General features: G+C 50.0%; 3 protein-coding genes and 1 long non-coding RNA gene across 15 annotated transcripts; 3 read left to right on the top strand and 1 right to left on the bottom strand.

The window, feature by feature from the left end:
* Positions 1-5,398: 5,398 nt before the first annotated feature.
* On the bottom strand, positions 5,399-360,128 carry LOC120386069 (oxysterol-binding protein 2-like). Of its 9 annotated transcripts, XM_039504882.1 has the most exons (15): positions 360,004-360,128; positions 335,364-335,907; positions 274,391-274,599; positions 133,923-134,173; positions 57,760-57,958; positions 50,665-50,782; positions 47,542-47,608; positions 45,661-45,828; positions 34,016-34,261; positions 13,153-13,273; positions 9,528-9,631; positions 8,844-8,939; positions 8,049-8,233; positions 6,486-6,706; positions 5,399-5,694 (listed from the first exon to the last, which is right to left on the bottom strand). In XM_039504882.1, the coding sequence occupies exons 3-15, from the start codon at positions 274,584-274,586 to the stop codon at positions 5,552-5,554; spliced, it is 2,115 nt and encodes a 704-aa protein (XP_039360816.1). In that variant the 5' UTR covers positions 274,587-274,599; positions 335,364-335,907; positions 360,004-360,128; the 3' UTR covers positions 5,399-5,551. The 9 variants fall into 9 exon arrangements, with proteins under 9 accessions (XP_039360816.1, XP_039360817.1, XP_039360818.1 ...); XM_039504883.1 differs by lacking the exons at positions 335,364-335,907; positions 360,004-360,128 and adding an exon at positions 335,235-335,350; XM_039504884.1 differs by lacking the exons at positions 274,391-274,599; positions 335,364-335,907; positions 360,004-360,128 and adding exons at positions 188,559-188,686; positions 190,060-190,194.
* A 21,174-nt stretch (positions 360,129-381,302) lies between these two features.
* On the top strand, positions 381,303-391,549 carry LOC120385933 (fish-egg lectin-like). 2 transcript variants are annotated; one of them, XM_039504548.1, is made up of 4 exons: positions 381,303-381,449; positions 384,875-385,114; positions 386,542-386,881; positions 390,162-391,549. In XM_039504548.1, exons 1-4 carry the CDS (start codon positions 381,398-381,400, stop codon positions 390,304-390,306), a joined length of 777 nt encoding a protein of 258 aa, XP_039360482.1. In that variant the 5' UTR covers positions 381,303-381,397; the 3' UTR covers positions 390,307-391,549. The 2 variants fall into 2 exon arrangements, with proteins under 2 accessions (XP_039360482.1, XP_039360483.1); XM_039504549.1 differs by having other exon boundaries at positions 381,318-381,449; positions 384,887-385,114.
* Positions 391,550-423,129: 31,580 nt separating this feature from the next.
* Positions 423,130-432,004, top strand: LOC120386499 (fish-egg lectin-like). 2 transcript variants are annotated; one of them, XM_039505906.1, is made up of 4 exons: positions 423,130-423,232; positions 429,029-429,268; positions 430,674-431,013; positions 431,794-432,004. In XM_039505906.1, exons 1-4 carry the CDS (start codon positions 423,181-423,183, stop codon positions 431,936-431,938), a joined length of 777 nt encoding a protein of 258 aa, XP_039361840.1. In that variant the 5' UTR covers positions 423,130-423,180; the 3' UTR covers positions 431,939-432,004. The 2 variants fall into 2 exon arrangements, with proteins under 2 accessions (XP_039361840.1, XP_039361841.1); XM_039505907.1 differs by having other exon boundaries at positions 429,041-429,268.
* A 17,565-nt stretch (positions 432,005-449,569) lies between these two features.
* On the top strand, positions 449,570-452,857 carry LOC120386362. 2 transcript variants are annotated; one of them, XR_005589678.1, is made up of 4 exons: positions 449,570-450,109; positions 450,546-450,657; positions 451,957-452,036; positions 452,279-452,857. It is a non-coding gene; the product is annotated as an uncharacterized LOC120386362 (long non-coding RNA). The 2 variants fall into 2 exon arrangements; XR_005589679.1 differs by having other exon boundaries at positions 451,962-452,036.
* The last annotated feature ends 31,590 nt before the right edge of the window (positions 452,858-484,447 follow it).

A 484,447-nucleotide genomic window follows, 5' to 3' on the forward strand; every position in this document is an offset into this window, starting at 1 on the left:
AGACCTGGGTGAACTAGCACAAGGAAACCTTCTGCCAGGGCTGGCACCACGTACATGCCAGTGCAGCTGCACTGGGGCTTGCTACCTCTGTGCCACCTCCCAGCACATCCCTTCAATGGCTGAGACCCCCCCATCTTGAAAGAGAAATCTGGGGTCCAACGTTCCTGGCTACTGCAGTGACATGCTCCTCAAACTCTCATCAGCTCCCAATCCCCACAGTAAGCCCCCAGCCCCCCTAGATCATCTCCAACCCACCCAGCTGCCCCTGCCCTGGGGGTGCCCACTGCCCCCCCATGCCCCCAGCTTCACACAGAGCATTTCCCAAGCCCCAGGGGCAGCCCAGTGGAGTAAGTGACGACACTTCAGCATGATGCATTTTAAAACTCCTGAATCCAAGTTTTATTACTGTGTAGGAGAAGAGAGATCACACAATATATTGTTCCAAAGAATTACATTCAACAGCATTTACAGCAGAATGACATTAAAATCCTCTGGTGGGAAAATAGAAAGACCAGGACAGTGCTCAGATTAAGTGTTGTCACTAAATGAACTGTCAAGTGCGGTAGTTTGCTTTTAAACTTAGCTGTCCTAAAAATGACTGGGTGTTTTGGGGTGTGTTCCCAATATTCCCTGTCTAGTTCTGCTATTCTGTAGTGTCTGTGTATGAGGTGTCTACACAAATGCATTTACTGAAGGTAGATCAGAAAGGACGAATGGCTGCTCCAGAGACCAGCAAAGCTGGGCATTTAGCTGCCAACACTTAATTTCTCTTTGCACTTTGTTTAGCTGCAACAGCGCTCGGGTCCTGCTTTAGGGACAGCAGGCAGAGGAATCTCTCACCTTTCCAAGCTCTGGGCTAACACTGGTTGTGACAAAATACGCAAGGAAAAATAAGGCATTTTAAAGAGCTATATTTCGACTCCCTTTTATGAAACTGGATCAGACCTTGAGTGGAACCCGCCCTCCCCCTGCCCCCGTGTGCAATTTTGTTATAGGGTGATCAGTTGTCCCAATTTTATAGGGACAGTCCTGATTTTGGGGTTTTTTCTTATATAGGCTCCTATTACCCCCCACTCCCTGTCCCGACTTTTCACATTTGCTGTCTACGTTGTTCTAACCCAAACACAGAATGGCACAAGTGAAGCGCTGTGAGCACAGAACCCTCTGTGCTCCCAGAGTTCCATAAAGTGTCTCCCCAAAGGAGTTAGGGTCTAAATGCCTTGGTGATGGAACATGCAATAGTCGCCCAGCAGGCTGGATCCAAGCGGCGCAATGTCATAACCCAGCAGTTCAGAAAATGGAGATTCCCCTGCTTTGCTGGGCCACAGGCAAACCACCCGGCCAGCCAGGCTGCAAGTCGTGCGTGCACCTGCGCTGGCTGCCCCTGGTACCCAGGGCCAGGCTGTGCAAGCAGAGAAGAGGAGACCACAGCATTGAATTTCTCACATGGTAACTGGCTGCAATACTGAGAGCCTCCCTGGAGGGCAAGTTTACACTACAAAATTAAGTCGACCTAAGTGCTTGTCTCCACTACGGCGCGGGGTCGATCTAAGATACGCAACGTCAGCGGTGCGAATGGCAGAACTGACATCGATGTACTTAGATCTACTTACCGCGGTGTCTTCACCAGGAGGCGTAGAACCAGGGAGAAGGTAGGTACCTGCTCTATGAGGGCCGGGGGGGGGGAATCCTGTTTACCCCCTGCCCAGCCCTGCTGCGCTTGCAGTTTACCCCTGGCCCCTTCTGTGCTCCAGAGACCAACCTAGCTCCCCCCCACTGTGCTTTTACCCCCAGCCCCTGCCTTGCTCCAGTTAGCAGGGACTAATCCTCCCCGCATGCCCCACTGTGCTCTAGCCCCTGGCCCCTGCCTCGCTCCAGCTGGGGACCAATCCTCCCCCCACCCGCACCATGCCCTGCTCTCAGGGGGGATTAAAATCAATGACTTTCCAAAAAAAAATGAAAAAATTGGTGGTGGAGTTATTCAGTCGATGTAATGGGCGAGTTACATCGATGGGAGCTACATTTTAGTGCAGTCGCTTACAGAGGTAGGTTGATGGAAGCTGCGTTATGTCGACCTAACTCTGTAGTGTAGCCCAGGCCGTAGCAAGCTGAAATGCCTTGTTTTCTAAAAGGGAAGGATCTTTTCTAATTAACACCTTCTGAACATGGAAGCATTTGGCTCTGGAGCAATTGTTACTTAGCTAATTAAGCAAATACCTTAAACCTCTCTCTCCCTGCTCATTTTAGAACAAGCCTACCTGAAAGATAAGCTGAAATATACCATACAGGTTGTACTATAAAACCTCAGACAGCCATATCTGTCTTCATTATTTTTCATCTATTATGTACCATATAAATTTAAGCAAAATAATTTTATATATATTTATATATAAATTAGAAGCAAATAAAAGATGAAAGGGTACACGGAAATCAGCTGTGTTACCACACTGATAGCCAATCACTAATGTTACACTGTACAAGTTGTATATATACTGTATACATACATGTGTTGGAAATCAGTCTGTGGGTGGTGGATGAGAAGAGGGCTGACCAGGAGACTGATGGTCTTCGGAACCTGATTGCATACGAGTCCCTTGTGCAGGCTGGGTTTTCCAGTTACCAGTGCCTTGAAGTTCATTATTGCTAGTTTTCTTCCCTCGTGGATGGGGGCTGGCCCCAGCATTGCCTTTGAGCCACACGAGCAGAGTGGTTGGTGTGACATGGAGGAAAGCCAGAGCAGAAGACATCAGAAATGAAAGCACACAAGGCAGAACCCTGCCTCAGTCTAGCCCTCCCGAGAGCTCACACACAGCTCCCTCTCAAGCCCAGGATGCTCGGCAGGTCTCATCAGTGTGCAGATCCGGACTCCCATTCCCAAACGGCAGCGCAGACAGAGCTCTCTCGGGATACCCTGCAGTTCAGTCACCAGACACATATACACCAGAGCAGGATGTGTGAGCGAGTCACCTTCTCTTGTTGCTCATTTATCACCTGGAAGGCTTGCTCATCCTTTCCAGGCATCTCCGGAGCACTCGGTATCCCAGCAAGGAGATTACTCTGGTGGGGAGGTGGCAGCAGAAGTGCCCGGGCCTCTGTCCCCATCCGACTGGGGGTGGCACTTGGAAAGGGAGGTACAGGAAGCAGGAGATCTAGGAGCTGAGCACTTGGAAAGGGAGGTACAGGAGCAGGAGATCAGGACAGAGATTGGTTCCACTGGCATCACAGCCTAAGGGGCGAGTGTGGCCCAGTATATGCTGTAATGTTTGTCGTGAGGGCTCAGCGGATGTTCAGTGATGGGACATTCTTAATAATGACAACAGCAGGAGCCCTATGGAAGGGGATCGTTGCAATGGGGGGCGGTCCAGAGCCAGGGGCCTGGAAGGGAGCGAGTCCACATGCCAAAGTGTGTTGGGTTCAGGGCCGCCCGCTGCCCAGGGAGGGATACTCTGGTCACTGAGTGCCTGCAGTACTGCATGGATCTAAGCAAGCCCGGCAGCACAGGGGGCCATAGGCTAGATGCACGTGAGCTGGAACAGTCAGTGACAATCCAGGACTGGTGCCTGCACACAGCAGTGAAAGCAAACCATTGCCTGCCACCTTCCTGCAGGGCCCTAGGGCAGACTGGGTCCAGTGGCTTTCTCCTGGGCCATTGCAATGCTGTGCCCCATTCCCAGCAGCTGGTGCGAGCCCCAAGTACCCTGTGCAGTGCAGGAACAGCTGCCCTCACCCCTTCTGCCCAAAAGTCTCTGGGCTTTTCCCAGGGCACCTGTGACAGAGCTCAGCAGCTCGGCTCAGTCATGCCAGAGGTGGGACACTGCCCAGGGCCTGGCGGCGGGACGGGGTCTGTGTGCATCTCTCCCCTCAGACTGCAGGGTGATTTAATGGGTGTTCAGAGCCATTATAGTCACGGGGTCACGCTGGAATCCTGCACCCCTCCAGCTGCATTCGGGGATCTTGGATCTGGCCCGTCTCTGTGCATCAGGGGAGTGGGAACTGGGATCCACGAGTCACGTGTGACTGTGCTACAGCGACTCGCAGCCAGTCACAACACAGAGCTCCAGTCAGAGCCAGCCTCACTCAGGGGTCCCTGTGCTGGAGCTGGGGGCATCCCGCCAGCCATCTCCTCCCTCTCGCTGTATCCCAGGTAACCACGTCTCTCCTCCTGCTCCTCCGCTGAGCCCCCCAGGCTCTGCTCCCTAGCTCCAGATTGGGGGTGGGCACAAGAGAAAGAACCCCACTGAGAGAGCAGGAGGATGGGGTGGAAATGGCAGGAAGCCCAAGGGAATGGGAAAAAGGAACGGGGTAGGGTTGTTCAAGAGCCTCCCACTACACTTCCAGGCTTGCCGTGAACCACGCTACAGCTTTGCCTAAACGAGTGTCGCTGTTCCCTGCACCTCCAACTGTCCCTTACGGGGACTGACATTGCAATATGACGGGAACCATCCAAGCAACAGCTGCCGGTGGCATCAATCTTTGTGCCTGGTGTCCGAAGGGCAGCTCAGAGCCCAAACCCTGCCTGGAAAGTGTCGCAGGAAGGTGTAGAGAGCTGGGAACATTAACTGCTACTGCAAGACATGGAGGGGGAAGGGGCCTTGAGGTGCTGGGCTGGGCTGAGCTATGGATCCTGCTAAGCACTGGTACTGGAACTGCTGAGTAAGGGTCTTGGCTCTAGTCCACGAAGGGGCTGACTTTACTCTGACTGAGGGCAAATTTAAAAAGTCTCCCTAGACAGATCGCCTCTTGTCTGCTCTCTGGAAGGAACGGTTTCCAATTAAGACAGAGTTGCAGGGAAAAACCAAAACAAACATGATCCAAAAAAGCATCTTGTTAGAGACGGTTCTAAAAAATATCAACTCAATATTGCAGATTGGAAAAAATCCACTCAAATAATCCGCCAATAAAGTCACCTAAATAGCTTCAGAAAGAACCTAATTCATAGCTGTGGGAGCATCGGGCACTGCTGGGAACTATGGAAAGAACCTAGGAATAAGCACCTAATCTACCATCCCTAGAAAAGTCATCTTCTCCCTAGAGCTTTGGAGATGAATGGGATCAGAGAGTTGCTTGTGTCTGTAAAAAGGAACCTGAACTACAAGCAGATTTTTTAAAAATTAAGTCCATACATAAATGGGGAAAAAAGTCAAAAGGAAGATCTCCAAGGACTGTGCATCGTATCCCCGCAACGCGTGCATCTTTGGAAGTCGACGTCTCAGTGAATAAAGCTGAGGCTTCAAAAAAATATAGGCAGCAACTTCTGACATCAATAAATACGCTAGGCTAAAAAGGAACCAGATTCAACGTGTCTTTGTTCCTAATTAGTAGCTAAAAAAACGCCACCGTTAAAAAAACACTGAATGCTATTTTATTAGTGCATAAAAAAATAGGTTTGGAATCCCTGTTTTGATTTATTTTCTTTTAAATTTCTGTATTTATTTACTCTGTGTGTGTTTCTGTGCACTGTGACATAAACAGCAGGATGCTGCCCGATGCGTCCCGGGTGCTCCTCCTCCTCCTCTCCTGTGGCCTGCCAGCCTGGCATGGGAGGAGCAGCTCAGAAGATATCAGGGCACAGATCCCAGTCCTGTTTCTCCTTGGCTTCCCAGTATCCACCCTTGTAAACACAGATCAGCTCCCCTGTCAGGGGATCCACCTTCCTCTCAAACCACAGTGGGATGTAGCCTTCGTAGTCTTTGCCTGTCGAGAGTGGAGAACACAGCACAAGGGTTGGTTGCACGTCTCGTAGGGAAGCTCTGCTGGCATCCCCACCGTGCTGTCAGCATAATGCAGTGCACAGGAACATAGGGATCAGAATCAGCCCAACAGACCATGCATGGGTCACCCATTGCTCTTGGAACTCCTGCTACTTAGAAGGACCAGCCAGCCCTATGAATTCATGAGCCCAGGCCTCCCATGGGAGCTGGTAACTTCCATGTGCTGTGTCTGGCTCCCAAAGACACACGTGGTGGAGTGTCAGAGTTGGAAGGCTCAGAGGTTGTGCCCAGCCAGCTCAGGAGAGGAGATGGGCATGACTGCAGCTGAAGGCGGGTTCCCCTGCCACATCAATCATGACACAGCACAGCTGGTCCTGGAATCTCAGATCACTTTACCGGGGGGCTGGAGGGGGGCGGGAAGCAGCACTGTCCCTATTTTACAGGTGGGCTAGCTGGCAGAGGGGGAAGGATTTGCCCACAGTCACCCAGCAAGTCTGAAACAGAACCTCCGTTGGGCGCCTGAGTCCCAGCCCTCAGCTGAGTCCATTAAACTCCTCGAAAGTGTCTAGAGATGGGAAAGAGCGACCAGGCTCCCGGCCCAACCCTCTGCCAGTTCGGGATTGTGCTTTTCCGGCAGACTGAGGGATGGTTCTTCTGGGACTCGAGACACTTGACTGACTTGCTGCCTCCCTTTGGCCGCAGCTCCCACGGCCTGGGACCAGCAGCCTCCCCGAGTCCCCTGGTTACCTACTGAACCCTGCAACCCAAACTCACCTTCCTCCAAGGCCTCCACGGCTTCCGCCTCCCGCCTGCGACGTACGGCCCTTTGCTTCTCCTCCAGCCTCTGCTTCTCCACGTTGGCCTCATCCCACTTGCCATTCTCCATGAGCCGCTGGTCGGGCCTCAGCCTGCTGTCTGTGGGTGCCACTCGTTCCTCAGGCTCATTCAGGGTCAGGGCCAGGTCAGAGAAGAAATACATGTTCTCGGCATTCTCCCTGGAGGAGAAGGGGTCAGGTTAGCAGGTGGATTCTTCCACTCACCCAGATACGAAGGGTCTTCATCCATCCATCTGCTTGCATGGCCCATCACTGAGGTATCTAAGCATCTCCTACCATTAGATCCAGACCTGGCCACACTACCTGCCTGGAGTGCAGGGAGTCCTCAGTGAGGAGGCAGAATTCTTACTTTGGGGAGCCTTTCCTCCTACCACCCCAATGGAAATGCTTAAGGAAATGCTCTTCACATGAGAGAACAGTTCAACCAGTGCTGCTCCATGATCTTCCACAGGGGTCATGGGCTCCTCCTACACTGTGCCACTGGCCAGGAGGTCGAGAGGGCAGAGGTCACTCCCAACCACACTTCCCCCACCTGCCCAGCATCCAGCAGTGCTGCTGCCCCACAACCAAGCTGGCAAGAGTCATCCCAGAGAACAGGAGGAATTCCAGAGAAAAGCCAGAAGCATGCAGTAGTGCTTTGCCGCTTGTGCCACATGTTTGACAGCAGCTGCATGCGGAGGGCTAATGGCCTTTGGCATTAGCTCTCAGCAACGAGCCAAAAAGGCAACGCAATGTAGCATGAAGACTCGATAGGGTGGAAACCGGGCCACACGGATTGCTAAGCTGGCATGGAAAGTAGTTACATGAACATGGGTTAACGGTGTCAGTAAAGCAGTTTTCCAAACTGGGCTAAGTACTTCTTCACAATTCTTCCAGGAACAACGTTAGCTCATGAGACTGTTCTGGAAAGGGAGTGAACTAGAACGTTCAGACCCATGTTAGAAACCAGCTCCTGCCGGCTCCAGACATGGTTCTGGAACATGCTTGTAACATGGCTTTGTAGAACACCCTTGAGTGTTGAAAGCCATGTTATCCCATTCTAAGCCATGCTGCCGTAAAGTCCCTAACACTGTTTACAACTGAGGGTCTGTCTACACTGCCATCTGAGGTGTGATTGCAGCACGTATAGACATACTCAAGTTAGCTGTGATCTCGCTAGATGGGTTGATGTAGCCAGAACGAGGGACAACAGCATTGAAGGTGCGGTCGCACTGGCCACAGAGAGGGCTAGCCCCAACTACCCAGGACCCTGGGTATATACTCAAGGGTGGGAGATGCTGCAGTTAGCAGCAAACCTCAGAGAAACAGCAAAATGTGCCTCATAGCACCACTACCCATGGCTGTTCCTCTTGGTCCCCATTCTGCACTGGCCAGAGCTGGAGTAAGTCCCTATTTCTCAGATCACTTTGCCCACCACTGAACTGCAGCCACCTCTGGGCTGAAATGCAGCAGCTGTTGAAGAGCATGACCACAGCACACCAAGCCTGCGGGGAGGACTCACGGGAGAGGATATTTCTTCCACAGGACCTTTGGGGCCAGCGTCTGGTAGACGGTTTTTTGCTTTCCCTCCGAGCTGGTGCTGCCATGGCTGCTTTGCACTATCTTGGAGCACTCCATATTTTCATCCCACGTGCCAGACATGACGTAATGCGCCTTCCCATCAGCATCCGTTACCACGCCCGTCACCTGGCACCGGGGAAGAAAATCACATGGGCTTACGACGGTGGAGCTTGCAAAGATCCAGAGGACAGAGACAAGAGTGGTGCCCACAGCACCCTCCTGGCTGCCCATGGTAAGCACCGGGGCCTGGTGTCATTCAGAAGACCTGGTTCTGGTATGGCAGCAATGAGACCTGGTAGAACACCCCAGACCCCCACTTCATGCTGGGGTTCATCCCAGACCCAACCCATCCAGCTTCGTCTCGCCCTTCCTGGGTCTCAAACGCTGGAGGAGACAGATGGAACCCGTTTGACACGGCGGGTAGGGACGTGAATGCAGTGGCCAGTTCGCTTTATTCTATCTAGCCTTGGGAGCGCTAGAATAGAGGTAAATATGAGCCATCACATTCCATGCGGTGCAGGGAGCTGGCCACTAGAGGGCGCAAGCACAGTTTCAAGGAAATAATCATCAACTTTATTTCTGGGTTGCTGGACCCCTGCTGCCCCAGGTACTGGCTGTGCACCACCACCACCAGCTATCCCACCCCGTTGGCAACTGGCACTGCCCGGAGGGAAGAATCAGGGCCTCTGCCACGTGTGAGGCTGCTTAACTGAGCTGGGTTTTTCTGGGTACGTACCTTTCGGGGGACGTCTCTGGAGAAATAGCTGTAGGGTGTAAATTTCAGCTGGCATTTATCTTTTGACTTGTGGTTCACAATCTCTATGTCACCCGACTAGAGAAAAGACACAGAATCACAGGCAGGGAGAGGGTTTGCAAGGAGACAAATCAGGACTAAGTTTCAGTTTGTTCACATGCAAAGCAGCAATGTTTGACTCCCAAACTCGGGTGCTTAGTGCCAGCTAACACCCTGGGCTCCCAGTGGGTGTCGACGATAGCTCTGTACCAGTACACTGGGGCTGGCGTCACAGGGAGAGGGAAAACCAGTGCTGGGCTGGGAGCATCACTCAGCCTGGGCAGAAAGGCCAGGGCCAGCTCCAGGGGGCAGAAGGGGGCTACCCAGGGATGCCAGTTCTGCCACCCGTAACCCCATGGGAGCTCCAAGGTGGACCTGACAGAGGGGCCTCCCCATGTGCCTGCTGCAGCTGGTGGGATAGATCTTCCTTCTCAGAAGGTTATGAGGGGGTGGGGGCCATACTAGATGAGGGGAAGCCTCTCCCGACAGTCAGCTGCTGGGATCCTTCCACTGCCCCCTCCAGAAGCCAGCCCCCCTTCTCTGGAGCACGCTAACAAAATAAACCAGGACACAACACGTGGAGTGTGGCCTTGAGGGACCAGGATCCTCGCGCCGCTCGCCACTGACCTGGTCGATCCAGAGCTTGCCCACAATGATGTTGTGAACAGTGGAGGTGACCTTCCTCCAGACGTAGTGGTTCCCGCTGGAGTGAAATTCTAGATGGATGGCACCTGTGGAAGCAGAGGGAGGTGAGGGAGACAGTCCCACGCTAGGGGACAGTCAGATACTGTGCTATCCTGGAGCAGCACCATGAAGACACCAGACTACGGACATGTCTACACTAGCACTGATGTCAGCAAAACGTATGTCACTCAGGGTGTGAAAACACACCCCTCTGAGCAACGCAAGTGTCACCGGCGTAAGCGCTCGTGTGCACAGCGCTATGTCGGCAGGAGAGCTTCCCCGGCAGATACAGCGACTGTCACTCATTTCGATGGTTTTATCATGTCGCTGGGAGAGCGGCTACACGAGCATCGCCCCCGTGGTGCTGCTGTAAGTTCCCTAGTGTAGACCTGGTCTCACCCGGTGAAGACCTCGGCATTTTTCTTAAAGGGACACCAGCCCTTCTCATTCGCCATTCCCACCTCTTCATTCAACTCGCCGCTGCTCCCAAGCCCCCTGCTAGGAGCTGAAAAGCTGAACCATGTTTCCTGGCTTAAGGCTTTTCCCACTTGGCAGATGTGAGCTCTTCCCTCCCCTCTGCGCACTGTGCTGATGGGAGCAGGCCAGCACGGCCCCGGCTCAGGACAGGGGCCAGCAGCGTGGCCGGCGCCCCGCTGGGAACATGGCTGGGCTGCCTGGGGCAGGCTGGCCAGTCACAGCTCCGCCCGCCCCCCGGGGAAATAGCGCTTGGGGGCTGTGCAGACCGGGCAGCGCTGTCCATGCGGTGGAACCTCTTCCCTCCAGCTGTGCCCAGGCTGAACTTGTATTTTAAAAGGAACCGTTGAAAGGTGAAGCGCCGTACGGGGTCACGGTGGTGGGGGCGGAGGAGGGAACTCTGCACAGGCCACTGGCTTGCTGGGAGTGGGGAGAGCTCTGCGTACATGGGTGATGCATGTGGGGGTCAGGTGCCCCCCCAATTTCTGCTTTGCCTGCGGGGGGTGGAGGGGAGGAAGAAGGGCTCTGTCCTTCTCCCACTACGACTGCCCTCCTGCACGAGCAGCCCTGTCCCTGGCAGCTGGGCCCAGGCAGGGAGCGGAAGGGACGAGACCAGCCACTTCTCATGCCAGCTGCTCCGGGTTGCTGCTCTGTGCAGCGCGGCGGCTGCTGCGAGAGCCCGGCTGGGACAGGCCCCGCCCCGCACAGGCCTGGCTGCTGGGACCTGGGGCTGAGTGAGCTGGAGTCCCCTCTTCCCCCAGCACGTTTCCAGCTCGCTCGGCCCCTGTCCCCAGCAGCCAGGCCCGGCAGGGAGCAGAGGGGCAGGGCAGCTGCTGACTCCCCAGCTGGGCTCTCTCAGGCAGCCACCTGGGAGTGCCGACTTCAGCAGTCCCTCCCACTGCCCACCTGGGCCCAGCTGCCAGGGAGAGCAGCCGAACATGCCGGGGCGGAGGCACAGAGGGAGAAGGACAGAGGCCCCCGCCCCGTAACTCAGGAAGGGCAGGGAGAGCGCGGCGGCCCTGGGCTGGGACCAGGGTATGTGTGTGGGGGTGTCGCTGAGCAGAGGAAACACGTGGGGCAGTGACATGCCCCCCCCAGTATTGGGAGGCTCGAGTCATCTATGCCAACGTACACCAATAGCAGTGACGCTGCGACCGCACCCAGGGCAGGTTCTCGAGCAGCCAGCTTGGTACTGGAGGGAGCTAGATCAAAGCTAGCTTGGGTATGTCTCCACATGCTGCAGTCACAGCTCTCACTGCCGGCCGGGCATCCCCTATGTGGGCTTGGATTTGTGAAGCATGAGGGAGCCCCTCGTCAGTGTCGGGGGGGAGAGCACAGCGCTTTCCCCTGCTCACGGCTTGGGAGACAGCTGCAAAATTCCTCCTATCTGATTCCAAGGAAATTCCTTCGGCAAGTCACTAGAGCAAGATATCCGACCCCCCGTGTTCCGGAGCAGGCTGAATCCGGGACGCTGCCATACACTCACAGGCAGAGCCGGACTCTCGGATCGTCGAGGAGCAGCATGGCATCAGGCCACGTCTACACTGGGAAGTTAGGTCAGTATAACTGTGAGAAATCCACACTGCTGAGTGACGCTGTTAAAGCGACTGAACGCCCAGTGTAGACAGTGCTAGAATTCTCCGTCGACCTAGCTACTGCCTCTTAGGGAGGTGGATTCTCTATGCCAATGGGAGAACGCCTCCCATCAGCGGAGGTAGCATCTTCATTGAAGGTAAAAGGCCTGAATCAAGGACAAGGAGACTCAGAAGCATGGAGCAAATATACTTAGCTGCTCCCTTGTGAGCCGTGCCAGCAGCCACAGAACCCCTGCCTGGACTTCTTCCTTTAAGTGCAAGGCAGCACTTCTTCGCTGCTAAGAGAGCTGAATAACCCGCCATTCCTGCCTGTGTAGGAACAGTGGACCCAAGTTTATTGCACCTGGGACCTGGCCCCTACAGATCCTGCACATTTCCACGAACCCCAGCCAAGACCTTTCCACCAGGTAACTGGAGCCACGTCCATCCATGATGCTTGTCAGGCCTGGACTAAGTGGTAGGTAGAGCTCTGAGACAGAGCACTATCAAAGGGGAACAGTCAGTGCAGAAAGTCTGATACTGACCCAGAGCAAATTCTTTGTAAGGGAAACTGCAGGTCCAGAGCGTCACTGCATCGAACTAAAAGGGGGAGGAAATCGCTAGACATGTTAAGTATCTTAAATATAATTTAAGGAGAGACTAGTTCACAAGCCAGCAGGAAGCCAGACGCCCACCGACTAGAACAAGTCAGCTCCGCACACGGAAACAAGAAAGGGCCAAAGGGTGCAGAGAGAAATTCTGTAACTGAAAAAAACATTCACTAGGAACCATTTCAGTACCCAAAGCTGTCTAACAGCACCACCGACTCTTTCAGCCTGACTTGCAATCATCCCACAGTCCCTGCTGGGCACCCACCAACTCTGCAGCGCCCCAGGGACCGACAGCCTGACAGCTGCTTTGCGCGTTCTGGATAGTTTGTGTATCGCTGCCCCCTGCTGGCTAGAGTCTGGTAGGAAGCAGGGACTGAACAAGGCACAAGCTAGTGCTTTGGACAAAGCCTTGCCTCTCCCCTGTGGGGCTGGGACCATCATCTCCATGTTGCAGATGGGGAGAGTGTTAAGGATGGAATTTCCAAAGTCCCTGCGTGACTCAGCAGTGATAAGACTTGTGCTCTTAGCGGCTTTGGAAAATCCTACCCTAATTTCCAGTCAGTTAGTGACAGGGCCAGGAAAAGAACCCAGGAATCCTGACTCCAGTGGTAGCCACAAGACAGCCCTGCCTCCCTGCATCTAGAGAACACGCAAATCTGGACCATCTGTGTCTCCTCCCACCCCTCAGATCTGCCAGGTTTCCCTGGCTGGTGGATTTAAGTGCCCGTGTCTCTCCCTGTGGACATGTTGCAAAGGAAAATCAGTCCAATTTGGCCTCTCAGTTCAGACCCTCCGCAGGGTTTATGTGATCCCCCTGGGATCAGGGCATTGGCCAAACATTCGGAGTGCTGCGCAAGCACAGCAAATGCACCCAGGTGTTAACACTCAGTGTCTGGGCTACTCACTTACCCAGTGGCATGATAGAGAGGTATTTGCCCCTGAACTTGCTGGCAATTGTGATTTCCTGCCACAGCGTCCAGCCTTGCTTGGAATACACATGATGGGCCGCAGCTGGTGGGTGATGGCTCACCTGTGAGACACAAGGAGAAAGCAATGTCACACCCATGGGAGAAATGCTCAGAACAGGTAACAATGTCCCACCCCAGCAGGTGGGCAGGAGAGAGGGGCCCACGGGCCATGATCTACTTCACAGTTTGTATGGCACTCTGGTATCCAGGCAGCAATACTCAGAGTGGGATGGGACAACCTGGGGTTGGCACTGGAACCGAGGACGTGGCGCGTTCTGACTTCCTGAAGGATATTACAACATTGCACCCTAAAAGATGCAGTGTTCCCTACCCGCCTACAGGGGGTAGCATGCAGTCATTGCCTGACAAGCCCCGTCTCACAGGACAGGCAGCTACACCGCTCAGGGACACTACATGCACTTTTCTCATACAGGGTTCTTCCCCTCCTGGTTTTAATGCTCCTCCCTTACATTTCCCAATCCCCCCATCATCCACTGACAGTCATTTGAAGTGGGACAGCCCTGCAGAATTTAGGGGTCCCCACAGCAGCACCCCCTCCTGTCATTGTCACGCTAACTGTGAACAGGAACCCTCCCAGCCCTTCAGAATTCAGCTTTCTCCTCTCCTCAAGCTGCGTGAATCACAGATGCACACGGTAAGTAAAATCCTACTCATGGAAAACCGGGTTTAGGTGGGAAGTCCTTTAGACGCGCAAACGCTCAGATCTGTGGGGCTGCACCTGAACATTTACAGGGAGTTCAGGAGGCCGGTGCGTGGATTGGCACCGCGGGCGCTCACACTTCCTGGGAGAGGCTCCTTCCCTGCAGCCAGCGCGGCTCTATTCGTATCTACGGCGCGATCACAGGAGGCAGCTCCGGTCATTAATAACCAGGAGGGCAAATGCACTAGTGAGGTGTGTCGGGCAGAGGGTCCACGGCTTCAGCTGGGCTGTGCGGCCAGCCAGGAACACACAGCGACACAGAGAAACTTGCCACCTGCACACTCGGGGTTCACAGACGGACCCAAGTGTTGCTGTGGCTGCTGCTCTGTGTAGCTCAGAAGTTGGTCCAATAAGACATCATCTCACTCACCTTGTTTCTCTCAAGATAAAACAGCAGCTAGTTACTGACTGTGCCAACAAGACATTTACACTCACTAATCTCTGTGACTAACAAGTGCAACAGCAATAGACACTGGAGCAGGAGCAGGTTCCCCTGGGGCGGGGGGGCAGCAGCCTATCCAGCTGCAAGCAGTACATCTACCTCGGCAACTCCTTGTGCTGGTACATCAGCACTCCAAGCGAGCAGCGGAGCGATCTCGCCAGGGCTTGCTAGTGCCTCTTACCAAGCCCTGGAAGCTATAAAAACAACCCAGCAGCTTCCAAACGTAAAGATCCGGTGCCAGCAGACAACAGCAAAACGCTCAACCTCGTGGCCCCAGCCTCTACTCCTGAATGATCCGGTTTTAAATATGGTTAGGAAGTGTAACCCCTCCACCCACCGCGCACACACACCACCCTCCAGCGCCAGCGCTGCCTGTAAGGAAACCCAACCCAGCTCCTGAATGCCAGGCCACGGCCGAGACCAAACAGACTCCTGTCACGCCAATAGGGGGATTAAAAGAAAGCCACCATCCAGGGACAACCTCCCCCCGCATTACCTGCCCCATTAACACAGCCCTGGAGGAGCCCACACAGACAACTGGTCATTTATAACTCCAGAGCAAAGTGCAGGCACAGGAAGATGTTCGCGTATGAGTCACCGTGCTGTCCATCCATCTGCAGCCTGGATGGGTTCAACTGGAAGGAACTGAATCCAGCGGAGATTTCCAGACAGTTTTTTTTATATCAAGATCCCCACCCGCTCGAGGCTGGGACTGATAAGCACCTGGCTGCCCACAGTCACCCCAGGCCTTGCTAGATACACTATTCTGGATTTCAGATCCTGGCCCCTTCGGAGTTTTACATCAACAAATCCTCAGCGCCACTTCTGGAGAACTCTGGAATGATCCGGAGGGCAGAAATCCCAGGCTTTGAGTTGTCTGAGGATATTGTCCCAGACACCGTTAAGCTGCTGATACCTCAATAGGATCAGCTCTAAGGTTAGTTCTGACGAGACTGCAGGGAATATTCAAGCAGAAGTTACTGGGAGTGGTACCCCTCCTCCTCCCATTTAAACCTGCCATGAAGCTGTTCCCCAGAACAGTTTCCAATCTCCCGCTCTGGGGCAGCTCCGCTACCCTCAGGTTCCTTATTCTCACCATGTGGCCAGATCCATCCGCTTTAGCTTGGTGGATCTGAGGAGGCACCAGGACCTGGGCAGAATGTTTCCAGACTATGAGGTAGGATCCATGTCTCCCCTTGCTGGTATGGTCAGCGGGACTCCTCCTTATTGACCCCAGTGAGAGCGAGGGCAGAATCGGGCCCTGGGTCTCGGCATCTCACACTCTGTTGGGCCCCACAAAGGACCTGCTATTATTAGCTCGTGGAAGCCTCTTTAAACCTCATTAAAATCTCTCTGCTTTCCCCTTCCCGTCTCTAATGAGGATGCTGACCAAGGGCTGCTTGCTAACGACACAGGGCTCTGCAAGGACATGCAGAGATGAGGGCATGCTGGGCTCCTGCTGCACTCCCCTCAGCGGGCAGCTGTACGGCCTGCAGGGAAGATCTGCAGCCATAGCTGTTCGCTTTAACAAGTGCTTTTCGCCTCGCCCCCCAACCACTGTCTTGCTTTGACGCCCCCAATTGGCAGCCTTTGTATTGCAGCTGCAGCCCTGCCACACTCGGAGGAAACTGGCCCCAGCGTGTCTGTGGGAGGAGACGGGGATTTCATGGGGGACTCACTGGGGAGAATGCAGCTGGTGAGCACCTGCCCCAGGGAGGTTTAACGGGACACTAGGAGAGAAGCTGCAGGGGCTGCCAGTGCTAGCGGCTGCCAGGTGGGAATCCAGGTCTGGGTCCCAGCTACATGGGCACCAGGGAGGGAGCTAGGGCCTTGTGCTTCCCTGGAACAGGGGCCTCAGCTGTGCCATGCTGAGGGGTAATTACCTCCGAAGGGAGCCGCCCGCAGCCCTCGGCAGGCAGGGGCAGCTCCGCCTGTCTGCGCATGGTGAGGAGGGGGACAGGTAGCAAGAGCAGCCAAACCCAGCCAGGCCTAGGAGCCTTGCAGGTAGCCAGTGGGTGTGGGCTCCAGCCCAGCTCCTAGAAGACAGGCACCCAGGCCACAGGGCACCACCACAGCTCAGCCTCCTCACCAGCACCATCCGCAAGGGGGCCACGCACTGACTGGCTCAGACCCAGCTCCCTCCCTCCCCCCCGCCCAGGGCAGGGCTGGGAGATCCTGTGGGGTCAGCAGGCTCTGCGGTGCCCTGGCCAGACCCTTCCTACTGAGACAGGGCTCCAGTCCTCAGGCCGGCAGGACAAGTCACACAAGTGTTGCCATCTGAGCAGCCTAAATCCTCCCAGGGGAAAGAGAGAAAGACACTGCCTAGGCCTGGACAGGGCCCACGACAGGCACACGTCATTGCCAACCCTGCCTTGGTGTCAGGAGAGGAACCCCCAGCCCCCCGCCACCTCTCATGGCTCTGCCTTACTATCAGGCTGCCGCTGATTTCCTCTGGGCTTCTAAAGCCAAGGAGGGGTCAGTTCCCCCCAGGGAGGAGAACCGGGCTCTCCCTGCACACACAGGCCGGAAGTGGAGATCCCCTCGCACTTATGAAGGCAGTTTCCTGACAAATTCACACTCCTTGCGGGGGCTATGGGACAGGACAGTCACCCCCACCCCGACCTCTCCTCTTATGGGGGTGATAGCACAGTCACCCCTGCTGGAAGAGAGGGGAGGAATTACCCCATTGTTAGGGCACTAGCTTGTGCCTCAGGAACCCCAGGTTCAATTCCCTATTCTGCCACATAGTTTCTCTGGACCTCAGTTTCCCATCTACATAATGGCCCCTATCACTGACAGTACTTTTATAATCAGCCCTTTTCTCAGCCTAACAGCCCACTATGTCTTGATGCCCCAGTGCACTAAAGCAACAGAGATCTCGCCAGCAGCCGTTAGCCAAGTATCTCAGCCCCGTCTTTAGCTTTTGCCTGGAGGAAGCTGCCATTCTCCTCCTCACCTTTAGGGCAGTAGTGTGTCCTCACCCAACCAAAGATGGGCAGCATGTCACGGGTAGCACCTCAAAGCTGAGCAGGGGCTGCTGGTGCTGCTGCACTCCCCATCTGTGCGGAGGAGAGGTGCCCTCGGGGAGCTGAGAACTGGGGGCCTTAGGATGTTCAGAATTAAATAATAAGCAATGTCGCCATCTGGCTGCCTAACACGGGCACAGCTCCTCGTATCGTCGTCTGAGGGACATCAACAAACTACAGCATGGCTCAGGCCCTGTCTGTGGTACAACTATAATGGAGTTGCTGGAGCCAATCACAACTCTGCAGCAGGTCTCTAGGGCACTGGGGACACTGCTTAGCTACCATCCACACGACAACACAACTGTGCTCGTGCTCCCGTGCTCAGTTATAAGCAGTGGTGAGCTGGAGCTGGTTCGCGCAAACCGGTTGTTAAAGGGGTGGGCAAACTCCGGCCCGCAGGACCGTCCTGTCTGGCCTGCCTGAGCTCCCGGCTGGGGCGGGTCCCCCAGCCCCTCCCCCGGCCTCCCCCCTCTCGCAGAGCCCAGCGCCAGCACTCTGGACCGCTCCTGGGCAGCTCTGCAGCTCCTGCCGCTTTGAGCGGCATGGTAAGGAGGTGGGGCTGCGAGCTCCAGCGGGCCGCGCGGCATCCATACACGCTGCCCTGAGCAGCATGGTAAGGGGGCTGGGCCGGGGCTGGGAGGAGGGGTGGGATACGGGACAGGGAGGGGTTGGAGGGGGAGGAGGTTCTGGGGGGGTGGTCAGGGGATGGGGAATGGGGGGGGTAGGCGTGGGAGTTCCAGGGCTCTGTAGGGGTGGTGGTGGATGGAGTCGGGGCAGTCAGGGGACAGGGAGCTGGGTGAGTTGCGTAGGGGGTGGGGTCCTGGGGGGCAGTTAGGGTGGGGGGTCTCGGGAGGGGGTGGTCGGAGGACAAGGAGCGGGGCGGGTTGATGGGTTGCAGGTTCTGAGGAGGGCAGTCGGGGGCAGGATGTTGGTGGGGGTCGGATGAGGGGGGACAGGCTGTTTTGGGAGGCACGGCCTTTCCTACTCGGCCCCCGATACAGTTTTGCAACCCTGATGTGCAGGGCCGGATTTAGGAAGTGCCGGGCCCGATTCAAACAGTTTCGATGGGGCCCTGGCAGGGATGACTAAAAAAAAAAACACGTAAAAAAACATGTGGGGCTTGTACTCACCAGGCAGCGCTCCGAGTCTTCGGCGGCACTTCGGCGGCGGGTCCTTCACTCAGTCCAGGTCTTCGGCGGTACTGAAGGACCCGCCACCGAAGTGCTACCGAAGACCCAGAGTGAGTGAAGGACCCGCTGCCAAAGTGCTGCCGAAGACCCGGTAGGGAACCCGTTGTTAAGATTTGTTAAGTAGGGTGGTGAAGCACTGGAACGGGTTACCTAGGGAGGTGGTGGAATCTCCATCCTTAGAGGTTTTTAAGGTCAGGCTTGACAAAGCCCTGGCTGGGATGATTTAGTTGGGGTTGGTCCTGTTTTGAGCAGGGGGTGGGACTAGACACCTCCTGAGGTCCCTTCCAATCCTGATACTCTATGATTCTATGATTTTGGCAGCTCATCACTGGTTATAAGTGCAGTGGAGATGGGGCCTTAGAGGTCCCACCCAGAGATTAGACTGGTGAAGAGTCAGAGACAGAAGGACCCCACAATAGCTATGCAAGTTGGGATCACGGCAGAGAGATGCTACCCCAAAGAGCATGGCATGGGGAGGGGCTCAGAGCAGTGGGGTTGGGGGAGGGGGAGAAGGAAGGAAGGCCCAGCTTCTCCAGAAGTATTTAGGCACCTAGCTCCTATTACAATCAATGGGAGTTAGGTACCTAAATACCTTTGCAGATCTGGGTTAAAGAGCCCAAAGCTCCCCATGTTGTAATGACAGACTAAATCCATAGAATAATTTAATAGATTCTTCCCTCTGCCCCAGTTTTATCCCTCCCACTGGAGTCCCCGCAGTAAAGCCCAGCCTCGTCAGTTACTGCCAAGGGGATTCAGCAGCACAGTGCTGGAAAACCCATCCTCTTCCCAACTGAACCCCAGAGCCAAGACACTCAGTGCCCTTCAGCTTAGCACCCAGTCTGGGGCTCAGGCAGCCAATCTGCACTGTCTCCAGTGCGGTGAGCTCTGTGCATCAGCTGTAACATACTGCAGCCAGGGGGCACAAAGACCCGCTGCATTAAACGAGTTAAGAGATTATTTGTACCAATGCAATTACAGCCCAAATCCCCTGAGCAACTGGATTACAAATGAGAAATACAGCAAAATCTCCTCCTTCAATTCCTCTGTAACCGGCAAGAGAATATCCTATTTGGATAACTGGATTTTAGCATGAGATTATCAATACTTTGTTCACTGTGTCGAGGGGGCGAGCAGTGCACACACATTTCTTGGAGAATTTCATAGCACTGATCATGTGAAAATGTGCATCCCGTCACCTGTTCACCCCTGGATGTGCTATGGCCCTGGGAAATTCGCACAAGGTAAATCTCTCTCTGCCAAGAGGATCCACAAGAGAAAGCTCTGAAACGCCACAGTTTGAAATACATGAAATCCAGTACGATCTCCCTCTCCGACCCCCTCCGTTTGGTGGTTGTCTGGAGCAGGGTGAACTAGTGTGACACTGTTCACAGTGAAGGAGGAGACCCGTCCTGAATTGCTTCAGGGTGCTGCTATAGGCAAGTCTGGGTTCAGGTTACAGCGAAGAGGAAGTTACTTACCTGTACTACAGGCTCTTTGAGATGTGTGGTCCCTGTCTGCATTCCGCTGTGGGCTATGCGTGTGCACCATGCACCTGGAGCCGGAGAATTTTGAAAGTGGCGTCCATTGGTCCGCGCATGCACCCTGGCTGAGGGGATAAAGGGCGGGGCAGACCAACCACCTTTCAAGTTCCTTCTCTACTGCAAATCAGATCACACATCACAAAGAACCTCCAATTACAGGCAAGTAACCTCTTCTTCAAGTGATGGTCCCTACTATGTTCCACTGTGGGTGACTGACAAGCAGTACCTCACTAGGAGGAGGATGTAGACAGTAGAGCACCGCTGTCCCAAAGGAGGCAGAAGAGTCCTGCACCTGGCATAACGTCTTGCAAATGTGTGAAGGGAGCCCCACAGGGCTGCTTTGCAGATGTCCAGGAGGGGCACTTCCTGAAGAGACGCCATAGCTGTTGCTTGTGCTCTAGTGGAATGAGCTCTTGCCCCATGGGGTGGGGCGTTCAATAGCTGAATGCAGAGTAGTAGGCTGCCGGAGATCCAGCTGGAGAGTCTCTGGGTGGAGATGGCGCGCTCTCTGACTCTTTGTACTACAGCGACAAACAGCCTCCAGGATTGCCTGGCTGCTGGTTTTGTTCTCTGCAGGTAGAAAGCCAAGTCCTGTTGAACATCGAGGGAGTGGAGTCTTTGCTCCTCTGTGGAAGTGTGCGGTTTTGGGAGAACACAGGTAAGTGAATTAATTGGTTACGGTGAAATTCTGAAACTATTTTGGGGTGAATTTGAGGTGTAGATGTAAAGAATATAGTGTATGGAGGATCTGCCATCACTGCTCCAAGTTCTCCAACCCTTCTTGGAGAGGTGATGGCTACAAGGAAAGCAACCTTCATGGAAAGGAGGGGCACGGAGCAATTAGCTGTAAGTTCAAAGGTGTGGGGGAAGGCTTGGGGATGCTGAGAGAACAAGGTTTGTGTCCCACTGGGGAGCAGGCTTCTGAGTAGGTGGGAAGGTTCTGATTACGCCTTTCCAGAATCTATTGGTCATGGGGTGGGTGAAGACTTGAGTAGCTCTGAGAAGGTTGATGGTAGGTGCTGATCGCTGCCAAGCAGACTCACAAGGAGTTGATGGACAAAGCTGATGTCTCCACAGATCGGATACAGTCCAAGAGGAGAGGAATAGCTGTAGTCTCTGGGAGAGCACCTCTTTGTTGTGCCCAGGAAGAAAAGTGTTTCCATTTAGCCAAGTAAGATTTTCTAGTAGAGTCCTTGCTACTAGTGAAGAGGATGTCTCGTATGGCTGTGGAGCATGAACGTTCTAAGGATGATGCCCATCCAAACACTAAACCCTGAGGTGGAGCAGACATGGATCAGGGTGCTTGATCTTCCCATTCCACAGGGTCAGGAGCCCAGGAAGTGTTGGGAGGATGACTGGTGGTTGGGAGGACATGTGTACGAGATTGGGAAACCAGAACAGTGCATCCTGGCCTCTCGAGATGTCCAGGCACCTTGTGCTGTGTGGCTGTCCATGTGTGCTCCCCAACCTAATAGGGATGTGTCCATCATAATGGTCCTGTTTGGGGATAAAAGGGGATGCCCACGCATACTGGAGGAGGATTTGTCCACCGCAGCAGGGAAGACACTAACTTGGCCAGAACTGTCACCAGGAGGTTCATGGAATGATGACTTGGGGAGTATACCGCCTGCAGCCAAGTCTGAAGACAATGAAGGTGGAGTCTTGTGAATGGGGTGAGGTAGGTGCATAAGGCCACACGACCTAGGAGAGACAGACATGTCTTGACTGTTACTCGAGGGTTGCTTGTGGCGTGAGCGCTGATCGCGTTCATGGTCTGGAACCTGTCCATGGGCAGGTACACTCTTGCAGTGATAGAACATAAGGTTGCCCCCAGAGATTGTGTGTGTGGGGAGAAGACATCTTTTGATTTTATGCTGACTCCCAGTGAAGAAAGTTCGCCCTGTTTTGAGGTGGACCCCTTTGTCTTTTCTATCAACTTCATTGTCCCATGAAGCTAAGCGGAGCTAAGAATCCTTACATGCCTCCCACAACAACCAAATTGGTGCTGCATCTCTTTTGGCAGCACTAGAGGGTTTGTATATGAGGATACATTGAGCCAATCTATCCTCTAGGTCCAAAATGGTGCAGACATCCGCTAGGGCTTGTTCAGTCCCAGTCAGGACTAGGCCTACATTTGTGAAGGATTTGTTTAAAAGGAGTGATCTCCTGAACAAATGGTGAGGTTGGGGCCACCTCCAGTTCTATTCTCCCTTTGGGCGAAAGTTTACCCAGCCTTTTCTTTAACATTTTTAAAAAGCTTGTTCAAACTTTCCCGTCACACCTGACAGCTCAGAGAGTGACACAGCCTAGATTCTGAAATCGTAGCTGAATAATATGAGCTCTGTAGTACTTTTTACATCTATATTTACCTCTGCCTCTATATATCCTTCAAGGCCAGGAGGTTGAGTCACCTCTGTCTATATATATCCTTCAAGAGCTAGGAGGTTGATTCACCTCTGTCTATATATATTCTTCAGGACCTAGGAAGTGGACAGACTCCTATATCCTTCAGAGCTTGTCTGGTTACCCAAAGAAAAGTGCCAAGCTCTCTAGAGCTGGCGGTGTGCACACCAATTTTCACAATAACCAAGACATATGCCAATATTCCCCCTTTCGTAATTCTCCACCAAAATGTTATACTTAGAAAATAAAAAACAACAGGATCTTATTTGGGGGATAAGGCAATATAGAATCATAGACTATCAAGGTTGGAAAGGACCTCAGGAGGTATCTAGTCCAATCCCCTGCTCAAAGCAGGACCAATCCCCAAACAGATTTTTACCCCAGTTCCCTAAATGGCCCCCTCAAGGATTGAGCTCACAACCCTGGGTTTAGCAGGCCAATGCTCAAACCACTGAGCTATCCCTCCCCACTGCTGCTTTTATTGTGAATACAGAAAGAATCAGGGTAAGTAATCAGTTATCACTACAACATTCCATTCACTCACACATTCATTCATCCACACACACAAGTTCTGCAAGGTTGTTATTATAGTTACCAGCCTAGAAGTTGCTCATGTCAAGTCACTGGCCAGGTAACCTGGACTCGAGGATGGAGCCGGGCCTTGTCAGATGCCTTGTCAACTACCTGAAGGGGAGTTCCAAAGAGGATGGATCTAGACTGTTCTCAGTGGTAGAAGATGACAGAACAAGGAGTAATGGTCTCAAGTTGCAGTGAGGCAAGTTTAGGTTGGATATTAGGATATTAGGAAAAACTTTTTCACTAGGAGGGTGGTGAAGCACTGGAATGGGTTACCTAGGGAGGTGGTGGAATCTCCTTCCTTAGAGGTTTTTGAGGTCAGGCTTGACAAAGCCCTGGCTGGGATGATTTAGTTGGGGATTGGTCCTGCTTTGAGCAGGGGGTTGGACTAGATACCTCCTGAGGTCCCTTCCAACTCTGAGATTCTATGATTCTATCAGACCTATCACCCTAAATCAGCCAGTTGCTGCTCAGTGTTTTTTTCCCATTGCATGGAAAGACAATTACTTTCAAGGTCACTCTGTAAGAGGCGTCTGCTACATTGGCAATAGCACTGCCCTGTGACAGTGGGAGACAGAGGGAGAATTACCTCTCAGCAACAGAGGTGTAGATGAGGACAGTATCTCAAACAAGGGGTATGGAGATGGCGTAGTCTTGCTGCTGGGGCCCTTCACATGTTCCCTGGAGAGCTCCTTTTTAAGAGGAAAACAAATATTTCACCAGGAAGCACAGGGGCCTGGGGGTTGCTATGATCCCAGGTCCCATCTTAGTTAATCGACTATTTCAAACAGTCCCATGTTGCTCCCTTAGCATCGGGCTTGACACAAAGTCTTGAGAAGAGAAAGGCTTTGTGCATGATTCCGCTGTGCCACCAACCCCTGGCAAGTTAGTCCGCAGGAGCCATGGCTGTTCCAGACACCTGCATGTCCCGTGGAGCGGGCACTGGCCATGCTGTTGCATGTGCCAACTAGGTTTCCAGTGCACAGCAAGTCTGGTGAAGGACCAGCAGCAAAGTGATCCCTTCCATGGTTTCCCAGGCATAGCTGAGGTAAACAACGGGTCAGTTTGTTGCAGAGATTTTGCACAAGGCAGGTTTTCTGCCGAGATGACTAGAAAATTACACAATAACCTAAAGCCTGTGTTTTCAACCGCTGCCTCTGTGCAGAATCAACTCACCCACCCTTGCACAGAATTAACAAACGGCTTGATCCCTGGATGACACACAGGTAGGAACACCAGAATGACTCCGGGAGCAGAAGTGCAGATGCTGGCATAATGGGAAGCCCACCGGCGTGCCATTTTAGTGATGCATTCCAGCTGTACCTGACACTCCCGTGCAGGCAGGCAGGGAGCACTGCAAGGGTTACAGTGGGTCACCACCTGCACTCAGGACCCACTTGCAAGATTAGATCAGTTTTCATTAGCTAGCTCACTCCCTCTCCTTTGTGCAAATCATTATGCAAATCTCTCTCTGCTCAGAGAGCCGAGACCTGCTGATCAGGAGCACGTGCAACAAAGTGCCCACTAGCTAGGCCGCTGGGGGACTGGCATAGAGCTAGTGAAGAGAATCAGAGGAGCTGGATGCGCTGTAGTCTGAAGTCAAGGTATTTAATTGCTTTACTTGTAACGCTCCAGTAACCAGTGCCCCACAGTGAAAAGTCCCACGACTAGAGCCCCAGGCTCTGCCTGCCCAGTGCAGGAGACCAGAGGCCGCAGCTGGCAGAGAGCATGCAGCCCATCTCCCTGGGGCCACTGCAGGATCGGTCCCCCAAAACACTAGTGTTAAACCCCAGGCAAGAGGCCCCTGACAGTCCCCTTGGCGGACGGCACTATCCAATCCTGGCTGTGGGCACGGGAGACAGAAGTTCCTCTCCCTTCCTTGTGTGCCCTCATAGAGGGGCTGCTCTCCGCCAGCAGGGAGAGTCAAAGGGCTGGGAGTAAACAGCAAGCCGGCGTGGGTGTGGGCCTGCAGACGGGCCCACACTACCCACAGAGACCAGGAGGACTGTGCCATAGGAGGATTGGGTTTCTCAATCCCCTCCCGTCCCCCAGGAGAGAGATGGTGTCACCACAGCACTATTTAAAGGGGAGCACGCAAAGCAGCGAAGTTTAACAGGGCTGGAGAACACGGGTATCAGTTAAACTTGGGGGATCTGAGCACCGTGGTGCGTTGGATGCAGGGGCTGCCTGGACACTCCCAGCCCCAGGCAGGGACGTTTGTGGTCACTGGGCCACGGAGGAGTGGCAAACATCACAGGGCTCCTGGCTATTCACTCAGCTAGAAATCAGTGACCTGCCTGGGGGGACACAAGACCCTCTTTTAAATAAGTGGCCTGGAGCCTGCTCCCGCCCTTTACTGGTTGGCGGGGCATTGTCAGCAGTGGCCAATAGTGGAGAAGGCTGATGCGTCAACCTACGATGCACAAGGGCAGGCTGGATGGCATCCCATCCCAGGCCAGGGCTTTCACCACAAGTGCGCCAGCCAAAGGGAGATGGCAGGGAGTATAACAGCCTACTACAGCTGCCAGCTAATGCAGTTATTCCTTTAGCTTGAGTGCAAGAGGCCTGTGCTTTGGTGGTGAAGGCCCCAGGTTCAGACACTGCTGAGAGCTCACAGTGGGGATCCATACAAAGAGCTTTGTTAGGAGACATGCTGGGGTAGTGCCAGGGCTGGAATGTGCCAGCTGCGCCACCTCGCATACTGAGTCTGCTGCGACATCCCACTGAAGTCAGGGAAGGTTAACGCCCCTGAGCACCACTCGGACCCCTCTGGCACACTAGTGAAGGGCCATACACAAGCCCCCTTGATGGCCATGGCCACACAGCAGTAAAGGGTTAATGGATGTACAGGGCCAGACACAAACCCACAACCTGCTGCACTGATGGTAAGGGACCAAGCAAGGGGCAGCTCATCATACATGCTGAGCATAGAAAGCAGCACTGGCAAATCTGCAGCAGTGTTATTTGGACGGCTTCATATATTGAGAATGATGAGCCCTGTGGCACACACCCGCGTGCTTTGTCTTTGCCAGGAAGGCCTGGCCCTCGGCGGGCCGACTCTGGGGGAGGAGACGTAGCTTTGTTTAGTTAAAGAGCCCTTGATCTATGCATGAAGCGTTAAGCAATTCACAGCCACCCACCGAAGATGCCGCTGCGCCATAAATAGCTGAAACAGAGGCCAGTCCCTGGCACAGGAGCTCAGCAGCTTTCCAGGAAGATCCATCCCCCTTGCTTCAGCAAAGCTTTGGAAGGGCTCTCCCCTGACCTATGGCTTTCCTGAGAGGAGGCAGGCTCTTGGCGACGAAGGTGAGACACCTCCATCCATCTTTAGGCACCTCACTTGGGGGCCAGATTTTCAGAGTGGCGGGTGCGCAGGCCTGCTGTTCAGGTGCTGAGATGGCTGCATTTAGGTGTCTAACGTGAGGTGCCCGAGGGAGAGAATTTTGGCCTAAATGCCCAAAGGTGACAACCTGGCAAAAAAGTTACAGAGAATGAAACCCCAAAGAGCCCATCTGGCTTGAGGGGAAGCCAACCCTCCCTCCAGCTGGATCAACCTCTTCAGCGAGAGCCTTCGTGTCTGTCCAGCCCGGCCCACCACGCGGCTACAACCCTCCGTTTGTCTGCAGGCGCACTGGCCTTGTCTACACACACCAGTTGCACAGATTTTACCTAAGCTGTTTATGATTGCTAATGATTTGTACCACAGTAACACCTCTGGAGCCAGCTGAGATCAGTGTCTCGTACATCCTTTGCTTAGCAAGATGGTCCCGAGGGGGCGAGCGTCAAGCCACCAGCTTATTACCAAAGGAAAATGGAAGAACACCAAACTCTGTCAGAGAACACTGAATTCAACATGAGATGCTGCAGCACACCCACGCCGGCTTGCTGTTTATTCCCAGCCACGTCCACCATACCATGCCCGAAACCTGCTGCGCAATCTAGCCTGTCACATCTGTAGGACTGACTGTCGCTGAATGCAGGATGGAAAGTAGAGCCCCACAGAATGTCTAAATGAGCCCCGAGAGCCTCTCTCTTTACACTCTCCTCTGAGGAGCGCTGTCTGGGAGCGGCGTTGTGACGCACGTCTCTGCGAGGGAGGCATTGCTCTCGCAGCCACACTGCGATTTGATCCCGTGCAGCCATGCAGCGTAAGGAAGGCTGAGCGAGGTTGGCAAGGACTCCAGAGTGGATTTTTAATAGAAGAGACATTTGGTGCATGAGGTTGGTGCTGGCGGGATGTGAGCAATGGGGAGCAGCAGCCAATTGCTGACTTCCCACCACAGCTCTGCCAGTCCTAACCTGCAGCACAGCATTCCCTGTTGTTCCAGTCCGGAGGCTTTCCCGCCACAGCTCTGCTGATGAACCTCAGCTCTGACCTGCAGCCCCGCCTGCCCTGTCTCTCTGGGTTGGTGTTGTTGTGATGAGAACAAATGTTCTGAACGGATAAGGGTGCAAGATATCAAAGCTCATTCTCGTTGTGACGGGTAGTTTTGAAGTCCACTCTCCAGCAGGCTGGTTAACTCACTGGTCCATTCGGCTCCTAGCAGAATGGGGGCTTCACCCTGGTCCCCTCCACGGAGCGGATGCTGGACAGCAAGCCAGTCCTGGAGGATGCCAGCGTGTTGCTGGCGTTCCGCGGCTCCTGCACGCTGGCTGGAGGGTGGCATCTGGGATGTACTGGAAGGTTTCTGAGGAGAATTATGCAGACGCCCCGTTTGATTTGTTCTTCACTGACAGGCTCCTCAGGTGAAGCCATTTCAAGATACTTCCTTTCTGGGATGTTCAAGTGCATCATGGGAGAATCCTGGCCAGCAGCTGTGGGGTGGGGCGGGCATGGACTTAGTATGAAGAGATGCTGCATGTGAAGCAGCCAGCAGGGCAGACACTTCTTTCACTGGCTTCTGGAGTCTTTGAACACCTCCTGTCACACGCACCAGCCTTCTCTACACCAACACCTCCCAGCGGCATGGGAACCAGGTTTGTATAATTTTTGGTGGTGCCCAGAATGTCCATAGGACAGAGAGAGGCCACCCCCCGGGCCCCATGGTTTGGGGGGCCCCATGCTTCCGGGGGACGCGGGGTCCAGGGCAGCCTGGGGAGTTAGCAGGGGGCCTGGTGCTGGCAGCAGCAAGCAACCCAGCCCCAGCCCTCCCCGCCCTGCCAGCTCCCGGCATTGCTTGTTGGAGGTGGTGAAAGCCAAAAAGAGGTGGAGCAGGGGCTTGTGGGAAGGGGTGGAATGGGGGCAGGGAGGGAGTGGAGTAGAGCAGGCCGGGTCCAGGTCGCTTGCTGCTGCTGGTGCCAGGTTCCTCACTAACCCCCCAGGTCGTCCTGGACCCCACGTCCCTATGAAGCGCAGAGCCCCCCAAAGTGCGGGGTCTGGGCTGGTTGCCCTGATCCGTCCTATGGACAGGACAGCTCTGGGTCCAGGGCAGTCTGGGGGGCTACCGGGAGGCATGGCGCCGGCAGCAGCGAGAGACCCGGCCCTTCCGGTACATCCCAGATGCCACCCTCCAGCCAGCGTGCAGGAGCTGCGGAACGCTAGCAATGTGCTGGCATCCTCCAGGACTGGCTTGCTCTCCAGCATCCGCTCCGTGTAGGGGACCAGTGGAAGCCCTAGCTTTCGGAGTGCTCTTGGAGATAGAGCGACGCCTGGGGCATCTCTCGGGGACATGTCCTGCTTCTAGGCCTGGTGTTAATGGGCACTGAAGCTTCAAACAAGGGCAGGTTTGGACCCTGGAGATTTAGCCACTCTATGGGGCCTGGGGGAGGGATGGCTCAGTGGTTTGCGCATTGGCCTGCTAAACTGAGGGTTGTGAGTTCAATCCTTGAGGAGGCCACTTAGGGATCTGGGGCAAAAATCTGTCTGGGGATTGGTCCTGCTTTGAGCAGGGGGTTGGACTAGATACCTCCTGAGGTCCCTTCCAACCCTGATATTCTGTGACTCTATGAACCACTGAGAGATACATTACGCAAGCAGACAGTAACTATCTAACGGACGATATGAACTAACTCAGACTACGACTTACCTTCCCCGGCCCAAGGAGGCAGGTGGCACCACAGGGGTTCCATCTCACTGCCACCGGCAGGAAGAAGGACCTGAGGGGCGGTCAGGCCCACTCTGCCCTGGGGGAGGACACACAAGGACATCTATGGTGTCGGTGTGGCCCCAACAGGCACTGCTGGCCAAAACGAACCCAATCTTGTGTGCATGGGGCACAGGTGCACCCAGAGTGGACAATCACGCAAAGAACATCACAGCGTTCCCAGCATTTCCCCAACCCTCTGGCCTCCTGTATCCACCATCCATGCACATTGTCTCCTGCAGATGGTCTGTGGTAACCATCCCCAGTGGGGGCGGAGAACTGCCCCAAGAACCAATCAAGCCCCATTCCCAGCTTTATAAGAGCCCCTCGTTAGGGGCACAAACAGCAAAACATTCAGTGTAACCAACAGCAAAGTTATTTCAACTCCAGACTGAGTCACACAAGATGAGGGGAGATTTGATAGCTGCTTTCAACTACCTGAAAGGGGGTTCCAAAGAGGATGGATCTAGACTGTTCTCAGTGGTGGCAGATGACAGAACAAGGAGTAATGGTCTCAAGTTGCAGTGGGGGAGGTTTAGGTTGGACATTAGGAAAAACTTTTTCACTAGTAGGGTGGTGAAGCACTGGAATGGGTTATCTAGGCAATTGATGGAATCTCCTTCCCTAGAGGTTTTTAAGGTCAGGCTTGACAAAGCCCTGGCTGGGATGATTTAGTTGGGTTTGGTCCTGCTTTGAGCAGGGGGTTGGACTAGATACCTCCTGAGGTCCCTTCCAACCCTGAGATTCTATGATTCTATTCTAAGATGTCTGCGCCTGTCCGTTTCGCACTGCAGAGTCCACCCCTGCTGGAACCGCAGATCACCCGAACAGGGGCATGCCTGTGCCACTCTGGCCACCCAGGCAATACGGAGAAGCAAAAAGCTACCCATTTCCAAGCTGCATTTCACTACGCACATTAAGCTGCCCATAGCTGACACTGTCAAAGAGCTGGGCTCTGACCTTGCTATTTGTGAGCTGGGGAGGGCCAGTCCCTAGAGGCTGGGGTTCTCCAGGCTCTGACCCAGCAGACCCTAGCAATAGACGGAGGAGTATGGCTCTCCGTTCACAGGGGCTCTAAATGTAGGATTTGGGGATACACCGTAACATTTTCACTCCACATGCATGCACTCGGCCCCCTCTCCTGTCCCCACCTGCTCCCCACACAGCGGTGGCTAACCCTGCACTTCTCCTGAATGCTCAGCTCCCGGCAGACTCGCCCCGAGTCCTTTACACTGTTTCAGTCCAAGCAAACCCCACTGGAGTTTCCGCTGTAAGTGAGACCAGGCAAGCCAACAGGGCTCTACCTAGGGGTCATCTGTCAAGGAGAGAGGGGTGCTACACTGTTCCCCTTGATGTAACACACAATGCTTTCGCCATGCAGCACCAGCCGCTGGCCTGCTGCTTCTCACACTGCATTGCAAAGGCGGGTCAGAAACATTTTGACATCAACACCAGTTTAAATCCTAAGGGGAAATTTCTAGTGTAGAAGGAAGCAAGAGTATAATACCAGAGTATTAGCTCCAGAAGACTGCCAGGGTTGGTGTCATATCAGAGACGTCAATCAGGGAGCCGTGTCCTGCCTTTGCGGGGGGATGGGCTGTGTTTCACATACAGATACTTGTGTTTTGTTCAGGGTTTCATAATCTAGACCAGGGGTTCCTGCTGGTGGCTGCTCTGACAAATCCTGTCTCTCTGTCCCTGCCTCCCTCAGCCCTTCATCGAGAGCCTGCTCCAGGGAAGGTGGGTTGGGAACTCACCAGCCGCCTGCAGAGTTCCAGGCTCCCCGGGCTCCAGCCAGGATGGAGCTGTCGGGGGAGAGCCCCGGTGACCAAACGCTGCAGCCGCCTCCACTGACAAGAGCCAACTCTGGCACCGCGCACACCAGCCCCACCTGCCTCCAGAGGTGCTGCCCAGAGCTCCGAGGAGGTGGTGCAGTGCAGGGCGCCGATCCCTGCTGGGGGCGCCAGGGCAAACACCAAGGCAGCGCATCTCGCTACTCTTGATAACAGCTATTCAGGAGCAACAGCTGGGTGCTGCAGGGAGGGGCCGCTGCTTCCCCCCCCAAATCTCCGCACATGCTTTGGAGGCTGTCGTGGCTGCAAAAAACAGTCCGCTGGTGATCACATGCAACCATAGTGGCTGCATTTGAGAAACAATGATCTAGACCAGGGGTAGGCAACCTATGGCACCGGTGCCGCCTTCGGCACACGAGCTGATTGTCAGTGGCACTCACACTGCCCAGGTCCTGGCCACCAGTCCGGGGGCCTCTGCATTTTAATTTAATTTTAAATGAAGTTTCTTAAACATTTTAAAAACCTTATTTACTTTACATACAACAAGAGTTTAGTTCTATATTATAGAATTATAGAAAGAGACCTTCTAAAAACGTTAAGATGTGTTACTGGCACGCGAAACCTTAAATTAGAGTGAATACATGAAGATTCGGCACAGCACTTCTGAAAGGTTGCCGACCCCTGATCTAGACAAAGATCAAACTCTCTTGCTCCCTGGGACCTCGATTTCCAAGATGGCAATTAAACCATCTGGATAACATAAATCACCATGTCAACATCACTGTCTACATATGGGGGAAGGGAAATAAATGGCCCTGTAAATCTATCCACCAGGAGGATGGGATGGAGCAGCCCAAAGTATTGAATAGTCGCTTGTCATGAGTCAATTTTCTTTACAGATCTCGACTAATTAAGCTCACCAGGTTTTAATTAAGACCTTCTGCTTGCCAGGCAAGCTTTGGATACACTGGGAAGCTCGAGGATCTTCGTTGTGTTAGGGCCCTGCAATGAAACCTTTTCATTCCAAGACAAAGACAAAGAAAGCTACCGAGCCCCATCCGGCTCTGCAGAGACACTCGGAGCAGAGAGGAACCGACTTGTTAAACACGCCTCTCCGTGACGTTTCAAAGGCAGCAGTTTATGCTAATAGTTCAACGGTAGCAGTGTTTCGCCCTCCCTGCTATTTCCCATTCTGCTCAAACGTCACAGATGAAACCCCGTCCTGGAGGCCGATGGGCTAATCGCTGCCGTGACACCATCTGGCCTGTTTTATTGCTGGCCTGTAGCCAGTTAGGACTGGAATACAGGGCTCAAGAGCTACACAGCTGGAACATGAACCCACTAGGTGACTGAGCCCCTAAGCATTCTGGGGCCGCGCTCCCTTGATGCTGAATGAATGCAGAGGGGAAGGGGTGTTTGAGGACTCCCGTGCTTCGCTCTCGTCTCTCACAGGAGGCCATTCCTTGCCATGGCTTTTTACTACCCAATGGAATCAACATCACTTCCCACAGTGGCCACCCCTGACCGAGTCATCGATCCTGCCACAGGGCACGTTTGTGTGAGTCACATGATCGCCGCCCATCCCGGCACAGACAATTACAGCAGGACTCTCACAAGACTGGCTTTGGCACCGTGCGGCTGGCACCTCGGGGACCTCAAGGAGAGAAACGAGAGACCCTCCCTGCCTGGGGGACAGTGACCTTCTAGCCAAGATTCCAGGGGATGACCATCTCCTTGCTGTTTTCTTCATTTCCTGTCATCCTGGACAATTCTGGCTCCACAAGGTGTGTTCTTCTTTCTTCTTTCAGTTTCAATTAACAAAGTGCGTCCCATTCAGTCCATCCTCTCCTGCTGCTTCAGCATCTCTCCTGGTGGGTCCTTCTCCTCCTCTCTCCCACGCCCCGGGGGTCCCACAGGGCCTGACCTTGTCCTCCTCTTCTTCGCTTTACACCCTCTTCCTGAGTGACCTCATGCTCTCGCACTCCAATTACCATCTCTAGCCTGATTGGCTCAGCACACCTGATCTGTCACCCTCCATCCAATCCCGCTTCCTGGCCTGTCTGGCTGACACCTCCCTCTTGGGTGTCTCGCTGCTCACTCAAGCTTCGCATGGCCAAAGCTGAGCTCCTGGCCTTCCCCCAAATGCTCCCTGGCTTTCACGATGATCTGTCACCATCCTCCCGCTCCCTTCCCCACATCCAGGCACCCTGTGGGCATTACTGAACATCACACTCCCACCTGCCCAACAGCTCGGCTGGGCAGCCTTTGGAAGCCCAGCTGGTGGTGCCAGGGAAACTCCTGGGCTCCCTTTAGCCTCCTGAGGGTGTCACTGCACAAGCCTCCTCCTTGACTTCCCCCGGGTATCCAGTTCTGTCCCCTGCAGATCCCTGTGACCAGCCCTATGCCTGCTCCTAAGGGAGCCAATGGCAGCTCCCGTCAGACCCTGGGAGCAGAGGGTGGAGTCGCAGCCAGGTTTATACAGTGGGGGTCTCATGCATTTTCCGTTCTACATATGGGAACTATCGCTCCGAACCTGATTGAACTGAACGTATCTTGACATTAGGTTCTGAACAATCTGGAGCACTCCCCTCCACAATGGAAACACAAAACCTACAGATTAAGCACGACTGTCGACAGAGACAACACATCTGTGGAGAATTTAGCTGCAAAGCTCCATGTGCAAGCTCATCCCAGACCCAGGGCTGGCAATTTGGTCCCTATGTCCAGCTAGTTAAAACTGCGATGGTTTCATTCTAGATTTGATATGTTGGGAGAGGCTCCCAGCTCCCCCCTCTCCCCCCACCCCCGGTCTCCTCATCATTTCCACCCTGTTACCCTGGGGAATGCATGTTTTGCTTCTGCCTTCTGAAAGAGTTACTTGTGTAGGATCCACTGCTGGGCCCACTGACTGCAATGGAAGCAGGACCAGTGTGGAATGGGGGAGCCCCAGGGAATCGCTCTCCCAAGAATGCGACAGTGCTCCTGAAAGGCTGAAATGCAGAGCCCCTTCCCCACAGCCGTGCCCATACCTGCTCGCAGAGCGATCGGAAGCCGAGCTCATCTAGCCGGTCGAGTTCGTAGGTTTCCCCCAGCAGGGGGTTGAACGGCTTCGCAGTGCGGTGCACAGTCGTCGAGTAGGAAGACACTGAAAATGCAGCAACGAAACACATCTGCTCGGTGGAGCTCTCGCACTTCACGGCTTTGTCCAGCAGCTCGTGGTATTCCAGGTCCTCGGTCAGCCGCTGCAGCATGGAAAGCGGCTCATTGAAGTTTACCTAATGCAGGCGGGGGGAATAGAGAGTTAGACATGTGCACTAATGGGTGAGCAATGGGCTTCCGGCAAAGACACTGGCAGTCAGTGATCTCCATGTAGAGAGTATGGTCTAGCCGCGTTCCCCCGGTGTCGCACTGCACAGCCGGCCCCATACACACTGCTCTCCCCCACACCTAACTTCCATGGTAACCTCGGACCCCCTGGCTTCCACTGCTGAGCCCTCAGCCTCTCCGAGGTGACTGTGTCCTGAACGGAGATCTGGAGAGGAAGGGAAAACTCTAATGCGCCAGAGCAAACAGAGTCACTGCAACCCCAGCTCCCCTCCTTGTGCTTCGCTCTACAGTCTGTTCCCCTCCTTAGCCTGGATTTTCCCACCCCCCTCCAGGTGGGAGCTGCAGGAAACCTCATTTAAAACAACGTGACAGCGTGACCAAGGAATGACCAGGCGGGCGGGGACTGCTGCCAGGTGGGGGGGAGTGAAGGGGGAGGTGCCTGCCAAGGGGGGGCTGGATCTGCTCACACAGCCAGCTGCCCACGCTGCCCTCTCGGTTTAACTCTAGTATTAAGGTGAAGAGGGCGGTTCATGCCTGGCTCCTACGCTCTGCATCACATCACCGGGGCTGGGGGCTTCGGCTAGCGTGGCCAGGATGAGCTGGGAACACCGGGACCTGGGACCTGGAGACCAGCACGGACTGACAGCTCCCAGCTGCATCCTGTGTCGCGCGCCCCGACACACCTTCACCTCGAGAGCTAGAGCTGGCACCAGTCACCCAGGCCAAACCGGGCTCAGAAGAGAGTCACCGAGTCAATGGGCCTGAGACCCGACTCCCCTCTGGCTCATAGGGGGCGTCCCCCCAGGTCTGGGCCGAGGCACATTAGCAGGGAAGTGTGCGTCTGTCTCTGAGGGGAGAACAGGGGAATTCACTCTTCAGGGCCAGGCAATCCTGCACCTGCCAGGAGCACGGAGACCACTAAAACATCCCCTCTTCAGAGCACTCAGCTGAAATGATCTGTGTCAATACCAACACCAATCCTCCGACGTGAAACGTTTCAGCAAAGGGAACATACTCTGTGCAGAACAGAGCCTGGTATCCTCCACCACCGCCTATCTTCTACTTCCAACCCATCCTCAGGGAGCCTCTTCCCGGCCGAGGGCAGGCCCCTCTCGCTCAGCGCCGCTCCAAGCGTCAGCACGAACCATAGACTGGGGCCTCCAGCCATTGTCAGACTCACTCAGCACAGGCCACCAGCCCAGCTCGGCCTGCAGCTTTATGAATAGCCAGGGGGAAAACAGCTGCTTCCTGGGCCACCCGAAATCGGAGGGAAGCAGCGCTCCAATTCCCCGTTCGTTCTGGTGTGTGACTGCACACTCCAGAGGGTCCACCGGCTGGAGCCAGGGGAGAGGGGACGTGATGCCAGGCGGCTGACAGAGAACATGGTCCAGGTTTTAAAAGTAAGGCAGCTTGAAAAGCCAGGTACCAAGCCTACCTAGTGCAGAGCTAGAAGCGAACTGACCTGACCTGTCCAACGGCGGGCAAGAATCCCTCTCCAGGGCACTGTCTGCACTGCACGTTTGCTCCTATTACTGCCACCCGCGGAGCTGCATCAATGCAATTCCTAGCACACCCAGGCAAGGATGCTCTATGCCTATGCTTTTCAACCTTTTTTCATTGGCGGAGCCCTTTGGAAATTTCGAATGAGGTGCGGATCCCATTGGAAATCGATGGTCTGTACACAGAGTTGCATTCTGTTCAGTCAGTTTTCAGTCTAAGTCTTTCGTGGACCCCTTAGACACAGTCTGTGGACCCCCCGTTGAGAACCCTGCTCTACGCCATGATTGGCACCTCTGCGGCTTGCCCTGGTTTCTAGCTAGAGCTAAGCTGCCTGGGTGCAATAGGGGCTTGCCCGCCTGCACGGCAGGTTTGCACTTGTGTAGCTGCACCGACGGCTGGAACTGGGGCAGATCTTCAGCCTAGAAAATAGAGAGCTTTGAGATAGTGCAGACAGCCATAGCCTTGAAAGGACTCTCTCCAAGAAGATTTAAATAACAATGGTGTGGAGATCGGACATCCCTGAATTCCAGATACTGGCAGAGATTAAGCTGGGCTTTCTGCCCTGCCTAGATCTCAGGTGCGAGACACAGTGAACAGAGCCATCAAAAGGGAAGAGGTACAAGGGCGAGTCAGAGATCTGCTTACTGTAACGGTGGGGCTGGGAGCAGGGAAACGCTGCTGCTGCTGCTGCGTGCTCTGTTTCCATCCTACTTGCATCATTCATCACAGACCCAATGGTGGCAGCTAGCAGAGTGCAGGTGTCTCACCACAGGGCTGAGGCCGGGATAATGACTCTTCTGCCTCTGCAGGTAACCTGAATAATTCCACACTCGCTCTTCTCACTTCACATGCTTGATCGCTAGCAGAGCTGGAGCCCATGCCTGATGCCATGCTGCAGAAGGGATCGCGGCTGGACATCCTGCAGCAGCACCAGGGAGAGGGGAGACTACACGTACACACCTAACTTTTTGTTGCAGAGCTAATTACTGGGGTTGCTGTTATAATTTATGCTGTCTGTATGTCTGTTTCATTTAGTTGAAAATTAATGTGTTTGGCTCTATGCTGTCAATTCAAGTTTGTGCCTCATCTCCATCTTGTCAAAATTTAAATGTGGGATTGAGAGTTTGGTTGGTTAAAGATCAGTGACATGAGACCCCCCTCCATCTCCCTGCTTCTATAAATAACCAACAATTAAATCCTCAGCCCAGCACCTCCTCCGGCTCCAGAGCTCTCTCCACTCCAGCTGCAGCACAGCAGCTAGAATCATTCCTTCTTTTGCTTATCCCACTAAACTGGAAGGACGATGCTCTTGCTAAATGCAAGCACCAGCACACAGCGAAATATTCTGGAATCGTTATTTGTAGAGATTTGATCGTAGGGCCTCTTTCTTAAAGCAACACTGTCAGAGCAAGTCCACCCCTGAAAGTAGATGTTGGAAAAAAAAACAGCTTCAAGAAAACCTAAGACCAAAAGAAGTGTTACCATGAAGCTTTAAAAAGGGATTCCGATAAAAAAAAAACCCAACAGCTTATATTTAAGTAAAGTGTGCACTGCAGTGTTAGCGCTGGGCTAGTGCATAAGAATCAGAACATGAAACTAACTAAAAGCAAAAGAGAAACCGCTCAGACTGTTTTCATTGTCCAAGCTGAAGGAATGTTATAATTACAGCTGAGACAAGGTGGGCAAGGTAATATCTTTTACTGGACCAACTTTTGCTGGTGAGAGACACAAGCTTTCAAGCCACACAGAGCTCTTTTTCGGGTCACTCTTATCTCTCTACTATCCTGGTACTGACACATCTACAACTACACTGCACTATTACAGCTGGTCAGGAATTCGACTAAATGTTTTTTCACAGAAAGAAAAAAAGCCAATTCACTGAAACTGTTAATGGGAAAGGGTCAGTTTTGACTTGAAAAACATATTGACATTGTTAAGCTGTCCTGTGTCAACGTTTTCTAAACAAAAAGTTTGGGGGGGTTGTTCAGAATAATTTTTCATTTAAAAATTTAACTTCATTTATAGTGAAAAGGGGGGAAAAAAAAGAAGAGTGGTCAAAATCGAAAGTTTCAATTGACCCAAATCAGTCAGATGGTCCATTAGAGAAGATTTGACTTTTTGTCCTGATTTGGGATGGGAAAAATGTTTGAAATTTCAAAAATTCTCATGAGATGGGAAAACTGTTCCCCCCCCCCCAGTTATGTTTCTATGTACACACTTCTCAAAATCTGGTCAGTGTCCCTCTAAGATTTAGCATATAGGCAATAGAGCATCCTCAAAACTTTGAAGTGGTGGAGAGCTAAAGGAAGAGTTAATCAGCTATGCAGAAAGGGTTGGTTTCCTTGAACATTTACAACACAGCATTTACAAAATAGGCAAAGCACTACCACCTCGAGAGAAATCGCTGAAGAAAAATCAGGCAAACCGATCCATTCAAACACACAGTACCAGAACCAACCCAACAGCTGCTCCATCAACAGGGCTCTTTCAATGGGAGATCAAAAATTGTCCCACTGATGAATAAAGTTTAATCCACCAAAAATGCAAAACTCCCAAAGCTGATTTATTGCACATTCCATTTTGAGACTGCAGAGATATCGACTCACAATGAAAATCAGCAGGGACCTGTTCAATTGCACAGAAAGGTTTCAAATATCTCATGTCATTTAGGGAGACTTAGGGAGGAAAAACGCTCTATGGAATGGACGATCTAGTAAGCTCCTTGTATCTGCCACTGGTGTGCATAAGGGAACAGAAGAACCAGCCTGGGAAATATTCTGAAGTGTATCTAAGACATTAAGAATTTTTTCCCACATTCACTATCTTGACACTATTAACTTGGGAATGGCAAAGGACTCTGACACTAAGGGTATGTCTACACTATGAAATTAGGTCGATTTTATAGAAGTCGATTTTATACAGTCGATTGAGAATGTCCACACTAAGCGCATGAAGTCGGCGGAGTGCGTCCTCACTACCGTGGCTAGCATTGACTTACAGAGAGGTGCACTATGGGTAGTTATACCACAGTTCCCGCAGTCTCCGCTGCCCATTGGAATTCTGGGTTAAGCCCCCAATGCCTGATGGGTACATGTCATCAGGCCCCCCTCCCTCCCTCCATGAAAGCAACAGCAGACAATCATTTTGCACCTTTCTTCCTGGGTTACCCGTGCAGATGCCATACCACGGAAAGCATGGGGCCTGCTCAGCTCACCGTCACCGTACATCTCCTGGGTGCTGCTGGCAGACGCGGTACTGCATTGCTCATAACAGCAGCTCCTTGCCTTTGTGGCAGACGGTGCAAGGACTGATAGCCGTCGTATGCCTCTTGGGTGCTCCTGGCAGACCTCGGTGAGGTCGATCAGGGGCACCTGGACAGACATGGCTATCCTCCTCTTAGAGCACCGAATGGGAGCCAGAGACTTCAGGTCATTCTCCTCTTGAAGTTTCGTCTCATGGAGATTCTGTCCTGCCTGGAATATCATGCGAACTGGAGGCTTCTGCCTCAGGCTGCTCTCCCAGCTGGCAGCACCGCACGGTCGCACCTACCCCAGCCTACCCCTTGCTCCCATGGCTCATGAAGCCTGGACAGTAGTAAGGAGCAGTTCAACTATAGGCTGAGCAAGTGCAGAATGGGGGTAGAATGTGCCTTTGAATGTTTAAAAGCGCGCTGGCGCTGTTTGCTGACTAGGTCAGACCTCAGCGCAACCAACATTCCCATTGCTATTGCTGCTTGCTGTGTGCTCCATAATATCTGTGAGAGTGAGGGGGAGATGTTTATGGCGGGGTGGGAGGTTGAGGCAAATTGCCTGGCGTCCGATTTTGAGCAGCCAGACACCAGGGCGATTAGAAGAGGACAGCAAGGCGTGCTGCACATCAGAGAGGCTTTGAAAACCAGTTTCATGACTGGCCAGGCTTTGGTGTGACAGTTGTGTGTGTTTCTCCTTGAGGTAAACCCGCCCCCTTTGTTGATTTTAATTTCCTGTAAGCCAACCACCCTCTCCCCTTCAAAATAAAGTAACTATTGTTTGGAAACCATGTATTCTTTCTTTATTAATTAAAAAAAAAAAAAAGAGACAACGGACAAGGTAGCCCGGGTGGAGTGGGGGAGGAGGGAAGGACAAGGACATGGCTTATTGTAGCCACATTAAAAATCAAACTGTTTGAATGACAGCCTTCTGTTGCTTGGGCCATCCTCTGGAGTGGGGTGGCTGGGTGCCCGGAGCCTCCCCCCCGCGTTCTTGGGCGTCTGGGTGAGGAGGCTGTGGAACATGGGGAGGTGGGGAGGCGGTTATACAGTGGATGCAGCAGGGGTCTGTGCTCTTGGCTTTCCTGCAGCTCCAACAGATGCGTCATCATGTCTGTTTGCTCCCTCAACAGACGTGTCATCATGTTCATTTGCTCCCCCATTAGCCTCAGGATTACGTCCTGCCTCCACTCTTCGTGCTCATTTAATTCTTTCCTGGCTTCTGCCACTGAATGCCTCCATGCATTAAGCTGTGCCCTATCAGTGCGGGAGGACTGCATGAGCTCGGAAAACGTCATCGTGAGTGTGGTTTTTTTCGCCTTCTAATCTGTGATAACCTCAGGGACGGAGATGATAGGGGGAGCGTAGAAACATTCTAAGCTCTATGATTCTTAGGGGACGGCATTGGGTACCTGTGCTGCTGAGTTTGCCACGCTGACCAAACAGGAAATGAAATTCAAGAGTTCCCAGGGCTTCTCCTGTGTACCTGGCTAGTGCATCGGAATTCAAAGTGCTGTCCAGAGCGGTCACATTGGAGCACTCTGGGATAGCTCCTGGAGGTCAGTACCATCAATTTGCGTCCTCACTACCCCAAATTTGACCCAACAAGGTCGATTTTAGCGCTACTCCCCTCATCAGGGGAGGAGTACGGAAGTCGATTTTAAGAGCTCTTTAAGTCGATGGAATGGGGTTGGTTGTGTGGACGCATTCATTTTAAAATCGACCTAACGCGGCTAAATTCGACCTAACCCTTTAGTGTAGACCAGGGATAATGCACAGCACCCAGATCAGTCCATTGCAACTTCCTGCTGATTTGTATTGCACTTGAAGCAAGTGCATCACAGATCCAGGCTTTAAATTGCCCTTTACAATTGCTAACGGGCCCTTGCAGCCTTTCCCAAGAGTTTATTGTTCTCAGAGTAAATATCTCAAATGAACGTAACTGGGGCAGCCCTCCCCAGACTTCAAATGGGAGCTCAGTGCCTCGCAGAACTAGGTCTTTGGGCTGAGGATGCTGAGTGCATTGATGGAGGGAGACGACAGGCAGCTGTGGTCACTGTTAGGTCCCATCGGTTTGTTTACAGCACAGGGGTTATTGTACAGTTTACTGGGGACAGCAACTTTGGGAAGCTGTCTGGATTAATTTGTCCCATTGCGGTTTCTTGTAATTAATTCCCACAGGCTGACAGATGACGTTATTGGGGCAGGCAGAGTGTATTGTTCTCACATTCCTGACTGCATTAGTAACTCCCGGGATGTTCTGATTGACAGGAAAGGTATAAATTGCTCTGAACTGCAGACGCAGCAGCTGCTGGTATTTTTGCACAATTCCATTAGGTCTAGGCACATTCCTGTACACTTCAAACTTTCCCCTGAAATTGATCTTGCAGAAGAGTCTAATGGGCTGCCCAGGACTGCTGGGGAACACTGCGGGAAAGCGATGGAGATCCACCACTTCCTGCCACGCAGGCTGTTGGACCACACAAGGACACAGCCCCCAGGAAGGATAACAGGTGTTGTTTTCCCAACAAACTGCACAAGCTGCCATAACAGGCCCCTTTTCCTTCTGACCCTGGGGGCAGGAGTCAGTGAGTTCTGTAAGAGCCGGACTCTGGCTATATGGCTACAGTGCAAACTCTCTCCTGACTGGAACAATGGCTCCCGGGTTAGTTCCGTCCTGACAGTGTCCCGATAACCTACACTCGCTGCTGGAACTCTCCAGCTGCCATGGGAACGCTCCTGAGCCTGGCAGTGCTCAATCTTCAAATGGAGCTGCACCCCGGTCGTGTCCCAGGAATGGTGCTTACAGGGACGGCCAACAGGAGATGCAGAATCAGTCACCTGTACAAGGCGGTTTTCCTCTGCAAAGCGCCTTTTCTGATGCAGTTTGGGGATGGGTTCCTGGGCTTCACTAAGGGCAGGATTTTATCTGGGTCAGCACCAGTCTCCAAAGCCTGGTGTCTCCCACGGGCACTGCTCAGCAGGGTGTTTAAGAGCATCCCGCAGGTCCCTATGCCAGGGCCCAGCAGGAAGAACCTACTGCACTGAGGATATTGTGGTCTGGAGTCAGGCTGGGGTCTATTTACACACCTGATGCCAGGGGTGCCTGGAGATGAATGGGGAAATGGAGAGAATTGTTATCTTGTTACTTCAGAGCTGTTGCACTGAATCAGAGCCATTGGCCCACCTAGGCTGGTACCTGCAGCTCAGACAGCAGCCAGGAACCTGTGCTCCCCAACCTCGCCCCCCCATCCCGCAGACAGCAATGCAAGTGGGCAATGAGGCAATGATGCAAGTGCGGAGAGAACCTCCTGCTTAGCCTCTGCATGCAATTCACCTTCTCAGGGAAGCAAGTGCCTGACTCCTGCCTGGGAGCAGCAGCCGCCATATGGCAAGTCAGTCTAGTTGGGTCTCCTCACTGCGCCTCAGCCGAGACAGCTATCCACGCTATGACAGCAGCCATGTCTTCCTGGCTCCACCATGGTGGGACAGGAGGGCAGGTCACAGCTGCTTTCTGTTGCTGCTCCAGGGGTCTGGCACTTGCTTCCCCTTAGATCATCTTCCTCAACCAATGTCTCCCCCCATCAGACACCGACAACTCTGCTAGTGCAAAGAAAGATTCCGTTTAGAACCCCCGAGTGCCTTGGGGAGGGCTCAGCTCGGCCCTCTCGCCAGATACTTGCGGGGCGGGGGGTGTTGCCCTTTTAATTGTGACTGTGGTCTGTGTGTGTTGTCAGTTACAGTTCAATTGTCTGTGTGACTCTTGGGGCTGGGGCTGCAGAAATCAAGTTGTCAGGATTGGACCCAGAACCAGGAGGAAGGGAATTATTCCAGGCTGGGCTCAAATCACCTTTCCCTGAACATCCCTAGGCTACAGCACATGTAGGAACTTCCACCCTCTTCTCCTGACTGACATGCAGATGGGCCTATTGGATACACTGGGAGTAGGCAGCCCCAGCCCCTGTTCCCATTAAATAAGAACATAGGAATGGCTGTACTGGGTCAGACCAGTGGCCTGAGGGGATGGTATGATGGGATAGCCTAATTTTGGCAATTCATTTGGCAACTGATCTTTGATTATTAGCAGGTAAGTATGCCCAGTGATCTGTGATGGGATGTTAGCTGGGATGGGATCTGAGTTACTACAGCGAATTCTTTCCTGGGTGTTGGCTGGTGAGTCTTGCCCACATGCTCAGGGTTTAGCTGATCGCCATATCTGGGGTCAGGAAGGAATTTTCCCCTTGGGCAGATTGGCAGAGGACCTGGGGGTTTTTCGCCTTCCTCTGTAGCGTGGGGCACGGGTCATTTGCTGGAGGAGTCTCTGCAGCTTGAGGTCTTCTAACCACAATTTGAGGGCTCCAATAACTCAGACATAGGTTAGGGGTTTGTTACAGGAGTGGGTGGGTGAGATTCTGTGGCCTGCATTGTGCAGGAGGTCAGACTAGATGATCATAATGGTCCCTTCTGACCTTAAAGTCTATGAGACCAAAGGTCCATCTAGCCCAGTATCCTGTCACCGACAGTGGCCAATGCCAGGTGCCCCAGAGGGAGTGAACCTAACAGGCAATGATCAAGTGATCTCTCTCCTGCCATCCATCTCCACCCTCTGACAAACAGAGGATAGGGACACCATTCCTTACCCATCCTGGCTAATTGCCATTTATGGACTTAACCTCCATGAATTTATCCAGTTCTCTTTTAAACCCTGTTATAGTCCTAGCCTTCACCCCTCAGGCAAGGAGTTCCACAGATTGACTGTGCGCTGTGTGAAGAAGAACTTCCTTGTATTTGTTTTAAACCTGCCGCCCAGTTCTCCTTCCACAGACTCCAGGCCAGGGCTGAGCAAACAATTCGCAGCGAATGATTATCCGATGCAAGTTCAAAGTTCACTTCTTACTAATATTCTGCAATAGCCCCTTAAATTGACCCTTTCCAGGGCTGCCTGCTCCTGCAGCAGGCTCACCAACTAGCAGTCCATAGGGAGCACATGCTGCAGGGGTCTGAACCCAACGATGGAGGCCCCTCCTGTGAATTGCTCCCACAGCAGCCGCTTGCACGACTAGACAACCTGCTATTCCACAGGAAGGAGAAGCTGCTCTCTGACCCAGGGATAGAAAAAACAGATTCTCCTGTGCTAGCAAAGCAGAACCGCAGCTAATGAGCTAGGGAATGCCCCTCAGCAGGCCACGGCCCCTGGGAGCTTTGCTCAGTGGTTCAGAGAGTTCTCTAAAGCATGAATCCCAGTGTCACCTGCCCAGACCTAAGCAATTCTTCTCCCCCAGCCAGGACAATTCACCGGCAATGCAGCTGCGGACTCCACAAAGAGGTTTCCTGGTTCACACTAGGAACTAGAAACTTTACTGTCAAGACAGGACTCTGCTTTCCTTTTCTACGGAGAAAAGTGCTTTGAGAAGGGGACCCGAAAGCAGATGGATGTAAACAAATCCTCTTTGCCGTGATGAACAGGAGACACCCCAGTCTTCAGTCAACAGGAGTAAGTAACTTCAGACCCTCCCGACAGTACAGGGGACATGGGAACCAAACAGGGGGATGTTGGCACCGTTGTCAGTGCCGAAAACGCCAGAATCCATGCCAGAAGCCAGAGAGCACTGCCTGTGGCCAGAGCCTCCTGGCTGGGAAGAGAACAGGGCTCCACGTAGAGGTGGGAGATCAAGCCAGGTCACTGGATACTTTCCATTATCACAGAAGGTTCTTTCATAGAGCATTTGGTGTCAGTGACTGCCCTCCTCCCCCAATGCTACGCACTGGGGCAAGCTCTGCTTTCACTGTAACCCCTCTGCTGTATCCTTCAGAAGGTGAGGAGCGAACCCATGAGTCCCGGCTGGTGCAGGGGATCCCAGAAACCCAGTTTACAGGCAGGGCAGTCTCCTTGCCTGTCCCTCATCACCCACATGCGCCAATCCATTCAAACCAGAACACCTACCAACAGGACGTAATCCCTCTGCTGCTCCTAACTCCTGCAAAGGAGGCAGGCAGGGGGGGGGGGCTGATGGGATCAGACTGCACGGCACAGCTGACTTGCTTGAATCCTCTTTTTTGTAACAGTCACAAGAGCCAATCACCAAAAACAATTAGCGATGCAAATTGGCTCCGCTGACGGGTCCCCAGCAGTGGCGGTTGCCCTCAGACAGGCTTGTGGAGGGCAACAGTGATGTAAGCACTGGAAACACACAGGGAATAATTCCATTTCTTTTCCGATTAAACTGGCCAATAATGCAAAAGCCAGACTCTGCTCAAGGCTCGTGTGCAGCTGCAGCTCTGCTGCCTTCAGCCAGGTCTCCGCAGCTTCTGTTACCTCCTTCTCTAACAGGAACAGAGAAAACACAGTTCTGCTCCTTTCATGGTGCCTTAGCTGCTGAACTCAGCCCTACCCAGAATGCACTTCCTGGTGCACCCAGCCGGACCCAGAATGCACCGCCAATTCCCTCATTTGGGGCCTGATCCTGGCAGGTACCCAGTACCCCCAGCTTGTCACCTCCCAGGATCAGGCCCTTTCACATATGTCTAACCAAAAAACGGACAGGAGGCAGCGTTCACATCAGGCGCGGCGCAGGCAAGAGCGGGGAAACACTCACGTACAGGCATAGGGATCTTGGACAGTTCTTTGCCAATGCAGTTTTTCATTATGCTCCAGAGGTTAAGGCTGTAGTTGGGTTTGTCTGGAATGCGCGTTCGTCTCCTCTTCTTCGGCAGGACGTCTTTGCACATTGATTCCTTGTCGCCAGTTTGATTTGCGCTCTCAAAGACCTGGGGAAGCAGCAAAGAGCCAGATCAACCAACCGTAGGGCTGCCAGGCGTCTGATTTCCGACCGGAACGCCCAGTCGAGAAGGGACCCTGGCGGCTCTGGTCAGCACTGCTGATCTGGCCATTAAAAGTCCGGGCGGCGGCGCAGCGGGGCTAAGGCAGGCTCCCTGCCTGCCCTGGCTCTGCGCGGCTCCCGGAAGCGGTGACATGTCGCTGCGGCCCCTAGGTGCAGGGGCAGCCAGGGAGGCTCCGTGCACTGCCCCCGCCCGAGCACTGGCTAGGGCAATGCGCAGAGCTGCACTGGCCGCCACCATGCCTAGGAGCCAGAGGACATGTTGACGCTTCTGGGAGCCGCCTCAGGTAAGCACCACCTGGAGCCTGCACTGCACCCCGAACTTCTACCCCACCCTGAGACCCCTCCTGCACCCCAACTCCCTCCCAGGTCCTGCATCCCCACCCGCACAGCCCTGAGCCCCCTCTTGCACCCCAACTCCCTCCCAGAGCCTGCACCCTGCACCCCCCTGCCCCAGCCCGGAGCCCCCTCCCATACCCTGAACCCCTCATTTCTGGCCCCACGCTGGAGCCCACACTCCCAGTCAGAGCCCTCACCCCCTACACACCCCCAACCCCCTGCCCCAGCCCAGTGAAAATGAGCGAGGGTGGGGGAGGGGGGATGGAGCGAGCAGGGGTGAAGCCTCAGAGAAGGGGCGGGGCAGGAGTGAGATCACGGGGGCAGGGGTCGGAAAGGGGGCAGCGCAAGGATGTTCGGTTTTCTGCAATCAGGGAGTTTGCAACCTAACCAACCATGGAAACCTGGCTGCTGGCGACAGTCAGCTCTTGGGGTATCACTCCTGGGATCTGGCCTTTCCCCATGCAGGGGATGTGCAGCTCAGACCCAGAACGTCCCCCAGCAGGCGGCTTTGCTTGTTTGTCTGAGCTTGTTCTCAGGAAAGGCCTGTTGGGCTGGGCAGAAATCTGCTTGACAGCAGTACCGGTGCTGCTTAGCGTGTGCGTGCTCTGGGCTGGCCTTCCGGGTCGCCAGGGCACGTCCTCACAAGAAAGGCTCAGGCGACACTGGAGGTAAAGGCAGGACCACATGTAGGCCGAAATGGTCGGGTAGCCGTACTCAGCCCCCTGGCAGTGGTGGGGGAAGGGAAAAGACTCTTTGGGGCTGAGGGGTATCACCAGAACTACGGCTGATTCTGAGTGAAGTGGGGTGAGTGCTGGGGGGAGCTGATCCATCTTATTCTCCCCTCTGCTCCCACTTACACCCTGCTGAACAGACACACTTGGAATATTGTAACTGAGACTTCAGTTCCCATCTCCCCCGTTATGGCCCATTCTGCTGCCCTGTGAGCCTCCCCCTCCCCCCAGATCATTCATAGAATCACAGAATCTCAGGGTTGGAAGGGACCTCAGGAGGTATCAAGTCCAACCCCCTGCTCCAAGCAGGACCAACCCCAACTAAATCATCCCAGCCAGGGCTTTGTCAAGCCTGACCTTAAAAACCTCTAAGGCAGGAGATTCCACCACCTCCCTAGGTAACCCATTCCAGTGCTTCACCACCCTACTAGTGAAATAGTGTTTCCTAATCTCCAACCTAGACCTCCCCCACTGCAACTTGAGACCATTGCTCCTTGTTCTGTCACCTGCCACCACTGAGAACAGTCTAGCTGGTCTACTTTCCACCAGCTCCATCTGCCCGATGCACTCACATTGTCCTCCAGGTTCCAGTCCTCAGGGTGCCCCTCGCTGGCCCCGCTCAGGTTACTGCCAGAACGCCTGCAGGGAAGACAGAGGCAGTGGGCACGGGCGCAAGCAGGCACAGAACAGAACAGGAATGGCTGCTCTGGCCATGCTGGGGCCTGGTTTAACCCACAGGACATTGCAAAGGGGCTGCAGTGGGTGGAGCTTAGCAGGCAAACATGCCGGAGGTTCTTCTCTCTTTTCATTCTTGCTACGAAGCCAGTGAGTGCACACCAGGCTGCAAACAGCCACTGCTGGAAAGGATCTTTCTAAAACTCACTTCCAAGCCTTTAAAGATCCCGATTCCCAGGTCTACAATCCACTGCGCCTAGTCTCGTCACCAGGCCCTCCGAAACCGAAGCCAGACTGGTTTGCAAATCACACTTGGACCCAGCTTTGCAACAGTCCGCCTCTTTAATGTAAATAGAGCTACGTGGGAGACATTTCCTGGTGCTGGCAGGTCTCTCACCAAGAGACATCACTGTGCCCTCCTCAAGCTCTGGGGCCTCCATGGTTTGATTAGGTAGGAAGCACAGTCTAGTGGTTAAAGCTCAGGTCTGGGGAGATCAGGCAACCTAAGTTCTTGCTACTGGCTCCATCGTAGGTATGTCTGCGGCCCCCACACCAAAGGCTCAGAGCCCCTCACAGTCTGTAATGGATTTAAGCCCAGCCCTGCCAGGAGGTCTGTGAGACTATCTCCACAGCTGGATAGGAACTGGGGCCCAGAGAGGCGAAGTGACTTTCCCAAGCTCCCATGGGGCGTCTGTAGCAGAGCAGAGAATGAGCCCGGGTCGTCAGAGTCCACTGGGCCAGCAGCGGCTCTACTTCTGATTCGCAGCGAGCACCACCCACCAAGCCACGGGGAGGGCCAAAGCAGACTGCCCCACGTCTGTAGTTAGGCACCCAATCAAGAGGCCTGGATTTCAGTGGGCCTGAGCAATCCCTGCCCCCACAAGTGTCCTCTGGCCCTTCAGAAACTCCCCATCCCCCTACCTATGGGGGACCAGGCCACTGGGAGAGGCTGCTCGGCCTAACCTTCCCTGGCTGCGGACGTCCCTTTAAAGGGAAGCAGGGAGCGGCAGACAGCGCCAGGTGACTCTGGAAGAGCCCCCGGGCAGGTGAATTCCTTACCAGGCGGCAGTGGTGCTGTGTCCAGCTACAGTGGGGTCCCCCTGCCCACCAGGACCCCCGCTGCCGTGGGAAGGAAGTGGTGCTAGGGGCATACATTGGCACTCTGCTTGCAGGCCCCACGACAGGGCTGCAGGTGATGGGCGAGGTCACCCCCTTGTTATGCTGGGGTCCAGCAGCACCCTAATTCCCACCCTCTTCGGTACCCTGGCTTGGGGGGCTGCTCTGCAAGGCTGGGAGGTCCAGACTAGGGAGGGTTCCCTGGAAGAACTCACCTGGGCCAAAGCATTAGAATACAGGAGAAGCCGTTTCCTCCCAGTCTTCCCTACAGGAAACACAGGCCTCCCAAGGCAAGCTGGGCACTGCAGTCCCCGCAGAGCAGGCTGGGAAAGTGGGAGGAGTCTGGGCTCCTGGATAAATAGGGCCTCCTCCCTGTTTGCAAACCAGACTCCAGGGAGTCTGTGAGCAGCATGCTGGGACCCTAGTGCCTGAGGGGTGGGCTGGCGGCTTCCCCCTCCCCTGCACAGCAGGTGGAGGGCGGCTGGGTGGGGAGCTGCCTGCTCTGTGGTCGGTGCAATAAACTCTTTTCCGTCGTTCCATCTCAGGACTAGACTAAGGTGCTGCTCTGGGGAGGCAGAGCCGGGAAACCTGTAGGCCAGTGTGTCACGTAGGCACTAGCTGCAGGGGAGGGTCGGGGACCTGCCAGCACCTCACTCCTTCTGTGCCCCACCCCCCATTCTCTAGCGAATGAAAAGAGTTTATTGCTGGTTCACAGTAAGGGATGGGAAGCCCTTACATATACCTGCCTGGGCCGCCTGCCTCTGACAGAGCGAAGTACTTGGCTGCTAGTCATTCCATGCCAGGTGCGCCGCGGAAACGCCCAGGATGCCGGAGCAGAGGAGCACGGCCGTCAAAGGGGGGACAGGCTGCGCCCGGGCCCTGTGGCTCTTGAGAAGGAGGGAGAGGGCACAATGCATCTCCCGTTCCTGCCCCTGCCTGGGAACCGGTCCCCAAACAGGCCTTGCTTGTCCTCAGGGATTCCCCGTTCCCCTTTGTCTCGTGCGCTCGTTGCCACCAGGGCAGTGGGTGTGCAGTGCTGCCCAGTGAGGACGGCAGCGCGTTACACTTGCCATGCACTGGCTCTAGTGACACAGGCCCAGCCTAGCGGGTGCTGCTGTGCTGAGCAGCTGTTTCCCCCAGAGCCCCAGGAGCCATGGCAGCTGCTGACCTCTGTCCCCAGTGCTCTCTGGCCTGGGATCTCTGACTTCTGAAAGCTCCCCTGGGCCGTGGACTCCAGCCCAGATCCTCACAGGCAGTTAGACTCCTAAGCTCCATTGAACTCCCTGGCAGTTGGGAGCCTCATGACTTGGAGCATCGGGGCCTGTTACTGAGTTAGAACTTGTCCTCACAGCTGGTAAATCCCCCATTCCTAATCAGGCCTCCGGGGGACAGACCAGGCCGTTGGGATAGGGAGCCATTCACCTCTGTCGCTGTTTCAAATCCAGCCCACGCTGTTCCCTCCTGATCACGGCTCTTTGCCCCACGTGCAGCGGGTTGGCGGGTCTCAGTCCAGTTTCTAGTGGACAGAGTCCACACTGCAAAAACATCATTGCCAATGGCCCTGAGCAGCCCCAGAGGAGAGGTGAGAGCCAGCCAGAGGCTGTCCCTTCAGTCCAGGGAGGGGGGCCCTGGTGGCTCTGTCTGAGGGCACTCTGCCCTGCCAGGGGTAGAGGGCTCCACTCTCTAGGCCATTCGCCAGCACTGATGTTTGAAACATGCCTCTCTGGCTGCCTGCCTGCACAGCCGACCCACCTGCAGGGGCGGGGGGGGGGGGTGTCATTAATGCAAACCCAGAGGGTGCTGCCTCTACGTTGTTAGTGAGAAGCAGACTAAGTGCCTCCTCCCCACTCTTCCTATTCGTGCGGTGGGCTTTGGGCCTGCTCTGCACAGGGGCTGCTTCATACCTGTGATGTTTGGGGTCTGCGGTTACTGTGATAAAAGCTGGTGCATCCTCCATGGCATCAAAATACTCTGTCTCCTCATCTTCATCACTGGCTTCCCCTTTGGCAGGCTGCACACTCCCTGGGGGCACAACGAGAACCTGGTCAGCGCCGCTTCCTCCGACTGCTCACGCAGAACATCAACGTGTGCTCCCAGCCAGAGCCCCAGTGGATCCCCACACACCTTCGCTCTGCAGGTGCCTGCAGACCAGGCGCACTTCCCCTCACCCCACTGTGCTGTCTGTCTGTCTCTCCCCTTCCCTCTCCTCTCTCACGCCCAGGGTTACGCTGGCTGAAGGGGGCTGGTGGATCAGGGCAGCTAAGTTCCCGCTAAGCTGCACAGCTGCCTATTAAGCACCGCACAGGGCTCCGGCGGGGAGAGATGCCTCTTCCCAATCCCCGGACCTGCTGCGGCACCCCTCCCCCGGCCCGGCCCCAGCCTGGCCCCGAACCTGCTGCAGCCATAGGACAGGCACCCCGGCCTGGCCCCAGACCTGCTGTGACCCAGTTGAGCCCGGACCTGCCACGGCTGGGGAGATGCGCCTCTCACCCTCAGCCCAGGTGCTGCTGTGGGGAGAGAGAGCTGGGGGAGACTTCGCTCCCCACGGTAGCCCCAGGGAGCCCCACTGCACCTCAAACCCCTCATTCTCAGCCCCACCCCAGAGCCCGCACCCCCCTGCACCCCAACCCTCTGTGCCAGCCCAGAGCCCCCGCCGGAACCCCACAACCCAGGCCCCACCCTCCAGCCCTCACCACCCCCCCTCCTGAACCCCTCATCCCTGGCCCCACCCAGAGCCCGCACCCCCCTGCACCCCAACCCTCTGTGCCAGCCCTGAGCCCCCTCCTGAACCCCTCATCCCTGGCCCCACCCACAGTCTTCACTCCCCTGCACCCCAACCCTCTGCCCTAGCGCTGAGCCCCCTGCTGAACCCCTCATCCCTGGCCCCACCCCACAGCCCTCACCCCCCTGCACTCCAACCCTCTGCCCTAGCGCTGAGCCCCCTCCCACACTCCGAACCTCTCAGCCCCACCCCCACCACATGAATTTTGTTAGGTGCACCACTATGAAGGTCGAGTGTCACACATCAGCTCCATCTTGGTGCACCTAACAAAATTCATTCCACACATGGGTGGGAGAAACGAGAGGAAACACTGCTGGGCAGATTTTGCTCTTGCCCAGTCACGGTACAAAACGCTTTGCTACCACGGTGACAAGTGCCCTACAAATGCCATCAATGGCTGGATTAAGCTGGAAGTTTACCATGTGACCTGTGCATCCAATCAAATCTAACTAATATGGTTCAAATTTCAAAATGGACACGTTCAACTGACAATCTAGTCAATCTCAAACAACGAGTTTATCGGTGGTTTTGGGGCTGTTCCAAGGCCCCTGCTATTTTGGGGGGGGGGATTTATAATATTTGCTTATGTTTAAAAAATGTTTTTCTTCCCGGAGAGATCTGAACCAACGACAGGGAAAGTGCCTGTCCAGAGACATAGGGGCTGGGACTAGGGGGGCTGCAGCACCCCCTGGCTTGAAGTGGTTTCCATCATATCCAGGATTTGCAGTTTGGGTCAATGGCTCTCAGCCCCCCCACTATACACACTGTTCCAGCAGCCCTGCCCAGAGACGCCAAACCCTGCTGCTATGATCCGACCCTTCCTCCGTTCAGACATCAGCACCACATCATCCCCCTCACTGGCCGTGAAAACCGGCTCCTGGCTGGCGCTGACGTCACACCCGCCGGTCGATACAAGACGCAGCTACTGAGTCACATCCTAGCTGACAATCTGAGCACTTCACCAGCATCGAGACCGAGCTTCTTGGGACCACTGTAACTCTGCCCCTGAAGCCAGCCCTGGATAGCGTTTGGCCCTGTAGCAGGGTAGACACCCGCTCCTGCCCCGAGGGGCTTAGAACAGCCCAGGAGGGGGCTGTGCCTGGGGACAAGAAAGCTGGGCTGATGGGGAAAGTGGCCACAGCTGTAGCCAGTGCAATCAGGCCCAGCTGGCCCCCGTAAGAGGCTGTGAGCCAGGGCTCGGACAGTCTCCCTCTGCTTGGTGAGGGAGAAGGGCCTGGCTTCAGGGACCTAAGCAAGACACCCAGACTGGGAGCAGGGCTGGGGAACGGCCAGAGGAGCTGGGAGCTCCGGCCTGGAAAGCCCCAGGCTGCAGGCCTGACTATAGGCCGAATAGGTGCAGGGTTGCAATGGGGCAGCCCAAGGGTAGGCAGGGGCAGCAGGTCCGAACCCCTTTGCCTGTGATGAGTGGCTTATACTGCAGTCTGCCCCAGTGAACGGGGGCTAGATGGAGACTGGGCAGAAGCCAAGATTGAGGTGAAGTGGGGATAGTGGGTGGGGGTTCCCCTGGGACAGGGAGACCCAGAAGTGTGGGGGTACTGCCGGGGGGCAGCACCCAGTTAAAGGGGCACTGGGGTCCTGGGAGGGACATGGGGGCCAGGGTAAGGAGGATCACTGGCCAGCAGAGGGCGCTCTGGATGCTGGAAGCTAATTCCCGAAGATAACCAGCAGGAGGTGCTGCAGGGGTGAGTCCCACATCGTTACAGGCCCCTTCTCCAACACACATCTCCACGCTGCCCTCTCTGATGCATGGAACCACCCTCCAGGAGCTGAGCCGTAAGGCTACCACCTTCTCCTCCTTGCAATCCTTCCTCAGGCCCACCTACAAGCAATCAGCCAACCAAAGACGGCTGGGCCCGGGGCACTTGGGGAGAGCTGATAAAAACCACCACCTCCAGTGATCTGGGACTGTGACATTGTGGAATGACTCCCATGGTGTCCACATGCTACAGTGGCCTTTACTCAGCCTCCCTCCTCGCTTTGCTCCTACTTGCTCCCTTGTTTCAGACCTTGTCAGGTCTTTGGGGGAAGGGACAGTGTCTTCCCGTGTGTTTGTACAACACCAAGCGGCGCCGACTCTACTGGGGGCTGCTGGGTGCTACTGCAACACAAATCACAGAGACCTGACAGGCAATTTCCAGCCCAAATGGTTCAAATGTGAATTATGAGCAAGTGAAGAATGGAAGGTTTCAGAGTAGCCACTGTGTTAGTCTGTATCCGCAAAAAGAACAGGAGTCCTTGTGGCACCTTAGAGACTAACAAATTTATTTGAGCATAAGCTTTCGTGGGCTACAGCTCACTTCTTCAGATGCATAGAATGGAACAGACAGGAGATATTTATACATACAGAGAACATGAAAAGGTGGAAGTAGCCATGCCAACTGGAAGAGTCCAATCAATTGAGATGCGCTGTCATCAGCAGGAGAAAAAAAAACCTTTGAAGTGATAATCGAGATGACCCATAGAAGGTGTGAGGAGAACTTAACATAGGGAAATAGATTCAATTAGTTTAATGACCCAACCATTCCCAGTCTCTGTTTAAACCTAAGTTAATTGTATCTAATTTGCATATTAATTCGAGTTCAGCAGTCTCTCTTTGGAGTCTGTTTTTGAAGTTCACCTGCATATCTACCAATGTGATATATGCCATCATGTGCCAGCAATGCCCCTCTGCCATGTACATTGGCCAAACCGGACAGTCTCTATGCAAAAGAATAAATGGACACAAATCTGACATCAGGAATCATAACATTCAAAACCCAGTGGGAGAACACTTCAACCTCTCTAACCACTCAGTGACAGACTTGAAGGGGTGGCAATTTTGCAACAAAAAAACTTCAAAAACAGACTCCAAAGAGAGACTGCTGAACTTGAATTAATATGCAAACTAGATACAATTAACTTAGGTTTAAACAGAGACTGGGAATGGTTGGGTCATTAAACTAATTGAATCTATTTCCCTATGTTAAGTTCTCCTCACACTTTCTATGGGTCATCTCGATTATCACTTCAAAGGTTTTTTTTCTCCTGCTGATGATAGCGCATCTCAATTGATTGGCCTCTTCCAGTTGGTATGCGTACTTCCACCTTTTCATGTTCTCTGTATGTATAAATATCTCCTGTCTGTGTGTTCCATTCTATGCATCCGAAGAAGTGGGCTGTAGCCCACGAAAGCTTATGCTGAAATAAATTTGTTAGTTTCTAAGGTGCCACAAGTACTCCTGTTTTTTTTGAAAAATGGAACAAAGTGAGAGGCACCTGTAACTACAGACATCACGACCGGCTGTGCCTGCTGCCTATGTGGGCGAAATGATGACAGACAAAGTGCTGCCGAATGCACCATGTAAACGGGCTCTGGACATGTCTACTCTACAGCCGCCGTGACAGCGGCCCAGCTACGACACTGTAGTGCAGGCACTTTCTGCAGCGACAGAAGGGGTTATTCCGTTGCTATAGCGAATCCATCCCTCCGAGAGGCAGTAGGTAGGTGGAGGGAAGAATTTGCAATGAAGACCCAGACACTGCGCTGCCCATGCACCTGCTCCAGCCAGCAAGCTGCATTCCGCTCTCCCATCCCACAGAGGAAATCTGCTCTCTTCTCTGTGCTTGGCCCTGGCTCACTGGGATTCATACAGAAGGGATGTGCGGTGACATTTTCCCTGGCAGGGCTAAATGTCTGTGCCGTGTGGGTGTTCTAGAGGGGGCCCACCAGGGGCTGCTCCCCAGCACACCCTGCTACAAGCTGCCTCCCAGCCCTGTGTGCTAGCTAATGGCCCCAGAGAGGGGCAGTGTGGGTGTGGCATGGACCGGCTCCTAGCCCTGCCTCCTTCCAGCCACGATGGCTAAGCTGGTTACCCAGGTGTAGCAAGGGATGCTTCTCCCAGTGTTGGGGGCAGTAAGCCTTCAAAACACCTCCTACTGCCATCCAGCTCTGCTAGGGGACCCACCTCCTCTCCACCCGCCGTGCAGCGCAGCCAGAAGGGACCACTGCAATCACCTGACCTCCTCTATCGCACAGGCCAGAGACCTGCCCCAGAAGAGTTCCTAGGGCAGAGCATCCAATCCTGATTTTAAAATTGCCAGTGATGGAGAATCACCACACGCCTGGGGAAATGGTTCCAAATGGTTAATCACCCTCAATGGATTTCCAGTCTGAATTTGCTTAGCTTCAGCTTCCAGACACTGACTCTTGTTAGACCTTTCTCTGCTGGGCTGAAGAGCCCGTTAGCCAATATTTGTTCCCCATGCAGGTATCTATAGACTGTAATGAAATCACCCCTTAACCACCCCTAAAACAGCTGGAGCTCCTTGAGTCTATCACTCTAAGGCAGGTCTTCTAATCCTTTACTCATTCTCACGGCTCTTCTCTGAACCCTCTCCAATTTATTACCGTCCTGCTTGAATGACGCGCCCCAGAACTGAACGCAGTACATTCCGGCAGCAATGACACCAGTGCCAAATACGGACGTGCTGTGACCTCTCTACTCCAGCTCAAAATCCTCGTTTATGCACCCAAGGATTGCATTAGCCCTTTTGGCCACAGCATCACTCTGGGAAATCGATTGGTGTGTCTCCCTTCAGCACCAGATGGGGCTGCACACAGCATGGGACTTCTGCAAAGCCCAGGGTACTTCTTCTCTTCCCACCTGAGAAATAGCCCAGCTCTGCAAATGCAGCTTAGTTTGTGCAGCACTCGAGGCCTCTGCTGAGATGAAACACTTGCTCCTAGGAGCTTTTCTCCTAAGTCCTAGGCAGGCGGGGATCTCCAGTTAGCAGCCAGACATCAGGAAGACTTGGAGAAGGAGGGTAACGTCTCAGCCTGGCCCAGGATGGGACAGAACCATTCTTGGGCTCTATTCCTGACTCCAGAAGAAATGGACTCCTGTGGTGGAGCAGGGGACCCGGGGTCAAGGCTCCTGGACGGGAAGGAGTTGATCTAGTGGTCAGAGCAGGGGCCTGGCAAGCTGGGCTCTTAGGTTAAATCCCCAGCTCTTGGAGGGAGCGTGGTTAGGATAACTGGATTCAGATCCCACCTCCTGAAGGGAGTGTGATCTAGTGGTCACAGCATGGGGGAAACCAGAATCCCTGAGATCAATTCTCTGCAGTACCACTGCCTTGCTCTGTGACACTGGGGAGGTGATTTCGCCTCTGCTTCAGCTACCCACCCCCCACAAATGGGATTTTGGGAAACCATTCCCAGGGATGTCAAATGCTTTGAGCCACTTGGGCCGAAGGCCCTAGGGGAGCCGATATACTCACACTCATGTCCCATGGTCCTCGCTGGCAGGAGGCCAGGCCACTTATCTGTTACACTGCATCACAAATCCATGTTGTGATGACGATGCTGCCCTGTGGGGAGAGCCCCACAGCCACGGAGCGTCACAGTAAGAGGCTCCTGTAGGCTGGAGGGCTCTGGGGATGGGTGGGGCTGAATGTTACGTGTTTATCTGAGTCGATCCATTCCCCTAACCCCTATGTGGTACAAGGGAACTGCCCTGGCCTGGCAATAGACACAGCCAAGGAACAAGCTGCTGCTGGCCAGCCAAGGCTCCGTTTGGGGTTACAATAAAACCAAACCCTGCTGGTGCAGCCAGAAGGGTGTCTGGGGACGACGATCTGGCACCAGCATCAACTGCAATTCGGTTTTATTCTCCAGCAACGATCGCAACCAACAAATGAGACACCAGCCACCGGATGTGGGCAAAGGGCTCCAGTGCTCTCATGCTCAAACCCGTGGGGCCCAATGTTCTGGGGACAAACGCAACCTTGCATCACTGGGATGTGGAGATGCAAACTTCCTAACACCAGATTGCAGCGTCACGTTGGAATTCGTCTGGCCAGTAGAGGCAAGTGTGGAAAGAACGGGATTCCCCTGGGGAGACGAGCTCGTAGGGAGGCAGCTGGAGTCCTGCCTCTTCACAGGACATGCCTGTCCTGTTACCCCTCAACAGGGGAAAAAATCCCTGGGCATGATGGGCTGCCCTGTCCATCCTTCCCGACTCTGCTGGTGCCCTACCAGCGGCTGACTGGGAATGAGTGAGAGGGCAGCCCCCCATCCCTCCCCCCACCCCGTACTGCTGGGCTCTGGCGGCTGCTCCCTGCTGCCATTGTGATATCACAGCAGCACAGCTCTTGGGCTGGCGGGACCCAGGCTGTTGGCCTCCCAGCCCTCCGGGCCCTGGGGAAGGAGGCCGCTCACCCTTGGAAGTGCTGCTGACTGCTGTGGCGCTCGAGGACAGGCCGGGAGCTCCCCGGCAGGCCCGTTCCAAGCTGTTGTGCTGTTTGGCTAACTGCTCAATGGTCTCCTCCAGGCGGATCCTCTGCTCCCGCTCATACTGTAGTGCCCGCTGCCATTTCCGACTGTGGCTCTCGGCTAACTCCAGGAAGTCGCGGCAAGCCTGGGGGAAGCAAGGAACACACCGGTCAGGCTCCCTCGGGGACAGCACACAGCACTGCCCACAGCAGCTCAGGGTCTCTGTCACAGGAGCCAGGATCAAGGGCTCTTCATTCTGGAACTCTGCTCTGCCCACAGCTCAGGGAGCCCTTCACCAGGAGCAGCACTCCAGCCTTCCCCTTCACAGCTGCAGCCCTCCCCGTGCAGTCGGGGCTGGGAACAGAGCTGGGGGACTTCTCGGTTTGCTGGCAGCTCCAAAAATTAAAATCAAACATTTGTTTTGGGTCAAACGGAATTTGAAAAATTTCTGCAAATCAAAACAGTCTGTTTGGGGTCAAACAAAGCTGGAAATACAGCATTTTCCAAGGGCTAGATTCATGAAATGGCCAAAGGTGGGGTCCCCTTTTAGCCCACTGGCTGGCATGCTCACTGGAGACAATCCTGGCTGTAGCGCCTGCAGGACAGGGATTTGAACCCAGGGGACGGCCTGAACCATTAGCCTGCAGACGGGCCTCTCTCAGTCTCTCCTGTCCCACTCAGTATAAAATACTTCAGCAGTCATTGGGCCAGAGGATAAAATGGGGAGCCAATGACTCTGCAGCTTGGGGGTCTGGCCCCTCACCGGGGAGGTGGGCGCATCGAGCTCAAGACTCTGCACCAGTGAATATTTCATTATTGATACAAAATGGAAGAGGTTCAGCAGGAGACCGTGCGGGTGCCCCACCCCAGAACAGCTAATAGCCTGGTGGGGAGGGCACGCCCCTGGCAGAGGAGAAGGTGGAATGGGGATTCACACTTGGGTTTCCCACGTCCCAGAGGAGTGCCCTGACCACACAGCTAACGCGAGCTTTGAGCTACATGGCATTACTATCCGCTGGGGGCACGTATGGGTCAAACAGACCCTGCTCAAAGAGTGGTTATCAGTGGGTCCCTGTCAAAGGGGCAGGGCCTATCTAGCAGGGTCGCACAGGGGTCAGTATTGTTGTTTGACTTGGATAATGGAGTGGAGAGCAAGCTGATAACATCTGGAGATGACAGCAGACTAGGAGGGGTTGCCAGCACTTTGGAGAACAGGATTCGAATCAATTGACCTTGACAAACTGGAGAATTGGTCTAAAATCAACAAGAGGAAATTCAATACAGACAAGTGCGAAGTGCTTCACTTAGCAAGGAAAAATCAAATGGATGACAACGAAATGGGGAATAACTGGCTGGCGGCACTACTGCTGAAAAGGATCTGGGGGGTTTAGAGTGGATCACAAATTGAATATGAATCAACAATGTGATGCAGTTGCAAAAACAACTAATGTCATTCTGGGCTGCATTTCCTCATATCCAACCTAGACCTTCCCCATTGAAACTTGAGACCATTTCCCTTGTTCTCTCATCTGCCACCACTGAGAACAGCCGAGCGCCATCCTCTTCGGAACCCCCTTCAGGTAGTTGAAGGCTGCTGTCAAATCCTCCCTCACTCTTCTCTTCTGCAGACTAAATAAGCCCAGTTCCCTCAGCCTCATTCACCCAAGGGAGGGTGTGGAATCCCTGTCATTGGAGGTTTTTGAGGTAGGACAAACTCCTGTCAGGGATGGTCTAGGTTGACCTGGTCTGGCCTCAGGAAGGGGGCTGTGCTTGCTGACTTCTCAAGGTCCCTTCCAGCCTGACATTTCTATGATTCTAAGTTATAAGGGGGCATCACCATCCCACCTGCTCTATAGCCAAAATGATTCAGCGAATTCATGTCACCCAAAGCTGCATTTTTTGGCAGATAACCTATTTGTCCAGAAATTTTGCCCAGCTAGGAGTACAGTACAGGTCACACAGCCCTGGTGTGAGGAACTGGCTTGGGATCTGTAGTCATGGCTTATAGTGCTGAGCCTCCAAACACAGATACACCGAGCGCTAAGAGACTTCAGGCCTTCTTGGGTTGGGGGAAGTCAGGGAGTTTTACCACTAGGTAGTGCCAACTGCACTGCAAGTTTCACACGTATTCAGCTCTGCTGACGCAGCTCAGTTTTCACTTGCAGCTCCCTTGTCATTTCAGTTATGGGATGCCCCCCACTCCCCTGCTCTGCCATTGCCCCTCAACTCTGACCTGCTGCCTCCCCGCTCCCCAGGACATTTCCCCTGGCACCCCTAGTCAGTATCTACACAGCATTTAAAAAATGTGACGTGCTAGAAACAGTGTAACCTTGATTATCCAAACCAGGATCACATCCCTTAGCTTTTAATACTCAGCAAATTCCTAGGGTTCCAAAACCCCTTTGCTCTCACAAGTGATGCCATGTCCTGCAGGAGGGGCTGTTCTGGATTGTCATTGTCACTCCAGTTCTGCATCCCGCTGCTCTGCCCCGGGCCGGCTCCAGCTTTTTTGCCGCCCCAAGTGGCGAAGGGAAAAAAAAAAAGATAAATCCGCGATTGGCAGCACTTCGGTGGCAGCTCTACCGCGCCGCTTCATTCTTCGGCAGCAATTTGGCTGCTGGTCCTTCCCTCCAAGAGGGACTGAGGGACCCGCCACCAAATTGCCACCGAAAACCTGCACATGCCTCCCCTTTTCATTGGCCGCCCCAGCACCTGCTTCCTGCCCTGGTGCCTGGAGCCAGCCCTGGCTCTGCCAATACAAGGACTGAGTCTGAACTGCAGCCCCCACAACATTCTTGGTCGTGTCCCCCCTGTTCTGTCAATGCACCTCAGTCACAGCCCCCCTGCTATTCCAGCCCTGGGCTCGCCCCCTGCTGCCTTCTGTTCCAAACAGTGCACAGGTTTTGTGATGGGGATGAATATCCCTTGGGAATGAGGTTGAGACGCTCACACAGTGTGAAAGGAAAGACGAGCCAATGGAAGAGACAGGCACCGGATTTCTCGCTGACTAATAAGGAAGAAGGACAGCCCTCTTCCTCCATCTTAGCTGAAGCAGAGTCCAGCCAGAACTACAGTCCCCTGGGTGCTAATTAGACACAGTACGGTGTGAGAGCGTAACAGCTCTTCCTTCCCCCAGGGTAGAGAGAGGACAGGTTATGCTGACAGGCAAGCAGCTACTTAGTCTCCTACATGGAGTGGTCTGCACAACCTCTTAGGCTATGGCTACACTGCAGCCTAATTCAACAAATTGTGTCGCTCAGGGGTGTGAATTAGCCACTCCCCCGAGTGACGTAACTTGTGCCGATTTAAGCGCCAGTGTGGACAGCGCTAGGCTGGCGGGAACATTCCACTTGAGGGGAATGGAGTAATTCAGCCGACGAGAGAACTCTCCCCCGTTGGCTGAGAACAGCTACACTAGAGAGCTTTCAGCGGTGCAGCTACATCACTGTAAGCTCTCCTGAATAGCCAGCGCCTCGGTGTCTGAAAGGGGCTGTGTCGGCGGCCTGCCATGCCATTCGTTTTGTGTGTCAGGGCTGGTCTCTTAGCAAGATGCCCCAGTTTGACCCCCGAGAGACACACTGGCGAGTGGAATGTACCACAGATCTTGAGGCATGCACAGATCTCCGTAGCAGTTCCCTTGCGCACACGTGAACAGCTCAAATGGGTCAGAGCGATTCAACCACTAATCAAGGTCTTCCTGTCTTTGCAGTCTCCCTGCCCTGTCCCACGAGGGATGGAACAGAACACACACTGGAATGTACGCTGCTAAGATTGCATGCAAATGCTACCAGCAGCCCTCTTCCTGGTATAATTAGCTTCTTGCTGCATTAGCCCCATGCAGGGTAAATGATGAATTATGGCAAATTATTCTAGGCCTGGCTAACAGTCCAATTTATCAGAGTAAGCAACATATGAATGAGAGGAACAGGGGCACTGGATGGCTCAGGGGATCCATCATGGGATACTGAGACTTTCCGATCCAATATGTTCAAAGCAAGCCCAAGTTGGTGGTTCCCAGAAGTGATTCCCATGTAATGACATGCCAGAGGCTGATGTGAAATAAGCTGCCTGGTCTCTTCCAGTTCCCAGTGGAGAGGTGTCCACATTAAAATCAGAGGGGTAGCCGTGTTAGTCTGGTTCTGTAGAAGCAGCAAAGAATCCTGTGGCACCTTATAGACTAACAGACGTTTTGCAGCATGAGCTTTCGTGGGTGAATACCCACTTCTTCGGATGCAAGCAGTGGAAATTTCCAGGGGCAGGTGTGTATATATAAGCAAGCTAGAGATAACGAGGTTAGATCAATCAGGGAGGATGGGGCCCTGTTCCAGCAGTTGAGGTGTGAAAACCAAGGGAGGAGAAACTGGTTCTGTAATTGGCAAGCCATTCACAGTCTTTGTTTAGTCCTAAGCTGATGGTGTTAAATTTGCAGATGAACTGGAGCTCAGCAGTTTCTCTTTGGAGTCTGGTCCTAAAGTTTTTTTGCTGTAAGATGGCTACCTTAAAATCTGCTATTGTGTGGCCAGGGAGGTTGAAGTGTTCTCCTACAGGTTTTTGTGTATTGCCATTCCTAATGTCTGATTTGTGTCCATTTATCCTTTTCCTTAGAGACTGTCCAGTTTGGCCGATGTACATAGCAGAGGGGCATTGCTGGCATATGATGGCATATATTACATTGGTGGACGTGCAGGTGAATGAACCGGTGATGGTGTGGCTGATCTGGTTAGGTCCTGTGATGGTGTTGCTGGTGTAGATATGTGGGCAGAGTTGGCATCGAGGTTTGTTGCATGGGTTGGTTCCTGAGCTAGAGTTACTATGGTGCGGTGTGCAGTTGTTGGTGAGAATATGCTTCAGGTTGGTAGGTTGTCTGTGGGCGAGGACTGGCCTGCCACCCAAGGCCTGTGAAAGTGTGGGATCATTGTCCAAGATGGGTTGTAGATCCCTGATGATGCGTTGGAGGGGTTTGTATGGCGGTCGGTATACCGAAAACCTACCGACCGCTATGCCTACCTTCATGCCTCCAGCTTCCATCCCGGGCACACCACAAGATCCATTGTCTACAGCCAAGCACTGAGGTACAACCGTATCTGCTCTAACCCTGCAGACAGAGACCAACACCTAGAAAATCTCCACCAAGCATTCTCAAGACTACAGTACCCACACGAGGAAATAAGGAAACAGATCAACAGAGCCAGATGTGTACCCAGAAACCTCCTACTGCAAGACAAACCCAAGAAAGAAACCAACAGGACTCCACTGGCCATCACATACAGTCCCCAGCTCAAACCCCTCCAACGCATCATCAGGGATCTACAACCCATCTTGGACAATGATCCCACACTTTCACAGGCCTTGGGTGGCAGGCCAGTCCTCGCCCACAGACAACCTGCCAACCTGAAGCATATTCTCACCAACAACTGCACACCGCACCATAGTAACTCTAGCTCAGGAACCAACCCATGCAACAAACCTCGATGCCAACTCTGCCCACATATCTACACCAGCAACACCATCACAGGACCTAACCAGATCAGCCACACCATCACCGGTTCATTCACCTGCACGTCCACCAATGTAATATATGCCATCATATGCCAGCAATGCCCCTCTGCTATGTACATCGGCCAAACTGGACAGTCTCTAAGGAAAAGGATAAATGGACACAAATCAGACATTAGGAATGGCAATACACAAAAACCTGTAGGAGAACACTTCAACCTCCCTGGCCACACAATAGCAGATTTTAAGGTAGCCATCTTACAGCAAAAAAACTTTAGGACCAGACTCCAAAGAGAAACTGCTGAGCTCCAGTTCATCTGCAAATTTAACACCATCAGCTTAGGACTAAACAAAGACTGTGAATGGCTTGCCAATTACAGAACCAGTTTCTCCTCCCTTGGTTTTCACACCTCAACTGCTGGAACAGGGCCCCATCCTCCCTGATTGATCTAACCTCGTTATCTCTAGCTTGCTTATATATACACACCTGCCCCTGGAAATTTCCACTGCTTGCATCCGAAGAAGTGGGTATTCACCCACGAAAGCTCATGCTGCAAAACGTCTGTTAGTCTATAAGGTGCCACAGGATTCTTTGCTGCTTCCACATTAAAATCAACACCACAGTTGCCCCTTTGCTAGCAGTCTTGCCAAGAGGCCAAGGACAGAACAAGCCATGGCAACTGAATCTCCGAGGTGAGGAGTGTGGCCCCAGCGAGGGAAGATAGCATGGCTGTGGGTTAACAGAAGCCTCCAGGACTTGACACTTTCACCAGCATCAGAGACACAAGGTGGGTGAGGTAACATCAAGAGAAGCAGGTCCGATAAAGGATATTACCTCACCCACCTTGTCTATCCGGGCCCAGCATGGCTACATCAACGCTGCATCCAGCATCAGAGTCACACAGACCGAGCCAAGGAACGGCCAATATATCCCTACAACTCCCCCGAGGCTGCAATGGGCGAGCTAGCTTTGTTTCCTTTACAAGAATGTGCTGGAATCTTAGTTCTGTGCAGACAATGGGATTATTTCCAAATCCAGATGACCCACTCCGGCAGAGGGACACCACCAATGAAAAGAAAGCACACTTTTCTCTAAAAATGCTTCAGCTACTGTCAGAAGTAACAGCTAAGACCACCACAAATGAAGGAGCAGGGAACACGCAGCTCTCTCTTTTCAGTGTGTTTACATGCGCATTTGACAGCACAGTACTTTGTGCCTAGTCAGTTTCACTACTAGCCTTGGGACTACTCCCATGCTGGAAGTGAAACCTGCCTGTGTGCGCCATGCTGGACTGCGGTGAGTCAATTCCCCATTATTGTGGGGTCTCACACAGCTGCACAGGAGAGAAAAGTGATCTAAAAACCGGGGAAATGTTATTGTAAGTGGGGGGACGCAGGGTCATGCTAGCACTTGCAACAACCTTTAATTCATCTTTGAGAGTGACGAGATGTCTAGTTGGCAGTGAGAGATACCATTAAGCTACCATCACTGTCAAGATGAAAATCATTCTGAAAAACCCACAAGTGTGAAACTAATAACAATTCAGATGATTAAAAGGGAGAGAACTTTAGACATCTAATATACTTGTCATCATTAATGGGGCTCATTTATTTTTTGTGCTTCATCTACTTGGATTTTACATGCACTTCACCCAGCTTTTTGCATTTCACTTATATGAATCAAGACAGATCCAGTCTAACATGGCTACCCCTCTGATACTTTCTTGTTCTCGTGTTCTAGCACCATGCTGCTGGGCCTGGGTTTCCCATTGGAACTCTGATTCCATAAGAGATTTTTAATAAAGACCCATTTCCATTAGTTAGATTTTTCCAACCCATTTGTCTACAACATAAGCATATTTTGGGTCTAAATCAGATTGACAGAGCCCCTTAAAAAGCCTCGGAGGAAGAAGAACCACAGAAATACTGGAAAATTGAAGGTTATCTTGAGAGTTATGTGACGAAATGTGCAATGAAGGAACTAGCCCTTATGTTAAAAACACATTACACACAGTTGCTAGTGTGTGTGTGAGAGAGAGCACGGATGTGCGTGTGCGCACACATGTGCATACCCCTGCCTGTTCATGTCTTTTATGAAGTCCATGGGTACACTAGGGACTTGGCTACTGTTGATTTTACATGGAAGGAGGCCAGACACAATGGTGAAGGGTGGCAGGATAAAGCCCCTAGACAGATTATAGAGGTACACAATAAAGGCCCCATCCATCCTACACATATAGCGATTAGATACTCGCTATAAACTGTCCTTGGCCAAAAACAATTTGATCTCCTCACGTTCGTAAAGCACGATTTGCTTTTTATTGATCTCTATGCTGTTCATCAATTCATATTTCTGTTAACAAAAGATTAGTAACTAGAGACTGGATTCTGCAAGAACGAACACACGTGTGCACTTTTACACACATGAATAGTCCCATTGACTTCAGTTGGACTACTCACTGTGTGCAGAGTTTAGCACGTGTGTAAGATTTGAGGACTGGTATCCAAGACACAAACCCTAACCTCACCATAGCTAACATAAGAACATAAGAATGGCCCTACTGGGTCAGACCAAAGGGTCCGATCCTGCCCCCTGGAAGTCCATTGAGTGTTTCAGTGGGAGCAGGTCCAAGTACTGAATCGCACCACTGAGCCAACAGAGGTGTTAATGCAGATCCAAGGGGTCCCTCAGAGCCAGTCTGCTTAACGCCTGGTCTGGCAAAGGAGCAAACAGGAGATGGAGGCAGCCCTGGGGTGACCCCTCCTCATGGCACAGAGGTAACGCCCATCAAGAGGGGCAGGGGGATTTCACCAGAGAGAGCCCCGAATGCAATGATCCAAATGTCGACAGGAGCTAAAGGCTGCTGGAGAAGGTTGCTGTTCTGAGTTACGCCCGTAGGTCACCGACCAGCCGAAGCTCACCAGAGCCTCAGTGTGTGTGTCCTATGCCAGGGGCTGCCGCGGAGTTGGTGTGGGGATGGACATGCTGGGAGACTCTCCCGCTGTGGGTTACATCCCCTTGGCACTCCCTGAACAGCAAAGCTGAGTGCCAGGATCTGGCCCAGGGTCTGAGCTCATACTGGTTTTACTCTGGATAGGCAGCGCTGTAACTGAGAGCAGCATCTGGCTGAAGTGAGTCTGAGCCGGAGGAGCTGCCGGGCTGAGAGCCAGACACAGGTGGAAGTGACCCCAGTCCAGACCTGCCTCACGTCTGATTGGTCAAAGCCAAAGGCACCTCCCTCCAGCCCTCAGCATCCGTGTGACACCAGCTGCCGCCGAGCCGCTGACCCACCTACCGAGATGTACGCTAACTCCCTTCCTGTCGCCCAGCTCCCTGGGAACGCACAGCCCTGGGGTTTTCGCTAGAGAGCCCTTGGTGCAGGGCTTTGGTCTTCCACCGGCATCTACAACACAGGATCAGAGCAGGGGTCACCCTTGGTTAGTCTGCTCATGGATCTGAGTGAACTGAGCGGGCCTGGCCCAAGGATTCCTGCCCACACCAGCCATGGGAACAGCCACACCCAGCCCACGAACGCTGCCACCCGCTGTGGAACAGAGAGATGTCAGCAATGGGGCATTTCTGTAGCACTGGCCACAAGGCGTAGCTGCCCGTCTGCTCGTAACGGAACTAGATCCACGGCCCGCTCCAGACATCCAGGACGCCCGGGCTTGGCTTCTACTTATTCTAGCACCAAGAGCTCTTAGAGAGCTGGGAGGATGAAATCCTTCCAGGCCACAGCAGGGCAGCAGCGATGCTCTGCAGTCACTACTCCAGCCTCCGTGGTACCTTAAGGTGGGGATGGGGGTTACGGCTGGTAGATCTACCCCTTTCAGAGGGGCCGACACTGGGATTTCCCCAGGGTTCTGGACGCCCACTCTGCCCCAGGCCCTGCCCTTACTCCATCCCTTCTCCCAATCCCCTGCCCCACCTCTTCCTGCCCAGGGCTGGCTCTAGGTTTTTTGCCGCCCCAAGCAAAAAAATGTTTGGCTGCCCCCCATCCAAGCCCTGGGCTCCTCGCCGCAACCCCCTACTGCCCCAGCCCTGGGCTCTCCCCCACCACCCACATCCCCTGCCGCCCCAGCTCTGGGCTCCCCGCTTCCCCCCCACCATTGCCCCCCCCCACACCTCCTGCCGCCCCAGCCCTGGGCTCTCCTCCCCCGCACCTGCACCCTCCTTCCGCCGCAGCCCTGGGTCACTGGTAACTCACTCCCAGGGCGGGTCATTCAGCAGGAATTTTAGATGTACGCAGAACAGACAGGATTGGTTCCCATATGGTTACAGAGCTGCAGTAAAGTGGAACAATTTTCAGCTTGTGTGATTGGAGGATATCTGGATGCATATTATAAGACTGTCCTCCATAAATGAGGAAAAGTTGAGGTGCCTTTATTCTTTTGTTCCACTCTTTCTTTCTATGGAGAATTTGCCAATGCAATATCACTGTCTTCCTTTTAAACAAACAAACAAACAAACAAAAAAGGCAATGGCTGTTGAAAATAGCAATTCCAGTTCTAATAACCACTGGGAAGCATTTCTTGCTCAATTTTATCCTACTTTTTCTACAGCAAGTTACAGTGGATCAGTATATTTGATTTAGGAGAAATGAAGTAACAGCTGCCCAAACTGAGCTTGAGCACTCCTGAATTTTGAGGTGTTCAAATCTGGAAGGCAGGTGGGGGGAGGGCGGAGCTGTGGGCTCCGCGAGGGAGCACGGCAGCATGTATGCAGCAGCGTGTCTGGCGCTGCACGGAGCCAGACACGCTGGTCTGAGTGGCACGGTAAGGGGGCTGGGGGTTGGAGAAGGGGTAGGGGGTTCTGGGGGGGCAGTCAAGGGACAGCGAGCAGGGGGGGTTGGATGGGGTGGAGGTTCGGGGAGGCAGTCAGGAGCAGGGGGGGGTAGATGGGTCAGGGGTTCGGGGGGGCAGTCAGGGGACAGGCAGCGGTTGGATAGGCATGGGAGTCCCAGGGGTTTGTCAAGGGACAGGTAGGGGGTGAGGTCCTAGAGGGGAAGTTGGGGGCTCAGGAGGGGGCAGTTGGGGACAAGGAGAAGGGAGGCTCAGATAGGGGTGGGGTCCTGGGGGCAGTTAGGGGCAGGGGTCCTGGGAGGGGTGATCAGGGGACGGGGTTGGATGGGTTGGGGTTTCTGTGGGGGCAGTCGGAGGGAGTGGATGGTGGCAGGGAAAATCATAGTGCTAATGAAGCCTTTTTGTATTAGGCCTGAGTGAACCAAAGTTATGCTATGCTTGTCCAAACTGTGTTGGAAAGCTTACAGAACTCATTAGACTGAAGGCCGTGTATTTACCTATGTCAGCTATTTTGCTTATCAGTTTTATTTGGCTCCCCAAGTATATGTTGGCTCCCCAGTACATGCAGCTGTGTTCCCATGAATGTTTCCAAAGTATATAGCACAAAGGGTTGACGGGTGTATCTTGTTTCCCCTTCAGAATGACAAATGTATCCTCAACAGCTGTATGTATCTTGTAGCCCCCACAAAATGATATATGTATCCTGCATATCCAATTATCCCCTAATAGATACATGTACAGGGTCTATAGGTCAACCAAATGACGTAGACAAACGTAGGCTAAGTTGTTTGTTACCGGCTATAAAGGTAGGCCACTTGGCCATGAAAGGTGTGTCTCTCTCGGGCACTAGCCGGGACGAGAACACCCGCTCAGCTGATCGATCAATAAAGCTAATGGTACTCGTCTTCCTGGTCTTCCGTGCCTCCTTGGTGTAATTAGGTAAGCTCCGGGGAGAAACGGGCCCTTTTGGCTAACAGTGGGGCTTCCCTCCCTCCCCATGGAGTGTCCTGGCTTTTGAATGTTAAAGTGTGGTCCCCCTGCCCTTCACAGTGCAGCTCTCCACTCACAGCACGCTGCCGCATGAGGTCCCCCTCCTTCCTTTCCGGTTGGTAGTGGCCAAGGGCATGCTGGGAAATGTAGTTCTGTCCCTGCTCCAGGGCTGGCTCTATAGGCAGGGAGCTAACCAAGGAACTACAGCTCCCAGAGCCCCTGTTGGTTCTCAGCTCCCATGCTGGATCCCTGCCGCCCTGCTGCCCCAAGCAGGTGCTTGCTTTGCTGGTGCCTAGAGCCACCCCTGTTCCTGCCCCCGTTCCTCCCACAATTTCCCCCCCATGGGTGCTCCAGCCCTCGAGAACCCATGGAGTCAGCACAAATGACCCCTCCCCCACTCCACCTGTCCCTCCCGCCCCCCCCCCCCATGGCTATGTGAAGGGAGCCCTTGGAAGCCAGGTTCCTTGGTGTTCATGGGGGGCAGACTCCCTGGATCCTGTTCCCTCTCCCCTGGGCAATGAAACTGTACCCAGTGCTCTGTGTCTGCCCCCCCCAGGCTCTACACAGGAGGAGGCAGGGTTTGTCCCTAAATTATCCCATACTCCTAGCTGGAGAAGACCAATCCACTCCCCACATCTATCACCTCCCCGCTCTGCCCTCTAGTGCAGGTCTGGTCCTTCCAATCTGCTGGCTAGCACTCTGTGCAGCCTGGCTGCAAGTGCCCCAGTGACAGGGCTCCCCCATGTCCATGGGCGGTGAATCCAGAGTCTAACTGGAGTGCTGCCCCCCCACCCCCCACACACCTGCCCTTCCCTGAAAGATGGTGACCATGATCCTAGTGCTAGCGCTGGGACGGCTGCCAGGCACATGCCCCTGAAACACAGGGGCAGCAGAACAGCAGAGAGCACAGGACTGAGGAAGCCAGATGCACAGACGGGGTCCTCTGCCTCTAAGGGAAGGAGAAGAAACCTGAACCGCAAGTTCGAAAGAGCTCCACAATGTGCCATGTCCCGGCGCTCTTTACAGACAGTCACTCCACCGTGGCTTGACCCCAGAGGCAGAGCGTAACAGCCTTCTGTCACCTGCTCCATTAGTCACATCTGCCGAACCAGGGGAGCCATCCGCAGGGCAGGCAGCAGATGTGGGTGGATGCTGCATCTCCAAGGCTTTGATGTTTTGTACCCAGCCTCAGACTCGAAGTCTCTCTCCAAATCAAAGTCTTTTTCATCTGTGCATCGTTTTGAAAACTGCCAGCACTGACGGCATTCGAATTAATTTTACACAGACAGCTGGTCTGCCAACCATCTTCTTGACGCTGCAAGGTTGTGATAAAAGGACGGTATCACAATAGCAGGTACTTGCCGAGTGGCACTGGCCTTCCCATTCGAGGAAAGCTCATTATCCGCTTTAGAGGTCTCAGGTTCCAGCTCTGCTGCCATCACACATGTGACATGCACAGAAATAGCCATTCCAGAGCCGCTCAGCAAAGCGTAATATGGAAATTACCAGCTGTCTCTGGCTCAGGGGGATGCATGTTTTTGAATAATACATTTGGAGATCTTCACCTGTAATTACTGTGCTGCAATTAAATTTGGTCTTTAAGACAGTTACAGGAAATTGAATGCCATGGTAAATTACAGAGGAGGAGGAAACAGTTACAAACGGGACTGTGCCAAGGCACCCAGAGCCATGGGAAAGAGACAGGAGCCAAGGGAGGCTCCTGGGGGGAACATCAAGGTCACTGTGTTGAAGTCAATGTCCCAGATGATGGACAAACCTGATCAAAATAACTCTGAAGTGCTTCCCATCTGTAGATCTCAAGGCACTGCAGTACGGAGGGGCAATATCATTATCCCCATTTTATTGATGGAGAAACTGAGGCACAAGAGCTAAATCTGTTCATCTTCTCAAAAAGAAGATTGAGAGGTGACTTGATCACAGTGTATTGGTACCTTCATGGGTGGGAGGAATATCAGGTACCAGAAAGTAGAGTGACCCGGCCCCAGCCTGCTCTGCTCCCCTGGCTCCCAGGCTTGGGGGGAGGGGGAGGGGGGAACTGCCCCCCAACACTCGCTGGCGGAGCAAGCTGGGGCTGGGGCTGGGTTATTCTATTTACTGGTGAGTGCAGGCCTGACCTTCTAGAGTCCTCAGGGGAGTGGGGGCGGGGCTGGGGCAGGGTGGAGCAGGTGCGGGGGCCCTGGAGAAGAGCTGGAGCAGGGGCTGGAGCAGCACACAGCTGTGCCCCAAGTTTCCTGGTGCCCTACGCAGCTGTGTACTTTGTGTATGGGTAAGGACGGCCCTGCATAGCACCTAGGAGTCCGGTCACAGACCAAGGCCCCACTGCGCTAGGTGCTGTACAAACACAGAATGAAGCGACAGTCACTTGATGTCTAAGAAAAATGCTGCTAGGATGGACGCTAGCACAGTCAGAAAGAGCCCTGCCCCGGGGGGGAGGCCAGGCCAGAATCCCCCTGTGATGCTATGGTGACAGCACAGCTGTGGACTCTGACTGTGCGCCGCAGTCTGTCCTCTGACACCCAGTACGTTCCAATGGCCTCTGAGGGTCCTGCATCCCCGCAGCACAGATACACCCCTGCCCTCAAACCGAGGAGATAATGGCCTGTCCGGGACACAGGCATGATTTACCCACAACTCTTCACCTCCAAACCCCAGCCCAAAGGAGGCAAGATCCAGAGCATGGCCAGTCCTGGGAGTTAAGGCACAGACTGCCTCGGACAGTGCTATGGCTGCCAGGAGGTCCTGAGCTATGAGTCATCGGCTGCATGGACACTGACGCTGTCCCGATCAGTTAGTCTCAGTGACTTCAATGCCATTGTGCAGAAGAATTCTGTCAGCTCCAGCAGCAATTCTGTAACCCTTCCTAACCAGGCCAGGTCACCTGATCAAATCCAGTTTTGGGGTGGAGACCTCCGACATTTAAAGTCAGAAACAAACACCACAAGTACAGCTGGGATCAAGGCCAGGTTAGGAAGCAGCCCCCAGAAGGGTCAGTCGCCGGTGGAGTGAAGTTACTAGTTGCTGCTGTTTGTTTGCACTGGCATGGAGCTGCTGTGTTTCCTTCTCCCTCCTGCATTGGGCTCAAGGAGGGACCGGGACCTGCTTTGCAAGTGGGCTAAACTGATTTCCCTCTTGGCAATGGGAAGGGAGACAAGGTAACCTCCTTCTGCGAAGACAGGAAGAGCGCCCTCGAGCAAGTGTGTCCCAGTTCCATGCTGGGCTCTGCCCCGCTGCCTTGCTGTACAGTGTGGTTTGAAATCTGTTCTAGTTACAGAGGTAACAACTCCTTTGTTTGCCTGCAAGTTTTATTCATTGCTATAAAAGTACTCGGCCCATTGCCAAGCCATCCCTTCTGCAGCCCCTTTTCACCCCTGGTTTGGCCTCTCTCTAGTACTGGGGAAGAAAACAAGCGGCTGTGCTGGCGGCCTCAGCTAACAAGGCCTCTCTTTTGAGTAGAGGGTACAGCATTCCCCACAAAGCACAGAGCCCATGGCGCTCTCCAGCTCTCACTGGGATGTTCAGGGCAGGTCTTCACTACCCACCAGATCGGCGGGTAGGGATTGATCCATCGGAGATCGATTTATTGTGTCTCATCTAGACGTGGATAAATCGAACCCCGAACACGCTCCCTGTCGACTCCGGAACTCCAGCGCGAGAGAGGCGGAAGCGGAGTCGACGGGGGAGCGGCAGCGGTTGACTCACCACCATCCTCACGGCCAGGTAAGTCGACCTAAGAGACGCTGACTTCAGCTATGCTATTCGTGTAGCTGAAGTCGGCATCTCTTAGGTCGACCGCCCCCAACCCCTGACCCCGCAACCCAGTGTAGACCAGGGCTCAGTCTTCAGGAAAGCCTGTGATGTGCACATCTGAGGAAGGAGCACTGCTGCCTTTGAGAAGTACAGCTAGGATCATCTCGCTCTCATTGACATGAGGCTATTAATAATCACGTAAATGCTTTTAAATCCTGCTGGAAAGGTATAACAAGTGGGGTTTTGCAGGGATCTGTTTTGGGACCGGCTCTGTTCAATATCTTCATCAACAACTTAGATGTTGGCATAGAAAGTACGCTTATTAAGTTTGCAGATGATACCAAACTGGGAGGGATTGCAACTGCTTTGGAGGATAGGGTCATAATTCAAAATGATCTGGACAAACTGGAGAAATGGTCTGAGGTAAACGGGATGAAGTTTAATAAAGACAAATGCAGAGTGCTCCACTTAGGAAGGAACAATCAGTTTCACACATACAGAATGGGAAGAGACTGTCTAGGAAGGAGTACGGCAGAAAGGGATCTAGGGGTTATAGTTGACCACAAGCTAAATATAAGCCAACAGCATGATGCTGTTGCAAAAAAAGCAAACATGATTCTGGGATGCATTAACAGGTGTGTTGTGAGCAAGACACGAGAAGTCATTCTTCCGCTCTACTCTGCGCTGGTCAGGCCTCAGCTGGAGTATTGTGTCCAGTTCTGGGCACCGCATTTGAAGAAAGATGTGGAGAAATTGGAGAGGGTCCAGAGAAGAGCAACAAGAATGATTAAAGGTCTTGAGAACATGACCTAGGAAGGAAGGCTGAAAGAATTGGGTTTGTTTAGTTTGGAAAAGAGAAGACTGAGGGGGGACATGATAGCAGTTTTCAGGTATCTAAAAGGGTGTCATAAGGAGGAGGGAGAAAACTTGTTCATCTTAGCCTCTAAGGATAGAACAAGAAGCAACGGGTTTAAACTGCAGCAAGGGAGATTTAGGACATTAGGAAAAAGTTCCTAACTGTCAGGGTGGTTAAACACTGGAATAAACTGCCTAGGGAGGTTGTGGAATCTCCATCTCAGGAGATATTTAAGAGTAGGTTAGATAAATGTCTATCAGGGATGGTCTAGACAGTATTTGGTCCTGCCATGAGGGCAGGGGACTGGACTCAATGACCTCTCGAGGTCCCTTCCAGCCCTACAGTCTATGAATCTATGAAACTCCCTGGCCATGTGTATGAGGTCAGCTCTTTGTTACGCTGTCAAAATAGCCAACAACTCTGGTGGCTTTTGGATTGGATGCCCTGGTAACATCTCAGGACATGTGTGCTGTGAAGAACCACCTGTTGCCACACCAGTGTGGGCTGCATTCTGAGTGGATCTCATCAGCTCAGTAAAGCCAGGCCTAGTCAATATCAGGATGGATGCTAAAATCCCGGTTAAATCCCAGTTTGGAACAGCTGTCTGCCACCAGTGTAACCCTATGGACTTCAACAGAAGTGTTCCTGATTTACACCAAGTAAGAGGAGACTCAGGGCCTAAATGTTCAAAGCAGAGCATGTGAGTGGGGAATCACTGGCACTAATGAGATAAACCAGGAAGTCCAGCCCTCTGAGGCATTTTGACATTGCTTTCCCCATTTCCCCATTCTCAGTGGAATCTGGACCCCATGGTGACCTCTTGTAGTCTCTGACCAGGGACCTCTACTCTGGGTTCCAGCCCAGGGACCCTAATGGTAGCAGTTGTTGACAGCCAACCTTTCACTGCCAGAGCTGCTACATTTCCCTGGGCCACTTCCCCACAGCTCTCCTGCTTCTCCCTTCTTCACCCTTACCTCAGGGCTCCTTTAACGATGGTTTGAGGGTGTCTTCAGTAACCAACCCTTCAGCCGCACTTCCTCTCCTCTGGCTCCCTGGCTCTCCTCTGCCTGACTGGAGTGAGCCCTTTTTATAGTATCAGCAGGGCCTGAATTAGAGTCAGGTGGTCACATTAGCTTAATGGCCTCACCTGACTCGTTACAGGTTAATTAGAGTCAGGTGTTCTCATTAGCCTGGAGCAGCCCCTGCTCTGGTCACTCAGGGAACAGAAAACTGTTAATCCAGTGGCCAGTATATCTGCCTTCTGCTATTCTGCTGTACCCAACTGGCCTGGGTCTATCACACAGGATACAAAACCACATCTGTGTCTCGGACAGTAATATTGATCATAGAATCATAGAATCTCAGGGTTGGAAGGGACCTCAGGAGGTATCTAAATTATTATTTATTATTATTATTTTTTTTTTTATTATTTAACCCCCTGCTCAAAGCAGGACCAAACCCAACTAAATCATCCCAGCCAGGGCTTTGTCAAGCCTGACCTTAAAAACCTCTAAGGAAGGAGATTCCACTACCTCCCTAGGTAACCCATTCCAGTTCTTCACCACCCTACTAGTGAAAAAGTTTTTCCTAATATCCAACCTAAACCTCCCCCTCTGCAACTTGAGACCATTACTCCTTGTTCTGTCATCTTCTACCACTGAGAACAGTCTAGATCCATCCTCTTTGGAACCCCCTTTCAGGTAGTTGAAAGCAGCTATCAAATCCCCCCTCATTCTTCTCTTCTGCAGACTAAACAATCCCAGTTCCCTCAGCCTCTCCTCATAAGTCATGTGCTCCAGCCCCCTAATCATTTTTGTTGCCCTCCGCTGGACTCTCTCCAATTTATCCACATCCTTCTTGTAGTGTGGGGCCCAAAACTGGACACAGTACTCCAAATGAGGCCTCACCAGTGCTGAGTAGAGGGGAATGATCACATCCCTTGATCTGCTGGAAATGCCCCTACTTATACAACCCAAAATGCCATTAGCCTTCTTGGCAACAAGGGCACACTGTTGGCTCATATTCAGCTTTTCGTCCACCGTAACCCCTAGGTTCTTTTCTGCAGAACTGCTACCCAGCCATTCGGTCCCTAGTCTGTAGCAGTGCATGGCATTCTTCCGTCCTAAGTGCAGGACTCTGCACTTGTCCTTGTTGAACCTCATCATATTTCTTTTGGCCCAATCCTCTAATTTGATGTAAGCAGCATGTTTCACACTCCTCCAGTTAGTTCCATAAACAGAATCGCTTCAGATCATGGAAAGGGAATGAGATAAAATACAAAAAACCACCAATGTGCTGCAGTGATGCAGCTTCTCTGCCAGTCAATCACATCAGCAGATCAGCCGGTGGCTCCTTGTTTTTGACCAATATAAAAAGTAAAAACTTCCAGCTGATCAGAGACCATCAATCTTACTGCTAGTTGGATTGGCCAGAAGCACAAAACAAATCTATTCTCCCAGCCAATCAGAATAATGCTAAAGTGAACGGCACCAATGCCCATCAGACAAAGTGAGCCCATATCACACACTGGGTCCCAGCCTATAACCCACCTGGGTTAGATCTGAAGGAGTCTAGATGGGCCTAGAGGATGGCAAGGTTAAGATGAGAACTGCCACAGGATAAACCTTGAAGCCATTTCTCAACTTGCTGTAAAGTTTTCCTATACTACAGCATTATTTGGTAAGCCAGCAACATTCCTTCTGCCCTAGAAGCCCTAAGAACAACCACCCTTTGCCCCTTCCATTCAAACAGCAATGAGGCCTCTGCAGGGTAGGAAAAGACCTTACAGGAATCACTTTACCCACCATTGAGCTGCAGTCACATCTGGGGTGAAAAGCGGCAGCTGTTTCATTAAAAGTATCAGATTTCCCTCACTCTCACAGATCTTGGGAGACAGGCCAGTCCTTGCTTATAGACAGCCTCCCAACCTGAAGCAAATACTCACCAGCAATACAACATAAACACTAACCCAGGAACCTATCAGCCCGATGCCAGCTCTGTCACATATCCATTCAAGTGACACCATCACAGGACCTAATCACATCAGACACACCATCACATCTACCAACGTGATATATGCCATCATGTGCCAGCAATGCCCCTCTGCCATGTACATTGGCCAAACCGGACAGTCTCAAAGAATAAATGGACACAAATCTGACATCAGGAATCATAACATTCAAAAACCAGTGGGAGAACACTTCAACCTTTCTAACCACTCAGTGACAGACTTGAAGGTGGCAATTTTGCAACAAAAAAACTTCAAAAACAGACTCCAAAGAGAGACTGCTGAACTTGAATTAATATGCAAACTAGATACAATTAACTGTGGTTTAAACAAAGACTGGGAATGGTTGGGTCATTACACCAATTGAATCTATTTCCCTATGTTAAGTTCTCCTCACACCTTCTATGGGCCATCTTAATTATCACTTCTAAAAGTTTTTTTCCTCCTGCTAACGATAGCTCATCTCAATTGATTAGACTCTGCCTGTTGGTATGCATACTTCCACCTTTTCATGTTCTCTGTATGTATAAATATCTCCTGTCTGTGTGTTCCATTCTATGCATCCGAAGAAGTGAGCTTTAGCTCACGAAAGCTCATGCTTAAATAAATTTGTTAGTCTTTAAGGTGCCACAAGTACTCCTGTTTTTTTTTTTTTTTTTTTTTTGCGGATACAGACTAACACGGCTGCTACTCTGAAACCAGATTTTGAACAAGGATTTCCAAAAGACACAGTTTCAGCTGTGTCTCTGGGTAGCTTTAGACTTCAATCACTGGGTGTCATTGCAGCCTGAGCTGACATATGTAAACTAGTTCTAATCTCACTAGTTCGAGTCCAGGAGCAGCATGAGACTCAGTGTGGGCTCTGGGTAATTACTCACAAGGCTGGCCCGCATGCTAGACATAGCCTCAGAAAGGGACAGCATCACCTACTGAATCAGCTGCATGCTGAATGCACCTCATTGTCTGAGTACTGACCCAGCCCACCCCTGCTTAGCTTGTGACACCAAACGGGATCACAACGTCACACCGTCAATGAACAGACCATTGTGGAGAAAACTCTGTATTCCACATCGGAGAGCTATAAATCAGCCAGCAGGCGAGACAGGAACATCCCCTCTGGGCATTCTGGAGTTTCTTGCACAGCACTGTCCAGCTCTGAAGCACACGGTGCTGGCCACTGCCACAGACAGGACCCCAAGACAGACCCCTGGCCGGAGACACTCTGGAAATTGCTGTGTGTGTTTGCAAAAATGAGGACTCCAGTGGCACCTTAAAGACTAACAGATTTATTTGTGTGTGTTTCATTATTTGAACAGTCAGCACTTTACAAGAGAACTGATGTCAATGGAACCCGGGGAGACTCCTGAGATGTTTATCCAGCAGGAGGCCATTATCCAGTGACAGATATTCTTTGACTTTAGATCTTAAGCTGCATTTCCAGCTCTTGGCAGCCCCGGGACTCACATCCAGCTCTTTTTAAGGCAGCTCAATCATGACGTTTACTGTCTCTCTGCAATTCCAGCCCAAAGACTCCACACTGCTTGGCTGATACACCTCAGTCCTGCCCTGCTGCAGCCCTAGTTATTTCAGACCTGGAGCCCCCACAAAGAATAGCCAGCACATGTCAGGCCTGAGCAAACGAAGGCAGAAAGGAAACAATTCACAGAGAAGCAAATACTCAAATACACTAGCAACCTCCCCACCCCCTGCCACGGATGCAAAGACACAGGTGTGCCCAGAGAGCTCTGACTGCAATCACTGAGCTCAGTTATGCCACCTTATTCATAGCTTACACTGGAAATAGCCCCACTGATCTCTGTTCATGGAGTATGGTGTGAAGAGGGACGATGGACCCGGTTAGGGCACTCTGGCATTCATCAGATCCAGGTTCAATTTCCTTCTCTGCCACAGATTTCCTGTGTGACCTTGGACAAATCACTTAACCTCTCCGTGCCTCAGTTTCCATCTGTAAAATGGGACAATAGCTCTGTCCTATCTCACAAGGGGTCTAGGAGGACAAATACATCACATATTGTGAGGTGCTCCAGTTCAGCCCCACACTAGCCTAGAAGGAGTTAATGAGGTTGAGAATGGGCGGTTAAGCAGATAGGCCACAGCTGAGGGGAACGAGGTGGCCTAACGATGGAACCAGGGGGGCTGGGGAAAGCCAGGAAGCTGGCAGCAGAAAAGGGCTGCAGTAAGGGAGTCTGTGGCTATTCTCCAGACATTAGAGAGGGGAGGAAGGAAACCCAGGGGAGAGGATGTAGGAAAAGGCAGCAAGGTTTAAGGTGGTGCCAATCTTGGCTGCTGCTGACAGGTTCCTGGGTTGGCACGCGGAGTAGAGGGCAGGCCCAGGTTCCCCTATCAGCCACTGGGGAAGTGGCATCATCTGGGCAGCGCACAAGACTGCCTGAGCCATTTTATACAGACAGACTTTGATACACCGGAGGGGGGAAAACACACATGGACCTGGCCAGAGGGCAGGGAGAGCACCCAGAACTGCAGCGAGTGGGAGACAGAGGCAGCATGGCCTGCAACAAGAGGAAAAGGGGACGTTATACCTGGATAGAGCTAATCCCCAGAGCAGCCAGGAGGAGGCGCCCGAGCGGTAAGTGAACCTTAGTCAGACAGTGCTCAAGAGTCCGGGTAGCCCTCTCTGGCTCTGTGTGGTTTTTGCTTACGAGACTGAGGCACAGTCTCCCATCATCTGGGCCCTTTCTGCCATTCTCGCTCCTGCTGAGCAGCCCTTTATTCTGCAAATCAGCTGAACTGCAGTCAGTGGGGCTACTCTCAAAGCAAGGCATTGCTGAGCAAAGGGTGGCAAACTCTGGCCTGGCGCCAGGATATTCCTTCAGCTTCTGCCACTGCTCATGACCTTCCACCCTGCCTCGCGTTCAGCCTCCCGCCATCCAACAGTGCGGCTCTGCAGGGGCTTCCCAGAGAACGTGTTGGGCCCGATTCTTCTCTCACTTCCACATGCTTTCACAGAATTATAGAAACGTGGGGCTGGAAGGGACCTCGGGAGGCCAGTTACTCCAGCCCCTGCGCTGCGGCAGGACCAAGTCAACCTAGACTGTCCCTGGCAGGGGTTTGTCCAACCTGTTCTTAAAGCTCCAGTGACGGGGATTCCACACCCTCTCTTGGAAGCCTATTCCAGAGCGTAGCTACCTTTAAAGTTAGACAGTTTTTCCTAATATCTAACCTCCATCTCCCATGCTGCAGAGTAAGCCCATAACGTCTTGTGCTGCCTTCAGTGGACACGGAGAACAGCTGATCACCGTCCTCTTTAGAACAGCCCTGAATATAGCTGAAGACTTATCAGGTCCCCCTCAGTCTTCTGTTCTCAAGACTAAACATGCCCAGTTTTTTTAACCTTCCCTCTAAACTTTTTATCATTTTTGTTGCTCTCCTCTGGACTCTCCCCAGTTTGCCGACATCTCCCTTAAAGTGTAGTGCCCAGAGTTAGACACAGTGCTCCCGCTGAGGCCAAGTACAGTGGGACAATGACCTCCCATATACACCTGAATGATATTAGCCTTTATTGCAGCTGTGTCACACTGTTGACTCAAATTCCATTTGTGATCCACTATAACCCCCAGATCCTTTTAATCAGTACTTCCACCTGGCCAGTTATTCCTCATTTTGTAGTTGTGGGGTTGATTTTTCCTTCCTAAGTATAGCACTTTGCACTTGTCTTTACTGCATTTCATCTTGTTGATTTCAGACCAATTCTCCAATTTGTCAAGGTTGTTTTGAATTCTAATCTTGTCCTCCAGCGTGCTGACAACCCCTCCTAGTCTGGTGTCTTCTGCGTGCTCTCCACTCCATTATCCAAGCCATGAATGAAAATATTGAATAGTACCGGCCCCAGGCCTGGCCCCTGTGGGACCCACTAAATACACCCTCCCTCCAGGTTTGACAATGAACCATTGATAATTACTCTTTGACTAAGGTCTTTCACCCAGATGTGCACCTGCCTTTTAGTAATTTCATCTAGACCATAGTTCCCTAGTCTGCTTATGAGAATGTCACATGGGGCTGTGCTAAAGGCCTTACTAACAGCAAGATACCTCACCAGTGTAACTGTTAACTTTACACTGGTGTAAGAGGGAGCAGGATCAGCCCCATGTCTGTCACTTACAAAGGCTATCTTGGCTCCAGGACGAGCTGAGGACATGGCTAGCTGTGTACTTCAGGCAGGATTTAGCCTGTTTGTTTTCCCTCTGTTGCCAGCTGAGGTTCCCACAAACCCTCATTACCTACATGGCACAATGGTCGGGGGTCAGGACAATCTCTGACTGCAACGGTGTCTCCGGGACCCGACAAAAAGCCCCGGATCTGAAATTAAATTCGGTCAGCAGGTTCCATTCTCTTTTTAAAATCCTCCATCTGCTCTAAAAGCTACACAGAGCAGATCACTCTGACTGACCTCAGAATTAGTCAGAAAGTCCCTACCCATGAATGTTTGTCCTGGACAGGAGTATCAGCAGCTATCAGTAAGCAGCATGCTATTATATCATTCAAATCCATCCCATCTTGACCCAGCACTGCCGTTACGTCAGCCCAGGCTGTTTATTTTTCTAACCTGGCACAATTAGATCAGTGTAATCCCACATGGGATTGTCTTCCTGGGACATTTGGTTTTTTGGTTCCAGCCACTGCAGCTCCCATTTCACTGCAAAGCCGCGATGACGCGCTAATCCCTTTCTACGAGAAACATGCATATTAAACAACACTGTGCCATTTGATTGTCTTGCTGGCTACAGTCCTCCCCATCTGTCAGAAGCAATAATTAAAATCCTGCTCACTGACGCTTTCTGCTGAAATACGTGACTCTCCTGCATCTAAAGCTGCAGCTCCCAGCAGTAGCTGTGGGGGGCTCCAGGCACCAGCCCCCATTCAGGGCAGGGTGATCGACCTCTCATGGATTGCAGGAGCCCAGACATTCAGCAGCAGATCAATTTTCCATTTGTGAAGTCTCTGCGCACAGACTGTCTCTGGCATAACTCAAATCTCCACCTTCCATCTCAGAGGGCTCCTTGCGAGAGGCATGTATAGGAACATTTAGTGAAAACTCCAGTGCGGTAAGTGGGTTACTAATATTTTCCACAGCACTTTGAATTGCAGAACTAGAAAGAAGCAAACGGACTCTTTCCCCACGCAGCGACCCTCTTCTCCTAACAAAACCGTGTCGCCGAGGAATAGCGACAGGATGATACGCAACCAGGAAGCAGCTGGGTACACACAGTGGCCTGTGCTGGGGTTATAAGGATAACGGCTGGAGACAGGCACACAAGAGAGACATGATGCTATTTAAGGCCAGTGGTGGGACACAAGGATATGAACAGCCCCTTGTTTCACCAATAAATCAACAAGGAAGCTGTTTAGAGGTACGAAGGGCGCTCACTCTCCCCTGGATTCCTGAGAGCGCCTGCAAGCCAATCAGAGTCAGTGTGCAAAGACGAACATTTCAGGCTCTGGATACTCTTCATTCTGTGTGTTTCAATTAGCCACGTCCATATTTACATATCTTGCAGATGCCTTTTGCAGGCTGCTTAGCATTGTTCTTGTCACGCTTTCGACCATTCCCAACCCTGTTTCTTACTATTACCAAAATGCACAAACCTGGTGCTACAAATTGCCATGCTTGACAGACATCCCTGCCCGACGAGCTAAGCAGACAAGGCACAGATCAGCCATGGAGCGATACTGCAGGAAGGGTGGGGAGTTACCCAGGAAAGGGGGCCTGGCAGAGGGGGACTTTAGAGAGACAGTGTGACTGGCAGAGAAGGGAGCGATTGCTCCAAGCGCAGGTGCAGCACAGTGGAAGGAACGAAGCTGAGAAAGAAGGAAGCAGCCAGGGAGTGGAGAAGGAAATGCTCAGGGCCTCAAAGGTAGCGGTGAGGAGCTCAGACATGGTGCAGTGAGAGGGCGGGGGAGGGAGGTGACAAGACAGGAAGATGATGCTAGCAGGGACATTTTGGATTGAATGGGGAGAGATGGGGTGGGCAGATGGTTACAGTAAGAGATGGCCAAGGTGTGACGAGGACAGGGATTTGTGATATTAAAGAGAAAGGGCTTAGTGAGATAGACCATAGGCGCCGACTCTGTGGCTGCTGCGGGGCTGGAGCAGCTACGGGGAAAAATTTGCGGGTGCTCCACACCCACCAGCAGCCAAGCTTCCCTGACCCAGTCCTCACCTCCCCCACCCCCTTTGCTCCTCCCCCTCCCAGCCCGCTGCCTAACAGCTGTTTGGCAGCGCTTAGGACTTTCCAGGAGGGAGGGGGAGGAGTGGGGACACCACGCTCTGGGGAGGAGGCAGTAAAGAGGTGGAACAGGGGTGGGGAGTTGGGGGAAGGGGGTGGAATTGGGGTGGGGGCGGGGGCTTGGGGAAGGAGATGGAATTGGGGTGGGGCCGGGGGGGGGGGGTTGAGCACCCACGGGGTAGAGGGGAAGCTGGTGTCTATGAGAGAGACTACATCTGGGAGGAGAGTTGCAGGTGACAGGAGCCAGGGATTCAGGAAGAGCAGAGGAGCTGGCTGGACAGGCTGAGTGGAAGGGTGGAGACCAAGGTGGCAGCAGGACCCCAGGAGGAGAGGTGCCAGGGCAGCTGGAGATACCACCAGCCTGGTGCAGGTGGGAGGATCTGATGACTGGATCCACATTACAAGGGCAGTGAAACGGAAGCAAATTACGCATGGGAGGAGTTTAGGGGGCATTGCACCCCCAAACTGCAAGCCTCGGGCAGGCAGCCTGAGTGTGCAATGTAATGAGTTCTGCAGAAGTGACGGAAGATTTCTCCCAGCTTGTGCCCCTGAGGCAGGGAGTCAGAATTGTGTTTATAAACAGAGGGCTTAACAGGGGATTACGATAAGAAAGGGCTGGTAGGATGTTTCCTGAAGTTCAATTATCTGTTCCAAGCCTGGTGAACTGCCAAAAGTGAGTAGCCTAAATGATAGGAAGTAATTGTAGAATTTTCTACAATTGTTGGATTCAAGAAGTGGTAACAAAGTTATTAATATCTTCCTTTGAGAAGAATACTGATTTTTTAGACAAAGGAAATGCAGTAGATCTAATCTGCCTGGATGTCAGTAAGCCATTTGATACAGTTCCACATGAGAAATTATTAGTTAAATTGAAGATGGGAATTAATATGAGACCTGAAAGGTGGATAAGGAACTGGTTGAAGGGGAGAGTACAACATGTCATACTGAAAGGTGAACGGTCAGGCTGGAGGGAGGTTATTAGTGGAGTTCCTCAGGGATAAGTCTTGGGACCAACCTTATTTAACATTTTTATTACTGACCTTCGCACAAAAAGCGGGCATGTGCTAATAAAATTAGCAAATCACACAAAGTTGGGAGGTATTGTCAACACAGAGAACAAGAATATCATACAAGAAGATCTGGATGACCTTGTAAACTGGAGTAATAGACATGGGATGAAATTTAATAGTGCAAAGTGCAAGGTCATGCATTTAGGGACAAACAACAAGAATTTTTACTATAAGCTGGGGACTTATCAGTTGGAAGTGACAGAGGAGGAGAAAGACCTGAGTGTATTGGTTGATCACAGGATGACTATGAGCCGTCAATCTGATATGGCCGTGAAAAAGGCTAACACCGTTGTGGGGTGCATCAGGCGAGGTGTTTCCAGTAGAGACAGGGAAGTGTTAGGACAAAGCACTGGTGAGACCTCATCTGGAGTCCTGGATGTAATTCTGGTCTCCCATGTTTAAGAAGGATGAATTCAAACTGGAACAGGTGCAGAGAAGGGCTACTAGGATGATCCGAGGAATGGAAAACTGACCTTATGAGAGGAGACGCAAAGAGCTTGACTTGTTCAGCCTAACCAAAAGAAGGCTGAGGGGAGCTATGACTGCTCTGTATAAATACATCAGAGAGGGATAAATACCAGGGAAGGAGAGGAGCTATTTAAGTTAACCACCACCATGACCCCAGCAACAAGTTTAGGCTTGAAATTAGATGAAGGTTTCTAACCATTAGAGGAGTGAAGTTCTGGAACAGCCTTCCAAGGGGAGCAGTGGGGGCCATAGGTGCCGACTCCGTGGGCGCTCTGGGGCTTGAGCACCCATGCGGAAAAAGGCAGCCAAACTCCCAGCCCTACCCCAGCTCACCTCACCTCCACCTCCATTTCCGCCTCCTCCCCTGAACACACCGCATCCCTGCTTCTCCTCCCAGCGCTTGCTGACGCAAAAGAGCTGTTTTGTGGAGTAACAAGCTGTGGGAGGGAGGAGTGGGAACAGGGCACGCTCAGGGGGGAGACGGGGAAAAGGCGGGGGCCAGGGCAGGGATTTGGGGAAGGAGTCCAATAGGGGCAGGGAGGGGGTGGAGACTTTGGGGAAGGGGTTGGAATGGGGGCAGGGCAGGGATGGAGTCGGGGCGGGGCTGGGGGTGGGTCAAGTATCCACCGGCGCCAGGAGACATTGGCGCCTATGGTGGGGGCAAACAACCTAACTAGCTTCAAGACTGAGCTTGATAAGTTTATGGAGGGGATGGTATGACAGGACTGCCTAGAATGGCGTGTGGCCCATCGAGACTGCCTGTAGCAAAAATCCCCGATGGCTGGAGACAGGCTCTGAGTTACTACAGAGAATTCTCTCTCTGGTGGATCTTGCCCACATGCTCAGGGTCTAACTGATCACCATATTAGTGGTCGGGAAGGAATTTTCCCCTGGGTCAGATTGTCTGAGACCCTGGTGGTTTTTCGCTTTCTCTGCAGCATGGGGCATGGGTCACGTGCAGGTTTAAACTAATGTAAATGGTGGATTCTCTGTAACTTGAAAGTCTTTAAACCATAATTTGAGGACTTCAGTGACTCAGCCAGAGCTCAGGGGTCTAGTACAGGAGTGGGTGGGGGAGGTTCTGTGGCCTGCCAGGTGCAGGAGGTCAGACTAGATGATCGCGATGGTCCTTCTGACTTCAGTAAGCATATCTGAGTAAGAATAGACATTACAATTTTAAACCTAACCAGTGACCCATAAGTGACTTGCCACAAGATGTCAGAACATGTTAGTATTAGAGCTGAGTGGGTCTAACATTTATTTAATTTTCTTTTGTTATATAAGAATTAGATACACTGCTCCTGTCCGATATGAGGTTACTCACCCTGTGCAGTAACTTACGTTCTTCAAGATGAGTGTCCTTGTGGGTGCTACACTTCAGGGCAAGGTGCATCCCAGCGCCTTCGATCGGAGCAGTACCCCTATGGGCTGCGCACGTGCTGTGCCTGCCTCTCGAGCTGTCAGGGTTTGAATAACACATTCACAGCCCAGGCTCCTCAGTTCCTTCTCTACAACGGAGTGTGTTACGAATCCCAAAGTAGAGGGGAGGCGGGCGGGTAGTGGAGTACTCACAGGGACACTCAGCTCGAAGAATGTCAGTTACTGCACAGGGTGAGTAATCTCCTCTTCTTCTTTGAGAGATGTCCCTGTGGGTGCTCCACTCCAGGTGACTGAAAAGCAGTAACCTTAGGATGGTTGGGACTTCGGATGAGGCAAGAAGGCTGTTGACAAAACAGCTCTACCCAATCTGGTGCCAGACGCTACTGTCTGGATGAGAGTGTAGTGATTGGCGAAGGTAAGGTTCGATGCCAGGTAGCTGCCTTGCATATGTCAGACAGTGGGACATTACAGAGAAAGGCCGTGGAGGTGGAGACAACTCTGGTAGAGTGTGTCCTAATTGATGTAGGATGTTGTATTTGCCCGAGTTGGTAACAAAGGCATATGCAGTAAGCAATCCATTTGGAAAGTCTCTGTGTAGAGATAGCATTTCCCTGTGAGCGCTGAGTAGTAGAGGCAAAAAGTCTGGGGTGGGGGGTTCTAAATGGCTTTGTTCTATCCAGGTAAAAGGATAATGCTCGGTGAACATCCAGAATGTGCACTGCTGTTTCAAAGGCGTTAGCGTGAGGTTTTGGGGAAAATGTTAGGAGGTGTATAGGCTCATTGAGGTGAAAGGAAGAGTGTATCTTAGGTAAGAACTTTGGATGTGCGTGGAGTGTGACCATATCATGGAAGAACGTAGTATATGGAGGGTCCACCCTAAGCCCCCCCATTTCTCCTACTCGTCTGGCAGACGTGATTGCTATGAGGACGGTGGTCTTCATAGATAGGTGGAGAAGGGAGCAGGTAGCCATTGATACAAAGGGTTCATCCATCAGGGCTTTGAGGACTAGGTGTAAATCCCAAGGTGCAGCAGGCGGTTTCACATCTGGATATAACATCTGGAGACCCTTCAGGAACCTTTTGGTGATTGGATGGGCAAAGACTGTAACGTTATCAATCTTATGGTGGAAGGCGGTGACTGCTGCGAGGTGCACCTTGAGTGAGCTCGTAGCGAGGCCAGATGTTTTAAGGTGTAACAGGTAATCTAGCATCAGTTGGAGTGAAGCAGAAACTGGAGAGGTCTGTTTGTCAGTACACCAAGATATGAACCGTTTCTATTTATGCAGGTAGGTAGTGCACATGTTGTGTGTTCTGCTGTGTAGCAAGACAGTGCACACTTGGTCCGAACATGTTAACTCCGCATTAGAGAACCATTGATCAGCCAGGACCTCAGGTGGAGACGCTGTACGTCGGGGTGAAATAGTTGTCCTCGGGGTTGTGATAGGAGGTTGCTGAGTGGGGGAAGGGGAATGGGTGGCTTGACCGACATGTGCAGGAGGAAGGGGTACCACGGTTGTTTGGGCTACGGTGGGGCTATGAGAATGATGTTGGCTCTGTCTGTTCGTATCTTCTGAATTACTCTGTCCAATAGAGGCAGTTTCGGTCCATGGGAGCATAAAGGCATCTCCCTGTAAGTGTTTCCCCAGGGCTGCTCTGGAGCAGAATGTCAGGCATTTTTTGTTTGTTGCTGTGGCACACAGATCCAGTTGGGGATAACCCCAGGTCTGGAAAATGTTGGAAAGAATAGTGTCATTGAGTTCCCACTCGTGCTGTATGGGGAACGATCGGCTGGGCTCGTCTGCGATGGTATTCTGAGAACCTGGCAAGTATGAGGCGGAGATATGAATATTGTGTTGAAGGCACCAGTTTCAAAGTTTTACTGCCTTTGTGCAGAGGGAGTGTGACCAGGCTCCCCTGGTCTGTTGACATAAAACATGCACACAGTGTTGTCGGTCATGATTCAAATTCGGCGATTTTGGATGATGGGAAGGAAATGGAGGCAGGCATTGTGTACGGCCCTGAGCTCTAGCAAATGTGAAGCTTGGTTTCTGAAGCGGTCCAGAGATCCTGAGTGGTGAGGTGGCCGATGTGTGCTCCCCATCCTGTAAGGAATGCATCTGTGGTGATGGTAATTGAAGGGGGATCTTGTCGGAAGGGAATCCTGGTGCAAAGGTTGATGGGAGAGGTCCACCACAGAAGTGAGTCCTTGACTTTCTGGGGCATAGTTAGTAACTTGTTTAGCCTGTGCTTGTTTGGTTGTATACCATGGCTAGCCAACTCTGAAGGCATCGCATGTACAGGCGAGCATTTGCACCACAAATGTGCAAGCGGCCATATGTCCTAAGAGCTGTAGGGAGTCTCGGACTGTAGTCTGTGGGCTGGCATGTACCTGGGTAATAAGATTGCCTACTGTGTAGAATCTGTCCTGGGGAAGAGATGCAAGACCGGTGGTGGAACCGAGGTGGGCGCCGATGAAGTCGATTTGTTGTGTAGGTTTTAAGATAGATTTATTTTCATTTTTTTGCAGGCCCAAGGCACGGAAGCAATGAAGGCTTGCAAGAGTTGCGTGGTTCACTTCTGAGTGGGAGACTTGAGGAGACAATCGTCCAGGTAAGGAAATATGAGGATCCCATTTTTTCTGAGATATGCTATTACAACTGCTAGCACCTTGGAGCAGACATGTGGTGCGGTGGAGAGGCCAAATGGGAGGACTCTGTATTGGTAGTGTTGTGCTCCCACAGCAAACCTGAGGAAATGTCGATGGGCAGGGGGATAGAGACATGGAAATATGTATCTTGGAGGTTGAGGGTTGAAAACCAATCTCCTTGCTCCAGCGTTGGAATAATCATTGGGAGAGTAACCATCCAGAATTTCCGTTTCTTGATGAACTTGTTCAAACGTCAAAGATTGAGGATAGGGCGCCAACCACCATTTTTCTTTTCCGTCAAGAAGTAGTGGGAGTAAAACCCTTTTCCTCTGTATGGAGGGGGTACCTCCTCTATTGCTCCGAGATATATAAGGTGTTGTACCTCCTGACAGAGCAATTGTTCATGAGAGGGGTCCCTGAAGAGGAATGGGGTGGGAGGTAAGGAGAGGAAGGGGATGGCATAACCCGATTTGATAATTTCCAGGACCCATCTGAACCGACGCAAACAGTATCCAAAGAAATAATTGGTTGGAGTTGGCGCTGGAGAGGGTGCAAGGTTTTCTAGACCCTTGACCAAGACTTCAAATTTGTTTATTTGGGTTAGGAGGGTGGGTTGCCGTTGTTTGTGGAGGGCGATGCCGTTGGTTCCTGGGCCTATGTCATTGTTGTGGTTGTGTATCATATTGTCTTAAAGGTGGATGTTGCGCAAAGGTATGGTAACGCAGTCGTTGGTATGGCTGATATCTATATTCTCTCTTCTTTGAGGCAGGTGTTTGGATGCCTAAAGATCGGAGTCTGGCACATGAGTTCTTCATGGAGTGAAGGACCTCATTGGTTGTAAAGGCGAAGAGCTTGTCTCCATCGAAGGGGACATCTTTGACCGTATTCTGTATCTCCTTTGGAAAGGAGGAAGAAGCAAACCATGAGGCCCGCCGCATGATGACAACCATGGCTATGGATCTGGCCGCTGCGTTCGCAGCATCGAGGGTGGCTTGAAGAGCTCTGTGGGAATCAATTGGCTCTTGGACACCACTGCTTTAAACTGTTGTCGTTTATCCTCCGACATATGATCAATAAATTGCATTACCTTTGCATAATTTTTGTGGTCGTATTTTGCTAAGAGCACCGAATAGTTTGCTATTCTAAATTGCAAAGAGGAAGAAGAATGCACTTTGCAGCCGAAGGAGTCCAGTCTCTTGTTATCTTTGTCCGATGGAGTGGATCGGAAGTGCGGTATTTGTTTTTCTGATTGGCTGCATCGGCCACTAGCAAATTAGGCGAGGGGTGCGTAAACAGAAACTCAGAACCTTTAGATGGGACAAAATATTTGCGGTCCAGTCTCTTGCTAGTGGGTGCTACTGTGGCTGGGGTCTGCCAAATAGTTTTAGCAGGTTCCATAATGGCCCTATTAATTGGTAGGGCTATTTTGGAGGAGGTTGTAGCTTGCAGGATGTCGGTAAGCTCGTGGTGTGTTTCAGGTACCTCCTCCAGGGTAATCTTGAGCTCTTCTGCTACTCTCTGGCTGTAGAGAGACATGCCGTTACCACCTGCGTACGACTGGGGCACCGACGCAGGGCGGCTGCGGCTCAGCTACCTGGGCACAGCTGTTGTAAAGGGGCAGCCAGACCCAGCCAGGCAGAACAGCTGCGGACTCAGCAGCATGTGGGAAACTAGACTTCAGTGGCTGGGGGAGCAAGTCTCAGTGAGTAGCCGGGTTAGTCTGGATCCACTGGAGGACCAAGACTCGTTTACCTGCACATTAAATGTGTCCGTGCTCCGGCTCCTGGCTCACGGAGGCTCTGCACTGTGTGTACCTCAGGCCATTCCGGGCTGGTCAGCACTGCAACGAGGCGCAGGGACATCGTCAGGTGCCTCCTCCGTGCTTGGACATGGTAAGATTCCCCAGGGAGGCCTGTGGGACATGAAGCTGCTGCTCTGATCAGAAGCAGCACGTGCCCGCAGCTGGCTGGAAGGCTGGATTCAACCCTTGCTGGCAGGCTGTGGGGGATGGCAGCTGGGGATGCCTGCTAGCACTGACACCCCACAGAGATCCTGACAGAGCAGGGACCCTCCAGGCACCCTCCTTGTGCCCTGGCACAGCACTGGCCAGGAGTCAACCCTCTGGGGATTTTAATTCTCTCTGGTAACTATAACTTGAGATGGATCCCTCTTGCTCGCTCTCCCTTTCCCCTCTCTGCTGTCTGCCCCCGGCTCTGTCTTCCAGCCTTCCCCTCCCCTCTCTCCCAGCAGCCCGGAGGGACAGGCTGCAGAGGGTTGGCTCTTTCCTCCGTGGATCTGCTGACAACTGGAGATAATGTTTCTGGGGCAGGGCTGGCGGCTAGGAGCAGATGAGACGCTTTCAGACCCTGGCTAATAATGGCAGCTCTGTAAAGCCCGTCTGGAGCGCAGCACTAGAGAGACTCGCAGACACAAAAGCTTCGGAGCACAGCACGAGGGGCTGTTTGAAGTGGGTCAGATCTCACTGGGTCTAACAGGCTCTGTGATGCTGGCAGGAAGCAGGGCACAGCGGGCGAGGTGCCTGCACATGACAGACAGCCTCGTTCCTGCCATACATAAAATAAACCCTCCACCCGACCTGCTTGCACGGGCTTTCACAGTACTTGGTATGAGTGTTAGACCCCCCTGGGGTCTAACACTTATTTAAAGAGATGTCCCTGTACGAGGTGCACAGACATTAGCTCGTGTTCATGGAGCGCTGTGGCTACCTGTCACATGGGATTGGTATTAATATCACTACAGTTTCCAGCCAAAGGAGGAAAAAATACATGAAGAGTCAAATATCTTACCCCAGCCTCTAGCCAGCAAGTGCATTGATTTAGCTGGACACTGATCACTGATCTCCAAGCAATGAGACACAGTCCCGGAATCAGCCTGTTACTGTATTCCCTTGTGCCCCATTTCCCCTTGACCTGCACACATCCAGCTGAGGAAGCTAAAAGCCATTACACCCCTTCTGGCAAACCCTACAAGAAGCTGCTCCATGTTGCTGTGGGTCAGCCTTGAGCCCAGGAGACTCGCTGGTCATGCTGCTGCACAGGCCAGCTGGGCTCCACAGCTAACTAAGGAACTTTACTCCTTGATGGAGCCTCTCGGCCAATCCCCTCTCCACCTAGCGAGGGGATTAGGAATGTGGGCGGGCGATGGCTGTACACCTGACAGCCTTGGCACTGCCACACGAGACAGCGAGGTGATGTGAGACTTTTCAGCTGGCCTCAGCACTGAACGGCAGCACGTGTTTGGCAATCCAGGGAGAGAACAGCGATGGAATTAAAGGACTGCACAAAAAAATCATTTCTATTCACAAAACCTTTATTCTCCTGATAGAACTGATTTGCCAAAGTGCCTCCAAATTTCACCTCCCAAAGCCCTTTGAAAAGCAGCCACCTGAGGAAACCTGACACTCGGCGGGGAATTGAGATGGTCTGTTCTGAAAGAACACGGCACTGATGAAAAGCCAGCAGTGACATGCAGAGGGACAGGAGGCTCCTGGGATGAGCCTGAATTTCAAGTCCGCATTCTCAGAGCTTCTGCCTCTGCAAGACGGGAGAGCTCAGCTGTGTGAGGATTCTGCACTCCTCTCATCTCTCAGATGGAAACATGCTGTTCTATGCAGACACATCTCTAGTCCCAGGCAGCGAAGGCCAACTCTTTATTGATCCTCTGCCATCCGATTCCCCCAGGGTAGGAGCGTAGAATTACTCTCGCTTTCCAGCAAGTCAGCACTGACCTTGGGTGAGTCCCGCATACTCAGCCTTCCTCCTTTAACACAGGTATATAGCAGCAGAAAGAAAAACTGGAGGGCCAAAATCTGCCCCCCAATACACCTGCACAACTCCCAGTGAGGTTCATGGGCCCGGAGCCAGCACATCCTGGGGAAGAGTTTGGCTCAGAGAGAGGCAGAGGGAGAGACAGATGTGATCAGTTCCTTCAAGCTAGATTTTGGTTACATCTGTTTCCTTGGATTCAATTTAAACGCCCCAGTTTCAAGTCCAGCGAACGGGAGGTGCTTTATGTAGATGCAGAGGGCTCCCCAATGGTCATGTTACATCAGAGCAAAAGTCCCCCATAGTCTGCGTCTCTCTTTCCAGCTGCAGCCACTGGCCAGCTGCACTTTCCCTGCCCATAAAGGAAGGGAGTGGCCCAAGCAGAACCAATTGCCACTGGGCTTGATATATAAGACAGAAGGGCAGAGACAGACCAAGAGATTCTGGTGGAGGATCCTGGGCCTCTTGGAGAACATGAACCAGGGATTCCCATGGTTTCTAGATGAGGCTGACAGACCTTTCAGAGGGCAAATGCTCCAGCCTAGAGCACGTGTCCATGTGCCCCAGACTCTGGATTTCGGGAGCTCACTGCCCAATTCGCACAGTGCCCAGGAAGGACAGGGTTCTGAGCCAGCCCAAAGGAGTGTGAGAGTTTACGGCAGCACTGCGGCATACTAACTAGCACAGGACACGTGCTATCCCGGGGGTCTGACTAGATGATCACAATGGTCCCTTCTGGCCTTGGAATCTATGAACCTATGTAAAATAACCCCTCCCTTTGTAGTGGGGGCAAAAGATATATCTGGCGTCAAGACTAAGCTTGATAAGTTTATGGAGGGGATGGTATGATGGGATAGCCTAATTTTGGCAATTCATTTGGCAACTGATCTTTGATTATCAGCAGGTAAGTATGCCCAGTGGTCTGTGATGGGATGTTAGACGGGGTGGGATCTGAGTTATTCTCTACGGAGAATTCTTTCCTGGGTGCTGGCTGGTGAGTCTTGCCCACATGCTCAGGGTTTAGCTGATCGCCATATTTGGGGTCGGGAAGGAATTTTCCTCCAGGGCAGATTGGCAGAGGCCCTGGAGGTTTTTCACCTTCCTCTGCAGCGTGGGGCACGGGTCACTTGCTGGAGGATTCTCTGCAGCTTGAGGTCTTCAAACCACAATTTGAGGACTTCAACAACTCAGACACAGGTTAGGTTTTTTTTATTGAAGTGGATGGGTGAGATTCTGTGGCCTGCGTTGTGCAGGAGGTCAGACTAGATGATCATAATCATCCCTTCTGACCTTAAAGTCTATGAGTCTATGAGATAAGGCACAGTAGCACTGGCTAGTTCCTGGGGAACAAGGGGTTAACTTAGGGGCTCCAGAACCGGGGGGAGGGGGGCAATGGCACCCCACTTTTAAAAAGGGCCGTGGTAAGAGCTACCCAGGGAGCCTGGGCCACTGTGGGGAGCCCCAGACCCTCCACATGCCCAGGGCAGCGCATCCCAGGGGGAGGGGACATGGGTTGGGGCTGCTCTTGGGCCCAGGGCAGGTGGAGGGTCTGGAGCTCCCCACAGTGGGCGGCTCTTATCACGGCCTGGCTATGGCTTCCAGCCTGGCTGGGGGTGGGGCCTGAGAGGGAAGAGGAGGAGCAGGGGGCAGGGCCATGGAGAGGGATGGGGCCTCATGGTTCCCCATTTCTGTTTAGGTTCCAGCATTCCTGGGTTAACTCCAGCTCCACTTCCCCCTCCCTTTGCGTGGCGCTCAGACTAGAAGAGCTACAGGAAGGGCGGTGTGACTTTGGGAACGTTGACCTTCCAACTTAGATTTGCAGATTCCAAGGCTGGAAGGGACCATTGTGATCGTCTAATCTGATCTCCAATACCAGCCACACAGGCCAGAGACTTGCCCCCAAATAATTCCTAAGCAGATTTTTTAGAAAAACATCCCATCTTGATTTTAAAATGGGCAGAGATGGAAAATCCATCACGACCATGGTAAATTGTTCCAACGGTTAATTACCCTCACCACTAGATACGTATGCCTTATTTCCTGTCTGAATCTGTCTGGCTTCAACTTCCAGCCGTTAGATTGTGTTAGATCTTTCTCTGCTAGAGCGAAGAGCCCATTAGTAAATATTTGTTCCCCATGTAGGTACTTCCAGACTGTGATAAAGTCACCTCTGAACCATCTCTCTGTTAATCTAAATAGATTTTGCTCCTTGAGTCTGTCACTTTAAGGCATGTTTTCCAAACCGTTCATCATTCACATGGCTCTTCTCTGAACTCTCTTCAATTGACCAACATCCTCCTTGAATTGTGGGCACTAGAACTGGCCACAGAAGCCCAGCAGTGGCCACACCAGTGTTAAATATAAAGATAAAATAACCTCTTTACTCCTCCTAATCAAGATTTCCCTGTTTATGCACGCGAAGAGTTTGGCGGTTTGGGAGTCACGGCATGTGGTTGAGCCTCAGATTGGGGGAACTGTCTGTTTCCTTGGTAATACTCGGCTTAGGGGAAACCGACCTACGTTGTCATCCAAGCTCAAAAGAGCGGCACAAGGCCCCCACTGTACAATGGGGAGAATGAGACTGACTCAGCTTTGCAAAGTGCTTTGAGATCCATGGATGGCTAATGCTTAGCACTATTTATCTTCCAAGGCCAGAGCATCACTGTAAAGAATTCGATGTACCTGCTGTTCTGAGGGTTTAAAGCAATGGCAAGTCCCAGCTCAAACAACGCTGAACGGGAGTTAGGGTTGAGCACGTATCAGGCTACGGACTTCACAGGCATGTCGTGATAATTCCCCAAAGCAGCCTTGCGTGCCTGCACCTAGCAGTTACCCTCCCCCTATCCCAGTGAAGCAATGCCCATCCCAGAGTGTCTCCACACTAGAGAGTTCGGCCCATGTGTGCCGAAGGGGGAATGTTCCAGCTGTGTTCTGTGAGTGCTGAGTGGGGAGTACGGAGCTGGGGAGGTTGCAGGGGAGTTGGGATGGCTGCCTTGGGGAAGGGAGGATACCTGAGCATGTAACCTGAGAACCCAGGAGGGGGGTTGAAGGCCAGGTGACACCTCTCCCCTGGAAACTGGACAAAGGACACAAAGGCTGGGAGAGGAGCCGGGGGGAGGCTGAGTGAGAGGCTGGGGGGAAGTTTTCATTTTGAAGCTGGCTGGGAAATGGAGAGGGGCACCCGACGGGGCTTGGGCTTCCCAACGGGGCAGTGGCCTCCCTGGGGGCCCCAGATGGACCGAACTAAAGGGGTCCTCTTGTCTGTACCGGCAAGACCTGTTCTGGACTGTGTTCCTGTCATCTAAATAAACCTCTGTTTTGCTGGCTGGCTGAGAGTCACGTCTGACTGCGAAGTGGGGGGGGGGGGGCGGCAGGACCCTCTGGCTTCCCCAGGACCCCACCTGGGTGGACTCGCTGTGGGAAGCACACGGAGGGGCATATGCTGAATGCTCCAAAGTCAGACCCAGGAAAGTGAAGCCGTGTGAGCTTCTTGCCCCCTGCCCTGAAGACAGTCTGCTCCAAGGGAGAGGAGGCTCCCCAGAGTCCTGACTGGCTTTGTGGGGAGCAGTTGCAGAGCATCGTCCGGGGACTCCGTGACACCATGTCCTTGCACTGCCGCACATGCCTAAGCCTTCTGAATGCTTCTCTGAGTTCAGCCACTGCAGCTTGGCAATGGCTTTCATTTGCTGTGCTGCAGAAAGGAATCGTAGGGGCGTACACGGGAGTTACCTGGGGGCTAAGCTTTGTGCTGGCCCCTCTGCAAAGGGGCGCCCTCCCCCACAGCGAACGAGGCAGATGTAGCATAATGCATTGGGGGATTCTCAGAGCCATTCACCAGTGACCAAAGCCCAATGTCTGCATAAAAGGTAATGGCCATATTATACGTAATAGAAAGGAAAGCAGTTTTTTCACTCATCCCTTGAGGGTCACTAGGAACTCCCCTCCCTACATGCCACACACAGTTCCTCATCTCCACCCTCAGAGACCTCTCACAAGGGCACCCTTCCTTAGAGCAAGGAGGGCAGGAGGCACTTGACCCCAAGGCCTCCAGTCTACTCCTGAGGGTTGGGGATTGATGTGGAGTGACAGGAGAGACTGAGCTCCCCACCCCTCTGCTGGGCCTGTACTAAGCCCAGCTTTCCAGCCCTCTGCATGTTGTGCTGTCTCCAGGCCACTCCTGACTGGCTTCAACTTTCTCCTATTTTCCCACCAGCTGAATCTCTCCTCTGTCCCAGGCAGCTGCCCCAAAGTCCTGCCCACCTTGCCCAGAAGCAACCCGCCACCTGAGGTGTGAGGATGGTCCGTTCCTCACCTGCCTCTGCGGTCAAGGCCAAAGTCTGCCTTAGGCAAGCATGTTGAACACGACAGTTGTGTCTCTAGAGCAGAAATGCAGAGCATCTGACTTGGCTTCTTTTTAACAACCCTGGCACCGTTTTACATGCAAGGAGGCTGCCTGTTCCTGCTCAGCCATCTGTGCCTTGCGTGCTTTGCAAAGGCAGCCCTTAGCCGGCATACGAGAGGGCACAGCATCAGAAAGCGATTGCACTTGCATGCCACAAATAGCCGCTTTGAAGTCCTTAAGCAGGGTTGAGATTTCTTTCAGCCATTAAAGGTGAAGGGGGCTCGTTTTCATGGGGCCTTGGTGCTGAGCTGAGTGACATGTACAGGAGAGAGGAATCCCTACGGCCACCACTCCCACCCTGACTGTGGGACAAGTCAGTGTTATAGCAGCCGTCTGCCATCTGTCCTCCTCAGCACCTGCATGCTACCATACAGAGAACTCCTCCAGTGCTGAACTCCATCCTGTTCCCAAACTGTATGCGTGTCCCTTTGAACAGCAAAATCATGCTAGTTACACTGCCAGGGGACACTCCATGACCACAGAGGAAGGATCTTCCCCATAATAATATCAATACCTAGATTTTATCTAGTGATTTTCATCCATAGATCTCAAAGTGCTTTACAAAGGTCATTATGTCTAACCCCATTTTACAGATGGGGAAACTGAGGCACAGTGAAGTGACCTGCCCAAGTTAGGAATTGTAGACAATTGATAAGAGAAGCAAAGGGACATGAGAAGAACTCAGTGGCCAGCACAGTTTAAGGACAAGGAGTTTTTAAAATATACTAAGAACAAAAAGAATCCTGACAATGGTACTGGTCCATGATTAGATGGAAATACTAGAATTATCTATTATAATGCAGAAAAGGCAGAAGTGTTCAATAAATATTTCTGTTCTGTATTTGAGGAAAAAATAGATGATATAGTCTCATCATATGGGCATAACACTCTTTCCATTCCACTAGTATCTCTGGAAGATCTTAAACAGAAGTTACTAAAACTAGACATTTTAAAATCAGCAGGTCCAGATAACTTGCATCCAAGAGTTTTAAAAGATCTGGCCAAGGAGGCGTTCACTGGACCACTAACTGTGATTTTCAATAAGACTTGGAGTGCTGGGGAAGTTCCAGAAGACTGGAAGAATGTTAATGTTGTGCCAATTTTTAAAAAGGCAAATGGAAAGCCTGACACCGATCCCAGGCAAGATAATGGAGTGGCTGATTCAGGACTTGATTAATAAATAATTAAAGGATAGTAATGCAAATCAACGTGGCTTAATGGAAAATAGATCCTGTCAAATTAACTATCTTTTGCTGAAGAGTTTACAAGTTTGGTGGATAAAGATAATAGTGTTGATGTATTACACTTAGACTTCTGTAAGGAGTTTCACTTGGTATCACATAACAGTTTAATTAACAAACTAAAACATATACAATTAATATGGCACACATTAAATGGATTAACAACTGGATAACTGACAAGTCTCAAAATGTAACTGTAAATGGGGAATTGTCATCAAGCAGGTGTGTTTCCAGTGGAGTCAGGCAGGGAGCAGTTCTTGGCCCTATGCTATTTAATATTTTTATCAATGATCTGGAAGAAAATACAAAATCATCACTGGTAAAGTTTACAGATGACACAAAAATTGGGGCGTGGTAAATAATGAAGAGGACAGGTCACTGATTAAAAGCGATCTGGATTGCTCGGTATCTGAGCAGGAGCAAACAATCTGCATTTTAATATGGCTAAATGTAAACCTAAACACCGAGAACAAAGAGTGCAGGCCATGCTTATAGGCTGGGGGACTCTATCCTGGGAAGCAGTGACGCTGAAAAAGATTTGGTGAGTCATGGTGGATAATCCGCTGAACATGAGCTCCCGATGTGATGCTATGGCCAAAAGAGCTACTGTGATCCTGGGATCGATAAACAGGAAAATCTTAAGTAGGAGTTGAGAGGGTTTTTTATATATGTATCTGGCACTGGTGTGCCTCTTGCTGAAATACTGTGTCCGGTTCTGGTGCCAACAATTCAAGAAGGATGGTGACAAACCGGAGAGGGTTCAGAGAAGAGCCACAAGAATGTTAAAAGGATTAGAAAGCCTGTCTTACAGGGAGAGATACCAGGGGCTCAAGCTGTTTAGCTTAACAAAGAGAAGGCTCAGGGGTGACTCCATCACAGTCTGGAAGTACCTACATGGGGAACAAATATTTACTCATGGGCTCTTCACTCTAGCAGAGAAAGGTCTAACCCGAGCCAGTGTGGCAGGAAGTTGAAGCTAGACAAATTCAGATGAAAAAAAAGATGTAAACTTTTAGCAGTGAGAGTAATTAAGTGCTGGAACTATCTGCCAAGAGTCGTGGTGGATTCTCCATCACTGGCACTTTTGAACTCAAGACTGGATGCATTTCGTTTTTTAACTAACGCTCTGCTCTGGGAAGGATTTGGGGGCGGTCTCTGGCCTGTGTGATACCGGGCGTCAGACCAGATGATCACAGTGGGCCCTTCTGGGCTTGGGGTCTATGAAAAGCTCAGCCAGAAGGCCAGTGGCAGAGACAAGAATAGAAGCCAGGTCCATCTCTATCCACTAGACCACACTGTCCTGCCTCTCTCCAGGAACATCCAGCAGCACTTTATCATGTTCAAAGCCATGGTCCAGCATTAACTAACCCGAAACCCCCTCCTCTGAGGGGGATCCAGATCCTCCTCATTTCCCGCTGGGGACACCAGGCACGGAGACTACAGATACTGGGAGAATCTACTGCAACTTCAGTGCAAATCAGAGCACTCCACCCCCGCTTTAAACACTGATGCAGGTTACATGTGCCTTGATGCAACAGAGTCCCCAAAGGGTGGAACAGCCTAACATACAGGGAGCCCTAACTGAGCGTTAAACTGACGGCCATTAGCACTTCAGACTGCAGTTTGCCCTTTCACGCCTCCTTCTCTGGGCAGGTGAGCGAGAGGAATTACAGCCGTGAAGGGGCTGGATGTCTGGTCCCCCCCGTGTTTTTATAGCTCCTGCTGGCTGCCAGAGATTGGCGGTAAGGGGAGAAGGGTCCCTGGAGTCCATGCACACTATCCTGGTGAGAGATGCTGATGGAGACCAAATGCTAGCTGGGAACAGACAAAGAGGTAACGCCAACCTGCTGGGCCCCAGACATGGCACCAAGAGCAGACAAGTCTGGTGAATTTCACGGGTTAGTCACAGCAACAATGTCAGATTTCATGGCTTGTCAGAGACAAATAGAAAAATCATTAGACCTCTGCAAATTATTTATACAGCTGACAATGGCTGGCCAGGGTTACCCATGCCCTGCAGAGCCCAGACCCCAGTACAAATGAAAGCCATCACCTACTCACGGCTCTGAGCAGCGCAGAGCCAGAGGTTTTTCCTTCTCTCAGGTGTCTCAGCGGGAACTAAGCCCAAGAATGAAATGCTGAACTTACAGAGGAGATTCACCATCTCGGCAATGGTGAGCCTGGCTCCTGAGGGTAAAACACCTCACGCCTGCACGCTCACACCTCTGCAGGGCGGGGGCTTTGAACTAGAGGAAAGAGGGTCTCAGGGATGTTTGTTTCCTCCAATGCATTTGGCATCAATGGAACAGCTGCTGGTTGTGCGCCTCGTTTTCATTTCATCTAGGAAATATGCCTCTAAATTTCCCAGCAAGTGAATTAACCACCGGCAGGGGGGCGAAATAGCCAGCTCCTGTGGCTGCCGAGATTAGACACAACCCTGCAGTTCTGTGATACCCTGAATTGCAAAAGGGGCCTGTAGTGGGGCGGACTGCCCCACTCCCTGTGAGAATGGGCTGCAGCAGGCCAGGGTGCCTGCGCAGACAGGGCTTATTGTGAGCCAATCAGCGAGGGGCTTATTGTGAGCCAATTAGGGCCCAATTTAGAGACAGCCAATCAGGGCCAGGCTCAGAGATATATAAAGGCTGCCCAGAGCAGGAGCAGTCAGTCTGTCCCAGGCCTTTGACAGGGGAAGGTCAGTCTCCAAGGGAGAAGACTAGCACCACGGACAGCGCAGTGCTGGCCAGGCTCGGGGAGGCTAGGGAGCTTGAACCCGTAGCCTGCCAGGCTGCAGGCCCTGAAGGGAAGGGCCTAGCGGGTGCAAGGGGCCGTAGGGGAAGCGGCCCAGGGAAACAGACAGTGGAAGGGGAGAGAAGGACAGCGAGGCTGACGCCAGAGGGTCCCTGGGCCAGGACCCAGAGTAGAGGGCGGGCCTAGGTCCCCCCCTTCGCTCCTTGCAGTGCACCCAGCCATTGGCTGTAGGGAGCGGCCATATTGCTACGCCAGATCCCTGACAAGAAGAGATTGGACTCAGAGGGCGGTTGGACATAGTGGCTGGGGTGTGGGACTGCTGTGCACCGACCCCCGGAAGGGGGCGCAGATGGACTAAGGGGCACTGCCGGAGGGCAGTGGCCTCGAAGAGGATGCCGCTGTGTATGCAGCAACGCGGGTCCAAAGACAACGACAGAGGACAGAACGACGGACCAAGAGGGGGCGCTCCACTGGAAAGAGCTAATTCCCAGAGTCACCAGCAGGAGGCGCCGCAGGGGTGAGTCCCGACCCGTTTACAGGGCCAAGGAGCTGCAGTGGGTGTTTGCTCAGCCATGGCCTATGGAACGTGATGGAGGGGTCTGAGTCCAGTTCCCAGTGGGCCACAAAACCTGCCATGGTAACTGGCCCCTTTGTCAGTGAATTCAGCAGCCAGGGCCTATAGACTGAACTCCCCGTTCACCCGCAAAGAGCCCTCTCCCAGGATGGGCGAGGCCCATTAGGGGAGGGGCATCTCCTTTCTGCTGCTGCCTCCCCCACTGTGCCTGTTTATACAGGACTTCAGAGCTTGTCTGCACAGATTTTGTACCAATTTAACTATCAGAAATGGATATCGTAAAATCAGTGCAGCCCCTAGCGGGGATGCAGTTCTACCAGCATAAAGATGCTTCTTGTTAGTGCTGAGCCAACCGTGATTACATCCACACTCCTCCTCCTTTATTCATGGCTATGCACAGTCAGCTCTTGGAGTCTGTGCACAGAAGGCAGGCTGGGCGCCATGCTCTGCGCACTAATACCTGGGAACGCCATCACCAAACTGGGGCAACAAAGCTGCACCCAGTTTTAAAACTGTGCCAGAGCCCGAGGCTGCTCCTTTGCGGATTTCAGACTTTCAGGTTATCCCCGCATTGGTACAATCCAGCCAGCCCCGCGTGGTTGGTACAACCCAGCACTGCATCACACACGGATTCCCTGAGGTCTCTTTCTTTTGTCTCCTCCACTTGGGGACCAAAGCCCAATTATTCGTTTTGTTGTTGTTCCTCACTAGATGCAGACTCTATAGTTGCCAGCATTAAATGCCATTGGCCAAGCAGCCATCCGCTTCTCCTGCGTGTCCAAGTCCTCTTACATGTTGCCTATGGTTCTCTATGGCATCAGACAGCTCGTCTTCTGGGCACCATCCCAGTCTCCCATCTTCTGCGTCACTTCTGAAGGCGCTGAGTAGGACTGCTTCGGTACTGAGCCCCGGAGAGGGGAGCCAGTCTATATTGCTGGCAACTCAGCAAACCTTGAAATAGTGAAGTTCCTCCCCAGACTGACGACTCTGTCTGCCAACCAGGCTAGTGTCTGCTTCCAGACTCCATTCCAGCCTGGCACCTCTGGGGTTGGCAGAGCATGCTCCCTCCACCTGCAGGGCACAGGTATCAAGAGCTGGCAACCCCTTGCCCGCATCTTTTGAGCTGGAGGTGGGACTCCTGGTCTGGAAAATGTTGAGAACCACTCAAACAGAGAGCTGGACTGTGGTTTCCTGAAGAGTGTTCCCACCCCACTGTCTCTAGATCGCCCAGGTGCCCTTGCAGGATGCCAGCGAGGCTGGATGGAGCTAACAGAAGAGGTCAGCACAGAATGAGGGACCACAGCTGCTGAAGGCTGGGGACAAAGCTTTGGCTCCTGAGCTCAGGCAAGTGAGAATGATGTAGAGACAGCAAGCCACTAGCAGCTGGAGTGTTAAAGGATTCTTAAACACACTGTACCCATCTCAGCCACTCCCCTCTCGGTTCAGCAGGTTTGTTTCTAAAGTCACATTTTCAATTCCAAGCAAGTAAAATAGTCCATTCCCTTGTTAACCTCAGTGATCTGAATCTTAGTGCTCCAGAGACGCCGCCCCCGAGATGATCTATTTGTTGTGTACCATCACCAGGGAACCTTCCTTGCCGTTCTTATTTACTGCACTACCTGAATGAAACACGGTGACGCCTGTCAGACCAGGAATGACAATTTCTATGTAGCAAAGAGGACCAGTGTTGTTCACCCTTCTTAACAGAGCCAGAACTGAAACAGAGGGACAATGACACTGTGACGCTCTGTGTTCCTTGGGGAGAACACCCAGCACCCCCATGCTCATCCCTGTAAAATGATTGTGTGGTGACCAATGCAAAGTTTGTCATGTCGGGTGTCTTTGGAAGGCTTATGATTCACTGAGCATGGTTGTTATAGGTTATACTTTCATGTATATAGTTATGAGCCTGAAAACGTCTCCTCATGGCTTAAAACAAGCCCAGGCAAAAATTCTCCAAGAGCAGAGAGGCAGTTCACACCTCATCAGGGCATGTATGGGATAAAGCCAGCCCAGCCTCACAGGAACAGAGGATGCTGGCCTAGGCAACAACAGATGGATCTATTTGAGTGAGCCACCCCCCTTCCTTTGGTCAGTTTGGGACTGCGATGAGGTGATGCTCACCTGACTCTGGTGGGGGTGTGGCAATGCCAAGAGGGGAGAAAGAACATGATAAAAGGAAGAGACGTTTGCCAAGCTCTTCCTCTCTCTTCCACCTCCATCTACAGACACCGCACCAAGCGACTGAAGCGCTGATCAAAGGGGAGAGCCTGGCTGAAGAGAACCAGCCAGCCTGTGGTGAGAAGCATCTAAGTTTGTAAGGGCACTGAAAGTGTTGAGATCAGCTTAGAATGCGTTTTGCTTTTATTTCATTAAACCAAAACTGACCTGTTATGTTTTGACTTATAATCACTTAAAATCTATCTTTATAGTTAATAAATCTGTTGTTTATTCTACCTGAAGCGGTGCGCTTGGTTTGAAGCGTGACAGAGACTCCCCTTGGGATAACAAGCCTGGCACATATCAATTTCTTTGTTAAACTGATCAACTCATATAAGCTTGCAGTTTTCAGCAGGCATAATTGGACACTGCAAGCCAGAGGTTCCTAGGGTTGTGTCTGGGACCGGAAGTATTGGCTAGTGTCATTCCAAGGAGCAGCTCACATGCCAGAGGCTGTGCGTGAACAGCCCAAGAGTGGGGGTTCTCACAGCAGAGCAGGGTAAGGCTGGAGTGACCTAGAAGATCACCGGTCCGGATAACACCAGAGGGGAACATCACAGCCACACAGTCCAATGCTCTGCTGTGAGCATGGATGCAAAGCAAGGGCATCTCCAAGAAACCGGGCATCTCTGATGGTTCCATCCACATTCACATCTGGACCCGTTACAAGGATGGCCTTAGGGTCAGGACCCATCTAGGCCCTGATCCTGCCATCTGATCCACATGGATGGCTCTTCATGGCCACTGGGACTTGGCATAGGTGTAAGGAACCACCAAGACGAATCACAGTGCAGGATGAGGGGCCATCAGGGCAATACATACAGTTTCTAATCCCCATCTGGAATCTGATTTTGGTTACACAGTAGAAGAAATAGCATCATTCCCTGGTTGCACCACAACAGACAGGAACTGCCAGGTGCGCTCTCTCATCCTTTTCTTTCCTAGCATGAATTATGTAATGAGAGCTGCCATTTCACACATTGATACGAGGATGTGTCAGGTGCCTTTTTCAGCTACGCATGTGTCAGGTGCCTAATGCACAGGGGTCTGTTTACTTCCTGGATGCATCAGGATGGAGGAGTCATACAAGCCAGTCATTTACATGATGGAAACATCTGCACTTTTCTCTACTGGAGAAAGGAAAAAATCCCTCCAAAATGAAAGGGAGATTTCTGATTCTCTTTTAATTAGGTCCTCAATCACTTGGAATATGTAGCACAGTGTCAGCTCTGCCAGCCACATGGCTGGGGCTCAGCATGAATTGGAATTAACATCAGGTTATATTTAGACCAGTGAGACATGCCCAGCGTTTGCACTGATAGAGGGTTCATCTTTAATTCACACTAAGCAAAAGCATCCCTGAGAGAAACTGGAAAGGAAAATAAGAAGAGGATGGTGAAGAGAGGAAAGAGTCGGCATCCCGAGATTGCCTTAGCATGCGACATAAAACTGCAATGCAACCTTGTCTGGCAGCCTGTCGTGTTGCACAGACATCTAACTACACACAATACCCCCCACAATGCCAATGTTACAAAGCAATCCTCCCACGATGACAAGAAGAGGGGGGATGGGACGCACCGGTGTGGGGAACTGAAATTCAGGGGGTTCAAGAGACACTTAAAGGACAAAAATGTCGTTAAAAAAATCTGCATACAGCATCTTGATACATCTCAGCACAGGATACTCGGGCACAGGAGCGCCCGTGGGGTCTCACTCCCCAAAGCACGAGGACAAAGACACAGAAGAAAATGGATGCGTGTAGAGGTGGGGAGTCTTGAGGAGTGGTGGCAGGACCTGGAATTGGAGGACACTTTGAGCTGGGGGTGTAATTCCCAGACTGCAGCAGTGCGAGTAGCCTAAATGATAGAAAGTTATTGTAGGTTTTTCTACAATTGTTGGATTCAAGAGGTGGTAACAAAGTTACTAATATCTTCCTTTGAGAAGAGAACTGATTTTTTAGATCTAATCTACCTGGATGTCACGAAGGCATTTGATACACTTCCACATGAGACATTATTAGTTAAACTGAAGAAGATGGGGATTAATATGAGAATGGAAAGGTGGATAAGGAACTGGGTGAAGGGGAGAGTACAACATGTCATACTGAAAGGTGAACTGTCAGGCTGGAGGGAGGTTACTAGTGGAGTTCCTCAGGGATCGGTCTTGGGACCAACCTTATTTAACATTTTTATTACTGACCCTGGCACAAAAAGTGGGCGTGTGCTAATAAAATTCGCAGATGACACAAAGGTTGGGAGGTATTGCCAATATGGAGGAGAACTGGAATATCCTACAAGAAGATCTGGATCACCTTGTAAATTGGACTAATAGAAATGGGATGAAATTTAACAGGGTAAAGTACAAGGACATCATGTAGGGACTAACAACAAGAATTTTTGCTATAAGGTGGGGACATATCAATTGGAAGTGACAGAGGAGGAGAAAGACCTGAGTGTACTGGTTGATCACAGGATGACTATGAACCGTCAATGTGATGCAGCCGTGAAAAAGGCTAACACTGTCGTGGGGTGCATCAGGCGAGGTATTTCCAGTAGAGACAGGGAAGTGTTAGTACCAGTATACAAGGCACTGGTGATACCTCATCTGGAGTACTGGGTGCAATTCTGGTCTCCCATGTTTAAGATGAATTCAAACTGGTACAGGTGCAGAGAAAGGCCATGTTAATGGTTGGGAAGGAATTTCCCCCCAGGTCAGATTGGCAGAGACCCTGGTGGTTTTTATTTTATTTTGCCTTCTTCTGCAACATGGGGCCTGGGTCACTTGCCAGTTTAAACTAGTGTAAATGGTGGATTCTCTGCCACTTGAAATCTTTAAATCATGAGCTGAGGACTTCAGTGACTCAGCCAGAGCTCAGGGGTCTAGTACAGGAGTGGGTGGGGGAGGTTCTGTGGCCTGTGATGTGCAGGAGGTCAGACTAGATGATCACGATGGTCCCTTCTGACTTCAGTAAGTGTATCTGAGTAAGACTAGACATTACAATTTTAAACCCAACCAGTGTCCCATAAGTGACTTGCCACAAGATGTCAGAACATGTTAGTACTAGAGCTGAGTGGGTTAGGGTTTCTTGACAAAGGAATTAGATACAGTGCTTCTGTCAGATAATTTCTAAATTATTATCTGCAAAAAAGCTAGAGTTTTCAGTTGTCTAAATAGCTCCTGGAATCATGGTTAAAGTCGCCCCCCCCCCCCACTCCCCAATCTGAAATGGCACTGCTGTGGGCAGGCATGGAATTTGCTTCCTCTCCCTCCCACACGCGGCCCCGTTGGCCTGAGTGGAGCCACCCACCCCCAATATAAAAGTCAGACTATGCCTATGTGCTTCATGCTGTCCCCACGTCCATTCAGTGGGAGCGGAGCAGAGGTGATCTGTACAACGCTGGCCTGGTGTGGTCTGCTGCCGTGTCCCTCAGCTGCTCTAGAGCAGGGCATGGGCAGGAAGAAACCAACACCTGGCTGCCCAGGGGAGGGCGCAAAGGAGACACCAGAGAAAGACAAATAAGGCAGAGTTGCATAAAAAAGTGAGAACTGGTTTGAGAAGTTCAATTTAGATGCTGAAAATCGAGCTCTCTGCAGCGGTTCTTTATGTTCTTCTAAATATTTAAACCTAAAGGCAGCCCTAGGCACTGGTAATTTGATCCCATGGTAATTAGATCCCATAGAAATACCATGAATAAACAGCCATAAGCCAATCAGTGCCCCAAAAGGAGTAGTATAAAGAAACAGCATATCAAAGCTGACAGGGTCTCCCTCTCTGCCAGCTGGCGATCTGCATCTAGTATCAAAGTCTACTCTGCAAAGCTATCTCGGGTCGTGCTCTCCAGAGGTTAGCACAGGAAACTTGGAGTCAGCACTCCTGGGTTCTATCCCCAGCAGTCCCACGGACCCACTGTGTGATTTTGGGCAAGTCACTTAACCTCAGTTAACTCATCAATTTCCCCATCTACAAACTGGGTATATGCGACTTTCCCAAGCCCACTGCGGTGCAGGCAGGGTCAGTTAACGTTTGTGAAGCAATCCTCAGGTGAAAGATGCAATATACAGTAGAACCTCAGAGTTACAAACTGACCGGTCAACCACACACCTCGCTTGGAACCGGAAGTACAGAACCAGGCAGCAGGGGGGCAGGAAAGCAAATACAGTACAAGCTAAACTACTACAAGAATACAGAGAAAATTAAAAAAAATATTGATGAGGGAAAGAAACTGGTTTTGTGCTTGTTTAATTTAAATTAAGATGGTTACAAGCAGCATTTTTCTCTGCACAGTAAAGTTTCAAAGCTGTATTAAGTCAATGTTCAGTTGTACACTTTTGAAAGAACCACCGTAACGTTTTGTTCAGAGCTACAAACATTTCAGTTACGAACACCCTCCATTCCCGCGGGGTTCGTAACTCTGAGGTTCTACTGTAGCTGCAAAACGTAATAAAAGGAAGACTCAGCCCTCAAATAGATTAATGGACTAAGAGCCTGCACAATTTTACTTTAAAAGCAAGTTTTCAATCAGAGGGTCACAACCAAGTGCTGAAACCACAAATCGGTGCGTTTGTATTTGTAGGAGTAACGCTAGGAGAGCCAGAGCAATCGACACTAATTTGGCAACTAGCTTCCTAAACAAATGGTGCCCTGCAGCTTAGCCCTTGCAGGACAAATTAATTCCTGGTGCAAATCCACTGAACTCAATGAAATTACTCCAGAGATAAGTCTGACTACATGGCAAGATTCTGCCGGCAGCAAATTCTGTTATGGATTTATAATACGCCCCCTCAAAATAGAAATAGAGGATTATTGAGGAAACAATGGGAAATCCTTCACCAGGGCTGTGTTAAAAGAGGCTGCTTTACTCTATTACCCACACAACATTTATGTAGGCGGCAGAATCCATGATCATAACATAGTAGGCACAATAAAAGGAAGTATTCATTAGCGCTCTGAAAACAAAGCTGCAGAAGGGAACAAAGCCTTAATGCACATGCTGTGCAGAGCGCTGAAGATGGCATTGCTGTTCAGCACATCCTACCAGGGAGGAGTGCTGGGGCTACCTGGTGATCTTATTTACGGACACAGTGAGAGGCACAGTCCCGCCCCAGTGTAATTAGGGCATCGGTGGAAGGGGGGAGGCTGATGGAACTGGATTATCAATGTACAGACTAAACCCCTTAGAACACCCACAATGGCATCTCCCACTGTGGGACGGGGAAGTTTGCCTGGAATGGTGACAAGTGTTTGTGAACAAGGAGCACTGGGGGAGTTGGTAAACAGGTCTGCACTAGACAAAGGAACGCATATCCCCCACCTGGGGGTTACCTCCATGGTCCTTTGAAAGACAATGAGAATGTATCAACATTTCGCAAAACCGACCCACCAAGCTAACAAGGGCTGGAGGCAAAACTCACGCTAAGAAGCTGGGGAATCCATTGCAAGGATTCACTGGGCTACAGAGACATTGGGGCTGAGCCTCAAGTGATAGGCAACTGAATCAGCTGATTGGACACAATACAAGTGTGCCGAGTGAGGTCTTTGCTGAAAGCCTCTGAGATACTGGTGATTAATATCACCGCAAACAGTCGGTATTAGCACCGCATAAGGAATTATAGATACTCATTGATATTAGGCTTTCCAGTCTGTGACCGAGCAAAGGGAGAAACAGGATTTCTCCCAGACAGGAGGTGGGGCAGCTGTTTACCTGTCTCCTATGTAAATTAAACATGGTGGACTCAAAACAATGGATGGGGAATGGGAAGAACAGCATGAGGTCATCTGCCTCTCGAACCGAGGTCTTGGAGTTTTGGAAGATATAAGCAAGGAAAGAAGCCGCCTTTGGCCTCACCTGACAGAGCCAAGGGAGCAGAGCTCTTGCAAGCTGGGGAAGATGGGTCCTTCAGCCAAGAGGTGGGGGTTGACGTCTCTGGAACTGACTATAGGTGAGAAACTCGCTCGGGCAAATATCTTTCACCTAGCAGGACCAGGGAAGCCAGCGCCTCGTGCATTTGTGGAAGGGCCTGACTGAGGGAATGGCTGAGAAGAAGGAGGACAGAGGAGAAAAACCATCTTGAACAAAGCCTGTATCTTGCTAGAATAAGTTTTAGACTCTTATAGGTGTGTTTTCACTTTTGTTTGCTGGTAACTCTCTCTAACGTTATTCCTGTTGCTTGGATGGCTTACCCTATGCCCTGTTTTTAACAGATTTGTTTTATGTTCACTACAACCCAACCCAGTGTGGTGTTTAAAGGGAAGAGTATATTTACCCCCGTTAAGTCAATCAGCTGCTGGGAGGTAGTTTTGTCTCTTAATAGAAGCAACGAGTCTCATTACTTCCCTGCGCTGTCCCGGAGGGGGCTGGACACTTCAGGGCACATGGTTTGGGGGAAATTCAGGATGGGGTATCTTGGGGTCACCTTGCTGGTTGTAACCAAGGCTGGTGGTAGCCAGAGTGTGACTGGTGTGCTGCTGACAGGCTGCTGCCCCGGGGCTGCAGCTACACACAGACACACAGTGTGTGACCTGCATGCTGGTTGGCTGGCTGGAAGCTACAGCAGCAAAACACCGTGAGGCACCCAGGAGTACAGGGCAAGCCATGACGCTGGTCTGGATAACTCCCCCGCCCCCAAAATGCCGTAACACCCTCCTCCTCCTAAGGAGCAGCTGTGACCCTAGCAGTGGCCTCTAGGCTGGCTCCTTCCTCTTTGCTTCTAGTTGCTTTTACAGGCCTCTGGGCTGTTTGCAGCGAAGGGCCTGACCCCCTCTTGAAGCAGCTACACAAGGAGCAGAGCCAGCACGGGGGGAGCAGCTGGCTCTCTGGGGAGCCCCACAGCACGGTTTGGAAATGGATGTTCTAGTGCTTTGCCTGGTCTCGCTGGGAGGGATGCAGTGGCACCGATTCCCCGCAGCTTGTTCTGCACTTCGATGAGTCCAGAATGGCTTTGTTCACATTTTACATCACACAGATCCAGCAGGAGCCAGAGTGGATATTTCCGCCCAGCCTTTTGCAGAATAACTTACCACAAAGAGAGCACCCAGGGCGTGCTTTGGGCCATGCACAGGCCCCTTGGAGTGCATCGGAGCACTAAACATGGCCCCCGCCTGCTGTGCTACTTATCTCCAATAAGTGCTTACTGCAAACACGCACAGCTTCTTAACGGGCCTCCAGCCCGGACCCCAGGAGCTTTCGCCTACCTCAGGCGTCCTCTCTCAGCTCACAAACTCGCTGGAATTAACTCCATGGCAAACTGGCACTGTCAGAGGTGGAGCCCACAGGGTCGGGACACAGATGAGGTGGCCTTAATACCATGCAGGTGGTGCAGCAGGGCTGGGTTCTGCCCTATGCCTGAGCCGTGACTGGGGACCAGGTTCCCCGACGCTGTACATCACCCAGAGCAGTCAATGGCACCCGGCCTGAGATCCTTATAACCAAACGTGAGGGCTGTTTCCATGAACGCTGCTGCTGGCCGGATTGTCTGTGAACAGCACTTGGCTCAGGGAGCTGGGAGCAGTGATCAGTGGCACCGCGTATCTGTGAGACTCAGAGGCTAACAAAGGCCCTGTGGTGCTACAATGGGCAGAGCCAGAGAAGGGATTAAAATACAATGAAACATGTTGTGTTATTAGCAGCCCTTCATAATTCTCCTCTGAACGTGCCAATACCCACAACGTACAGACACGTGGCAGCTGTTGGAAAGTCTAAACTCTTCAGCCACCATCTCCAGTGTCTGGTTAAAGAACAATATAGATCACAGCCCGGATTGGTCCAGGTGGTATCGATCAGGGCTCACCTTGCTGTGCTGGCCAACTGTTATCAGCACAGGGAAGTGCGTGGCTGTTATCCTATCTGAGCGAGCAATCCCGACAGGGCCTCTCTGCCTGGAGAACCCAGGAAGTCAAAACCGTTGGCGGCTCTATCCGCTACATACAAGTCCCTTCCCTGCTGTCATGGCAGCGGTTATCCAGGGCGAGTGTGTTTGAACCATTCTTTTCCCAAAAGCCAGACCAGAAAAATCCCCCCTCACACTGGGCCTTGCCATCTGGTGGGGCAGGGCCTTTGAAATGCAGGCTAGAAAGGCCGGGAGATGTCTTTGCCCTTGAAGCTCAGATGGCAGCCCATAGGACGGGTTCTGGAGCGTCCCAGGCAACAGAAGCATGCTACACGGCTGAGAAATGCTGCATTTTAGAGAGGGGAGCTGGGAGTTAGGGCGGCTCACTCTGGCCCCCTTCTGAAAGCGCCTGTGGCTCAGTTTCCCTGCGGGAGATGGTCACCCCCTGGCTGCTCTGACCCTTCTGGCCAAGCCACAAGTCCCAACACGAACAGCTTTTCCAGGAACACTCTGGGCCTTCTTGGGCCCCAGCCATCTGCAAGGCCTGCGTGACCTCCCTCTTTCCCTTCTTCCCCCTTGACTGAAGATGTGTCACAACGCCACCTCTGGGTGGCACCCTAAGAGACCCCAGACTCATGCTACCTGCTTCAGTTTTCTCCAGAGCCACGTCCTAGGACTGCCTCTCTCCCCACCCTCCCCCTGCCACCCAGAGCACCTCTCGCAGCTGCCTGTGAGCAGGCAGCTTGGCCTACCTGGCTCTCAGGAGAGTGCTGCTGCAGCCACCACTGCCACCCCCCGCTTCCCCTCTCCCCGAGCCAGCAGAGAGCCTCACCATAGGCCCAGCCTCTTCCAGGCTTCCCCCCTGAACCCAAGGGGGTTCTTCAGAACCCAGCTCCCTCCCCCAGCAAGCCTAGTGTTCTGGGAGGAAACCAGGCAAAGGGGAGAGCTGGGGCCAGAGTTCCTCCTTGAGGCCCAGCTCACCCCATGACAGAGGGTGGCGGGATCCAGCTGGAGCATCTGCGTAACACAGAGGATCCCAGAAATCACTATGCTGGAACAGACCGGGGTGCCCTGTCTTGCAGTGGCCAGGCCCAGAAGAGGACGGCTCAAGGAACCTCACCGTGGGCATGTGTGCAACAACCTGCCAAGACGAGATGTTTCCTCCTAACTCTCCATCCGTCAGAGCTTGGCTCATGCCCTGACATGAGGTCTTGGCACCAGCATCAGCCAAGCCTATCAGCTTGTTTTGCTAACAAGAACTTTATGTGTCGACCCATGGATTTCGTCACAGATTTGCAAGGGCCTGGGATGGGGGGAGACGACAGTGTGAGCGCAAAGAGGCTCTCGTTTGGTTAGAGTCAGGCCTCGGCTCTGAGAATGGCTGGTTCAGAGTCACAGGATGTGCTAGTGGTGAAGAACAATCCAGGCAGCCACAGCAGGGTTTGCATCCTCTTTACCTCGGCCTGTTGAATGAAACACAGCCTCTGATTTCAGCGTCCGGCCTGGGCCGAGCACAGAACCTTGTCCCAATCCCACTGAAAGTATCACCGTAGCTTCCTTCGCAGGCTGAACGACTGGTGATTTTGCTCAACAACTGTGAAATCTCTAGCGCAGAGGGAGCCACGCAAGGTCTCAGAGGTATGGCTGAGGCAGAAAGCATGTCCTAATGGGTTTACCATACAAACCCCAGAGGCACAGAGAGGAACTTGGTGGAAACACGCTCCCTGGCTGGAGAGGAGAACTCCCTGGCTTCCCCTTATATTTAAACCATCTCTTAACAAGCGTGTGCCTTGAGAAAAGTGCTCTGTCCAGGACGAGCTCTAAGTCAAAGAGGAGAAGATCTCCAGCCATCTCAAGGCAAATAAGGAAGCCTGGAATGCCGGCAGCTGTCCAAGGCACTGCAGTGACCTCCAGCTCTTTGTGCTCTTCAAGCTCCTTGCCTACAGCTCACAGAAATCACAGAAATGAGATGCTAACAAGCAGTTGTCATCTGGGCCACCCCACGATGGGCTTTTCACAGGGTGGCGAGTGAGCTGGCACAAGCGCTTTCAGTGGTTCGTGAGTACAGCTCGGCGTGGTACCAGAGCATCAGCTGCCAGGAAAGGCCAATGCTGCCCTCAGAGAATGAGCAGAGCTGCCACTGGCTCCACGGAGCCGCACACGCAGAGCAGAGGGCACTGCCTGGCCACACGTGAACAAGTGGCGACTCACACAAAGATCACTGCACATATCGGTTTTATTAGCTGCAGCGTGAGCTCAGCACACTGGGCCATACTACACGGCACAATGGACCCAAGTCTGCAGGAGGAGCACCCACCCCTGTGGCACTAAGAATGGGCGTAACGCACGCTGCTGCCATGTGGCAGCGGTTTATGTATTTCTGTACGAGGAGGAAAGCAAATGTGGAGGCGACCCACAGCAAGAGCTCCTCGACCCAACCCCTGGAGAGACCCCATGCTTCCCTCCCCAGACACACAGCCATCTGCCATCCTGCTGCTCCCCCCTGGTTCCCTGAGGGGCTCCCCTCTGCAGGAACCACTCACTAGGTTTAGCCACTGGAGAAGTAGCTTCAAGATGACTTGAGAAGCTTTTCTGCCCAGCTGCCCTGTCTTGGCAGGAGAGAGGGTGGGAAGCTGAATGAGGCCTGGGTCACAGCAGAGTCCTAGGAGGCTGGAGGGAGAGCAGCTGAAGCCAGCTCTGAGCTCTCTCCCTTCTGTGGCACACGTAAAGAGGGGTCTAAGTCAACCACAGTCTAAACACTAGCCCAGTTCCTACAGCCAGCCTTGCTCCCCAGCTCCAGCGGCCCCTCCTGGCTGGACCTGATTCCCCCCGCCCCCCCACCTCTGGCCCCAGTGATCCCTCCGGGCCAGGCCTGGTCCCCTGCACACAGGCTGAAAGAACAGGCCGGAAATATTTGTGAGCGGCACTCCGGCTCTGCACTGATAATCCAATTAACTCCCCTATTATGGGCGAAGCTGGAGATAATGAGGCTGCTACAGTCAGGTCACACCAGGGCAGGGAGAAGGGAGCGAACTGCTGGGTGCCTGGCTGCAGTGAACGAGAGCAACCCACAGCCAAACAGCAGCGTTCTGGGACACACGGGCCCAGTGCCGAATTCTGTGGCAAACCCAACAGCTGGGGAAGAGCGTGGGGTGGCCCTGCTGCTGCTTTTCCACCTGAGGAGAATTAGATTTGGGTCAGGATATGCGGGAAGTGTCTCTATGAATGACACAGACAAAGGAACTGCAGAACCCCTCTATATATTCTCTGGGCTGGGCTTCATACCGTGAGACAGGGCCTGCGTCACAAGGCAGAAAATGCCGGGACTTGCAGGATTTGATGAAGATTTTATGGAAAGTGGGGTGTCCAGCCAGAGTCCCTGGTAGCCTCCAGGGCGCGGAATTCCCTAAACCCCTCCTGAATTTTCCCAACACCCCTCCCAGTTTTGTGAACTAGTTGCATGCAGTGTTGCCAATTTAATGATTGTTTGAAAATCTGAATTGAAATTGAAACATTAATACACACTTTACAAGCATATAAAGTGAATGATAAAATACGTGTATCTGAAAAAGTATAATAGATTTGAAAAGTAGGAACATAGATTAGCTTCCTTATACAGGTGTTGTTTTTATGACGATGTCAGTGCATTCATTTCGGTGATGTTGGCCAACCTAATAATTTCAAACGATGATTTGGAAGCAAAGTCTAAATGAGCTCTCCCTGACAGCCAGTGATGAGCTGGGGGCTGGGGGGAAAGGCTTCAGGACCAGATTGTATTTACATTCACACCTAATCTACCTAGGAATCCAGCAAACAGAGCTGTGTAGCCCAAGTGATAGATTTTGGCTGGGGTTGGGTTACAAATCACTCGAATGCGGGGGTGGGGGGGAGCAATGAAATATTGCTGTTATTGTATGAGTAAAGGGCAGTAGAACTGTACTTAGCCTGTGCTGATTGAGGGCATCAAGAGCGAGGGTGGGGACAAGTGTTTTTCTTGATGGTCTGCCTGAGTCACAAGTACTATTTGACCTGCCCCTCTGCACTGTTTAAAGACAGAGCTGATTAGGCTCCATAGAGAGTCTTTTATTTTGTTAAGTGATCACTGCAGCTGAAATCACTGATAATTAGGTCTAAGTACTTAGTCCTGCTGTGGGACAGTGTTTCTGTGGAAGAGATGGCCCAGTCTGCACTAGCAGGGAGGTCCCCCCACTGAGGGCTCAGATGAAATTACTGAGAGCTGGTGGAACCGCAAGAGACCAATTCATAGAGGTCACAGTGGCAGGCGGCAGCAGAAGGTGACGGCACAGGGCCACTGGGAACAGAGCGATGGATTGAACGGTGGCACAACGAACCGCAGTGGGCAGAGCGAACAGGGAGCAGCTGGAGGAACAAGCAAGGTGCCTTCTTGCTCCTCACCTGGGAGGTGAACTCACGTGAAGTCGGGATGGATTTCCCCTGAGTAAGGAGGGAAATAGGCTTCTAGGATGGAGGCTGGCACAACTGATTAAGAGAGCTTTAAATTAGGAATTTGGGGAAGATGGTTGGGAGATGTCCAGGTAATCTCCACGCCGGGATTCAACATTGAGAGGGAAGAAAACAAAGTAAGAGAGGATACAGCCGTGGGCAGAAGAATGGACATACGGAGGAAGGGTAGTGTAGATACCAGTCTAATGGGTGATACTGGTAGTAGAATGTCTGTGCCTAACCGGGTAAAGAATGTCAGTGAAGCCAAACGGCAAAAATTAAGCTGTCTGTACACTAATGCGAGGAGCCTAGGAAACAAAATGGAGGAACTAGAGCTACTGGTGCAGGAAGTGAAACCGGATATTATAGGGGTAACAGAAACATGGTGGAATAGTAGTCATGACTGGAGTACAGGTATTGAAGGCTATGTGCTGTTTAGGAAAGACAGAAATAAAGGCAAAGGTGGTGGAGTAGCATTGTATGTCAATGATGAGGTTAACTGTAAAGAAATAAGAAGGGATGGAATGGATAGACAGAGTCTGTCTGGGCAAAAATCACATTGGGAAAGAAAGCTAATAGAGCCTCCCCAGAGATAGTGCTTGGGGTGTGCTACAGACCGCCAGGATCTGATTTGGAGATGGATAGAGACCTCTTTAATGTTTTTAATGAAGTAAACACTAATGGGAATTGTGAGATCATGGGAGACTTTAACTTCCCAGATATAGGCTGGAGGACAAGTGCTAGTAACAATAATAGGGCTCAGATTTTTCTGGATGTGATAGCTGATGGATTTCTTCACCAAGTAGTTGAAGAACCAACAAGAGGGGATGCCATTTTAGATTTGGTTTTGGTGAGTAGTGAGGACCTCACAGAAGAAATGGTTGTAGGGGACAACCTTGGTTTGAGTGATCATGAGCTAATTCAGTTCAAACTAGATGGAAGGATAAACAATAATAGATCTGGGACTAGGGTTTTTTACTTCAAAAGGGCTAACTTTAAAGAATTAAGGAAATTAGTTAGGGAAGTGGATTGGATTGAAGAACTCGTGGATCTAAAGGCGGAGGAGGCCTGGAATTTCTTCAAGTCAAAGCTGCAGAAACTTTCAGAAGCCTGCATCCCAAGAAAGGGGAAAAAAATCATAGGCAGGAGTTATAGCCCAAGCTGGATGAGCAAGCATCTCAGAGAGGTGATTAAGAAAAAGCAGAAAGCCTACAAGGAGTGGAAGATGGGCGGGTTTAGCAAGGAAAGCTACCTTATTGAGATCAGAACATGTAGGGATGAAGTGAGAAAGGCTAAAAGCCATGTAGAGTTGGACCTTGCAAAGGGAATTAAAACCAATAGTAAAAGGTTCTATAGCCATATAAATAAGAAGAAAACAAAGAAAGAAGTGGGACTGCTAAACACTGAGGATGGAATGGAGGTTAAGGATAATCTAGGCATGGCCCAATATCTAAATAAATACTTTGCCTCAGTCTTTAATAAGGTTAATGAGGAGCTTAGGGATAATGGTAGGATGACAAATGGGAATGACGATATGGAGGTAGATATTACCACATCCGAGGTAGAAGCCAAACTCGAACAGCTTAATGGGACAAAATCGGAGGGCCCAGATAATCTTCATCCAAGAATATTAAAGGAACTGGCACATGAAATTGCAAGTCCATTAGCAAGAATTTTTAATGAATCAGTAAGCTCAGGGGTTGTACTGTACGACTGGAGAATTGCTAACATAGTTCCTATTTTTAAGAAAGGAAAAAACGTGATCCGAGTAACTACAGGCCTGTTAGTTTGACATCTGTAGTATGTAAGGTCTTGGAAAAATTTTTGAAGGAGAAAGTAGTTAAGGACTTTGAGGTCAATAGTAATTGGGACAAAATACAACATGGTTTTACAAAAGGTAGATCGTGCCAAACCAACCTGATCTCCTTCTTTGAGAAGGTAACAGACTTTTTAGACAAAGGAAACGCAGTGGATCTCATTTACCTCGATTTCAGTAAGGCATTAGACATGGTTCCACATGAGGAATTATTAGTTAAATTGGAAAAGATGGGGATCAGTATGAAAATTGAAAGGTGGATAAGGAACTGGTTAAAGGGGAGACTACAACGGGTCGTACTGAAAGGTGAACTGTCAGGCTGGAAGGAGGTTACTAGTGGAGTTCCTCAGGGATCAGTTTTGGGACCAATCTTATTTAACCTTTTTATTACTGACCTTGGCACAAAAAGTGGGAATGTGCTAATAAAGTTTGCGGATGACACAAAGCTGGGAGGTATTGCCAATACACAGAAGGACCGGGATATCATACAGGAAGATCTGGATGACTTTTTAAACTGGAGTAATAGTAATAGGATGAAATTTAATAGTGAAAAGTGCAAGGTCATGTGTTTAGGGATTAATAACAAGAATTTTAGTTATAAATTGGGGACACAGCAGCTGGAAGTAACAGAGGAGGAGAAGGACCTCGGAGTATTGGTTGATCACAGGATGACTATGAGCCGCCAATGTGATATGGCCGTTAAACAAGCTAATGCAGTTTTAGGATGCATCAGGCAATGTATTTCCAGCAAAGATAAGGAGGTGTTAGTACCGTTGTACAAGGCACTGGTGAGACCTCATCTGGAATATTGTGTGCAGTTCTTGTCTCCCATGTTTAAGAAGGATGAATTCAAACTGGAACAGGTTCAGAGACGGGCTACTAGGATGATCCGAGGAATGGAAAACCTGTCTTATGGAAGGAGACACAAAGAGCTTGGCTTGTTTGGCCTAACCGAAAGAAGGCTGAGGGGAGATATGATTGCTCTTTATAAATATATCAGAGGGATTAATATTAGAGAGGGAGAGGAATTATTTAAGCTTAGTACCAATGTGGACACAAGAACAAATGGATATAAACTGGACACTAGGAAGTTTAGACTTGAAATTAGACGAAGGTTTCTAACCATTAGAGGAGTGAAGTTCTGGAACAGCCTTCCAAGGGGAGTAGTGGGGGCAAAAGACATATCTGGCTTTAAGACTAAGCTTGATAAGTTTATGGAGGGGATGGTATGATGGGATAGCCTAATTTTGGCAATTAATCAAAGATCAATTGTCAAATTATCAGCAGGTAAGTATGCCCAGTGGTCTGTGATGGGATGTTAGATGGGTTGGGATCTGAGTTACTACAGATAATTCTTTCCTGGGTGCTGGCTGGTGAGTCTTGCCCACATGCTCAGGGTTTAGCTGATCGCCATATTTGGGGTCGGGAAGGAATTTTCCCCCGGGGCACATTGGCAGAAGCCCTGGAGGTTTTTCGCCTTCCTCTGCAGCGTGGGGCACGGGTCACTTGCTGGAGGATTCTCTGCAGCTTGAGGTCTTCAAACCACAATTTGAGGACTTCAATAACTCAGACATAGGTTAGGGGTTTGTTATAGAAGTGGATAGGTGAGATTGTATGGCCTGCATTGTGCAGGAGGTCAGACTAGATGATCATAATGGTCCCTTCTGACCTTAAAGTCTCTGAGTCTATGAAAGCACCTCTGAACTCTGAGGCCTGGTCTACACTACGCGTTTAAACCGGTTTTAGGAGCATTACACCGATTTAACGCCACACCCGTCCACACTGAGAGGCCCTTTATATCGGTATAAAGGGCTCTTTAAACCGGTTTCTGTACTCCTCCCTAACGAGAGGAGTAGCGCTAATATCGGTATTACCATATCGGATTAGGGTTAGTGTGGCCGCAGATCGACGGTATTGGCCTCCGGGCGGTATCCCACAGTGCACCACTGACCGCTCTGGACAGCAATCTGAACTCGGATGCAGTGGCCAGGTAGACAGGAAAAGCCCCGCGAACTTTTGAATATTTCCTGTTTGCCCAGCGTGGAGCTCCGATCAGCACGGGTGGTGATGCAGTTAAAAATCAAAATAAAGAAAGAGCTCCCGCATGGACCATGCGGACGTGATCGCTGTAAGGGCAGGCAAATCTGTTCTATCAGCGCTCCGTTACAGAAGACGAATTAAAAAACATTTTTAAAAAATCTCCAGACAGACGCCATAGCAGGGACTCAGCGCACTGCTGCGTGACAAGCGTAACGGAAAGCCAAGGAATTAAATGGACGCTCATGGACTGGAGGACTCAAGCTATCCCACAGTTCCTGCAGTCTCTCTGAAAAGCATTTGCATTCTTGGCTGAGCTCCAAATGCTTCTAGGGTCAAACACAGTGTCCGCGGTGGGTCAGGGCATAGCTCGGCAATTTCGCACCCCACCCCAGAAGTGAAAGGAAAACAATCCTCTCTTGACTCTTTTACATGTCACCCTATCTTTACTGAATGCTGCAGATAGACGCGATGCTGCAGCACTGAACACCAACATCCTTGCTCCCCCGCCATGGGTGGCTGATGGTGCAAAGCGACTGGTACCGTTCTCATCATCAGCCTATTGGCACATGGGGCAGTGCAAAGGGCTGGTAACCATGCTGACTAGCATCCGTCAGGTCGATCAAGGCGCCTGGCCTAATTTTTCCTGGTAGATGGTGCAGTATGGCTGATAACCATCGTCGTCATAGCAACAGGGGCTGAGCTCTGTCAGCCCCACCCTTCATGTGTAAAAAAGATTCAATTGCCCTGAACTAGCAGAGGGAGGCTGGGCTCCTCTCCTCCACACTCCTTACTGTCCTGTCTGGACTATCATAGCAGCTGGAGGCTGCCTTCCACTCATTTCTCACTAACAAGTCACTGTGTCTTATTCCTGCATTCTTTATTATTTCATCACACAAGTGGGGACAATGCTACAGTAGCCCAGGAAGGCTGGGGAAGAACGGAATCAACAGGTGGGGTTGTTGCAGGAGCACCCCCTGTGAATAGCATACAGCTCATAATTTCTGCAGGATCTGACACAGAGCAGCTGTGCTCTCTGATACAGTGGTTCTCTAGTACACTTGCCCATATTCTAGGCAGGACTGATTCTATTTTTAGATACCAAAAAGGAGGGATTGACTCTGGGAGTCATTCCCAATTTTGGCTTTTGCGCCCCTGGCTAAGAGCAGCCAGGGGCACTTATGACAGCAGCAAATGGTGCAAAACGACTGGTAGCCATGATCATCTTTTTACCAGTTTATGGATTGGTAGATGGTGCAGTATGGCTGGTAACCATCTCTGCTGTCATGCAAAAGCAAAAGCATGCTGCTGTGTAGCGCTGCTGAATCGCCTCTGTCAGCGGCATCTAGTACACATACGGTGACAGTCACAAAAGGCAAAACAGGCTCCATGATTGCCATGCTATGGCATCTGCCAGGGCAATCCAGGGAAAAAAGGCGCGAAATGCTTGTCTGCCGTTGCTTTCCCAGAGGAAGGAGTGACTGATGACATTTACCCAGAACCACCCGCGACAATGATTTTTGCCCCATCAGGCACTGGGATCTCAACCCGGAAATTCCAAGGGGCGGGGGAGGCTGCGGGAACTATGGGATAGCTACGGACTAGCTACCCACAGTGCAACGCTCCAGAATTCGATACTAGCCTCGGACCGTGGATGCACACCGCCGATTTAATGTGTTTAGTGTGGCCGCGCGCACTCGATTTTATACAATCTGTTTTACAAAACCGGTTTATGCAAATTTGGAATAGTCCCGTAGTGTAGACGTACCCTGAGTCTCCACTGACCAAGGACAACACCGGTGAGTGTTAATGAGGCTGTTAGGAATGCTGGAGACACAATACAGTTCATGCAAACAAACATGGCCGTGGCATCATACTTTCTATTTAAGGAAGAGATACCACACACTACAAACTGGAGGCCAACGTTAAGTGCATTGTCACTTGTTCATCCTGAGGTTGAACACTGGTTCCGAACAAGACCAGCAAATGCTCACTATCTTTTAGCAAGAAACTCAACTGACTGGCTAGAAGCATGTGGTGCACCAGTGAAAGACTCAACAGTTGAAAAAGTGAAGAACTCTCTCACAACATTCAAAAAAATTGCACTCATGGCTGATGAATGCACCGATGCAAATGGGCATCAAGTATTAAGTCATTGTGTACCTTATCTTGGTGTCAGGGGTAGGCCAGTAGATGCATTTCTAGATGTTCAAATTATACAAGACACAGACTGCATCTGTGACAACCCACATCTTAGAAGAGTTAAATGCTCATCAATTGGACCCCAAAGAGATGGCTGCTTGTGCATTTGATGGAGCTGCAAAGTTCCCTGGAAGACATGGTGGAGTACAAGCTTTGCTCAGAGAAAAGTGTAACCCTGATCTCTCCTATACACACTACAGAGGCCATCTACTCCAACTAGCACTAGTACAAGCTGCAGACTCTTCAAATGACATTCAAAAAGCTATAAATGTAGTGGGTGATGTGAGGCAGCCAGAAGCAAGTACCTTGGCACTGAAGTTTAGGAAGAGTCTTAATGCCCCATCTTTCTCCCCCCGGAGGATTAGATGACATGGCACTGCAGGACACTGGGCTGATTTACTGCTGATGCCAAAATCCCACCACCCAGCAACCAGCAATCATCACTACCTTGGAATCAAACCGAGGCTTCTAGCTTGCCTTTGGTCCATGCCCACAGCTCCCAAGGGTGTCAGTGTCAGCTCTGCTCTGGGAGAGTTTACAATACATAATTCTAACTGAAGATTTTCTCTCACTTTCCCTGATTTCCGGAGCAAATGGGACCTTGCAAGAACCAACGCCTGGGGCCAGGGGCCTCAGGGCAATGTCGATCTATAAAACAAAAACCAGGCACCTGTGCACATCTGGTCCCCCCCGACGTGGCCCCAGCGGAGTTCTGAACACCTGAACGCAGGGTAGGGGTGGAAAGGGAAGTGCTGGGGCTGCCTGCACTACTCTAGCACACGTGTTGACAGCTGCTTATTTCTTTTCCTGGGAGGGGAGGGAGTCAGCACTTTCTAACGAGATGAAGGGTGTGTCCACACTGCTGTGGCTACAGGGGCACAGCGACAGCGCTGCAGACATGCTGCTGTAGCACTGTAGCGTAGATGGTTCCTGCACTGACGGAAGGGCTTTTTCCACTGACGTAGGACAGCGGCTCTCAACCTGCCAGACTGCTGGACCCCTTTCAGGGCTCTGATCTGTCTTGTGTACCCCACGTTTCACCTCACCTGAAAAGTACTTACTTACAACGTCAGACCTACAAATACACCCGTGTCACAGCACATTGTTACTGAACAATTGCTAGCTTTCTCATTTTTACCATGGAATATAAATACTGTATTTACATTTCAGTATATAGTTTACAGAACAGGATAAACAAGTCATTGTCTGAAGGAAATTGTAGTTTGTACGGACTTGGCTGGTGCTTTTTATGTAGCCTGTTGTAAAACGAGGCAAGTATCGAGATGAGTTTATGTACCCCCTGGAAGGCCTCTGCTTTCCCCAGGGGTATGTGTGCCCCGGGTTCAGAACCACTGACACAGGGAATCCTTTGCACGGGTGTGAGATTTTTCATGGCCCTGAGCAACAGAGTTAGGTTGATCTAAATGTTAGGTGTAGACTAGGCCTAAGAATTACTAACGGTGGCTGAGGAAGCCCTGGCAACGAGAGCACAGACCATTTAAAAAGCACTGCAAAGTGCTGGAGTCTATGTGATCACACTCTGCTGCCTTATTAGCCGGACGTAGCATTTAAATCAGACATCCAGACACCTACAGTGGTTTGTGCGTCACTAAAACAAGTCATTAAAAAGTCCCTGGGCCAGAACGTGATCTCAGCTACACCAGTGGCAACCCAGAGAAACTCTGTTAGTTTCAATGCAGTTACTCCAGATTGACCAAGAGCAGATTCTGGTCCCCTATTGACATGGGTTTAGGATTACAGATTAATCCCTCTAGCAGGAGGGTTAGCTTCTTAGTAAAGTAACAATGAATTTACACAACATTTCCTCATTTCAGTTGCCCTCTGCACATGCACAGAGGGGCCCACACCTGCAGATCCCAGCAAAGGGGGCAGAGGGGATACCACCACCTCCCCCTTGGGAAATGCTCCATTCCCCTGCTACCCCCACCCCATGACCCCATCACAGCCGCTGCAATGGGTGGGGAGGTCTCAGCAGAGGTTGAACTTGAAGGGGCCAGAGGAAGGATGGTCTTAATCCCAGATGATTCAATACAAACAATCTGTGCAGCCCTGCTGTCTTTCTCCATTCACTCGCTCTCTCTGACAGCTAGATCCTGGGCCCTCCTCCAGCGATGAGCCCCACTCCCCCATGGAAAGCAGCTGCAGGGCTGCCCTAAGGGGGCAGTTGAGGATTTCCCTGACAAAAGGGAACCCTCCCCCCCCACACCCCGGTGTGCAGCCAGCACAGCTGACTCCTGTACCCTAGTATAGGGAGTGGCGAGGGTGTGGTGATTCCAGGCCAGCAGTGCACCCCCAACCAGGCCACTCCAGCGGCCATAATTTGGAGAAGCCCCTGGCCAGCCGCAGTGCTCAGGGAGTGGGGAAGTGCCTAGATCCAACTTTCTGACCCCTCTGTGACAAGCACAGCTCAGCCAGATACAGGGTTGTGCCTCATTTACTTTCAAACAACCTCAGCCCAGTGCTTATCCCAGGATGGACAGAACTGGCAGTTCCCAGTTGAAGTCACCAGGCAAACTCCATAGTTGTACAGATGATGATGGGCTGGTGTTTTCACTTGGCCTTGTGCATGGGTTAAAGCCGCGAGTTTGCACAGGAGTCGCGTTTACGCTGGGGGTGCCTCCAGAAATCCCTTCCCCTGATGGCAACAGTAAGTGCTGAGAGGTCCAGGCATAACCTGGACAAACCAAGGGAGTCGAAATGCCATGTGTCAGCAACCCGCCAGAGACACGTCTCCACCCCGGGTCATCAGTGAGCTCTCGTATGGGACAAAGGGAGGAGAAGACAACTGGCATGCGGACTGCAGGGCACAAGCAGAGAGCTGAGCACAGCCGGCTGGGTGTCACCAGGGACAGCACCACAGCTTCACAGGGAATACTCCTGCTTCCTGCTGAGCGGAGCCGTGGGGAAGCAAAGCTGCATTACACTGCACGGGTAGGACAGCCAGTCGTACTTTGCCGGAGACCCCGGCCTCTCACAGCCGCTCCGTTTGCTGGAATGTGGCGCTAAATGCACCCACGTGCCAGTGGGTCCCAGAAAGGCGAGCTGTGCTTCCCACCCCAAGGGCGCAGTCGGGGAACGAATGCTGTCTGTGCTGACACTGTAATAACCACTCCCCAAGAGCCAACCAGCACTAACTGCAGCAAAACCCACTGGTGAGTGAGTGGGAATGAACCACTGCTGTGGGCACACTGGAAAGCAAGAAAAGCCCTGGCAGCCCAGGAGTGGGAAGTACCTCACTAAACTTGTCCTGGTGGTCAGCTTGTTTGAGCACCTGCAGGGCTCAGCTCCACTGGGAATCAGGCTGCTTAGCTAGGGGACTAACTTTAGGCACCCGAGTTTGAAAATTCTGGCCATAAAGGGCTCCGGGTGCTAGCTTTGCTCACAGCCTGACACTCAGGCTCAGCATGCCATGTGGGAGACTTGGCTTTTAGTCCGGGCCAGACCCTCTTGCTCCCGGACTAATAGGATCCAGGAGCCTTGAAGGGGCTCAGCAATGACCCCACTGGCTGAATGAAGTATGGCACCGCAGGAGTCTTCACAGTACTAAACTGTGTGCAGTTAAACGGCTGCTGTGTCCCACCCCAAAGGTGGCTGCATTTCAGCAAGTTCCTTTCCTTGGGAACAAATCCATCACACAGCAGAGTTGTATCATTTGTGTCACTGGGTGATGGCATTTGTGTGACGTCACCGCACCCTGACACATAATCACACGTAGGTGCACGGAGACTAGAGGAAACTCCCCCACACAGGACAGGGAGCTTCCCCATGGAACGGGAGACAGCAGGTGCCTGTGCAGCCAGACCTTAGTTCAAGCAGCACAGCTGAGATCAGGCATGGCCCCAGGGCTCCTGATAGAGATAAATGGTGATGGTAATTCAATGAATAGTGACAACATAAAGGCGCTGGTAATGGCCATCAAATTAGAATAGACCCTCTTTTCCGCAGATTATGTTACTGCAGCTCGACAGGATCTGATTTACTGACATGAATCCCATGGCAATGTTTCTCCCCCACAGCAGCCACCGCGAGGCAGTCAGTGCACAGCGTGAACGCTGTCAGAGAGGAAAGCCCAGGCCCAGATCCTGCCGGGTTATTGTTCTAACGAGTGAATTGCACATCGCACATGCCCATCCGTTAGCTGGTTATCAGGGTCAGCCGCCCCACTCACAGACACCCGACACTAGCTAGACCTTCTAACAGCCGATTCCAACACTCCATCTGGCTGTTGTGGGTTGGGGTTGCCTGTCCTCTCATCACTCACCCTGCAGGGAGGGTGAATGCCCCTGAATAACACAGAGTTCTGGCAAAAAAGACGCTCCTTCTGACAGGGAAGACGTTATTTCAGGGGACAGGTTGATAATGATCAAGTTTCTTTTGGACTAATTGTATCGAGCACACTTAAAATCCCCCCCTATGATTTCAGTTGGTTACAGGATTCTTCTTCACTTCAATCCTAAACGCTGTATAGTGTTGCTGTGTGCTGTTAAATGGCTGCTGCATACTACCCCTGCAGTGGCTGCATTTCAACAGGTGATGTGATTCCTCTATTTATAGCTTGTAAATCAGTTTGCAAAGACTGCTAAGTGCCCTGGGATCCTCTGGACTCAAGATAATCCACACTTGTTTCATCACACAGCATCTCTGAGCATTCTTCTATAAGAGTTAATTATGGCATCCGAAGAGTTCTTCTGACCTGAAGACCGAGGCCAATGGATGGTCTTCCTCTGCCCTCACGTCAATCCCCTCATTGGCTGATAACTGTCTTTTTGTGCCGAGTTTGGAAGCCACCGGCAGTGACCCATGTTGCGCTCTTGGGCCCCTGTGTTGTCCTGCATGACACGTCCCACAAGATCTCACGCTGGGCCACACTGACCACATGTCCCTGATTTCTATGGAAACTGTGACTCTTGTGGCCAGGATGACACAGCTCAGTGGCATTGCGTTTTCTCCCAATAGCAAACGCCACTGGTGGATACACCGGTTCCTAAAGCTGGACTCTATTCCCTGCCTATCCCTCCTTCCCGTTCAGACTGGACATTCGTTTGGTTCCCTCCCTTTAGCAGAACAGTTTTGGTCTCCTCCAGCGCAAACATGAAGGAGCTCCCCTGAGTGAAGTGGGATCTCTCCTCCTGGCCTTTGTCCCTACGCCATTTACTCCTGGGACAGCTCATTTCATTGTGAGCTTCAACTGTGTGAAACAAGAAAAGCTCCCAACAGGAAGAACAAAATGAAACAGCAGAAGCTGAGCTCCAGGGCTTCTCTTCTCCAGGAGCAATCAGCTCAGCCTCCTTCTCAGCAAGAGCTCCTACCATCAGGAATTGGCTTCCCCACTGCTGGCCCTCTCCTGGGCAGGCCCATGCTCCCTGTGCCCAGAGGTGAAACCTGACCGGTGCCTGGTACAATAAAAATATTGTACTTTCGATTGATCTCCACTCCCTCTGCGGCTGCAGTCTCCTGGGAAAAGCTGAGCTCCCTGCACAGGCAATGCAGCCAGTGGGAATCGAGGGCACTCAGAGCTGTGCAGGAGGAAGGCAGAGGTGGTCACACAATGGACTGGCTCTCAGTAACTTGGGAAGAGGGATAGTTACTGGACCTAGACCAAACACCCTAGGACTACAAATACCAGGGTGTTAAAATACCCCCCCTCACCCCCGACTTGGGCCCTTCCTCATAGAGCCTCTGGGACCTAGTGAGCTTCAGTTAGTGCTTCTGACCCTAGCTGCTGTTTGGCTGATTCTGCTGGCACTGGAGCATCTGCTCTTTCTGTGCAACCCTCCCACAGCCAAGCTGGCTGGTAGCCGGTCTCCCGTGACCATACGGACCAACAGCTCCCACCAACAGGAGTGGGCTTTATTTCGTCCCTAGTATCCCCTGGGGGTTCAGAGGCACTGGGCGAGGGGTAGCTGGTGTATGCTGCGTGGGTGGGGGGGCACCAAGAAGCTTCCTTCTCTGGGAGCACTTTGGTGGACGTGCTTGCGCTGATGTGAGCATCCCCTGAACAGTGACCGGAGCTCTTCCCAGGAGCCTGGGCTCCTTTCTTTCTCTCCTCCAGCTCCCTGTTTTGTTACTCGAGTGAGCTTGGAAGCAGGAACCAAGGGGCTGGAGGTTAACACCCTTCCCCAGGTCACGGCATGAGGACGAGAAGGAATGCAGGAGCTTCAGCCCAGTAGGAGGGAAGGTGTAAGAGGAGCCAGAGGAGCTTCGTGTGCGAGCTCTTTCTCTCCAGCACAGTGCCAGAGAGAGTGGAGCTCAGCAAGGAAACCAGGGCCAAGGTTCTGCGTCAGCAGATCCAGTCTGGGAAAGGCTGCCGGGCTCGGGGCGGCAGTCTCTGCAGCGAGTCTCCCTTTCGAGATGGGTCAGCATCACAACACCCTGCCCTTCCATAGCTCAGTTCTGCTTCTGAGCTCCGTGAATTGCTTTCCCTCTCCTGTGCTCTGCTGGCGTGGGGAGAAGAATCGATTTTAGTGGCATTTTAAGATGGACTATTACTGGCAAACCTCTCTGAAGTCCCTTCACCTAAAGAGTCTGCTCCTTGGGCATTCTCAAACCTTGCTACTGGCCTACTGAAAACCACCCCAGTCTGCATGCACCTGGCACCTGCTGCTCCTGGAGATGGCTGGCTCTAGCTAACCCTTAAAGAATAAAAGGAATTAATTCCTTACTGACTGGTCAGACACAGGGCTCAGGCCTGTTCTCCTCCCTCCTGAGTGGTACCACTGCATTCAATGTGGTACCTGAGCAACTGGGGCAAGCCGAATTCAGCCCATATATTTGCACTCAAACATCTGCTCAGATGGTGCCTGACTAAAAAAGAACCGCAGACATGAGCCAGACGGATAGCTTAGCTGCCCCTGAACTTCACAGAAGCACAATCCATCCCCATTAGGAACCTATTTCCAGCTCCACCTACAGCTTTTTAAACTCTTCTTGGCTCCCAAACTGGTTTCCTCTGACGCTCGAGTCTCCCTTACCTTCTGTGTGCTTGCAAAATTATTCAAAGGCTCCTTCTTTGCTCACTGGAATAGTCTCTGCAGCACAACATGGTGCTTTTCATCGCAGCTCCTCTAATTAGCCTCTTAATTGGTTTCTCCTTATTTTTATGCACCTCCCACTCCTCCTCCCGAGCAGACTGCGCCTTGCCTTTCCGTGCCTCCTGCTTATCGCTCTTCATAGCCCCACTCACTGACATCAGCCTGCTCCTTGGTTACGCCCAGCTGGGCTCAAAGGCAGTTGCATTGTCTCACCAACACAGCTATGTAATAGTTAATAATTATTAGAGGAGAAGAGAGGAAGGACGACCCACTAGTTAGGTCAATAGCCTAGGACCTGGGCCCAAGTCCTTTCTCTGCCACAGATTTCGTGTGGGATCTTGGGCAAGTCACTTAGTCTCTCTGTGTCTCAACCCCCCGCCTCCGAGGATAGTAATCCTTCGGTACTGCGCAGGGGGGTTGTGAGGATAACTACATTACAGACTGTGAGCGCCAATACCATCGTAGTGGGGGTCAGATAAGTACTTAAGGCAGGTAGCTATCTCCATCACTGTATCATATTCCAGACAAGGGACTTCCCTTCTGGGGCATTCGACCCCCTTCCTGAGCAAGAGGAAGGGAATTCTGGATGGAGAGCATTGGGAAGCCAGCCAGGGCACAAAACTTCCAGACTCTGAGTTCACCATTTTAACCTCTCCTAAAAAAATAATTAGCTGGCATGTGCTGCTGCCGTCTTTCTGCTGACACGCCTTCCTCTCCCATCTTACACAGCACTAACATGGGGACAAAGAGAGCCAAATTCTGCTCTCCTTTACCCCAGTGTAAACCCAAAGAAATACCATCGAAGGCAGAGGAGTCACTCCCAGTTTACCCTAGAGGAAGGGAGAGCTGCATGGGCCCAGTGTCACACCCCCGAGGCCCTCTCCCTCTGGGGCTCCCCTGGGGAGGCAGGTCAGCACTGTCTGTTGCCAACGCGGTTTTGCAAGCATCACAAGGCATTTTGGGAAGGGTTAAAGGTGTGAGTGTGGAGTGGAAGATTCCTTTGCAGGTTGCGAAAGGTCGAAGGGGAGGAAGAGAGCAGAGAATGGGTTAACTTGACACTTCAGCTAGCTCAGTCCGGAGATAAGACGCTGGCCCCAGTCGAAGGTCACGGTGCTCGACAAGCCTATCGTATCCAACCCCAGCCAGCCAGGAGAAAAGAAGAACTGAACTGAGCAGGACTGCAGGGACTGCAAAAACGAACGAGACAGCGAAGGGGAAAACAAAGTCTCGCATCCATGGAGCTGGTGTGTTTTGGGAAAGCTGAGAAGGCCACAGAAAGCCGGTTTGGACTGGTACAAAGAGCACCAGGAGCAGAGGTCCCTGAACGAAACACCCCCAAAAGAACCCAGGACTTAAAAACCCTCCCAAGAGCCAAAGCAAGTCAGAGATTAACAGCGGACCCAGGATGACCCATGCACAGGACAAGAACTCCCGTCCATCCCTCCCCCTCTTCTTCTTACATTACACCCAGGCTTGGCCAGCCAGGGGTAGTGCGGGTGTGAGTATGAAAGTGGGTCAGGGCTTAGGGCACTAACACTTTCTTCCTTCCTCAGAGTAACACTCTCCGCTGTAATTTTATTAATAAAGCTTTAAAACTTAGACACTTGGTGTGCTCCGTTATCTCCTCCCCTAAAGATCCTGCGGCCTCAGCCTGATCACCTGATGCCTCAGGCAGATTGGTAACATAAATCTGTCACACCAGTGTGTCTGGAACATGCTCAGTTCACCTCACCTCCCCGAGGAGCGTACAGCAACCTTACAGAAAGAGGGTGGCAATACTATTTTATCTATTTTGTTTCTGGTTGTTGGACATTCCTCTCCATGGCTCTAGGGACATTCACACAATCAGATCAGACCCAGCCAGATAAACCCCACAAATACATGATGTACAATGCGATGTAGCCCACGCTGGCCGTATTCCCGACTAAAAGCTCAAAACCCAGACCTCCCACAAGAACAGCCTCCTCCACTCCGACCCAAACGCTCGAGCAAGAGAGCTCTGCGACATGCTTTGCCAATAAACAATGGACCAAAGTGGGGAGCAAGTTTCAGAATTCAGAACCTCTCCCATATAAACCAGCGCCCCACAGACAACAAGGGGCACAGTAAAGAGGGGAAAGGAATCTCTAAACTAATCTGGGCTCAAATTATTTAGGATTTTGCAAGCCCAAACTAGCCCCTTAAACTCCACCTGGATGCCAACTGGCAGCTAATGCTGATTCCGGAGCGCTGGTATAACGTGCTCATGGTATCAACTTCTGCTTAACAAAGGCAGCCGCCAATTCTGCCCGAGCATCAGCTCTCAGGTGGTCCAAGTTGTAGCCCCACGTAGAGCATGTGGCAGCAAGTTAATCTCAGGTGGACAAAGGCCATGTGCTCTTCACTAGACACACAAGGAAAAAAGCACTCGGCCACAGACGCTGCTGGAGCATCTAGGAGCAGCCCTGGATCTAACAACAACCCTCAACTGTGAATGAGGGAAACAAACGGGAGGGGTAATCCCTCAGTGGCGGCTGCTCATTGAGTCTCTGCCAACCGCTCATTGCATCTTCCAGTCTGCTAACATCAGTTCAGTCATTCCTGGACTGAGGCTCAGCCAGCTATCTCCTAAATCATTCCCCGGGACAGCCATTGCACAGCAAGGAGAGAGCGAGAGGACTGCACGTCGCCAGCACACTAAAACCACCACAGCCAACATCTACTCATTAAACCTCCCCATGGCTTCATGTGCACTCTGAACTGGGGCTGATAGCACGAGACCCTGCAGAACCCCACAGGCGAGAACAACTGCCCACAACTCATGCCTGGGAGCTCTCCTAGACAAAGGGGTGGAGCCATGCCAGGGTGGCTCCATTTACACCTGCCAGGGATCACAGGCACATCAAAAATAGCTCGCAGTCGGTGGTATCAACGGCCACGCTCCGCCTCGCAGTCGGTGGTATCAACGGCCACGTTCTGCCTCGCAGTCAGTGGTATCAATGGCCACACACTACCTCGCAGTCGGTGGTATCCGAGGCAGCTGACACACCTAAAGCAATCAGCATGGTCACATGGGCACTTTACCTTCATCTATTGCTAGGAGATGTTTTGGTTCCGTACTTCTCTTTGGTAATAATTTATATTGTACAGGGCCAGATTCCGACACCCTGACGCTGTGCAGGGCTCTGTGGCACACAGTGTGAGGGAGGGTAGTAGACTCTGACTCACGGTGCTTTTCATCTGCAGATCTCATGGGAGGGTCAGTGTCATTACCCCCATGTTGACAATGGGGAAACTGAGGCACGGAGTGGCCCCAGATCATACAGTGGGTCAATATCAGAGCAGGATATAAAATCCAGATCTCCTGGTTCCAAGCCTGCTGTCCTCTCCACTGGCGCACACTGCCCCTCTGATAGGCTGGGCAGGATAACACCATAAAAATGATTACTCACTGTCAAGATACCTCCTAAGGTGCAAGAGCACCACGAAAAGGTAAGGTGTGGTTGAAGGTAGCACCCAGCAAAGCTGGACAGGTGTAGTGCCCCTGCTGGGAAGAAGGGGAATGACACTGCAAAGCTTCTTTCCCCAGCCTTTTCCTGGGGTGGTGGGTTGAGTGGGGGAAGGGAGGAGGGGTTAGCCTTTCATTGTGGTGGCTGGTGGACACTTTAATTCTTTACACTGGACCAGGTGGAATTCCCTAGTACCCTGACTGCCTGGGAGAGGTGCTGGCTACGCACCGCCAAGCATCGTTAATTCAGTTCCAGGATCAGGATCTCCACCAGGCTGCATTCATTCATTGGCAATTATTCCCCTTTTTACCGTTAACATTTTGCTTCCTTTATAGAATTTCTGTCCCTTCCTCCCCGCAGGAAAAAATAACCACACCCCTCCCCCCCCACCTAGGGTGACCAGATGTCCCGATTTTATAGGGACAGTCCTGATTTTTGGGTCTTTTTCTTATATAGGCTCCTATTATTCCTCACCCCCGTCCTGATTTTTCACACTTGCTGTCTGGTCACCCTATCCCCACCATCAGAGAATGTTTCACCATGAAGGCAGCCGATGAGAATTCCCCAGCATGCAGGACAACCACAAAATACGAGCCCTGCACTGTCCCGCAGGGTGCGGTGGGGTGTGTGAACACTGATTGGCTGGTTAGGAGGACATGACCTGCAGTAAACAAACAAGGAGAAGCCGCAGCTGTGCATTTGGGCACCTCTGCTCCAGGTCACTGTCCTGGCATTTAAATGCTAAGGGCTAGATCCCGGCAGCTCCTCTGAAGTCAATGCGGATTGATGCCAGCTGAGGATCTGAATCTGCAGTGGGAATGAACCCACGGTACATCAGCTCCCGACCTGCTATGCTAGCCAGGTAGCAAGCGACCTGCTCCCCACAGAATGGCCAGAGAGCCTGCGGCTGAGCACTGGCACATTTGGGAGATGCCTCTCCCGTAAGTGGTTTGTGCAGACTTAGCTTATCCAGCCGCTGTCACAGCCGTTGCGAATGGGTCCATGAACACATTACACTACAGACCATTAAGCAGCCCGGCTTCTTGTCTCTCTGCTGTACCTTGTCAAGTTTGAATCCTCTTTGGCTTGTTAACTGCTATGCAGCCAGAATAAATGGCACCTGAGCCTTAACTAAACTCCAAACCGCTCCCGGAGCGCCCATCCCAACACTAATCCGACACGATTCCCTCCTCCTGTGTGAAAAGCACGGAGAGGAAACGGGGCCAGGGAGGGGAGAAAGACACTTCCCGTACTGGGGAGGACGGGAATGAAGACAAAGGGAAGGAGAGCAGCAGACCGTAGGGAGCGAATGCCTCCTTGTCCTCTTCTGAACAGAAGAGCGGAGCAGACGCACACTCATGCACAGAGTGTACCTGGCACACAGCTATTCACTGCGTGCAGGGACCGGTGAGGAGTTCCACACGCCGCAGGCAAGCCAAGCCCCTGCCCACACCCCGCTACTGCCAGGATTTCCAAGAGAACCGAAGCGCCAGAGCACTTACATTGATCATCGCATTGGAGGTGATCCGGAAGAGGGTGGCTCGCTCATTGACGGCTTTGATCTTCTCCCCGCTCTCGGCAGGCAGCTTCAGGTTCTCCAGCTCACTCAGGGACCTCTGGAGAGCTGCCCCGTGCTTGGCAATAAGGTCATTGCACGTGCTTAGATCCTCCAGCTTACTGGCGAGGCTTTTCAGAGTGCTGTGCAGCTCACTCTTGTCAGACTGCGAGGCTGGCTCCTCATCACCCGAGTCATCTGGAAAGGGGGGAGTGGGGGGTGGAGAGAAAAAACGGTTTCCATGGTTACCACTGGACTGTACTAAACCATGAAGTCAGGCTGTGCAGTGGAAGTGAATCAAGCGCTCCTTGCCTGTGCTGAGTGCCGGCTCTTGCAGCCTGCACCCTGCCCTTGGGGACGGCTTTTGAGACTAGCCCCTAGCTCTTCCGTCTCTCCTATTCCCCCTCCTGCTGCCTAGCTGCTTTCAATCCTCCTGGAGCCGAGCTCTCCCTGTACTTCGGAGGCAGGGTCAGTGCAGAGCACGTCTGCCTGAAAAGAGCAGCCAGCGTCCCCAGGCAGCACCGCTTGTCTGGTGCTTTCCTTACATTCCGCCGCGCGGCGGGAAGGAGCAGCACCAGGCACAGGCAGTAACAAGGCCGGGGTGCCCTAGCGAACACCTAAGCACTGGGGTGAGTTTAGGCCAGCAGTGCCCAGTCTCCTGCAGCCAAACAAGAACAATGTTGTAATGATCTGATCCAAAGCTCAGAGACGTCAGCAGGAAAACTCCCACTGACCTCCCTAGGCTACAGAGCTGCCCCCAAAGGAGGCTGACTGCCACGCAGGGCTCAGGAGAGCCAGATGTACACAGGGGGCATTCACACAGGGCCAGGTCTCACAACAGCAAGTGTGGGGAGTTACCCCTCCTCTCCAGTTCCCATCAGAACACCCTGGACTGTGATTAGCCAAACCACTTGGGTCATTAGCACAAATGCAGCGTTTGGAGCAGAATTTGTGCCTCCAGCTGTGGGACCCTGGGCCAGACGGAACCGCTGCGGGTATGTCTACACAGCCTTTTGGAGCGAGCTTCCCAGGGGTCCACAGACAGGGGCGAGCAGGCTCATGCTAGCACTCTAAAAATAGCCATGTAGACAGCACTTTGAACTCACGGCTTGGGCTGCAGCTCAGGCTCTGAAGTCTTGGGAGGCAGCTGGGCTTCCGAGCCCAAGCTCCAGCCTCAGTTCCAAGCACTGACTATCCAGCTATTTTTAGAGCACGCGTCTGAGCCCATCAGCCTGAGTCTATTGACCTGGGCTGGGGGGCTTGCTCCAAAATGCTGTGTAGACGCACCCTCAGGGAGCGCCGAAACGCCCGTCTTTCATAAGGAAAATGATTCTGTTCTGGGTGGTTTCAAGTTTCACCCACATGGAAAGGTCCTAGACGCTCAGGATAGAAGAACCCCTCTTCACTTTCTCCACACTTTCTCATGATTTCATAGACCTCTATCACAGCCTCCCTTAGTCATCTCTCTTCTAAAATGAACAGTCCCAGTCTTAGAGGCTGCTCCATGCCTCTAATCATTTTTGTTGCCCTTTTCTGTACCGTTTCCAATTCTAATTTATCTTTTTTAAGATGGGCAACAAAAACTGCATGCAGTATTCAAGGTGTGGACATACCATGGATTTATATAGTGGCAATATGATTTTTTTTCTTATTATCTATCCATTTCCTAACGATTCCTAACATTAGCTTTTTTCACTCCTGGCTGCACATGGAACAGATGTTTTCAGAGAACTATCCACAATGACTTCAAGATCTTTCTTGAGTGGTAACAGCTAGTTTAGACCCCATCATTTTGTACGTATAGTTGGATTATGTTTTCCAGTGTCCATTACTTTGCATTTATCAAGGTTGAATTTCATCTGCCATGTTGTTGCCCTTCTGTGAGGTCCCTCTGTAACTCTTCGCAGTCAGCTTTGGACTTAACCAATTTGAGTAATTTTGTATCATCTGCAAACGTTGCCACCTCACAGTTTACTCATTTCTGAACACGTTGAACAGTATTAGTCCCAGCATGGCTCCTTGGGGGACCCCCCTAGTTATCCTTCTACACTGTGAAAACTGACCATTTATTCCAGGAGTGGCCAACCGGGGGCTCCGGAGCCACAGGCGGCTCCTTGTCTAGGCACCGACTCCGGGGCTGGAGCTACAGGCGCCAACTTTCCAATGCGTCAGGGGGTGCTCACTGCTCAACCCCTGGCTCTGCCTCCACTCCACCCCTTCCCGCCTCCTCCCTTGAGCCTGCCCTTCCCTCGCTCCTCTCCCTTGGAGTCTCCTGCACCCCATGAAACAGCTGATTGGGAGGTGCGGGGAGGAGCTGATGGGGGGCGGCTGACGTATTATTGTGGCTCTTTGGCAATGTACATTGGTAAATTCTGGCTCCTTCTCAGGCTCAGTTTGGCCACCCTGATTTATTCCTACCCTTTATTGTCTATCTTTTAACCAGTTACCGATCCATGAGCGCATCTACCCTCTTATCCCATGACAGTTTTCTTTGCTTAAGAGCCTTTGGTGGAGGACCTTGTCAAAAGCTTTCTGAAAGTCCAAGTACACTATGTCCACTGGATCACCCTCATCCACGTTTGTTGACACCCACAGAGAATTCTAATAGATTGGTGAGGCATGATTTCCCTTAACAGAAGCTGTGTTGACTCTTCCCCAACATATTGTGTTCATCAAAGTGTCTGATAATTCTGTTCTCTACCATAGTTTTAATCAATCTGCCCGATACTTACCAGTCTATAATTGCCAGGATCACCTCTGAAACCCTTTTTAAAAAAATCAGCATTATATTAGCCCTCTGGTACAGAAGCTGATTTAAATGATAGGTCACATACCACAGTTAGTAGTTCTGCAATTTCATATTTGAGTTTTTTCAGAACTCTTGGGTGCATCCTATCTGGTTCTGGTGACTTATTACTGTTTCATTGATCAGTTTGTTTCAGAACCTCCTCTACTGACATCTCAATCTGGGACAGTTTTGTCACTTAAAAAGAATGGCTCAGGGGGAATCTGCCTTACATCCTCTGCAGTGAAGACCAATGCAAAGAGTTCATTTAGCTTCTCTGCAACGGACTGGTCGTCCTTGAGTGCTTCTTTAGCACCTCAATCGTCCAGTGACCCCACTGATTGGCAGGCTTCCTGCTTTTGATGGACTTAAAAAAACTGCTGTTAGTTTTTGTGTCTCAGGCTAGTTGCTCTTCAGATTCTTTTTTGGCTGCTTAATCCTAGTTTTACACATGAGCCCTATCCACATTTTTAATCTGTTTTTATAACCAACTCTTGCCTTCAGTGTCCTGGCCTCAGTCAGTGCCACACAGGTAGCCCAGTGCTGGCAGCTGCTTGCTGCACGCCGAAAGAGGAGGTTATACATTGTGTGGAGCTGCCGATGGGCTTCGAGCTCTCACGCAGCAGGCCTCAGGCAGGTGACCTTTTGGGGAGGGAAGGTCAACTTCCATGAATGTTACCATGTAAGGAAATATCCATTTAATATTTACAACAACAACAACAAAACCGGCAGTTCATTCGGAAGGGGAGTATGTTCAACGTCACTGAAATGCAACGAAAATGGTGATTATTTTTGTATCTTAAAAACATTGTGTGATTTTAAACAAGCAATGAGTAATGAGTGTAATGTGATGAGTTTCTTAAAATGTGCCATTCTCCCTCCCCTAGAGGCAGGTGGAGTCAAGCACAAGCTGGGGGATCAAGAGGCTCTAAGCAGGGATCAGAGACAGCAAAAAATCCACCAGGAAGTCGAACTGAGAAACAGAGACCAGCCCTGACACTACAGAGGTTCCAGGGCTGGTTTTGCAGCATCTGCAGCTCAGCGATGCACCCTCCCCATATACAGATCCTGTGTTACGGAACACGGGTCCCATTAACGAAAGTCATGTGCACGGACTCGGCTCCACACGGTCACCATCCTGACCCACAATTCATGTCCCTTGGATCTGCCTTGCAGGCTGAGCTGGGAGGGCAGGCCCAGAGCCCTGAGCTGCAGGCCTCACCGTGTCACTTCCCAACATCGCGCCCAGCCAAGTCTGCAGGGCATTGCTCTGCTACTGCACCCCAACGACACCAAACACTGACACCTGCCACACAACTACGGCTTTGTGCTGGGTCTGAGCAGTTGTCAGCTGTGTGCCCAACGATGTCCCCAGAAGTAAGTGCACCCTGTCCCCCATCATCTCTCAGGTGCAGCTTCACTCTGTCCTCATCCCCTTCCCGCTGGTGCACGTCCCACCCCCTGGTGCAGCTTCACTCCGTCCTCATCCCTCTCCCCCTAGTCCATGTGCACTCCATTTCCCCTGCACATTGGCTGCAGCTGTGCCTCCCATTCCCCACAGCCTCATGAGTGGATGTATTCTGTCCCTGTCCCCACAGGAGCAGGGACTCTCTGACCATCCCCTGTCACACCCCCGGGAGCAGGGACACTCTGTCCCATTGATTTTCAAGCAATTATTATTATTATTATTTTTTTTTAAGAAGTGGAACATTACAAAAGACAGCCCTCCAAAGAGTGAAGTGATCCTGTTCTACTCAGCATGAACCCAAGTGTTGTTCCTTGACTTTAGCAAAGCTTTTGATACGATCTCCCACAGTATTCTTGCCAGCAAGTTTAAGAAGTATGGGCTGGATGAATGGACTATAAGGTGGATAGAAAGCTGGCTAGGTTGTCGGGCTCAACAGGTAGTGATCAATGGCTCCAAGTCTAGTTGGCAGCCGGTATCAAGCGGAGTGCCCCAAGAGTTGGTTCAATATCTTCATTAATGATCTGGAGGATGGTGTGGACTGCACCCTCAGCAAGTTTGCAGATGACACTAAACTGGGAGGAGTGGTTGATACGCTGGAGGGTAGGGATAGGATACAGAGGGACCTAGACAAATTAGAGGATTGGGCCAAAAGAAATATGATGAGGTTCAACAAGGCCAAGTGCAGAGTCCTGCACTTAAGACGGAAGAATCCCATGCACTGCTACAGACTAGGGACCGAATGGCTAGGAAGCAGTTCTGCAGAAAAGGACCTAGGGGTTACAGTGGACGAGAAGCTGGATATGAGTCAGTGTGCCCTTGTTGCCAAGAAGGCTAACGGCAGTTTGGGCTGTATAAGTAGGAGCATTGCCAGCAGATTGAGGGACGGGATCATTCCCATCTATTCAGCATTGGTGAGGCCTCATCTGGAGTACTGTGTCCAGTTTTGGGCCCCACACTACAAGAAGGATGTGGAAAAATTCGAAAGAGTCCAGCGAAGGGCAACAAAAATGATTAGGGGACTAGAGCACATGACTTATGAGGAGAGGCTGAGGGAACTGGGATAGTTTAGTCTGCAGAAGAGAAGAATGAGGGGGGAATTGATACCTGCCTTCAACTATCTGAAAGGGGGGGTCAAAGGAGGATGGATCCAGACTGTTCTCAGTGGTGGCAGATGACAGAACAAGGAGTAATGGTCTCAAGTTGCAGTGGGGGAGGTCTAGGTTGGATATTAGGAAACACTATTTCACTAGGAGGGTGGTGAAGCACTGGAATGGGTTACCTAGGGAGGTGGTGGAATCTCCATCCTTAGAGGTTTTTAAGGTCAGGCTTGACAAAGCCCTGGCTGGGATGATTTAGTTGGGGATTGGTCCTGCTTTGAGCAGGGGGTTGGACTAGATACCTCCTGAGGTTCCTTCCAACCCTGAGATTCTATGATTCTATGAAGTGGCCAAGCCCTGGGACGGGCTGAGCGGTGGCTGTAATTCCAGTGCTAAGACACTCTGTCCACCAATTTGTGTCCTTACATTGACACAGGGAGTCATGCCCCAGATGTTGTGAGGCATATGCCTGTTACCCTGTGCTTCAGGACTGTGTGGGGAGGTGGCTGTCTCTGCCCAGGGTCTCCCTTTCTGGAGGCAGTTCCCTGTCCTGTCCATCCTCTAAAGCACAGTATTTACCGACTGACAACACAGGTGTGTGGCAGCTCTCTCTGTGTACATCTGCACAACGGTGACGATAAATAGTGACAAATGTCAACTCCAAATCAGCCCCCAGTCCACACAAGGAACACCCCCAGTCCCCGGAGTACGGCTGAGTGGCTAGATAGGCCCCGAGCCGGCTCAGAAGGTCAGCAAGCCTGCGCTTTGCCGGAACAAGCTGGAAAATGAATTCCAGAGCTCGGGCTCACGCTTGAGAACACCTGGCCTCCAGCCCCTACATGTGCTGAGCTCAAAGCCAGAGAGCCTTAGAAGGAGCCTCTCAGCTGATTTCAGTTGGTGCATAAGTTGGAAGGTGCATAAGCTGAGAGCAGCTAGAATGTACATGCTGTGAGCTGGATTTTGAAACATGGACATTGAAATCGGACATCCAGGTTCTGTACTTGGGCCTTTAAACTGGCTCTCTAAAGCATGTGACTACAGCAAGGCCAAAGGCTTGCACCAGTGTCTACAGGCGCTGCCCTTGGCGCAAGGCAGCTAAGTAGGCATGTGAAGACAAAGTGCCAAACTGAGCAGCCGAACGCAGGGCCCACGTGTCCTAGGTAGAGGCAGGATCCTGGTGTACATGTGACTAATCTGAGGATGGCGCCCCAGGCTCCCATGCCAAACCTCCATGAGTTGTTACTTATCTCTGGCAATGCAAAGTCATAGGGCTGAATTCAGAGCTGCCAGTCAAGCTGCCAGCTTATGCCATCAGTGAACGCGGTCCCACGTTTTGGAGCTAAAAGAAAGACCTCCCACCAGTTGCAAACCTAATCCAAGTCCATGCATGGCCACGGGATGAATTTCTTCCCACAGTTAATCCCACTGACTCTCGTCAGGCAAGCAAAGCAGCCCCGGGAATGAGTGCAGGACGCGTTCTCTGCAGTGTCTCTGCCTGGCACGGCCCAGGCACGGGGAACAGAAGGGAGAAGGCTGAGTGTCAACCAATTCTTACATGGCAAGAGAGCCCAAGGTGTGCGCCGGAGCTGAGAGCCTTTGAAGGTGCCTCAGTTACCGTCAGAGGAGGATGGCTTCACTGGTGTGTCAGGCATTCTGGACTGGAATGACAGGCCCAGCTGCTGCCTGAACTCCTGCCTTCCGTCTGATAAATGGATGCGGTTTTTTATCCCTAGCTTATTGATAAGATTTTCGAGATGATACTATTGAGATGGATGTTCAGCCATCATTCAACAGTAGCACATTGATTCCACAGCTCGCGGGTCAGTGACAGAAACTGAAGGGGAAACAGCGCTGGATTTAAAACCAACCAAGCAATGTTTGTAACACAGGCTCAGAGCAATTTGGGTAGCACAGAAGGACAATCAACCCCAAGTGCTAATGAAAACTAAGTGCAGCAGGCTGGGAAGTGTTTTGGGCTGCAGTCCAGAGTACGTTACATGGCCATGTGGAGAAAGTGGCCTTTGCACTGTAATCATACTAGATAATAATAACTTTGTATATAGGGGCATCTTCCATCCCCACATGCTTTATCCAGCATCTCTTGGGTGAAGGGAAGCAACCCATTCAACGCGTACGTGCTGCACACACTGCACATCCATTGTTAACCTGCACAACACCCCAGCAAGGCAGGGGAACCACAGCCCTGGCTGCAGTAAGACATGGCCATTTGGACCCAGGCTAACCCCCCAGAGTTTGCAAAACACCTCGCGGCCGCACACAGAAGAGCATCAAGACGTTTACAAGTATTCTGGGAGCCACCCGGGGTAACTAGCTCTCCGCAGGTTTAGGAAGCTGTTCGGTTTAAACCTGACCCAGTTTAGGGCCAGTGTGGACATGGACGAGTTGAACCCGGTCCACTAGTCCTCTCTCTGCTGCCCCAGAGGGAACTGGTGGGCTTTACATATCTCCCAGAATGCACCAGGGGACAGGTTCCTGGAGAGCACTGCAACTGGAACAACCGAGGCCAGTGCTGGAGCGGCAGGGCGAGCAGGCACGCACTGACCCGTCTGTGCTCAGACCTGGTCAGACAGCCCGAGCTCCTGGCAGAGGGCTGGGGGAAGCCTGCACTGTGTCCATCTGCACCGTCCACCAGCTCCTCAGTGGCAGGGCTCCTAACTCACTCACCGAGATTTTGAAAAAGGAGGAAACGGGGACATATGAGCAGCTGGGAAAACTGACTCTTGCTGCCAAACGCCCAGATTCTGATGCTATTTAGCCAGGGTGTCATAGGGACAGGGAAGTAATTGTGATGCAGAGCTGAGGCTCGTCCGACATTATAGACTTCCTCAAGCCTCAGCCGGACGAGAGAACAGACCCGAGAGCCCCTGCTGGAATGCAGGGAAAGCAGCAACATGCAGTGACTCGTGTGACAGAGAGCCCCAGGTCAGTGCCACACAATCTGCCTGCACTCCGGAGCTGGGCCCCCGAGGCCCAGAGGCAGATGACAAACTTCGGAAGCAATTCACACAGCCAGAAGGTGAGATGAATCCTGGCTACTGAGGGCAAATGATCAGGGCTAGTGTTTGTCACCACCAAGCAACAAAACGCCCCTGAAGGATTCCCGAGTCGGGAAAACAGCCAGTCGGACGTGGAGCGCACGGCAGGGGAAAGAAGGGCATACGCACTGCTAAGCTGCAGTGACGTCAGCACGACAACAGCTCACGAGCAGATCGCTGGGACAGAGTGTGTGAGCATGCACGGTCCCAGGGGAGGCATGAGACAGCCGCAGACTGCACGACGGGGGTTACAGACACAGCTCAGGGAACGACAAACAACTGGGAAGATGAGACCATACGGAATTCTACAGGCCACGTCCCGCCCCCAGCACACGGACGTACCAGGGGTGACGGGCCGCATCCTGCCCCCAGCACACGGACGTACCGGGGGTGACGGGCCGCATCCTGCCCCCAGCACACGGCCACGTCCCGCCCCCAGCACACGGACGTACCGGGGGTGACAGGCCGCATCCTGCCCCCAGCACACGGCCACGTCCCACCCCCAGCACACAGACGTACCGGGGGTGACAGGCCGCATCCTGCCCCCAGCACACAGACGTACCGGCGGTGACAGGCCGCGTCCCGCCCCCAGCACACAGACGTACCGGCGGTGACAGGCCGTGTCCCGCCCCCAGCACACGGACGTACCAGCTGTGACGGGGCATGTCCCACCCCCAGCACACGGACCTACCGGTAGTGACAGGTCATGTCCACCCTCCAGCACATGGATGTACTGGCACTGTCGGGCCGCATCTCACCCTGAGCACACGGATGTACCGGCGGTGATAGGTCGCATCCTGCCCCCAGCACATGGACATACCGCGGGTGACAGGCCACGTCCCGCCCCAGCACACAGATGTTACCACGGGTGACAGGCCCCGTCCCGCCCCAGCACACGGACATACCGGAGTTGGCAGCGGTGTGACAGAAGCGTGCTTACCCCAAGAGCAGCACACACACTCCTGTCACAATAACCACTCAGCGAGGTTAAATGGAGAGGAGGAAACTCACCAAATCGCATCTGGCCGACTGGGTTCTCCTTCTGCCTCAGGTATTCCCAAGAGCCTTTCCCCTTGGGGGGCCGCATTACCGGACTAGCGATCTGACACCTTCCATCCAGGTGTGACAATTATTCTATTGCACCCAGTCCCGAACCGGGGCTAATACAGCTCTCCTGGACACGGCCTCGACTCCTCGGGGCGTGACGCTGCTGGACAGACAGCTCCAGAGACTGAAATCCTCACCTCCGGCTTGGGAGCAGCCACCTCAGCCTCATTGGCGTGATGTGGCCTGTGACCGGGAGGCCTGTCCACCACAAACAGGACTGAGCCTACCCACTCATTTCAGCTGGCCTCCCATCCCACTCCTCAGGTGGTAGCAGCTCCCAGTCACTCCCCGCTTGGGCGGGATCTGAACATGGGACCTAGAAATGGAGGACTCTACACCCCATGACAAAAACCCCTAAACCTGCCAATCCTCAGCACTGCATTGTGGGGTTTGCAAAACGCTCCTGCAAGAGGCTGGCAGGGTTTGCCTCGAACACCCCACCTTGCTCCAGGCCTTGATTCTGCTAGGACATGGCTAAGTGGGTCCCCCGCACTGCACACAAGGGGAGGGGAGAGTGGCTCTGTAGAGAGACAGAGGACTTGGGACAGCCCTGTGCCCATGGGGGCAGCCAGCCAAGCCTGCGAGAAACCAAACGTTATGTTGCATATTGCTAACGTATTCGTCAACAGAAGCCGGATGCTGGGGGAGGGGGAGGCAGGGATTGGTGGCGTTACGCGGGCACGGGACTTTAGTGTGAGATCAGGCTGGGAAAGGCACCTTGGTTCCAAGTCTGTCTCAATGTGAATGTCCCTCTTTAAAGGACAAAGCTAAAAGAGGAGTGTCACAGCATGGGGGAGCAATCAGGGCAGCAGGCAGCTCGACGTGAGCGCACAGAGTGGCCAGATGGGGATCAGGGCTGGAGCAATCAGCCATGATGCAGAAACAGACGCCTCCTCTCGACTGGTAGGGATGACTGGACAGTTCTTCCTCAAACCCACTGAGGCGGACAGGAAAAGCAGGCGCGCCGTGGCTGACCGACGGGGGTGAGACTCAGCCTCTGGAAAGTGCGTCACGCCCTGTAAGAGAGCTGCAGAGCTGAGCACCGCACTGATCTCACGGGGGTGCACTCAAGCGCCCTGCCAGCCTGCTGAGGCAGCTCTCCTCTAGGCTCGGTCTATACCTGACAGCTGAGATTCGGGCAAAGGGACTGGGAAATGGGGCCAGGCGAACCTGCCCATGTCGGTGATCCATGAAGGGATCCCGGTCCTCGGTGTAACCCAGATAATTCAGAAATCAATGCCACGTCCTCCGAGTGCAAAACAGAGCAGCAGCGAGGGAAGCCCAGTCAGGGGAGTCTGTCCTCCAGACGGGGAGGAGCACTGGGACCGCCAGCTCCGAAAGCACCAGCCCTGGCCGCTCACGCTAACCCCACTGCTTTAGAGGTGAGTAGGCAGCTCCTGTAGCTGCCAGGACCAGCCATTAGTGGGAAGGAAGCTCACAAGCACTGAAGCTGCGCAGCCGTCCCAGGGCAGCAGCCTCCCCTGGCCTCCCTGGTGAAGGGAATTAAGGGTAGACACATGTGACTAACCCAGGCCAGCTGGGGACAGGCGCAGCCAGTGAGCAAAGGAGAGAAGCGGATGAGGCCGGCTCTGGGAAGGGCAGGCCTGGCGAGGAGGAGGAGGCCGAGGTTGGAGGGTCTAGGAGAAGGCCCCAGGAGAAGACAGGGTAGGGTTGGATTATGGGGCAGGCAGCCTGGCTGTTTAGGATTCCCAGGGCTGGGAGCCCAGAGGAGTTCCTCCAACGCTGCTGGGGGTACAGCAACCCCTGCTATTAAGGGGAGGACAAACGGACTATTTCTGCAGCTGCCTAGCAGGGTGATGTGGTGACCCCTGGCAAGGAGAGGAGGAGGAAGGGAGCTGAGCCCAGGTACACTGGCAGAACAGCGGCAGACGTGTGTTGAGTTTGTTTGGACTTTAGTTGTTCTCCGGCTAAGTCACTGCAGCAACCTGACAGCGCTGGGAGCTGCTGAACAGCTGATATGTAGGGTCTGGTCACACGGCAATGAAGTACAAGGCTACCAGGGACCTGGGTATGTACTCAGGATGCCAGTCCATGCCACATGTGTTACTGTTACCTGTGCTGTTAGCATGGGTACCTGTGCTACAATCACACATGCACCCTAAGGGGAAACCGAGGCAGTGGCAGGTTTTGGAGGGACCTTGTTACTTATTCATTCATCTCCTCTAGCCAACTCTGTCTCAGTATAAAGAAAGTAAATGGACCTGTCAGGGTGTTCAGCTGAGCCCCAGAATAGTTCTTATTTGTCATACACTGACCTTGCTGAAAGCAGCTTACAGCAGATCTTGTCTAAGGCCTGGTCTACACTACGCGTTTAAACCGAATTTAGCAGCGTTAAACCGAATTAACCCTGCACCCGTCCACACAACGAAGCCCTTTATATCGCTATAAAGGGCTCTTTAAAGCGATTTCTGTACTCCTCCCCAACGAGAGGAGTAGCGCTGAAATCGGTATTGCCATGTCAGATTAGGGTTAGTGTGGCCGCAATTCAACGGTATTGGCCTCCGGGCGGTATTCCACAGTGCACCATTGTGACTGCTCTGGAAAGCAATCTGAACTCAGATGCACTGGCCAGGTTGACAGGAAAAGCCCCGCGAACTTTTGAATTTCATTTCCTGTTTGCCCAGCGTCGAGCTCTGATCAGCACAGGTGACCATGCAGTCCCAAATCCAAAAAGAGCTCCAGCATGGACCATACGGGAGATACTGGATCTGATCGCTGTACGGGGAGACAAATCTGTTCTATCAGAGCTCCGTTACAGAAGACAAAATGACAAAGCATTTGAAAAAATCTCCAGGCTATGATAGACAGAGATCACAGCAGGGACTCAGCATACTGCTGCGTGACAAGCGTAACGGAAAGCCAAAGAATCAAATGGACGCTCATGGAGGGAGGGAGGGGGGACTGAGGACTCCAGCTATCCCACAGTTCCCGCAGTCTCTGAAAAGCATTTGCATTCTTGGCTGAGCTCCCAATGCCTGAAGGGAAAATGCCAAAAACATTTCCCGGGTGTTTCAGGGTATATCTCGTCAATTTACCCCCCCTCCCCCCGTGAAAGAAAAGGGAAAAAAAATTGTTTCTCGCCTTTTTTCAATGTCACCGTATGTCTACTGCATGCTGCTGGTAGACGCGGTGCTGCGGCGCTGAACAGCAGCATCCCCTCCCCTTCCTTTCCTGATGGCAGATGGTACAAAATGGTGGAAAACCGTCCTCATCATCCCGTGAGTACTCCTGGCTGGCCTTGGTGAGGTCGGCCGGGGGCGCCTGGGTAAAAATAGGAATGACTCCCGGTCATTCCCGGCAGACGGTACAGAAGGCTTGGTAACCGTCCTCATCATAGCAGCTGGAGGCTGAGCTCCATCAGCCCCCCCCCACCGCTTTCATGTCTAAAGAAAAGATTCTGTACTCCCTGGACTATCATAGCAGCGGGAGGCTGCCTCCCCGTCATTTTATCTCGCTAAAAAGTCAGTGTTTCTTATTCCTGAATTCTTTATTACTTCATCGCACAAATGGGGGGACACTGCCACGGTAGCCCAGGAGGGGTGGGGGAGGAGGGAAGCAATGGGTGGCATTGTTGCAGGGGCACCCCCTAGAATGGCATGCAGCTCATCATTTCTGCGGGATATCTGGGGCTCTGACCCAGAGCAGCTGTGCTCTCTGGTTGTCTAGTAGACTTGCCCCATATTCTAGGCAGGACTGACTCTATTTTTAGACAATACATAAAGAAGGGAATGACCCGGGGAGTCATTCCCATTTTTGTCCATGCACCCCCGGCCGACCTCAGCGAGGCCAGCCAGGAGCACCCATGACAGCAGCAGACGGTACAAAAGGATTGATAACCGTCATCGCCAATTTCCAAATGCAAACGGTGCAAAATGACTGATAACCATCATCTCATCGCCAATTTACAATGAAAGAGGTGCAATAGGGATGGTAATCATCTCTGCTACCTTGCAAAGGCAAATGAATGCTGCTGTGTAGCACTGCAGTACTGCCTCTGTCAGCAGCATCCAGTACACATACGGTGACAGTGACAAAGGGCAAAACAGGCTCCATGGTTGCCATGCTACTGCGTCTGCCAGGGCAATCCGGGGAAAAAGGGCGCAAAATGATTGTCTGCCGTTGCTTCCACGGAGGAAGGATTGAGTGACGACATTTACCCAGAATCACCCGCGACACTGTTTTTGCACCATCATGCATTGGGATCTCAACCCAGAATTCCAATGGGCGGGGGAGACTGTGGGAACTATGGGATAGCTATGGGATAAGTACCCACAGTGCAACGCTCCGGAAATCGACGCTAGCCTCGGTAAATGGATGCACACCGCCGAATTAATGTGCTTAGTGTGGCCACGTGCACTCGACTTTATACAATATGTTTTAAAAAACCCGTTTCTGTAAAATCGGAATAATCCCGTAGTGGAGACATACCCTAAGAATCGGCACTCTGAATGTGAGTGGACAACTGGCTGGTTCAGGATAGACATGAGACTCGCCTTTCGTCCCCTTGTTATCAGATATCTTAGGACAACAGGAACCAGAACTGCTGCAACCACAGAACTAGGGGGTGACAGTGGCAGGGTTCAGGGCTGGGAGGCTGACAGGTTCATGGGGTTCCTCTCTGTCAGGAGAGCCGGGGCTCAGTGTGAAATCAGTTCACTGCTGAAGATGTCATAAATATTTAGGGCCAGATTCTGCTCTGACTTATAGCAGCATAACTGTGGAGTAGCTGCACTGATGTCACAGGTAGAGCAGAGAGAAGAATCAGACTCTTGCAGCTTTTCAAACTCTGAAAGCAGGTGAAGTTTTCCAGGCTTTTTTTATGGTCTCTAATGAGCTCTGGCAATGAAAACGCAAAGATTAAACTGAACTGGAGTTGTAAGCTCTTTATAGCTTTCAAAATCCGTGTCTGAGAAAGGACAAAGGATGATTCAACAGCAGGAGGGACAAGCCTTCGTTAGACGCTCTAGCAGGACGAGGAGGAACAGGAGTGTGCTTTGGGAAATATTCCAATTAGAGGAACCAGCTTCTGAGAAGCGTCTGCGTTGCCTGTATTCCACATCTGCAGCACCAATCGCAGGCAGTGCTCACAGACAAGCCATTGTGCCAGACGGTTAATGAGAACGTTGCTTTGTATTGGTGATGCAATCAGCTCATCAAAATGAACATTTTTCTGGGCATCAAAGCAAAGCATGTGCCACATTCGCTGTGCATTTATCACCTCTCTCCTGCACAGCATGATGTTGGACAGGGGGAGGGGAGCCAGGAAAGCAAGGAGCAGGTGGGAATAGGGTGCTCGCCAACTCCCACGGAGATCACAGCTTTAGGAGGTAACCCAGTTCTCACCCAAGGTATGTAAGCAACCAAAGACAATGAAAAGTAAGGAGTAACACAGCAGTTTCTGTGTCTCCACTGCAAAGTTCCAGATAGTGAGGACAAGTAACAACTCCTCTTGAGCACAGATGTTTGTCTGAATAGTCACACTCCTGCTCAGAACAGGCTGCATGGAACATTCCCCAGGCTCGATGGGGGGAATGCAAAGTATCCTAGTCTGGAGACTAAAATCTCTTTGCAGCAAACATCGACGAATGAACTGGAGCTAGGCCTATGTAAGCCGTTATACTGCTCTTGTCGTTGTAGGGTTTGTGTGCCGGGCCAAAAATGAACACTGCCAAAACCCAAGGTCTCGCCTGCCCCCGGTAGCCTGGTTTTGACACACACACCATGATTTGTGTTGTATTGTTATTTACGCAGGAGGGCTCAGATCTATCAGCCTGTTTGGGGGAGTTTCCGCCTCTGACTCATTTTGCTGGCACGCTGGTTGAAGGATTCAAGCCACCCTCCGGGCGCTCGGTCCTTGCTCTGATCGCTAGCCAATCTTGTTGCCTGTCTGCCACGCAGAGTGGCCATTGCCAAGGTTTCGCTCTTCAGTGCTGCTGTGACGGGCTCCAGTAGCACTTCTCCATGGAACGTCCCTTCACATTAATGGAACGTCTGGATGCTATAGCCAGCCGTGCTGCTGGGCAATGGCCTTTCCTGGCCATATTCGATACATTTCTTATTGTTAGTGGCTAATTGACATTTTTAAAAGCACAGGAAAAAGCTAAAGTATGAATCACTGTTGACAGCAAAGAGCTTGGTTTTCTTTGACCATACCTCACAGGGGCCATGCATCAATCACCATGGCTATGTCATAGATACCCTACTGGAAATGTGCATACATGACTAAGCCAACCCCTTGTCTGGAGATACAGCTAGCAAGGGAAGGGAGAAGGAGGCTGAGTGGTGGGAGCGACACATTTACAATATCTTAGCAACCGTTACTGAGAAAGAAACGTGCCCTTCACTTGTGAGTTTGTGACGCATGGTATCACCCAAAGGCCTCCTACTGAGAGCAAAGGACTGTGGGTTACTGAAACAGGGCTTGGTACCTGACCTTCCCCAGCAGGACTAGCTTAGAAGGTTAGTGGTTAACGCAAGGGACTCCTGGGTGCTATTGCCTGTGCCTTATGTGACCTTGGGTAGTTATTTCTACAGACCTCAAATTCCCATCTGTACGAAGGGGCTAATCATACACTCCACCTCGCAAGGGGACTGCGAGGCTAAATTGCTTCCATTTCTAAAGCGCTTCAGGATCCTTGGGAGGAAGTGCTCTGCTAAGGCAAAGTATTATTTGTAAGCACCTAGCACATAATAAGGTGATAAGTAATAGTCAAGAACAAATCATGTCAACTCGCCCTAATAGCTTTCTGTGACAGAGTAACAAGCAATGTGGATTGCGGGGGGAGCAGTAGACTTTGGCAAGACTTTAGCAAGGCTTTTGATACTGTCTCCCATGATGTTCTCATAAACAAACTAGGGAAATACAGCCTAGACAAACCGACTATAAGGTGCATGCACAAATGATTGGAAAACCATACTCAGAGTGTGGTTTTCAATGGTTCAGTCAAACTGGAAGGGGATATCAAGTGGGATCCCACAGAGATCTGTCCTGGGTCCAGTTCTATTCAATATCTTCATAAATTATTTGGATAATTGATAGCGAATACACTTACGCAGTTTGTGGACAACACCAAGCTGGGAGGGATTGCATGCACTTTGGAGGACAGGATTAGAATCCAAAATGCTCTTAACAAACTGGAGAAAAGATCTGAAATAAATAGGACAAATGCAAAGTACTACACTTAGGGAGGAATAATCAACTGCACAAATACAAGATGGGAACTGACTGCCTAGGAAGGAATCCTGCAGAAAAGGATCTGGGTGTTAGTTTGTGATCCACTATAAGTATGAGTCAACAGTGTAACACTGTTGCAAAAAAAGCGAACATCATTCTGGGATGTATTACCAGGAGTGTTGTAAGCAAGACACGAGAAGTAATTCTTCCACTCTACTCAGCACTGATCAGGGCCTCCTAGGGGGAGGGGGGGGGGGAAAGGGGGCAATTTGCCCCACGCTCCAGGCCCCACAGGGGTCCCCACAAGAGTTTTTTGGGGGCCCTGGAGCAGGGTCCTTCAGTCGCTCCAGGGGCCCCAGAAAACTCTCGCAGGGCCCGGGCCCCTGGAGCTTCTTCCCCTCCGGGTCTTTGGCGGCAATTCGGCGGCGGGGGGTCCTTCCGTTCCGGGACCCGCCGCCGAAGTGCCCCAAAGACCCCGGGACCCGCCGCCAAAGTGCCGGCTCTTTAGTGGCAATTCGGCGGCGGCAATCCTCTGGGCGGCCCTGGCACTGATAAGGCCTCATCTGGAGAGCTGTGTCCACTTCTGGACCCCACACTTCAGGAAAGATGTGGAGAAATTGGAGAAAGTCCAGAGGAGAGCAACAAAAATGACTAAAGGTCTAGAAAGGTGACCTACAAGGAGTGATTGAAAAAACTGGATTTGTTTAGTCTGGAGAAGACTGAGCGGGTGAGGACACAATAACAGTACTTAAAAGGCTGTTATAAAGAGGAGGGCGATACATTGTTCTCCTGAACCACTGAGGACAGAACAAGAAGCAATGAGCTTAACTTGCAGCAAGGGAGGTTTAGGCTGAACATTAGGAAACACTCCTAACTGTCAGGGTGGCTAAGCACTGGAATAAATTGCCCAGGGAGGCTGTGGAATCTCCGTCACTGGAGCAAGTTAGACAAATAGCTGTCAGGGATTGTCTGTTTGGTCCTGCCTCAGTGCAGGGAACTGGACTAGCCGACCTATCCAGGGTCATACTCAGTTTATACTCAGCTATCACTCAGGCAGAGTTCATGGCTTCTAAGGCTTTGGCTAGCGCTGCCGCGGCAGCGCCCCGCGCCGCGCGCGCTGAAGCCTAAAAGCCAGCCCAGCCGCTGGGAGAAACCAGCGCAGTCCAGCTCCCTGCTCCTCCCCCAGGGGTGACAGCGCTGGGCGCTGCTGGGGGCAGGGCGCGCTGGCACTGGCGCTTAGGCGCGCATTTGTAGTCGCGCTGCAGAGGGTGTGTTTTCACACCCTGCTGCAGCGCTGCAAATTTGCAAGTGTAGCCAAGCCCTAAGTGTTTTTGCCTAAGGACTGAATAATAGCTGAATAAGGGCCTCCGGATTTGATCCACTATTCATAATAATAAAATAAAAGACAGGGATAGATTCAGAGCCTGTGCAGGCAGGTTTGGACTGAAACCAGTACTGTACAGTCCAGATTGTATGTGCCAGAGGGGACCGTGTCCCTTAGTGACAAACTGTTCTGCTTTTTTCCATCCTTTGCCACTAGTATTTTCCTTAGTCTGGTACATCTGTTTATCAAGGCTGCTTAAATTCTGCCTCTTGCTCTCTCTAGGCACTCGGCTCTGATCAGTGCTTGTGGGCTTTCTTGCTGCTACACAAAGTTACATAAACAGCTCCAGCCTGGAAAAAAAGATTCCTTCCTGCCAAGCGAATGCATCTGGGCCGAATGGTGAGAGCTGTGCTATTGTTCTGTTCAGGGTGCGTTAGGTCAGACGAGGTCTATTCCCTTTATTCTCTCTTATATAATGGCTGCAGCTACCAGAGTTCAGAACAGCCACACACAAACCAATAGCCTGCTTAGAAAGAAACAGGAGCAGAAAATGAGCACTGAAGGGGGAACAAAGAAGCTTTGAAAAAAGCCTGAAAGCCCACAGGAGGTGTCCCCAAGGGAAGGGCCAGTTATAAAATAGATCTGTCTGCTTAACCAGCGGCCCAGAGCTGCTGGAGACGAGCAGGAGAGAGCAGTTCTGTAACACTGACATATTGGGATCCAGGTTTACTCTCTCTCCGTGACTTCCAAACATAATTTGTTCAAATCACAAAATGGGTTTTCAAACTATTGTACTGGGGCTGCAACTCAGGGCCTTAAATTCAAGCCGGCCTCCTGCAGCCTCCGAGGTCTCTCTGAAACTGGAAGAAAAAAAGCAAAGTGTGTTTACTAGCCTCCTGCTCCTAACAGGTAGGAATTCGATCACAGAAACTTGAAGATGTAGAAAACCAGGTTCTCATGGAATGGTTAAATTAACATGGTCATATATATATAATTATAGCATCCCTATAATGTAAGGGTAAAATGTTTTTACCTTTAAATTACTAATATATGTAATTTACAGATAAAAGCATTACAGGGATGCTGTAATTATCCAAAATTATCCCCAAACCAAGCATTATAGACCCAGGAAATTCAATGTTAATGTTACACTAGGAAAAAAATCCAAACATGCTAAAGTAAAAAATGCACAGTTAAAGCATCCAAACAACTTTAACTCTACCCCATTGTTAGCGTCATGCAAAACTGTGGAGATTCGCTTTATAGCCGCGGACCAGGTTTGCAGATCGCAGATCAGATGTGGATACAAATTTTGTATCTGCGCAGGGCTCTACCTATAGCGATGCTATGAGGGGGGAAAAAAATCAAACGTGTCTTTAAAGAGCAGTTTAATCTAATTTGAGACCACAAACACTAAAACACTTTAATCATAAGCATATAGTCATTACATGGCATCATGACATGGCAGAGTGAAGGCTGCTTGGGTGCCCTTAAGTTGCTGGTGTGGATTCCCAACCTTCACTCTAGCCTAACGTTTTTTGTCTGGGGACATACAGAGAGTCGAATGCCGGCACCAGTGAGGAGTTTTGCCATTGACTTCAATGAGGGCAGGATTTCACCTGCAAACTCTCTAACCCCAATGGAGACAGTGCCTGGGTGAGAGGGAGGGTTTAACTGAACACTGGGTACTTTTACTGAAACATGCTCTGCAGCGTGTGCAATTTTAATTTCCCATCGCTCAAGTGATGCCTCAACAAAACAAAATCCTGGTCTCACAGAAGGCATTAGGAATCCTGGAGCTAATGAAATGTTTGTTTTGATGTAGTTTAGTGAAGATCAATTTATCTATCTATTCCCTGTTACATTCTTAAACTCCTCCTCACCTTTCCTTCTTGTGTTCCTTTCTGTCTGTGTCCATTTACAAAAAAATGTAGGCGTTAGGGTAGGGTGGATGGGAACACTCCTATCTATAGATACAGCTGCATATCCTCTCTCGTGTGCATGCAGGAAAGGGAAGAGTTGCGAATGCTCCTATAGACCTTCCTAAGGAATGCACCTTTGTACATTATCACCAGGCAGCAGAGTGGGGTCTGGTGGAAATGCAGTCAGAATCTTTGTCTTTTCCCAGGCTGCTCTCACCCTGTTTGATACTGCAGCAGCGTCAATGTGACGACTCACTGTCCCAGAAACACCTGTTTTCACCTTCTCATTCATTTCTTTTCCCAGCATGACGAAGTCAAAGACTGACCAGAGCACTGAGCTCTTCCCATGTAGTTTTAACAGGAACTGGGACAACTACAGAAACTGGCAAGATTCTGATTTCTCACGTCTCTTTCTGCACAGTGACTTCTGAAAAGAATCACCTCGTCCAGTGAACCCTGCCAGGTAGAAGAGCTTATGTCTAAAGGTCACCACTGGAAGGACAATAAAGAGTTCCCCAAGGTGACCAAATCCAAGGGACTTTTCAGGGAGGTTTTTCCGTTTCATACATTTGTGCCAATTCTGTCAGGAAATATCTGATTTCACTTTGACAAGCTTGTTAAAACCCTCCGAAGGTCAACAACGCACCACATAAGAACATCCAGACTGGGTCAGACCTGGTCACCTCTGGCCTTGATGAGCGCAACTCCCTCCGCGACAGCCTCCTTCCTTCACACACCGAACTCGCCACTGTCCATCGCGTCGCAGCCAGACCCATCTTCCCCCCGCTGGTCCAGCCACATCACCCTCTCCCTCGAGAGCCGGCTTTTGCTTCGGTCTCCGGCCACGCTCCTCGCCCACAAAGCCCCGCACAGTTCTGCTCCTGTGTCCAGCTCACCTCCAGCTGCCCCCTGCCCCCACGCCCTGCCAGTTCAGCCCTGGTTGGCCAGTCCTGCTCCCACTGACTTCGCTGGGCCCTGCACAACTAGGGTCAAATTCTGGCTACAGTGAAGTCAATGAGATTTTGCCACTGACTGCAATGCATAAGAACATACATAAGAACGGCCACACTGAGTCAGACGAAAGGTCCATCTAGCCCAGTATCCTGTCTGCCGACAGTGGCCAATGCCGGGTGCCCCAGAGAGAATGAACAGGTGATCCATCCCCAGCTTCTGGCAAAGAGCAGCCCTTGGGCGCTTCAGAAATACCAATCATATATTACTTTGGTGTCATGGCCAGGCTCTGCAGCTGAGGGCTGCCTCCTGCCTGTTGTCAGAACTAATCAGTGAAAGTTAATTTACACCGATTCTTCAAATCAGCAAAAGTGGAGAAAATTGACTTGCAATGAAATGTTTCCATTTGCACAGTAATTCACTGGGCTGTTGCAGTGCTTATGATAATACAGTATCACAATGGGCACTCCAACTGAAACGACGCCTGACAAACCGTCCACCTTAATATTGCTCTGAATCCCTGGTAACATTCACATGAAGAGATCAGAAATGTATTTGGGCAGCACAACCACGGAAAGTGGCTTTGGCTCTCTCTGGCACGAAGCAGGTCATGCCTGGTTAAAAGGACTTTGATGAGCAAAGGAAAATACACGTTGGGATTATGCCCTCTTTTGCCTCTTTATGTCATATCAAGAGCGGGATGTGTCTAATTTTGTTTTTGTAAGTTGTGGGGTTTTCCTACTTTTTTTTTTTTACATTAGAAATTCTGGTCTTGTCTACCCTGTTTTTCCAAGAAGACTCTATGGCCAACTAGACTAACAGGATTCTGACACCACAGGGACTTAGGGCTTGGCTACACTTGAGAGTTGCAGCGCTGGGAGTTACAGCGCTGGTCGTCCAGCTGTGTAGGGAAAGCGCTGGTGTGTGGCTACACTCACAGCTACCAGCGCTGCAGTGTGGCCACATTTGCAGCATTTGCAGTGCTGTTGGGAGTGATGCATTATGGGCAGCTATCCCAGCGTTCAAGTGGCAGCAACGTGCTTTTCAAAAGAGGGGGGTGGGGTATAGTGTGACAGGGAGCGGGGGAGAGAGAGAGAGAGTGGATTTTTGGAGCCGACACTGTGTATTAGCTCCCTGCCTTGCAAAATCAGAAAATTTTCCCGACCCCTTACGCTTAACTGCAAACAGCCTGCAGACCAGATAAGCAGCTGCTCCAAGGGACTCCCTTTCTCTGCTCCGCCCCCGCTGTTTCTCTCATCAAGCAAACACTCACTCATTCCCCTGACTGCCTCATTCACAGGGTTTATCTCATTTGATTGTTCACTGAGTTACAGATTGATCACGGCAAACAGGAGCTGTGTTTGTTTTTTAGATAAGCAGCTCCCGGAGCCCCGAGTTCACAACAAAACAAAGAGAGGCTGCATAACAAAACAAAGAGAGTAATTAGTTAAAAGCATTCTGGGATATCTCCTAATACCCTGGAGGCCAATAACAGCACTGGTGTGTGGCCACACCCGACGAGCAGCACTGCATCACCAGCGCTGCACTCGTTATACCCCAACCAGACCAGGTGTTCAGCCAGCGCTGCAGCCAGGGAGTTGCAGCACTGGATGTGCCTTGCAGGTGTGGACAGTTACTAAGTTGCAGCGCTGGAAAGCCTCCACCAAGTGTAGCCAAGCCCTAAGGAACTGAAACCTGCACAATCCCAAGTGAAGAGTTTTCTGTCAGACTGTTTGGTTTTTATTTACTTTATAACAGCACCTACTTAATTCAATCACCTGACAAATGGCTGGGAGGCAGCATCTCTTCAGAGTTAACACCCCACTTCTGCTGCCTAGCAGTGAGAAAGCTCCCACTCCAGTATTTTTAATCCAATTTTAAATTGAATTTAAAAATCTAATTTACTGTTCAATATTTATTCCACTTCTTTAGTTACTGGCCTGAAGACCGTGTGTTGAGTGCCACTAGCCGGTCAGGTTCCCTGTACATTCCCTGGGAGAGGACATGCCTTTGTGTGTACTGTGCCCAGCCCATGGGGCTCTAGGAGCTACCCTGATACAAATAATGCACACTAGCCACCACTCTAGTCAGTTCACTTTCTGGCTTTGCACACTGCTGAGAAATGCAGAAATCAAGAAGGTCTTTTCACAGCTTAAAAAATCCCCACATTGTAAACTGTTCTTTGTGCTATATTTGTACAGCGCCTGGCACACCAGGGCCCTGGCCTCTAGGTGCTACCAAACTACAAATCATAATAAAGACATTTCTGTATGAAGTGTTTTTCTTCCCCTAAACTACCTGCTAACTTACCTTGAAATACAGCAGAAACCCCTTGGGAAGTCAGTACCCATAACGGTGCTGTGCATCGTTTTACTCAGGTTATTAATTATTGTACAGAGCAGTACTTACAGGACCAAACCAAGATCAATGGCCCATTGCTCTAAGCACTAAACACACCCATGGTAGAGAGAGTCCCCAGACCTTGATTCAGGAAAGCACTGAAGTCCCATTGGCATCAATGGGTGCTTAGGCGCCTTCCAGCTTCGGGGCCTCAAAGAGATTACTATCTAACCAGACAGGACAGACAATGGGTGGGAGGGGAACCAGAGGCACTGAAAGAGAAAGTGACTTGCCCAAGGGCATCTAGCAGATCGGTGGCAGAGTCCGGAACAGACCCCAGGTCTCCTAACCCTCTATCTAATGCCCTACCCACAGACTTGGTCGGTATCCACTTACTTATCAGTCTGACATTTTACAAAGTCATTTATTTATTATTAATTGTAATGGATCTCCTAACGGCAGGTGCCCGTGGTTTTTATTTGGATACGTGCACTTAACCCACGTACCACACAAACCCTGAACAACACAGGCCACCCCGGGACTTACTCTGCTCATCACTTTATTTCATACTTTGTTTTGCAACCAAACTTACAAGCACCTTGGTTTTGATTTTTATCTATAGGACACTAAGCACAAGGCAGTTGCTATGGGAACAGCCAGCCTCACCGTAAGCCAGGAAGACTATTTTTAGAACCGTGACGCTAGTTAATCTCCTGTGTAAAATGGATCAGCAGCTACCAGCCATAAGCCTCTTTGGGCTGCTTTTTCAACCTATCGGCTCAGGAGAGCAACTGCATGAAATTCCTATTCACAGAACAATGCTGCAGACACAAGCCATGAAGGGAGAAGCTGCCAGTACTTCACCCATTCCTCTTATTCCCCTTCTCTCCATACAACTTCCTTCTGCTAAATACTGAACTTTGCCTTCAATCTCTCAGGAGTAGGGTTGCCAACCCTCCACGATTCTCCTGGAGTCTCCTGGATTCTTTGCTGCTTCTACAGGAATTAAAGATTACTCTTTAATTAAAGATTATGTCCTGTGATGAACCTCCAGGAATACGTCCAACCAAAATTGGCAACCCTACTCGGGAGCCATCAGAAAACTATTTTGCTAGAGAGTTTCTCAGAGGATACAGGCATTGTGCTGCACAGGTGAGACATCAGGTCATTGCATTCTGGCCTGTGGCAAAACCAAGCAACACAATAAAAGACAGACTGAAGTGTGAGACTGGGACAGCACACTCCACTCCAGGGTCATCACAACTTCCTGCAAGCTCCCACCAAATGATCTGCAGAGACCCTGGAATTCTGCAGCTGCTGATCAGATTATTTCACAGGTCACACACATTCTAGCTAATCATCCATTGCCAGGAATCCCCGGAATGCAGGGAGACAAGAGGACCAAATCCTTTGGAATTAGTCCTTGTATTTACAGTTCTAGAAATCCTGAGCTTGCCACTCAAGCCAGGCTAGTGCACCCCCTCAGTGCAACCTGCACACTGCAGTGGAAGCTTCAGCACGTCAATGATACAGGAGCCCATTTCTATGCATCGTTCTAGAATACAACGATGGTGTGTTCCCTCCACTGTTTCCACTATAATGATAGCCATCACCCCATGGAGGCCCCGCTCACCCTCCTGATAGCTCTGAACCCATCTTGCTCACCAGATCTTTAGCAAATTTTCCCTTCCTTTGGCCTGGTCTACACTACAAAGTTAAGCTGACATAAGCCACCTTGCGTTGATGTAGTTGTGCACGAGTCTCCCGCCAATGTAAGCGCCCCGGGGATACGCCGAGGCTGTAACACCCCCCCCCCCCCGAGCAGCGCCGGCCTACGCTCAACGTTCGGAGGTCGACGCAGCATGAGTGCAGACACTGCGTTACCTATGTCAAGTGTCTCAATGGTTAACTCCACTGCCCGGGGGGGCAGGGGGTCACGTAGACCACAAGCCCCTCCCCCCTCCTTTAAAGCCCCCACATTTTTTAAATGCCTTTTCCTAATTGTCCAGCTGAGCAAGCACATCTAGCAGCTCTCCGCTGCTGTGTGGAGCTGCCCGGCCGACCATGCCGGCTACACGCTTCAGACACGCCACAGAGAATATTGGATCTCCTGGGCCTGTGGGGAGAAGAGGCTGTGCAGGCATTGTTCCGAATCAGCCACAGGGACATGGACAGCTCTGAGCAGCCTGCTCGGGGGATGCGGGAGAAGGGCGGTGATGGGGACCAGCAGCAGTGCCCTGTGACAGCCAAGGAGGCCAACAATCGATTGGGTGCTGAGCCGCAGACCCGCCGCTTCTACGAAGAGCTGCACATCCTACCTAGTGGAGAGCCCCCCCATGGATACCTCCGAAGAGCCCAAGCCACAGGCCCCTGCCATGAACAGAAAGGAGGAAGAGGAGGAAGAGGAAAAGTATGAGGGGAGGGGGACAGGCAACTGGGAGATCTAGCTGTGCTGCGAGCCAGGCAGGGCCTGTTTGGACTCCACTGGAGTCCAGCACAGACAAGCCCAAAGCAGGGGAAGGAACCTCAGTATGTGTGTAAATGAAATTCCCGTTACAGCGTTGGCACCCCAACTTATCAGGATTCTAATTAATTGACATGCACCAGAAGAGGTAGTGGTACAACAAAGAGAGGCCAGTAGTTATCTGCTTCCCATTTCCCTCTAGGGCGTATGGAGCAGTCTGTTTATGCACACAGCGAACCGCCTGTGAGATCTTGATGAAACGTCCATGGAGGTAGGGCACTCTGCAACCTGCTCCTGAAGGCTTCTAGGGATGGCAGCCTTATTTCTGCCCCACGCCAGGCAGCAATAACATCAGCAGGCAGCACTGCCCTAAACAGGCGAGCGGCAAATGAGCCTGGGCGCCGGGACGCCGGCAGCAGCCGTGCTCTCTCTCCCTTTGTTACTTTAGACCGGGGTAGGCAACCTATGGCACGTGTGCCGAAGGCGGCACGCGAGCTGATTTTCAGTGGCATTCACACTGCCCGGGGCCTGGCCACCGGGCCGGGGGGGCTCTGCATTTTACTTTAATTTTAAATTAAGCTTCTTAAACATTTTAAAAACCTTATTTACTTTCCATACAACAATAGTTTAGTTCTATATTATAGACTTATAGAAAGAGACCTTCTAAAAATGTTAAAATGTATGACTGGCACGTGAAACCTTAAATCAGAGTGAATAAATGAAGACTCGGCACAGCACTTCTGAAGGCTGCCGACCCCTGCTCTAGATATCAGCTACCACCACCATCGCCTGTGGGAAATGCAGCCATTCCTCAGTGCCCAGGCCCTATACTCCGTTTCATGCTAACCGAGCAATTCCCTCACCCGGCGGCCGTACTCACCATGGCTGGTGCTGGAAGTGGCCAGGAACAAGCACTGCAAAGCAGCAGTGCCCATAAGCGCGCGTTGTTTAGCGCTTTACGGGAGCAAGGGGAGGGGGGAGTTGCAAATCTTGTTTCACCTGCTCAACATCCTGTACTGACAATGGTACCTCTGTGTTTTACCTGTAGCTGCTCCCTTGAGGGGTACATCTTCCCCGCCAGCGGAATGACTGACACAGATACGATGACCCGGGAGGTCACGTTCCGCGGGATCCTGCAAGCCAGTGCTGCCTCAGGCCTTGAACAGAGGGCGAGTCTTGCAGACTGCATGGAGGAGGACAGAGGGGACAGGAGGAAGGCCCAGGACAGGGGCGAGTGGAGCAGCTGCCCGGGGCGCAAAGCTGCGAGGGGACTGTTTCTGTCTTCCCTTTAGCACAGAGGTTTTCAAACTGTGGGGCGCACCGCAGGCAGGGGCTGGTTCTGGTGCCAGGCTCCTTAGGGGGAGAGGCAAGAGCATGTCCAGGTGCAGCTTGGAGCAGTGCTGCCTGCCCTGCCTGAGGAGTGTCTGGCCATGTAGAGGTGGCCCTGCTCAGGGAGCAGGGCAGGGAGGGTGCCGGGCAGCCAGCCAGTGCCCCAGCTCCCACCACGAAGAGCCAGGGGCTCGAGCGGGATGGGCAGCTCCCAGTTTGAAAACCTCTGCGTTAAATGGAAGGCAGATATCTGGGGGGAGATGTGACCCCGCATGCCCCCCCCACATTATCTCTAGAGGGTGCAAATACGTTTGCTCACCCAGATGCTAAAATGCTTCATTACAGCTCTGCCGCCAGCACACACAGATGCTGCAGACTCTTGTGGATCTCCAGGTTCAACAATCCTGGGCTTGACTGCCACTGCAGAGCGTGGAGAACTGCAGCACAGCGCCTCCCTACACTCCCACCCCACCCCCAGCATTCCTTATGGCCTCGGGGCCAGCGCGCCTACCCCTATCACTCCACACCAGGGGAAAGCATGGACAGCTGCAGCTTCCAATCCTCTGACCTCAGAGAGCCATGGTCGATGTATGCATGGCTGCAATGCACGCCAGTCTTCCATTCCCTTCTTTATTTATTAAGGGTTCCCAGATTTTTCAAAGTTAAAAAGTATTTACTGGTATGTTCTTTAGATTATTTGTTAGGTGCTGTTTTCATTATTAAATAAAACTCTCTTATTTTGAAAGTTATTCATCTTTATTAGGTTGTAACACACAGTTTATAATGCCCACAGACATAGTGGTCTTGTACACTCACAATTCACTGTGACAAACACAGGGTAAGAATCATAAATGTACAGCAAGCACCACAAAATTAATAGGTGCATTGTCAGTGTTATGGTCATACCTGTACACCAAGCACCACACAGTTCCTAACAGGCCCCAAAACAGCAGGGCCAGGGAGAGCCCCGTCCCCCACAATGCATTCCTGTGGCTCACTGTTAAGTGCTCTTTCAAAGCCTCTCTGAGCCATAGAGCTCCATGGTGGGCAGTTCTAATAGCGCTTGTGTCTGGCTGGTCAAACTCAGCAGACAGGCCCCCTCCACCTCTGCGACAAGTTCTCCCCTTTGCTTCACAGATATTATGCAAGATACAACAGGCAACTGTAACCACTGGGATATTTTTCACACTGAGATCCAATCTGGTGAGTAGGCAACGCCAGCGCCCTTTCAATCTACCAAAGGCACATTCAGCCGGCATTCTACACCCGCTAGGTGGGAGCTGAATCTTTTCTTGGAACTGCTGAGGTGGCCAGTGCATGGCTTCATGAGCCAGGGGAGAAAGGTGTAGGCTGGGCCCCCCAGAATCACTATTGGCATTTCAACATTGCCAAGCATTGGCCTGCTAAACCCAGGGTTGTGAGTTCAATCCTTGAGGGGGTCACTTAGGGATCTAGGGCAAAAATCAGTACTTGGTCCTGCTAGTGGAGGCAGGGGGCTGGACTCGATGACCTTTCAAGGTCCCTTCCAGTTCTAGGAGATGGGTATATCTCCTATTATTATTATTATGGTAATCAGCTGGTTGGGAAAGAAAGTCTCTGCTTGTAGCTTTCCTGTGTTCTTAAAGATGTGAGTCAAGCACATTCTCTGATCAGCACACACTGATGTCAGCGAAGCATCCCTGTGATCCACCAACGCTTGCATAACCATGGAAAAGTAGCCTTTTCTGTTGATGTATTCTGGGGCCAACATAGGGATGTGCTATCTATTGCACCACCACAGTCTGGGAATCCCATTGCTGCAAAGCCATCCATTATGTCCTGCACATTGCCGAAGAGTCGCAGCTCTGCACAGCAAGAGAGAATTAATGGCCCTGCACCCTTGCATGACAACAGCCCCCACAGTGGATTTTCCCACTCCAACATTATTTGACTTGTAGCAATCTGGCATTGCAAGTTTCCACAGCGCTGTCATCACCCGCTTCTCCCCTGTCAGTGCAGCTCTCAGTTTGGTGTCCCTGTGTTGGATGTCCGGGGTGAGCTCGGTACACAGATCCAGGAATGTGGCTTTGAGCATCCAAAAATTCTGCCACCACTGCTTGTCATCCCAAGCCTGCATTGTGATGTGATCCCACCAGTCAGTGCTTGTTTCTTGATCCCAGATACCCTGAGCACTCCACTGTCTGCAGCTGCTCCGTGAACACCAACAATCTCAAACTGGTCCATGCTATGTCCCCCAGCAATCTGTCCTCTGTGGAATCATCATGTTCCCTGCAATTCTTCCGGTGGCTCTGCAAATACTGGAGGATCGTGTGTCCTGTGCTTGCAGTGCTCATGACAATAGTGCAGCGTTGTGCAGGCTCTGTGCTTTTGTCAGAGATGGTGGACAGCAACAAGTTCAGCATGGGTTTATGGGAAATTGAAAACAGGTGAGAAAATTATGGGATAGATATAATATTATGGGATGGAGAACACTGCATTATGGGAAGTTGACCCCTTGGTCCCAGTAACCCCTCTGTGACTCATTTCTGCCCCATCATGCATTGACAAAACTATGCAAAAAGTGCACAGAATGATGGCGGGTGGCGCACTGTGACACCTACCCAGGGTGCACCACATTGCGCATCATGCAAGCACTCCTGCTGAGCCCACATGGTGCTGGCACAAGGAGCCAGGCATGGATGCACACAGGCGATGTACCAACTGCAGAATCTGTATGCCAACGTAACTTGCATCACCAAAATGTTGTAGTGTAGACATACCCTTTGTATTCTCAGTTAGAAGAATGTCTTCTCCTACCTCCATGTCCTCAACTATTCCCTGAGCCTCCTGCAATCCTCAATCAAATGTTTCAAATTTCTCAGAGGTACTGACCAGCCAGAGACAGGACACCAGGGTAGACGGACCTGTGATCTGATCCATCCTTTGAGGGCTGTTCTGTAGCCTTTGCTCATCAGTAACTCTCAGAGTAACTGAGGACGTGTCCTGAGGAAAGCAGCACTAGTGCACGATGGAAGGAGAGCTCTGTCTCATATAGCTTTACAATCAGAGTTTCTCTATTACTTCAACAGTACAACAGTGCCCCCAAAATGGAACCAAGCCCAAGAGGGCTCCGTGAATTGCCCGAAGTAGTACAGTGACGGAGCCATGAATGGAACACAGGCCTGTGCCTTCACCATGCCATGGGGGGGAGGGATAGCTCAGTGGTTTGAGCATTGGCCTGTTAAACCCAGGGTTGTGAGTTCAGTCCTTGAGGGGGCCATTTGGGGATTGGTCCTGCTTTGAGCAGGGGGTTGGACTAGATGATCTCCTGAGGTCCCTTCCAACCCTAATAATCTATGCTTCTATGATCCATCCTTTCCCCAGAGCACCTTTGGAGGAAATGAATTACATGGGGAGCCCAACTGCAAACCTCTCCACCCAATGCCCCATCTGGGCACTTCGCTCAGCACTTTGGTGCATGAATGTCTATTTTAGGCACTCGGGTGCCAGACTGAGTGTCCAACTGTGGGAGGTGGACATCCAGCGAGGCATTCATGTTGAAAACTGGGCCTTGCACACCTCATGCTGAGCCTGCTTCCATAACCTTAGCAAGGTGTTCTCAACTCAGCAATGCAGGGTGGCCCAAAGAATGGACAGCCATGCTCCAAGGGGCTGCTGTCCAGGAGACATGGGTTTGGAGAGGCCATCAGGGGTCTCTCTCCTTGGACGCTGCAGTCCAGACATGCAGCACAAAGAACCAGTATGGGGCAGCAGGAGGTGGGGAGTTGAGTGAGCTGTTCACCCCATTGCCAGCTGACTCGCTGGGCAGCATCCACAGAGGAAACGTGCAGCTGTGGGAAAAGAAAGGGAAACGGATGGAAACCAGCAATGGGGGCAGAGGGGCTGCTTGGCTGGGACAGAGGCTGATTCAAATGGCGGACACAGTATGATCAATCACCGTAAAAGCACCTCAGCTGATCTTCTACTCCCAAAGCCTGTTTATTTCCAGCTTGTCTCCTCCATAGTGCCTGAACCTGACTTTTTCACTACAGTAGCCATGGGGAAGGTGAGGAATGTGGGAGGGGAGGAATCAGTGAGAGGAGCACTAGTTTGAGAAACGGTCTTCAATCTGAAAAAGTCTGAGACATACTGATAGCATCAATGATGCAGAACAGACACTATGAACACACACACACCCTGTAACCACATATGCTGTACACATCGTATTCAAAGAAAGACACCTCTGCAAGAGCGGTATTGATTATCTATTCAGTTAGCTGCAGGGATTTTCAGAAGTGCCCTTTGACTGATGCACCTCACTCATTTAAGGCGTTTTTGAAAATCCCACCCATAATGTGCAATTGCAGGGCCTGATTTTCAGAGGTGCTGAGCTCCCACAACTCCAACTAAAGACAAGAGGAGCTGCAGGTGCCCGCACCTCTCCTGGTAAGACCCCCAGGCTTTTCAGAGAAGAAGCTGCTCAACAGCCCACAGCTAACTCAATGTCACACCATCTCGGAGACTTGGTTTTTTGTTTTTTTTAGCTTGCAGGCCACTGATCTGCCCAGGTGGCTCTGGCAGCTGCTGCAGACACACAGAATATCTGCTTCAGAAATAATAGCCTGATGATGCTCTCACATGTCTGCAAAATCACGGGGCGGGGAGGGGGCGGCAGTCACCTACTTCATCCTTTTATTCTATTTTCCCTTCCAAACAAAAGCAAAAGGAACAGATGAGTGTGGGGTTGGCTGTAAGTTATAATAAGAGGTGGTGCAGGCCCTCAGCTCTGCTGTTCTTGATTCCTTTAGCCATGTAATAAGGGGTTGCTGCACCTGCAAGGAGAAGTCCCATGAGTCCCTTCACCAGCACACGGGCAATGGGCGACAGATCAATTTGCCACTGAAAAGCACTTTAACAACAGGAGTCAAGATAGCATGAAAGCAACTTCAAACAATTAAGTTGTTGCACAGGTATGGCAAGCCTGCGGCCCCATGAGCTCTGAGGCAATGCAAAAACTGGGTTGTCTGAGGTCACCAGGTAGCTGGCACAGCATGCAGCTGAGTGGGCAGGAACTGACATCAGTGCTGCCGTGACAGCTCCAGTGGAGATCCTAGCACAAGCCCTGTGAGTGGCCAGAGCCACTAAATTCCGGGCTAATCAGCTGCACAATGCTCCAAGAGGAACAAAGCTGGGGTGGAGGGTGAGTTAAAGCTGAGGCTGTTCACCCCGGAGAGCCGGATTCAAACCCTGGATCTGAATCACCAGTGCGAACGAGCTGGGTGGCCTCACTCCACAATTCTGCGAACCATGTCGCTGCCATCAAGGGGCTCCTCGACATGGGACGTTCCACTGGGATAACGCCCTGTATGTTTAATCTGGAGAAGAGGAGATGGGGCGGGACACACACACACACACACGATAACAGTTTTCAAGTACATAAAAGTGTGTCACAAGGAGAAGGGTGAAAACTTGTTCACCTTAACCTTTGAGGACAGGACAAGAAGCAATGGACTTAAATTGCAGCAAGGACCGTTTAGGTTGGACATTAGGAAATATTTCCGAACTGTCAGGGTGGTTAAGCACTGGAACAAATTGCCTAGGGAGGTTGTGGAATCCCAGTCATTGGAGATATTTTAAGAATGTGTCAGACAAACACCTGTTCGGAGTGGTCTGTTATTACATAGTCCTGCCTTGAGTGCAGGGGACAGGACTAGATGACCTCTCGAAGTCCCGTCCAGCCCTACACTTCTCTGACTCTATGATTATTGATTATTTGCATCATGATAGCACCTAGGCGTGCCAGCCATGGACCTAGCGCTGCACAGACACAGAACAGAAAAAGAACCCCTGAGTCTCCCCTGAAACAGAAACGTAAAAAGGAAGGGGAGGGGGAGGGAGGAAGGTATTTTTCTTCACATTGTATTATAGTTACTAACTCGCAGACTAAAACTCTCTAGCCAAGTTTCCCAGTCTCAGCGAGTACTAAACCCCTGAGAGACCCTTTGCTGGCGAGGTGTGAACACTGCTACTGTAAGTGCTACATACACATCACCGCTATTGCCATAACCAGTGGCCCAAGTTATTCAACTTTTCAGCAACCATGAATAGTTCAAACAGTAACTTGCAACAAATTATTGCAGTAAATGTTTACACCGACATTTCTCATCGCGTAACACACAAGTACAAGTGACATACCAACACCCATCAGGAGCTGAAGAAACAAGGAAGCAAGTCCTGGCATGAGAGTTAGAAACGGCATTTTTAGCACAGCTAGTTGAAATCAAGATTCCCAGCAGGTCCAAATGCTGCTGACTGAGGCAATGAGATTTGGTCAAACTAGGCAATGAATTCTCCGGCAGAAGGACCGACCGCTGCTGCTGGTTTTAATGACCTAGGATTTGCCCCTCAGGTGCTGGTGAGCCTGTCACACAATGAGAGCGAAGGAGGCACATTTCCACGGCGCTGGCTCGGACATGACGTGGACAAAGCCGGTTCCCCACTCGGTATGGGAGTAATCTCTGTTCCTCCCCACCAGCCCCCAGCCCCACAGGGAGACGAAGCCTCCCACGCAGGGTGCTTTTCAGTGAATGTCTGAGGGAGAACGTGCTCCCCGTCCAGCAGCAAAGGGGGGCTCGAGCTCTGGGCTGAGAGCACGGATTAAATCACTGACAGCGATTCAGGAGCCCCTTCCTGCTACGAAGTGGATTTCCACACATCACAAAGACACGGCCCCCTCAGCAAGATATTGTAAATCCAGAGAATCTAAACTGGCTTCCTCCCTCTGTCCTCATGCCCAGCGTCTGCTACCCACAGGAGGTCCAAAGATCATTCCATTGTCTCTTTACTCCCCTGCCTCCTTCCAGCCCCTCTCCCTCTGGCTGAGGCAAACCAGCCATTCCCTCCGTGGGGCTCACCAATACCACTCGTAAACTGGCCAGAGTGATGCCTGGCCTACAGCCCTCCTTCCGCCTCGTCCCCAAAGAGCTGAGCCCTTCTAGCCTGGGTGGGGACCCTGGCTCTGGCCCCGAACCTGACCCACCGCACTGGTCACCAGCCCATTTCTCAGTCAGTCAGTCAGGTGTGCAAGGGGATGGAACAGCCCAGAATTGTTGGCTATGGCCTGGGCTAGCAAAGAGTCCTGTAAACCTGGAATAGTTAGGAATGAATCTACGTAGTGTCTCTCTGGTGTTCCTAGTGCACCAGTTCCCACAGTATTTGAAGGCCACTCAGGATACTTTGTGTTACCCTCTGATACACCACAGATCTAGAGCTGTCTTTAGCACATTTCACTGTACCATTACCCCAGGCCACTCAGCTATTAATCTCTGTCACTGTCACTAGCCTGTAAATGTCTGGGTACAAAATCTTGCCCCTTTCTCGCCAGGCTGCTTATCCTGCACCATCCCTCAAATACCGACCCATTTTGGGTATCCCCTAGTTCTAGCCCCGCTCCTGGCTCCTAGGGGCTGAACCACTGGGTAAGCAAACTTACCGAGAGAATATCTGCTGGTGGTTGCAGCTGCTGCAGGAGCCTGGAGTGAGGGACGGACACTGTCTCCATCTCTGCTCGGTTATGACACAGTCTCCATCTCCCTTATCTCACACGATAAGCAAATATCTCAGACATCACAAACTGGCCTGCCGTTGGTAGCTGCATAGAGCTAGCCCAATACTGGGACCATTTCCTATACCTCTAGCCTGGCATAGTCTCCCCTGGCCTCCCTCAGGGACCTGCTCATAACGCCTCAGTACCAAGCTTTTTGCTCTGGAGCATTCCAGGGACAATGCAGAAGCAGTCACGGTGGGGAAGGTAGCCTTTCCCCACACATCTCAGTCTGCTTTAAGGGGAATCCCCTCTCGAAACACAGACATGTCCAGTCTCACTGGCTGGCTGTGAGACTCACTCACTCACTCACACACATTCCTAAGCTTCTCTCACTCATTTTGAGTAAATATAGAAAGATTTAAAATATTGTTACTCTGCCGCTGCAAGAAACAACAATACATCCGAGGCCTCAGGCACGGGGCTTAGAGCTTGGCAAGCCACTTTCCAAGCTTGTGTACGGTGGTAACCATGGAGACTACAGGCCCGCGTTCTATACGCGCGCAAGAGGAGGCTACACGGGGGATTTGTGTGTGTGATGGTCAAAAAAAGATGAGTTCGCCCAAAAAACAAACAGGACTTGATCGAAAGTTTGCAGGTTCTGCAAAGTACAGTTCAAAACGTAAACCGCGCTAAACAAATTCATGTCCTCAGGGATCTCCAACCAACCAGCAAATAATCGTTTTTTTTAACAGCCACTGGTTTGCATTGCATAGAGAATTCTCATGTGCCCTAGACATTAGTATGACTTGGGACATTTAAATGTTTCATACATAGGGCCCTTCGTTTTTGATCTTTATTTTATTTAATTTTTCCCGAGAATTTATCGGTGTTTATTACTACAACAACAACAACAGGTGAAAATTGGTGGGAAAAAAATAATTTTTCTGGGTAAATATCGGGGTTTATTTTGGTGGATGGAAGGATGGGGGGGGAAGTATTCAGTAGATTAATGCTTTGATGAATGGAATCCAATGTGGTTTGCTGCAGAACTAAACCAGAACTTAGGGCCTGGACTACACTCGCGCACGGGGGGAGGAGGGGTGTCGAACTAAGATACGCAACTTCAGCTACACAAAGTCAAAGTATCTTAGTTCGACTTATCTGGCTGTCCTCACGGCAGCGAGTCGACTGGCACGGCTCCCCCATCGACGCCGCTTACTCCTCCTGCCGAGGTGGAGTACGGGCGTCGATTAGCGGATCGATTTATCGCGTCCAGATGAGACGCGATAAATCGATCCCTGATACATCGAACGCTACCCGCTAATCCGGCGAGTAGTATAGATGTACCCTCAGAACACAATATCACCTCTGAGTTTAAGAAACCAACACATCTCTAATTTCAATAAACAGGTTACTGTTGTAGACTTAGAACTATTAGCCTATAAATATGTACATTTAATAATTGGGCCACACCATTTGCGGTGCATACACTCAACTTCATCCTTTTCTCCTGTTTTTGTTTTTTTAAAAACTTTCGAACACTTCCTTGTGTCCTGAAACATATTCTAATACAGATTTTTGTCTTCTTCCCATTTTAGTGTGTCAGATCTTTAAACCATTATCTGCCAGCAGCTCGAAATGTGCCCATGGTGATGATGAGATTCAGCAGTACATTCAGATGCACATGCACTTCAGAGCTTGCGTGCGTGCCTGTTCGTTTATTGTGTGCATCTTCTAGACTAATACAGAGCCTTACTTCACCAGGCAGCTTTGTATACACACACACATTAATGTATTATCGTAATGCACAGATCTCATACAACGTATTGTATTTTCCTAATGAAAAGTTATTTTTTATATATTTGAATGATACAAAAGTAGGGTGAAAATTGGAAAAAAAGAATAATACTTCTTGTAAAACCCAGGATTTTTTCAGTAAAAAACGGTTTAAATTGAAAATGAAGGGGCTTATTCATATGCAATATTAAGCAATGTACATTTTAAAACAAACTATTAAGTGCTGGTTGGATTAAGAACCTGGTCTATTGGATGTCGCCAAGGACCAAAGATGAGAGTCCTTGTTTTAAGCAATGACCTTACACACCACATGGAAAGTCTCACTCTGGTCTTGAATCTCACGCTTGGGGCTGTAAATCTCTCTCTCAAGAACAGCCAACCCTTGGCATCTCCGGAAACACTTAACTGCAAACGGATTCAAGCCTGAAATAGAACCAAGGTCTGGTTTTGAGTCTGGATCAGTGACCTGTGTTTTATTAGTGCCACCACACCAAACCCTGACTATTAAAGTTGAATCAAAAAGAGTTTCACAAACAGTTTCAAAATGCAGACATTGTTTTTGTTCCCCAGGGTTCAAAACAATGAAATCACTTTTCCCCAATATTGTTCATTTTTTCAGTTTTTAATTCTTTTCATGTTTCCTCTGTCCTGTTTTTGTTCCAGTCATTTTGGAAAGAAAATATCAATGATCAAAAATCACTGGAAAAAAGAGAAAAGACGACAACAGAAAGAAAAAAGAAAGTGAGTGGAGGGAAGAAAAGATAAATGATAAACAAGATATATAGGAAAATATATCACCAGTAAATGCAAAAAAAAATTGAGAATGGATAAATTTTTGCAAAACAATTGGTTTTGAAAAAAGGCCATTTCAATGAAAAAACAGTTTTGTTCAAAAAAAAAAAAATTAACCAGCTCTACTTACTGTCCAATGAGATCACTTGATTTCTCTTGCCTCATTTCTTATCTGACTCATGGCGTGTTCTCTAAATGTATTTGGAAATGGCTTCCCTTACTTATTAGAATCTTTTCCTTTCTCCCAAGGCAGAGTGTGTGTGTGTGTGTGTGTGTGTGTGTGTGTGTGTGTGTGTGTGTGTGTGTGTGTGTGTGTGTGTGTGTGTGTGTGTGTGTGTGTGTGTGTGTGTCCCTTGAAGAGAGGAGACTATCAGTGCTGAGATCACTGTACAGATCTGAGACAAAAATCTGAATGATCTACTGTTTACAGGTGTTTTTGGAGTGTGAGTTGTACCATGAAAACCAATGCTGTTGTGTTAGGAGATAAATTATCCCTCTGTTACCCTAAGATTCACTTCCCTTCTGACCCCATGAATTTTATTCTGACATGCTGCTTTTGCTGATTTCTATTTGGGGTTACAGTGGATGAGAAGCTGGATATGAGTTGACAGTGTGCCCTTGTTGCCAAGAAGGCTAATGGCATTTTGGCCTGTATAAGTAGGAGCATTGCCAGCAGATCAAGGGACGTGATCATTCACCTCTATTTGACATTGGTGAGGCCTCATTTGGAGTACTGTGTCCAGTTTTGGGCCCCACATTACAAGAAGGATGTGGAAAAATTGGAAAGAGTCCAGCAGAGGGCAACAAAAATCATTAGGGGGCTGGAGCACATGACTTATGAGGAGAGGCTGAGGGAATTGGGATTGTTTAGTCTGTAGAAGAGAAGAATGAGGGGGGATTTGATAGCTGCTTTCAACTACCTGAAAGGGGGTTCCAAAGAGGATGGATCTAGACTGTTCTCAGTGGTAGAAGATGACAGAACAAGGAGTAATGGCCTCAAGTTGCAATGGGGGAGGTTTAGGTTGGATATTAGGAAAAACTTTTTCACTAGGAGGGTGGTGAAGCACTGGAATGGGTTACCTAGGGAGGTGGTGGAATCTCCTTCCTTAGAAGTTTTTAAGGCCCGGCTTCACAAAGCCCTGGCTGGGATGATTTAGTTGGGGATTGGTCCTGCTTTGAGCAGGGGGTGGGACTAGATGACCTCCTGAGGTCCCTTCCAACCCTGATATTCTATGATTCTATGATTTCTATTTTCTATTAAATCTTCACATTGGCTGTGGCGAATTCATCTGCTTTGATTACTTTTTAATAGCTATGAATATTTAATTTAACCTATATTTAATAGTCTAGTCTGGATGTCCAAAGAGAGGCATTTTTTTTTTGGCCTTTGTGAATAGAAGCAGATGTAGCACATTTTCATTTCTAAAGAATTATATTGGAACTTAAATCACCAAAATCACTTAGAAAACATCCTTCGTAAATCATCCCAAATCTGAATGATCATTTACAATTAGAACATGGCTCACAATGGTATTTTTCCGACAGCTAATATGCCTAGAAAGCTGTTCATGCAAATGGGAACATAAGAATAGAAACATTACCTTGCCATTCATCAGCCACATCGCCCGATGAACACTTTTGAACAGACCCAACCATTAGAAAAGTGAGATGAGTGCAGAAACAGTACTGACCTGATCCAAGCCCAAAGTGAGGTCCAGAGGACAACAGTTCTTCAGAACAAGTCACATGTTTAAGACAGTAGTTTCACTTGAAGGAAGAATCAGTCATATCTATCTGCTCCTTCACTGGGATTGTAAAGGGAGAGGAGAATGAATCTAACTACATGGTAGGCCCAAACCTGATAAGACCCAAGAGCAGAAGCCTGGAAGGATTAAAAAGTTGCCAGAACAGGTAATTTCTTCCCACCCATCCTGGATAAATTACACAGGAAAGGAAAAGGAAAGCAGCCAGGTTGATCCAAGCTGTGATTTTAACGTAAATGTTCATGGATTCAGCAGAAATCCAAACAAAGAGAAGAACCCAGAACAAAACTATCCAACGCATCATGGCTGAACTCAATCAGCCTGGCCCAGTCAAGAGCAACCGTGGAGCTGGAATAACCTCTCAGCCAGACACAGAAGTGGTATTTGTTGGGAAGGGCGGATGTTACCAAGAGCATGTTTCATACAGTAATTCTGGCTATGACATTGAGTAGTTCTGTTCCTAGCCATGCCAATTTGCCAGCACAAACAAGGAAGCCAAACTAGAGGTCAGCGGGGTGAACATCTGATCTACCTTAACAGCGGCATATTTTACTACTCATCTCATCGTGGATTGTATTGTCTGGTAAAGGAGTATTTCTAACCAGTGTGAACGCCACGTTGGAGCACGATCCCCCCCACTGTGCCCCTCTATACTTGTCTGTATGCAATGCTTTCCCCTGGTCGGCCCGCCCTCCCTCACTCCCCACCGACTCCTGCTCTGATTCCTGTGCATCTCAATCAGCGGCCCCCTGGAGAGGCTGGAGCAGAGGGGGAAACCCTGACGTTCAGTGCAGGCCACCGCAGTCCAAATCACAACTGGTGAGTCACATACTTGGTGTAAAACAGCATCTTTCTTGCAAAGACCTAGAACTTCCAGTCCCTGACGTATATGAGAGAAACCTGCATGAAAAGCAGATTCAATCCTGTGACAAGTAAATGCAATCAAGGCTTTCTCCTGTACGATGGATGGGAAGCAGAGTATAAAGTTCCCAGAACACACTGGAATATGGAATAGCTATTTTCATATATTCTGCATCTCTGCCATCATTACAAATATAAAATCTTAACTCATTTGAGAGACAAAGGAAGCTCCTGAGGTCAAGGTCCAAGGCTGGAAGTCAGGAGATCGGGGGTCTGTCTCTAGCTCTGCCACAGACTGAAGGTGCGACCTTGGACAAGACAACTAATCTCTCATGGCTAAATTCCCCCCTGGTGTGAAGCCACTGAAATCAGTGATGTGACACCCGGGATTAATCCAGCCCACTTTGACTCCGTTTCCTCTTCTGTGAAGTGGGTATAATAATACCAGCCTCCTGGGAGTGAGGGGAGCCCAGGCCATGGATGCTTGTGAAGCACTTTGGGATCCTTGAATGAAAGGCTCCAGGGAAGCACAAAGTGTTTGTATTGTGACTATTGTAGCATGTTCTGTTCCCGCCAGTGAACCTTTTATTTCAGCAATTAGAAAGTGACATTATTAGTCAATATCCACTAGGCCAGCTTCTCTAAACATCCGCCACCCCCTCTCCTGCTAACCAGGGCCGGTGCAACCCGTTAGGTGACCTAGGCGGTTCCCTAGGGCGCTGGCATTTGGGGGGGCAGAATTTCAAGTCCTTCAGCGGTGACTGCGGCGGCCAGATCTTCGGCCACCCCGGTCATCGTCGGCATTTAGGCAGAGGGACCTGGGGCAGGGGGGCACGGGGAGGGCTGCCTGCAGCAAGTAAGGGGGGGGGGTGACACACAGGGGAACTCCCCGTCCCAGCTCACCTCTGCTCCGCCTCCTCCCCAAGCACGCCATCGCCGCTCCACTTCTCCCGCCTCCCAGGCTTGCCGCGCCAAAAAGCTTAGGCGCCACAAGCCTGGGAGGCGGGAGAAGTGCAGCGGCGATGGCGTGCTTGGGGATGAGGTGGAGCAGAGGTGAGCTGGGGTGGGGAGCTGCCGCATGGCTCCTCGGACCATGGGGAACTGCTACGGGGGGGTGGGGGCTCAGAGCAGAGCTGCTGCGGGGGGGGCACCTCAGGCTGGGGGGTGGGGCAGAGAGGTGCCACAGGGCTCGGGGGGAAGCAAGATGGAAGTTTTGCCTAGGGCACGAAACATCCTTGCACCCGCCCTGCTGCTAATACATAGGATTTTCCAACTCTCCTTCTCAGCCCACACTGGCCACGCCTGATCAACGGCAGTGTTAGGTAAGAAAGCCATTGCATAGCTCTGAGCATGGGAGAAAAGACTCGTGATCATACTGGAAAAGGAAGCAGCCAAACAGAGCAAGCTACAGCTGGTCAAATTCAGAACAGGCCTACCTGGGATCCTGTTTAAGTGAATGGGAGTTTTGTTATTGAGTTGAATGGCACCAGTTTGGGGCCCTGAATGTATAAATGATAAAAGCAGAGTAAGTGTCAGGAAGGACTTGGGGAACCGTTGAAGGCTACAACAGAAACACAGGCCTTGAGGGTATTTTCCAGGTGCTTTAGAAGTGGATGTCTTCAAAAGCCTTCCAAGCCCCATCTCAAGAGCCAGTAAGGGCAGCACTTGCGTCTCAGACAGATTTCAATGTGCTTTGTTGCCTGTTCTCTGCCAGGCTGCCGTTCTCCTCACTGCAGTTCTGCTGGGACAGAAAGTTCAGCAGCAGTCTGTGTGCAAGTCAGGTAACTCGGCAAAGCAACTGCCGGGAACAAGGTATCCAGCCTGGGAACAGGCCAGCCTGGGGTCACACACGGCCTGACGAGAGACATTGACTGGAAATGTAACCAGAGATAAAAATAAACCTATATTGTTTAAATGCTAAAGAGCCAGTGTTGGCCATGCCGGCTGCACCGAAATGCTCGGTTACACCCCCTGCATAAAGAAGGCTTTGAATAACAGCAAGAAAACGACTCCTGAAGGTGTGGTGATGGGGAGATAATCATGCATTACCCAGACAATAAGCAGCTTCCGCTGCTCATCTCATCTCCAGTGAAATAAAAAATATATATATATGCAGAGATGGATTGCTAAAAATAGCGAGTTTTCCTGTTACAGGACCGAGCCTTAGGAAGCCAGCAGCACTCAAAAGCCTCTGCCCAGAACGACGGAGTTGGTTTGGGATGCAGAGCGTTGCCTTGCTGTGGGTCTGCTCTAGAAAACCTGCCTCCTCTTTTGCTGGCACAATGTAGGCTCAAATGATGGCAGTTAAATGCTCCACTTGTTATTTGTGACTGCAAAACTGAACCCTCAGTTCACTGCTCTGGCAAAATTGGGAGTGGAAACCAGATGCCAGCTTTAAAAATCAGGCTCCAACGTCCAGGCTATCTTGTGATATTCAGCTCCTAAAGGGAAAGGCCAGTGGCCTCTCATCTGGGCTCTGCTGCTGTGTGGGAGACTTACGTTCAATTCTCAGTCCTGGGACCAAAGTCTCTCTCAGTTATGCTGGTGTATCAGGAATAATTCCGCTGATGCCAGTGGAGATACGCTGGTGCACAATCGGCTTGAGACCAGACTCAGCTTCTACGCAGCTCCTGCTTCCCTAGAAGCCTGACCCAGTACAGGGCTATGTGTCTTTGAAGGGGTCCTCAGCACTCTCCATGCAAATAATCGTAAAGGGGACTGGAGAGAGCTCAGCACCGCTCCGGAGGGGCTCAGCACTTCACTGGCTCAGACACTAGCAGCAGAGCTAGACACAGAGGGCACGTTTACTTGGAGACAAAAACTGGCCATGGGTGGCCCGGCTCAGCTGACTTGAACTCACAGGGCTCGGGCTGTGGGACTAAAAATTGCTGCGTAGATCTCTGGGCTCGAGTGGAGCCCAGGTTCTGGGATCCTCCACCCTCACAGTGCCCCAGAGCCCAAGCATCTACACAGCAATTTTTCAGCCCGGGAGCCTGAGCCCACAAGCCTGAGTCAGCTGACCCAGGCCAGCCAGTCTTTTATCCCCGTGTAGACATACCCAGAGAGGCACGAAACGGGAGTGCTCCAAATCACACATGCAGTGACCCCTACTGGCTAGGCTAGGATCAGCACTGGTGAGCTCTGATAGGGAGTCCGTCCTGTCCATCTTCACTGCTCCATCTCTGCGCAGGAAGGTGACGCAGTCTCCCCTAAGCCCCATCTGTAATGGCACAGTTTCCTGAGTGTCCTGCTATGCAACCGTGAAGGTCACGCTCACCTTCTGGGATGAGCATGAGGAGTTTAGCCAAATCTCTAGTTCTGAATGGTGCAGTAGCTGGGAATGGGTGACAGGGGATGGATCACTTGGTGATTGCCTGCTCTGTTCATTTCCTCTGGGGCACCTGGCATTGGCCACTGTCGGCAGACAGGACACTGGGCTAGATGGACCTTTGGTCTGACCCAGTCTGTCCGTTCTTATGTGCAGATGGGGCTGTGGGAAGAGGCAGCCTGAAACAAATAATCTTGCAGCCAAAGTTCTGGAAGCCTGTGCATTTTCTAGAGGCCTGTCAGAGAACACCCAGCCCAGCCTCCCAGTGCTGGTAATGCCAGAAGCTCTGTGACAGCTGTGGGTCCCACCTGTAAGATTTCCACCAGTGGTGCAGACTTTGTCCTTTAAAGTGTCTCCCCTCACCCTCCTCTAGACATTCCTGAGATGGAGGAGCGCTCGTCTGCAGCTGGGAACCCACTGTACCTCTTGCATTTTAAACAGCCCTGGAGTGTCTCACCTGGATTTCATTTACAAAATGTATCAGAGGGGTAGCCGTGTTAGTCTGGTTCTGTAGAAGCAGCAAAGAATCCTGTGGCACCTTATAGACTAACAGATGTTTTGCAGCATGAGCTTTCGTGGGTGAATAACCACATCTTGGATGCATCCAAGAAGTGGGTATCTCACCTCATGCTGCATTTACAAAATGCTTAACATTCATTAAACACAGAGAAGAGATTCCAAGCCGTGATGTGATCAAACCAGACGGGGAGTCAGTGCTGTACTCATGAGGCGCTCACCGTTTGCTCTCCGGACACAGCTCCGTCATTATACTAATTAAGACAGACACATGAGGAGATCTGTGATAAGCGGCACTGCCCTGTGAAACCACAGATAGAAGCTCCAACCTTGCTGAGCAAGCCAGCACCACAGGCCTTCTGGCCTGCAAGCTCAATTGGTCTTTGCATCTACTGAGAACATGCATCACTGATGTGGCTAAGACAGTCTTTAGACATGGAGCATCATTAACACCATCAACCCTTCCTGCTAGCCAACCTGCTGGTACCCAGGCTGTCTGTCCATAGCAGGGAAAGATGGGAGGTGAGGACTGAGCCTAGAGAAGATGCCTGCAGTGGGAAGAGAGGGGAAGGGCTACACCTATGGGGCCAATTTACCAGGACAGAGTTTAACATACGGTTAACAAAGCACAGTCTCTACTGCTGCACTCAGACTGTCAGCTCACCAACCCGGTGCCTGGCAAGAAGGCTCTGTGCTTCCCTTACTACCGGCACCATCATGACTGGCTTTACAAACACAGCAGGAATAAAATATCACTGATGCAGATGGACAGAATTACCAGCCTTTGCCATTGGTTTAATGCGGGGTGTCTGTCCCATGCTGTGGAGTGGGCTGTGGTTACAAAGTAATGTCCACAAACTCCTTCGATCCCTGGTAGCTCTCCCACTGACAAGAGTGGGAGCTTGGCACAGCGACAGGTCGGGTGCAGCCCCCTATGTAGTCACTGGAGCTATTCATTGGTAAAGGTGCGGCGATACGTGCCCATCACCTTTCAGAGGCGACGGTATAGAGCCCTCTGAAGGAAGACTGTTTATCGCTCTGGGTCTGTATGGAAAAGGTCTCCAGTCTACGGCGAGAACCTATCACCTTGTTTGTTTCGAGTTCCTTGCAAGCTGAGCTGAATGAAGCAGGTGCAAGCTCCACTATGTCTCCACTCCTAGGCCATTGTGTAGAATCTCCTGCCCTGGAAACCTTTCCTGGGTGTCTGCGAGGTCTGAATGATCCTTCGCTCGCTCTCCTTGTCTCTCCATCACTGCAGCATCCCGTCTTCCTCGGCCTTTCCCGGAACAGAACAGAACTCTTCTTCTCCTTTCGACTCCTGATCGGAAACGGGGGGAAGTCAGCGGTGCGGGTAGCTGAAGCCCAGCTAGAGCTGAAGGCTAGTGTGGGGCAATGAGGAGGAAGAACCTTAGGTCAGTCTGATTACATCCAGAGGATTAAATTAATGGGCTGGGGAGGAAAGGCGACAATATCTAACGGGGAAATCACTGTGGCTTCTTCTCTCAAGAGCCTGGTGTGTCCATGTTGCCTGAAATTCTCCCCTTGTGCTGTGCTGCTCCATATCCCAGTTACAGTATCTGCCAACGCTTGCGTGTGTATCTGTGAGAGGGAGACGGCTGCTGGGACGTCTGGCGTGCGGTAACAAGGAACAAGCTACAGAAATGATAGCACCCCACTGAAGAGAGCCAAGGAGTTCCTGTTCTTTATGAACCGAACCTGGGGAGATCTCTGGTGACCTGTGCCCACATGCTGCAGACGCACTCAGTGCACAGGTGCTTCCCACGCACGTCCCATGACACAGTTTGTTTGTCTCCTTCTTTCCAGATTTCAGGATTTAAAAAAGGATCGTCAGTGAACCTGCAGCTTTACCCAGTACAATTGCTGTAATGGGAGTCTGACAACAGCCACGTGATCTGTTTACAGTGTCAAAAAGTCTTCAGTCACCTAAGGTGCAAAACGGAGACTGACGTGTCCACAGTTCGCACAGCCTTGATGGAACCTAATGAGATTTGGATTCAGATTTTTTAAAAGTCAACTTCCTACTAGGGAAAGGAGTCGTAGGGACAGCCTTCGAAACCCAGCGCGGTATTCACCCCCAGAACAAGCCACCACAGACAATGACAGATTCTGCTCTTGCCAATGTGCATTCAGATTCTATGTTCTTCAAACTGCCTATTCAACTGTAGAGTTCCTAGCCCGCTACTGATGCGACAGAACGTGCCAACTCCTGCTTGAAGGAACCAGTCTAGGGATGAGAGACGAGTTCCCTCTTGTTCCTTCTCTGTTCTGCTGAGGCTGCCAATTGGTGACAATTATGAGGGTGTTTTTTGTGATACATGCACACCTGTCCCCTTGAAACTAGGCTGAGACCCACAAATTTACTGTGCACGGGCTGCCAAACAATCATCAGATGAGGGCGACTATTAGCATCCAGTTTTCAGAAGGGCCTCAGTGTAGCTTTAGATGTGCCCCTGCACTCCTGCACATGAGAATTGGATGGTTAGACATCTAATTACCTGATCTGCATATGCAAATACTGAGCTTTACAAGCACAGATGGAGAGGCTGCTTTTTGAAATTGTGCTCCTCAGCCACTGCTGTCTTTGGACATTCTCAGGGCAGAGAGGGAGAGATGAAAAGCTCCAGACCACATTCCCATCCCTGGGGCAGCCAGTCCCACCTCTGAATAAACAACACTGAGTTTTCACTTTGCTAGCTCCTCCCACCCCTATGCAATTCCCTCTTCCCAGCCAGGAGTCAACAGGTGACAGGACTGGAGGGAGGTCTTGTGTTACCTAAGGCTTCTGTACTTTCTGAAAACTGAATGCAGAATATTTACTAGAACACACCACAGGCTTATCGTAACTAACTAACTAAAAGTCAACTGCTCTTGTCTAATAAATGAACAAAATGCACGCTGGGATGTAGGATCCATACTACTCTGTAACTGTGTTTCTTTTCTTGCTTCTAAAGTCTCTAGTATCCAGTGATCAGCATGAATGAACAAGGTTCCACTGTACTGCAATGTAAGTACTACTGCATTTCAGCGGGGGACTGGGAAACGGGGGATTCTTCCTAAAAGTGGGGGGCCATGAGACCCCACCCCCTCCATGGCTCCACCCCTGCCCCTCCTCTTCCCCGAGGCCCCGCTCCCGGACAAGCCTGAAGCTGGAGCCGGGGTAGGAAGCCCAGGCCCCTCCAGTTGCCTGGGGTGGGGGGGGGGCCAAGAGCAGCCCCTGGCCCTGCCCCCCCAGCCCATGGAAGATGGAGGGTCCACAGCTCCCCACAGCTGCTCTTACCATGGGCCACCTGGGGCTCCTTGGTCCCCAAGGTCTCACTCCCAGGCTGGAAGCCAGGGCCAGGTCGGGAAAGAGCCGTGTGGGCAGCTGTGCAGAGCCGCGGACCCTCCACCTGCCCTGGCCGGGGGGGCTCAGGGATCCGCAGCTCCCCACAGCTGCCCAGGCTCCTCAGGCCACTCTTACCTGGGCCAGGCTCCAGCTTTTGGCCTGGTCGGGGGACGAGGCCTTGGGGGAAGAGGAGGGGCGGGGGGGCCAGGCCCATGGTGAAAAGTGGATTGGCCAGGCCTCTCTACCTTCAAAAGTGGGAGGGCCCTGGCCCCTTGGCCCCCTCCTGTTCCGGAGCCCGTTGGGAAATAGGAACTGTGACGAAGTGGGACTGTTCTTAAGTTTCCTCTGAATACTAGGTGGGTGCCTCAGTTTCCCCTATGCATTTCTTAAGTCTCCAGTGTGCATAAATGGCCGATACTCTGTCTCCTGGCAACAAATGGCCGGGGCCCTTCCCCCCTGCAAGGGAATAGCTAAAGGTAAACAAAGAGATCAGGTGACCTCCTGGGTCAGGAAAGAGACAAAGGCCAGAAAGGAGGGGCTGGAGGGGGTTTCAGTTTGGAACTGGCTGGGGACGGGAAGTGAGGGCAGACGGGGTTGTCTGGCTCGCTGGGCCCCAGAATGGACCCGGCTGAGAGGTCCTGTTCTCTGTACCTACAAGCTCTATTTTGGACCGTGTTCCTGTCATCGAATAAACCTGTTTTACTGGCTGGCTGAGAGTCACGTCTGACTGCAAAGTGGGGGTGCAGGACCCTGTGGCTTCCCCAGGACCCCGCTGGGGCGGGCTCGCTGTGGGAAGCACACGGAGGGGCAGAGGATGCTGAATGCTCCAAGGAGAGACCCAGGAGGTGAAGCCGTGTGAGCTTCTTGCCCTGAACAAGTCTGCTCCAAGGGAGAGGAGGCTTCCCAAAGTCCTGACTGGCTTGGTGGGGAGCAGTTCCAGAGCATCGCCCGGGGACTCCATGCCAGGAACACAAGACCACATATTGTGTTACTGCAGTTTAGACACCAAGAAGGAAAGGGAGGAGGAAAAACTTGTTTGTAGCCAGAAAAGCAACTAACACAAGGTGTAAGAAGTAAAATCAGGGGAGCGATTTTCCCTAACACCTTTGTACCCCTCATTTCCTGTAGCATTTACTGCTACAACCCTGCTCTTCCACCCCCTGATGGCCAGACTGTGCCCAGCCCCTGCATGGTTCCCAAGGGTGCACACGGTGCAAGGTGAACGCCCCCCCCCCCCGTTACACCCACGTGCCAGGGCTGGGGAAGCAGCTGTCAGCGTGCACGCAGCCAGCATCACTAGTCACACAAGAGACAAACTCTCCACATTCATTAGCAGATGGCAGAGTGGTCCCATTCCCCCCGCCAGCTGGGGAGCTCGGTGCCTTCCCGAGGAGCTCCTGGAGTTCACACTGGGGTGACATTCCTCCTTTTACCTCCAACCTAGGCCAATGGCCCGAGACACCTTAGACACCAGGGCGTGTAAGTTACACACCGTCACTGATCTCAGCCTTACCCTGGATGCTCTTCTCCAATAGCGGCAGTGACATCCGCTCTCAGTCCCTGTCCTGGCAGGAAGTTATTTAACACTCGGGTTCTCGGATATCGCTCTCAATGCGTCACAGAAGATACATTTTTAATCATATTTAAATGTTTTCCACCCTCAGGTCCTTCTAAGATTGCACCAGCAAAGGAAGGGCAGCTCACATACAGGTCACCCTCGCTGCTTAAAATCCTTGGGCCAAAGAACAGGGAAACACTGCTTGCAGCACGGCTGGAGACGGTACAGTAGCTGAAGAGAACATTATCTGACAAGAGCTGCAGGGAGTTAAAACAGGATTCAATGCATTGCCCGCAGCCGTACTCCTGATGGGGCTCCTTGCACACACTGGGCCAAATTCATCCCTGGCGTAACTCTGATGCCTCCCGGGATTAGAGCCAGGATGAATTTAGGCTATGGCTTGCTAGGAACACAGTGTTTCGATCGCAGGCTTTTCTTGGTAGGGAGATTTCATGTCTAATCATCCATTGGTAGCAAAAGGAGAGACCTGCAGTAAGTGATGAGACTCGATATTCTTCTGGAAAATGCCCCAGTGCTTGTGCTCTTCTAAAACACACTTCCCGCCCCTTTCCCATGCTAATGGAAAATAGTTGGCAATTTATGAGGGACATTTTGGTATTTGTGCTAGTTGCTTCCTAGCTAAACCTCAATAAGGAGAATAAAAGTGCAAACAAGTTGATTCACAGGGAGGTGGAGCCATGATCCAACCTGAGGCTGGGAGGGGGCATAGGACAGAAGGAGGTGGAGCTGCAATCCACAGAGAGGCTGGAAGAGGAGAATAGGATGGGGAGGCGGAGCTGCAATCCACACTGAGGCTGGGAGGCGGGTATAAGAAGGGGAGGCGGAGCTGCAATCCACACTGAGGCTGGGAGGCGGGTATAAGAGGCGGAGGCGGAGCTGCAATCCACACTGAGGCTAGGGAAGTACGACCAAGGGGTAATGCATCAAGACCAAGCACTGTTGTTCAGAGTCAGACTGAGGGATGGGTTAGCACAGCCTCTATCAAACCTGCATTTCTGATTCCCCTGCGTGTGGCTACAGGTGGGGAACGAAGAGTGAGCGTTACTGCATGATGGAAGAATCTACCCCAGGAAGTGGTGGAGACCCCAGAGTAACATTATTGGGAGTCACCGGATGGCCCTACTGCAGACAGTTGTACAAGTTCTTCTTAACTGACCATCGAGGCAGTTAGATCTTGGAAAAATGCTCTGCAGCTGCACAGGCTGAGCTCAGACCCGCTCCTGCTCAGTGAGACTCTCTGTTCTAACTACTCCTCCTTTATTCAGGGGTAAGGGAATCTGGAAGGGAGTGGTAAGGGAGTGATCTACCTGGCACCTTCTCCTGGCTCTGCAAAGCGTAAGAAAGTGTCAGTGGAAGCAGGGTGGGAGTTAGTTTAACCTGAAAACATCTTGCACCTTCTCCCAGTTTCTCACCATGTAATCTGGACTTTTACACATGGGTGGAGTGACAAAGTCAGTCTAGGGGGCTGTATTCAGGGAGTTTACCTTATGCACCCTAAGCCTCATCTCTGAATTTGGCCCATGGTTTCAAAACATTACACACACTCCATGGGTTTTTTAAAGGACAAAACCCTGGGGAATACACTGCAGTAAACCTTCCCCTTTAACACTGATCATTCTGTGGCCATTGAACCAGGGTGGATTTTTTTCAGATGTTACACAGAGGAGAAGAGGAGGCTTCATGTGGTGCCTCTGGAGAGAATTCAAAGCTTGACAGTATAAGAGTGGAGACAACAAGGGTGCAGTCCTCACTGAAGTCAACGGGAGTTCTGCCGAAGAGTTCAGTGGGGCCTGGGTTTCACCTCAAAAGCAAGTGATGTTCAGTTAAGTGAGGTGATCAGCACAGGCGAAACAAAAGCGGTTCACAGCGTGAGGGAGCAATGGCGGTGAGGGCGGCTCATGGGCTACATGTGTTTCGAGGTCTTTCACTGCATGTGAATCCAGAAGTTAACATCTAGATTAAAGCACTGCTGCAAAGAGGGTTATAATTACTGGTAATTTCCCCCAAAGTAAGATAACATGAACTAGTGAAATGTATACCTTCTGTGACTGCGCTAATGCTAATTAAACGCTGCAATTTACTAGCAGTATTGGGCCCTGTTTAATTAGATATAAATGGTGATGCTACAGGCAATAATTAGGGGGCTGTTGAGAGTGGGATGTACCATTTGGTTGGTTGCCAAACGGAATGGCTAAAACCAGCCAATCTGTGCATAAAAACAACAGTATTGAAAGAGGAGAAAGCTCCTATCTCACCACTGACCTACTTCACCTCTAGGCAGCCATTCACTAGGAGCCAAAGCTATAGTTTAGAGGCCAAATAATCCCAACCAGATCAGTTTCGCCAGTAGCAAAAGGGATTTGGACAGTACTTGACTGTTCTACAAGGTATGCAAGCACTGGCGAGCTGCTGGCATGCAGGAGATGGTGGGGTATCCTCTAGCGTAGTTATTGAGCTCAGTTCCACAGTGCAACTGCGCAGGAGTCATCCCGTATTGACACAAATTCCATCACATTGCAAACTGGAAACTTTTGGATGTCGTGTAAGCACAGCTGAAAACCAGAACTGTCCAGCAAGTTTCCAGATCTTTCCAGATGTTCCAGACCCAACAGTGATAGCAGAGGCAGCTGTAAGGCCAACTTAATGTAGCCAATGTACCGACACTGGCTAGGACTATAACAGTGTTTAAAAGCAAACTAGATAAATTCATGGCTATTAGCCAGGATAGGTAAGGAATGGTGTCCCTAGCCTCTGTCTGTCAGAGGGTGGAGATGGATGGCAGGAGAGAGATCACTTGATCATTGCCTGTTAGGTTCACTCCCTCTGGGGCACCTGGCATTGGCCACTGTCGGCAGACAGATACTGGGCTAGATGGACCTTTGGTCTGACCCGGTATGGCTGTTCTTATATTCTTATGTAATCCTGAACTGCTTCTATCCATTGAGAACCAGAGGTGAAGGTTACTGTGGTCTCTGCAGATTTGTATCTGCTTCTTATGATGGAGATTTTTGTCCAGCCCCAACTCAAAGCCATCAACTCTTCCCATTGGTGGTAGAGCCTGACTGACATTAGGGACTAAAGACAAGAATGTCTGAGTCTCGCAATCAATCAGTCAGGTGACTAGACAGCCTGAGCATTGCAAACCCTCCACTATGAAACACAGGATGCTTCACCTACAGAGCCCTTGGCACGACGACAAGCCATGTGTAAGGTGTGCCGTGACTCAGCAGCTAAAACCAACAGTCAGAGTCAGTCTTTTTCTTCAGGAGCATTATAACAAGAAAGGATAGTAAGTCTGCATTAGCAACCGCCTCCGAGCGGGGGGCTCGGAGTGCGGAGCTGGCCTTCCCATTGGCACTCTCTGCGCCAAGCAGCCAAACTGCAGTCCTTCCCATGAGCACCTGGGCAAGGGGCGGGGGAATCTGGGCTGTAATTAACCCCTGTTCACATCAATGGCCCTGCCCTGCATGGTGGAGGGAGGGAGAACTCTAGCATTGAAATGGCAGATTTCCCCTTGCCCTCCACGCCAATGTATTTTAGGTGCCCCGTATGCCTCAGAACAGCCTCCCTGCATCGGCGTGCCAGGCCCCATCCACATTCCACCCAGATCCCTCTGAAATCTCCTCTTGCACCAGGCCGATGAACACAGACCCTGATTCACATCGACCCGGTGCCATCACCGCCCTGTCCGACAGGACACAGCCCAAACCCACTTCACTGGTGCTGTCCTCGAGACTCCCACTACCTGTCCGTGTCTTAGGGCCAGAGTCTGGCCACAGCTACGCTACGGCAGGGCTGCAGGAACGCCATTCAAGTCACTGGTGTTACTCCAGTTTTACCAGGTGTAAAAGAGGTCAGACTATGGCCCTAAGACTGCACACTCCTTGGGGAAGGGACCATGTCAATAACGGTGAGCTGGAGAGAGTGAGGCAGGCTGTTACCCCAGGCTAGTAAATAATGGGAGCGCTTTATCACCCCCCTGGGAAAACAGCCATCTTAGCTGCTCATGGAGCCCTCTCCACTCTCAGCCACTTCTTCCTTCCTGGCTGAAGTATTTTTCAAGGACAGCGTCGGAACTGTTTCAGCCCTGGAGAGCTCACCCATCCCCAACTCAGCCAGGGACACATCAGTACGGCAGCCTGTAATCCCCAGTGACACGGTGGGAGCAGCTGGACACCGGGTGCCATGCAAGGGCCACTGTGGCTGCACAGTCCATGGTACGTGTAAGGTCATTCGGTGACCTCGATGCAGGGTGGCCGCACAGACACTGTGCTGATTCCCCTGCCAGGGACCAGAGAGTTGGATCAGTTTTGCCTTTTCGATAGTTATGCAACAGTTCCTGCTGCGTGCAATTGGATCTGAATCCTTTCCAGCATCATCTGTGTGCTCCCAACACCCGAGTGAAATGGCCCGAGGAGCCAGGACACATCTGCAGCTCTCTGACAGGCTGTCAGGGATGTCACAGCCATGCTTCACTAATGCCTGAAGGTAGCAACCTGAAAAGGAAAAGCTAATTTTTGCTTCTTTATGTTATGAACAACAAAAGCCTGAAAGTGTATCTGTCCATGGGAGGGGGAGGGAATGAAGGAGACGGTGCTGCTTGTGTTTTTATATTATACATTTGTGTTTTTCCTACCCTGATTTTCCTATAAGACTCTACGGTTGACTGGAAAATTAGCAGGGGATGTGCCAGGATGACGGAGGGCAGACCGTATGCCTGCTCCACTAAACCAATCCTGCACTAGCTTAAGGTACCACAGGCACAATTTGCCAGTTGTATAAGTTAGAGCAGCTCCAAGGCTGCTCTAGTTCATGCCAGGATTGTGCTGGTGCAGAAGCAGAGACCCATGATCAGTTTCTTGAGCCTCCTCTAGAGGGAAGAACCAAAACCTTTGCTTTTTACACCTTGTCATGAATAGTTAGTAAAGGGTTAAAACATAGTACCTGGTAGGCACCTGACCTGAGGACCAATCAGGGAAGAGAATTTGAAACTCCTAGGAGGGAACTTTTTCCCTCTGTTTCTGTGTGTGTTGTTCTTAGCCGTTTGGAGTTACAAGAGTCCAGATGCTTTAATCAAGTCTTCTACCAGTTTCCACCTTTCTGAACTAATTTCTTCTAGTCAAGATAGTGAGTATTAGAAAGGTACTTTGTGTCCTCATCTAAAAATCCTATGTTTGCAGTTCTGTGTGTTTGTTATTGATTATTCTTAACTCTGTCTGTATTGTTTGTACTGAGAAGGAGAGAGGATTCTCTCCAGAACTTAGCAAGGTTATACCCTATGAGTGTCCAGCTTGGGCTCATAGAGATTCTGTATTTTTCTTGTTTTTCTTTTAATAAATTCTTTCTATAAAGATTTGATTAAATCCCTCTACTGTGGGTACAGGGGGTGGGGCTAAGAAACTCTCTCTCGGTGGTGAGACGGCTTATCTCCGGGCAGAGAGGGGAGGGGGAAGAAGGGGAGGCTTCTCCCTCTGAGTTGACCTGTGTTGTCCCCAGGGAACCTCTTTGGAAAGAGGAAGGCAGGGGGAATACAGGGGTGTCTCAGCCCACGTAATCGACCGAGTGGTGGCAGCCAGAAAGGGGACCTACCCTAGGATTTTAGGGTGGGGGGATACATGCGGGTCCCCACATTGGAGCCCAACAGTTCCAAGTGGGGGTGAAACCTATGACACACCTTTTTAACTCTCACAGTTGGGAGAAAAGGTCCCCTTGCTGCCTCTTCAAAGGCTGAGAAAACTCCCACTCCGTACGCCTGAGAGATCTGCACACAGAGGAGATCAGAGTTGGCATTCCTGGTATTTCTAAAGTAAGAAACATGCAGAAGGAAGTTTTTGGGTTTTTTTTTAAGCCAGAAAAATTCCCCTTTCAGGCCTTCCTTGACATAAGTGACCAGAACAGGGCACACCCACCTTGCCCCTTTTTCTTTCCTTTGCAGGGGCCTTATGACCGAACACAGGACCAGCCAGCACTGTGTGCTGTGCATTCCTAGGGGTTGATGCACTTCTAGAGTGATGATACTAATAGCTCATCTAACTTACAATGCAGACAGCCCCTTGCGATGTGTGTAGTGTTCAAATATAGCATCGCCGCTGCTAATCTTGGTATCCTGGTATTCACACGTTTCGATGCCTCCATAAGCTGTTCAACTGGGTATTCTTAGACTGAACTGAAATAGAAGGAAACTTAGTGGCCTCAATAACAGGCAAGAAAACTATACTTGGTTGATTACTCCACAGGGATCCGAAGCAGGCTAGGCAATGGAATTCCTTTCCAACTATTAACTGAGAAATGTAGCTGACTGGCTGAGGCTTGTCTACTTTAGGGGTCTGCACCGGTGCCTTGTAGCTGCACAGGTGCAATCCCCCAGGGTAGACGTGCTGCCATGGTGTATCTGCACCAGGACAAAAAAAATCTCTATTTTAAAGGCCAAGGTGGATGGAGCTTTGAGGCTCCCCTCATTCATTCCAACGCTAACTGCAACTCCTGTCTCTAATTATGACCTTGTTGATTGGGAGGGCTACCAACTGGGCTCCGAGGGTTACAAGATGTCCAGTAATCTATGTTGCGGCTTCTGAACCTCTTCAAGCCACCCTTTGTAGGAGCTCCTGATATTGCCTGTAGTCGTCAGGTGGAGATGACAAAGTTGCTCTGGGAACCATAAGAGCTGTCACATCCACTTCAGCTTTGTCTTCCACATATGCCAATGGATCCGGTTGTTTTTCACCAGGTGTTCATCACCCATGGAAAATGGGGTGGGGGGGAGGGAGGAGAAAATACAATGATTGCACACTGGGACTCTGGACATAATACCAGCTCCTTTGGGAGGATTTCCCCAGGGCAGGACAAACTGGCTAAGTACACTAGTACGTAAGAGGAAAAGTGCACGCCAGGTCCCAGAGCTGAGAGGCTTTAGGATGCATCTTTGAAACTTGGCCTATCACGTGGGGTTCAGGTTACATGCATATAAAAAGGGAGGTTGGAATATGCAGAGTGGGGGAGACTGGTCAGAAACAGCAAATCACATCTAATGAGCAAAACTCAGACTTCAGGCATGTGCACCCAGCTTGCAGTGACGTCTTCCCAGGCACCTCTGCAGCATCTGAGGCCTTGTCATCTCCAAGCCTCTCACACATCCGAGAGTGTGTGACCCGCAGCGTTCTGGTCTCTGAACATTTGAGAGCAGTGGTTAACATGGGTCTATGTGTATGCACACAGCAGTGTCACATGGAGCAGTCTGCACAACCTGCACCCCGCTGATGACTGATCACTGGCACTGAGAAATCCCAGGATGCCATTGGAAAGGTTCAGAGCAGAAAGGGTGATACACAGGCCATATGCCCCAGCAGCTCCTCTTCTCACCTTGTCTGCTCTGATAACAGCCAAGGGACAAGCTCTCCGGGCTGAGCCTGACTGAGAGGTGCTGTGAAGATAAGTGGCTAACACCTGCCACCCTGGATGCAAGGCTAGTCAGGCTGTATTTCCAATTAACTCACATCTAAACATCACAATTCTTGCAATTAGCAGAACATGGCACAATACCTGCAATTATCCTCCCCACACACAGGAAATGTCAACCCTTCCCATTAGCCAGGATTGGGGAAACTGAAGTGGAAGGTCAGAGAGAGCGAGAGAGAAACATGCTGATTAACGCAGTGAGAAGTGGCCTGGCACGAGAGAACGGGTGACAAAGAGATCAGAACTCCGAGCTCCTGGTAACATGGGACAGAACAGGCTACATGGAATCTTCCTGAGATGATGTCATGGGAAATGTCTGCCCTGTAGCACCCCCAAGACCTAGCGTGGTGCTGCAGGCACCCCCTGCCTCAGTTTCTGTTCTCTGAGGGCTCCTTAAGAACTCACACAATACAAAGGGGAGTAAGACAAAACTCTCTTGCAGGGGTTCTATTTCATTACATCCAAGTAAACTTGAAATGAAGTCTTCTTCCTTGGCGTACAGGCTGCACTGCCCTCCTCCTTGGGCCCATGGTTCTCGGTCCTGGCCTCTCTGGCCTGCAGCCTCTCCTAGGCTCAGGGGTTGCCCAGTCCTCCTCCTTGGAGCTGTGGACTCCAGGAGCTCCTTTCCCTTAGGAGAACATTTCTCTGTGAGAACCTCCTTGCAACTGAACCCTGATGGCCTTTTATCATGCCTAGGTCCCCTTAAATTACCTTGTCATGGGTAGCCTGGACCCAGACTCCCCTTAAAGGGGCCAGCAATCTTGTGAGAAGATGCCATCCAAGATATGTAAGGTTTCCTCAGCCTTTTGGCAGCCAAAGGGTATAAATGCAATAGCTAGCACTCCTCCGAGCCTCCTTTAACCCCCAAGGACCAAGGGAAGGGGAAGAGCCCTTGTTAACTGGCATCTTTTCCCGTTACAACTTACCAACAAATCAGTCTGTTCTGCAGCTCACCCAGAACACATGGGCACATCCTCTCTGCTCTGACGCTCATCCTGTTTATTCAGCCAAGAGAGACCTTGCTGCTCAGTATGTTCCCAGCCCTTCCCCTGTGTGAGATCAGTATGGTCTGCAAAACTCTTGGCAGATACAGGTCAGCTAGTGCAGAAGGGCCTCAAAGTGTCCATGAAATGAATGGCCTTGTGATAGCTGTTCTGCCAGGAGCAGAGCCAGGAGGGATAGCTCAGGTGGTTTGAGCATTGGCCTGCTAAACCCAGGGTTGTGAGTGCAATCCTTGAGGGGGCCATTTAGGGATCTGGGGCAAAAAATCTGTCTGGGGATTAGAATCCTAGATTATTAGGGTTAGAAGGGACCTCAGAAGGTCATCTTGTCCAAACCCCTGCTCAATGCAGGACCAATCCCCCAATGGCTCCCTCAAGGATTGAACTCACAACCCTGGGTTTAGCAGGCCAATGATCAAACCACTGAGCTATCCCTCCCCCCTAAAGTCCTGCATTGAGCAGGGGGTTGGACTAGATGACCTCCTGAGGTCCCTTCCAACCCTGATAGTTGGATACAGCAAGAATATGTTGCCTCTCCAGATTGCTGCTGCATTTCCATAAGGCACTGTCTCCCGTTTGCCTGACCTGTTGTGGTTCTTCCCCTACACTGCCTTGTGCCACGAGATGCTGTATCACATGCTCCACCTGCCTCCAGCCTTTGTTTCTAACCAAGCATGGCAGAAGCAGGGGAAGGCACTGGTGACGGCCACTCAGTTTTCTGTCTTTGTCATCCACGTCCAGGACTAATCTGTGTCTTCATCATGTCATAGCATTTACATCACTGAGCTGTGACAGTGACATTGCATCGCACCGTGACAGGATGACATTGGGGGAGCCAAGAATGCAACCCCAAGACTTGCAATGCCAGCAGTCTCTGCATGCCAGACTGGGAACAGCCCTGTCAAAAAGGGGATGAGTGGTGACCCCCTACCAACAGCCATGCGCTGGACAACATGTGTGAGCAGCATGGGCTGCACTCAGGATGCTACACTTAGGGGCTGCCTGTGACCCTCTCCGGTCCCCCCCACCCCCAATAGACTGCACTTTGGCCAGTCATGCTTAAAAGAAACTCAGATGCACAAAGCTTCCCCAGCACCAACACGTCTATGCCTTTCAAGAGACTCCGTCCCTGGCTTCTCTGCATCATCTTGTCTCTGTGAGCCTTTCATCACACGGAGCATTTGGCAGAGTTCCCCGTACAGTAGCAAGGGTTCCATGTGAGCCGAGGGTTACAGTGGGACATGGCCATTCAGGCATTTCTTATTGAATAGTTGCAGGCCTGTTAAACCCATGGGACTTGGCAGCACAGAAGAGGCTGCTGCCCCAAGCTGTAGGAATTTACGTGACCTACTTGGGTTTTCTCCTCCCTTTAACTATTTTTCCCATATACCGGGTAGTGCATGGTAATTTCTCATCTCGCAGCTGGGAACAGTAGGCCTGAGTCTCTGCTCACTTACATTGGGTTTTACACTATGGTAGCTCCACTGACTTCAGTGAATTTACTCCCGATTTGTACCAGTGAAAGGGAATGGAGAATGAATCCCAGCCTCTCTACTGCAGCTGAGCCCACATGCTGCAAAAGTATCGAAAAAGGTAGCAGCCCTCCCACAGGACATGTATTTCATACTGTGAAAAAGGAATGGGGCATATTCTCATCAAGCACAAATCCAGGAAGGTCTAAAGAAAAAAGGAAGCAGAGAACAATCCTGAGCAGAACAAGGAATGAGTCTGCTGCTTCCTTTCCTTCTTATAAATGTATCAAGCAGAAGCCTATGGATTCATGTTCTGACGGATAAACCCCCTTGCTGGGGTAGTGAAGGGGTCTGCTGTAGACCAACAAATCAGACAATGGAAAGATGAGCGGCTCCTTAAACATCTCTTTATAATTTGCAGAAAGAAGAGCTGTCGTATCATGGAGGATTTCAACCTGGGGGATACGTGCTGGAAGGCTCAGGCTGCCACTGGTAAAATATTCTTGGAGTTTTAAAAAATTATAACTGAGAACTTTGTAACACAAGAAGTATTATAATCAGCTTGGGGTAATTCTATATTAGACCTCATTCTGATGGATACAGTCACTGAACTGAAAACTGGTGGTTGCCCAAGTGTAAGTGATTGTCATCTAATTTAATGTGCTATGTGCAACCAGACTATTGTCCTGACCAGCAGTATATAGGCTTGGCTTCGCACTTTAAGAGGCCCAATTCCCCCCAAAAATCACAGTTCTGCAATAATGAAATAAGGTTTCTATGGTTAAGGAGTGGAAATGAAAGTAGCAATTAAAAACAAAACCATAATATATAACAAATGAAAAAAAAGGGAAGTTGATAGCAATGAGTACAAACAGGAAATAGATAAGAGAAGTCAAAGGTATCAGTGAAAAACCTATGGACAGTAGAATTAAGGACAACAGGAAGGAATTCTTAAAATAGATCAGTAACAAACAAAATCCTAGCAACAGATTAGGTCCAGTAATGGATAACAATGGTAAAATTGTCAATCAAAATGCAGAAAGGCAGAAGTATTCAGTAAATATTTCTGTTCTGTATTTGGAAAGAGACAGGATGATGATGTATTCACAGTGATAATACAGTGATGTAACAGTAACACAGTGATGATTAAATACCTTCTATTCCATTAGTAACTCGGGAGGATGTTAAACAGCAACTACTGCATTTCTAAATCTGCATGGCCATATATCTTTTACCCAAGAGGATTAAAAAGCTGGCTGAGGAGTTCTCCGAGTCATTAATGTTGATTTTTAACAAAGTTTAGACACTAGGGAAGATTCAGAGGACTGGAAAAAAGTTAATATTTTGCCAATTGGTAAAGAGGGTAAATGAGATGACCCAGGACACTATAGGTTGGTTAGCCTGACATCAATCCTGGGAAAAATCATGAAAGACTAACAGAGGACAAAACCAGTAAAGAATTCAAGGATGGTAGCATGATTAATGCCAGTCAACATGGTTTTATGGAAAATTGATTTTGTCAAACAAATGTGAATCCTTTTTGTGGGACTACAAATGTGGTTGATAAAGAGTAACTGTGTTGACATAATAGACTTGGGCTTTTGAAGGCATTGGACTTAGTGCCGCATGACACTCAGATACAAAATATTTGCACTATACAAAATCAATGTAGCCAATATTAAATGGATTAAAATTGGCTAACCGATGGATCTCAAAAGGTAATTGTAAATTGTCACGCAATGGGGATGTTTCTAGTGGGGTTGGGCAGGGATCAGTCCTTGGTTAAATGCTATTCAATATCTTTATCAATGATCTGAAAGAAAATATAAAATCATTGCTAGAAAAATGTGAAGATGGCACAAAAATAGATGGAGTGGTAACTAATTAAAAGACCAGGTTACAGAGGCTGGCCTATGGCACTTGATACATCTAGGAACAAAGAAAGCAGATCCCTCATACAGGATGGGAGATGGTATCTTGGAATGCAATGACATTGAAAAGATTGGCAGATAACCAACTGATCATGAGCTCCCAATGTGATGCTTTAGCTAAGGCAGGGGGAGGGAGGAGGGAACGGGACATGATCCTTGAATGTGCAAGCAGGGGAATATCAAACAGGAGTAGAAAGGTGGTATTTCTGAATACAGCAGTAGTGAGATCATTGCTGGATACCGTGTCCTGTTCTGGTGTCCACATATTAAAAAAAATTTAATAATTCAGAGAAGAGGCACACGAATAATTGGAGGTCTGGAAAATGTGTGTCTTACAATGAGAGACATAAGAAGCTGAATCTACTTAATTTATCTAAGAGAAAGTAAAGAAGTGATGTTTGAACCTGGTTTTCTATTTCAGGAAGAAATTTCCCCTTGTAGACGGCTCTTTAATCTAGCAGACAAAGGCACAGCGCGATCCAATGCCTGGAAACTAAAGCTAGATAAATTTAGACTAGAAATAAGGCAATTTTTTTCTTTAACGGTGATGGAAACTAACCATTGGAACAACTTACCTGGGGACGTGGTGGATACTCCGTCTCTTGAAGTATTTAAATCAAGCCTGGAGGTCTTTCTAAAAGAGATGCCACAGCCCAAACAGAAGTTATGGGCTTGATGCAGGCATCATTTTGGGGAAATTCTCCAACTTGTGTAAGCAAGACATCAGACGAGATGATCATAATGGCCTCTACTGTGAATCCTTCCCGGGCCAGAAACATCTGAGGCTTGAAGTGATCGTCCAGACAGTAGCTACTGTTTCACACCCTCTTGATGAGCTCCGCTCCCAAAGCCACACTGCACCAGTCTCTCACATCAGATGCCATGTAGAACTGTGCACAAGATTAATAATTAGGAAAAACGTCTGGCCTGCATTATGATGGATCCAAAAATCACAGATCATCAGTGCCACGAGACTGAGCCTAAACAGTTTCTAAGCACTGCACAGTCTAAACCAGGCTCTGTCAACACCTCTTGTCACAGGAGCCACCATGTGACTTTGGCTACCATGTATAATCATGTATCAGTCTATGCTGCTTAGACATGGGTCACTACTTCTGTATGTATTTCACGGTGTAAATACAGGGACAGGCAGTTGTAACGGGAGTTGGTTTATGGATGAGTTTATACAGGAAACTGCACAGATGCTGCTAGCTGGTTTACTTCTGAGCAACTGAAAACTGCGGCCCAGGAGAAGCCCAAATACTAAGGGCAGGTGAAACAGATCGGAACGTCTCCCCACAGTCACAGCGAACCACTCCTGAGGTGGGGAAGGGTTTGAGGAAGGCAGTGGCAGTAGCAGGATGTGTGACAGAGGCTATCTTGGAACAGGAGGAATGGAGATCCTGTGGGAAAGGCTCCCTTGACTCAGCTGGAAGTGGAAGCACCAAGGTACTGAGGGAAGCTTACGCGACCCATGCAGAAGCAGAAGGTACCATAAAGCTCAGTGAGAGCCCCATGAGGTGAGACTTCAGCCTGATTTCCACACCAAACAGTTCTGGATAAAGGCAGAGCAAGCGTCTGGACTTTTGGAAGCCAATCTAGACAGCCGGATCCTTTCTTTGAGCCACCAAGCGAGAGACCCTTTTTCTGACGACAAGGGCTAAGTGTAATCTCATATCAATTTAGTGCAGCATTAATTATACATTATATTTTGTCTGCACCTCAGTTTTAAAACCTCACTTTAGAGTTTTATCATTTGGCCTTAAAAGTCTTTTCTGCCTTAGAATTTGGCACATGGTCTGTCAGCCCAAGAGCACTGACTCGTTAACTAAATCACTAGCATGTAAGCAGCACAGGTGCCTCTGCTGCCATGGGGGAGACCTGGGGTTTTCACACCTATTAAGATCAAATATTAATGAAAGACTCTAAAGTGTCGGATGAGGTCCTGGTCTATGAAGAGGGTGCCTAGGCACTATGAGAATACAAACAATTATAGTTTTATAAGACAGTGGTTAGAACAGCAGACTGAGTCAGGATTCTGGATTCTATCACTGGCTCTGACACTGAATGCACTGTATGACCCAGGGCAAGCCACTTAGTACCTTTAGGTCTCAGTTTCAACTGTAAAATGGGACCAGTGATACTTACCTACCTGTGCCTTTCTATAATGAATTTCATCTAAGGATTTCAAAGGTCTTTACAACAAAGTACTAAGGAATTAATTATAATCATTAAATTAGACTGTTATAAAGACTGGTCACAGCCAGAAAACCGGAGGGGTGCATGACAATTCCTCACCAAAGAGCATGCTCCATTTCATGCAAACTCGGTGCAACTGTTGGGCTCCTGAGAAGGTGCCTATGCAGCACTTTGACTGGGCCAAGTTTTGGTACCCTACTGTAATGAGTAAGAAAGAAATGCATGTAGCTCTCCAGAGAAGAGCCAAAGGCCTGGGCCTTTCTTCTGTTCCTGGGGCTTGATCCACCCTGGTGAAGCCAACGGACAGACCTACATGGAATTGGATTAGACCTTGAATGCACCGATACCGTGTGAACGAGCCCGAGTTCCATCTGGGCTCCTTTCTGAAGGTCTGTACTGGTCTCCTCTTACACACACGAGCAACAAGTTAAATAAACCCTAAAACTGTGTCTTTTATCACCAAACCTTCCATGCTTCATGCAACCTAACTTTACATATAATGGTCAAAAGAAAACTGGAGATATAGGGGGCTGTTTGGGGTTTTTAAAATTCCATTTCTTTTATACTGGCCTGAAAGCCCTGGGGATGAAAATCTGCATCCTCCAATGAACAGGTGTCAATGGCCGCACACTGTCCCCACACCCAGGGCTCCAAAGCCATGAAGTGTTAAGTACAGGGAGCAGTTCTGTAAGGGGAAGAAGCAGATGTGATGAAACACTCACTTTACGGGATACAAAATATAAAGAGAAACTGCAATTGTATTTATTTATTCACAGAAGGTGCTCCAAAGACTTCTGCCGATAGCAACTGATCCCTACAATTGGCCCAAGATCCACTGCTCCCAAAAGAACCCGTTTTAAAGGGAGCACCCTGAGAATTTGGGGGCTGGAGGTAGCAACCCTCCTAGGTCCACCCTGGAGTTGGTCACATTTCTTTTTTTGTCTAAATATTTTTAGGTGGAAAAAAAAGTGGCTTTTTGACCAAAATGAAAATTTCTGCAGAAAATATTCATTTAGGCAGAAATTTTCTCGGTTTTCAACTGAAACCCAACAGTTCCTTGGAAAAACTTTCCAGTTTTCAGTAAAAGTTTTTCAGGTTTTGGTTTCAGTTTTTCAGGGACAGACTGGAAGATGTTTGTGGGAAATTTATACAACGGAAGTTTTTTTTTTTTAATTTTTGACAAAAAATATTTGGCTTTTTTCTCCGAGTTCTAGTCCAGCTATTGCTCGCCCCAGGAGAGTTGGCACCAGGGTGGCGTTGATGGGAACATTTTGGGGGGTGAAAAAGTAAACATCTTTGCCGAGATGAGGCTTTTGGCTCAACTGTTCCCTCCCAGACAGAAATTGGAAGGGCTCCTTCCATGCAGGTATCTCCCCCTGCCTGTGATAAAAGAGCAGGGGGTTCAACACCCACAGCAACATGGCCTTGTCCTGGAGAAGGCTCTCCTGAGGGCTGGAGAAGCACATGTGGGAAGGGAGGGAGCTGGGAAGACTGATGCATTCTGCACCTCACCCACAGCCCCAGGACAATCTCTTCAGAAGGTAACAGCCTGGGACTATAGCCCCTCTCCCACGGAGCCCTCTCTGTGCTGTAGAACCCATTAGGGGGTGCTGGGGCAGCAGCCAGCTAGTGGAGCCCTGTCACCACAGCTCTGGCATGCAGTCATGCTGCTAGGGTAGTGATGGAGAGCCACTGGGGCCCAGGTCCTCCAGGGGAATTTGAGACCACCGGATTCTGTGAACCCAAGAGCAAACACCCCAACCTCACCCCAGTGGAACAGTCTTGGGAAACGCCTTCCCAATCCAGTATTATTTAAGACACAGCTGGGTTTCAGTAAATATCCTACCATTCCAGTAACACAGTCGCAGCTTGTACTTCCAACAACCCCATCACCCTGAGATAGCGAGTGAGAGGGAGACAAAGAAGTCATTTGGGATCGGCCAGGCATACCACACATAATGGTCTGACATAGGAAAACGTCTATAGTAATGTGACTGCCCTGGATTCTGCCAAAAGCATTCTTTTTCCATCAGAGGACAGACACACTCATCCAGGACAGTGATCACTATCTTAAATTGCCAGGTGAAATACCATCACAATCCTACTGAAAGCTACTCTACCGTTACAATCTGCCAAGGAGACTCCATAGACACACCAGAACGTATTACTAGCTGAAGTATTTAATGCAGAAACCCATTATTCACCGGAACACATGAAAGGAAAGTGTCATCCCCCTTGATTCAGGGTTTATGTTCCAACAAGGCAATGTGTTGTACGCAGTTACTGTAAGAAGATTTTCTTAACCAGTCTAAGCCCAGTGGGATCAGGCAAGAGATTGTCTGTCCTGCTGTATGGAAAAGGCTAGCGACAAGGCTAGGACAGGTCATAATGAAGGCTGGCTAGGACTTTTGATACACACACACACACACACAATATTTAAATGTGTGTATAGTCACACACACACACCGGGTGCGGGAGTACGCGCCTATATTCCCAGCTGAGGCTGACGGATCGCTCAGGGGGTCTGGGCTGTGGTGCACTGTGCCGATCGGGTGTCTGGTGCCACTGACAGCCTGGCCAGTGGATGGCTGAAGGACTGGCTAGAACAACACAAATGACGTGTTGTGATTGGCGCTCTCTCTGTGAGGGCTGATGGACCGATCGCTCAAGGTGATATACACACACACACATATATAAATAATATATATATAACATTTTACATATATACAATTAAATCCCTGTGTGCACTGCATTGCATGCTGGGAATGACTCTTGCAGCAAGGCTCTGTGGCTGCTGTCCCCCGCCAATGCTGAAATCCATATTTCATTGTATTTGTAATAGGTAGGAGAAGATGGATGGATGGATGGATGGACATTTCCGCAGCAGGGTGGGAGTCACAGGGAAACAGCACAAAGGCAAACCCTGAGGCTATTTTACTTTAATTTATACATTACAGAAAGGTCCTCGTATGCAGTGTCGGTGCAGCTGTGTTGGTCCCAGGATATCAGGGCAGGTCTACACACAAAATGCTGCAGCTGCACCATTTGCAGTGCTTCCATGAAGACACTACCTACGCCTAAGGGATGGCTTCCCCCGTCGGAGTAGTTAACCCACCTCCCCGAGAGACAGTAGCTATGTCCACAGGAGAATTCTCCGGTGTCCGGTCGACTTAGCGCTGTCTACAGATGAGGTTAGGTTGATATAAGTAGATCCTGCAAATCCGCAGATATCAGCAGACCATTTCTGCGGCTCGCATGCGGATACAAGTTTTGTATCTGCATAGGGCTCTAGAAATAACAATGTCGCTCAGGGGAGTGGGTTTTCCCACCCCTGAGCGATGCAGTTAGACTGATGTATGTTTCTAGTCCAGACCTGGCCTTAGAGAAACAATATCTTGGATTGGACCAACTCCTGTTGGTGAGAGAGATGAGCTTTCGAGCTCACACAGAGCTTTTCTCCAGGTCTGGGAAAGGTGCTCTGAGTGAGTGTCACAGCTAAATACAGGGTGGATCAGACTGTTTAGCATAAGCAGGTAACACATATTAAAGGACCATTCAAGGTGAGTGGCCTGTTAACACCCCTCCAGTCACTGAGGGGGGGGGAGGGAGAAGGTGGGGAAGGCAGCTGGGGCTGCTATTGGTTACACTTTGTTGTAATAAGCCATAAATCCAGTGCCTCTATTTAGCCCATGATGTTAAGTGTCTAGCAAAGTCATGAATTTAGGCTCCCAGACGCCATTTTTGGAACGTGCTGTGCAGGTTTCCTTTGCGAATGAGGACTGAGAGCTCAGATATGGAGGGATCACTTTGTGAAGAGTGGGGCTTGTGTACACCCTCACGTCAGCTGTGCCACTTCAGCATGGACACTATCTCTGCTGACGGGCGGGGTTCTCCCGCTGGCATAGGGAATCCACCTCCCCAAGAGGCGGTCGCTAGGTCAATGGGAGAATTCTTCTGTCAGCCTAGGTCTGTCTACACCAGCGGTTAGGTCGGCTTAACACCACCACCCAGGGAGTGGGTTTTTCACAGCCCAACCAACACTGTTAAAATGACCTAATTTTTCTAATGTAGCCAGGCCTGTGGGTGAACACTTTCCACAAAATGATCCCTCTATATCTGATCTCTCAGCCTCCGTTTCAAAGGAAACCTGCGCAGCATCTTCCAGAGATGAGCCTGAGAGCTTAAATTCATAACTCTGCTAGACGCTAAAAATAATGGACTGAACAGACACTGGATCTGTGGCTCATTACAATAATTTGCAACCCAGTAATCACCTTCCCCCCACCTCTTCCTTTCCCCTCTGTGACTGGAGGGGTGTTAAGGGACCACTTCACCTTGAACGGTCCCTTGAAATATATGTTCTATACTTATGCTAAATAACCTGTTCCACCCTGTATTTAGCTGTGACACTGAATACATTTCCCAGCCCTGGAGAAGAGCTCTGTGTAAGTTAGATAGCTCGTCTCTCTCACCAACAGAAGTTGGCCCAATACAAAAAATGTCCTTGGCGTTCTCTTTAATGTGGCTGTGCATTTTTCTCCCACTCATGCGCCACAGGAATCAGATGGTTTTCCTGTTTAAATGTGGAGTTGATTCTATTTGTGTGTGTGTGTGTGTGTGTGTGTGTGTGTGTGTGTTACATAACACACAACAGCTTGTGTGTGCGTGAACGCCTCTTTATGTACATATATCATTATATAACACAACTATAAAAATAGTGCAGAGCCACACAAAAGAAAAATATAAAAAATAGGACAACCTGATGCTGGGAATGAGCATCTCCTTTGTCACGTCAGTATTTCACTGTAACATCCCGTCGTGCATAACATTTGATTTTACACAATCTAATTACACCTTCAAGCCCATGCAGCATCACATTTCACTTCCTCTACCTTTATCAAAAGGGAAATTAAAGAAACTATTTAACTTAATGCAAAGTTATACTTGAGATTTTACAGAGTGGGAGGAACTGTTTCTGTGTGCTGCACTGTAGCTGTGAAATGGATTTGGTGGACTTAGTTCAGTTCCCAGGGGACAAATTTTCATGCTACTAAAAACAGCCTCAGAGTTTGCACTCTGAAAGGAAATGCTGAATTTAACACTCTCACAGCTGTCAGTGTTTGGGGTTTTTTTAAATCAGAAAGGTAAACCTTAAAATTGGGATTTTCAAATCTGGGATTTTCGAAGGAGAAATGGAAATCAGAGGCTAAACTCCCACTGAATTTCAATGGGATTTTGGTGCCTAACCTCCGATAACTCCAGGCTCAATCAAAATGCTAACAACTAAAACTGACCACAACACAATCTGTCTGTCCAACGTGTAACAGAATGAGACCCCAATTCCACTGGGACCATTTGGCATCACTGCAATGCAAATAATAACTAATAAAACCAGCTGTTAGTGCCACAGCCACTGCACCAGAGAAGTCTTTCTCAAAAGCCCACCAGGAAGGTCGCCCTTTCATTGGAGATGCACATTCAGAGAACTATATTTTTCTTACAAGCTCATGATTGGCAGGTTTTCTAACTGGGCCCTTGGTTGGTAGCAACTAGCAAGCCAACCCATGAAAAAAAAACCTGATTGGGTTGAAAGTGGCTGTGAATATAATTTCCCTAAATGGTACCTGTAAATGTGACTGTGCTCAGTTGGAAGGCAGCTACTTACAGTTTAAACATAAGTCAGTGAACCACTGCAAAGCCCCGAGAGACAGGATTCTCCAGCGTGCCTTTCCCACTGTAACCACCCTAAGCCATAGGCATGGAGTTGTATGTATTATCTAAGGCTCCAACCTTGCAAATTGTTCTGCTTTGACAGACTGCTGTGCCCACCAGGAGCTTTGCTCCAGTCAAAAGGGCTGTGTAGGATCCCAGAGAAAACCAAACAACTCTAAATAAAACAAACAACAGACCGAACTTCGAGCAGTTGCCACTGCCTCCAACATCTGAATACAACACCGAGTGCGGTCCTCAGGACCTGACCCAGAAATAACAACAAAATCCTTCCTAAGTGCGGCAAGGGAGAGTTTCAGCCCCAAACTGGTGCTGATCAGCACATTGCTTCATAGAATCAGTAACTGTATAAACCAGATAAACCAGAGTTCTCGGTGAATTCTTGCTGAGCATTTAGAAAGCCATTACTGCAGTAGGTTCAGCCTGCCTTAAAGAGCAGGTGCCTAGAATTCAGGAGCTTTTCATACAGTCTGCCAGCAATCAGTTCTCTTCATTATTCAGAGAGAAGGGTTTCTGGAGGAACATTTCTGAACCTCACAGGAAGTGAACTGCATGAACTGACAAGGCAAGTTACCCTGCAAAAAAGTGAAACCTCCATATTTGATCTCACTGCAATTTCAATTACAACGAAAACCAACTGTTTTTACAAGTCAATACGCAGAAGCTCGTCTCTCACAGCAGCTAATTTACCCACAATGAACAAACACCCCAAATAACTATTTCCTATTATTAAAAATACTCACAATGCTAAAGAATAAAAAATAATGGAGTTTAACCCCTTCAGCACTAGAACCAGATAGAAACACAGGGTGCCTGGGGGGATCTCTATGACCTTCCTGACTTAACACAACTCATCCAAGTGAAAGTGCCATGCACTGGATAAAGCTGAAAACAGAGATGAGAATGGATGCAGCACGCAGTTCCCAATTGCCCCTTTTAGGCAATTTACAAGCCAGCTCTCTGCTCCGAGAGAACATGCAGTACCACCATGCAGCGCGGAAGATGGGTTAAGATCGGTTGCTTTCCCACACTTTTCTCTCTGACTTATTACATTTCTGTTTCTGTATGAAGTTAAATACAAAGACATCTCAGGAAGACCCCTGTCTAGCTGCTACAAACCCTCCATCACACCAAAACACACTGCAAGCCACTCCAAACACAGAAACCGTGGTGCGTGACATTTTAAAAATCCATGCCTTCTGCTGATGGAATGCACACTGGACTGAATTGATCATGCAGTAAAAACACCAGCAATAGAACAAGGGCTGATTAGATGAACAGAGGGCCTCCATGAGGAAGCCGGGAAGGCCACTAACCCTTCTTAAATTTATTCAGACAGCCGGAGTTGCAGAAGGAACGAACGGATCCTGTCTCCCAGCAGCCCCTACCCTTCATCCCCACAGCTGGAAGGATCACTCTCGCGGATGCTAGGCTCTACATTACTATTAGCCAGCCTTGGGATGGATAAAAAATGTCCTTATTCAGCAATCAGCTTGGATGCTGCATCGCTGCACTTACAGTTCCACATTTCACATGATAAATTCTCGCCCCATGCTGCTACCAGTGCACTACACCATGGAACTCACAGCAACCATCAAACCACCTTATAACCAGAATGCACCACTGCTTACTTCAATGCATAAGGCAATGCTTAACTCCGTCAGTGCTGGACAGATGGAGCATCTGTCAGGGAGCAAGGAAAAAACAACCCTGGGCACGACCCCGTGGATGGTTTTGCTGAAGCTGTCTCTAATGCAATGCAGAACATGCTTTAGGACATTCGTCCTGAGAACTGAATGTGAAGGGATAACACTTCTGGGAGGATAAGATTATTTGGAAACAGGCTTGCCCCTTTAAATACTGCTGCAAGTTATTTTAGGACACTTTTTAAGGAACTTGAATAAGGCAACACTTTAAATCAGCCCAACAGCTTAGCCAGGAAACCCCAAGCATTTCTATTAACAATCACACGCCCCCATGATTTATCACCCCTGTATTTTATGTGACATTTGGATTTTCCCGAGCCTTAACGTTTTCTCGGTTGGGGGCGGGGGAAGGGGTTGGGAAGAACTGACAGGGCTAGGAGGAAATGCTGCATAAATCACAACTCTGCACTGTTAGCTGCTGCGGCAAGCTCATTACTGTAGGCCAGTCAGCAAACTGAACAGCTGGCTGGTGAGCAATGATTTAGGGAACCGGAGATGGAACTGCTGGCCAATATTTACAAGGATTATGATGTTACTCTTGCTATTCTTTGCCATTTTCAGCGAGATTTCCAAGGTTTCAGAACAACGAAGCAAAGATCCGAATTTCATCTTTTAAATTGCATCTTCCTGAGATTACAGACATCTAGAGTATATACATTTTTCAAGATATCCTAGATGGAAACTGAATGCAGCTCTAGATGGTGTAAAAAACACCTTACCTGTTCGCTTTTATTTTTTGGCAAAAACAAATGGCAGTTTTTGCAGGTGCAAAACTAATTTCCTATGAACAGCGATTTCGATGGGAAAAAACCTATTGAAAAATTCTCTATTTTGTTCTCTACTGCAACAAAATTTCACAATGAGATTCTACCCAAAATCACAGCCCCGAACCTGCCACTGGATTTGCTCACTAGCTGGGAACCAGGGTCCATGTTGGCATATCAGCGATTAGGCTTGTGGCCCAAATGTGTAAAGCACACATGGCACAAGCTAGCATTCTTGCACAACTGTTATTATGAATGATGTGATTTACTGCAGGTGCTCAGCCTTTCTGAAAATCAGCCCATTTATTCAGCTGCTTAAATATGGATTTAGTGCCAGCTTTAGGCAGCTCAGTGTGAAATGTCTGGCCTACCTACTCAATTCCTTTTCCTTTGCTCCAGCTAATTACGTTCTTGATATTTCTTTACAAGCCCTATGTTAGGGTGTCAGTCTGATCTGAGTGGTGCAGTTCTTGTGCTGGCCCTATGCACGGGGTGAAGTTCACCCTGAGTGTGGAATGGCAGCTCATTCTTTGGGGAAGCAAATCTCAACACGCTCCCCACGGACTAGCCTTGGGGATAGCCCACGAGGAGACCTTCACAGATCTTCTTCTCACTGGTATTGCTGCAGGAAGGTTTGTCTGGCCCTACATGAGGATGACTAGCAGTAGTAAGGTGCCAACACTGACTGTGGTGCTATAGGGAATTCCTGGAGCAGAAGCTCTACCTGCCCAGTCTGCTACCGTTTTCCTACCCTTTAGCATATGGCTGTGTCCTTCTCTCACAGTCCAAATGGCTGTTCTGGGCCCAGGGCTTCACCATATCTACAGGAATCAAAAATCTCCCTTTTTACACCTCGGACAGGTGACAATCACCAGGTTTTCTGAGACTGAATTCAATGAGGCAACCCAAGTGCCCTCCATTTTCACTGCTGTGTTATCCCGCTCCTGCCCTGCCACAAGAGGGAAAAGAGAGAGAGACATTTAACTGGATTATTATTGCTGGTTTGTGGTGCTAGTGCTTTCCAAGCATTCGGGGATGGTGCTTGCCCCAAGGAGCTCACAGTCTCAAGACAGAGAGGCAGACAAGCAGACAGACATCAGGCGAAGGGAATTCTTGTACTAATCAACACAATTCACTATAGGCAGCCAGCATGGCAGATGTGGTTCCTGCAGGCAGCTCCGCATGCACACTGCCATGTAAGTGCGGGTTGGTTTTCCCCACTAACATCAGTCCAGGAAAAGGTTGAGAGCAAGCTCAGTTGTGACCTCCTCAGTGACAGTAGCACACACGAGGCTCACAAACTGCCTCCACGTGACACCGTGTATCGGGAACCTAGCCCGTTCCAAAAAATGAGCTAACAGTCGTTTCTGATACTAGCCCTGACCCAGTTGCAGCTGCCACATTTTGTGGGTTTTCTCTTGCAAATATGGGCAGGCATGAGCAATATCAAGGTACCTGCATGTGGCTCGTAGGAGCAGGCCTATATTTTCCTATTTTAACAAAGCTGTGTGAAAGACCCATTCAGGGCCGATGGGGGGGGGGGGGGAAAGCCGGTACAAATTACCGGGGCCCCGCGGTCCGGAAGGGGGCCCGGGGCCCAGCTTCCCCGGCCCTGTTTAGCCGGTCTGCCCTTGCTGGGGGGCCTGAAATTTTTTTTTCCACCAGGGCCCGAACCCGCTCTCAGTGGCCCTGGACCCATCAAAACAAAAAGGGACCATCGGGGGGGGAGGGGACGACGGAAACTGACTATACACAAAGAGCTGTCCAGTGCACTAAGCAAGAAAAATGGCGAAGTAGAGAATTATTTGTCCCTCTGATCTCTGTCAGATCCAGTAATCGTAGGGGTGACTTGTAACAACAGAAGGCAAAATAACTTCAGAGAGAAGTGGGATTTTTAATTTGTTGGTTCCCTTGAACACGTATTTTGGTTTGGACTCTGGATATAATTCACTCTGTCATAAACAGAGATTTTAGCGGCACAACGTATATAGCAGGCTTTGAAGTGAGGATCCCCCTGTTCAGATGAACGTTATGGGAGGAAAACGTTCTGGTTTTGTTTCTCCAAATGTTCATGGCAAACTAGAACCTTAGGATGTGTATTTCCTGGGGGAAACATCTGAATGGATCTTTAGTGCGTTTTGTGAAGGTTGTTGGCTTGTTTGTTGAGCACTGTGACATTTTGAGCATTCTGCCACATTTTGCTTCATCTGCCCCCCGCTGATGAAATTTCCGAAATGTGGCAAGCACGTGGTTTATCAGGAACGAGGTTTGCTGTTATGCAGCGGAGGGGGACTGGGTGGGCAGGAGCGAATGCAAACCACCAGCTGAGCCAGCAGGGAAGACAGTAAAGAATCAGGGAAGACTGGCAGAAGTGGCAAAGGCGGAGCGAAGGATGATGAGCAGCAGTGCCTAGGAAGGGGAACCCACCTCCCCTGGAGCTCCTAATCACACACGGAGTCTTTCTTCTTTCCTGTGAATTTGGTGCTGCCTGCACTAGATAAAGCCCAGCACTTCAAGCCTGACCTACATCATCCCAACTCAGCAGAGATCACTCATGCCAAACATCTGGTGATCTGCACAAAGACTCACAGTGGGCAGAGACCAGGCAAACTCACCTTCTCCTGTGCCCATGACTTGGGATTTGAATCCCAGCTCTGGCGTGCAGCCGACTGTCCTGGCTACCCTCCACACACCACCAAGGAAGTGAGGGTTCTCCAGGCTGGGCCAGTGACCAGGGCACTGTTCTGGCAGTCAGGAGACCTGGGGTCTGACTACTGATGACCTGCTGTGTAACTCTGGCAAGTCCCTTTGCCTCCCTGGGCTCCAGTTTGTCCTTTGGAAAGTCCTGTGAGAACCAAGGATGAGAAGTGCTTATAACAGCTAAGCATTACTGCAGGCAAAAAGGAAGGAGGCACTACCAAGAATTCCACAGAGACAGGAAAACAAGGAGCGGCTGCTCCCAAAGCCAACAGCTCTGGGAACCCAAATTAGCAGATTCTAACGAACGCTTTTCCTTTCACTCCTCTCTCCTCCGAGAGGCACAGCTCCCAGATCTGCTGGTGGCTCACAGAACCACACAACCAGCAAGGGGAAGGCCCTTCCAGGCAACCAGGGTGAAGGGAGAATCCAAATTCACCAGTTAAACCCTGTCCCAGGGTGTCTGGGCCTTTTCAAAGGGTGTGTGGGGGGGGGCAGGAGGGACGGGACAGTACAACTGTGACTAATTACCTGCTGCCAAGCTGGGCTTTAGGGAAAGGGAGAGACTACAGCTAGGGAGAACAGCAGCTGAGAGTCCGGAAGGAGGCCTGTGCAACCCTTGACTGGAAAGGGGAGACACCACAAGCCTGAGAATGGATGCACCACGGGGAGCTGATGGTGGAGACTGAGCAGGGCTGAAAATTGTTCCTAGTGGAGAGGCTTGGAGTCAGACAGACCTCAGGGAGGAAGGGCTGTGCCCACTGGGAGACTGGGGCAGGGGACGCGGAAGAGACTTTGCTTTGGGTTTGACTTTACCATGGATTAATGACCCCGTCCCCAAGAAAAGGGGTTGTTATTGGGTATAAGTCTCTGGATTATTTCTGGGTGCCTGTGAAGGAGAAATTGAGGCAGGGTGTAGCAGAGCCATGCTTGGCTAGCAGGGGGCACTACAGGGCAGACATGCCCTTTGACAAACCAAACCCCTCACGAAAACAGAGCTGCAGGAGCCCAAGGACATCTCAAAGGCACAGAGCTCCTTAGGAAGAGTGCTGGGTACACTGCTGCCCAGGCATATGTCTCATCTAATGCATGCTCTGGGGGTCAGAACACACAACAGTTTTTCTGCCAATGGGTGAAATTCCAAGCTAGAAGGTCCCACAACTGCAGGCAGAAGTGGGAATAAACAGAGAGAGACTCTGACAAAATACATTACAAGAATACCACACTTTGCTTCTCATTACAAGCATCATGGATTCATTCATGAGCTAATTATAATACCTACAATAGAAACATTTATTATTAATAAAAACTATTCAAAAAAGCACAGCCAGCTGGAGTCACCAGCTCTAATTTTAGGGTTTGCTAATAATAATAGCAGTGGTTTTGAGAGAGGTTTTTTTTTATTTCAAGGAAACCACGTTGGCCTTTTAAATGTAGAGAGAATAAGACTGAGAATATATTATTGCCCTTATATAAATCCATGGTACGCCCACATCTCGAATACTGTGTACAGATGTGGTCTCCTCACCTCAAAAAAGATATAATGGCACTAGAAAAGGTTCAGAAAAGGGCAACTAAAATGATTAGGGGTTTGGAGAGGGTCCCATATGAGGAGAGATTAAAGAGGCTAGGACTCTTCAGCTTGGAAAAGAGGAGACTAAGGGGGGATATGATAGAGGTATATAAAATCATGAGTGATGTGGAGAAAGTGGATAAGGAAAAGTTATTTACTTATTCCCATAATACAAGAACTAGGGGTCGCCAAATGAAATTAATAGGCAGCAGGTTTAAAACAAATAAAAGGAAGTTCTTCTTCACGCAGCGCACAGTCAACTTGTGGAACTCCTTACCTGAGGAGGTTGTGAAGGCTAGGACTATAGCAGCGTTTAAAAGAGAACTGGGTAAATTCATGGTGGCTAAGTCCATAAATGGCTATTAGCCAGGATGGGTAAGGAATGGTGTCCCTAGCCTCTGTTTGTCAGAGGGTGGAGATGGATGGCAGGAGAGTGATCACTTGATCATTGCCTGTTAGGTTCACTCCCTCTGGGGCACCTGGCATTGGCCACTGTCGGTAGACAGATACTGGGCTAGATGGACCTTTGGTCTGACCTGGTACGGCCTTTCTTATGTTCTTATGTTATGTTCCTTGTAGTGTTTGCATCCCAAACATGGTGCTAGTGTAGGAGAGAACTAGAAAGTGAAACTAGAGACTAGTCAGTCTCACTTTTGTCTCTAGTCTAGTTTCATTCCCCAAGACAGGTGAAATTCAGAAAGAAAGTAAGAGATTAACAAACAGCCTTTCAGTTTTCATAGTCCACAGTGTGATTGCTAACACAGGTGGCAGCATTTTTGTATATTATTTGTATGTAGATTTTCTCCTGGCAGTGTCTTTTTAATGACACTATCGCCGTCCACCTGATATCTAAGGACTGTGTCATATTTCTTACATTTTTATTTACCAAAATGTATATCCTTCAACCCCAGCAAATAAAAACACCTGATCAATTAAGGAAAAGGAATGTAGCACGTTTAATAAGATTATGTTTGTTAAAACAGACCAAATTCCAGTTCAGTTCCTTATAATCTCTCGACCTCATTTCTCCCTGTAGCTTCAGCAGGATACAGTAAGAAGCAAATCATCTTCACTATCTGTTCTAAATTCCTATGTAGAGTCACTGTGCACAATTAAACAGCTGCCCCCTTCCCTCCGGGGGTGGCTGCATTTCTGGGTGGGGCACGGTGATTCCTATCAGCCTGATCCTGCCAACCCTGACTCGCAGGAGACCCATTGTGAGTCAGGACCACTCGCTTGCAGCACTGGCCCTATCTCTCTCTGTTAAAGGTGTACGTTTCTGAGGACAGACATACAAGCTGGAGTGTATTATTATTACAGTTCTATTTACTGAATTCTCAAACAGCTCTGCAGCCACATTAATATTTATTAGACACAAAAACCTCGGTTAGGAAACATAAAGGCTGCAAAGTCAAGCACTCCAAAGATGGGAAATGCCAGAATTAAGGTTGCCTGTAAAACGTTAATTTGGCCCCTGTGGGCACTTGCATTACGACACAGGCTGGAATTACATCATCACATACAATTTTCCCACAGGGCCCCGCCTCATTCAGTGCACAGAAGAAACGGGCTCTGAGGATGAACCAGGGCTCTGCAGTGAAGGAGGCTGTTTCTCTCTGTCCCTCTGTCCTGCCTGACTCTCACCAGGCTCCTTGTCCTCCACTACCCCGCTGGTCCAGCTCTTGTTCCGTCTATATTTGCCTCAAGTGGCTTCTTCCTTCACAATACCTGGGCAGCAGCAGTGGGGTCGGTGAGAGCACGGGAGAGACAGGCTCCCTGATGCCAGCTATGGTGCCCAACCCAGCTCCCACTCCAGGGAAAGTCCAGCTTTACCCTCGTAGCCCTGGGCTGGACGGCCCATACTCAGTCCCTCCGGGGGGATGGTGCTTGCGCAGGCTGGTCAGCACTAGTTGCTGGGAGAGGATGGACCCCTCAGAGATTTCACTGATTACGCTCTAGCACAGGGGTGGGCAAACTACGGCCTGGGGCCCACATCCAGCCCTTCAGATGTTTTAATCCAGCCCTCAAGCTCTCCCCGGGGAGCGGGGTCTGGGGCTTGCCCCGCTCCACACGACTCCCGGAAACAGCAGCATGTCCCCGCTCTGGCTCCTATGTATAGGGGCAACCAGGGGGTTCCAAATGCTGCCCCTGCCCCAAGTGCCGCTCCTGCAGCTCCCATTGGCTAGGAACTGCAGTCAATGGGAGCTGCAGGGGCGGCACCTGCAGACCAGGCAGCGTGCAGAGGCACCTGGCTGCGCCTCCGCATAGGAGCTGGAAAGGGAACATGCCGCTGCTTGAGGTAAGTGCCGCCCGGAGCCTGCATCCCTGACCCTCCCCCGCGCCCCAACACCCTACCCCAGCCCTGATCCCCCGCCCATCCTCTAAACCCCTCTGTGCCAGCCTGGAGCTACCTTCCGCACCCCAACGCCTCATCCCCAGCCCCACCCCAGAGCCTGCACCCCCAGCTGAAGCCCTCACGCCCTCCCACACCCCAGCCCTCAATTTTGTGAGCATTCATGGCCCGCCATACAATCTCCATCCCCAGATGTGGCCCTTGGGCCAAAAAGTTTGCCCATCCCTGCTCTAGCAAGTCTCAAATGGAGCATGTGTGAACGGAGATTTTTCAAAGGCTTATAACTCTGTCAAGTTTGGGCAGAATTTCCTGGAGACAGCAAAAGACACATCCCTGACAGAAAGGCCATCCCCTGCCAAATTTCAAGTCCATGCTTCAAAACACAGGGGTGCTAGAGCTTCGAAAAAAAAGGTCACAAAAAAAAATGTTAATGTCAAAACAATATATGTTTCCCTGCCCTTGTTCCCAGAAACGGCTGCTCACTTTGGGCAAAACTTTCCAAAAAGATTCAGCCTCAGGCAGACATCGGACGTGGAAAACTTCAACCAAAATAATTAAACATTGGCAGTTATAAGCAACTGAACACAGGGTCTTATAATGGGAAGTGTTGTGCAACCTTCAAGATAGGTGGTCTTCTCACCCCATTATTTATCCCTACAAGACAAACTACACAAACTTTACATGGCTAGGGAGACTTTCCAAGATTTTCTTTTCACAGAACTATACAGTCTCTGGGGTTGGAAGGGTATTTATTGTTAACCTATACAAACACAAAGCTCAACATGTGCTCCCTCCTGTGTCTGGCTATTCCTAGCATTCTTCCCTACAGGATCCCTTGGTTCCATTTGCTTCAGAGAGAGACTCAACCTTTTAAACTCCTGGGTTAGAGCTAATGAGACCCACCTATTCTGACTGCCAGGGTGAATCAGTAGGATGGCTCTGCATCTTTAGAACTTACAGTCCTGTCATTCCACCTATTAAGGTAGCAAATAAACATCCCAAAAATAGTGGCAATGTCTTCCTTCCCTCATGCAGCAGGATCTTCTGTTCTATTGTATGCAGGTATTATCTGCCCTCATTGCCATAGCGTCCGAGTGCCCTCCAGAAGTACTCTAAGAAACATAACCAACATCTCTAAACCTGACCCACAGCTGGGGGCCAATGCACTATTTCACTTCTCTGTCCATAGTGGAAACAATCTCGGAGAGGTCACTTTTGCCAGTAATTTGAACAGGTCCTTTTAAAACATAGAGAAGTAACATATAAACAACTATAATCACCTTTTGGTGCATGTTCCATAGGCTATACCTTTCTCCCAAGAAATGCCCTAAGCAGCAATCACTGCTGTCATGAACTAAAGAAGAATGGGGGTGCAGATTTTTTTGATGAGTCATGCACTGGTACATACAGGGTGTAGTTAGAACATTAACGTCCTAGATCAGTGATACTCAGAGTGAGGCTCTCGAGCTGCAAGTGGCTGTTTACATGTCTCCTGCAGCTCTTTGCAGCACATGACACTAAAAAGCTGTGTGACTGAATGTATAGCACTACGAAACAATGAATTCACACCGCTGTGGCCCTTTTGGGTAATGCTGATCGCTAATTTGGCTCCTGAACCACTGCGGTCTGAGTATCACTGTCCTAGACATTTTTAGTCATGGGTTTGCTTGGATTCATCCTTCTCCAATCACTCCAGTCTGCATATAATCTGGATTTAATTGTACCCTAACCAATAAGTCAGCTTCAGTCAGACCACCCGCAAGAAAGCAAGCATTTCAGGAATTAAGCAGAGCAGCTGTGTGATATGCATGTCACAAACCTAAAGGGATATGGCCACAAACCCCATTCATCTCCTCCGAGTCCCAGGCACCTACTCTTCACAGTCAATTGGGGGGCGGGGGGATAGCTCAGTGGTTTGAGCATTGGCCTGCTAAACCCAGGGTTGTGAGTTCAATCCTTGAGGGGGCCACTTAGGGATCTAGGGCAAAAATCTGCCTGAGGATTGGTCCTGCTTTGAGCAGAGGGTTGGACTAGATACCTCCTGAGGTCCCTTCCAACCCTGATATTCTACGATTCTATGGTCAGGAAACTCAAGGCACAAACCCACATATGCAGGTATGAAAAGCCATTGAAAGAAAGAGAGATTTTCAAGGTTTGGCTTGACCTTTCTCAGCTGAGGCAGCATATACTTAATATACACTCCTGGAAAAGAACAATGCAGGCTTATGTCAGTATTCTGTGGTAGGTAATTTCTTTCCACACGTTGGTTTAAAAAGAGCAATATTAAAAATAGCTTCAACACTCTAGGTCTTACAATGCTAATAATACTTTGCCCTTCTCAAGCACCTTCCATCTCAGCCCTCAAAGTGCCTTACAAACACAAAGCGCGTGGCAAACACTCATGAATTAGGCCTCCCGCACACCCCCTGACAAAGGTATGATCTTCATATTACAGAAGTGGCAACAGAGGCAAAAGAAAGGGAAGGCCCACATTTTCAAGAGAAGGCCTTTGACTTTGGTTGTCTTAATTCTGAGGTTCCCAGCTTGTGATACTGGGGCTTGATTCTCAGAGGTCACAAGCATCCTTGGCTCCAACTGCAGTTAATGGAATGTGTGGGTGCTCAGAACCTCTGAAAGTCAGGCCCAGTGCCTCTCGAGCTGTCTACCCAAACCTGAGGCACCCTAGAACATGATGGCCGAAGTGACTTGCATGGGGTCACATAGGAAGTCAAAGGAGACTATCTTAGATCTCCGTAGGCCCAGAGAGGCAGACAGATGGAAGGCCTTAAGTTAGTTTTATACCAGAGATAAAACTACTAACTTGCTTTTCCTCAAGTTCAGTTGCCTGGGGGAGGAGGGTGGATTCTCTCCTTGAGTCTGATTTCTGTTGCTGCCCTCCCTAGCTTGCTTTCTTTAATTCAGAAAGCAATGCCAGAATGACAAGAACACCTATGGGCTGTATCCTGCTCCCATGAGGTTAGCGGTGGATGGACAGTCATCCTTGCTACATTAGTTCTGCATTACTAACAAACATGAAATTCACCCTACTGATGAGGATAAGCTGAATAAACTAACCCTTCTCCCAGCTTGGGATCCTGAGGGGCTAAAGGACGGATCTTTTATTAGTTCATAACATTTCTGCTGATGTGTGCTTCACTTAGGCCTTCTCCTCAGCACTGTAAATTGCCCAGGACCATGTTTTACATATTTATGGACCATAAACTGTTAAGCAGATGGACTGTACAGAGACTCTGTCTCTAGCTGTGTTCTTGTAGTTTGTCTGACAGGACCCTAGTCTTTCTTCATCGAAATCAATGGGAGGTTTTGCAACTGATTTCCACAGGAGCAGGGCTGGACCCTGACAGCGATGCACTGACCAACATAGATTAAGGCCTCACTTTGCTCTCGTCAGCAGGGCCTCAGTGTAGTGAATTAAAATGCACAGAATCACTGCAAAGGCTGAGACAGGAAAGGCCCCAGGGAAAATGCACAGCAACATACTGTGTTGTCATTCATAGCTTAGTATCAGATAGTGAAAACGGAACCTGAAACTTGAAGTAGGAAGTCACCACCACCCCTTCAGAGTGTGAAAAGCTGACAAGGAGGCTAAAGTGTCCGAAAGCTAGTCCCTGACCGTAACACATCAGTGGCTTTCTGACTGGGAATGGCTCTGAATATTTGTCTTCTTATCACTGGAATCTGGCATTAAAATGCAGGTCTCTGTTCCCCAAAAGTATCAATGCTTCACATGGATCAATAGATACTGACAATATAGAAGACAGATTTTTATTGTCTTCTTGAAGAGGATGAAATATTGAGATTTCTATAGCAATGTATATCAGGCTTTGAAGAACAATGTCCTCCAAGAATAAAACATTCATTCATATATTTCATTATAGCATCCAAAGGCCATATAGTCATTCACTGAGAAACATGCATGAAATAGTTAGCAATTCACAGAGACTCACTGCCTGCATTAGAATTACATTTTAAAAAAGTCTTAAGTAAATTATTCTGCGCATGACAGTAAGAAAAATAAAATTCTAAAGTGGAAAGTTCAGTGCTATGGACCTTAAACGTTCACTCATTATCTCTAGCCTGATTCTTGCTTGCATACTTATACCTGCCTCTGGAAATTTCCACTACATGCATCCGAAGAAGTGGGTATTCACCCACGAAAGCTCATGCTCCAAAACGTCTGTTAGGCTATAAGGTGCCACAGGATTCTTTGCTGCTTTTACAGATCCAGACTAACACGGCTCCCCCTCTGATACTTGAAATGTTCACTGTTCTCTGATTTAAATCACAGCATCAGGACCCCCAGATGATCTTTCATTCCCCCACCCCCCATATCTAATATTTCCCTACCCTGAATGCCTCCTTAAAACAGTGAGAGCCTTCTGGCCCCTGCCAGATGTACAGAATTCTACTGTGAATGTCTAAGAGCACTATTCAAATGTTCTCTCTAATTCAGGGAATTTGTTACTTAAAGATAAAAAAGCAGCAAAATCTAATCATGTAAGTTCCTTTGTCTCAACCAAAATATCATGGGCCCAGGGACCAAAGGCAAAAGAAACCTGTCCCTGCACTTTAGCTCTGAATTAAACACAGGGAAGTGCTTTTCTTCAGATACAATGGACAATGTGACTGTCCTGCGACCATTGGAGGAGTCTGCCATTGTTTTAAAGTGGGTTATATGCAGCCAGGAACGGCAACCCACCACGCCTGATCCAGAGAGTGCAGATCAGGCAGCTCCTGCAAGGTGCTAGTAAAGCCAATTGAGCCCCAACACTCCCAAACACACTTGGCAGAGCTTTATTATTATTAATAATAATAATTAACACTAATGGTGTGATACTACTATACGCTTGAGTAAAACATTGATATTAGCCAGTTTTGTCCAGAATTAATACAGCAAAAATCCTGTGATTTAAGAAATGTTATTAAATTAAAATAAAAAAATAATTGTAATTGCCTAACTGTGCAACAAGGAAAACATCTTAATACATTTCTTTCCTTTGGATGTTCTGCTCATTTCTAACTAGTCACCTGACTAGCCAGGGTCCAAGCCTCATAAATGTCACATAAATACTAAGCACCCAAAACTAATGCAGCACAATGTTAAACAGTAGCTTTTCTCAGCTCCAACCAAATCTCCACTATTGTCCAACAGCCTACTGGAAAACAGAGATGTTCACTCAGACACGCCGTCATCTGATCAGAAAAATGTAAGTAGTTCAAGTGAATCTTTGGAAACCAATTTGGCATAAAAATTGCAACATAGAGATACTAATACTGTTGATAGCTCTGTTATTAAAGATGCCCATGTCCATTCTTCTGTACTCGTCTCCTGTCTGGAGGGCACAGATACCCCAGGAGGATTGTTTTACACAGTAATTCTAACCAGTTCTTTTCAAACAAGTCCCGCCAGCATTGCAGCACTCTCTTCGTTGTACTAACCTTAAAACTAATACACGATTTTACACAGCTTCTCAATTCTTTCATGGATCCCAAACCCACGGGGAGGATCCAGGCAGCAGCCTGAAGAATCAGATGCTGGAACCACCATAATTTAAATACACTTGATTTAAGAAACAAACTGAAACATAATTTACAGCTGCCTGGAGTCTGCTGGAATGTGCCTGTCAAAACATGCTGCTCCTGTCACACTGAGCTGGTTCAAATAAATGTATTGTTTGTCTAGGAACCTGTCTGAGCTGCAGGAACTCAAAGATCTCAATTGCCTGTGCTGGCAGTGTGCCTCCTCCCCCCCGCCCCTCCCCCGGCGCATCTCCTGTCCCAGCTCCCCAGCAGAGTAAGCCCTTCCAAGCTCTTTGTCTTGGCAGCAGGCAGGAACAGCCCCCAGAGGCTGGCTCGTTTGTCTTTCTGTCTGACCTTGCCAGGTGATGGAGACCTCACTCTGGTGGGGCCGCAGGCAGAGGTGACCCATGAGGTTTAGACACATCTCCCCCATGGATGGATGGCAGGATGGGGGCGGCTTGCGGGGGAGCAGGGGACTCAGGACTTCTTGTGCAGTCCAGCTTCACAGGGAGACTGAGGAGTAGTTACTCGGAGGCAGTCTCTAGGCTCAGGGGAGGCTGGTGTTTTATACCTATAACACTGGACCAATTTGAATTTAAAAATCAAATTTGCATGGGGGGGGCACTGAAGTTATTAGCAGCCCCAATCCCAGAGCCTCTGCCTCCTCTCCCCCTGCCCACAACACCCAGAGCCCCTTCGCAGCACCAGGACATCCAGCCTGAGCCTGGCCAATGAAATGGGGCTGTGCCATAATGAGACCCAGAGCTTTTCCAGCTGATCTCTGTATCCCAGATCCATTAACCCAGCCGTGCAAAATTCACTTGCCTCCTTGCCCGGGGCGAGGGGCTGTAGATCAAATGTAGATCAGGAGAGGAGGCAGTAAGCGGCTAGACGCCGACCGTCCCCTCTCAGGAGAGGAGGCAGAAAGCACACTCAGCACCTCTCAGTCCCTTTCCCCGAGGGTGCTCAGCAGAGGCTCCAGCACAGCTGTCACCACAGGAGTCCCAGGGAACAGTGGGCTGTAGGGGAGAGGGAGATCCCGTCACTTCCCCCTGTGCTCTGTGCTCTTGGTGGGAAGCTGGGAGTGGAAGTGCAAAGCCATCTCTTTACTCACCCAGTGGACCTGGTCCCAGTTCTGGTGCTGGTTCTGCCTCAGTGGCTGCAGGGGCACTGGAGGTTCTTGCAACACCAGCAGCTGGAGTGACGCTGCACCTCCTCCTCCTGCCACGCTGCTCCCGCGTTTTCTTTCTCTCCCTCTCAGTTCGTCTTGCTGCCTGTTTGCATTTGATCTATAGCCCCTGCCTGTTTGCTGAGAGATCCAGCTAATCTCTGGACTGAATCTGCAGGCAGCTCCAACCAATCCCCACCCAGCTGATCAGATCAGCACCAGGGACAGCTGCCAAGCAAGCCTCCAAAAACCCACAGCTACAAATGCAAGAAGAGGCAGCTTAGTCTGTCATTTGCACATCAGGGAGATCACCAGCAGCAGCCCCTCCCCTGCCCAGCCCCAAAAAGACCAAAAAAGCCGAGAAATGTGGAAACTCTACGCTCCAATTATGTATTTTTCCCTTTATTCCCCCCTCCCCACCCCCAAAAGGAGAGAGAACAGTCTGAGGCTCAGTCGGAGAGTCTTAGCACAGCAACTCCTGCTGCACAGTCCATGCCTAATGGCATCTTTCGTCAAACCTAGACTCACTCCGTGCTAAGGGAATACAAAGTCTAGCAGACAACAAACTGGCGTCTCTTCACTTAACCTCTCCAATGACTTTCCAGATCTCCTTGTTTTCATGGAATATTGAACCTCAGTGACAAAGCAGCAATAGGCACAAGCCAGCTCTCCAGTTCTCAGCCAGGCCAGGGTCACGCATTGTTAAAATGCAGGGCCCAGAACACAAGACAAGGTCTTCAAGTCTATTTATAAAGGAAGAAGTAGCCTGTATCCTAAAGCTTTAAAAACCTGATAAATCAGCAGTTGAAAGACAGGCTGCTTCTGGCAGCAGACTTTGCCAACATAATTTCATCCCCTCAAAATGCCCTGGGCTTCTGCGGCTATCAACCCAAAATTAACCCTTTAGAATTAAGCTCTCATTCCAATGCATGTGTGAAATATGTGCAAACATCCATGTAGCATCTGTACTGTTATTAATTACTGTGGTTTTTGACACGTATATTGTGGTAGCACATAAAGACCATAAAACTGGCTGGGCCTCATTGTGCTAGGCATTATATAGAGACATAAGAAATGACACTTCCTGTCCCAAATTCCAGAAGACAAGACTTAATAGGTGAACAATACAAACAAGTAGGCTGGGCGGGGAGAAGGTGACAAATCTAATAGTACATGTTCCCCATATAAAATCCAGTTGCCTTATGGGTGCTGACAATGGGATATGGACTAACCAAACTATCAAAAGAAAATATGTTCATCTGAAAAATGGCACCTCATCTTCCCCTTCAGTTTAAATGCTGCCCCTATCATCATGAGCTTATTGAGCACCATCTACTGTGCATAGGCAGGCATGGCAAAGCTGTAACAGAACACAACAGTGCAGGGTCGTCGGGGTGCCACCATTCCAGGTGTATGTCACCTGTCCACCGGACAGGGAAGATTCACTTCCATGTAAGCTATAAAAAGGAGGCGGGGCACTAGACTGGGAGTCCAGAGGTCTGCGTTCTCTTCCCAACTCTACCATTAACTAGCTGGGCGACCTTGGACAGGTCACTTAACCACTCTGCTTCCCGCCCGTCAAGTGAGGATAGCAATATTTTCCCACCTTTGCGGAACACTAGGAAATCTACCATTGAAAAGCGCTATGCTACTGCTGGCAGAGCTGGTACCTACACCTACAGTTAAGGTTGCCTAACATTTTCCACTCTAAGACTTCATTTTCAGTTGCTTATAACTTTGCTAAACTTTAACCATTTGGTCTGAAATTTTCCATGTGAGTGTCTGCTTCAGGCCGTGTTGTTTATTTGGTGGTGGTGGTGGTTGCGTTTCTGTTTTTATTTTGTGTTGATTTATTCTTTTTTCAAAAGTTTCATCTAAAATAGTTCAGCAGTTTCCAAGAACAAAGGAAAAGTATTATTTTGCCCATGTTAAAAAATTCTTATAAGTGTTTCACTGAGGAGCTTACGTGCCTCCCTGTTTTGGAGCAGAGATGTCAGTGTGTCACGGATGTGCCTTTTGTTGTCCCCATGAAAATGTGCCTAAATTTGGCCAACTTATAAGTCTCTGAGAATCTCAGTTTGCACATGCTCAGTAGAGATTTCAGAGTCAGGCAGCTACATTATTTGACCATTCCACCTGCACCAGGCATACTCCAGCCCAAAGCTGCAGGCACAGAGTAGGGCTGAACGAGGCAGAGCAGCGCCTAATCACATCATTAAAGACTGTACCATCATTCATACAAATGTGGGGGCTAAACTGACGTTGCATGGGCAAGCTTAATTATGACATTTCCCAACTTCTGAGTGCCTGACTTTGCAACCTTAACGTTCTTTAGCAGAGTTTTGTAAAGGTTTTTCTGAGTGGGTAACCGTTAGCTATTCAAAGTGCTGAAGACCCAAAAGGGAACAGGAAAGGTGAGTCATACATTCATAAAAGCAAAGAAGTTCAGATTCAAAGCCACTTTAGCACTGTAAAAAATGACAGAGTCCTGTGGCACCTTATAGACTAACAAAGGTATTGGAGCATGAGCTTTCGTGGGTGAATACCCACTTCGTCAGATGCAAGTGAAAATTCCTAATGCACTAGTATTAGTATATGTATTAGTGCTTATATTGTTCTGTATCAGAATCGCTCACTAAGTGATGTTCTAAATGAGCAAGAAAACATTTTTACATGATTTCACAATACGAAATATGGGCTGTAAAATTTAAAAATTAAAAAATGTGGCTGGCTCTGAACATTTTGTGGCAGGACTTTTACTCCAGAGCCCCGCATGCACTAACGTACTGGCTCACCTAAGTGCATAGCGACACAGAGGATGGCACTGTGCATGTGTTTTCATCTCCGTTGCACTGTTTGTTCACATGGACAAGACTCTTACCTCGTGAACTTTCAGATTGCTGGGCTCTGCCAAATGAACACAGACGTCTTTTAGCACAGTGCCTTATTTCTTGGATGGCACAACTCAGAGTTAGTAAAACTTAAACACATTCAGAGCTTTCCGTTTCCCTCGTGACACCAGCAGTTTTCAGTCTCCGCTACCAGAAATAATAGCTGACATTATCTACCCATCTAGGCATTTTAGGGATTCCCACCGACTTCAGTGCCCTTATGCCCTACCCATCACTGAGGTGCTTTTCATCCTAAAGGATCCCAGAGCCCTCTCTACACTAAGGCCATCTTCTGCAGAGCCAGTGTAAGACCAGTTTGTGCCCAGAACACTGCCCGGGGACTGCCCACCAGGACCTCTCACCTAGCAGAGGGTTGATGTTGTCCCCTTTATTCTGGATGCCCCAAGACTCCAGGAGAGGCTGCTCTGCGAGGTTCTCATGGCAGGAAGCGCCACTGTAGGTTTTCCACATGCCCTTGACAGAGCAATGGCATCCATACCCCACTCCCTCACTCCTCCATGGATCGGTCATGCTCCTAGGTCATGCTACAGGATTGGGGCTGTACTGTGCATGTGATGGGGTCACAGAGTGGCTGGCCCTTGTAGATGAAGCAGAACCTGCTCCCCTGCCAGAACAGGTGCTCCCCTTTGGCCAATTAAGAGGGTGTGGGATAGCACGTGAGACTGTCAAGGATCAGGCAGAATCTGAATGGGGTGAGACCTGGAGAAAGGCAGTCAGGAAAAATCAGGAGACTGGGGCAGGTTGCTGGGGAAAGCTGCTGAGAGCAGATGGCTCTTTGCAGGCCTTTCCAGGAAAGCAGGAGTAATTATCCGGCAGCCAGTGGAGAGACTGGCTGGCTGACCTTCCTGAGCCAATGCCAAAGGGCCGAGGCAGCAGTGCGCCAACTTTTCCAGTCACAGCCCCCTTCCAATTAATAAAATCTGTCCGCAGCTCCCTCCACTGCTGCACAGCCAGGGCTTCCTCTGCCACGGAGCTCGGGCTGAAGGCGGAGCTGGGGATGGAGGAGGAGCTCGGCTGGGGACAGAGTGGGACTGAGAGCTGAACGGAGTTGGGGATGGAGCTGGTTTGGGGGCGGGGCGGGGCAGGGCTGGAAGCATGGCACTACCTCCCTGCCCCCTGTAGGGACTGGCCCAGGCGCCATGTGCCCCTCAAACGTTCTGCCATGCCCCGCTCAGGGGGCGTGCCCCACAGTTTGGGAACTATTTGGCTGAGGGCCAGGAAGCCTGTGGAAGTGCTAGTCTGCTGTCCCGCCTGAGCCGGAGAGGGTTGACGGCTGAGAGCAGCAGAGGGGGATGAGATGAGACAGGCTGCAGTGAGAGGCCGGGGCTGCGCTGGAGCTGGGGTGTGGTGAGGGAGGCTGAGGCACGGTGAGGGAAGCCAGCAATCTACTTAACGTACAGTCTGGACTATGGTTGTGGGACTTGGTGTTGGGACTTGTTCTCTTATGGTTTATGTGCATGGATCTTTTATAATAAATGAACCCCACAAGGGCGATTTGTACTTGGGAAGACTTTAAGGAGGGAAACTGAGGCAAACTTGCCTGTTGTGCCAGGAACTGCCACAGGAGGGCACTCCAGGTGAGGCTGCCGTGTGACAGATGGTTTTGGCCAGGTGCTGCTTATGGTACATTTGAGCATATGGGTGCACTCATCTGAGGAGCATTTTCACAGGAATCCAGAACTTGGCTTGATACAGTATGTGGGGCAACAATGCACCTCTGAAATACAGCCAGCTCATGGGTGGAACATGGTTGCCATCTAACACTCCACAGCAACACTCCACAGCCTCCTAAGATGGGAAGGAAGAAGAATAGTCTATCTAATTAAAGCTGGACTTGGGGTGATATTTACCCCATGCAGTGAACCAATGCAAGGCTTATTATGCACCGTTAAGTCCCATTTGAGCCTTAAATAGTGTCGCTTCCAGGGAACAGTGGAGTGCGGGGGAGTTGGAAGCAAATTATAGGAATGCAGGAAACCAAAACAGTGCAGAGAAATCAAAAAGGGAGTCAAAATCTCCCTTCAGTCCTTTTAAGTCTCCCCCTCCAGCCGGAACGTGGCAGTTCTGGAGCAGATAGGGCCTTGCAATGACTGGAGACCTTGTGTGGATTCCCCAAGGATTCATTAACAATATTCCTGCTGCAGTTCCACGGTGTGGCTTCACTGCGAAAGCTGGCATATCTGTGTTTCCTCCATCCCTATCAGCAACTGCCTTTTGATCAAGGGATAATGAAGCATCACTGAGACTAAGCTGCCTGGAGAAAACCACTAGTTAGCATCTTTTAATACACACAGGAGCATTAGCTTTCAGGGCACAATGCGAAGCACATTTCTGTGCTTTCTCTTTCATTTGCATTTTTTCCTCTCACATTTGTACATAATTAACGTGCTTTAACTGTGTAAATGTGCTGCTAGGTGCCAGGTGCTGTAGAAATCAATAAAATAAACACATCATCCCAGAGCACAAACCTGCAGCCCGAGCAAACATGGCACTTCTATCTGTTCTAAAGCCAGAGCTTCTTGGCAGACCTGCTCTGTAATGGGATCATTGCAGGTCTAGAGACTTTCTAAGTAATGACAGTACAACAGATACCAAAATCCAGCGTGTATTGTTATTGCTTTAAAATGACTATAAGACACTGATTTGGGCCCTACTTTGTTTCTTTGTGAGTATAAGGCAGGCCTGAAAGGTGAGTCACGTTTAGTCATCTGTGGCCATGAATCAACAACTCCCAACCTCCAAATTTATCCAGAAAAGAAGGTGGAGATATCAGGGACCTATGTTAGAAACGAAGCCGGAGCATCCGCCATAGCAGCCATGGGGCAGCTGGAGGAACATGCAAAAAGGGTCGATCGAAAGAATCCTGCCATCAAATGTTACTCTTAACAACAGAGAGGACATGCAAAGAGTGGCCCAGGACAGCCTGGGAGAGCAGGACCGTATCCACGCCCTGAGCAATGTTTGACAGTGTGAGAAGGATTCTGAGAGCCTGGTCTATGCATCAGTTTGTAGTTAGAGTAGTAGACACACACCCCTGCCCACTTGTGTGGTGCAGTTATATCCGTATACAGGTGCCTAGAGCAGAATAGCTTCTTTCTGAATGGGAATAAGATATCCCAGAATAAGCCATCTTTATACTCGTATAACTGCATCAACACTAGGGGCTGTACAGGTATAAGGATATGGGTAAAAAATCACCCGCTAACTGACACAGTTATTGGTACAAATACTATGTGTAGAACAGGCCTGAGTAAAATCCCTCCCCCTCCGAATTGCTCCAGTTTCACTCTGTTGCTCTGGAGACCATTCGTGATTGATCATCTTGTGATCAGTGTCGTCATTTCACTAGCTCTCCAATCAAAGCCCTTCAAGCGAGGCAAGACCTGAAATTCTAATGGCAAAAATAATCGGGGGGAAAAACCACTTTAATTTGAAAAAAAATCAACAAGCCTTTATCCATCACAAAGCAACATAAAAGGGCACAAGCCCATTTTGTTCCTCTGAGGCCATCTTTCATTAATGTATTTTAATTACCTCCAGAATGTTATTACTCCACAGTTTCTGCGGCAGACTAGAGAAAATTGCAACCAGATTTCTTTTGGCTTGCAAGCAATGGTAACTTCTATAATCCAACTTGACCATGTAAAAATGATACACACACAAACTGCACCCTGTGTGCAGAGGCCTAGGCACAGCTGACTAGAGTACATTTTACTCCTGTTAACATTATGCAGGTTCCACACAGCTGTGGGAGAGGGAGCTGGATTCAATTCTGGCTCAAACAAATCACAAACAGGGCCAGGTTATCCCTTCAGCTACAGCTGTGTAACCCCACAGAAAGAAATAAGGAAGATTTTGAAGGCAATGGTTTGGACTGGTCTGACTAACCTAACTAACTAATCTTAATTACCGATGGTGATGAGCAATCCAGGGAGAACCTAGCTCGACTCACTAACATGATGTTGAATGTGCAGGGCTGACAGCTAGAAAAACAAACTGGGCTGGATTCTGGACCTCACACCTGTTTTACTCCAATTAAACTCAAGTGAAGTTACTATTGATTTACATTAGTGCAGCCTAGATCAGAATTAGGTCCAGTGAGTTCTTCTGAAATGGAATCACTGAGAGATCACATGAAGCTCCATGATACCATCTTTACTGAGCCAATTTTCAGAGCAGCACTGTACTTCGGATGAAAAGGAACAGTGCAATCATCCGAGATACTTGGCTGGAAGTTCCCAATTTAAAACATAGTTATTGGACAGCTAAACTATAGCCTAGTGGAACAAACCAGGACTGCATGTCATTGTGATAAACGAAGGAAGACAATGGATGTTAATTTCAGTGTCTTCTGCCCTTCTAACGACCCCTTGGTCCAAGCTCCCTCACTAGCACTATGGCTACACTTGCACTTTGAAGCGCTGCCGCGGCAGCACTTTGAAGCGCTAGGTGTAGTCAAAGCGCCAGCGCTGGGAGAGAGCTCTCCCAGCGCTGTCCGTACTCCACCTCCCTGTGGGGAATAACGGACAGCGCTGGGAGCCGCACTCCCAGCGCTGGGGCTTTGACCACACTGGCGCTTTGCAGCGCCGCAATTTGCAGCGCTGGAGAGGGTGTGTTTTCACACCCTGCTGCAGCGCTGCAAATTTGCAAGTGTAGCCATGGCCTAGATCTGGAGGAGGAGCACGACATTCCTACCAGCCCAGTCACCATTCCCTTGCGATTGCCTCCTGACAACGTCTGCAACAACAGGGAACTACAATGAAGCAAGGACTGACTGCAGCGTTGGCAGCCCTCCCACGGGGAGCAGCTCATTGCAGCAGACCAGACACAGCCCTCCAAGGAAGTTTCGTGCTCCTTCTCTAAAGTCTTTGGATAGTTCAAGCTGGGCAATGTGAGTCTGCTGACATTCTTCATGGGCAGCCTGAGCATTTCTACTATTGAGAACAGGGACAGAACAAGTTAAGGGCCATGTTTTCAAACGTGGCCTCTAATTGTCGGGGTCTCTTCATTTTGGGGTTTCCATCTTGAATCTCTCATTTTCAGAGGTGCTGAGCACCTGCAGCTCCCACTGACTTCAGCAGAAGTTCTGAGTGCTCAGCACATTCAAAAATCTGGAGCACTGTACTGGTCTCCCAGGTTTAAGAAAGATGAATTCAAACTGGAACAGGTGCAGAGGAATGGAAAACCTACCCTAGGAAAGGAGACTCAAGCTTGGCTTCTTTAGCATAACCAAACAAAGGCTGAGGGGAGACATGATTACTCTCTATAAATACATCAGAGGGATAAATAGTTCCTCTCCTGCCATGGTATTTAAGTTAAGCACCAATTGACACAAGAACAAATGGATATAAACTGGCCATCAACAAGTTTAGGCTTGAAATTAGGTGAAGGTTTCTAACCATCTGGAACAGCCTCCCCAGGGGAGCAGTGGGGGCAAAAAACCTAACTGGCTTCAAGACTGAGCTTGATAAGCTTACGGAGGGGATGGAATGATGAGGTTGCCTACAATGGCATATGACCCATCTGCAACTGTCAGTAGCAAAAATCCCCAATGGCCGGAGATGGGACACTAGATGGGCTCTGAATTACAACAGAGAATTCTCTCCCAAGTGTCTGGCTGGTGGGTCTTGCCCACAAGCTCATGGTCTAACTGATCACCAGATTTGGGGTGAGGAAGGAATTTTCCCCAGGTCAGATTGGCAGAGACCCTCGGGGTTTTTGCCTCCCTCTGCAGCATGGGGCAGGAGTCACTTGCAGGTTTAAACTGGAGTAAATGGTGGATTCACTGTCACTTGAAGCTTTTAAACCATGATGTGAGGACTTCAGTAACTCTGCCAGAGCTCAGGGGTCTAGTACAGGAGTGGGTGGGGGAGGTTCTGGGTCCTGCAATGTGCACGAGGTCAGACTAGATGATCATGATCTGGCCTTAAAGTCTGTGAGATGCCTCATGTCAGGCACCCAAATTTGGTGGCAACTTTGAAAATGTTGAAAAGCGCCTAGGACTTACTGAAGATCTGAGTCTCTAATTTACCCTGCGAGATGTGAAGCTTTTAGCAGTGACAGCTCCTGAGGAAGTCAATGGGGCATCTTGGTGGGTGTTCTGCTAGGAGCAAATCTAGTCCCCTCTTGAGCAAATGCAGACACCCCCCTGCAGTCAGACAAACAGGTATGGTTTTGCTGTGCAAGAGGAGGCTGGGTGGGCAGAGCAGGGCATGGCAGAGCAAGGGACAGGGCAGCTCCTCCTGGTCCTGCCCATCCAACGGTGAGCGGCATAAAGGGCTCCACATACAATATATTAGCCCTTGGGCTGAAATAACATCTCTGGAAATGCTCCACAAATGCTCCAAGATTCATTCCTCAACATATAAATCTCCCCAGCAACCAATCTGCTCCTTGGACCAAAAGTTGTGATCTGGATTTGCCCCTAAGAGATGCAATCCTGACTTGAAAGGAATCATGTTCTGCTCATTCCTTATGACAGACCATGTTTCTTTAAATAAAATGAAATAGACGACACAGATCTACTCAGCAAAGTGTAAATGAGCCCACATGCCACAGTCCTTGAGCTTTTCCCCCTAAAACACACACAGTAATTAACAAACGTGTACAATATATTTCTAAGCACTATTGTATGTGCGTTGGTCTAACTTTCATCTTAAAGTGCTAGAGAAAAGCTATGTTCTGAATGATTTATACAGGCAAAATCACTAACTCAAACCCTTTCAGCAGTATTGTGAGTGCTTTAGTTCGGAAGTAAACAGTTGCATGAAGCATCTTTGTGCAATAATGTAAATGGCAGGTAAAAAAACTGAACTTCAATCTTCAGTGGTAACATTTGTTGAGCAAATAATATTGAAGGTCGAAACTGATGAGATTTGAAATATTTGCAGTTGGAGGTTAAAGCCCAGAGTCTTCAGTCTCCGACACTGCAAGCAGGATTCATTTCTCTCAGACTCAAGCCATGCCAGCCCAGTGTTTGCTTGGGGGTGGGGGACCAAGTATCAAATTATTTCCCGCATGCATCTTGGAACCACCACCGTCAGGTACCGTATTGCTCAAGTTTTTTATTTCTTGGATGATCACAATGCAAATGACACAGGCTCTGGCTTTCTCCCAAGGGCAGCAGAACTGTACCGTTTCTGCTGCTGGCCTACAATGCGTAACAGGGCTCCAAGGTGACCAGCTGTTCACTCCACAGGTGCACAGGAAATGGGGAGAGGCACAAGAAGACTTTCTCCCCCCATCTTGCACTCTGACCAGAAGCTGGGCACAACTGCAGAGCTTGTAAGGGCTGGATTGGCCTCTGCTAGTACCCATGGGGATGCTAGACCTCTTTACCCCTTAGACCTCTTTACCCCTTAGACACCCATAAGGGGTAAAGAGGTGGAGGGTCCATGCCCCTCCCTCAGCTGTGTTGCTAGCCAAAGATGCAGTGGAAAGTCTGTAGCACTTGCAGTAAATTACAGGCTGAGGACCCGGTTGCCCAACTTGATCTGTCGTCCCCTTGGACACCTGAGACCGAAATCTGATCTCTGGCCAGCTGCAAACTGAAGGGGTTCAGACATGATCAGACAACCACAAAACCAAGAGAGGCAGGAAACGCCATCAGTGTCACACGTCAGCCAATCTCCACAACCAGCATAGGACTGCTCACCCCGCGCTATGTGGCCAAATCTAGCAGTAAAGATCCCAAGTGATGGGGCTGCCCCCTCTTCCCTTAGGGGATCATTCCACAGTTTAATGGATCTCAGTGTCAGGAAAGCTCTCGGATATTCAGAAGAGACTGCTGCAATGGGGCACTGATCTGTACCTGACTGTGCTAATTACAGTGAGCTGTGCTTCCGTTTAGTGCCTGCCTCAATATACTGTACTGGTAAGAAGTAGAACAGAGAGTGAATGTGCCTCACTGAGTTAGGGTCAGCAAAGCTCCTACAGCACAGGCAGAAAGGGAGGAAGAGACACGCAGAGCTGAGAAACAGAGCAGAGCTGACATTTAAGGAGGGAGAGCTGAAAGTAACCAATGACAGAGAAGACAAAGGAATGAAGGGGAAGCAAAGGGGACCCCAGAGGAGTGTTAATAAGTCTGTGGCAAAAAGGGAGGTTTTAAGGTGAAGTCTGGAGTGAGGAAACGTTTCAGGAAGGCAGAAAACAACCCCCTAATTCTTCAAAGTCTTGGCAAAGGGACAGAGGGGTGCACGCATGGTCATTCAGCTTCAGAGCCACCACACACAGGGCTAGAGGCAACATGTCCAACTTGACTAGCGGCTCCTTGTTGTCAGGATGTAATTGATTTGTAGAAAACCTGCCCCGATCCTTCCGGAGTAATATTCAGAGCATAAAAATGCCCACAATGGGTCAGAGCAATCGGCCATCTAGCCCAGCATCTTGTCTTTTGACAGTAAACAATGCCAGATGCTCCAGAGGGAATAAACAGAACAGGGCAATTATCAAGTGATCCATCCTCTGTTGTCCAGTCCCAGCTTCTAGCAGTCAGTGATTTAGGGACACCAAGAGCATAGGGTTGCATCCCCGACCAGCTTTGCTAATAGCCATTGATGGACCTATCCTCCAGGAACTTATCTAAGTTTTTTGAACCCAGTTATTGGCTTTCACAACATCCCCTGGCAAGGAGCTCCTCAGGTTGACTGTGTGTTATATGAAGTACATCCTTATGCTTGATTTAAACCTGCTGCCTAGTAATGTCATTGGGTGACCCCTAGTTCTGGTGTTACGAGAAGGAGTAAATAACACGTCCTTATTCACGTTCTCCACACCAGTCATGGTTTTATAGACCTCTATCCTATCCCCCCTTAGCTGTCCCTTTTCCGAGCTGAACAGTCCTAGTCTTTTTAATCGCTCCTCGTATGGAAGCTGTTCCATCCCCTTAATCGTTTGTATTGCCCTTCTCTGTACCTTTTCCAATTCTGATATATTTTTCTGAGATGAGGCGACCAGATCCGCACACAGTATTCAAGGTGTGGGCGTACCATGGGTTTATATAGTAGCATTATGATATTTTCTATCCTTTTCCTAATGGCTCCTCACACTGGTCGCTTGTTTGACTGCCGCTGCACATTGAGCAGATGTTTTCAGAGTGACCTACAGAGATTTGCCCAAGCAGCCAGTCAGCACATCTAGCCAGGCACTCATTCTCTCTGCAGGCTCAAGCAGACAGACAGTATTCTCCTGCTCCCTCTCTCCTCACATCTGCTTCTCATCTTACACTCCATGACCTTCTCTAGCTGATAATAAGCTCCTGGCCCTTTCCTGGCGGAACCACTGCCTGCAATTACCAGCAGTCTGGGTATGCTGCCCATGTTCCTGGAGAAGAATCCTGATCAAAAGCCTGTTAACTCTGGTCACTGGCAGACACACAGCCTGGCTGGCAATTGAGAGCTCTGCATCCTGCTGGAAGCCTGACCAGCTATACCCAGGAGAATGCCAAGCCTCCAGCTCAGTTCCCTGCCGGAGGAAGATAAACCTACCCCAGTGCTTTGGAACATCTCAGTCCCAAACACAGACCACAGTCTGCTTAGAGATTCTTCCTGCTGATCACTGTCCCTTCATCTCTCCGAAGTGAATGCCAGCTCCCCTCCTATCCGACCCTTTTCTTCCCAGCTTCAGCACCATCTCTGCTACCTCTGCCTGCGTCAGGGGCCTCTTTCTGTATCCTTTTGATTCCCCCTCATGTCAGCAGCCAGGCTCATTACCGATACCCACTGACACGGGGTGACACGTCTGTCAGCCCCAACATAGCTAATGCCACTACTTCTCTCCACCAGACGATCCTCCGTCAACAACCTGCACTCCCATCAGTACACAGCAGGGAAATCATAACACAGATTTTATCTTCCTGTCACTCCCTCTCCCAAGTCTTGTTTTCCCTCAAGGACACGTCTCCCTTCAGTTGTAAATGAGCATTTAAATGTTTAGAGTGAATGGGCTGTTGCTAAAGAGAGATTAGATTTGCCAAGAACTATCAAAATCATATTTTTACCTAGCAAAGCTACACATGCAGTAATTGGGGGTCAAAAGCCACCAGTTATTAGTCTCAATTAACATTGTCCCTGGCAATATAGTTGCATTACACTACAGCTGTATCTGATTTTATATTGAAAAGGGCAGGAGTCAGGAGCCTGTTCCGTCAGACCAGACTATACCCAAACCCTCGCAGAGCACCCTCCATTCCATTTAGATCTTTACCTCTGTCCTACAGAACCAAACTGCAACACTGACTGCAGGGGAAAGGAGGGAGGAGGTGACCCACAGTCGCCAACCAAGGGCTGTTTGCTCTTTGCTGGCCTACGTGGATTGTGTCGGTGGGTCTCAGTGCAGGTCCCGGAGATGAGGTATCTGTCACAGGTGGTCTGGCCCTTTAAGGAGAGTTGGGCTCAGCCCCACCTGTGCCTAGTTATCCAGGTCTGGGCTTGGGCTGGGGATTGGGTAGTCAGGAGAACAGACATCACAATGACAGCCTGGGGGTGAGGGTTCCCAGAAGGGTGAGCCTGCCCCAACACAGAGCGGGAGATCAGTCAGCCACCGATGAGCTCTGAGTACATCACTCCACATGCTGGTTATGCTCCCTTCCCCCCAGGGGCACCATCGTCTGAGAGTGGTGCCGTGGAGAACTCTGCTGGATGAGAGAGGACAGTAAATGCGGAGGAAGGAATAAAGCCCGAATGTTGCCCCATCTCGGCTCTCCCTCTTTTTATGCGTGAACACTGAACATGGTGCTGAACATGAGCTGGCTCCTGCAGGTCCATGAAATCAGAAACCAAAAATACTGCAAAACCAACCTAACCCTAACTAAAAAGTAAAGCGGTTTCATGGGAGCACAGCAGATTCCTGTCCCCAAGCAGATGGACAGGAATGGGGACGTGTTTAACAACTGGAAATTCTTAGATCACAATGGGAAAACTATGGACTTGTAACAGAGCTGGATAAAAAGTTGTAAAAGGCAAAATCTGTCACATGCTCCAACAGCCTCTGGATATGTCAACAACTGACCCTGGAGAAAAGTAGGAATGGCCCTTTTCACCACAAACCATATACACTACCTCATTATTGTAGACTACTGTTCAGACTTCTGGGAACTAACTGAGCTGTCAGACAGCACCACAGCCATCATCTTCGGCTATGTCTACACTGCCAAGTTTTTTGGCCAAAAGTTATACCACTCTTATTAAAGTGCTTTAATTAAACTGCTGTTGCACGTACACACTATACTCCTTGTGTCGGCAGAGAACATCCACATTAGCAGCTCTTGCATTGACACAGAGAGCAGTGCACTCTGGGTAGCTATCCCACTGTGCAACTGGCTGCAGGGTGCTTTGGAAAGGGTTTGCAATGCCTCATGGGGCAGGTACAGCATCCCATGATCCAGGTTTCTCAATCCTATCGTTCCATGGGTATCCTACTAGATTGCCAGCTGCTTTTCAACGGGAGTGTGGGGGGAGGGGGAGAGTGTGACAGGGAGCATGTGTGCATGGAGAGGAGGGGGAGAGACAGACAGAGGAAGTACTTCTTGCAGAGGAAGTACTTACAGAGTCCCAGTGTGGCTTCAGACCATCATGAGGCACAACTGACATGATTTTCGCAGCCAGGCAGATCCAGGAAAGTCGTCAAGACCACCACCAGGAGCTGTATATGGCCTTTATCGATCTGACCAAAGCCTTGGACTCCGTCAGCTGTGAGGCTCTGTGGAAAAGCATGTCAACGCTTGGCTGCCCAGGCAACTTTATCACCATTGTAAGGCTCCTCCATGACCAGATGACTGCCTCCATCCTGTGCCATGACTCCATCTCTGCGCCCTTTGCCATCCGAACAGGCATAAAACAAGGCTGTGTCCTGGCACTTGCTCTTTTCTCTGTTGTCTTAGCAGCTATGGAAACATTAACCCACGACTGTCTAGCACAGAGCATTGGCATCCAATATCAGATTAACAGCAACCTCTTCAGCCTTTCTCAGCTCTGCGCCAGAACTAGAGTAAGATTGGCAACAATAACCCAACTCCAGTACGCAGATGATTGTGCTGTAGTTGCACACTCAAAGGAGGATCTACAAACAGCCCTTAGTTGCTCCTCTGAAGCTTACAAAAGCCTCGGGCTAACTCTGAACATCAGCAACACAAAAATTCCCCATCAGCCAGTCCCCCGTCAATCATCAGACCCACCAAGGAAGATCTGCATTGACAAAGAAGAACTGGAAAATGTAGAATATTTTACCTATCTTGGCAGCCATCTCTCAGAGAGGGCAGACACAGACGTCAAGATTCAGCACAGAATTCGCTGTGCCAGCCTTGCCTTTGGCAGACTGTCTCACCAGGTGTTCAACAATCACATCAGAACGCACACTAGACTTTTAAATTATAAAGTGGTGGTAATCCCAACTCTCCTCTATGGCTCTGAGACTTGGGTGACTTACAGAAAACACCTGAAAAACCTGGAGCACCAGCCCTTTCTTTGGAAGATCCTCAACATAAAGTGGGAGGATCATCACAGCAATCTCAGTGTCCTCACGGAGGCCAACATCTTCAGTGCTGAGGCCCTGATTATCCAGCAGCAGCACCAGTGTGCGCAAGCCTGCTGTACACCCAGCTCACTAAAGGAGAAAAGAAACGAGGCGGCCAAAATAAGCGCTTTAAAGACACCCTCAGGATAAACAGCAAGAGTTGTGGCATTGACCCCACACACTAGGAGACAGCAGCCCAGGATAGGGATGACTGGCGAGACTTGTCAGCAAGGGAACGTCCACTCTTGGGGAAAACTGCCTTGCTCTGGTCTCAATAAATGCCAGAAAACAGAGGACAGAGAACGGTCACGCAGCAATCGTGGCCCAGGCCCGTCTTCCAAAACCACCTGCAACGTCTGCCAACAAGCCTGTGGCTCAAGGATCAGTCACCAAAGGACCCACGAAAAATAAAACCTGTGAAAGATCATCCTCGACCTCGTGGGATCACCAGTGATGATGATGGGGGAGAGGAGGCGAGTGTTTGACAGGGAGCGTGTGTAGGAGGGGAGGAGGAGGGGGAGAGACAGACAGTGTGCATTGCAAGTAGGGTTGCCAACTTTCTAATTGCACAAAACCAAACACCCTAGCCCCGCCCCTCCCCCCGAGAGCCTGTCCCTATCCCGCACCTTCTCTGAGGCCCCGCCCCCACTCACTCCTTCCCCCCTCCCTCCATCGCTCACTCTTCCCCACCCTCACTGGGCTGGGGCAGGGGGCTGGGGTGCAGGAGAGGGTGAAGGCTCCAACTGGGGCTGAGAGCTCTGGGATGGGGCCGGGGTGAGGGGTTTGGGGTGCAGGAGGGGGCTCCAGGCTGGGGGTGAGGGATGGGGCTCAAGCAGAGGGTTGGAGTGCAGGAGGGGGAGCGGGGTGTGGGCTCCAGGAGGGGGCTCAGATCTGGGGTAGGAGGGAGTAGAGGGTGCAGGCTTTGGGAGGGGACTCAGGGCTCAGTCAGTGGGCTGGGGTGCAGGATGCAGGCTCTGGGAGGAGGCTGGGGCAGGGATTTGGGGTGCAGGAAGGGGTGTGGCTCTGAGAGAGGGTTGGGGTGCAAGAGAGGTTCGGGATGCGGGCTCTGGCCGGGTGCCACTTACCTCAGGTGGCTCCAGGGTGGCAGTGCAGCGGGGCTAAGGCTGGCTCCCTGCTGCTCCCGAAAGCATCCGGCACCTCCAGCCCCTAGGTGGAGGCGCAGCCAGGCGGCTCTGTGCAGTGTGTGCTGCATGCGCCCACAGGTGCCACCCCTGCAGCTCCCATTGGCCATGATTCTCGGCCAATGGAGCTGTGGAGCTGGCACTCGGAGCGGGGCCAGCACGCGAAGCCTCCCTGGCCCACCTGTCCAGGGGCCGCAGAGACATGTCACCGCTTCCGGGAGCCACGCAGAGCCAGGGCAGGCAGGGAGCCTGCCTTAGCCCCGCTGCGCCGCGGCCCGGACTTTTAATGGCCCAGTCGGCAGCACTGACTGGAGCCGACAGGGTCCCTTTTCAACCGAGCCTTCCAGTCAAATACGGCACCTGGCAACCCTAGCTGGGGATGGGGAGAGTAAGTGTGTCCGTGCTATCTCATAAGTTTAGACAGCCACTGGAAGCAACCTGTCCTGAGGCAGAGAGAGGGGGAAACTCGGACATCAGCCCCCGCCTCCCTCCCCGGCTCTGCACAGCACAGCACAGCATCTCTCTCTCTCACACACACACACCTACCTCTCTCTGGTCACAGTGTGGGACACAGCTGGAGCATTCCACAGCAATGATTTGCTCTTTGTTTCCTGGAGCAGAGCAGAGCAGCACAGCAGGAGGGTTGTCAGAGCGGAGCTTTGAAAGGGGAGGGGGACATGCCTGCAGGGCTGCTGAGTTCAAAACATTGTGGGACACTCTGGAGGCCAATTACAGCGATAAAAGCAAGCAAGGTGTTTACACTGGCACTTTGGTGATAAAACCTTTGTGCAAAAAGCCTTATCCTTCTTGTGCAGGTGGTTTTATTATAGTGCTGCAACTGAGGAGCTTCGTTGGAAAAAGCGGCTTTGCAGTGTGTACATCTCTGCTGTTTCATCGACAAAAGCTGCCTTTTGGCGAAAAAGCTTGGCAGTGTAGACCAGGCCTCAGACAAAGCCAGGAACCGCTCCAGCAGGCCTGGGACCCTAATCTGTGCAGCTTCAGACAACAGACCACAGGTTACTTGCAGTGAGTTTTGCAATTTGCCCAGCAATAGGAATTCAGTCTTATCACATCATCACTATACCAGAGCCAATCAAACAGCAAAGCCGAATCAGCAGTTAAAATTGTTAAAGACTCTACTAAAGAAAGCTTCAAAAAGGCCAAGAAAATATCTGGGAAGCCAGTCTGGACTGGGGAGACCCTCGCATACAGGGCCTTACTAGCAGCTGGAACAGCACTGATGTAAAGTCACATGCGCACCAGGTGCCTATCGCCCCAACACTGCTGCACTGACAATGGTGGAAGATATCACAGACAAAAAGAAAAAGATACAAAGGCCAAACCCTGCTAGGACCAACAAGCTAAAGACCTTCCAATACTACAACTAGAAGACTCTGTCAGGATCAAATTATTTCCTCAGGACAAATCACACATTTGGAAGCATGCTACATGTGTCGAACAGATAAATCCTCATTCCACGTAGCAATGGATGGGCATATATTTCACCAAGACAGCAAATACATATGCCCATTACGTACACAAGATCAAAACATGGACATGAAGGACAGTGAAATACGCCCTCTGCTGAGACTCGATCAGTAGGACATGGAAGGTATCATGCAACTGATAGATATTGGAACAGATTCTCCCAACGCCACCTCCCCAAGGAGAACCAGGACTTGCATTCACTCCATTATCAAATTGCCTGCAAGGTATACACAAGATTCTGTACAATATTATGGTTTATTCATGTTCAATTCTGATATCTTCACTGTGACCAAAGGGATATTACAGTAGACAGCTTCCCAGCAAGGGATGTTCTAGTCTAATAGTATGCTCACATAGGGTATGTCTACACTACGAAATTAGGTTGATTTAATAGAAGTTGATTTTTTAGAAATTGATTTGATACAGTCGATTGTGTGTGTCCCCACTAAGCGCATTAAGTCGGCGGTGTGCGTCCACAGTACCGAGGGGAGCGTCGACTTTCGGAGCGCTGCACTGTGGGTAGCTATCTCACAGTCTCCGCCGCATATTGGAATTCTGGGTTGAGCTCCCAATGCCTGACGGGGCAAAAACATTGTCGCAGGTGGTTCTGGGTACATGTCATCAGGCCCCGCTCCCTTCCTCCCTCTGTGCAAGCAATGGCAAAAAATAGTTTCTTGCCTTTTTTCCTGGGTTACCTGTGCAGACGACATACCATGGCAAGCATGGAGCTCACTGTCACCATACATCCCCTGGGTGCTGCTGACAGATGCGGTACTGCAGTGCTACACAGCAGCAGCTCCTTGCCTTTGCAAGTTAGCAAAGATGGTTAGCAGCCGTATTGTACCGTCTGCTGCTGTCTCCTGGTTGCTCCTGGCCGATCTCCCTGAGATCAGTCGGGGGCACCTGGACATGAATGGGAATGACCCCAGGTCATTCTCTTCTTTAAGTTTCATCTCATGGAGATTCAGTCCTGCCTGGAATATCATGTGAGCTGGAAGCTTTTGCCTCAGGCTGCTCTCCCAGCCGGCAGCACCGCACGGTCACACCTATCCCTTGCTCCCATGGCTCATGAACCTGGACAGTAGTAAGGAGCAATTCAACTATAGGCTGAGCAAGTGCAGAATGGTGGTAGAATGTGCCTTTGGACACTGGCACGGTTTGCTGACTAGGCTGTTTGCGATCAGAAGAGCACAGCAAGGCGCACTGCGCATCACAGAGGCTTTGAAAACCAGTTTCATGACTGGCCAGGCTACGGTGTGACAGTTCTGTTTGTTTCTCCTTGATGAAAACCCGCCCCCTTGGTTCACTCTACTTCCCTGTAAGCCAACCGCCCTCCCCTCCCCCATTGATCACCACTTGCAGAGGCAATAAAGTCATTGTTGCTTTGCATTCATGCATTCTTTATTAATTCATCACACAAATGGGGGGATAACTGCAAAGGTAGCCTGGGAGGAGGGAAGCACCAGGTGGGGTGGTGGAGGAGGGGAGGATGGAAGGGCAAGGCCACACTGCACTTCAAAACTTATTTATTGAATGCCAGATTTCTATTGCTTGGGCAGTCCTCTGGTGTGGAGTGCTTGGGTGCCCGGAGGCCCCCCACCGCATTCTTGGGCGTCTGGGTTTGGAGGCTACGGAACTTGGGGAGGAGGGCGGTTGGTTACACAGGGGCTGCAGTGGTGGTCTGTGCTCCTGCTGCCTTTCCTGCACCTCAACAATACGCCGGAAAATATCAGTTTGATCTTCTAGTAACCTCAGCATTGCATCCTGCCTCTCTCATCACGCTGACGCCACCTATCATCTTGATCCTGCCACATGTCATTTTGTGCTTTCCTGCACTCTGACAGTGTCTGCCTCCATGCATTCCGCTGGGCTCTTTCAGTGTGGGAGGACTGCATGAGCTCAGAGAACATTTCATCGCGAGTGCGTTTTTTTCGCCTTCTAATCTTCGCTAGCCTCTGGGACAGAGATGATATGGGGAGCATTGAAACATTTGCAGCTGCAGGAGGGGGGGAAAAAAAAAGGAGAGTAGTGTTTAAAAAGACACATTCTAGAGGACAATGGGTAGACTCTTTCACAGTGAACCAAGCTGTTAACATTATATAGCACGTGTGCTTTCTTTACAAGGTTGCATTTTGCCTCTTATATTGAAGGCTTGCCGGTTTGGTGTGAGAGATCACACACGCTGGGCCGGTGGGCAACAGAATTTGGCTTGCAGGCAGCCATGGTAAGCCACAGTCTTTCGGCTTCTTTAACCTTCATAACATGTGGGAATGGTTTCAAACAGCAGCACCCTCATTTCACATACCAAGCACTCGTTGGGTTGGCCATTTAAAAAGGAGGGGCTGTGGTTTTTGGGTTAATGTGCAGCACAAACCCAACTAACCCCCCCCCCCCCCACACACACACACACAGTTCTCTGGGATGATCGCTTGGCTAACAGGCTTTGGGAGTACATCCAGGAGAGCTTCACTGAGATGTCCCTGGAGGATTTCCGCTCCCTCCCCAGACACCTTAACAGACTTTTCCAGTAGCCGTACTCTCCGTGAATGCATCCCAAGTCTTCAGGACAAATTAATCATTAAACACGCTTGCTTTTAAACTATGTATTATATTTACAAAGGTACACTCACCAGAGGTCTCTTCTCTGCCTTCTAGGTCCGGGAGCCCGCCTTCGGTGGGTTGGGAGGGTACTAGATCCAGGGTGAAAAACAGTTCCTGGCTGTCGGGGAAAACGGTTTCTCTGCTTGCTTGCTGTGCGCTATCACCTTCCTCGTCCCCAAAATCCGCATCCCTGTTGCATGAGAATCCATTGACAGAGTCCACGCACAGGGCGGGGGTAGTTGTAGGGGCACCCCCTAGAATGGTATGGAGCTCATCATAGAAGCGGCATGTCTGGGGCTCTGACCTGGAGCGTCCGTTTGCCTCTCTGGCTCTTTGGTAGGGTTGCCTGAGCTCCTTAAGTTTCACGTGACACTGCTGCGGGTCCCTGTTATAGTCTCTGTCCTTCATGCCCTTGGAGATTTTTTCAAATGTTTTGGCATTTCATCTTTTGGAATGGAGTTCGGATAGCATGGATTTGTATCCCCATACAGCGATCAGATCCAGTACTCCCGTTCGGTCCATGCTGGAGCTCTTTTGCGATTCTGGGACTCCATGGTCACCTGTGCTGATCAGCTCGCCACGCTGGCCAAACAGGAAATGAAATTCAAAAGTTTGCGGGGCTTTGCCTGTCTACCTGGCCAGTGCATCTGAGTTGAGAGCGCTGCCCAGAGCGGTCACAATGGAGCACTCTGGGATAGCTCCCGGAGGCCAATACTGTCAAATTGCGTCCACACTACTCCAAATTCAATCCAGCGATGTTGATTTCAGTGCTAATCCCCTTGTCGGGGAGGAGTACAGAAATTGATTTTAAGAGCCCTTTAAGTCGACAAAAATGGCTTTGTCGTGTGGATGAGTGCAGGGTTAAATCAATCTAACGCTGCTAAATTCGACCTAAACTCGTAGTGTAGACCAGGGCGTAGAGAGTAATTTCTAAGAACTAAGAGACATGCTTGATGAGATAGGACTGTGTATGTGGGGGAAGGAATAAAGCCCAGAGGTTGCAGTGTCTTGGCATCTTCTAGTTTTATGCTTGAACAATGAACAACAATCCCAGGTGCAGCCTATGGGAACCACACTAGTAACTCATTCCACTTGTGTTCTGACCTTTGGGGAAATTCTGCCACCAAAGCGAAAGGATTGGAGTGGTTCCCCTGCCTCTGACAGTCACCCCCTTTCGGAGCCCTGCCTGTCAGAGAGGACTTATCCCTGGGGCATATAAAAACACTGCTGAAGAGCTATTCTTTTTGCCTTTGTACCAATCGACCAGTGCTTTCTACAAAATCTCCCAGGAGAAAATAACTCCAGACTCCCATATGACCCCCTAACCCACAACAAACAGGCTCCAAATTATGCAAGTCGCACGCGCTGGCATCCCACTGAGATAACGAGACTATTTCCCAAGAATAAAATGCAAGCGTTCCACACCAGTGAGCAGAAACCCCTTCGCCTGGGGTGCTACCTCCTTCCTCAGTTATGCAAAAGTGTTTTTACTTACAACACTGGTTTGGGGTAAAGCTTTATTTAAAAGGTGTGTTTTACCTGTCAGTCTCGGAAGTACACAGTGGATCCAAGAGACATACTAACATCACTGCATTCACAGCATGACAAGCATTGCCTTAGAGCTCGGAGGGGACTATCCGTCCCGGTACAGGATATATAGTATATATGGAAGGGACTATCGTGCCCAGTCCCATAGTACCTAAGTATTTCCCGGGTGCACTGGGCTTGCACGGCAAAGAGCTCAGTGGACAGCACGGAGTCTTCCGAGTGTTCTGCTTGGGATGTACGTTTTCCCACCCCAGTGACAGTGGGAACTTTTATCAGGAAGGTAAGTCCTGCTTTGTCAGGCTCTGAGCCAGTCTAAGCTAGCTCACTCCTCAGCAGAGCCCCCTCTACTGCAACGTTACCATAGCCCTGCTCTGTCATCACAAGATGCATCCTGCAAAGGGCAGCACTGAGGAGTGCCTGGCCCTCTGAAGCAACCCTCTCATGGCCCAATGTTGGAGGAGCCAGAAAACAAGAGGGAGCCTGCAGCGGGCTGCTCCTCCACCACAACAAGCAAATGAATCACACCTGCTGCTGAATCAGTGCTGCTCTTTAACCAGATGCAGTTAAAGGCCTTTAGAACATACGGCTGGAGATTAGCTCATTGCTCCCTTTTTAAATCTCTGCTCAGAAAGAAACACAGTTGATTTCCTCCTGTGACCTACATAGGATTTCCAGACTAATGAAACTGTCTGTGCCTTGTGCTTCCTTCCCACTGGGACACGAGCCTCATCGCTCTCCCTGTCAACAGCTCTGCTCTCCATGGCTCAGGTGATGCTTCCTCTTCCACCGCTCAGCTCTGCAACCCTCCCCCCTCTTTGGTTTGCATCTTCACTGTCAGGCAGTTCTGCTGGATAAGCTCGTGGATGGAAGATCCCTGCTGCAGACTGGGTTTGCACCCACCAGGTATTAACAAATAATTACATACCAAAAACATCGACATGTAAAGAATGTCAAGGTGGCAAAGTCAGACACCGGAAAGCTAGAAAATGCTGGAATCATTGCCTGTGCAACTTTCATTTTCCCCCCTTGTGGGTACGCATTAAGACATAGCCTTTAATTACACGAGCGCATGGGTGACATCTGAATCCAGCCCTCTGTGTTTACTCTTGCACAGAACTAATTAGCATTTGGTTTGTTTTTGGCTTAGAAGAAAAACATGGGAGGCTTAAATGTAGTGCAGGCCCTAAGACAAACACACTTCTACAATGTGGTGCACAACTGCCTCCTCTTCAACAGAGCTGTCAATGCTAATGCAGAAAGGACAAAAGTGATCAACAAACATTTCTGGTCTGTATTTGGGGAAAAACAGATCTAGACATATTTCATGATGATGATGATACACTTTCCGTTCCAACAGTAACTCAGGAAGATGTTAAACAGCAGCTACTAAAGTAAGCCATTTAAAATCAGCAGGTCTAGAAAACTTGCAGCCAAGAGTTTTATAAGAGCTGGCCAAGAAGCTTGCTGGATGGTTAATGCTGATTTTCAATAACACTTGGAACATCAGGGACAAAATGATTAGGGGGCTGGAGCACATGACTTATGAGGAGAGGCTGAGGAAACTGGGATTGTTTAGTCTGCAGAAGAGAAGAATGAGGGGGGATTTGGTAGCTGCTTTCAACTACCTGAAAGGGGGTTCCAAAGAGGATGGATCTAGACTGTTCTCAGTAGTGGCAGATGACAGAACAAGGAATAATGGTCTCAAGTTGCAGTAGGGGAGGTTTAGGTTGGATATTAGGAAACACTATTTCACTAGGAGGGTGGTGAAGCACTGGAATGGGTTCCCTAGGGAGGTGGTGGTGGAATCTCCTTCCTTAGAGGTTTTTAAGGTCAGGCTTGACAAAGCCCTGGCTGGGATGATTTAGTTGGGGATTGGTCCTGCTTTGAGCAGGGGGTTGGACTAGATGACTCCTGAGGTCCCTTCCAACCCTGATATTCTATGATTCCAGAAGACTGGAAGAGAGCAAATGTTGTGCCAATATTTTAAAAGGGTAAATGGTATGACCTGGGTAATTATAGTCCTGATCGCATGACATCAATCCCCAGCGAGATACCAGAGTTGCTGATATGACACTTGATTAATAAATAATTAAAGAAGGCTATATAATTAATGCCAGTCAACATGGGTTTATGGAAAATAGATCCTGTCAAACTAACCCTATATCTTTTTTTGATAAGATTACAGTTTTAGTTGATAGAGGTAATACTGTTGATGTAGTACACTTAGGGTATGTCTACACTACAAAATTAAATCGATTTTATAGAAGCTGATTTTTAGAAATCGAACGTATACAGTCGATTGTGTATGTCCCCACTAAGCACATTAAGTCGGTGGAGTTCGTCCTCACTACTGTGGCTAGCATCGACTTACGGAGCGGTGCACTGTGGGTAGCTATCCCACAATTCCCACAGTCTCCGCCACCCACTGGAATTCTGGATTAAGCTCCCAATGCCTGATGGGGCAAAAACATTGTCATGGGTGCTTTTGGGTACATGTCGTCAGTCGCCCCTCCCTCCATGAAAGCAACGGCTGTCAATCGTTTTGCGCCTTTTTTCTTGGGTTACCCATGCAGATGCCATACCATGGCAAGCATGGAGCCCACTCAGCTCACCGTCACGCATTTAAAAGCTCACTGGCGCTGTTTGCTTACTAGGTCTGACCTCAGTGCAACCAACATTCCCTTTGTTATTGCTGCTTGCTGTGTGCTCCATAATATCTGAGAGAGTAAAGGGGAGACGTTTATGGCAGGGTGGGAGGTTGAGGCAAATCACCTGGCATCCAATTTTGAGCAGCCAGACACCAGGGCGATTAGAAGAGCACAGCAAGGTGCACTGCACATCAGAGAGGCTTTGAAAACCAGTTTCATGACTGACCAGGCTACCGTGTGACAGTTGTGTGTGTTTCTCCTTGATGCAAACTTGCCCCCTTTGTTGATTTTAATTCCCTGTAAGCCAACCACCCTCCCCTCTTTGAAATAAAGTAACAATTATTTTGAAACGAGGCATTCTTTCTTAATTAAAAAAAATTAGATAACAGACAAGGTAGGTGGGGTGCGGTGGGGAAGGAGGGAAGGACAAGGCCACATGGCTTATTGTGGCCACACTAAAAATCAAACTGTTTGAACGACAGCCTTCCGTTGCTTGGGCCATCCTCTGGAGTGGGGTGGCTGGGTGCCTGGAGCCTCCCCCCACCACATTCTTGGGCGTCTGGGTGAGGAGGCTGTGGAACATGGGGAGGAGGGTAGGCAGTTATACAGTGGATGCAGCAGGGGTCTGTGCTCTTACTGGCTTTCCTCAGCATCATGTCCTGCCTCCACTCTTCACGCTCACTTAATTCTTTCCTGGCCTCTGCCACTGAATGCTTCCATGCATTAAGCAGTGCCCTATCAGTGCGGGAGGACTGCATGAGCTCGGCAAACATGTCATCGTGAGGGTGTTTTTTTTGCCTTCTAATCTGCAATAACCTCAGGGATGGAGATGATAGGGGGAGCCCACAGCTCTATGATTCTGGGGGGGCTGCATGATCACCAGTGCTGCTGAGCTCGCCACACTGACCAAACAGGAAATGAAATTCAAAAGTTCCCGGAGCTTTTCCTGTGTACCTGGCTAGTGCATCGGAATTCAAAGTGCTGTCCAGAGTGGTCACATTGGAGCACTCTGGGACAGCTCCCGGAGGCCAGTACCATCGATTTGCGTCCGCACTACCCCAAATTCGACCCAGCAACGTCGAGTTTAGCGCTACTCCCCTTGCTGGGGAGGAGTAAAGAAGTTGATTTTAAGAGCCCTTTAAGTCGACGGAACGGGGTTGGTTGTGTGGACACATTCATTTTAAAATCGACCTAATGCGGCTAAATTCCACCTAACCCCATAGTGCAGACCAGGCCTTAGATTTCTCTAAGACATTTGGCTTTGTACCACAGAGCATTTTGATTAAAAAAACTAGAACAATACAAAACTAACATGGCACTAGGGAAAATCAAGGCTTGCACTGGGGTTAACAGCACAAGGGGTTTGCACCAGCACAGCTACAAGGATGGCTAAAAACATCAACACAGACAAAGCATAACTCTTATTACCTCCATCAAAGCTGAATCCAGACATGACACCAGGAGGAAGTGGCATTTTACAAGATGTTAGCAGCTGTACTGGAGGATAATGCAGCACTCTAGCTAGAAGTGTTACTTTTTGCCACAAGAAAATAGCAAACAGCATTATCAGCTTTGATGTTCAGTTTTGTTCCATAGATACATTCAGCCCCCATGAATATTGAGACACAAGGGCAGAGCCTACATTTGAAGTAGCAGCCAATTCATCCCAGGCAGGGCTCAGAACCTGACATCACAGGAACAGGGTGAACATACTAAGTAGCCAAGTGACAACACAGTGATTAACATTTGATAATGAGTCAGGGAAAGGGCCATTAAGTGCTTCAGACAGAAAAAGAAGCAATTTGTAATCAAGGTAATTACATTGATATGCAAATGAAGCTTGCAACGTCTTAGCAATGCAAACGTTTCTGATGCATTTTCTTTTAAGCTTATTTTTCTCTTGCAATCCAGATCACTACTTATAGTTCTCTCACATTAGTATTTTTAGGGAACATTCACTGTGAAAAATAGCTTTTTAAATCAAGGTCCTTTACCAAGTGACCAGGGCTGATGCGTATGTGCAAAATGTGTCAGAGCCCAAACATGATGTGGGGGAAGGGGCCCACCCGACTTTCGCCTCTTCTGGGTCTTATATCCGCTTCCAGCACTGGTGGATCTGAGCACAGCAGCTCCTCTCTGGCTGCCTGCTCTAGAACTGGGTTCAGCCTGGGTCTGGTGGAACCCAGTGGGAAGAGGGGACGCTGGCACTATGGGGTAGGAAAAGCTGCTTACCACATGGGGGTTGAGTTTCGATTACTCTCTGGTGAATATTTCACTTCTAATAGAACCAAAGACAGGAATCGGCCCAGAGCAGTCTGTTCATCTGGCCTGTGCAGCCTGGCTAGGTGAGGTGCTTGGGGGAGTTCCTCACACCTACTTGCCCTCTCTTCCACCGGCTCCATCCTCAGGCTGTCAGTTACCTCAGCAATAAGCCTGGCATTAATACCGAGACTGCACGATTAGACAGATCCTGCCTCCATCCACACCTACTCTGGCCTCCCTTGTCTCAGCTCGGTCCTCCACTCGCTGCCCACTGCCAGGATCCCACTGGCTCCAGACCCTCTTCTCTCTGGCACATCTCAAAGGCCAATAAATCTGCCTATCACGTCCAACCCACCCACCACATTGGACATCATCTGACCAGATGCACTCCTCTTCCAAACCCTAATTCTTGCCTTCACCTCCTCTCCTCCTGGCCAAACGCCCTTCTTTAATGGTCTCCCTAACACCCTCAACTGTCCAAATTACTTTTGTCCCAAATCCAACAGCCCTCTTTCCCCACCCCAATTCCATGCCTGAAAATGGGACGATCCCCCACCACTACCCCCAGGAACCTTTTGGCCCCTCTCAGAGCCCATGGCAAGATCTTCTCCAAACTCGCCATCTCTCTGACCTCATCCGTGCCTATTCTGTAGCCCGTCCCTTCGCTCAGCCAGTAGCTGCCTCCTTTCCATCCTGCTCCAGCATCAGTATATGGGTATTTCCATGGAGCTGGAGAGTGGATCCCACTGATAAGCATTATCCTTTCAAAGGGATGGAACAGACTGTGCTTGTGGGTCAGGGAAAGACCTTTTATAGCTGTTCACAGCTGAGCTGCTGTATAACAGCTTCCTCAGAGCTCGATGGGAAAGTGCATCCATCAGGAAAACCACCCGATATTAACCAGAGCTCTTCCCCAGGCTGGCTGCCTTTGAGAGGCCTCTGATACTCCCAGTGAGCAGGGCTACCTGTGCTCACACTGCCACAAGCCCCCATCCCTCTCCCTTGTGGCCCGACAGGGAACTCCCGAGGCTCAGGGTGTGATAGCAATTCCCTCTGAATGGCAACACTGCAATTAAAGAAACCCTTTCGTTAAGCAGCCCCAAATGGCTTGAAATGGAGTAAAATAGCAGGCTGGATGTGTGCGCATTGGCTGCATTTCAGCTTGAATTGATCTTTCGTTCACCTTCCTTATCTGGCCATTTCTGCACTAAACCAGTGGAGAAATTTTCCACAGCCGCTCCCATCCACACCTTAGGCTAGTGAGTGTCTGGGTGAGCCGAGGCACTGGGCTTGTCAGATCTACAAGGGAAGCAAATGCCATAGCTAAATACCACTGGTTGGATCCTCCACTGAAGTCAGTGAATTTGATGGGAGCAATACCGAGCCCCATATGACTATCGTGAACAATTAAGCAGCACCTTTGCTAAGTCTGTCCCCATTCAGCAGCAGTCACTGCACTCCTCTGTCACCAGGCTTGGTCACTGGGAGACAGCCCAATAAAGTGGCTGTCTGGATTAAGCAGATGGGACGGTGAGCTCATTGCAAGACCACACAGGAGCTTGGCAGGGAGAAAACACTTATCTAAACACAAAGCTCTGAAGTAAAAGCAAAGGGAACCTGGGAAACGCTGGCCAAGTATGTTGCTTTTGTCTCTACAGCAGAAACTCGATTATCTGGCCTTCTCAGGGGACACCTGACACCTTTGGATGATGGAAGGCTCAGAACCATGAGACAGCTAGATGGCAAATGGCAGGAAGAGAAGGTGCCTGAACTGTCAGCCTCCGCAAGGCCAGAGAGCTGAAAAGCTGAGGGAGAGAAGAAAGAAGTTACAATATGCACCTGGGAACTGATTCTCCCCGAGCTTGGCCCGTTGTCAATAATACCCACTTTGCACAAGTGTCAGGAAAGGGTAGCAGTTCACACCCAGTTTGCACAGGTGCAAATGACATAAGAGAGGAGGAAACAGAGGATCAGCCCCAGTAGGACTTCTGCACCCAAGACTTATCCTGATCACCTGCTCTGCCTCCTGGATGGCAGATCTGGACACTGTAGCAGAAGACACACGGCGCCTCCCCCATGGTTCTCCCCCTCAGCAGGGCCTCCACAGGGACCATGCTCTTCTGGTGAGGACAGAGAGAGTTCACACAGACTTTGTCACCTTCTTGTATTTGGATCCCCTTCTGTGCTCCGAAACTCCCCCACAAGGCCTTCTGAGCATGCTCGGTAAGCCAGAATCTTGGGGCTCCCATTTTACGCCTCCATCCCTTACGCAAGATAGACCAAAGCAGCCTGTGAAGAACTTCAAAAAGATCTCACAAAACTAAGTGATTGGGCAACAAAACGGCAAATGAAATTTAATGTGGATAAATGCAAAGTAATGCACATTGGAAAAAATAACCCCAACTATACATATAATATGACGGGGGCTAATTTAGCTACAGCTAATCAGGAAAGATCTTGGAGTCATCGTGGATAATTCTCTGAAGACCTCCACACACTGTGCAGTGGCAGTCAAAAAAAGCGAACAGGATGTTAGGAATCATTAAAAAAAGAGAGAGAGAATAAGACGGAGAATATCTTATTGCCCTTATATAAATCCATGGTACGCCCACATCTCGAATACTGTGTACAGATGTGGTCTCCTCATCTCAAAAAAAATATACTGGCATTAGAAAAGGTTCAGAGAAGGGCAACTAAAATGATCAGGGGTTTGGAACGGGTCCCATATGAAGAGAGATTAAAGAGGCCAGGGCTTTTCAGCTTGGAAAAGAGGAGCCTAAGGGGAGATATGATAGAGAGAGATAAAATCATGAGTCGTGTGGAGAAAGTGAATAAGGAAAAGTTATTTACTTGTTCTCATAATATAAGAACTAGGGACCCTCAAATGAAATTAATAGGCAGCAGGTTTAAAACAAATAAAAAGACTGTGCCCTTCTTCGCACAGGGCACAGTCAACCTGTGGAACTCCTTGCCTGAGGAGGCTGTGAAGGCTGGGAGATTAGCCAGGATGGGTAAAGAATGGTGCCCCTAGCCTCCATTTGTCAGAGAATGGAGATTGTGGGGTGGGCATGGATAGCTCACTGGTTTGAGCATGGGCCTGCTAAACCCAGAGTTGTGAGTTCAATCCTTGAGGAGGCCACTTAGGGATCTGGGGCAAAAATTGGTCCTGCTAGTGAAGGCAGGGGGCTGGACTCAATGACCTTTCAAGGTCCCTTCCAGTTCTAGGAGATTGGTATATCTCCAATTATTACCTATGGTAGAAGAGAGATCACTTGATCATTGCCTGTTAGGTTCACTCTCTCTGGGGCACTTGGCATTGACTGATGTCAGCAGACAGGATACTGGGCTGGATGGACATTTGGTCTGACCCAGTACAGCCCGTTCTTATTTACTTTCTTTCTTAATACATTTAAGGATGAGAAATTTGCCATAATGGACCAGGTTACTGGGGGTGGCAGGGATAGCTCGATGGTTTAAGCATTGGCCTGCTAAACCCAGGGTTGAGTGTTCAATCCTTGAGGGGGCCATTTAGGGATCTGGGGCAAAAATCTGTCTGGGGATTGGCCCTGCTTTGAGCAGGGGGTTGGACTAGATACCTCCTGAGGTCCCTTCCAACCCTGACATTCTATGATTCTGTACTAGCCTATCGAGTGCCACATCTTCCTTCCAGCAGGGATGAATAGCTGCTGCAATACAGGATGGGGAAGAAACCCTTTCCAAGTTCTCCTGGTTTTCACGCTTTAAAGGAGAGTTCACATGTGCAGCATAGGGAAAAGACATGTCTGGAAAAGCAACTACCCAGCCCCAGGGAGTTCTGCCCTAAGAATTTTGCATGCAATAAAAATCACAGGGCAAACTCCTGCTCCCCACCGTGCCCCACTCACATCTGCACTGCTGGTCCAGCTGCATGGTGGCATGATTGATACCACATGATTTCCACACATGGAACAAGGGGAGAGCACGCATCAGAGCCCGGCAGCACAGGGAGGAGTGCCGCAGGGCCAATCGCTGCCCTCGAACCTTCCACATGCTCCTGGGTGTCTCTTTACGGCAGTTTCAGAGCTTTGTTTTTAATGCAGGGTACTGTTATGCCAAGCTGCTGAGAGCTGTAAGGGGCACTCGCCCCAAGCCAGTCCCTTGATTCCGCTTGAGCAAATCTAAACCTCACCCCTCTTGTTCCACCTGCAGATTGCGGAAATAGTTCTGCTAGCCCCAGTGGCTAGAGGAGCCTGTTCTAATAGCCACTGTGCACACACAATGGGCCCAGTCCTGCACCCACTGAGGTCAGCACCAAATGATTTCAACAGGAGTAGAGCTGGTCACTGTGTTTTTAGGGCCTGCTTACCCCTCACACAGAAATCCTGCCGCCAGGGGGTTCTGGGGAACAAAAGTCGAACCTTTTGTGGGGTTTATTTGAATTGTTCGGGGGGGAGAGGCCTGTGCCCCCACTGAGCTTTGCAACAGTCCCATCCTAACCCCCACCCACCCACACACACACTTCCTGGGGGTCTGCAGCCTCTTCCCATCTCCCTGACTGTGCAGCCCATTGGCTTCCCCTTGGCATCACTGTCTCAGAGACCAGCGCGGTGGGGAGGGGATCCCAGAGCCGTGAATGCTGGCGCTGGGATCCCGCCTCTGTAACTGGCTCTAAGAGACCCATGCTGCGGCCACTCCCCGGCACGTCAGCCTTAGCACAAGTTCTGCCCACACCTTGGGCCTGTGATCTGTTCCCGGTCTTCCCGGTCCCATCCTCCACCAGTGATAACAGCCTGAAAACCTCCTTTGTCTCCACCTCCGCATGGCCCTTACTCCTAGAACAGCCTCCCCCAACTCGTTCACCAAGCTCCTCTCCACGTCCCTCCTGAAAACCCAGGCTTGCCGTGAGGCCTGCGGGAAGCAAGGATAGGCAACAGCCGCAGCAATGCCGGGCGAGCCCCAAGTAGTGCACAGGCCCTGCCAAGTACCCACATCGCCTCCCCTCCCTATCACCCAGCTCACTACGGACCTGACTGCGGGTGCTGTGAAATGTCTCCTCAGAGCAGGGCTTCTTCCCAGAGTGAATAAATTGCTGGGGGAGGCGGCGGGGAGAGGCAGGAGGCTGTGATGGGGACAGTAGGCGGCCAGGAGTCCGTGTTATGGCTGCTTTTTCATGCTTTACATATGTGCCTATTTTGTGCCGCCCCTACAGAAATCAATGTGGATGCTCAGCTCTTCCAAAGGCCGGGTGCTAAGTTTGAAAATGTTGGCCTCTGATTTATAGAAATGAGCCATTCGCTTCCCCAAGCCCATTCACTGCCCTGGGCCCATCCAGTGCTCTGGCACAATTATCATAAGGTGCCAGAATTTTTGCCACAGAAATAATTTCATAAACCGAAATGATGATAGTGCTGCTTGTCTCTAGCCTCTGCAGCCCTACCAAGAACTTCTGTAAACGTTATCATCTGCAATCATCCTAGTTATTCTTTCCCATGGAACAGGAAAATATTGGCCTGGAGCAATTTACCAATACCTAGGAAACACTGTGCACGACTCAATTAGCGTTGTCAGCAGCTCCTTACCAGGCAGTGGCACCAATATGCAGTGGATTTGGATGGCCAGAGGCAGCGAAGAGGATTGAGTGCTAGGTCCCAGGGTTCATTTAGCTGTTGGAAGGACAGACTATCCAAGGGGGGTGCAGACAGACATATCTGGATTTCTTTATTCAGATATATTCCTTCAAGGACATTGTTAAAAGAATTATTACAAAGGAAATACACCCAGGTTTGGAGCCGCCAACTCCTACGCTTCCTGCAGAGAGGGTGTGTTTTGTGCAGGTGCTCAGTCACCCAATGAACTACACCCCCGCGGGCAGGTGCAATGTTTAACACCCTGCTCGGCAGTAAATCTGCCCTGTGGTTACAGAGATGGTGTAGATCTGAGGAAGAGATTTACCACAACAGCTCAGCCTTGCACGGATTCATCCTCCTGGCTCAGATTTAAAATGCACTGAGGAAGTTCCCAGTAAAATGGCTTTGTGATTCCCTGAATAACAGAGTCCCGAGAGCTATGATTCTGGATTTCTCTAACCCAAGCATCGCCCTCTCCTGATCATACGTCATAACAATACTCAGTTCTTCTGCTGCGTAAGTGTTTTGGAAAAGCAAGTGAGGGGAAGTAATTTACTTCCTTGCCGTCTCTTTCCCCCAGGGCTCCGTAGTACATCTGTAGGGAACTTTTCAATGGAACATGCCAATTTGTCAAACCTAAACCTCTGCCCAGGAAGGTTTCTCAGGTCCAAGGCAGAATTTCTGCTGGAAACCAGAGAGAGACACCAGAGCAGAAGAGCCTGACGGTGACGGCACTCCCCGAGGCTGCAGAGACATGGGAGAACCAGGCGTGAACTTGAACACAGGCCTCCCTCACCACCAGGGGAGTGGCTATTTGGGGGGCAGGAGGGATCTCAAGGTCTCCTATTGGAGCTGCTGCACTTTGTATAAATAAGCAAATGTTCATTGGAGCAGGACGCAGGTTCGAGCCCCAGCTCCAGTGAATATTTAATGCCGTACACCAAGTGGAAGAGCTCCAGCAGGAGAGACTGAGAAAGACGAGACAGCCTGGATTGTAGGGCGCTCAACTGGGCTCTGGAAACCCATATTCCAGCCCCTGCTCTGCCTGATTCAAACCTGGGCCTCCCACATCCCAGGTGCGAACCCCACCCACTGGGCAACAGGATCAGTCTCCCTCTGGCCTTGTGAATATTTAATTATTTACACACTGTGGAATGTTTCAGAGTAGCAGCCGTGTTAGTCTGTATCCGCAAAAAAAACAGGAGTACTTGTGGCACCTTAAAGACTAACAAATTTATTTTAGCATGAGCTTTCGTGAGCTAAAGCTCACTTCTTCGGATGCATAGAATGGAACACACAGACAGGAGATATTTATACATACAGATATTTATACATATGGAATGGCTCCAGCAGGGGAGCAGGAGAGCACCCCACCCCAGAACAGCCCATAGCTTGGGGCACCCACCTGGAGCTGGGAGACCTGCGTTCCAGTCAGGCTGGGCAGTGTCTGCAGCTTGGTTCTGCCATGTCTCTGCATCTCAGGGAGCGCCTCACCACTGGACCATTGGCTATCAAGGGGTGGGCTCATGCTGTCCTGGTTATTCAGTTAGCACAATCTGCCCTGGATGCTTCCTTCCCACTGTCGGCATTTCCTGGGCTCGGCTAGGCCTCCCATGACAAAGTCAGAGCCCTTCACAGTGAGCCTGGCCTCTCCGAGTCTCAGCCCAAGGCCTGGTCCACACACACAACGAGCCCTTTAACGACAGCTGGCGCTGAAATCAATCTAGGAGTACGTCCAGACTACCCCCCGTATCGGCGGGTAGCGATCGATTTATCAGGGATCAATATATCGTGTCTCATCTAGACGCGATATATCGATCCCCGAACGCACTTCCCGTCGACTCCGGAACTCCACCGGAGCGAGCGACGGTAGCGGAGTCGACGGGGGAGCCACGGCCGTCGATCCCACGCCGTGAGGACGGGAGGTAAGTTGGAAGATACGTCGACTTCAACTAGGGGAATACCGTAGCTGAAGTTACGTATCTTACATTGACACCCCCCCCATTCCCTGCAGTGTAGACCAGGCCCACACACTCAAACTGGTTTGCAACTGGCAGGGAAGGAAGCAGACTGTCAAAATAAACAGGGCTTGCAGCCAGCAAGGGGCTCAGGCAGCACCTTCCTGGAAACAAGTGCCATAAAAAAGGGCCTTCAACTAGGAAAGTCCTGCCCATGACCTGCTCCTGTATGACACTGCGGCCCCAGAGCTGTGCGACTGTAACTGCCTGTCAGGTGCAGTGGGCAGGAGTCACTCAGACACACGAACTTCCCCTGTAGCTTTCTGTTCTGCTGGGGCTGATTACTGTAGAACTGGGGCATTATATCAGCTCACCAGACAAAGCTCCTAGCAGAGCAAGAGGCCCTGGCTTGCCGAGGAATCCTGAGCACTGACAGACTAGCAAGGAGGCAGAGTCACCAGAATTTCTTTATCTGACAAGACCTGCAGATCAAAACCATTTGATGCTGAAATTGCAAATACTGGTGCAACAGCGCCACCTGCTGGGTTAAAAGGTCTCCCTCTGGCATATGTGGTGCACTGGCATTCCCCAGGCTATTTGTTATTTCCCAGTAAAGGTAGAGGGCTGGTGCCAGGAACATGTTTTTAAACGGAAAAGAAACCCCTGCCAGAGAAGCTGTTTTGCAGAAGGTTCTCTCGCCTTCTCCGCGTAGCACACAAATGACCTCATGGACTAAGACGACTTGTGAGAAACTTATTCCACAAGTTGAAAAATGAGAATCAGCCAGGCTAGAAAACTAGGCAGCAACATTTGCTGTCTGCTGATCTAAGCAGAAGGTTTACTCCAGCCGTCCCCTCGGGACGCTCGCCCTGCCCCTGGAGCATCAGCACACCACATCCCCATGCTCCAGGGCAGGGGGGACCACAGTGCTGCCAATCACCTGGACTTGAGAGGTGGGTGAAATGAATGAGGCGATTTAGTCCAAATTCCCTACCCCTCTGGCCAGAGCAGAGCTGTTCATGAAGGGTTTTTCTCCATGCTTTGCCCAGTCTAGTTTTAAAAACCTAGCATTGGTAGGACTTGCATGGCTTCCTTGGCAAGGCTGTTCTGCAGGCGAACGGATCTCGCCACCAGAAGACTGCTCCATTCTCAACCTTAACTTCCCTTTGCTTAGTTTCAGCCCGTTATCCCTATTTATATGCCTTTGTATCACCCTAGGCACTAGTGCTGCACACTAGTAGACAATTAGCAAACATCCCTCTGTAGTCGCTGTTTGCCCAGGCCATTAGCCCTTGCAATCGTTACTAAATGAATAACGCCTTGCATTTCTTTAGCTCTCAAACCGCTTTAGAATTTCAACAGCCTTGTAGGTCAGTGCTGTTATTCCTATTTTACAGATAGAGAAACTGAGGCACATTAAGAGGTTTGCCCAAGATCACAGAGCCAGCCATTGACAGAGAAACTAGAACCCAGAAGTCTTGATTCCCAGCCCCCAACTCTAACCATCAGACAACACTGATTTCCTCCCCATTGTCTGGTCCCAATCATTATATGGATGGCTGCATACACACAGTATAAAAAAAAACTGATCATTTCTACTTGTTCAAAATAAATATTTTCCAGTGTGATAAATTCATTACTAGCCCCTCCAATTTCTCTATTTCATAGCAGTATATTTAAAACACTTGGAGTTTAAAATGCCCAATAAATATATTTGACTCAATTACTTAACTGCAGTTCATTGAAAAAGTCCAAGGGCTGTAACTGTGTGTCCCACAAACAGGCCTTAAGGAGTTAGTAACTATTTACAGGTGGGACCGGTTTTATTTCAAACATTCTTTTAAAATGTATCTCTGGGTTTTGCCTTCTCAGAGGGGAAGGGAAGGATCCATCAGGCATTTCCTCTCCAGAGTTTATTTCTAAGGCCTGATCTTCAATGTCACATTGTAGCAGTATAACTATGTAGGTTAGAGGTGTGTGTTCCCAGTACAGTTAAACTGGTACAACCCCTCGGGTGGAGATGCTTATACTCTGATCTAGGGGGGAAAGGTGTATTAGCATAAAGCACCTTTTTACTACTACAACTGCATCCACCCAAGGGGGACTGTTTAACTATATTAGCAGAGTTAATAATACCTAGCTTTTTTCATCAATAGATCTCAAAGGAGATCAGTATCATTATTCCCATTTTACAGCTGGGGAAACTGTGGCACAGGGTGAGGCAGTGACTGTAGACCCCACATCCTCCTGATTTCCAGGCCAGTGCTCTATCCACTAGGACACACTGCCTCCTTAAAGCAGACACCTTTCTAATGTAGACAAAGCCTAAATGTCAACTGTTTTTCAGTGCCCCCCAAGATTGACTAGAAGCCTGACTGGCTCAAGGGCCTAGTAACAAGCTACAAAGCTGCTCTCCCATCTGGGACCAGTTTGAACCCAGCTCAGATCAGTAATGTGTGAAAGCTGCCTTGGAGTCAGCTGGTCCATCTGAATGCTGGGCTAGGATCTCCATAGAACGCTGTCCACTGCAGCGACACAACCTGTCAGCAGATTCTCTTGACAGCATAACCATGTTTCCAACACCTGCAATGTACCTAAGTACCAACAAGCCTTAGCCGGCCCTTCCGAGCCTAGAGCAGGGGTGGGCAAACTACGGCCCAGGGGCCACACCCGGTCCTTCAGATGTTTTAATCCGGCCCTCAAGCTCCCTCCAGGGAGCGAGGTTCAGGGCTTGCCCCGCTCCACATGTGCTGTAGCTCCACATGGCTCCTGGAAACAGCCGCATGTCCCAGCCCAGAGCACCCTCCTGCACCCTAACTCCTCATCCCCAGCCCCACTCCAGAGCTTGCACCCTTGATCCCCCATCCCATACCCCAACACCCTACCCCAGCCCAGGTCCCTCTCCTGCCCCCTGAACCCCTCGGTCCCAGCCCAGAGCACACTCCTGCACCCCAACTCCTCATCTCCAGCCCCAGCCCAGAGCTTGCACCCCCAGCTGGAGCCCTCCCCCCCCCAACCCTCTGCCCCAGCCCAGAGCTCCCTCACACCCTGAACTCCCCATTTCTGGCCCCACCCCAGAGCCCAAACCCCCAGCCAGAGCCCTCAGCCCCCACATCCCAACCCCCAATCACGGGAGCATTCATGGCCCACCATACAATTTCCATACCCAGATGTGGCCCTTGGGCCAAAAAGTTTGCTAATCACTGGCCTAGAGACCTTTTAAGCAAATCTCGTTCATAGAGAACGGTGCTGCATGACTGGTGCAGCAGTGCCACCCTCTGGCGCCACCAGCACCCTGCACTCTTCTAGCACAGAGGAGCTGGGGGATCATTGTGAGATGTGGCTATTACAGGAATGTTTTGCTCTGTGCAACATACAACAAGCTGCACCTTGCTGTGTTTAGGGACGAATATTTTAATTCCCTATTACTGAAGTGATGCACATTAATTACCAAGCTGAAATGCGTTTACAGGAGAGGACCATGCCCATGGGGGTGAGGACATTTAGACTGCACAGAGTATACACTGCATGCCGACATTATGTGGGAAGAGAACAGCAAAACCGGCCTTGACCCCACCCCAGGGACCAGCACGAACTGCCTAGCAAAAGTGGCTCTTCAAGTAATGGACAAACAATATTGTAGTGGAAACCACAGGGCTAGTTTAAAGTGGTCACTTAAGAGAGAGTTGTTGCCTGTTAAAGCTGGCCCTGAATAGAAACTGTATTGTACATACATAGAGAACGTACTGGGCCACATTCTGCTCTCAGCTACACCCAGAAATCCAGCGTAACTCCCATGAAATGAACAAGACTCCTCCACTTCCACGGGGAACAGAATTGGGGCCTGTAGCGGGGTGGTCACCCGCTCCGAGCCTGAAAGGGTTCCAGCCAGCCCCAGGAGAGGGCTGGGGCTGCGAGCTAAAGGCTGGGCTGATTGGGGAAACAGGCTCAGCTGGGGCCACTCCCCAATAAGGCCACAGCTGGCCCTATAGAAGGTTGTGAGCCAGGAGTTCAAACAGTCCCTCTCTGGCTGTTGAGAGAGCTGGGCCTGGCTGCCTGGGGAGCTCACCAGGGTACCTAGAGTGAAGCAGGGCTGGGGAAAGGCCAGGGGAGCTGGGGAGCTCCAGCCTGCAGGCCTTGCTGACGGCCTAAAACAGATACTGGGGTTGCAGAGGGGCAGCCCAAGGGTAGAATCACAGAATCTCAGGGTTGGAAAGGATCTCAGGAGGTATCTAGTCCAAGCCTCTGCTCAAAGCAGGACCAATCCCCAACTAAACCATCCCAGCCAGGGCTTTGTCAAGCCTGACCTTAAAACCTCTAAGGAAGGAGATTCCACCACCTCCCTAGGTAGGCAAAGGCAGCCGGTCCAAATCCTCCTTGCCAGTGATGAATGGCTTGTACACTGCAGTCTGCCCCAGTGAGCGGGGGCTCGATGGTGACTGGCAGTAGGCAGAGACTGAGGTGAGGTGGGGATAGGGCGTTCCCCTGGGAGGGGAGACCCAGAGCTGTGGGGGTACTGTGGAGGGCAGAACCCTGCAAAAAAGGGGCACTGGGGTCCGGGAGGAGCACTGAGGCCAGCAACAGGCAAGACACCAGCCTGCAGAGGGCTAATTCCCAAGACGCCCAGCAGGAGGCACCGCACCAGTGAGTCTCGCTTCGTTACAGGGCCGCACTGCCCTATGACATTCTGCCTTCTTTGCGCAGCCTTCGCTAGACGCTCACAGATAGAAGCAACCCCCGAGAGGTAGGACTGGGCCAACTTGCTTTGCCTAACTCCAAATCCACTTGAGCCTGGGCTCACAAGTTTAACTTGGAGCTGAACCACGGTCAGGCTCATGTGATACTGCGGTGAGGCTGAAAAATGGTTCAGTGAGAAACAATCCCATAAGGCAGAGGCGGGCAAATGTTTTGGCCTGAGGGCTGCATTGGGTTTTGGAAATTGTATGGAGGGCCGGTTAGGGGAGGGGGGCATCCCTCCCCCCGCTTCTCGCCCTTGACGGCCCCCCCAGGACCCCTGCCCCCGACTGCCCCCGCCACCCCATCCAACCCCCCCTTCCTCACTGCCCCCCCATCCTCTGATTGCCCTGACCCCTATCCACACCCCTGCCCCCGGACCACCATCCTGAACGCCCCTGCCCTCTATCCGACCCCCCCTGCTCCCTTACCGCGCTGCCTGGAGCACCGGTGGCTGGCGGCGCTACAGCCACGCCCCGCACAGCACGGAGACCGGGTCAGACCCTGGCTCTGCAGCTGCGCTGCCCCAGGAGCTCGCAGCCCCATCGCCCAGAGCATTGCGCCAGCGCCGGCAGTGGGGCGAGCTGAGGCTGTGGGTGAGGGGGACAGCAGAGGGGGGGCTGGGGGCGAGTCTCCTGGGGCCGGAGGGTCCCACAGGCCATAGTTTGCCCATCTCTGCCCTAAGGAAATGGGGGTGGGAGTGGGAAGAGGAGAGTGAAACAGGAGCAGGTCGTAAGGAGGGGAAACAATAGAGTCTGTATAGCGACAGATGGGTTGACACAAGCGGGCAGCCTAACTGCGGGCGGGGGGCGTAGCACAGAGCTTCCCTTAACCAGACAATCAAGGTTCAAACGGGAGATTGCTCGGGGATGGTCTATGGCCTGGCATGCAGGAGGTCAGACTCATGAGCCCACTGGTCCCTTACCGCTTAGGAGAAGCTTGTGCCCTGGGAAGAGAAGAGACAATGGATTTAAATCACAGCTCCCAAAAACCTGTAAACCCCAAACCATGTGTAAGTTGTAAACATGGGGTTTCCCCCTGCCAATCAAGCAAAGAGCTGGATTTCAGGGCTGTCTTGTTTGGGGAGAGCACAGATTAGAACCTCCTGATTTTACTCACGATAGCTGGGGACTGGATTTGATGACCCAGGGGGTCCCAGCCAGTCTCCCTTTGGGAGGCAGAAGGGGTGTGGCTTGGTGTTCGAAGGGACTGTCCTACTCAAGCCTGTGTTTGAACTTGCAGACTCCGGGCATGTCAGCCATCCCCATGGCTGCTCGACACCTGGCTCCAGTAACCCTGAAGAACAGTCGATGCCTAGAAGGGAAAAGGCAATTGTGGGTGTTTTCTGAGTTACAAAAAGCCCCGGCTGTCTGTTCCACTGGCACTACCAGAGCCTTGGGAGACAACGGCCAGGCTTAGCTCCCAGAGGCGCAGCCCCAGCCCAAGGAAATGGTCAGACGTCTGCAGCCAGCGAGAAGGCGGTGACCAGACGAGAAGGCAGTGACCAGACTGGCACTCCCCACCTGGGGAGCAGGGAGTGCAGTGTTACCACGCCAGCCCCCACAGGGAGCCGTTGTCTCCTGTATGTTCCCTGGTCATTTCAGTGCAAGACGTGCCCAGCGAAGGTGCTGTGCTGCCCGTGAGCAGGATGGGGGTTGTACTGGACAGTCTGTACTTCAGGCTGGAATGAATCTTGGCATCTACAGTTGTGTGTTGATTTCCCAGCTCTGAGAGCCGCACCAGACTCTGCTGCTTCCAGCTACTCACCAGCTGATGTACCATGCAGTGCGTGCCAAGTGGCCGATCCAGCTGGAGGAAACCAGCCTACCCACCTTGCTGGTCTCACAGCAGGGGTTTGGGTGATGTGGAATAGCCTGTGTTATACAGGCGGTCAGAGAACATGAGCTAACGGTTCCATCTAGCCTTAACCTGTATGAGCTCCCCCTCCATGGTAGCCAGAGCCAAGCCCATGCTCTCCCCTGGGCAGGGAGCAGACACACCAGGCCTGCGACATGCGAACTAGGGAGTGCAGAATGGGAGCAAAGCCAACTGCTCCCGTCCCCCTGCTCGCCGCAGAGCTGGGGCTCTACAAACAGGGATACGGTGGGGTCAAGAAGCAGCTGCCCTTCCAGGTACCATCCAGCTCTCCAAGGTGCACAGGGCACATGCAGAGCAAAGCAGCAGCAGCTCCTGCTGAATCCCTCCATTCCTAGCCCACAGGGCAGCAGGCAGGCAGAGGGGAGAATGACCCTGGAAGGTGCCAAGATCAGGCAGACTGTGGGACAGCCGCAGGCCCCTGTCCCAAACCTCCAGCGCTCTCCGGCAGGGAGGGGATGGCCAGCTCTAGCCCCAACAGTTCAACGGGGAGAAGCCACATTGCTGACAGAAAGAGCTGCTGGGAACCTGCTGCTCTGAAAGTTCACAAGCTGCTATGTGGAGAAGGGAGGTCGTGCACCTGCCGGGAGTGAGTGGGAAGTGTACTGGGGCTTCAGTTCCGTAACACACACGTTGCCTTTCTGATCCAGTCTGTTTTCCAGAGGGAAAGGGGCTGACCGGGCAGCACTGGAGCCCAGCATCTTGTCTTTGGCTGCACAACAGGTGCAGGACAGGCGGCAGCAACACCCAGCACCCTCCCCCAGCACACCCTTCCCTGCCATGGTTACTTAGCAGGAGCGAGGAGCGGGCATCCAAGCTCTGGGCTCACTGCTGAGGCTGCCCGGGAGGCGAGGACAGAGCTTGTGTTCGATTCTGATGGGGATCACTGTGCTGCAGCCTGAGCTCTACTCCTTTCACACTAGCCACCAGGAATAATGCCATTCAAATGGAAACAAACACCACAAGATGAAGCCACAGTCTCTCTCCTGCCCCGGCGACTGTTTAAAACCAGCCAACACCATATTAACTACTGCAGAGGGACCAGGCAGTTAACCCTGTCACAATGGTCCATACATAATTATACACACAGCCTACGGCTGACTGAGTGGCACATTACATTCTCCTGGATTCAGCCCTTTGTTCAGACCCAGCTCTAAGCTGCGGTGCACCAGCTCCTGGTTCGGCTTCCTGTCAACATACGTTTGTTCTGGTGTCTGCATTTCAATGTCTGTTTATCTGGTGAGCAATTCCGGAAAAAGGCTCAAAGGGGTCAGATTGTTGTTTCATTCAGTGTCTCTGGAACTGATCCTGCTTTCAGTGGCGTCAAAAGGAGCAGGAGCAGACCCTCTGCTTGGAGCAACAGGACCCCTATCCAACTTCCAATTACATCTAGAGAGAGGCTCCCTTTGTCTTCTTTAGAAGGTAGAGGGGGTCCTGAAAATGGAGAGTGATATCTAGGAACGGACTGCAGGCCATACTTACAGGGGTGCGGGACTATCTTGGGAAGCACAGACTCTGCAAAAAAGGATTCGGGGGGGAGGGAGGAAAGGAAGAATAATCAACCAAACATGAGCTCCCCGTGCACCAAAACGGCAAACGTAATCCTGGGATGCAGGAACAGAGACATTTCGACTAAGAGCAGAGAGGTTATTTTACCTCTATCTAGCACTGGTGCAACTGCTGCTGCAATAGCGTGTCCAGTTCTAGTGCCCACAATTCAAGGAGGATGTTGATAAATTGCAGGGGGTTTCGAAAAGAGCCACAAGATGATTAAAAGGGTTAGAAAACCTGCCATAGAGTGACAGCCTCAAGGAGCCTCAAGCTGTTTAGCTTAACAAAGAGAAGGTTCAGGGGTTAAGTACCTACATGGGGAACAAATATTTTATAGGGGGCTCTTCGATCTAGCAGAGTCTAACCCGATCCAATGGCTGGAGGTTGAAACTAGGCAAACAGACTGGAAATAAAGCTCAGACATTTTTAACAGTGAGGATAATTACTCACTGGAACAATTTCCCAGGGTTCTGGTGGACTGTGCAATTTTTAAATCAACATTGGATTTTTTCCTACATATGCTTTAGTCGTTCAAGCAGGCATTACGATGGGGCAGTTCTCTGGCCAGTGACATGTAGGAGGTCAGACTAGATGGATCACAGTGGTCCCTTCTGGTCTATTGATCTGACAGGAAAAGATGGAATGCAGCGCTCAAACTCCAATTTAATACAACCAGGTCTTTGTTAGCATTGAATTGATCTGGGTAACAAAACCCTGGTCTCGTTTCCCTTCATCCTGGAAAAATGACAATACAGGAAAGAACAAAGAGGTCACAAAGCCTTTGAGACAGGCAACATTTATTTACAAACTGTCAATGCATGAAGGGGGAATTACTACACTTAACTCAAGACATGCACTCAGTGTGGTGAAATGTAGCTGTGTTTGCCCAGAGCAGACAATGGGAATCCCATACATTGAATTAAATCAGGAAAAATACACACAAAACAAAACAGTTTCACAAAAGTAACACAAGATGGACACAGAAGACAAAGTCACGAACAAAACAAACAGAATGATGTTGTTAAACCAGCACTTTTCAGATGCTTGTACATACAAACAATTCCAATAGCAGCCAGATGTAAAACTGGCCACATAGAAAACAATCCAATACTTTGTTGCAATTGTTTTCCTGATATTGATATATTCAAAAAGCAGGCTAATCCCCACCCCAAGTTACTCGCTCTTTCCCATAAGGCTGGGAGTTACAGCTCTACTGCTTTCACTTAATGCAGTGCTACCTTTTTCTAAGGCTCACCCAGGGGACCAAGTGGTTTGTTACAGTAAAAATGTGGGATGAATGGGACATGCCACCAAGCTAAGCTGAGCTCCCCTCAACGGCAGCTGCAGAGTTAGAGCACCCAGTGCAAAGCGCAGTAGATGATTTAGTTGGGGATTGGTCCTGCTTTGAGCAGGGGGTTGGACTAGATGACCTCCTGAGGTCCCTTCCAACCCTGAGAGTCTAAGATTATCCTAGCTGGGTTTATCAGGAAGCTGGTGTGAAATTCAGAACACCTGCAAACATTCAGAATTTCATTCTGGGTCATTCCAACTGGCAAAGTCTGGTTATTTTGCAACATTTTGCAAAATAGGATATGTCTATGCTTAAAACACTACAGTGGCGCAGCTGCACTGCTGTAGTGCTGACGTGTTGACACCACAGCAACGGCAGGGGTTCTCCCGTCACTGTACTTAATCCACCTCCAAGAGGCTGTAACTAGGTCAACGGAGCAATTCTTCTCTTGACCGAGCCCTGTCTACATCTGGGGTAGGGCGGCTTAACGACATCTCTCCAGGGTGCAGATTTTTCACACCTCAGAGACGTTGCTATGCCAATGTACGTTTTCAGTATAGACCAGCCCATAGGGTTCGTGCCTTCAAACATGCAAAAAAATATGAACTTCCATATACTTAAAGGTGATGTTTGTTCAAGGTGAACAATCAGAAAATTCAGAGTTCGCTTTCTAAAAAATGGGTGTGCTCCGGAGGGGAAGTGGCCCAGCTGTCACTCCAAACCAATCACACCGATCTGGCAGTTTTTCACAGAACTGCACCATTCTTTTGACATCACACCAGTGTGAAAACTGCAAGCTCTGAGGTTTTCACGTATCTTTTGCATGGCCCACTGATTATGTCAAGCCTCCCATTACCATGACATCACCAAAGATGGCAATACAGACCCTGGTCTACACTGCACTACACGTCAAACCAGGTTTAGAAACCGTCTCCTATGGAGGTGGCCAAGGCTTTAACAAACAACAAAAAAATTAGTCTTGAAAACTGTTCATAGAACCCTGCCCTAGGCACACTACAGGCACAGGCACACTAGCAGAAACTTTTTTTTAAAAAGGAGCTTCTTAATGTGGTCTCACCAGAACCTGGTGGGGAGAAAGACTTTTGTCATCAGTCATCGGAACAGAGAAGCCGATTTAATCTGTTTGTGACTGCCAGTTCCTGAACTGTATGCCTGGATCTGAGGAGCCCAAAATCGGCTTCTCAGCGTGAGGCACATGTATTCTCCAACATGCCATTTTCAAAATGAGGTATTTGAATATGTAGATGCTTAATTGTATTTTACTTACACACACACACACAAAAACATGTTAAAAGGACACAAAGGCTGCGAAAGTGAAGAATTCCGAAGGCAGGAAATGCCGAAGAGTGCAAGAGTTCACCCTTCCCCCTTGTGCAGACGCTCACCTCATGTATATATAGACAGACGCTCTCCCCGGCCCCACCCAAAACTAATTACAAAATCACAGACTATCTATCTGTCAGATAATATAATTCCATGCAATTTTTTTGACAACTTTTATCAGCATGTTATATTTTGTCATGCTTATACTTACAGGTCCTTGTTGACTTACATGATAAATTCTTGTCCATCTCAACTATTGCACGAATTTAGCCAGCAGGTGTGCAGTATGTACGATTTCTCTTCAGCCAGCAGCACAGCCTTCCTTCAGTATAGTTCAGAGGATGAGGCAATCAGCTACGGAGGTAACTTGGATGTGAATTTAGATGGCCTACATATGTCAGTCAGTGTTCACTACTATTCTCTCCTGTAATAGTGACTCTGTAGTCTATTAGATAAGCACCATTGACTGAGTACCTTGGCTATAAATGATTTTCATGGATTATGTCTGTAATACAGAGTCAGATGTAGTACAACAGATACTGCGTGTGCCTCGAAGGCTGTAGAACAAGGTTTGATATTAGATGAATTACACGATCACATTTCTCATATAATACAATCAGGGGCGGCTCCAGGCACCAGCGCTCCAAGTGCGTGCTTGGGGCAGCAAGCCACTGGGGGCGCTCTGCCGGTCACCGCTAGGGCGGCAGGCAGGGTGGTGGGTCCGCTAGTCCCGCAGCTTCAGCGGACCTCCCGCAGGCATCCGAAGTCGTGGGACCAACGGACCCTCTGTGTTTGGGGCGGCAAAAGGTTTAGAGCCGCCCCTGAATACTATCATGACACATGCCCATGAAGGGGAAGAGTTAAAAAGGAGACTGAAAACGCCAAGGTACCTGAAAGGGAAGGGGGGAAATGGGTTTACGGGCTTGACGAGGCCTGAAAGAAAACCCTCTTTCCCTTCTCTTGTTCCCAGTTTTGTTCTGCCTATTTACATTCCCAGTTTGCGGCCTGCTTGTCCTGGAAGATGATGAGGCGAACCAGTGAAATGAAGACAACAGAAAAGCCAAGAGAGGGAAAGTGACGTAGACAGAGGGGAACAGATTTTAGGTCAGACTGTTCACGACTCTGGGGTTTTTTCATTTGTTTTTGTTAAAAGCTGATGAAAATTAAAAGGTGCCTTTATGAAAAGATTCAAATCCTGCCTCTCCCCCTGCCTCCCCAAACAAACACTCTTTGATCAAGGTGAGACACGTGCTTTGAGACGTCCACAGACTCCTTGAGCCAAACAAGGGAACTCCAGACTTCTCATTCTGGGTATTTCCAAGGTCTCACACAAGCAGGGAGTTGTTTATTTAAACCTCCCAGGCTAACACTATTCATCACGAAGCAGCAACCAAGGAAAGGGCACAAGCTCGAGTTTTGTTTTGTTTTGTTTTGAAATCTTCTCACCTGGAAATCTTCTGACTTCTCAGCACTGACCTGGGGAGCCTCAAGCACTTTCCTAGAAGGTTTTTGTTTTTGCAAATAATGAAATGCGGCTTTGTCTTCCCTCGAAACGCTGCCGTGGCAGAGCTGTAACGCGCCAGCGTAGACGCTCACCTCAGCGACGGGAGGAAGGGGAAGGATTCTTCCACCGGCCTAGCACTGTCCACACTGGGGGATAGGTCGGCTTAACTACGTCGCTCGGGGGTGTGGATTTTTCACAAGCCTGAGTAACGTAGCTGGGTCGACCTGTTTCATGCAGACCTGGCCTGCGTGCTGGTAGAGAGGAGCTGGGAGAGAAGCAGGAGGCACTGAGAAAAAATAGGACTAGTTTTAAGACTAGAAATCCAAGAAAATCCCCCTCTCATAGCAGTTCTGTCAGTTACACATCCCATGGCAGCAATTCCTTGAGCAACTCTCAGCAGCAGACTCTGGGCTGGGAAATTCCAGTCTGGGGAACAAAGAGGCTGAGTGCTGGAGTATTTCAGGTGGTGGTAATTGCTCTTCAGACGGGAGCCCCACAGACTGAGGGGAAAACACAGAGTTAGTAGCAGAACGTAATGCAGACAGGGAAGGGATAAAGGAACAACGTAAGTCCTAAAGGGGCGGTGGGAAAGGGAGCCAGTTTTTACAGAGGGCTGAGAGGAGCCCTACAACAACCCTATTTCCGGTTACGGTAGAGAGAGAGAAGAGTGTACAGGCAACAATGGCAGCAACTGTGAAAAGAGGAACTGTTCCAGCCGCAAAGGCCCCGCGACCAGGAGCTGCGAGGACGTGGCAAGGATTCAAGGGGCTGAGGAGAAGGTGTCAGATGGTGGATGATGTCAGATCCCCAGGAAACATCACGCCCCTAGTGGTAAAAAAGCCCCCCAGAGGCAGAAAAGCAACTGCAACTAGTGCCAGAACTCTTACAAGGAAGGGGTAACAATTAGCCTGGTGTCCTCCCGAGAAGCCCAACCTGAGAACCACAACAGCTGCCACCGGATGTTTCAGATCTATCTGCAGGACCTGAGATACCACAATGATGGGAGCTCGTGCTAGTCCATTTAGATGTATTACAAGCAGAAGAGCCACCCCCTGGGTCGTATTTGCTGAGCGCTGCAAGGCGATCCCCTGGGCTGAATGGGTGGCTCATGCAGGACCCAGCTCTGAACTCTCAGTAAGCGCTTTAATGGCTCAGCGAAGCTGTGTGGCCCCCCACCTCTGCTCTGCAGCAGCAGGATTCCCACCAGGGCGGCTCCTTGGCTGGGGAAGGCAGAAGGGCTAGTGCTCCCCATCCACCTCCACTTGCTACCTTCTCCTCCCGTGCCCCGAGCTGCTCTTCGGCCCCACCCCTTCTCGTCTGATCCGTCAATAGATATTGGAATCCCTGGGAAATTCCTACACAAAGCACTTGGAAGTTAAGGTTTGTCCAAGATAATTTCCTGTGAACTGAGTCATTAAAAATGACCGGTTCTGCCAACAACAACATCCACACCAGCCTCACCACGCAGGCCTTCTCAGCCATCATACCCCAGAGCCCCCCGGAATGCCTCCAACACCTCCCGGTCGTGCACCATGGGGAGAGAACTTGCCACTTCTCACATCTCTAGGGAGTGGGTCAATCTAGCAGCAGCTCGACTGCTGTCGGGAAGGCCAGGACGTGTGAACTGTGCGTAGTTTGAGAGAGTTTGCTGCAGAGTAGGATCAACCTGATCTGTGTGTTCCTTATGTGCCTGTGATGTAATGTTTTTACTGTCACTCCACCCTGACAAACCCCAGCCCTGGGAATGGATTTTGATTCCGGACTGCCATGGGCACAGGAGCAGAGAAAGCAAAAATAGGAGCATGAAAAACCTGTTTCGTCCCTCTAGTCGACTCCCAGCCACTGCACACTTGTTCTCCGTTGTACCTTTCCTAGTACTCTGCAGGCCCTAGACTTACACATACCAGAAGCATTTGGGCTCCTCCCTGCCCCTGTCAAGGCTGATTCCCTACTGTGGCACTTCGAGTGCAGGGGGGCCTGCAAGGATTCTCAATATTAGTACTGGCCACTCCAGGCTGGTATTAAACTCCCAAGGTTACAGCTTCTTTCTGACCTTGGATGAGTAGATGCTGCCACCACCCAAGTGCAAAAACCCCTTTGAAGACCCAGGAAGGCGCACTTGGGAATTCTTTCCTGTGGGGTACCCTCAAGCCCTTTCTCTCCCTCCTCCGGGGAAGAGCTGAGAAGGAAAACAAAGGAAATCAGCTGTTGCCACCAGCTAATTCAACAACATGTGCACAAACCTCTTAGGACATTAAAATTCAATCCTGTTCTTAAACAAGGTAAATTTTATTAAAAAGGACAAAAAGAAAGAAAATACATCTGAAAACTCAGGCTACTGCTATTTAAAAAAAAATACAAAAATAACACTCAAGAATAGCTTTCTTGAGGTCCAGCTTAAAGTTATAAGCAAAACAAAAGCACCTGGGGTTAGCACAGAGGAGTCCACAAGCCATAAAGAAATAAAAGAAAGAAACCTAATCGCATCTTCCTAGACATTTTCTAATCTACTTACATATCTGGGGTTTCAAATGAGTAGTTTCTAGTTATGACTTGATGAGTTTTCGTACCTGGCCCAAGCTCTTACAGCATAGCTGCAGCCCTCTGCTTCTCCCCGAGAACAGACACACAGACAAAGGGGAAGTTTTTTCCCCATTTTAAAAAGTTCTAGCCTTCCCATTGGCTCTTTTGGTCAGGTGCCCACTCCCTTCCTTTTACTTATGTAGGGAGACTTTTTAACCCTTTACGGGTAAAGCAAGTAGAGAACAAGTACTATGAGGGATTTTAGAGCTAACTGGCTGGCTGGGTGTCCATAAAAGGGAGCTACCCCCCACCCCTTCATTTATCACAGCCCCTTTGGAAGCTTCTCCACAAATGCAAGGATCCCACTGTCGGGCAGCATTCCCTGATATTCGGCTTCCATGACTTCACCCCACTACTCCAAGCTGTACGCCCTGGCACTACACTAGATAATTCCTCCTTTGCATTTACAACCGTCACATAAATACAGACTTATGTCACACACTAGTCATCACATGGCCAAGCTATATATTCTTATGAATCCATCCCTCCAATTCCTCAACCATGTGTTGCTCTTCTACCAACTCCCTCCAGTTTGTCAGTCTCTCTCTGGTAACAAGTGAACTCCAGATATATCGGAGCTATGACCTTCCTTTCACCCTCTAACGGTGTAATTCGATCCATCAAAGCAATTGTTTGTCTCACTACTTTTGTTCCGCACAGCTCCATGCTGGCTGGCACTCATGGGTCTATTCATCCCCCAGTTACCTAGCTCTTTCTTCCTCTTATTATTTGTTCACTTATTTCATTAGGCTAGAGGCTAGACTTACCAGGGGGTGACCATGAGGAGCAGTAATCTTTCAAAAGTACCTTTGTTGGCATCCAGTCTTCTTCCCACACTTTTCAAACACAATTGCCCGTGGAACCTAGATTTGTTAATTAATCCCTGAGGACGCCTGGAGTTCTGTTGAACTGGTTTGGACTATTGCACTAGGGAGGAGCGTGACGTATCCATGCCCTTGCAAGAGTTCTCTTTTCTGTTTACCTGGTTGTTCTGAAAACAGAACAACTGGAATCCCAGGAAGAGTGAACATTATTCATCTGTGGTGTCATGTTGGCACGAAATCCTGCACCCAAGCACCGGAGGAGGTGATATTGTATCACGTAACAAGCAATATGTGAGTGCGGCCACAAGGTCGTTCGTGAACAGCAGAACGTTACTGGTCTTAAAACTAGAGCTTTAAATTTTTACAATTTTAGATTAGCAGGTCGCACTCTCAACCAATTAGACAAGGTGAACTGCAGGGTCATTCTCCAGACACTAGACCTGTGGGGTTTTGTTCAGGTTCAGGTATCAAAACTATAGTATTGGAATCAGCAAATGGATCCAGATTTGGAAGCGGAGAAGGGCTCAGTTTCCTAAGGCAGATTGTGGTCCCCACAAACATTTCAGGTCTCAAGGATCCCGAGACAAAAGGTGTGAATCTACTTTCTGCAGATTAGCAGCAGAAGCATTCCAGCCACTCAGCTCTCCCTCCCAAGAATGACATGACTGAGAAATCAAGAACTGACTAAATTACACCAAGTGAGCCTCTCCAGGGACCTTGGCATCATCAGCTTCTACCACAGAGGACGTGAGTTCAGGATGCACCTCAGCTCTCCCGGCCTAGCAGGAGGATCTCATGTGCACAGCAAAGCTGAACCGGGTCTCTGAAGAGAAGTTAACAGCTGTTCACTACGACAATTCCCACTTACTCATCCACTGGCAGGCACTGACGGCAGGCTCACCTGAGAGAGAAAACTGACCCAACCCTCCCAGGACTAGAGTCAGACTCAAAATTAACCCACCTCTTCCCAGACTGGAATCCTGTAGGTCACCCAATTCCATTTCCAATGGAAACCAGGAATACAGTAAGCTGGTATCCTTAACCTCTGATGCGATCTGCAGCTAGACAAGGTCTATTTGTTCAAGCCCATAACAGGGAATATCGAAGCTGCACAATCCTGATCTTCCCCTGGCCTGAAATAAAACAAAATGGAGGAAAAGACAAGGAAGAAAGCAGAAGAGAAACCCCCTGCAAGAGAGGACTCCCCAAGAGCAGCTACCAGCCCATCCCACAGACAGAACCATCAAGCTCAAGGAAAAGGGAAGTGACAGAAAGTCAGTGAGACACTGCTTTATCTATTGCACCTATCACCATGGTATCACTGCTGATCACCATCAGATGTTTAAGGGAACATCACCATCAGATGTTTATGAGCTTCCCTACACCCTTAAAAGCAGGAATATTGGCGTGCGATTTCCACAAAACCACGAAAATACTTAAATGCCCTTTTAGGGTTTAAACTGCACATAAAGGCAAAATACACAACCTCGCCCATCCCCAAATCCTCTCCAGAGCAGCTGACCTAGTGTCCCGGCCCACCCCTTCCATAACCGCGTTACGTGTTTGTTTCAGACTCAAACAGAAAAAGGAGCTCATCTCACGAGTGCCACTTGCTCTCACATGCACAACTCTGAAATCATCACTCTGACCCACCACAAAATGTCAAGTAACGACATTTACAAAGGGGTGGTTTGTTTCAAGAAAGTTACCCACAAAACCAGGGTAAGGAGAGTCTCAGCTGCTTTCCCAAAGCAGTCCCAGAGGTTAGGCTGCTTTATCAGCCCTATGACCTGTGAAATGCAACGCTGCTCAGGAAAGCCCTTTGAGTGACGAGGCCACATCCGGTCAGCACAGTTCACCCTCAGTGCCTCCTGGGAATGGGGGAGACACAAGAGGAAGGTTTTATTTGCAGAGAAAATAGACAAATAAGCAACTAAGCAACCCTGGCTGACGTTCCTGGCATGGCACAATGAACGTGCCTGTTAAAGCCCCGCTGACGGCAAATGGAAACCACTCCAAGGCTTTGCAATAGCTGGGTGTCTGTAACAAAGCCCTGTTTGTACGGCACGACTGATTCAAAAGATCCCCAGTACCCATAACAAGAGCAGCCGACTGACTGCTAGCCACGGAGGGAGGCGTGCCTGGCTGTACTTTGGCATTAGACTGAACATGCTACACCGATTGGCATAAGGAAGCAGGAATGGCCCATGGTCTTGGACGGCCACAGCTCCCAGCCTGGGCTGCTTGTCTATGCTTGTTTTCAATGTTAGATTCTGGCAAAACATGGCTCAACTTTAGTGTTTCAAAAAAGAAGGAAAACCCCCTTTTTATTCCATGTTCAACATTGTTCTCTTTGACTTGGATAAATATAGGCTCCTTCAGAGCCCCAAGCTGCTCAGATGAGCTCCCAGCAAGTGTGGGGCAGCCTGAGGATCCACTGCCCTTCAGCAAACCACTGTGCTCACAAGGGACAAACTCGCAGCCGCCACTGGGTCATTTCAGGGCCTGCCAGTCCACAACTAAACCTCTGCCTGTTCCAGGGGATGAGCTCAGAGAGCCCAGAGTTCTCAAGCGTCTGCCTCCCTGCCAGATGGCTCCTCATACCTCGCTCACCAGCATATCCAGGATCAACACACACCAAAAACGGGGCCGTCTGGGGGACCTTCCGTCTCTCTCAGGAGCCCTCCTGAGCAGAACTGAGAGGCACAATCCAGGGTCAGAAGAGCCAATACAGAAGCCCCACACAGAAATCCATAACAGGCTTTGAGCACGCTGGTATGCACAGGGGCAGGAGGCTGAGAGTTTATTAGTTTCAGGCAGACCTGTTACAGCTCAAGCCGACAGGCTCTTTGCTTTAACAGTGACCCGCAGTAAATTAAAGGCTCTCAGGAACTTGAGACACAACAGAACCTCGTAGGTGCATTAGTGCTAAGTGAGCTCTCTGGAATAACTCGGAAATCCTCGCAGTCTGCTACAGCCGATTTACCTTCACCCAGGAGCTACAGGAATTCAGAGATCAGGAACATGTATCTTTGCGCTGCTTCTAGTCACTCCTCTCGCTCGCTCCTGCGAACATGCACTCAAAGGCTCCAGACAGGGAAGGTTTCACCTGTGCTATTTTCAGCTAGGAGTACAGGCCAAAAAAGCTACATGCAGCTCTCTGGCAGCAACCACTGCAAATTCTCACTGACATCTTCCTAAAGCTACATACTGGACTGCAGCCCTTGGGCAGGCTGAGCGCTCGCCCTTCTGCACGTGCCTGACGTGACCAAGAGGGGGACATCAAGCTCCCAAGCTGCAAGTTCTGACGTACAGCAAAGTGGGCGCAAAAGCAGTGATCCGGAAAGAGGTTTAATTTAAGAGTGATTAGCTTGGTGTTAAAGACCCTTTTCATATACGAACCCATCCCAATCTTAACGTCTTTCTGCAGAGCAAGAAACATTCACTCCAATGACAGAACCTGCTGCCAACGCCAGAGAATTCTCAAACGGAACTGGTAACTTCTTGCTCTGCCGAGAAATCTTCCATGTGCTTCATGAAATTTGTTTTGATTCCCCCGTTAGTATCTGCACTCGCTAGTGCCGCAGCGTGCAGAGACGGAGGTTCACAAACCGTTCTTAATGTGATTACATTTGGAGGCACTGGTACCATGATATGCAACACATTAAATTATTATGGCAAGGAGTCAGTGGCTCTCACACTAATGAGTAACATCCATATAATCTCATGGGACTGTCTACTACATAACAGGGACCAATTCTTATAAAGGACTTAGGGCTCATGCTACAATGAATCACAGACTGTTTGCAGTACAATATCCTTCTGTACATCAACCGAGGGTTGCCCACAGCAGCCACCAAAAAAGATGGTTGTTCAACATGTACAAGAATAAGTTCAGCCTCTGCCTTTGTGAAGTGTGGTCTGTTTGTTTTATTGAGGCTGAGCAGGTGTCTTTACAAACACACACCAAGAAAACAGCTGACCCCATTTACACTGGCACAGTTGTGACCCAGAGAGAGAGCCATGTCCACTACCTGCTGTCAAACGTCACAGAACTAGTTTTGTGTTTAGTGCAGACGCAGCCCTAGTCCCCCAGAGGTTGTCATCAATGCATTTACCCACCTCTCACCTTCCCTGCTGCCAATCTGGTAAGTTACTCACCTGCTTTGTCTTGCGTGCAATTACACACACACACACACCGCTAGCGTCCATGTAGTCATTATTTGTCCTGCAGTAGCATTGAGGAGCCCCAGTCCTGGCCAGGACTCCAGGGTGCTAGGCGCTGTACAGATGCAGAACAAAAAGCCCCAAGCTACAGAAGTACATTTATCATGTCCCTTCCACTGCCTCTCCTACGTTACCCCCACCAGCCCCACCTCTAACATGCCAGACCTCCGGGGGCTGTGTGAAGCTGTGTTTATTTTTAAATCAGACTGCCACAAAGGTGTTCCCGCCTTCCCTCTCCAAACACAGGATGCTCCCTCCCTCCCTCCCTCACATGGGCCCCATTTCCAAGAGGGCAGAATTCAGTCTGTGACCAGTGTCTGACTTGTGTTTTGTTTTTTCCATGTACATTTTTCTCTTGCCCTCTAAGACCTGAATGTGGATTTATTGGTGTGAAAGAAAAATATAATGCCAATAAAACTGTAAACTTTTGAACATTTCTAACATATATTGCCTGCTAACTATGTACCATCTACAGAATACGTGATGGTGTGACAAAGGTTTGATTGGTATAGCTCATGTATAACTTTGCCAGCCATACCTCATGCAACCACCCAACCGTCAGACCTTTATACTGCACCATCATCATGGGAATATTTGAGTGTGTGACATGTCAACAGTTGAACTAAAGTCAGATTTCATTCACACAGAGCTTCTATACTCTACACTAGGGGTGGGCAAACTTTTTGGCCCGAGCGCCACATCGGGGTTGGAAACAGCCTGGCCCCCGCCCCACTTCCCGCCCCTTGACTGCCTCCCTCTGAACCCCGACCCATCCAACCCCCCTGCTCCTTGTCCCCTGACTGCCCCCTCCTGGGACCCCCGCCACCTGGGATCCTACCTCCTATCCAACCCCCCCAGCCCCTTTCGGAACGTGGCCCTGCAAACATGGGCGGAGGACTCAGGAGGAGCAAGGGCAGAAGTGGTGGTTTCCCCTTTAAAGCGCCGCTTCTCTCCATCAGGGAGTGCGGCTGTCCGGTGCGCCTCCTGAGTCCTCCGGCCGCGTTCGCAGCACTCCCGCCACCTGCACCGCCCACCTGCTCCCCTGAGACTGCGGGTGAGTCTCCCTCCCTACTCTCCCCTTCCCCCCCCCACAGGGGGTGTGCTGGAGCTGAGGCTGCGGGAGAGAGAGGACAGCAGGGGAGGGGCTGGGGGCGAGCCTCCCAGGGCAGGAGCTCAGGGGCCGGACAGGAAGGTCCCGCGGGCCGTACTTTGCCCACCTCTGCTCTAGACCCACTGTAAAGAGGCTGTGACTGGGTGACAAAGGCATTGTTCTGGCTTTAAAACGGGAGCTGCTGTTTTTGATCTCCTTAGAGTCCCACCCACAGCTGTGAAGTATTCCTTGAAATATTCACTGCCCAGGCTGTGAACCCAAGTGAGTCCTGCCCTCCCTCTGTAACTATCTCAAGCTGCACAGGATTCACAGTACCTACTGTAACACTACCCACCCCAAGGGCTTTTTTAAAAAATTGGCTCACTGCTGTATGACCCAGAACACCAGATATACGGTACGTACAGTTCTGCAGAAAACTGTTAAGGGATGTTAACAAGCCCTATTTCCCCCTTACACTGGTAAAGTTTTTCCACAATTCAGGACACAAGGCAGGAAGATTTATCTACATCAGGGTTTTATAAGCAATCCAATTCCACGCTTGCGCTCTAAGCAGCACTCTACCTGACTGGTTGTTCCTCATACGGATAGCTTTTGCTTTGGCCAGCTCCAAAGCAGTGACCCATCGCTGCCTCTCCACTTCGGAGCTTGCCTTTAGATGGTATGTCCTTCCCCCACTGGAGAGTACGATGTTACAGGAGTCCTCCGTATCAATGTGCACTGTTGACAGGTTGATGGTTCCGCGACAGGTGTGAGCCATTTCGGCCTGTGTCCTGCACAACAAGACAGAAGGGGTATAAAATCCTCTGGGTCCACACTCAGACCTTCCCTGGCCACACACCATTCCCCTGCTGGCGGTGTGCCATTCTGCAAAACTCACCCTCTAAAGCCACTGCAAAAAAAACACCCAGAGAATTCAGAGAACAAAACTGACCCTTCAAAGCCAGGAGAGCTTCCCAAAAGGAACGGAAACAATCCAACACACGGAGTTTGGAATAAACTGTTCAGTCGCTTTCATTGCACAGCCCGTCTGTTACCTTTAGTGTTTATTTTGCTGGATTGCATGTGCAATTGCTTGACTTTTCTTGCTGTCCCAAAATTAAACTACTTAAAGCTCTTTCCACCCCATCATTTCCCCCCAATTCTTACTGTTGCTTCTTTCCCTTTCCACTTTCATTGCTAGGGTCCATTCAGTAGCCCTGACTCACAAGACTAACTCTCTCCCGGCCATGCCCCTTTTTCTGCTCTCAATGCTGCCTCGTGTCTGATGTTTCAGTTGCAAGCTGTTGGGGGCAAAGCTGTGACTTTTCCACGTGGGAAGCTCTTTAGTGTTGTACAGATGCATTTTAACAATATTACAAAAAGTCCTGGCAACACTCCTGTTTACTCACGTGAGTGAGGGCTGCAGGCTCAGCCCCATAGTTTGGGAGGGTTAAACTCCCACAGAATTCATTTCACCCCAGACAAATTCATAGTACTCAGGCCAGTAGGTATGTGCTACCAAGGATATGTGATCATGCAAGTACTATTGCTTACTGTAAAGCCTCAGTGACGGCTTACAGAGCAGCTGATGCCTTGCGAGGGAAGTCATTGATAAACATCTTCCTATGTATCATTACCTAGGGGTGATTTCATCCCCTAATTTGCAGGAAACCAGGCTGTTAGATTTACTCTGCATTTGTAAAGTGCTCATTGCTCACGATGTTATGTGCCAATGCTTCCCAAATGCTGGTTTCCGACCCACCAGGCGGTCATACAGCTCCCACCTGTGCTCTCACTTCCCCTGGGCAGCAGCATGGGGAGCAGGATCCAGGCAGCAGCAGCACAGACGAGCACCTCCAGGGACCACACGAGATGGGAACAGGCTGCTGACTGTCCATTCACTGGCTCCGGCTGCTTCCTCTGAGCTGCTGTGATGCTGGATCCTGCTCTCACTTCCCCTGGGCAGCAGGATCCAGGCAGCAGTAGCAGTGTGGAGGAAGCAGCTGGAATCAGCCAGCAGACAGCTACAGGAGCTGCTCGGTGTCACCAGTGTCAGAAAACTTTCTACAGTTGGACCGGCCTTTCCCTGGCCTAGGCTGATGGGCGGTTTGCTCCAACCCCTGCCTGCTGCCTCCCTCGGTCTCTCCACTTCAGCCTCACTCCACACCTGTCTGCAGCTCTGTTTGTACAGCACCAAGTACAACGTGGCCATTCTTGGTTAGTGCCTAGGCACCACCATGATTAATAAAAATGGGAACCATAGGAAGGGTATCACTGGCATGGGATTTAGAAACCCTCAACTCCTTTTTATCACAGCCTCACTTTTTACTCTCTCCTCAGTGGAGGTTTATTGCATATTTTAGCCTTACATGAAGTACAAGGAATTGTTCATACGATTAAGTAGCAGGGTCCCAGGCCTGTGGAGTTGATGATCTAATTAAACCTTAAAAGCAATTGAAGACCAGCAGACCATGACTGGGCGGGGGAAGGGCAGTGGAAAGGAGAAGCAAGACAGGGAAGGGCAATGCTGCTTCTCGGTGAGCAGACTGTGGGCTGCTTTGCTGGTGGTATCTTGTTAGTTACCTTTAAACAGTTGTCATCAGAGGCGGCGAGTTATAGTCCATGTGGTGCCCGGGCACCAACAATATTCAGAGTCCAGGAGCCCAGCTCCACCAATATTTGGGGCCGTGTCCCCCCCCTCTCCCCCCCGGCCCCACCTGCTGCCGCCGCCGCACCCCCCCCGGAGTGTCCCCCGGCCCCCTCTTGCCTTCCTGGGGCCCCAGGGCAGAGAGTCACTGTCTCTTCCCTGCAGCTCCATGCTGCCTCCCTGCAGCAACTGCTGCCGCAGGGTCCTAGTGCCTCCCCATCTCCACTGCCAGGGCAGACTGACTCTGAGCCTGCCCTTCCACCTCAGACCCTTCCCTTTTCCGGCAGGACCCTCCCACAGCACAGCCCCACCTGCAGTCACTGCTCCTGCCCCAAGCTGGGCAAGGAGGCAGCCCCATCCCTCACCCCCAGTGAGGCTACAGGCAGGGGCAACAGCAGGGGAGGAGGCGCACGCAGCACCCCCAGCACCCACCAGGGGGAGGCGAGGGAGATTCCTGGACCTGAGAGGGGCCCCTAGGAGCACGTGCAGTGACAGGGGTGGGGGTGAGTGTGCTGCTGCTGGGGGCGGGGAAGAGGGGGCTCCTCCCCCAGAGCTCGCTGCTGCCGGCAGGGAAAGGGCTGGGAGGAGTCCTCCTCTCTGGCTCCAGTCCCAGGGCAGCCTGCCTGCACCCCAAACTCATCCCCAGCCCTGCCCCACCCCCGAGCCCACACCCCCAGCCAGATCCCTCGCCCCCCTCACTGCACCCTCAACCCTAGCCCTGAGCCTCTCTAACACCCCAAATGCCCCAGCCAGAGCCCTCACCCCCCACACTCCTACTCTCGCCCTGAGCCCCTCCCACACCCCAAACCCTTCATTCCCAGCCCCAGACAGAGCCCTCACCCCTTACATCCCTACTCTCGCCCTGAGCCCCTCCCATACCCCAAATCCCTCATCTGCAGCCACACCCCACAGCCCTAACCCTTGCACCCCCTCCCTCCGCACCCCCTCCCAGAACCTGCACCCTGCACCCCAATCCCCTGCCCCAGCCTAGGGCCTGCACCCCAAACCTACTCCCCCACCCAAACTCCCTCCCAGAGCCTTGGGCAGGTGGGGGGCAGAGTTTGGGTGGGGGCAGGTTCTGGGCACCACCAAAATTTCTACAAACCTGCCACCCCTGGTGGTCATATTTTGAGCTGCAGAATGCAAGATTTTCTCCTGAGCTGGGGGCAGGGAGGATTTGGGGCAGTAAAGGGAGGATGCTGCTGAGTGTGTTTCAGGGCTGGTCTACACTGGAAAAAAAAATCGATAGATCGCCTTCCAGCTCGTGAATAACGTGGCTGTGAAATAAGTTATATATATATATCGATAACGCCTCACGGCGCGGATCGATGTCCTGTCCTCTCTCCATGTCGCCGCGCCACGCCCCGTTGGTTTGGCGGGTGGTCTGAGAATCGAGTTCGGCGAGATGGGATATATATATATGATATATGAGATTATATCGATCCTCCATCGCTCGACCGATCCTACCAACCGTAGTGTGGTGGTAAACGTTTAGTGACATTCTCCTGGATGCAAATTTCCCCAGCAACAGCCTGAGAATAGCAGCAATTTGCTCAGTGATTTGCAGGGACTTTTCAATTACTGATGACATTTTTAAATTCTCCCCTATGCCTAGTGATGCTCAATCCCAATTAAGGAGTATGACGGGGACAAGCACTTTGTCACTCTAAACTTCAGCTATTTTTGCTATAGCCTTGTTTCAAAAACGTGGTCAGATTTTTTAAAAAATAAGAACGAAGTATCTTGTCCACTTTCCTATGGCTCAAAAATGGAGGAAGGGATTTTGCTCAAGCTTTCTGAAAAAAATTACTTTCAGTCAGACATCATCCCTGGGAAATTTCAGCCCAAAAATGGTTTTGGAAAGTTGAAGGCATGTGAAAATAGGGAGTTTGGGAAAAGTGTTTTGCAGTCTTCACTGCGGGAGTCACTACTGCAGCAAGATGCTAATTCACCTATAATAAAGGCTGGTAGATGATGTGCAAGTGTTAACACATACACACAGGAGTGAGTCCCAGAGGTAGCAGCATATAAGAGAAGGGTCAAGGGGTATTGTATAGATGCGTACATGACAGGCCTCATGAATCTATCAGATCGCAGCTAACATCCAAGATCTTTCATTAAAAGCTCATAATTACACCTGGCCAATTGTGTAATGCTTCATGGGTGGGAAGCAGGAGGCCCTGATTCCTACAGAACAGTTTATGCCCTGAAGTTAGACAGCTCATTAGACATGTGCTTAGCGTGCACCATTCCAGATGTTATTAGTGGCCATAACATTATCCAGGCCTTTTTTAAATCCATCTACGGTATTTCTTGGTGACTTCCTGCAGCAATGAGTCCTCCAGGTTAATTATTGGCTACATAGACACTACCTGAAGTATTCTGTCCATTGACTGGTTCTAAAGGTACTAAGTTCTCATGAGTCTCATGGAACAGGGTAAAGACAGAGGGGACAAATCAATTTTCACAAAGCCCCTCAAGGCCTCATTCCTCTTGCCGATAAATCCTTAGTGTAGCCCACACCTTCAGTGAAAGACACTTTTATGGACACCTGTCCTCCACCTGCTCCTCAATGGATCCACCCCCACCCAGTCACATAACCCTGTGTCATCCACATCAACTACTTTACAGGGAACAGTGACATCAAGGAACATTTAAAATATATCAAATTGGATTTAAGGGTTCCCCTGATTTGAAAAGTTAACCACATTATCTCCTTTGGCTCGTCATCTCCACTTCCCTCTGCTCTCTTCCCTGCTCCGGGACCTATTATTCTTTTCTTGTACATTCTGCCCAGCACCCAGCCATCCTCTCCTTCCCAGGACACACAATGGCCATGCTTAAATTTGCCAGTTACTTTATGCAGGGATTTTCAAAGGAGTCTAAGTGAGTTAGGTGGTCAATGTGCATTGAAATCAATGGGATCTGGGCTCCTAAATCACTTGGGCTCCTGTGAAAATCCCAGACATACGTAACTCCTTAGCCAACTCACTCATTAGGGTGGGATTTTCAAAGGTGCATAAGTGACTCAGGAGCACAGATCCCACTGGTAGTCCATGGGATGTGTGCTCCTAAACAAATCAGGTGCCTTTGAAAAATCCGTCTGGTTGGAGTGTGATTTCCTGCAGCAACTGTAGGTGAGTACGAGAGAATAATGACTCCTCCTTTCCAGCTGCTTTTAGAGTCCTGCCATGCCAAAGAAGCTGAGAATGTGGAGAACCTGCACCACGTGACCACCCAGCTCTCCACAGTCCTATGGCAGATGATCTATAAACCCCAGTTTGGGAATCACTGGGTTAAATAATCATAGAAATGTAGGGTTGGGAGGGACCTTGTGACGTCACCTGCTCTCTACACCCCCCTCCTGCCCCAGTTCTCTCTGTTCCTTTCCTATTGCTTTTCTCTAGACCCTCATCTCCGCTCTATGCTCCTCAAGGCGAGGCAGGGATCTCTGCCAGTGCTCCAGGAGCAGATTAACTATTTTCTGCATCTTCTTGGATTCACCCAGAAAGCAGGCGCAGTGAGCCAAACACAGCAATGCCAAGCCTTTCTACCCAAAGAATCCTGCATGCTCAGAGCCCATCACCATGTAACTGTGCAAGTGACGGACATGGAGCTGTTCCGTAATAATTTTATGCATACCGTAAACAAATATTTGTTTTCACTATAAATAACTTGCAGTGCTGTGCTGTGATAAGGGATCTGATTTGGAGCTGTAACCTTCCAGCTGTGTTTAACACTGTCTCGTTGGGGACAGCGTCCCTGGTACCTACTGTGTCCAGTGACAGGGGCTGGACGGTACACGGGAACACTTCAGTGGGGTTCGGGCATTGGGGTGCACCTGCCGTTAACCTGCAAAGCAATCCACGGCAGTCCTGAGCAGAGCGTCTGAAAGGCTGGTGCTGTACGGCAGCTCACACCCAGCTACCACTGGACAGACACTCTCCATCTGGAGGCGGGGGAAACACAGTGACTCACAATCCTGGCCGCCCTGAGAAAGCAGGAGTTACTGTAGGAATCTCTTGCTTTAGTTTAATAGGCGGCTGTAGGGAAAAGCGAGCAGGATGGAAACAATGGCTCATGCTAAGCCACCCCTCTGCAAACACGTGGGGATTGTTATGGGACAACAGCAGGGCCACTGGCTCTGAGCCTGGCTCGGCCTCCACAGAGCCTGCTCAGTTGGTTTTAAACACAGGGCCAAAGCACAGGAACTGACACGAACCAAGGAGCTCTGGCTGGATTAGAAGGGTCTCTCCCTCTCAAGCGGGAGAGGGAGTCTCGGCCAGGGAAGTCAGTCACCCAAGCTAGGCCTGCCTAGGCGGTGGTCATCACAGGATGGTAGAACTTTAGGTTAGAGAGACATGCCTGAGGACTGTGGGTTCAGCACGGACTCACTCAAGAGTTGCCCTCCTGTTCTGTGGCTCTAAGCCACTGGCTGTGTCGTGTAAGACGAGCTGGGACCATTGGGAGTCCCTGGAAGCGAAGTGGTTGATTCAGCCAGAATTCCTCTAGCCTGGGGCTTCCATCAAGCAGCCGCTTCGCCATCCCCTTATAGGTGCTGCACATGCACCCCAACTTTCTGTTCTGCTCTACTGACTGGTGCAATGGAGCAGCAAAGCCCTGGCCCAGTCCCACCCTGCCCTCTTTGGGGGACGTGACGGAAGAGTGCAGAAGTCTCTGTGCCACCAAAGAGGGACCCACAGTCATGACCCTGCTCCTAGGATGACGCTCCGATAAGTCAGTGATGTGGGGAATAAACAGCAACTTCCACACACAGGAGTCAGGTCAAGGATGGAAGAGCAGCCCTTTCTGGACAGCACAGGACCCAGGACAAGCAGCGGCAGAGGCACGAGGGCTGCCATGCCCATTTTTACAGAGTTTAATGGCAGTCAGGGAAGGGGGCAAAGGCCTTTGCTGCTCTGTTACTGTGGTTGAATAGAACCCTACAGAAACCTCAGAGAGCCCACCCTGCACCTCCTGGGAACTCCCCATCTGCTGTGAACCTCACCTGTCACAGGGAGACTGGAACTGCCAGCAGCTGGAGCCTGGCACAGAGCCTGTGCTCCCCATGCAGCTCCGGGCTGGACTCTGCACAGGGGCACAAGGAAAGAGTGGGGAAAAGGGCCAAATTCAACCCTGGTGTAACCCTATGGAGCTCAAGATAGCTGCATCTGCTTGCACCAGGGCCGCCCAGAGGGGGGGGCAAAGGGGGCAATTTGCCCCGGGCTCCGCAGGGGCCCCCAAGAGAACAGCAGAGGCTCCCGCCTCTGCCCCTCTCCTGGAGCCTCAGCGCATCAAGCAGCGTGTCTCCGGCAGGACCTCTGAGCCCCGCCGGGGACACGCTGCGGCTGTTCCGGCGAGGCGCTGAGACTCCGGGTGAGGAGGGAGCCGGGGGTAAGAGGCTGGGGCCAGGGCAGGGGGGAAGCGGGACCCGCCGCCGAAGCGCAGCCCGGTCTTCAGCGGCGGGGGGCCCCTTCTGTTCCGGGACCCGCCGTCGAAGTGCCCCGAAGACCCGCGGCGGGGACCCCCCCGCCGCCGAAGACCGGGCTGCACTTCAGCGGCGGGTCCCGCTTCGGCGGTAATTCGGCGGCGGGGGGGTCCCCGCCGCAGGTCTTCGGGGCACTTCGGCGGCGGGTCCCGGAACGGAAGGGCCCCCCCACCGCCGAAGACCCCGGGCCCCCGGAATCCTCTGGGCGGCCCTGGCTTGCACCTGGGCTGAATTTGACCCGGAGTTAAATGAAGCTACCACCTCCACGTCCAGCACACACACACACACACACACACACACACACACCTCGGTGATACCCTCCCAGGAGCGCTGCTTTCCTCTTTAAGACACGAAGGCCCGAAACGATGAGGTTTTTGCAAATAAAATGAAGGGTTCTTGACTCCACTAAACCAGATGAAATCACAACATCCCTGCTCCTCCAGCCAAGGAAACTGCTTCTAATTTTCTAACTGGTGCTTTGCTTTATTTTCAAAAGTGACCTTTAACTGGAAACTTGCATAGGAGATCATTTACCATAAATCAGAGCATACGCACAGGGAACACCACGGACTGCCCGCCTAACACCCTCAAATGGCTTCCTCCATCTCCAAGCACAAAAATGAAAGGTGCCCTTCTGCAGCTCCCCTGCATTTGGACAGACAGAGCTGCCCATTCATCGCAACCAGCTCAACCATTGCATAACGTGACCCAGGCAGATTTCCTGATTCCCGAGTTTCTGAGATAATCTGGGCACTGCACATATGGAGGAAACACGTGGGCAGCCCTGGCCACCAATATAAAAACTGACGCAAGGTTAGATACATGAAGGGATACCATGTATGCATGTGACACAGGATGATGCTGAATGTTTGCAGTTCTCACACACACACACACCCACCCCTCTAATGGGAGGAATTCACCTAACAGGGAACAAAAGCATAAATGAACAGTTCTTCACAGCACCTCGGGGATATAAATAGGACAGGTTTATCCACAGCAGTTACTCACACACAAGGCTGAACAGACTGCCCGGACAGATGAACATAGATAATCCAAAATCATTGCTGTGGTGAAATTATAGGAGTGGGAGGACCTTGCTGCTTCCCATCACCTCTCCCTATGTTACCATGGCTCTGGCCTGAGCTGCCCTCAACGTGCCTGTGACGAATTTGTTACTAACAACCTGAGTGCAGGGCTCTGCACAGAGGCACCAGAGAACAGCAGCAGGGCAGAGGGGCATTAATTTTAAGTGACCTTTTCATAGACCTGCCTCAAATTCCAGCGTCTCTGCTGGAGTGCCCTATGACAGATGTATTGGAGTTCAAAAGGAGAATCCAGACAGGACAGAACTAATGACCCTGAACTGCTCCCCAGAAATAGGGATAGCTCAGTGGTTTGAACATTGGCCTGCTAAACCCACAGTTGTGAGTTCAATCCTTGAGGGGGCCACTTAGGGATCTGGGGCAAAAATCAGTACTTGGTCCTGCTAGTGAAGGCAGGGGGCTGGACTCAATGACCTTTCAAGGTCCCTTCCAGTATATCTCCAATTATTATAATAAACTCCACTGTCCCATAGGAATGCCATAACATTCTAGCTCGCAGGACATTGAGAAGGCAGGTTTGACAGGTTACCGTGTCAATTAATCTATCAAGATGTATATAAACTGCTGACCTCCCCCACAAGGAGAATTGTGGGAGAGATCAGCAGCTGTTTTTGCTGTAGCCTGGCCTTAAAAAGTGGAGGTTAAAAAAAAAAGTAGGTTTTTCCCTTGCCCACAAATTTTAAAAAGCACTCGAGGGATGTTAATTCAATTTTCTGAAAGTTTTTGCCCCAAACACTGTCCAAGCATGGTATGCTTCAGTCCCACAGATGACTATTTCAGGAAGTCCTGAGCAGGACAAACTGCAGCTTCTAATTGAAATGCTTTTGCAATCAACACCAGTGGGTCCCACCAATTCCCCACTCACACAAACTAATCGCACTAATTGATGTAGCACTGCATTTGCTTGCAGCTGATTTGCACAAACCTTACAGATTCACCATTCAAATCAATTCTGGAAGCTCACACGGGCGGTATTTAAAGTAATCCAAGTTGCTGCTCTCCTTTACACATTATAAATGAATGCACCATAAAATACTCACACCTCCACTATATGACAAACACTAGCCCAGAGGCGCTCAGGACACAGAACATTCTACAGCATGTGCAGAGCAGTACGCTGGCGTGAAACCAGCCCCAATGTTAAAACCAGTGAAGGGAGATCCAGCACCGGGGGGCAGGCTAGGTGCGACATACGCCTACAACAGTGGCTTTTTAGACACACCCATAAAAAACCTGCCAGAGTGGGGAGAGATGCCCTGAGGTGGTTGTCATGGCAAAGTGAGATTCACATCCTAGTGGGCACTGCAGCACACGGCAGCTCCCTTGCCTGCCAGCCTGAAACAGGGCTCTGAAAGGCTCCCGGTGTCTCACCACAGACGCCAATCAGGACAAGGCACACAGAGATAGTCTATAGCCAGAGCAGACACTGCTATGAGCTTTAACCCCCTCCCCCTCCCAGGGTCACATTAAAATCAATTTGCCTTCCTACAGGCAACTGGCATCAAGGACGCAGTGTTGGTTCAATGACAGTCAAGCCGATAAGCTCCGTAACCAGCTGGGCTTCCACAGTCCTGTTCAAGCTGCATGTGATGGAGAAGTGCTGCAGTGAGGGGACGACAGTAAATGGAGCAATGCTCAAGGGAGCAGGTGGCACAACGGGGCCACAAAGGAGCTTTCTTCACAAATAATGACCGACAACGGCTCCCTCCAACACGACTGTTGTGAGGGACGTTCTGCTGCTCATGAGAAAATTAAACAGGAAGGGTGGCGGGGTTGATGATCAGCCTCTTACTCTGCAGATGTGAATGTACTCCAGCTACTCCCTGTTTGCCAGTCACAAACCAGTGCTCCTGATGCTTTGGTCTGATTGGTAGGTTCTGCTCAGGAAGGTTCCAAGGCGAATGGTGCTCTGGACCAGGAGAGGGATGTGCCAGCCCAGCTCAGAGAGCGGCGTCTGCACAGCGCTGGCTAGCAGCATGCCAGACTCTGGCCAATGGTCACTTCGATAAACTCTAGAAATCAGATCCTGGGAAGGCAGAGTATGACCATGACCTTTTACCTCCCCAGCAGCGGACAGAGCTTGGCGCTTGGATACAGTGTTAATGCCATGGTCATTGACAACCTGAGCTCTTGGGGCGACCAACCTCTGAGAAGCCAATCATCCAAGTATGTCAAGTATCTGAGTATTAGTCTGTATCCACAAAAACAAGAGGCGTCCGGTGGCACCTTGCCCAAATAAATCTGTTAGTCTTTAAGGTGCCACCGGACTCCTAGTTGTTTTCACCCAAATATGGAAATCCTGACATTTCCCACTGGCGGAGATGAGCTGCTACCACTGAGAAAATCTTTGTGAACATCGTTGGGGCTGTGGAGAGTCCAGAGGGGAGACCTCATTATTAATAGTGGTCTACCCCATTACAAAGCGAAGGAAGTGCTGGTGGAAGAGGTGGATGGCTACATGACAGCAGGTGTCCTCTAGGTTAAGAGCAATGAGCCCATCAAAAGGATGGGTTGTCGCAGCTAGTGTCACCATTCTGAAGTGTTGAGCTAGGCAGTAGTAGTTCAAGTTCCTGAGGTCAGGGATTGGTCTCAACCCTCTGTCTTTCTTGGGAATAAGGAAGTAATGGGATTAGAACCTTCTTCCACTGAACTCCAGTGGAACTGGCTGTATTGCTCCCAGGAGGAGAAGGGAATGAATCTCGTCTTAGGAGTTCGTGAGAAGGATCCCTGAAGAGGAACCGAGGGGGTGAGGGAAGAGGAGGAATGAAATGGCAATGGATAGAGTAGCCCACTTCAACAACCTCCAATAGCCACTTATCCGAGTAAGATTCCCAGACGCGTAAGTAGTGGGAGAGTCATGTTCCGATGAAGTGGGCTGTTTGATGCCCTCAACCGAAGTGTCAAAAGTGCCTCTTAGAGGGAGGGGCTGATTGAGTATGGAGAAGACCTAGAAGGAGCTTGATGGCTCCTCTCATTGGCTGCATGGACTACAAGGGAAAGGGGTTGGGGTGCGAGAAGAACTGCTCCATTTCTTTTGCTGAGATGTACATCTCTGCCTGCTCAAAGGTTGGTGGGATTGTGGCAGGTGTTTGCCACAGGGTGTGCACGGGAGATAATGCCTTATTGATGGATAAGGTAACCTTTCCCTTAGGGTTAATATTCAGGATGTCCATCAAGAAATGTTTACACTCCTGGAATTCCCCTAGTGGGATCTGAAGAGTCGCTAGCCAGTTCATGAGCTCCTGGAAGGTTTTGAAATCAGCATAGGAAGGTGGGGATGGCAAAGGTGAATGGGAATCGAGAGAACTTGCAGCCAGTGGGAGCAGGGGATAGACCGGAGAATCACACTGTCACCAGGAAAAGGCAGAAGAATAGACAGGCCTGTAACTAGAGCTGATCCGGAGAACAGAAGAGTGTGCTGTCTGCCGGGTGCTAAGATACGGGATGTGAACCTGAGGCGGAAAAGGATCCTAACGGGAGCAGGAAAGAATCCGTTGATTGTCCTTCATGTGGGAACGAATGATATGGCTAGATTCTCGCTGGAACGTATCAAGGGAGACTATGCCAGACTGGGGAAGACGCTTAAGGAAATCGAGGCTCAGGTGATCTTCAGTGGGATTCTGCCTGTTCCTAGAGAAGGGCAACAAAGGTGTGACAAGATTATGGTGATCAACAGATGGCTCAGGCAGTGGTGCTATAAGGAGGGTTTGGGGACGTACGGCCACTGGGAAGCATTCATGGACACAGGACTGTTCTCTCAGGATGGACTTCACCCGAGTATGGAGGGAAATAGACTTCTAGGATAGAGGCTAGCCCAACTGATTAAGAGAGCTTTAAACTAGGAATTTGAGGGAGATGGTTGGGAGATGTCCAGGTAATCTCCATGCTGGAATTCAACATGAAAGGGAAGAAAAAGTAAGAGAGGATACAGCCGTGGGCAGAAGAATGGACATAAGGAGGAAGGGTAGTGTAGATACCAGTCTAATAGGTGATACAGGTGGTAGAATGTCTGTGCCTAACCGGGTAAAGAATGTCAGTGAAGCCAAACGGCAAAAATTAAGCTGTCTGTACACTAATGCGAGGAGCCTAGGTAACAAAATGGAGGAACTAGAGCTACTGGTGCAGGAAGTGAAACCGGATATTATAGGGATAACAGAAACATGGTGGAATAGTAGTCATGACTGGAGTACAGGTATTGAAGGCTATGTGCTGTTTAGGAAAGACAGAAATAAAGGCAAAGGTGGTGGAGTAGCATTGTATATCAATGATGAGGTAGACTGCAAAGAAATAAGAAGGGATGGAATGGATAAGACAGAGTCTGTGTGGGCAAAAATCACGTTGGGAAAGAAAGCTACTAGAGCCTCCCCATAGATAGTGCTTGGGGTGTGCTACAGACCACCGAGATCTGATCTGGATATGGATAGAGACCTCTTTAATGTTTTTAATAAAGTAAACACTAATGGGAATTGTGTGATCATGGGAGACTTTAACTTCCCAGATATAGACTGGAGGACAAGTGCTAGTAACCATAATAGGGCTCAGATTTTTCTGGATGTGATAGCTGATGGATTTCTTCACCAAGTAGTTGAAGAACCAACAAAAGGGAGATGCCATTTTAGATTTGGTTTTGGTGAGTAGTGAGGACCTCACAGAAGAAATGGTTGTAGGGGACAACCTTGGTTCGAGTGATCATGAGCTAATTCAGTTCAAACTAGATGGAAGGATAAACAAAAATAGATCTGGGACTAGGGGTTTTGATTTCAAAAGGTCTAACTTTAAAGAATTAAGGAAATTAGTTAGGGAAGTGGATTGGATTGGATTGAAGAACTTGTGGATCTAAAGGCGGAGGAGGCCTGGAATTACTTCAAGTCAAAGCTGCAGAAACTTTCAGAAGCCTGCATCCCAAGAAAGGGAAAAAAATCATAGGCAGGAGTTGTAGCCCAAGCTGAATGAGCAAGCATCTCAGAGAGGTGATTAAGAAAAAGCAGAACGCCTACAAGGAGTGGAAGATGGGCGGGCTTAGCAGGGAAAGCTACCTTATTGAGGTCAGAACATGTAGGGATGAAGTGAGAAAGGCTAAAAGCCATGTAGAGTTGGACCTTGCAAAGGGAATTAAAACCAATAGTAAAAGGTTCTATAGCCATATAAATAAGAAGAAAACAAAGAAAGAAGAAGTGGGACCGCTAAACACTGAGGATGGAATGGAGGTTAAGGATAATCTAGGCATGGCCCAATATCTAAATAAATACTTTGCCTCAGTCTTTAATAAGGCTAATGAGGAGCTTAGGGATAATGGAAGGATGACAAATGGGAATGAGGATATGGAGGTAGATATTACCACATCTGAGGTAGAAGCCAAACTCGAACAGCTTAATGGGACAAAATCGGAGGGCCCAGATAATCTTCATCTAAGAATATTAAAGGAACTGGCACATGAAATTGCAAGCCCATTAGCAAGAATTTTTAATGAATCAGTAAACTCAGGGGTTGTACCGTACGACTGGAGAATTGCTAACATAGTTCCTATTTTTAAGAAAGGGAAAAAAAGTGATCCGAGTAACTATAGGTCTGTTAGTTTGACATCTGTAGTATGTAAGGCCTTGGAAAAAATTTTGAAGGAGAAAGTGGTTAAGGACATTGAGGTCAATGGTAATTGAGACAAAATACAAAATGGTTTTACAAAAGGTAGATCGTGCCAAACCAACCTGATCTCCTTCTTTGAGAAGGTAACAGATTTTTTAGACAAAGGAAACGCAGTGGATCTAATTTACCTCGATTTCAGTAAGGCATTTGACACGGTTCCACATGGGGGAATTATTAGTTAAATTGGAAAAGATGGGGATCAGTATGAAAATTGAAAGGTGAATAAGGAACTGGTTAAAGGGGAGACTACAACGGGTCGCACTGAAAGGTGAACTGTCAGGCTGGAAGGAGGTTACTAGTGGAGTTCCTCAGGGATCAGTTTGGGCACCAATCTTATTTAACCTTTTTATTACTGACTTTGGCACAAAAAGCGGGAATGTGCTAATAAAGTTTGCGGATGACACAAAGCTGGGAGGTATTGCTAACACAGAGAAGGACCGGGATATCATACAGGAAGATCTGGATGACCTTGTAAACTGGAGTAATAGTAATAGGATGAAATGTAATAGTGAAAAGTGCAAGGTCATGCATTTAGGGATTAATAACAAGAATTTTAGTTATAAATTGGGACACATCAGTTGGAAGTAACGGAGAAGTAGAAGGACCTCGGAGTATTGGTTGATCACAGGATGACAATGAGCCGCCAATGTGATATGGCTGTTAAAAAAGCTAATGCAGTTTTAGGATGCATCAGGCGAGGTATTTCCAGCAATGATAAGGAGGTGTTAGTACCGTTGTACAAAACACTGGTGAGACCTCATCTGGAATACTGTGTGCAGTTCTGGTCTCCAATGTTTAAGAAGGATGAATTCAAACTGGAACAGGTTCAGAGACGGGCTACTAGGATGATCCGAGGAACGGAAAACTTGTCTTATGAAAGGAGACTCAAAGGCTTGTTTAGCCTAACCAAAAGAAGGTTGAGGGGGGATATGATGGCTCTTTATAAATATATCAGAGGGATTAATATCAGGGAGGGAGAGGAATTATTTAATCTTAGTACCAATGTGGACACAAGAACAAATGGATATAAACTGGACACTAGGAACTTTAGACTTGAAATTAGATGAAGGTTTCTAACCATTAGAGGAGTGAAGTTCTGGAACAGCCTTCCAAGGGGAATAGTGGGGGCAAAAGACATATCTGGCTTTAAGACTAAGCTTGATAAGTTTATGGAGGGGATGGTATGATGGGATAGCCTAATTTTGGCAATTAATTTAGCAATTGATCTTTGGTTATCAGCAGGTAAGTATGCCCAGTGGTCTGTGATGGGATGTTAGATGGGTTGGGATCTGAGTTACTATAGAGAATTCTTTCCTGGGTGCTGGCTGGCGAGTCTTGCCCACATGCTCAGGGTTTAACTGGTCACCATATTTGGGGTGGGGAAGGAATTTTCCTCCAGGGCAGATTGGCAGAGGCCCTGGAGGTTTTTCGCCTTCCTCTGCAGCATGGGGCACGGGTCATTTGCTGGAAGGTACTCTGCACCTTAAAGTCTTTAAACCATGATTTGAGGACTTCAATGGCTCAGACACAGGTTTGATACAGGAGTGGGTGGGTGAGATTCTGTGGCCTGCGTTGTGCAGGAGGTCAGACTAGATGATCATAATGGTCCCTTCTGACCTTAAAGTCTATGAGCCATCATGAGAAATCCCCGAGCTACCACCTGATCTGGAATAAGGGCTGTACCAGGGGAAAGGATTGTGCCTAGACTAGGAAGGCATCCAGTCTGTGATAGAAGTTTACTGAAACATCTCTGAGGGTAAGATTTTGTCTGTATTCGGTTTTCTTACTGTATTAGACTCAGACTTGTGTGTTTTTTGTAATTTGTTTTGTTGTGTCTGTTACTACTTGAAACCACTTAAATCCTACCTTCTGTATTTAATAAAATCCCTTTTTACTTATTATTTAACCCAGAGTCTGTATGAATACTTGGGGGGGGAGGCAAACAGCTGTGCATCTCTATCAGTGTTATAGAGGGTGAACAATTTATGAGTTTACCCTGTATAAGCTTTATCCAGGGTAAATCAGATTTATTTGGGGTTTGGACCCCATTGGGAGTTGGGCATCTGAGTGTTAAAGGCAGGAACACTTCTTAATCTGCTTTCAGTTTAAGCCTACAGATGTTAGGGGACCTGGTTCAGACCCTGGGTCTGTGTTGGAGCAGTCTGGCATGTCTGGCTCAACAAGACAGGGTGCTGGAGTCCCAAGCTGGCAGGGAAAGCAGGGGCAGTAGTCTTGGCACATCAGTTGGCAGCCCCAAGGGGGTTTCTGTGATCCAACCCGTCACAAAGGCTTTACGGATACTCACTAATTTTATGAGTTACAGCCTGCGATCAAACAAAGGAGGAAACAGGTTCCCTTCCAGACAGCAGGGAAGGCAGCTCTTTGGTTAATTTCATTGGAGACAGGCGATGTGTAACCAAAACCAGGAGAAGCCCCATTTACATAGAAATCAGGATGGGATAGGAAATCCACAGGAAGGGGAGAACAGCATGAGAGGTCATTGAACTTCAGAAAATATAAGCAAGCTTCCATCAGGAAACAGACACTCAGAGCGTGACCTGCATGCTTGCTGCTGAGGGTGAGCGCCCCAGACAGCGTACTGCAATGGAAAAGCATTGTGGAAAAGGCACTCAGGGTTACAGCATAAGAGGTGACAACCCCTTACTGGTCTGGATTGCACCCCAAAGTGTGACTGCCTCATCACGCAATTACTAACCAACTTCCACCAAGAACTCTCACCATGGACACTAAGGGTAACCTATCCAAAAGCCTTGAGTGCCTTATGAGCTAAGCCCCATTTTCAAAAGCGATTTGGGCATGTAAGAGCCAAAATCTTACTGAAATGCAATGGGACGACTTTGGCTCCCAAATGCATAAATCACTACAGAAAATGGAGCTTCGGCACTTTCAAAAATTTACCCAAGGAGTGTTAAAAACAGAGTGCAGGTACACTCGAAAAAAAGAGTCCTTGGAGACTGCTCAAAGGATAGGTCAGTGTAAAAGTGTCACCAACTTAATGTAACAGATCTGCCCCAGGTCTATTTAGACTCATCTGCTGACTCTTGATAAAGTAAACTTTTATTACTGTTAATTCCTGAGCCAATACAGCTAGGAGAGAACAAGCTGGATTCTATTGTGGCTCATGAAACAAAACTGTTGGCTAAGTTCTGATCGCAGATCTTTTTATTTATTTATTGTACACACATAGGGATCACTGAACCAGAAATAGCCCTGATTGACTCTCAGACCCCAGCGTGAGCTTAAAGTGCTGGCTGTTAGTCAAACTAACTTAAATGGAGCAAATTTGATACGAAGTCATTGGCACACATGCAAGCTCATAATGCAATTTAAGTACATTCCTCCTCAAAGTTATCAGCCCCATGAGGCTACCACAAAAGGTCCAATCATTTCCCATAATGATGATCTGAAAAAGCCAGCAGGCCATATTTAGTCAACAATGACCAGAGAATTCTTGAGGTGGAGGAGCTAATACATCTCCTCTTGTATTTCTATGGTACCCATTGTGCACTTTCCACAGTAAGTTGGAAAAAAAATATAAATTAAGTCAGTCATGAGAACGACTGAATAAACTGCACTGTCCCTTTATGTGTCCTGTAGCAGGACCTCTACAGGACCTCCTGACTCATCTCATAGAAATCAGGGCTTGTCTACACTTAAAACACTACAATGGGGTCTCTGCAGCTACACCGCTGTAGCACAGCTTCAGTGTGGACACTACCTCTGCCAATGGGAGTTCTCCCATCAGCATAGGGAATTCACCTCCCCAAGAGGTGGTGAGTAGGTCGATGGGAGAATTCTCCTGTCAACCTAGCACTGTCTACACAGAAACTTGGATCAGCTTAACTATGCCGCTCAGGGGGTGTGGATTTTTCACCCCCCTCACTGACGCAGTTAAACTGACCTAAGTTTCTAGTGTAGATCAGGCCTTAGTTAAAGCCTCATTAGATGGGTAAACCCGATATGTCCTAAATGCCACCATGCTCTGTAATTCGATTAGACCAGGTGAAGTGAGCTGGCTACGAAGCTGACTCACTAGATTGCTGTGAGGAACGTTACTGTGCTTCTGAAACCAGCCACCTCTCCATGGCAGTCCTTTGAGAGGTACAAAATGCCAATCAAGTGTTGAGAATTAACAGCCATCCCTAAGAGAAAGATTCCTTTCCTTCCCATTAAAATATAACCCAGAGATGAAGGATGAATTAACAAACATTTACATGAAAATCTCATTCCTTCAAACCAGCTAAAATGCCTGGAATGCACATTATATTTTGCTTCGCCTTTCGAAGTTCCAGTCAGACATTTTAAGAACCAGGATTTGTTCTTCCCTTTAGAGCACAAGGCGGTCATGATGAGAGCCAGCACAATTTAGAAGCAGAGTCTGAGTCATTCTTTGCCTTGGGAAAAGCAGTGTTGCTAAGTGTCTGTAGGTAATCACTGAACATAGAGCTGCTACAATAAATAATTGCCTTTTTAACATTTATAATGCATTAATAGGTGCAATTGGCCAGCTGCCAGGTTACCATTCAAATATAGTAGTAGTTTTGTCACCAAAGCTGTGCTTAAGAATACTGAAATTCTTCCTAAAATGCCATTTATATGAAAATCTGTTTTTCTTGCCATATATTCTGCTTCTGGGATATCAATTTTTCAGGAACAGCCTAGTGTATCTAACATGATTAGTTGCATGTGGGTGAAATGACCGTACATAAACAAATACGTCACAGCAAGAAGGAAGGTTTATGCATCTAAAGACAGAGGCTTTGCACATTTTTGGTAATAGGCATATGCACTAAGCCAGCAGTTTTGCAGGGAAAATATATATGCTCATGTTTGAGTTTGAAGTGCTGTTCCAAAAATAGCTTCTTAAGCACAAATAATGGCATCATGTGACTTCAGTGTTCTAGTCTGAGTGCTTTTGCTTGTTTCAGATCAGTCAAATCACATGATGTCCTTACAGGCTGAGGAGATGCTGCTAGGCAGAGATCTCTGCTTCCCTGCAGCCGCAGTCAGCAGCTGGATGATTAATGAACCAAGGGGACTCAGCCAGGTGCTGCACTGCGATTACATGAGAGGACTAGGCTTGTCCTACTTCTCTCAAAATCCTCCATAAAGAACAAACACACTGAGGTTAAAATGGGGGAAGCCACACTGTGTAAGAGGACAGTGAAATCAGTGCTAATGCTGCTAGGTACTCATAGCACCTTATGCCTGTGGATCCCAAAGCATTCCAAAAGCATCCATTAGTCCTCACCATGCTGGAAAGCATTACAATATCAATTTTCCATAGATTCATAGACCCTAAAGCCAGAAGGGGCCATTGTGATCATTTAGTCTGATCTCCTGTACAGCACAGACCATAGGACTTCCCCAAAATAATTCTCAGAGCAGATCTTTTAGGAAAGCATCCGTCTTGATTTAAAAATGGCCAGTGATGGAGAATCCACCAACAGTTAACTGCTCATTTTCTGAGTTGGAAGACAGACACCGAGAGGGTTTGCCCTGCTCTAACCACGGAACAACATTCCTTCTCTGAGCCAAGACCCTCAACGCAGTCTCCTGCTTTTCTCATTAAACAAAACTATCTGCCACGTCCTTAGATCAACACCACAGTTCACATCTGGCATGAACAGCCCAAGGCGGCAAAAGGGTTGACTAAGCTGTAATAGTGCAGGGACGCCTCTTCTCTGGAGAGTGGGTAAAGAGAATCAGGGGGAATGTCGTGTCTAGCAGCCCCCAGCCAGTACAACAGAAGAGATGTATGAGGGTGAGTTATAGAGGAAAGGGTCTTCCAAAGTCCCACACACGAAATGTGGAAAGCAACTAACATACAAGCTGAACCAAGACCAGCCCACACTGCAGACCCTCTCAAAGAAACACGACTTTGAAAGGACGTGGTAAAGAAACTGCCCCAGCCCAACCAACGATACAGCCAAACTGCTAGTCATACACCAGACTCACTGCTGTACAGTTTGATTTTGATCCTGTTTGCCAAATCTGACACTTAGAGCTGATCTGTCATTAGCTTGATTTCTTCAGCACGACAGCTGACCTGAGTTTCGCTATCAGAACGATTTAAAGGAATCACATGCTTCTGGCAGAGTTCTCTGCTCCTACACTGGAAATGCTACAAGGCACTCCCCTCCCGCCAAGATGTTTCCCCACTGAAGCAGTGAGCCCTTTGGGGGCGGGGAGACACTCATACATTGCCTTGGCCCATTCTGACATGCTAGCAGATTAGAGAGAGGTAGCTCTTTGCAGAATACTGCTGATATTCACTTTCTTTTGAAGGGAGAAAATGAGAAAGATGCTCCATGGAGACATGGACTTAGAGACGGATTTGGAAAGAACTTTCCAGCAAGACTGGAATGGCTACTGTCAGGACAGTATGCCTAAGAATCAGAGCTTCCTAAGCTGGATTTTGCTTTGCAGACCTGTGTGGGTGATGCTCTATTCCTCCGCTCTGCCTGCCTGCTCTGTTCACATGAGCAGAGAAGATATTGAAATATACAAGGCTCTTGCTCTGGAAGCGGAGGGGATTCTTACATATTTCAAAATCTGTTCTTGTTCTCAAGAAGGAACTGGGTACCGGGGCAGTGTGCCTGCAACTGGGAAGAACCCAGAAATCTTGGGCTTACAAGTCCAGGAGAGCAATTGGAATTTTATCTGTGCTGTGGTCCTTGTTTTAGGCACAGAGATTTCCTCTATTCCCCAAGTTAAGGAGGGAAGTTAAATATATTTCATGATGAAAGGAAGTCTGAGTGTGGGGTACAACACAGACCTTGTCCCGTTAAACCAAAAATGGATGCACAGCAGCCTGCCTATCAGGCTTCGCTACTTGGAGTTCAAGTTTTCACTTGTGCAGCTCTCCCTACAACAGCACAGTCACAGGGCCAAAGCCCAGTCTGCAAGCTCCGGGGCTCTCCCGGCTGTGCCACGGGGTAGAGAGGCAGAGCATCAAGACACAGGCCTAGAGAGAAGCAGGAGGAGCAGAGTCCTAGATTCCAAGGCAGAAGGGACCATTGTGACCATCTAGTCCAGCCTCCTGCATAGCACAGGTCAGAGCCCTGCCCCAGAATAACTGCAGAGCAGGTACCAGCGGGGCGCAGGCCTTCCAGCCCAGACAGACATGCGCTCACTCTCCCCAGCTACCTCACCAACAATGCCAATGTGAACGTTGCGGCACAAGCAGCAGCACAGGCCAGCGGCTCAAATACAAGCCAACTTGAGCCCCGGCTGCGTACTCGGGACCAAGCCTTGCCAGATCTGCTGCTCACAGTATTTTGGCCCATGGAATTGGTAAAAATCTTGATTTGTGCATCTCTGTAGTCTGAATGAAGAATGAGCCCAGCCGATCCAGCAAGAATTAGCACCCTCGAAAGGCCACTGGCAACCTGAGGGAGTGGCTGAGTGCACTGAGGAGGGTCTGAAGGTGAGGGAACAGTAGCAGTGGCTGCTCAGAGAAGGTGAAGAATCTCACCAGTTACACAGAAGTGCTGCAATGGAGATGTGAATTCCAGCAGTTTCACAGAACACCTCTGTTCTGCAAAAGAGCTGGACATGAACCAGGGAAATTTGGAAGATGCCAATGCCCCAAAGCAAAGCAATGGAGAGAGGATTTGCACTCCAGAAGAAAAAGAAGAATGTCTGTAGCCAGGTTATTGAATGCTGAGCAGTTTCCTCCTCCTGCTTCCACAACAGATTTTGATAACCTACCTGGAGAGCTACACATCCTGCAATAGCAGAGGGTCACAAACCACCATATCTCAGTGTACTGGACAGTGCTGGGCTCAATCACATGGGGGAGAATTACATGTAGCAAGTATGTGACAGAAGTAAAACTGTGGAACAATTCAGATCAGCTGCAATCCTCACCTGCAGTGGTTTGACACCACGTGACCACACCCATATATCAACTGTCTACACCAGCTGGGACAGCAGCAGCAGCGTTGACTGGATACTGCCTAGCTATCATCTTGCTAGGATCTCATAACAGCGTCAGGGGGAAAAAAAAAGTCTCATGGTCAAATACCACATCTCACATTCCTGGCACCAGATCTCAGGCCACTGTTTATGACCCCAACACTCCCAAACTCATTAACAAACTATCAGCAATTCCAATAGGATCTGACTCTCCCCTCCCAGCTCCCCGCCCAATGTCATGCAACAGTTACTGAAAAAGCAATACATGGAGAAAGGAAAATAGGATGTAAGTCGTCCTGTTGCAAACCAGTTAATCCAGCCATCGCTGCTATGATTGCTTCGCTGCCTGCAACGCCCTGTGTTCTGTAACATACTGCGGAGTACTGCGTGCTGCACGAGATCAGAACACACCTCAACCAAAGCTGCCCCAGATATAGAGAGGCGTGTGAAAGGTAAGGCCTAAGGTGAGGTCTGGCTCCAATCGTACAGAGAACTAAGAGGAGTAGGGATAAAACAGAAGGATTCACAAAACTTGTTTGGTTTCACAGTCTTCTGCACCATCGTCTTCCTTCCCACACAGTGTCTCAAGGGCAGATATTTCACAGATCTCACCCCCCTTCCATTGCTGGCTTTGGGAAGCAGTTCTACAGATTGCTGCAGAGTAGCTAGGGGGCTCTCTTGTCAGTACTGTACCTAGCTCACCCCTAAGGAACTTCTGCCAGGATCTGTCCTTTCAGACAGTGGGCACTGACTGTGCAGACAAGGACAGAGGATTTATGCACACAGCATGGTTTGGCTACACACGACTTTCTCGTCCATGAGACAGGTGCTCACAACACGCTGGCTGCTGCACTTCAATTCTGTCGTCATTTCAGGCCCTCCCTAAAACTGAGCTGGAAATTAAGACAGTTGCAGGGATCAAAAAGAATCTGCCTTTCCATCAGCTCCAGGAGTAGGCTGAAGCCAGATGAAACTCTACATTCGGAACAATGGGCTGTGCCCACCGTGCAGCTGGAGCACGCCTCCCAGCCCGTGCAGACGGACACACGCTAGCTCGGCTCGAGCAGTGCACCAAAATCAGCACTATGGATGCTGAGGCGCGAGCTAACCCCAAGTACAATCCCACCCGACCTCTCTGGGTCCATCCCTGGGTGCCTAGCCCATGCCAGTGCCTGCGACTCAACAGCCGCCCTGCTGTTTTTAGCGTGCCAGCTTGAGCAGGGCTAGCACGTCTGTCTAGCAGAGTTGGGAGACACTCAGATTCCTGGGGCAGTAATGTTTGACTAAACACGCACTAATAGATAAGGAAAGGATGCACGCAAGCCTCACTCCACCCCTACATACACTAGCAGCACTGTGTGCCAAGTACTGAGACGGCATTAAAGGAAGCCAGCGCCCACCAGCCTTAGCCCACTAATATGCCTGTAAATGTGAAGGATGGTGAAGCAGAAATAAATTAATTGGCTGGGTGGGCATGTCTCCAAATGGACCCTACACTGCGATAAGACCTGCAACATGCTGTGGCTGGCCCAGGTCAGCTGACTCAGGCTTGTGGGGCTCGGCCTGCAGGTCAATAAAATTGTAGTGTGGACGTCTGGGCTCAGGCCCTGTGATGGGTGAGCAGCCCCCAGTGGTGAAAGAACAGGTTAAGGACTATTTAGAAAAGCTGGAAGTGCACAAGTCAATGGGTCCAGATCTAATGCATCTGAGGTTCTGAGGGAATTGGTGGATGTGATCGCAGAGCCATTGGCCATTATCTTTGAAAACTCGTGGTGATCTGGGGAGATCCCGGATGACTGGAAAAAGGCAAATATAGTGCCCACCTTTTAAAAAGGGAAGGAGGAGAACTCGGGGAACTACAGACCGGTCAGCCTCACCTCAGTCCCTGGAAAAATCATAGAGCAGGTCCTCAAGGAAACCATTCTGAAGTGCTTGGAGGAGAGGAAGGTGATCAGGAACAGTCAACGTAGATTCACCAAAGGTCTCCTGCTGTGAGATAACTGGCTCTGTGGATATGGGCAAAGCAGTGAACGTGATATACCTTGACTTCAGCAAAGCTTTTAATACCGTTTCCCACAGTATTCTTGCCAGCAAGTTAAAAAAGTATGGATTGGATGAATGGACTATAAAGTGGACAGAAAGCTGGTTAGATTGTTGGGCTCAATGGGTAGTGGTGAACAATGGCTTAATGTCTAGTTGGCAGCTGGTATCAAGTGGAGTGCTCCAGGGGTTGGTCCGGGGGCCGGTTTTGTTCAACATCTTGATTAATGATTGTGATGATGGGATGGATTGCACCCTCAGCAAGTTCACAGACGACACTAAGATGGGAGGAGAGGTAGATACGCTGGAGGGTAGGGATAGGGTCCAGAGTGACCTAGACAAATTAGAGGATTGGGCCAAAAGAAGTTTGATGAGGTTCAACAAGGACAAGTGCAGAGTCCTGCACTTAAGACGGAAGAATCCCATGCACTGCTACAGACTAGAGACCGAGTGGCTAAGCAGCAGTTCTGCAGAAAAGGACCTGGAGATTACAGTGGATGAGAAGCTGGATACGAGTCAGCAGTGTGCCCTTGTTGCCAAGAAGGCTAACGGCATATTGGGCTTCATTAGTAGGAGCACTGCCAGCAGATCGAGGGAAGTGATTATTCCCCTCTATTCGAAACTTGTGAGGACACATCTGGAGTACTGCATCCAGTTTTGGAGCCCCCCACAACAGAAAGGATGGACAAATTGGAGAGAGTCCAGTGGAGGGCAACAAAAATGATTAGGGGGCTGGGGCACATGACTTATGAGGAGAGGCTGAGGGAACTGAGTTTGTTTAGTCTGCAGAAGAGAAGAATGAGGGGGGGATTTGATAGCAGCCTGCAACTACCTGAAGGGGGGTTCCAAAGAGGATGGAGCTCGGCTGTTCTCAGTGGTGGCAGATGACAGAACAAGGAGCAATGGTCTCAAGTTGCAGTGGGGGAGGTCTAGGTTGGATATTAGGAAACACTATTTCACTAGGAGGGTGGTGAAGCACTGGAATGGGTTACCTAGGGAGGTGGCAGAATCTCCTTCCTTAGAGGTTTTTAAGGTCAGGCTTGACAAAGCCCTGGCTGGGATGATTTAGTTGGTGTTGGTCCTGCTTTGAGCAGGGGGTTGGACTAGATACCTCCTGAGGTCTCTTCCAACCCTAATCTTCTATGAGTCTATGGGGAAGGGTGTCAGAACCCAGGCTCTACCCTTAGCCCAAATGCCCACATTACAACTTTTAGCCCCACAGCCCAAGCCCTGCAAGCCTAAGTCAGGTGAGCCAGGCTTTGAGATTCGGTGCCACAGGTTTATCACCACAGTACAGACATAAAGGGTTCAAGGATGCTGCAATGTGAACACTACTGCATTGCTAGAGCGTTAGACACATTCTAGAGTGACCTGGCACCTTAACTGACTAGGTCATGCTTCCAACTTTAATCAGTTCAGCTAGATGCCTTGCAGTCAGCTCAGTCACTATATAGTGCTGAGTGGGTAAAGTCACGTAATAGGTTTACCATAGTCCCCTCCTCTTTGCCTTCTCTTCTCTGTCCTAGAGAACAATTTCCATTGCCGGCCTCTCCAGGAGACACTGAATTGGGATGAGGTTTGTGTTGGAGCAAAGGGCTGCAGTATTCATACCCATTCACATCTAATCCCCAACTGGCTACACTGAGCCCTGCTTCTCTAGCTGTTCCTGGCTAGGTTGCTTCCTGCTCACTTTTGTAGGGCAGTCAAATTAAGACACTGTAATATTAGTGATTACGGGTAACAATTCAGCCATCCATTCGGATGCCGTGCTAGTTTAGTGGGTCTTTGGAAAAGGATGTTAGGGCCCTAGTACTTAGCAGACCTACTGAACTAACTGCCCAGCACTTTACTCTGTGGGAGTGAAAACACTGCAAAGAGGAAGGCAGGGGATGACATTTCCCTGTGATGGGAACCTGGCAGGGACAGATTCAATCATACTCACAGGAGGCACAAATTCACCCAGCTCACTCTGACCATTGAGACCTTTACAACGTAACATGTAACCTCGGAAGTAGGTGTAACCATATGGTATTGTAACAGGTACCGGGCAAACTAAAATACACTTAAAAGGGACCTCATTTAAAAACAGAAGCTTTCCTATTGGAGAAGGAAAGAAAATTGCTTTCCTGTCTATAATGTCCTGCTTGCAGTGTTGTTGTAGCCATGCTGGTCCCAGGATAGGAAAGAGACAAGGTAGGTGAGATTCTCATTTATTGGACCAGCTTCTGCTGGTAACAGACACAAGCTTTCAAAAGCTTCTCCCTCACCAACAGGTGTTGGTCCTATAAAAGACATTACCTCACCACCCTGTCTCTTATAATGTCCTGGAAAAAAATCAATGTAAAATCCCAGCACAAAACTTCTGAAACTCATTCCCCCCACCGACCCACCCCCCTGACACCATAAAGCTCCTAAAGCTGTGTTGCTTAGCTAGGCTTGCTATCTCCAATGAGATGTTTCAGAACAGTGGAGTCATTTTAATGCAGAAATTGTGCCATGCTCCCTCATACTAGCGTTTGCATAACAAAAAGCTTGTTTCATTTCAGTTAATCTTGCAAACAATGCAAAGACTATTCTCTAGCAGCCAAAAAAAATAGACATCTGTCTGAACCTTCCTCTGTCGTTATGCATCTGAATTGCCAAAGCCAGACTCACGTAATGGGCTGTTGGAGGGTACCGACAAGGTCACAAGAACAGCTTTAACAAACTCCCCAATCTCTGCACCAGACACTCTTTTTATAATCAGTTCCTTCAGCCACATGGTTAAGAAAAATATTTGCATTAGTTTACAATGATTTCATAAAAATACTGTTGGATTTACATCACACATGAATTATCTGATTGTTACCAACACAAAGGACTCTTTGTACTCGACATTAACACTGCACCCAAAATTACTAACTAATACTCTGGGAAAAGCAACTTATTTTAATTTCTAAAATTAAAAACCTAGAGGAAGAAGAAATAGTTTTGAGCTATTAAGAGGTTTTTAACATGTCGTCTCAGTTTTCTTAAACTTTCTTCTTTTCTTTTGCTAATGTTAAAAACCAAGACCATTATTTCCAAAAGACAGAGGTGATACAAGTGGGCAGTTTTCAGCATGGTCTCTTTTGGCTGGCAGTACCCAACCACAATTGGTCAATTCAGCCTGTAGTTTCAGAGTGCTCTTGGATTCCTCATTGATTCTAAGCTCTCACATAGCTCTTCCTAGAGTAACACTTTATACGATTTCCGCATCACTAGGAGGCTCCGTCCCATCTTGGCAGATGATGACCTGGCATGAGTTATTCGTGCCTTTGTCAACTCTCAGCTGCACTACAGCAATGCGATATACGTGGACATGATGCCTTAGGTGCTTAAAAAATTACAGCTAGTTCAGAACACTGTAGCAAATCTCATCAGCAACAGTGACCACCAGCACAACTGGCCCTCCATCCCTCCACTGGCTTCCCACAGCGTATCAGAGCAAGTTGAAGGTCTCTGTCCTTAACTTCCAGGTGCTCCATGGCCTGGGCCCAAGATACCCAGAAGACCATCTAAAGCTCCAGGAAGACGACCATGGTCAACAACCCTACTCCTCTGCACATGGAAGTCTCTACAGTAAGGTCTGTGCAGGAGACAACTTTCTTGGGGGCTGGTCAGAGACTGGAAATCAACTCCCCCAGGAACTAAGGACCACCTCAAACTGCACCAAATTCCACTCAGAGTGCAAGGTGCATTTCTCTGACTTCCCTTCTCGGACATCCAGCAACGTGTGTGTACATTACATTTCCAAACAAGGCACTACCCTGCATACATTTCTGCCCTTGGCAGAGGATGAGAGCACACACACAATGGCTGTTAGTCACTGCGCTCAATGCATTACTGAGAGGTGCTCAGACACGATGGTGATGAGCCGTACTAGAACAGAATAGTGACTAGCAAGGCCCAGCTGACAGGTGATTTTCACAGGGTAGCTAGACCAGTACTTTTGGTTCCTTCAAGGTGTCAAGTTGGCTGCCCGCCCACGACTTGATGTATCTAAAATCATTAGCCAATTTTGAAAGTTTTAATCATGAATCATAAAAACCATCTTTACATATAAAGCGTGTCCAAAACAGGCCCAACATCAGCTATCACAAAGGGAGTATATGACGGGTTGGATCACAGCAAACCCCTTGGGAATTGCCAGCTGATGTGCCGAGACTACCCCTGAGCCCGTTTTCCCTGCCAGCTTGGGGATTGAGTGCCCTGCCTGGTTTGAGCCAGATCCACTAGCCTGCTACAAACCCAGACCCAAGTCTGAACCACGTCCCCCAAAAGCTGCAGGCTTAACTCCAACATCCAGATACCTAGTTCCCAATGGAGTCCAAACCCCAAAGAAATTGGTTTTACCCTGTATAAAGCTTATACAAGATAAACTCAAATTGTTGGCCCTCTACAACACTGATAGAGAGAGATGCACAGCTGTTTGCCCCCCCAAAGGTATTATTATGGACTTGGTGGCATCATTCATAGAAGTGAATCATAGAATATCAGGGTTGGAAGGGACCTCAGGAGGTATCTAGTCCAACCCCCTGCTCAAAGCAGGACCAATCCCCAGACAGATCTTTACCCCAGTTCCCTAAGTAGCCCCTCAAGGACTGAACTCACCACCCTGGGTTTAGCAGGCCAATGCACAAACCACTGAGCTATCCCTCCCCACAGAGTAATACATACTCTGGGTTAATTAATAAGTAAAAAGTGATTTTATTAAATACAAAAAGTAGGATTTAAGTGGTTCTAGGTGATAACAGACAGACCAAAGTGAATTTACCAAGCAAAATAAGTGTTTTTTGATTGGGCACTTAACTTGCAAATTCCTTTCTAAAGAAGCTGCCCAAATGCCTTATTAAGGCTACTTAAAATCAAACAAGTACATAGCCAATATTCATAACTTCGAATATAAAAACGATCCATGCATATGAATAGATTCAGTAGATCATAACCTTTGCAGAGATCTGTTACATGGTATATGTATGTCATAAACAGATAGTTAAGGGTTAAGGTCTCTTACCTGTAAAGGGTTAACATGCAGTACCTGATGACCACCTGACCAGAGGACCAATCAGAGACCAGATAATTTCAAATCTCTGTGGAGGAAGTCTTTGTTCTGTGTGTTCTGTTGTTGAGTGTTCTCTTTTTATCTAGAAGAGAGGCCCACTCCTCCTCTCCTTCTTCCTGTAGTTCTATTTAATAGTGAGTGTTAATTAGAAGAAAATTAGATTTCTCTAATTTGATTTCTTTCTTGCAATTGTGTGTTGTGTGAAGTGTTGAAATTCTTTTGTTTGCTTTGCTGTTTTTTTTTTTAAAAGAAAGGAAAGAAAGAAAGGATTCTTAAAGATAGAATAAATTTATTGTTGTGTCTTGTTGGTTGGATTCTTGGAGACTTTTTTTTTTTTAATTTTATTTTCTTTTTAATCTAAATCTTTCTTTTTTCTTTTCTTTTCTTCTTGGAAAGGGGAGGGGGGGGAGGGAGAAGGGGATCCTGTAGTGTATCTCTCCAGGAAAAAAGGGGGGAAGGAGGGGAGGGGGAATGGTTATGGTTTATTTCTTTATTTCTCCTGGGTCCAAGGATGATTTGGGATCTGGATCCCAAGGGAGGATTTTGGGGAAGGACTCCCTGTGTCCCAATGGGATTGGGTGGTGGGTGGTGGCAGCTTTGATCTATTTTTTTAGTTTAGTTAGAGGGGGCAAAGGGAGGTTTGGATTTGGACACCAACAGCTCTAGGTGGGGTGGGACCTATGACATGGTGGGCAGCGGTGAGGATTTTCTGAACCAGAGAGCCATTGCTATTCTCTCTTTCTAAAGCAGGACTGCAGGAGAGGAGGGGAGAGGAACCGAAGGCACCTTTAAGGTTTTTTTTTTTTTTTTTTTTTTTTTGCTTTTTTTTTTTTTTTTTCAGCTGGGCTAAGCTGAAGGGAGCTTCTCTCTTCTTCAGCAGCAAGAGAAGAGAGAGTTAAGGGGAGGGGTTTCAGTTCTAGTTAGCAAGGTTTTGCTAGAAGGAGATTTTCAGCGTGGCTGGCTGAAGGAATGTTTCTAAGGAGGACACCTGTTAGAAGAAACACCTAGGGTTGAGAGGGTTAGTTTTCAACAAAAAAAAAAACCACCAAACCCAGTTTCTCTTCAGCAGTGAGCCAGCAAACAAACAGCACCACATTTGCAAAAAAAAAGGTTTGTTTCTTCTTTTCAGTCGAGTTGTAGACAGGGGGATTGGAGCTGGCAAGCAAGTAAAAGCACCTGACTGCACAACTGGTGGCAGACAGCCCAAACCAGCAAGACCAAAGAGACAGCCAAAAAAAAAAAAGAAAAAGAGAGATGAAAAGCAAAAGGCTGAGGGCAGGGGAGAGGGCGAGAGAGAAGAGCTAGAGGCAGGCCCAGGCCCTGGGCCCTAAAGATCCTTCTACCATCCCCTCCATCCACACAGTTTCCCATCCCCCAAAAATTCCACCTAAACACACACTGGGGACACTGGGGGCTTTTTCTTTGATTTTTTTTGAAAGAACTGGGGTACAGACCTGCCATGGGGAAGACTGGACACTGACTGTCTAAGACTGTGTTATGACAATTATGACAGACCATCCATCCCCATAATGCCAGGGGGGGGGGGCCAATGCCAGTGCAGGCCAAGGCCAAGAGGGGTCCCCAGGCCCCACATCCCAGTTCTGCACTCATCCACAGGACCCGTCTGACCTACCCATCCCCCATCCCAGAAGCCTGTGTTACCAGAGACCCAGTGAGACAGTCCAGCAGCAACCACAGCAGCACAACTACAGCCATACCACCAGCAGCAGCAGGACAGAAGAACAGCAGCAGAACCAGCGCCAGCACTGGCGCCAGCCACTGCCGCCAGCCAGCAGCCGCACCGCCACCCAGAGCGCAGCAAGAAGCAGCCCCAGCAGCAGCACACCAGCAACTAAAGCAGCCAGCAGTGACACGGTCCCGGTCAACCCATCCACCAGCAAGTCCACAGAGCTTCCAGACCAGAACAACCTCAAGTCCACTCCAGAGGACTCTCTCAAGTCCAGAGTCTAGCCTCAGACTGGTCAGACCAAGGAGCAGGGACAGATGGCAGACTCAAATGGCAGCCTCGTGAACAGCCTGGGAGGCCAGCCTCTCTAAGCACTAGACTTTTCTCTCAGCTCTTCTACCTCTAAGACAGCTTTCTTTGTAGAGGGACGAAAAACAAGAGAAAGATCCTCAAAAAACAAGGACAAAGGCTTGAATCAAACAAACAAGAGTTGAAGCTAAGAGCCCAGTGGGCAGCTCCAAGCTGCTTGGGAATCCTTCCACTGTCATTCTGGGGTGAACATAACCATGACAGGACAGAGGGGGCTCACTGGGAGAAGGAGCGTGGGCAAGTGCAAAAAATGTATGGTCCAATCGCATAAAGAAGTTTCAGTCGTTTACATTGTTTATTGTTGTTGTACTTATTAGTGTATGTAAATATGCATGTGTTTTTGTTGGTCTGTTTATTTTGTTCCATTTAAAGAAATTTGTGTGGTGGTGCGGGTGTGTGTATTGGGGATTTTTGTGTGTGTATAAATAAAAGATCCTGTAAGGCTGTAGAGGTCTTGACAATGTTAACCAGGATGTTTGATACCCCAGATGACCAATCAGACCAGAGGATCAATTAGAGTGTTGATACTTTACCAATCAGAGAGGCTTCTTTGTTGTCTTGTTCTCTGAAGAGATCTGTTCTCTTCAATTGAGTTCAGAGTTCTAAGTTCCAAATTAGAGTTCTAATTTGATTTCTAATTTAGTTTGAATATTTAGAAAGCTTGATTTGCTTTAACTAGTTTAATTATATTTTGCTTTGTGTGTTTGCTGAAGTTTGTTTGCTATTCCTGTTTGCTTCCTGTTTGCTCTTTTTGTGAAAGTTTTTAGACCTTTGTTCTTGGGATTACTTTCATTAGAGAGACTGTTTTTTTCTTCATCTTGGATTTTAGAGACAAGTTACTTTCTTTTTTTTCTTTAATTGGATTTCTTTAATTTTTCTTTGGATTTAATCTTTCTATCCTCTGTTCTCAGGTGAGAGGGGGGTGGGAGGATCTGAAGGAGGAGAAGAGGGAGGTCTCTTGGGGGAGGGTAGGATCTCTAGGAAAAGGGAGGGGGGGGAAAGGGGGGGGGGGGATTAATTATTTTGGTGTAAGGAATTGTTGGATTTGGGGCTTTGGGGATCCCATGGGATTTTTTTTAGCTAATTTTGTTTAAGTACAGTACTTTTTTTTGGTAAGGGACTAGCTCTAGATCTAAAACTAGGACCCACAATGTAGCATAAAACATATTCCAGTCATGTCATATTTACATTCATAAGCATGTTTCCATAAAGCATTATGGGATGCAACACCACAGACTATAAGAAAAATAAGTACAAACTATGCTTTTAAAACAGCTAAAATTATGGCCTATTGGAGAAGTGACCTTTCCCAAGATGTCATTCAGAATTAATTACCAACACCTATTAGGAGGCCAGGGGCAGCTAAGTATAACTCTCATCACTCTTGCTTTGGCAGAGAGTAATAATTCACAATGTGAGAGGAGTCAAAGAAAAGTCAGCTGAACTAGATCAGCTGCATACTGAAATACCTGAAGTTCCCCCAAGCCAAACCCATGTCTTCTTCCCCAGTTTTCCACACATTAAAATGTAACTTGAAAGAATAACTCTGAAAGCATCCTTCTAGCTACCACCTCTCCTACAGTGACACTAAGGGCATGTCTACACTACAAAATAAGGTTGATTTTATAGAAGTCAATCTTTAGCAATCGATTTTATACAGTCAATCATGCGTGGCCCCACTACATGCAATAGGTTGGCGGAGTGCATCCTCAATACCGTGGCTAGCATTGCCTCACAAAGTGGTGCACTGTGGGTAGCTATCCCACAGTCCCCACTGCCCATTGGAATACTGGGTTAAGCTCCCAATGCCTGATGGGGCAAAAACATTGTCGTGGGTGGTTTTGGGTACATGTCGTCAGTTTCCCCTCCCTCCTTGAAAGCAATGGCAAACAATCGTTTTGCACCTTTTTTCCTGGGTTATCCATGCAGACACCATAGCACGGCAAGCATGGAGCCCGCTTAGCTGCACATTGCTTTTGTGAGCATTGTAAACACCTCGCACATTATCCGGCAGTATGTGCAGACCCTAGCTAGGAGCCACCAGCATGAGGAAGAGTGTGAGGAGGACATGGACACAGACATTCCTGAAAGCATGGGATGTGGCAAGTAGAATAATAGAATCATAGAATCTCAGGGTTGGAAGGGACCTCAGGAGGTATCTAGTCCAAGCCCCTGCTCAAAGCAGGGCCAATCCCCGACTAAATCATCCCAGCCAGGGCTTTGTCAAGCCTGACCTTAAAAACCTCTAAGGAAAGAGATTCCATCACCTTCCTAGGTAACCCATTCCAGTGCTTCACCACCCTCCTAGTGAAAAAGTTTTTCCTAATATCAAACCTAAACCACCTCCACTGCAACTTGAGACCATTACTCCTTGTTCTGTCATCTTCTACCACTGAGAACAGTCTAGATCCATCCTCTTTGGAACCCTCTTTCAGGTAGTTGAAAGCAGCTAAATCCCCCCTCATTCTTCTCTTCTGCAGACTAAATAATCCAAGTTCTCTCAGCCTCTCCTCATCAGTCATGTGCTCCAGGCCACTAAACATTTTTACTGCCCTCCGCTGGACTCCTTCCAATTTGTCCACATCCTTACTATAGTGTGGGGCCCAAAACTGGACACAGTACTCCAGATGAGGCCTCACCAATGCCGAATAGAGGGGAATGATCACATCCCTCAATCTGCTGGCAATGCTCCTTCTTAGACAGCCCAAAATGCCGTTAGCCTTCTTGGCAACAAGGGCACACTGTTGACTCTCATCCAGCCTTTTGTCCACTGTAACCCCTAGGTTCTTTTCTGCAGAACTGCTGCCTAGCCACTCGGTCCCCAGTCTGTAGCAGTGCATGGGATTCTTCCGTCCTAAGTGCAGGACTCTGCACTTGTCCTTTTTGAATCTCATCAGATTTCTTTTGGCCCAATTCTCTAATTTGTCTAGGTCTCTCTGTATCCTATCCCTACCCGCCAGCGTATCTACCACTCCTCCCAGTTTAGTGTCATCTGCAAACTTGCTGAGGGCATGTCTACACTACAAAACACACACCATCCTCCAGATCATTAATAAAGATACCAAACAAAATCGGCCCCAGGACCAACCCTTGGGGCACTCCACATGATAATGGCTGCCAACTAGACATGGCAGCATTGGGGCATGTTGATACAGTGGAATGCTGATTCTGGGCCCGGCAAACAAGCACAGACTGGTGGGAATGCATAGTGTTGCGGGTATGGGATGATTCACAGTGGCCTGCAAAAGTTTCGCATGAGTAAGGCCAGTTTCATGGAACTCTGTGAGTTGCTTTCCCCCGCCCTGAAGCATAGAAATACCAAGATGAGACCTGTCCTGACAGTTGAGAAGCGAATGGCAATAGCCCTACAGGTCAGTTGGGAATCAATTCGGAGTGGGGAAAATCTACTGTGGGGGCTGCTGTGATCCAAGTAGCCAAGGCAATCAATCTTCTGCTAACAAGGGTAGTGACTCTGGGAAATGTGCAGGTCATAGTGGATGGCTTTGCTACAACAGGATCCCCTAACTGTGGTGGGGCAATAGACGGAATGCATATCCCTATCTTGGCACTGAACCACCTTGCCAAAGAGTACATAAACCGCAAGGGGTACTTCTCAATGGTGTTGCAAGCACTGGTGGATCACAAGGGCCATTTCAACCGACATCAACGTGGGATGGTCGGGAAAAGACAGTTACCTTTTCCCTAACTGGTGTTCTTCAAGATGTGTTGCTCACGTCCATTCCACAATAGGTGTCTGTGCTTGCCACATGCACCGGTGCTGGAAGTTTTTCCCCTAGCTGTACCCGTAGGGGAGTGCCCCTAGTGACCTCTGAGTGGTGCCACTATGGCACGGTATAAGGGGCACTGTGCGCTCCCCCCACCCTCAGTTCCTTCTTGCCAGACAACTCCGACAGAGGGGAAGGAGGGTGGGATGTGGAATGGACATGAGCTACCCATCTCAAAAAACACCAGTTATGGAAAAGGTAACTGTCTTTTCTTCTTGGAGTGACTGCTCATGTGCATTCCACAATAGGTGATTCCAAGCTATATCTGTTGGGGGTGGGTAGGAGTTCACAGACACTCGGGACAGAGTACAGCCCTGTCGAACCCGGCATGCTCCCTGGCTTGGGAGACGATCACGTAATGCGAGGTGAACGTGTGAACCGAAGACCATGTGGCAGCCCTACAAATGTCCTGAATGGGGACATGAGCCAAAAAGGCAGCCAATGAGGCTTGCACCCTAGTCGAGGGTATCCTCACAATCGGCGGCAGGGGGACTCCCGCCAGGTCAGAACAGGTACAAATACACGAGGTGATCCAGCTGAAGAGCTGTTGAGTGGAGATCGGCCGACCTCTCATGCCCTCGGCCGAGGCAACGAACAGCTGCAAGGATTTCCTGAACGGCTTTGTACATTCCAGATAAAAGGCCAGAGAGCTCTTACATCCAGCATGTGGAGGTGGCGCTCCTCACTGGACGCATGAGGCTTGGGACAGAGCACTGGCAGGAAAATGTCCTGACCCATGTGGTAGATGGAGACCACCTTCGGGAGGAACAAAGGATGTGGTTGGAGCTGGACCTTATCCTTATGGAACACCATGTACGAGGGTTCAGAGGTTAAGGCTTGGAGCTCTGAGACCCATCTAGCTGACAGGATCGCCACCAGGTAGGTTACTTTCCACGAGAGGTGCGACTAGGAGCAACGGTTCAAACGGGGGACCTGTCAACCTGGTCAGCACCAATTTCAGGTCCCAGTGCGGGACTCGGGGCCTAACATATGGGAAGAGACAATCCAACCCCTTAAGGAATCGGCCAGTCATGGCATGGGGGAATACCGTGTGGCCCTGCACTGACAGGTGGAAGGCCGATATGGCTGCCAAGTGCACCTTGATGGACGAGGGCGCTAGGCCTTGGGCTCTAAGGTGAAGGACGTAGTCTAAAATAAGCTGGATCGGAGCAATCACAGGCAAAACGCCCCGATCAGCTGCCCACTGGGAAAACAGAGACCACTTTGTCAGGTAGGCCCAACGTTTGGAGGGCCGTCTGCTTTCCAGGAGGACGTGCTGAACCCCTTCCCAGCACGTCCTCTCCTCCCGGCCTAACCAATGAGCAGCCACGCCATGAGGTGGAGTGCCGCTAGGCTGGGGTGGAGATGATAGCCCTGGTCCTGGAATAGCAAGTCCAGGTGGGATGGTAATGGCCACGGTGGGGCGACTGCCAGGCTCATGAGAGTCCCGTACCAATGTTGCCTGGGCCATTTCAGGGCAATCAGGAAGGACCCGGGCCCTGTCCGTTTTTATCTTCTCCAAGACCTAGACGATCAGCGGGATCGGGGGTAAGGCATAGAGAGAGAAGCTGGCCTGACCAAGATGGGAGGAAGGCATCTGTGCCGGTGCACCCCATAAGGCCTTATGGAGGTGTGCTTATGACTGTAAATATGACATAACTGGAATATGTTTTATGCTACATATGCCATATAACGTAACTCTGTAACGGTTACGATCTACTGAATTTATTCATCCTATTTGTATGCATGTGTCTTTATTGTATGAAGTTATGAATATTGGCTGTATACTTGTTTGATTTTAAATAACCTTAGTAAGGCATTTGGTCAGCTTCTTTAGAAAGGAATTTGCAAGTTAAGTGTCCAATCAAGATGCACTTAAAGGACAATGGATCTTGGAAGGCTCCAATCCACATAAAAAGTACACAACCAATTGGAGAAGGGAAGCTTTATTGCATGTAGATCCCTGGTAAGTTGCCCCTGGGCATCCTATCAAAACTGATGCTTTTCCGCCTGTTTACCCTTAGAGGGCCCAGGTTGGGGCGCAGACCGGGATTGCCTCTCCGGGCGTTTCTTATAGTCCCTTGACTTTTTATAAGGGGGCTCATATTTAGAGTGGGGGGCCTGGGTGGGAGCCTGCTGAGACTTAAACTTGGTCCTGGATGGGGCCAGGACATAGAGGTCAAGGGTCTTAAGCGTTGTGCGGGAATCTTTCAGGCTGTGCAATTTCCATGTCCACCTGTTCCGCAAACAGGGCCTTGTCGTCCAATGGAATGTCCTGTAAGGAGTTCTGCGCCTTGCTGGACAGCCCAGACGGCAGGAGCCACGACATCCTCCTCACGGCCATCACGGAGGCCATAGCCCTTACAGTCATATCTGCGGCATCGGAGGCTGCCTGAAGGGCCGCCCTGGCAGCCACCGTACCCTCTTCCACCAGAGCCTTGAACTCTTTTTTGTCACACTCATGGTGAGAGTCCTCGAATTTGGGCAGAGAGCCCCTCAAATTGAACTCATATCTCCCCAGGAGGGCTTGGTGGTTCACCACCCTCAGCTGGAAACTCGAGGACAAATAAACCTCTCTCCCAAATAGATCCCATCTCCTCGAGTCCTTATTCTTAGGAGTAGGGGCTGGTTGGCCCTGCCTCTCCTTGTGGTTGACCGACTCAACCACCAGGGACTTAGGGGCAGGGTGGGTGTACAGGTATTCACGCCCCTTGGCGGGCATGAAGTACTTCCGTCCTGCCCTCTTAGAGACGGGGGCGCAAGGAAGCTGGAGTTTGCCACAAGGCATTCAAAATCTTTGCCACCCCTTCATGGAGTGAGAAAGCCACCCCACCCAGTGCCAAAGCCGAGAGGACGTTGAAGAGGGAGTCCGAGGGTTCCTCTACCTGCTCAGCTTGAAGGTTGAGGCATCAATGCCTGTCCTGCAAAGGGCTACGGTAGCCTCTCGGAAACTAGGACCTCCGGTGCCGTCTGTCCCAGTCTCAATGGGGAATGCTTTCCTCGCAAGGTCTCCAGTCCCTTGAGGCAGAGTGGTGCCTGGAACCCCTGACAGTCGGTACCCAGCCAGACAACCTGGTGAACAGCGTCAGGAACATTCCCTAGACCATAAGCGGTACCGACCAGGCGGCAACTGCAGGGATCCCAGTGGCGGCTTGCCTCGCCTCTGGACCGGGAAGCCAATGGTGGCAGTGCCCCTGGTACCAGCAGAGAAATAACATCCCGGTCCACTTGCAGGGCCTCCGGCGTGGAGGACACCCGGACGTCCTGGGAGGTTGGCGCAGAGTGGGCCAGGCTACTCCGCTCAACCTGAGTCGGAGGCCAGAAGGCTGATGGGGACCAAGAACTGTCCAATGCGGGTCTAGTCTCTCCCACGGTCTTGCTCTGCTGTCTCGGTGGAGAAGACCTCTGCTTAGCCTTCTGGAGTGCCCCGCAGATGGGGAACGGTGCCGGCTGGTGGAAGGCACCAAAGGGTTGCCGCGGACTGATGCCGCGGAGCTCGGTGCTGACTTGGAGTGGCGCAGCCGTGTTGGGGTCAAAGCTGACTCCATCAAAATGGCTCGGAGCTGAATGTCCCCATCCTTCTTGATCTGAGGCTTGAAGGATCTGCAAATCTTGCAGCGATCGCTGAGCTGGGTTTCCCACAGACAGCGTGAACAGTCCACGTGCGGATCACTCACGGGCATCGGTCACTTGCAAGTGTTGCACGACAAAGCCGTGGGCACAGAGCATGCCCTGGCCTGGGCACACTAACTCTAAATACAGGTACTACTAACTATGAACTAACAGAATCCAAGAGGAAAGCTGCAGCCAAGCTGGAGCAGAGCAGTTCCGATGCACCTTCACTGGCGGCAAGAAGGAACTGAGGGTCAGGGGACCGCACAGCACCCCTTATACTGCGCCACAGAGCCGCCACTCCAGGGGTTGCTAGGGGCGCTCCCCTACGGGTACTGCTAGCGGAAGAACTTCCGGCACCAGTGCACGTGGCAAGCACGCATACCTATTGTGGAATGCACATGAGCAAATCACTCACAGAAGAAAGGTGCATGCTGCTCGCATCTTTCAGAACTCCGGGCTGTTCAAAAAGCTGCAAGAAGGGACTTTCTTCTCAGACCAGAAAATTACCGTTGGGGATGTTGAAATGGCAATAGTTATCCTTGGGGACCCAGCCTACCGCTTGCTCCCATGGCTCATGAAGCCGTACATAGGCAGCCTGGACAGCAGTAAGGAGCAGTTCAACTGTAGCCTGAGCAAGTACAGAATGGTGGTAGAATGTGCCTTTGGACATTTAAAAGGGCGCTGGTGCTGTTTGCTGAGTAGGTCAGACCTCAGCGAAAGCAACATTCCCATTGTTATTGCTGCTTGCTGTGTGCTCCATAATATCTATGAGTAAGGGGGAGACATTTATGGCAGGGTGGGAGGTTGAGGCAAATCGCCTGGCAGCCACTTTTGAACAGCCAGACACCAGGGCAATTAGAAGAGCACAGCAAGACTCGCTGCGCATCAGAGAGGCTTTAAGAAACAGTTTCACAACTGACCAGGCTACGGTGTGACAGTTGTGTGCGTTTGTCCTTGATACAAAGCTGCTCCCTTTGGTGAATGTGCTTCGCTATAAGCCAATCCCCCTCCTTCCCTCCCCTTTGACCACAGCTGGCACAGAAAATAAAGTCCCAATTGTTCTGAATCCATTCATTCTTTATTTATAAAAAAACTTGAGATCACTCACAACGCTGACTAATAAAAGGTAGCCTGGGTGGGGTGGGGGAGGAGGGAAGGACACATTGCTTATTGTAGCCACACTACAAATCAAAGCTGTTTGAATGACAGCCTCCTGTTACTTGGGCCATTCCCTGGAGTTGAGTGGCTGGGTGCCCGGAGCCTCCCTTCCCTTCTTGGGCATCTGGGTGAGGAGGATATGGAACTTGGCAAGGAGGGTAGGCGGTTACACAATGGATGCAGCCGGGTTCTAGACTCTAGTTGCCTTTCCTGCAGCTCCACCATTAGCCTCATCATGTCCATTTGCTCCCCCATTAGCCTCATCATCTCCTCCTGCGTGTTCCGATCACACTCACTGTATGCTTTCCTGGCCTCTGCCACCGAATGCCTCCAAGCATTCAGCTGTGCCCTATCAGTGCGGGAGGACTGCATGAGCTCTGAAAACATGTCATTGTGAGTGCGTTTTTTTTCACCTTCTAATCTGTGATAACCTCAGGAACGGAGTTGATATGGGGAGCACAGAAACATTTGCAGCTGCAGTGGGGGGAAAAAAGGGAGAGTAAAATTTAAGAAAAGATTTCTGAGAACAGAAGGGAGACACTTTCACATTGAATCAAGCAATTCACAGTAGACAGCACGTGTTTTAGGTTACAAGGTCGCATTTTGCCTTTTATATTGAGTGCCTACCGACATGGACACACATCACACACGGCTGGGCAACAGAATTCGGTTTGCAGGCAGCCACGGTAAGCCAAAGGGTACGTGGAGTTGGCTTCTTCCGCATTCATAACATATGAGAATGGTTTCAAACTGCAGTGCCCTCCTCTCCCATAGCAACCAATGCCGGTTGGGTTTGTCATTTAAAAGGAGGGGCTGCGGTTTTGGGATGGATGTGCAGCGCGCGCGTGCACACACACACCCGCGTGGCTATTCTCCGGGATGATCCCTTTTAGCCAAGCGCAAACAGCCCAGCACGACCAGGGTCTAATGTGCCGGGGATCACCAGAGGGGATTACTGTTCCCTTACAAAAATTCCCCTATTTCAACCAGATGACCATGAATGATACTCTCCTGAGGCTGACACAGAAAGATAAAGATAGAATGTTGCATGAATGTGACCAAAACCCAGGACCATTCGCCACCACGCTTTGTGCTGCAATGATTCCAGACTACTTTCTACTGTCTTGATGTGGTAAAGAGTCCTACCGTGGAGGACAAAATAAGGCAGCCCTACCCAGAAACCTTCAAGAGAGCTTCATGGAGATGTCCCTGACACGTTAACTGACTTTTCCATTAGCTGTACTGGCCGCAAATGCATCATAATTGTTCAAGGCAAATCAAACAAACAATTGCTTTTAACCCCTGCAGTATAGTTACAAATATGCACTCACCAGGTGTCTTCTCCACCTTCAGGGTCCGGGAACAATTCACCGTGGGAGGGTATTGGCTCCAGGGTGAGGAAAAGGTCCTGGCTGCTGGGGAGAATGGATTCTCCACTTGCCTGCTGCACATTCTCCTCCTCCTCATCCACAAAATCCTCCGTGTTGCGTGAGGTTGCCACCTTGCAGGCGTTCATGGACAGTGTTGGGTACTGGTAGGGTCCCCCCTAGAATGGCATGCAGCTGATCATAGAAGCGGCATGTCTGGGGATCTGACCCAGAGCGACCGTTTGCCTCCTTTGTCTTTTGGTAGGCTTGCCTGAGCTCCTTAATTTTCATGCGGCACTGCTGTGTGGCCCTGGTGTAGCCTCTGTCCACCATGTCCTGTGTGATTTTGGAATATATATCAGCATGTCTTCTGCTGTATCGGAGGTCTGCCTGCACAGATTCTTCTCCCCATACAGCAATCAGATCCAGTGTCTCCCATTCACTCCATACGTTTGCATGGTCACCTCTGCTGCTGAGCTCACCACACTGACCAAACAGGAAACGAAATTCAAAAGTTCACTGTGCTTTTCCTGTGTACCTGGCTAGTGCATCGGAGTTGAAAGTGCTGTCCAGAGCGGTCACAATGGAGCACTCTGGGACAGCTCCCGGAGGCCAATACCATCGAATTGCACTGCGCTGCATCTACAGTACCCCAAATTCGTCAGGGAGAAGTATAGCAGTCGATTTTAAGAGCCCTTTAGGTCGGCAGAACGGGGTTGGTTGTGTAGACGCTTTCCTTATAAAAAATCGACCTATCGCGGCTAAATTCGACCTAACCTCGTAGTGGAGACCAGGCCAAAGAATCCTCTGATATTAACGTATGCACAGCATGCAATATATCAAGAACATTTTTTAAATAAAATGTATCATCTTAATAGCATCCTGAGTTAGTGTCTTACAGTACCACAGTACACCTTCCCATGGTCTTCAGAGATCACAACCTAAATAATATTGGTCCCATGCTATCGCTTTCAATGAGATTAGTTTGCAGCCAGTTTAATTTTAATGTTTTCCAGCTAGTTCACTTGTTCCACTTTCCTCTTGTGCTGCAAGATTAATATCAGCTTCAACTATAAACTGATGGCACTATCGCTGTGTAACTACATTTACAGTGACGGAGGCACTAGGAAATGCCCTTTAGTGAGCTGCAGAGACAACTCAGGGCAAAGACAAGAATAATAGAGGACACTGAAGTGTAAAGTAAGCAGAACTGGAAAATGCAATAACTTGGACGACAAATAATAGAGATAGTGGGTTTGCTTACACTACTCTGCCTGCAGATAAGAGCGATGAGCTTATAAAGGGCCTATGCTTTAAGACTGCAGTCTGGACAAGCTGCATGGTACTACAAAATTCTAATTGGGCTGATCCCTTCATTAGTATGATTGGGGCTGGATGTTTCTCCCACAGGATTTTGTTTCACAACAAGCAGTGACTAGGAGGTACAAACTCAGCTCAGTGGTTTGAGCATTGGCCTGCTAAACCCAGGGTTGTGAGTTCAATCCTTGAGGAGGCCACTTAGGGATCTGGGGCAAAAATTGGTCCTGCTAGTGAAGGCAGGGGGCTGGACTCGATGACCTTTCAAGGTCCCTTCCAGTTCTAGGAGATTGGTATATCTCCAATTATTACCTTTTATTATTACCTTTATCAGCAAAAAGTGAACCCTTGCACTCCAGATGGATGGCAGAGAAATTCTAATTAGTCTGCCATCTGGCTATTCAGGTTCTCCCCCAGGGAAGTTGCCCTCCACATATTTCATGAAGCAAAAGTCAGCTCTGGGTAACGTGTGGATTTCTGTGTAGTGAACTTGATCTAAAAAAAACCCAAAACATTTGATGTTGAGGAGGAAACATCAGGGAGACATTGTTTGAGCTGTTGGGTTTAGGTGGCAGAGTGGGGTTAAATGAGTTTTCCAACATGTTGATGGCCAGCATGCTAACCCTGATCCATAGCTAAGGATATGAGCCACTCCAAATTTCTGCTAGCAAAAGCCTCAAATAGATTTGAAGTTACAGCCAACTCTGATACTTTCCTCTGAACTAGATCCAGGTCTGGTCTGGAACTCTGCTCAGCAAGTCCCTCCAGAGATGCCTTGCTGTCAGCTTCCTTCTGACACACAGAGCTGGTCCCCTCCAGGTCAGGGGTGAGATGCATAATGGACTGAATCGTATTCCACTGCTGTCTGCGCTATATCTGCTCCGTGGACGGAGAAGATTTGATTACAAGGCTGTGAGTTCTGCACATTTCACCATGACAACCACCCCTTCCTTTTTTTAAAGGGAAAGTCCAAATAAGAAGCAAGTTCAGATGGGGACAAAACGAGATATCGAGATCATGAAATTTGAGATCACATTTACAAGGACCAAGACCAATGCTACATGCACAGTTGAATCAAAAAAATCACTGAATAACCACGTATACAAAATATCAGAGGGGTAGCTGTGTTAGTCTGGATCTGTAAAAGCAGCAAAGAGTCCTGTGGCACCTTATAGACTAACAGATGTATTGGAGCATGAGCTTTCGTGGGTGAATACCCACTTTGTCGGATGCATGCATGTGTGTAAAACATATCGTACGAGCCACTCTGTTCCACACGGCAGTTTGAGCAAGACCCAGCAGCTGTACCATTAAACAAAGGGCAGCCTGCTAACGTGCCATGGGTATCACTCACTAACTCGGCACTAGTTACAGGCGTTGCTTGTGCCATGTTAGTGAAGGTCAGGATCAGCATTTCCATCTCCACGCACAACTGTGTTATTAGGAGTTTAAGCCTTAACAGTTAAAACTCTGTCCTGAAATTTGGTACCCAGGGACTAGTTGGGAACAAGCATCAACACAGAGGAAGTGGCAAGGTGCCATTACACCCTCAATTCAATTAACACCTTTAAAAAATTCTCAGTACATTAAATGCTATATTAAAAGACTCAAACCTTATACACACAACTTTCTGCAAAACTCACAACGCAGGCTGAGATTATCCATGCTCAGTTTCTCCAGGAGGTAACTGGGGGACAGGGCTTGAGGGGTCAAACTAAACAAACTCCCTTCGCTCATTTGTGTTATGGAAGATTTAAAAACTTCCCCATTTCCAAAATATCTAGGCACTTAGGCCTAAAGCTCAAATAGCTGAAGTGAGAAACTCAGCAGAAACATGGACACAGCCCGTTTCTTTAATTCCTTCACTTGGTCTGGAAAATAAAATATTAAGATCACTGAAAAATTATACACTGAGAACGCCCAGTCAAAAAACAGGCTTGCAACTCCAAGAGAGAGACGACGCACAGGAAAAGCATATGCATGTTCATGGAACTTATAAGCTTGTTAGCTAAGGCTCATACAAGACAGCAAATTCCACATGCCACATAGCCCTGGACTTTTCCTTTCTTCCTTTTATAAATTCTAGAAAAATCACACAGACAACAGCTGCAATTTTTTTTTGTATGTACATGTGCATTTATTTAACAAACCCACCCTTGGCAGCACTGAGGGCAGGGAGGGGAGGTTTCCCACCAGTCAGAGCTGGAAAAGGATCCCAAATTCATCCCTGTGCTCCTCCGACTATCAAGGTGAGAGCGCGGCAGACAGCATGGAGAAGCCTCATCACTTCTCAGCAATCCCTTAAAGCCAACCTGGAGAACAGTGTTAGTTCCCTGGGTGGAATGCATCCTGCCCTTCACAGAAGTTCCTGTCTGTTTTGGTCTCACCTTTGGCATAGCAGCGACTGCTATCCCACCCCCAAAAACATATTACATGGTATCCTGAGGACAAGACCCCATACACCAAACCCCAGTTGCAAACATACATTTAGAGGAACAGTTCCATTTGGACAGTTATCTGAGCGTTCTGGGTTGCTATATTGACTACAATAGTGGAGATTTATGCAGACTCGTATACTGGAATCAAGTTAAAGCTGTGACAAACTACACGGAGTGAGGAGATTTGAAGTTACAGCCAACTTTCTCCTGGCTCCTCACTGTACCACACAGCCATCAGGTTAGCATGCAACGCTAGGCATCCTGTGTGTTGCCTAGGTCAGGCAAGACTAGTTCATCTGCCTGAGCTTTCAGTTTCTTGATTTGAAGCTGCTATCACAAACCTGCTTTGTCACTGAAAAGCACTGAGCATGTGTACACACATTAGGAATGCAGCATAACATTGAAAGCTCTCAGCTGAACATTGCTACCAAGAAGAAAATAGGTTTGATGATTATATAATACCAGAATCTCCAGAAAAAAAGTGTGTACATACAGGGATTTCACGCCCCTCCCATGCTCCCTTTCCCTCGGTGGCTGCTACAGCTTGGTTTAGCAGAACCTACTACACTGAAGGGTACGTCTTCGCTACCGGCCGTATTGACGGGTAGCAATCGATTTCTCGGCGATCGATATATCACGTCTCATCTAGACGCGATATATCGATCCCCGAACGTGCTCCTGTCAACTCTGGAACTCCACCAACGCGAACGGCAGTAGCGGCGTCAACATGGGGAGCCGCGGACGTCGATCCCGCGCTGTGAGGACCCGAGGTAACTCGATCTAAGATACTTCGACTTCAGCTACGCTATTCACGTAGCTGAAGTTGCGTATCTTAGATCGATTCCCCCCCCACCCCAGTGTAGACCAGCCCTAAGGCAGGGAATCACTATTTAAGATGACTAGATGGATCAGTTCCCAAACAAAGCACACTGGTGGAAAAACAAAATGCCTCTTTTCCCTTGTGTAGTATCCGCCTTCAAAAGCTGTAGGAGGAGATTTAACATAGAGGGCCCCTGTCTAACCATAAGTGGTTAGAAATGAGAGCAACAGTTTGAAACGCTCCCAGAATGACGGAACCCAATACAAGCTGCTATAAAAGCCGCATCATACAGTGCACCGTACAGGTTATACAAACCCAAATCAAGAACTGGGGGCATATTGAAGAAGGCAGTGCTAAGCACATGCAATTCCGGAGCATCTCCAACATAAGCCTGGTTTGGGGACAGGAATGTGCCCATTCTTTTACTAGTGCTGAATGCAGGGATTCCTCAGAGTTTTGCTTAGCTGAAATTCTTGTCCCATCCTACACAGAACCTGCATCCATCCAATTTCAGTGTCCTCTGACATTTTTCCAACAGGAAGCAGTGATGTCACAGACTGATGTTACTAGTAAGCCAGTGTATGTAGGGGATGGGCATTTGAACAACTTCAGCTAACAGTTCAAAATGTATTTGGCTCATTAATGAGTGTGATTATACTCTGACAAATGAGTAAATGACATTGTGGTGCTAGGTTTAAAAGATCACACACAATTCTTCCTGGTAAAATATGCTCGCTTTGCAAGTAAAGAGTCATTCCCGGCCCCCACTGTTACCCCTGCAAACTCCCCTGGGATGTGAGAATCGAGATAGAATTTGGCCTGCAGAATCTCTTTCCAGTGGAGAGGCGAGCCAGAGAGCATCTATTCCCCGTAACACCTGCAGAACCCATTTCCTTCAGTGTACCCTCCAGCATGGGCTGGCTCACACACTATGGGTGGAGCAAGGCCTCTAGCTTCATCCCAAGCACTTAACATAAAGGGGAGTTTCAATAGATTTGTCTCTACCGGCAGAGACATTGCAAAACTCTAAGCACTTCAAACCCCAAACAGTTCGGCTCCTCTATCCCCTTTGTGCATGGAATTCTTCCCCAGCGTAGAGAAGAAGCGCAGGGCAGGACAGTTTAAACAAACGGGGCTCCCACTAGGAAGCAGGGTTTCAAATAATGTGGTAACACTCACCTTCCAGTGTGAGCATTCTAGGCACAAGAGATGTATGTTTTAACAGTCCCAGATCTGCCCGCCTGCAGTTCTTGGCAGGAATCCCTTTCACTACGAGAAGGAAAGAATGCCTAATTTGGGAAGTCTTTATGCAGAGGTTAGAAGATGCAGAGTCTCATTTTCAGGCACAGAGGGCCCTGGCTTGTTTATTTTTGTAAGTCATGAAAGAATTTCTACCAATAAGAGGTTTTATAAAACCTAAATTTTGGGTGGATGTCACTTTAACCTAGCAGCAAGTACTCCTCACACTTACTACTGCTATCGTTATCTCTACTTGACTTTTGCGAACCAGGACCTACGCCCATGCCCACTTGGTTATCAGGGACAGTAAATATCGCACTTGTTTTTACAGTGCTGGTGTGGACAAGTGCAAACAAAAACAGAAGAGAGTCATCTGAAGCTGCTGTCATGACCCTGGGAATGCATCTCAACTCCCTTCACACAGCGAAACTGTTACTTCATTAATGAAACAAAGAACCAAAAGAAATGTTCTGCACAAAGCGGTGACGTAAGACTTTATAGCAACACTTTCACTCTGAAGCGATTGTTTCACTCCCTCTGAAAAGTGAATGAGCTGCCTTGGAAAGTTTACACACTGGCACATGAAGCTAATCGAGACCAGATGGTTCATGAGACTGAAAGGGAAGAAAGCACCTTACATCTCTAGCTCACCGATGTATGTCTGCTGCAGGCCAGCAGTGACAAACTGACAGCTGTTTCTGGCCTATCTGAAGTGAATATGATGGGTCGCAATCCACTTCCTGACAGGCAAGTGTGTACATTACGAAGTGTCACCACACAAGAGGCATCAATGGGTCCCTTTGTGGGTAGTCGCAGCAGAGGCACTGATGGGTCACAAACAAGACTCCCCCTCATCCCTAAAGTAGGTGGGATCAGGGCACATTCTTGGAGCATGGTGGATCAGAGGGGAAGCTTGCACTGCTGTTGCCCTGTGGATGGATGGCTTCAGTTTCTAGGGCTACCAGTTGGACACCTTTCACCAGAACCTAATTCTTTTTAAAAATACCAACAAGGCACACTTGTCAGGTCCCGCTCCGAGGCCTGGCTCTTCAGCACCTCAGGGAAGCTGCTAAGGCAGTGAGGAGCTGCTCAATGCCCCACATGGGTATGGACACAAGATTGATGATTGTAAAGGGAATCCACTCGAGAGAAAGGATGATGGCCAGGGTGGGTGGTGAGAATTAAAGTGGCTGCAGTGGAGAAATATCCTTAATAGTATCAGAGGAGAGGGGAGAAAGAAACTGAGCAGGAGGGTCCCATGTAAAATGTGTCCCATTTACAGTTCTGTCAGCCAGCAGCTGATCTGGGAGACAAGCACAGCTTCTTCCCTCTCAGCTGAGGGATCTGAAACACAAGGTCAGCAGATTTAGCAATGCAGTTACTACACATCGGGGGAGGAGGCTGAGGGTTGCCATAAACCAGTTATGACTAGTCAGTTCCCTTTTCCGCAACATTATGTATCTGTGAAAGTCCAAAACAATTACTGGGTAACCTGTACAATGTCACCACAGCATCTCTAAACAGCTGCTAAAACACACGTGTCCCTGGCTGTTCTGAGTTCCACATGTTTACAACACCCCAGGTGTTCACATTCAGTGTGCATTCAGAGACTAACATTCTAAACAGGGATTCATCCTGTGTCACTACATTCCACTGACAGCTGCATCATTTGGCTTTCAGCTAGCTTTATTGATCCTTGTTTTGGAATGGCCAGTCTTCTAATGGGCATTGCACCATTCAACGTGGCAGATCTCACATGACTGGAGTGATAAACCTGCTGCTGGAAAATGGCACTATTGACAGCTTTGCCATTATTCAAGTGTTGTACTTTAAAACATAAACCAGTACAAGATGCTTGCAGACCGCATGAGAGATTTCAGAACCTCCTCTTGGCCCTCCTTTGTAGCTGTCTTCACAAACACTTCTCTACTTGAAATTCCTGATGTCACTGCAACTCTGCGGTTTGTCCATAGCCACACTCTTGCACGTGTCATCTTTAGTGCTTCTGACTAAAATAAGCAAGTTGCAGAAGACATCAAACCACTGCACAAGACTTTCTGGTGTATACTGTAGTAAAGCATTCGTAGTTACATGGCAGCAGCAGAGCCAAGGACACCACAAAATTCCAAAGAATGTTGGGTGGGCAAGTGTGGATTTATGAAGCTGAGGATATACACCTGTGGTAAGGTATCTTTCAAATCACCAGTGACATGAGAGGAAGGTGAGCATCCATTTATACCACAACTGGGTGGATTCAACTGGAAGGTGACCTTTCCTTACAGATACAGGGTTTGCTATGGTCATTTATATCTTGTTACCTCTACGATAGGTTTGAGGACGTCCCTGAAACAGAGTTCTCCAATCTTCCAAGGAAGAGAATCTTTGTTGGGGATTCAATATTCAGAAGAAACAAACAGCATTTTGCAAGGGACAGGTGGACAACAGGACCATGTGCTGCCTTCCCGAGATGTTACTGAAGTCAACAGGAAAAGATCTATTGGTGATCGTTCATATGGGCATTAATGACACTGCATCACAGGGTATCTTACAGACAGTAGATGACATCAGGGAAATTGGAAGCATGCTGACAAAGAAGAATATCCCAGCAATCTTCTCTGTGATCCTTCCTGTTGCATGAGCAAGCAAGACAGAAGGCAGAAGATTCTGGAATTGAACGCTGACTAGATAAGTGATATAGGGTAGAGGGTTCTGGTTCTGTGGAACATTGTTCCACCTTCTATAGGGAGATGCAGCTATATAATTTGGATGGCCACCACCTCAGTAGAGGGGAATCTTCTCATTAGAAGAATCTTTTTGGAGACATTGGCTAGAGTAGTCAAGAGGGTGTAAAATTTAACAAAAGGGGAGGGTAAAAAGAAGGAAGATATGAACACTCAGCTCAAAATCAAGATATTGAGAAAACAATTAATTAAGAAACCACCAAAGGACATGAAGAGAAGGCATTTTCAAACTGCCTATACACTAATGCTGTGGTTTTCAACCTTTTTAAATTTGAGGACCGCTAAAAAAATTTAAATGGTGGTGCGGATCCTTTTGGAAATCAGACGGTCTGCGGACCCCCAAGAGTCTGCAGACCACAGATTGAAAGCCCCTGCACTAATGCTAGGAACCTGGGTTACAAACAAAAGGAATTAGAATTGCTCATTTATGGAGCATAAATTTGACCTAGTTGTATTATTGAAACCTGGTGGGATGATTCCCATGACGGGAAGGTTAAAATCAACAGTTATAACCTATTTAGGAAGGATCAAGAGGGCAAAAGCGGAGGGAAGAGGCACTCTGCCACATATGGCATTACCTATTTCTGAGTCTCAGATAACTTGGAAGAAAATGATCTTGAAATGCTTGTGGATCAATGTCCCAACAGATAAAGCACAAGATAGGGTATAGTTGGTGTCTCCTACAGACCACAAAAATCACACAAGGGAACAGGATGACCGTACACATCATCTGTAACGTGCACTAATAAAAGCTGTATGATCATGAGAAGCTTCAATTTGAGTGACATATGCTGGAGGTCTCATACTAAGACTGTTGGAATTTCTAAATGTTATAGTATCAGAGGGGGAGCCATGTTAGTCTGGATCTGCAAAAGCAGCAAAGAATCCTGTGGCACCTTATAGACTAACAGACGTTTTGCAGCATGAGCTTTCGTGGGTGAATACCCACTTCTTCGGATGCAAGTCTTTGCTGCTAAATATTATAGATGACTGTGACGAAGTGGGGGGTTTTCTTGGTTTTTCTGTGTTTTCCAGTGGGTTGCATGCAGAGGGAGTGGGACTCAGTTTCCCTGGGTGTTACTGGTTTAATGAGGTGAGGGGAGAGGGAGTTTGTTGTTATAGAGGAACAGAGAGGGAACTTGGGACCCTGGCCGATGGCCTGGAGGATGGAGACCCCAGCGATCGGTGACCTGGTGACCCAGAGACACAGCTCAGGAGTCACAGCCAGTTCTGGCCAGTGGGAGGACAATGGGCTGCAAAGAGAGGACCCCGGTGACCTGACCAGCCGGTTCCAGCCAGAGGGGCCAGAAGAGGGCTGAGAGGAGAGGAGACCCAGGCCTGCCTGTTTACGACCCTGTTTACCTGGAGAGAAGGCAATGGATAGAGGGGGCTTGGGGCCGGGGATATCGGAGGCCCAGCTGGGAAGCAGGGGGGGAAGCTCAGGGCTGGAGAGGGGGAGCAGGCAGAGCCCACCTGGATGCAGGGGGACTGGGATATGCTGTGCTGAGAGAGGCCAGGCCTGACGCCATAACATTTCCTGTGCTATGTTCAACTCTCAATAAACCCTCCTGTGGTATGCTGGCTGAGAGTCACTCCAGTCTAGAGAACAGGGGCATCAACCCCTTCGGGGGTGAGGAGGCCCGGGGGGGGTTCAGAGCATATGGACTCCCTGAGGAGGCCCACGGCGAGAGACAGACGTGCTGAGGCTCAGAGAGGTGCTGCTCCAGGAGGTGGAGGGGCCTGACCCCGAGAGAGAGTGGACCCCCGAGAAGGGCTCTCTCACTGAAAGGGGCACCCCCCCACAGACCGCACGGGGCCATGAGTGGGCACGATCTGTGAGTCCGTGACAATGACAATTTCCTAACTCAAAAATGTTTGCATCCAATGTGGAGGAATTCTATACAAGACTATCTTGACAGATAAAGAGGAACTGATCACAGAACTAAAAATTAAATGGTAGAAGAAAGGATGACAACCATATTGGTTGACAATCAAACTGGCTTAGAGAGGGAATGGAAGCAGTTATGAAAATAAAGTAATATGACAAATGAAAGACAGGGGAAGTTGACAGTAATTATTATAAACCAGAAGCAATGAATTGTAGAAAAGCGATAAGAAACGCAAAAGGACAAGACAACATCAATGACAAGCAGAGTTAAGGACAATAAGAAGGAGTTTAAGTATATTAGGACCAAAAAGAATCCTGACAATGATTTTGGTTCATTGCTAGATGGAAATGGTAGAATTCTCAGTAATGCAGAAAAGGCAGATGTGTTCAACATATATTTGGTCTGTATTTAGGAAAAAAAGACTACTTTCCATTCCACTAGTATCTCAGGAGAATGTGTTAAACAGCAGCTACTAAAATAAACCATTTTTAAGTCAGCAGGTTCTAATAACCTGCATCCATAAGTTTTAAATGAGCTGGTTAAAGTTTGTTGATTTTCAATGTCTTGGAAAACCACAGACATTCCAGAAGATTAGCTCTCTTTCAATGTTGTGCCAATATTTAAAAAGGGTAAACAGGATGAAACAGGTAATTATAGGCCTGTCAGCCTGACATCAGTCCTGAGCAAGATAATGGTGCGGTGGATACAGCACTTGATTAATAAAGAACTGAAGGAGGACAATGTAATTATCGCCAACCAACATGAACTAATGGAAAATAGATCCTGTCAAATTAACTTGATTTTTTAAAATGAAGTTACAAGTTTGAATTATAATGATCATAGTGTTGATGTAACAGACTTCTGTACGGCATTTGATTTGATCCCACACTCACACTGCCTGGAGTGGCTCAAGACTGAGTGCCTTCGTCAAGGCAGATGGTCAGAAAACAGGGCTGACACCTAAACTGGTTCTATGTTTCTCTAATTGGATTTCACTAACCCAGTAACAAATGTGAACGCCTGGATTACCATACCAGTCTTACCACAGCGTCAGTCCCCTCAGACTCTCCAGTCTATCTTGTCACCCAAACATACTGGACTCTGTAATAAAAGGTCACTCAGACCAAAATTCACATCCCATCAGCTTGCTCCCAGTCCCAAGAGACCAGTCACTTATCCCAGATCATTTATTACTCTAGATTTTACACCAAAGACAACGCTGGGAGCCAATTCTGTAGTAAACTAAAGGGCTATTAGCTAAGAAAAGGAAGTGAATTATTGAGAGGTTAAACCAGATAAAATATATGCAACTGGTGAGTCTCGGTTTGTAATTCCTAATGGTGGCAGTGCTGTAATAAATTGCCCCTTTCCCAAAAGTCTTTTCAGGGTTCCCAGACTGTCTCCGGGGATCTCCGCTTTGCATCTGGTACCCTTCCCTGGAAGAGTCCTGTCATAGGTCTCACCCCCACTTAGAGCTGTTGGGTTCCAATATGGGGACCTGCATGGATTCCCCTAAACTAAAATTCTAGTTTAGATCTGGTAAAAGCTGCCACCACCCAATAATGTACGTGTATTGGGACACAGTCCTTCCCCAAAATCCTTGGGGATCCCAAGAGCCCCAAATCCATGGAGTTCTTATACCCAGGAGAAATAAACCATTCCCCCCTGCTTCCTTCCCCCTCCCTTTTCCTAGGAGAGATATTGGGATTCAACTACAGAGGGATGCCTTCCTCCTCCCTCCTCCCCTTTCCCTGAGAATTCACCCAAGGAAAGATCAACCAAGTCCTTAACAGAAAAGATTTATTAAAGAATAAAAAAATAAAATCTCTCTGTAATACCAAGATGGAACAATACACAGGGTCTAAACTTATCAATCTCTGGAGAGAATTCCCCCTCCCTTCTTTCTCAGTAAAAGCAATAACAGTACAGAATTAAAGAAATTCTATAGCAAAATACAGAATTGCAAATACAGAAATAAAAGTATAAGAATACTAGTTCCTTGCTAATACTCACTAGCTTGAATAGAAGAATTTATTGCAGAAACCTGGGAGGACTTGATTAAGATGTCTGGACTCCCTTAACTCCCAAGAGAGACTCTCTAACACAAAGAAAAGAAAAAAAACTTCCCTCCACAGGGATTTGAAAATATCTTGTCCCTGATTGGTCCTCTGGTCAGGTGTTCACAGGTACTGCTTGTTAACCCTTTACAGGTAGAAAAAAACCTTAACCCTTAACTGTTTATGACAAGTCCAAACAGATCAGAGATGTGGGACCTTTCCTTGCATCCATACTTAACTTCTTCTCCCAGAAAACAAGCTGACAGGGTCACTACCCACGTGGGCTTTTCCTTTGATGACACAGTGAGGAATGCATTAAGTCTCTGACCCTCCAATCATCACACACAATGACTACTTGCCTTGAAGTTAGCTCTTTTCTGTTGGAGTTTTTCATTTGCATTCCACAAGGTCTCTCTTGATGGGTTATATGGTCACATTGTGTAAATGTTTGCTACTACATTGTAACAGGATACAGATAAGTGATAACAATCCAAGTAACATCCCATTAGTTTTCATGAAGTTTAAATACCAAATACACTAATACAGTGGTTCTCAACCATGGGTCCTTGGACCCCTGGGGGGCCATGAGCAGGTTTCAGGGGGTCCGCCAAGCAGGGCCAGAATTAGACTCGCTGGGGCCCAGGGCAGAAAGCCGAAGCGCCACCGCACAGGGCTGAAGCCCAGAGCCCTGAGCCCCACCACCCGGGGCTGAAGCTGAAACCTGAGAAATGTAGCTTTGCAGTGGCCCCTGTGGTTTGGGACCCCAGGCAATTGCCCTGCTTGCTATCCCCTAATACTGGCCCTGGTTTTTATATGCAGAAAAGCAGTTACTGTGTGGGCCATGGAGTTTTTATAGCATGTTGGGGGCGGGGAGGGAGGCTCAGAAAGAAAATGGTTGAGAACTCCATCTCTAATACATTTAACAATCACTTTGATCTATATTAATATGCAAGTGAATGGGCCTGACTACACATTTGTAAGCATTTAATGAGGCCTGGGGCTTTGGCATGAGCTGGCACCTGGTCTGCCAACGTCACAGACGTATGACATGGTCATTAAACCTAGACAGATAAAATTAAAATGGCATACATTCAATGGATTGAAAGCTAACTGATAGGTCTCAAAATGCAACAGCAAACAGGGAATCAACATCGGTGTCTCTCTAGGGGGTCCTGCAGGAACTGGTTCGTGGCTCTATGTTATTAAAATGTTTAATCAATGAGCTGGGAGAAGAAAAAAATCACTGGAAGTTTGCAGATGACACAAAAATTGAGGGAGTGATAAATAACGAAGAGGGCAGGTCGTTTATAGAGCAATCTGGATTGCTTGTTAAACTGGAGGCAAGCAACTTGTTTTAATTCAGCTAAATGTAAGATGTACACATCTAGGAACAAAGAACACAGGCCAGACTTCTAGGATCTACCCTGGTAAACAGTGGCTCTGAAAAAGATTAGCAGACAATACTAAACTGCTCAAGATAGTTAAGATCAAAGCAGACTGTGAAGAACTTCAAAAAGATCTCACAAAACTAAGTGATTGAGCAACAAAATGGCAAATGAAATTTAATGTGGATAATGTAAAGTAATGCACATTGGAAAAAATAACCCCAACTATACATACAATATGATGGGGGTAATTTAGATACAACGAGTCAGGAAAAAGATCTTGGAATCATCATGGATAGTTCTCTGCAGACGTCCACACAGTGTGCAGCAGCAGTCAAAAAAGCAAACAGGATGTTAGGAATCATTAAAAAAGGGATAGAGAATAAGATGTAGAATATTTTATTGCCCTTATATAAATCCATGCTACGCCCACATCTTGAATACTGCGTACAGATGTGGTCTCCTCATCTCAAAAAAGATTCACTGGCATTAGAAAAGGTTCAGAGAAGGACAACTAAAATGATTAGGGGTTTGGAACGGGTCCCATATGAGGAGAGAATAAAGAGACTAGGATTTTTCAGCTTGGAAAAGAGGAGACTAAGGGGGGATATGATAGAGAGAGATAAAATCATGAGTTGTGTGGAGAAAGTGAATAAGGAAAAGTTATTTACAGCCAAAATGTTGATATTCTAATATTCTGCACCACAAGTACAAAACATTAGAGAAAAGATTGCCAGAGTTTATTATTTCTACATTTTGAACAAACAGTTCTGGCCCAAAGACTTCTATCTCAGAGGAAACTCACTAATTCACAACAAAGGATCAGGAGCATCTGATTTATAGGAGTTTTTTTAAGCAATTATGTGATCAAATAAAAGCCACCATATGTAAAAAGTTCATCTGACAAATATTTATACTTCACAATATATTACAAATGTGAGTAGCACATTTTGCAAAAAGGAACAAAGTCCTGAGTAACATTTTAGTTGACTAAAGGTTCTGCTCAGGTTTTTTGTGGTCCTCCCAACTCTAAGCATTTGTGTGCTCAAACTATAAAGTGACCATAATAGAAGTTTTAATGTATTTCTCTTTCATTTTTAGAAGGCCTTTCATTCTAAAGAATTCCAAAACTGTCTACCAACTATCATAGAGGGAACACACACTATATACTACAGTCAAAGTTAAATTCCAATTTCTGTTCTTGTCTGTTTTTCACAGATGCTCGTAATTTACCAATTCTTTCTGGGTAGAAATTTAAGGCTTTGTCTGAGCCCAAAGAAGATTTTCTGAAAAGCTGAGGCAAAACTCAATTGCTGAGTTATTCAGACTTGAAGGCAGTTTTTCATATGCTCTCATGAGAAATGTTGCACTCCAATAACTCAAACAATTAAAGCTAGGTACTTCAAGCTTGGTTTATTTTGTATATCTCCATGACTCAAAGTTAAAGCCATACTTGAAGAAAAATCTGTTCTCTATTTAAAAGATGTGAACACTTAATAAAAGTTATATTACACATGTACAGTTGAATTTCTGTTGAGATTCACTGTACTATCAATCTCCTTCTCAATGCCTTTGCCAACTCTAAAGTAACTTTAAAACCACTGCACTGATTTTCTTCCTACTCGGCTTGTTTTGTTCTCATACATCTGACTTGAATTCAACCCCCATTTGAAGACTCTGTAGAAGGTTGCATAAAAATTCTAGGTGTTCATTAGACACATTTTTATTATTTGCCCATAATTTAAGACATAAGCACAAGGGGGCAGAGCCAAGGTCGAACATTCACAGCCTTACTCTGCATTTCCTGACAAGAACTTGACTTCTCAACTTTAGCCTGTAAGTTCTATGGGGGAGGGACTGTCTGCACAGTGTCTAGCACTGTGGGGTTCCGGCCCATGGCTGGGGTTCCTAGGTGCTCGATTGGAATCTAATTGTATGATGCATTAATTCTGGCAGGATTTAACATACAATATACACACATTTATACTGACTGAGCGAACACACACACACACACAGAGGAATCTTTTCACCAGCCACTGAACTGCCACCACCTCGGATTCAAAGTAGATATTTAACAGCATGGTACTAAAACTGAGCTCTGGGGCTCCTGGCCACAATCTACAACAGGGGTCGGCAACCTTTCAGAAGTGCTGTGCCGAGTCTTCATTTATTCACTCTGATTCAAGGTTTCACATGCCAGTAATACATTTAAACGTTCTTAGAAGGTCTCTTTCTGTAAGTCTATAATATATAACTAAACTATTGTTGTATGTAAAGCAAATAAGGTTTTTAAAATGTTGAAGAAGCTTCATGTAAAACTAAATTAAAATGCAGAGCCCTTGGACCGGTGGCCAGGACCTGGGCAGTGTGAGTGCCACTGACAATCAGCTCGTGTGCCGCCTTCGGCGCCCGTGCCATAGGTTGCCTACCCCGATCTGCAATATAGACATGTACAAGAAATGTAAACCAAAAAATGATCAGAGCAAAACAAAAAGGGTCAAACTGTGTTCTGTGAGATATACAGAATTAAATGGGAGCTGTGCATTCGTCTCAGGAGGCAGAGTTCAGCCCTTAAAGTCAAATCTCTTGCTTTCCAGAGCTCCGTTTAGGAGGTGTCCGCCTTCAGATGTTTGTCAAATTGGTCACAGTACATATGGCTTATGAAACAGCGAGGGGCAGAAAGAGGAGACCCATCTTAGGGGTTGAGGGGGATGTCTAGGTACATGCTATTTCTATGGCCCCTGTAACAACTGAGGTGCTCAGATGCTATGGTGTTTCCCCTCCCAACACATCTATGAGGGAGGGATGTGCTATTATCCTCATCTTACAGATGGGAACTGGGGCATGAAGAGGCTAAGTGACTTGCCCAGGGTTACACAGGAATTTTGTGGCAGAACAGGGACTGCCGCATGTCATCCCACTGCGGACGTATAAAATGTGGAAACAATCCTAAATATTAAGGCCCATATTTTCAGATGTGCAGACCCCTTTTGAATAGGCAGCATCCGAGTTTCACACGTACATCAGAATTTCTGCATATGTGACACCCTTCCTCAACTTGCACAAGGGAACGCAAGAGAGTGTCATGCAAAAGCACACACACACTTTTGAAAGTTTGGCCGGGCTTTTAAACTCACTAAACTCAGTTCACGCAGAAATGATCTGTAGTTCATCACCTTAAGCCAGCGTGCAGAAGCTCATATGTGTAAGACCACACACCTTTGTAGAGGAACCACACTGACAGAGGTGCGCCTGCTCTGCAGGACCTAGGCAAGGACTAAAAGATGGAGTCACAAATTTCTTGGGTTACTGATATTTAAATTAGACTTCAGGGTTACTTTAGTGTATTGCCTTGCGTGAGACTTTCCTCTGAAGTTTGCACGTGTCTGCAGAGACATCTGAGACATTTCCCATCTCTCAGATTGTCAGTCTAGAAGAGGGATACTCCACCCACACCAGAAAGAAAACCAAGTCTTCTGTTGATATGCCACACCAAACAGGTGTTCAGCTGGGATCAGTTAGAGGAGGGCTAGCCGCAAAAGCATTTGGGCTGCACACGTTAAATTCTTAGAATTTATATCAAACATTATTCAAACTTCACAAGCACAGATTTAGGGACAAATCTCAAAGCTGCTTTTTAATCTGGTCGGCCTTATAAGGGTTGGTGTCTTTATTTTCTGCCTAGGAGCTGAATGTTTATCTAGTGAAACTCAAGACCTGGATTCTAGTTTCCATGACAACCCTCCTCCACAAAATTCACCTTCACCATCAAGTATCAGTGGCATCCAGTCAGAAAAATCTGATGACTCCCCACAGGTCATATGTGGAGAGGGAATGTTAGCTGTGCACATTTCTGATTCTCAGAAGAACTAAATTCCAATAGCCATCCACAGTAATTCCCCAGAGAATTGCCCACGTGTTGCCCCAAACGCCTGCCAATGTGTTTGTTTAGCATGTGCCATCACAAAGCTGTTTTATAGAAACCCCAAGAACATTCCAACAAAACCTGATGCTACGTGTAATGCAAATGCAGCAGGTGGAAAGAGACCAAGTGTTCCATAAAGAGCAGCTTTACCTCACTTCTTTCCTGTGCATACCAAACGGCTAGAATCCTGAACTTCCCATCGAAGGAACCACGCCAGAATCCTCATTTATTTGTAGACATCAGTCCCAGACACATTCACTTCAGTAGCAGACGTGCCAATACTGCTCTTCCCTGGAACTTTACCATCGTCTCTCTTCAAATGATTTGCTACTTCTGAGGCTTGAGATGATGGGGTGGGAGGGAAGTAGATTAATCTTTGCTAAGAAACCACATTTGGACATAGAGACCAGAAGGGTGATACAAGTCTAAAATACATGTGAGCAGTAAATATATTTCCTAGCCAGTGTGAAGAAAATGAAAAAATGACTTGCCAGATGCTACACACCCTGTCTTTCATGCTTGGATACTGATTCCCCTAGTACATATCTATTTGATGCTCTTACAAAAACACTGCTGGCTGTTTACTGAAGGCATGAACAAAAATGGTTATTCGAGCAGAGAACGAGAAGTGTATCAAAGCTCTCTGGAGAAATCTTAGTGCAGTGAGGTAGCTTCAATCAACACTAAATGAGAGGAGAGTCCTTAACAGGATTTCGAGATCACCACCCAGTGGCCAGAAGGACAAACATTTACATACAAAACCAGGTCAAATACAACACAGGGCAGCAAGAGGAAAATTCAGAGGCCTAGAAGAGAAGCTGAACTCAGTGCAAGTTTACTCCATTAGCCATCCCCTAAACAAAGGCACTGACTTCTCAGGACTCCAGCCATCAATGCCACAACGGTGCAGCTTTGGGACTCCACTGGAGCCACTGAAACATCCAGAAGTAAAGACATCATAAAGAAAAGTTCTCAAATTCCAGGAGAAACTCATCACACTTGACATTTATCCAACGAAGTGGGTATTCACCCACAAAAGGTCATGCTCCAATACGTCCGTTAGTCTATAAAGTGCCACAGGACTCTCTGCTGTCATCACACTTGGCAAGTCCTTAGCGTCAGAGAAAGACACTCTACAAAGCTAACAGGTGCAAAGAAATTAGGATAATTAAGTTGCCGAGTAATTGTTTTGTTCCTTTGTCCCATATTAGTATCTCATTTGGGGAATCAACATTAACTGACAGCTGAACAAAGAGTATTTAGAGCCGGATAGACTGAAGGTGAAGGAGGGATACTCTGTACTGGTGGGAAGTCAAACTAATCCCAAACATGGCGAACTGAGAATCTACAGAGGATACAAGCGTCGGACCATTCCAGCTCTTGATATACAATTCCATCCATTCCAGTCCTGATGGGAAAGACAATTAAGATTGCAGAGGATGGGCAAACTAAGTCTAAACATGAATATTGGAGAACTCACCATCTGTTTCCAGTGGAGACACTGTTTACCAAACATGGGAGAAATGAATATTTCTATTTTACATAAACTATAAGAACTAGAACTACAAAAAAAGCAGCTCCCCCGCCCCCCACCACCAACTCCGCAGTACTTTAAAAGAGAGAGTACAGTGCAAGAGAGCCAGCACAATGCAGAACTCTGGCCCTCCAATGCACAAGAGCACTGGCTACCTTGGATAAATCCCTTTGATCAACAGGCTCAAAGGATTAAACCTGCAGTCAGATTATTTCAAGAGATGCAGAGTTCTTCAGCCCCTTCGCTTGAGAACAGATTAAATGGTTTTTCACACTTTCACTTACTAGCAAGAGAGTATGCAAAACGTAGCAGCCAAGAGGACAGGCTAGGGTTTCAGTTACATCTTCCACTTGTTGCTTAGGCAAGCTCAGCCTTCTCTTGATACAAACATGTAAGAATGGGAAGCATTTAGAGTTCTCGAAGTGCATTGTGTTATCTACCTCCCCATTCTCTCTCCTCAGGTAGGCAGCAATTTCTAGGAAAGGAACAGGCATTCCTAGCAGTTAAGGTTTGGCAAAGTAAAGAGATCTCCTGCATTAGGCTCCATCTGTCCAAATGGCTCTTTAGAAAGCAACACAATAGACCTCCCCAGTTTCTTCTCTTGGCAAGCGGTGGAGGCAGGACAGGTGCGCAGCAGTGCACAGCGTTCCAGCGTAGACTCGCTAAGTTGTCGAACGACATCATTGCAGAGGGTGGTAATCAAAAGTTCCCAACTGATGGCCAAAGCAGTTCAGTCTGCACTTTAGTAATCTTTCATTTGACAGATCACTTGGTCACTGGTTTCAGCTGCCATTGTTTCCTTTGCGGGTGTGTACAGAAGACAGTGCACTACAACAGAAAAGAGTCAACCAATTTTTAAAGAGCACAAGAACGAACAACAAAATACAAAACTATAGCTTATATAGAAAAATAAACATGGGCTTGTCATCTTCCTTTCCTTCCAAGAGGCCATGCAATGCTTTTGTCCTTGAAGTCTGATTTTCAGTTACCTTCATTTTTCTCTCCAGCTTCCTTCCCTTCTGATTTTTTTTTAAAGTGGGCCCATGAAGAGAAACATTTAAACTCTGATTCAGAGAAAGGGAAGATCCCTAGAGTATCAGCGATGGAAAAAAAATGTTACAGGAAACCCCTTCACTGTCCCAAACTGGAATCTTAACAATTGCAAAAGAAATGGCTCTTTTCTGCCCTTTGTTCAATTTTATCAGGCTAAATAAAGCCTCCAGCACAGTTTCTACAGAGAATGAAATGTTTGAAGAACCAAACACTGGGGTGACTGAAGTGCTGGATGGGGCTATCCTAAGTTCTCCTTTCCTTAACTAAGTGAAGGAGCATTGACAGTTTAGGGACTCACCACAGGATGTTAACAATGGTGCTTAAGAGCAGTCAAGTATTCAGTGTCACCACGTTTGTATGTGGAAGTAGATAAAGATACTTAAGCCTAAAATAACATTACTTGACACTCAGCAGAATTATAGCTCAAGGCTAGCATTAAACAGCATTGTGTGCCTTCGCCAATTTAAATTCATGTAAGAGCACTGCAACTGGACAATTCTGAGCACTCTCGCTAGTAACGTTAAATTCCCCAGGCTATAAACTCTCCCTTGGCATGCCATATGGTTACCACAATCTGGCTGCTTTTCCACTTTCCAGAGTCCCCTACTATTCCTCCCAAAGTACCACACCAGACAGGAAGCCCACTCAGCTCTCCCCCACCTGAGACTGTTGGATTTCGGAACATGTTTAGGGCAACAGAGATTAAATCTAAGCTGGCAGAACCACCACCTTTGGAGCTGCAGCACATGAGCTGCCCATGCAGAAAGCACTCAGCCTCTCAATGCTCTAGACCCCGCCCCAAGATGACTTCGCATTTCTATACTGCTTTTCAGTTCATCTAACGTTAAAGCAACCAAAGCTTCAAACTCTCCAGAGCAGGGGAGGTTTAGCCTATTTTAATTGAAACAGAGGCTCCAGGTTTGTGACCTGCCCAAACAGTCAGTGACAGATCTGGGAAAAGGATGGAGAAACATGAATTTTGGGTTCTACCATTTAGACCATGCTCCTTCTTACATAAATGTCTAAAAAAAAAAATCAGGGGCATACATGCATTTTGACACCCAAAACCCCTCAAGAGAAAAAAGAAAAAAAATGTCTGTTTTGGATATGGACCAGTGAATTCTCTTTTGGGCTAACGCAAATATAAAACTTTTACTGCAGGATAAAATTACACAGTTCAGCATGAGCAGATTCGTTAATCAACACTTCCAGCTTTGTAGCAGATTTGAAAGGAAATCTTCCCTTCTTCAGTTGAGGAAGATATCCATTCTGAGGCAGTTGCACTTATGAATCCCTGACAAGAGAAGTTATGGAGCAAGTTTTTTCCTTAAATCCAGCAAATTTATCCGTAGCCAAAGCCATTGTCTTCTTTTTGCGACGTGTGGAGGTTTGTTAGTTTTTTTGTTTGGCTGGGGATTTTTTTTGTTTGTTTTGGTTCCACCATCCCCCCACCCCCCCCACACACAAACAGCTTAAGAAATATGATCCCTGAAGAAGGATTACACATCCCTACACTACACCTGAATACGAGGAATATTCCATTATGCATGATTCTCACATTGCTTTTAAAGCAGTGCTAGTTTTACCCTAGAAATTATGGAGACTATTTTTGTAGTAAATGTTATCAGCAAGATTGCAATACCATAGCATGGCTTAGTTTTTAAATCCATTCTTATCAAGCAGCAGTCACATACATTTGGCAGCAGACCTAGTCAAGGAGAGAGAAACATGAAGTAGTTTAACAATGCACTCAACTCGTACACTAGCTTTCTACACATCTTGGTATCAAACCCCACTGAGATGATGTGATACTTGAAGGACTGTAGACTGTGTTGACAAACAAGAAAGAGCTGCCAACTTCAATGAGAGTTACTGGTCTAGCTATGTGGCAGAACAAAAAAATAAAGTACAACTAGCAAAAATGTCTTTCTAAAGTTGTGTGGACAATAAGATAGGTGTGTGGCCCTATAGGAATGCAATAAGCAAGAGCTCAGAGCACACAGGTTTTTAAAATATAAATTCATACTTGCCAATAATTCTTCAGTTTTACAAATGACTGCACAGACGAAACCAGAAATGTCTGCGCATTTAAAAAAGCAGTAATTCAGACTTAACAAGGCATTTAACCTTTACTGAAAATGAGACAAAGACAGGTTTGGAAGAGTGAATTTTCTTGTTTCCATCAATATGTTTTTATACGAGGAGTTGATGCGTAGACTCAAAAGTAAGTAGTGTGTTGAATGTTGAGAAAGTATAACAGCCTGTTTTCTTTTGCAATTAAAAATCCATTGCTTCCCCTGCATATCTATTTCTACAGTAATTTCTGCCATTAGCAGAAGCTAGTTAAATTGAAGCTAAAACACCAACCTAGGTTCTTCAGTACCTGATAATTTCCCAGCCTGAAAAAAGGAGACAGAAATTAAAAGTGACAAGATGGTGCTAGGTTAAGGACTACGTGAGCTAGCACTCAATTCAGGCAATTCCAAGATTAAGGTTCCTAAAGTCATGATAATTTCACTCCACTTTAATGTTAATGCCATGTATTTCCTAGTCCAGTTTTCATCGTTTAATGTAGGGCTGCGCATATCACTTATTAATCTATTCCCTAAAACACAGAATATGCAAAAACATTCAGAGTTAACGATGCAGTAAAAACCTTAACTTCTGAGTTCCCTAACTTAAGTGCTTCACTTCAACTGTAACACTGCATTATTGCATCTTGTGCACACAGTGTACGGTACACTGTAACAAAGCAGTAAGAGATTAATACATTTCCATAATCAATGTATGGTCACAGACAGCAAGACCACAGACTTCCCCTTGCTCCCACAGAAAGGGCAGTGTAGTAAAACGTATTAAGCTAGGAGAAACGTGGTTGTAAAATTTTAAGGTCTGAAACTTCACAGTTAAGATTCCAAGGAATCTGAACTAAATGTATCCCTGACCACACATCTCATGCCCTATGGAGGGCATAACCCTAGTGATGGTAGCGAGGTGCTGTTTCTACACTGTGTATAAGAAATAATTCATCACTGTAGACTACTGGCTGAAGTGGAGGAAAGCGTGGTTGGGTCAGTGTGGTGGCATCGGGGGAATATAAGATCTCCTTACAGTACAATAGCTGATGGTATCTCCAGTGTGAACTTAGAACCAAACTCAAATACAATGCCCACGTAATCCAATAGCTCTGGTTCTTTATTTACACTGTATTGTACGGTTCATAATGGACCTGGCACATGAAATTGCAAGCCCATTTTTAAATGAATCAGGCTAGTGAAGGGAGTGGGTGGAGGTCTGCCAGTGTTCTGGTGCCTGTTGGGGGGTTTGTTTTGGTTTGTGTTTCTTGGACTAACAGGTTTTAGGTGGGAAGGCTATGACCGATAGAGAGGGGGCAGTGAAAGACACAATGAGGATGACTGGACGTGGAAGCTGCGGCATGTACATGATCCTGGAGGGGGTACCTGAAAAGAGTTTCATCTGCATGAAGTGTCGCCTGATAGGGCTGATGGAAGAAAAGATCCGAGGACTGGAGATGCAGGTGGAAACTCTGGTTGAGTTTAGAAGGGGGTTCGAGCAGATGATGGAGCAAAGACATGAGGAGGCTGAAGGGAAAAGCTCAGACTTGCAGATGGAAGCAAGACCAAAGAAAGGTAAAGGTAATAATTGGAGATATACCAATCTCCCAGAACTGGAAGGGACCTTGAAAGGTCATCAAGTCCAGCCCCCTGCCTTCACTAGCAGGACCAAGTACTGATTTTTGCCCCAGATCCCTAAGTGGCCCCCTCAAGGACTGAACTCTCAACCCTGGGTTTAGCAGGCCAATGCTCAAACCACTGAGCTATCCCTCCCCCCATTCTGAGGGGAAACTGCTGGGTGAGAAAAGTGGACGGTGGAAGCATGTGACTAAAGAGAACCAGGCAGAGGAAAAGATGGGCCAGTGAAGGAGAAAAAGCTCAGGAACAGGTTTGCAGAGGTGGAAAATGAAGAAGGGGCACAATAGGTGGTCGCTGAAGGTGAGAGGGCAAGGAAGAAGAGAAGAGCAGCTAGTCCTACAGGAACAGGGGAAGAGTCAATGGAGACAACACCAAATATGAGCCCCAGGAGGATACAGGATGGGTTGCGGAGGATTGCAAGGGTGAATAGGAATCGAGAGGACTTGCAGCTAGTGGGAGCAGGGAATAGACTGGAGAATCATACTGTCACCAGGAAAAAGCAGGTCTACGTGATTGGGGACTCCTTACTGAGAAGAATAGACAGGCTTGTAACTAGAGCTGATCCAGAGAACAGAAGGGTGTGCTGTCTGCCGGGTGCTAAGATACGGGATGTGGACCTGAGGCTGAAAAGGATCCTAACGGGAGCAGGAAAGAATCCGTTGATTGTCCTTCATGTGGGAACGAATAATACGGCTAGATTCTCGCTGGAACGTATCAAGGGAGACTATGCCAGACTAGGGAAGATGCTAAAGGAAATTGAGGCTCAGGTGATCTTCAGTGGGATTCTGCCTGTTCCTAGAGAAGGGTTTAGTTGGGTTTGGTCCTGCTTTGAGCAGGGGGTTGGACTAGATACCTCCTGAGGTCCCTTCCAACCCTGAGATTCTATGATTCTATGAAGGGCAACAAAGGTGTGACAAGATTATGGCAATCAACAGATGGCTCAGGCAGTGGTGCTATAAAGAGGGCTTTGGGATGTACGGCCACTGGGAAGCATTCATGGACAGAGGACTGTTCTCTAGGGATGGACTTCACCTGAGTAAGGAGGGAAATAGGCTTCTAGGATGGAGGCTGGCACAACTGATTAAGAGAGCTTTAAACTAGGAATTTGGGGGAGATGGTTGGGAGATGTCCAGGTAATCTCCATGCTGGAATTCAACATGAAAGGGAAGAAAAAGTAAGAGGATACAGCCATGGGCAGAAGAATGGACATAAGGAGGAAGGGTAGTGTAGATACCAGTCTAATGGGTGATATTGGTGGCAGAATGTCTGTGCCTAACTGGATAAAGAATGTCAGTGAAGCCAAACGGCAAAAATTAAGATGTCTGTACACTAATGCGAGAAGCCTAGGTAACAAAATGGAGGAACTAGAGCTACTGGTGCAGGAAGTGAAACTGGATATTATAGGGATAACAGAAACATGATCGAATAGTAGTCATGACTGGAGTACAAGTATTGAAGGCTATGTGCTGTTTAGGAAAGACAGAAATAAAGGCAAAGGTGGTGGAGTAGCATTGTATATCAATGATGAGGTTAACTGTAAAGAAATAAGAAGTGATGGAATGGATAAGACAGAGTCTGTCTGGGCAAAAATCACATTGGGAAAGAAAGCTACTAGAGCCTCCCCTGAGAGAGTGCTTGGGGTGTGCTACAGACCACCGGGATCTGATCTGGATATGGATAGAGACCTCTTTAATGTTTTTAATGAAGTAAACACTAATGGGAATTGTGTGATCATGGGAGACTAACTTCCCAGATATAGACTGGAGGACAAGTGCTAGTAACCATAATAGGGCTCAGATTTTTCTGGATGTGATAGCTGATGGATTTCTTCACCAAGTAGTTGAAGAACCAACAAGAGGGGATGCCATTTTAGATTTGGTTTTGGTGAGTAGTGAGGACCTCACAGAAGAAATGGTTGTAGGGGACAACCTTGGTTCGAGTGATCATGAGCTAATTCAGTTCAAACTAGATGGAAGGATAAACAATAATAGATCTGGGACTAGGGTTTTTTATTTTAAAAGGGCTAACTTTAAAGAATTAAGGAAATTAGTTAGGGAAGTGGATTGGATTGGATTGAAGAACTTGTGGATCTAAAGGCGGAGGAGGCCTGGAATTACTTCAAGTCAAAGCTGCAGAAACTTTCAGAAGCCTGCATCCCACGAAAGGGGAAAAAAATCATAGGCAGGAGTTGTAGACCAAGCTGGATGAGCAAGCATCTCAGAGAGGTGATTAAGAAAAAGCAGAAAGCCTACAAGGAGTGGAAGATGGGCGGGATTAGCAAGGAAAGCCACCTTATTGAGGTCAGAACATGTGGAGATGAAGTGAGAAAGGCTAAAAGCCATGTAGAGTTGGACCTTGCAAAGGGAATTAAAACCAATAGTAAAAGGTTCTATAGCCATATAAATAAGAAGAAAACAAAGAAAGAAGAAGTGGGACCGCTAAACACTGAAGATGGAATGGAGGTTAAGGATAATCTAAGCATGGCCCAATATCTAAATAAATACTTTGCCTCAGTCTTTAATAAGGCTAATGAGGAACTTAGGGATAATGGAAGGATGACAAATGGGAATGAGGATATGGAGGTAGATATTACCACATCCGAGGTAGAAGCCAAACTCAAACAGCTTAATGGGACAAAATCGGAGGGCCCAGATAATCTTCATCTAAGAATATTAAAGGAACTGGCACATGAAATTGCAAGCCTATTAGCAAGAATTTTTAATGAATCAGTAAACTCAGGGGTTGTACCGTATGACTGGAGAATTGCTAACATAGTTCCTATTTTTAAGAAAGGGAAAAAAAGTGATCCGAGTAACTATAGGTCTGTTAGTTTGACATCTGTAGTATGTAAAACATTTTGAAGGAGAAAGTAGTTAAGGACATTGAGGTCAATGGTAATTGGGACAAAATACAACATGGTTTTACAAACAGTAGATCGTGCCAAACCAACCTGATCTCCTTCTTTGAGAAGGTAACAGATTTTCTAGACAAAGGAAACGCAGTGGATCTAATTTACCTCGATTTCAGGAAGGCATTTGACACGGTTCCACATGGGGAATTATAAGTTAAATTGGAAAAGATGGGGATCAATATGAAAACTGAAAGGTGGATAAGGAACTGGTTAAAGGGGAGACTACAACGGGTCATACTGAAAGGTGAACTGTCAGGCTGGAAAGAGGTTACTAGTGGAGTTCCTGAGGGATCAGTTTTGGCACCTGTCTTATTTAACCTTTTTATTACTGACCTTGGCACAGAAAGCAGGAATGTGCTAATAAAGTTTGCAGATGACACAAAGCTGGGAGGTATTGCTAACACAGAGAAGGACCGGGATATCATATAGGAAGATCTGGATGACCTTGTAAACTGGAGTAATAGTAATAGGATGAAATTTAATAGTGAAGAGTGCAAGGTCATGCTTTTAGGGATTAATAACAAGAAAGTTAGTTATAAAATGGGGACACATCAGTTGGAAGTAACAGAGGAGGAGAAGGAACTCGGAGTATTGGTTGATCACAGGATGACTATGAGCTGCCAATGTGATATGGCCGTTAAAAAAGCTAATGCAGTTTTAGGATGCATCAGGCAAGGTATTTCCAGCAAAGATAAGGAGGTGTTAGTACCGTTATACAAGGCATTGGTGAGACCTCATCTGGAATATTGTGTGCAGTTCTTGTCTCCCATGTTTAAGAAGGATGAATTCAAACTGGAACAGGTTCAGAGACGGGCTACTAGGATGATCCGAGGAATGGAAAACCTGTCTTATGAAAGGAGACACAAAGAGCTTGGCTTGTTTAGCCTAACCAAAAGAATGTAGAGGGGATATGACGGCTTTATAATATATATAGAGAGGATTAATATTAGAGAGGAGGAGATATTTCAGCTTTAGTACCAATGTGACACAAGAACAAATGGATATAAACTGGACTGAGAGAAGTAAGTGGGGGGGAAAAAATATCTGGTGTCAAGAGACTAAGCTTGATACGATGAGTGGATGGATATGGTGATGGGATATTTTTTAATTTATTTTTTAATTTATTTTTCTTTATGATTATCAAGGTATAAGTAGTGCTGTGATGATGTGTTAGGCGATGTTAGATCTGAGTTACTATGAGAATGAGTTCCTGGGTCTTTCCTGGGTGCTGGCTGCGCTCAGCTCAGCTCATGTTTGGTTGCCACTGGGTGGGTCGGAAGGATTTTCTCGAGATTGAGAGAGCAGAGGCCCTGAGGTTTTCGCTCTCCTTGGCAGCATAGGCACAGGTCACACTGCATGCTCTGCAGAGGATTCTCTGCAGCTTGAGGTGCAGAAAACTTTAACTCAGACAACATTTAGGAGGTTTGAGGGAGGAGGGGGTGGGTGAGATGTGGGCTGCATTTGCATGGTGCAGCAGGTGCAGATGGTCAGAATAAGATCTTCTGACCTTAAAGTCTATGAGTCTATTAGTCCTCACTTCAAAACTCACTAAAAAACAAAATAAAAAAAATAAAAAAAAGGTGTCAAACACACTATTTCTAAAAAACACTATTTCTTTTAACTTTTACATTTACCATATAATTATAAACTAAATATATTATAAATTGAAATATTTTTATTATATATTATTATAGTATATATAATAGTATATATGAGTATAAACTGTATGAGTTTTTTTGGTTGTTTTTATGTAGCCTGTTTATGTAGCCTGCCAAATCTCTAAATAAGTTGATGTAATCTCTGTAAGAACTCTTTGTACCTGTTGGGTATGCATGTGTGCCCCTAGGTTGGAACCTCTGATATACATTACTACCTCTGACCAGAGAAAGATCTTGGAGTCCAAGAAGTTCTCTCTGAAAACGTCCAGTCAGCAGCAGCAGCAGCTAGCTAAAAAGGCAGTATATTATAAGAAAAGAGGAAAAAGGACAGAAAAGATGACAAAAATATATGCATTATATAAAATATATTATATACCCAATTTAAATTAATTGTCACCTTCTGGTCACCCAATGTCAAAAGACATACATACAAAGACTGAAAAAAGGACAGAGAAGGAGATGAATGAGGAATGGAATATGGAAAGATAGAGGAGAGATTCAAAGATTAGGGATTACAAGGAGAGATTCAAAAGAAGAGAGAGTAGAGCTTAGAAGAGAAAATCAAGGAAGAAAAAAAAAAAAAATGAGAAAAAAAAAAAAAAGAGAAAAACAAAAACACAGAAAAGACAATACAAAAAAAGACAGAAGAAAGCAAAGGAACAGACAGAAGGTTTTAGACAAACAAGACAATTACAACAAACAGGAATTCAAACTCATTGCCACAATATTTTGATATGCAGGCATGTTATGTTTTTTTTTTTTTTTTCATTCAGGATAGGTTATGGTTAGGAGCCAAGAAGGACAGAGCCAAGAAGGACAGGTACAAAAATCCATGCTCGGGGTCACCATAAACACCATGCTGGAGCTGAGGGACAGGGATCTTTAATTGCCCTGTTGTGTCTGCTCCATCCTTCTCTCTGCTACTGCAGTAGGCAGACATTGGAGACAGAACTACAATGGACTGGGGATGGGAATAGCAGTCTGGCAGTCTGACCATGTCTGAAAGCTCTATTAAAGCTGAGTAAAATAATAAAGAATATGCCTATATAAAATGAGAAAAAATATAAAGATAAATATAAAATCCATGATAAATCAAAAAAACACAAAACCACAATCCAAAACTATATACCATTCATTGATTCCTGAATACTTATTTCATACATTTCATTTTCAATTTAAAATTTTTAAAATACAACAATTTAAAACTTTCTTTGAATGTCCAACATTTTTATCTGATCAAAAATTTTATCTCAGAGGGCCCAGAAAAATTTTAAGTTGAGCAAGCTTTTCAACTAGCATGACAGCATTTGGGAGGGAAGAGCACATTTTGTAGACTAGCATGACATTTTTGGACATGTGACAACTTACATCATAGCATTAGGTCATTGTATTGCCCCAGGCCTACACTGCCACTACACACACAGCTCTCTAATCTCTCTCCTATAAACACCTATAAATAACATAATGCCTACCAAAGAAAACCAATAACCCCAAGAAAAATAGAAAAAAGAAACTTACTTTAATTCCAGCTTTAGCTTAGCAGCTCCTTAAAACTATTGACAAGAAATTAAACAACTCAGCTTAGAATCTTGATGTGAATTGAGACAAGTCCCGTAGAGTATATGTAGATGTCTTAAGTCCCTATTAATTTTGAATTATTTATTTAGTGAAAAGGTTTTTTATGCAATGCAACCTTAAACCATTTACTTTCTACACAAGACACAAGGTGAATGACCACTGTTACAAGAGGAATGACTGGATATGAACATCTGTGTCACTGTGTCTGCCTGGCAAGGAACAAAGCTGTAAGCTGGTCTCCTGGCAGCAACTACTAAGAAAAACCTGTCTCAGTGCAAGAAAAGAAAGAAGAAAGGTACAGCAGAGAAAGAAGAAAAGAAGAGAGCTTTGAGAGACAGCAGAGAAGAAAGACAGCTTCTAGAAAGTGGCAGTCGCCATGAAGAGAGCAAGGCCATTCCAGAGCGGGATCTTTCTCCAAAGGCAGATCAGATCTCCATCCACTCCAAAGGCCGGATCTTTGAGAGATCATTCCACAACATGTGCCAACCACTTCATGCTTGGTTTTGCCACTTCCTTTTTGCCTTTTTCCCTCACTATTTTTTTTCATTTTTAAGTCACTTTGGCTCAGCTCACATGTAAGCCATCAGATAGGAGAGAACAATACAGGGAGAGACACATATACAACTGAGAGAGGCCAAGGAAGACCCCAAACCCAAGAATGTCCCCGAGACTGAAAAAGAAAGAAATCCTGAAAAAGTTCATCAATCCAATCCACCTCTCCCAACCTCTCCTCCTGCTCCTCTTTTCCCTTCTCCCTCTTCTCCTCCTCCTCTCTCTCTCTCAACTCCCTCTCCTCTGCCTTAATCCTATCATCTGAGTTTTCACACATCTCAAGATGAGTCATTTTCTCAAGTTTTTTTCAATTTTCAGATCAGTTTTCAGGTTTTGAGTCCCATGCCCCTTCATAGAGTTTAAATCAGTTTTCCTACTTTTTAAACAAACTGCCCTCAGACTCACAACCTCTGACTAGAAGCAAAGTTGCTCAAGGAAGAAGAAAGAAGAGAAGCAGTTAGCAGGCAGGCGCAGGAGAGCAAGAGCAGGTCAGAAAGTGAGTGAAGCAGGAAACATTTCACAACAGAGTTCAAAGAGATTACAAGGTATTCACTTTTTTCATCCTGAAACACAAAAGAAGTGGACTGTTTGAATCACTGAGACTGACCTTTTTACACAGCTGGGAAGAGACAAACATTCAAATTGTGGCAATGCAACTTCACTTACAGCCTGTGGTTAACACTGCAAGAAGCCCCACTCCAGTTAAGCAAGTAACCTGAATGCATCATGCCCATAGCATAGGGAGGTCAAAGGTCTTTCTAAAAGCAACTATTCCAAGGCCATGCTACATCCAGTCATACTAGAGAACTTGAGAAATACCTCAGAAAAACAGCATCGTAAGAGAACCATACCACCCAGTGAAGGAAGTCTTCCAGATACATAAGCATGCCCAGCACATAGACTCATAGAGTCTATGTGCCAGCACATAACTTCCCCTAAGCTGCTCACAGAGAACCCCTATATTATTGTAACTTAGGCCGCTTACAGCAGCAAGTGGGCAAGGAAGAATGTATTTGCTGTATTATTCATCAACAAATCTGAGGTGAAAGAGCCTTTCACACAAATAGAACCTAGCCACACAGGGGAGACATGATGGATGGGTGTTGTCTTCTGCTCCTATGAATCAGCAAGCAGAAGTCTGCTCCAGCTGTTGCTAGTTGGTTTCAAGAATGATTTCTGTGAAAAGCAAGTACTTTGCACAGCTCCAGATACTTTCTCTTCACATCCACTTTAGTAATCATTTACCACAGGGGGTTTGCATTGCAATTGATGACTACAATAAGGAGAAGTTATTTACCTGTAATTCTACTTCTTTGAAAAGCTCATTCAACCTTGCTACCACTGCTCTCAGGAGGTCAAAATTATTTAACAGGTGCGAGAGTGCCACTTATCTCACACTAGAGAGTGAAGGCTAGCGGCTGTTATCTCTCGAACAGATGCATTCCTTATCTGGAAGAATTAATAAAAATGAGACAAGACCAAAGAGGAATTCAGGAAAGGGAAGTTGGGAAATACTGTTTTGGAGGAGACGGTACAGCAGGGAGGATTCTTGGATAAACTGAGAATTGACTCAGACTTGATGCAAAAATATTGACACCCAGATTGGTTGTCTCATAATTTAGTTCTACATAAAATGACCCAAATTCATTCCTGCTATAACACCACTGATTGATGTATTTGGCCCAGCATAACATCTTTGAGAGCATGAAATAAGCGTTGAGACAGACACTGCAACTCTGCTTGCAAATAAAGGGGAAAGAAACCAACAGAATCAGGAAGAATGCGACAGAGAAAGCAACAGACTGGGAAATCTCCTGACACAGGAAGCTCCTGACTTCCTCACTGCACAGGGAAGCTGAGGTTAACTGCTGTGTCGGAGCCAACTGTAGTGAGAACTAAAACAATGCTAAGAACCAAGGGATGGCAAGTGTCCCAGCCACCAATCACCACCACAAGAACAGGGGCTCTGCCTCATGCAGTCCTAGATACAGGCACAGTCCCAGGTACTGAACTCTTCCCTTGTCCAGTTCTGAGTAATATGAACTTGATGCATCTTCTTGAGCTCGCGCAACTGAGCAGGAAGCAAAGTGACCAAGCTTGCAAACAAACGCGGAGCACGACACTCTTCCTATCTTCATTCCACCCAGAGAGACAGCACCACGCTGCCAAATCCTTCTGACTCATCAGCCGCCTCAGCAATGCAGCTCTCTGCACCCATTGAATCCTCACAGGGAGCATTTTGGGACTATGCTGAATGCCTGGTCCGCACCAGCAGGCTACAAAAGATGCCTTCTCCATAGGTGGCTTACCTATGGATAAATGCCAATGGTGGAACTCCAGGTGAAGCAAACGAGGCCATCACATGAAAATGAGATGACTGAGAATGAACCTAGTTAAAACACCGATTAAGTACAATTAATTCTCAAATTGCCATGCTGCGACAGAGCTGTCCTCTCCTTGGACCCTGAAGAACTGCCCTTGTATTCCCTCTCCATGGTCCCTTGAGAGCACCCACTTAAAAGGTTTCCAGGTCCCAGCCATCACCTCTCCTGGGCAAAGACCTGCATCTCACTCCCTCCTGACCAGGGGTTTGAAGGGCGCACATCTCCCTGATCTACAGTGTGACATCCCAAGCAAGCCATTCTATCCATGCTTTGCTTTCTCCTCGAGGGCTATGGCTCGAGTAGTTACCAGTCAGCTCCTCCTAAGCAAGTACATTTACTCTTCTGGCAAGACCATTACAGAGAACACACACAAACCAAACTTCCCATGTGCATGCTAAAAGCTCACCAGAGGTTACCCTGCAGCCTCATGGGGCCCTAGTGAACTAGAGTCTTTCCAATCCTTCCGCAAGGGTGAGAATTCCGCTTGGAGGGAAGGCCCTGTCTGCCTGCTGGATCAGAGTCAGTTTAAACTCAGGCTCTTTATCCAAGAGTCCTTTCATCATAATCTCTGCAGAATCCAGTTTGAACTAGTACATGGGAGCCTCTCCTAGAGCTGGTACCTCTCTGGGGGCATAATCTGAGCAATCTGCCTTCACCGCCAGTTTTGGTTCCTGGAGGAGCTATGGCAGCCCCCCCATGGAGAGCCAAAGCATAGATAAACCATTTGTTTAATACAGCGGACCCCAAAACCACTTAAACTCAACTCAGTAAGGTCTCCCAAGGATATGGCAGGAAGTTGCCCTGTCACATCTTCCTCAGTACAAGAGTTATGCGATTTCACTTTGGGCACTTGATAGGCTGGGTCCTCCTCCTCTTGTGCTCTGGTTGTGGTTTTTATAGGACAATTAAAAATGCTGATCAAGAATAACTGCTACATGAAACACACATTAGAAGCCCTGGAAGATAAAACGTAAAGCTAGAATTCAATTTAAGAAACTTGCTCGGAAGAGAAGGGGCTTATCAGAAATATCTATGAAAGTTCCTTAGTCTGAACACAAATAAGCGGAGCACTGGGCTAGTAAGCCTCTCTGAAATCCTCCTCAGAAATGAGTCTCTTGCTATTTAACGTGCCCCTCACTTTCATACCCAGCAGATAAAGGTAATTTTAGGCAGCAACAAATCCGCAGGAGGTGGCCTACGGTGGCAGAAAAATGCAGCTTTCCCAGCCAGTGCAGTCGAAGCAACAGTTCACAGCTGATGGTGCTGAAGGGGCAATGCCAGATCCTCCCCCCTCCCCACCACCACACACAGTCACAAATACAGAACAGCTCTTTATGTTCTGGGATTTCAAGCCAGCCAGTGAACTTACTGAAAAAGTGAGATAATAGGCAGGGACAGTTAGAAAGGCAGAAGAAAAAATATAAGGAATAACTCCAGACATATCAGCCATTTATAATCACTGTTATGAGACAACATTACCAGATAGTTTTATGGCCCCTTCCAATTTAGGATTTCCTTCCAGTATCTCTAATCCACTGTACATGAGGCCAAGGCAGTGGTAGAAGAGCATGTCTGTTGGATGTCAATTTCCCTCCCAAGGCTCTAGGACATCAGACTTGACAATCAGGTATATACTTAACAACTGAAAAATACGATCAGCAGCTTTCCCAAAGTAACATTCCCAAACACTGGCGTTACGAGACAAGGCAGGAAGCTGCCAGAGCACAGTGTGATTGGAAACACACTGATGTGCCCCTTGCTCAGCTACACCTGCAACCACTAGAGCAGTAAGGAAGTGAGGTTCAACTCTAGCTCTTCCAGTGCACTATCGGGGTAAGTCAGCCTAAGTTATGCTGGAGTCGGGTATGTTGGGTCAACTTACTGTGGTGTCTACAATGGACACCGGAACGCTCTCCGGTCGACTTACCTTACTCCTCTTGCTCCGGTGAAGTACCAGAGAGCACTCTGGCGTCGATTTAGTGGGTCTTCACTTCAGTTTTTAAGAACTGACAGACATTGAGGCAAGCTGAACATGGAACCCCATGAGGCCTTTTCAGAGTCACTTTAAAATGCAGCTCAAACATAAAACAGGAATAAACACCCACAGGTTTTGAGTAAGTAGGAGAATAATGAACAATACACAAAATCAAAGTCAACCTGCACTTAATCATTTTGGGTTACTCCTCTCCTACTTACTACCCTAAAGCTGTATAAAGAACCATAACAGTAGTGCATACTTTATCCTAGATTATATCTTATATAAATTCATTGCAGTAATGGCTGGCTGACATTGCTACAATGATGGCTGAGTTCTAACTATTATTATAACTTCTTATAACTTTCTCAGTTCTTTTGGACTGAAGTTTCTAGGCTTGGCCTCAGTTCAAAGGTGATGTTTTCAAAAAGCATCAGCTATGCTTCACTTAGAAATTCCAGTTACAAGAATGAAGACACCTTCCAATATGTTCTGGCCCTAGTTTTTACAGTCATAACTCAGCTGAGTCAAATACTCAGTCCTCATTCAATCCAAGTATGACAAAGTTGGTACAGTGGTTAATTATGCATGGCTGAAGTCAGCAACACCACAATTGTTGGGTTTGGTCCTGCTTTGAGCAGGGGGTTGGACTAGATGACCTCCTGAGGTCCCTTCCAACCCTGAGATTTTATGATTCTATGATTGCATAACAAAAGTTTGCCACACATTTTCTCAACAACCATGAGAGACTGCACTCCTGCACTTCTTATAAGCACCACAAGATGAATAGCTCCTGTTCACCTTTTATACACACAGCAAAAGGAACTGCTCAGATTTTCATTTTTTTAAGAACATAAAGTGTTCTTAACCATCTTAATTTGAGAATAATGAAAATCTACAATGTTTTAAAAACAGTTATTGATGAACTGAAACTATTACCCAAATGCAGGGGAAGGCCTACAAAGCTAGAATTAGGTAACCCTGTCAGAAAACAAGACACTTACTGATTATCAGTTTTTATTGCTCCGCTTTCAAGGGTTGTATGACTTGACCAGACCAAATTTACTCTAAATTGAAACAGAGAAGCCTTTTCAGTAGTTTAGGAATATGTTAGTTTGGCTATCTGAAGGTGAACTGAAATGTTTCTTTTTTTAAAATTTTTGGATCCTATCCATTTAGTCAGACTCAAGGCTAATCATTTTAGAAAGCAAGAATAACTTTAAATGCAACTGGAAGGCTTAATACCTGCCAAGATCCAAGTTCAGGACCTCAGGGTTCTGATTTCTCTTCCAACCCCAATGACATCACTAACAGCTAATGCTTGTAAGGCATGATGCTCCCAAATAGCTAAATTATGTCAGCTGTAGCAGAGGAAACAGAACACCCTGTGACGCCGCACTCCATATGCTTTATGGAAATATGCTTATGAATATGACATAACTGGAATATGCTCCACGTTAAATACCCCTTGTATGGTATCATTACAAAGCTTATAATCTACTGAGTGTGTTCATCCTGACGTAAACATATTAAGCGGAAGCCATTAAGGGTGCTTCAGAATCAATGAACTGTAAATGGCTCTGTTACTGTCCTGTGTACCTGTGGGCCAGCCCAGGAAGAATGGAGGCTGGGGTCTCACAGGACATGTGATCATGTCACCTGATAATGAAATCCATCTTAAATCTGGTACTTTTCCATTTAGGAGGAGGAGTGGGAACCCAGAGACACAAAAGATTCCCACCTTGTGCCAAAGCTATAAAAGGGGGTGAAGCAGCACAAAAAGGAAGACAGTCATGAGAAAGCCCCTGCTTACCACCTGAGATGTTTGTTGGAACTAACAAGGACTGTACTGGGGACAGGACTGGGCCCATACTAGGAAGGAGTCTAGTCTGTGAAAGAAGCTTATTGGAACATCTCTGTGGGTGAGATGATACCTGTAATCAGTTTCTTAACGTATTAGGCTTAGACTTGCGTGTTTTGTTTTATTTTGCGTTGTGACTTACTTTGTTCTCTCTCTTATTACTTGAAACCACTTAAATCCTACTTTTTACACTTAATAAAATCACTTGTTTATTAATGAACCCAGAGTAAGTGATTAATACCTGGGGGAGCAAACAGCTGTGCATATCTCTCTATCAGTGTTACAGAGGGCGGACAATTTATGAGTTTACCCTGTATAAGCTTTATACAGAGTAAAATGGATTTATTTGGGGTTTGGATCCCATTGGGAACAGGGTGTCTGGGTGCTGGAGAGGTAACCTGCTGAGCTGTTTTGGGTTAAAGTCTGCAGCTTTGGGGATGTGGCCCAGACCCTGAGTCTGTGTTGCAACAGGCTAGCATATCTGGCTCAACAAGGCAGGGTTCTGGAGTCCCACGCTAGCAGGCAAAACTGGCTCAGAGGTAGTTTCAGCACATCAGGTGACAGTCCCAAAGGGATCCCTGTGACCGAACCCATCACACACCCTATCAGCAGAGCCCCATGTTTTTCACAAATACAAGAAAGCTGAACAAACGAACAAAAAAACCTCACCCAGCACAGAAGTAGCAGCTCCTGTTGCCCCTGTCCCATGAGGGCTAAAATGAAATAGGATGAAATTCCCCCAAAAACTATATAAAAAAAATCATCACCACAGGGCTTTCCCCATTGGTATGATCTTAGGTCTTGGCAGAAAAGCAGCATTCAATTTGCTTTTAAATGGTAGTCATAACTTAAGTCTAATCTCATAGTTGGTGTCTGGGATCTTAAGGATTTACATATTTCATATAACACATTTTGGTCACCTTTAATATAGTTAGTTCAATTTCTCCCCGCATTGCCAAAACAAGGTTCCTTAGAAAACAGGGTGACTAAAACTAATCACCACTAACAATATAATTTCTGAAGGCAACAATAAATGCGGTCCTTTGAATCTGAAGCAAAATTTCAAACCCATGGGCAGTCAAGACATAGACTGTACAAAATGTATACAGTTAATATCCCTATCAGAAAATATAAAATATACAGCATGTAATGTAATCCCTACCTCAGAAGGTATACAATATACAGCATGTATTAGTTCTCTTGTGAGAAGTCATAAGTTTTGGTCATAATACCTAGCATTTAGATGTGGTACTCAGCCATGAGGAAACAAATTATATTCTGCATTCAAAATAATAAACAACAGATTACAAAGGAAGATGGTAACTTTAAAAATCTTGTCTAAATGTTATAACAACTTCTTTCTTCCTACAGAAAGGTATGTTACTGTATTACTGGCTTTCCTAGGTACAAAAGTCCAACCAAATCCTCTTTCCTTTCTGAAATACCCAAGTGTACTAATTAAATTTAGATAGCCTAAAATATTTAAATTTAAAATTCTGTATGCATCACATTTCTAAATATAAACGTAAGTGTATAGTAATAACTTAGAATTAGCTAGAACAAAAAATGGAACTGACTTGTGAGTGCTACTGATAAAGATTTAATTTTTATTACTGTTAATGTTTTGCTGATATCCTCTTATTTTAGTTTCCAGACATATATACCTTTGTTTCCTTCTCTCAAACACTGCACCTCAGGAAAATGCAACATTTGCCTAATGACCAGGAAGTAGAAATGCTAACCTCCAGCTCTGACTCCTGAAGTTAGTGATCATCACACTGGCCCCAACTATTGAGTCTGAGACTGGCCTCTGAAATATACAGAGGATTAAAGAATACAAACGTTTCCCTTATTTTCATTACAGTGTGACTGCAGAACTTTTAAGAAGTCAATAAGTATAACTTGGAGAAGGCCTAAAGCAAGAGGTGCCAGCTCATCTCTACAAAGAGCAACTATGGCTGCACTCGCTTCTTGCCAGTATAGCTAAAGGTCTGGTTAAATAGTTTAACAAAAAACATGAACAGAAGTGCTCTCTTCTGAAAAAGTGTGTGAAGTATTGTCTCAATTTAAAAACATTCACTTGCAATGTTTGTGACCCAAAAACCTCAGCACCGTATTAATGTCCGAGAACCAGAAGGAAACAACTATTTTCACTGCCCCAAACTGAGAGAAATGCTAAGAAAAAGCATTAATGATAAAGGCTGAATTCTTTATATAAAATACTCAGCTTAAACACAGTTATACACTGAAAAGTGACTACAGATGCCATCAGAGATTCAATATCGATTACTCCATAACAAATATGCTCAATTTACAAGTTTCCAACTGCCAGCTCTGCAAATTCAACCTGGGAAAGTCAAGTTGTGTTCTTCCCAGCTCCTGTATGCACCACCACAAGAAATGAAGATGCTGCACTCAGAACTTAACAGTTCTGTTGATCATTCTAGATCATGAATCCCTCCAGCTGCCTGTCTCGCAGCTGAGATGACTTAGGATAAAAACTTTTTTTAGAAATTACTATTTACATCACTTTTCTGACCGTACCACACTTTAAAATACTGTTTTAAACTGGTTCAAGCTAACTAAACAGTGACCAGTGTGGACTGAACTTAACCATGTGAAAAACAATATGAAAACAGTGCTCCAGTTTAGGTCCCTACCTAGGTTAGAACAGCTCTGACTATGCTTAAACAGTTTGGCCCTGTTCCCCCACTGATTAGCCAAATCCTTTTTGAAGAAACAGCTGCCCTGAACAAATTGAAAGCTTTTTAAAGCTAATATCAATTGAAGCACCCCACTAACTAGCCCAAACCTTAGCTGGACACTCTCGGCTATTACATGAGCCCATTACAGTCCCGCAGACCAGACTGAGAAGAGATGTCTCTAGCGAAAGTACTGCCTCGTGTAATTTGTTGTGTATATTACTCCCAGAGGAACTCTGCACCACTGCACGCTTGCAGAATTCATGTCCTCCCCCAGATTTCTTTGCTTCTCTGCAGAAAAATGACTTCTGACAGTGAAGCAAAGGAAAGCAGCAAGTGCAGTCATGCGCCACTCCCCAGAAGCATGGGTGCATCATTTTGGGTGCCTGGAACAGCCAGCGGACAGGAAAATCACAGCAGTGGGGATGGGGACACCCCGGACGGTGGCTCCTCCCTGTGCTGGGCTCAGTTGCTAGTCCCAGATGGGCTGGCAAAAATAGGACTTCCTCTTCCCCTGTAAAGAGCAGCCAGGGCCAGGTCAGACCCACTGCCAGGAAATCAACCCCAGTTGCAGGAAGCTCTGCACTCCCCTCCCGTTCCTTGTCCCCATCACTCCTCAGCCACAGGGGGAGGGGACACTGTATGGGGAACTGCTCCCCCATCTGGCCAACCCCCCTGCATCCAGACCCCATTGACCTCCCCACAAAGCATCATCCCCCTGCAAGCACAGCCCGCCCACCCCCCGAATCCCCAGCACCCAAACCCCCACTCCACTGAGCCTCACCCCCTGCATCTGGAGCCTCCCCACACCCAGACTGCCCCACACAGAACCCTCTCACCCCACACCTGGATCCCCCACACACTTGGATCTACTGGGCTGAGCCTGTCTGCCCCACACCTGGATCAGGGGACAAGGCTGGGCGTGCGTGTGAGAGACTGTCCCTCTCGCTTGCTATCTTGATGCACCTGGCATGGGGGGGAAGGGCCCCATGGAGTTTCTGGAGCAGGCCTGGGCCTTGCACTGTGTTAGGGTTGGGGTTGGCCTCACCACCGAGTCCTTTTCCCGTGGGGCAGAGGGGAGGCTGCAGGATGATCTCCTACCTCTATGCAGCCAATAGCCGATGCGCCCCACTGCCGTGCTGGAGAATTCACATTCAGTTATTGCGAAATAAAATATTCAAATTTTGCAAAATTTTAAAATATTGTGTGCAGAATTCCCTCAGCAGTAGTATATATATTGTGGGCCATGTGATTTAAGGTCTTTGTACACAGTCTGGCCAGTATTCTAAAAAATAGGAGGCTAATTTTAGGCTCCTAAAACCATATTTAGGCACCTAAATAAGTGCCCTGATTTTCAAGAGTGCTGCACACCCAATAGCATGAACTGACTCACCGGGAAGTGCTAGATGCTCAGCACAACTGAAAATTTAGTTGCTTAAATATGGACTTAGAGGCTAAATTTAGCCTCCCTGTTTGACTATCTTGGCCTCTGTGTGTGTGTGTGTGTGTATATATATATATATATGTGTGTGTAGTATGCTGTGATTATGCATACTATATATAGGGATGCACTGGGATCTACGGACTGCAGGGCATGTGTAAACCTATGCACTGTACAATATCTTTTCACAGGACTCTGTGTATGTATGCTGTAATGTTCTGCACTGCAAGAGAACATCACCTCGTTCCTCCCACCAGACTCCCATGCAATAGCAAAATAAACCACTCTATGCTCAGCTTCACAGAAGCAAACAGAAGAGAGCTTAAGAACTAGTTCATCCTCCCTTGACTACTGCAGGTTTGATCCTTACAAAGTGTCTAGTGCATGTCCATCTAGTAGATTTATTGTGCGTAGTGAAGTACCACCCTGCTCCTCTCCCCACCTTGATCTGGTCCCTATTCCCAGGGTACTTGGGCCACCCCACAGGTCCCTGTACCCATCCCCCATCCCTATAGTAGTTACCCCCTCCCCACCCAGGGGAGCCAGGCCAGCCCACCCTGGGTCCCTGTAGTAGTCCCCCAGTACCTGCAGTAAGTCTCTCCTCCCACAGCCCCTGTGCCCCCCACACCAGTAGCTGGGCTGCCCCTCCATCAATGTGCCCAAGCCACCGGCCCCTGCAGGAGCTGTCCCCCATCCTTGCAACAGCCGTCACATCTCCCCAGTCTCTATAACCCCGGTACCTGTAGTAGCCCGACCCCCAGGCAGACCCCCAAACCTATAGCGGTTGGGCCCCCCCGGTAGCTGTAGTAGCCGGACCCCCAGGTAGCCCCCCACACCTATAGCGGCTGGGCACCCCCGGTACCTGTAGTAGCCCGACCCCCAGGTAGCCCCCCACACCTATAGCGGCTGGGCCCCCGGTCCCTGTAGTAGCCCGACCCCCAGGTAGCCCCCCACACCTATAGCGGTTGGGCCCCCCCGGTGCCTGTAGTAGCCCGACCCCCCATGTAGCCCCCCACACCTATAGCGGTTGGGCCCCCCCGGTCCCTGTAGTAGCCCGACCCCCCAGGTAGCCCCCCACACCTATAGCGGTTGGGCCCCCCCGGTCCCTGTAGTAGCCCGACCCCCCAGGTAGCCCCCCACACCTATAGCGGCTGGGCCCCCGGTCCCTGTAGTAGCCCGACCCCCAGGTAGCCCCCCCACACCTACAGCGGCTGGGCCCCGGTACCTGTAGTAGCCCGACCCCAGGTAGCCCCCACACCTACAGCGGCTGGGCCCCCGATACCTGTAGTAGCCCGACCCCCCCGGTAGCCCCCCACACCTACAGCGGCTGGGCCCCCGGTCCCTGTAGTAGCCCGACCCCCAGGGAGCCCCCCACACCTATCGCGGCTGGGCCCCCGGTACCTGTAGTAGCCCGACCCCCCGGTAGCCCCCCACACCTACAGCGGCTGGGCCCCGGTACCTGTAGTAGCCCGACCCCAGGTAGCCCCCACACCTACAGCGGCTGGGCCCCGGTACCTGTAGTAGCCCGACCCCAGGTAGCCCCCACAGCTATAGCGGCTGGGCCGCGGTACCTGTAGTAGCCCGACCCCCCAGGTAGCCCCCCACACCTACAGCGGCTGGGCCCCCGGTACCTGTAGTAGCCCGACCCCGGTAGCCCCCACACCTCTAGCGGCTGGGCCCCGGTACCTGTAGTAGCCCGACCCCCAGGTAGCCCCCCACACCTCTAGCGGCTGGGCCCCCGGTCCCTGTAGCCCGACCCCAGGTAGCCCCCACACCTATAGCGGCTGGGCCCCCGGGACCTGTAGTAGCCCAACCCCCCAGGTAGCCCCCCACACCTACAGCGGCTGGGCCCCCGCTACCTGTAGTAGCCCGACCCCCAGGTAGCCCCCCACAGCTACAGCGGCTGGGCCCCCGGTACCTGCAGTAGCCCGACCCGGTAGTCCCCACACCTATAGCGGCTGGCCCCGGTACCTGTAGTAGCCCGACCCCAGGTAGCCCCCACACGTATAGCGGCTGGGCCCCGGTCCCTGTAGTAGCCCGACCCCCAGGTAGCCCCCCACACCTATAGCAGCTAGGCCCCGGTTCCTGTAGTGTAGCCCCCACACCTAGCGGCTGGGCCCCGGTTCCTGTAGTAGCCCGACCCCAGGTAGCCCCCACACCTATAGCGGTTGGGCCCCGGTGCCTGTAGTAGCCCGACCCCAGGTAGCCCCCACACCTATAGCGGCTGGGCCCCGGTCCCTGTAGTAGCCCGACCCCAGGTAGCCCCCACACCAATAGCGGCTGGGCCCCCGGTACCTGTAGTAGCCCGACCCCCCAGGTAGCCCCCCACACCTACAGCGGCTGGGCCCCCGGTCCCTGTAGTAGCCCGCACCCCCGGTAGCCCCCCCCACCTATAGCGGCTGGGCCCCCGGTCCCTGTAGGAGCCCGACCCCAGGTAGCCCCCACACCTACAGCGGCTGGGCCCCGGCCCTGTAGTAGCCCAACCCCCCAGGTAGCCCCCCACACCTACAGCGGCTGGGCCCCCGGTCCCTGTAGTAGCCCGACCCCCAGGTAGCCCCCCACACCTATAGCGGCTGGGCCCCGGTACCTGTAGTAGCCCGACCCCGGTAGCCCCCACACCTCTGGCGGCTGGGCCCCGGTACCTGTAGTAGCCCGACCCCGGTAGCCCCCACACCTACAGCGGCTGGGCCCCGGTTCCTGTAGTAGCCCGACCCCAGGTAGCCCCCACACCTACAGCGGCTGGGCCCCGGTCCTGTAGTAGCCCGACCCCAGGTAGCCCCCACACCTATAGCGGCTGGGCCCCGGTACCTGTAGTAGCCCGACCCCGGTAGCCCCCACACCTACAGCGGCTGGGCCCCGGTACCTGTAGTAGCCCGACCCCAGGTAGCCCCCACACCTCTAGCGGCTGGGCCCCGGTACGTGTAGTAGCCCGACCCCCAGGTAGCCCCCCACACCTATAGCGGCTGGGCCCCCGGTACCTGTAGTAGCCCGACCCCCCGGTAGCCCCCCCCACCGCTAGCGGCTGGGCCCCCGATACCTGTAGTAGCCCAACCCCCCGGTAGCCCCCCACACCTATAGCGGCTGGGCCCCCGGTACCTGTAGTAGCTGAGCAGCCCGTTGCTGAGCACGAACCAGCGGCGCTGGTAGCCCTTCAGGTAGTTGGTCCATTTGAAGAGCCAGCCCCTGTAGGTGTCGGAGCCGGGCCCGGCGGGGGCGGCCGGGACCCCCAGCCCGGCCCCGCCGCCCCTGCCCGCCTGGCCCGGCTCGCTGCCCCGCTCATGGCTGGCCCGGCGGGGCGGGGCCCGGCGGGTTCTTGCAGGCCAGGCACGGGACGGCGCTGAGGATGGAGACCAGCCCGCGGGTGCTGCCGCTGCACAGCCCGGCCGCCGCCTTCCCCCTAGACCCGGCCCCGCGCGGCGCCCTCCGCTGCGCTGCGCTCCGCCCGGCCGCCGGGGGCACCGGCGAGGGCAGGGGGCGGGGCGCCGCGCTCACGTGACCGGGCAGCCGCGGCCCCGCCCCCAGCGTGTGCTAATAGAGGGCGGGGCCTAGAGAGAGCAGGGCGGGGCTAGGACACAACACACGAGGGCTGGGGGCTGCTCTGGGCAGGGGCGTGGATGGGGGCGGGCCCATGACACGGGGGCAGGGCTCCTCAAGGGAGAGGGGGCGGGGCCTGTCTGAAGCAGAGCTGGGGTGAGGGTGTGCCTGCCTTGGGGCCTCAGTTCCCGGCCCAGACTGACCCCAGGGCACCTGCTCACCTGCCCTCTGTCCCGGGCTGCTCACCCTTGGTCGTGCCTCCCTGGCCAGCCACCCCCTCCCCGAGGCTGGGCCGTGCCTGACCCACATGCTCCCCGAGGGACAGGGCCGGCTTTAGGCCTATTCCCCCGAATCAGGCCCGCGCCCAGTGAGAATCCCTTCCCTGGCTAGAGGCGCCTTTTTCATTTCTACTCACCTGGCGGTGCTCCGGGTCTTCAGCGGCACTTCGGCGGCGGGTCCTTCGCTTGCTCTGGGTCTTCGGCGGCGGGTCCTTCAGTGCCACCAAAGACCTGGAGCGAGTGAAGGACCCGCCGCCGAAGTGCCACTGAAGACTCGGAGCACCGCCCGGTGAGTACAAGCCCCACGTGGTTTTTTTACATGTTTGTTTTTGTTTTTTAGTCATCCCTGCCGAGCCCCGTCAAAACTGTTTGAATTGGGCCCCGCACTTCCTAAACCTGGCCCTGCAGGGGAGGCCACCTACCCACTAGGGTTGCCAACTTTCTGACGGCAGAAAACCAAACACCCTTGCCTTGCCCCTGCCCCACAGCCTCACCCTTGCCCCGCCCCTTCTCTGAGGTCCCCCCCCCCACACTCCTTCCCCTCTCCCTCCATTGTTTGCTGTCCCCCACCTTTGCTCACTCATTTTCACTGGGCTGGGGAGGGGGTGAGGGCTCCGTCTCGGGGTAAGGGCTCCAAGGTGGGGCCAGTGATAAGGGGTTGGGGATGTATGCAGGGGCTGCAGGCTGGGGGATGGGGCCGAGGGGTTCGGAGTGTGGGCAGGAGCTCCCAGCTGGGGCAAGGAGTTGGGGGGGGCAGGTATGGGCTCTGGTCTGGGGTTGCAGGCTCTGGGGTGGGGCCGGAAATGAAGGGTTCAGGGTACAGGAGGAGACTCTGGGAGCGGGGTGGTCAGGGCTCTGGCTGGGGGTGTGGACTCTTGGGTGGGGCCATGGATGAGGGTTTTGGGGTGCAGGAGGGGACTCCGGCCTGGGGCAGGGAGTTGGGTTGCGGAAGGGAGTGAGGGCTCCGGCTGGGGGTGCAGACTCTGGGGTGGGGTGAGGGATGAGGGTTTTGGGGTACAGGAGGGGGCTCTGGGCTGAGGTAGGGGATTGTGGTGTGGGCTCCGGGCAGGGGCCGCTGGGTTCACAATGCAGGAGAGGGCTCCGGGCTGGGGCCGAGGGGGTTGGAGTGTAGGAGGGGGCTCAGGGCAGGGTCAGAGGGTTGGGGTGCGGCAGGGAGTGCAGGGTGCAGGCTCTGGGAGGGAGTTTGGGTGCAGGAGGGGGCTCAGGGCAGGGTCAGGGGTTGGGGTGCGGAAGGGGATGAGGACTCAGGGCAGCACTTACCTCAGGTGGCTCCCAGAAGTGGTGACATGTCCCTCTGGCTCTTAGGCAGAGGGGCCAGGGTGTTCTGGGCATGCTGCCCCCATCTGCAGGTTCTGCCCCCACAGCTCCCATTGGCCGCGATTCCTGGCCAATGGGAGCTGTGGAGCTGGCACTCAGGGTGGGGGCAGCGTGCTGAGACCCCTGGCCGCTCCTGTGCCTAGGAGCCAGAAGGACATGCCTGCTGCTTCCAGGAGCTGCATGTAGCCAGCCACTGCGGCCAACTGGACTTTTAGCAGCTGACCGGAGTTGCCAGAGCTCCTTTTCGACCAGGCATTCTCTACTGCCTGTCAATCCTACTGCCCACCCAGCCCTGCTGCCCGTGGGGCCTGCGCCATACAAGGCCTGCCGAAGGTCTGACCTTGCCGTGCTGGATGGTGATCCATCCCTCTTCAGATAGCCCTCTCTCAGGGTGGACCTGTACGAGTGTCTGCCTGTCTCTACACCCCCATCCCTTCTCCTGGCACCCACCAGTAGGCTCTAGCTGTATTAGAAAAATGTGCCCTGGTGTAACTACATCAGTGTCCATCTAACCTGGTGCCCTGACCTGGACCTGCTGCCTCAGGGAAGGGGCAGGAAAACCTGTAGTGAAAAGTTATATCACCCAGTAGTGCTAGCCCCACACAATCAGAAACCATGAGTGAGACTTCAAAAAAATAATAACATTGGCTTAAACGTCAGGTAATTTTTAAAAAAAAAAAACAATATGGGGTTCTGGTTCTTTGCCTTCTAGGTTTTGGACATTTAGGGTGCACTGAGATCATTTTTTCATGCAACCACAAGGTCTAGAAATTGACTCCTGTTTTAAAATGAAAGCTGAGACTCTTCTGGCTTCTGAGGCATTAGGGTTCATGTGTCAAGCCTTAATCTGCAGCTAGGAGGGCTGGAAACTTACATACCCATACCTAGATTCTCATGTAATCACGTGACTCCAGGAGCTGGGGCTTTAAGAAACACATAAATGGACAACGATTAAATTACAAGAGTTGTCAACACTGAGTGTTTACAATAACTTGGTGCTTAACACCCACCATCTTTAATAATATGCCCCAGCTTCACAGTGTAGAATGCAGCCTCTCATTTTTCCACCTTTGTTTCCCTCGCTTTATATTTTTTCTTTAAAATAAAAAACATCAAAAATATGGCAAGAAAATGCACATACAATTTTTTTTCAGTAATATCTAAGCAAGGCTGGCACTATACACATCTTATATTGTGGAGAGGGATAGTTCAGTGGTTTGAGCATTGGCTTGCTAAACCCCCAGTTGTAAATTCAATCCTTGAGGAGGCCATTTAGGGAACTGGGGTAAAATTGTGTCTGGGGATTAGTCCTGCTTTGAGCAGGGGGTTGGACTAGATACCTCCTGAGATCCCTTCCAACCCTGATATTCTATGATAACATCAGATGGCTATAAAGCCCTTTATAGGGAGTGTGGCTTATCACTCCCCATTTCCTTTCAAAACTTGTCCAAGTTCAGGGTTGCTAAGACTTACTGTATTATATTTACCATGGTCAGCCTGAGCCAGGCAGTCCATTACAGTCCTGATGGATTTACCCTGCTATTGATCCTTTACTAGTGCTTAAGGTCATTTTCCATGACACACACATCCATACCACTTGAGCACCTACAACAGATTAATTTATCCTCACAATGCTTTTGTGAGTCAGGAAAGTATTATTATCCCATATAAGAGATGGGGAAACAGAGACATAGAGGGATTTTTTAAGGCCCAAGTTTTGAAAGGTATTTAGGCACCTAAAGATGCAGACAAATGTCTAGTGGGATTTTCAAAATTGCCTAAGCACCCTAAGTCCCTATTGAATTGCCTAAGTCCCTACTGAACTCACCTGCCAAGTTTTCCCAAGCTACTGGTGGACTCATAACTCCTATCTGAAGCCACCATTCCCAGTAGTAAAGGGAGATGGAAGGGTTGATGTTTTGGTCAGTAGTTAAAAAACAAAACAAACAAAAACACCATGGGGGCTTGTAACAGCAGCCACTGGAGTCAGCAGAAACCTACCCCGGCCATGTGATGGGGTATAAGCTTTGGTTACCTTGACCCAGCTGAGGTCATAGGACTGAGGCCAGGAAATACCCATCTGTCTCAGAGCTGTACTACAGGCCTGCCTTTCAGAAGTGCTGAGCACACACAACTCCAAATGAAACCAGTAGGAAGGCACCAGTGCTCAGTCTTGGAAAATTAGGCTTGTGGCCTTTTTCCAGTCTCTAGGGCTGCTATGCACATTTAGATAATCCAGATAAATGCACTTACTAATGTATGTGAGGAAGCTCATCAGTACCAGCACCCTGCACCATGGCACTGCACTGAATCTGCAGTGTGACACAGAGCCCTTCTCTTGTCCCTCTGGCTCCTGGTCTGTGAGAGACTCACCGCTCATGTGGCTGGGGCAATTTTCCTGCATGTCATGGAGAGCTGCAGCCGACATACCAGCACAGCCCTTCCTTCTCAGCCCCATCTATAGCTGGTGAGACACCCTTGGGAGAGAAGGGAAAGGAAACCACCTCTCCCTGCACTTTGCCACGTGTGGCTGCCCCAGGGTGTAGGAGCTGTGTAATACAGGCCAGAAAAGGAGGAAAGAGGAGCCAAATACTCAGGTCTGTCTTGTGGAGCTAAGGTGGGAGGAGATAAATGTAGAGGCAATGTGGCCTAGTGGATAGGACACTGGACTAGGACTCGGGAGACCTGGTTTCAACTGCCAGCTCTGCTACTTCTTTGCTGGGTGACCTTGGGCAAGTCACAGCCCACTCTGTGCCTCAGTTTCCCCATCTGTAAAATAGGGATACAGACCTCCTTTGTAAAGTGATTTGAGATCTATGGATGAAAAATGCTATGTAAGAGGTAGGTATTGTTATTACTAACCAAGGTTGATGGGGCGGAGGAGAATGGTAGAACTACAAACACCAAATCGGACTGGACTGCACACTGTGGAGCAGGCAGCCGGTATATTCCAGCATCTTTTGTCCCAGGCTACAAACAGAGAGGGTCACAGCCTAGCATTCTTTCTCTGCCCCTCCCCTGCCTTCCATGGGAGCTTTCCCTGGATGAAGGCTATAAGATTTAGTGCTAACAATAACCCCCTTGCACACGCACAGTCACCCCATGAAGTGGATGTTATCACCCCCATTTTACAGCTGGGGACACTGAAGCACAGAGAATTGATGTGACTTGCTGAAGTTCACACCATGAGACAGAGCAGGGAACAGAACCCTGTAATCCTGATTCCTCGTGCTGTATACTAGCCACTCAGCTGACAGACATTAACCCCTCATAGTCTACAAAGGATTGAAGGCTGGGCCATATGTCTTCGGAAACAAATTCCCTTGGACATAGAACCCAGATGTCATAGTAATGAGCCCATTGTTAACGTACTCCATCCTCAAACAGAACCTCCACTAGCACACTAAGGGTTTAATTCTCCTGCAACAGGAAAAAGCTTTAACATAATGAAGTTAAGCAAGCAACAGTGGGAAGCAGAATTTGCAGAACAAATGGCTTGTTTACATAGGAAAGTTTTACCATTTATATGTGTAACTCTTCTGCCAGGAGGAGCTGGCAGCAACCAATACCTAGAGGATCCTTTTCAACAGTACAACCCAGGACCGGCTCAAGCCCCCACTCAGCAACCAGGGAAAATTACACGCCACCCCTGGGCACCTCTGGGAGGCAATACTTCCCCACTCGCAAGCAGAGTCTGAGTGTAGAAAAGAAACTTTTAATGAAAGGAAGGAAGTCACCTGACACTAATTAGGGAAATGCCACAAGCAAGATTCATAAACATAAAACTGTGAGCAGGACACCCACCCCAGAGTGCGTGGGGCAGAGCCTTCTGCCTCATGTTCTTGAGTTCTGCAACCAACAGTTCCTTTTCTGTGCCCCTCTCTGCTTCCTCACCATACCCCACTCACAGTGGTTGTCCTTGGTCAGTGAGGACCCAGGGTTCAGAGGTGCATCTGTGTGAGTTCACCTCCCACCCAGGGAAGAAGGCACCTTGCTGGCTTTGCCATCTAAGTGCTTACTCTGGCTGGTCACTCACTCCAGCCACTGCCTCACTGTGCCTCTCTGCTGGGACCTCTGCAGGTCAGTCTGCTGAGGTTTCACCCAGCTCTCAGTGATTTTCAGCTCTGGGGTTGGGCAGAGAGCTGTCCCACCACAAATGATTGTCAGCTCTTTTGAGCACTTAAAAAACCCAAAGGCTCCTAATAGAGCTTATTTAGCTCTACCTTTGAAAAGTGGGGAGGAACTGGTTAAACCAGACTGGGGATCCTTAAGGAGAGCCCATGCCTCCTGGCTGGAATACCTGTCCCCACCCCTCTTACTGTCACAGGCCTCTGGCATTTGAGCCCCTGGCTTACTGAGGTCCTTTCAGCTGAGGGTCACCCCCTCATTTGGGACAGGTTAAGCACAGTTCTGCTCCCCTTTACTCATACAATAAATACAACAACATTGATAACAACTTTTCACTAGCCCTGCATTCAGTACTAAAGTGATTTGTAACCCAGCCCCAGCCAAAGCTGATCACTTTGATCAACACAGCTCTATCTGCTGGGTATCTAGGCAGCGTAGGTGTGTTCAGTTTGCCCCTGAAGTCTCTCCCCTCCCAGGTAGCTGTCAGGGGAGAACTCATTCAGACCCTGCTTATATATAGCTATAGTTATACTGGGATCTCACACGCACACCATGTGGACACTTAGTCTGGTGCAAAAGTGGCTTTTTGGGGGGGTTTATCATAACTCTCTTCCCAAGCATGTTAGGGGACTGGAGAGCCCCATAAAGGCCACACCCTGAGATGCTCCTGTGTCCTTGGGGTGAGGCACCTTTACCCTTTCTTGTTTTTAATCTTTATCTTTTTAGTATGTGTTTCACATCTTCTAGCAGTAGGGGGAGCCACATGCATAGCTTAGAGCAGAGGTTATCAAACTGGGGGGGCAGGTCACCCTGGGAGGCATGGGATATATTCTGGGGGGCATGAGAAGCATTAGGGGGAAAAAACATATCCACATATTTCAGCCACAACTTTGAATAACTAGCAAAGCTGATTCCTCCAGCCATATCAGGTCCTCAGCTGATGCTGTGCATTTTGACAGAGTTCTGTGAAGCTTGTGTTGTTGCCATCTGTATATTAATCCATTTGCTGGGACATGGTGAGCACATTTCATTGTTAGCATCGACCACACTCACAGTTTTGCTTTTGCTCCTATTACAGTGGATCATTGGTTCCGTTTGAATCCATGCCTTACTGGTTTTAATATTTAGTGAGAATTGCATGTTGATTTTTTTTTATTGGTATAATTGTGAGGTGTGGGGGGGGCGTAAACAACTACAGACACAAAGAAGGGGAGCGCGATCAAATACAGTAAAACCTCAAAGTAACGAACACCAGAGTTACAAAATGAACCAGTTAACCACACACCTGAGTGATGAACCAGCAGTAAGCAATCAGGCAGCGGCAGAGACCAAAAAAACCCCCAAACTAAAACAAAAAAAAAACCCAGTACTGTGTGAAGCAAGAACTATTACAAAATAAAGGGAAAGTTTAAAAAACGATTTGACAAAGTAAGCATAGGCGTGTGCATGGGGGGTTGCGGGTGCACCCAGGCACACCCTAATGCAGGGGTGGGCAAACTACGGCCCAGATCCAGCCCCTCAGGGCTTTGGATCCGGCCCTTGGGACTTGCCCCCCGTGGTGCCACAGGCCCCGCGCTGCTCTCAGAAGTGGCCAGCACCACGTCCCTGGGGGCCTCAGGGAAAGGGGAGGGGCAGAGCGCTCTGTGCGTTGCTCCAGGCACTGCCCCCCTCAGCTCCCATTGGCTGGGAATGGGGAACCGCAGCCAATGGGAGCATGGGCGCCAACTTATATGGGCTCGTGGAGCTAAAGCCCCAGGAATATTCAAAATCAGGGGCTCTGCTCCACCAATATTTGGAGCTAGGTTTCGCCCCTTTAAATCCCAGCCGCCGCCGGGAATCAGAGGGCTCTGGGCTGCCCGCTGCTGCGGGGAGCCCAGAGCATTTTAAATCCCAGCCGCGGCAGGGAATCAGAGGGCTCTGGGCTGCCCGCTGCGGCAGGGAGCCCAGAGCCCTTTAAATCCCAGCCGCGGCCGGGAATCAGAGGGCTCTGGGCTGCCTGCAACCGCGGGGAGCCCAGAGCCCTTTAAATCCCAGCCGCGGCCGGGAATCAGAGGGCTCTGGGCTGCCTGCAACCGCAGGGAGCCCAGAGCCCTTTAAATCTCAGCCTTGGCTGGGAATCAGAGGGCTCTGGGCTGCCTGCAACCGCGGGGAGCCCAGAGCCCTTTAAATCCCAGCCGCGGCCGGGAATCAGAGGGCTCTGGGCTGCCGGCAGCAGCGGGGAGCCCAGAGCCTTTTAAATCCCAGCCGCAGCCGGGAATCAGAGGGCTCTGGGCTGCCTGCAACCGCGGGGAGCCCAGAGCCCTTTAAATCTCAGCCGCGGCTGGGAATCAGAGGGCTCCGGGCTGCCTGCCGGCGGCTGGGATTTAAAGGGCTCAGGGCTCCCCGCGGCTGCCAGCAGCCCAGAGCCCTTTGAATCCCAGCCCCTGGCTGCTGATTGCCCCCTCCCCAGACCCCTGCCCCAACTGCCCCCCAGGACCCCCACCCCCATCTAAGCACCACTGGTCCTTGTCCCCCGTTACCCACTCCCGAGACAACTGCCCCTAACTGCCCCTTGGGATCCCAGCCCCTATCTAAGCCTCCCTTCTCCTTGTCCCCAACTGCCCCCTCCTGAGACCCCACCCAACTTCCCCCCAGGACCCCACCCCCTACCTGTCCCCTGATAAACCCCCTGGACTCCCATGCCTATCCAATTGCTGCCTGTCCCCTGACTGCCCCTCCGAACCTCTGCCCCATCCAACCCCCCCTGCTCCTTGTCCCTTGACTGGCCCCTGGAACCCCCTACCCCTTCTCCAACCTTGTAATCTTGTGGCACTGACGCGTTGTAGCTTCATTTTATATCGGCTTACAGGGCGGGAGTGGGGGGGAGGGCACCACCATTTTGGGCCCCACCAAAAATTATACAAACCTGCCGCCTATGTCCAAATGGGATAGTCAGGGCTCCCTGAAACAACCAGTTTCCTATGCCAGAGAAATTGAACAGGTTACTTAGCCACTTCCATAAAGAACTCGGCTCTTCATGTGGAAGATATGCGATTTGTTCTAAATGGCTAGCGCGATCTATTACCTCATTGGTATCGTCAGGTATAAACACACAACATTCTTTTCCAATGAGAGCACAGGTCCCTCCTTTGGCCGCCAGAACTATGTCCAATCAGTGGCATAGCCAGGTTTTCAGTGTAGGGGGAGCAAAACACATAAAAAAGGCGCCCCCCCGACTCCCCCTCTGGCCACGCCCCCAGACCAGACCCCCACCGCTCACCTTCCCTCCTGCGCTGCCGCCTGTCCCCGGCTCCTGTCCCAGCGCTTGGCTGTGCCTGCACCAGCCCGCAGGCGCAGCTTCCACTCCGGCCTGCCGCCCCGCAGCTCCTCCAGCCGTGTGGTTGGCAGCCAGATACGCTACTGTGTCCAATGCCTGATGGTTTTGGAGGGCCATCTGTTGGATCACCCCTGTTTCTTTGGCCAGGGCTCTTAAACTCTCTCCGGTTTCATTTGCCATTATTTTAACTACTGCTTGTAACCTCAGGAGCCTTTTTGCATGGTGTATGACTCCCCCAAGTGGGATAAGGGAACCGCCAATGGCCTCTTCCCAGGTTAAGGGGCTTATGTTATTTACATACCATTGGGCATCTGGTAAGTCCCTTCTTCTTCACCTGAATTACGGAGGCGTTCTCGTGGGAAGGACCCTAGCACTCGGAATTGTGGGAAGAGTCGGGAGGGATAACAGATACCTGACCAGTTAGCTGGTAACGCAGTATAAGCTTTGGTCCCACAAACCCAATGATGGCCTATTAAGGCTGGGAAGGGTCGGTTGCACCCATTTGTCACATAGGTGCCTGCAAAGGAGGAGTAATATCCTCCAAAGGGCACAGGGTAATGCTCCTTACGAGGAGGGGTAGTGTTTGTATGGCATTGAAAGATTGTGTTATTTTTACTAAGGTTACTGTAGGGGGAACATGAGATTGATTTTTATGTTTAATCCCAAGTCGAGAAAAAATTCATGTCCCCATACCCAGCCTGCCACTCTTTAGTTTTGTTCGAATAATCTCATACACAATTGGCCACAATATGCTGAAGGCAACGGCTTTTTCCCACATCCAGCCCTGTCCCATTCCACACCCAACACCAGTGACCTTTTCCCTCTACCACACTTATCCATTTAGATACATTTATTCCCACTGTTCCATGTTTTGTTAAACGGGCGAGGTCCTCCAGTGAGGTCTGGGGAATTGAGTGGGATAGCCAGGACAGGAACACCAGCTTGAGAGTGGGCTGGGATGTGGCTGCAGACCCAGCATTTAGAAATATTAAGGGTTTGAGCTATCCACACTTGCTGCTGGATAAAAGAATTTTCATTGTGGGCTCCCCAGACCTTAAGACACCAGCAGCTGAGGAACAGGCGCCACCAGAGGCGCATGTTGGAGGCAGGGCCCTTCTGGTTCTGACAACCTCAACTGAGGGAACCGCAGTCACGGTTTTATGTCTACCAGGCAGCAGGCGCTAGGCTCGCTACTGCTTCTTCTTGGGCCTTGCTTTAGGTCATTGTCTGCTTCTGGCAACCCTTACGAGAGCGCAGATTGTAAGGTATTGCAGGCTGTTCCTCTACGTCTTCTTCTGGAGTCAAAATTGACTAAGGTGATGATTGGTTCGCCGGGGAGGGTGTCTTCTTACACTGCGAAGCATGTATCCACTCTGCGATGCCAGACAGTTTAACAGCCGTCTGGGTAGTAAGCAGTGCCTGATGAGGACCCTTCTACCGGGGTTCCAAGGCGTGTTTCCAATGATGGTGCCATATGTAGACCCAGTCACCTGGCTCGAGGTTGTGGCAAGCATTGGAGGTGGGTTCTGTCGGCCAGGTGGCTTGAACCTGTGAAGGGAAGTGACTTACAGCTTGCATTAATCCCTTGCAGTATTGAAGGAGCGTACTGTGAGTCAAGTTCAGGTCTGGGACTGGAGTAATGGTAGCCACAGCTCGCATAGGGCGTCCCATAACAATTTCAAAGGGGCTCAGTTTATGCCTTTGGGATGGAGTGGATCACATTTCCATAAGGGCTAGTGGTAAAGCTGCTGGCCAGCTTAACCCTGTGGATTCACAAACCTTAGTAAGCTTATTCTTAAGTACACCATTTCATCTTTCCACAGCACCTGCACTTTGTGGGTGGTAGGGACAGTGCAGCCGGTGTGTGATATGTAATATACGATCCAGGTGTTGAACAATTTGTCCGGTAAAATGTGTACCCCGGTCACTGGACAGAGTGGCAGGAATTCCCTTGGCAGGCATAATATGATTTAACAAACATTTAGCAACAGACAGTGAGTCAGCCTTGCGACAAGGAAAGGCTTCAATCCAACCAGAAAATAAACATACCACAACCAAGATGAATTCATATCGTTGGCACTTAGGCATTTGTACAAAATCAAGTTGCCAATGCAAGAAGGGTGCTTGGGGCAGGGCCCGGAATCCCTGAGCCACTTTTACAGATTTACCAATATCGTGGCTTTGGCAAGTGGTACAGGCAGCCCAGTGGTGGGCTGCAAAAGAGCTGAAATGGGGGCCCACCATCCCGCCTTAGTTACAGCAGAGACCAGCCCCTCCTTTCCGACATGCGAAACACTGTGTAGCCGGGCGGCCATCGACGGGTAGAGTGAAAAGGGAGCCACAAAGGCACCAGTAGGCGAATGCCAAAGGGAATCAGGATGCAGAGAGCAACCCTGGGCAACCCAGGAGTCTCTCGGCTTCTGGGGCAGAGTCCCGGAGCAGGGTGAGGTCAGTGAGGGATGCTGGTGGTATAGAAACAGAAAGGGAACCTAGAAATGCATCTGGGGAAGGTTCTATGGCAGCAGCATGTTTAGCAGAGGCGTCAGCAAATGCGTTACCCTTAGCAACATCAGTATCCGCCGTTGAGTGGCCAGGACCCTTAACAAGAGCTGGGGCAGAGGGAAGTAACACTGCATACAGGAGAGCAGCAATGTAGGGGCCGTTTTTAATAGGGGTACAGGTGGAGGTAAGGAAACCCCGAGCTTGCCAGAGGGTGCCAAAGTCATGTACAACCCCAAAAGTGTAGCGGGAGTCAGTGTAAATGGTCCCTCCGCTAAAAAAGCAGGCACGGGTGAGGGCGACTAATTCGGCAACTTGCGCTGAGGTCACAGAAGGTAAAGGCGCAGCTTCGAGGGTTTCAGAGAGTGACACTACAGTGTATCCTGCAAGGAGACGACCTTGGTTGTCTCGAAAACAGGAACCATCAGTAAACAAAACAAGGTCAGGGTTAGGGAGAGGGACATCAGAAAGGTCAGAGCGCGGGACGGTGACAGCAGACAGTTGCAAGGCAGTCGTGGGAATCACCGTCATCAGACAAGGGAAGGAGAGTGGCAGGATTTAACTGAGAACAACGCTTCATGGTGATATGCGAAGCCGACAGCAGTAGAAGTTCGTACCTTGTAAGGCGAGCGGAGGAGAGGTGGCTTGTGTTACGTTGTAACAGCAGAGTTTCCACAGAGCGAGGGACCATGAGAGGAAGGGGAGAGCGAAGGACAAGGGATTCAGACATTTCGACTAGGCGCTGCGGCAGCCACAGCATGCAGGGAGGGGCATAGGCCTTGGGCCACAGGGTCCAAAGTGGCAGAGAAATAAGCCACTGGGCGGTTCTTGCCTCCGTGCACCTGGGTGAGAACTCCAAGTGCACACCCAGACTGTTCATGGCAGAAAAGGGTACAAGGCTTAGAATAGTCTGGCAGCCCTAAAGTGGGGGCAGAAGTTAAACCTTGTTTGAGGGAAACAAAGGCAGAGTCTGCTTCAGGGGGCCATGGCCTGGGGTTAGGCACAGAGAGTCGAGTGAGGTCCTGGAGAGGTTTTGCAAGGGAGGCATATTGGGGAATCCATTGTCTGCAAAATCCAGCCATGCCCAAAAATTTCCGGACCTGGCGTGGGGAGCAGGGTCGGGGAAAGCTAAGGATAGCCTGGACGCGGGTGGGAGAGAGCATACGGGAACCCTGGGAGAGGAGAAAACCAAGGTATGTGACAGAGGCTTGACAGAGCTGTAGCTTAGAGCGAGAAGCCTTGTGACCTTTGTTTGCTAGGAGCACTAAAGAATCAGTTTTTGAGGCAGATAACGAGGGGGAACAGAGGAGTAGATCATCTACATATTGGACTAGAGTGGACCTGGAAGGGAAAACAAGGTCAGCGAGGTCTCGGGCTAATGCCTGGGAAAAGTAAGATGGGCTTTCCGTGCACCCCAAAGGGAGCGTGGTCCATGTATATCGCTGTCCCTTGTAAGAAAAAGCAAAGAGGTACTGGGAGTCAGGGGGAACCGGAACAGAAAAGAGAGCAGAGCACAAATCAACAACGGTAAAATGAGTTGCAGCTGGTGGGATTGAAGCCAGAATCGTTGCTGGGTTTGGGAAAACAGGAAAGGCGGGTATGACAATGCGGTTAATGGCTCGAAGGTCCTGAACACATCGCCATGATTTGCCATCAGCTTTTCGAACTGGGAGGATAGGGGTGTTACAGGGACCGGAGGAACAATAATGCCTTGCTCCCGCAGGGCGGTTATGACCGGAGCAATGCCAGCCTCTGCCTCAGGGTTTAAAGGGGATTGAGAAAGGCGAGGCAGGGCTTTGGAGGAGTCCACAGTAATGCAGACAGGGTCAGTGTTTAAGCGGCCCACCTCAGAGGGATGGGTTGGCCACAGAGAGGATGGAACCTGTGAAATTAGGTGTTCAAGGGACGGGACCAGTGGGCAACAAGGGACCGGAGTGGAAAGGGAAGTTTCAGACAGCAGGGAGGCTACAGAATCACTCAGAGAGGACTGGGGGATTTGTAAATAGACCCCATCCGGGGAACAGTATATGGTGCAGCCAAGCTTACATAACAGATCCCGACCCAAAAGGTTTACCGGAGTGGAATCAGAGAGAAGGAGGCATGATCCGCAGAAAGGGGACCAACCTGGACCGGTAGAGGTTTTGAAAGGGGATAAGGGGTTGGGATTCCCGTAATGCCCACAGCGGACACGGTTTTTCCGGAGCGGGGAACCGCAGGCAGGTCGGTAGTATGGACTGCAGAGAGTGAAGCTCCCGTATCAACAAGGAAAGGGAGAGACAAATCATTGATAGTTAACACACACTCAACCGTGGGAGTGAGAGGTAGTAAAGGAGCTAAAATTTCCTGACGTCCCGTCATTGCTGTGGGACAAAGTAAGGCTGAGGACTGACTGGCTGTGCCGACAGGGGGTCTAGCTGGTTATTTACAGAGTTACCAGGCCGGCTCGGACATTCGTTCTTCCAATGTCCGGGCTGTTTACAGTAATTACAAACATCCCCATAACCTGAAAATCCAGTTCCTTGGCCCCTCCCTCGACCACGTCCCCATCCCTGGTATTTTCCCCATCCCCAGTACTGTTTTCCCTGCCCTGAATAATTGTTAGCAATTTGTCCTTGGTTTCGGTCTCCCACCCAACACTTATTTGTTTTAGCATATTGCCAATAGCAGGTAAGAGACAATTAACAAACGCATTAACCATGGCGCCCTGTCCATTTCTATCCAGTTGCTGAATGTTGCAGAAAAATGTCAGTTAGCCAGGTGTGATAGTCGCCCAGGTTTTCTCCCTGTTGTTGCTTACAGCCGTTTATGGCCGTCCAGTTGGTTTTAGGAGTCCATACCCGAGGGATGGCTTCAAATAGATTTTTAGCTCACTCCTTACACTTTTTTCGGTATTCAGCATTAGGACCGGTGTCTGGTAAAGTAGAGTGGCAGTCAGCAGCGAGCCAATCTGCTGCTGTGAGCCATTTTTCATGCTCACTAGGGGCTGCTACAAGTAGCTTGCACAGCTGCAGGAGGCCTGCCTCAGAGGGTTCATAGGTGTCACATACCAACAAAAATTCCTCTGCGAATTTGGTAGGATTTTCCCGGGGCTTGGAAAGCCTTTTACAACTGAAAGGAGCTCTGTGCGAGTCCAGGGTTTATAGCTCCAAGTGGGACCCCCGTCTTGGCCCCCAGTATGCAGGATTCGGAGAGGAGCCTGGATATTTTTAAGGTCCAAGTGCAAGCTTTTACGGGGCAAAGCGGGACCAGAGGAATGGGCCTGAGAGGTATCGGACGATCCGGACAGGTCTGAACTGGAGATCTCTGGAAATTGTTCCTGAGCCGGGGAATCTGGTGACAGTTGTTCCTGAGATGGGGGCGCGGGTGACCATCTATTGATCCGACGCAAGGCTGCCAGGCCAATTAATGCTTCTTCCTCATCATCGTCCCCAGAATCTAGCAAGGGGGTTTCTTCGCCTTTTCCCACCAGGAAATGGGAGTATGAAGGGGGATCTGCTCGGAGAATGGGGTAAAGGGGAGCGCTCGGTCTAGTGGTGGGAGAGGAGTTTTCCAATAAAGCTTTTAACTTATTATTTGAATCTTTGAGAGAGGTGAGTTTCGATTCTGTCCATCTACGATTTGCCTCTTCCCACAATTTCATGAAACAATCGACCTCTCCTTTGGCCAATTTAGTTTAGATTGGCCAAGTTTGTCTTTTAAAATGTCCACTCGGTCCTTGTCCCAAGATCCTAACAGTGGCCACTGAGTTTTGGGATCTCCCTGAGTTAGCCTAGACCATTTTTCCAGAAATGTACAGGAGTCCAGACCCTTCCTAAAATACATAAAATGAGCCGGCATTCCTTTAAGGATTTGTCCCGACTTAGATCTCTGGTTACCCATACAGAAGGACTTCACACACCAATCACACAAGAAGGAAATTCGGGTTCATCAGAGCGATGCCCGGTGCAACACACAAAAGGAGCCCACAGGTTACTGCCTCAGTCGCCCTTGCTTTCACACCAAGGGTTTTTCCCAAGGTGCGGTGCAGCTGTGATTGTGCAGATTTCACTCACTCAGACCACGGGGACAGGAAGGAACCCCTTGGTCGGCCGATCCCCAGACGGAGATGGCACCCAGACTCAAACACTCCACAGGAGGACGGATAAACACAGAGACAGGACAGTCCTCAGTCTAGACAAAACACAGAAATAATTTCCTGACCAGATTCCTGATGTCACATCCCAGGATCCCTACCAGAACAGAGTGGGAACCAACTGGTTCGATGGCATAGACTTCACTGTGGTCGTGCGCCTTTCCGTTCTGGTGGAGGACCGCTCGGGCCAAATGCCCAGGTGCCGGCTGGCACGGTCGTCCTACAAAAACGGTCAGGAATCACACAGCCCCAGTGAAGACGGTTGCCATATCGGCGGAACCTCCAAATTGTCAAAGTTAGACTCAGGACTCACAGTTTGTCAGACCACTCCGTTTATTAGCACAGCGCTCTGCTAATGACACCCAGATAATGTGAGCCCCCATGCAAGACCCAAACAGTCTTATTTATACAGATAGAAGGGCATGAACTAAACAAAGGGACAAAGAGAGCAAAACTGTAAAATTTACCTGGGGCACAGCATGCATCTCCTACTTCCTTACTAACTCTTATCCATCTAAGGCTAATACTTCACCAATCGCCCTTAAGTGGAGCAATTGTTCTACCTTAATGTCTGCATTCCTGACACCTGGATCGCAGCATTTTTCATTTCTACTTAAAGGCACATACAGCATTCTTTAATTCATTCTATTTCTTTAATATAATTCATTTCACTTTCACACTTGTGTAGCAGAATCCATTGGCTGGCTGGGTGTGTCCTCCCTGCTGGGCAAGTCTTTCTCCCCCCCAGTCAGTCAGGTACTTTGCATCAACCCAGACACTAGCTTGTTTACCAGTTCTCAGATTCTTAACTGTTACCAAGTCCAAGGCTGAGTCTTAAAGAGATACCATCCATTTTCACTAGCAAGTTCTTTTATCCTTCCATTACCAACCTCTGCTTCCACATGGAATCAGATGTCAAGTCCACCAAGAGACTACAGGACATATCCAAAGTGTCCAGAGATGAGAGTTGCCTGACATCCCCTGCATCCTTGAGGGTTCAGTCGTAAGACTGTTCTGCTCTGAAAAACCAGTAACCAAATCTTTCCTCAGTACCTGAGTCCCAGACTGCTTACTTACAGAATCAGCGTGGAGACAGTCATGTTCCAACAACATAGTGTCCCCAAAAGGCTGGCCTAGCACAGCCACTTGGTTAGAAGGCTGTTCGACCGCTCTAACGATTTTTACTCCATCTGACACCCTCTCCAGGCTAGCCACCCCAGCTCTTTCTAAAGCAAAGTCAGTGGATCCATTTTCAACAGAAAAATTCTGGCTGTTAGGAACTGAAACAAGGCTCTCAACAAATAAACTGTTGCTTTCTATGGACAGAAATTCCTGGCTAGTGCTTCCAGAGTACTGCACATGACTCCAGGGTCTCTTTCTTGGTGGGTAACTGCTAATTTAGGTACCATCATTTTGTATGTATAGTTGGGATTATATCTTGTCATGTGCATTATTTTGCATTTAACATTGAATTTCATCTGCCATTTTGTTGCCAAGTCACCCAGTTTTGTGAGGTCCCTTTGTATCTCTTCGCAATCTGTTTTGGACTTAACCATCTTGAGTAATTTTGTATCATCTTCAAACTTTGCCACCTCACTGTTTACCCCAGGGGGGCCCAACCAGTGGCTCCGGAGCCACATGCGGCTCTTCAGAAGTTAACATGCGGCTCCTTGTCTAGGCACCGACTCCGGGGCTGGAGCTACAGGCACCAACTTTCCAATGTGCGGGGGGAGGGGGGTGCTCACTGCACAACCCCTGGCTCTGTCACAGGCCCTGCCCCCACTCCACCCCTTTCCATCCTCTCCCCTGAGCCTGCCATGCCCTCACTCCTCCCCGCCCCCCGCCCCCAGAGCCTCCTGCACACCATGAAACAGCTGATCGGGAGGTGCAAGGAGGGGAGGGGGCGCTGATCAGTGGGGCTGTCAGTGGGTGGGAGGTGCTGGGAGCAGGGTGGGGTAGCTGATGGGGGGCTGCTGACGTATCACTGTGGCTCTTTGGCAATGTACATTGGTAAATTCTGGCTCCTTCTCAGGCTCAGGTTGGCCACCCCTGGTTTACCCTTTTTGTAGATCATTTATGAATATGTTGAAGAGCTAGACATTAAAAATCATGAACCTCATAAAGATATTGGATTTATGGTTAATTACAACAACCTGCAACCCACTAATCTCCCTTTTGTCCTGGGATTACAAGGGAGTTAATGGGCTACTTCACCCTGAATGGTCCCCTTGAATATGTGCTAAACTATCTGTTAGATCTAGTGTTTAGCTGTGACGCTGTTAGTACCTTTTCAGACCTGAAGAAGAATTCTGTGTAGCTCGAAAACTTGTCCCTCTCACTAACAGACGTTGGTTCAATAAAATATCTCACCTCATCCTCTTTGTCTCTTTTAAATAATGTGACAGCACAAGGGATTGTATAAAATTATGTGTCTCTGTAGAGAAACCCCATCTCCCTGGTCCTTTTCAAGTGTTCATAGTAGAATGTCAGGGTTGGAAGGGATCTCAGGAGGTATCTAGTCCAACCCCCTGCTCAAAGCAGGACCAATCCCCAGACAGATCTTTACCCCAGTTCCCTAAATGGCCCCCTCAAGGATTGAACTCACAACCCTGGGTTTAGGACTCAAACCACTGAGCTATCCCTCTGCCCCAAAGTGCCATAGCAATAAGTTCAATAACAGATTTGCAGATCTTTGACATCTCTAAAAATGACCTGACAACTTTCCAACAACGGCTGAAAAGTGCTTTTTTGAAATGTTCTTTATAAAATAGGCCCCTCCCATAGGATTTCATATCATAAAGTTTGTCTTTAAGTTTAAACTAATATTTGCTGAAACTTCTGTTTCTATTTGACATTGACTCCAATTATGCATAATATGTGTTTCTTACTTTACTAATCACTTCCTTATGTGGGAACTGTGAAACCAACAGTCTTGGCATGATTGTCCTAGTTTTGTGGCTGTGTTTTATAATCAGTTGAATTACTTTTTAAAATGTTAGCTACATTAATTTCTTTGTATGCTGTGGCTTTCTGAACAGTTTAAAGAGCAGGATACATCATTGCAGCTGGAATTTTTTTCTTGATTTAAACACTGCAAATAAAAAAAGTTGGGGCTCATTTTTGAAAGTTAGGTTAATGCAAATATCAAGTATTTAATCATGTAACTTTTTTAATAGGTTGTTTTCTCATAGATATCCCAGATTAATCCATACAGGGAAATACAACTAGAAAGTCCAAGTTTTTTTTCTTTTCTAAGCTGTGGAGGCTTGGCCCGTGCAACGTGAGGGGAAGAGGACCCCGAGTGGTTGTGATTTACAACTCCCAGGTTCAGGTCATCGACCGTAGGGGTCGGCGCCGTGAAGGTTTCCTGTCAAGCCGGCCAGACGGTGATGGTCAGGAACATTTCCCAGGAACCCCATTCTGCCTGGTGGCCACGGTCCACAGCAGCATCCCTCTAGTCCTGCACCGCCTCCAGCTGCCGCTCCCAGGGCAGGAGCCAATGCCAGGCTTCGGCGAGCTGCAGAGGACAGAGGTGGCAGGCGGCATCCGAGCGCCTGAACCGCAGTGCCCGAAGCAACTTCCCACCCCTTCACCCCAGCTCTGGCTGCTGCTGCGTGGGGGAAGTGCCTGGCCAGGAACTCATGGGCTGGAGAGTGGTGGGAGCCGGGAAAGTTGGAACCCAGGCAGGAGGTGGCTGCACGCTCGGATGCTGCCCGCCGCCTCTGTCCCCCGCAGATCACCGGAGCCCTTCGGGAGGGGCAGCTCACACACCCGGGAGCCACAGAACTCAAGCGCAGCGAAGGGGGAGCCAGAGGGCGCACGGGAGCCACCACCCGAAGGCATCCGCTGCTGCCTGCAGCAGCCTGGTGGTGGTGGTGAGGGGAGCGGCCGCTAGTGGTGCCGCCGCCTTTGCAGGGCTGCTGCCTCCCCTCCCCCCGTACCGCACCGGCTCCGCCATGGCTGGAGCTCGCCGCTCTTTGGTGCCCCCAACCACTGGGTGCCCTAAGCGACTGCCTAGTTCGCCTAGTGGTTGCACCAGCCCTGGGTGGAGCAGGGCTGGGGAAGGGCAGAGGGAGCTGGGAGCCCAGGATACTACAGACCAGTTAGTTTAACTTCTGTGCCAGGGAAGACAATGGAGCAAGTAATTAAGGAAATCATCTGCAAGCACTTGGAAGGTGATAGGGAATAGCCAGCATGGATTTGTAAAGAACAAATCGTGTCAAACCAATCTGAGAGCTTTCTGTGATAGGATAATGAGTCTCGTGGCTAAGAGAGAAGCGGTGGATGTGGTGTACCTAGACTTTAGTAAGGCATTCGATATGGTCTTGCATGATATTCTTATCAATAAACTAGGCAAATACAGCTTAGCCCTAGAGACTATGTTTTTAAGGGGCGCACTCAAGAGGTGTCCATGTGGACGTCCCCCTTCTCCAAAATCACATGCGACCAGTTCCAGTATCAACCCTTCACCCACCAGGGCACCTCCAAACACTGAGTGTAACAGCTCCTGCCCTCTCTGGATCACAGCTCATACAAAAACCCTGGGGCCAGTTCACACGTCACCTACCTGAGGAGCTAAAAGACCCAGAGAGAAGTGGAGGCTGATTCACTGACTGTACCTTGTCACCAGAGATCTAATCTCCTGGGGATTTCTGAGACCTCCCTGTGTATCTACCCCCTAAAACAAACATTTTCAAGGTCACTAGGAGAAGGCTGCATTTCACATGTTAACCACAGCAAACCGAACGGGTGTGGCAGGGGGAAACACTTAACCCTTAAACCCTTTCATTACATAAGAACGGCCGTACTGGGTCAGACCAAAGGTCCATCCAGCCCAGTATCTGTCTACCGACAGTGGCCAATGCCAGGTGCCCCAGGGGGAGTGAACCTAACAGGTAATGATCAAGTGATCTCTCTCCTGCCATCCATCTCCATCCTCTGACGAACAGAGGCTAGGGACACCATTACCCGGAGGCCAGCCAAGTGCTCACCTACCAACCACAATACCTGCCGGGCTGGCTGGCATACAAGGGATCTAGTGTCACAATTGCTATGAGGAAACCCATAATGTTGCTCAACAGCCTTTGCTCCAGGGTGTGGTGTTGCCACGTGAGAATTTCCCTATTTCCTCATTGAGGATGTGGGGGGGGGCACCTGGGGAGGGAAGGTTGCTCAGCCTGCAGCTGTGCTTGAGCTATAAAAGCCCCTGGACTGCCCCAGCACAGACACCAGGCGAGGTCCCACTGTTGAAGGGGTGCTGAGAAGATGCTGCTCTGGGAGTTCCTGCTGTTGCTGCCCCTGCTTGCAGGGAGCTCAGGTACGTGGGGACAGGGATTCTGTCGAAGGGTTTGCAGACGGCTGTGTGGGTCTCTCAGCCCCAGTGCAGGACTGAGTTTGGATTCACTGCCACATTTTGGGGAACTGGTTTCAGGCAGATGCTCGTGGGTTGGGAACCAGATTTTCCTCTGCACGTGGCCAACACTTCGCACATTGTGGCCCCTGCAGTCTGCACCAATGACAGTGACACAGACACTGAAAGGGTCTCACTGAGTTGCCTGTTGCCCGTCCATTCTGCAGGAGCTCTCTGTGCCCTGACTGAGCGACGCTCCCTGCTCCCACCTTCCCAGCCCTGCCCCCAGGCTCAGCCCATCCCTGTAATTTGACTTCTATATCTGGGGGGCGGCTCCAGTCAAGCCAACAGGGCCATGCATGGGGGTGGGGGCAAATTCCGTGCCGGCCCACAGGGGCACCATTTCAGAGTTGGGGGCGGTGGAGGGGACTTTAACCATGATTCCAGGGGCTACTTAGGCAACTGAAAACTCTCCTTTTTTTTTGCAGCTAATAACTGCAATAATAATAATAATAATAATAATAATAATCTCTGACAGAAGCATTGTATCTAATTCCTATATCTAGAAAGAAAATTAAATAAACATTCGACCCACTGAGCTCTAATACTAACATGTTCTGACATCTTGTGGCAAGTCACTTATAGGTCACTGGTTGGGTTTAAAATTGCAATGTCTAGTCTTACTCAGATACGCTTACTGAAGTCAGAAGGGGCCATCGTGATCATCTAGTCTGACCCCCTGCACATCGCAGGCCACAGAACCTCTCCCACCCACTCCTGTACTAGACCCCTGAGCTCTGGCTGAGTTACTGAAGTCCTCAAATTATGGTTTAAAGACTTCAAGTGACAGAGAATCCACCATTTACACTAGTTTAAATCTGCAAGTGACCAATGCAGAGGAAGCGAAAACCACCAGGGTCTCAGCCAATCTGACCTGGGGGGAAATTCCTTCCCGACCACTAATATGGTGATCAGTTAAACCCTGAGCATGTGGGCAAGATCCACCAGGAAGATACCTGGGAAAGAATTCTCTGTAGTAACTCAGAGCTCTCCCCATCTAGTGTCCCGTCTGCAGCTGCTGGGGATTTTTGCTACAGGGAGCCGCCGATGCACCATACACCATAGTATGCAGTGCTGTCATACCATCCCCTCCATAAACTTATCAAGCTCAGTGTTGAAGCCCGTTTTGTTTTTTGACCCCACTGCTCCCCTTGGGAGGCTGCTCCAGAACTTCACTCCTCTTATGGTTAGAAACCTTCACCTAATTTCAAGCCTAAACTTGTTGCTGGCCAGTTTATATCCATTTGTTCTGGGTCCACATTGGCACTTAACTTAAATAACTCCTCTCCCTCCCTGGCATTTATCTCTCTGATGTATCTATAGAGAGCAGTCATATCTCCCCTCAGCCTTCTTTTGGTTAGACTGAACAAGCCAAGCTCTTTGAGTCTCCTCTCATGAGGTCGGTTTTCCATTCCTGGGATCACCCTAGTAGCCCTTCTCTGCACCTGTTCCCATTTGAATTCATCCTTCTTAAACATGGGAGACCAGAACTGGCACAGTACCCCAGAGCGTGAGCCCTTTGGACTCCTCCTGCCCAAAGATCTCACGCTCTGGGGCTGACACAAGCCACGATACACAGGGTGGGGCAGGAGGCCGGGACCATGGGGACAGAGCCTGGTGCTGCCCAGCCTGCCGCTGGAGAGGTCGGGGGTGAAGGGAGACAAAGCCATGGGCTCCTCTGTCCTGCTGCCCAGACACCACCAGCTGCCAGGTCCTGTGGGCACTGCAGCACCCCCGCCACATGCAGGCAGGCCCAAGCCTGCCCCCAGCCCCTCGCTGAGCCCAGCCTTTCTGCCCCGGGGCTGTGGGAGGGAGCGGGATGGTGATGATCCCAGGGCTGGCCCTGGTTGGCTGAATGGCTTAGAGAGCAGCTAGCTGGTGCCTATCAGAATCCAGCAGATCCAGAACCATCCATAGACAAGGCACCATTGTCCCTCCCCTGCTCCAGTGCCCCCCAGTGGCTGGAGCTAGGTCTGAGCCACCCGGCTGGCCCCTGGGACAGCACACCCTGGGGACAGTGCACCCACTGGCAGCCTCTTTAGTGCAGCCCCAGGGCACAGCTGGCACATTACCAGCAGGAGCAGCATGGGTCAGTGCTGATGGCCCCTGGCTCCTTCCCCAGGGACCCCCTGTGAGGCAAAAAGCGTAGCTCTCAGACCCCTCCCCCCTGCCGAGGCAGCATCCCCCTGCACCGGCTCACAGGGACTGGCAATCTATTTAGCTCAGCAAAAGAAGGTTAAGGGGTGACTTGATTAGTACCTACATGGGGAACAAATATTGGATAACGGACTCTGCAATCTAGGAGAATTAACAGGGGTGGTAAATAACCATTGGAACAATTTACCCGGGGTCATGGTGGATTCTCCATCACTGACAATTTTAAAATCAAGAGTGGATATTATTCTAAAAGCTCTGCTCTAGGGATTATTTTGGGGCAGTTCTTTGGCTTGTGTGATACAGGAGGTCAGATTAGAGATCACAATGGTTCCTTCTGGCCTTGGAATCTATGAAATCTATGGGTCTGCCTGCAGCTGCTGTGAATGTTTAAACTTCAAGCAGCTTCTTGATGGGTACAGTTTGAGTCCTTCCTCAGATACACATGGGGTTTCCATATGGAGCAGAATGGAAGAGCCCCCATCACTTCCAAACAAAGGTGGTATGGAAAATGCTCTCAGGCTATCTCAAATGCCCCCAGAGAGGAGATCTGCTCTTGTGACCCCATAACTGACCTACACAACTTCCTGGGTGGCTCTTTGGACTGTTCTCTCTCGGGGATGTGTCCTGTAGGAACCGAATAGAAATCCCAACAGAAGCAGGAGGGCCTTTTCCATCCTGAACCCTGAGCATTTGTTGATGTGACATCAGCTCTGGTGCAAGATCCCCAGCTCTGGAGCCATAAGCCCTCTGTTAATCCCCAGTGCTGTCTGTGTAGGGGCAGGGGTAAGGGTAGGGAAAGCTTCCTCCATAATGTGGCTCAGCTCTGACCAGGAGGGACCACCTGTAGTGGTGAGACTGGAGCTCCGTCTCTGTGGTCAGTATAATCCTTGGCCTTTCTGTTGCGGATGGCAACAGGGAGCCAATTAGCACCAGCTGCTATTCTAATATTTTGGGAACGAGAATGGGACCCTGAAACTCATTTCACATGGGCCTCCAAGCAGATATTAGGTGGTAAGAACATTGGGCCACCACCCTCCTATTCTGGATTCAGACCAGTGAGGGACGTGTAAGCAAAGGTCTGTATATCCTCAGTCACCCAGACCCCCAAGCTCTCTCTCTCTTTTGTGGTTATTTCTCCTGCTTGCTAACAAGTCCATGTGCATGAACATTCTCAGTTTGCTTTTCAGCTCTGGACTGCATTGAGATACCGGGGTCATTAAAGCAGATTGATGCCAGTAATGGGCAGGTGTTTGGAGTGAACAGCGCAGGCAATATTTACACGCTGTACGGAGACAGCTGGGCCCAGGTGCCGGGCTCCTTGAAACACGTCACGGTTGGTCCTGCCGGAGTCTGGGGTGTGAACAACAACAACAACATCTACAAGCTGGTGGGAGGACGCTGGCAACAAGTCACAGGTAACGTATGAGCTTTGATATGTCGTGGGGACAACAAAAGGAGCCTCTGTTAGGATCCTGTGCCCAGTTCCAAACTCCGACCCCAGGCTGTTGTCACAATTCCCACCAGATGGGCCACTCTCAGGATCTGACGACAGCTTGTCTGTATAATTACATTGATACCGGTTCTGTACCATGAACTCTATAGGGAAGCTGATCTAGTTGAATTGGTGCAACCCCCGAATGTGGATGCAGCTGCCCAGGTATGAAGGTGCTTATGTCCGTCCAGATTATTTTGGGAAATGAAGTGAAATAAGCAATGTTGATACGAGCCCCGTGTTACTGGTCCAGTTGTGTCTTCACTGGGGAGTGTCACTGATTTCATTCTATGCGTTTCCACACTGATACAAAGCAGTACAAAAACATGCATAGTCCTGTCCTTAAACTGAAATCAGAATGTTCACACAGGCCTGTCTACACATGGTTTGTACACCAGTCTGACTGTGTTGGATAGGAGTGCGATTGTCTACCAGAATAGCTACAGCCATATAACTTTCTACACTTGGGGTTATAGCCGTATAAAGGTGCCTTTTACCAGCATATCCTCTGGGTATAAGCACCTTCAGACCGGTGCTAGGAGCTGAAAGCCCAGGCTATCACACAGCTGTGGCAGTTGGACCACGTAATCTGTGCAGTCTGGACGTTCTAGGCTTCAGAGTGACACACTGAAAGGTGACAATCCTGAAATCTTATTATATAGATAACTGAGCCCACAGTAGAGGCATTGTACTGCAGGGGTTTAAACTGGCTTCATACCATTGGTTAAAGCAATGCAACCTTCTCGTGTAGACAAGGCCTAATCCATTTAAGGTAAACTGAAATCAGAGACTCTGAAAGCAAACTAAATGTCCCCACAGGCTTTGGCAGCAGTTGAATTAAATTAGAGAAATTTAAACTGGTGCAATGTAGTGTGTACACGCGCCCTGACACTCACAAGCCCCCTGTGAGGCGGGAACATTTATTGGCCCCATATTCCAGGCACTGAGAGATTAACGTCCATGTTTCCAAACCTGAGTGCACAAATGTCAGCACCTAACTAAGTCGTCCTGATTTCCAGGGGTGCTAAGCAGTGACGACTCCCACTGGTGTCAATGGGAGCTCTCGGTGCTCAGTAGTTCTTAAATTCAGGCCCTTGTTGCCCTAAGTGGCTTTCCAAGGGCCGTTAAGCAAGTTGGGAGAGGACTGGCAACCAGACCCAGGAATCCTGATCTCAGGCCACTGCTCCAAACAGGAGACCACACAGTCTCTGACTGATTTCTCTCTCTCCTCTGGTGTCTAGTTATATTTCTGGCTGAGTTCTCAATAGGTGGTTTGCTTCCTTATTTTCTCCATGCTGCTCCAGCCCTGCTCTTTCCTCTGAACATTGTTTTTCCCTTGTTTGTTTTTAGGGCTGCTCAAGCAAATTGATGCAGGTGGAGACATGTTCGTCAATGGTGTCAACATGAATGATGACATCTACTGTCTGTCTCGTCCACCAACGGTCTCTGCGAACAGTGACTCTGCCTTGCCCTGGGTCAATATTGCAGGAAAACTGAAGTACTACAGCTGTGGTGTGTGGGGCTGCTGGGGAGTTAACTCAGCTGACGATATCTATTTCCGGTTTGATGTCACCCCGGATCCTTGTGCAGGATCCAGGTGGGAGCAGATTCCAGGCAAGCTGTCCATGATTGAGGTCGGGACCGAAGGCTCTGTCTACGGCGTGAACAGTGCAGGACAAGTATATCGCAGGTACAGTAAAGGAGAAGGCAGGAGGGAAGATTCCTCCCATGAGTGATCAGGGCCATTCATACTTGTCCCTAAGAGCTTAGAGAGAACAGGATGTTGCCTGATGCTGTGGAGCAAGCCGACCCTGGTGCCTGATGTTCACTGATTTCCTATGAGCTGATTCCAGGGCTCTCCAGCATCCCAATGACCTCACAACGAGGCACCCACTGTTGCCTAATTGAGAGGACTCCAGTGCTAACCAGCAGGGAACCAAAAAGGGAGTGAGGCCCACTGCAGAGGTTCTGCTCTCTTGGGGAACTCTTGGAAGCCTGAGCTCTGCATATTATAGGTAGCGCAGGTTGTCCTGGTCATTCCCCTCACAGCGCCTCTGCGCACCCAAACTGCGCATGTGCCATCCCCACACAGCGATGGAGCATCCTCCAGCCTAGGGTTAAGAACATAAGAAAGGCCAGACTGGGTCAGACCAAAGGTCCATCTAGCCCAGTATCCTGTCTACCAACAGTGTCCAATGCCAGGTGCCCCAGAGGGAATGAACATAGCAGGTAATCATCAAGTGATCCATTCCCTCTGTCACTCCTTCCCAGCTTCTGGCAAACAGGGGCTAGGGACACCATCTCTGCCCATCCTGGCTAATAGCCATTAATGTACCTATCCTCCATGAATTTATCTAGTTCTTTTTTGAACCCTCCTATTGTCCTCTGGCAAAGAGTTCCACATGTTGACTGTGCGTTGTGTGAAGAAACACTTCCTTTGGTTTCAAGTATCAGAGGGGAGCCGTGTTAGTCTGGATCTGTAAAAGCAGCAAAGAGTCTTGTGGCACCTTATAGACTAACAGATGTTTGGGAGTATCCGACGAAGTGGGCATTCACTCACGAAAGCTCATGCTCCCAAATGTCTATTAGTCTATAAGGTACCACAAGACTCTTTGCTGCTTTTCCTTTGATTTGTTTTAAATCTGCTGCCTATTCATTTCATTTGGTGACTCCTAGTTCTTGTGTTATGAGAAGGAGTAAATAACACGTCCTTATTTACTTTCTCCACACCTGTCACGATTTTATAGACCTCTATCATAACCCCCCTTTGTTGTCTCTTTTGCAAGCTGAAAAGTCCCAGTCTTATTAATCTCTCCCCATAAGGAAGCTGTTCCATACCCCTGATCATTCTTGTTGCCCTTTTCTGAACCTTTTCCAATTCCAGTATATACTTTTTTTGAGATGAGACAACCACATCTGCACACACTATTCAAGATATGGGTGTACCATGGATTTATATAGCGGCAATATGATATTTTCTGTCTTATTATCTATCCCTTTCTTAATGATGCCCAACATTCTGCTCGCTTTTTTGACTGCATTGCACATTGAGTGGATGTTTTCACAGAACTATCCACAATGACTCCAAGATCTCTTTCTTGAGTGGTAACAGCTAATTTAGTCCACATCATTTTATATGTATAGTTGAGATTATGTTTCCCAATGTGCATTACTTTGCATTTATCAACATTGAATTTCATCTGCTATTTTGTTGCCCAGTCACTCAGTTTTGAGAGATCCTTTTGTACTTCTTTGCATTCTGCCTGGGACTTAACTATCTTGAGTAGTTTTGTATCATCTGCAAATTTTGCCACCTCACCATTTACCCCTTTTTCCAGATCATTTATGAATATGTTGAATAGGACTGGTCCCAGTACAGACCCCCCCAGGGGACACCATTATTCACCTCTCTCCATTCTGAAAACTGATCATTTAATCCTATCCTTGTTTCCTATCTTTTAACCAGTTACCAGTTCATGAGAGGACCTTCCTTCTTATCCCATGACAGCTTACTTTGCTTAAGAGCCTTTGTTGAGGAACCTCGTCAAAGGCCTTCTGTTAATCTAAGTACTCTGTATCTGCTGGATCCCCCTTGTCCACATGCTTTTTTCAGGGCTGCCCATAGGATTCAGGGGGCCTGGCACAGGGCCAGGTCTTCAGTGGCAATTCAGCGGCAGGTCCCTCTCGGAGGGAAGGACCCACTGCCAAATTGCCACCGAAGAATGAATCGGTGGCGGTAGAGCTGCCGCCGATCGCGGCTTGTTTTTTTTCTTTTTTGTTTTTTTCCCTGCCGCTTGCGGCGGTGCTTGTACTCACCGAGCGGCGCTCTGAGGCTTCGGCAGCACTTCTGTAGCGGGTTCTTCACTCGCTCTGAGTCTTCCGCTGCACTGAAAGACCCTCTGCCGAAGACTCAGAGTGAGTGAAGGACCCGCCACCGAAGTGCCACCGAAAACCCGGAGCAGCTCACGGGGCCGCTGCAGGGCCCAGGGACTGGGGCAAATTTCCCCACTTGCCCCCCCTCTGGGCAGCCCAAGCTTTTTGACTCCCTCAAGGAATTCTAGTAGATTGGTGAGGCATGATTTCCCTTTACAAAAAACATGTTGATTCTTTCCCAACAAATTATGTTCATCTCTGTGTCTGACAATTTTGTTTTTTACTATAGTTTCAACCAGTTTGCTCAGTACTGAAGTCAGGCTTACCGGCCTGTAATTGCCAGGATCACCTCTGGAGCCTTTTTTAAAAATTGGCATCACATTAGCTATCCTCCACTCATTTGGTACAGAAACTGATTTAAATGATAGGTTACAGACTACAGTTCGTAGTTCTGCAATTTCACATTTGAGTTCCTTCAGAACTGTTGGGTGAATACAATCTGGTCCTTGTGGCTTATTACTGATTAGATTGCAATTGCTCCACCTGGCAGCAGGGGCTCCTGTGGAACCAAGCACAGGAACTCAATGTCCCCCCGTGGGCTCAGGCAGTGGAGGAAGACACTCCCAGACTGGAATGGAGTGGGAGCAGGGGAGGGGAGAGAACTGCCATTCCCAGGGGGAGCTCTGGCATTTCCCCCTGCAGCGCTGTGGGGTTCCCTTGGTGTTCTCTATACCGCTCAGTCGCTGGCTTTCATTCCATGTCACCTGCCAAGACAGAGGAAAGGCCCCATGTAGTTTGGAAGCAGGAATGTTTCCCTGGAGAGGATGTTCCCTGCCCTTCTGCCCTCAGCCCACACCGCAGGGAGATGAAGCTTGCAATGCTCAGCTCTGATCCTGCCATCTTAATAGGGTCTGGCCAGACACTCGTGTAGGTGGATGGGTGCTGCAATGCAGGGCCGTGAGTGGACAGCAAGGAGAAACGTGCTGGGGCTACCCTCTGGGCTGCACTGAGAAGCTGCTCTCCACAGGCTGGGATAGAGGCAGAGTCCTTCTCTTAGCAGACCTGTATTAACACCAGTCCTGTCAACTTCCTTTCAGGGATGGAATCACTAAAAGCAACCCCATCGGCACCAGCTGGGCCCAGGTGGCCAATTTCATCTGCAACTGCAAACATGTGTCCTATGACCTGGGCCTGCTGTGGCTTATCACTGACCAGGACAAGATTGTGAAATGCCGGATCTAAATGAGACTCCCGCCATCTCAGCCTCACCGTGATTAACAGTGTCCATTTAAACTCTCTCTCTCTCTCTCTCGCTCCCCTAGTGCTTAATGTGTACCAGCCTCGGCTGAGCCCCGGCACCTCAGGCTTGGCAATGCAGAGCCCCGGCACCTCTGGGTTTGCCATGTCAGTTATGAAAGTAACAAATTGCTTGAGCCCCAGCACCTCTTTCATTGCAAATGGAGCCCTGCTCCACTGCCTTGTCCAGGTTTTCTACATTCCTTCTCCAGCCAGTGGTGTGAAGCTTTTGTTCCAAGGGTAAAATCAAGTCCCACAAAATAGAGCCAAGAATGTTCATCATTACCTGCTCCTTCTCTGCCTCTGCTGCCCCCGTCCCCGTCCCCGGACGCACATACTTCTCCTCTGATAAAATCCAATGGCTGGAAACTGAACACAGCAAGGCCCAAGCTGAAAACAAAGGGCAGTGTTCTAGCAAGGAGGGAAGTCAACCATATGAACGGATCCACAAGGGATGTGGTAAATTCTCCATCACTTGGAGTCTTTCAGTCAAGACTGGATGTCTGTATAAATGCTCTGATATACTCTGTATCAGCTGCATGCTATTGGGTGCGATGCAAAAGTCACTGCACGACATCTGTGGCCTGTGCTATGTAGGAAATCAGACTAGATGGTCATAATTGCCCCCTGCTGGACTTTATATTTATAACTCTAACGGACCCCTTTGCATTAGCAACACACACAACTGAGATAGAGCATAGGAAGAACTTCCAATGAATGAGAAAGAAAAACAGAATTTAATTAACCCCCAACTAGGTAATTTTCTCTGCCTTTCTGCAAACTTCACCATCACCAACTACCTGTGTTACAAGGTTCTCCCTCAGTTAGCCTGATTTCAGCCTCTCCACTTCAGAAGGTCCCAGCATGATCAGTTCATAATAAGCAATCAGGGCCAAGTTCTTACACACACACTATCCTGAGTTCTGTGCCAGAAGCTCTGCATATCCACCTCTCTCCCCCCGCATTTCTGTTCTGATAAATCCCAAATATCTGCATCACCAGATTAGAAAGAATAGAGGCGACGTGTATCCAAGAGGAGGGCTGCGGAGCCAGAGCTGTTCTCTCTAGGCTGAGCAGGAAGGGCTGTTAAAGGTTAGAAGTTTCTGTCTTGCTCACTCTTGTTGGGGGAGCAGCTGGGATTCCCCTCTGCTTGGGGCTGGGTTTGTGCCAATAAAGTCTTGCAGCATCTCGTGCGCTCTCCTTGTCATTTTGTGCTCAGTGGAATCGATACAGCTGAAGTTCGGGGAGCGCTGTGGTGCTGGGGGTTCCGCAGCCCAGAAACCAAGAGTGTTTTGCGGAAAGAGGAACAGTCTGAGCTCCACAACACACTAGTCCTGGAGTGTGCGACATCATCATCTCCACTGGCCTGTCAACCCTCCCACTCAGCTAGTCTTCCCCCTGCTCCCCACAATGCTCACTCCAGCACTCGGTGCTGCCCTGCTAATCTGTTCCGCTCCTTCCCTCACCTCTGACACACGCTGCCAGGCAGAGGAGACAAGGGTGAGCTCGTCATTCTGCCTCACGCTGGTCCCCCTCTCCCTTGCCATGTGCCCCATGTGCACTCAGGAATCCCGATGAGTCGCCTGGCTGAGCAGGTGGGCAGAGCTCCCACCTTGCCGTCACAGTCAGACAGAGACGGGCAAGTGAGAAAGAAAATCCACCTCTCTGCAGTCTGTGCAACCCTCCCCCACACTGGGAACTCTGCTTCTGGCCGGTCTTTGTAGCCAAACTCGCCCCTTTAGCCTGAATCAGAGCAATGAGCCATGGCTCGCTGAGAGGTCTCTGTAAGAAGCTGGTCCAATAAAAGATATGACCTCACCCGCCTGGTCTCTGGTATCCTGGGACCGATCCAGCTACAGTAACACTGCTGCTCCCAAAATGTAATTGTAACCGGGGAATCATCATCAAATGGGTGTGTTTCTAGTGGGACTCTGCAGGGACTGGTTTTTGGCCCAACACTATTTAACATTTTTATCAATGACCTGGAAGAAAACATAAAATCATCACTGACAAAGTCTGCAGATGACACAACTCGGGGAAGGACAGGTCACTGCTACAGAGCAAACTGGATCACTGAGTCACCAGTGCGCAAGCAAACAACAGACGTTTTAATATAGCTGCATGTAATTGTATAGATCTAGGACCAAAGAACACAGGCCAGACTGACAGGCTGGGGGACTCTTTCCTGGGAAGCAGTCACTCTGAAAGAGACTTGGAGATCATGGCGGATAATCAGCTGAATGTGAGCTCCCAGCTTGATGCTGTGGCCAAAGGGGCTAATGGGATACTGGGATCCATAAACAGGAGAATCTGGAGCCATAGGCGGCAGGTTTGTATAATTTTTGGTGGGGGCCAAAATGGTGGTGCCCCCCCGCTCCCGCCCTGTAAGCCGATATAAAATGAAGCTACAACGCGTCAGCGCCACAAGATTACAAGGGTCAATTAAAAGTGGAAAGTCAGAAGCAGCACTTGCCTACTTCAATATACAGTATTATATTTTGTTGCACCTGTTGTGATGAAGTGGGAATGTTCTTAATATTTTCTCTGAATACTGTGTGGGTGCCTCAGTTTCCCCTGCAAGATGCCAACTGAAGGTGTTGGGGACAAAGAGATCAGGTGGCCTCCTTGTCCGGAAGAGACACAGAGGCCAGAGGAGGGAGTGTCAGTTTGGAGCTGGCTGGGGAAATGGGGAGAGACTCAGAACTTGGTTCTGGGCTCCCCACCCCGCAAGATGGACCTGACAGAGGGGTTCTGTTTTCTGTACCAACAAGCTCTGTTTAAACTGTGTTCCCGTCATCTAATAAACCTTCTGTTTTACAGTCTGGCTGAGAGTCACATCTGACTGTGGAATTGGGGTGCAGGGACCTCTGGCTGCCCCAGGACCCCGCCTGGGTGGACTCACTGCGGAAAGTGCATGGTGTGGAAGGGCATGCTGAATGCTCTGAGGTCAGACCCAGGATGGTGTAAGCTTCTTGCCCTGGAGACAGTCTGCTCAGAGAGGAGGCTCCCCCAGAGTCCTGACTGGCTTTGAAGGAGTGGTTCCAGAGCATCCCAGCATCCCCTTCCACCCCATGCACTTCCCAGAAGTCCGCAAAGGCACTAACACTCCCTCCTCTGGCCTTTGTCAAGAAGGCTAACAGCATTTTGGGCTGTATAAGTAGGGGCATTGCCAGCAGATCGAGGACGTGATCATTCTCCTCTATTCAACATTGGTGAGGCCTCATCTAGAGTACTACGTGCAGTTTTGGGCCCCACATTGCAAGAAGGATGTGGAAAAATTGGAAAATCCAGTGGAGGGCAACAAAAATGATTAGGGGGCTGGAGCACATGACTTCTGAGGAGAGGCTGAGGGAACTGGGATGGTTTAGTCTGCAGAAGAGAAGAATGAGGAGTATTTGATAGCTGCTTTCAACTACCTGATAGGGGTTACAAAGAGGATGGATCTAGACTGTTCTCAGTGGTAGCAGAGGACAGAACAAGGAGTAATGGTCTCAAGTTGCAGTGGGGGAGGTTTAGGTTGGATATTAAGAAAAACTTTTTCACTAGGAGGGTGGTGAAACACTGGAATGAGTTACCTAGGGAGGTGGTGGAATCTCCTTCCTTAGAGGTTTTTAAGGCCCGGCTTGACAAAGCCCTGGCTGGGATGATTTAGTTGGGAATTGGTCCTGCTTTGAGCATGAGGTTGGACTAGATGACCTCCTGAGGCCCCTTCCAACCCTGATATTCTATGATACTCTAAACTGACCACCAAATTTAAGTTGCGTGTTTTTCCCGTCAGGTGAGGACTCTGGGGCAGGGCTGGGGATAAGGAACTTGGGGTGCAGACAGGCTGCCCCCGGGGTAGGGCCAAAGAGGACTCCCCTCCACCCTCCCTGGCAGCAGCAAGCTCCAGGGGAGGGACCCCTCCTCTCCCCCGCAGTTCACTGCACATGCTCCTAGGTCCCTCTCAGGTCCAGAAAGCCCACTCGCCTCCCCTATGGTGGGTACCGAGGGGGGAGGTTGCCATCACGTGTGGCCTCCCCTGCTGCCACTGGGGATGGGGCTGCCCCTTGCCCAGCATGGTGCAGGAGTGGGGACTGCAGGGTGGTAGCTGGGGAGGGGCACAGTATCACAAAATTCACCTAAGCCCCAGCTGCACAGGTCTAGGAAGCTCTCCTCCCCAGTGGTGTAGCCAGGTTCTAATGTCAGGGGGAGCGAACACGTAAAAAAAGATGCCAGCCAACATATCCAATTACTAATCAGGTAGTTCTATAACAGGCTGCCCTGGACCCCATCACCCCCTGAAGCACAAGGTAGGGGTAGGCACCACCATGTTGTGCAACAGACACTTGACAAAATTACTGGACTTAGTGATGGACAATGCGGGCAGGTGGGTATTATGTCATTCAATCATTCAACCCATAAAATTGCACACATTTTGCCTCAGTGAAATTAAATATCCAGAGAATTACTGGGCCTGTGATGATGGCCAGGGCTTGCTCACCTGTGGCTCCCCCTCCCTGTGCTGTGGAGGCACAGCCAGGCAGGTCTGCATCTGTAAGCAGGCACCCTGCCTCAGGTGCAGCTCCTGTGGGCCCTGATAGCCAATAGACTGGGAGCCTCCCGGCCAATGGAATGGAATGGGCTGGGCTGGGGGGCGGAAGGCAAAGGGGGAGATTGTAGGGAGCTTTGGAGGAGGGGAGTCAGTGGGGGAGGGGAGTGGGCTGGCACAAAGGGGAGGGCTCTCTGGAGAGGAGTGACAGGGGCACTGGGTTCATTGGGAGTCTCTCGCGGGGGCAGCGGGTTGTGTGGGTCGCTGTGGGGCTGGGGGCTGTGATGGGCAGAGCCAGCTGCAACCTGGGTCTGCTCTGCGGGGGGTGTTGCTATAGTCCCCTCAGGAAGCTCCCCCCATCCTGTGTATTTTATACCAGCCCCGGGCTGCCCATTGCTGCTCCTTTCCCCGCCCACGGCTCCATCTGTCTGTCCCCACAACCTCCCAGCTGTGTCCGTCTGTCTGTCCTCACTACCCCCCTGGCTGTGTCCTGGTGTGTGTCTGTCCCACAACCCCCTGGCTGTGTCCTTGTGTCTATCTGTCCCACAACCCCCAGCTGTGTCTGTCTGGCTGCCCCCACCACCCCCAGCTGTGTGTGTCTGTCCCACAACCCCCCAGCTGTGTCTGTTTGTCCCCACCAATGCCCCGCCCCGGCTGTGTCTTTGTGTCTGTCTGTCCCCACCACCCCCGGCTGTGTGTGTCTGTGCCACAACCCCCCTGGCTGTGTCCTTATGTCTGTCTGTCCCACAACCCCCAGCTGTGTCTGTCTGGCTGCCCCCATCACCCCCGGCTGTGTCTGTCTGCCCCCCCCCCCGCTGTGTGTGTCTGTCCCACAACCCCCTGGCTGTGTCCTTGTGTCTGTCTGTCCCACAACCCCCCGGCTGTGTCTGGCTGGCTGCCCCCACCACCCCTCGCTGTGTGTGTCTGTCCCACAACCCCCTGGCTGTGTCTGTTTGTCCCCACCAACCCCCCTCCCCGGCTGTGTCTCTGTGTCTGGCTGCCCCCACAGCTCACCGGCTGAGTCTGTCTGATGGGCACAGACCCTGCTGCTGCTCTGCCCAGGGCTCAGACGCTGCCGGTGGCTCGCTCCCCTTCCCTGCTGTGGAGGCGTGGCCAGGCAGCTCCGGCACCGCCCCCGGCAGTTCCCATTGGCTGGGGTTCCCGGCCAATGGGCTGTGAGCCCAGTCGCTGCTGGGGCCTCTCCCGGGAGCTGCTGCTGCAGTGAGAGCACCCGGCATGGCAGCGCGGGGACCCCTGAAAGCACAGGGCCTGGGGCCCAAACATTGCTGGAGCTGGGCCCACCTTTAGGATTATTGGTGGGGCCTGGGCTCCACGGGCCCATAGAACTTGCCGCCCATGTCTGGAGCAGGAGCAGAGAGGTTATTTTACCTCTGCATTTGGCACTGGGGCAGCCACAGCTGCAATCTTGTGTCCAGTTCTGGGGTCCACAGTTCAAGAGGGATGCGGAATGATTGTAGTACGAAAAACTGCTACATGTAGGAATTTGCTACCTAGGGTGCACTGAACATGCTCACACAAACTGAGCATGCTCAGTAACATCTGTGAAGGCACTGCCCAAGGATTGGTCACTGACCAATGCAGATGCAGTGTGCCCAGCTTCCTCTTTTCTAGACAGGGCATCTGGTACCATGTTCTTCTTCCCTTTAATGTGCACAATCTCCATGCCAAATTCCTGCAGGACTGGGCTCCAGCGTAGCAGTTTGGAGTTTGTGCCCTTGGTTCTGTTCAGCCATGTTAAGGGCGAGTGGTCGGTTAGAATCTTGAACCTCCTATTAAAGAGCTTTGGCCTCTGTTGTTTCCCAGCCCACACTACGGCATAGCACTCCTGCTCTATGACCCAGTCAGTCTGGTCAGCGGGGGTTTTTTGCTTAGGAAGGCAATGGGGTGCTTCTTGCTGTGCTCCCGCGTTTGCATCAGTACAGCACCCAAGCCAGTGTCGGATGCATTGGGGCACAATTCAAAAATCTTATCAAAGTCTGGGCTGGCCAACACCGGCTCTGCAGACAAGAGCACCCTTAGCTCATCAAAACCCTTCTGGCGCACCTCTGACCAAATCACCTGAGCAGGTTGGTGCCTTTCACATCAGTCTGTGATTGGGGCCACAATGTCGCTGAACCCCCCACAAACCTTCTCTAATAGTTCACCAGGCGCCTATTGAGGCTTGGACACAGGCCACTTGACAATCGCTTCCACCTTAAGAAGGTCGGGGAATATTGCCCCCCCCAACCCCAACCCGGTGTCCTAGGTAGGGGACTCTGACTGCCTCTATCTTGCACTTAGATAGTTTTATGGTTAGACCAGCCCCCTTGTGTTTTGATAGCACAACCCCCAAGTGCTCCTGGTGGTCATCCCAGGTGTTGCTGAATTCAGCAGTGTCACCTACCTACGCCCTGGCACAGTTCTGAAAACCATTTAACGCTTTGTTGACCAGCCTCGGGAATGTTGCACCAGCATTTGCCAAACCCGAAGGTAACAGCGTGAATTCATAGAGCCCTATATCAGTGATAAAAGCAGACTTGCGTTGTGCCTCTTCTTCCCGAGGGATTTGCCAGTAACCTCTAGTTAAATCAAAAATGCGCTGTGCCCTTGCAGCACTGAAAACACCTCCCCCCTTTCGACTGGGGTTAATTCATTACAGATTTCCATATTTTCTGGAGTTGACCCATCTTGGCATTCATCCATCAAATCAATGAGTGGGGGTGCCTCAGTTTCCCCTTCAACGCAACAGCTTTGGGGAGGAGGGATATCTCAGTGGTTTGAGCATTTCCCTGCAAAACCCACAGTTGTAAGTTCAATCCTTCAGGGGGTCAATTAGAGATCTAGGGCAAAAATCAGTATTTGGTCCTGCTAGTGAAGGCAGGGGGCTGGACTCAATGACCTTTCAAGGTCCATTCTAGGAGATAGGTATACCTCCAATTATTATTTATCATGTTTACTCCAGTCTCTCTACTGCAATAGGCTTTGAGCCGGTTCACATGTACTAGTTGGGGAACAACATCATCAAGGGGCTTTTTAACTTGATACGTGTCCTCATTTGCCACTTCTACCACCTCAAAGGGCCCCTCCCAGGGCTTTTGCATTTTGAACCTTCTCGCAGGGTCGAGTACCATCACCAAGTCTCCCATGTCCCATAGACTTTAAGGTCAGAAGGGACCATTATGATCATCTAGTCTGACCTCCCTCCTGCACAACGCAGGCCACAGAATCTCACCCACCCACTCCTGTAACAAACCCCTAACCTGTGTCTGAGCTACTGAAGTCCTCAAATTGTGGTTTGAAGACCTCAAGCTGCAGAGAATCCTCCAACAAGTGACCCAGGCCCCACGCTGCAGAGGAAGGAGAAAAACCTCCAGGGCCTCTGCCAATCTGCCCTGGAGGAAAATTCCTTCCCGACCCCAAATATGGTGATCAGCTAAACCCTGAGCATGTGGGCAAGACTCACCAGCCAGCACCCAGGAAGAATTCTCTGTAGTAACTCAGATCCCACCCCATCTAACATCTCATTACAGAGCACAGGGCAGATTTACCTGGTAATAATCAAAGATAAATTAATTGCCAAAATTAATCATACCATCCCCTCCACAAACTTATCAAGCTTAGTCTTGAAGCCAGATATGTCTTTTGCCCCCACTACTCCCCTTGGAAGGCTGTTCCAGAACTTCACTCCTCTCATTGTTAGAAACCTTCATCTAATTTCAAGTCTAAACTTCCTAATGGCCAGTTTATATCCATTTGTTCTTGTGTCCGCATTGGTACTAAGCTTAAATAATTCCACTCCCTCCCTGATATTTATCCCCCTGATATATTTATAAAGAGCCATCATATCCCCCTCAACCTTCTTTTGGTTAGGGGAAACAAGCCAAGCTCTTTGAGTCTACTTTCATAAAACAGGTTTTTCATTCCTCGGATCATCCTAGTATCCCGTCTCTGAACCTGTTCCAGTTTGAATTCATCCTTCTTAAACATGGGAGACCAGGACTGCACACAGTATTCCAGATGAGGTCTCACCAGTGCCTTGTATAACGGTACTAACACCTCCTTATCTTTAACTGGAAATACCTCCCTGATGCATCCCAAGACCACATTCGCTTTTTTAATGGCCATATCACATTGGCGGCCCATAGTCATCCTGTGATCAACCAATACTCCGAGGTCCTTCTCCTCCTCTGTTACTTCCAATGGATGTGTCCCCAGCTTATAACAAAAATTCTTGTTATTAATCCCTAAATGCATGACCTTGCTCTTTTCACTGTTACATCCTATTACTATTTCATCCTATTACTATTACTCCAGTTTACAAGGTCATCCAGATCTTCCTGTATGATATCCCGGTCCTTCTCTGTGTTAGCAATATCTCCCAGCTTTGTGTCATCCGCAAACTTTATTAGCACATTCCCACTTTTTGTGCCAAGGTCAGTAATAAAAAGATTAAATAAGTTTGGCCCCAAAACCAATCCTTGAGGAACTCCACTAGTAACCTCCCTCCAGCCTGACAGTTCACCTTTCAGTACGACCCTTTGTAGTCTCCCCTTTAACCAGTTCCTTATCCACCTTTCAATTTCCATAATGATCCCCATCTTTTCCAATTTAGCTAATAATTCCCCATGTGGAATCGTATCAAATGCCTTACTGAAATCGAGGTAAATTAGATCCACTACGTTTCCTTTGTCTAAAAAATCTGTTACCTTCTCAGAGAAGGAGATCAGGCTGGTTTGGCACGATCTACCTTTTGTAAAACCATGTTGTATTTTGTCCCAATTACCATTGACCTCAATGTCCTTAACTACTTTCTCCTTCAAAATTTTTTCCAAGACCTTGCATACTACAGATGTCAAACTAACAGGCCTATAGTTACTCGGATCACTTTTTTTCCTTTCTTAAAAATAGGAACTATGTTAGCAATTCCCCAGTCGTATGGTACAACCCCTGAGTTTACTGATTCATTAAAAATTCTTGCTAATGGGCTTGCAATTTCATGTGCCAGTTCCTTTAATAGTCTTGGATGAAAATTATCTGGGCCCCCCGATTTCATCCCATTAAGCTGTTCGAGTTTGGCTTCTACCTCGGATGTGGTAATATCTACCTCCATATCCTCATTCCCATTTGTCATCCTACCATTATCCCTAAGCTCCTCATTAAAGACTGAGGCAAAGTATTTGTTTAGATATTGGGCCACGCCTAGATTATCCTTAACCTCCACTCCATCCTCAGTGTTTAGCGGTCCCACTTTTTCTTTCTTTGTTTTCTTCTGTCGATGAATTGCACCTTGTGTTCCACCAGCACTTGCAACACCATGGAAAAGTATCCCTTTTGATTTATATACTCTTTGGCAAGGTGGTCTGGTACCAAGATGGGGATATCTATCGCTCCACCGCAATTAGGGAACCCCACCGTGGCAAAACCATCCACTATGTCCTGCACATTTCCCAGACTCGCTACCCTTTGTAGCAGAAGTTGCTTAATGGCCCTGCACACTTGGAGTACAGCAGCTCCCACGGTTGATTTAACCTACTCCAAATTGATCCCCCCCGACTGAGAACTGTCTGGCGTTGCAAGCTTCCAAATAGCGATTGCCGCTCACTTCTCCACTGTCAGAGCAGCTCTCGTGTTTGTGTTGCTGAACTGCAGGGCAAGGGAAAGCTCTGCACAAAGTTCCTGGAATGTGGCCTTCCACATTCAAATGTCTATAGCCGCTGCCCATCATCTCATTCCCTGCCCGTCAGCTCATCCGCTGCCCGTCATCTCATCTGCTGCCCGTCATCTCATTCCCTGCCCGTCATCTCATCCGCTGCCCGTCATCTCATCCGCTGCCCGTCATCTCATCCCCTGCTCATCATCTCATTGTACAGAGCAGGGGTTGGCAACCTATGGCACGTGAGCCGAAGGTGGCATGCGAGCTGATTTTTGATGGCATGCGGGGCGGGCTGAGCCGCTCAGTCCGTTGCCGCTCTGGGGTTCCCACTGCTGGCCCCTTGCCAGGCAGTGACCCTCCGCCGGTCCCACTCAGCACCTGCTGCTGGCCTGGGGGAAGGAACCTCAGACTGGCAGAGGGCCGTGACCCCAGCTGGCAGGAGCCGGCGGCAGAGCGGGGGTGGGTGGCTCGCTACCGCTCTGGGATTCCGGCTGCTGACCCTTGCCAGCCGGGGTCCCCACTGCTCACCTTCCTTCCACTTCGAGTTCCAGCACAGGCCCCCTGCCAGACAGGGTCCAGGCCTCCGGCCCTCTCAGCCCTACCAGCCGCCAGCTCCACTCACCTCAGCTGCCGATCTGGGGTCCCAGCTGCTGACCTCCTGCCAGCCGGTTATCAGCTGATCACTCAGAAGCCTGTGTGCAGCGTAAAGTATCCAAATAGGTGCCACCAGACATTGGAAAACTCAGCAAGGAAAAGCAAGGGCAAGGATCACACTAAACTAATAAGATCTGCATTTTAATTTAATTTTAAATAAAGCTTCTGAAACATTTTGAGAACCTTGTTTCCTTTACATATAACAGTAGTTTGGTTATATATTATAGACTGTGACAAAGTTCCTCCTCTACCTTGGTGGGTCCTGCGCTTATTGGAGGATTTTGCTAGCCTCAGAGATCTTCCTGTGTTGGATCAGGAGTTGGGAGGTTTTGGGGGGAACCTGGGCCCGCCCTCTACCCCGGGTTCCAGCCCAAGGCCCTGTGGACTGCAGCTGTCTAGAGTGCCTCCTGGAACAGCTACACGACAGTTACAATTCCCTGGGCTACTTCCCCATGGCCTCCTCCCAACACCTGCTGTATCCTCACCACAGGACCTTCCTCCTGGTGTATGATAATGCTTGTACCCCTCAATCCTCCAGCAGCACACCCTCTCACTCTCAGCTCCTTGTGCCTCTTGCTCCCAGCTCCTCAAACGCGCACCACAACCTGAAGTGAGCTCCTTTTTAAACCCAGGTGCCCTGATTAGCCTGCCTTAATTGATTCTAGCAGCTTCTTGATTGGCTGCAGGTGTTCTAATCAGCCTCTCCGCCTTAATTGTTTCCAGAAAGCTCTGGAACCTTCCCTGCTACCTTACCCAGGGAAAGGGGACCTACTTAACCTGGGGCTAATATATCTGCCTTCTATCACTCTCCTGTAGCAATCTGGCCTGACTCTGTCACGTGACTTATAGAGAGACCTTCTAAAAAAACGTTAAAATGTATTACCGGCATGCGAAGACTTAAATTAGAGCGTATACATGAAGACTCGGCACACCACTACCAAAAGGTTGCCGACCCCTGGTATAGAGTGACCATATGTTGTACTAAGATTCCCTTGCTTTTTTTCCCAATGAGTCAGTATAGCTTTTGCCAGCCCAGAGATTGGGCAGCCAATGTCTTATGTTTTCACAATGTTTTGTCCTACGTTCATAAAGTAAATATATGGTTAATATGAAATAAAAAGGCCAGGGACACTTCCTTGTGAAGACTGTGCAGCAGATCATGCTGGAGCTATGAAAATGTCATTTTTTATTGCACTTTAGAGGCAGTTATTTATCATGTATTTCTGGCAGCGCCCAAAATGTGCTGCTATTGCCAACATCTTTCCAAACAAAAATAGGGTACAATCGGACTTCTGTAACATTTCTGTGCTACCTTAATCTAAATGAGATAATTCTGTGCTGACTTCATTTTGGTCACTTTGTGCTTTACCTAGGAATAAAACTAGAGTTCTATTTTCCCGCTGCTTGGAAACCCAGCTTATTAAACTGGATAATGCCATTGATCTATTTACAGTATAAGGTTGATATAGAGTCATAACTAACATTAAGACTGATGACCACTATACATTTAAAACATTTTAAAAGTGGCTTTGTAAAAATGACATGGGTTTCCAACTCTACTGTGTCTCAGTCAGGGTGGAGCATCTTGTGAGGTGTCTTTACACTAGCTCAAGGTCACAGACTCATGGGTATCATATATTAGTTATTTTAAATAATATTTCTGATAATCTGACAATAATTTAAACAGTTATTTCTTTAAAAAACACCCTTATAAGTTATGTCATATTGAAAACACCTTTCCGGGTCACAAAAAACAAAACGGAAAGATGAAATAGGATTAGCACAGAAGGGTTCTAGACTTAAGTTGGTACACCATGAAAACATGATCATGAAAAGTTGATCAAGATCATCAAATAACTGCCAAAGAAAATGTTTATGCAGACAAAGTTCAAGAAACACAACAACACATGGAACAATCATTTGAAACAGATGCAGACACAAAACAAGAAATTGCAACAGTTGAAACTGTACTAGCATGGGATATAGATAACATTGGCGCATGGCTGCAATCTTTAAACAACTAATTCTGTGCCATTATACTTGAGAAAAGTCCTGGGAGAATAAAAGGTCTTGAATATCCTAAAGACATTAAAGGTAGGAAATTCACAGAAAACAGTTACTATAAAAGACTTTCTAACCATGAAATTGTCAACAGACGGTGACTTGTGTACTCTAAGGCCTGGTCTACACTACGAGTTTATTTCAAATTTAGCAGCGTTAAACCAAATTAACGCTGCACCCGTCCACACAACGAAGCCCTTTATTTCGATATAAAGGGCTCGTAATATTGATATCTGTACTCCTCCCCGACGAGGGGAGTAGCGCTGAAATCGGTATTGCCGTTTTGAATTAGGGTTAGTGTGGCCGCAATTCGATGGTATTGGTCTCTGGGACCTATCCCACAGTGCACCATTGTGACCGCTCCGGACAGCAATCTGAACTCGGATGCACTGGCCAGGTAGACAGGAAAAGCCCCACAAACTTTTGAATTTCATTTCCTGTTTGCCCAGCGTGGACAGCTGATCAGCACAAGTGACCATGCAGTCCCAGAATCAAAAAAGAGCTCCAGCATGGACCGTATGGGAGATACTGAATCTGATCTCTGTATGGGGAGATGAATCTGTTCTATCAGAACTCCATTCCAATAGACGAAATGCCAAAATATTTGAAAAAATCTCCAAGGCTATGATGGACAGAGGCCACAACAGGGACTCAACACAGTGCTGTGTGAAACTTAAGGAGCTGAGACAAGCGTACCAGAAAGCCAGAGAATGAAATGGACGCTCACGGAGGGAGGGGCGACTGACGACTGTAGCTAACCCACAGTTCCCGCACTCTCCGAAAACCATTTGAATTCTTGGCTGAATTCTTGCCTGAAGGGTCAAAAACATTGTCGAGGGTGGTTCAGGGTATATGTCGTGCCCCCTGCACCCCCGTGAAAGCAAAGGGAAAAAAATCGTTTCTCGCCTTTTTTCAATGTCACCGTATGTCTACTGGATGCTGCTGGCAGATGCGGTGCTGCAGTGCTACACAGTAGCAGCCCCTTTCCTTCCCTTCCGGACGGCAGACGGTGCAGTATGACTGATATCCGTCATTGTCTTCCCGTGAGTGCTCCTGGCTGGCCTCAGTGAGGTTCACCGGGGGAGCCTGGTCAAAAATGGGAATGACTCCTGGTCATTCCCTTCTTTAAGCTTTGTCTAATGGAGATTCAGTCCTGCCTGGAATATCATAGCAGCTGGAGGCTGCCCTCCCCTCCCCACTTTGATCTCTGCTTTCAGAGACAATAAAGTCAGTGTTGTTTCAAATTCCTGCATTCTTTATTACTTCATCACACAAATGGGGCGATAATTGCCACGGTAGCCCAGGAGGGGTGGGGAGGAGAGAAGCAACGGGTGGGGTTGTTGCAGGGGCACCCCCTAGAATGGCATGCAGCTCATCATTTCTGCGGGATGTCCAAAACAGGGAATGTGAAGACCTACGAGAAGGTCTCCAAAGCCATGAGAGACAGAGGATACAGGTGGGATGCAATGCAGCGCCGCGTGAAAATCAAGGACCCCAGACAAGGCTACCAAAAAATCAAAGCGGCAAACGGACGCTACGGAGCCTGCCACCACTGCCTCACCAGTGACCGTGGACTCTGACGATGGGACAGTGTCGACGGCCAGTTCCTCGGTGATGTTCGCGTACGGGGAAGATGAGGAAGGGTTTGTGGAGGATGAGGCAGGCGAGAGCGCTTACAACGCTGGTTTCCCCGACAGCCAGGATCTATTCATCACCGTCACGGAGATCCCCCAACAACCCTCCCCGGCCATTAACCCGGACCCTGAATCAGGGGAAGGAGCAGTCGGTAAGTGCTTTAACCATGTTAACTTTTATTCTTAATATAACAGGAATCTTAACTGTGTGAAAAGGAGGTCTCTCTAGATATGGGGATAGAACAGAAATCATCCTTGGAGATCTCCATGAAGCTTTCCTTGCGTTAATCGAAAAGCATCAGCAGGAGGTTCCGGGGGAGAGCTGCCTTATTGGGTGCTCCGTGGTAGCACAGTTTTCCGCGCAAGGCTTTCATGAGGTACTCAGGGAGCACTGCCTCCCCGAGCACGGCTGCATCGGGCCCTGGTTCATGCTAGCTTTCATGCAGCATGCGCTCTCTATCTCCTTCAGTGACCCTCCTCAGGGTGATCTCGCTCGGAGATTCCTGCATCTAATTAGGGTAATTACTGTAATTTTACGCCTGGTCCAAAGTATTTTTAAAAAATCTACGGACAGACGGCATAGCACAGACTCAGCACGCAGCTGCGTGACGAGCGTAACGGAAAGCCAAAGAATATAATGGACGCTCATGGAGGGAGGGGGGAATGAGGACGCAAGGTATCCCACAGTTCCTGCTGTCTCCGAAAAGTATTTGCATTCTTGGATGAGCTCCAAATGCTTCTAGGGTCAAACACAGTGTCTGCGGTGGGTCAGGCATAGTTCGGCAATTTGCATACACCCCACCCACCACCAGAAGTGAAAACAATCCTCTGTTGACTCTTTTACATGTCACCCTATCTTTACTGAATGCTGCAGATAGACGCGATGGTGCAGCACTCAACACCAACATCCTTGCTCCCCCCACGCTATGGATGGCTGATGGTACAAAAAGATGGGTATCCGTCCTCATCATCAGCCTATTGGCACATGGGGCAGTGCAAAAGGGCTGGTAACCATGCCGACTAGCATCAGTAAGGTCGATCAAGGGCGCCTGTCCCTAATTTTTGATGGCAGATGGTGCAATATGGCTGGTAACCGTCCTCATCATTGCAACAGGGGGCTGAGCTCCATCAGCCCCCACCCTTCATTGTAAATAAAAGATTCAATTGCCCCTGGACTAGCAGAGGGATGATGGGCTCCTTCATCCACACTCCTTAATGTCCTGCCTGGACTATCATTGCAGCTGGAGGCTTCCTTCCACTCATTTCTCACAAACAAATCACTGTGTCTTATTCCTGCATTCTTTATTACTTCATCACACAAGTGGGGGGACAATGCTATGGTAGCCCAGGAAGGCTGGGGTAAGAACGGAATGAACAGGTGGTGTTGATGCAGGAGCACCCCCTGTGAATAGCATACAGCTCATAATTTATGCAGGATCGGACACAGAGCAGCTGTGCTCTCTGGTTCTATGATACAGTGGTTCTCTAGTACACTTGCCCATAATCTAGGCAGGACTGATTCTATTTTTAGATACCAAAAAGGAGGGATTGACTCAGAGAGTCATTCCCAATTTTGGCTTTTGCGCCCCTGGCTGCTCGGCCAGGGGCACTTATGACAGCAGCAAATGGTGCAGTGCAAAAGGACAGGTAACCATGCCCATCTTATTACCATCTTATTACCAATTTATGGTATGGTAGATGGTACAATATGGCTGGTAACCATCTCTGCTGTCATGCAAAAGCAAAAGCATGCTGCTGTGTAGCGCTGCTGGCCCGCCTCTGTCAGCAGCATCTAGTACACATACGGTGACATACACAAAAGGCAAAACAGTGTCCATGGTTGCCACGCTATGGCGTATGCCAGGGCAATTCTGGGAAAACGGGCTTGAAATGATTGTCTGCCGTTGCTTTCCCGGAGGAAGGAATGACTGGCGACATTTACCCAGAATCCACCGCGAAAATGATTTGTGCCCCAGCAGGCACAGGGGTCTCAACCCAGAATTCACAGAGACAGCCTAGACTCAGTTAATTGTTTGCAAAAATGTATCTTTGCAAGGAATTCACTCCGTTTCCCATCTCACAGCTTCCACTGTCTCCAGACCTGCCACAGCATCCCCCTCGCAGAGGCTGGCAAAGATTAGGCGGCGAAAGAAAAAGACAAGGGACAAGATGTTCGAGGAACGTATGGGCTGCTACCTAGCAGAGGCGGACCAGCAGAGCCAGTGGAGGGAGACTGTCTCTCTGTGCCAGCGCTCACACAGCGAACGGGAGGAGAGGTGGCGTGAGGAAGACAAGCAGGCGACTGAAACGCTGCTTGGACTAGTGAGGGAGCAAACGGACACGCTCAGGCGCCTTGTGGATGTTCTGCAGGACCGCAGGAGGACAGAGACACCCTGCAGTGTATCTGCAACCGCACTCCTGCCACAAAGTCCCATACCCCCCTCACCGAAAATAATCAGGAGGAGGGGCGGCCGGGGACGTGAATACTGTCACTGCACCACAGCACAGTGCTCAAGTACCCAAAAGCTCTCATACCCTACATTTGCCGAAGTCCTTCACTTCCAGACTCACAGTAGTCCCAATCCCAGTCCCATCCCCTAACTGTCTACTTAATTAATAAAAATGCTTTGCTATTAATTACTGTTTCCGTTATGTTTTTTCAAAGAAGACTGTGTTTGAATGGGGGGCGTGGGGAAGGGGGTGGTTAATTGCATAGGACAGTGACCTTTCCCAGGGTACAGACACGGGGGCAGGATCAGCAGCGGGTCACACACACGGTGCAGTCAGTAGGCACCCTGGTCGGTTTTTGGAGGTGGTTTCCAGGATCTGTGTGGGCGGGGGAGATGTGACTTTGCAGCGGGGGAGGGCGGTTACAGATCTTATACAGCGGTCCTTGTCCTGGACCGCTGAGTCACGCAGCTGAGGAATCTGTATCCGTCCTCCTCCACCACAAGGTCACATATCCGCCCGCACACCGAATTCCATAAAGAGGGATGGCAGGCTCCATTGAAAGAAGCATTCCGGCACTGCGGACTGCTCTAGGAGCAGGAGCCTGTCATTCCTTGAGTTTAGAGGCGGTCTTTACATCACCGCACACCCTACCCAGCACAGCCTGCGTCCCAGTTTCAACCCTTTCACGAAAAGTCATGAATAAAGAAACCTTTGTTAAGTAATAATGGGACATGTATTTTATTTTTACACGTATGCTGGAAGTGGGGGTAACGGGGTGAACGGGGTATGTAACCGAAGAGGAGAGTCAACAGTAACTGGGTAAAGAAACAGGGGCAGGTTCAGCTTCTCTGTAAAGAAACTGAACAGTCACAGGTCACGCTGCTCGCTGGTATTTGAAGAGTTCCTTGTCGCTGTCCCAGGCGCCTGTATAGGGCTTCATGAACAAGTGCATTAGCGGACAGGCTGGGTCCCCGAGGATGACTATAGGCATCTGCACATCCACAACAGTTATTTCGTGGTCCAGGAAGAAACTACCTTCCTGCAGGCGTCTGAGCAGCCCACAGTTCCTGAAAACACACGCATCATGAACCTTGCCCGGCCACCCGACGTTGATGTTTGTAAACGTCCCCTACGGTCCCCAGTGCTTGCAGCACCATTGAAAAGTAGCCCAATTTCTCAGCAGCTGACTGTGGAAGAGGTGGACGATAAAGTGCGAGGAGGAGAAAACGGCGATGATCGCAGCGGGCTCCATGCTTGCAGTGCTGTGGCGTCCGCGCTGTCACTGACCAGAAAAGTGCACGAACAGATTGCCCGCAGGCGCTTTCAAGGAGGGAGGGAGGGAGGTTGTGATTGACGGTTCAATGACGACACTTACCCAAAACCACCCTCGACACATTTCTCCCCCCAGCAGGCATTGGGGGCTCTACCCAGCATTCCAATGGGCAGTGGGGACTGCGGGAACTGTGGGATAGCTTCCCACAGTGCACCGCTTCCAAAGTCGACGCTGGCCCCGTGAATGTGGACTCAGAAATTTGAATTAGTGTATTTAGTATGGATACACAAATTCGACTTCATAAGGTCGAATCCACAAATTCGAACTAAGTTGATTCGAAATAGTCTTGTAGTGTAGACAAGGCCTAAGACACGCTGGGAAAGCAGAGTAGAAAGTGCAATAACATTGAGATCTCAATCTGAGGAAGTTTACAAAGCACTGGTTGCTATTTCGGAAGAAGCCAGAGATCCAAAAGCTAAAAGTGAAGCACAGTCATTGGCCTCTGAAATATCCAGCTTCAAGTTTCTACCATCTGTTGTAATCTGGTATGACATTCTTGTTAAAATCTCAGGTGTAAGCAAAATAATGCAGAGTCCAATGATGCAGCTTGATTCAACACGTACCTTACTAAACAACACACAAGACTTTTTAGTGAAATACAGAGAAAATGGATTCAAAGAAGCACAGGTTACAGCAAGAGAGCTTGCACAGGCATTCGGTGTAGAACCAAAATTTCCATGTCCGAACGTGACACAAGTTTCAAGGAAAAAATGGGAAGGGGAATATGACGGAGCAGATAAGCCCAGAGACAATCCAGAGAAGAAATTTTCTGGAGGGATAGCTCAGTGGTTTGAGCATTGGCCTGCTAAACCCAGGGTTGTGAGTTCAATCCTTGAAGGGGCCATTTAGGGATCTAGGGCAAAATCAGTACTTGGTCCTGCTAGAAGGCAGGGGGCTAGACTCAATGACCTTTCGAGGTCCCTTCCAGTTCTAGAAGATAGGTATAAAATTTGAGGTTGAATTTTTTAATGTTGTGATGGATAAAGCAATATCTGCGGTTGATGAAAGGTTTAATACCTTACAAGCACACCATGAACAGTTTGGATTTTTTTATGACATAACTAAATTCAACGAAATAGGAAAACAAGAGCAGCAAATAACAAAGTGCAAGAATCTAGAGAGTCTCCTGAAGCACAATGATCGTTTTGATTTAAATGGACTTGAACTATACAAAGAATTGAGTACATTGTCATCAATGCTGCCACATGCAAAGTCGGTGATGGACATTGTACAGTTTATTCATACCAGCAAACTTGTTGACGTATATCCTAATGTGTACGTTGCCACTCGTATTCTACTGACAATTCCTGTAACAGTAGTATCAGGAGAATGGAGTTTCTCAAAACTAAAGCTCATTAAAAACTATCTCCACTCTACAATGAGTAGGGAACGCTTGACTGGTCTTGCTATTCTTGCAATCGAACAAGACATCACTTTGCCTTTGTCATACGATGACATTATTACTGATTTTGCAGCCAAAAAAGTCAGAAAGATTGATTTTAATTAAAAACAAATCCTTGTTTCAATACCTCTTCTTAGAAATTTCCAATAAAATGTTGACAAATTAAAAAAATTATATTATTTGCATCATTCTGTCAATAAATCAGAATTTTTTCTATAGCGCTACTTCTTTAGTGCAAGTATAGTCCATCAGCATTACAGTGTGCTTCATTAACTTAAACTGTTTTTAATAACATGCATGTGGCAAGTTTTCCAGTGCTGTAAGCTTATGTCTGTTGCTAATGTCAAGTCGGGCGTAGGGGCACCAGTTTAATAATCCCGCCTAGGGCACCATAAACCCTAAGAACAGCCCTGCAGATGAGCGAGTGTGACTCACAAGAACACATGGCTCTCAGCACTTTTTCCTCAAGAGAGACCTGCACATAACTGAGCCTGGGCTAACTAAAATAAATCAATTGGAGTATCAATAGTGTACTTACACCTCGGTGCACAGTATATCGAGCAGGATAAATAAGTTATCTGTGTGAAATTTTAGTTTGTACTGACTTCACTAGTGCTTCATATGTGGCCTGTTGTAAAACTAGGCAGCTATCCAGATGAGTTGATGTACCCCCTGGAAGACGCTGCGTACCCTTGGTTGAGAACTACTGATCTAAGTTATAAGCACCTAGTACAAGCCCTCTCAACCAGTGCCCATTCGTAGCCATGAGGTGGCATCTTTGAGTTCGCGGGGTAAGGCTGGTGGAGGCAGCTGTGCATTACTGTGCTCTGAGCAACACGGCGTGACAGCCTGGGGCTGGCCCATGCAATATCCCACAGCAGCCCTGAGCAGGGGGACACCAGCGTCTCTTGGCTGGTCGAGCTAAGGACAGAGAGTTTCTTTCATCCTGTGAGACAAGAAAAATGATCCGTCCCTTTCAGAGTCTAAACTAAGGTGGAGGGGGTGTTAAAACTTCTTTCATCCTGTGAGACAAGAAAAATGATCCGTCCCTTTCAGAGTCTAAACTAAGGTGGAGGGGGGGTAAAACTTCTTTTCTTGTCCGGTGAACAAAGCAAAACACCATCTCTCTGCAATTTCTCTCGTTCACACACAGCCGACTTTGTCTGAAGGGTTGTTATTTTTAAACCCTCCCATCATATTATCAGAGCTTCTAAATGATTCAGGCAAACCATGTAAACTCTTTTAACTCCCATATTAGTTAACTCTGAATTCCAAACAAACACACAAGGTTCTGTAGCTGAAATCAGAAGAGTGATTGGAAAATGTATAAGAAGGAGAGACCTCTCTGAGTCGCCTATAAAACATTTCCCCATTCAATTTGTTTCTTTGCCCACACGGGGGTGTTGCTGTATCAACTGATACACGCAGTGCTGGGTCCAGGATATTATGGCGCCATGGTGAGTGAGGTCATATCTTTTATTGGATCATCTGCTGCTGGTGAGAGAGACAAGTTTTCCAGTAAGATGGATTGACCAGCAGAAATCCTTGTAGCAGCTACATTCTATTTAGACTTGTAGCAGGGTGGCCCCTGCTCCTGCCCTGAGGGGTTTAAAAGTGGCCTGGCAGGGCTTGAGAGCTGCTGCTCTAAAAGCTGGGCTGCTTGAGGGAGTGGCTGCGGGTGAGGCCCCAAACTGAGCCACAGCTGGCCCCTATGAAAGGCCAGGGAAGCTAGAAGCCAAAAGTCTCTCTCTGCCTTCAGAGAGAGAAGGGCCTGGCTGCAGGGAACTGAGATAAGGTACCTAGGGTGAAGCAGGGCTGGGGAAAGGCTGAGGAGCTGGGGAGCTCCAGCCTGGAAAGCCCCAGGCTGTGGCCTAGCATTGGGCCAACAGGTACTGGGGGTTGCAGAGGGCAGCCCAGGGGTAGGCCAAGGCAGCAGGTCCACACCCAACCTTGCCAGTGATGAATAGGCTGATACTGCAGTCTGCCCCAGAGTGTGGGGCTAGACAATGACTGGCAGTAGCCAATACTGAGGCAAGGTGGGGATAGAGGTTGAGGGTTCCCCAAGGAGGGGAGACCCAGAGAGAAAGGGGTTACTGCCAGGGGGCAGCACCCCATGTAAGAGGGCACTGGGTCCAGTGAGGGACAGAGGACAGGTGGATCACCAGCCTGCAGAGGGCGCTCCAGTGCTGGGACGAGCTAATTCCCGGAGTCACCAGCAGGAGGCGCCACAGGGGTGAGTCTGACCCGTCTACAAGACTCAATTGAGGAAGGTGGTATTGTTATTATTAATGTGTTATTTGAATTACCAGAGCACCTTGGAGCCCAAGTCATAGACTATAACCCCATTGTGCCAGGCTTTCTACAGACAGCAAAAATAGAGTTTACAATCCAAAAGACAAGTGGATACAGCTAGACAGAGCGGGAGTACAACAAAATAGAGACATGATCAGCAGTGGCCTCAGCAGTAGCCTACCCCTTGCTAAGTTTTGTGTAGGCAGCACAACTCAGGAGAGTTTTAAGGAGGGATTTGAAAGAGAACAATGAGGCTGTTTGTGGAAATATTGGTGGGGAACTCCACCCAAGAGTGAGGGACGGAATGCGAGAAAGCTTGAAGATATTGTTTTTCAGTCGAGATATACAGGTTTGTAGAAGGAAGTCATCAGGGATCTACCCAACATTAACAAATGACATAGCCGTCAGGGACATTCCCTTTCATAGAGAGAGGTATTTTGTCCCTTCCCCCACAGAGCTAAACTACTTCTGCAGTTCCTGAAAACACCAAGTTGGAAAGAAGTCAACCCCACCTAACGGCTGAGGGTTGCCCAGCTTTGCCTGAGAGTCTACAGTGATGAGTGTGATAGAGGAGCCTGTATAGAAGAGAAAAAGACACACACCCCTTCTCCAGATACTATAATCTCACATCAAGGCTGAGATTTTTCAAGCTGCCTTAGGGATTTGGATGCCTACTCCTGATTTACTGTTTAATGGGGCTTGGACATCCAATCCTGCCATTAGGAACTAGCAGGACACCCAGCCAGATCTACATGTATTTAAAAAAATTTCCTTTTCTTATTTTCCAGTGGATTAAGTGCCATCCAGCACTCAGTCACTCTTTCAAATGGGACCTAGGTTCTTAAGTAACTAAGGTGGCTTCTGAAAATTTTACTCTTAGGTCAATTTGATTCCCAGACAAAGGGTACGTCTACAGTACAAAATTAATTTGAACTTATTTTATTTGAATTTTCGGAAGCGATTTTATACATTCACTGTTGTGTGTCCCCATTAAAGCGCGTGAAGTCGGCGGAGTGCGTCCAGAGTTCCGAGGCTAGCATTGAATGTTGGAGCGGTGCACCATGGGAAGCTACCCACAGTTCCCGCAGTCTCTGCTGCCCATTGGAATCGTGGGTTAAGCTCCCAGTGCATGATGGGGCAAAAACATTCTCGCTGGTGTTTCTGGGTGTGTGCCGTCACTCGCACCTCCCTCCGTGAAAGCTATGGCAGACGACATACTACCAGCAGACGGTGCAACACGGTGCACCCCCTGTCTCCTGGTTCTATGAATCCACCTCGCATGTCGTCTCGCTTTTCTATCTACTCTTTTATCCAACCATTTCCCGCCTGTTTGGGACAACCGTGAACTGAGCCACACAGCTTCCACCGCTTTTTCCATGTTGTCGGTCATGGGCTCCCGTGGAAGCTACAGAAGGCAACAATTCCCCGATGTTTTTCGGCCATCATGAACAGAGAACTCTGCTCACGTTTCCGCCGTAAACTCTGCTCTCCTGCTCTTGCAGCTCTAACGAGCTTCCTGACTCCATGAAAGCTACAGAAGACAACCATTTACCGCCTTTTATCGGCCATCTTGAACCAAACAGCTCATTTCGCCCCCTTTCCCATAGCAAGCCATGCCTGGTGGGTTGCCATATAAAAGGAGGGCCTGCGGGCTCTCTGGGATGATCACTTCACACAACACCCCACCACCCTCCCACACCCACCGTATGGCTCTGATGAGGCTCTGAGCAGGGATGAGCCCTTTAAACGCAGTCAAGAGCTAATTCCCAGAGCGACCGGCATGGGGCACCAGCGGTGGTGAGTCAGACCCCGTCACAGAGCAGGTCAGACAAACCCCTGTCAGGGATGGTCTAGATGATACTTAGTCCTGCCATGAGTACAGGGGACGGGACTAGATGACCTCACAAGCAGGGCCGGCTCTGGCTTTTTCACCGCCCCCAAGCAAAAAAAAAAGAGGGGAGGGGGGGTGGCTGGAGCGGCAAAGCAGGGGGAAAAAATAAATAAATCTGTCAAATCTTCAGCCCTGCTGATGGCAGTCTGCCCTTATCCTGACAGGTACAATACACTCAGACCATAGCAACACGAGGAAGTTTCATTAGTTTCGCCACACGTGTTATTTTTTAAGCGATTCAGTTAAACCAGTGCAGGTGTGTGACGATACTAAAGGTGGCTACGCAACACAATGATCACACTAAGATATATTGTAAAGGCCATTCCCACAACTCTACCCACATTTCCCATCAATACACCCTATTTCATATCACTATATCAAATGTTTCCCATCACCACAACACTATTTCCCATCCATATACACCCACAGCCCATCAACTTACCCTATTTCTCAACAATATATTGTACATCTCTACCCCGATAGAACGCTGTCCTCAGGAGCCAAAAAATCTTACTGCGCTGTAGGTGAAACCGCATTATAACGAACTTGCTTTGATCCACCAGAGTGCTCAGCCCCACGCCCCCGGAGCGCTGCTTTACTGCGTTATATCAGAATTGTATCGGGTCGCATTATATCGGGGTAGAGGTGTATTGCCCCACTTGCCCCCCCGCCCCCCGGGCGGCCCTGTACAAATCCCAACTAATTTTTCAACAATTCCATCCTTCCCTAAGTGACTTGGAATCCATTGAGTGAAGGTTTTGCTGGTTTCAGAAATGAGGTGATCCAGACACTGAAGTGAAGTCAGGAAAAATGGGAACATTGGAACTGCCTGTCTGGGGTAGAGCAGACACCCATCTCGTGCAGTATTTGCTCTCTGACTGTAACTACTGCCGGCTGCTTCAGAGGAAGGTGGAAGACCCTCTGCAGTGGGCAGTTATGAGATAACTTCCCTTAGAAGAGGTTTTGTCCCACCCTTGGACAATTAGCCATAGATTTATGTTTGAAGTAGAAGGATTTCCTTCGCCTTCCAAAGTTTAAAGTCCATTTTAGTGAAACTCTGAAAGGATTTTAAAATCTATAATAATGTCCCAAGGTTTATTTATCCTGGCATGCTGTTGGCCTCACTTGTGTATCTTTGTGGCAAGGCGTTCCAAAGGGTCATTGGCTAGCAAGATAATAAATTTCCATGAAACATTTACCAGCTTAAATAAGGTTTGTTCCAGAAAATCTCCCACTCATCAGATTTCTTTTGGCCCAGCCCTCCAATTTGTCTGGGTCACTCTGGACCCTATCCCTACCCTCCAGCATCTCTACCTCTCCCCCGGCTTAGTGTCATCGGCAAACTTGCTGAGGGAGCACTCCATCCCCTCAACCAGATCATTAATGAAGATCGGGTGACTCCGGGGTAAGGCTGTTACAGCGCTTCGGGAGTTCACATTTGTTACTCAGTTGGTGAAATACAATTATAGAACATAGAGCCAGTTTGGGGTCTCTGCCCTGCTCCTTGCCAGTCCGCCCCGAGGTTGGCTCTCACGCTCGTGAATCACTCCAGACAGCCTGTCACTGGCCATAGTCCTTCCGCTAGGTGTCAAGCGCCGCTACAAAATGGCTGCTCTAGTCCCCAGAGGAGGTTACAATACAAAGGGGGGGCCCTGAAGCCAAATGGCATTTACAAAACAATCGTGACATAGACATAGCCCCACTCGGTCACAGCCTCACACGTCCCCCCAGCCCCACACCACAAAGCTGAGAGATGCGGCAGCAGAAAGATGCCCTCTAGCCCAGGGCTTCTCACAACACATTTTTTGGTGGCCTCGGCGTGCGGCCACCAACTCTTGCTGGTGGCGGCTTTGACAAGTTTTCCTAAAATATTTAATTAACTTTAGGAAAAACAAAAAATATGCAAATATCCATGTCCAAAGCATGGTCATTTATTTATGTAGGGTTTTTTGCAGAGTCAATAATAAAAATAATGTACAGTTGTATTTTGGTGCCCTTGGGCCCCACTGCCTCCCCTTGCTCCCCGCCCATCATCTCTGCCCCCTGATGCCTCTCCCTGCCCCCCACGGATTCCCTTGGCCTCCATAGCCTCCCCCTATGGATCTCCCAGTCTCCACTGCCTCTCCATCATCCCCGGGGGTCCAGTGCTTCCTCCACCCATTGCTCTGAGCTCCCTTCCACGGTCTCGCACCTCAGGCTCACCCTGCTCCTTGCCTCTTGACTACGGCACCCAGTAAGGCTGGCTCTGCTGAAGCCCCGCAGCCCTGGGTTGAAGCCCAGAGCCAGAGCCCCACGGCTGGATCTGGGGTGGGGATGGGGGGGCTGAAACCTAGAGCCTTGAAGCTGAAGCTGGGGAGAGGCCGAAGCATGGATCCCACTGCCAGAGCCCCATGGCTGAAGGGAGGGGGTTAAGCTTGCCCCCACAACCCTGTGACTGAAGCTGGGCAGGTGGAGGCTGAAGCAAGAGCCCTGCAGCTGAAGGGGGGAGGGGGCCTAAGCCCACCCCTGGACACTGTTTTGACACACATACCCCCGCCCATTCTGCCCAGGAGGTTGTTGTGGCCGCAGGAAAAACCCCTGATGGCCACATTTGAGAAATGCTGCTCTAACCAGAGTCATGTTCCCAGCTTATACAGAGAGATGTTATATTAGAAAAACACAAAATACTCTTACTGGAAAGTTTCAACTTTTAGAATCCAGAATGAGAACACAGGTAACTAAAAACACACAGAGAGAAAGCAGGCTGCTCCCACAGCTCACCCCACTTGGTTCTAGACTAGTTCTTTCCACACTAGCTCAGCTTGCACATGACATAAGAACGGCCGTACCGGGTCAGAACAAAGGTCCATCCAGCCCAGTATCTGTCTACCGACAGTGGCCAATGCCAGGTGCCCCAGAGGGAGTGAACCTAACAGGCAATGATCAAGTGATCTCTCTCCTGCCATCCATCTCCACCCTCTGACAAACAGAGGATAGGGACACCGTTCCTTACCCATCCTGGCTAATAGCCATTAATGGACCTAACCTCCATGAATTTATCCAGTTCCCTTTTAAACGCTGTTAGCAGAGGTGAAAGTAAGCTGGTACGAGCCGGTACAGAGGACCAGTAAGAAAAGGAGACTGCCTGAGGGAGGAAGAAGCCTGCTCCCTGCATAAGAATAGTTTAAACTCAGCTGTTCCCTGAGTGGTTCAGCCCTCGGGGTTAGGAGTGGTTTCTGGCATCCTTGTTAATTTCACTCACAGTAGCTGTGGGGAGGGTGTGTTTGACCATGGCAGGGGCAGTCCTTGTCTGCCCCTGGGATGAGGGGATCTTGTCTCCAATACTAATATACACAACAAATACAAGCATTTGGCTGCACAGCTTAAATCCAGAGCTAATAAAAGCAGGTGGAAGGGGAAAACTCACTGTCACATTGGTTTCTCGTCTCCTCCAACCCCCTCCTCCAGCCAGGCTGTAGACAAGGCTCTGCATTCCTCCCTCCTCCCCTCCCCCACCCCCTCCCCAGCAGGGGTTCTCCTCTAGGGTCTAGCTTGCAGGGTTAGAAGCCGTTTCTGGCATCCTTGTTAATTTCACTCCCAGTTTTTGTTGTGGGGGGGCGGGAGGGTGTGTATAACCATGGCAGGGGCAGTTCTTTTCTGCCCCCGGGATGAGGGGATCTCCTATACACAAAAAACACAATCACAATCAGGAACCATTTCCAAGTTCAAATCTATCCCATTCCCTCCCCAGCAGAGGATCATGGTTGTGATGTCCAAACTGCTTGCAGATCCTCTGTGAAATGTCACTGAACTGTGCAGGGAACAGCTGAGTTTAAACTGTTCTTATGCAGGAGGCAGACTTCTCCCTCTCTCAGCCAGTCTCCCTGCTGCAAGCTACAGGGAAGCCCCTGCAGCTGCTGCTCAGTGCCAGGCAGGGAGAAAGCATGGATCCTAGTGTCCGCAGCCTGGCTGGAAGAGGAGGGAAGACACGGAGAAAAATGTGACAGTGAGTTTTCACTTTTTCAGGCTTATTCCAATAGTAAAGTTTTATTACAGACAGTACTGGTAGTAGTAATAATAGCTTTATTTTCTCTATCTATGTAATGCAATGGGAGGGATCCATGAAGTACATAGGAGAAGTGAGTTGCTTGCGATTGGACCAGATGGGTAAGAAATGTAAATTACTTTCACCCCTGCCCAAACCCCAGGGCTCCCGGCCGCCTCTGCAGCTGGTAGCTCTGGGGGTGATTTAAAGGGCCCTGCTCCTAGCTTCAGCTGAATCCCCGAGCCCTTTAAATCCTGATTTAAAAGCCTGGTGATTTAAAGGCCCCACCTCTTCCAATAGAGGCCCCACCTCTTCCACAGGACTCTGGAATACCAGCAAGTCCTTTAAGTTACTTTCATTCCTGGCTGTTAGAGTCCTAGCCTCCACAACCTCCTCAGGCAAGGAGTTCCACAAGTTGACTGTGTGCTGCGTGAAGAAGAACTTCCTTTCATTTGTTTTAAACCTGCTGCCTATTAATTTCATTTGGTGACCCCTAGTTCTTGTATTATGGGAATAAGTAAATAACTTTTCCTTATGCACTTTCTCCACATCACTCATGATTTTATATACCTCTATCATATCCCCCCTTAGTCTTCTGTTTTCCAAGCTGAATTTTTTATTCCCCTCTTTTTTAGAACTGGAAGGGACCTTGAAAGGTCAGTGAGTCCAGCCCCTTGCCTTCACTAGCAGGACCAAGTACTGATTTTTGCCCCAGATCCCTAAGTAGCCCCCTCAAGGATTGAACTCACAACCCTGGGTTTAGCAGGCCAATGCTCAAACCATTGAGCTATCCCTCCCTCCTGAAGAGTCCTAGACTCTAATCTTTTCTCATATGGGACCCTCTCCAAACCCCTAATCATTTTAGTTGCTCTTTTCTGAACCTTTTTTAGTGCTAGAATATCTTTTTTGAGGTGAGGAGACCACATCTGTACACAGTATTCGAGATGTGGGCGTACCATGGATTTATACAAGGGCAATAATATCAGGGGCTACAGAGTCCTCTGGCCTTCAGGCAGAACTAGCAGCCCCCACTCTTAAAGTGACAGCTTGCAGTTTCAATACAGCAATCCTACAGCTGTGATCACCAACAGCTGAATGAGGTGGTCGTGGCCTGTGTTGCTGGATTGGACAGGTGGCAAGACGGGAGTAGCAAGATGAGAACTGGGCAGGAAGCTCTCTCTTCATGGGAGCCAGGCAGCACTTCCTTCCCCTCCCCACCACCCAGGGCGGCTCTAGAAATTATGCCGCCCCAAGCAGGGCGGCGCGCCACGCCACCCTTCCCCGGTCCCGCAGCCGGGGCAAAAGTGTCTGCGGACGGTCCCGTGGTCCCGCGGCTCCAGTGGAGCATCCGCAGGCATGCCTGCGGGAGCTCTGTCCGAGCCGTGGGACCAGCGCACCCGCCGCAGTCATGCCTGCGGGAGCTCAAGCGGAGCTGCGGGAAGAGGAGACCCTCCGCAGTCATGCCTGCGGCAGGTCCGCTCGTCCCGGGGCTCCGGTGGACCTCCCGCAGGCATGACTGCGGAAGGTCCGCCGGAGCCAAATGCCGCCCTGCCACGAAATGCCGCCCCACGCGCCTGCTTGGCGCGCTGGGGTCTGGAGCCGGCCCTGCCACCACCAGAGGCTGGAAGTGAACCCGCCTGAATGCACCCCTAGACTCTGGGACGTCACTAACCTCTGACAGCAAACCATGAGTGGGGTGCATGCAGCAGGACATTGCACAGATCACCATGAGGATTCCTTTCCTCGGGAGCTTTTCTAAGCAGCAATTCCCCCCTCCCAGAAATTCTGCCCTTACCCTCTTCACCCAGGGCTTGCTCTAAAGGAACACTTTCCTGAGCCACCACAGACTCTTTCTGGGTCTCACTTACCTCCAGAATCTCCTCTGGCCCATCAGGCAGATTCCTACACAATCCCCTTTCAGGCAAACCTATAGACTTTCTAGATAACAGGTTAGAAGCATTCTCCTTCCCTTGGCCATGAACAAGTTCAGGAATCTTTTCCTTCTTGCTACAAGTTGTCAAACTGTCAGTAGGCAACACAATTAAATCACCTTCATGCTCTCCTTGTGCCCTGGCTAGGGTATCACCCTGAGCAGACAGAGTTGCTGCACCCTTTTCCAACCACACATCAGTAACAGGCACAATACAAGCACCAGAATTGTTTGGTCTCTCGGATTTTGCTATGACACTAACTGGATGCAACCTAGTCACAGTGCCATTCTCCCCAGCAGACACAAACTTAGGACCATTCCTGGGCTTTAGCTGTATCCACAACCAACTCTGAGACAACTCCGCTATTCTCAACCATCACAGGCTGAAAGGCACCTTCTGTCTGCTCCACAGACAAAGAAGAGCTGGAGACACATTCTCCTTCACCAGACACACAGCTTGGGATTTCATTTCCCTTGTCCCAGTGCACCAGGCTGCTCACAGACAACTGCTTGGAGACCGAGGTAGCTCCCTCCATAGGCAAGTCAATACCCCTGACAGACACAGGCACATTCCTTTCATTGTCACAATTCTCCACACAGGACACAGGTAAGGGATAGGGACACTCATCTTCCACTATCCTTGTCTTCCCACACTGCCGACTAGACAACGCCATCAGCTCCCAAGGCTGCCTAGGCTCCTCCAAACTTTCCCTACCAGGCACATTGCCACTCCCAATGGATAAGCTGCTGCTTTTTTCACTACACCGAGCTACTTCCAGCAAATCACAGTTACCCGTTTCAGGTTCACTTTTACAAGCTGTACTAGCCACCAATCCATCACCCATTACAAATCTACCCTCTCCTTCCTCAGTTAGGGCTTCCACCTGACCATTTACTTTAATTTGCTCCTGAGAAATATTTTCCTGACCAATGAGATCTCTCTGCTCTTGATCTAACTCCAGATTCACTTCTGAGACATTAGACAGACATTCAGAAACTCCATTCCCAGACACACTGCTTTCTGGCACAGACAAACCGCTATTACCCACCAGGTTAGAATCCCCCTCTCCAGGGCCATAGCAAAACTGGTTAAACACAGAGAACTGCCCAGAGTAACACCACATATCAACATAGTTATAAACTGGATTTTCAACAGGATATAGTTTCTGCTGTTCTTCCCTTGCTTTTTTGACTTGGAGCTGGAGTCTGGCCGTCTCCTTCTCAGCAGCCAGAAGCTCCAGACGCCTCTTATGTGTTTTTTCTTCTCTCTCAGCAGCCTCTTTCTCCAGCTGGGCCAAGGCTTGCTTCTCTTTCGTTCGAATTTCTGCCAGTTTTTGCTCATGTTCAAACTGCAGGTTAGGTTCTAAAGCCAGCGCGTAAGGCAAAAATTGCGTATAGTCAAAATTACCCTTGAAAATCCCTTCAATTGCCCATAAAGTACAGGACATGGTTTTGTGTATACTGTACAGCCCTGTACAGCAGGGGTCGGCAACCTGCGGCACATGTGCCAAAGGTGGCACACAAGCTGATTTTTGGTGGCACTCTGCTGGCAGCCGGGGTCCTGGCCGCCGGCCCCGATCAGCCCTCTGCCAGTCTGGGGTTCTGGCTGCTGGCCCCTAAAATGTATTATTGACACGCCAAACCTTAAATTAATGAAGACTTGGCACGCCACTTCTCAAAGGTTGCAAACCCCTGCACTAGAATCACATACAGTGTGGCAAGATGCTCACACTATGATGCTCACACACTTACCTGTGGAGCTAAAAGACTCGGAGAAAAGTGGAGGCCGATTCACTGACTGTACCTTGTCACTAGAGATCTAGTCTCCTGGGGATTTCTGAGACCGCCCTGTGTATCTACCCCCTAAGACAGAAGTGGGCAAACTACAGCCCGCAGGACCGTCCTGCCTGGCCCCTGAGCTCCCAGCCGGGGAGCCTAGTCCCTGGCCCCTCCCCTACTGTCCCCCCAGCCACGCCGCTGCACGGGCTGCGCTCTGGCCTGCCGCTCCTGCTGGGCAGCGTGGGGAGCGCAGCTGGCTCTGGCCACGTGACGCAGCTGCGAGCTCCTGCTGCTGGTAAGGGAGCAGGGAGTGGGGGGGTTGGGTAAGGGAGCGGGGAGCCCTGGGGGGCAGTCAGGGATCAGGGGCTGGTTGGATGGGGCAGCCATTCAGGGGAGGCAGTCAGGGGATGGGAACCAGGGAGGGTTGGGATTGGGAGTCGTGGGGGGGCCTGTCAGGGGGTGGGGGTGTGGATAGGGTTGAGAGGGCAGTCAGGGGACAGGGAGCGGGGGGTTGGTTGGAGAGGGGGTGGGAGTCCTGCAGGCGCTGGCAGGGGGCAGGGGGGTGGATAGGGGTCTGGGCGGTCAGGGGACATGAGCAGGCGGGGTTGGATGGGTTGGACGTTCTGAGGGGGGCAGTCAGGGGGCAGGAAGTGGGAGGAGGCGGATAGGGGGTGGGGGCCAGGCTGTCTGGGGAGGCACAGCCTTCCCTACCCAGCCCTCTATACAGTTGTGTAACCCCGATGTGGCCCTCAGGCCAAAAAGTTTGCCCACCCCTGCCCTAAGACGAACATTTGCAAGGTCATTGGGAGAAGGCTGCGTTCCGTATGTTAACCACAGCAATCCGAACGGGCATGGCAGGGGGAACCCCTTATCCCCAAACCCCTCCATTACCCGGAGACCAGCCAAGCGCTCACCTAGCAAACACAACACCTGCCAGGCTGGCTGGCCTGCAAGCAGTCAAGTGTCACAACTGCTATGAGGAAACCCATAATGTTGCTCAACAGCCTTTGATCCAGGATCTCCTGTTGCCAAGTTAAAATTTCCCTATTTCCTCATTGAGGATGGGGGGGGCACCTGGGGAGGGAAGGTTGCTCAGCCTGCAGCTGTGCTTGAGCTATAAAAGCCCCTGGACTGCCCCAGCGCAGACACCGGGAGAGGTCCCACTGTTGAAGGGGTGCTGAGAAGATGCTGCTCTGGGAGTTCCTGCTGTTGCTGCCCCTGCTTGCAGGGAGCTCAGGTACGTGGGGACAGGGATTCTGTCGAAGGGTTTGCAGACGGCTGTGTGGGTCTCTCAGCCCCAGTGCAGGACTGAGTTTGGATTCACTGCCACATTTTGGGGAACTGTTTTCAGGCAGATGCTCGTGGGTTGGGGACCAGATTTTCCTCTGCGCGTGGCCTGCACTTCGCACATTGTGGCCCCTGCAGTCTGCACCAATGACAGTGACACAAACACTGAAAGGGTCTCACTGAGTTGCCTGTTGCCCGTCCATTCTGCAGGAGCTCTCTGTGCCCTGACTGAGCGACGGTACCTGCTCCCACCTTCCCAGCCCTGCCCCCAGGCTCAGCCCATCCCTGTAATTTGACTTCCATATCTGGGGGGCAGCTCCAGTCAAGCCAACGGGGCCATGCATGGGGGGGGCATATTCCGTGCCGGTCCACAGGGGCACCATTTCAGATTTGGGGGCGGTGGAGGGGACTTTAACCATGATTTCAGGGGCTACTTAGGCAACTGAAAACTCTCCTTTTTTTTGCAGATAATAGCTTAGAAATCTCTGACAGGAGCATTGTATCTAATTCCTATATCTAGAAAGAAAATGTAATAAGCATTCGACCCACTCAGCTCTAATACTAACATGTTCTGACATCTTGTGGCAAGTCACTTATGGGACACTGGTTGGGTTTAAAATTGTAATGTCTAGTCTTACTCAGATACGCTTACTGAAGTCAGAAGGGGCCATCATGATCATCTAGTCTGACCCCCTGCACATCGCAGGCCACAGAACCTCCACCACCCACTCCTGTACTAGACCCCTGAGCTCTGGCTGAGTTCCTGAAGTCCTCAAATTATGGTTTAAAGACTTCAAGTGACAGAGAATCCACCATTTACACTAGTTTAAACATGCAGGTGACCCAGACCCCATCCTGCAGAGGAAGCAAAAAACCACCAGGGTTTCAGCCAATTTGACCCGGGGGAAAATTCCTTCCTGACCACTAATATGGTGATCAGTTAGACCCTGAGCGTGTGGGCAAGATCCACCAGGAAGATACCTGGGAAAGAATTTTCTGTAGTAGATCAGAGCCAGGGGCGGCTCTAGGTATTTTGCCGCCCCAAGCACAGCAGGCAGGCTGCCATTGGCGGCTTGCCTGCGGGAGGTCCCCAGTCCTGTGGATTCGGTGGCACGCCTGCGGGAGGTCTGCCGAAGCCGCGGGACCAGCGGACCCTCCGAAGGCATGCCGCCGAAGGCAACCTGCCTACTGCCCTCACGGCAACCGGCAGAGCAGCCCCCGTGGCTTGCCGCCCCAGGCATGCGCTTGGCGTGCTGGTGCCTGGAGCCGCCCCTGATCAGAGCCCTCCCCATCTAGTGTCCCGTCTGCAGCTGTTGGGGATTTTTGCTACTGGCAGTCGCCGATGCACCATACACCATTCCAGGCAGTCCTGTCATACCATCCCCTCCATAAACTTATCAAGCTCAATCTTGAAGCCAGTTTGAGTTTTTGCTCCCACTGCTCCCTTTGGGAGGCTGCTCCAGAACTTCACCTCTCTTATGGTTAGAAACGTTCACCTAATTTCAAGCCTAAACTTGTTGATGGCCGGTTTATATCCATTTGGCCAGGGGTCCACATTGGCACTTAACTTAAACAACTCCTCTCCTTCCCTGGTATTTGTCTCTCTGATGTATTTATACAGAGCAGTCATATCTCCCCAAGCTCTTTGAGTCTCCTCTCATGAGGTCGGTTTTCCATTCCTCGGCATGGGCGCCAGCTTATATGGGCTCGTGGAGCTAAAGCCCCAGGAATATTCATAACCAGGGGCTCTGCTCCACCAATATTTTCTCCCCCTCCCTGGAGCTTCTTTGCCTGAATGTAAAGAGAGCACGCAGCGCCCGTCTCTCTCCCTTCTGCTGCCGCAGCCTAAGGGCTAAAGCTGCAGCATTAGCATAAGAAAGAGCAATGCTAGCTACTGCTGTAGCACCTCGGGAGCGGGAGGGGGAGGGGGCCATGCTGTGCTGTGCTCCCCTCCCCTGCCCCTACCTGGAGGAGACCGAAGGGGACTTCTGGCCAGGAGACAGACATCACTCACCTTAGCAGCAGCTTCCATGAGTGTTTGACCCTATGATTTTTTATTATGTTTGAGTGTTTGACCCTATGATTCTGCCCCAGCTCCTACCCCCAGTGAGGCGCAGCAGGCTGCACAGGGGAGGCAGGAAGCCACATGTGAAGGCAATGTCCCCTCCCCCAGCACCCACCAACCCACCCACCACAGGAGGGATGGGAGAGGGAGGCTTCCTAGACCTGAGCAGCTGGGGCTTGGGTGAATTTTATGACACCCTGCTCCCCCGCCCCATAGCCACCACCACCCTGCCTACCCCACTTCTGCCCCATGCTGGGCAAGGGGCAGCCCCATCCACAGTGAAGTTATGGTGAGGGGCAGCAACATTGAAGGCCACCTGTGATGGCAACCCCCCCCCCACCCAGTACCCATCATAGGGGAGGTGAGTGAGCTTTCTGGACCTGAGAGGGGCCCTAGGAGCATGTGCAGTGACTGGTGCAGAGTGAGTGTGCTCTGGGGGGCAGGGTGGGAGAGGAGGGGTCCCTCCCCTGGAGCTTGCTGCTGCCAGTGGTGGTGATGGGGAGTCCTCTCTGGCCCTAGCCCTGGGGCAGCCTGTCTGCATCCCAAGTTCCTTATCCCCAGCCCTGTGCCCCCAGCACCCCAACCCTGAGCACCATCCTGCACTGTGAACCCCTCATCCCCAGCCCCACCCCAGAGCCCTCACCTGAGGAGAAAAATGTGCAACTTAAATTTGGTGGTCAGTTTGGTGGTCAGTTTGGAGTATCATTGTATTTAGCACAATATTTGATTATTTTACACCCTTCAAAGTATGTAACTGGTCGTATACAGGTGTTTTCTCTGAATACTGTCTGTGTGCCTCAGTTTCCCCAATGCATTTCTTAAGGCTCTAGATGGTGGGATAAGGGGGTGTGATTGTTGTAAAGCCCTAGAGGGCCAGTGTGATGCTGTCTGCACAGAGAATGGCCGACACCCTGTCTCCAGGCAACTGATGGCCTGGGCCACTCTCCTGCAAGGTGCCAGCTGAAGGTGTTGGAGAACAAAGAGATCCTAATGCCTGGAAAAGAGACAAAGGCCAGAGGAGGGAGTGTCAGTGCCTGTGCAGACTTCCGGGAAGCGCATGGTGTGGAAGGGGATGCTGGGATGCTTTGGAACAACTCCATACAAAGCCAGTCAGGACTCTGGGGGAGCCTCCTCTCTGAGCATACTGTCTCCAGGGCAAGAAGCTTACACCTTCCTGGGTCTGACCTCGGAGCATTCAGCATGTCCTTTCACACTGTGCACTTTCCGCAGCGAGTCTGCCCAGGCAGGTCCTGGGGCAACCAGAGGTCCCTGCACCCCAACTCTGCAGTCAGATGTGACTCTCAGCCAGCCGGTAAAACAGAAGGTTTATTAGACGACAGGAACATGGTCTAAAACAGAGCTTGTAAGTACAGAAAACAGGACCCCTCAGTCAGGTCCATCTTGGGGGGTGGGGAGCCCAGACCCAAGTTCTGGGCCTCTCCCGATTTCCCCAGCCAGCTCCAAACTGACACTCCCTCATCTGCCCTTTGTGTCTCTTCCGGACAAGGAGGCCACCTGATCTCTTTGTCCCCAACAACGTCAGTTGGCACTTTGCAGGGGAAACTGAGGCACCCACACAGTATTCAGAGAAAACATTAAGAACATTCCCACTTTGTCACAACAGGTGCAACAAAATTTAATACTGTATATTGAAGCAGGCAAGTGCTGCTTCTGACTTTCCACTTTTAATTGACCCTTGTAATCTTGTGGTGCTGACGCATTGTAGCTTCATTTTATATCAGCTTACAGGGTGAGAGCGGGGGGGGGGGACCACCATTTTGAGCCCCACCAAAAATTATACGAACCTGCCGCCTATGCTCCTCAGATCACCCTAGTAGCCCTTCTCTGCACCTGTTCCCGTTTGAATTCATCCTTCTTAAACATGGGAGACCAGAACTGTGCACAGTATCCCAGAGCGTGAGCCTTGGGGCTCCTCCTGCCCAAAGATCTCACGCTCTGGGGCTGACACAAGCCATGACACACAGGGTGGGGCAGGAGGCCGGGCCCATGGGGACAGAGCATGGTGCTGCCCAGCCTGCCGCTGGAGTAGTCGGGGGTGAAGGGAGACAAAGCCATGGGCTCCTCTGTCCTGCTGCCCAGACACCACCAGCTGCCAGGTCCTGTGGGCACTGCAGCACCCCCGCCACATGCAGGCAGGCCCAAGCCTGCCCCCAGCCCCTCGCTGAGCCCAGCCTTGCTGCCCCGAGGAGCGGGATGGTGATGATCCCAGGGCTGGCCCTGGTTGGCTGAAAGGCACCAGCTAGCTGCTCTCTAAGCCAATCACAATCCAGCAGATCCAGAGCCGTCCTTAGACAAGGCACCATTGTCCCTCCCCTGCTCCAGTGCCCCCCAGTGGCTGGAGCTAGGTCTGAGCCACCCGGCCGGCCCCTGGGACAGCACACCCTGGGGACAGTGCACCCACTGGCAGCCTCTTTAGTGCAGCCCCAGGGCACAGCTGGCACATTACCAGCAGGAGCAGCACTGGTCAGTGCTGATGGCCCCTGGCTCCTTCCCCAGAGACCCCCAGTGGGGCAAAAAGCGCACACTGAGTTGCCCAGCTCTCAGACCCCTCCCCCCTGCCGAGGCAGCATCCCCCTGCACCGGCCTACAGGGACTGGCAATCTATTTAGCTCATCAAAAGAAGGTTAAGGGGTGACTTGATTAGTATCTAGGGGAATTAACAGGGACGGTAATTAACCATTGGAACAATTTACCTGGGTGGATTCTCCATCACTGACAATTTTAAAATCAAGACTAAATATTATTCTAAAAGCTCTGCTCTAGGGATTATTTTGGGACTATTCTTCGGCTTGTGTGATACAGGAGGTCAGACTAGATGATCACAGTGGTTCCTTCTGGCCTTGGAATCTATGAAATCTGTGAGTCTGCCTGCAGCTGCTGTGAACGTTTAAACTGCGGGAAGCTTGTTGATGGGTACAGTTTGAGACCTTCCTGAGCAACACATGGGGTTTCTATATGGAGCAGAATGGAAGAGCCTCCCTCACTTCCATACAAAGGTGTCATGGAAAATGCTCTCAGGCTATCTCAAATGCCCCCAGAGAGGAGATCTGCTCTTGTGACCCCATAACTGACCTACACAACTTCCTGGGTGGCTCTTTGGACTGTTCTCTCTAGGGGATGTGTTCCGTAGGAACCGAATAGAAATCGCAACAGAAGCAGGAGGGCCTTTTCCATCTTGAACCCTGAGCATTTGTTGATGTGACATCAGCTCTGGTGCAAGATCCCCAGCTCTGGAGCCATAAACCCTCTGTTAATTCCCAGTGCTGTCTGTGTAGGGGCAGGGGATGCTTCCCCCATAATGTGGCTCAGCTCTGACCAGGAGGGACCACCTGTAGTGGTGAGACTGGAGCTCCGTCTCTGTGGTCAGTATAATCCTTGGCCTTTCTGTTGAGGATGGCAACAGGGAGCCAATTAGCACCAGCTGCTATTCTAATACTTTGGGAACGAGACTGGGACCCTCAAACTCATTTCACATGGGCCTCCAAGCAGATATTAGGTGGTAAGAACATTGGGCCACCACCCTCCTATTCTGGATTCAGAAAAGTGAGGGACGTGTAAACAAAGGTCCTGTATCCTCAGTCACCCAGCCCCCTAAGCTCTATCTCTTTTGTAGCTATTTCTCCTGCTTGTTAACAAGTCCATGTGCATGAACATTCTCAGTCTGCTTTTCAGCTCTGGACTGCATTGAGATACCGGGGGCATTAAAGCAGATTGATGCCAGTAATGGGCAGGTGTTTGGAGTGAACAACGCAGACAATATTTACACGCTATACGGAGACAGCTTCGTCCAGGTGCCGGGCTCCTTAAAACACGTCACAGTTGGTCCTGCCGGAGTCTGGGGTGTGAACAGCAAGAACAACATCTACAAGCTGGTGGGAGGAAGCTGGCAACAAGTCACAGGTAACGTATGAGCTTTGATATGTCGTGGGGACGACAAAAGGCGGCTCTGTTAGGATCCTGTGCCCAGTTCCAAACTCCGACCCCAAGCTGTTGTCACAATTCCCACCAGATGGGCCACTCTCAGGATCTGATGACAGCTTGTCTGTATAGTTACATTGGTACCGGTTCTGTACCTTGAACTCTATAGGGAAGCTGATCTAGTTGAATTGGTGCAACCTCCGAGTGTGGATGCAGCTGCCCAGGTATGAAGGTGCTTATGTCCGTCCAGATTATTGTGGGAAATGTAGTGAAATAAGCGATGGCGATATGAGCCCCTTGTTATTGGTCCAATTGTGTCTTCACTGGGGAGTGTCACTGATTTCATTCTATGCATTTCCAGACTGATACAAAGCAGTACAAAAACACGCGTAGTCCTGTCCTTAAACTGAAATCAGAATGTTCACACAGGCCTGTCTACACATGGTTTGTACACCAGTCTGACTGTGTTGGATAGGAGTGGGACTGTCTACCAAAATAGCTACATCCATATAACTTTTTATGCTTGGGGTTATATCCGTATAGAGGTGCCTTTTACCAGCCTATCCTCTGGGTATAAGCACCTTCAGACCGGTGCTAGGAGCTGAAAGCCCAGGCTATCACACAGCTGTGGCAGTTGGACCACGTAATCTGTGCAGTCTGGACATTCTAGGCTTCAGAGTGACACGCTGAGAGGTGACAATCCTGAAATCTTATTATATAGATAACTGAGCCCATGTAGAGGCATCATACTCCAGAGGTTTACACTGGCTTCAGACCATTGATTAAAGCAGTGCAACCTTCTTGTGTAGACAAGGCCTAATCGACTTAAGGGAAATGAAATCAGAGACTCTGAAAGCAAACTAAATGTCCCCACAGGCTTTGGCAGCAGTTGAATTAAATTAGGGACATGTAAACTGGTGCAATGTAGTGTGTACACACACCCTGACACTCACAAGACCCATATTGGCCCCATATTCTGGGCACTGAGAGATTAATGTCCATGTTTCCAAACCTGAGTGTACAAATGTCAGCACCTAAGTCGTCCTGATTTCCAGGGGTGCTAAGCAGTGACGACTCCCACTGGTGTCAATGGGAGCTCTCAGTGCTCAGTAGTTCTTAAATTCAGGCCCTTGTTGCCCTAAGTGGCTTTCCAAGGGCCGTTAAGCAAGTTGGGAGAGGACTGGCAACCAGATCCTGGAATCCTGATCTCAGGCCACTACTCCAAACACGAGACCAAACGTCTCTGACTGATTTCTCTCTCTCTCCTCTGGTGTCTAGTTATATTTCTGGCTGAGTTCTCAATAGGTGGTTTGCTTCCTTATTTTCTCCATGCTGCTCCAGCCCTGCTCTTTCCTCTGAACATTGTTTTTCCCTTGTTTGTTTTTAGGGCTGCTCAAGCAAATTGACGCGGGTGGAGACATGTTCGTCAATGGTGTCAACATGAATGATGACATCTACTGTCTGTCTCGTCCACCAACGGTCTCTGCGAATGGTGCCTCCGACTTGCCATGGGTCAATATTGAAGGAAAGCTGAAGTACTACAGCTGTGGTGTGTGGGGTTGCTGGGGAGTTAACTCAGCTGACGATATCTATTTCCGGTTTGATGTCACCCCGGATCCTTGTGCAGGATCCAGGTGGGAGCAGATTCCAGGCAAGCTGTCCATGATTGAGGTCGGGACCGAAGGCTCTGTCTACGGCGTGAACAGTGCAGGACAAGTATATCGCAGGTACAGTAAAGGAGAAGGCAGGAGGGAAGATTCCTCCCATGAGTGATCAGGGCCATTCATACTTGTCCCTAAGAGCTTAGAGAGAACAGGATGTTGCCTGATGCTGTGGAGCAAGCCGACCCTGGTGCCTGATGTTTGCTGATTTCCTAATGAGCTGATTCCAGGGCTCTCCAGCATCCCAATGACCTCACAACGAGGCACCCACTGTTGCCTAATTGAGAGGACTCCAGCAGGGAACCAAACAGGGGAGTGAGGCCCACTGCAGAGGTTCTGCTCTCTTGGGAACTCCTGGAAGCCTGAGCTCTGCATATTATAAGTAGCGCAGGTTGTCCTGGTCATTCCCCTCACAGCACCTCTGTGCACCCAAACTGCGCATGTGCCATCCCCACACAGCGATGGAGCATCCTCCAGCCTAGGGTTAAGAACATAAGAAAGGCCAGACTGGGTCAGACCAAGACAGAGGAAAGGCCCCATGTAGTTTGGAAGCAGGAATGTTTCCCTGGAGAGGATGTTCCTGCCCTTCTGCCCTCAGCCCACACCGCAGGGAGATGAAGCTTGCAATGCTCAGCTCTGATCCTGCCATCTTAATAGGGTCTGGCCAGACACTCATGTAGGTGGATGGGTGCTGCAGTGCAGGGCCGTGAGTGGAGAGCAAGGAGAAACGTGCTGGGGCTACCCTCTGGGCTGCACTGAGAAGCTGCTCTCCACAGGCTGGGATAGAGGCAGAGTCCTTCTCTTAGCAGAGCTGCATTAACACCAGTCCTGTCAACTTCCTTTCAGGGATGGAATCACTAAAAGCAACCCCGTCGGCACCACCTGGACCCAGGTGGGCAGTTTCATCTGCAACTGCAAACATGTGTCCTATGACCTGGGTGTGCTGTGGCTTATCACTAACCAGGACAAGATTGTGAAATGCCGGATCTAAATGAGACTCCCGCCATCTCAGCCTCACCGTGATTAACAGTGTCCATTTAAACTCTTTCTCTCTCTCTCTCTCTCGCTCCCCTAGTGCTTAATTTGTACCCCCCTCAGGTGAGCCCCGGCACCCCTTGGCTTGGCAGTGCAGAGCCCCGGCACCTCAGCGTTTGCCATGTCGGTTATGAAAGTAACAAATTGCTTGAGCCCCAGCACCTCTTTCATTGCAAATGGAGCCCTGCTCCACTGCCTTGTCCAGGTTTTCTACATTCCTTCTCCAGCCACTGGTGTGAAGCTTTTGTTCAAAGGGTAAAATCAAGTCCCACAAAATAGAGCCAAGAATGTTCATCATTACCGGCTCCTTCTCTGCCTCTGCTGCCCCCGCCCCCGCCCCCGGACGCACATACTTCTCCTCTGATAAAATCCAATGGCTGGAAACTGAACACAGCAAGGCCCAAGCTGAAAACAAAGGGCAGTGTTCTAGCTAGGAGGGAAGTCAACCATACGAACGGATCCACAAGGGATGTGGTAAATTCTCCATCACTTGGAGTCTTTCAATCGAGACTGGATGTCTGTGTAAATGCTGTGATATACTCTGCATAGGCGGCAGGTTTGTATAATTTTTGGTGGGGCCCAAAATGGTGGTGCCCCCCCCCCCCGCTCCCGCCCTGTAAGCCGATATAAAATGAAGCTACAACGCGTCAGTGCCACAAGATTACAAGGGTCAATTAAAAGTGGAAAGTCAGAAGCAGCACTTGCCTTCTTCAATATACAGTATTATATTTTGTTGCACCTGTTGTGATGAATTGGGAATGTTCTTAATATTTTCTCTGAATACTGTGTGGGTGCCTCAGTTTCCCCTGCAAGATGCCAACTGAAGGTGTTGGGGACAAAGAGATCAGGTGGGCTCCCTGTCTGGAAGAGACACAGAGGCCAGAGGAGGGAGTGTCAGTTTGGAGCTGTCTGGGGAAATGGGGAGAGACCCAGAACTTGGTTCTGGGCTCCCCACCCCCCAAGATGGACCTGACAGAGGGGTTCTGTTTTCTGTACCAACAAGCTCTGTTTAAACTGTGTTCCCATCATCTAATAAACCTTCTGTTTTACTGTCTGGCTGAGAGTCACATCTGACTGCGGAGTTGGGGTGCAGGGACCTCTGGTTGCCCCAGGACCAGCCTGGGCAGACTCGCTGTGGAAAGTGCACGGTGTGGAAGGGCTGAATGCTCCGAGGTCAGACCCAGGAAGGTGTAAGCTTCTTGCCCTGGAGACAGTATGCTCCAAGAGAGGAGGCTCCCCCAGAGTCCTGACTGGCTTTGTATGGAGTTGTTCCAAAGCATCCCAGCATCCCCTTCCACACCATGCGCTTCCCAGAAGTCCGCACAGGCACTGACACTCCCTCCTCTGGCCTTTGTCTCTTTTCCAGGCATTAGGAGGCCACCCGATCTCTCTGTTCTCCAGCACCTTCAGTTGGTACCTTGCAGAGGAAACTGATTTGGGAGAAATGAAGTAAAAGCTGCCCAAACCGAGCTTGAGCACTCCTGAATTTTGAGGTGTTCAAATCTGGAAGGCAGGTGCTGGGGGTGGGGGAGGGCTGTGGGCTCCATGGGGGAGCATGGCAGCAACTGTTTGGAGCTGCACGGAGCCAGACACGCTGGTCTGAGTGGCACAGTAAGCGGTTTGGGGGTTGGAGAAGAGGTACGGGGTTCCAGGGGGCAGTCAAGGGACACGGAGCCGGGGGGGTTGGATGGGGCAGAGGTTCGGAGGGGCAGTCAGGGGACAGGCAGCAATTGGATAGGCATGGGAGTCCAGGAGGTTTATCAGGGGACAGGTAGGGGGTGGGGTCCTGGGGGGAAGTTGGGTGGGGTCTCAGGAGGGGGCAGTTGGGGAGCAGGAGACGGGAGGGGTCGCTAGGGGCTGGGGTCCCAAGGGGCAGTTAGGGGCAGAGGTCTGGGGAGGGGGCAATCAGCGGCCAGGGGCTGGGATTCAAAGGGCTCTAGGCTCCCCCCGGTTGCAGGCAGCCCAGAGCCCTCTGACTCCCGGCCGCGGCTGGGATTTAAAGGGTTCTGGGCTCCCCGCCACAGCGGGCAGCGCAGAGCCCTCTGACTCCCGGCCGCGGCTGAGATTTAAAGGGCTCTGGACTCCCCCCGGTTGCAGGCAGCCCAGAGCCCTCTGACTCCCAGCCGCCGCTGGGATTTAAAGGGCTCTGGGCTCCCCGCCGCAGCAGGCAGCGCAGAGCCCTCTGACTCCTGGCCGCGGCTGGGATTTAAAGGGCTCTGGGCTCCCCGCCGCAGCGCGCAGCCCAGAGCCCTCTGACTCCCGGCCGCGGCTGAGATTTAAAGGGCTCTGGGCTCCCCGCGGTTGCAGGCAGCCCAGAGCAGGGGAGAAACCTAGCTCCAAATATTGCTGGAGCAGAGCCCCTGACTGTGAATATTCCTGGGGCTAAAGCCCCAGGAGCCCATATAAGTTGGCGCCCATGATACTCTGTATCAGCTGCATGCTGCTGGGTGTGATGCAAAAGTCGCTGCACAACATCTGTGGCCTGTGTTATGTAGGAAATCAGACTAGATGGTCATAATTGCCCCCTGCTGGACTTTATATTTATGACTCTAATGGAGCCAATCGCATTAGCAACACACAAAACTGAGATAGGGCATAGGAAGAACTTCCAATGAACTTCCAGTGAACAAGAAAGAAAAACATAATTTAATTAACCCCCAACTAGGTAATTTTCTCTGCCTTTCTGCAAACTTCACCATCACCAATGACCTGTGTTACAAGGTTCTCCCTCAGTTAGTCTGATTTCAGCCTCTCCACTTCAGAAGATCCCAGCATGATCAGTTCATAATAAGCAACCAGGGCCAAGTTATTACACACACACTGTCCTGAGTTCTGTGCCAGAAGCTCTGCATATCCACCCCTCTCCCCCCGCATTTCCATTCTGATAAATCCCAAATATCTGCATCACCAGATTAGAAAGAATAGAGGCCATATGTATCCAAGAGGAGGGCTGCGGAGCCAGAGCTGCTCTCTCTAGGCTGAGCAGGAAGGGCTGGTAAAGGTTTGAAGTTTCTGTCTTTCTCACTCTTGTTGGGGGAGCAGCTGGGACTCCCCTCTGCTTGGGGCCGGGTTTGTGCCAATAAAGTCTTGCAGCATCTCGTGCGCTCTCCTTGTCATTTTGTGCTCACTGGAATCGATACAGCTGGAGTTCGGGGAGCGCTGTGGTGCTGGGGGTTCCGCAGCCCAGAAACCAAGAGTGTTTTGGGGAAAGAGGAACAGTCTGAGCTCCACAACACACTAGTCCTGGTGTGTGCGACATCATCATCTCCACTGGCCTGTCAACCCTCCCACTCAGCTAGTCTCCCCCTGCTCCCCACAATGCTCACTCCAGCACTCGGTGCTGCCCTGCTAATCTGTTCCGCTCCTTCCCTCACCTCTGACACACGCTGCCAGGCAGAGGAGACAAGGGTGAGCTCGTCATTCTGCCTCACGCTGGTCCCCCTCTCCCTGGCCATGTGCCCCATGTACACTCAGGAATCCCGATGAGTCGCCTGACTGAGCAGGTGGGCAGAGCTCCCACCTTGCCGTCACAGTCAGACAGAGACGGGCAAGTGAGAAAGAAAATCCACCTCTCTGCAGTCTGTGCAACCCTCCCCCACACTGGGAACTCTGCCTCTGGCCGGGCTTTGTAGCCAAACTCGCCCCTTTAGCCTGAATCAGAGCAATGAGCCATGGCTCGCTGAGAGGTCTCTGTGAGAAGCTGGTCCAATAAAAGATATGACCTCACCCGCCTGGTCTCTGGTATCCTGGGACCGATCCAGCTACAACAACACTGCTGCTCCCAAAATGTAATTGTAACCGGGGAATCATCATCAAATGGGTGTGTTTCTAGTGGGACTCTGCAGGGACTGGTTTTTGGCCCGACACTATTTAGCATTTTTATCAATGACCTGAAGAAAACAAAATCATCACTGATAAAGTCTGCAGATGACACAAATTGGGGGAGGGGTAAATAATGAAGAGGACAGGTCACTGCTACAGAGCAAACTGGATCACTGAGTCGCCTGGGCACAAGCAAACAACAGACGTTTTAATATAGCTGCATGTAATTGTATAGATCTAGGACCAAAGAACACAGGGCAGACTGACAGGCTGGGGGACTCTTTCCCCGGACGCAGTGACTCTGAAAGAGACTTGTAAAAGCAGCAAAGAATCCTGTGGCACCTTATAGACTAACAGACGTTTTGCAGCATGAGCTTTCGTGGGTGAATACCCACTTCGTCGGATGCAAGTAGTGGAAATTTCCAGGGGCAGGTATATATAAGCAAGCAAGAAGCAAGCTAGAGATAACGAGATTAGTTCAATCTCGTTGATGAGGATGAGGCCCTGTTCTAGCAGTTGAGGTGTGAAAACCAAGGGAGGAGAAACTGGTTCTGTAGTTGGCAAGCCATTCACAGTTTTTGTTTAATCCTGAGCTGATGGTGTCAAATTTGCAGATGAACTGAAGCTCAGCAGTTTGTCTTTGAAGTCTGGGCCTGAAGTTTTTTGCTGCAGGATGGCCACCTTAAGATCTGCTATTGTGTGGCCAGGGAGGTTGAAGTGTTCTCCCTCAGGTTTTTGTATATTGCCATTCCTAATATCTGATTTGTGTCCATTTATCCTTTTCCGTAGAGACTGTCCAGTTTGGCCGATGTACATAGCAGAGGGCCATTGCTGGCATATGATGGCGTATATTACATTGGTGGACATGCAGGTGAATGAATGGTGTGGCTGATCTGGTTAGGTCCTGTGATGGTGTTGCTGGTGTAGATATGTGGGCAGAGTTGGCATCGAGGTTTGTTGCATGGATTGGTTCCTGAGTTAGAGTTACTATGGTGTGATGTGCAGTTACTGGTGAGAATATGCTTCAGGTTGGCAGGTTGTCTGTGGGCGAGGACTGGTCTGCCACCCAAGGCCTGTGAAAGTGTGGGATCATTGTCCAGGATGGGTTGTAGATCCCTGATGATGCGTTGGAGGGGCTTTAGCTGGGGACTGTATGTGATGGCCAGTGGAGTCCTGTTGGGTTCTTTCTTGGGTTTGTCTTGCAGTAGGAGGCTTCTGGGTACACGTCTGGCTCTGTTGATCTGTTTCCTTATTTCCTCGTGCAGGTACTGTAGTTTTGAGAATGCTTGGTGGAGATTTTGTAGGTGTTGGTCTCTGTCTGAGGGGTTAGAGCAGATGCGGTTGTACCTCAGTGCTTGGCTGTAGACAATGGATTGTGTGGTGTGCCCGGGATGGAAGCTGGAGGCATGAAGGTAGGCATAGCGGTCGGTAGGTTTTCGGTATAGGGTGATGTTAATGTGACCATCACTTATTTGCACCGTGGTGTCTAGGAAGTGGACCTCCCGTGTAGATTGGTCCAAAGCCTGAAGGGTCAAACACATTGTCGCCAGTGGTTCAGGGTATATGTCGTCCCTCCCCCACCCCCCGTGAAAGCAAAGGGAAAAAAATCGTTTCTCGCCTTTTTTCAATGTCACCGTATGTCTACTGGATGCTGCTGGCAGATGCGGTGCTGCAGCGCTACACAGCAGCAGCCCCTTTCCTTCCCTTGCGGACGGCAGACTCCCGGTCATTCCCTTCTTTAAGCTTTGTCTAATGGAGATTCAGTCCTGCCTGGAATATCATAGCAGCTGCCCTCCCCTCCCCCCCTTTGATCTCTGCTTGCAGAGGCAATAAAATCTGTGTTGTTTCTTATTCCTGCATTCTTTATTACTTCCTCACACAAATGGGGGGATAACTGCCACGGTAGCCCAGGAGGGGTGGGGAGGAGGGAAGCAATGGGTGGGGTTGTTGCAGGGGCACCCCCTAGAATGGCATGCAGCTCATCATTTCTGCGGGATGTCTGGGGCTCTGACCCAGAGCGGCCGTTTGCCTCTCTGGTTCTTTAGTAGTGTCATAAACAGTTAGTTAAGGGTTAAGGTTTTTGTCTACCTGTAAAGGGTTAACAAGCAGTACCTGTGGACACCTGACCAGAGGACCAATGAGGGACAAGATATTTTCAAATCCCTGTGGAGGGAAGTTTTTTCCCCCCCTGTTCTTTGTTTTCTTAGAGAGTCTCTCTTGGGAATTAAGAGAGTCCAGACATCTTAATCAAGTCCTCCCAGGTTTCTGCAATAAATTCTTCTATTCAAGCTAGTGAGTATTAGCAAGGAACTAGTATTCTTATACGTTTATTTCTGTATTTGCAATTCTGTGTTTTGCTATAGAATTTCTTTAAGTCTGTACTGTTATTGCTTTTACTGAGACAGAAAGGAGGGGGGATTCTCTCCAAAGATTGATAAGTTTAGACCCTGTATATTGTTCCATCTTGGTTACAGAGACAGTGACTTTCTTTTATTTTTTAATAAATCTTTTCTGTAAAGGACTTGGTTAATCTTTCTGTGGGTGGATTCTCAGAGAAAGGGGAGGGGGAGGCATCCCTCTGTAGTTAGATCCCGGTATCTCTCCTAGGAAAAGGGAGGGGGGAGGAAGCAGGGGGGAATGGTTTATTTCTCCTAGGTGTAAGAACTCCATAGATTTGGGGCTCTTGGGATCCCCAAGGATTTTGGGGAAGGACTGTGTCCCAATCCACGTACCTGATTGGGTGGTGGCAGCTTTTACCAGATCTAAACTAGGATTTTTAGTTTAGAGGGAAACCAGTGCAGGTCCCCATTTTGGAACCCAACAGCTCTAAGTGGGGGTGAGACCTATGACAAGTAGGCTTGCCTGATATTTGAGGCAGGACTGACTCTCCCTTTAGACAAAACTTAAAGAAGAGAATGACCTGAGGAGTCATTCCCATTTTTGTCCATGCGTCCCCGACCGACCTCACCGAGGCCGGCCGGGAGCACCCATGACAGCAGCAGATGGTACAGTACAACTGATAACTGTCATTGTCAACTTACAAAGCAGCAGACAATATAGTAGGGCTGGTAACCGTCTTTGCTAACTTGCAAAAGGAAAGGGGATGCTGCTGTGTAGCGCTGCAGTACCGCATCTGTTAGCAACATCCAGTAGACATATGGTGACAGTGGAAAAAGGCTGAATGGGCTCCATGGGTGCCATGCTATGGCGTCTGCCTGGGCAATCTGAAATGATTGTCTGCCGTTGCTTTCACAGAGGGAGGATTGAGTGACGACATTTACCCAGAATCGCGACACTGTTTTTGCCCCATCATGCATTGGGATTTCAACCCAGAATTCCAATGGGCGGGGGAGACTGTGGGATAGCTACTCAAAGTGCAACGCTCCAGAAATCGACGGTAACCTCGGTACATGGACGCACATCGCTGAATTAATGTGCTTAGTGTGGCCGCGTGCACTCGACTTTATACAATCTGTTTCCAAAAACCGGTTTCTGTAAAATCGGAATAATCCCATAGTGTAGACATACCCTAAATTCAAGGATGCTGTATTTTGTTTCCCAGGCAAGATTTTCAATAGTTGCAATTTTAAGATAGCAACCATGGGTATTAATGATTGGAAAAATCTTAGTCACATATTATCGCAACGTGAAAAGGGACAACACCACATTGAAAGTATGCACAAATGGTGCGAGCTGAGTGTAAGGTTAAAAGAATCAGACAGCTCTTGATGCCGAAAATCAAAGATTGCTGGAGTCAGAGAAACAGCATTGGCATCGTGTTCTTGAACCTCTATTATCTATTGTTGAATATCTATCAACAAACAATCTTGCTTTTAGAGGAAGCGTTGAGAAATTATTCCAGCACCAAATTGGCAATTTTTTGGGCCTTGTACAACTGCTGGGAAAATTTGACACACTGATGAGTGAACATCTCCAAAGAGGAACTGAAAATGAAATGCATGACCACTATTTAGGACCAAGAATTCAAAATGAACTGATCATGCTAATGAGTGATAAAGTAAAAGACAAAATTGTTTCATTGGTTACTATGGCAAAATATTTTGCCGTAATTCTAGATTGCACTGCAGACATAAATCATCAAGAACAGATGTCGTTAATAGTGAGATTTGTCGACATTAGTGATTCAGCACAGATTACAGTTAAAGAATCATTTAGCACATTTTTAAAAGTAGAGGATGCATGAACTAAAACGAATGGGATTGTCCGTAATGAACATTAGAGGACAAGGCTATGATAATGGTGCCAATATGAGAGAATGCATTTCTGGCGTGCAAGCTAGATTGCTGGCAGAAAATCCACGAGCCTTTTTTGTTCCATGTGAATGCCACAGCCTCAATTTGATTTTGTGTGATATGCCCAAGTCTTCTGTAGAAGCTATATCTTTTTTTGGTTTGCTGCAATGCATTTACGTGCTCTTTTTCGGCTTCCACTCAACAATGGCAAATATTCAAAGCACATTATGTCAGTGGTATTATGGTTAAGTCTCTATCTGAGACATGCTGGGAAAGCAAAGTAGAAAGTGCAAAAACATTGAGATATCAATCTGAGGAAGTTTACGAAGCACTGGTTGCTATTTCGGAAGAAGCCAGAGATCCAAAAGCTAAAAGTGAAGCACAGTCATTGGCCTCTGAAATATCCAGCTTCAAGTTTCTAACATCTGTTGTAATCTGGTATGATATTCTTGTTAAAATCTCAGGTGTAAGCAAAATAATGCAGAGTCCAATGATGCAGCTTGATTCAACACGTACCTTACTAAACAACACACAAGACTTTTTAGTGAAATACAGAGAAAATGGATTCAAAGAAGCACAGGTCACAGCAAGAGAGCTTGCACAGGCACTCGGTGTAGAACCAAAATTTCCATGTCTGAACGTGACACAAGTTTCGAGGAAAAAATGGCAAGCGGAATATGACAGAGCAGATGAGCCCATAGACAATCCACAAAAGACATTTTCTGGAGGGGTAGCTCAGTGGTTTGAGCATTGGCCTGCTAAACCCAGGGTTGTGGGTTCAATCCTTGAGGGGGCCATTTAGGGATCTGGGGCAAAATCAGTACTTGGTCCTGCTAGTGAAAGCAGGGGGCTGGACTCAACCTTTCGAGGTCCCTTCCAGTTCTAGGAGATAGGTATAAAATTTGAGGCTGATTTTTTTAATGTTGTGATGGATAAAGCAATATCTGCCGTTGATGAAAGGTTTAATACCTTACGAGCACAGCATGAACAGTTTGGATTTTTGTATGACATAACTAAATTCAACGAAATAGGAAAACAAGAGCAGCAAATAACAAAGTGCAAGAACCTAGAGAGCCTCCTGAAGCACGGTGATTGTTTTGATTTAAATGGACTTGAACTATACAAAGAATTGAGTACATTGTCATCAATGTTGCCACATGCAAAATCGGCGATGGACATTGTACAGTTTATTCATACCAGCAAACTTGTTGACATATATGCTAATGTGTACGTTGCCACTCGTAGTCTACTGACAATTCCTGTAACAGTAGCATCAGGAGAACGGAGTTTCTCAAAACTAAAGCTCATTAAAAACTATCTCCGCTCTACAATGAGTAGGGAACGCTTGACTGGTCTTGCTATTCTTGCAATTGAACAAGACATCACTTTGCCTTTGTCATATGATGACATTATTACTGATTTTGCAGCCAAAAAAGCCAGAAAGATTGATTTTAATTAAAAACAAATCCTTGTTTCAATACCTCTTCTTAGAAATTTCCAATAAAATGTTGACAAATTTAAAAAATTATATTATTTGCATCATTCTGTCAATAAATCAGAATTTTTTCTATAGCGCTACTTCTTTAGTGCTAGTCCATCAGCATTACAGTGTGCTTCATTAAGTTAAACTGTTTTTAATAACGTGCTGTGGCAAGTTTTCCAGTGCTGTAAGCTTATGTCTGTTGCTAAGAGCAAGTCGGGCGTAGGGGCACCAGTTTAATAATCCCGCCTAGGGCACCATAAACCCTAAGAACAGCCCTGCAGATGAGCGAGTGTGACTCACAAGAACACATGGCTCTCAACACTTTTCCCTCAAGAGAGACCTGCACATAACTGAGCCTGGGCTAACTAAAATAAATCAATTGGAGTATCAATATTGTACTTACACCTCCGTGCATAGTATATCGAGCAGTATAAACAAGTTGTTGTCTGTGTGAAATTTTAGTTTGTACTGACTTCACTAGTGCTTCATATGTGGCCTGTTGTAAAACTAGGCAGCTATCCAGATGAGTTGATGTACCCTCTGGAAGACTCTGCGTACCCTTGGTTGAGAACTACTGATCTAAGTTATAAGCACCTAGTACAAGCCCTCTCAACCAGTGCCCATTCATAGCCATGAGGTGGCATCTTTGAGTTCCGCGGGGTAAGGCCGGTGGAGGCAGCTGTGCATTACTGTGCTCTGAGCAACATGGAGTGACAGCCTGGGGCTGCCCCATGCAATATCCCACAGCAGCCCTGAGCAGGGGGACAGCAGCATCTCTTGGCTGGGCGAGCTAAGGAGAGAGAGTTTCTTTCATCCTATGAGACAAGAAAAAGGATCCGCCCCTTTCAGAGTCTAAACTAAGGTGTGTGGGGGGTTAAAACTTCTTTTCTTGTCCGGTGAACAAAGCAAAAAACCATCTCTCTGCAATTTCTCTTGTTCACACACAGCCAACTTTGTCTGAAGGGTTTTTTTTAATCCCTCCCATCATATTATCAGCAGGGGCGGCTCTACAAATTTGGCGGCCCCAAGCAGTCATGCCCGGGAGGCACCCCCGAGCCGCGGGAGCAGCGGACCTCCCGCAGGCATGACTGCGGAGGGTCCGCTGGTCGCGCGGCTCGGCTGGACCTCCCGCAGCTGTGGGCAGTTCGCTGGTCCGGCGGCTCCGGTTGAGCTGCCGCAGTCATGCCTGCGGCAGGTCCGCTGCTCCCGGGGCTCCGGTGGCCCTCCCGCAGGCATGACTGCGGCAGGTCCGCCGGCCCAGCCTGCCGTCCCCCCGGGAAAGGGCCGCCCCAGGCGGGTGCTTGCCCCGCTGGGCTCTGGAGCCGGCCCTGATTATCAGAGCTTCTAAATGATTCAGGCAAACCATGTAAACTCTTTTAACTCCCATATTAGTTAACTCTGAATTCCAAACAAACACACAAGGTTCTGTAGCTGAAATCAGAAGAGTGATTGGAAAATTTATAAGAAGGAGAGACCTCTCTGAGTCACCTATAAAACATTTCCCCATTCAATTTGTTGCTTTGGCCACAAGGGAGCACTGCTGTATCAGTTGATACACGCAGTGTTGGGTCCAGGATATTATGGTGCCATGGTGGGTGAGGTCATATCTTTTATTGGACCAACTTCTGCTGGTGAGAGAGACAAGCTTTCCAGTAAGATGGATTGACCAGCAGAAATCCTTGTAGCAGCCACATTCTATTTAGACTCATTTGGGGAAGGTGGTATTGTTATTATTAATGTGTTATTTGAATTACCAGAGCACCTTGGAGCCCAAGTCATAGACTATAACCCCATTGTGCCAGGTTTTCTACAGACCACAAAAATAGAGTTTACAATCCAAGAGACAAGTGGATACAGCAAGACAGCGAGAGTACAACGAAATAGAGACATGATCAGCAGTAGCCTACCCCTTGCTAAGTTTTGTGTAGGCAGCACAACACAGGAGAGTTTTAAGGAGGGATTTGAAAGAGAACAATGAGGCTGTTTGTGGAAATATTTGTGGGGAACTCCACCCAAGAGTGAGGGACGGAATGCGAGAAAACTTGAAGATATTGTTTTTCGATCGAGATATACAGGTTCGTAGAAGGAAGTCATCAGGGATCTACCCAACATTAACAAATGACATAGCCGTCAGGGACATTCCCTTTCACAGAGAGAGGTATTTTGTCCCTTCCCCCACAGAGCTAAACTGTTTCTGGAGTGCCTGAAAACACCAACTTGGAAAGAAGTCAACCCCACCTAACGGCTGAGGGTTGCCCAGCTTTGCCTGAGAGTCTACAGTGATGAGTGTGATAGAGGAGCCTGTATAGAAGAGAAAAAGACACACGCATCCTTTCTCCAGATACTATAATCTTACATCAAGGCTGAGATTTTTCAAGCTGCCCGAGGGATTTGGATGCCTACTCCTGATTTACTGTTTAATGGGGCTTGGACATCCAATCCTGCCATTAGGAATTAGCAGGACACCCAGCCAGATCTACATGTATTTTAAAAATTTCCTTTTCTTATTTTCCAGTGGATTAAGTGCCATCCAGCACTCAATCACTCTTTCAAATGGGACCTAGGTTCTTAAGTAACTAAGAACTCTTTTACTTACTCTTAGGTCAATTTGATTCCCAGACGAAGGGTACGTCTACAGTACAAAATTAATTCGAACTTATTTTATTTTAATTTTCAGGAGCAATTTTATACATTCGGTGTTGTGTCCCCCCACTAAAGCGTGTGAAGTCGGCGGAGTGCGTCCAGAGTTCCGAGGCTAGCATTGAATGTTGGAGCGGTGCACCATGGGAAGCTATCCCACAGTTCCTGCAGTCTCTGCCGCCCATTGGAATTGTGGGTTAAGCTCCCAGTGCATGATGGGGCAAAAACATTCTTGTGGGTGTTTCTGGGTGTGTGCTGTCACTCGCTCCTCCCTCCCTGAAAGCTACCGCAGACGCCATACTACCAGCAGATGATGCAGCATGGTGCACCACCTGTCTCCTGATACTATGAATCCACCTCGCATGTCCTCTCGTCTTTCTATCTACTCTTTCATCTAACCATTTCCCGCCTTTTGGGGGCAACTGTGAACTGAGCCGCACAGCTTCCGCCGCTTTTTCCATGTTGTCGGTCATGGGCTCCCATGGAAGCTACAGAAGGAAACAATTCCCTGCCATTTTTCGGCCATCATGAACAGAGCTGCACAGCTTCTGCCGCAAACTCTGCTCACATTTCCACCGAAAACTCTGCTCTCCCACTCTTGCAGCTCTAACGAGCTTCCCGACTCATGAAAGCTACAGAAGACAACCATTTACCACCTTTTATCAGCCATCTTGAACCAAACAGCTCATTTCGCACCCTTTTTCCAAGATTGCCCATGCAGGCACCATAGTGCCGCAAGCATGGAGCCTGCTCAGATCTCCGCTGCAGTTTTGACCATGGTAAATACCTCGCACATTATCCAGCAGTATGTGCAGTGCCTGCAAAACCGGGCGAGGAAGCAACGACAACGCAATTACTGTACTGATGAGGACATGGACACAGACGTTCCTAGATGCACGGCTGTAGCAGGGTGCTGGTGCAAAGGCACCTAATTAGCCCCTGCTCAGCCAGCCCCAATCAGGGGAAATAGATTGGGGCTGGGGAGAAGTCTGGTGCCTGGCCTCTGGAACTGGCTGCACCTGCGGGCCTGAGGGTTGAAGGGCTAGACAGGCCGGCTGGCAGCCAGAAGGGGGGAGATGGCCAGGGGAAGGTCAGTCTCTGGGCTGAGGGCAGACTCTGGGTGGAAGAGGAGACCGTAAGGCCTGCTCTGTACGTAGTATATCACTGGTGGTGGGAGAACGTGTGTAAATAAAGCCACGGGTGCTGCAGAAGGAGAAGCCTCTCTGTGCTGTATTGGGGCAGCCAGTGGGCCCCAGGAAGAGGGGCGGGCAGAGAACCTTGTTACAACGGCATGTGGTGATTGACATGGACACAGACATTCCTAGAAGCACAGCATGTGGCGATTGGGAGATCACGGTGGCATTGGGCCTGGTTCATGCCGCATAGTGGGACCGCATAGTGTTGCAGGTCTGGGATGATTCCCAGTGGCTGCGAAACTTTCGTATGCGTAGGGCCACTTTCATAGAACTTTGTGACTTGCTGTCCCCTGCCCTGAAGCGCAAAGACACCAAAATGAGAGCAGCCCTCACCGTTGAGAAGCGAGTGGCCATAGCACTGTGGAAGCTTGCAACACCAGACAGCTACTGGTCAGTCGGGAATCAGTTTGGAGTGGGAAAATCTACTGTGGGGGCTGCAGTGCTGCAAGTAGCCAATGCAATCATTGACCAGCTGCTATCAAGGGTAGTGACTCTGGGAAATGCACAGACCATTGTGGACGGCTTTAATGCGCTGGGGTTCCCTAACTGCGGTAGAGCGATAGATGGAACGCATATCCCTGTCTTGTCCCCAGCACACCGGGGCGGCCAGTACATAAACCTCACAGGGTACTTTTCTATGGTGCTGCAAGCACTGTTGGATCACAAGGGATGTTTCACCAACATCAGCGTGGGATGGCCAGGAAAGGTACATGACACTTGCATCTTCAGGAACTCTGGTCTGTTTGAACAGCTGCAGGGAGGGACTTACTTCCCAGACCAGAAAATTACTGTTGGGGATGTTGAAATGCCTATAGTTATCCTCGGGGACCCAGCCTACCCCTTAATGCCATGGCTCCTGAAGCCGTACACAGGCACCCTGGACAGTAGTAAGGAGCAGTTCAACTACGGGCTGAGCAAGTGCAGAATGGCGGTAGAATGTGCTTTTGGACGTTTGAAAGTGCGCTGGCGCAGTTTACTGACTCGGTTAGATCTCAGCACAACCAATATTCCAACTGTAATTGCTGCTTGCTGTGTGTGCCTCAATATCTGTGAGAGTAAGGGGGAGACATTTATGGCGGGGTGGGAGATTGAGGCAACTCACCTGGCGGCCAATTTCACACAGCCAGACACCAGGGCGATTAGAAGAGCGCAGCAGGCTGAAGCTTTGAAAAGCCAGTTTCATGACTCGTCAGGGTACAGTGTGACAGTTGTGTTTGTTTTTCTTGAAGTTACCTGCCTCCTATATATATATGAAAGGAAATAAAGTCAAAATTGTTTTAAAACTGTTCTTTAGTATTTGATGCACAACACATTGAGAGAAATCAGAAGGCAGACTGGGGGGCGGGAGCAGTGGTTGGGTTAGGAGGGTGGAGGAGGAGGGACGGACAAGTCGAGAAACCAAATCAAAAGTTCGCATATGCCAGCTTTCTGGTGCTTGGGCGATCCTCTGGGGTTGAATGTGTTGGTCCCTGTAGCCTCCCTCCTCGTGTTCTTGGGCATCTGGGTGAGGAGGCTCTGGAACTTGGGGAGGAGGGAGTTTGATTATACAGGGGCTGCAGCGGAAGTCTGTGGTCTTGCTGCCTTTCCCACATTAGATCCACCATACAGCAGAGCATTTTTCTCCCCCATGAGCTTGACCATAGCATCCTGCCTGCTCTCATCGCGCGCGCCCCTCCTCTCTTCGTGTTCCTGTAATGCTTTATGGGACTCCGCAATTGTTTGCCTCCACGCATTCAGCTGGGCCCTATCAGTGCGGGAGGACTGCATGAGCTCAGCGAACATGTCATCCAGAGTTCGTTTTTTCCACCTTCTAATCTGGACCAGCCTCTGGGACGGAGTAGACAGGGGCTGCACTGAAACATTTGCACCTGCGGGAGGATAAAAAGGGAGGGTAGTATTTTAAAAGATACATTTCAGAGAACAAAGGGGACACTTTGGTGTGAGTGAGCCATCACACACAGCCGGGCAACAGAATTCAGCTTACAGGTGGCCTAGGGGCAGGCAGGGTTCTGTTTCTTCTACATTCATTTCAATGCTTTCAAACTGCTGGGCCCCCTTTCCCATAGTAAGCAGTGCCTGGTGGGTTTGCCATATAAAAGGAGGGGCTGCGGGCTCTCTGGGACGATCGCTTCACACAACACCCCCTCCCCCACCCCTGCACCCACCGCGTGGCTCCGATGAGGCTCTAAGCAGGGATGAGCCCTTTAAACTATACGCGAACATCCCAGCGCAGCTGGGTTCCTTCCCCCCACCCCCCACCGTGTGGCTCCGATCAGGGTCTCACTCACCAGAATTACCTTCTCCGGGGTCATGGTCCGGGAGCCTGCCTTGGGAGTGGGGGGAGGCTATTGGATCCAGCGTTAAGAATAGTTCCTGGCTAGGAGGAAAATGGATTCCCCACTTGCCGCTTGTGCACTGTCCTCCTCCTCCTCCTCCTCCTCTTCATCCTCCAATGACTCTTCCTCCTCGCTCCATGCAACTCCCCCCTTGCAGGTGTCCATGGACAGTGCTGGGGTAGTGGTGGTGTCACCCCCCATAATTGCATGCAGCTCACTGTAGAAGCGGAATGTATGGGGCTGTGACCCAGAGCGCCCGTTCACCTCCCTGGCTTTCTGGTACACTAGCCTGAGCGCCTTGATTTTTGTATGACACTGCTCTGTGTCCCTGGAGTAGCCTCTTTCCATCATGGCCCTGGAGACTTTAGCGTACGTGTTTGCATTCCTATTTTTGGAATGTAGTTCTGCCATAACAGACTCGTCTCCCCAGCATGAGATGAGATCCAGTACCTCCCGTTCGGACCATGCTGGAGCTCGTCTGTGAATCTGGGACTGCATGATCTCCTGGGATGGTGGACTCTGCATGGTCGCCTGTGATGGTGGACTGTGCTGACGGTCACCTGTACTGATGGTGACCAAACAGGATGGCTAGTGCATCGGAGTCGAGAGTGTTGTCCAGAGCAGTCACAAGGGAACATTCTGGGATAGCTCCCGGAGGCCAATAACGTCAAATTGCATCCACAATACCTTTATCCCGGGATTGCGATCTCGATTTAAGCACTACTCCACTTGCCGAAGTGGAGTACAGAAATCAGATTAAAGAGCCCTTTAAATCGAAAAAGCCAGTTTGGTCATGTGGATGGAATCTTTTTTTTTTTTCAAATTAACTCGGCTAATTCCGAAATAACAGACTACTGTAGACCAGGCCTAAGTGATTTGTCCAAGATCACACAGAGAGACCGTGGTAGAGCCAGGAACCTACCTCTTAGGTCTCATGAGTTTCAGTCCAGGGTCGTAAGCACAAGATCACCCTTCTCCTTGCTTTTAATTTTAAAAAGGGAGAGGAAAATATTGAGGATGTCCTATGTTTCTCTCCATCCCCTTTAGCACGATAATGAACACAATATACCAGAATGACTTCAATGGAGCTTTGCCAATATGCAGCAACTGAAGGTGTGGCCCAATCGACTCTAAGACAAACCTCAGACCTCCAATTGGGTTCCTGCTCTTGGTTTTCATTCATGGGCTTATCTCTTGTGATTTCAACTTCTCAGGCTTCCTCTGTCAACTCTCACTGAGCTGGTACTAAACGCCTTGAGAGTGGGGTCCCAGTCTCTTTCCCAGAAAATGTCTGTCATGAGGGGAGTGACTTTGTTGCTGTCATTATGTGAGTATCTGTATTTGAATTATTTAGGAATTTGGAAGAGAGATGGTGGGAACAGACCCTGGTGGTTTGCCTCTTATCTCACTCAGTTGGGTTGTGTACTCTGCTAGGCCAGAGGGAGAGATTTATGTTTGCTGTTAGTGGAATGTGATACTCAGACACGCTGGGGATGGGTGAGTGTTGTAAAAAAACCCCTAAAGATAAGGTTGCTAGCTAGCAAGCTCCAATCAAAGCTAGCCAGAGTATGTTTGCTCTAAGTGGAAATCACACCTTCCACATCCAATGGAGACATACACATAGATAGACAGAGAGGTTGTGGAATCTCCACCATTGAAGATTTAAAGAGCACGGGGTGGGTCCTGAGGAAAAGGGCTGAACCAGGCCAGAGAGGCTGTGTAGACCAGCAGCCAATCAGCCAAGGCCTGGGGAGAGCCAATCAGGGCAGGGAAAGAGGCAGCCAATCAGGGCCAAGATAGGTCCTATATAAAGGCTGCCTCGAAGAGAAGTCAGTCACTCCCTGACTAGGAGGGAGAAGGATGGGCTCCTGAGCTAAGGAGCAGCACCTTGGACAGAGCAGTGCTGGGCAGGCTTGGGGGAGCAGAGCAGAGCTCCAGCCCAGATACCTGCCAGGCTGCGGCCCTTGCTGGAAGGGATCGAGAAGGTGCATAGGGCCAAAGGGGAAATGGCCCAGGGAAACTAGGAAGACAAGAAGGGAGAGGAGGAGGACAGATGGAGGCTGCTGCTAGAAGGTCCTTGGGTCAGGACCCAGACTAGTGGGAGGGCCTGGGTCCCCCCTATTCCCCCTTGCATTGCCCGTGGCCACGAAGGAGAGGGGCCGAGACAGGCCGCAACTGGCTCCTGAGACGAGGGCCTAGACTCTAGGTTTGTGGTGGGCCACCGAGGCAGGGACAAACAGGGACTGCTGTTAACAACGACCCCCCCGAAGGGGGTGAGACCAGAGTAGTGGGCACTGCTGGAGGGCAGTGTCCTGAAGCGGATGGAGACTGTCCTGAAGAGGACACTGCCGAGCAGGGAGCAACGCAGGTCCCAGGGCAGCAGAACGGAGACAACAGGTGAGCTACCACACGGCGAGGATGCCCCAGAGCGTTCAAGAGCTAATTCCCAGAGCGACTGGCAGAGGGCGCCAGAGGTGGTGAGTCGGACCCCGTCACAGAGCAGGTCAGACAAACCCCTGTCAGGGATGGTCTAGATGATACTTAGTCCTGCCATGAGTGCAGGGGACAGGACTAGATGACCTCACAAGGCCCTTCCAGTCCTACGATTCTATGAGAGAATCTCCAATGTTCCCATGCGACAGTGTGAAACTGGAAGCAGGACCCATTGGCTATGGAATGAGCTCTCTGAAATTATTCTGCTCTCTGTTAAGCTGCTTAGTAGGGATCTTTGTACGGTTAATGAGAGCTACCAAAAGGATGAGGAGAAGGACCTGGGGTGTTCACACTAAGGTCCCTTATACATTACATGCCGATGTCTTGTCTCCTTTCCTAGGTGCCCTAGGCAGAACTGATATCAAGCAGCCAGTCTCTGCAGAAACATCTGGTGGAGGAGACCTGCACCTGACTAGCACTCACCCTTCAGTTACAGATAAATGGATTTTCTGGTACCAGCAACTCCCTAGGCAGAGACTTCAGTCTGTAGTTAGGGGATACAGCTAAACAAGTCCAAGGCCCGAGTGAGGGAGCTTCGCACATCCCTGAGGAGAGAGAATCCAGCCCCCTGTCCCTGCGCAGAATGCGGCTGGCAGACACAGCGGTGCATTGCTGTGCTCTGAGAGACAGTGTGACAGCCAGGGGCTGTCCCCAGGCAATTAGTATCCCACTCCGGGGCTGAGCAGTGAGGAGCTCTGAGAGAGGGGCAGAGGGGTCCCGGGACAGAGGTGGAATGACTCAGGCATTTAAGGAACAGAAGGACACTTACAAAATCCACATATAGATACACAAACTCTTCCCTCCCCACCCCAGTCAATCCATTGCTGAGTCAAGCTGTCAAGTCTTCAGCCCTGCAGATGGCAGTCTGCCCTTATCCTGATGGGTACAATACACTCAGACCAGCAACACGAGGAAGTTTCATTAATTTCACCACAGGTGTTATTTTTTAAGTGATTCAGTTAAACCAGTGCAGGTGTGTGAAGATACTAAAGGTGGCTATGCAACACAATTATCACACTAAGATATATTGTATACACCATTCCCACAACTCTACCCACATTTCCCATCAATACACCTTATTTCATATCACTATATCAAATGTTTCCCATCACCACAACACTATTTTCCATCAATATACACCCACAAACCATCAATTTACCCTATTTCTCAACAATATATCGTATTACCATCAGTACCGTCATGTTTCCCACAAATATACTCTCTATCCAATCAATGTATCCACATTTCTCATGAATGCATTTCCCCCCAAACAAAATACCCTATTTTCCTAGCGATAGACTCAATTCCTACAAATATCTCCTATTTTTGGTCAGTATATCCCATTCCCATCAATATACACCTATTCCATCATGGCACCCCTGTTCAGTGGATGTCTTCGACCACAAGGAGTATCTGTTTCATCTTCACAATAATATTTCGTTTCTGCATGACCCACCCTTTCTTCTACCCTTTGGTGTCTTATGAACCCAGCCTCTTGCAGTCCAACTCCTCTTCTTTCTGTTCGAGCCCTGTTTAAAATATTGTCACTGAAGCTCAAGGAAAAGGTCAGCTCTGAAGGAACCACTCACTCAGGAGGTTGTTAGCACCCACACAGGCAGCTGAACGGAAACAGTAGAGAACCAGCGCATGATTTTAGGGCTTTACTCTGAAACAGACACTGTTTAGTAGCTGTGGAAGATAAAGGCAGATCCCTTCCTCATAATTGTTTTTTTTTTTGGGGGGGTGATAAGAGCAGTTTGGACCAAGAACCATTGACTTCCCACCATGTTCTTCACCTCGGGGTCAGTTATTTTGTTGGCTGCGATTTCAAGTGAGTAGCATTTTCATTAGTCCAGCTTGAAATACTTTCTATTGTCATTTTGCAAAATCCAACCACTCTTTAAAAGTCTAGGCTCAGAAGGGTTAAATGTTTAAAGGGGCTGGATGCAATGAAGGTTAGGGTTACCCCAGATAATGGGGTATAGGCATCTAAATCACTTAGGCACCCTTAAATATTCTCACCCTACGATTATAGTGTTTAGAATAAATATCTGTTCTTTTTTCCCCCATAAGGGACCTTCAGAGACGCGGTCACACAAACTGAAGGCACGGCTGTTAGCGAAGAAGGAGCACCTTTGGTTATTGAGTGTACCTATGAGTCTACCCTATTCCCTTCTCTCCTCTGGTATATTCAACACCCCAGTAAAGCACCAAAGTTTTGGCTGAGAGATAAAACATCAGGGGGTGGCCAAGATGAAGGGGACAAGCAGTTTTTTTTGCTAACCATGTCCAAGACAAGAAATCCTTCCATTCAAGAAAAGCACAGTGAAATGAACGACTCTGCAGTCTGTTACTGCACTGTCAGAGACACAGTGATTACAACCAGCAGGGGAGCTGAAAAAAAAATCCACTGAAGCACAAAGTCCAAAATTTCTGTCTTTGGCGGGAAAAAGTTTATATTTTCATAACTTGACTTCAGCATAGTATATAAGCACTGCACCTTCAGGGAAAACAGAGGAAAGAGCTGTCATCTAGTGGAGAGAGGAACAAAAAGAACCAATGGCTGGAAGATAAGCCCAGACCAGGGCCGGTGCAAGTATGTTTCGCGCCCTAGGTGAAACTTCCACCTTGCGCTGCCCCCGCCTGGAGGCCCCCCCCATGGCAGCTACCCCCCTCCGCCCTGAGGTGCCCCCCTTGCGGCAGCTCTCCACCCTGAGGCACCCCCACTGCCCCAGCTCACCCCTGCTCCGCGCACAAGCACCCTGAGCACGCCGTCGCTGCTTCACTTCTCCCGCCTCCTAGGCTTGCGGCGTCTAAGCTGATTGGCACCGCAAGCCTGGGAGGCAGGAGAAGTGACACAGCCACAGCGTGCTTGGGGAGGAGGCGGGGCAGGGGTGAGCTGGGGCAGGGAGTTCCCCTGCGTGCCGCCCCCGTCCCCCCCTTACTTGCTCCAGGCGGCCCTCCCCGCACTCCCCTGCCCCAGCTCCCTCTGCCTAAATGCCGGCAGTGACCGGGGCAGCCGAAGATCCTGCCGCCACGGTCGCTGCTGAAAAAAATGGTGCCCCCCAAATCCCAGCACCCTAGGCAACTGCCTGGGTCGCCTAAATGGTTGCACCGGCCCTGGCCCAGACAAATTCAAATGAGAAATAAGGCATACAGTTAAAAAAAAAAGTGTGTGGGGGGGGGGAGTCCGCCAAAGGAAGTGATGGCTTCTCCATGACTTGAAGTCTTAAAAATCAAGACTCTGCATTTCTGGAATCTATGCTTTTGTCGAACACAAGTTACTGGGCACAATGCAGGAGTAACTTGGTGAAATTCTTCTAGGTTGCATTACACAGGAGGCCAGACTAGATAATCTACTCATCCCTTCAGGGTTTTAAAATAAGGCTACATTTTAGTCATGGGTATTTTTAGTAAAAGTCATAGACAGGCCCGTGACCTCTCCATGACTTCTACTAAAAATATCTACTGTGACTAAAACTTGGGTGGGGAGGGGGCAGGATTGCACTGGGGGGTGTCTGGGGGCACCGTGGGTACTGGGGGAGGGTGTTAAGGTGACCCGGGACCCACTCTGGTGCTGCAGGAGAGGGGGCCCAGGCCGTGGGTGCTGTGGGAGGGTGGGTTGGCGGGGCTCCCTACCCGGCTCCGCATCCCTGCAGCTTTGGGTGGCCAGATGTCCCAATATAATTGGGACTGTCCCAATATTTAGGCATTTGTCCCGACCGCAATTTGTCCCGATATTTTGCACTTTTTTTTTTCTCCGCCGGCGTCCCGATATTTTCTTCCTCTCATCTGGTCACTCTACTGCAGCTCCTAAGCAGCGGAGGCACTGGCAGGAGCCAGGGCAGGGGCTTCTCCGCTGCTCCTGCCACAAGCGCCAGCTGCTGCAGCTCCCATTGGCCGGGAACCACAGCCAATGGGAGCTGTGGGGGTGGAGCCTGCAGGCACCAGCAGCATGGAGCCCCCGCTCCTACACTGCCTAGGAGCTGCAGCAGGGGGGCCCCCCATCCTAGGTAAGCATCCCCCCAAACCCCTGCCCCTAGCCCCCTCCTACACACCCAAACTGCTGCTGCTGGCCCAGGGGCTGCCTGGCTCTATCAGCCCCTGGGCCAGGACCAGCTGCTGCAGAAGTCATGGAGGTCATGGAAAGTCACGGAATCCGTGACTGACTTGCAGCCTTATTTAAAGCTATGACTCTACGAATCTATGTACATAAGACCATAAGAATGGCCATGCTCAGTCAGACCAATGATCCATCTCACCCCATGCCAGATGCTTCCGAGGGAATGAACAGAACAGGGCAGTTATCGAGTGCTCCATCCCGTCATCCAGCCCCAGCTTCCCACAATCAGAGATTTAAGGAGCATAGGGTTGGATCCCTGACCATCCTGGTAAATAGCCATTAATGGAGCTATCATAGAATCATAGAAAATTAAGGTTGGAAGAGACCTCAAGAGGCCATCTAGTCCAACCCCCTGCTCAATCCTCCATGAAGGAATCCTCCTTATAGAATTCTTTTTTAAACTTAGTTATACTTTTGGCTTTCATGACATGCCCTGGCAATGAGTTGCACAGACTGACTGTGCATTGTATGAAGTACTTCCTTATGTTTGTTTTAAACCTGCTGCTTATTAATGTCATCGGGTGACCCCTAGTTCTTGTGTTATGTGAAGGGCTTAATAACATTCCTTACTCACTTTCTTCACACCACTCATGATTTCATAGACCTCCATCATATGCAACAGGACAAAACCTCAGTCAGTGTAAATCTGTGGGGATCCATTGGTCTCAAAGAAGCTATAGGTCTCTACACCATTTGAGGAGATGGTACATTGAATATGAACCCTTGAATTGCATATTTGTGATGATTTCTCCCATGTCTGCCTTAATGCAGGCTTTCCTCTGGTTTTTAAAATGATGTTTAAGGTCATAATCCCCCTCTCCCCCTCACACACACACATTTTAAATAAAATTAGGGAATGGGCCCATATGGTTTAAATGCACATGCCTGCATGGTAGAGTCAACGGATCTGCAACACTCCACACTAGCTGAGGATTTAGCCCATAAACGTGGCAGTTCTGGAGGGGACCTGTAGTCCATTTGTGACATTAAACATCATTTTAAAAACCAGAGGAAAGCCTGCATTAAAGCAGGCAGAGGGAAGAAATAATCACAAATATGCAGTACAAGTGGAAGAGGAGACAGCCTGGGTACAGATCAACAAAGGGGGGAATACACCGGAAAGAATGAAAGGATATTGGGCAACACAAAAGAATTTGGTCTCAGCACAACAGCTGCCTAACTCGGCTCAGCATCACGTCAGGCAGGTTTTACAGCTGGCTACCGGGGCTGGAGTGTTATAAAAGAAACCGTGTTAGCGGCTGAGGAAGTTCCCCCGCAGATGGACAACAAGAGGGCTCTGTTTTACCAGCCACTCACCCAAATGCAGAGCGGTCATTTCACAGCCTGCTGCTTCATGTGGTCCGATTCCCCCCGCAATTTCTCCCCCTCCCCTTCCTCTCAGACACTGTGCAGGAGCCAGGGAGCCTAGCTGAAGGGCCGTAGCAGGCTGCTGTGTGGTTAGCACCGTAGGCACTCAGCGGAGGAGAGCTGCGCCACAAAGAAAGCGGGTGGATCTATATTTTTAAGACATCTTTCCCCACTTCTCTTCACAGCTGGGGAAGGCGAGGGAGAAGCTTCCCTCTGCATGTTGGGGACAAGGTTCTAGCCCACCTGATCCCCGGAAGATGTTCCTCACCTGGGTTTCAGTTGTTGCAATATTTTCCACACTCGGTGAGCAGGATTTCAGATCTATTGGGCCAGATCCTCAACTGGTGTGAATTGTCACAACTCCATGGAAGCAGCAAAGAATCCTGTGGCACCTTATAGACTCAGGTAGGTATATATAAGCAAGCAAGAATCAAGCTAGAGATAACGAGGTTAGATCAATCGGGGAGGATGGGGCCCTGTTCCAGCAGCTGAGGTGTGAAAGCCAAGGGAGGAGAAACTGGTTCTGTAATTGGCAAGCCATTCACAGTCTTTGTTTAGTCCTAAGCTGATGGTGTGGCCAGGGAGGTTGAAGTGTTCTCCTACAGGTTTTTGTATATTGCCATTCCTAATGTCTGATTTGTGTCCGTTTATCCTTTTCCTTAGAGACTGTCCAGTTTGGCCGATGTACATAGCAGAGGGGCATTGCTGGCATATGATGGCATATTCTCTGGCATTGGAACTCTCACTGAAGGACTGTCTGGATATGTGGACTCCCTACTCAGACCCTATGTTACCAGCACTCCCAGCTATCTCCGTGACACCACTGATTTCCTGAGGAAACTACAATGCATTGGTGACCTTCCAGAGAACACCATCCTAGCCACCATGGATGTAGACACACTGATGGAATACAAGCTGTCAGGAACAGTATCCCTGATGATGCCACAGCACAACTGGTTGCTGAGCTCTGTGCCTTTATCCTCACACACAACTATTTCAAATTTAATGACAATATATATCTCCAGATCAGTGGCACGCTACATTGATGACATCTTCATCATCTGGACCCATGGGAAGGAGACTCTAGAAAAATTCCACCATGATTTCAACAGCTTCCACCCTCCATCAACCTCAGCCTGGACCTATCTACACAGACCGCTATGCCTACCTTCATGCCTCCAGCTTCCATCACCACAAGATCCATTGTCTACAGCCAAGCACTGAGAGACCAACACTTAGAAAATCTCCACCAAGCATTCTCAAGACTACAATACCCACATGAGGAAATAAGAAACAGATCAACAGAGCCAGATGTGTACCCAGAAGCCTCCTACTGCAAGACAAACCCAAGAAAGAAACCAACAGGACTCCACTGGCCATCACATACAGTCCCCAGCCCAAACCCTCTCCCATCATCAGGATCTACAACCCATCCTGGACAATGATCCCACACTTTCACAGGCCTTGGGTGGCAGGCCAGTCCTCGCCCACAGACAACCTGCCAACCTGAAGCATATTCTCACCAGCAACTGCACATCAGGAACCAACCCATGCAACAAACCTCGATGCCAACTCTGCCCACATATCTACACCAGCAACACCATCACAGGACCTAACCAGATCAGCCACACCATCACAATGTAATATATGCCATCATATGCCAGCAATGCCCCTCGCCCTCTTGCCAAACTGGACAGTCTCTAAAGGATAAATGGACACAAATCAGACATTAGGAATGGCAATATACAAAAACCTGTAGGAGAACACTTCGCAGATTTTAAGGTGGCCATCCTCCAGCAAAAAAACTTTAGGACCAGACTCCAGAGAGAAACTGCTGAGCTCCAATTCATTTGCAAATTTAACACCATCAGTTTAGGACTAAACAAAGACTGTGAATGGCTTGCCAATTACAGAACCAGTTTCTCCTCCCTTGGTTTTCACACCTCAGCTGCTGGAACAGGGCCCCATCCTCCCTGATTGATCTAACCTCGTTATCTCTAGCCTGCTTCTTGCTTGCGTATATATACACACCTGGTATTCACCCACGAAAGCTCATGCTGCAAAACATCTGTTAGTCTATAAGGTGCCACAGGATTCTTTGCTGCTTCTACAGAACCAGACTAACACGGCTACCCCTCTGATACTTAACTCCATGGAAGGCAGTGGAGTTACAAGTCCCATGAGATGCAGAGTTAGCCCTAATTTCTAATTTACAGGTTTAGACATTTGGAAGGTAGATAAACATCCCAGGTTCAAGCCAAGAGCCGTCTGTATACATGTGATATTTTATGTTTGCCAGAAAAGCTAATGGAGAGCCAGTGACCCAACCTGATGACAGAGTGACTGTATCCAAAGGGGAACCAGTGCTTCTGAAATGCATCTATGACCCTACCCAGTCTCCAACACTCTGGTGGTACGAGCACTACGCAGTGCAATCTGCAAGGATGGGCCGTATATTGTCCAAGGTAAATGAACACACATAAACGTGGCAGATTCAGTCATATTCCTACATAAAAATGGTTAGCCTTGTCTAAAGAGAAAAATACTTAATACATTTCAAACAGTAATTATCCCATATTAAACTGCTGTCCAAGAGGGGCTTAAAAGTTGTCCAAAAATTGTCAAACAGTGCTTGTGTCCGTGCCACGGAGTCCCCGGGTGATGCTCTGGAACTGCTCCCCACAAAGCCAGGCAGGACTTTGGGGAGCCTCCTCTCCCTCGGAGCAGACTGTCTCCAGGGCAAGAAGCTCACACGGCTTCACCTCCTGGGTCTCTCCTTGGAGCATTCAGCATCCTCTGCCCCTCCGTGTGCTTCCCACAGCGAGTCCGCCCAGGCAGGATCCTGAGGAAGCCACAGGGTCCTGCACTCCCCACTTTGCAGTCAGATGTGACTCTCAGCCAGCCAGTAAAACAGAGGTTTATTCGATGACAGGAACACGGTGTAAACCAGAGCTTGTAGGTACAGAGAACCGGACCCCCGCTTCTGCCCTCCCTCCTCGTCCCCAGCCAGCTACCAAACTGAAACCCCCTCCAGCCCCTCCTTCTCTGCTGAGTTCCTACCCGAGCCAGGAGGTCACCTGACCTTTTTGTTCTCCCACACCTTTAGCATCCCCTTGCAGGGGGGAAGGGCCTGGCCATTAGTTGCCAGGCAACAGAGGGTCGGCCAGAAACTGAGGCACCCACACAGTATTCAGAGGAAACATTAAAACCAGTCCCACTTCGTCACATCTCTCCCGCCTTCGAGACCGAACTGAGCAAGGTCACTTTAGTCAGTGACCTGGGGAAGTTCGAACCCACCAAGGTTCCCATGGATGCCCCAGCATCTCTCCTATTCCTTGGAGGGAGTTACACCAGGACAGTCCAGTTTCAGGCCCTGCGTCTGAGGTGTCGGTGAACACCGCAAAGGTCTGGGTTTACCAGATTTACCAGGCCCTGGATTAGAGCCTCCTTCAGTATACAGAGAACCCTCTGGCACTGCTCAGTCCAGACGACCTTGTCTGGCTAACCCCTCTCACGCAAGGGCAGCTCTAGGGATTTTGCCGCCCCAACCATGCCTGCGGGAGGTCCACCGAAGCCGCGGGACCAGCGGATCCTCCACAGGCAAGCCGCCGAAGGCAGCCTGCCTGCCGCCCTTGCGGCGCCGGCAGAGCGCCCCCCGCGGCTTGCCGCCCCAAGCATGCATTTGGCGTGCTGGGGCCTGGAGCCGCCCCTGCTCTCACGTAGCTCAGGGATGGGGGAAGCTCCAGTAGTACCCCGCCATCCTGATAAAGGCCTGGACTTGTTTCTTGGTCTGGGGAATGGGCCAATCTCTGATCATCTCCACCTTGCACTTTTCAGCTTTTACCATCAGTCCTGCCTCCTGGAGGCAGCCCAGCACCCTTTTCACCTGGGACACCTGTTCCTCCCAGGTCTGGCTAAAGACACACATGTCATTGATGTACGCCAGGGCCACGTTCTCCATCCCCCTCAGCTTGTCTAGAATCTCCCCAGGCCTGGGCATGGGGTAGACATCGGACACCGTGATGGCTTTAAGCTTCCAATGGTCCCCGGTAAACCAGATCATCCTGTCTTCCTTGGGGACCAGCCCCACAGGTGAGGCCCATGGGCTGTTGAATGGCTGGATCACATCTAAAGCCAGCAGGTCCTTGACTTCTCTCTCTCCAGGTTCTGGGCTGCTTTCCCAGTGACTCTGAACGGGGAACACCTGATGGGGGGATTGGCTCCCACCTCAGGGAAGAGATCCCCCAGGGGGTCTTCCCCCTTGTCCTCCCAATCCTCCCCTTTCAGGTCCAGGGGTCCCCTCACTCTCCTCCCATACAGCAGCTCAAAAGGGAAGAACCCTGTGGATTCCTGGGGCACCACCAGCTGCCTCCTGATTACCCCCAGTTCTACTTCCCCTTGGGGAGCCCATTCCCGGTACAGGAATCCCTTCTCCCACAGGACTCTGTCCCTGCAGCCTTCCCCAAGGGGTTTGCAGCATGGTGGCCAGCAAGTTCCTTCAGCTTCTCCAAGGAGGGATCCTTGTGCAGCTCAGTCTGGAATTCAGCTGCTGGGGCAGGGAGTGGGACCTGCTCCCTCTCGCTGGCTGGGCCTGGGGTCACAGCCCCGCTGAGCCCTGTCCCTGGTAGCTCCCTCCCTGCTGTGTAATCACTTCCCAGCAGCACGTCTGGACCAGGCAAACCTGGTTGGCAGCCGACCTGCCCTGCCTGGGTGTTCCCCCACTCAGCTGGGGTCTCAGCTCCCCCCGTGCTCAGCGCTGCCCTTGCTGTCCCAGTGGGGGCAGGCAGGGAGCTCTCTGCTCTGGTCACAGCATCAGAGCCAGTGTCAGTTCCGGTGTGCAGGGGGGCAGGGAGCATCTCTCCCTCCCACTCAGCCCCAGGGGGCTGGTTACAGACAGGCAGGCAGTGGTGAGCTGGAGCCAGTTCCCACAGGTTCCCAAGAACTGGTTGCTAAAATTAGACCTCCGTGGAGAACCGGTTGTTAAAGGGCCAGGGGGTGGGCAAGGAACTCCGGTCTGTGGGCCGGACCATCCTGTTGCTCCTAGGAGTCCCAGCTGGGGAGGCTGAGGCTCCCCCGGCCCTTCCCCTGCTTCCCCCCAGCTGCAGCGTGGCCAGCTGCTGGCACCAGCTGGGCAGCTCATCTGAGCTTGGGAGTCATCCTGCTGCTGCTTTTTGAGCGGCCCGGCAAGGTGTGTCTGTGTGGGGGGGGTCCTGCTGCAAGCTCCAGGGCCGGCCGGAGGGGAGGGGGCAAGTGGGGCAATTGGCCCAGGCCCTGCAGGGGTCCCTGGCCCCACAAGGATGTCTCCCCTGGGCCCTCCTCTGCTTCCCCCACCCCGAAGAGCTACAGCATGGCCAGCAGCTGGGCAGCTCAGCTGAGCTCCTGAGTCATCCTGCTGCTTTGAGCTGCCGGCAAGGGAAGGGGGGAGGGGGCTGCAAGCTCTAGGGTTGCCAGGGGGGCAAGTGGGGCAATGTGCCCCAGGCCCTGCAGGGGCCCCCGGCCCCACAGGTATGTCTCCCCCCGCCCTGGCCCCTCCCCCGCTCCCACCCCCTTAAATCAGAACTTTTTATAGGGAACCGGATGTTAAGATTTTGGCAGCTCATCACTGCAGGCAGGTATCCTGAGCCCAGCAGCCCCTCCCCCCTGCCAGCCAGCTCATTTGTATTTTCACTGACGATTTCCATCCTAGCCAATTGGTTCCCTGGATTTGAATTCAAACCCTCGGCCCTTACAGGAGCAGGGCCTGGATCCTGTCCCAAAGAGACACAGTCACCCCCGAACAGGACCTCACAGCCAATATCCTGCAAAACCCCAACTACCAGCCAGCCCGACCCCTCCTGGGTCTGCACAGGGATCCGGGCCATAGACAGGGCGAGGGGCTTCACCCAGGTCCCACAGCCCCTCAGCATCTGCGGCTGCACCTCCAGTTCTCTCTGTCCCAGGGTCTCGCCACCCCAGGCGTGTCTAACCACTGACCCCCACCTTCCGCTCCCACTGGGGGCCCGAGGGGCCTGAGCCCAGGATACTCCACGCAGACATATAGGCCAGAGCCAGGAGTGGGAGCCTGTCCACCACCCCACCCATCTGGCTGACAGCATCTATGGCCTTGGGACCCAGAAAGGGAGCTAGATACTGGGGCTTTTCCGCAGGGTCCCCCTGATTCAAGTCACCAGCTTGCTCGAAGGCAGTGCGCTGGGCATCCACATCCCCCCGCCCCTTGACCAGGGGCAGCAATTTAGTGTTGAGGTTCCCTGTGGAACTGGCAGCCCAGGGTCTATCCCCACTCACCCCTGGGCAGCCCCCTATGTCTCTCCGCTCCACCATCGCCAGTCCATGCTGCTGCGGCTTCTCCTGCAGCTTTTCCTCGGGCTCTTGCTCTCTCTCACAGTCCTCTCGCTCTCTCGGACTCTGCTCCAATCCCATCCGTCTCCGATCCCCTGATGGGGAACCTGATCGTGAAGACCCTCGTCTGATTGGGGACCAGACTCTCGGGGATGCCTGGCTGCTGCTCCAGCTGCTCCCAGATCCTCTTGTAGCCCCATCTGGGTCAGGAATCTGCTCCTCAGAGCGGTCCTCCTCCTCCAACTGCACGATTAACTGGGCCTGGGTGAACTTCCCCATGCGTAACCCTCTCTGTGTGCACAGGATCACAATGTCCTTCTCAAGATGATGGTGACAGGCCATCACTGCACCGCTCCCAAGTGGCTCTGGACTCACAGGCCCGTGTGCTCTTGGCTCCCCCATGGTTTCCAGGGAGAACCCCTAATGTGCCAGCCCTTCTCGTGGTCACCACCTCTTTGCCAGGGTCGAGCTGCAGACTCCTCCGCCCCTGGGACTGCTCCTGCAATCCCCAGGGGAACCCTGCTACTGCAAAAGTCCTTCTCTCTCCCAGGGTCGAGCGGCCAGCGCCTCTGCCCCGAGACTGCTCGCCGCAGTCCTCAGGGGGACCCCGTTACTCCAACCGTCCTTCTCGCTAGTCACACACTCCCAGAGGTTAACTGTCCCCTGAAACCGTCCCTCTCTGAGCCTTCAGCACGCCTGGTCCTCATTATCTCTCCTTTGTTTTACTGCTCCCCACTCACTTACTGAAAGAAGCGCCATTCACGGGGTGCAGTACATCCCACTGCTGCCACCAGTTGTCATGGAGTCCCCAGGCGATGCTTTGGAACTGCTCCCCACAAAGCCAGTCAGGACTTTGGGGAGCCTCCTCTCCCTTGGAGCAGACTGTCTTCAGGGCAAGAAGCTCTCACGGCTTCACCTCCTGAGTCTCTCCTTAGAGCATTCAGCATCCTCTGCCCCTCCGTGTGCTTCCTACAGCGAGTCCGCCCAGGCGGGGTCCTGGGGAAGCCACAGAGTCCTGCACCCCTACTTTGCAGTCAGACGTGACTCTCAGCCAGCCAGTAAAACAGAGGTTTATTCGATGACAGGAACACGGTCTAAACCAGAGCTTGTAGGTACCGCGATCCGGACCCCTCGGCCGGGTCCATTCTGGGGCCCAGTGAGGCAGACCCCCACGTCTGCCCTCACTCCTCGTCCCCAGCCAGCTCACAAACTGGAACCCCCTCCAGCCCCTCCTTCTCTGCTGAGTTCCTTTCCCAGGCCAGGAGGTCACCTGACCTCAGGGGTGAAAGTAACTTAAAGGACTTATCGGTACTGCTGGAGTCCTGAGGGGGCGGAGCCTCAACCAGAAGAGGTGGGGCCTATCAAGATTTAAAGGCCCTGATGCACTGGCTGTGGCTGGGAGCCCCCGGAGCTCAGGGGCAAATTAAAGGGCCCGGGTCTCCAGCTGCTGCGGAGCTCCAGGCCCTTTAAATCCCCACAACCCCGAGCCTTGCCGGGCTGGGGCTGGGATTTAAAGGGCCTGGAGCTCCTGCCAGTGCGTGGTGCTCTGAGCCCTTTAAATCCATCCCCAGCCGGGCCACCAGAGCTGCGGGCGAGATTCAAAGGGCTCTGGGCTGCCCGCAGCCGTGGGAGCTCTGAGCCCTTTAAATCCCGCCCCCAGCCCGGCCGTGTTATACTTAAAGTGCTGCACAGAATCTTTTCAGGAGGAATAAGGCAAAATGCCACATTTATTAGTAATACATGTATTCATTAACATTGTATCATATGCATATGATATATAGATATATAGTACATTCACTCACGCACACGCACACACACTCTGTCTTGTTACCACCAACTAGTTGCTCCCCTTAACTGCACTGGCCAGGTGAGTTAGCTGGGGGAGGGGTGGAGCCGGGCTTCTGCCGATCTGGATCGATGCTCCGATGTTTAACAAGACGAGACCCGGGGTCCTCTGCAAGACACCTCACATTTATAGCAGCTTCCCTCTCATGCAAATCTGTACCAGATTCAAAATCTGTGTCTGTGTCCGTTGGTCCTTTGTGCTGCTTGTCTCTGGGTTGTCACATTGCTGTTCAAAGAGGGTGTTTTCAAAAGAAGGTGCTTGCTTCTAACCCCCAAGGCCGTCAATATGTCTGATAAAAGCAGCAAAGAGTCCTGTGGCACCTTATAGACTAACAGACGTATTGGAGCTTGAGCTTTCATGGGTGAATACCCACTTCGTCGGATGCAATATGTCTGAACTTCTTTAATGAGCCCACTTTTGACAGGTTTTATTGTCCTTGGGTTTGGCTTCCATCCCCTCTCCAAGGGTTGCAGCTGTCTGGACATGCTGCCTTCCTCATTTACACCTCGTTCATTCAATAGGGCAATTGATTAAGGGAGTGGGGGGGAAGATCTTATTCTACTCCTAGCAAAAAGACATTTTTCTTCTACTTTAACTGTCCTTAGGGGCTATAACATTATACCAGGGCTTAACACAAAGTTTTCTATAAGTTTTTCTACATAGGGATCTGATACAAAGTTCCTATATCTAAGGACTTGATACAAAGTGAAAATAGCTTAATACAGGGTTATACAAAATAACTTAATACAGAGATTTATCAACAGCCGCTGGAGCCGCAGGCGGGATTCAAAGGGCTCGGGGCTGCCCGCAGCTGGGGGAGCCCAGAGCCCTTTAAATCCCCGCCGTGGAAGCCGGTGCGGTCCGGCATGGTGTACTGGCTCTTGTACCAGACCGGACTGGTTTACTTTCACCTCTGCCTGACCTCTGTTCTCCCACACCTTTAGCATCCCCTTGCAGGGGGAAGGCCTGGCTATTAGTTGCCAGGAGACAGAGGGTCAGCCAGAAACTGAGGCCCCCCCACAGCATTCAGAGGAAACATTAAGAACAGTCCCACTTTGTCACAGCTCTCATGTGCTTTCCACTTCACCACCACTGAGATGGACTCTGTCCCCACCCCCCAACACACACTTCTTTTCCCTTGGTGCCAAACACACCGCAAGAAGGAAAAAACAAAGTTCATCACAATCTGCCGTGATGGCTAGACTCTCCTTCTCACACCCCTGCTCCACCCCAGCCCCACCCCCACCCCACCACTTTCTCTGAGCAACAAGCGCCCTGCACTCACCAGGCGGCGGGAAGTGGAGCGACCCGGCACCAGCCCACCGGTGAGTGCTGAGGGTTTCCCCCCTGCCCCCCAAGCCTGGGGAGTTGATGGAGCAGTGGGGAAGGGGCATGGGATGGGGAAGAGAAGGGGACAGGGGAAGTGGGGGCAGGGGGGATGTGGGGGCAGGGGGGGAATGGGGAGGAGATGGGGCAGGGGCAAGGAATGGGATGGGAAGAGAAGGGAATAGGGGAAGTGGGGGCAGTGGGGACGTGGGGGCAGGGGGGGAATGGGGAGGAGATGGGGCAGGGGGGAAGGGGCATGGGATGGGGAAGAGAAGGGGACAGGGGAAGCAGGGGCCCAGCATGCAGCATCCCCTTGGCAGAAGCTAGGACTCCCCAGTTAAGCAGGCCCATCAAACCCTCACCCTGACAAGCCCCATCTCCCCTGCATCTGTACCACTCTGATGATCCTCCCCCCCAGACATCCTCCCCACTGAGCCCCAACCACCTGCACCTGGACCCCCACCCAAATGAACCCCACCTCCCCTGCACCCAGACACCCCCCACACACACTTTCACTTGGTCCCCCCTGCAGACTCCCATTGCCCCTGCACCTGAAACCTCCCTGTGCATCCAGATCCCCCACTGAGCTGCCTGCACCCAGACTGCCCCCCACAGAACCCTCTTACCCCCCTCTGGATCCCCCACACTAAGTCCCTCTGCACTTGGATCCTGCTGCCGGGCTGAGCCTCCCTGCCCATATCTGGGGCGCCTGGCACAAAAGGGGCAGGGCCCCAGGGTGTTTCTGTGCCAGGCCTGGCCCTTGTGCTGTGTCAGGGTCAGGTTCAGCCTCACTGCCAAGACCCTGTCCCGGGGGGTGGGGGAGGCTGCAGGGTGACCTCCCACCTCCAGGCAGCCAGTGGCCTGTGCTCCCCCCTGCCGTGGTGGAGCTTCCACATTTATTTATTATAAAAAATATTCAGAATTTTAAAATATTCTGCACAGAATTTGTTGCAGAATTCCCTCAGGAATATGGGGCGCTGTACAGCTGTGATGGTGGGACTGTGAAGGGGATCTGTGGGTGGGGGAGCTGGGCAGGGGTATGGTGTGCAGGGTGCTGTGCAGTTGTGGTGGGAGGTCAGCAGGAGGGGTCTCTGGGCAGGGGGTGCTGGGCATAGGGATCCGTGGGGGAAGTCTCTGGGCAAGGGGGCTCTGGGCACAAGGGCAGGGCACGGGTGCAGTGTGGAAGGGGCACGCTGGCTGCGCAGGGCTGGGCGGGCCAGTGTGCGTCTAGCAGTTGTTGGTTTGTGAACAGTGCCCTTGTGCTGGGCTGAGTGGGGCCACTCCCACTGAGCTGCGCCTCATTGCCCCCAACCAGCCCCTCGCTCTGTGGACCACTCCCCATCACAGGCCCTATTTCCCCAATGGGGGCCCACAAATATGTTTGGCGCCAGGCCCACAAAAAGTTAATCTGGCCCTGGTGAGGCCACATCTGGAGTATTGCATCCAGTTCCCCCCCCCCCCTCCCCTCTACAGAAGGGATGTGGACAAATTGGAGAGCATCCAGCAGAGGGCAATGAAAATGATTAGGGGGCTGGAGCACATGACTTATGAGGAGAGGCTGAGGGAACTGGGATTGTTTAGTCTGCAGAAGAGAAGCGTGAGGGGGGATTTGATAGCAGCCTTCAAATACCCAAACGGGATTTCAGAGGGGGTGAAGCTTGGCTGGTCTCAGTGGTGGCAGATGACAGAACAAGGAGTCTCAAGTTGCAGTGGGGGAGGTTTAGGCAGGGGCGGCTCTAGGAATTTGGTCACCCCAAGCACACTGATCCCGTGGCTCCAGTGGACCTCCCGCAGGCATGACTGCGGAAGGTCCGCCGGAGCCGCCTGCCGCCCTGCCGGCAAAATGCCGCCCCAAGCGCGTGCTTGGCACGCTGGGGTCTGGAGCCGGCCCTGGGTTTAGGTTGGATATTAGGAAACACTATTTCACTAGTAGGGTGGTGAAGCACTGGAATGGGTTCCCTAGGGAGGTGGTGGAATCTCCTGCCTTAGAGGTTTTTAAGGTCAGGCTTGACAAAGCCCTGTCTGGGATGATTTAGTTGGGTTTGGTCCTGCTTTGAGCAGGGGGTTGGACTAGATACCTCCTGAGGTCCCTTCCAACCCTGAGATTCTGTGATCCTCTCCCCCAGTGACCAGTGAGGAGGCATTCCTCATCTCCCACTATGCCTTTCCCAGTTTTCTCCTCTGGGCCCCCCCTTTAAGGCACATTTCTCTGTGCTCCCTAGGAAGGGGAGAGGAGCCACCAGCAGGGCTGGCGCTTCCACTAGGCGACCTTAGGCGGTCGCCTTGGGTGCCAGGATTTGGGGGGCAGCATTTTGTGCACTCCCATGTGGCGCACGGGAGCTTCCGGTTCTGCTCCCATCACGCCGCTGAAGGAGGACCTTCTGCTGACGTGCCGCGGAAAATGGAGGTGGGCAATTGAGCAGCTCAATGACTGCCGCTGTCGCCTGCAGCATTTTGGCGGAGGGTCCTTCTTCGGCGGCACGATGGGAGTGGAACCGGAAGCTCCCGCACACCCCGTGGGGAGTGCACAAAATGCCACCCCCCGAATTCTGCCTAGGGCGCCAGAAACCCTGGTGCCGCTCCTGGCCACCAGTGAGGAGAACCTGAGTCTGCTATCCAGGCCCCTGTGAGATTTGAACCTGTGATGCTGGCACTCTGACCTTACCCTAACCCCCTGAAGTACAGAGCCAGACTCCATCTCCCCTTGGCCAAGGGAGGAGATAGTTAATGCTGAGGAGAGACAACCCACTAGCGAGGAGACTGGGAGTCTGAGGCTGCTACCTAGGACCCCGCAAGATGTGAACCAACCACCCCTGCATTCTGAGATCACTACTCTTACCCCCTGAGATACAGAGCCAGGCCCTGAGTGTGATGGGATCCCTGGGGTGCAGCCTGGGACTGTAGGATCATTGTGCCCCCTAACTTTCCAGCCTGAGCGCTCTCACAATGCGTTGTTAGTGACAAGCAGCAAACCCGTGATCACTCAGCACAACAGCACGTGTTGCCCCACACCCAGCTATGTTGTATGAATGCTCCCGGAGCCACTCCTGAACCACACAGTGACAGGCACTGGCCGAATCCCCCCAGCTCCCAGCCTTGTACCTCAGGGATACACTGTCTTCAAGTTTATTAATTGGTTCACCACTTCCTCAATGGAAAGTGGACATACACCGGCCTTTGTAAACCTGAGCAGATTTACCAAACACTTCAGGGAAACTCACTGGTAAAGATAAACAGTAAAACAAGTTTATATCTTTCGTAGTCAATAATCACTTAAAATCTAAGTGATAGGCAAAAAGTCAGAGTGGTTACCAAAATAAAATAAAAGCACACAGTCTAAACTCTCAACCCCGTTAGACTGGGCTACATCTAGATGAAGCAGTTTCTCTCACCCCATTGGATATTGCAGTTCATAGTACACAGGTTTCACCCTTGAAACCTGGGCCAGTCGCCTCTGTTGGAGTCTTCAGTCTTCTCAGTGTCCTTGTTGCTTGCAGCATAGGGGGGGGGGGGAAGAGAAAAAAAGAAGTATGGGGCCACTGTGCTCTGCTTTATACCCTTTGGAGAACACAAGTGCAGGCATGTCTGGTGGGCATTGCTGAGTCCCCAGGCATGGTTGAGGAATTCCCCTGGTGTGGCCTTGAGCAAGTGAGTCATTGCATTGTAGCTCCCTTGATAGACAATGGTTCTTGATGGTTGTTTGACACCTGCCTGGGCATTGGTTACTTTCTTTCCTGTAGTCTCTGGGGAGCTAATATCTGACCAATTCCCCAACTTACAGCATGGTTTAGTCACAACCATACAACACAATCTCATAACTTCATATGCACTAATGACATACATATTTAGTATGTCAAAGACTGTGAATGGCTTGCCAACTACAAAAACAGTTTCTCCTCCCTTGGTTTTCACACCTCAGCTGCTAGAAGAGGGCCTCCTCCTCCCTGATTGAACTAACCTCGTTATCTCTAGCCTGCTTCTTGCTTGCATATATATACCTGCCCCTGGAAATTTCCATTACATGCATCTGACGAAGTGGGTATTCACCCACGAAAGCTCATGCTCCAAAACGTCTGTTAGTCTATAAGGTGCCACAGGACTCTTTGCTGCTTCTACATATTTAGATACAACAGTGACTTTCAGCAGATTATAACCTTTCTCCTGATACCTCACCTGGCATATAATTATATATAAATGAGGAATATGGGGGTTACAAGGTATAGAATGTCACACTGAGTCTCTTTGGAGAAGGAGGATGTAGGTTAACGCTGAGGAGAAACGAGCTACCTAGGAAGGGGAGACAAGCCACCAGTGAGGACATTTTGAGTCCAAGACCACCACTGAGACCTCTCTGAGCTGGAAATCGCTTCATTCTGAGAGCACTGCCCTAACCCCCTGAGCTACGGAGCCAGGCACCAGAAGCAGTGGAGTGAGGTGGGGAATAGGAGGTAGGTGGGGGGGCAGTGGGGTGAGGTGGGGGTGGTAATGGGGAAGCTTGGGGTGTGTGTGCAGGGCTGTGGCAACTCCCCCAGCCCCAGGGCTGCAGCACGACAGGGTGAGACACCCCCCAGCCCCAGTGGGGCGAGGCAGCTGGAGGGCACACCTGCTGACTCCGTGGGCCACAGAAAAAAAAATTAGCAGGTGCTTAGCACCCACCAGCAATAGTCAGGGGCGGCTCCAGGCCCCAGCACATGCTTGGGGTGGCATGCTGCAGGGGGCGCTCTGCCGGTCGCCGGGAGGATGGCAGGCAGGCGGCCTTTGGCGGCATGCCTGCGGAGGATCCGCTGGTCCCGCGGCTCCGGTGGCCCTCCCACAGGCATGCCTGCGGAGGGCGAAGCCGCGGGACCAGTGGACTCTCCGCAGGCACACCTGTGGGAGGTCCACTGGAGCCGCAGGACCCGCGACTGGCAGAACGCTCCCTGCAGCATGCCGCCGTGCTTGGGGTGGTGAAATGTCTAGAGCCGCCCCTGGCAATAGTGCTGCAGTCCCAGCCAGGGATCAGTCGTTCCTGGGCAGCCCTGCCCCCACCCATCAGCTGGTAGATGGCTGCGTTAATTGCCTGAGCTGTTCAACTTTTGTAGCCCCTGGGATTGCTGCAGCAGAGGCTGACACAGCCCTCAGTGGGGGGTGGGGTCCCTCCTTCAGCAGCCTCAGGGAGCTGCTCCACTGCTCCAGCCAGGGTTACGGGTGGGCGAGCGGGGAGCACAGGGCTCCCTCTGCAGCAGAGGTGAGATCCTGTCACCTGGGTCGCCCTGGCTCCTACCTAGATCTCCTGAGCAGGCTCCAGCTTCTAGCCGGCTCCAACTGCCTGCAGCACTAGGTGAGTCCTGTTTCAGGCAGAGGGAGCCTGGGGGGCTCACTGCAGTGTCAGGAGAGGGGAGTCCTCCATGGGCACAGTTTGTGGGTGGGGGGGGCATGCAGAGTCACTGCCACTGCCGAGCTGCTCTGCCTCAGTGGGGAAGTGTCTGTCCTCAGGGGTGCCATTTAGGGGAGGAAGGTGAGGGACTGTCCTGGCCCCCCAGGATAGTAAAAATCTGGGGCAAATTTGTCTCTCTCATCCAGGGGCGGCTCCAGGCCCCAGCACGCCAAGCGCGTGCTTGGGGCGGCATGCCGCGGGGGGTGCTATGCCGGCCGCCGGGGGGGCGGCAGGCGGCTTCGGTGGACCTCCTGCAGGTCCACCGGAGCCGCCTGCCGCCCTCCCGGCGGCCAGCATAGCGCACCTTGCGGCATGCCGCCATGCTTGGGACGGTAAAATGTCTAGAGCCGCCCCTGCTCTCATCCCTCCATTGCACCCAGCATCCTTTATTCAAAATACTCATTTGGCACTAAAGTTAAATAGGTGTTAACAAAATCAGACAAAACAGAGTTTTTAAAAATATGATTTAAAATCCCTTCCCTTCTCCATTTCTCAATTTTCCATCTCTTGACTTGTGAATGTTGTTATCATTTCACTAGTTCGGTTATCATAGGTTTTGTCTGGACTAGCATTTGTCCTATTGTAATTGATTGCCAATTGCTTATTAAGTGACTGCAAATGCTAATCTAGACACAACGGGGTCTCCTAGCCATCACTTTCAGCCCCCAACTAAGACCTCCCCAGCACATCATCAAGGATCTACAACCTATCATGAAGGATGATCCCTCACTCTCACAGACCTTGGGAGACAGGCTAGTCCTCACTTACAGACAGCCCCCAAACCTGAAGCAAATACTCACCAGCAACTACACTCCACAAAAAAAACCACTAACCCTGGAACTAATCCCTGTAACAAACTCTATTGCCGTCTCTGTCCCCATATCTACTCTAGTGACACCATCATAGGACCCAAACACATCAGCCGCACCATCAGGGGCTCATTCACCTGCACATCTATCAATGTGATATATGCCATCGTGTGCCAGCAATGCCCCTCTGCCATGTACATTGGCCAAACCGAACAGTCTATGCAAAAGAATAAATGGACACAAATCAGACATCAAGAATTATGACATTCAAAAACCAGTTGGAGCACACTTCAACCTCCCTGGTCACTCAGTTACAGACCTCAAAGTGGCAATTCTTCAACAACAAAACTTCAAAACCAGACTCCAACAAGAAACTGCAGAACTGTAATTAATTTGCAAACTGGACTGGGAGTGGATGGGTCATTACACATGTAAGCAGAGTCAGAATCAGCTCTACCCTGACATCTGGTGGTGAATTATGGTGAGTGTGGAAAAGAGTTTCAGGCACTGATCATGTTTGCATAGGCACACCCACCCCGCCTAGCATAGCCCACGGCAACCTAAAACGGTTACTTTGGCAGCTGTGGGATCCCCAATTTCTTTGTTATTGAGGCATTTTGAATCCTTTAGGAGTCCATCTAGAGGCTGCTGACCTGAATTCACGTTGGGCCAATGGTGCACCAGCACTGGGGCTCCCCTATTACAAGTTGAAATCACTAAAAGAGCTCAGCTTACTAAGCTGAGATCACTGAGTGCTGTGTTAACTAGTGGGGGAGCCTGAAAATCTATGGCTAAGCGGCTGGCAGAGTGGAGCAGTTGCAGCACATTTGAGCAGCCCACAGAACAGTGAGCGGAGCGGAGCGGTTTGTGGGGATGGCTGGAGCGGCTCACAGGTCGGCTGGAGGAACGGCACAGATGGTGGAGTGGAGCAGGTTGTGGTGAAGGCTGCAGCAGAACTCCACGGAGAGGCGGAGCAGTTGGTCCCGGCCCACGTAAGGTGCCCCTTAACACCCTGTGTGTGCCCCCCTCCCCATTTCCACCCAGGCTGGGGGGGTAAAACTCTGCAGATAAACTTTTGAACTCTGGGGTGGCACTGACCAGAGACAGAGACTTTTGGGTTGTTGGACTTTGGGGTGATTGGACTTAAGACCCTAAGGGGAAAGGACAGTGCCAAATGTACTTGGAGGTGGGGTTTTTGCCTGTGGTTTGTGTATAATCCTGTTTGTGGTGTCTCTCCAACGTGATGCCACATTGTTTCCCTCCTTTATTAAAAGGATTTTGCTACACTCGGACTCTGTGCTTGCGAGTGGGGAAGTATTGCCTCCTAGAGGCACCCAGGGGTGGTGGTATGTAATTGTCCCAGGTCACTGGGTGGGGGCTCGAGCCGGTTTTGCATTGTGTTATTGAAACGGAACCCCTGGATACTGAACCCGGCCCTTGTTGCTGCCAACTCAGAGGGGCAGAATGGTTACACACAAACTAAAAACTATTCCCCCATGCAAATTTTCCCCCTACTGTTACTCACACCTTCTTGTCAACTGTTTGAAATGGGCCATCCTGATTATCACTACAAACGTGATCTTCTCTCCTCATGAAGATAGCCCACTTGAATTGATTTGTCTCAGAGTTGGTAAGGCAACCCCCATCTTTTCAGTGTGTGTGTGTGTGTGTCAAAGTTCCTCCTCTACCTTGGTGGGTCCTGTGCTTATTGGAGGATTTGCTCACCTCAGTGATCTTCCCTTCTGGCGCAACCCACAGTCTGGGTCAACTCCTTCTGTGTCTGATCAGGAGTTGGGAGGTTGGGAGGCCCACCCTCTACTCCAGGCTCCAGCCCAGGGCCCTGTGGATTGCAGCTGTCTATAGTGCCTCCTGTAACAGCTGCATGACAGCTACAACTCCCTGGGCTACTTCCCCATGGCCTCCTCCAAACACCTTCTTTATCCTCACCACAGGACCTTCCTCCTGGTGTCTGATAATGCTTATAGTCCTCCAGCAACTCTCACTCTCAGCTCCTCACACGTGCACCTTACTGACTAACTGGGAGGCTTTTAACTAGTTCCAGACAGCCCTTGATTGATTGGGATACCTGAAGCCAATGTAGCTATCTCCACTGCCTTCTAGGAAGATATTAATTGGCCCCAGGTGTCTTGATTAACCTGGAGCAACTGCCATTTGCCATGGTTCCAGGGATTTGTTTAGCCTGGGGCTAACATACCTGTTCCTCACTCCTTTACTGTAGCCATCTGGCCTTGCCCCATCACAATATATATTTTCCTACTGTATTTTCCACTCCATGCATCTGATGAAGTGGGTTTTAGCCCATGAAAGCTTATGCCCAAATAAATGTGTTAGTCTCCAAGAAGCAGCAAAGAATCCTGTGGCACCTTATAGACTAACAGATGTTTTGCAGCATGAGCTTTCGTGGGTGAATACCCACTTCTTCGGATGCAAGTAGTCACTTGTATTCACCCACGAAAGCTCATGCTGCAAAACGTCTGTTAGTCTATAAGGTGCCACAGGATTCTTTGCTGCTTCTACAGAACCAGACTAACACGGCTACCCCTCTGATACTTAGTCTCTAAGGTGCCACAAGGACTCCTTGTTCTTTTACCTGGACATGGTGGCTCAGCCTCAGGCAAACCACAAAACGTGCCCCAGAACAAACATCTGTGGAGAGCCTCGGTTATCAATACAATTAGCGTTTACGATCAATTAGCTCAAATTATAACAGGACCACCAACTCTAGTCTAGACAAAGCCGAAGCATGAGTCCCCCAGGCTAGACAGAAGTGTTCTCCTACAGGTTGTCCTACAGACAACGTGCCAACCTGAAGCATATTCTCACCAGTAACTGCATACCACACCATAGTAACTCTAACTCAGGAACAAATCCATGCAACAAACCTCGATGCCAACTCTGCCCACATATCTACACCAGCAACACCATCACAGGACCTAACCAGATCAGCCACACCATTCATTCACCTGCATGTCCACCAATGTAATATACGCCATCATATGCCAGCAATACCCCTCTGCTATGTACATCGGCCAAACTGGACAGTCTCTACGGAAAACGATAAATGGACACAAATCAGATATTAGGAATGGTAATATACAAAAACCTGTAGGAGAACACTTCAACCTCCCTGGACACACAATAGCAGATCTTAAGGTAGCCATCCTGCAGCAAAAAAAACTTCAGGACCAGACTCCAAAGAGAAACTGCTGAGCTTCAGTTCATCTGCAAATTTGACACCATCAGCTCAGGATTAAACAAAGACTGTGAATGGCTTGCCAACTACAGAACCAGTTTCTCCTCCCTTGGTTTTCACACTTCAACTGCTAGAAGAGGGCCTCATCCTCCCTGATTGAACTAACCTCGTTATCTCTAGCCTGCTTCTTGCTTGCATATATATACACCTGCCCCTGGAAATTTCCACTACATGCATCCGACGAAGTGGGTATTCACCCACGAAAGCTCATGCTCCAAAACATCTGTTAGTCTATAAGGTGCCACAGGACTCTTTGCTGCTTTTACAGATCCAGACTAACACGGCTACCCCTCTGATACTAAAATAATCATGTAATATCAACATTTTATACTTATGACTTTTTTTATACATATACTTGGAGCTCAAACTATGGCTCTAGTCCTGATATTACTCTCTCAGGATCAATTGTGGATAATTTCCACCACATCTTCCCTTTTGGGGAAGCAATAATTAAAAAGCTATTCAGGGACTGGGGTAGAATTTATGGTGCAAATTTAGGTCATTTGATCAAGAGGTTCCCAATATATGATGATTTAGTTGGGGATTGGTCCTGCTTTGAGAAGAGGGTTGGACTAGATACCTCCTGAGGTCCCTTCCAACCCTGATCTTCTATGATTCTATGATTCCCCCTGCATTATGAGCTGCTTTTAATTTTCAAAGTGCTCTAAAATCCACATGCATAATGAGATTATCTAAGGCCTGGTCTACACTAGGACTTTAATTCGAATTTATCAGCGTTAATTCGAACTAACCGCTCAACCGTCCACACCAGGAAGCCATTTAATTCGAACTAGAGGGCTCTTTAGTTCGAATTTGGTACTCCACCCCGGCAGGTGGAGTAACGCTAAATTCGCACTTGCTAGCTCGAATTAGGCTTGGTGTGGATGCTAATCGAACTTAGCAGCTCCGGGAGCTATCCCACAGTGCACCACTCTGTTGACGCTCTGGACAGCAGTCCGAGCTTGGATTCTCTGGCCAGCCACACAGGAAATGACCCGCGAAAATTTGAATTCATTTTCCTGTCTGGGCGGTTTGAATCTGACGTTCTGGTTGCACATCGGGGCGAGCTCCGCAGCACCTGCAACGATGCAGAGCTCTCCAGCAGAGGAGTCCGGGCAATCCCAGAATAGAAAGAGGTCCCCAGCATGGACTGACCGGGAAGTCCAGGATCTGATCGCTGTGTGGGGCGAGGAGTCTGTGTTCTCGAGCTGCGCCCAACAAGCGGAACGCGAAGACCTTCGAGAAGGTCTCTAAAGCCATGAAAGACAAAGGATACAGCCGGGATGCGATGCAGTGCCGCGTGAAAGTGAAGGACCTAAGACAAGGGTATCAAAAAGTCAGAGCGGCAAACGGACGCTCCGGAGCCCAGCCCCAGACATGCCGCTTCTACGAGGCACTGCATGCCATTCTAGGTGGGTCTGCCACCAGTGCCCCACCAGTGACGGTGGACTCGAGGACGGAATAGTGTACCGGGACAGTTCCCCTCCCTGTTCGCCGATGGGGAAGATGAGGAAGGGTCTTTAGAGGACGGCGCAGGCGACATCGAACCCACTCCCGCTTTCCTCTTCATCACCCTCACAGAGATCCCCTACCAACCGTCCCCGCCCGTTAACCAGGACTCGGAATCAGGGGAAGGATCAGGCGGTAAGTGCTACAAACAGGGAAACATTTATTTTTTTAAGAAACAGGGATTTATATAAAAAATAGAAATACTATATAAACATTTTTAAATATGAAACTAAACAAACAGCAGGTCTACACAAACAGCAATGGAGCAATAGTCCTCTGGGGATATTTCAAAAAAGCTCTCAGAGAGCAGCTGGAAAAGCCTCAGCAAGAGGTTTCTTGGGAGAGGTGCTTTATTGGGTGCTCCGTTGAAGCACACTCTTCCGCGCCATGCCATCCTCAGGTAGAGGGGGACCATCGCCTCTACGAGCATGGCAGCGTAGGGTCCTGGTCTGTGCAGGGCTTCTATTAACATCCGCTCTCTCTGTGTGCGCCTGACACGCCTCAGGGTGATGTCGTTGTGGAAGTGCTGCATCTAATTAGTGGAATTAGTGTACTGTTACTATTGTGCATGGTAGACTTTTACTTTGCATAAGAATGACCCTCGCTTAACAGAGTTTTACTTTGCATAAGAATGACCCTCGCTTAACAGCCACGTGTTGCAGGCCTCAGAGGAAAAGCATACAGGGGTCTTTCGCGGTCACTGGCGGGAGATGCCGCATAACGCTCATCTTTTCTGCTTTGCACATTGCCTCCAGCAGGAGAGCACAGCTAAGCACTATCTGATAAGCAGTCTGTACTGTAAGGCTTACCAGGACTTTGTGCAAGAGGATGCAGCTGTCTCTCCTCGCTTGTGCGCTATCCAGTGCAATCGCGCCGCCAATGAGAGCGTATTCAAATCTCGGACTAGTTCCGAGATCTCCTGAGACTTGGTTCCCTGTTTGGTCTTCTTAACTGAAAATGACTAGACTGTGTTTACTGTTGGCAAACATGTATTTGTTCAAGGAAATCACCTACTTTTTCGCATCACACAGCTTCGGCTCCTTCCCGGACTGCCCCGCCATCCCACGCAGAGGCTGGCTCAGATTAGACGCCAAAGAAAAGACAAGGGACGACATGTTCCAGGAACTGATGGCCAGCTCCAGAGCGGAGGCGGCAGAGCAGAGACAGTCGAGGAGAGCCTGTGTCAGCAGCATCGCACACACCTGGAACGGGAGGATAGGTGGCGGCAGGAAGACCAGCAGGCGACTCAAACGCTGCTTGGTCTAATGAGGAGCAAACGGACACGCCCGGCGCCTTGTAGATGTTCTGCAAGACCACAGGCAGGAGGAGAGAGCCCCTGCAGTGCATCTGCAACCGCCTCCAACGCCAAGAAGTCCTGTCCCCCTCACCCAAAGTGACAAGAAGGAGGCGGTAGGGGCCGTGAGAACTGTCACTGCACCGCAGCAGAGCGCTAATGTACAAGACACCTCTCGCGCTGTAAATTTGTAGAAGTTCTTCCCTTACAGGATCACCCAGTCCCAAATCCAAGTTTCAACCCCCCACTGTGTATAACATTATTAAAAGCGGTTTGCTGTTACTCTCTGTTTCCGTCACGTTTCGTGTCAGAAGACTTTGTGTGTGGGGATTTTTAATTGCAGTGCATAGCCCACATTACCAGGGTACAGACTTGGGGCAGGGTCAACTGCAGGGCACACACAGACTGCAGTCACTAGGCACCAGGGACAGTCTGTGTGGTGTATGCTGCCCCGGTCTTTCCTTGATGTGTAGGGTCCTGGTGCCTGACATCCCGAATGTAAAGGCAGGCTTCCCTTCACATGCATTTGGACCGTAGTCACGATCCTCCCCGGTGCCCCGAGCCCCAAAAAGAGACCTCATCCAGGGGCAGATACTCACCCTTCCCCACACCCTCACCCTTCCAACGCCCAAACCCACAGCCGTCATGGTAACCCCTATCCAAGGACGGCACCCTCGCCTTCCTGCAAACCCACCCATCAGTGCACACCTTAACTAGCACGGAATGCTTCCATGTTTCAACGAAGAAACAGAAATGCAAAGTCAACGAAAGATTTATTATTAATTACTAAAACATGTCCTTAGTTTTAAAACGTCCTTGGGAAGTGGGGAAAACTTGGTTTATGATCAGGCTCTCTTAAAATCAAGTGGACAGTCACAGGTTACCCTGCTCTGCGAGGAAACTCGCTTTCAAAGCCTCCCTGATGCATATCGCTCCCCGCTGGGATATTCTCTCAGCACGGGTGTCTGGCGGATCGTAAACAGCAGCCAGGCGATTTGCCTCAACCTCCCAAGCAGCCAAAAGGTCTCGCCTTGCTCTCACAGAGATTGTGGAGCACACAGCAAGCAGCAATAACTACGGGGATATTCTTTCGCTGATGTCCGAGCGAGTCAGTAAGGTCCGCCATCTCCCTTGAGACGTCCGAAGCACACTCCACTACCATTCTGCACTTGCTCAGCCGGTAGTTGAAGAGTTCCTTTTCAGTGTCCAAGGCGCCTGTATAGGGCTTCATGAGCCAGGGCATTAGCGGGTAGGCCGGGTCCCCGAGGATCACTGTAGGCATCTGCACATCCCCAACCGTTATTTTGTGGTCCGGGAAGAAAGTGCCTGCCTGGAGGCGTCTAAACAGACCAGAGTTCCTGAACACACGCGCGTCATGAACCTTGCCCGCCCACCCGACGTTGATGTTGGTAAAACGTCCCCTATGGTCCACCACAGCTTGCAGCACCATTGAAAAGTAGCCCTTTCGGTTAATGTACTCGCTGGCCTGGTGGGCTGGTGCCAGGATAGGGATGTGAGTCCCATCTATAGCCCCACCGCAGTTTGGGAATCCCATCGCAGCGAAGCCATCTATGATGACCTGGACATTTCCGACAGTCACTACCTTTGAGAGCAGTTGCTCAACGATTGCGTGGGCTACTTGAATGACAGCAATCCCCACGGTAGATTTGCCCACGCCAAAGTGGTTCGCTACTGACCGGTAGCTGTCTGGCGTGGCAAGTTTCCAGAGGGCTATGGCCACTCGCTTCTGCACAGTCAGGGCTGCTCGCATCCTTGTGTCCTGGCGCTTCAGGGCAGGGGACAGCAAGTCACACAGTTCAAGGAAAGTCACCTTACGCATCCTGAAGTTTCGCAGCCACTCTGTGTCATCCCAGACCTGCAGCACTATGCGGTCCCACCAGTCTGTGCTTGTTTCCCGGGCCCAGAATCGCCGTTCCACACCATGAACTTGACCCATTGCCACCATGATCTCCACTGCCCGGCGTACCCTGCTTTCTGAGAGGTCTGCGCCACTCTCCTCACCGTGCTGCCGGAGCCTCCTCGCCCGGTTTCTCAGCATCTGACTGTGGAAGAGGTGGACGATAACGTGCGAGGAGTTGACAACGGCCATAAGTGCAGCGATGATCGCAGCGGGCTCCATGCTCGCAGTGCTGTGGCGTCCGCGCTGTAACCGACCAGAGAAGGGCGCGAACAGATTTCCCGCCGGCGCTTTCAAGGAAGAGAGGGAGGGCGGGATTGACGGTTCAATGACGACACATTTTTCCCCCCAGCATGCATTGGGGGGAAATCCCACAATTCAATTGGCAGCGGGGAGTGCGGGAACTGTGGGATAGGTTCCCACAGTGCACCGCTTACAAAGTCGAAGCTGGCCCGTGAATGTGGACTCAGAAGTTCGAATTTGTGTATTTAGTATGGATACACAAATTCGACTTATTAAGGTCGAATCCACAAATTCGACTTAAGTAGATTCGAAATAGTCCTGTAGTGTAGACAAGCCCTAAGATATTGGTATGCCACAACAGGGGCAATGGTGCAAGTTTGGAATAATTTGGTTCAGGTGTTCCTCGCATACTGTCCCCTCTCCCCCAATATGAAGAAAAATTTAATATTCCAGTTGCTCTAAAACTGACCTGCATAGTGAGATTACCTTGAAGAGTGGTATTCCACAACTGAAACTGAGGTAGAGGAATGGGTCATTTCACACCACCCAGAGATGAATGGGTCATTTCACACCACCCAGAGCTATCGTGTTAGGGCTTGGCTACGCTTGCGAGTTACAGCAAAATAAAGCAGCCCCAGGCGCCCTAGCTCACTCCCTGTCCATACTGGGAAGGCACATAGACGGCTCTGACTCCACGGCTACAGCACTGCTGGTACTCCACCTCGGCCCCCACATACACACAACACACTCCCTGTCACACCCCACCCCACCCCATTTGCAGTCACTTGCATGCTGGAATAGCTACCCATAATGCACCGCTCCCAATGCCGCTGCAAGTGTCGCAAATGTGGCCACGCCAGTGCGCAAGCAGCTGTCAGTGTGGTCACGCTGCGCTCTCCGAAGCTGGGTTTAACTCACAGCGCTCTACATCTGCAAGTGTAGCCAGGCCCTTAGACTATTCATCTCTCCGGAGCATCTTAATTCATCCGCGCAGACCCCACTGAGGTGAATGGGCCATTCCACACATCAGCACTCCTGTACTGCAGAGGGCTGGGCAGAGCCCCTTCCTTTGCACTAGCTCCCTGAAGTAGATATGAAGTCTGGGGCTCCCTGCTGTTCCTCTTGCTGCCTCCCTCCAGCTGGTGGATGTGCTCCTCATGATCCATCAGTTACCATCCTCCTTTCTTGGCCATTGGCCATTATCTTTGAAAAATCATGGCGATCGGGGGAGGTCCCGGATGACTGGAAAAAGGCTAATGTAGTGCCCATCTTTAAAAAAGGGAAGAAGGAAGATCCAGGGAACTACAGGCCAGTCAGTCTCACCTCAGTCCCTGGAAAAATCATGGAACATGTCCTCAAGGAATCAATCCTGAACCACTTAAAGGAGGGGAAAGTGATCAGGAACAGTCAGCATGGATTCACCAAGGGCAAGTCATGCCTGACTAACCTAATTGCCTTCTATGACGAGATAACCGGCTCTGTGGATGAGGGGAAAGCAGTGGATGTGCTATTTCTGGACTTTAGCAAAGCTTTTGATACAGTCTCCCACAGTATTCTTGCCAGCAAGTTAAAGAAGTATGGGCTGGATGAATGGACGGTAAGGTGGATAGAAAGCTGGCTAGATGGTCGGGCTCAATGGGTAGTGATCAATGGTTCCATGTCTAGTTGGCAGCCGGTATCAAGTGGAGTGCCCCAAGGGTCGGTGCTGGGGCCGGTTTTATTCAATATCTTCATTAACGATCTGGAGGATGGTGTGGACTGCACCCTTAGCAAGTTTGCAGATGACACTAAACTGGGAGGAGTGGTTGATACGCTGGAGGGTAGGGATAGGATACAGAGGGACCTAGACAAATTAGAGGATTGGGCCAAAAGAAATATGATGAGGTTCAACAAGGACAAGTGCAGAGTCCTGCACTTAGGACGGAAGAATCCCATGCACTGTTACAGACTAGGGACCGAATGGCTGGGCAGCAGTTCTGCAGAAAAGGACCTAGGGGTTACGGTGGACGAAAAGCTGAATATGAGTCAACAGTGTGCCCTTATTGCCAAGAAGGCTAATGGCATTTTGGGTTGTATAAGTAGGGGCATTTCCAGCAGTTCAAGGGATGTGATCATTCCCCTCTACTCAGCACTGGTGAGGCCTCATGTGGAGTACTGTGTCCAGTTTTGGGCCCCACACTACAAGAAGGATGTGGATAAATTGGAGAGTCCAGCGGAGGGCAACAAAAATGATTAGGGGGCTGGAGCACATGACTTATGAGGAGAGGCTGAGAGAACTGGGATTGTTTAGTCTGCAGAAGAGAAGAATGAGGGGGGATTTGATAGCTGCTTTCAACTACCTGAAAGGGGGTTCCAAAGAGGATGGATCTAGACTGTTCTCAGTGGTAGAAGATGACAGAACAAGGAGTAATGGTCTCAAGTTGCAGAGGAGGAGGTTTAGGTTGGATATTAGGAAAAACTTTTTCACTAGTAGGGTGGTGAAAAACTGGAATGGGTTACCTAGGGAGGTGGTGGAATCTCCTTCCTTAGAGGTTTTTAAGGTCAGGCTTGACAAAGCCCTGGCTGGGATGATTTAGTTGGGTTTGGTCCTGCTTTGAGCAGGGGGTTGGACTAGATGACCTCCTGAGGTCCCTTCCAACCCTGATGTTCTATGATTCTTCCCATGGCCCTTCCAGCCCTACAGGGGGCATGGTGGGGCCAGGAGGAGGGCAAAGCTGGTAGTTAAAGAGGCAGATCATTCCTCTCCCATAGGTGCCCTCCAATCATGCCCCCTAACACCTCTTCCTCAGGAAACAAGGGAAACTAACTGCCCAAAACCATGGTTAATGCTGGTCTTGTTTATGCTACAGCGCCTTTGCCAGGATAGCTCTGTCAGCTAGACTCACCCCTGCTTAGTACCTCTTCAACTCAAGACGTGTGTTTCAGATTCCTGCTGGCACTGATGAGCCTTCTCTGGCCTGTCAGACTGGGTTTATATCTGTTGGTGAACCACTGCACCACTCATTAGGCTGCTTCCAGGCTGGTGAAGCACCTGTGGTTCATTAGTTTTATCAGTGTAACTCCACTGATTTCCTTGGAGTTGCTCCTGATTTAAGCTGCTACAAGTGAGGAGAGAATCAGGCATAGGCACCAACTCCGCAGGTGCTCTGGGGCTTCGGCACCCATGGAAAAAAATAGTGGGGTGGTCATCTCCCACCAACCACAACTGTTCAGCTGTTCGGTACTTGGCCTGGGGCCTGGAGGGAGAAGCCAAGCAGGGACAGGAAGAGGCGGAGTGAGGATGGGGCCTTGAAGGAGGGGGTGTGGTGTGGTGGGGCAAAGCACCCACCAGGAAAAATAAAAGTCAGAGCCTATGCTGGTGGGGGTCCTTTCTTCCCCCCACAGCCCTAGGGCAGCCTGCACCCCAAATTCCTCATCCCTGGCCCCACCCCAGAGCAGGCACCCTCGGCTGGAGCCCCCACCCCAATCCTCTGCCCCAGCCCTGAGCCCCTTCTGCACCCTGAACCCCTCCTAATCCCTGTCCCACCCCAGAGCCTGCACCCTCAGCCCTGAGCCTGCTTCTGCACCCTGAATGCCTCATCCCCAGCCCCACCCCAGAGCTTGCACCCCCAGCTGCAGCCCTCACCCCCTGCACCCAATCCTCTGCCCCATTACTGAGCCCCCTGCCACACTCTGAACCTCTGGCCCTCTGTCACCACACTTCACCTCCATATTGGTGCACATAAGAAAAGCCATTCCACACATGGATGGGAAAAATTAGAGGGAATGTTGCCCTTCACAGAGGAGGATGTAGGTTAACACTGAGAAGAAATGAGCTACTGGGGAGGGGAGATGAGCCATCAGTGAGGAGATTCTGAGACTGTTACCCAGGCCTCTGTGAGATTTGAACTGGTGACCCCTGTATTCTCACACCACTGCTCTAACCCTGGGAGCTCCAGAGCTTGGCAGCAGGTTAATGCTGAGGAGAGACAAGCTACCTAGGAAGGGGAGCTGAGCCAGGAGGCAATTCCAAGTCCAAGATGGCTACCCAGGCCCCTGTGATGTTTGACCTGGTGTTCTCTGCAGTCTGAGAGCTCTGCTCTCACCCCCTGCGCTAGGGTGCTGGGCCCCCAGTGCTCTTGGCAGAGGGAGAAGGTAGGTTAACTCTGAGGAGTGAAGTATCAGAGGGGAGCCGTGTTAGTCTGGATCTGTAAAAGCAGCAAAGAGTCCTGTGGCCCTTATAGACTAACAGACGTTTTGCAGCATGAGCTTTCGTGGGTAAATACCCACTTCGTCGGATGCACCCACGAAAGCTCATGCTCCAATACGTCTGTTAGTCTAGAAGGTGCCACAGACTCTTTGCTGCTGTTACTGAGGAGTGATGAGACCTCTGCAGCGCTAACCCCTGAGCACATGCCGCCAGCTGGGTCCCCGCTGGGCTGCCAAACAAGGTCTCAGCCACATAGGACGGGCTGGCCACGACCCGGTAGCTACCACAGCTGAACAGCCTGGAGTCCAGAAAGGGCCAGCGCCAGCGAGGGCTCCGCAAAGCATCTCGGGCCAGGGACCCTGTCCAGCAGCGACCTGCCTGAGGCGCAGGGGAGCCCCGCGAGGGGCTGCGAGAGGCGCAGCGGGGCCCGCTCCCGGGGGCTGGGCGGGGGGGCGCCGAGGTCCCCAAGCTGCAGACCCGGGGGGGAGGCGAGCGGCAGGAGACGCCGTGGGGCGGAGGCAGCCCGTGACGCACAGGCTGTTTTTAGGACCGGGGATTGGCCATTGTCGGGGCTCTGGGGATCCTTCC

Source organism: Mauremys reevesii, linkage group 18 (genome assembly GCF_016161935.1).
Source record: "Mauremys reevesii isolate NIE-2019 linkage group 18, ASM1616193v1, whole genome shotgun sequence".
NCBI lineage: Eukaryota > Metazoa > Chordata > Testudines > Geoemydidae > Mauremys > Mauremys reevesii.

Coding starts and splice junctions, on each gene's coding strand:
- LOC120386069 (XM_039504882.1), bottom strand. CDS start 274,586: ATGGCTCACACCTGTCGCGGAACCATCAACCTGTCAACAGTGCACATT. Junction 45,829..47,541: donor ACTGGAACCTGGAGGACAAT/GTGAGTGCATCG, acceptor CTGCTTCCCCAG/GTCTTTGAGAGCGCAAATCA. Junction 8,234..8,843: donor CCAGAGACGTCCCCCGAAAG/GTACGTACCCAG, acceptor CCCCGGTGCCAG/GTGACGGGCGTGGTAACGGA.
- LOC120385933 (XM_039504548.1), top strand. CDS start 381,398: ATGCTGCTCTGGGAGTTCCTGCTGTTGCTGCCCCTGCTTGCAGGGAGC. Junction 381,450..384,874: donor CCTGCTTGCAGGGAGCTCAG/GTACGTGGGGAC, acceptor GAACATTCTCAG/TTTGCTTTTCAGCTCTGGAC. Junction 385,115..386,541: donor ACGCTGGCAACAAGTCACAG/GTAACGTATGAG, acceptor GTTTGTTTTTAG/GGCTGCTCAAGCAAATTGAT.
- LOC120386499 (XM_039505906.1), top strand. CDS start 423,181: ATGCTGCTCTGGGAGTTCCTGCTGTTGCTGCCCCTGCTTGCAGGGAGC. Junction 429,269..430,673: donor AAGCTGGCAACAAGTCACAG/GTAACGTATGAG, acceptor GTTTGTTTTTAG/GGCTGCTCAAGCAAATTGAC. Junction 431,014..431,793: donor GCAGGACAAGTATATCGCAG/GTACAGTAAAGG, acceptor ACTTCCTTTCAG/GGATGGAATCACTAAAAGCA.